The sequence below is a fragment of the Equus asinus genome, chromosome 10 (genome assembly GCF_041296235.1).
Source record: "Equus asinus isolate D_3611 breed Donkey chromosome 10, EquAss-T2T_v2, whole genome shotgun sequence".
Taxonomy (NCBI): Eukaryota; Metazoa; Chordata; class Mammalia; order Perissodactyla; family Equidae; genus Equus; species Equus asinus.
The window spans coordinates 97220509-97797224 of record NC_091799.1 but is presented as its reverse complement, the minus strand read 5'-3'; the positions used below and the strand labels follow the sequence as shown (position 1 = coordinate 97797224).

The 576716-nt window shown below is 39.1% G+C and overlaps 1 protein-coding gene across 5 annotated transcripts; it reads right to left on the bottom strand.

The window, feature by feature from the left end:
- Window positions 1-304975: 304975 nt before the first annotated feature.
- Window positions 304976-573583, bottom strand: DNAH5 (dynein axonemal heavy chain 5). 5 transcript variants are annotated; one of them, XM_044779484.2, is made up of 79 exons: window positions 570550-573583; window positions 512926-513060; window positions 509029-509113; window positions 506652-506812; window positions 505260-505481; window positions 502585-502722; window positions 501682-501858; window positions 499945-500058; window positions 499204-499311; window positions 496976-497098; window positions 496210-496425; window positions 493133-493240; window positions 487997-488082; window positions 487195-487516; window positions 486039-486245; window positions 481125-481296; window positions 477225-477370; window positions 472375-472540; window positions 471452-471691; window positions 469652-469842; window positions 469476-469563; window positions 468369-468502; window positions 463895-464096; window positions 463112-463347; window positions 460745-460963; window positions 459566-459628; window positions 459018-459256; window positions 457831-458071; window positions 455812-456011; window positions 453126-453279; window positions 451004-451167; window positions 445592-445748; window positions 442223-442435; window positions 441246-441470; window positions 439682-439854; window positions 432982-433160; window positions 432404-432591; window positions 431876-432070; window positions 428173-428307; window positions 426961-427068; window positions 424969-425122; window positions 420333-420479; window positions 417608-417849; window positions 414993-415169; window positions 414375-414576; window positions 413371-413513; window positions 412521-412655; window positions 403870-403992; window positions 403463-403676; window positions 401960-402183; window positions 399214-399412; window positions 396891-397063; window positions 392023-392153; window positions 388356-388509; window positions 387599-387866; window positions 377821-378052; window positions 376548-376662; window positions 376124-376300; window positions 371979-372182; window positions 368040-368219; window positions 358632-358769; window positions 354404-354539; window positions 353507-353823; window positions 352792-352947; window positions 351763-351945; window positions 342867-343110; window positions 341521-341635; window positions 340841-341031; window positions 338021-338142; window positions 336079-336228; window positions 330363-330608; window positions 326924-327143; window positions 324998-325203; window positions 323912-324115; window positions 321871-322086; window positions 320067-320279; window positions 315218-315370; window positions 314563-314794; window positions 304976-306825 (listed from the first exon to the last, which is right to left on the bottom strand). In XM_044779484.2, the coding sequence occupies exons 1-79, from the start codon at window positions 570559-570561 to the stop codon at window positions 306674-306676; spliced, it is 13830 nt and encodes a 4609-aa protein (XP_044635419.2). In that variant the 5' UTR covers window positions 570562-573583; the 3' UTR covers window positions 304976-306673. The 5 variants fall into 5 exon arrangements, with proteins under 5 accessions (XP_044635419.2, XP_070375961.1, XP_070375960.1 ...); XM_070519860.1 differs by lacking the exon at window positions 570550-573583 and adding an exon at window positions 569860-570505; XM_070519859.1 differs by lacking the exon at window positions 570550-573583 and adding an exon at window positions 524448-524745.
- Window positions 573584-576716: the final 3133 nt, after the last annotated feature.

Below are 576716 nucleotides of genomic sequence, written 5' to 3'. Positions count from 1 at the left end.
AATCTTTAAAGAGGTAATTAAGTTAAAATATGGTTATTTAGAGTGACTAGTGTCCTCATAAGGAGAATAAATTAGGGCATAGAAACGTACAGAGGAAAGAGGTTGTGAAGACAAGGGGAGAAGACTGCCATCTACAAGCCGAGGAGCGAGGCCTCAAAAGAAACCAACCCTGCTAACACCTTGATCTCAGACTTCCAGCTTCCAGAACTGCGAGAAAATAAATTTCAGATGCAAACCAAAAACAAAAAAAGGAAAATAAAAACAATTTGAAAGAGAATTTGACTGAGGATATATCAGAGACTGGTATTTATTTTAAACTGGCAATCTAACTATCACTACTTTGCAGTGTCTTTATTGTGCTAACATTGCATGTGTTCCAAAATGTGACTAAACAAATGTTAATATATAAGGCATATGTTTCCTATATCATCATACCCATATGTGAGTAGTCTACTGATTTAAATTAAAAAAATAACAACCTGGGGCCAGCCTGGTGGCGCAGCAGTTTTAAGCTCACACATTCTGCTTCAGTGGCCCGGGGTTCACTGGTTCAGATCCCAGATGTGGAGCTATGCACCACTGGCAAACCATGCTGTGGCAGGCGTCCCACATATAAAGTAGAGGAAGATGGGCATGGATGTTAGCTCAGGGACAGTCTTCCTCAGCAAAAAGAGGAGGATTGGCAGCAGATGTTAGCTCAGGGCTAATCTTCCTCAAAAAAAAAAAAAGAAAAAGATAATGACATAAAGGAAAGATAATTAAATAGATTGGCAGAACATAATAATTTTCCTCACTTTTTTATTTGCCTGCATTTATTCAATGTATAGTTGAAGAGATGCTATGTTTTGTCTTTGGGGCAGAATTTACGCAAGACATATACAAACCTTCTGTCATATGTGTTTTCCATTGAAATATGTTAACTATACTGATTATAAATTCTGTTGCATTTTTAAGAGATTCATAGTGCAGCAAGGCAAATTTGTTTTTAAACATGAATCATATAATTATATTACATACTTTGTTCTTTAATATTTTTTCCAATTGCATTGATGTGCCTTTGTGTTTTTGTTTGTTTGTTTTTTCTTTTTTGTCTACTTCTGTTCCCTTACACGGCAATGTGTGTTTGTCTGGGCTTCTCAGTGTCAGTTTCTCACTATTTCTTCTGTTTATACTTACTAGACCAGGTTGAAATCGCTCTTATTTCAAATAGAAAGGAACTACTCTTGTTTGGGAAATATTCTTAAGCTTTTAAATAAATTTATGTTATTTTAATTTTTATTTTGAAAGTATCAAAATCTAAAGACAAGCTGCAGAATAGTACAATACAAACTGGATTAACCTTTGCTTAGGTTCACAAATTTCTATCATTTTCTTATTTTTCCTACTTATCCATAAATCTGAACATGTTATTGCAATTGTTATCATTACGTACGCTAAAAACTTCTGAAGCTAAGTGGTAGATGACCTGACTCTTCGCCCCAATACTTCATATGAATATCTTAAGAATAACGTTCTCTTAAGAAACCATAGGGCTATCCAATTCAGGACATTTATCATGGATATAATTCCTCTAAATCATCCAATTTGTATTTTGTCAATTGTCTTAATAAAGTGCCTTTATAGTAATTTTCCCCAAACCAAATTCCAAGATGGAAGTATCTTTTGCTTTTAATTATAATATCCCTTTAGCATACCTTTTTCTGGAACAGATTTTCAGCCTTTCACAATATTGATATTTTTGAAGTGTAAAGGTCAGGAGTTTTGCAGAAGGTCCCACAAGTTGTGTTTGCCTGCATATTCCATCATAACTAGATTCAGGTAATGAGTTTTTGGCCGAGGCCTAACATATGTGAAACTATGGCATTTTCAGAGCATCATATTAGAGTGCATCTGGTATCAGTTTAGTCCTTTATTGATGCTGGTAACGTTGATGTGATGGTATCTGCCAAATTTTTCTTATAAATATTTCTTTCTCCCTTTAGTATTTAATGAGTAATTTATGGATGGCAATTTTTATCATGTTCTCAGAAAACTTTCATCTAATGTTTGAACATCCATTGATACATATCAACTTGTTATTATGATGACGTTAACTATTATTTCCTCTATATAGTATGTTAGTTGGCATTATACCTTAAAGAAGAGTTTTGCGTCTCCCACTTTTATGTATTTGTTTGTATTACAATTTTATCTGTTTTCATTAGTACTTAAAATTTGAGAATGAGATCAAGAAGGATTTGCCTTTATTTTATTATCACATAAATTTGCTATACTTTCTGAAGAGTCAGTACACCTCACAAACAAAATGCAATACAACAGGAAGAATTCTAAGATGATCCCTAATGACCCATACCCTTGTATGATTCCTACCACTTAACTGTAGGCAGAACCTGTGGCTAGGAGAGAATAGAACTTCTGTGGTCATTTGTGCTTTAGGACAAACAGGTTTTCTGCAGGTGCAAAACAATTCTCACATTTATTAAAAAAATAGTAGTAGTTAGAGAAATATATTGACTCAGCCTATAGCATTTGTTGCTAAAAAAATAGATAATATCCAATGTTTCCTATTTCCTTAAACTATAGTCCTAGACAAATACCTTCACAAGAGAACAGGATTGCCAAGAAGCATTCACCAGAAAACTTCTTATAACATCTCCTTCTTATAACCCTAGCTGATGTCCAGTCTTCAGGCAGGATAGCTGTTTTCAATGATAGATGAAACATATTTTTGGCTATAGCTCAATAAATTTGTTCAAAGCTCCTGCAGAATGTTTGAATGACTGGCATCTGGTCTTGGTGATTTTGCTGTAATATAATTTATTGATATAGTGCGCCATCTCTAACTTAAAAGGCTGTCTAGGAACAAGCCTTACCTCTTACCACATAGCACGTAGCGAGAGCAAATACTTAAGTTACACATGTTGTGTATATTATCATGAATGTCAGTTCAGGGAAGCTATGTGTCTTTATTGCAATCTTATTAGTTTCCAATATTTACATAGTAATTTAGCAAAATGAATTTTGGCTTAACATTGGCAAGGGAAGTCTTTCTTCTGATTACCTTCACCTTAATGAGCACTTTCTTTCAAAGCACACTTTCAACATGATATATGTGATGCTTAGCAAGAAGCAGATGGATAGTTACTCTATAATCATTTCACGATACATTAATATCTCAGGCGACAATCTTTCTGATTTCCACTCACTCCTACCATCTATATACCCTGGATCACCATTGTCTTCTCCATATTTGCTAGTGTTCTATTTTAGTTATCTTGCTCTCGAATCCTAGCATGCCTGATTTTCACATATTCTTTACCTTCGCTACTGCCAAGCATATCGGTTCCCAGGAATGAGAAAGGTGATGTTCAAAATTATTTTTGGTGTGTGTAACTTTGAATTTACGTTCTATTTAGATATTATTGACTTAAGTATATTATTATGTCAACAAGTTTACCTCGAAGGTATTTGAAGTTAATTCATCTCAAGTGTGGAATAGAAAATTGTTTATAAAGAACAATGCAATTTACAAGTATATTTTAAAAAGTTAATGCTTTTTATTGATATATAATTGACATGAAACATTGTGTAATTTTAAGGTATACGTAGTGTTGATTTGTTACATTTACATATTGTAATATGATTGCCACTGTAGCATTACCCAACACCTCCATCAAGCAGCATAATTATCATTTCTTTTTTTTGTGGCAAGAAAATCTAGTCTCTTAGCAACATTGAAGGATATAATACAGTATGGTTAACTTTAATCACAATGCTGTGCATTAGGTTTCCAGAACTTGTTCATCTTCTAATTGCAAGTTTGTACCCTTTGGCCCACATCTCCCCAATTCCCCCACCTCCCAGCTCCTGAAAACCACCACTCTACTCTCTGTTCCTATGAGTTCAGCTTTTTTAGATTCCATATATAAGTGATATCATAGAGTATTTGTCTTTCTCTGAACTATCTCACTTAGAGTAATGCCTTTAAGTCCATCCATGTTGTCACAAATGGCAGGATTTCCCTCTTTCTTGTGGCTGAATAAAGTTCTGTTGTATACATATATGTGTATATATATATATATGTGTGTATATATCTCACATTTTCCTTATCCATTTATCTGTTGACAGACAAATAGGTTGTTTCCACATCTCGGATATTGTGAATGATGCTGCAATAAACATGGGAATGCAGATATATTTTTAATATCCTGATTTCATTGCCTTTGGATATATAACCAGAAGTAGGATTAGTGGGTAATATAGTAGTTCTACTTTTAGCTGTTTGAGGAACCTCCACACTGTTTTTCATTGTGGCTGAACCAATTTACATTCACACCAACAGTGCACAAGTGTTCTCTCTTCACTACATCTTCACCAACCCTTGTTATCTCTTGTCTTCTTGATGATAGCCATTCTATGGGGAGTGAAGCAATATCTCATTGTGATTTTTATTTGAATTTCCCTGATGATTAGTGATGTTAAACACTTTTTCATGTACCTCTTGGTCATTTGTGTCTTCTTTGAAGAAATAACAATGTAATTCCTATCAAAATCCCAATGATATTTTTCACAAAATTAGAAAAACAATCCTAAAATTCATATGGAACTAGAAAACACTACAAATAACAAATGCAATCTTGAGCAAGAGGAACAAAGCTGGACATGATACTTTCTGATTTCAAATTATATTACAAAGCTGTAGTAATTAAAACAGTACAGAACTGGCATAAATACAGACACAGATCAATGGAATATAATAGAGAACCAAAAATTCATCCATGTATATAAAGTCAACTAATCTTCAACAAGGACACCAAGAATACAAAACAGGGAAAGGATAGTATCTTCAATAAATGATACTGGGAAAACTGGACACTTACATACAAAAGAATTAAATTGGACCTCTGTCTTACACTATACACAAAAATCAACTCTAAATGAATTAAAGATTAAATGCAAGACCTTAAACCACAGAAATCTTGAAAAAAACATAAGGGGGAAATGCTCCTTAACACTGATCTTGGGAGCAATTCTTTTTGGAAATAGCAACAAAAGCAAAATAAAGTGGGCCTACATCAAACTAAAAGACTTATGCATAACGAAGGAAACAATTAACAAAGTGAAAGGGCAACCTATGGAATAGGAGGAAGTATTTGCAAACCAATTGTTTGATAAGGAGTTCGTGTCCAAAATATATAAAACTTCCTATAACTGAAAGGCTTATAAGAAAATGACTGGATTGAAAAATACCAGATTTAAAACGCAAAGTCTAAGGATACTTTACCTAGATCTCAAATATTTCTATGCTATTTTTTCTAAACAGTTTTATTTTTTTACATTTTATATTTAAGTCTGTAATCCATGTTGATTTTTTTGTTTGTTTGTTTTTATAGTTATAGTTTGTTCACTCATGTTGAGTTAATTTTTGTATAAGGTGTGGGCCATGTCCAACTACTCTAAGACCATTTGTTACAAAAGCTATATTTCCTGTATAGAATTGTTTTTCCCTTTTTCAAAAATCAGTTGGGCATATTTGTGTGGGTCTATTTTGGGGTTCTCTATTCTGTTCTGTTAATCTATAAGTTTATCCCTCCAATATCACGTAGCCTTGATTACTATAGGTATGTAATGTTTTGAAAAAGGATAGAATGATTTCTCTACTTTATTCTTCTTTTCCAAAATTATTTTAGCTCTCCTAATTTGCTTTTCCATATAAAGTTTAGAAGAATATTGTCTATATAAATACAAGTCTTGCTGGGATTCTGAAAGGAATTGGGTTGTACCTGCATATCTGTTGAGGAGAAGTAAGAGCTCTGCTGTGCTGAGTGTTGCAGTTTTGAACACAGTGTGTCTTTCCATTTATTTATATCTTCTTTGATTGGCTCATCAGCATCTTGTAATTTTTGGTGTACAAATCATGCCCGTATTCTATTTACATCTAAGTATTTCTTTTTATATATGTGTGTGACTGTAAATGGTATAGTATTCTTAATTTTTGTATCCACGTGATTATTTCTAGCATAGAGAAATACAAAATATTTTTGGACTTTGATCTTATATTCTTTGACTTTGATGAACTAATATTTTGTACATTGCTGGAGATTTTCTGTGGAGGCAATGATGCTATCTGCAGATGGGGACCATTTTAATTCTTCCTTTCCAATATGTATGCTCTTTATTTCCTTTTCTTGCCTTATTGCACCATCTAGAATCTAAGTTCATTGAGAATATTGAGAGCAGACACCTTGCCTTGCTACCAGTCTTGGGGAGAATGCACTCAGTCTTCCATGATTACGTCTTCCATCAATCACTAAATGTAATGTTACCTGTAGGACTTTTGTTAATGCTCTATTAACTGAGGAAGATCCTCTTTATTTCTAGTTTTATATGAGTTTTTTAATGAATAAGTGTTAATATGGTCAAATGCTTGTTCTGTATCAAATGATATAATAACGCAAATTTTTATTCTTAACTCTGCTGATATGGTGAGTGAAATTGGTTCATTTTGATACACTTTTGCATCTCTGGATATAAACCTCACTTGGTTCATGGTGCATATTTCTTTTTATGTAGTCATGAATATTTTCTGATAAAATTTTGTTAAGAATATCTGCATCTGTTTTCACTGGGATATTGTTCTGTAGTTTTCTTGCTCGTACTCTCTCTGTCTGCTTTTTTTTTTTTTTTTTAAGAGTGGCACCTGAGCTAACATCTGTTGCCAATCTTTTTGTTCGTCTTCTTCTCCCCAAAGCCCCCCAGTACATAGTTGTGTATTCTAGTTGCAGGCCCTTCTAAGTTGTGTTATGTGGGATGCCACCTCAGCATGGCTTGATGAGTAGTGGTAGGTCTGTGCCCAGGATCCAAACTGTCAACCCCCAGGCTGCTGAAGTGGAGCACGTGAACTTAACCACTTGGCTACGGGGCCAGCACCCTCTTAGTCTGGTTTTAATATTCAGGTAATATCAACTTCATGCACTGAGCTGGAAAGTGTTTAATTTTCCAGAAGAGATTGTGTAGAATTGATGTTAATTCTTCTAATTCTTCTAAAAATCTTTGTAGAATTCTTCAGTGAAAACATATGAGTCTGGATATTTCAAGTTTTCATTTATTTATTAAATTTACTTATTTACATTTATTTATTTCTTTATTTAAAGGGAGCATCTTTTTACAGAATATAATATGGTCAATTTTTTAAATCCATTCTTCCCATTTGTCTTTTAATTTATATATTTGGACCATCTACATTTCTTATATTCACCGATATTTTAAACCTTAAACCAGCAATTTTTTGCTTTGTTTCATGTTTCCATAAGATTTTGTTTGTTTGTTTTTCATGAGGTGTTTTTTTTTGCCTTCTTGTAGGTTTCTTGAATTTTTTCAAATTCTATTTAATTTCTCTAGAATTTTGTTAAGTGAATCTCTTTTTATCAGACAGGTTTATAATTTTTGCTCCCACTAACAAACATTTCTTGAGAAAACTAACAGACTTTCTTGAGAAAGCTCAAGAAAACGAGGGAAGTCTATTTTATTTGCCCATATTTTCTTTACTGTGTTCTTCCTTCTTTCCCAATTGTATCAGTTTCCTATTGCTGCTGTAATGAAATCACCACAAATGTAATGGCTAAAAACAACACACATTTATCATTTTACAGTTTCCGAGATCAGAAGTCTAAAACAGGCCACCACACTTGTGTTCCTTCTCAAGCTTCTATTGGAGAAAATCTGTTTCCTTGTCCTTTTCATCTTCCTGAAGGTGCCCACCTACCTTGGCCCTTGGCCCCCTTCCAAAAATGATATTACTCCCACCTCTGCTTCCATTGTCACACATCCATCTCTGACTCTGACCTTCTTGCCTCTTTCTTGTATGGAATCTTATTATTATATTGAGTACACTCAGATGGCACAAGATAAGATCACGCTTCTTAACTTAATCACATCTAACAAGTACCTCCTGTCATGTAAAGTAACATAACCACAGGCCCCAAGGATTAGGATGTGGGCATCATTGGAGGCCTTCATTATGCCTATCATGTTGATGTTCCAAGATACTTTTCCTTTGACTTTGATTTTCAGGAGTTGATTGTGATGTATCTTGGCATAGATTTCTTTGAAGTTATCCTGCTTGGAGTTCACTCACTTTCTTGAATCTGTAGTTTTATGTCTTTTTGCAAACTTTGGGAAGTTTCTAGCTATCATTTATTTGAGTATTTATTCAGTCTCACATCTTTCTTCTCTCCTTTAAGAACTTTATTGACATGAATATTTGATTTTTTGTTATAGTACCACAGTTCTCTGAGACTCTCTTCATTTTTCTTTTCCTGTCTATTTTCTCTCCACTGTTCAGATGAGGTAATTTCTATCATTCTACCTTCTAGTCCACTGATTCTTTCTTATGTTCTTTCTATTCTGCTGTTGAGCCCACCGACTGAGGTTTCTTTTTCTTTTGTTTTCCATGTTCTTGGGTCATTCTGTTTTCGAAGTTTGATTTTTTTTCTTTGTCATGTCATCTATTTCTTTGAGAATCTTTCACTCATTCATTTTCTATAGCTTTCTATGTTTGCACTTGTTGTAAGGATGTAATTGCTTATTGAAGCATTTTTACAATGTTTGCTTTAATGTCTTTGTCAGGTAATTCTAACATCTGTGCCATCTTATTGTTGGTATATGCTTATTGTCTCTTGTCATTCAGTTTGAGATGTCCCTGTTTCGTAGTGATGAGTGAGTCCTGATTGAAATCTTGGCAATTTGGATATTGTTATAAAACTCTGGATCTTATTATTACTAAGATATAATTACTAAAAATAATTACTATTATTACTATTTTTAAGCCATGTTCATGAACAACAAACAAGTTTCAATACCTGACATAAATAAAATAATGTGTGTAGGTTCTTGTTTAAATGTATTGTGATTTACCTAAAATATTATATATATGTATCTTTAAACATTTTTTATATTTAAAGAACATATATAAGATTTAGTAGAAAGGTGGTATTTTAAAATATTTTTATGCATTTAATCTGTGTTCATTTTTGGATTCATATTTTAGAAACTGCTTATTTATAAATGAAACAAAAAGAATGAAAATTTTTCTAATGGGATATAAATTGATATTTCATTATGCCAATTGAGTAATTTTATAATCCTTATACACAGAGAAATGAATATCTCATCTCAGAAGAATTTATAAACTTATTGAAATTCACTGGGAGAACTGATTTACCGTTGCTATTAGAATTTACATAACCACTTAGTATAATTACCTCCAGTCTTTTATGAGCTCTATGAAGGAAAGAAACCATTTTTTATTTTAATACCAAGGAACACATAGACAACATATGATTTCATTTATTTCACATTCCAACAATGGTGATAAAAGGTCACTTAACAATAATATAATAAATTATCATTTTTTAAAAAATGATTGCAAAACTATTATGTAGAAAAACCAAAGTTTTAAGTACAAAGGTTGGAGTATATTCTGCAATGCAATAATAATAATGATAATATAGTTGTTATTACGGAGGGTGGCTTTTGGTAATTTACTATTACTTAGAAAATGATCAATTTTCTCTAGTTTTCAAGTTTTTCACAAAGATTTCATATAGTTTTATCACTAAATTATTTTTGCTTACTTTTGTTATGTGTACTTTTGCAAACTTTAAAAAATTTCACCTTCTTAGGACCTTGTTTTCAGAAAAAAATTTTCACCTTCTTATTCCTAATAAGAATAGAATTTTTCACAGCACAACTGTAACTGCTATATAATATTTTTGTGTATAGAATTAGAATTTTTATATTTTTATTCTCCAATTGTTTGACATAATTTTTTATTGTTTGCAAAATTTAGAGTATTTTAATATATGTCAATGTTTCTATATTTTCTTAGATAACTTTCAGGAAGCTAAATTGCTGTCTTAAAGCTATGAGACTTTATTAAGGGTCTTAATACAGACTGTTCCACGAGCAAATCGTTATGTTACTTAGAGTCTCCATAGCATTTTAAATGGTGTAAAATTTATTTTTAGAGAATATCAAGGTATATTTAACCATGCTGCAGTTTTTGACACATGATGTTGAATGTTAAGATTGTGTTGAAATATTTTATCGTTATTCACATATTGCTGCTGATTCCCTTTGGTGATATTCCAGGAGTAACCTTATTGGGTTAGATCTTATGAACATTTTTAAGAATCCTTATACAAATTGTCAATTTTTTTCCCAGTGTTAGACTAAATTATGACAAGTGATCATAATTAAAAACAAATAAAAATATTAATTTAATAGTTGATATGTTAGGATGCCATTGTTATAATTTGCAATGACTTGATAATGAGGTAAGATTTTTTTTTCAACATGTTGACTAGGGTTTTGATCATTTTCTTCCACAAATGCCCCCGTCCAGGGAAAGAAAGATTTAGGAACAGCCTGTAGCTCCCTTTCTCTTTCCTAGAGGACTCTGCAGGAATGATTGAGTCAAACAGATGGAGCTCTTTGTAAGACGCTAATAATATTTTCTAAAGGAATAATACTGAAGAGTTCTTATCTTTGCAAAAATATATTTAACAGGACATAGCCAGTCTATTTAAATGGTTAATACACCCATGATTCATGGTTTTAGGGAGCATGTCTAGTGCAATGATTAAAATGGGGATGAACGGGGCCTTTGGGTACTAATAATATTCTATTCCCTCCTTTGTGTGCTGGTTATATGGATGTGTTCAGCTGGTAAAATTTTGGTCAGATGTACACTTGATTTTGTGTTCTACTCTGCACAAAAGTTACATTTCAATAAAACTAAGTATATTTAAAAGGGAAGAATTTTTACTTTTCTCAAAAATTTTGAAGCTGCCACCTCTTCCTTAAAAACATTTTGACTTGCCATCACTCATTTCATTTATCCATCCTTTAATTTAACATATATTTGTCCATTACCTGCAGTGTCTTTCAGACATTTCTCAAAAGTGTGGCATAAAGGAAAAATGTTTACTGGGTGTCTAGAGCTTACATTCTATTGGAGATGGACAATAAAATAAAATAAAATAATACAATTTATCCAAGTAAGATAAGCTCTGGCTATCTAGGAATATATGAAGGCATTTAGCAGAGGTGTTTGAGCAGGCCTTTCTGGGAGGTGGCCTTAGTTGTGAATACTGGCTCATGAGAAGGAACCAGCTGCGGGAAACACCAGGAAAAGAATTTTTGAGTTGAATGAAAAGGTCCTAAAGTGAGAAACTTCTTGGCAGGTATTTGAAATAGAAAAAAAATGTACGCATATTTGAACATGTGATGACATTTATATGAAATGAAGATCAGAAGAATATATTCGACAGAGTCCCTGGGCCATGGTAAAATATTCTAAGTGCGAGAGAAGAGAGATATCAAGGGTTAGGAGTGTGTACTTTGGACTCTCTTCATAGAAAATAGTTCTTATTCAAAACCATGAATTATTATTTTTTCCTTTGTGTTATTGCAGTCCCCAAATTAGGTTAACATCTTGTGGTATCGTACTCTTTATCAATATAATATAACTGATCTGCAGAAGTTACAACTCTCCTAACTGATGACTGTCATACATAAAAATCCATACAGCAACACACAGTTGTCATAGGATTTCTGAACTGGAGAAGAAAACCTTCAAAAAAATTGCTCAAGTAGTGATAAATGCCTGGAGTGAGAGCATTTTTTACCTGAAACTCTCCTTAACAAGCTGCTTTAGTACAAAAAACAGAAAAGTATTTGAACAAATTCAGAGTAATTAGCTGTAATACAGATTATGGTGTTGAACTTATGTAACACTAAAAAAATTAAAGAAAAAAGAAAGCTGGTTTCTTTACTAAATGTTAAAGACATTATTTTGGCTTAATTGGGGTGGGGGTGTTTGCAAATAGGCCATTCGAATATATTTTATCTTCATTTCAAAGATATGGAAATCGTTCTAAGGGAATCCCGGAAGCTAAGTGGGCCATGGAGCTAAGTAATTGTCTGTATGTATCTGATACAGAACTTCTGCTAATACAAGATGAATCCTAAGCATAATTTATTATTCTCAATTAAGATAAATATGTAGTGAATTATGATAAAGTTCATAATACACATTTTATAATAACATATGTAAAATATACATATAAAATTGTATATTATACATATGTATGAATAATTTTCTTTCTCCCTTTATAAAAATAAGTATATATGTTTTCATGCTCTCTAGTGGAAAATGTTCAATGATCTCAGGCCGTCTATCTGTCTGAGTATCAATAACCATGTATTTCTTGAAAAGTCTTAAAAAACTGAAAGCATACATAGCTAAGATACAAAGACTCTGGACAGATAACTTTCTTTTTTTCTCTTTCTTGTCTTCTTTTTTAAACCTATCTTCTGCACACTGCTAGAGCCAAACTTGTACTCATGTATTTATAAATACTTACATTACACATACATTTTACTAATCCGTATTGTCGCCCACTGCTCCAGAAATGCCGTTAGGTATATTTATAAAGCATTTACCATGTGTTACTTTTACTCCACTAGGTATTGTGCTACTCTATAATATGCAAATATCTCCTCCTCAATCTGAGCTGCTGTGTTGCCTTTAACCGGTTTCCAGGACAAGAACACAGCAATCAGGTAACAGACTCATTTAACATCAGGATACAATGTTGACAGGGATATCTTTTGTCAAAACAGCTGTTCTCCAACTATTCCAAAACATAATACACCTTTCCCTAAATAGTGCTATGGAGAAATTAAATTGCTTAGAGCAGATGCTGTAATCTCAAGTGTGACTTAGTTTTCTCTATTGCTGACTCTGAGGAACTGCATCATGACCTAGTAACTGTAGTAATTAAATACGAAAGAGGATTTGTTGATGCAAAACATAAAGATAACTCTCAATAAGATGAGGAAGAAAGTCCTATTAATTATCCTCCAATCTTTTCCCCACTAAGACGGTAAATGGATACATACGTGAGGAGAAAACCTGAATTATTAATTTTAAAAAGAAAATAGAATTAGTCACCAGGGAAGATATCTTTGGATTATTGCAAATTGAATCAAAATGAAGGTAAATCAACCTTTGTGTAGTTTTCTGAAAATGAGGGAAGTTAGTGGAAGATTCCCCAGAAAAATCAGTTAACTGAGCATGTCAAGGGCTAGAGGTTAAGGCTCAGATTTGGGGCTCATAGTGATCCCTACAGTGTCTCTAGGAGGCATATCCAGATCCCACAGGGCAGGTATCCTCATGGTATATACAAATGGGGACAGACACTGTAGTCACAGCTGGGGGTGGAATGGCGGGGTGTCTCACATTGCTTGATACTGGCTACTGGAATTACGATAAGCAAAGAATGCTGACTCTATTCAAGCTAATCCAATATGCTTCAGAACCTTAGAAAGTAAGTACTTCAACAGAGAAAGAAACCACACTGATTGTAACAACTTCCTTCTTCCTACCAAGCTGATGAATATGTGTCTACACCTTGAAAGCAGTGACCCGCACAATGTCTAAAAGAGAGTGCTTTGATTATTAATAAGTGATCAACTTAGATCATGCTCTCTAAATATAAAGCAATAAGAAAAATACAGAGACAGCATTATTACTATTATTTTATGATATTTATTGACTAATATTGAGCTTCCAATTACTGGAATAAGTGGTTCCCCTGCATTATCTCTTACCTGATGTAACTCTCAATCACAAAACATAATGGGTACCCTATTTCTAGTGTGAGGAAATACATAAATTTAGATATAATCACGTTATCCAAGATGATCAAACTAGGAAATGACAACGCCGGGATTGAAACATTGGAATGTATGAATCCAAAGCCCATAATATTATCAAATATGTTCTACAGTTTGTGTTATACAGAATTCTATTGCCAATGTCAGGTAAAATTACATGAAGAAGGACAAATAGTGGGTAAAATTTACCAATGCATTTTGATGACAATATGTAAGCAAAATATTAATAAAGAGATATCAGCACTATGTGAAATAAGCAACGTGGCCTGAATAACATTGATAGTTTTTAGGAACCCTAGGAGGCTTCACTACTGGAAAGCATTTTAGTATTTCACCATGTTAATGTTTAAAACTTAAAAATCACATTATTTTTATCAAATATGCTGACAGATACTTGATTTAATAAAAAAAAAGTTCAGGGAAATGAATCAGAAGGATATTCATTGAACATGATTAAAAATAGGAAACTTAGGGGCTGGCCCCGTGACCGAGTGGTTAAGTTCACGCGCTCCACTGCGGTGGCCCAGGGTTTCACCAGTTTGGATCCTGGGTGAGGACCTAGCACTGCTCACCAAGCCATGCTGAGGCGGCATCCTACAAAGCAGAACTAGAAGGACCCACAACTAGAATATACAACTATGTACTAGGGGGCTTTGGGAAGAAGAAGAAGAAGAAGAAGGGGAAAAAAAGCAGATTGGCAACAGATGTTAGGGCATGTGCCAACCTTAAATAAAAATAAAACTCAAAATAGATATCCATATCTAAAATATACGCAGAAACATATTGTTACATACAAATAATCACATTCATGGCTGCTTTTCGAGTTATTTTTCATGCTTTGACTAGAGTTATACATATTGAAAAAAAGCATTATATTATATGAAGATTACACTGAAAACCCTAGGAAATTCATTAGAGTAGCTGGATTTCAGTAAGGGCATTGGTTTTTAACTAGATAAGCAAAAATCAATAGCTTGGTATTGTAACAGAAATTACCAATTTAAGAAATATAATGAAAAACAAATCCCAATCACAGAAGCTATACAACCTTAAATTATGTAGAAACGAACTTTCTAAGAAATTAGGAAAGACCCTGTTAAGGAGACCATCAAAAGTTTCGCTCTTTTAAAGTAGGAATAAATGGCGATACAAACCATCCAAACAGGCAAAAGTAATGTATAAATTTAATGTCATCCAAAAGCAAAATATCAACAATCTTATTTGAGAGGGAAATTGGCAAATTGATTTTAAACCTCAAGAAGAAGAATAGATACGTCAGAAAATCTAAAATATTTTTTAAATATGCTTAATTATACTGCATTTCATCTGACTGTGCTACAAAACTATAGCAATTAAAAGGGACGTTTCCTCATGAGGAACATTGAGAAGATAAACATAACAATAGAAAACATAGTGCCAAATGTATAGACAGGTTTTTATTGTATGAAAAACATATTTTCAAATCAGTCAGAAAAGAGGTTTGGACTCTAAAGTTATGGATTTAAAAGAAAAATCTTTCATATCTCTGCTTCACGTCATCCATAAAACTAAATCCTAAATAATTTAGAGCTTTAAAAATAGGAATATCTGAAAGAATACCTATAGCAAACACAGAAAAATATTGTATTAATTGTGTATAAATAGCTTTTCTGGAACAAAAAGAATACAACCTATAATTATAAAAAATATTGGCTGAATAAACTGCATAAAATTACAAATATGTATATGGTAAATCAAAAAATTTTTAAACTTAGAAAACTAGAAAATGTGTGAAATCCATATGAATATTTGAAAGAATATTTCAAAGCAGAAACCAAGAGACATTAAGAGGGTGAAGAGAAGGACTTTTAAAAATATTATTGCAGTAGGAGACAGTAGGGGGCAGGGATTTTTGTTGAACAAGGATCAGAGTGGAAATGTACAGAGCTGGGAGAGCTAATTCACTGACCCAGAGGGTGGGGTGGTAATACAACGTGCCATTTTTCAACAGTCTGTGAATTTATGACCAGCCAGCTCCTGTTGAGGAAGGCGCATGGAACCCGTTTGCAACCATCTGGTCCTTGGTTTTTATTGTTCCTCAAAATATGTAACAAGGACTATTTGCTTTTCTCATTTCTTGAAACTGCTTCTGTGAAGAAGTTAAAGTCTGCAAGTGGAAGAGTACAGCTTCTCAAAAATGCTTAAATTTGTGAGTAACAGAAAACCAAATTAAATTGGCTTTAGCAATAAAGGAACTCTATGCCTAATATCATTGAAATGTTTTGCCTCAAGTAAAACTTCAGGAAGACAAAGAGAATCTCAATATAATAAGTTTAAATTTGTCTCCCTATGTGTGTCTTTAGACTGTCAACCTCTATGTGTGTTGGCTCTACTCAGACTGGCTTCGTAGCCACATCACTGTCAACAGCTGGAGTGATTACATGTTTCTTATTCACATCCAGAGAGATGAAGATGGCATAAGTTACTGTCAAGTTATGAGTATAATTCCTAGGCTTCCCTGTAATTGACCCAAAGGAGATCTCCTTCCTACTATTAACTCTATTTGGCCTAGTGTTGGTCTCTTTCCTTAGACTTTGAGTGTATATGACTAATAAACTTCCCTGGATCTCCTCTGCTCCGTGTTGGGTAGTGGTGTTCATGCCCATAACCCTAGGGTGGGAAACCCGGATGAATAGGAGGTGATCAAAATACTCTCCATCCAGGCCACTCATTGAAATTCAAAACTCATTTATCTAATTGCCTGCTGCATAACTCCGCTTGGATGTCTAATAGGTGTCTCAAATTAAAAACTTCCAAAACTGAGCTACCATAGTCGTAGCACCTCTCACAGACCTGGTGCAAATATTCACATGACATATATTGGATAAACGAATGAAACTACAGGTTAAACAGGGAAATCTCCCATTACCTACATGTTCTCACAAGTAACTTTAAAAACAACTGAGATGTTTGACAAGAATTCTAGATATCCTCATTTTAATAACCTTCCTGATATAGATATACATATACATATATGTGTTTATATTTTGTATATGCATGTATACATACAAATATGTATATATCTATATGTATGTACATGTCTTTTAGTATTTACATTTTTAAATTTTTTAGTATTTAAAATTTTCTTCCCTTTTTTCACTTTAATATAATCAATTTTGAACGGTAACTTTACCTATATTATAATATTTGTCCTTGGAATTTCTTTGCAACATTGATAATGGTGTAAAATAAATTCAACTTTGTGATATACACAATAGCATTATTAGCAAAATTAGCATTATACAATTTTACAGGGTTCAATTCACATCCATAATCAACACAGATAAGTATGTTTCTTATATCATCTTCTGGCAGGAGGCAATGGGAGTCCAGATATAGGGAAAAGTTTTTCTGTATTAATACAAAGGCACAATTAGGCCTGGATTTTATTTTACTGTATTTCACTAGAATTTCAAAGTAGCTTACAAATCTATTATGCGTATATGTATAAATACATATAATATGCACTCACATGATTTTTGTTCATTCCAGGAAAAGAAATATAGGATATTAGAATGTATAATATATAATAACATTGAAATGCTTATTCAACATTGGTAAGTGGAAACATACAATGTACAAATAGCAAAATAATAGAATCAATTGTTAAAAGTATTATCCCTTAAATCAGGGGTTGCAAAGTCTTTCTATAAAAGACAAGATTAGACATTTTAGTTTTGACTAGCAGACCATAGTCGACCCCTGCTCTAGGTAGTGAAATGATGTTATTTTTATTAATTATTTATTACTCCTTTCTAAATGTTCAGATTGACCATCATAATCATATACTGGTTTTCTAATATAATATCAGTAAGTAATATTAAAAATAAGTAGTAATCATTGGAATACATATCTATGTATGATAGTGACAAAGATTAAAGGTTTACTTAGCTATTAAAATTAGTTAGTTAATATGCAGCATAAATGATCACTTCCTGCAATTTTGAGAGAATAACTCAATGATGCATCTGAAAATTATTTCTCTAGCCAAAAAAAAAAAAGCATTTGTTTACTAGCATCACTTAGTCCATTTGGCTCTCAAAAAGATTTTTATCCACGCTTAATTCTACTTCTCGTGTTCTGCAGAAAGTTGGACTGCATTTTCCAGTGCCAAATGCACTTCGCATGTATTCTTAAAAGTCAATCCAGGATGGATTGGTAATGTTGGAAAGAGAAGCAGACCGAGAAACAGCACATCGGAAGTGTTAATGTGTCTGAAAGCTCATGAGGTTTCTCCTCAGAGCTTGTCAGACAAACTTTGACTCATACAGTAAAGATGACACTTCCTATAAATGTGACATAGTCCTTACCTAGGCTTACTGAGCCTCAGTTTTATCAGAGCAAGATGGGAAATGTTGACCCCACGTCATGTTGCTTCAATAAAAGGACCATTCTACTCTACTTGCTTAATCTCTAGCAGGCCAAGCACACGCCATAAATAACATGGTTTAATTCTTCCCTGGTTTTTACCTCTTTTCATTTCTAGATACATTCCAAAGGCAAATTTAGACACTTATCCTATAATGTTCCGTTATGTTGTTAGAATTCTCTGTTAAAAATGCATCCTAAAAGTATTTAGTCCAGGTTTCTCCAAGCCCACTCATCAACAGTCTGTAAAGTACTATAATCTAGAGGAAGAGATCCCCCAGATAACAGCCAGTTTTAATTAATATACGCAGAGGATTCTCAGCCTCATATCTACATATCAGAAGGAGTCCAGGATTAGTCACTGTGCTGTGCCTTTGCTTGCTTCTCCTCAAGCTATGGATTCTATTAACAACTATCATATCGATTCAGTCAGTTGGAGCAACCTTGTTTCTGCTTCCGCTCCTGGTAGCCTGCCCTACAGCATTGAACAATCTGCCTCACACAGGCCTCCTCTATCACCCAGGAGTTCACTTTGCTCCCACAACCCTGCCCATGACCTGGCTTTCTCTGCAAAATTGACTCATCACATAGAATGACCCTAAAGTTATTCAGCTGACAATAAATGTCTGCAAATCCACTTCTGTGTGTTTACCCATAGGTCTGAGTCAACTTAAGTATCAATGGCCAGATTCTCTACTACCATTTGGCAAACAGATATCCAGCTCCTGGAAGCATGTGTCCCAGGCCCACTTCCTCCAGACCTTACCTTGCTCACCCTGACTTATTCTCCATCCCTGAAACACTCTCATTACAAACCTGCCTAAGTGTCCACCAAACAGTGTCTCTGTCAGTTCAGAGTAACTCTATAGAGCAAAAGAGTAAAAGGAGAGAGATCTAGAAGACAAGGAGTGCTCCTGCCATTTTCTTCCCTTCCAATATTCTTTCCCTAGTATTTTAAAAGGTCCTCTCTCACAGAAAAATTAGTGAAGTGTTTTAATTATAATGATAATAATCATAGTTGATTCACGGTTTCCATGAAAAGTATCACCATTTTAATGTGGTTTTTATTCCACTTTTTGCTTATGTCTTTGAGGAAGAACAAAAATATGTTCCAGTTCTCACTTATATTTAATTGCTGTCTGTTTCTTTAAAATATATTTATCATGGTAAATACTTTCTATCATACACGCTATAGCCTAAAAAGATATAACATAGATAAATAAAAAGCCATATTACTATATTTACTCTAACAGAAAAATAAATAAAAACTGCACTCAGGAACTAAAATTATAGGCAGAATAATAAAAAGAAATTGCATGTACCCCTGCTTTTGAGAAAATTCCTTGGTTTGATTTTAAAGTCAATCAGCCTTAACTCAGCCATGACATTTCCTAACTAGTATTGTTTGTCATGTTTTTCTTTAAGTTCCAAAATCCTAATTTAAACATGAAAATAATAAAGGCCAAATGACAGGATTGCTGTAATCATGAAATGAAATCGACAGCTGTGCTTGCTTCTGTGTATCTGTATATCACTATCTGAGATATAGTGAGCGTACAATAAAGGAAAGCTCCTCTGCTTCTGTTCTATTTCATGTGAAGTTTCATAGACAATTTCAAATGTTTTATGACAAGTTTCTCTACTTGGTCATTTGAAATGATGGCAGAGTATCATTTAAGTAGATACAAAGTCTATGAAATTATATCGAAGTGTTATCACCAATAGCTAGTTTTAAATGGCTGATCCATCTCCTTCCATATGAGCTGAAGTCACTGGGTGAGTAGTTTCAGGGGTGTAGATTCAGCGAATCACAGTAATCAAATCTAGAAATTATAAAGCTAGGAACATCTGTGGCTTGCTCTGCATTCCTGGGATGAGGTTGTGCCCTCCATGTCAACTGCAGGTGCAGATTTATTCTTTTTGCTCCAAAATGAAAATTGATTCTCTCTCATCCCATTACAGCACATCACATAGCAAATTACATCTTGACTTAGTTGGGTTGAGTCATAGGTTTCTACTAATAGCCACACTGGAAGGAATTTATGACAGATGACTAAGCTGGTGTATCCCTGTAGGCAAAGTAGAATTTAGCAGTCCGCTCAGGAATTCCACCAGTTTCGAGCATCAGACATATTCCTTAATTACAGTAACAGTCTATAAAATTTGACATTGACAAATAATGTTATTGTAAATAATTTTTAAAATCTTTTTATTATTCAAATACAAGCTCTTTTATGGAAATTGGTGGATTTACTTCTAATATGGAAATAGATAAAGTTATCTATAATTTTGGTTCTCTTCTTCTAGTGAGAAAAATTCCTTGCAGAAAATATTTTCAAATAATTTCAGATTATATTTTCAGCACTATCATCTGGATTTTTAAAGTAATAATTTTCAAATGAGAGTTGGCATCTGTGACCGTAATGGGGGTAGATGGCTATTCAGCCATCTTTTTGAAGCACTCTGTGAACTGTTTTATCTAAATCTATGTGTTTCTCTTCTCTTTTTCTTCATTTCATTTCAAAATCATGCTCCTCTTCTTGGTTCTTATTTCTACTATGGAGTTCTTATCTGTCATTAAAATCAATGACATTGTTAATGTCAACATATCTATTCATTAATTCATACATTATTTATTACAGTCATTTAATCATTGAACATTTATCAAACAATTACTTCATGTCAAGGGGAGACCTACCAAATATGGTGTTAAAGAATAAATCAATATTTTGACTTAAATAAACTTACATTTGCACCTGTGAGCAGAATTTATATTTAAAAGATGTGATTCTTAAAAATTGTTGATGTTGCCTCCCAGGTAGAATAAAATAACAGGGACTAAATTTACCCTCCCGCCTTAAACAATTAAAAAATTGACCAAATATATGAAGCAAAGAGATTTTAGATTTTGGAGAACTGGCAGCCCAGACAGTTATCTCTTAGAAAGGAAACAAAAAAGATGAGACCCACCATTACCTCAGATTACAGATGGGAGAGAGTTTTCAAGCCACAGTGTAGAGAAATAGAAAAACCTAAACTAAAGCTAGCAATCTTGTTGAGTTGAGAAAAGAATTATGTATTCACAGAGAGACAGACAGGGGCTGAGTGCTAGGGAAAATGCTGCACAGAGAGAGACCTGTAAGAAAGAAAGATCTAGAGATCATCAGAGAGTTTCCCTTTGAGTGTTCACTAGAATACTGATCAGTCCAAGCACGTGAAGAAACTATTGGAAGCTGAGGAAAGAATCACCAGAAAGAAAACAAGTGGAATATTCTCCGGAGCACACATCCAAGAACTGTGAGTCAATGGCAAAGGTCCCAGGCAATTCCAAGAAGAAATGGTAACTCTTTCAACAAATAGTACTGGATCAATTGGAAAGTGGTATGGGGAGGGGCTCCCAATAAACAATAGACATAAGATTGGGCATTTCGCAAAGGAAGGTATACGAAAGACCAATGAATCCATGAAAATGTGTTCAATATCATTAAATAAATGTCAAATAAGACCTTGAAAGTTTATTATCTCTTCAGACCACTAGAATGACTAATACTAAAAGGACTGATGATGACAAGTGTTACCTAAGATATTGAACAATGGTTTTTTCCTCTCATTACTGATGGGTCTATAACATGATACAGCTATGTTGGAAAATTTTGATGATAGTTAAAATTATTGTGCTGAGCAAAAAAGGCAGCTTCAAACAGTACATACTCCACTTATATGAAAGTTTAGAAAAATCATGAGCAGTCTATAATGACATAATCAAATAAGTGGTTTCCTGGGGTTGGATTTGTGGGTGTGTTGGGGAGGAACTGTGTCCCGGCACCCAAAGATATGTTGAAATACTAACAGCCAGTAGCTGTGAATATGACTGTATTCGGAAATAGGATCTTTGCACATGTAATCAACTTAAGATGAGGTCATACTCGATTAAAGTGCTAGTTCAATAGGACTGGTGTCCATATAAGAAAAGAAAACAGAGACACAAGGAGGGGAATGCCATATGAAGACACAGAGACAAGCAGACACAGAGGGAAGATGGCCTTGGAAAGACGAAGCTTGGAGTTATGCTGCCACAGGCCAAAGAATGCTTAGGGCTGCTGGCGCCTGGAAGAGGCAAGGAAGGATCTTCCCCTAGAGGTTTTGGAGGGAGCATGGCCCTTACAATGCCTTGATTGTAGACCTGTACCCTCCAGAACAGTAAGAGAATACATTTATCTTGTCTTAAGCCACCAGATGGTGGTACTTTGTTACAGCAGCCCTAAAAACTGAATACAGACTTGATTGTCTGCAATAGAGCACAGGTGTCCTTTCTCCTATTTTTATTATTTTAATTGTAAAATACAAATAACGTAAAATTTAGCATCTTAACTACTTTTAAGTGTCCAGTTCAGTGGCATTAAGCACATTCACATTGTGCAACATTTACTGCCGTCTGTGTCTAGAGGACTTTTCATCATGTACAACTGAAGCTATGTACCCATTAAACTACAAATCTTCATTCCTTTCTCCCCCCAGCTCCTGCCAGCCATCCTTATACTTTCTATCTCTATAAATTTGATTACTCTAGATTTCTTTAAGTGGAATCATACTGAGTTTGTCCTTTTGCGACTAGCTTATTTCACTTAACATGATGCCCACAAAGTTTATCCATGTTATAGCATGTATCAGAATTCCATCCCTCCATGAGGCTAAATAATATTCCATTGTATGTATATACCACAATTTTTTAATCCATTCATCAGTTGATAGACACTCGGGTTGCTTCTGCCTTTTAGCTATTCTAAATAATGCTGCTATTAAGACAGGTGTACAAATCTCTCTTCAAGACATTGCTGTCAATTCTTTTAGGTATATTTATACCCAGAAATATGATTGCTGGATCATATGGGCACACAGGTATCCTCCTGATGAAAATATTTATTCTCCTGATCATGTTTGTGGGTACAGAGTTACAATGTTTATCATAATTTATTAACAGTCTATTAAATATCTTTCATTTTATACAAATTGCAAAGATTTTATTAAGAAATAGAGTGGCAAACCAAATTTTCAGAGGATGTGAGGCAAATATCAATCTCACACATTGCTTGTGTGAGTGGAAAATTGTTAAAACACTTTGGGAAAAAAGTTTTGCTCTTTCTAATTAAGCACTACGGTTAAGTCGACCCTATCAAGCAGAAATCTCACTTTTAAGCACGTCTTTAAGAGAAGTGAGTGTACGTATCCACAAAAATGTCCAAAATGGCTTTATCCATAACAATGAAAAGCTGAAAACAACCTAAATATCTGTGAAAAGGAGAATGGAAAACAAATGCAGTATCTTCACAGAATATAATATTACACAGTAATAAAACGGCGTTCTTCTGATTGCCTCACAGTAGCGTAAAATGAATTATGCAAGAACATGGGTGAGTCTCTGAACATTGTATTGGGAAAAAAACTCAAACTACACATTTCTATTGTACAGTTTCTTCTGGGTCATTGTTACACCATGTAAAAATTCATTGAATTGTGCCCTTGAGATTTTCACATTTTACTTTTTTGTGAACAATACCTCAACAAATAAAAATAACACTTTTACAGGTTTTTGAAATTTTGGAAAAGTGTTTACCAAACGTTTCCACAGAAGCATGCCCACTGGTCCTGTGTGAGGAGAGTGTAGCTGTCCTTGCTCACCCTGGGGTGGAGGCTGCAGAGTGTAGGGTCGTGTGTAATTTTTCTTTGATGTCTAGTGTTTAAATTAACGCCAATGGAATTTTTCTCTGCATCACATCTGTGCTTGGATTATAACTAAAATAATTTTTTAAAACCAATGATTTCAAGAAACTTGTCATGCATGTATTTTTGCTTGGCATATTTGCCTGGGGACACTCAGACTCCAATTTGACAAGCTCCGTCTTTGGGATTTATGTCATAGCATTTATAAAATAAATACAAATTTTAATTCATAAAGAGAGAGTCTGCCCAATAAGACACAGTAAATCTTGCCAGGGGCAACTCATACCTGGTTTATCAGTAACTGAAAAAGAATATGGAGGGGAAAACAATCCTTTCTTTTTATGCAGAGATACAATAGTAGTTCCTTTGATGTTGAGAAAATGTCAGTGGTAAATTCATAGTTGTGTGTGCAATAAAAAATATCTTAGGCAAAAAGTATACATAATAAATACGTGAATACAAATACACTAATGTTAAAAATCACTTGCAGGAATATAACTATAAAGCCTATCAGGAAAGTTCTCAAGCCACGTTTGTTTCTCTTTCAAATTTGACAAGAAATATGATCAGAATGACATAAAATCAAAACATAATATTCAGCCAATAAACTACACTAAGTGACTAAAACTACATTAAATGAGTCTTATTAAACTCTTCTGAATATAATGCAGTATCAATAATATTAATCTAGGTAGGATAAGACATCTAGTTCAAGGAGAATCCTTTCTGAACATCTCCTTGTGTCAGGGCAGTTATCAGCCCCAGACCAGTCAAGTTTTGTCACACAAGCTGGCACATTTACTGATAGGAACACGAGCATGTTTTTAGGGCATCAGTAAAGCCAAAGCACCAAAATAAATCTTAAACTGTAGGAAGAACTTGATATTTGATACTTAAAAAAATGTATTAAAGTTATTGTCCTGGAACAACATAGAACTTTGTTGGATTTTCCTACACATTTCTATCTTATTCTGTTCTTATTTTTAAAAGATGTAAAGAAGGCACTATGTTTTCCTAGATGCCAGGGCTATAATGTAGTGTTAATCGTAAATCAACAGAGTGGGCTATCAAGTATTTTCCTTGGAGAGGAGAATTGAGCAAAATCTGAAGGCAGATTCACACACAGGATCCAGTTTCTCATTTTCTCAAAGAACAAAGACCTAGACAAGTTAACATTTTCATATTTTAGTTTGGAAAGAACCTCTGTCAGTTCCGTAACAATGAGGCGGGTCCTTTAGCAAACAGATCTCTTTCCTGGGGGAGAAATATGCTTTATTGGAGTTATTATCCTGTAAATTTAGGCTACATATGGATTCAAATTTCATATATTAATAGGAGCAGCAAATAATATAAAATACCTGTACTGAAGATATTTTATAATACTTTTTACTGAAGATGTGTAAGTTATTTATAGAAAAATAACTAAATATTTTTAGGAGAAATCTAAGAAGAGAGCTATACCTAACACACAGATTGGGAGAGTGAGTATTGACCAAAATAATCTATAAAATTAATGCTATCACATTTAAACCAATAAAAGACATTTCTCATGGAATAGGATAAAATGATTTTAAAATGTCTGGAAAAGAGAAAGTTACATCAATAGGAAAGACATAATGGCATGATTAGCAGGGAAAGGAAGAAAATAAATTTAGAGTTTTAATCTGACAGATGTCAAATTTTACTTTAAAGCTATATGTGACAAAATAATGCTAGCTAAAATAAATTAAGTTTTGTGTGTGTCTATATAACATGCACTTTCGAACTAATTATACATATGCAGGTATACATATAATACTGTATACTCATGAATGTATTATATATGGACATTTATTATAAACAAGTTTGTATAGATATATTATGCATACATGTGTTTATACACACATTTAAAAAGTAAAAAAATGTGAAATTAATTATAATAGTCTAACACTTTCAAAATATTACTATTTTAACATCTAATCAAGATGAAAATGTTAATGAGATATTTTACAGTGCCTTTTTTTTGTATGAAGTTTTGGAAATCTAGCAGGTATTTTATACTTACCAGCACATCTAAATTCATATTAACCACATGCATGTTGCTCAAAAGCCACATTTGGCTGGAAACCACTATAGTGTACGGCATACTTCTAAGGAAACCCTAGCTCATATTCATAGAGAGAAACTCAATGAAATGTTTACTGGTGCATTACTTGTTAGAAAAAATTAATTTAAAACATTCTTAATATCCAACAATAGGGAAGTAGATTAAGAAAATATCATGTAGCATATCATGGGAGCAATGAGGTAGTTTTTTTTTCTTTTCCAAAAATCCAGGCTAGTGTTGGCCCCATGGCATAGTGGTTAAATTCAGTGCCCTCCACTTCAACTGCCTATGTTTGTGGGTCCAGATTCCGGGCGTGGACATATACCACTCGTCAGCCATGTTGTGGTGGTGACCCACATACAAAATAGAGGAAGATTGCCACAGATGTTAGCTCAGGGTGAATCTTCCTCAGCAGAAAACAATAAAAAATCCAGGCTATACTTGTAAAGATATGAAATGGCCCAGGATGGTACATCATAAGTTCAAGCAGGGCTTCTTCTCAGGAAAGGAATACAGGAACTGGCCTAGGATAGTGAAAACAAACTTCACCGTTACAAGAAACACTTTATTTACTCATAATAAAATTGATCAAGTAATTTGATAAAATAAAATTGATTTCAAGTCTTGAGTAGTATTTAGAACAGTAATCTTGATATCTTACGTTTGTTTTTTTGTGAATTTTAAATATTGCTTGTCATATATATATAAATTTTACTTAATATAGTTCTCTAGAAATTAGTACAGGATCCATTCAATTGGACTACTGATTCTGACACTAGTATATTAGTACAACTCTCACTATTATTATTTTATCTGAATTATAACCTATTCAGTATTACTCTAGATTTTATCTTTTAAGGGTAAATATTGTAAAAATATTCTATCAGCTCTGAGGAGTACAAATGAGGATTTAGGGGAATAAGAACAATATTCTTTGTATATACTTTCTTTGTCTAACATATTTTAATTTTTACCATACACATGCATTTAAATTTTAAAGCTGACTTAAAATTATAAAACATACTTCATAATCACATGTAATTTGGCTTAAAGCTTACAAACACATTTTTGGTCTGTAAAGGAAAGTTCTGACTTATTTTTATTTTTCCTACTCTTAGATTCACAAAGACAAAACATTTTATTTGATCTAATGAATCTAATTTGCTCCAATAAAATAGAAACTATAATAAATCCACTAGGTATAAATCAGGAAGTCATATGAATATGAGGAGGTAATAACTGTTATTACGCAAAAGCATATTCAAGAAGGAGATCACTCAAGTTGCCCTTTTGCCCTTTCTTTCTGTAATGTCCAAATGAAGAAAGATCACTTCAAATACCATTTTAGATATACATACAAGACTTTAAAGTGAAACGGCAAGTATTTGTAGTACAGTATATTTCAATGTGTTTTCCCACTAATCAACATATTGCTGTGCAATCACACAGCTGTCTCTATTTGGTTTTACTCTGCCATGAATTATCATGAAGATTTAGATACATTTCAGATTTTCTCTTGCCCAAAATCAAGGCTATATTTGCAAAAAATTGCTTCTGTATGACTCATATAAGATATGCAATTAAACGTGCAAAACTGAGTACTGCATGGCATTGCAACTGAAACCATGAAATTTTAGTACAAACTTAGCATCATTTGAACATTTATCAGTAAACTGTCACTGCAAGTGAACTCAAGGCTTTTCCAAGCTATCAAACCATTCAACGTTAGATGCAGCAAACTAAAGTGTGTCCACGGAGCTAAACCAGCATTTACATATTCAATCTTTAATTGTGGTGGTCACAAACATACACAAGTGTGAAGATAAACTTTTAGGGAATATCTTGAAAATTGTTTTGCTGTGGGGAGGGTAGCATAGCCCCTCAGTGCCGAAACATTCATGATATAAGCACGAGAACAGTGCTTTGCAAACTGTGACCTTTGTTTCCTTTTAAATGTTTTTTTCTCCAGCTTTATTGAGGTATGATTGACAAATAAAAATTGTACACATTTAGGTTATACAATATGATTTTTAAGGTGTACAAGGTGATGATCTGATATGTGTATACATTGTACAGTGATTACCACAATCGAAGCTGGTACATCTACTCTGCGACCTTTGGAACCCTGGCAATTTACCAGAGCTCATCCAGGGGAGGCAGGGTCTGCAGATACAGCAATGAGAAGGGAGCAAACCTTTCAAGTTCTGTGGACAGCCCATACTGGCTGAAATCAAAGCAGGTTTTCATTGCTGTCTACATTTTTGGAAGACAGGTAGATACTAGAAAGAGGTCTGAGACTAATAATGATTGGAACATCCCCAAGTCAGTGAGTACATCCTCTAATTTTAGAGGTAAGGGATATGAGTAGTAACTCACGCAAACAAAGTGGGATAAAAATGACAAAAAGCCAGGTGAGGTGGTTTTATTTCACTCCATTGTATCACTTACCTAAGCTAGATGGTATTTCCTTCTTTGTTTATTGCTTGACCCAGAATTATCATCACCCTTCAGAAAAATTATAATTTGTCATGAGATCATGGTATAATGTTACTTCTATGTTCATACACAGAAATAAATCCTTTGGAAATCTGGTGATCTAAGTAGATCCTTATTCATCCTTTGGAGGGCTAAATTTCAAATATATTTTCATCAACAGTCTGATATACATACACACATTTTTCCTTTTTACTGAAAGACAAGCCTAGCATTTTAAAAAGGACAACTGATTGAATCATTGTATATAACAGCAAAAGATTGGAAATAACCAATCAATTAATCAATCAGGTACCAGTTTCAACTTTTCTGATACATGTACACACATACAGACACAACTTTTAAGAGACACTGCCAGAAGCAGTTCCCACAGCAGTGTATGTGGGTGAGAATTCTCTTACTCCATTTCCTCAAAAATACACAACGTTTTCCTTTTTTATTTAGCCACATGGTATCATAACTTGGTTTTAATTTGCATTTCCCGGCCAATCAATGACTTCATGCAACTTTCCCTAGGTTATTGGTCCTTTGGAGAGCTTCTATAGGAAATTTTTTGTTCACGCATTTTATGCATTTATCCATTCGATTATCTGTTTTTCATTTAGTTGCATGTATTCCTGTACATTCAAGATAAGTCTTTTTGGGATACATGTATCAAGAATTTTCATGTCCTCTCTCTGTAATCCCTCTTTCACTCTCAGAATGTTATTTTTAATGAACATAATTTAATTTTACTACCTTAGTTTTCCTTTCTTCATGTTACTCTTGTTAAAGTGAGGATGAATGATTGTAACCAAACAATAAAATAGCGCTCAATATTTTTTGCCATTGAGCTTGATATAAACTTTAGGTTTTTTAATAGACATTCTCTATCAGATTAAGGGAATTCCCTTAAATTACCGACTTGCTGAGAGTTTTCTCATGGATCGATGTTAAATTTTATCAAATGCCTTTTCTGTAATTTCTCCTGTTTTGTTAATATGATTAATTATATTAAGTTTTCAATGTTGAATTCTCTTGAATTTGTTGGCTAATTATTTACTCATCATGTATTAACTTTTTTATATCAGTGGCTTGATTCACTAATATATAAGAATTTTTATATTTACTTTCATGATTGAGATTCCCTGTACTTTCTTTCTTGTAAAGTCTTCATCAAATACTGATAGGAAGATTATGTTGATCTTATGAGAAGATTTAGAAAATATTCCATATCTTCTATTCTTTGAAAGAGTTTCTCTAAGATTAGTATCAATTCCTCCTTAAATATTTAAAAGAAATTCTCAAGGAGCCCTCTGGCCTTGGGATTTTCTTCATGGAAAGATTTTTAATGATGGAATCAATTTCTTTAAAAAAAGTAAGATGATTGCTATTTCTACTTCCTCTGCCAGGTTTTATAGATCGTATTTTTTCAAAAAATCTGTGTAATTCCTTGTGGGAATTGCTTTATGGAAAGCTATTATTAGTATCATTCCAATATCTGTTTGATATTTTGAACATCTACAGTGAAGTCTTTTTTCCATTCACAATATTGGAAAAAATAATTTTCTGTCTTTTCTTAAAATCATTTGCAACCTACAAGAAGTTGCAAGTTCAGAACACGGAACATTCAAATATCTCTCACCTGCATATCCAAATTGTTAATCTTGTGCCATATTGATTCAATTATCTCTCTTTCTCTCTTTCTTTCTATTTACCTAAGATCTATCCATAATGTGTGCATATGCAGTATCACTCTAAAATGCCCCACATATAGCTTCCCAAACAAGGACAATCCTGCCACCACACAACCTTGGCAATAAACAAATCAATATAGATGTATATATACTATTCTACCATACATGTTCTTTGTGATACCTACACCCACCAGCTCTAGTTTTCCTTGATCACTCCCAACTCTGTCAACCATCACTATAACGGTTTCTAAATGGAAATTTTTAATTTCTGTCATCCCCTATATAATATCAGTTGGAATTCTACTTGAAAGAAGTGTTTTATCTTGTCAGTTAATGTATTAATTTATCTATTCATTTCTTTATTTAGATTAGTATCGTTTAATGGATACTTGTATTCAAGTCAATGTTGTTCAAATTATTGTTTTTCTCCATATAATGTGCTCTTTTAATCTGGCTGCTTTCAAGGTTTTATCCTTATCTTTGTTTTTAGGCATCAGACCTATGTTGGTTTAATTTGACTTTATTCTTGTTGAGCTTTGCTTATCTTCATAAAACTGTAAATTCTTTTCTTAGACCACATTTGTGAAATTACCAGCCACTATTTCTTCAAATACTTTGCCTTCTGCCACATTCTCTCTTTCTCTCCTATCCTGATGGAATTCTTGTTACATTCTTTTTAGATCTTTGGATATTGTCCAAAAGTTCCATGAGGAGCTGTTCTCTTATATTTTCTTTTTCAAACATTTTGTCTTTTTGTTAGATCAGGATAATTTCCATCAATCTGTCTTTATGTTATTGACTCTTTCCTCCATTAAATCTCTTATGGGTTGAATTGTGTCCCCCCAAAATCCTTATGTTGAAGTCTTAACCCTTAGCATCTCAGAATGTGACCTTACTTGGGAATAGGGTCATTGCAAATAAAATTAAAGTTAAAATGAGGTCATTAGGGTGTTACCCAATCAAATGTAACTAATGTCTTTTTAAAAAGGGGTATTTTGGACATAGACTCACACACAGAGAAGATGAAGGCAGAGATGGGGGTAAGGCTTCCACAAGCCAAAGAAGTCCAAAGATTGCCAGCAACTACCAGAAGATAGGGGAGAGGCATCGAACAGCTTCTTCCTGAGAGCTCTCACAGGCACCAACTCTTATAACACCTTCATCTTGAACTCCTAGTCTCCAGAACTGTAAAATAATACATTTTTGTTGTTCAAGCCACCCAGTTTGTGATACTTTGTTATGAGAGCCCTAGCAAACTAATTCAATACCCGTTGTGCTATTGAGCTCAATCAGTAAAATTTTTCAGATTCATTTCCACTTCTAGAAGTTTCTTCTCATTTGTATTTATGTGCTTTATTTGCATGCAGAGATTTTCCTACCTTTTCATTCATGGCAAGCATATTTTCCTTTACAATATTAAACATAGTTAAAAATACATGTGTAAAAATCCTAATCTAACAATTCCAACATCTGGGTTACTGCATTATTGATATCTGTTGCCTTTTTTTCTGAGAATAAGACACATTTTCCTGTGTCTTATAGGTCTTCTAATTTTAAATTGTATCATATACTTTGTGAATGCTATGCTATGGGCTTTCTGAATTCTGTTATAGTTCACTAAACAGTGTTGATGTTTTAATTTGTTTTCTTGCTTTAGCAGGCAAATAAATTGATTTGGTTTAATCTGGAAATGCTGTGTCTTGGTCAACAACTTAAATTATGGTTTAGTTATTTTATCCATAACTGAGTTGCTTTGGCTATATCCCATGCATAAGTGGTTCAGGAATTAGCCAGAGAATGTTAGACAGTTGCAGAGTTTATACACAGAATACATGACTCTCTGTCTCCAACTCTCTTTTCTGGGATACAGCCCCTCCCCTTTGCAGCATCGGTGATTGCTCCCCCTTTTTCTTCTGCTTCTTTAAGACAGTCTGATTGTGGATATTCTATTCTGATTTTAGCTGCTGCATGAGCAGTGAACTGCAGTATACCTTCAGGCTAAATGCTGCTAAAAACAAGACGTTTTCACTGTCTGCCATTCTGTTCTTGCAAATTTCTAATTCTTTTTAGAATTTTCTTGATTTTATTCACACTACAGTAACTTTAGATTGTTTTTCCTTTCTTCCAGAGTGTATAGTTATCTTTCTTTACAGTTTTCTCTACATATTTTCAAAAGATTTAGTATTCTATATTTTACTCCATATATGAATATCCATGGTCACTAGAGTTTTAGGGACAAGAATTACATAAATCTATGGATAATAAAATTTTATTATTTTTATTTGCTTGTTTATTTGTTTTGAATAAAAAAATGTTACTTACTGATTTGTTTAATACAGGAATGTGTTTTTAATTTTCTAGGGATTTACATGTAAATGCCACCATTTTTAAAATTTTATTACACTTTTAAATATCTTTAGGATGTGTGCCTCATGGTACATGATGATTCTGTTAAGCACACGTTACTTTTTAAATCACTTAAACAAATTATATAAGTATATAAAAATTCCTTTAGCACCTCTAGCTTTTTTCACATTCCATTCTTCAAGTCTCCATTCCACTGTCTCAATGTCTTTGTAAAATCATACTGAGAAAATTCCTTCTTGGTGGTGATATCATTTGCGAAGTGCTAGACTAAGTCATATTTAATGTATTTATTGGAAATTCCTGAAAATAAAGGAATTGAATGGGAATGTTGGCGTGAGCTTAACCCCATCAGTGTGAAAAATTAGCACTGTAATAAAAACTTCATTTGGTTTAATTGCAATTTATCTCTGTTATAAAACTGTATAAAATTTTGTGCTGGTGCTTCATTTACAAAATGCAAGGTGGTACTATCCAGATAATTCAGTCGTTTTAATGTCACTAACAGAGAAAGAAGCCAAAAAATAAAGAAATTATGCATATGCAGTGTCATTTTTTTTAATTTTCAAGGAGAGACAAAGCCTGGGTGCCAGGATGCTATCCACAGTCAGAGGCTCATTACTGTCTGATTACTGGAAGAGTCAATCTCTAAATAATGCAATATTGGAGATGGCACAATGCATTTACCCAGAAATCAGATTTAGTTACAGGAGGTTACCAGACTAGCACAATAAAATGCAGATTTAAGTCCTTGCCTTTGGTATTGATTAAGAGTTTTTAGAGAGAAGGTCATCTCCTTTCTTCTTCCTGGTACAGTGAGGGAGGCACCTTTACAGATAGAGATTTACCTTACAAATGTAAATGTGTCCTAACAAAGGGCAAGTTCCATTCCTCAGAGCCTCCTTCCCTGTCCCAGTTTATCAAAAGCAATCAACCTCAAATAATCCTGATACCAAAGAGACATATCTTGGGGTGGCCAATTCCAGGTCCCCACAACTGGAATATTACCATACCTGATTCTTTTTATATTTTTTAAACTCCTGGGATATTTACACTTGTCTTAGCTATACGTCGAAGGTGTTTTTATAATATGGATAAATTTAAAAATTATAATGTTATTAAAGTATTTCTCTCTCTCTCCAGAATATATTTAAATCTAGTTATTGGAAGTATTTTTGTCATTAACATACAATGGGCAAATTTTTTTTAAAGATGAGACACTTCATCTATTAGAAAAGTATTTAAACCTTATGTCTGTGTAAATATGGACCCTCAAATTGTGAAAATCTTGTAGCAACCTAGTCATTCTTCATATTAAAATCTAAGATTTCATAAAATATTTGATCACCATTTCTTTAAAAGAATTGGTTGAGGATTAAAAAAAAGCAGGATTTACAATAATTATCTTCAACAATTTGTCATAAAGAGGTCTGGCAATTCAACCATCAGATAAAAATGAGAAAACTTGAACAATATTCAAAACAGCTATTTGAAAGCAATAGAAAATGGCCAAAGTGAGGAGAAACTTGATAAGAGTTTATATCCATTTCGTTAAGTAAGAATTGTGGGTTGATGGCCTTTTAGCCTAGGTGCATTCCCCAATTCACCCAGCTGTGACAACAGAAAACTGCAGTCTTATACTTTGAAGTGGTAGATGACAAAGTTCAGAGTATCAGAGTGGATGAATAAAATATTAAAGTAACATATTCCAGAAGCAAAAACATCAGAAGAGCTGAGGTCAAAAACTCAGTCAACACCCCACCTGAGACACCCAACCTCTGCCATCTCCCTGGCTGAATGTTAAACTACATGTCTGCAGAGGAAACCCCAAAAGTCCAGAAGCAAAGCAAACAGAGAGTAGATGTTGGTCAGTCCTCTAAAGACAGACCTCCTCCTGGCTATATTTGCAGATTTTCTCCAGTGCCCAGCTCAGTGCCTGGTGCAATATTCACTCAACAAATATCTAATGAATGAGGTCATTACCAATATTTCTAGAAAACATAAATTCCCCAGTAGGTGCAAAAGGGACCTTGTACCAACAAAGCTGTAAATAGCACGGCAAAAGTAAAGACAAGCAATAATAACTATGTAAGAAACAAATAACATATACTCGCAAACAACATATAGAATTTGTTTGGTTCCACAATATTAATACAAAGCACTGCTCCCTCCCTGCCTTTTTTATGCACATTACTGACTTGTCAAAGGACCGGATCAGTTATTCTCTAGAATATCTCATATTGTGGATTTGTCTATTTGCTTCCTGATGGTATATTTTTATTTGCCCCTCAGTTCCACTATTTTCTATAAATAGGAAATGAGTTCTAAAAGCTTGATTAGATCCTGGTGCCACCACTTTTTAGCACAGGTGTTGCTATAGAATTCATAGCACATCATACCAAGAGGAATGGAATGTCTAGTTATCCTCCTAAAATTGAGATAAATTGGTAGCTTCAGATGGGGAAAGTCTGACCCCTCATTGTAAAATTCCCATTAACATTTCACCAAGCAGTTTATCCATCCATGATGAAGGCTAAAGCCAAAATGGTGATTTTCTAATTTGAGCATTCTTTTTACATTTATTAGATGAAATTGTTCTGTACAGAAGTACTTTTCCTAATCAATTAGATTATTTAGCTACTCTTATATACAATTCTTGTAGAAAAGTCAGGGCAAATACTTAAGTCTGTTTGTACAATTGCCAAATTTCTAAGTAAAGGGTAGGTTCCTTGCCTACCCTTTTTCCTCCCAATTTTGTTATTCCTATATTTTTCTGTGCCTACAACTCTTATGCTAATCTGTCATCCTTATCCTAACTTTCAGTTATACAATTAGATGCATTCAACGGTCATCTCCAGACTTGATGCTAAAGTTTCTGTTTTGTGGTTGGCTGAAACTCATTCCTAGTAGAGCCCATGTGATGGTTTCTCATAAAATTCCTGAGTTCTTAATTACTTGTTTTCCTATGATCTTTTACTCAAAGTTTAAATTTTCACTAGATAAAAAAATCTTTGGTTGACATTTTCGTCCTTTGCATATTTTACAAATATGTTACTCCATTAGCCTCTAGCCTAAGATTTTGCTTTTGATATTTTATTTATCTTCTAAGTTCCTTGATTTTTTTTGCCAAAAGACCTAACAATTTTTTAAAATCTGTAATGTTCAATATTTCGCTGTGTTGAACAATCTGGGACAATATCATAATTTACTAGATGTGTCCTGTCAATATGTAGTTATTTCACGTCAGTAAATTTTGATCTGGTTTGTTGCATAGGAATAGGTCATTGAAACATGGTTTTGTACCTGGAAGAGGGTACTCTTTGTAAAGTAACTAAACTAAAAACCAAACTTTTCACCTTCGAATTAGCATTTGGAGGAAATGTAAAAGTTCTAGCATAGTCTTTCATTCCAGAGAAAGGTTCTCAGAGAAATAAATGGCTTTAGAGTAGTGTTTCTCAACCTCAGTACTACTGACATTTTAGGATGGATAGCTATTTGTTGGGGGGAACCATCCTGTGCATTGTGAGATGTTTAGCAGAATCTTTGATTTCTACCTATCAAATGCCAGTAGCACCTCCCTATTTGTGAAAACCAAAAATTTCTCCAGACTTTGCCAAATGTCCTCCTCTTCTCCACTGAGAATCACCAGCCTCAGGGAATCAGGGGTGTGCCTATAAGACACTTTGTTAAGATCTCAGAAAGATGAAAAGTAGTACCTCACATACCACCTCAGTAAAACAAAAAACATCTAAGAATCTTACACCCTTGTCTCTTAGTCCTTCTGGGATAGAAAATACTGCTTCCAAGACTCATAAGGGCATTGTCCTATAGCAGCTTCCCATAGAGCTCAAGATAAAGAAGGACTTTTCTCACATGTTCATGGGTAGGTCTTTTGTCTAATTGGGTTGATTGTAAATAGACACATTTCAAAATACATAGTGTTTAAAGGAACTGTACCGACTTGGATCTAAAGTGATGAAAATGTAATGAAATGAAAAGCAAAGAAAATGGAAACAAGGCCTTTAGATCTGCAAATTTCTTCATGTAGCAAGCAGACTGAGAAAACTACTCAGTTTCACAAATGGAAATGGAAGGAATATGTAAACAATAGCCACAGAATTATGGCAGAACCAAGAGTCCAGAAGACAGAATTAAGAACCACAGAAAATCTTTACCAGGGAGAGAATTGAGCCCCAATAAAGTAACTGGTAACATGCGTCCATCTGGATTTCAGAATTGTTGTGGAACAGTGACTTCTGTGTGCCTGATTCCTCTCCCTTTTCACAGAAGTTTCTATAGCAGTTAACTTTGACCTGTCCCATCATTGTAGGCTGAGTATGTCTGTGTGGTAGGGGTGGACAGGATCAGGTGACTTATCTCTTTAGTTCACTGGTCTTCAGACTGAGAGGGACTGAATCTGAGGAGCCCCATTAGTTTTTGGATTTAATGTATATGATGAGATCCTTGACTTCAAGTCTGAGCTAATGCCATAATAGGATGAGACTTAACCATTTGGGGTTGGGAAGGATCTTGGGAAGAAGGAATGCATTTTGCATTTGGAAGAACGTAAATAATTTGTGACCACAGATAGATTATGGTGGTTTTAAAACATGGCTACAAATTCCTTGCAATTGCTTCCACCCAGAAGTAGGGTCTATGCTCCCTCCCCCTTAATACGGGAGGGTTTCAACTAACAGAGAATGGTAGGGTAATGCTATGTGACATCTGATTCTAGGTTGTAAAAGACCACAAAGTTTCTGCCTTATTTGCTGGAGCGCTCTTTCTTGGAGCCCTGAGCCACCACACTGAAGAGGCTATGTGTAGGTCTTCCATCAAATGTGCCAGTCAGCCAAACTTTCAGCCCTCTCTGCCAAGAATGAAGCCATCTTGGACCCTTCAGACCAGCCCAAAGACAAACCGAATTCCACAGAGTAGACTTTGCTGATACCTCAATGTGTAGAAAACTCAACATTACTCAAACTTGTGACTCACAAAATCATGACATACAATGATGTGGTTGTTATCTTGTACCACTAAGATTTGGAGATGGTTTGTTTAGCAGCTATAAATAATCAGCTATAAAATAGAACACCATGAGGTCCTGTTATGTATTTGTGTTGAAGATGTTCTTTCCAGGATTTTTAATTTTGGTATATATTCCCTGGTTATTATGCTTGGTTTTCAAAAAGAATTTTGAGAAAATATAAAATTTATGCTGCTGTCATTTTTCTGCCATAACCTGAATCCTTCATTTTCCTAAAAAATTATTAATATCTTTGATAGGGATAAAGATGGCAAATCTGCTGATGATCCAAAGCTGGATAAAAAGAGTTAATGTACCATAGAACATACATACAGAAAACACCTGCTAGAATAAAATGATGGAATTAATCTAATACAAAGAAACTTACAAGAAGGAAAATTTTTTTAAGTCAATTTTTTAAGACCATTGGTGACTTTGAGGACATCATTCTAAGAGGCATTAGAATGGTGTTGTAGAAGCTACATCTCAATGGGAATTAAATCTAAATTCCCTGCAATCTTTGATTCTTTGATTTTGAGTAATAAGCAGTTATTCACCTATTCAGCAAATACATTGAATGCTTTATAATAACAGGAAATACGTGCCAGGCACCATGTTAAGTGGTTTGCACACAGTATTTCCAATATAGACAAACTCTTTAAGAAATAGACATCTGTAGCTCTATTTAAAATAAAGCCAATGGTAAAGTAAAGGAACTTGCTTACAAGTTCTATGTGCGGGAAATATCCGAGCAGTAGAGGTCCGTAGGACTCCAAAGCACAGATTCTTCCTATTACTCTATTCTGGTGACTAAGACACAGTCCATGCTCTCTAGAAAGGTATAGTATTTTCTAGGGACAGATAATAAAACCAACAATGACAGTGCCATGCAGTGGGGATGAGTGCTAGGGTAGACTATGAAGCTTAAGATTATGTGGGAGCATAGATGACCGCACCAACCTCTGACTGTGTCTGTCGGGAAATGTCCTCAGAGGAGGTAAAACTTGACCAAGTCAAGAAAGACAAAGAAACCTAGCTACAGGGCAGGTGGGGAGAGAGGCAGGCAGGGCACAGAAGCTCCAGCAGTGAACTGCAATGTGCAAAGCCATCAAGGCCTGAAAAAGTTTCATTAAGGAGAGTTTTAGTAAAAAGAACTTCTGAAACAGATTTTGAGTGTGTGTGTGTGGTGTGACAAGGTGGGGGAAAGGAGGAGACGATAGATGAATCTAGAGAAATAAGTCAAAGGTTGGCTTATAAAAGACCTCTTATGCTGAAAGAAAAGGTTTGAACTTTCTCCAAAAAGCTATGGAGAGCCACGAAGGAGTTTAAACAGTGGCCAGAATCTGAGTGCTGGTATTACCAGAAAAAAATCACTTTAGTCTCCAGACAACTTCTGAACTTTTCTCTGTGGCCAGGAAGATGGGCTTGCTAAGCATCTCTTCCTGGAGCTGGAGCTGTGGGTATGTCCTGCAGAGCCACACTGCTCGCCAGGGGAAGGAGTCTCTTGGGATGGGTCAAGAGGGATTGGTTGTTGGGAAGGCAACCAGCCACAGCATTCAAACACGCTTTCAGATGACTGGATTCTGGGTTTTCATTTTAATTCTTTAGATGCCTCAGGTGAACAAGAAGATTAACAATCCTTCCCTGTTCAAATGACCAAAACATTCTTTTGCCCTGTCTTATGAATGGAATAGTACAGTTTCCCAGAAAGACATACTTCTACTAATAAAGACTACCAAAAGAGGAATGATGGATTCACCATTTTAATTTAGAAGAAATATAGAAACCAGTAGTTACACACACACATATTTATGTGCATATATAGTTTAGTGTATGTGGAATACCCATTAAATAAAAAATATTAATAAACATATGCAGTGTGTTTCAAGGGAATTTAAAACACTTCAGCTAAGAATACAAGGCAAAGTGTACTAAATGACTAATGTATATTTTTATAAACCTATAATTTTAGTAAAAATTAAGCCAATTGAATTAGAAACATCATTTGTTAAGCTTATTTGTAATAAAAGTCTACTTGACAACTGAGCAAAAACATTAAGGACTTGCCAGAAAAAATAAACGAAAACCCAATACTTCTCAGAGGGTTTGTCGTTAGCTGCAGGACACAGCAATTACAGGGGTGGACTACGCTTCTTCCTCAGCTGGGAAACCAAAGGGAATGTGAAGAGCTCCTTTTATATCATATAACAAAAGAGAAGGAAGCCTGAGGAACAGCGTTAATCAAGCATGATCTGACATAAGAGATGGAAGACAGAAAGATAAAACCTCTAACAAGATAAGGTGCAAAAAGATCTTTAGCAGAGCTGGATGAGACTGGGACATTTTGGAAAGAAAATCTTTCCCCTGCAGAAACTCTTCTCAAAAGATTAAAGGATCGCTTGGAGCGTACACAGATACACAAATACTGTTAACTCTTTTGAGAATCAAAACATGACTCTTAGACCTCCTCGGAAGAAAAGAAATTTACCTTTTCAACTCAATACTGGCCAAATCCAATTATTCCTTAATGTTTAAGGAAAGAATTAGTCAAATGAATGGATGAAATGTGAGGATAAAAGTGATAACTGATTTCCAGTGACATTATGCGGACCGACCTATCTCAAATTACATTTATAAGGAAGCTGTCAATCTAGTAAGTCTATATTCAAATAGGTCTTAAGGAAATGCAACATGCAACATGGGATGGAAAAAAAAAAAGAATGAATTTCAAAACCAAATGGTCTGAAGTAAAAAGTTCCAAATCAGCCCCACAGTAGCTGTGTGATCTTGCTTGTGTTACACAATTTAACCCAGGCTCCTCATCTGTACAATGGAGAGAGTAGCCCTTACTTTATAGAGTTGTGTGTATTAGTGAGGTAATATTTTGCAATGCTTATTATTCTATTAACATGAGTTTAGTGAGGAGTCTTACTAGTTGTGGTATAAATATATATTGATTTTATATTTCCTCCCATAATTTGCAAGCATCGGTTTTATTTTATAAATGAAGCAAAAGTACCTTGCAATGTTGCTGTGAGGATCAAGTGGGTGCCATGTGTCCAAGGGCTTTGCAAATGACCATGCACGTGCTATGCAAAGACCTACTCCCCTTCATCTCACTGAAGAAAAGATTAACTTTCCATATTGCTCACAGATTGTGTCTTTGACAGGGTTTATAATTTTAGTATAGATTCAAAGCTATTCACAGTCCCTCAAATCTTCTACAGGGACATCGTTCTTCAGCCAGACTCAGGATGAGTACGATCAATGTTTTGACAAATAGAATCCTCGTTCGAAATGCTGTTGAACAGCTATAATATAGCTTGCCTCCCCTTCTCCCACATATGCATTTAAATAACAGGCAGCACGCTCAATGAGCTGAATGGTTGATTAATTGCCATTACTCATAAGCAGACAAGCTCTGTCTATACTGAGGGTACTGTTTAAGTTCCACAAAAAGAGGTGCTGCCTTAAGAAGCAATTAAACCTTTTAGCTAAATGTTGTCAGAAAGAACTTAACATCAATTATTTAAGCTACACTTTCATTCTTCAGATTTCAAAAGGGCAGTATTCAATGGTTCTGCAATGAGCCGATTGATCATGGCTAACTCCTAGTCACATCGGAATTGCACCAGGTTCCACTCAAGGTTAGCAGTTCTTTGATGGACGTTCTAAGATTTATTGTCATGGATGCTCTTGCCTGCTGACATTTTTTTTAATTTTTAATTCCCAAAATCAATGTTTCAAGAGCAATATGACACAGAAACGTGTACTTACCACATGTTTTAAAACAGATTAAAAATTACTTTTTGGGGGCCAGCCTGGTGGCCCAGCGGTTAAGTTAGCACGTTCTGCTTCTGCGGCCTGGGGTTCACCAGTTTGGATCCCAGGTGCAGACTTACACATGGCTTGTCAAGCCACGGTGTGGCAGGCATCCCACATATAAAGTAGAGGAAGATGGGCATGGATGTTAGCTCAGAGACAGTCTTCCTCAGCAAAAAAGAGGAGGATTGGTGGCAGATGTTAGCTCAGGGCTAATCTTCCTCAAAAAAAAAAATACTTTTTTGATTAAAAGAAATATAAGTGCTATTTGTCTGTAATCTTTGAACCCACTTCCCTATAAAAGTAAAATGGTATTACTTTCAGGCAAGAATATTAATTAGGCTCCTTAATACTCAAAATCAATTACCAATGCTGCCACTCATTCCTCTGACAACTAAAGCATATGGTGATTTCCCACTTTAATCAAAATTACGGAATATTAACAGTTCAAGTGCTTATAAAAAAATCAAATATGAGTTGTCTTTAGTCTAGAACTTAACACAACCTTTCTTGAGACATATGATATTAAGAAATATGGTCAAAGACATAATAATTATCCATCCCCCTCTGCTCTCTAAGTTATATTGCTATATTAAAATATGAGAAATATATTCTCTTATATTTCTTCTGTGGGTCTAATACTGGCCCTTTGTGCCCAACACATTAGTAAACCCTTAATCACTGTTCATCATGTCAAAATCTCCTTGCCATGGTGTCTACCCAAAACATCTTACTCCCCTTGGAGAGGGAACACCACTGATTTTTCCAGAACCCAAATATCCAAGTCTATGATGGGCAGATCTTTCTGCAGTGCAGAGTAAGAAGACAAAGGCGTTAGCCCATCCCAGCACATTAGGGAGAACAGGAAGTTAAACTCAAGGGAATAAGCACAAGCTTTGAGGCCATGTGAAGATCAAAGAAATTATAGTTGAACTGAGTGAGCATGCAAACAGACCAGATTGGAAATAAAATGAGGATGGAACAGGTGAGCAAAGAAACAAAGAGCTCCTGTAGCAGTTATTGAGTTACTGGTCCAAGACAGGGGACTGAAGGAATGAATGCCCAAGTGAATGAGTTGAAGTTCGACTGGCTAAAGGTGTGATGGTTACTCCCAGCCAGCACTTCATCACCTGGGCATGTCTTACAAATACAAAGTTGGAAAAAGTAAAAGTAACGACAACACTAGGTTATCACTTACTGCCTTTGGAATTATTCCTCATGAGTCTTTGTGTGAAAATACCCTGTTTTTCAGCCTCAGCCTGTTTGGCATTGGCCTGTTTTAGATTCTTTTTCAGGCTTTGTCAGCCAGGGTCCTGGCCTAAGCTGCCAAGTTCTTGAATCCAGCATGATCAGCCTTTGTCTATGTCCCTGATAATCAATGTCCTATTGCATTTGTATGGCATCCAAATATGGCAACTTCCTTTCTGAGATATCCTGAATCTGCTCTTTTCCCAACTTTTATCTGAGAATCTTTTCCTTTTTCTTTAATGTCCCATCCTGTTCAATTTTGATTCAGCTTTCACAAGTTTCTCCCTACTGTGGGCCCTGATTTATAAGGAAGCACTGGCAGGTCAGTTTCAAGAGTACAAAAGGGTTAGACGGTTCCAGCCTCTCTGTTTCTTCTTACCCCTGAACTCTTGCACCCCCTGCTACTGGAAGAGACAAATTCCCTCCCCATTTCAGCTCCTGTTCTGAAATCCATCTGCTGTACTTCCAGTGAATATCTGTTGGCTATTTTGTGATTTTTCTGTTTCAGGTCTATCAAATGCTGCCTGCTGCTTCGTCTTCCTCCACACACATGCCGACACCATGCAGGCCTTGGGGCTGAGGGTAATTTGTTCCAACTTACTGGTGTCTTTGGGGTTCATAGGAATATGTTCATAGGAATAATACTTTTCAATAAGATGCCTGCAACAATATCTTTCATTCTACATGCTCACATATTTTACACCATTCCCACTGAGAAGTCTAGTCTGTGTCCTCTCTCCTTGAAACTGGACTGGCTTCATTTTTACTGAATTTTTAAGTAGAATGTGGCAGAAAAGTCACTAGGGACTTCTGATGCTAGGTCATCAAGGATGGTCGGTTTCTACCTTTCTTGATGGAATATGTTTGAAGCCTTTAGCCATAAGGTAAGTAGTCTGACTTCTCAGAGGATATCATGCTCTGAGGAAGCCCCAACGAGCTGATTTGAAGAGACCCTGACATCACATGAAGAGAGCAAGTTGCCTGGCCAATCCTCAGCTGCTTCAGCACCCCGCTGTTCCACTTCCAGCCACCATCTGACTGCAGCCTCATGAGACACCTAGAGCCAGAACAACCCAGTTGAGCTGTTTCCAAATTTTCGGTCTACAGATATCACAAGAGGTAATACATGTTGTGATTTTAGGCCCCTAAGTTTTGGGGCAATTTGTTATGCAGCAAGAGATAACTGAAACACCCTGTCACCTCGTTGTGTTGTAAAGATTGGCCATAAGTTCTCGAGTTTCCTATTGAATTGCTATAGCTGGCTTTTTGTGGAGATTTGAAAAATTATAAAACTATACTACCACTGCCATTATCTTCCCAGAATCCCCGGCAGAGAATTTTTAAGAAGTCGCTAAGGTGACACTAACATCCAGCCAGATTTGAGAACCACTTGCTTACAGGCAGCTAGTTTTAATATGTAACTCTCAACTCATGAAGTCAGCTTTCTATCTGGGCTTTCCTCTTGGTTTCTCTGGTCCAGTCTCACCCAGATGCACCATGAAGTGAGTGAAATTGAACTGATCAGTGGTGGGGTACATTCTCCACATCTCCTTGCCGTGCTTCTGCAGATTTACCTGCTGAGAATTTGATTGGGACTTGATGTAATTTCTGTGAGCAGTGACTGGCCTCTTCTAGTCAACTTTCTTCCTGTTGTTTTGTAGCTGATAGATACTCCAAGTGAATTAACGGGGAAAAATTCGTAAAGAATAATACAAACATTTCTTTCCTATGTACATACTTAGAGTGCAGTGCTTTCTGTTTATTTAAAATTATTCCAGGGGCCAACCGTGTGGCCAACTGGTTAAGTTCGCACACTCTGCTTCAGCGTCCCAGGGTTTCACTAGTTCAGATCCTGGCCGTGGACACGGTACCACCCATCAAGCCATGCTGAGGCAGCGTCCCACATGGCACAACTAGAAGGACCTACAATTAGAATATACAACTATTCTACTGGGGGGCTTTGGGGAGAAGGAAAAAAAAGGAAGATGGGCAACAGATGCTAGCTCAGGTGCCAATCTTAAAAAAATAAAAATAAAATTATTTCACCATTTATAAGTCGCATTGACATCGTAGTAAATGAGTTCTTTTGTGCAGAATGTTTCTAGGTGGAAAAAAGAAAACATTGAAAATAATTAGGGAAAATCGTCATATCTTGTAATTCAACCACGTGTGATCATTTGGATTTTTTTTCCTCTAAGTATTCATTTCCCCTCTTTTCTCACCATGGACAGAGGGTACCTCACTTATGTTCAGTCTGACCCTGTGACTGTTTTGGCCAATGGAATATTACTAGACATGGCATGAGCAGAGGCCTTGCAAGGTCTGGGTTGTATCTTCCATTCTGGTGAACCACCATAAGTAGAGCTTGCACCAAGTATTCACTGCCCCCTCAGCCTGGGCCCCAAACAAACCTGTGTAGCAGGCTCGACTCAACCTACTACCCAGATTCAAGACCAGCAAACCCACATCTCGAAGCAGAGCCATCCACTCTGGATCAGCCAAACTGCAGTTCCACTGTGAAGCTGTCTGCATAATCATAGATGTTTGTTTGGGGAAACCACTGAGTGTTTGCATAATTTGTTATTTAATGTTACAGCAGCATTTGACCAAAATTCCTGGTATAGTCAAATCATAGTTAATTGGGTGTAGACCAAAGATCGGCAAACTACCGCCTGCAGGTCAAATCCAACCTGCAGCCAGTTTTTGTGAATAAAGTTTTATTTGTGTCTTGTCTATGTTGCTTTTAAGCTTCGATGGCAAGGCAGAGTAATTGTGGCAGGGATGGTACAATCCACAAAGCCCAAAATATTCACTGTCTCACTCTACAGAAAACACTGGTCAACCAAGCATAGAAGACTCATTCATACATGGAGAAATTAGTACTAAGCTCATCTGTTCAGACAGCATAGGTGCCGGAAGGGAAATCCCAGTGGGGGCTGAGGGGAAGTTGACTGTGCAAAGCTTAGCTCTGCTAGATTTATTTTTGGTCCTAGTTCTTCACTCCTCCCTACACCTACCTTCTTTGCTTTCTGACTTTGCAGTTCTTCCCACTAAACGTAGAGATAATAGTCCTTTGCCCCTTGACTTTGGCCACATGACTTGCTTTTGCCAAAAGAATGAAGAGCAAGTGACCGAGATCAGAAGCACCAGTTCTGGGCCTAGACCATAAGTGCTTTGAATCTTTCTGTTTGCCCTCTTGCTCGGCCATCTTCGTGTCCAATTAGGCTGCTGGTGACAAGAGATGCATGTTGCAAAGCTGCCTCAGCTAAGTTACTCAAGCTAAGCCTGGACTAAATCAATTGACCTCTCATTCCACCAACACAAGGATGTGTGAGACAAAAAAAAATGCATAGGGCTGCATGCTACTGAGTTTTTATGGTGATTTCTATACAGCATCATTGGGGCCACAGTTAACTGTACTAGGCAGAATTTTAAGATGCTTTCCAAGATTTCTCACACCCTGGTATACATGATTTGCATAATTCTAGACTGTGAATATGATGTTTACCTCTACAATTAGGTTAAGGACTTTAAGAAAAGGAGATTATATGGGTACATATGAGCTCTTTAAATCTGTATCTAGAAGTCACAGAATGGCAGAAGTCAGAGAGTTGAAGTATGAGAAGGATTTGATGTGCCGTTGCTGGCTTGAAGATGGAGGGAGCCAGGAGCAAGTAATGCAGTTGGTCTCTAGAAGCAGAGAGTGGTCCCCTGGCTGACAGCCAGCAAGGAAACAGGGACTTCCGTCTGAGAACCACAAGAAAGTGGATTCTGCCAACAACCTGAGCCAGAGCCTTAGGGTGAGAATTTAACCAAGACAACACCTTGATTTCAACCTTGTGATCTCCTGAGCAGAAAACCCAGCCACACCATGACAAATTTGTGACCTACAGAACTGTTAGCTGGAAAAGGGGTGGTCCTAAATTTGTGGTAATTTGTTATGCAGCAACAGAAAATTAATACTCTGATACAAGCTTTTGTGCCCCATATTCATCATGTGTACAGTGGGGATTAAAACTCTGCCTCACAGGATTGTTATGGGTATTAATGAAATAGTGTAAGTAATTTTATTACAGTGCCAAGCCTATAGTAAACACCCAACTCTTTTTATCATTTTTAATCACACCATTGGTAGCTTGTAATCCAACCCCATCATCAGTATTGAAGCAAACAATGAAGCAAGATAAGCTCTAGAATGTACAAATACTCCAATAAATATTTGATGAACAAAGTAATTAATTAATGCATCTGGGAACTGGAAAGTGGGTCTGAGCATACAAAAGGGATTAAGTTCTACCTGTAGGGAGGAAAAGGAAAGAAGCATCTGGAATCTAGCCTATGATTATGTGAAATGAAAATATTAATTGATGGTGTACTTAGATTCCATCCTCTGGGCAATTATAATTGCAAACTTCAACATAACTATATCTATCATACAATACATCTCAATTAATGTTTATTCAATAGTAAGAGTACCGGATTACAATAGGAAAAGTTGATTTCCGAGATTAATTTATAATACACTGCTATGGGTTAAATTATATCTCCCCAAATTTTATATGTTGAAATCTTAACCACCAGGATCTCAGATTGTGAATATATTTAGAGACGAGATTTTTAAAGAGGTCATTAGGTTAAAATGAGGTCATTAGCATGGGCCTTAAGCCAATATGACTGATGTCCTTAAAAGAGGAGGAGAGTAGGACACAAATACACACAGAAGCAAGACCATGTGACCGCATGGGGAGAAGATGGCCATCTTCAAGCTATAGAGAGAGACCTCAGAAGAAACCAACCCAGACGACACCTCTGTCTCAGACTTCTAGCCTCTAGAACTGTGAGGAAATAAATTTCTGTTATTTAAGCTGCCTGTTTAAACTACCTGGTCTATCATACTTTATAACGGCAGCCCTACCAAACTATACAGACAGGAGTACAGATTCAATTTAAGATTCTACTGGTTTTATTTTGGGGATTTTCCTCTAAAAAAGGCATCTTTCTGCTCTATTAGTACTATATTACTGATCTAAGAAGTTTACTTTAAAATGTTGAAGTCTCTTGTATTTTGACTTGAATACTCTGGAATGGTAAAACCTTCTCTACAGAAAGTTGATCTCTTAGGTTTAGAGACACACAACAGCCCTCTGTTGAGAATGGCCCAGCATAAGAGTTCTCAGATTACATCAAATATACTGAGTAATGCCTTATTCATTTAAATATATACATGCACATATTACAGTGGATACTAAAAGTGGAGTTTACTAGTAACGCATTAAACTAATGGCTTCATCATTTTCATATAATAGCCACAAAAAATCTGTTTTCCAATCTACATGTCATATGACTAGCACACAACATTTGTGATCAGTTCCTTTTGCATTTCTCTACTGAGCTACATTTGCCATCTGCTGGCTCACTAAACAATTATCAATCTTATCACCAGCTTACATTGTGCTTTAGTTTTGTCATCACTCTGAAGCACTGACAGTACAAATATTCTATTTTGAATGCCATTGAATAAATCATTATGTGGGGGCCCAGGTTTGAGATGTTTCACTAAATTTCTTGATAAATGGAAATATATAACTTCGTTTCCAACTCAGTCAGATTCTTTGGTGCCTGAGTCAGTGTATTTATTGACGTGAACAAGGCTGAGAAGGCGCATGTCAGACTTGAGGCAAACTCCTCCATTGAAACCTGTCAACAAGAGTGAGGTACAGAGGGAAGGGAAGGAGGCTGAAGCCCAGGAAATAATGGGACTGAGAAAAAAGCTGAGCTGAGAATATAAGGCATCTTCAATGGCAACATGCACTATCTTTGCTGTCCTCTGCCACAAGTTCCATGACTACAAAATTAGACATGTAGAGATGTTGGCTTGAGGTCTCATCCAGTCTAATGTTACATGATTTAAGCATTTGGAAACAGGAGGGGATCAAAATAAAAAATGTAGATATCGTTAAAGCTTATGACCCAATACCGAGATCTCCTATCATCACATAGTCATTAAACTCATACCCCTTGGGATCAGGCAAGCCTGTGTTCAAATCCTGACTCATTTACTGTTTTTAACTGATTTGGGACAAGTTGCCAGCATCTCTCAGTCCCAATTTCCTCATCTATAAAATGGGGTTTATGAAAGTCCATCCTTCGTAGTATTTTTTTGAGTATTAAATTAGTTAATCCACTGAAGTCCTTTTAAGTATAATGTGTGGAATAAGATTAAATACCATTGTTATTGTTTTATTACTTTTGTTACCCCTCCCTTTAATAATATTTATGTGAGAGGTGGTACTCAAACAGAATTAGGTCCTGTTTAAGCACCATTTTATAAGAGATTTTGTTTACTCTTTATTTCAGCTTCTTGGTTCAGAAAATAATGATTTCACCCACTTCAGATCTTCTCATAAAAAATACAAGGGCAATTATTCTAAAGAGCTTATAAAGTCATTTCTAGGGCTTATAAGCCTGTCTAGGGCTTATAAAGATGGGAAAGTATTACTGGAAAGTGAACTCATTCTATGGAATTAAATATAAGTAATGATCTAACCCTCTAATGCAATTAACTTAAGCATAGAGAGATGTAGGTAGACACATATACATGTAATCACAAGGTCACAGGAACTATAGCTAATGGGCATAGGATAGTGCAGAGTGATTCTATACTTAATCAACAATTCCTGCCAATTACTTTATTAGAAACTCCTTGATCATAATAGGAGAGGATAGAGGTTCTGTCCTTCTGATGTTGGTTTCTGCATCATCCTCTGATTCATTACTGCAGCCAACATTAAAATGTCCATGTGAGTCACCCCACTTAATGCAGAACTAGTCACTTCACAAATGAGAAATTGCATACTAGCTACAGAGACTCCGAGGTCCCCTGGGCTTACACTGCACACATTTCATCAGATTCACTTCTCTGGCTCTAGATAATTCTCTACTTTCTCTTTCGTATGTCAGGAAAGCACCGGCATCAGGGGAGGAGGGGGTCACTCTCCACCAACGTGCATTCATGCTGTAGATTTGTTGTTAATGAAATCTACTATAAAGACAGCTAGAAAAAGTATCTACTATGTTTTTCTTGCTGGCTTTAGACAGGAAAAAAGATAACTTTGAACCCAGGAAATATTAGCACATTACTCATATAACCTTTGCTTCGTGGTGTTCCATCTCTTTCAGAGTCACTCTAACTAGCTGCAGGAACGTGATTTAAAGTTTGTCCATTGGCTGCCAGGGCAGGAATTTTACTCTGTAACTTTCCTGTGGTGAGTTACACATCAATTATTCTGCACCTCCTTGTGTAGATCTCTTGTTTATGTTTGATTTTCTCCAAATAAAAATTTTGTTCTGAAGTTTAATAATAAGATCGAAGTTGGCACTTTCCATTGAGTGCCTTCAAAGAATTAAGCAACTGATGGGTGAGCTGTCTTGCCTGGCTATGACAAAACTAAAACGGTGATAATCCATAACTCCTTTCAGTCCAAAGCAACCTGAACATAGCTACCTGAAACAGTCTGAAAGATTGCTCAAATTACAGTAAATTACACCTATTGCTTCTCTTCAATATATGTGCTCACTTGGACCACTGCAAGGCATCCACTCATTTAGACTGAGCTGTATTAGACACTTGTCAATGTCTCCAGATTAGGGTACATAAAAAAAGTTTGAAACTTTAGACTAAAATATCAAAGGCCAGTTGGAATGGTGTCCTGCAGCTTTTTTTAATTCTCTGCTCAACACGGTATGTGCAATTTCATATATTATCACATTGATTTTATGCCTTGTATTAGTTTCCCAGTGCTGCTGTAACAAATTACCACAAACTTTGTGGTTTAAAACAACACAAATTTATTTTCTTACAGTTCTAGAGATCAGAAGTCTGAAATGGGTCTCAACGGATGTTGGCAGAGTGCATTCTTTCTGGAAGCTGTAGAGGGAATCTACTCCCTTGCTTTTTCTATGTCTTAGGGGCTGGACACATTCCTTGGCTCATGACCCCTCCCTCCATTTTCAAAGCCAGTAATATTGGTCTGAGTCCCTCTCAATCTCTACGTCTCTAGTTCTTTTCTGCCTCTCTCTTCCCTTTCAAAGGAGCTTTGTGATTACAATTGCGCCTACCCAAATAATCCAGGATAATCTCCCTATTTTAAGGTCATCTGATTAGCAAAGTTAATTCTATCTGCCACCTTAATTCTCCTTTGCCTCCTAACCTAACATATTCATACGTTCTGGGAATCAAGATGTGAACATTGTTGGGGGGCCATTTTTTTATCTACCATATCCCTTTATGTGTGTGATTAATTATCTTAAAAGTTTAAGTAGTTTTGACACTCCAATTCTAGGGAGAAGCAGGTACAGAGAGTTTTATCTACAAACTATTTCAAAAAACAATGCAGGGAGGTCTGGCTCCTTTTATAATTGCCTTTGGATAGAAATGATTTGTAGAGATAAAGTCAAGCTGTAATTTCATTTCGTCATTGATGGTGGATTCAACAAGCTGATTGCTCCCTATAGCAATAGAAAGTATCAAGTTACCACAAATTTTTGAAAATGTTTTCTCAAAGGAACATTGCAAAGTTTTAACAACTGCCAAGTTCTGTTAATTGTGCTAATGTGGAATTCAGTTTTCTTAAGAAAGTAACAGTAAGTTTAGGTATAACTTGCTTAAGAACAATAGCTTGCCGCAGCTTATTTCGTTTTTCAAGAAAAAGTTTTAAAACCCTTCGATGAATGCTGAGTTTTCAGGGAGACAATATATAAGGTAGAGTTTGAGTGAGGCTCTCCCAACACATAAGAAAAACTTTTAAAGGACACTAAAATTACTACAGTTCATCTGAACGATAGCACATATTATGCACAAAACCTATTGGCAAAGACTGAAGTTTCTAGAAAGAAGCATAAGGTACATAACATTTTAAAATCTATACCTACTAGGAAACTTTAATTCTGAAAATAAAAAGGAAATTGCAAATTACATTGGAATACTAAGGATTAGAAGTCTAATTTAAACCAGAAGCACATGAAATTCAGATGTGACACTACTAACAACTCTGCGCATATGCATAAAATGTTGTCCCAGAAGCTTCATGATTCTAAGAGAAATTCAGAAGATTCGAAATGAAACAAACACTTGCTTACTCACCAGCTTCCACCCTGAAGGAGTACCATCTGGCTAATGAATTTGTGCTCAGTTGTTTGACACATCAATACTCTGAAAGTAAAGTTAGTAGTCTTGCCCTCATTATGATCTTCTTCTACAGTTTGAAACAAACACAGGAAATATTGCCCTGATATCTATAGGAACTTTTTCATATTAAAGTAAAACCTAGAGAAGGATTGGTGGCATATCTAGAAAAAAAATTTATGCTGTTTTCCGATCCATAATGTATGAAGTAATAGGACACTTCTCACTTCCTCCTCAACATCTACTTCATCCATGCCTGATATTTGCCCAAAGAAATACACGTCTTTGAGCTAAGTGTTGTCCTCTAGGGAGTATCCTTTCTTAAATAAAATATTCTCAAGATTGTTTGATACAATCGTAAGATAAATGATGACAGCGATGATGATGATGATAATAGTAATGATAATTAAAATTTACTGATGGTTATCATGTAACCAGTGCTATGTCATCAGATCTTCCCCATTTTCCCTATGAGAAAAATGTTAAATCTCTTGGTTGTAAACAACAGAAATCAATATGACTGGTTTAAGCAGGGAGACAATGTTCATAGAAACCACTCTAGACAGTATAACTAAAAATACTGGGTAAAACTTAAAATATATATGCTTTTAAAGTATTAATGAGCTAGTTAAAAGCAACAATAAAGAACAAATCCATGGGTAATTGATCGTCAGGAGTCAATGTTGATGACAGGATTGATGGCTATCCATAGTCACATAAAGATTGTTTATGAAGGGACACAGAGAAAGAAAAGGAAGGAAGGAAGGACGGAAGGGAGAAAGAAAAGAGAGAGAGAAAGAAGGAAAGAAAGAAAGAGAGAGAGAAAAAAAACCATATGAGAATTCAAAAAGAAACATAATTCTTATTGACCTCTGATACGTGTCTCCATAGAAAACCAAATTAATCTACAGATTAATTTGTCTATGGACAAGTTATTAGAATAAGTTAAGATTTTAATGAAGATCTACAAAATGACATTCTACCTTTGCAAAAAGTGGTGCTGGGAAAACTAAATATCCACATGCAAAAGAAAAAAGCTAGATATTTACCTTACACCGTATACAAAACATTTACTCACAATGGATCAAAAGACCTAAATTTAACAAGTAAAACTATAAAACCTTTAGAAGAAAACATTAGGGAAAAATCTTCATGACTTTAGATTTACAAAAATTTCGTGGATAAGATACCAAAAGCACAGGCAACAAAAGAAAAAATAGATAAATTGGACTACACCAAAACTAGAAACTTCTGTGAATAAAAGACAAAATCAACAGAGTGAGAAAGCAGCCCATGGAATGGGAGAAAATATTTGCAAATCACACATCTGCTAACGTGTTAATATCTAGACTATACAAGCAATTCCTACAATTCAACAACCAAAAACAAACAACTGACTGAAAAATGAGCAAAGGACTTACAAAGACATTTTTCCAAAGATACAGAAATGGTCAATAAACTATGAAAAGATGCTCAACATTATTAGTAATTAGGGAAATGCAAACAAAGACCATAGCGAGATACCACTTCACACCTACTAGAATGCTATAATTAAAAAAATGGGGAGGTTGTAGAGAAATTGGAACACTTGTGCATTGCTGGTGGGAATATAAAATTGTGCAGCTGCTGTTGAAAACTGGTGGTTCCTTAAGTTAAACATAGAACTACTATATGACTCAGAAATTTTCACTTCTATGTATACATCCAAAAGAATTGAAAACAGGAACTCAAACAGATATTTGTATACCAATGTTCATAGCAACATTATTCCTGATAGTCAAAAGGGAAGCAAGCAAAGTGTCCATCAACAGATGGATGGATAAACAAAATGTGGATAAAGAAAATATATATATCTCTCAAATTTTGTGTACATATATATATATTTCCTTAGATATAATGAAATTTTGTGTGTATATATGCATATGAATTATTAAGCCTAAAAAGGAATGAAATTTTGATATATACCACCAAATGGATGGAACTTGAAAGCATTAAGTGAAATTAGCTAGACACATATTATATGTTTCCACTTATAATATTCTTATAATATGTACATCAGTATTGTTTATAACAGTAAGACAATGAACAAGAAGAGAAACAAATGTGGCATAGGTGTAAAATGCAATGGTACTAAGCGATGGGAATCAACTTTAGCTACACAGCAGAAACAGGAGGGAGAGGTTTTAAAAAGCACCAGTGACTAAGTCCTAGCCCAGAAGATAAAGATTTCACTGGTCTGTGGTTGGGCCCAGGCACTGATAGTTTTGAAAAGACCCCCATTTATTCAAATGTTGATTAACCACTGCTATAGAAACTATACACACGATCGTGAATGAGTCTCACAAGACATAATTGAGAAAAAAATTCACTAAAGAATACTTACAAAGATTTCATTCGTATAAAGTTCAAAAGAAGACCAAAAGAACCACATAATATATTGTTTGAGGATAGGTACATATGGAATAAAACTATAAAAAAGGCAAAGCAATAATTAATGTAAATTTCAAAGCATGCTTATATCTGGGGAGGAGGAAGATGTTGCGAGTGGCAAGGAACATTTAAGGGGATTAAAGTGTATTCTTAATGTGCTACTTCTTAAGCTAGAGAGTGGTCGCATAGCATTGCGTGTGAGTGTCCATTCTTCATTAAATTACATATTTATAGATACTCTTTGGTGCATAAAATATAAAACAAATGCTTTAAGTTATTTTAAGGTTAAATAAAAACATAATGGGAAACTCTTGGATCAGTGGGAACTCTGAAGAATTGGTTTTGAAAAACTATTAGAAACTGTGGGTCTGGTCTACTGAGAACACACTGGACGTCACTCTGGACGTTACTGCCAGGATAAGGCTCCACTGACCAGGGCATTTTGTATCTTTCTCTTCCTCTTTGTGTTTTTCTTTGTATAAACGAAAATAAAAACAAGAAAAAAGTAAAACAGGAAAGTTCATCTGATGTGCTTATGTACTGGCTGAAAGTAGGCTGGGAAACAAATGCTTTTTAGCTTCTGGAATGGGAAATGGGTCCTGCTGAAAATACAGTAAACATCTCTCCCATAAGGCAATCCCAGTCAATGGGTAGGATTATCGAGACCCAGAGTGGTTAAGTAACTTGTCTATGGGCAGCCAGCAAATGGCAGAATTCAGATTGTATACCCAGGCAGGCACCCCATTTCCTCACTTCTGCCTCCATATTTTGTGACAGCAGGGCCATTTGTTAAATGGAAGACCAAATAAAAGCCTAAGAACAAAGGAGGTTTGGGTTTTTGTTTTTCTTTGTCTTCGGCGGGAAATCATCTTTTCATTGGAGCAAAAGACTTGTTGTTTTAAGAAGTAATTTCTACTTCCATAATCACATCTTACCCCCTCTCCTTCACACACGCTGTTGGTTCATAAACTGGGCCCCGTACATGCCGGGCAAGGAGAGACTGAAGAGAGACAGATCACTCCACACTGGTAGGAGGCAGTTTGAATAAGCAAGGGAACTTATTTATGAGGCTTGTCTTGAGCAGCTGCAAGACGAGTAGATCTCTGAGTCCACCTATCAGAATCTTAAAAGCTCATACAGAGGCCTTAACTGGCTTCAGTCACATATACCATCCAGATAGTCTCAACAATGCATTGTTCTCTCAAAGCTGCATCCTTGAAAATGGCTCCCACTGTGGGAACAGTGGGTAGAGTGTACATTACAAGGATAGGGGAGGGGGTGAGGAGCCTCCAGCTGCCCAGGTCTAGTTCTTGTGACCAGCAGTCACATCCTCTCAATGACCTCCTCCAACATACACACACACACACATGCACACACACTGTTTTATTGTTTTTTTGACTGCTTGCTTGTTGGGTTTTATTTTTTTTCTGACACAATAGAGACACTGTTTTGGGATATTATTATGTGAAAACATTGGTTTCTTATTTATAATTCTTTTTTATATGTAGACATTTGAAATTTTAGTAACTACAGAAAACAGAATCATTTTTATTGTTTTATGCAATGTATTATGTATATATACATACACGTGTGTATATTCATATATATGTGTGCATGTGTATGTTACTGTCATATATTATTTGGCACAAAAATAATTAACAGTAGCTTCTACATGAGTGTCATCTTGGTAAGTGTAGTGATGTTACCTTCTTAGCATTGTGAGGCTGTACAAATTTTTTTCCTCAACATAAACATGTACGTGGGAGAGCTGACCCCAGCAAAGAAGATGCAGAAGGAGCAGACCCTTGAGTTAGGGAGTAGCAGCACCCCACAGTCTCAACCAGATTTTCTCTGAGCACCATAGAGGGAGGCCAAAGGCTAGTATGGAAACCAGTTGTTAAAGGCTCATGAAACTCGAACAGTACTCCAGGCAAATTCATAAGCGAAGACTAATACGCTGTAAAAAGTGATCCAATTTATGACACCTGCATCTTAGTGCAGACCATGTATCATGAGACAGGAATAGTATGGAAAAGACAGAAAAGCTTGTTGTCTATCATTGTGCCCAGAAAGGAAAACCTGGACAATGTCATCAGAACTGACTGCACAGCCTTTTTGTTCCTTTATACATGAACATGGATGATAAAGGGCATGGCGTTCAATAATGGAACAAGGATGGCATTACACATCACGTGAGCAAAGCCCCTCAAAGTGGGTTTATTATGTTTAATTAGACACAGAAATAATAAATGGGCCTTTCTGATGAGTGTCAATTTACCAATATCTTTCCACATAGACTCTGCAGTAACTAACCTCTTCCAGTCGTATAAAATGACACCAGCTAAAACCAAAGCACATTCTTATTTATGACAATTTCAAAAAGAAAAACTGCACAATCTTAGAGTTGTATAAACAAGTGAATAAATTCCACATGAAGCTCAAGTCATTGGAAATATTTTCAAAATGAATGAGAAAATCAATATTTTAAAAATATTTTCCAAAAATTAACGTAACAACCAGTTAAAACAAGTATATTTATTTGAGCTTCTCATTAAAATTTAATTTATTAAAAATCAAAATTCTAAGGAGGTAATTTTATAGAGACATATAGATATAGCAAACTGAAATATACATGTAGCCCTATGTAAGACTGTGTCATGTTGAGAGAATTCTAGAAGACTTCATTTTGGTTAAACAGTTTTCAGTTAAAATAATACATTTTATGTAAATTACAAAAAATAATTACAACCCAAAATCATATTATTTTCACTCTGAGTTCTCATCCTCCCACCCCTCAGTGTATAAATGTATATACCTCATCAAACGTAAGTTTTTGATAAAAACCGAAATCCAGTGTGACTCTACATTTCGAAAAAAGGAAGCTTGTGTGTCTTCCTCATAGACATGTCTGATTTTCACCGATTTGGTGAAGAGATGATGGAGATCCCTGACCCTACACGTTTATCTAATTTCTTTTTAAATTCTTTTTTTTTAATTCTTATTTTTTTTGGATGTACATCATATTTCAAATTCTGTATACATTACATCATGTTCACCACCTGAACACTAATTATAGTGCATCCCTTCACATGTGACCCTAATCACCCCTTTTGCCCTCCCCCCTCCCCCCTTCCCCAATGGTAACCATCAGTCCAATCTCCAATGCTACGTGTTTTGTGTTTTTTTTGTCGTTTTTATCATCTACTTATGAGTGAGATCATACGGTATTTGACTTTCTCCCTCTGACTTATTTCACTCAGCATAATACCCTCAAGGTCCATCCATGTTGTCACAAATGGCCGGATTTCGTCATTTCTTATGGCTGAGTAGTAGTCCATTGTGTATAAATACCACATCTTCTTTACCCATTCGTCCCTTGATGGGCACCTATGTTGCTTCCAAGTCTTGGCTATTGTGTATATTGCCGCAATGAACATAGGGGTGCAAGTATCTTGATGCCTTTGTGTTTTCAAGTTCTTTGGATAAATACTCAGCAGTGGAATAGCTGGATCATATGGTAGATCTATCCTTAATGTTCTGAGGACACTCCAAACTGCTTTCCATAGTGGCTGCACCAGTTTGCATTGCCACCAGCAGTGAACAAGGGTTCCCTCTCTCCACACCCTCTCCAACATTTGTTGTTTCCTGTCTTGTTAATTATAGCCATTCTGACCAGAGTGAGGTGATACCTCATTGTAGTTTTGATTTGCATTTCCCTGATAGCTAATGATGTTGAGCCTCTTTTCATATGCCTGTTGGCCATTTGTATATCTTCTTTGGAGAAATCTCTGTTGAGATCTTTTGCCCATTTTCTAATTGGATTGTTGGTTTTTTTGTTGTTGAGCTGTATTAGTTCTTTGTATATTTTGGATATTAACCCCTTATCTGATATGTGGTTTGCAAATATCTTCTCCCAATTGTTAGGTTGTCTTTTCATTTTGTTGATGGTTTCCTTTGCTGTGCAGAAGCTTTTTAGCCATAAAAATGTGGAGATTGAACAAAATGCTACTGAACACTGATTGGGTCAATAAAGAAATCAAAGAAGAAATAAAAAAAATTCCTGGAGACAAATGAAAATGAAAACACAACATGCCAAAATCTGTGGGATACAGCAAAAGCAGTTCTACGAGGGAAGTTTATAGCAATTAAGGCCTACCTCAACACAGAAGAAACATCCCAAATAGACAACCTAAAAGGGCACCTAAAAGTACTGGAAAAAGAACAACAAACAAATCCCAAAATCAGCAGAAGGAAGGAAATAATAAAAATCAGAGCAGAAATAAACAAAATAGAGACTAAACAAAATAGAAAAAATTAATGAAACCAAGAGCTGGTTCTTCGAAAAGATAAACAAAATTGACAAACCCTTAGCTAGACTCACCAAGAAAAAAAGAGAGAAGGCTCAAATAAATAAAATCATAAATGAAAGAGGAGAGATTACAGCGGACACCTCAGAAATACAAAACATAATGAGAGAATACTATGAAAAGCTATACGCCAACAAATTGGATAATCTAGAAGAAATGGATAACTTCTTAGAAACATACAACCTTCCAAAACTGGACCAAGAAGATGTAGAAAATTTGAATAGCCTGATCACCAGTATGGAGATCAAAACAGCAATTAAAAACCTCCCAAAAAATAAAAGTCCAGGACCAGATGGCTTCCCTGGTGAATTCTACCAAACATTCAAAGAAGACCAAATACCCATCCTTCTCAAACTCTTCCAAAAAATTGAAGAGGAGGGGAGGCTTCCTAACTCCTTCTACTAAGCAAACATTATCCTGATACCAAAACCAGACAAGGACAACACAAAAAAAAGAAAATTACAGGCCAATATCACTGATAAACATTGATGCAAAAATCCTCAGCAAAATACTAGCAAATCGAATACAACAATACATTAAAAAGATCATACATCATGATCAAGTGGGTTTCATTCCAGGGATGCAGGGATGGTTCAACATCTGCAAATCTATCAATGTGATACACCACATTAACAAATGAAGAATGAAAATCACATGATCACCTCAATAGATGCAGAGAAAGCATTTGACATACATCTAGATACAGCATCCATTTATGATAAAAACTCTAAATAAAATGGGTATAGAAGGAAAATACCTCAACATAATAAAGGCCATATATGACAAACCCACAGCAAATATCATTCTCAATGGAGAAAAACTGAAAGCTATCCCTCTAAGAACAGGAACCAGACAAGGATGCCCACTGTCACCACACTTATTTAACATAGTATTAGAAGTCCTAGCCAGAGCAATCAGGCAAGAAAAAGAATAAAAGGGATCCACATTGGAAAAGAAGAAGTGAAACTGTCACTCTTTGCAGACAACATGATTTTATATCTAGAAAACCCTAAAGAGTCCACTAAAAAACTTTTAGAAATAATAAAGGATTACAGTCAAGTTGCGGGATACAAAATCAATGTACAAAAGTCGCTTGCGTTTCTATATACTAACGACGAAGTAGCAGAAAGAGAAATTAAGAATACAATCCCATTTACAATTGCAACAAAAAGAATAAAATACCTAGGAATGTACTTAACAAAAAAGGTGAAAGACCTGTACACTGAAAACTATAAGACATTGTTGAAAGAAATCGAAGACACAAAGAAATGGAAAGATATTCTGTGCTCTTGGATTGGAGGAATTAACGTTGTTAAAATGTCCATACTTCCTAAAGCAATCTATAGATTCAATGCAATCCCTATCAAAGTTCCAACAACATTTTTTACAGAAATAGAACAAAGAATCCTAAAATTTATATGGAACAATAAAAGACCCCAAATAGCCGAAGGATTCATGAGAAAAAAGAACAAAGCTGGAGGTATCACACTCCCCGATTTCAAATTATGCTACAAAGCCATAGTAACTAAAACAGCATGGTACTGGCACAAAAACAGACACACAGATCAATGGAACAAAATTGAGAGCCCAGAAGTAAACCCACACGTTTATGGACAGCTAATATTCGACAAGGGAGCCAAGAGCATACGATGGAGAAAGGAGAGTCTCTTCAATATATGGTGTTGGGAAAAGTGGACAGCCACATGCAAAAGAATGAAAGTAGACCATTCCCTTACACCATGCGCAAAAGTCAACTCAAAATGGATTAAAGACTTGAATGTAAGACCCGAAACCATGAGACTTCTACAAGAAAACATAGGCAGTATGCTCTATGACGTTGGTCTGAGCAGCATATTTTCAAGTCCCATGTCTGACCGGGCAAGAGAAACAAAAGAAAAAATGAACAAATGGGACTACATCAAACGTTTATCTAATTATTATCGGCAGTCCTCAAGGCATGCGGCTGAGGGAAATCACAGAACAGACACAGAAGATATAGTCACACTTATTTGCTGGGCTGAGTGTTCTAGTTCACCTGTGCTACTGTGGTGAAATATGCTTAGCTGAGTCCTCTTTTGGACTTACAAAGTGAAGTTTGCTACCTGCTAAAGGTCAGTGTTTGCTTAAATGCATAAGCCCAGCTTTGCTGAAAGCAAAGAGCCAGGTAAAGATTTCGGCCAGTGTCTTATTCATCTGCTTCCAGACAAGCTAGCTGGGTGAGTGCTGGTGGGGTGAGTTAAGCTAGGTAAGAATGGATGAATGGAGTTTGAATATTTCATTCCTTCCTAGCAGAGAAGAGAAGAGCTGAATGTGTTATAAAGTTTTGAAAAGACACTGTTACTAAGAGTGAGTATCTTTTACATTGTGAAAAACATGCCCAAAGAGGAAGCAATTACAAAAGGGTAAAAGCTAAGAAAACAAAGGAGGGAAACAATTCAGAGTTGGAACAGCAAGTCTGGGAGGCGATTGAGAGTAGACAAGAAATCTGGTCATAGAGCCCTAGGCTGAGGTGTCACTTCCTCCCGGTGTGTTCTAATCAGCCATAAGGTCTGTCATAAGCCTGTGTTACCAACATGAGTAACGTTTGTGAATGATCGACGTGTTTACGTTTAGAGCAGATTCCCGTGACTCCCTACAATCTCTTTAACAGAAAGCGCATTTGGTTACAGCATCTTAAAGAGGAGAAAAAATGGGAGGTACTGAGAACTGTCAATAGGCGTTTATCCCTGGGAACTGCATCTGTCATGGGCACTCCATGGAGAAAAACATTGAGAAATACTATTTTGGAGGACATATGCCCTGGCTGGGGCCCCTAGGAACTATTTACTTTTTTTGTGTGTAACCTCACAGATTTGAAGTCATGGAGAACTCTACACACATTAACTGGTTATATCAGCCCGGGCACAAACAGATGCTGCATCCAGATAATCATATGCCTGTCCAAATAACCCACAAAAATGTATTTTATATGTTGCTTCTGGGGGGTGGGGAAAACGCTGTGGAAAGATAGAATTAAGGTATCTAAGGATACAGAAATGTGGAGTAAAATTCAGTTGACCTCAAGGTGAGCCAAAGTCAGGCTCAGTAACCTGAAAGGAACGGACAAAGACAGCACATGAGCCTATCAGCATAAGGCTCTACTAGGGCCCCGTGGTACTCTGCGAAGCCATGCACTGTAAGAAAATTAGGTCAAAGCAAAACTGAAGATGCCTCTCCGTAGAACTTACAGAGGTGGGACAGATCCAGAAGATAAGGATCAAAGGTCTGCCTCATCCAGGGGTTTTACATCCTCTGGGAAGCAAAACTCCATTATGGTTACATGGTGAATGTGAATCTTTCGAAAGATCTTTGTGAAAGCCTGTGAAAACAGGAGGGGAGATTACAGGTAAGGCAATTTTTCAGGAAAAGGGAATGGCACAGCTCGGGGAAAAGGTAGAGTGCAAATAAAAAGATGATGGCTACAGAGGAAGGATGCTAAACCAGGCATTGAGAAGCTTCAGACTCTGGCTCATTGTCTCATGGAGTTGTTAAAGCCTTGGTGGGTTACCTGTGCTTGACATCTCCACTGTAAAGGAGACAACTGGAGAGAGCAGTAATTAATCAGAATAAATTATACCTGAGGGCTACAATTTAAGGCGCGGTGGTACCTGGGACTGTTTAAACATAGAGGATCCTTCTGGTTCCAAAGTCCCAGCAAGACAATTACTAGCCTCCATTATACTTTCTTTCACCTTCTTCTCTTCCAGCTGTTTTTGTCCTCCGTTCTCATCACAGATTCACTTTTTCCCTATTCCTTCTGATTTCTCCCTCCCTGACCTTTTCTATGACTTACTCTGTCAAGAGATTTTAAGTTTTAGCAGCTATTTTCTAGGACCAATTTTCTACATCAGATTTTGGAGTAAGATGGCAGACAGAAGAGAATTCCGATAGCATCAGATTGACTCACTACTGAGTTCTAAGATGATTTATTTGGAGATTGTCTGTTTTTGTTATCATTGAAAGATCACCAGAAAGAAATACATTTTGATTTATTCAAAGAGCAATAGCATTCTGGCACTGACTCATGATGGAAAGCTCCACCCATCTAGCAGGCAAAGAGTTTGGCAAAAAGAGGGGTCTCAGGAGAAGTTCAGATTGCCAGATGAGAAAGGATTGTTAGATGTAAATACTAGAATCCCCTCTCATAGATTTAAGCAGAAAGATGTTTACTGAACAACATAGGTAGCACATGGAGTTTCCAGGAGGGTCAAGAACGATACCTGGAGGCTAAAGAGCGAGCTTAAATGCCCCAGTCACACTGGCAGACTGCTGCAGTGGAGGCTGGCTGCTACCCTTAGCAGCTCAGGCACTTGAGCTCGCATCACTGACACTGGTTGCGGGATTCCTCTGCCAGGACCTCTCCAATGGCGGCCTTGGAAAGTTAGATGTCTCCACCACATGGCTTTCTCCTTCTTCAGCTCACTCTCTTCTAAAATAAAATTTTGATCAGACGCATCTGAAAGATGGAGTCGAGGTCATGTGCTAAGCCCCAGCTGCAAAGCAAGTGGCAAAGTGGGTTCCCAGCTCCTACCTTGAGGATATGGAACTCATAAGATGGAAACGTCTGTCTTGCGCAGGAGAGACATTCAAGTGGTGCTAGGTATCTGAAAATGTATGCTAAATGGCCACTAAAGTAAGCGAGGTTTAAATAAATACCTCAAGTCCCTTTAAATGCTAAGAAAAAATGTCAAGATGTGTATCAACTATCTTTACATATCATTGCTTTCTAGTTGGTTTCTCTGATGGTGCCCTAATGCGTGTATTTGATGAAGTGCGTAAGAATTCTAGCATCCAGTAACAACCAAAGTGGTTGTCCCAGAACTCCAGCTTGTCTTTTAAAGCTGTAACTAGGCTTAGAGACACTCTGAGTCAGCTACTTCATTTGGTACCTGCATGGAGACTGAATGAACTGGCAAAGATGACCCAAATAATCAGTTGCAGAGCTAGAAGTGGAATGATGCAATTATGCACGCTCAACATGACCTTCGCATTTGCTTTTCTCTGGAATCATGTACTGATTGAACCAGTCTGAGTGTTGGATTCAATTTCCATTTTCATCAGCTCTATAATCACAAAATTCTCTGTTATTTAGATAGATATCCTGCTTAAATCTATACCAATGGCCTCTTCCACAACCAGTTCTTTCTTGAACCAAGTCTAATCTGTGCCAGGCCCCAGACTGTCCACAAGCTTCCATTCTTTTGAATCTTGGCTTATGCTGTTTCCTCTGCCCTGAATATCTTTCCAGATTTTCCAATTGAAAATGATTTACTAGTTCTTGGAAGGTTAATCAAGCATAGCCTTTACTCTATTCCAACACACCAGACCCAGGTCGAACTAACAGTTTACTAAATGAGTGTGGGTGTGTGTGTTACTTTATATCTCTATTACTCATTACACATATGCCTCCTTCAAAATGTGCCAGTGGCATTGCCTTATACATCTTTCAGTTCCTAGTATTAAAATACTGCTTTAGGGGCTGGCCCCATGGCCAAGTGGTTAAAGTTCTGCACACTCTACTTCAGGCAGCCTGGGTTCACAGGTTTGGATCCAGGGTGCAGACCTACTCCACTCATCACCATGCTGTGGAGGCGTCCCACATACAAAATAGAGGAAGATTGGAACAGATGTTAGCTCAGGGCCAATCATCCTCAAGAGAATAAAGGAGGAATATTGGCAACAGATGTTAGCTCAGGGTAAATCTTCTTCACCAAAAAAAATAAATAAATTAATAAAATATTGTTTTATCCATAGGGTCTCCTTAAATGTTTGACGAGTGAATGATGCAATCCCTTAAGTCCATCTTATATGTGAAACACTCTCATAACAAGACTCTGGGTATGAAAATACATGAACATTAAATATTTTGTGAATATGATTTTGGAAACAACATTTTTACTAACTTATATGTCAAGGAGTGTTAGAACAGACATTGAGTACATCTAATTTTCAGGAATATTTCAATTTAGGGCTCCCTTTTAAACATTGCCAATAGCACTGGTTGAAAAGTTAGCACATAGTTTATTGTATAAATTTTAGTTCTCTCAAGGCTGTCTTTCAGTTCATTTTTGGAATAAAATTAATATATATCCAAAAATCTTATCATGGGAATCCAGATAGGCATTTTAAAACTGAGGTTTTGTATCCATCAATGAATGAGTGAAATGAATGAGTTAGTGACACAAAGTTTGGATAAAATCTTAATTGGAGAGTTTACTGAGCCAAATTTTCCATTATAGTTTGAGTCAATAGTCATTTTGCAAAATAAAAGAGATTGAATTTCCCAAGGTCAAATTAACATTACAAAGAAAATTACTTGTATGTTCCTAGCGTAGAGCTTTCCAAATGTGGTTAAATAATAAATATTATTTCATAAGGCAATATTCTATTAACTGTTGGGTATTAAAATTTGATGTAAAGAGTTTCTAATCTTCATTAATCTGGAGCCTCTATTCCTGTAAAGAATTTCTCATATCACCTTCTCATTGTGTAGAATTCATAAGGTAGAAAGTAAAAATCCCCAGTGCACAGCCCCTTTCTACTAGATAGGAAATCTGTGAAGGCCTGGCAGCCTTTTACCTCAATGCTTTTAACTCAAAAGTTGATTGTAAGAAATTTCGATGAGCTAGATATTTAAATTAATGACTGCATTCATCACGCCAAAGGGTTTTTTTCAATTAAGCAGAATTCAGGACTGTCTGGATTTTTTTAAATGTAACCGTCTTATTCCATCTTTCAAGGTTGAGCTTGTGTTTGCAAAAACATATTAAGCTTTACTGCCTTTTAAATATGAGGAGGGAGGCAACAGGTAAAAGATAAAATGCAAATTTGAACAAAGGTCAGCTGGCTGGACCAAGAGGCTCAGTCTCTCTACTGAGAAGCAGAGAGTTACTCCTGTGCTTCTGATCTAATTCAGACAAGAAAGGAAGCACGTGTGGGGGAAGAGGCAGTCTGTAATCTTTAAAGAGCAAAGAGGCTAACATTTACAAATATTCTAATAGTTACATTAGTTTGCTAGGTCTGCTGTAACAAAATATCACAAACTAGGTGGCTTAAACAATAGAAATTTACTGTTCCATGTTTCTGGAGACCAGACGGCTGAAATCAAGGTGTTCCAGGGTTGGTTCCTTCCAAGGGCTATGAGGCAAGTATCTGTCCAGGTGTCTCTCTTTGGCTTGTAAATGGCTCTCTTCTCTCTGTGGCTCTTTACATCATTCAACTTCTATGCAAGTCTGTCTCCGCGTCAATCTCCCCTTTGTAAGGACGCCAGTCATACTGGATGAAGATATACCCTAATGACACCATTTTAACTTGATTTTCTCCGTGAAGACTCTATTTCCAAATAAGGTCACCTTTGAAGAGACCCGAGTTTGAGACTCAAACATATTTATTTTGGAGGAATACAACTCAACTCCTAACAATAGTGTCCCATAATTATCACTTTGTCTACAAATCTCGTCAGCCTGACTTCTGTATTGTTGCTGCAAAACTCTTACTCTCCCTTCCCACTGTTGCCACCTTAGTTAAAACTCATGCTCTCACTTTGGCTGCAACAGTAGTCCCCTATTTGATGTCCTTACTTGGTGATTGTACTCCCTCCAACGCATTCTCAAGAACACTCCAAAACCAATCCTTTTAATATGTACTCCTGAAAATGTCGTTTTCTTACCAAAAACAAAACAAACCAAAGAACAAAAAACACTAATGTCTGTATATAGCTTGTAATGTAAAGTCCAAGCCCTTCAATGTATTTGAATGACTCAGCCTTTACAAAATTTTGGAACTTTTCTCTTATTCTTTGTCTTCACATGTTCTAACGCCAGCTGTAACAGTCAAGCTATGTTAGGTTATGTTGCAGTAATAAACAACCTCCCAGAATCTCAGTGGATTAAATCAAATAAGCTTTACTTCTTTTTCCTGTAATGTGTCCTCTGTGGATTAGTCAAGGGGTTCTCCTGATCATAATCAATCAGGAACTCAGGCCCACAGAACAGTCACCACGGCAAACATTACTAGGGGAGAATGTGGAGAATCATGCAATGCCCCTAAAGTTTCACTTGTTTAAATCCATCACGTGACCTCACCCAACTTCTAGGGAGTGCAGAAGCCTACTGCTCGCCCAGGAAAAGCGGGAGCATTTATAATCAGAATTAAAGACCCCTCTATCAGCCCAGTTGAACTTCTCACTTGTGGATTAAACAGTTCCCTCCTTCTGAAATGCCTGCTTCCTGCATAAAAACCTGAACATCCTACACGTGAAGATTCATATCCAGTATTACCTCCTCCACAGAGTGTTTTCTCCTTGAACTGCCTCTGATCTTATCCAATCTTCTCTTCTCTTCTCCAAAGTCCTTAGTACTCAGCACCTCTCTCATGACACTCAGCACATTATCTCATGTCACAGTTATTTGGATAATTCTTATCTTCCCTACGAAACTACTTGCACTAGGGGCAGGAATAAGATTTCATTCATTGGAAAATCCATGAGACAGAAAACAAGTGTCTTATGCAAAATATGTGTTGAATGCCCTTTATCTTTAGGTAGTAGAGGCTACCTTTATCACTGGATGATACCATTAAAAGTAACATCTAGGGGCCAGCCCTGGTGGCCTAGGGGTTAAGTTCAGCACTCTCTACTTCAGCAGCCTGGGTTCAGTTCCTGGGCACAGACCTACACCACTTGTCAGCGACCATGCTGTGGCAGCAGCTCACATACAAAAAGAGGACAATTGGCCACAAATGTTAGCTCAGGGAAAATCTTCCTCAGCAAAAAAAAAAAACAATAACAACTTCTATCTTTATTTCGTTTTTTTTCATTTTGTTGTATTTCCAACATTTGCATAGGTATATTATTTTTGTTATTATAAAAATAGAATGGGGCTGGCACAATGGTGCAGCAGTTAAGTTTGCACACTCCACTTCTGCAGCCTGGGGTTCACCAGTTTGGATACTGGGCACAGACCTATGCACTGCTTATCAAGCCATGCTGTGGCAGGCATTCCACATATAAAACAGAGGAAGGTGAGCACGAATGTTAGCTCAGGGCCAATCTTCAGCAAAAAGAGGAGGATTGGCAGCTAATGTTATCTCAGGGCTAATCTTCCTCAAAAAAAAAAAGAATAACAAAAGTTATTCTGTTTGTCAACTTATTTTAATATGGATAAAGATTACCACATACAAACAAGCAGAAGCAAAGCAAAAATGCCCTTCTTAATAAAGTTTATGTTTCATAAGGATCTGAGAAATCCAAGAAGATGTAGCACAGAAAACCATGTTGACCATTCTCTTGATGCATTTCTCACCTGAACTGGCTTTGATATTCACACACTTCAGTTATATAATATGTTATTTGAATAGTTCCTCAAAATATAGTCAGAGCTGGTAATACATATATTAGGCATACATGATAGATATATTAGGATCCCCTTGATTTCACTCAGTTAATAAATACAATTCTTTAATATTCTAACTTCTCTGACGGCTGGATGTGTCTTACAGTCTGTTTCTTCCAGTTGCTGTTGGCCGTGCAACCATTAGTTTTGTCTGTGAGTTCCTGAACTTGGTCAGAGTGGTTCAGTTGTCAACTTGATTAAGTAGTGCTCATTTTTGCTAATACCCACATGAACTTTACATCCATTTAAAATGTATCCTAAAAGATTTCGTTGTGATTCAACATTGAGTTACAAGTTTACTGTTTACACAGCTCCAGTCTACAGTCCTCTGCTTTCCCAGCTGGGCTATCAGTGTGCACACAAGTTTACTATTTAAACAGAAAGGCATAGAAACAGAATAGTGGGGCGTACATTCAGTGGTAGTGAAACTGATTGCTAGAGGAACGACTGCAATTCTATATTTTCTTCTTTTATTATTTTATTTTTTCCAGTTTCATTGAGATATAATTGACATATAACATTGTGTAAGTTTAAAGTGTACAACATAGCAATTTGATATTCATATGTATATATCGTGAAATGATTACCACAATAAGTTTAGTTAACATCCATCAACTCACATAGTTACCAATTTTTTTCCTGTGGTGAGGACTTTCAAGATCTACTCTCTCAGCAACTTTTAAACATACGAAACAGTATTGTTAGCTATAGTCATCATATGTACGTGAGATCCTCAGAACTTCTTTATCTTCTGGAACATTATACCTTCTGGCCACCTTCACCCATTTCACCCACCCTCCCATGCCCCACCTCTGACAACCACAAATTTGATCTCTGTTTCTATAAGTTTTTTTCATATTCCACATAAAAATGAGATCATACAGTATTTGTCTTTCTCTGTCTGACTTATTTCACTTAGCAAAATGCCCTCAAGATCCATCCACATTGTTGCAAATGTCAGGATTTTCTTATTTTTTATGGCTGAATGATATTCTGTTGTATATACATACCACATTTTCTTTATTCATTCATCCGTCATTGAACATTGAGGTTGTTTCCATGTCTTGGCTATTGTAAATAATGCCACAATGAACATGGGGATGCAAATATGTCTTTGGAATAGTAATTTTGTTTCCTTCAGATATATACCCAGACGTATTTTCTTTCAAGTAAAAAAATAATAATAACAATAAGCAAGAGTTTTATGGAACCTAAAAGAGGATAGAATCCACAGGAATATAAAGCTTTGCTAAAATGTTGTTACTGAGATATGTATAAAAGGACTACCCAGTACACACCAAGCATGCAACTGAAGACAGGATAAATCGCCACATTCCTAGAAACGATAAAAAGGGATTTCAAAGTAATGAGAGGCTGATGTGACCAGTTAATTAATCAAGTGTAAAAAAATTCCTCCAAAAAGCAAATAATAAAAAGTCTCAATGAGAAGACATGATTGTGTCATAGCTTAATCAAAAGTGCTTTTTTCTGTCTTAGTGGAAGTAAAATAAACTCTTCCTTATAATTGATGTCAGCTTAGATTGAATGAAATACAGTAACTGCCAGAAGAAGCAGCCAAGGGAATATTTTAAAACAAATATCCCTACATATAAAGTAAAGGAAGATGGATGTTAGCTCAGGGCCAGTCTTCCTCAGCAAAAAGAGGAGGATTGGCAGCAGATGTTAGCTCAGGGCTAATCTTCCTCAAAAAAAAACAACAAAACACTAATATTCCTTTTTCTATTACTCTTGGAAGCTGAGGAGTGTTCTGGGACAGTATTCAGCACTCTGGATCTGCCACAATTCTTCAAAATTCAGCATATTGAATTCTCAACAAATGCTCCCTCTCCCTGCTTCTCCATCTCAGCCATCTCTCATTTTTTGCTGGCCCTTGGTGAAACATCTACTGCGACTGTCTGTTATATGCATTCAATATCTGCTCACCCCCATTTTCCCACCTGTTTTCTAGCTCACAGGCTGTAGTCACTTGTGCTCAAAACTACCAGTTATTAACCTGCAAATGTAACCTGCCATCTCTGTTCAAGGCTCATAATTCTCCAAATAAAATAGAATGGTGCCCCAAATAAAAATGAAGCAAATATTTTTAAGGGATTGAATGTTACTTTTCACATCAAAAAAAAGAAGATTAATTTTCACCAGATGGTTTCCATTTTGGAAATTCACCACATTTTAGAGAATTTTATATTTCCTCTTTCATTTTCCCTATTCCTAGAATCCATGATTAATCAAATTATAGTTACTTGGAGCCTAGGGATTTTCATCTTTCTTGTAGTTTCATGTCGTCAACAAAAAGTTGCAATTCACGGGTACTGATTGCCAAGAATTATGCCTATTTCCTGAAAGAAGCAGTGTTCCCATTTCTAATTTTTCCTTACCTCATTTTCAGGCTTCTCTTACAAAATACACACAGATGTTAAAATTACTGGGCTGGGAGAAGTGAGAGGCAGAAATCCTACATGCGCTATGTGCACCCTGCCTGGGGATCGAGGGAGAGAATGTGCTTAGCAGTTAAATGCTTGACTGTCAAACAAGCTTTAGCGCTGTCATGGTCTCACACTGGAGATCAAATGTTTACCTTGATAACTAGACCCGCTGCCTCAACCTGAGTATTTTCTGCACCAAAACTTAGTCCCCAATCAATACACTCAACTTCATTGTCCCACAGACATTTACTTCTGGCACAAAACGCTGAAAAGGAAATCCAGAGAATCCCTCCAATAAACATCCCACGAACAGAAAAATAACAGAGGGAAGAAGACACAAGAACCCCCTTTCCTCATAATGATCTAAGTGCCAAAACACTGAAGGGATGACTTTTATGTTGAATGAAAGCAAGAGAATGTAGTCACCCAAATAATGAAACACAGATTGTTGACGCTGATTTTTATGCTAATGAAGCTAAATACGCAGATCAAGTAAATACTCTCTTTACTTTATCCTTCTCTCTGGTTGAATAGCCTGTGTTCTCTGCTGACACCTCTTACCCCTTGACTTGAAGTAAGTCTCTCAAAGAATGAGCACTTGAAAAATAAATCAAACTCCATAAAGCCTTAAAGAGAAAGAAGATGATTTTGTGGGAAAATGGGGAAAAGAACAAAATGTTAAAGAATTCTTTTTAAACATTTCCATTCTTTCCCCAAATTTTCTGCCTAAGCAGCACCATTTCCTCTGTTCTTGGTCACAAGCCATGGTTTTTCTCACCAGAAGCGACCTACCATCCCTCTCATTTTTGCAAGTTGCTAACACTACTGACTGTGGTCCTATGTAGATATGGGCAATGTTCCCAATCGCTTTTCTAGCTATGATATTTGTTCACATGCCATTTCTATACAAAGGAGTCACACTTCAAGTCAAAAAAGCTGTTATCCTAATCATATCTATGTAATAAGAAATAAAATGGTCGAGACCATTACCACTCAAATAATACAGTGTTATATAAAGACTATCCTGAGGTCAGAATATCCTTGTACATAAATACTCATCATCTAAGGCATTGTATCAAGAGTGTCTACATCCTCATAACATCCACTGGCAGTGTTGGCATTGGGTGGAACTGTCCAGTAGGTAAGTCTTGTCTGCAGCAGCACTACTTAAAGTGTGGTCCATAGACGGGCACCAGTCTGCTAACCATTATCCATCCTTTGATGAGATAAGTACAGAAATTGGAAGTGAGCATTTAGATATATGTATAGCAGCTTGACGGTGTCTGATATCCAAGTGTGTAATCAGTGAAGACCTCTCACTGAGCAGGATGTAAGCCAGTTCAATGCCATCAAATACGAGTGATGAATCACATCTGGTGTGAACTGATATCAATATTGGTCTGCAAGAAATTGGGGAAAAATAACTGGTCTTCACCGCAGATGGATTGAAACACTCGTGCAGAGCACTCCCCACCTCCTCTCCAGGGATCTTTCATTTTATGTGTTGTCCCAAGCTTCCTAGCCCCATAGAATCTCTGAATTCTCCTTGGAAAGTGTGCTCAGGAACTAACCTATGAATGTAAATCTACGTTATGAGTAGATGTTAGGAAGATGCAGACGGTCTTGATACAATGCCTTAATTGGTGCTTATTTTTGCACAAGCATTTTCTAATTCCAAATAGTCCTTATATGACGCTGTATGATTATGGACACACCTGTGAATGTGACTCTGCAGTCTCCACTCTCAACTTCACCTCGACCCTTCATAATTTAACTGTGCTTGTTTTAGTAAATCTCTGATAGGTATGCCATGTCTGGAGAAGTTTCTCCACCCCAGGCACACCCGGCAGGACCCCCAAACTGTAAATATACCACAGTTATAGTATCAGTGCTTTAAACTAAAGGGGTTAATTTGAGAGAATGAGTGAGACTAATTTCAGGAGGATGCCTGGCAGTCTGCTGCTCACATCAGACTCTGAACAAGGACACACTATGTACCAAAGCCAGATACTCTCACCACACACATTACATCCAGTTCACACTCACACACATCCACACACACATGCAAAGAGACACACACCAACTGCCAAGTTCATATTGAAGCAATTGTCTTTTGTTTGAAAATCAACAGATGGTGCAGCAACCAGCAGACTCAGCTTTAGCCTGGGTACTTAAGAACAATAGTACAGTTCACACTTCCATTTAGACATTGTCATTCTGGGTTAGAAACAGACATTTAAAAAATGACATTAATATGTTAATGTTAACATGTTATGTCAATATTTATGCTAGTATTTATGATAACTACATAATTTATGTAAGTTATACAATTAACATATTAATATAAATAATAATATACATAATAAATAATATAAACAATAAAATAATAATAACATAAAAAACACAAACATTAAAAAATAAACATAAAAAAAGACTTCATGGGAGGTGAAAGACTTTTGCCTCCTCCCAGCCCTATTACTTATTAGTGTATGATCTCAAGCAAACTGTTCAATTTCTCTGAGGCTATTTCTTCATCTTTTAAGTCAAGAAAATAATGCATGCTGGATGGAGTTATGGAGAAAATTAAATTATTATAAAGGACTTCAACTATCCAGCACATAACACGTGTTCAATAAAAATATCTCCATTCTTTATTCAGTTTTCCTAGTAGGACCTTTTCAGCCAAGACTTCTTAAAAATCCTGCCCTATACCCACCTCTTTAGATGTGTCTATAAAATGCATAATTGTTAAATTCTTTATGTACAAACATCCACTATCTCCTCGGGCAGAATCAGACCACAGATAGGCAAAGGAGATGGAAAGAGTGAAGAAAAGACAGCCCATCTTAAAATTATGGTGGAGAATGGCTTCCTGCCCCTTTCCAGGTTATGGTGGAGAATGGCTTCCTGCCCCTTTCTAGGTTCTGATAAACCATCCCAGGGTCCAACATCAGGGAACTGGAAGGAGTCTGTTCAGTTTGGGACACAACTTAGCTCCTCCTATTTCAGGATCCCAGAGGGAGCAGATATTTGAAAAGCTCTTCAGGCAGTACTTGTGTGTCACCACCCTTGAGAACCAATGAACTGAACAAAGAGATGAGTACATGCAGATCTATTGTACCTGATGGTGATGATGCTACAAGAGGCTACAAGCGGAGTCCAGAGGAGAGAGAGATGGGATTCCACTGAGAGCATCCACAAAAGCTTCACAGAGAAGATGACGTTTGAGCTGGATTTCTGGGTGTGACCAGCCCAACAAGATACACCCAAAGAAGAAGCTTAGACTGAATAAATTTGCCTTTAAAAAACCAGTCTAGCTGGAAATGAGACCTCAATGTTTAGAATAACATTATCAGTTTAGTCGTTTTTGCGTCGATGTAAGTTTCAAAGATATTAAGAAGACATTAGAAAAGTATTGGCCTCAGGCAAATGTAAACTCCTTTCCCAGACACCTGGCAAAAAGAAAAATCGTTTCCACTTATAGCTCTTCGTAGAATACTTTTGTTTGTGTTTTAATAGTTTCTTTGTTCACTATTACGAAAAATGAATATTCTTGAATGCAATTTTGGAAGATATTATGGTCTTGCAGAAAAACTATAAATTAACTTAAAAACTAAATTCAGAAATTCTTCATTGGAATGTAAATAGGTTTACAGAAGGGACTTCCAACTCATGTAAACAATTTGTTCCGTAATAAGTTTCATTCTCGAAGAGGAATGATTGCAATAGAGCATACACTTCCCAAAGTGCAATTCAGCCAAGGCAGTCCCTTCATGCTGGTTGTAATGCCTTTTAATAAGCAAAGAGGTATTATTGAAAGGACAAAATGGTAAGTGTTTTATTGGCTTTATATATACCAACAATGTTAGTGGTTTCCAAATTTCGGCTGAACAATATATAAACAAACACTTGATATGTCAATCACTCATCCAGATTGTATTTTCTGAATAGTAATATGTTTCTGTGGAATCTACACAGTTTGGTTTTTTTTTATAATAAACTAGACAATTTGTCAGACTTTACAGCATTCCCCTACCTATTTAATTATTAATATTACCTGTCTTATGATTAAATAGTTAAGTCCTTGAGTATGCCACAGGTACACATAGATGTGATGTTGGCATCACAGTCAAGAGGACAACATAAGAGAAGAAACAGAAGCAGGAGGAAATGGAAAACTTACAAAAAGATACACTTCAGAACTTTACCTCCTGTGAATGGCTATAATCAAAAAGACAGACACTAACAAGCATTGGCGAGGATGTGGAGAAATTGAAACCCTTCTGCATTGCTGGTGGGATTATAAAACGGTGAAGCTGCTTTGAAAACTGTTTGACAGTTCCTCACAACGTTAAATAGAGTGTTACCATATGGCTCAACAATTTCCCTCCTAAGAATGTGTTATGGGCTGAATTGTGTCCCCTCAAAGTCCGTATGTTTAAGTTCTAACTCTCAGGACCTCAGAAAGTACTCATATTTGGAGATGAGGTCTTTAAAGAGGTGATTTTAAAGTGAGGTCTTTGGGGCAGGCTCTAATCCAATATGATTGGGGTCCTTATAAGAACAGGAGATTAGGACACAGATAACCCACAGACTGAGGGGTGACCATGTGAGAACACAGTAAGAAGGTGGCCATCTGAAGCCAAGGAGAGAAGCCTCAGAGGAAACTGAACCTGCTGACACCTTGATTTTGACCTTCTAACCTTCAGACCTGTGAGAAAATAAATTTCTTGTGTTTGTCACCCAGTCTGTAGTATTTTGTTATGACAGCCCTAGAAAACTAATATAGTATATATCCAATAAAAATAAAAACATATGCCCACACATAAACGTGTCTAAATGTTCAAAGCAGCAGTATTCATAATAGCCAAAAGGTAGAAACAAGTCATATTCATCAACTGATGAATGAATGGATAAACAGAATGTGGTGTGTCCACCCAATGGAATATTATTCAGCTATAAAAATGAATAAAGTACTGATACATGCTAAAACATGGATGGACCTTGAAAAAATTGTGTTAAAAATGAAAGAAACCAAACACTAAACAAAAAGTCACATAGTATAAGATCTTATTTACATGAAGTCTCCAGAATAGGCAATTCCAGAGAAACAGAAGGTAGATTAGTGATTGCTGGGGGCTGGGGAAGAGACACATGGAGAGCGACCGCCAGTGGGTGTGAGGTTTATTTTGGGGCTGATTAAAATGTTCTGAATTAGATAGTGGTGATAGCTGCACAACTTTTTGATTACTAAAAACCACTGAAACCCCATGTGACTTTAAAAGAGTAAACGTCTTGGTATATGAATGATATCTCAATATAGCTACGAAATAAAAAAGAGAAGAAAAGGAGGCCAGTCCTGGCTTCTTAATACTTTATCCAAGGATGATGATTGCTTCAAAAGAGCAAAAGGAAAGAAAAAAATAGTCCATTCCAACGTTTGGAAGTGAAATGCAAAATTACAATAGACTAGTGAGATTATAGTTTTTTATTTCATAAATTTAAAATAATATTTTTTTTGAGGAAGATTAGCCCTGAGCTAACATGCACTGCCAATCCTCCTCTTTTTGCTGAAGAAGACTGGCCCTGAGCTAACATCCATGCCATCTTCCTCTACTTTATGTGTGGGACGCCTGCCACAGCATGGCTTGATAAGCTGTGCGTAGGTTCGCCCCTGGGATCCGAACCAGCAAAACCCAGGCTGCCAAAGCAGAGCACGTGAATGTAACCACTGCACCACTGGGCCGGCCCCCAAAATAATATTTTTAAAATTTTCTGCGTTTTGCTTTAACAAGATCACAAAAGTAAGTGTAAGTTACAAAGGCAAATGCTAAATGTACTAAAAGAAAAAAAAAGAACAGAAAAACTCTACCTCCTGTGATGTGAGATTCTAAGTAATAAAAGGAATTGAGGGAAAGGATATATGGGGCGAAAGAAAAAGCTGTGAAACCTAAAGGAATATCAGTCAATTATTATCGCAAGAGATGATGCTTGACTGGGCTTTCTCTTAACATTAAAACACAAATCAGGTGTTTGCCTTCTTCCAACTGGGGACTTCTGCAGTGTCAGTGACTTTGGAGTTATTTATGAGGGCTTGACATGGCTACTAGACATCATCACCTTGTCTTCAAGGTACCTAGACCAAATAAAGACCTGTGGACAGCGTGAGGGATAATTAGCACCAGTCTCACCACCATAAATCAATCCTGGGACCCCAGCTCCCTCCACACTCTCCCTTCTGCTCCAGTTGTCCTGGGTGAGAAGGCCATATTAGTCTCTTAGTGTGTCTTCTCCAAATTTGGCTGTTCTTAATTCCTTCCTTCAAGGCCAAGCACGTTACTTCCCTTGCCATTGAGACACCTCTTTTCTAAATGACGGCTGCCTCTTGAGGTCACTGTTGATGTTCCAGGATCACTGCTGCTGTCTTTGCCTCAGCCACCATCTGAGCAGGCATGTGGCACTTCCATGTCTGAATTGGGGTAGCACCATTCTCTTTTCAGTGCTGGGATCTAACTCTGGTCCAGATTATCAGCTATATTGATGTTTTCAGCGTCTGGTCCCCTCTGCCCCACCCACACCCTCCCTCTCTAGGATAATCCATATATGCCTGTCCATATCTCTCCCTACCTGGGTCTTACTTTAGATGAGACAATCCTCTCCTGCTTCTTTCTAGATTTCTACTCATTGATAAAGAGACCCCTGCCCACATCCTTTAATGTCTCAAAAGCATTTCTTCATACATCAATGATTGATAGTACATTAAAAACAGTAAGAAATCTGAAAATGTTTCATAAATCCAAAAATGGTTACATTTTTCTAATCTTCCTATTAAAACAAACATTGCACTCTCCTTTTGCCAAAGACTAATGGAAATTAAATGTATACAGTAGGTATCAATGTAAGGTAAATATAGTATACACTAAGTTTTAAGAAACTCACAGGATACCTTTTATTTCCTCTTTGGTGTAGCATATGGTTAAATTGCAGCTGTCTTCTTTTTTGCGGCGTTATTGATTTCTATTATAAGATGCCAAGGGGTGTTTATGTGATAAGTTGCCCTATAAATGGCTTTGAACTCAGACAATGAAATGAGAAATGTTCGTCTATAACCATAGTCCAGATGCTTCCTTGAAGATGTTGGAAGATGTTGCATTTAATGCAGTCGAAAAACTTTGTTTCGGAAAAAACAACAAACTAGCTTCCCTTTAATTGACATACCTTGTTTTACGAAATCAGTGTCACACAAAATCTAAAACTGCATGAAAGAAAATGCAATTGCCGGGGGCGGGTGGGGAATCCTAAGAGAAAATCCCAATATTGAAACACTTAAATTCTGATTAATCCTTTTGTAACAAATTGTTGAGATTAAATTCAGTGTTAGAACTATGTAATTTACAGCCACCAATAAAAATGCCATTCTTCATGCCCAGATACGTTGATGGCCAGATTTAAATTATTGTTCACTTAATTATTTGGCAGATCTGTTCTTGGAGTATTTCAGAATTAGATGGATTGCTTTACTGCAAGTGTGCTGAGAAGACTGAGAAACCCTAGATTCAGAGCATCCCACAACTTTAAGAACTCCTTCCTCCCACAGAAACAATGAGCTCACCATGAAGGAAAGAATACAGAAACTGGTTTGTCGTAAAAAGCCTGCTTTCATTTGCGAAAATATCCAAAAGCAGTGAACTATATAGTTATTTGGCTATTATTTCACTTGAAAATATGTGACAATCTAGTCTGGTTTCCTGTCGTCATGGTCCAACACACTGAAAGAAGACTATCGCGTGCTTTTGAGGTATAATAATGAAATATATTATCCAAATAAACATCAGAAACATACCAAGTCTTTATTTCTTTTCTAAAATCAAGAACCTTCCTACCATATACAACTAGGTTTTGAATTGGCAGAGAAAGCAAAACATTGCAGGTCTCTTCTTAATGGAACAAGGAAAGAGCAAAGGAAGACGTGACTTGATAAGGGATTAAGTAATACTAAAAGTAACCTCATAAAAGTAATACCAATTGTGAGGGATGGAATAATAATAAAAACTAGGGGCCGCCCCACGGCCGAGTGGTTAAGTTTGCATGCTCTGCTTCAGCAGCCCAGTTTCGTGGGTTTGGATCCCAGGCGCAAACCTAACACTGCTCATCAAGCATGCTGAGGCGGTGTCCCACACAGCAGAGCCAGAAGGACCTGCAGCTAGAATATACAACTATGTACTGAGGGGCTTTGGGGAAAGGAGAAAAAAAAAAGGAGATGTTAGCTCAGGTGCCAATAAAATAGAAATAAATAGAAAAATAAAAACTAACAGATAGTACTTTATATACATTAACTAATACATTATTAATTTAATATATATAATATAGAGAGAAGAAAAACTTAAATGAACATTGAGTTAGCCAGTGGTCAACATGTGAGAGCATATTAAACCCACACACAGACACATCCACACAAAGATAAGCTAAATGGATTGTGACACCGAAATTTATTATAAATCTCTTAAGTCCAGATCAAGGTCCCTCAAAAGATTGATTGATAATGGAGACCAATGAGTGATGTGTGATAAAGAGGTAGGGAACGTTTGGTATGGCTGAAAGGCCTGGGCTTCAAAGGAGTAGCATACAAACAAGCCTTGAACTACAAAGACAGTAGTTTTTAAAAACCTCAAAATCTAATAAACAATTTTGTAGATAAAACAACAGACCAAAAAGGCAGAAGAAGGGCAAATTTTCTCTCTCTGCTTGAACTGAAACATCCATCTTCTCCTGCCCCTGGACATTGGCATTCCTGGCTCTCGGGTTTTCTGACCCAGTTGGAAACTTAACCCCATCAGTCTCTATGATTCTCAAGCCTTCAGAATTGAACTGAATTACACCACCAGTTTCCTGGTTGTCCAGCTTGTAGACTACAGATAGTGGCACTTCTCAGCCTCCATAGCCATTTCAGCCAATTCCTATAATTGGTTAATAAATAAATATATAGATTTGAGCTTCTTGCTCAGAGTGTCCCACAAGGCTGCAATCAAGATGTTAGCAGGGACTGGAGTCATCCTCAGGTTCAACCTGAGGAAGAACCTCTTCCAAGCTCATTCACATGGCTGTTGGCAGATCCTCACTAGCTATTAGCCAAAGACATCAGTTTCTTGCCATATGGGGCTCTCTGTAGGATTACTTGCAACATGGCAGCTTGCTTCTCCCAGATCTGGGAGAAAGAGAGGGAGAAAGGACACCCAAGAGAGAAGCCACATTTTGGGGAAGGTAATCTTGGAAATGATTTTCCATCACTTCTGCTGTAGTCTCTTCTTTAGAAAAACATCTAGAAGTGCAGACCACCCTCAAAGGGCGGAGAGTATATAAGGTCATGAATACCAGGAGTCCAGGATCACTGGGAGTTATCTTAGAAGCTACTCAGCAGCTCTCCTTCTGCTTCTCCTATCTTTGCTCTCTTCTCTCCACTTCTTTCTCTTCCTTGTCCATCAGGAATTCAGAAATCAGCCCACTGGCCCACACTTAAAGCCGAATGAGAGTGTATGGAAATTTGGCCAAAGTCTGTTCTCTTAGGGTCACTCTCTTCAAACCAGCTTGGCTTTTTATTCTAACATCTTTGTGGCAGGAAAGCAGATAGCAGAGCCTTCCTGAGCCTCTTCATCAACTACTTGTTAACATACATTTCTTCTCCCTGCCTACTCTAAAACTGCAGCCCTAATAAAAAAGAAAGAAGGTTGGGGAGAGAGAGAGAGAGAGGTCAACAGAGCTAGAAAGAGTTAATGAATTAAGCAACTCCTTTCAGCTGCTCAACCAAAGACTTTTTCACTGTTTTTACAGACCATTAAAAATAATTACCTGCTTTAATACATGTCTGAGAAAGAGAAGGGACATTTTTGTACTGTTTAATTTGTCTGCTTTAGTATCCAATTTCCTATTCAAGCCATCACTCCACAGTGGATCTCTGAGAATCTTCCATGTCACTAAAATTTTTATTAAATTAGTACATGTCCAATTTTTTTGACCAGCTGCCTCCTCTCAGCCTCTCAGGGTGTCAGGAGCACCTTCCTACCCCAAGCGCTGATGGACTGGAATAGAGACATCAGCATGGCCAATAGCAATTTATATTATTGACACCGTAACAGTTCATTTGTCTTCGTGTTCTAGCAAGTACCACTCTGGACACCCTTTTCCCATCTGGTTGTGGCCTGTATTGGCATTTGGTAAGCCTACATTTTTTTTTAAATGATCTGTAATGAAGAGCTGACTGTTGAAGCTAAAACCCAGTAAATTTTTGAAAGTAAATCTGGTAATTAGCTTTTGGGAAGCCAATACAGCAGAGTGACACAGGTTAGCACATATTCAACAATTTTTTAAAAAAAGGCTGGTGATATATTTCTAAACTTGCTAGTAAACAATTGCTGTTTATGTTATAAAAACTTCTCTTGGTACATGTATGCACTGATAAATAAGTGATATGTTCATTCTAATTAATATAATATCTGATAAATTTGTGAAATAGGGAAGTTCATTAACTACTGAAGCATTTTAGATGATAAATGGCATGAAATGTCATGTACCTAAATCTAATTTGGAAAAAGTAAAAATTGTAATTAGAAATTATTCCCCCTTATAAATCCTGACCAAATATTTTCTAGCACTTACTTTGCCTCTTTAATCTTTTTGGCTCTTTACTAGTGAGGAGAAATGGAGGGAAATAAGGAAAGTCAAGAAAAATAATGTGGAGAAAAGAAGATGAAAGAGGAATAAAAGCATAGCATGTAAAGTAGCAATAGGAAGAATTCTGTAGAGTAATCAAACCTGTCTGGAAAAAAGACTATGGCCAGAATGCAAAGAGTTGCTTTTACTTCATTTCTTCCTCAATTTCTAATCAGAATAATTGCACTTGTATGTTTATTAGGAATAACAGAGGCATAGTTACAACTGTCTTACTTTTTTCTTGTGGATATTACGGACTATGTAATAGATGACCAAGTCCTACTCGCATTGGTTGCTATGAAGCTCAGAAATAAATATTCAGCACATCTCTAAGAAATACACATATTTTATACGGTTTGCATTTTATTCTAATTTTTCCTCCTGGGGTTAGCTTATTTTTTCTACCTCTACTTTTATGGCAGGGAGGGTTGTCTTTGAGGATTAAATTTTTTTTTTGACCAGTTTTAGATTCACAGCAAAATTGAGAGGAAGGTACAAAGATTTCCCGTTTACCCCCGCCTCTACACATGCATAACCTCCCCTATTGTCAACATCCCCCACCAGAGTGGTACTTCTGTTAGAATTAATGAATCTACACTGACACATCGTAATCATCCAAAGTCCGTTGTTCACATTTAGAACTCACTCTTGGTGCTTTATATCTGTGGGTTTGGACTAATGTATAATGACATGCATCCATTATTATGGTACCATACAGAGTATTTTCACTGCCCTAAAAGTCCTCTATGCTCCACCTGTTCCTCCTTTCTTTCTCCTCAACCCCTGGTGGCCACTGATACTTCTACTATCTCCATAGTTTTGTCTTTTCCAGGATATTATACAGTATGCAGCCTTTTCAGATTGGCTTCTTTCAGTTAGTAATAGGCATTTAAGCTTCCCCCACATCTATTCATGGCTTGATAATTCATTTTTTTTTGTACTGAATAATATTCCATTGTCTGAATGCACCACAGTTTATTTATCCACTCGCCTGCTGAAGCGCATCTTTGTTGCTTCCAAGGTTTGACAATTATGAATAAAGCTGCTATAAACACCTGTGTGCAGGATTTTGTGCAGACATAATTTTTCAACTTTGGGGAAATATCAAGGAGCATGAATGCTGTGTTGTATGCTAAGAGTACGTTTAGTTTTATAAGAAACTGCAAAACTGCTTTCTAAAAGTGGCTATACCATTTTCCATTCTTACCAACAATGAATGAGAGTTTCACTTGCTCCACATCCTTGCTAGCATTTAGCGTTGTTGGTGTTCCGGATTTGGGCCATTCTAATAGATGTCTAGTAGTATCTCATTGTTATTTTAATTTGCATTTTCCTGACATGTGATGTGGAGCATCTTTTCATATGCTTATTTACCCTGTCGTCTTTAATGAAGTGTCTGTTAAGGTCTTTGGCCCATTTTTTAATTGAGTTTTTTGTTTTTTTATTGTTGAATTTTAAGAGTTCCTTGCACGTTTTGAATAACAGTCCTCTATCAGATGTGTCTTTTGCAAATATTTTCTCTCTCTCTGTGGCTTGTCTTCTCGTTCTTTTGACATTGTCCTTTGCAGAGCAGAAGTTTTTCATTTTAATGAAGCCCAGCTTGTCCATTATTTATTTCATTTGGTGAAATGAAAGGCCTTTAGTGTTATATCTAAAAAGTCATTACCGTACCCAAGGTCTAGATTTTCTCTTGTGTTATCTTCTAGGAGTTTTATAATTTTCCACTTTATATTTAGGTCTGCAATCCATTTTGAGTTCATTTGTGTGAAGGGTGTAAGGTCTGTGTCTGTGTCTAAATTCATCATTTTGCATGTGGATATCCAATTGTTCTAGTATAATTTGTTGAAAAGACTATTTTTGTTTTTGCTCCATTGTATTGCCTTTGCTCCTTTGTCAAAGATCCGTTGACTATATTTATGTGGGTCTATTTCTGGGTTCTCTCTTCTGTTCCATTGATCGATTTGCCCATTCTTTCACCAATACCACACTGTCTTGATTACAGTAGTTTTATAGTAAGCCTTGCTGTCAGGTAACATCAGTCCTCCATCTTTGCTCTTCATCAATATGCTGTTCACTACTCTGTATCTTTTGCCTCTCTGTATAAATTTTAGAATCACTCTGTTGATTTTGATTGGGATTGCATTAAATCTCTATTTTTATTTTTAAAAGTGATTTTATCATATGTATCAGTTAGCTGTTGCTGCATAATAAACCATCCCCAAACTCAGAGTTTTAAAACAATAAGCATTTAATATTTCTCAATAGTCCATAGGTCATCTACTACTTCTTCTGGTCTAGGCCAAAATTGGTTGATCTCAACCCAAATTCAAAGAAGAAACAGCTCTTCTTACTGAGAGGAGCTACAAAATCATGTTGCAAATGGTATAGATGCAAGGAGGAGTAAAGAATTTAAAGAATTGGGGAGATAAAGTATGTGTGTGTGTGTGTGTGTGTGTATACATACAAGACAATATATTTTAAAGCCATCTCAAATAAATGTTTAACAAAGTGGGAAAAATAAATTAAATTAATATAGGTGAGTATCTAATCCCTTTTCTGTGAGTGGCTCTTCTTGTCATTCAGAGCTCTGAAAATCCTTCCTTGCCTCTGGCACTAAGTTACAACCGATTCAAATACCCTCTACTATATTATCATAAAGTACTTATGATTATACGAAATTACCTTGTTTTCACATCAGTTTTGTTTTCCTACTCAAATATAAGCTTCGCAAGAACAAGGACCTTCTCTGCTTGACCACTGCTACATCCACACGGAGTGAAACAGTGCCTGTTATAGAACAGAAGTGCAGGGGAAGAAATCCATATCATTTTAGCTGTCTGTAGGTTTGTCTCATTCTCCTTACCTGATGCCCAGCAACAAACTGGCTCACTTAGATCAAGACATTTTGAGGAGAGAGAGCAGGGCTTTCAGATGATGTCAACACTGTCCCCAGGGCTCTCAGTATGCAGACCTTGGCCATCAGCATACATACTCCCCAGAACTGTTCTGAGGCCTAGAGGTTTGTTGTTCTATTTCTAGTTTCTTAGAGAAACTTGAAGTTCCCTACCCCCTTGTTATGGACTGAATTGTGTCCCCTCCAAACTTCCTAACCCCCCATACCTCAAAATGTGGCTGTATTTGGAGACAGCGTCTCTAAAGAGGTCATTAAGTTAAAACGAGGTCATTAGAGTGAGTCTTACTCCTGTGACTGGTATCATTATAAGAAGAGGAGATTAGGACAGATATATGCATAGTGGAGAAGACCCTGTGAGGACACCAGAGGGAGACAGCCATCTGTAAGACAATGAGAGAGGCCTCAAAAGAAACCAACCATGCTGACACTTCCGTCTCAGAATTCCATCCTCCAGAATTGTGAGAAAATAAATTTTTATTGTTTAGGCCACCTGGTTAAGCCACACAGTCTGTGATACTTGGTTGTTATAGCAGCCCCAGCAAACTCATACACCTCTTTCAGACCAATGCACAAATATGGAGCTCAGATTGGAAGAGATGTTCTTCCTCAAGGGTGCTTTTTGTTGAATGCTCAGGCTGTTGGCCCAGACATGTCCCTGGGAAACAACTATGAGAGATCTTATACTTTCTTCTCTTCTTGTAAGTGACATAAATAATAAACTTTACTGTCACCAGCTTCAAGTGTTTTGGGGACATGGATAATCTTGGATCTTGTACAACAAGATAGATGCTCAATAGATCTTAATCGGATGGATAAAAAGATACATTATAAAGGTAGAGCTTAAAACCGGAAATTGGATGAAGCCATCCTGATACATCAAAGTTTATCAAGACAATGGATAAGAAACTTCTTAGCACTACCAAAAGCAATGTTTTAGTTACTTACTTGAATCCTGATTTGCTCTATCCTGCAAAAAGACATTTTTGATTTATGTATTTAATGAAACCTGCACTGAAGCAGAAGAGTAATATCTCTGCATGAATTTAAAAATCTGTTTCATAGGATAAAATTGAAGAAGCTTGAACTCTACGTTTATTAGAAAATGATAGATAATCCTAATAGATAATATAATGCTACTATAATAAATTAGAGTTCTTCGGGAAAGTGCAAATCAGATAAAATGTTTCCCATAGGATTAGTCAGTGAACTAAGGGGAAGTATTGAATCAAAAATATACAATGAAGTAAAGGTATAAAATATGGAGGAATATGCATTCTCCATGCTTAATTTTCAGTGAGAATATATATTATAAAGTAAAATGATGAACTATTATTAGTTATGAGATCAAATAGAAGTAATAATGAGGCATTATAGAAAACTAAAAAAAATATACTAGAGAGAACAAGGTGCTATCATAGGTATTCCCCGAGAATATATTCAGAAAAGGAGATTTGCGTGAAGGAATTTTATTAAGGAACACTCTTGAGGGCAACATTTGTGAGGATGTAAAGGAAACAAGGATAGGCAGTGAGAGAAATTGAACTGAGATTAAGTCACAACAAAGGCCTCAAGTGATCCCATGGAGAGCTATGGAATTGCAATGATCCTTTAGAGTTGTTTCTTATTGACGAAAAGAGTCAGAATTTTGATCCTCTCATAGACCAGTCATTGGACATAGGCTTCTCTTGGAGGGGGCGTAACCTTAGAAGAGGTAGCCTTTTTGGCTGAGGCAAGTCCTCAAGAGAAACTCAGATTTGAACCTGTGTCACTCTCAGCAGCTGGAGAAATGAGTGCCTTGTCTCTAAGGGGGCCATTTGGGCAGCACAGCACATCACCTGCTACAGTCTACCCTGCAATAGTCCGCTATTAATTGATATTTGCTTCAAAAATATGTTGACGTTATCAGGGATTATCTCCTTCAAGATTAAAATTTGTCTCTCTTCCTGGGGAAAATTATGAAAGAAAGAATAGTGGGGTAAGCTATAGCCTCTGCTGCTGCTAGTCACAGGGCCGCAACTAATGCTCATCATCTTCTTCTGTTATCCATTCTAGACTTGCCCTCATTCTTCACTAGCAATTTTCCTGGCCTACACAGCTTATCTGGTGACTAGACCCATACCCTCATTCCTGAGAGGTTTGGAGCTACTGGTCACCAAGCCCTTATCAGGTCAAGAGGGTTTCTCCATTGGAAAGGAGATTCCTAAGGGAAAGTTCAGTGAGCAATATGAGTGCCAAATACATTCTTTCTGCCCTTATTATGTAATAACAACCCTACATACTTTTGATATTCAGAGTCACTAACTCCTAGAGGATGATCATTCTTTTCCTTGCCAGCTGGTCTCCTGGCACAAGAATCTCAAAGGGATGGGTGGGAGTCATTTCTTAACATTTAGTGGTACTTTGTTTTGTCAACTAGTAGAAGATTTCCCCACAGGATAAACTTTTTATCCTACAAAGCCTAGAGATATGCGGCTGGGACATACAAATTCCCCAAGCAGTTCCCTTATCACTGGGAACAGTGATAAGCAGGGCTAATCCTATCTCCACCTTTGGTTCTCAAGCTATGTATTCTGCCAACTGGGGACACAATACCATACAATTGCCACTGATTTAGGATATGTACTATATTCTGGAGGGAGGATGGCACCCCATTATCACAGGATATCTGCATCTTCAAAAAATCTGTTCCAGATCCCAGCTTCTGAATAGTGTGATAGACCTGCATGATCTTATGACTTAGTATGTCTGCTAGAACACAACTCCTTATGGGCACCTCTGGACACATGTTCAATTGATGTCACCTGGTCAGTTGTTTCATTTCTACCAGGATCCAGGAGCAAACCAGAAGCTTTGAAAAATGTAAGATCCTGTCCTCAGAAACCTATGGGTCCACATGGTAATTCTCCTAGCAGAGATTACTTGACATAAACTCCACATGATATTTTTTCCATCACAGATGCATCTAATACCACAAGGTCTGCCAGATTGTATGGTTCAAGTGGAGGGTCTGCTGATACTGCAAGCTGGACTGACCGCAGAGTTCCTTTTCCATTCTGCCCCCACTTAGAGATGGTAACCTCACATGTCACTGGGCAAATGGCTCAGAGCATATTTCTAAGTTGTAGATTATGCTGTCTCCAAATCCCAAACCCCTAGTAGTCATTGCGGTTTTTTGTCTTAGAATTGGAAGTGTGAAATGCAACAATTTGTCTTTTACTCTATCGTGGCCGTTTCAGCATACCCCAGATACCCGAACCTCTTAAAAACGTCAGTGATGAGGTGTCTTCCTTAATTGTCATATGGTTGATCTCCTCACTTCTGGAATGAATGTGTCTCACCAAGGCTTCCAAAACATTTGTCATTTCTCTTGCCCTTAGAGCTGCTTTGTTCTGATAATCATCCTTATTGCTCCTTCTTGGTCAGGGACCCTTGACATCCACATCAACTCTGCCCTTTTGCCTACCTTGTTTTTGGTGGTAAATTCTTCCATTTGTCTTCTCTTATTTCCTGTCATCACATCATCCCCATTGTGTTTAGAAAGCTCAGTTCTGTAAGAACATCTCTACCATCATCTCCAATATTCTGAGTGTTACAGGCTCTTAACATCAGCCCTGATATCAGTTCCCCCACATTGAACCCAGCATATATGGGGTTAAAACTAAAACCCACCACCCCCTTTCCTGTTTCTCTAGCTGCACTCATATATAAATACCTGTTTCTTTAAACTTTGACTCCTTGAGCTTTACAACTAAATGGGAGTTACAAATTGTTAAAAGCCCAGGTGGCCTGGAGTTGGAGGCACACTAAAGTTTAGCTAATCATGTGTCCTTGAAGTTTGCCAGGCAAGCTGCTGTCTCAAGAATAGCAGGGAGCGGAGGCTTCCTAGACCTCAACTCCTGGACTCCCTCCCAGCGCTCGAACCCACCTAAACAGGAAGAAAGGACAACGGCGAAGGGCGAAGGACGCCCATAGAAAAGCATCGACCTGCACAGCTACATGTGTGTAGCTCCCCTCCCCTCCCCAAAACCCCAAATAAAAATCCCTACCCATTCCTCATCAGGGAGCTAGCAATTTTTGAGGCATGAGCCCTTGCTTTGCTCCCTGTGCCTGGTATAGTAAAAACCTTTCCTCTTCCACTCAAGACTCTGTTCTCGTTATTTGGATTGGCATCGGGTTCAGGGACCGAACTTTCGGTTACATGGGTACAGTGACTATGGGGCTTCTCCACAATGTTGGTGTCTCTCTCACCAGCACCATACCTCATAGCTTTGAGAAATTGAAGTGTTTTCCATACCACCCCATAGTGTAGATAGCCAGAGGGTTTTCCAGTTTTTCATAGTATATCCACCCTATAAGGCCCACTTACCTAAAATTTTTTCCGTTTCCACCATTGGCACAGAAATCTGGCACTCCTAGTTAGGATGAGCCATAGCTTTCTCCAAGCTTTCAACAGCCAACCTAGAAAGCGTGTCAGCACCATCTCCTGGTATCCATGCCAGCTATTTAAGTCCTATATCATAGGAATGTCCTCTCTTATCGATAAATCTTCCCTTATCCAACTTTATGTTCTGTTCCTCCCTCCACCTTGAGCCAGCCCTTCAGCATCCAGCCTGTAGACATTCTCCTGGCTGTTGTACGTTGGCTAGTCCTACAGCTCTATTCAGGGTACAGTCTGTTTCCTCCTTTAGTAGGTCCAGCATGTGTCTTGCTGATTTATACTGTGACTTAACCCTAGTTATTTGTCTGGTGGCTAGAAGGGAAGCGGAGGTAGATTCCTGACAGAGGGTGGGAAGAACACATGTTCTCTTGTGAGGCATAGGCCGTTGCATCATCTTCAGTCAATATAGGAGTGCTATCCTTTATCAGGGAGGAATGGATCATTTATGCAGGTCTAGAACAGTCAGGAAAACCTAGGGATTCAAGATTGATTATCTAGTGTGTTGACACAGATCTCTCCCATCTCAAGTCTCAGGATCCCATACCTACCCAGTCTGCTATCCTTGACATAGCAGAGTTTCTAAGGTTGAGAATTTAACCTTCTCTAGAGCCATGATACCCTTATAATTATGTTCTGGGACTGATCCTCAGCTTTTTCTGACCTTGGATTCCAGAAGGTGAGACTTTTTATATTTCTAAGGAACCTATGCAAATTTCACACTCAAGCCCAAATGGGGAATTAATCACCCTAAGTGTTTAATTTTCTTTCTCTAATGCATCAATAGCACTCACCGTGAACCATTTTATTCCATAGTGCTATAATTACTAATTATCATAAATGTCTCAAATACCTGCTTCAAAAACCACTGAATTCCCTTCAACTGCATCCCATCCCAATTCAATACAGTTGGAAGCTTTACATTGCACTACCACTATGTAACAGTTACAGTGGAGATCTCAGCCCCTCTCATGGAAAGCTCTGGAGTTGAGATGGCCCTTAAGAGGTGTCCTAATTCAAAGAAAGAGGGCCAGACCTTTGAACCCCTTTTATCATGGAACCATTCCATGGGAACTTCCCTTTGGGAATCCTCATAACCTCCCTGAGGCCACTCCCTTTAGCTGCAGGCAATCCTGAGTAGGGACTGAGCACTGAACCATTGGCAAGCAGCACTCTTAGCAAATGGGGGAATGAGTGCCTTGGAATCTAGATGACACACCTTAGCATCCACTATACAAGGTTATTAGTAAATATGCCTGGGACTGACATCCACAATGAAACTAAATAAATTTAGCACTGCAACAGAATGAGTAAATCTGTTTTCAATAGGAAAATTGTCATATAGGTAGGTTGGAACACTGGCAAAGTTAATACTAACCTGACAAAAATACATAATAGATTTCTATAAAGTCCTACAAGATGTTGAAATAGACTATATTAGACTTTAAAGAATATCCTGTTTGGAGAAATCTTATGTGGTGATAAAAAGAAATTCGCAATCCCCCAAAAGAAACGATGAGGTAAAGTAGTCTTTTTAAAAATCTTTATTCTATAATTAAACTCTATCCATTTATCTCAGTTCTTCCCTGAAATGGATTTTTCCAAAAAGGGTGGGTTAATCTTTTCTTTCTCTCTGCCCAAAGGGTCATTAATTTTTCTATGGTGGCAATCAAAGGAAAATATCACAAAAGAGAATTGCTCACTTTGGAATGTAAAGATATTGAAGACCCGTACCATGTGTAGAGTATAGAGCAGGTAATGACATTCATGCACACAATAGATGTGCACCAGATTGTGAGTTCTTGGAGAGCAGGAAGTAGGTCTTATTCATCTTTATATACAAATACCACAATGCCTTGCAAGGAAAAATGCTTGATAAATATTTTATGAGTGAGGGAGCCAATTAATTAAGGAATTAATGCATATAAATTCTGTGTGTACACTCAAAATTCATTTCAGGTGTCTAGTAAATGATTTGTCTAAGGTTGACTAAGACATGTTTTAAATAAATTTTGAACATAAAAAGTACCCTCATAGACTTTTATCATGCGAATTATATAGTTTACTAAAAGCAATTTAAAGTTCTTTTTCTAAAAATTGCTATATAGTAGCCTATGTTCTTCAATAAATACTATTCAAGTCAACATAGATTGATTGGGGATAAATTACAGGACAAGATGCTGCTAGGTTGCTGGGAAATAAGACAAATAATACGCAATTCCTTCCTCTAGGGAACTTATAGTTTTCTAGTGATGGTAGCATTCATGTGAAAGCTAATCATGATCAGGCAAGATAACATAAGAATTAAGTAGAAGTATGTGGTTGAGATTGATAATTCCTTACTCAACTACCATTTCTCCCTCCTTAAATAACAGAATCCAATTTTTAGCAGGATAAATGATCCCCTAGAATAACTGTTTCCCAGTCTCCTTTGAAGTTGCAATAGCTATGTTTTGTGAACTGAATGTTTGTGTCTCCCCCAAATTCACATGTTGAAATCGTAACCCTCAATGCGATGATATTGGGAGATGGGGCCTTTGGGTGGTTATTAGGTCATGAAGGTAGAGCCCTTATAAATGAAATTAGTGCCCTGATAAAAGAGGCCCCGGAGTGCTCCCTCATTCCTTCCACCCTGTGAAGACACAGTAAGAAGACGGCTGTCTATGAACAAGGAAGAGAGTCTTCGCCAGACATTAAATCTGCCAGGGCCCTGATCTTGGACTTCCTAAGCCTCCAGAACTGTCATAAATAGATGTCTGTGTTTAACCAACCCTGTCTATGGTATTTTTGTCATTCCAGCCTGAGCTGACTAAGACACCAAGTGACCAATCTCTGACTGATGGAGTACAAGCAAGTGCTATGTGAGAGTTCCAAGAAATTCTCTTTAAAAAGAGCTGACTCCTACCCTTCTGCTGAATCCTTAGGATGAGAACATGATGACCAGAGTTCCAGAAACCATCTTGGACCACGAGGTAACTTGGAAGGAGAAAGCCACATGCTGAGAATAGTGAATGGTAAATAGCTTGAATCCCTGGTGATTATAGAGCAACCACATTGTCTGTGGAAAGAAAGAAACTTCTATTATGCTTAAGCACTTTATCTCATTCATATGTGTTTGTTTACTTTATCAAATAAAAGCTAAGCTAAATCTAGCGGATACTGGAGGAGTGAACAAGCAGTCATTTATTCTATAGGAGGACTGAGAGTTTTAGGGAGGATGTGTCACTTGAGTTCGACCTGAGAGAATGGGAAAAAAATCTTCTTCTATAAATTCTGAACTCAATTTTTATCATTAGCCTAAAAACGATGGAGATACATGCTAAAATATTTTTTTTAAATCTATTCCAAAGGAATAGTCAGTAATAAGAGCTATATTTATTGAGGTGCACCTGTTCCAGGCTTCCTATTCAGCTATGGCAATATCTAAAAGTTTGCTTTGAATCCCTCAAATGAAAGCAATAATTTATTTCCCTGTGAAACATGAAATTACCATAAAACGGATTATAATTTTAAAAATACACTTTAAAAATACACATAAGAGCCAATTATTTTTTCAAAACAATTAATTTTAAAAGCAGAAATATATAAATTTTCATGTATATATGAAAATAACCAATTTGATACTATTAAATGTAGAGTGCATTATTTTGGAATCATACTAAGTGTATAACAAGACATGGAAAAGAGCCTTCTGCAGCTAATGCAAAACCAGTAGAAAAGTATATGAAAAATCTTTTCACTCTGTTGACACTTGGTTGTTCGTAAACTGCAGCAATTTTTACAAAGTAAGTTATTGTTTTCCTTGACATATATTCCTAAACCTATGAATATATAGGCTGTCATGCATTCCTGGAAAGAATGCATGTAGGATTTGGAAGAAAGAGGAAGGAGGATATTGAGGAGATTTTGCAAATTATATAATATCGTAGCTAATTTAAATGTGTTCTTGGAAAGAACCCTGAAGTGAATATTTTGATAAGGCAAATAATGTTTCTGCAATTTTTTGAAATTACCTGTCAAAACCTATCAAGAACTGTGAAGAGCCTGAGATTTACCCTACTTGGAAGGTAACCACAGTTTCATCGATGCTGGCGGAAGACCTGAGACTCTTGGGTCAGAGACAAAGGGTTTTATTACTCACGGCAATGCAAGTAGCATGAGCTTCATACTCATATACATTCCTCTTACCCCACAAATCCCGGGGAGGCAACACAGAAAAAGCACAGGAGGATCCTGTACACACAGTGAGCTGGCATCACGGAGCCCAAAACTTTTATGAAGAGCTGCAAGAAAATCTTCCTGACCCTGGTGAAAGAGGAATATATGGTTTTTATTATACTGGACAGTAGACAAATATGCTCTTTGCTGCAGAGATAGACAGTACCTCTATCTTCTGAGGCTCTACAAACATCCTGGAGAAGATAGGCAGTGTTTCTGATTACAAGATGTGCAGAAGTGTGAGAAACTCAGGAAGAATTGTCTCTCAGAGAAGTACGTTCCCATTGGAGCAACACAACAAAGCCTGGTCTCTAGGAGAGGAATCAGGCTGACAAGTATAACGAATGGAAAGGAAGCCAGGAGATCCGTATCTGGAGCAAGTTAAGGAGCAAGAGAGAATAGAATAAGACAAGGTTAGTGAGAGAAGCAAGAGATGGATCATATTGGGATTTTTAATCCGTGGAAAGAAAACAGGTATTATGCTGAAGACAAAGGGAAACCATTGAATGTTTTCAAGCAAGGAAGGATCACAGTGTGCAATGTAATTTATATTTTTAAAATATTACAAGTATTGGTAAAAGGGTACAAGTTTAAGTTATTCAAGATGAATAAGTCCTAGAGATCTACTATACAGCACAGTGCCTATACAGTCATGCGTTGCTTAACAACAGGGATACATTCTGAGAAATGTGTCATTAGGTGGTTTCATCACTGTGCAAACATCGTAGACTGTACTTACACAAACCTAGATGGTATGACCTACCACACTTCTAGGCTACATGATACAAATCTTATGGGACCACTGTCATTGACCAAATTGTCATTGTGTGGTATGTGGCTGTAGTTAACAAGTCTGTGTAATATACTTAAAAATTTGCTAAGAGAGATCATGTGTTCAGTGTCCTTATCACAAAATAAAAATAATAATAATAAAGAAAGAAGATAGGAGGCATCTTTTGGAGGTGATGGGAAAAAAATGTTACATTGGTTGCTGTGTTGGGAATGCATTCTACAGAAGGATCAAGAAGAGCAAGAGTAGCAGCAGGCAGACCAGTTATGAAAGAAAAAGATGGTCAAGACGAAGACTAGCACAACTGTGAAGGAGCTAGAAAGATAGGAACAAAGTCTGTATCTATTTTGAAGGTGGAAATGATAGAAGTTTGTGATGAAGTGAGAGTTGAAACATTGACTAAGAGGACTAAATCAATAATGATGCCTGTTTTTCTGCTTTGATAAAATATTGTAGATGATGATGACTTTGACTTGAATGAGAAAAACAAGTAGGATCTTGGAGGGGATGGTGGGAATTAAAAGCTCCATTTCAAAAATATTGAGTCAAGAATTCCCATTATGCTTTTAAGGGATTATTAAATGACCAGTTGGATATATAAGATAAATCCGTGGCTAGATTTTGGCAGGAGATATATATTTGGAAGTCGTAGGTAATATGTATGTAAAGACACGGGAATAGATGAAGACACTATACACAGAAAAGAATAGGGAATGGAATCTTGTGGCAACAAGTTCAACGTGATCAGATAGGATAGAATAGGAGGAAGTCAAGACAACAAACAAGAGAAGGGGCCACTAACTAGGTAGATCGATATTCAAGACAGCTTGGTGTCATGGAAATGAAGTAGAGAATACTTCAAAGAGCTGTGTCAAAAGCTTTGGAGAAGTCAGGTAACACAAAGACAGAGAAGTGCCCACTAGATTTAGCAACATCGAGTTTTTTGATGACCTGGACAAGATCGTTGTACTGAAAGCCAAAGCCACATTAAGAGTGGATTTAATTGTTCTCATCAATAGAAAAAAATCCTAATTATATGACAAGGTAGAGGTGTTAGCTAATGCTACAATGGCAATCATATTGCAACAGAAATGTATCCAATCAGTACATTGTCCCCTCAAACTTAAACAATGTTGTTTGTCAATTATATTTCAATAAAAAGTGAGAAATAGGGTAAAGTTTATAAATGAGCTTTCAGTGGTTCAAGGGCATTTCTCAATGCATTACAGAACATTGTTTGTTATAAAATAGTCCCTTCTGATTTACCAATAAACTAAGAGATCTTGGAGGACAGGGGCAGTGCCTTTCACCTTGGTATCCAAAGCCTGATGTGAAGTAGGCATTTAATAAAGACTTAAAGTGAACTAAAAAAGAGTGGATTAAGGAGGAAATAACGTGAGTAGATGACAACTGAAGAATGGCAAGATAGACAAGTCCTTTCTAGAGGTATGCTCTAACACACAGCAGAGAAATAATGCTACAGGAGTAGATAGATGAGGTCAAACAATTTGTTTTTACTGGGTGGTAGAGCATATTTTCATGTTATTTGGAAAGATCCATAAAAGATTCTAACACTGCGGCCCAGCGTGGAGGTCAGCCTTTGAAAAGGAAAAGAGGACAAGTGGAGAAATTCACATTCCAAAAGTTCAGAGGCAATTCTTCCACAAACTAAGAAAATAAGTGTAAAATCTGTGCATAGGGGAAATTATATTTGTATTTTGGCAGAAGGAGGAAAAAGTTCTACTCTAATAAAACTTCTATTTTCTCAATGAAGTGTGTTCCTCATATTTTTTCTTATGAATTGTCTTGTTTTCTCAGTGAAAAATAGAGGTCAGGTGTTGAACAAATGGGTAGGAGATGGATAGAGACAGATGAGAGGATTGAGAAAAGAAGAGAAAGATAGGAAAAGTGAGCATAGTAGCAAGAATAATTCTTTTGGAAGGGTATGATTTTATTTGTTCCTGAAGAATGAACATGAATGATTCTAAGAAGTTTGTGACCAGAGAGTCTATAGAGAGTAAAGTTCACAGTGGGGAGTAATTAGGAGAAGAGCTTGATAATACAGGTTGCAATTACTAAGCCATGCTGCAGTATGTCAGGTCTCTGGTTATTTTAATTCTCACAAATCATGAGGAAGGTATGATTTCCCCATTTTACAGTTGAGAAAACCAAGGCTCAGAAACGTGAAGCAGCTTTCCTAAGGTTAGCTACAACCAGGAATGGGAATTTGGATTCAAGATCAAGTCTGACTCGAAAGTTCTTGTTCTTCTCATAGCAGTGGGGAGCCATCAGAGACCTTAATTCAAAGAAGGTATGCGAAGAAACCTCTATTTAAGGAAGACAATTTTTATAAAAGTGTGGATAAATTGGAGGAACAGAGACAAGAGGGAGCAACCAGGTTTGAAAGAGTTTCAGTTGGCTGGGTACTTAATAAAGGATTTAAGAAGAACAATGATGGAGGGATAGAAACTAGAGGTCTAGAGGTATGTTAGGTGGATATTGAAGTGATAGACCCAACATCTACCTAATTATTCCCTCTCTGCCATATCAATTTACTCCTTTCCTGCTATGGATGCCTCTAAAATGGAGAAGTTAGGGGCTGGCCCAGTGGGACAGCAAAGTTCACATGCTCCACTTCAGCAGCCCGGGGTTCACTGGTTTGGATCCCAGGTATGGACCTAGGCATCGCTGCTCAAACCATGCTGTGGCAGGCATCCCACATATAAAGTACAGGAAGATGGGCATGGATGTTAGCTCAGGGCCAATATTCCTCAGCAAAAAGAGGAGGATTGGTGGCAGATGTTAGCTTAGGGCTAATCTTTCTCAAAAAAAAAAAAAAAGAAGAAGTTAGTTGCATTTTTTTCTTTCTTCCCTTTTCACCTTCAACTCTGACTTAAGAGTGAGATACTGGAGATGGGGGATGGCAAAGAAGAGAGAACTTACAAAGCACTAAGGCAAGCTCAGTCCCACTGTCTCAGGGAGTTTCAGGAATTAGTTAGCATGAGTAACCTGAAGTGACTTTAAGTATTGGAAGGGCATGTACTGGTGCCCCAGGACACTAGTAAGATGATTCCACTTCAAAACCATCAAGGGCTTTCACATTTTTTACTTTGTGTGTATGTGAGAACCATGGAAAACGGAGGAAAACAGTATTTGAAGACAAGTGATCCAATACTAATTTAAAAACAATTGCCTTATGCGGACATGGCCACAATGTTTGCCAAATGTTTGCAATAAGCAGAAATGTTCTTCTAACAGGTGCAGCTGCTGCAATGAACATCACAGCAGGCGCAAGAGGCATTTTATCTACAGTTGGGTCATTGAAACAAAATGCAGAATAATGGAAATATATAACTACACAGATATCTGGAGAAAATCACTTGCCCAAAGGTAATTGATGCTTACTGAGGACAGGGGAACACAAGGCAAGTATATCGTGATTCACCCCATAGTTCTGTTGCCACCTGTATAACTACTCCATAATCAGAATATAAAATGTGAATTTGTCTTTGGGGCTCTGTATAATTTCATGTGTTTTTTCTGTCTTGGGTTTCCTTTTATTCCTCTTTCACACAACAGCTTTCTTTGATTTTTTTTTTAATGTGCCATATAGTATACATTTATTTCTCTTTTTCTCCCCCTCCTGGTGTGGGGAAAAAAATCCCTGAACAGATGTTGGGTGAATATTGCCAAACTCATTTTGCTTTTGATGTGCCATGCTCAAAGCTACTTTTTGGAGAACACATTGGAGGAATGCACTCCTTGTTGTGTACTATACATTTAATAGCGGAAGACAGTTGGAAACGCATTGTAACCCAGTTCCTGAAAATGCCAGTGTCGTTGAGCTTTCAAAGATGAGCAGAAGGAAGAATCCGGCAGAGGGTTCATATGATGAGACACAAAAGTTGCATTTACAAGTCTGCCAACTATTAAGAACAATGTTATATTTTTTTAAAAGGTACATGGTGATGAAATGATCAGAGCAGGAAAGAATTTAACAACTCAAAGATGCAGGTTGATAAGCATTAAAAATTAGAATAAAGTGCGTGAATCTCAAAATAAACAACAAATAATTAGTAACAAAATTTCCCCTAAAACTAGTTGGCAATGAAACTGCATAATTTAGATCCTCATATTCCTAAACACATACACACATACACACACACACTTCCTAGCCAAGCTGATATTTAACACTCAAAGCTATGATAAGAATTCAGTTGAAGACAAGAATTGTATAACTAGCCTATACATTGGTCTATATTCTCTGTAGTGAAAAGTGGGAGATTAAAATGGAGCCATATTGAAATACAGTCTATCCTTAAAAGAACCACTCCCAGCCTGGCTATTTTTAACTGGGGAAATGTTGAAGCAACGAATAGAAAGGTGAGACATAGCGTCAAATTAAGGGTGGCTGCAGGTTTTAGGAGGAAAAGTAGTACACAGGGAGCAGAAAACATTGGAATAAAAGGAGATGATTATGGAATGCAGATCCCTTGAATGTTTTTGAGATAGAACTGATGGTCTTCCGGAAGTGTAGAAATGGTATATATGTGAACTGCATTTGTTTGCTGGGGCTTCCATAGCAAAGTACTACAGACTGGATGGTTTAAACATGGTTTAAACTGTTTCCTCACAGTCCTTGAGGCTAGAAGTCCAAGATCAAGGTGCAGGTAAGGTTGGTTTCATTCTGAGATCCCTCTCCTTGGTTTACAGATGGCCATCTTCTCTGTACATCTTCAAATGGTCTTCCTTCTGTGTTTGTGTCCTGATATTCTCTTCTTTTATTTTTTATTTAAAATTCGCCCTGAGCTAACATCTGTTGCCAATCTTCCTCTTTTCTTTTCTTTCTCCCCAAAGCCCCAGCACATCATTGTACATCCTAGTTGTAGGTCATTCTAGTTCTTCTATGTGGGATACCACCACAGCATGGCTTGATGAGCAGTGTGTATGTCTGTGCCCAGAATCCAAACCAGTGAACCCCAGGCCGCCAAACCAGAGTGCATGAGCTTAATCCCTCAGCCACAGGGCCGGCTCTTTTGATATTCCCTTCTTGTAAGAACACCAATCATATTGGGTTAAGGCCCATCCCAAGGACCTTATTTAGCCTAAATTACCTCTTTAAAGAACTTATCTCCAAATACAGTCACATTCGAGGTACTGGGTGTTAGGGATCCATCTATGAATTTTGGGGGGACACAATTCAGCCTATAACACGCACCAAATGAATTGACCTAAATTCAGAACTGAGCGCTGTGCTAGAGATGCACAGAAGTGATCTTTGCTCCTTGTCTTCAAGGAGCTTACAAACAAGTGTGAACTATAGTGCCTATAGATCCCTGTAATAAAGCACTTACGGCATCCTTCACTGAGTGCTAGCACATGAATGTTAAGGGAACACAAATGATTGAACAATCAAGTTGGTGAAATCAAGGAAGACACAAAGAGCATGTGACATTCGAGCTGTGACTTGAAAAATGAGCAGCAATTCACTAGACAGAGAGGGATTATGAGGACCCTGTCAGGGAGGGACTTTAACGGTCTGGCAAAGGCACAGATGTTTCAGAGAAACTTAATCAGGGCATATAACATCCTCAAGGAACCATCGAAGCACAAGTTAATGAATTAGTACCAAAGTCATTAAAATGCTCCAAGAGGTATAATACATTCTAGACAATTAAAGAGAAACTTAAATTATGTATAAAATTCAAATTTAAGTTTGAGTCTGCATGGATTTTTGTACCAAACTGTTGCTCCAACCTTAGCGCCTAAAAACAGTATTCAAAATAGGACATCAGGAATTCCTGATCCCTCAGGAATTAAGAACAGAGATGCATTTGAGTCATAATTAGGATCAAGCTAACACAAGCACCCATGTATGTGGAGGTGGCTTTATGTATACAGTGTACTTACCTATCAGGGACTCTCGTCACATTTAGATATGGCTTAGGAAATTTTGTGACATTTTTGCTCCTATTCATCTTAGAAAAGAAAACTCAAGATTTGACTGCCTCATTAACCAGAAAAATAATTCTCTTTCAGTAAATATGGTGAATATGACCATCTTAGGTGACGTTGCAAATTTTGTAAAGTCTTCAACTAAGGATATACTCATCTCTTTAAGTTAGTCTATTCCACGTCAGTTTATTTCTCCAGCCAAGATCAATCACGCGGTCCTTGATGCTTTGATGTAGCTTAAATGGAATTCAGAGAAAGCTGAAAAAAATAGGGCTTCACACTGATCTGTGATTTGCATCTGACTCCTGCCTTAACTGTGAGTATTAATTACCACGTTCCAGTTCAATCTCTCAAAAATCACCACATTTATCTGTAGCATACCTTGTGTCAAAACACCTAGAAAAAGAAAAAAGCCTGGTCACTAATTCCAGACACAGAGCTACTTAATTATTTGTCCTGTGTGAGATGTGTGGCTCCTAATTCTGTGCCTATTCTTGTGCCCATTCAACCTATAGATGGTAATAACTAGAATGGTCCTCTCACCAAGACTCAGCGAGGTAACAAATAATAGCTTGAGAATAACTGAAACCCCTATGTCTATGAAGATGCCAGAGCAACAAACCATTAAGGATAATATAGCAGATTCTGATGTTAGTCTCCAGGTTCCCTTAAACAAAGTATTGTGGTTAAGAAAAAAGTTTAGAGGCTGGCTGTCTTCTATGTTCCTGCTCTCATGCTGTTTATGTGGGATGCAAACTTCTTCCTTCAGAGCCATTTTCTGAAGTCTTAGATTTTGAAAATGCAATTGTTCACAGTATAGACTTTTGACCATTGGATGTTTATAAGCTGGTTTCTTCAGGATAACTTGCTTCCATTTAATAAACTCAGTTAACTAATACAAGTGATGCTATGACACTGTGGCGATCCTTCTCTCACCCAGCACACTGGGTCTGGGTCTCCTGGATCTGGCAAGGTTAGATAAGCAAAGGACAAGAGAGAGCTGCAGTAATAAAGGACAAAGGGTGACAGTTGCTGAAAATCATCTTTATGATCTCTGTCATTTTCTATATGCCTCATTAAACATGTCACTGGAAGGATTACACCAGGACTTCAGTGTTTAATTGTCTTGCCCAAAGCGAAGGATCTATTCAAGCACTAAAGCTTAGTATATTACATTCAGTAAGCATAGACAGGTTCTTTTGAACTTTGGGTGTAAGTGTTGATGCCTTCTTTAAACAGAGGCATTCCAAATATTTTTTGTGTTAGCAGAGCATCCCACCATCACCTAGGCTAGTCTCTAATTGTTTTGTCCAAACACAGCACATTTTATTTATTTATTTATTTTTGAGGAAGATCAGCCCTGAGCTAACATCTGCCACCAATCTCCCTCTTCTTACTGAGGAAGGCTGGCCCTGAGCTAACATGCGTGTCCATCTTCCTCCACTTTATATGTGGGACGCCTGCCACAGCATGGCTTGACAAATGGTCTGTAGGTCAGCACCCAGGATCCGAACCAGCGAACCCTGGGCTGCTGAAGCAGAACGTGTGAACCTAACCACTGTGCCACTGGGCCAGCCCCCATAATGCATTTTAAAATGCTGGCAACAATGTTAACGGATATTTCAAATATAGTATAAATATTATACACACATATAATGCACACAGATAATTAATACATATTTTAAATAGTGACGATAGTTGTTTCATTGATCAGAAAAAATAATGCTCTCTTGCTAATTAACCAAATTCAAGAAATACATTCGTTTTATTTTTTTAATTCACAAAGTTACTAAAAATAATTAGAGATAAGCACTATTTAACCATTAAGTATTCAAATCAACTATTTGAGAACATGGAATTGAAAATGTAGTAACATCCCAATTACTTATGTAAATGGTCTTCTGATTTGTGCTATTACCCATTTTTAGTGCCCATTATTTTACAATGGCATTCTCACTTAAAAAGTAAAAGAAGAAAATGTGCAGACATGTAAGCTGAGTTGAAGGGATGCTGTGCTGGGAGGGTTTCTAGTTGCTAGGGAAACCAGATCCTTTTTATGCCTGTTTAAATGGCTTTCTCCTTGGTAAACTGAGACTGGCCTTGGACAGTGAAAAATAGAAGTTGAAATTATTGTGTATACAATAGTAGTGTGTACATTAAATGGACAGTTCCAAAATTGTTCTTACAAACTATGAGCATTTACGTTCAGTCAGCACATTGATTAAATTATCTCACTGTTGTTCATAAATAAAGATAATACCATAGGATCCAGCTATCCCACTACTGGGTATTTATCCAAAGAACATAAAATCAACAACACGAAGAGATTTATGCAGCCCTATGTTCATTGTGACATTATTCACAATGGCCAAGATGTGGAAGCAGTCCGAGTGCCCATGAACTGATGAATGGATAAATAAGATGTGGTATACATATAAAATGGAATACTACTCAGCCATAAAAAAAACAAAATCAACACATTTGCAACAACGTGGATGGACCTAGAGGGTATTATGTTAAGCAAAATAAGCCAGACAAAGAAAGACAAACATCATATGATTTCGCTCATATGTGGAAATTAAACACATGAATAAGGAGAACAGATTACTGGTTACCAGAGGGGAAGGGGGTTGGGGGTGGGCAACAGGGGTAAAGGGGCACATATGTATGGTGATGGATAAAAGTTAGACTATTGGGGGTGAGCAAGATGCAGTCTATACAGAAACTGGTATATAATAATGTATGGCTGAAATTACACAACGTTATAAACCAATATGACCTCAATAAAGCAATTTTTTTAAAAAAGGTAATATTAGTGGGCATAATAGATAATACTAACAGGCAAAGAAAACACTACTGGACATAGCTGAAAATATCAAAGCATTATTAGATGTCATTTTTATATCACAAATGGTTAGAATTTATTTTTCAGTTGACAAATGTTTCTGAGTACCTACTGTGTGTGGACACAGATTTAAGTGTGATGTTCATGGTTAGTAGTGCGTTTTGAAGACAGCTTCTCACACCAGCTCCTCACTTTCAAATAAACTACAACATAGAAGAATTCAGGGCCACATAAAGTCATTATGGGCATCACCCACTAAAGCACAGGAGGTATTGTCATCACTATTTTACAGGCAAGAAAGCAGATGCCCAGAGAGATTAAATAACCTAACCAAGGCCCCTTCTACCATTTTCTGTATACTAGATGTTTTTCCAACCACATTGTTTGATTTTTAAGAGTTTGAAGAATGACTTACACTGAAAAAGAAAAAAGACAATAAAACTTCACAATAGCATTCATATATTTGATTGAATTATGACTTGTAAATTATGGTTTCTGGCAGTGTCTCATCGGATGTTGGATCACAGATTGAGCTTTCTCTATTCAAGATTAAGTCTAAACTTTATCTGTTGCTTCTTCCCCTCCCATGCATGATTCCCTTCACGTATCCTATCCACTTTGTCTTGCCCATTCTGTTTGATTTGAATACATAACTAATACTTAACATCATTTGTTATATTTTTATTCTTCAGAATTCTATGTATTTAAAAAAAAATTGCAAGCAGAGTTTCACATTACTCGTCTGCTCTTAGGGGTTTCAAGAATTAAATAATTCCCTCCTACTGTTCTCTCCACATTTGCCTTAAAATCCTTCAATCTCAGGGTGATGCATCTTCTGCTTTCTCCATAAGATGCTGTTCTCCAAGCCACAGATGGGCTTCTTTTGAAATTTTTTTTTTTTACTTTTTATTGATATTACGATAGCTTACAACCTTGTGAAATTTCAGTTGTACATTATTATTTGTCAGTCATATTGTAGGTGCACCACTTCACCCTTTGTGCCCACCCTCCACCCCCCTTTCCCCTGGTAACCACTAATCTGTTCTCTTTGTCCAAGTATTTAACTTCCACGTATGAGTGGAGTGATATAGAGACTGTCTTTCTCTGTCCGGCTTATTCACTTAACATAATACCCTCAAGGTCCATCCATGTTGTTGTGAATGGGACAATTTTATCCTTTTTTATGGCGGAGTAGTATTCCATTGTATATATATATATATACCATATCTTCTTTATCCAACCATCAGTTGATGGCACATAGGTTGCTTCCATGTCTTGGCTATTGTGAATAATACTGCAATGAACATAAGGGTGCATGGGTCTTTTTGAATTGTTGATTTCAAGTTTGGGATAGATACCCAGTAGTGGGATGGTTGTGTCATATGCTATTTCTATTTTTAATTTTTTGAGAAATCTCTGTACTGTTTTCCATAGTGGCTACACCAGTTTGCACTCCCACCAGCAGTGTATGAGGGTTTCTTTTTCTCCACAACCTCTCCAACATTTGTTATTTTTTGTTTTGGTTATTTTAGCCATTCCAACAGGTGTAAGGTGATATCTTAGTGTAGTTTTGATTTGCATTTCCCAGATGATCAGTGATGATAAGCATCTTTTCATGTGCCTACTGGCCATCCATATACCTTCTTTGGAGAAATACCTGTTCATGTCCCTTGCCCATTTTTCGATTGAGTTGTTTGACTTTTTGTTGTTGAGTTGTGTGAGTTCTTTATATATTATGGAGATTAACCCTTTGTTGGATATATGATTTGCAAATATTTTTTCCCAATTGGTGGGTTGTTTTCTGGTTTCAATCCTGTCTTCCATTGCCTTGTAGAAGCTCTTCAGTCTGATAAAGTCCCAATTGTTTATTCTTTCTATTGTTTCCCTTGTCTGAGAAGACATGGTGTCTGAAAAAAATCCTTTTAACACTGATGTCAAAGAGTGTACGGGCTATATTTCCTTCTAGAAGTCTTATGGTTTCCGGTCTTACCTTTAAGTCTTTGATCCATTTTGAGTTTATTTTTGTGAATGGTATAAAAGAATGGCCAATTTTCATTCTTTTGCATGTGACTGTCCAGTTTTCCCAACACCATTTGTTGAAGAGACTTTCTTTTCTCCCTTGTATGTTCTCAGCTCCTTTGTTGAAGATTAGATGTCCATAGATGTGTGGTTTTATTTCTGGGCTTTAAATTCTGTTCCATTGATCTGTGTGCCTGTTTTTGTACCAGTACCATGCTGTTCTGATTACTACAGCTTTGTAGTATGTTTTGAAGTCAGGGATTGTGATGCCTCCAGCTTTCTTCTTTTTTCTCAGGATTGCTTTAGCAATTCAGGGTCGTTTGTGGTCCCATGTGAATTTTAGGATTCTTTGTTCTATTTCTGTAAAGAATGTCATTGGGATTCTGATTGGGATTGCACTGAATCTCTAGGTTGCTTTAGGTAGCATGGACATTTTAACTATGTTTATTCTTCCAATCCATGTGCATGGAATGTCTTTCCATCTCTTTATGTCATCATCAATTTCTTCTCTTGAGAATTCTACCAAACGTTCAAAGAAGATTTAATACCTATCCTTCTCAAACTAGTCCAGAAAATTGAGGAAGATGGAGCACTTCCTAACACATTCTATGAAGCCAACATAACCCTGATCCCAAAACCAGACAAGAACAACACAAAGAAGGAAAACTACAGGCCAATATCACTGATGAACGTAGATGTAAAAATCCTCAACAAAATGTTGGCAAACCAAATACAGCAATATATTAAAAAAATCAGACACCACGATCAAGTGGGATTTATACCCAGGACACAGGGATGGTTCAACATCTGCAAGTCAATCAAAGTGATACATCACATTAACAAAATGAGAACAAAAACCACATGATCATCTCAATAGACACAGAGAAAGCATTCAATAAGATCCAACATCCATTTATGAAATAAACCCTCAATAAAATGGGTATATAAGGAAAGTATCTCAACATAATAAAGGCCATATATGACAAACCCACAGCCAACATCATACTCAATGGGCAAAAACTGAAAGCCATCCCTCTGAGAATAGGAACAAGACAACAGTGTCCACTCTCACCACTCTTATTCAACATAGTACTAGAGGTTTTGGCCAGAGCAATTAGGCAGGAAAAATAAATAAAAGGAATCCAAATAGGCAGTGAAGAAGTGAAACTCTCCCTCTTTCCAGACAACATGATTTTATATGTAGAAAACCCCAAAGAATCCATTGGAAAACTATTAGAAATAATCAACAACTACAGCAAAGTTTCAGGGTACAAAATCAATTTACATAAATCAGTAGCATTTCTATACCCTAATAACTAACTAACAGAAAGAGAACTGGAGAACACACTCCCATTCACAAATGCCATAAAAAGAATAAAATATCTTGAAATAAATTTAACCAAGGAAGTGAAAGACCTACACAATGAAAACTACAAGACTTTCATTTGAATTTTTTAACTGAGATAAATGTTTACATTGAAATTTGGGTTTTCTTCTGAAGAAAAATATTGTATGATTTGACAATTATTATTTCTGTTACACTCTATTCAAATGAGGTTTTACAATTGATGATTTGGGGAAAAAAAGAGCAATGGTCCATTTAGAATAGAGGTATTTGCACCTGTTGGAATGACAAGATTTGGTTCAAATGGGCTCAAAGTCCTTGTATGTGAGGGGGAAATCATTTCTACCAGAGGAAAAAAGAAAAGACTGGGAAAAAGAAAAGAAAAAGATAAAAGAGAGGAAAGTAATAGAAAAGAAAATCAGATATGGGTCATTCATACAGGGAAAAAAAATGGCCTTATGTGGTAGGATTATTTTTCACTCTTTGCTGTGTGACTTGACCAGAATAGAAGATGTTGTGCACAAGGAACTTAAAGGAAAAAAGAGAAACCTATCTAAGAATAACTCGTAATCAGGAAATTTTCATGCTTTTCTCATGATTGGAAAGATCTGGTACTGAAGTATTATTCAGGAACACAGAAGGAATTGACCAAAAAATTTGAAAAGTCAAGGTGAGCTGATACTTTCAAACCTGAGAGGGAAATGAAGAAAATTAAATTACAGGAAGCAGCAATTTATTAAAGTATAATTTGCAGTAGTAGTATTTTTAAACATATTTGCCTTTCTGTATAATTTTCTGTAACTGTTTCATTTTTCTTATAACTGCAGTATTTTAATACTATGCTCATTTCTTAAATAAAGAACTATAATATGCTTTTCCAAACAATAATTAAGCGGTTAATTACTATATCTCAGTTAGAGTTACTATGGGAGTGTAGTTGCTGTACTATGATGTTATGGTAAAAAATGTGCTGTTCAACTCTTGACAGCAACCGTAATTATGAAACAATCAGAATTGCATAAACTGCCTCAGGGGTACAAATTATTCAAATACAAGACTAGGAAGAAAAAAACAAACATTATGCAGATAAGTTCTGTTCTAAAGCTGAAAATGCGTATAGTGTAGAAAAATTGGTATGCAATACCTAAAAGCGGCAGAAGTACAGGGCATTCCTGGTCTCCAAATACATCATATTGCTGCACTTGGTGCATTTAACCCGTCAGAGTCAGTGTATCAAGGTCAAGTTATGAGAGATGTATTTCGACAGCTATTAACATCTAGTAAATGTCCAATAAACTTTGAATTACTTGCAGGAAATGTTTTCTCATAAGAAGAGCTACTATTTATTATGAACCATGAAGTGCTTTACTCGTAAACTACAATTAATAGTAACAACAATCCAAGTATAATTTCCTTAGTTTAGAGATGTGGGTTTTCATGGAAGCAGGGAAATAGCCATGTGCCCAGAGACAGAGGTCAATTGCGCATTTTTCCCTCCCCCAGGCCACATAAGATGAGGTCTGGTCAATTCCTTCAGGTCCCACATCAAGGAACTCCTTGCCTATAATTTTGTCTATGGCATCACTATTAAGTATAAGTCAGAGTAAGCTGTGTGTTCAAGACCCTCCCATGCATCCACCCAGCACTCTGCATTCTCCTGATCTCTTGATCTATGTCTTTACCAGGAGGTCTGCACCTTTGCTAGGGTCTTGAATCTTCTCAGATCTGAAAGCTCATTCAACTTCTCTAGAAAATAAACCAAGGTGACTAGAGGAGGGTATAATTCTGGGTCTAAGGAAGTCTACTGAGCCATCTGTGGTTGTCCTACAACTTGCCTTTCTGAAACATGTAAATGTTTTACAACTCAATTGAGACTATTAATTTCTGCTGCAGTGACTGAAAAACTGAAGAAGTGGTTATTGATGTTGGAGATCCATAAGAATATATTAATTTTTCCATTATTCTGAAAATTACATTATCTTAGACAGAGACACTTTGCCAATTGGTGAGATTCTTGAGCTGTCAGTAGCCTCCTCAGGAATTCATTTGTATCTCCACTGAAAAGGAGATATTGTTTTGTTCCTGAATTTTTATCAGCAGTGTTATTGATGAGGATTATTTTAGGCTGGTTACTTTTAAAAACTGCAGATAGAAGGAGGCTCTGAGGAGTGGAATTTGCTTGCCCTTTGATGAGAGACATTTGCATTTGTGAAGGAAGTCTCCATCTTTGTAGGTGTCTCCCTCTCTGTACCAGGAAGAAGGGGGGATGACCTTATCTCTAGAAACTGTTAATGGGGACGGCAAGGACTTAAGTCTTGTTTATGTGCTTGTCTGGCAACCTCGTGTAGCTGACTCCTCCCACCACCAACATCCTCCGGGACGCATAGGACATCCTGACTTAATCTGGTCTGATTCTTATCTAAAAATTATAGGACCACCCAATAACCAGACCCCACCTGCACGGACACCATTTTAACAACTTTTTTTATATATTCTTTCCTTTGTCTTGTAAAGAGATAACTCACATACCTACGCCTTAAATTTAGCCCTACCCTCAACCCATGATTGCAGCAGCTCTTACTGCCCATGGGTCCTGTCTCCATGCTATTCTACACTATTCTCTGAATAAAAGAGCATTATTGCCAGAGCTTGAGAGTCCAAGAAATCTTTCTTTCAACTCCTCGGCTCACCGACCCTGCATCATTATTACTAGTGGAAAGTGAATGAGTATAGTCATACAGACTGCTATGCTATCCCTGCTTTTACATTTACTACTTGAGTGACATGAGGAAAGTTACCTAATATCTCTAGGGTTAAGTTTCAGCATCTGTAAAATGATACCTCCCTCACAGGATTGGTGAGCATTAAATGATGGGTAATACATGAAAGAATCTAGTACAGGGGCTGTCATATCCTTTGTATACATACATCTTCATTTAACAATTAATATTTTATTATATCTTGTTGGCTCACCTTATTGTTCCAAACAGATGGAAAGGTGATGGAGAACTCATGTCTTAAAACTCTTTCATATCTCCTGCGGCACCTAGTATACTGCTGGACTTAGGCATGGATAAACTCCCAGGAATTGACAAATCCATACACAAGACAGTGTAACAATTCGGAGTCTTCCCCATCACTTGTGTGTGACAATTCCCTTCTTTTCCATCCCTTCCATGGACTTCTGGGAAGTGACTAAAAGAAGTTACAGGGCCAATGACATGGGAAATAATATAAAAGAGAAACTTGGAAAGGGGGAATTTGGAGAGTTGCAGTGTTCAACAGGCCAGGCTAACATTGTCAGCTCCCAGAGGAATAATCAAAAGAAATCAGGTGTTTAAAGGGTTCCAAGAGAGGCAGGCAGGCGGAACAGCAGTTGGGTTCACATGCTCCGTTTTGGCAGCCCCAGCTTCACTGGTTCCAATCCCAGACGCAGACCTGCTTACCTCTTATCAAGCTGTGCTGTGGCAGGCGTCCCACATATAAAATAGAGGAAGGTGGGTGCGGATGCTAGCTCAGGGCCAATCTTCCTCAGTAAGAAGAGGAGGATTGGGAGAAGATGTTATTTCAGGGCTAAACTTCCTCAAAAAAAAAAGTCTCCAAGAGTGCCAGCCCCATGGCATAGTGGTTTTGTCCAGCACGCTCTGCTTCAGTGGTCTGAGTTCACAGGTTTGGATCCCAGGCATGGACCTACACCACTCGTCAAGCCATGTTGTGGTGGCAACCCGCATACAAAATAGAGGAAGACAGGCACAGATGTTAGCTCAGGGCTAATCTCCCTCAAGCAAAAAAAGAGGAAGATTGGCAATGGATGTTAGCTCAGAGTGAATCTTCCTCACCAAAAAAAAAGTCTCCAAGAGCCAGAGAAGGGTTGTGGAAGGGCATGCCCAAGTGAGTCTTCAAGTATCATATAAATGTGTCCAGTGAAACCTCAGCCCTGATACAAGAGGCTTCTGGGGACACAAAATGACAGTCTCTCACCTCAGAATCTCTTTTTTTCCTTATTAATTGACTTTCTCAATTATCCTCATAAAAACTGGCAATATCAATCACATTCTGAAAGATAGTCAGTATTAATGGCACAGTATTTTAAAAGAAGTGAGGAATCTGAGATACATTGATATTGCTTTCCTTCTTCAGGGTCACTGAAAACCTGAAACTAGAACCCAGATGGTTTCAGCTTTTTAGGTCAAATTTCTCTTCATCAGTTTAAGTGTAAGCTATTAGTTTGGATGATATTAGTACCAGAAAAACAATTGCAAGATTTAAAAATGTTCTTAACGATTTGAATATATGTGTCCACACACACACACGTCCCTGTGTATACATATATGTACATACACGCACACATATATACACACATACATATAGATGCAATATATATACGAATGATTTGGAAATAATCAATTATGTTTTCACAGTAAATATAATAATCAGAGATAGGAAAATAATAGCCACTCTAAATCACGTGGTGTCAGTATTTATTTGTGTTTAAGTAAATAATCCAATTCCAATGAGTTACTTTACTCAAATATACTTCACTGGTTTAATTTCTGCATATTTGTTTCAAAAATAAATTTTAAAAAATATCAAGTAAATTACAAAACCTTTTTAATGTTAAAACACAAAAATAAAAATGTCTTTAAATTTGATAGCTATTTTTCAGAAAGTTTTCATTTTATTTCAGAATCGGTCTAATTTACAGTAAATCACCCTTAGCAAACTTATAAATACAACAAATTTAATTTCACATATAAGTGATTGTTATGTGATATCTTTAAAATCACCCTTCTACCATACTTTTTGATTCTTTAAATAGAAAAAAGTCATAAAGTATATGAATCATAAATCAACTATAAATTATAATTTTCCTTGGTAGGTCACAATCCCATCGTTCACCCTCTTTCTTCCCCAGGGGTGGCTGATACAAATATGAGGAGAAATGGCTCCCCCTGCAGCTGGAAAAAGTAGGGAGAATCACAGGTTAGACCTCACGCTTTGTGAAAGGTCTAACTTTAAACTGTTCTCTCTTCTACAGGGCAGGGACCACCACCTACCCACACCACCATCATATCTTTACGGGTCTCAAGTTCATGTATGTACATAATCACCAAGCATCCAAACTTAGTGTATTTCTGAAGTGGGTGTAAGCTTCAATTGACCACGGCCATAACAAGCTAATTAACCTCTGGACCACTTTGAAAAAAGTCCCAGAGAAGTTGGGGGGAGGGAAGTAAAGCCCAGACTGAGTTACTTAATCCCCAAAACTTCCTCAAATTCTTTAAATTTACTATTCTTAACTGAGGACAGAGCTAATGTCTGCATATAACCATTTGCTCTCTGACTCAGGGGAACATCAAGAGAAACTTTCCATTAGCAGATGCTCTGCTGTTAGAAATTCATTGCAAAGATAGCTTAAACCATGAAAATTTGCAGGAAATGTGCTGACTTCTAAAAAGGCACATGAAGCCGAAGGAAACTCTTCATTTGTTTGGAAAATTTCCAAACACCAAGAGATATTCATTTTAATGAGTTGTCAGGAGGTTTTAAGAGGTATAAAGATCTGTGCATTGTCACAATCTGCCCTTCCTCCATGTCTCTCCATTCTTCCAGAGCTTGTGCTGATGGAAATAGGAGTTCTTTCCTTCGGGACACTTGTTTTGCATCTTCTTTTGGTCAGTAAAAAAACAAAAACAAAAACAAAACATATACCCCCCCCCCCAGAAAAAAGACAGTACAACTCACAAAACTATAAATTGGTTACAAAAACCTCAAACCTCTGCTCTATATTTTTTTTTTGCATAAAATTTACTTCTGTTTTATCCTTTTATGCCTTGAAATAAAACTTTCATGACCACCCTTTCCCCATTGCCTATGTGAAAAATCAGACTATGGATTAAGACCCTCACAGAATTGAACTAGATCCTTTGTGATTAATTCCTAGAATTGGCTTGAATTTTACCCATATCATTCTCGCTCTTGGCACTTTTAACTCAACTCAACAATATGCATGAAGCACTTAGGGTGTGTAAAGCAGTATGAAGGAGTCAGGGAAGTGCCTGCCCTTACAGCAAGAGCAATCCTGCAGACCACCATTGAGCTAACTCCAAGAGCACAGAGGCCTTCGTATGTGGGACTCCAGTGGAAGGCCGGAACTCTTCCTGTTTCTGTCAGGTTGCTCCGCATCCCTCCCTCCCCTCAACTCTCACAGCATCTCCATCACTCTGTACTTTGGACTAACTGGACTACTCCAGTGTGTCTTTATCTGTGTTCGTATCAGTCACCTCAAAGACCCATGACTCCAAGGTCATTCTTCATTCCTTGAAGGTTATTCCCCATTTGATTCCACAAACTGCCTCTTCTGATCCCATCTCCTACCCTCCAGCTCCTGGGATTTGTGCCCCTGAAGCTCTAAATCAGTCACCAACCATTTCCTTTAACCACAGTATCTTCTCTGAAAGCCCCCATCACCATCACGTTCTTAATTTAACTGAAACCTGGCTCCTCCTCAGGACGTTGACTCCTCTCCAGCCCTCTTGAGCAGGTTGCTTGTCTCTCACTCTCCGTGTGCTATGGGGTCTGGAACTGGAATGAGTGTCCCTCTTCTTCTTCATTATTATTTCCAGAACATTGTCCCTCCCTTCCCCATGGAAACTCCCAGCATTGAGTCATCTCATCAGACATCTTGCCCCCCCATTGCAGTCATTTTCTGTGCCCACGGGACTCTACATTCTCTCTTGCTAGAAGCAATTAGCTTCTGACTACTGTCACTCTTTCCCAAAACTTTCCTATCATAATTTAAAACCCACGTTTCTCGTCTTTCCAAAAACCTGAACTTTCAATTCCTTGAATTCTTCTCCTCTAAAGATCTTCCCTTTAACCTCACCTTGGCCACTTACTTCCATGGTCATACTTCACTGTTACCTGAATTTCAATAATATCACACACCAATCACTACCTTTTAACTTTTGGCTCACACTCTCTATTAACCCAAATCTAGTATTATGGACCAAATGCTTGTGTCCTCCCAAAAACTTCATATGGCGAAGCCCTAACCCCCAATGTGACGGTATTTGGAGGTGGAGCCTTTGGGAGGTAATTAGGTTTAGATGAGGTCATGACAGTGGAGCCCCAATGATAGGATTAGTGTCCTTAGAAGAAAAGGAAGAAAGACCACAGCTCCCTCCTTTCTGCCATGTAAGGACAGAGCAAGAAGGCAGGCTGTTTGCAAGCCAGGAGGAGAGTCCTGACCAGGAATAGAATCTGCAGCTACATGGATCTTGGGCTCTCAGCCTTCAGAACCATGAGAAACAAACGTCTATTGTTTAAGCCACTTAGTCCATGATATTTTCCTATAAAATCAAGCTGACTAAGTTATCCAACAATTCTTCAAACCCACCAGGACCTACAATCTACTGACTCAACCATCTGTCTACTTTTCCTCACCCATAATGTTCTCCTTTCTTCTTTCCTTATGCAGTTTAAGTCCCATGTTCAATTATCATAGTCACTTGCCTGCACCCACCTTCATCTCTCTTACTCATTTCCTGCTTGTGTCATCAATTTCTTTCTTGAACAAATTTACATCACATTTTGCCTCCACCACTCCATAGAAACTGTCTTTCTTGAAGTCATCATCAGTCTCTCATTTCTAAATCTAATGGTCGTTGCTGGATCTTTATCTGCCATGACCTATTAGCACATTTTGACAGAATTGATCCTCACTTTTTCCTTGAAACAGTTTCTTCTCTAGGCTTCCAGGTCACCTAATTTCCTTTGTTGTCCTCATCTCTCTCTCAATCTCCTTTGCTGTCTTTTTCAATCCCCAGGTGGGATGCATTAATAAATAAAATAAGCAAAAATCTCTGTCATTAGACTCTAGTGGAGGACTCTAGTAGAGTCATTGGACTCTAGGGAGGAAATAGGCAGTGAAATATAAACACAATCAATAGGTTAATTGTATAGTGACTTACGAGAGGTGATAATTTCTATGGAAAATAGAGCTGAGCACATGGAATCAGAAGGGTAGAGAGTGGTTGTGAACATCAATAGTGTGGTTAAGTCAACCTCCTGAAGAGGGTACCCATGTGAACAAGCACATAAAAGACAACACATCTAGGGATGAACTAAGCGTTGGGGGGAAATTCTTAACTAAGAGTTGAGCATTTGGATCTAGACATACAGGTATAGCTGAAGGAATTGAAAATGAGCAAAGGGAAAAGTCAAAGAAGAAAATGGAGAATTTGTAATAGTGAGATATGGAACTGGGGCACCTTAAATGATTTCCTTAGGTTGGATGTCATGAAGAGTGTGGTGAGATGGTTCTTTATTTCCCCTAGTCAGACTCCCAGGACAGCGGACAAGGCACTGTGAAGACCACTGAGAACTTTCATTTTGGCTTATGCTCCTTCTAATATTAATTGAATGCTTTGAAAATTATCACTGAACTTGCTTAAGGATATCCAGAAAGCCCAGATCTGTCTGCACAGTAAGGTAATTAAAAGAGGAAGAATAAAGCACTATATTCTGGACAAAATTAATATTGCTGAAGTTTGCTCTTTCTAAAAGAAGCACAGCTGACTTTAGGATGTAAGGTCAGTGGGTCTTAGAGCCCTGGCTTTGATGGACTTCTTATGTCTCTCCATAGCAAGCAGGAGTAAACTTCATCTATTCCCTGCCTGGGTTGGTGTTCTCCAGCATTCATCCAGCAGTGTTCAAAGGTTCATTACCTGTCTGTCGTTGTGGGGCTCAAATGACACTGCAGTTAACGTTTTCAATTGCAAATATAGTTATCATGGAGGACAGAAGATGGTGTCCAAGGGAACTGGAATCTACATCTTGTTAATGGGGCTCCCTTGAGACTAACTGCAAAACCATAACTGCCAATGGATCAAATGAAGGAAGGGTGGATGCTGAAGTTGCCTTTTATTTTTGAGTATCCACTCTCAGGGCCTAAGAGACAGAGATACAAATACCAACAGGCCAATCAGACAGTTGACTTACATGTTTTGCATTTGGGAATATGCTAATTGTGGAAAATTAGAGGCCTATCCTTGATGTGTTACAGTCCAGTGAGAGATTTAAAAGTGAGCATACTAAGCACACTACAAGCACAGAACACTACAAAAGAGGTGTGTACAGAGAATGGGGAAAGCTATAATCTGATGGAGGACAAAAGAGAAAAAAAATGACACAGAAGATGGTTTTGACAGGGCTTGAAGACTAACTAGTTCACCAGGGAAAAAGACAAGAACATTCCAGATGTGTGTGTGTGCATGTGTGTGTGTGTGTGTGTGTGTCTAGTGAAGGGGGTGGGTGTGGTGTGGGAAAGTTGTAAGTACAGAGACCAGAAAACCCACCACTAGAGAAAAGTTAAAGGGTTTACCAAAGCTATTTTCTATATTTAGCTTCATTTCGAAAATATTGTATAAAGGGCTTTTCATAGATAGGTGTTTGGATTTTCTTTTAAAATTATGAAAATATTTTGATGCATGTTCAAAGACATTCCATGCAAGTGTTAATAATGTGTTTCCCCAAAGTGAGTAAACTTGTAGAATTTGAAACAATGTTCAGCACCGAAGTTTCCTATCTTACAGAGCCCAGCTAGTTAGAGAATGAACTCCGTTCCAATCCATCTTGTCTCCCACTTAGTCTGGTTGATAAAAGGCAAGACACCAATCAGGAAAAAGCATAACTATCCAGTGCTTTAGGGAGAAATATGGACACCTCAGCAAGAACATGAAACCATTATGGAATAACTTGAGTTTGGATGAGCATAGGTCAAAAACATAACTTCTTGGAAAATGTCATTGACGTAGAAATCAGACTCTATACTGTAGAGATATAGTTCCCTAAAAAGTTTCAAACTTTATTTCTTTCAAGACTGAAATGTTAACTATACCTTTAAATCTATGCTATTTAGATGCATGAAGTCAGAATGTTCAATAAAAACCAATTTCAATTGCGTAAACATATGTTCTGCCTCCATGTCCTTCAGCATTAATCCAGTTAATCAAGGAAGGTGACCTCCAACATCACTGAATCATCTCTCTTCCTCCTACAGTCCTCCTACCTCTAGTGGAAGTCTTTCTCCCTTTCCATTCATTTTCAGAGACTCATCTTCAGGTGAGCAAAGTGTGCAAGTCATATGGAAGGCAGAGCAATAAGGTGGTGAAAAGCTGGTGTTTCTGGATTCTGTAGACATGGATTTGAATCTTGGTCTGCTGCTCACCTACACGTGACCTTGAAAAGTGACCTCATTCTTCCAAATTTCAATGTCCTCTTCTGAAATGGAGGTAAAAACAAAACCTACTGGGGCCAGCCCCGTGGCCGAGTGGTTGGGTTCGCGCGCTCCGCTGCAGGCGGCCCAGTGTTTCATTGGTTCGAATCCTGGGCGCGGACATGGCACTGCTCGTCAGGCCGTGCTGGGGCGGCGTCCCACATGCCACAGCTAGAAGGACCCACAACGAAGAATATACAGCTATGTACCAGGGGGCTTTGGGGAGAAAAAGGAAAAGATAAAATCTTTAAAAAAAAAAAAAAAAACCTACTTCATAATGTTGTCATTACAAATAACTAAAGTAAATTAAAAATTAAAATTAAATGAATAAATAATAATGTATTTGACATATTAAATAGTCAATGAAATTTAAATATTATTATTGAACTTATCATTACTTCTAGACAATAGGCTAGGAGGAAGTTAAAAACAGCACATATGAATTTACATGAAAAATATTAGATAATATCTAAAAGCTATAAATAAAATGCATATTTATGTTTTTCTGCCTTCTGCAATTGATATCTAAAAGCCACGATTTTTTTTTTTTGGTTTGCATAAGCTATTAAACAGTAAGCCACTATCCATCCAATACTCGCCACTTGCTTCACGCTTCATTGCACTTTAATTGACATTTGTTGTAACAGGCATCCAAGATGGAAGAAGGGATAGAAGGGACCCATTTTGGAGGGTGGAGTATGACCCTCTCATGTGGCATTTGTGTGATGCAGCATTATTTATCCTTCATTTCTCACCTGGTGAAAATCCACAAAAATAGAAACCACCAACACATTCTCCTTCTTCCAACAAACTGCCTACACCTCCACCAGAGTCATCTCTATAAATGCAGAAAGAAGTTTAATCCCCAATTGCAGATCCATTGTCTGATTCTGTAGAATTCAATTTAAACTCTTTAGCACAGCATCCAAGGCCATTCACAAACCAGTGCTATGCCAGCTTTACCTATTGCAATTTCCAATCACAAATGAAAGACTCTAATCACCCCATACATCAAAATTCCTTAATCCAAGTATACCATGCATACTCCTATCTTGGCTCATGCTTTTCCTCTTCTGACAGCACCTGAAAAGATTGTTCCTTGACCTGGTAAAATCCACGTTGTGGATCTTCTTCTTTGACTGCCCTATCTAAGGTTGTATCTGATTTTGTCCCCTACTGTATAGGCCTGGCTGATAGACCAGAGTATTAGGGTGGAAAGCAGAGGGAAATATTTCTTGCTTTTGGACTTTGTACTTGAGACCAAAGGGAAAATACCAAAATTAGTGTCTTGGCCTGAGAGTCAAATTTTGGGGGGTCCAATCTACTTTTCCATATACCAATAGATATATTTCCAAAGACAATAACATAAATAAGTCACAGAGGGAAAAGTTGCGGGGAGGTAATGGTCAGGAGCCATGGTGGCTGAAAACACAGAGCTAATACAGGCTCTAGGAGGTAGTCAGATTGACTCATGGAGGCAAAACTTGAGATGGAGATGTGCTGCCCAGCTTCCTCTTTGTGAAAAGACTTGTTGCTGGCTACCAGCAAACAGCTTCCAACTATCAGCACATCAAGTTTTTTTCTCAGCTGCAAAGAGCTTCCTCACCTAAGGAATTTTGGAATCATCTTTGACTCCTCTCTATCCATTACACCCCTCGTTCAACTGACTGACAAATGCAGTCATTCTGCCTTTAAGATGTATCCAGAATCCAGTCTTTCCCATCACCTCCACCATTGCCATCTTAGTCTAAGTCAGTGCTTCTTGGCTGGCAGTGATTTTGCCTTCCAAGGGATATTTGAAAATGTCTGGAAACATTTTTGGTTGTCACAACTGTGGGGGTATTCCTACATCTATGAGTAGAGGCCTACGATGCTGCTAAACATCCTACAATGCACAGAATATCCCCCTACACCAAAGAATTATCTGGCCCCAAATGTCAATGGTGCTGAGACTGAGAAACGCAAATCTGAGCCACCACTAGCTATTACTTGGATTATTTCAATATCTTCCTCCTGAGTAGGTCCCTGCCTGCCTCCTCTTCTATCCTCTTCAGCCAGAGTCATCCTTGCAAAATGTTAATTGGTCCAGAGCATATCACTCTCAACTCTAAGGCTCCTCATCACATTTGTAATAAAATTCAAAACTCTTGCCTTGCCTCCAAGGCTCGCATGAGTTGGCTGCTGATGACTGCTCTGACTCTCCTTTCCAGCTCTCTTCCCTTCTTGCTTCAGCACTGTGTTCAAGTGGTCCTTATCCCGCAGGCCTTCCATGACTACTCTACCTACAGGTACACCCCTCCCCTCATCACCCATCATTCTCATCCTGCTGTATTTTTCTTCATAGCACATATAACTACCTTACATATTATAAATCTGTTTGCATCTGTTTATTGCTTATCCCCCACACTAGACAGCTGGGACTTTGCCTTCTTTGGCCCCCACTATGTCCCCAAAACCTCCAACAAGGCTGGCACATAGGAGATACTTCACTCAAGTGAAGCTACTTGCAGCAGATTTGTAAACCTCTGTGTGGGTGAGTTGGGTTATTTTAAAGGGTGACTAGGAAGGCATTGCAGACTGGTAGAACATAAGTTTCCCTCTATAGGCTCCTAGATCATTACTATATGGCATTAAACTATTAGTTTATATATTTCTTTCCATCATTCACTACAGATATTTAGGGTTTGTTTTTTTTTTTAATTCTATGTCCTACAATATCTGCATTCCACTGTTGCAATTTTATATATTTCTATCAGTCACATTATGACAGTGGTTATTTCTATAAAAAATGTTCTATCCAAAAGAGAGACCATGGTTATTTTCTATAGTTCTACGTCTTTAGCAATTCTCCTTTTGAAACCATCTTCTAATATGTAGTATTTTCTGAGGAACTTTGGAGAAGTAGAGCAACATACTATCCTCATTTGCAAACAATTCCTTATTTTCTATGAGCTCTTATATTCTGGGTAGTGGATCTGAGATTATTTCCTGACTAGAATTATGCCATCTATCTTTCAGTGCTATGAGTATATACTAAGGCCACATTCTCCATCTATAGTCTCCTTAAAGCTTCCCCAGTCTTCTTTGTCTCTCCTTTATCTTTCTATGTCTTTAGACTTTGTTGCTCAATTCCAGGACATGTACAGTGTCAAAAGAAAAATGTAAGCAGGCAAGAAAGACTTTATTCAAGCTGTCGCAAAAGGGGATAGAAACTAACTGAGCTCAACTCCACTGAAACAAAAGGCAGGATGGTCTGTAAGCACTAGGGGAGCTGGTGGGAACCTGCTAGAGGGCATTAGGGGTGAGTTTGATCAATGGGATGCATTGAGCACGTAGAGTTATTCCCCAGTTTCCAAATGGTTTTCACTGTAATGAGGCCATCTGTGTTTGCTAATTGACGTCCATCAAAGTTAGGCTCCTACCCTCCCACAGAGACTGGAAATACAGACGTGGAGGTGCTCTCTTACTTGATGTTTAAGTTTCACAGAGGCGGTTTCCAGGTCCTTCAGAAAGACATTTCCTGGGTTGTAAAACTGGCAAAAGCCTGGGAGATTTATATACATTTCAAAGGACAGAGAAAGAATTTACAATTGCAAGTTTTTGCTAAAGAAAATACTCTAAGAAAAGGTAGGTCAGGGGCCTATAGTCAGGAAGAAATCTGCTTAAAGTTTAGCCAAGCCGAGGGGAACATTAAGGCTGCCCTGGTCAACACTATCATTAGAACAGCCGCAGGTGCATACATGTCATCCATTAGAGGTGCTGACTAGAAGACTCCATTGTTGAATTCTTGTCCCCTTTCCATAAAATCATCCATCATTACACTTATGTGTTGGTGTGTGTATGGGGTGGGGTTGGGGGTCTTTATAAAGTACCATTTGGGAATTTGAAAGGGTTGTTGTTGTTTCTCCTGTTTGCAATGGACTGAACATTTGTGTATCCCCCAAAATTCACATGTTGAAATTCTGATTCCAATGTGATGGTGGGGCCTTTGGGAGGTAGTTAGGTCATGAAGGTGGAGGCCTCGTGATGGGATTAGTGCCTTTATAGGAAGAGGCCAGCTAGCTAGCTCTCTTTTGGCCATGTGAGGCTATAAGGCAGTCTTCAACCAGGAAGAGGGTCTGACCAGAACCCAATTGTGCTGGCACCCTGATTTTGGACTTCTGGCCTCCCGAACTGTAAGAAATAAATGTTTTTTGTTTAAACCACTCGGTCTATGGTATTTGGTTATAGTAGCTTGAGTTAACTAAGACACTGCTGCAGGCTCCGATGCTGCCGTATTTACAGCTATATTATCTTCAATATTATCATCAATAGTATCAATAACTGGCCTCCAGTAGTGGACTGCCAGACCCCGTTTAGTGATGATCCAAAGCATACATTTCAAGGATGACAACAACCCCCCGGTTAATTCCCTCTCCTCTACTGGACTGGGACTGTGTCTGAGCATATTGATTGCAAAGTCTCAATGGAATATAAAGGGATCCCCCTGAAGCACCACAGGTCTTGCATCTCATGAAACTACGTTCAATTAGCTTTCTAAAATTGAAAAGTCACTGCCAATTCTGTAATTTAAGTAATTGAATGCCTGAGGAAAGAAGGGCCAGTGCAACTGAAAGGAAACGCAGACTGTTCTCTCGCTTTAGTTGAGCCAGTGCTCCAGAGCCAAGATAGTGGTGACGTACGCCCTCATGCTTCTCCAGAGAAGCCAGCAAGATCGAGACCCCTCAGTTTGAGAATACGGCCTCTCGGGGTCATGGGGCACAGAACTAAGCCAGCTAAGACTTCAGTTGCTGACCTCATTTCCTACCTACTCAACAGGAAAAGTAATATACTCTGTTCTTCCAAATTAATCTTCTAAGTCATTACAAAAAATAAATCTCATGCAAGCGGATCTTCAATGTAATGACAAAATTAATTGGATAAGGATGAGGAAGAGAGGTCCTCGAGATCGTAAGAAAGAAATGAAAGGCAATACACCAGAGGGAGAAAAAAATACATATATGTATGTGTGCATGTGTATATATATGTATATATATATATGTATATACATATATCTTTTCTTATAACCCCAGTTCGTAATCATTGTCACTTAACGCATAGAGAGAGCACTTTTCACCATGACCTAATTAATTCTCACTACATCCTTCTCAGAGATACCCACCTCTCCAACACGTTCTACCTATCCATGCGGAGATAAAGCTGGGTGTTCAAAACACACTCGTAAAATGATAAGAACTGGAAATTGAATTAGATACTTATGTTTCTGTCTGCTCATTGAAAATTCAGATTTTTCATTTTAGAACGCTTTCTGAGATTGGACTGTCCCAAAGCTCACTTCCACAAAACGGTAAAATTGACACCGACTGGGATGACTTCAAGTCAGCAGAAAATAAGTTGTTCGATGAAGATGTGAAGAATTTTGCTGAATAGAGTTTCCTATCAGAACTTTTATTTATATCTGTATTTATTTATATTTATATCCATATTCGTCCTCTTCATGAAAATAGCAATAAACCAGTTGCTTGTCAATCCAACCAAGTATATAAATCGTCTATTTTCTTGCTGGTTCTCTTCCCCGATAATAATGGCATAGCATTTAAACATCAGCTGTACCATCACCTTAAATGGAGCGACAGCCATGAGCGTCAAAATCAGAACAGATACACATTAGGGATGGCTTTGAGGGTCAAGATTTCACTGCACTTAAAAATTATTTATTATCTGTAACAAGATACTAGCTACTAATCATATCCAATTACATAACTTACGTAAAGGAATCAAACTCTGCCTGGGCTACCAAATTTAGTTTCTATCTTAAGTCATAAACTCTATATTAAATTATATATAATGTTTAAAGAAGGAATACAGTCTCACGATTCAAAAATAGAAAATCTAAAAATGTATTTTAAAAATGTCCCTCCAACCCTTGTCCCAAATCCACCCAATTCCCACTGCCATCTTGTATCACAACAGATAATTGCTATTATTAGTCCCTTTGTATCATACCAAAGTTTCTTTTTCACATACTCACTACTGATTTTAATTTAATAAATGCTTCTCTGCTTAAAAAGTTGGTGTAAGACAGAGAACAAAGCAATATTTCAAGAGAAGCAAAAACTAATTGGATGACAAAGCATTCTTTTATTAAAGTAGATAAACTTTTTCCACATCATTTTTTTTCTTAATGCAGCTGAAGCTTTATAATTCTTATTTCCTAGTACTCTATTTTTAGCAAGCATTTCAATCAAGAAAGATGCCCATTTGTCTCCAACAGGTAAATTGGAGTTTGCCCAATAATTGTGAGTCATACCTGAGGGGTAATCTATTTTCTGGCTAAAAAGCATAAACAGAAAAGAAATGTGCACTGTTATTCTCTGTTGTAGCTTTGGTGTTTCACAGGGATGCTAATTAATTAGAAAGTGAGACCTTATCAGACCTCTGAAAAGTCCTTTGAGGTTTCGTCTCAAAATAGAGTCCTAACTTTCTCAGTTACACTAGCAAGTGAAATTGCAACTGCAGAGGAGGTAAAGAAATTACTAGTAATTATCAACTGAACTGATATTAGAAGCAAAACTGCTATAAAAAGAAAGTAGGACAATTTCATACTTCACTGTCAGTAAATTTTTATTGGGCCATGATTTGATGTCCTATATTTGTTTAAACCCCACTCTTTAAATAGATATTGTCCCTGACTTGCAAAGAGTTACAATCTGGGTAAAAGTGTGAAAAACTAAAATCAGTACAAAAGTCTGATAACCACTTGCCAAAGTTAAAATACGTGTCACAGGAACACTGTTCTTTTCTCAATTAATATTCGTCAGCTATTGCTGTAATAACCTTGTGTAACAAAGCACCCTCGAATTCAATGGCTTATAACAAGCATTTATTTTTCTTCCTTATACTTCAGCAGGTCTGTTAGGATGGCTCAGTTTAGGCTGTTGGTCAATTTAAGCTGTTGGCTCTATCCTGCAGGTTGAATTCACGTCTGGATCATGCATCTCTTCCTTGTCCTTGGGCCAGTGGCAACCCGGGGCATGTTCTTCTCATGGCAAATGGCAGAAACACAAGAAAGCAAGGTAAAATAACATCATCATTTTTAAGTCCTCAGCTTGTGTCACATCTCATTGGATAATATAAGTCATATGGCCAGGCTCAATATCAAAGGAGCAGGAAAATATGTTGTGCCCACAGTGAGAGGACACTGCAAAGGATCCTGGCAGAGGCGGTGGGTCCAGAATTTATAATAAGATAGTGAAGAGCTGGGGGCAATATTCCAATCTATCATAGTGGTAAAGAAAATTAGCATGATATCTGCAAAGGTTAAAGAGTCTTTAGCAAAAGTTTGGCGTACCTTGACCATCTAGCTATAGGAAAATACCAAGAATTGCATATAGGAAGCCAAGTTTAGGGTAAACACCACCTTGGTCTGCAGATATATTTACACATTTATTCAGGCATTCGTTCTTCCAAAAACTGCTGTTGTTGCTGTTTGTTGTTGCTGTTTGTTGTTGCTGTTCCACTGCTATCACTTTGTTTAGTGGCTTTACTGAACTAAGCGGTTAAAGCCTGTTTCTTAGTCAGGTGTAGCTAGTAAAGTCTCTGCTTGGCTAGCTTAGTGATCAGCTAATGATTGGACAGAGGTTTCCTCAAATTCCTGGAACCAATAAGTCTCCCAGCCTTTGCTGAGTGTCTCTGTATGTGTCTGGGGCAGCTTCCGCAGGCAGTTTACAACTCTATCTTAGCCTTCACTTCCTGCTTGCAAAGACCCTCAAGGTCAACCAGAGATGAGAACTTAAGGTCTTGTTGGCTGTATCCTGAGCACGCACATAGCCCTATACATGGGCATGGCCTTCTAGAGTCCCTGGAATATGTTGAAGCTTTTCAAAGCCTCTACAAACATGTAATTCCTCAACTTTTCCTTTAAAATATTTTTTGGTCAGCCTGTTGTTTGTTCCAGTGTTATCACCACCACAGGCAGCTATGATAGTAAATAATTGTGCTCTGTTTTTGACAAACACTCTTGAGAAAAAGGCTATTTGCATTGGGTAACCTCTAAGTCAGGTCAAATAAAGATAAGTCCCGCAAGTGGAGTTTCCCAGGTCAAATCTTGACAATTCTCTGGGATTGGGGCGTAAGAGGAGAGCCAGCCACATTCTACCCCTCCTTGCGGTTGTTAGTCTTCTGTTTTTCACTGTGATGGTGGAGTTGCTGGTTTTCAAGGCCCCCACAATGCTGGCAAGAGGGGCATAAGAACAAGTTAAGTTAAACCATAACTATTAATCAAAATGTCAAAAGACAAAGACAGAGAAACAATCTTGAAAGTAACAAAAGAGAAGCAATTCACCATGTGATAGGAATTCTCAATAAGAATAACATCTGATTTCTCATCAGAAATAGTGAAGGAGAAAATAATGTAGTGGGATGACATATTCAAAATGCTGTAAAAAAGGTAGTCAAATAAGAATTCTATATCCAGCAAAAATATCTCTCAAAACTGAAGGAGAAGTGAAGACATTCCCAGATATAAAGCCCCTTGCCCACTTTCCAGAACTGAATCAATTTGGATCCAGAACCCATTGCTTAAAAGGACGGCCAAGTCCCCAGGAAGAAGGTCCCTGCGACACCACAGCATGCATAAACCATAGTTATTCCCCTACTCTTTCCACAAAAGGGCCTGTAGCCATTTACTCAGGCAACTGCACTGAGGAAAAAAGAATACCCAGGTATTTTGAGGGCTATTGGACACAGAATCTGAGTTGACAAATTTTATCCTTGTCAGTAGAACCTAGCCACATGAATACTGTGATTCCCCCTAATTAAGAAAAAGTAATTGAACCAATAATAATTAGATCTTGTTCCTCCGACTGGGTCTTAGGAGGAAATGTCATGAGGATTAGTCATTACCTCTGATGTAACAGCCTTGGAAGAAGACCAGTCAGGCTTGAGCCTGATTCTAAGGTGTATATGTGAGGGACCCAGCAGAGTTGGGAGGGAAATTTCTCAGCTAGACACTCAGTTTTCTGCTTCAGATGATACTCTGTGCCCCAATTTAAACCTAATGACTTTCCTGTACGAAGAATTCAAACAGAAACAGAAAAACCACTGCAGCTAAGCATGGTGCCAGAATCCGTTAAAGTCACACCCATCTCCAGTCACACCCACTCTAAGAGAGCACTCCTTAACCACGCAAAAGGCTTACCTTAACCTACAAGTAGGAGACATAGGGATGATCAACTCAAATCTTTTTCTTCTCTGCCCACAATGTCCCAAAATATTCCTCTTTCCTTTAAAAAAATTTAAGTAGTTATGAAATTTCAGACACACACTAGGGAGAATTTCAATAAGCCTGACTTGAATTTTAGAAGTCAGTCTTTGAGCAATTCTATTCCACTAATTGAATGAAACTTAAGCCCTGTTGTATTAAACTGGTTGTGTGGGGCATTCAAGAGGATAAATGAGGACCTCAGTTCCGAATAGACCAGCTTTTACATACCTTACAAGGTCATATCTTTGCCAAGTTGCCTATTACCTTTAAGATTCATCCAGAAAGTTTCCATGTAGTAATTGGCACTTGATCTGGGTCTTGGGAAATATGTAAGATTTGAATGGGTGGAGAAAAGATGGAAGTTTTACATGAAAAGGGGAGAATATGGGAAAATTTACAGAGTAAATTTAAAAATTACAGGTAAGTAATTATTCATTAGACCATTGGATAAGGATGAGGCATGACTGATAGATAAGATTTGGGAAGGAAATGTTTTTCAATTTTCTAAAGGTTATATTTTTAAACAAATATTTGCTTTTTAATTTTATTTAATCCTTACAACTAAGGTAGGCGATGTTTTAAAGATAGGGAAATCGGAAGTCCAAGAGGCGAAATAAACAGTTCAGATCACACAACTAAAAAGGTTGGCAGGCTCAAGATTAAAACCCAGGTTGAACAGCTAAATCTGCCCCATACAACCTCCATGAAATAAAGATTCAGGGTAAAACCAAAAAACAAAATTCAGGGCCACATAGTAAAGACCTTCCATTGCTAGATAAAGATGATAGAGAATTTTATTTTGTAGTCAGAAGGCCACCAAACTTCTGTGTTTCAGGAGTGCTGATTAATGTAGTGTGTGCTTCTGATGGAAAACAGGGTGATTAGTTGGGAATGAAATGGTGGTATTCAGGTGAGAGGGTTCTGTCAGAACCGGGTACCCCCTCTTGTCTCCTTGCATCACCCTGCTCCCCTTTTCCTGGTGGGGCCAATGGAAGCTTCCCAAAACACACAACCCACAAATGCATTTAATTTCCCCATAACTGTCTTTTTGTTTTTCGTCAATCAGGCAAAGGATACCTTGGAACTATACTTTTTGTCTTATCTCCCTACCCCCTTCACCTGCCTTTCTAGTGCAAGTTATTCTGCATAGATTTCTAAATATTTTATTATAGACTAGCAACTCCTACAGTTTAAGAGGTGTTGTAAAGTATCTCTAGCTATAGTTTTCCCTGAACATTTGAAATACATTTGCATAAAAGAGAACCCAAAGGACACATCCATCTTCATAGCAGCATTATTCACAATAACCAAGGGGTGGCAACAATCCAAATGTCCATCAGTGGATGAATGGACAAAGAAAATATGGTATATACATACAATAGAATATTATTTAGTCTTAAAAAAGAAGGAAAGCCTATCATATGACATCACATGGATGAACTTTGAGGCCATTCTGTTAAGTGAAATAAGCTAGTCACAAAAAGACAGATACTGGATGGTTCCGCTTATATGAGGTATCTAAAGTAGTCAAACTCATAGAAATGGAAAGTAGAATGGTGGTTGCCAGAGGCTGAAAGGAAGGGAAAATGAGGAGGTGTTGTCCAATGGGCATAGACTGCCAGTTTTGCAAGATGAAAAATTTCTAGAGATCTGTTACACAACAATGTGAATAGAATGAACCCTACTGAACTGTACACTTAAAAATGGTTAAGATGATAAACCATTTATGTTGTGGTTTTTTTCTCACAATTAAACATTTTAAAAGATTAAAATGGAAAAAAAAAATCCACAGCAGCATATCTTTGAATAACTGTTTGGTGATTAAACATCTTGCCAAATAGGAGAATAAAAAGTTCTTATTAAGCAAAAGAAAAAATTAATAAGTAAACAATAATAAAAGAGAATCCAAGGGAGCTGTTGATGGAGCAGAGCTTGGCACCTGTCTTGGGTCCACGAAGGCGCCTGATGACAACCTTAGGTGTGAGGAGGGCAAAGAGGACAGGGTCCCAGTCAGAGGTTAACAACCACTGTGCTTACTGATAAATCAATCAGGCCCTCCACACTTTTATTTGCTTTATTGCTTTTTTCCTCTCCCTAGACCCTAGTTCTAAGAGAAGACATGATGGATGCTCTTGTCATATTGTGAGCTGATAACTGTCACACTTCCCCTCCTGTTTTCACTGTAATTTCCTTTAGGAGGTTTGGCTTGCTACTGGTGCAGTTCAAAGAAAGCCATTCTTGTCAAACTTAGGAGAAAATAGAGAGAAGATAGATGGATTTGGGACTCCCGTTTAAATGAAGAGGTATCACTTCCCCTGGAAATATTAAATTACAAGCTGTGATTCAGGATTCTGGGTCTTACTCTGGTTACTCAGCTTTCTCTTAAAAAGTAGGACTTGAAAGAAAAACATATTTGTTCATATTTCTCAATATTTACCAAAAACATGGGAAAATCATTCTGTTGCTCCTGTGAGAATTAAGGAGAAAATGGCATAAAAATACACAGATGCCAAGTATCTCAGGTACCCATGGCCTTTGGAATTAGGAATTGTGAGCATGGCCTTTCTAGGAGGACTATGTGAGCTTAGGAAAGATGCTTCCATAGGGCATGTTTGGCCAATCACGAAGCAACTGGGAATGTCACGGCGGGCATAATTGATGGGATCAAATCTAACACAAGTCTTGGAGGCAGATCAATCGATCTTGTTGAAAAATGCAGGGTAGCTCTGACAGCCAGTATCAAAGTGACAAAATAGGGAAGACAAAGGTAAGTTTGATTCTGTTCTTAAGACATTCTGAAAGCAACTAATCGAATGATGTTCAACATCCAAACAGCTTACAATTTGATGTTTAGATGCTACTGTAGACGTGTCTGTGCAAAGTTAACAAATCTAGAAACTCTGTGGATGGTCACTCCAATGCAATAATCTCAGAGGAGCCCCTGCTTTAAAACCTCAACATATTGGATTCACACCCCCTGTTGACTCAGGAAATGTCAGCTTCCAGGTAGTCGAAGCAGAAGATGCTGATTTTAGAAGAGGTGATTTCAAATTGAAGGAGTAATTTGAAAAGGTTCACTTTACAGAGTTTGTTCAGGTAAGCTCCAGCGGGCACCATCTTGATCCCTTTGGAGAAACAAAATTAGGCTGTAAACCTTACCCAAAGAAAAAGATTCCCACAAGATGATCTGTCTTTCATTTTTTTCAAATCTTGTTCTGTTTCCTAGAATTTTACAGATTTTAACTCAGTATGGACATAAAACACTACTATCAAAGTTGAGTTCTTAGAGGGGAAGAAAACTTTGCTTCAGCTTCTCTTTGGCCCTGGTCTATCATTACACAATTTAGAGTTAAGGACGCTATCTGAACCCAGGTAGCAATTTTATTACAACTGCCTTTTGAAAGTTCACAGAAAGCTACAATCATAAATGTCATTTTCATTAGAATAATGTGAAAGGTTACACGCCACACAGATGATAAGTCCCAACTGTCGTTTACCACTCTTTTTGAATTTCCCAGAGTGTATAGCTGTCCCTCAGACCCTAGAGCCACAGCACCTCACAGGCAAACCAAACTGAGTAGACATAAAAGAAAACTCTAACGGACAGAAAGCACGGTGCCTCAGAAGCAGAAATCCTACGGAAGTTAACATTCTTTCAATTTAAAGATCAACAACAAAAGACTTGCCGAATCCTCAGCATATCCCTGGAAACACACTTCTAAGTCTGCAATATGCTCTGAGGCAAACAATAAAGGAACAGCAAGAGCTCTTTCCAGAACTCTTAAGGTCATTAAGACCACAGAAAAGACCTTCTCAGAAAGGAAGAGGAAGCATGTGTGTCTCTGTGTGCGTGTGAATGTGTGCACACTCAGGTGTGTGTCGCGCATTTATGAGAATTCCTGGAAAATGTTAACAACTCTAAAATGTCACACAAGTTTGGTTTCTTGTTTACCATTAAAAAAAAAAAAGATACACTATACTAGGATTCCAGGGTGAAATAAGACATTCTGTGGCAGAACCAAAGTAAGGGAACAATGCTAAGGGGTATCCTTATGATGCGGGGATGCTGGCCTTCATAAGCAGTTGTATGTCACCGTTTTATCCTCTTTGTATGGCACTTTCAATAAGGTATTTTAAACTTCCAAATGGTTTAAGGTATAAATCTAAAGATTTTAGGAGAAATAATGGAAATAGAGTAACACAACAAAGTGTAGAACTGTTATAAAAGCACAGGCAAGTGCAAGACCTTTGCAAACAATAGCCAACACGTATTAGATGCCCTCATCTCAAGGTCTTTGCATAAGCTGCCTCTCTCTGGCTATCTGCCCCCAGAACCTGCATACCCCCCTTTCAACCTTATTTGGATCTCAGCTCCCATGCCACTGCCTCAGAGAGCTCACATATGACTCTCTTACAAGAGAACATATACCTCCCCTCTGATGGTTAACTTTATGTTTCAGCTTGGCAAGGCTATGGTGCCCAGTTGTTTGGACAAACAGTAGTCTAGATGTTGCTGTGAAAGGTATTTTGTAGATGTGATTAACAGCTACAATCAGTTGACTTTAAGTAAAGATTACCCATGACAATGCGGGTGAGCCTCATCCAATCAACTGAAGGCCTTAAGGGCAAAAACAGAGAAGAAGGAATTCTGCCTCGATACTGTAACATAGAAACCTTGCCTGAGTTTCTAGCCTGCTGACTTGCCCTGCAAATTTTGAACTCAGTACTGCAACATCAACTCTTGCCTGAGTTTCCAGCCTACCCTACAGATTTCAGACTTGTCAACCACCATAGTTCTGAAGTTCTGTGAACCAATTCCTTAAGATACATCTCATATGTAAATATATATGTATATGTGTGTGTGTGCACATCTCCTCTCCTATTCTGTTTCTCTACTTTCGTCATTCTTCATACCCATCGTCAGCACCAGCTGAGATACATAGGTATTGTTTGTTTATGTTTTGCTAGTACCCGGAACTGTGTCTGGGACCCAGCAGGCACTCGACACACATTTATGGGATGTGTCAATGGTGAGCTGACTTTTGCCAGTCACTATTTTAAATGTTTTGCAGGGGATAATGCATTTCCTACTCCTAGCTAGCCTATGAGGTTGATGCTGTGTTTTGCTCCTATTTTGCAGATGCTAAAACCAGAGCATAGAGCAGTAAAGGGGCTCCCCAAAAGTCACGCAGCCAGCACAAAGAGGAACCGGTCTTTGAAACCAGGCAGCTGGGCCCCAGAGTCCAGACTCTCAAACTCCCCATTCTAAAACCCCTTGTGGGACTGTCCAGCTTCACAAAGATATCACCTGGAGGGGGGATATCCTCTTTTAGAAGCTATACCAATGACATGTAGTAATAAGGTTATATAAAATAATGAGGTTAAAATACTCTATACGTCTGTGATCTTGTGATTCCAGGTGATTTGAGGGAATGTTACAAATCACTCTGGTAGACTAGAAACAAGGGATTTCTAATTTAAAGAAGAAAAGAAAGATCAAGAAAAGGAACACCAAAAGTCATTGGATATTTAATAGACTTTAGTAAAATTCAATTTCAAAAACTCAAGCAGAGCAAATTGGTCCATTGCAAAGAGCCTAAAAGGAAACACAGCTGAAAGATCTTGGGAGACATTTGAAAATGAAACCGCGTTTATATCATCACGAATATCCTAGTGAGAAAGAAACCAAAAGAGTAGTGAAAGAAACCAGAGATGAGGCAGAAGCACAGAGAGAGTCTCTAGTGAGCCTTGGAACATGGAGCAGGATGGAAATTATAGCCTGGGTTAGAACACTTTCCCTCAGGCCACACCTTCCACCGGGTCCTACAGCCCAAATCCTGGTTCTGCGTCTCTAAGCCTGGCTAAAAATCTACGGAGAGTTTCTGGGACTCTGTCCCCACCTAGAGGTCTGAGAGTGAATAAAATGAGATATCTGTAAAGTGCTCAGAAAAACAGCAGAACTCAGTAATTCTAGGTATAATCATCACTGTATAAGGCCCTGATAAGATAACCTTTAGGCGTTTTGTAAACACCTAGCAAAGGAAGAGGCAGTGCCTAGGAGCCATTAGGGTTACTAATAAGTATTTCAGCCACAGAGCTTTCTCTTGGGATGCAGGGTCTTGATTTCAGCAAGATTTTAGACAAAAATTGCATGGATAGTTTTGTGGGAAATGTAAAGAAAAGAAAAGGAAATATGTGCTTGATTATTCTATGATTAGTTAGCCTGATAGCTGATGGCATACAACCACTGTGAATTGTATGTGATGACAAGCTGACACTGAATCTCAGTAGTACCAGGGTGGTGAGCCATTGGCACTGCGAGGCTGCCATGAGATTGCCTATCCTTGACCTCATCTTTCTCTATCATTAATAGCTGCTCCCTCTGAGTGTTTCTCCCTTTTCTCTGTCTCTTCCTAGGTTTCTGTGCAATTTCTTCTGCTACTGGTAGAAAGGGGAGGGGAGTCAGCTCTCTGCGAGAGGCAAATTTGCATGTCTGGACCACATCCACTTCTCTGATGATGTCCAGCTGCAGAGACCCAAGGGATCAGAGCTGGCTGCCATGGCTGGTATACTTGATAGTGGAAACTTATCCCAAGACCCTCAACCGAACACTGCCCATGAAACCTTCTGATCTTGAGGGTCTACACTGGTGACATGGTATGGCCAACTCCTCATTCCCAGCAGGCGGTCCACCCCAAAGCCTTTATATGGACTCCCTTTGTCTTTTGGGGGCTGCCTAGAGATCCAGACCAGCCCTAGCTAATCTATTGCCATGGGAAACCTAGGATTCCCTGTCTTGTCAATCTAGAACCCACAGAAAACAGGTAGGAGATGGGGCTCTGGAGATGGCCGTGGCCCTCTTCTGACCAGCGCTACCACTTTACTATCTTCTAAAGGACTTCCCTGATGCTCTTGAAGCTTATCTACAGGTACTGCCACTGAACAACCACCAGATGAAATTGGACCTCAGGCCCTCAATTCAGAAACACCCCAGTCTTTAGGGGAAATAATGTCTGATGACTCCTTCCTCAGTGGAAAGAGAAAAAAGGTAACTCTTCACACTCCATTGCTCTCTGAACACCTTCCACAACATTCTCTTCCTAAAGACCCTTCCTTTTCTTTCCAAATCTGTGCTATTGTTTTTATTTTCATCTTTTTGTGGTAAGAACAGTTAACATGAGATCTACACGCTTACATTTTTAAATGTACAATACAATATTATTAACTACAGGAACAATGCTGTACAGCAGGTTTCTAGAACTTATTCACCTTGCATTACTGAAACTTTATACTGATTGATAAGCATCTCCTTGTTTCCCCTGTTTGTCAGCCCCCGGCAACCAGTGTTCTGACCTCCTTGGAATAGGGAAGACACAGAGAGGCTGACAGCTTATTCAGCAGTGTTGGCTCCAGTTGACAAGGTCTGCTTGGAGCCCAGGCATTCATTCACAGTCAGCGCAAGAGTGGTCAGGAGCAGCATTTGATGTCTCAAGTTATTGCTACACAAAACCCTTTGTAGCACCATATTACACGGCTTACCGCAAGTCAGCAGTGTGATGTGGCTGCTCGTTAGTTCCATGCTATAAAAATACTAAACTGCTTATAATCATCAAGGCTCTTCTGCTGCCTGACCACATACAGCACCGCGTTGTGTATGCCGAAATGCCTTTCCCTTTAAGAAGAGTTCAAGAGAGCAGAGACTTGTTCTGGAGGGGTGCCATCAGGAAGGCGAAGGGGAATTAGCTCAGTGAGTGGATCTTGGTTGTTTTCACTTAGGAGTGGAGAGGATTAAAGTGGGCTCCAGCCCACTGTTTGAAAATTACATGGCACAGCCCCAAATCCAGTAATAAGACTCTCCCAACTCCCTCGCACCTAGCTGCCCCGTGGTTCTTCCAATTTCCAGTTTCCCACATTGTAACAAGCTAAAGAAACCTAACCTTGTTTGATTCAGTGTGTTCCTGTCGATCTTTAGCTGAAGAGGATGGAAAGGGAGACACTGTCGATTGTGACATATCGATTGGAGAGAGTCTTTAGCCTTCTCGAATGTCAATGTGCATCTGAATCTCCTGAGGATCTTGTTTAGCTGCAGATTTGGACTCAGTAGGATGGAGGCAGAGCCTGAGACTCTGCGTCTCTCACAACTCCAGCGATGCCCATTCTGCTGGCCTGAGGTACACACTCTGAGTAGTAAGGCTCTGGTCCACCGGTTCTCAAATAACTAGGCTGCCTGTTTAAATCCCCTAGAGAGCTCCCCAAAACACCAAAGCTTGGGTCTCACCCCTGGGGATTCAGATGGCATCGGTACCACGAAGGCAGATGATTCCAATATGAAGAAAAGTCTGAGAAACATTGTCCACTATTCTACGGTGGAGAGTGGAAGGCATTAGGAGTTAAATTAGCAATTTCAAGGGAAACTGTACAGATGTGCCAGGGGGTGTGACGGGAGAGACAAAAAGAGGGAAAACATGCAGAGTTGGGAAACAGTTTGCATTCTTGGGATCACAAGAGCAAGTGAGTTGAGCCAAGAATACCAGGACACTAACTAAGTTCATAGGTCTCAGGCTGGTTTAGAGTGTCTTTATTCCGTTCTATGTTATCCTGACAATAGGACTCTTACCGCATGATAATCATCTTATAATAAAGAACCTACATGTGGGAGGGCCAGCCCCATAGCTGAGTGCTTAAGTTCACCCACTCTGCTTCAGTGGCCCAGGGTTTGCCAGTTCGCATCCTGGGCACAGGCCTACACACTGCTCATCAAGCCATGCTTTGGCAGCATCCCAAATAGAAGAGCCAGAATGATCTGTAACTAGGATATACAACTATGTACTGGGGTTTTGGGGAGAAGGAAAAAAAGAGGAAGATTGGCAACAGATGTTAGCTCAGGGACAATCTTCCTTACCAAAAAAAAACGCATACTTTTAAAAAAAAAAGGAATCTACCTGTGAATTAAATAAACAGTAGTTAGAGACAGAGTTCTAATAGCCTAGTCACCTCCAATGTGAAGAGGGGTCAGAGAGGACAATGGAGGCTTTGAGCCACAGAAAAGAATGCAGACATAAAGGGGAAGAAGATAAATTATGTATAAAAGAGCTCAGGAGTCCGTGTTCTTCGAGAACTTCTGGGTTCTGCTGGCCTATAGCTTCTCCCACTTCCTCAGGGCAAATCAATATACATAATAAATTATGCAGTTGTTTGTCTCTTCTTTCTGCTCTTCAGTTATCACTCCTGGAAAGCAAAAGGCATGTGCTTACCGTCTGGTGCCCAGCATAATTCCGCTTCTTGACTTACTGCTCAATCCTTATACTCACGCAGGGCGTCGGGTTTGACTAGAGTAAAGATTTGAATCAGAAGTCAGGAGACCTATCATGAAATACAGTGATGAATCTCCTCTGCCACGCACCCTCCACAGCTATGCCCACTCATGCAAGAGCCCAGTGGCTGCAGGAAGTTTCACCTTCAGCTGTGTCTATGAAGGATGACCGCCTCTGCAGGAGCCCCCAAGGTGAGTTTATCACTCTCAAGGAGTCTGTTTTTGAATCAAACCATTTCAAACATGCTCTGAAATTTCAGTAAAGATCTATTCTCTGCTGAGCCAGATGAATGAGCTGATACAAATATAGAGGGAACATTTTTATGTTTAATACCAGATTCTGATAGATATGGATAGTAGCATTCACTCTTCCTCCTTCTGTGTCCCTTTCCTGGGCTCTGGGCAGTCTTAAGCTTGTGCCTTATCCTTAAGCATAACCACAAGAACAAGAGGACCTTCTCCTTCCAACATCAAAGGACCTCATTTGCTCTCACAGTGGAGAAGAATTCAGCTAAATAATATGCAAGGACCTCAACCATTTAAGGGAAATTAAAGGTGACATATTTACGCTTTAACATTGTTCTGTTCTCCAAGTCTCATTTTCTCTGCTGATTATGTGTATAATGCCAAGAATAACTCTCATAGCACAGAGAGCCCTGATGACGGCTGCCAAGATCATGGCTTATTTGTCTTGATGGTGTTTGTGGAAATTGAGTAGGATGACAAGACCAGCCTCACATGTGACATCAGATGACAAGATGGCCTCAGAACCTGGCTGCCTCGGGGCTCAAATTCTAAGGCACCCAGACCTCTCAGCTCCTTCTGCTTGATCCCTTTGATTTCATTCTGGAGTGATTGTCCCTCCATCCCATGAAAGCTCACATTAGTGCTGTATCCTTTATTGTGAATTAAACATCTGAGCGTGTGTTTTGATTTTTGACTCAGGAAAGAGAGAAAGATGAGCAGGTAGAGATAGGTGGGGACGCAGAAGAATGACTTCTCCCTCACAAACCACCCAACACAAGATGCTGCCTTGTGCTCCGTGCACCTCTTCCTTCTCTCTCCCCTCGGGCCCCCTCCCATTTCTAGCCAGATAAGAAGCAACTGGCAAATAGACTTTACCCAGATGCCCCAGGTAGCTGGGAATTTTAGGTTTCTGTTAGTGTTTGTGGACACCTTCACTAGGTGGGTAGAAGCCTTTCCACTAGGACTGAGAAAACATCAACCAGAGGGGCCAGCAGAGACCCCAGCCTCCCTGAGGGAAATGCCGCCCAAGAGGCTTGCCAGACAGGGGCACAATTGTGATGGATGCTGCCCATCCTTTCAGTCCTCCCAAAGGACGGTTGTTCAGAGCACGCTGATTTGTTCTTCCGCCCTTACATCAGTCTTCACTGCTTGTAGTTAATAGAAAAAGGAAAAGCCTTCGGAGCATAATCAGAAGTGAAAGTCCCATCATCATTTTTTTTTCAGCTCCCTCATTGTTCATCGCTCACTTTTCTTCTTTCACCTGGCTCACTTCGCACAACCGTCCGCAAGACAACCACTAAAAATAGCAACAATTGTAAAACAATGTTTTATGTGTTCTTCCAGAAAAATATCTGTCTCAGAGTAGGGAGAGCATTTCCAAGCATAGAAATAAAGAAAGAGATGGTAAAGTAAAAGATTGATGGGCTTGATCACATAAAAATGTAAAACGTTTATGCAACAAAAGCTTCCAAAAGCAAGATCTGAAAAGCACAAAGTAGAAGAAAATTGTTACACCGTAAATAACAGACAATGGGTCATTACTCCTAATACATGAAATGCTCTTCTACAGAAGAAAGAGATGAATATGCCAGTAAGAAAATTGGCAAAATGTGAAAACCTGATGCATAAAGAAAAAATATACATGGACAGTGAAAGCATTTCGTAGAGTTCAACTTATGTGCAAATCAAAGAAAGGGACCTTAAACACCAGTGCCATTTTTAACCCATCATATAAGGAATTATTTTTATGATAATATTCAGTATTAATAAAGTTATCAGAATGTGGATATTTATAAGCCACTGGTGGGAATTTTACCTGCTATGTTCTTTTTAATAAGAAATACATTAATATGCACTAAATTCTTAAAAATTTATATAATGTTTGCCTTCCTAATTCTACTTCTAATGATTTACTATGAGGAAATAATCTAAAATATAAACCATTATTTGTTACTAAAGATGTTAACCACGGGGTTTTTATAAAGAGGAGAAAGATAGAAACAACTTACAGGTGTACAGTATAAATCTTCAACATAAGTATAATGAAATACCCATAGCAAGCATTTGTCATATGTTAAAAGTTATGTTTTAAAAGAATATTTGGTGACATGGGTAAATATTCACATTATAAAGGATAAGTCAAAAAGTTATAAACAGTATGGACCATAAACTTATTTTTGTGTGTTTATTTGAAGGTGTGTGTGTGTGTGTCTTTGTGTAACCTTAGAAAGTTCAACACATTCCCAGTGGTGACCCAGGAGCGGTGTGACCAGTCAAGACTAAAGTTTCTCATGGGAGCTTTTTGTCTGTATTCTCCTACTCTATAATGAATATACGTTTCTCTTTAAATATTACCAGGAAAAACATAAACAGCATTTTTTAAAATTATACGTGTTTTTAGTTGATCAAAATGTAATTCTCCGTTGTATTCTGCAACAGAATATTCAATACACTTTTTATTGCATTCATATCAAAATGCCCATCAAAGATGCTGCAACCCTGGAGGAAGAGAATAACTCTACTTGATGAACTGAGCAAATACTTCACCCACTACACGTGGTCACACCAGTAGAAAACTCTTGGAATAATGTTTGGAGCAGTTATCAGCCTCTGGAAAATGAATGTGGGCTCCCAATATCCAAATTAAGGTCTATGATTGACTATTATAAAGATTTCAGATATTTTTGAAACGTTGCCTATTTAGAATCAGGCTATAACTATAAAACTTTCAATATACAACAAAAAGTTAAAAAAAATTGCAAGACGTAGAAATTGCATTAAATTCTACAGGATAAAAATGTCTGTTGTAATTGAACTGTGATGTATTTGTGTTTCTTCCTCTTCAGCTAGAATTCTTCTCCTAGAGTCGTCAGATTTAAAGTGGTGTAGAGGCTCAATCCTTAACGTGGGGAGGAAGGAGACCGTAGGGAGACCGTTGTGTGCGCATGGCAGCTCTAAGCAGCGTATGGCCAGGCTCAGATATGGCATCTTTCTATATGCTGATTCAACTGAAAAACAGACATTATAAAATAATTCTCCATCTGGGGATAGTACATTTTCCACATGGAATTCCCCGTCAGATGTCGTTTAAGATATAATCTCCCAATTGGTCTAACTGAGTCTCCGTTTCCTCTCTTCCTTTTGAGAAGTGAGAGGACCTTTGCAGTTTTTGTCATTTACGGTAAGCTGCCGTAGAAAAAATAAGCGCAGCAGTGCGCGGCGCCCCAAATGTGCTAATCCTGGCAAGAGGTACCTTTCTCTCCCAGAGTCTTCGCTAGAGCACCGTCCTGCTTCCGGGGTTTCTCATTTTACTGAGAAGCCCGGAGAGCATCTGGTCAAAACAGACATTCAGTTAGCACTTTTAGAAAAGCAAACGCCAATTCACTGATCCTTCAGTATTTAAACGTATTTCCCTAGGGAAGATTTCTTGAGCCATTTCTAAAACTGATGTAAAAGCTTTGATTTTTGTCTCACATGGGCAACAACAGAGTTAACTTAGTCTAGTCACAACCTCTCTGGGACTCAGTTTTTTATTGGAAAAATAAGAGACAGTGGTGTGTGTGTGTGTGTGTGTTATGTGTACGTGTGTGTGGTGTGTGTTGTATGTGGTGTGTGTGTGTGCATGTATGTTGTGTGGTCATATACCAAGTATAGCCTGGGAAGATATATACCCAAATGTTAGCAGTGCTCGGGGCCGCCCGGTGGCGCAGCAGTTAAGTTTGCACGTTTTGTTTCTCTGCAGCCTGGGGTTTGCCAGCCTGGATCCCAGGTGCAGACATGGCACCGCCTAACAAAAGCCATGCTGTGGTAGGGGTCCCACATATGAAGTAGAAGAAGATGGGCATGGATGTGAGCTCAGGCCAGTCTTCCTCAGCAAAAAGAGGAGGATTGGCAGTAGTTAGCTCAGGGCTAATCTTCCTCAAAAAAAAAAAAAAATGTTAGGAGCGCTCACCTCTGGTCAATGAGATGATGGGTGACTTTTCAACATGTGCTTTTCACAAACACATGAAGTGTCTAAGGAATTAAATAATCAGAAAAAACCCTCTAGTTTTGCATAATCTACCCTAGATCATAGGCTTTTTAAATTATTGATATTCAATATATTTGTAAAAAAAATAAAAATATTGTTTTGTCTAGAAGTTTTTAAAGATCTATGATTTGTAAAATAATAGTTTGCATGCAGTTTTTATTATCTGAGGACGATACAATGTAATTAATTGTTATTGGATAATTGGAGTTATTAATTAGTTCCTACACATGCAGATAAGAGTTCTGAACATTGAATAAAAAAGTAAAAATCTATGTAGGTGGGCTGAAATGAAAAAAGAAAAGTAATTATATACATTGCCCAGAAAGGACAACAAAAATAGCTTTTTTTTTTTCTATTTAATATCCCTGGTATAAATTTACAGAAAATCATCTCAAAGTAAAATCTAAAAAAAGAACATGGGTTTTTTTGGTATCATTCAGATTCAAGGGGGACTGATAAATTCCACCCTTCTTTACTGGCAAGTTATGAACTAATTTAAAACTAAGATAAAAGCAGATAGTAAGCAAAGTTACCAGTATCTCTGATAAAGCTGATATTGGAACACATGGCTGGCATCTGTCAGGTGTAAGCAACTTTCTAATGCTGAATCCCAAAACTGGGCTGACTTACACCCTGAGCCATTGCACAACTCCTGGCCCCCAGGCCAGAACCGCAGGGACAGGCCCTCCCTGCTAAGCTAACTCATGGCAACGGACGGTGGAGAACGTTGGATCTCAGTGGACACGCCAACTCCCAAGAGAAAAGGGCAATGAAGCAGCCAGTAAACATGCAAGCTCCTCCTTGTACTAAACTCTCTTCTCAGGTACACTTGAGGGAGGAATGAACCAGGGGATGGGGAGAAGTCATGAATGTTGTACAGGAAATAATACAGCAAGGATTAAAAAGTGTCTCCTGTCAATCAAAGCAGTTATCTTTGTTCAGTACCCTGGCACCATTGGTGATTAAATTTCCCGTCTGTCTGAGTCTCACTCATTTGATAACCCAAACACATGGTTGGGAGATCATTCTAAAATGTGTTTCACCCTTTCCTGCTTTCTTAAATGGAGTTTAGCAAGAGTAATGGTAAATTCTTCTGTTCTGAATCCAAACTCCCTTCGGCATCTGCCTCCACACTCAGGCTCCTGTGTACTTCAGACAAATGGCTCTTCTAACTCTACTGGAAGGCTTACCTGTCATGGTGGATTGGACTGGCCAATGTGGGAATTGCAAAGTTGTCTTTACCTAGAGCCCAGAGTTTTGCAGAACCAGGTCTCCTGGAGCCTATTCCTTAGGGCCCAACCCAGCATGGCCTTAGTTTTCTAGCTTCTGTTTCCTTTGCAGAAGACAAACCCAGCCCAAAACTGGGTCCCTTCCTAATACTACCAATTAAAAGAAGAGAAAAGGGTAAAAGAAGACACTTCCACTCCCACCACCCCCAAATTGTCGCCAATAAAGTTGCCTCCTCCAGGACTCCTAGATTCGTATCATTTCACTCTTCCAGCCAGGGGTCTCACATCCATGGACCTAGAAAGAAAAAGAGGGAAACTCCCCTTTTCCCTGGATGGCAGAATTTTTCCTTTTCCCCCTCATTTTTAGTTCTATAGTGCCTCCATTTTTGCCCTTATTACCTACCGGGAAGGTATAGAGTGATAGCCTTGCTGCTATTTCAAGACCGTTGTTGCAAGCATCCATTACTGCAGTGGGTTCCTTATGCTTTGTGACTTATACAGTGAGGCCTCATGATAACATTGGGGCAAATATTTAAATCCTGACAAACCTGGAATCAAATTCTTGCACCACAGATTACTTCACGATGTGACCCAGATCAAGTTAATTCACTTCTTTAAGCCTTTCTTTTCTCTTTTATAAAACAACAAATTAGGGGTGGTCCACTGGAGTAGTAGTTAAGTTCACACCCTCCACTTCAGCGGCCCAGGGTTTATGGGTTTGGATCCCGGGTGTGGACCTCCACACTGCTTATGAAGCTATGCTGTGGCCGTGTACCACATATAAAATAGAGGAGGATTGGTGCAGATTTTAGCTCAGCAACAATTTTCCTCAAGCAAACAAAGGAAGATTGGCAACAGATGTTAGCTCAGGGCCAATCTTCCTCACCAAGAAAAGCAAATAATACCTCCATCCTAGCACAATTCTGATGATTAAACGATGTGGCTTCAAGCATGCAATAGCGCACTTAGCATGGTACCTTTGTCCTCTCCCTGTTACTTTCAATGGTTATTGAAATAAACAGGCTATCTGCCTCTACACGTAACATCCTCAGTAATACTAAGTTTGTTCATGCTCGCCTCCTCTTCTGTTGTCAGGTGTCACTTCTTGCTGCTGTTGCGTGTCCCTTCAGCTTCTAACCAGCTACTCCACTTTAAACAGCATTTTTTTGACTAATGCCTAAGGGCGCCTCCGCCCTTTTCTCTTGGAGACAGCTTATCACTTTGTAGTGGATGTGTGTCATGTCTGTGCTGTCCAGAGTCTTCTGAAGACTTTTCCTGTGTTTCATTAATCCCCCTACTGGGCCAGCCACTAAGATAGTGTCTCATCTGCAAATCAACCCTTCTATATTCTGTTTTGCGATGCAGAACCGGAACTCTCCAAATGAATTGTCCGCTTCGCCTGCTGCTCCCTGTTGCGTTCTGCAAAGGGGGCTCTAGAGGGAAACTGCAAGGCTTGAGGCATGAGAAGGAACACTGTCCTTCCAGTGTGACTTCTGCTCCGATTAGCCTCACTTGAGCAATGCTTCTTCACCCCTAAAGTAGCACTTCGTTCTGGTAGTGGCCGTTGGTTCCAGTTTGCAGTTTTCTAACACACAACTGGTCTCATTGCTCCCCGTCAGGGACACAGTATGCACCAACAAGCCAGCACTCCCTCCAGGAGTCTGGGTCCCTACCAATGGGAGCCCCTCTTCCAAGCGTCTTAAGTATCTAACTTTTAGTAACTCCAACCTCTTCTTTTTGTTCCCAACCCCTAGGGGTAGTCCCTGTCACCTACAGTGTTACTCTATGACACACTCATGATATTATTTTTTGCCATTTCAGTTTTCCATTTAACGATTCCTCACAACTAATTAGCAATTCTTTGACCAAAATATCTCTGTTAAAATTACTGGTGTGATTACTCAATCCTAACAGGACCCTGACGTAAATTCCCATAGCAAATCCTGCCTCTCAAAGGTGGGGCCCAGGAGCCCAGGACTTACTTGCTCAGTGGTCATGGCAGCTCCAGCACAGGTCTGTGCCAGGGTGCCCAACTGTCTCTGTTTGTCTGGGACAACCCTGGTTTTAGCAATGTAAGTCCCACATCCCAGAAACTTGCTCTGTCCCAGGCAAACCAGACTGTTGGTCATCCTACGTGTGGCCCATGTGTCACCAATCAGATGTACATTGCAATAATCAGAAAAGAATAATCCAAGGATTTTAGTTGTAATTCTTTGAAGTAGAAGTAAGATATATAGAAAAAAGTCTGTCACTCTTTATTTTTTAACAGTTTTATTGAAATATAATTGACTTAAACCTGCACATATTTAATGTATACAATTAATGGCACACTTTATTGCTCAACAAATATAGATATTACTCTTGAAGTATTGTAAGTATATTAAATCTTTGATGTAGGATCCTTGAGAATAAGACTCAAATTCTGTATGTGCTCTGTATCCCCAATGTGATTGTCTTAGTCTGCTCGGGCCACCATAACAAAATCCCACAGGCTGGGTGGGTTACACTGCAGACATTTATTTTCTCACAGTTCTGGAGGCTGGCAGTCCAAGATCAAGATGCTAGCAGTGTTGGTTTCTTCAGAGGCCTCTATTCCTGGCTTGCAGACAGCTGCCTTCTCACTGCGTTCTCACACGGACTTTTCTCTCTGCAAATGTGGAAAGACAGAGATCTCTGGTGTCTCCTCCTCTTCTCATAGGACATCAGTCCTATCAGATCAGGGCCTCACTCCTAGGACCTCATTTAACCCTAATTACCTCCTGAAAGGCTCCGTCTCCAAATACAGTCACATAGGGCGATAGGGCTTCAATATATGAATTTTGGGAGGCACAATTTAATCCATAACGTTGATCATAAATGACTTGGGGAAGGATGAGAATGCTATCTAAAATCTGTGGGATTCTATCTTTAAATAGGTAGATATGAAATGATTCGGAAAAATCCTTATTTTTAAAACACAGTTTATTTTTTATTAATTTCAGCATATTAGACCTTATACCTTCTTCTCAATTCCATACGAAATAATTTCCTTTCTTCAGAGATTAGTTTGGGATCCATACCACTAACATATGAGTTGACATCACTTGTCTGGAAGACTGATACAGTTTTCCAAAGACTGAATACGAAGCATTTTCCATATCCCTTAGCAGGTCTGAAGTAAAATTTAATGGCTTCATGTAACTTACAATCCTAATATCATGTGTTCAGAATGAATAGCATGGGCTTGCTTAGTCTGGCTGTGAATACCTGTCCTGAATGGTTCCTGAAATTACCAAAAAGTCTACTGTGCGAAACGCATTATTATGATTACACCCCTACTTCAAGTGCCATTATGTGGCATTTGTCAGTGTGAGGTGTCTCATTAATTAATTCTGCCTGAGCTTTCAAACATGTACCTAAGGCTACCATCAGCAGGAAAAAGGAAAACAACTTATCCCATGTAAAATGGGGATAATTTCCACCCATGCAGCTTTCATGAAGCTTAAAATGAAAATGCAGACACGCTAAAAGTGTTGGCACATTTAGATTGAAGGTAAATCTTGTGGTATATATTTTGCAAGTGAAAAGTGTGATGAAATTGAATTTCTGGCAAAGCAGGAGAAAGAATAATGGCCTAATCTTGTTAATCTTGTTTTTCTTAAAGTTTAGGCTTTGCAAAGTTGCCATGGCAATCCAAGACAATTGAATCTCCCCAGGACTGAATGACTCATTAAGATGAGTGCAAAAAGTGAAGGTACTGGGCACATTGGAATCACAGCCCCAGGGCATTACCCAGTAGGAGATATGATTTGCCCCTTAAGGATGCCACTGCCCAGTGTATTACAAATAGAAAATTCTGACCACTATAAATGTCACAAATTTGATAGCTATTGTCTTGGTAGGGACAATTGCAACCCTATGATAAGACTTACAAAAGATCTAGGAGAGGAATGGCACTCCATAGTCCCCTGTTCCATTCTCTTCGTGGGCCTTCTCCTGCCATTTGACTTTTTACTTCTCTGAATCATCTCATGGACTGTAAGTTTTATGAGGAAAAGGAATGTGTCTCTCTTCCCTGTTTCATTCATTTACTCAGACAACCAATAGATATTTTTGAGAACTGGTATGCCACAACTTGTTCTAGGAACAGGGACACTGCAGTGAGCAAAACGGCAAATTCCCTGACCTTGCAAAGCTTGCACTCTAATAAAGGAAGTAAATAACAAATAAACACATATGAAATACAAGTTCTTAAGCAATCTGGAGTGGAGTGAGTTGAGAGAGAATGATGAGGGTATTATTTCATTCAAGGTGAGTGGTCAGAGAAGACCTCACTGAGGAAGTGGCAGAGAGATGCACACAACGACGTGGAGGAAGAGCCTTCCAGGTAGACGGAAAACCAAGTGCAACGGTGCCAAGGTAGAAGCAGGCTCCAGAGGCTGAAGGCATAGCGAGAAGGCCAGTGCCATGTGAGAGCAAGAAGCAAGGAGAAGAACCATAGAAATAAGGTACAGAGGAGGTCAGAGAACTGACCACGTGGGGCTTTGAGGATCATGATAAAATTGGGTCTTATTCCAGTGGAGACAGGCAGCCCTTGTAGGCTTTCTACTGGCTGGAGATTAGCTTAAGGGTGGAGAAAGAAGACCCTCAAGAAGCTGTTGCAGGACCCCAAGCAAGAGGGGATTGTGGTCTCAACGGAGAAGCAGTCATATTTGGGATATATTTTAAAGGTAGAGCCAATGGCATTGCTGATAAATTGGTGCAGGGATATGAGAAAAAGTAGGAATCAAAGAGGACTCCAAGGTTTGGGGCTTGAGCAACTAGATGGACAAAGATGCCATCTGCTGAGATGAGAAAAGCTGAGGAGGGATCTGGTTTGGATAGGGAGGAGAGAACCAGAATTTCTGTCTTGGAAATGTTTGGTTTGAGAGTCCTATTAATATCCAAGTAGAGCTATCAAGTGGGCAATTGAATATATATGACTGGAACTGGGGATATGTATTTATGAATCACAGAACTTAGAGGGCATTAAAGCCACAGAGTTGAGATGACCTAGATCAATGTCCACAAACAGTGGCTTACAGTCGACTCAGGACACCTCCCTGTCTTGATAAATACACACAGCCACGTCCATTTGCTCATGTATTGCCTGTGAACAGTTTCGCGCTGTCCTTGTGACAGAGACTGTGTGGCCCGCAAAAGTCTAAAATAGTTACTGTCTGGACATTTACAGAAAAAAATTTCCAACTCCTGACCTAGAGATGAGCAGAGTTGAAGAGAGGAAGTCTGAGGAGTGGGCTGGGGTAATCTTCCAAATCTAAGAAGTCAGGGAGAGCAGGAGGAAATAGAAGAAGAGATACAGAAGGAGCGGTGGTGAGGGAGCAGGAAAGCAGATTTTTTTTCACATTTGTGTCCTTCACACCTAGAACAAAGCCCGCCTGGGAAGGAGGCTCAATGAATATTGATGGATGTCAAACTAACGAACAAATAAAATAACGCTACTAATGAAAAACTAAATTAAAACAACTTAAAACATTTTGTATTCCAGTCTGTCAAAACTGCAATATGATTCTGTGACAAAAGATTCTGAGGCTACCATCAGATTTTCAGAGAAAAAAATACGATTTTTTAAACTCGTATGTGAGCAAGAGGAAGACAGCAGTCTCCAGAGCCAATTTTTGATCTTCCAGATTTCCCTGTTGATCCTAAAAATAGGTTCTGTAGATTTTTATTGCAGGATCCAAAACAGAGATGAGATTGACCAAGATTAAAGGGCTCAGCCTAACCCTGCTCTTTGCATTCTTTCACTGGAGGAGATGGGCATTTCAAAAGCCAATTTGTGCGGTGTAATTTATTCCAGTTGCCCAGCGGAAATAAGTAATACTCTTGGGCCCTCTCGTATTGCAAGATTTTTTTTTTTAAAGCTGGACAAGCATTTCTCACACCTTTCAGGGCATTTCGTATCTAAGAGAAAAATCTGTCACCCTGGGAGGTACGCCCTCTACTTCCCAGGATCAGGCTTGTCACCAAATAGTCCAGGTGGCAGGTCACCTCTCCGTGCCTCCAGCTGATAGCTGTCCTGACAAGTAAGCCTTTGTGAGAGAAAGGGTCAGTACGAAGGGGATCTCAGTCAGGGATGCCCGCAATATTTTACAAGCTTATTGGTACCCCATTCAGAACCATCAAACTTTCTATAAGATATAAGGAAATATATCGATATCAATAGTAATCATCGTCAGCCTACACTGAGCACACTTCTTGCTAAACTGTCTCAGGAAATCCTCACTATAGCTTTTGGAAGAGGGTTATTTTCTTTTTATAAAGAAGGTAACTTGAGCTCAGACAAGCGGGGTAAACTTATTCACTATAACCCAACTGGTAACATGAAGAGCCAGATGTTTTACTCCAAAGTTTTGTGGATATTTTTCTTTTTCACATTACCCCATGCTTCTGAAAAGCACACCCTGAGTTATCAATGGATTGAAAACAAATACAGACAGGGTTTCTCAGGACTGAATTAAACCATTTAGGCGCCCACTCAAAGCAGAGATTCCATTTCCTTCTGATTTCTGTTAAAAGATAAACTGAGGCACATTGAAATTTTCAAGAGTTTCTTTGAGTATACATCAATTCAAATGGGTCAGTGCCAAAGCAGAGGTGGTTAGGGGCACACCACCAACAGGGGCTAGGGGAGAGGATTTTACGGAGAAGATGTGGAAGCAAAGCAAGGAAGCGATTTGATTGGCTATAGCCTAAGTGGTTGCCTTGCTAGGAAAAGCTTAGTTGGCTGTTTGTGATGACTGTTGTTAAATTTCACTTTCTCGGATGCGGGTGCATTGACTCGGCTTGGGTTTTGGTTTGCTTACGTAGGCCACTGAGGCATCAGAGCCACCTCAGTCTAATGGCCTCCTTGTTGAATTACTTTAATGCCAGCTTGTGTGGAGATAAAGTCACCCTCAAGTCACAAGATCTAATGCCAATAAATTCGATGGTAATTAACTTGGGTAGTTTTTGAGACCCAGACAAGCTGGCAATTCAGTTTGACTGCATAAGATCAAATAACGGTGGCTAATTTGAAAATCATGCGTGGTTACATTGATAAGCTTTTATTCTACTGAAATTCATGCCAAGTAAATATTATCAACCAAGAAACTTCGGGGTGCATTTTTTTAATCTTTACTAATTATTCTGTTTACTAAGCCAAAACCAAATTTCTTATCTAGAACAAGCACTTTCTAGAAAACATCTTGTACTCTGCAGTGTCTTTCATATGCAGGAAAAGATGTCTCACCTGATAGTCTTTGGCAAAACGTTTCGTCTTTCATCTGCAGGTTTAAATCCCACCATGCTGTTTTTTAATCATCATTTAACTTCTGTTCTTACTGTTTCGTTTATCCTGCATTTCAGAGTGAAGCTGTGGGATCCTGCAAATAATATCCCCTAGTGTGTATTCATTTGAAAAAAAAACATAGGAAGAAAAATATCTCCTCATACTCTTAAAACTTATAAACTATTCCAAGGTACCTACTTGCTCCCCAGCCTCCAGAAACAGCGTTCGTACATCTGTCTTTCAACACAATAGATTTCCTTAACTGTTCATCACTTATTCATCACTTCCTAGTCAACAGCAGTTCAAGGAATGAAGTGTGGCTCTCTTCTCTCTTCTATCAGAAGACTTTTAGACTTTTGCTTTTTTTTTTTTTTTTTGGTGAAGAAGATTATTGGCCCTGAGCGAACATCTGTTGCCAATCTTCCTCTTTTTTTTTCTCCTCAAAGCCCCAGTAATAGTTGTATATTCTATTTGTAAGTCATTCTAGTTCTTCTATGTGGGATGCCATCGCAGCATGGCTTGATGAGCAGTGCATAGGTCCACGCCCAGGATCCAAACTGGTGAATCCTGGGCTGCTGAAGCAGAGCACGCGAACTTAACCACAAAGCCATGGGGCCAGCCCCAGAAGACTTTTAGACTTTGGTTAAAATCATTATAATTCTATTAGACTTTATCAGGAATCTGTAATGTGCTTTGTACATGGATGGGTAATTTGGTGGATAAGAAATATGTATATATGTGTACATATATTTATATGTATGCACACATGCATATATGTATATATGGCTATAGACTGAAGGTTCGTGTCCTTCCAAAATTCATAGGTTGAAACCTGATCCCCAATGTGATGGCATCAGGAGGTGGGGCGTTTGGGAGATGATTAGGTCTTCATGAATGGGATTAGTGACCTTGTCAAAGAGACCCCAGCGAACTCCCTCCTCCCTTCTGCCTTGTGAGGACACAGTGAAAGGACAGCTGTCTATGCGCCAGGAAGCAGGCTCTCACCAGACACCAAATCTGCTGGTACCTTAATTTTGGACTTAACTAGCCTCCAGAACTGTGAGGAAAAAAATGTCTGTTTATAAACCGCCCAGTCTATGGTACTTTTGTTATAGCAGCCCAAATGGACTAAGACAGAAATATGTATAATACATTACACTATACATATATATATATATATAATAGATCACAATTAAAATAGATATACAATAGATTAAAATAATTTGAGATTGTAACACAGATGCTCAACTACTTCCATAACCTTGGTAAGAAAAAAAAAAACATATCTACTTTTCTGGAAAGTCATCTTCTTTGTAGCATTTAGCTGAAGTTGGAAGAGGTCTATCTATCCATGTACACTATGGTAGGCAGCATAATGGCCCCCCCAAAGATGTCCACACCCTAATTTGCAGAGGTAGTTAAATTTAGGATCTTGAGATAGGGAGATTATCCCGGATTATCTGGGAAGGCCCAGTATCATCACAAGTGTCTTTATAAGAGGGAGGGAAGAGGGTAAGATTCAAGGAGATGTGATGAGGAGAGCAGAGACGAAAAAGGCAATGATGCAACAGAAGCAAAGAGCAGGATTGGAAGATACTCTGCTACTGACTTTGAAGGTGGAGGATGGGCCACAAGCCAAGAAATGCTGGCAGCCTCTAGACTCCAGGAAAGGCAAGGATTGGATTCTTCCCTGAGCTTCCAGAAGGAACATAGCCCTGCCAACTCTTTTTAGAATTCCAACCTCCAGAGCTTTGTGACAATAAATTTGTGTTGTTTTGAGCCACTAAGTCTGTGGTAACTTGTTATAGCAGCCGTAGGAAACTAACACATCTACCAAATCAATTCTGATGATGAATGAAGTGACAAGTATGAGAGTCAGATTGTCAAAAAAGACTCAGGCATAAAAGGGAACAAACTTCCACTCACATCCATTGCTGCAAGCTGGTGTCTCATGACCATTGGGGTTATTGTGTTATGTGGTGGCTTCATCCTTCTCGGGTTCTGCATGTGTTGGGCTATGTGTCTCAGAAGGAGGAGCCTATGAGTTTACCTGAAAGGAGAAATTCTTCCCAGGTCAATCATGTGAATAGAGGCAGGTCTTCAATGCCGTGAGCGCAGGAAAAGGAACACTTGTGTCACTCTTATCTGGACTCAGGTGACTAACCGAGGCAGTAGGGATCAAAGTGAGATTTCTCCTGTGGAATCGTGCCACGGCCAACAAAGGAGGGACCTTGCAAGTACAGTTTCTCCCAGGCCCCATGCCAGCAGAGGTGGTCTACAATCATGAGGGCCAATCACATTTTAAAAATTCGTTTATCTTCTATCTCTTACCTATCATAAACTTAAAAAAAAAAAGATTTTCTCAGGTAATCTATGGGATATTTACACAGGAGCTACACAGGGTATTTATGTGAGGAGTCAGCATCTCACATTAAGATGAGAATTTTAAAGGAAAGTCAAGCCTGACTGCAGAGACAGCAACTCAAGAGCAACCCCAATGAGAAAGGGGTTTTCAGGCATCCAGTCAGGCCGGGTAACCGGGTACTCTTTCCCACCGGCTCGTTTTCCTTCTTCTGACAGCCTTGGTGATGCCAGCTTCATTTTTATTGAGAAGAGCAGCATTTCATGGTAGCACAATGAGTGCTCCAGGAGAGCAGGAAGCACAATCAGCATGGATTGAAAAACTGTTGAAGAGAATCAGGGAAATGTGAGCCAAGTCTGAAAAGACACAAGGATTTGGATAGGTAAAAGGCAGGAGGGAGAATGTTCTGGGCAGAGAGCTGCAGGTGAGTACAGAGAAGGCAGCAGGATGAACCCCGTTGCATCCCTGGAGGCACTGGGCTGATTGGAGTGGGAATTAATGTAGGACCAGATGGGACTGTAAACTATTGCTAATAGGATGTGCAGAATCAAGCCATTCTCTCTTCCAGAAGTGATGTGATGACATTCATGTGCTAGGAAAGCAAAAGGAGGCTGAGAGAGAAAGATCATAGGGATTGGAACATAGGCCAATCTCAGAGGAAACGGCTGGCGCAGTAATTCAGTTATGAGAGTAAGGACTCCTAAGGCAAACATGGTAGGGTGGGAACAGAGTAGAAGAAGGGACAAACCTGAGAAATATAATCAAGAAAATAAGCTAAAATTAGAAATAGACTAGATGTAAGAAAAAATAGAAATAAATGGTGGTGACTTTGACCAAACATAATTTAGTAAAGTAGGTCTATTAGTTTGCTAGGGCTGCCATAACAAACGACCATAGATTGGGGGGCTTAAACAATAGAAATTTATTTTCTCACAGTTCTGCAGGCTAGAAGTCTGAGGTCCAGGGGCTGGCAGGGTCTGAAGCCTCTCTGCATGACTTGTAGATGGCTATCTTCTCCCCGTGTGGTCACAGGTCTTCCCTCTGTAACTGTCTGTGTCCTAACCTCTTCTTCTTATAAGGACACCAGATGCCAGTCTTATTGAATAGGGCCTACCCTAATGAACCTATTTTAAACTTATGGCCTCTTTAAAGACTCTGTCTCCAAATATAGTCACATTCTGAAGTACTCAGGGATAGGACTCCAATATATGAATTTGGGGGAGACATAGCTCATAACAGTAAGATAGATTGGGGAGAGGGAGGGAGAAGATGATAAATTCACCTTTGAACATGTTGAATTAAGGGGATGTCAAGACAGCCTCCTAAAATTTCCTGCTATGAAGACATCTCAGTAGCAAATTTATTATCAATCCCCAAGTGATGATTCATTTGTTTTAGGAACTGTCCGTGTAAATCAATGTTGGGAACTCTCGAAGTTGATTTTCTATGGATCCTTCAGCCCAGAGACGCTGCTAATTCTCTAGAACTCTACACTTCATTTTATACCAGAATGCCTCCCAGCATGTTCCACAGACCATTAGTCCCACAAGATGCTCCGCAATAACAAGCTGTCTGGGGCCAAATAATTTGGGGAACCCTGCATGCTATGATGTCCTTCCTGGAGAACCACAGTGCACATTGATAAAGACATTGAAGTCTTTCAGCAAAGAAACAGCAGAATTAGTTGTGCCTAATCTGCATTCTCGATATGATTTGACCATGAAATCCTCTTTTCATATCCTGCAGAATAAATTTGTGTGAAAAGCTACTCTTAGATCTATTTTGAAACTCATATTCTTGCCTTAGTCTCATAAATCACCCTCAAGATTAGGATTTTGAGTGTGACGTCAACTGGGCATGAAAAAGCCGCCTCATACCTGACAATAATGCTATCTACAGAGAGCACCAACATCATAGAACCTGTGGCAGGCAGAATAAGGTAATGGTGCCAGCTGTGCTCTATTACTTTATGTTGGCAGAATAATGGGCTCCCCAAGACGGCCATTTCCTAATCTGTGGAACCTGTGATATGTTATGTTATATGGCAAAGGAAATTTATTAAGATTGCTAATTATCTGACTTTGTGATAAAGACAGCATCCTGGATTATCCAGGCGGGCCCAATGTAATCACAATTCCCTTTAAATGGGTAAGAGAGCAGTAAAACATCAGAACCAGAGAGATGGCAGCTTGAAAAGGACTCAACTATCCACTGCTGGCTTTGAAGGCAGAAGCAGGCCATGAGCCACCAAGTGCAGGTAGCCTCTAAGAGCTGGAAAAGGCAATAGATTCTTCCCCTAAGGCCTCCAGAAGGAACACAGCCTTGCTGACACCTCGCTTTTAGCCTAATGAGACCCATTTCAGACTTCTGACCTCCAGAGCTGTCAGAGAGTAAATTCATGTTCTTTTAAGCCACTACATTTTTGGTAATTTGCTATGGGAGCAATAGAAAACTAATATAGAACCTCACTAGGATCATTTAGATAGATCTTAAAAATTGTTACTTTCCAAGTGTACCATGCTTGCTACAGAAGTTACATCACAGCTAAATATAAGTGCTTACTATTCCTTTTGCATGCCAGTTATGTTTTAAATATTTATAATCCAATTTAGATTAAATGAGAGCAACACCAAGGCCATCCTAATTATCAGATGTACTCTGTAGACCAGAGCACAGTATTTCTACAATTCGGGGATGGTTTATTCGTTAACTGGAGGTAATTTTCCAGAGCAAATCTGTATTTAACATTAAGATGAAAAATATCACACATCGACTGTGTGTACTTCATTTGATCCAGTCAAACCAGGGCTCAGTCACTTCTGCATTTGTCACTCCCCGTGCTGGGCCCAACAATAATAACTCAGTCAACAAATATTGATTGTGTTGCACCCACTACTTCCCAGATACCGTTCTAGGTGCTGCGATGGAGACAAGCAAACTCTCTGTTCCCGTGCAGCTTACATTCCTGTGGAAGCAGACAGTCCATGAAGGAGGTAGACAAATAACTAGGTAATATTTGCCTCTCAGGCAAAGCATGGTGTATTAGTTTCCTGGGGCTGCCATACCAAAGTAACACAACTGGGTGGGCTTTAACGACAGAAATTGTCTGAACTGTCTCACAGTTCTAAAGATACAAGTCTGAAATCAAGGTATTGGCAGGGTTGGTTCCTTCTGGAAGCTGTGAAAGAATCTATTCCATGGGCTGGCCCCATGGCGTAGTGGTTAAGTTCAGCATGCTCTGCTTCGGCAGCCCAGGTTCACCAGTTCAGATCTCAGGTGTGGACCTACAGCACTCATCAGTCATGGTGTGGCAGGTGACTCACATGTAAAGTGGAGGAAGATTGACACAGATGTCAGCTCAGAGCTAATCTTCCTCAGCAAAAAAAAAAAAAAAAAAAAAAGGAATCTATTCCATGCCTCTCCTTGGCTTGCAGATGGCATTCTACCTGTGTCTTCACATCATATTCCCTCTGCACATATTTCCCTTTTTTATAAGGACACCGGCCATATTGGATTAGGGCCCATCCTAATGACTGCAAGATGACTTGACATCTGCAAAGACTCTATTTCCAAATAAGGCCATTTGAAGTACCAGAAGTTAGGACTTCAACATCTTTGTGGGGCAGGGGAGACACAATTCAACCCATAACAGGTAAGTGGGAAGGCCCTGAAACCAACTAACTGAAGCACAGAGGCACCAGTTGAATCCTTGGGGATTTCTCCAGTCAGCCCTCCATGGTGTTATACTGGGAAAGCTACGGTTAAGTGTACCAGCTCCAGCTGTTTTACCAAGACTACTATTCATTTACTCATTCACACTCTCTCTGGCGTTAGGTTCTCTCAAGTTGTCAGAATCTCTTCTTCAAATTATTGAGAGGTGCTCACCTTCTCTTGATTTCACCATGACCCTAGAAGTGCGTAGTAACATTTAATCTGACCATCTTCCACCAGAGGCCAGTCTTATGCACCCAGGTCATTCAGATCGCCATTGAGTTAGGCTTAGCCTAAATTATGGTTGGCATAAATTAGTTTTTCTTTGAGCATTTACAAATATTGTTTGCTCACCTCTGAAAATGAGAGACAATATAACCACAAGCACATATTTCTGTGGTGCTTTATAAGGCGCTTCCCCATAGGTATTTCACATTTAGTCTCCTCTAAACTCTATGAAATGTAAATTAACATCCTTATCTAATGAAGACAATTAGCCTCAAAGACATTCCCACCAACGACGGAGGTCACAAAGCTCCTCAGTGGTAAGTGTGGATTCAAATGCAGTTGGGACCATTTTGCTGCTAAAACGTGGCTTAAGATCATCTGTCTCTTGAAATTATTTGAAATTGGAAAAGATGGCCATGATGAAGGGTGAGAAAATTCAAGAATGTGATCCTACAACTTACAAGAGAAAATTTTCACCAAAATTATTCCTTCCTGGTGCATCACGTTCCCTGTAGGTGAAGTGAGCAATAACCACTTCAGGACCCCAGCTCCCTCCTGACTGCACAGCTGATACATCTTTCTTCCCACGAGAGACGTGTCGTGATCAATATTTTCCTGAGCTGAACAACCCTGTTTTATCACAAAAGATCTAGCTTCTACCTTAATTCCATTTAGTTCACTTTCATTCTCCTCTTATTCTGATTTTTTTTTAAAAAAAATATGTATCAAACAAAGTTTTCAAAAGGCAGATTATCATTCCCACATGGAGGGCCTCTCTAAATGGGCTTCAGAGAGAGCTTAATGCTGCCAAAGTCACTCAAAGGCTAACCGGTCAGTCGGTGATTATTCATTAAGAAAGAACATTGTGTGCTCTAAAGGAGGAAGAAAAGGCTCCCTTCTCATTAGAGTCCTACCCTGTTTTCTCCATGACCTTTGTTGGAACTTGCTAGGTGGCAGGACAGTGCCCGGGCTTCAGGCAAAAGGAGGAGAATACTTAGCATGAATAAGTCAAAGACTGCACCACCTCATCATGAAATCTCAGAGAGGAGCGCTTAATTCCGACACTGGAAACTTTGAAAAGGTTAATAGCGGGGAAAGTCCACGGCCAGCAGACAGTCAAGTTCACACCTGGAGAGCGTGTGTGCTTACATTAACTGAGAAGAAAGCTCCATCAAGCCACAGTGTGGAAGCCAGGAATCAAATCTCACATGATCCATGCTTCTTCGTTTCCTTGATTATCACCCAAGTTAAACACATCGTTTGGCTTGGTTGGCTACTCAGGGCACATTTGGATAAAATTATATGACTTTCTATAGTGAGAATTGCATTGGTTTCTCCATCAGTTTTTTGTGTCCTTCCATGTCATGCTAATAAAACATCCAAGAACTTCTGGCAAAGGGCCTATTTAGAAAGTTTTACAAACGGAAAACCTACTTGTCGCGAGCAAACATAACTGCATTGGAAAAATTTCAAAAATGGCTTCTAGGTTCCCTTTGAAATGGTACTAAGGGGCCAGTCCTATGGCCGAGTGATTAAGTTCACATGCTCCGCCTGGTGGCCCAGGGTTTCACCAGTTCGGATCCTGGGCACGGACATGGCACCACCCATCAGGCCATACTGAGGTGGCATCCCACATAGCACAACCAGAAGGACCAAAACTACAATATACAACTATGTACAGGGGGCCTTCAGGGAGAAGAAGGAAAACAAAGATATGATTGGCAACAGATGTTAGCTCAGGTGCCAATCTTTAAAACATAAATGGTACTAATAGGTGATAGGAGATGCAATTTGTCAACTATTTAGGAAGGAAAGTTGATTGTAAGCCAAGAGCCATGACTTGCAAAGATCTCCCCAAATAGTGTGCAAATTATCATGATATTTGAACTTAGATCTCCAAGAAAAAAGCAGTGCCACCCAGTTAAACCTGAGACTTTAGAGAGCTAAGCTCTTAGGGATATAAGTTTTGAAGGGAATTTTTTCAACAGAACTAAGCATTAATTGTCACATCTCTGTAACTCTCTACAGATTACAAAGGACTCGTATGACATCCTCTGATTTCCCCCTCTCCATCCAACTTGAAAGGTAGCGATAACCAGGGCTATTGCTATCCCCATTTTATAGATTAGGAAACGGAGGCTCAGAAAGCCAGCACAATTTGCTTCCATTTCAGTGAGTAATGGACACAGTTGAGACTCATTCTTTGTCTAGACTACATTATAACTCACCAATTAAAAGATTCTCTTAGCAAAAGAACTATCACATGCTTTCTACATCATCTTATTTCCATCAGTTAGCATTTAAACATTGATGATGCCCAAATCCATACCTGTGGGCAGACCACAGACTGGTCTTACTACTGGATATCTAAACTTGAATATCCCACAAGCACCTCGAGTTCAGCTTGTTCCAAACTAAATGCACCACCAACAGGCTTCTTCTCATAACCCCACCACTGGTGAAGGTAGACGCTGCAACTGTTGGAGGAACCTCCCAAGAGTAGCCAAATGCAATCCATTTCATGAGCCTCTATCCGCGGTCTCAGTATTTACAATTTGTAGCATTTATTCCATTCTGTATGTCCTCACATCCCAATGGGTGTTTACACATGTCCCCCTCAATATTTTAAAATCTTTGAGGGCAGGGATTATGTACCTGTCACGTGGTATGCATACCATGTATGTTTGCTGAAATGAACGTAACTTTTAGATTAGAAAGTCATTTTTTAATAAAGTCTTTATTTCAGAATAGTTTTAGATTTAGAGGAAAAGTACAAGGATAATACAGAGAGTCTTCATATGTCTCACCCAGTTTCTTCTATTATCTTACGTTAGTATGGTACATTTGTCACGATTAAGGAACCAACACTTGTTACGATTAGCTAAATTCCATACTTTGTTCTGATTTCCTTAGTCTTCACCTAAGGTCCTTTTTCTGTTCCAGAGTCCCATCCAGGATTCCACATTACAATTACTTGTCACATTTCCTTAAGCTCCTCTTGGCTGTGAGACTTTCTCAGACTTTCCTTGTTCTGATGACCTTGACAGTTTTAGGGAGTATTGGTCAGGTATTTTTTAGAATGTGCCTCAGTTGGTTTTGTCTGATGTTTTTCTCATGGCTAGACTGTTCTTAGGGGTTTGGGGAGGAAGATAGAAAAAGTAAAGTACCATTCTCATCACCTGATATCAAGGGCACATACTATCAACATGACATCACTGTTGATGTTCACCTTGATCACCTGGCTGAGGCACTGACTCAGATTTTCCCACCATAAAGTTATTCTTCCTCCCCCATTTCCATACTGTACTCTGGAAAAATGTCTCTGTGAGTAGCCCACACATAAGAGGGGGGAGTTACGCTCCATTTCCTTGAGGGCAGAGTATCTACATGATTTATTTGAAATTCTGAACAGATTTGTCTCTTCTCTCCTATTTATTTATTTATTCAATTATTTATTTATGTCAGCACGGACTCATGGAATTTATTTTATACTTTGAGTTATAGTCCAATGCTCCTTTATTTATTTTCTCGCTCAACTGGTTCCAGCTTTGGCCACTGGGAATTCTCTCAGTTGGAAGAAGTCTCTTATTCATAAAAATAAAAATATCATTTATGAATGCAAGTTGGTTTCTACAATTTGAGAGAATAACATAGGCCATGTAATTTAGATGCTTAGGACTTGATTTTAATGATTTTAATGAACAATAGCACTTGGCTTTCTGTTCTTTCTTCATGCTTTCTCCCTCCTTTTCTCATTTTAACAGTTTTTAAAATATATAACCCTCACTTATCTTCATATTGTACCTAACTACTCCCCACATCCAGCTTGGCAAGATAATGAAGGATTTTTATCTCTATTCTGCAGAGGAGAAACTACGACACACAACAGCTAAATGGCATGCCCCAAAGCTTTGCATGCCACACTGGGGAAATCCAATCTTTAATTCCCAACCCTCCCGCAGAGAGCTTGGTCACCATTGCCTCCCTCCCTTCTCCAATTATGGTGGGCTTTGCAATCAACACAATCAACACGGTGGTTACCACGCCCTTTGCAAAGGCTGGAGCTCTCCAGCAAAGGTTAGCTAGTGTTTTGCAGTTCCTCCGGCCTCCTTTGCCTTCTTCTGCATGTAGAGCCCAGGAGAGCAGGAAAATTTCAGCTGCTTCTCAGGACCACGTGGACTTCTCAACTCCCAGCTCCCCCAAGAAACTTCATAAACAAGCTCCTTGCTTTTGCCCTGATCCCACAAGACTTTTATTCAACATCCAGTTGTCTGTTAGATTTAGCTTTCCTCTCAAAACAAACAGGGCTCATTTCTCTTCTGAAAAGCTAAGCCCCATTAAGCCACTGTCCAAGACTGACGGGAGATGAGATTTTGAGCTCCCAGTCCTGTATTACACAGGGATTGAAAAGGAGAACAAAGAAGGAAGAAGGGACATGTGCGGTAAAACAAAAAGTGTCTGGCGTTCTATTCAGGGCTTTGCTGATAATTAGCTTTGTGACCTCAGGCCACCCCCTCACCCCCTCTGGGCCTCAGTCTGTCCATCTGTAAAATGAAAACGTTGTGGAGATCAAGCCTTTATAGCCTTGCAAATTAAAGCCTTCACAAAAAAATTTCATTTTATACAAACACAACTGAAAGAAAAGTCTCACCAACCAGTACTTACCCTTTCTATATGTGGCTACTCATATCACTTCTTTTAAATGTAAGTGGTTTGGGATGAGTGAAATTGATGCCCTGACCCATGAATGGATCATGGTCTGCAGTTCTAAAACTCCTTGGGCTAGATGGTATTTGAGATGCTGTTCAGCACTCACTCACCAAACTTCTAAGTCAGGGTTGGAATAAATGTGTATCATCAGAGCCACTAGGCTCATGCTATATTCCTACCTACTTGTCCTGGATTTTGTCCTGACTCTGCATTAGCTGTGTGACCCGAAGAAAGGAACTCAACTTTCTGAGCCTCAGTGTTTTCATCTCTAAAACGGCCTGTTGTTAGAAGTACATTAGATAATGCAAAAGTAGCAATGCCTCAACATTTCATGGAAAATACACGGTGTTATTATTATTATTAAAGACTGGGGGAAAAATTCTTCTTATGTAGGACGAGGCCTCTTCCATGAGGAGGAAAGGCAAGCAGTGAAAACTTCCCAGTGAAGAGACTGAAGGGAACCAGGGAAATCCTGGTGTGCTTTTGGGCATAGTTCTGTCTGTTATGTCAGTTGGCTGTGTCTTGAGGATGCTGTAGCCTATGTGGGTGCTGAGATGTAGACTCTAGATACCCCTCAACTATGTACATGAAGTGTCCATCAGATTCCAATAACAATATTAAATTTTATCATATAATTGGCTGTCATACCTTATAAAATGGAGAAATGTAGACTAAAATAAACAAGAGAGTCCCTTTCAAATCTTTTTACTTTGCCTGGAATCTCTCTTACGGTACTCCTCACTCTGTCCGCAGCCCTTTTTACACGTCCCCTTATGCGCCCATTCCAGGCCCATCAATAGCTCATCTTCAGGTTCTTCAGCCATCCAGAAGTGTTTTCTAGGAAGAGAACAGGTTGGTCCAACTGAGGCAATCAGGCCAGCTTGTCAGCAGGTGACCTCTTTAAATAAAGTCTTCCACAAGGAAGGGGGATTGCTTTGACCCTCCTGAAACAACAATAAAAATAAGGGAAGATATTCCACCCTCCTCCCTTCTTTTAGAGCAATTACTTAGGAAACTTGTAAGTTCTTTCTCTCTCTTTGAAATACATGTAAATCTTTTTAAAAGCTAAATAGGCTTCTTAGCTTTAAGTGCCAGCAACGTCTTTCTCAAGGCCCTGGGAGCCATCTCTTTGAGATACGATCATCAATGGAGCTAAAGCCCCTATCTCCCCGTTTCTAAGGGGGGGTTAGGAGCTTCCAGGAAGGGGCATTAGCTCCAGAGCCTCTCCTCTCAGCCTGATATTGACACCCAGGAATGTGGCCAGGGAAAAACAAACAAGTGCAATGACTCAGCAGCCTGCTACAGGGAGCGAAAATCATGTGTCGGGAGGTGACCCGGATTTTGAGTAAAAGGTCATCAGGACCCTTTGAGAACTTGAATTATATTCCGTCACTTATCAGCAAATGATAAGGACCCTGTCTTCTACCTTGCTGCTTTTCCAGACTTCTTCTTTGCCTGAGAGGGTGGCAGCATATCGTGGGGAATATTAGTAGCTAGGAAGGACTCATTTCAAAAGTGGGAGCAGATACAAAATGATGCCATATGGATCTAGAGGTAATGTTGGGATCAAATAGGGATTCAAGGTCTGGAAAAAGAGCAGCAGTGGGCAGCTAGGCCTGCCCTGGGTGGTGCCAGGCCCACGGGAGAGTCATGGCAAACATCCATTGAATGCTACTTCTGTGAAATAGACTGTGCTAGGTGTTATTTGTCACGCCATGAGATAGAACAGAACTGTTATTAGTCCCATTTGACAAATGAGGACACTAAAGCTTAGGCTCCTTAAGCAACTTGCCCCAAAGTCCTGCACCTGCTGCAGGTTGCAAATACAAAGCAGTGTTGTTCACCCCGACAGTTAAGGCAAAGGAAATTGGGAGAGACATACTAAATGGAAATTTTCTTAGCACTCTTAGAAAACAACAAAGTCAAGGATTTCCTGGAAAGCCTCTCCTGGCTTCCCGGCCGCTGTGGAACTGCAGAGCATATTCCAACTGTGAGGCCACGTCAACCCCACAGGCTCCATCAGAGCATCTTCCAGAGGACTCTTCAGTGTGCAATTCACATGAAAGACCTGCCGGTCTGGGAAGATCAAGGGATATTTTACATCTGAGACCTGGCAAGTGGTTCCTTTTCAGAAATACAGGAGGAAGAGGGTAAAGCTCCCAGAGAAGCAGTGCAGCGTCTTTCAGAGTGCTGAGAGGATCAGATTAGGCCATGGAGGAAGTAAGTGAACTGGGGCAGGTGGCCCCCAGCTCGGAATTCTGTGGCCTGCCTTACTGTGTACCAGCTGCAATAAACAGACCCCACTAATCAGTGGCTGAAGTGCAATTGAAGGGGTTTCTCATTCATAGGACAGTCCAGAGGTAAACAGTACGGGCGAGGAGGAGGCTCTGCTCCAAGGGCCTTCAGCCTGCAAGGGAGCCTGCGATCCTCAACAGAGTATGCTCAGCAAGTGGTGTGCCGGTAAAAGCTTCCAACCGGCTGCCAAAAACCAAAGCAAAATTCGTGATTTCTACCATTTGTCAATTTCCATGGTATAAATCTTTTACCACGGCCGATGCCACACTACCCACAAGATGTCACTGAATGTAAAGCTGGAGGAGACGTGCACATTGACTCTCATGCACCTTTCGAGCCACTCCAGCCCACTACTGCTCCCAGCTCTGTGTTCCAGGAAGCAGCTCTTGTTTCTGCCATTTCTCAGTCAGTGGAAAGGGAGTGAGGGAGAGTAACAGTAACCATCTTCCTTATGAGATGTGATCCCAAAGCTCTGCTCATACCCCACTGGCTAAAACAGGGTCACACGGCAGCACCCAGCTGCAGAGAAGGCTTAGAAATGCAGTCATCTCTAGATGGAGGAGGTATTGCATGCACTCAGTCGAACCTTGAGAAAGAAAAGAAAGGAGGTGTATCGCCCTCATTTGGTTTAGCCCTAGATCCACCAAAATGACAAGTTTCTTCCCCTTCCCACCCCATGCCTCCAGCCCAGTGAAATTCTAGGAATGTCTGCCATGGGATTGGAGAAGCCACACCATCTTCTGTCTTCTACCTAAGGAGTGAGGAATCCCAGGCTGAAATCAGCCTCATGGGTGGGATTATCAAATTCCTTAAACAAAGAAACATCCATTTAAACACTGGAAGCTTTCCTTAAATTCGTGGAGGTGGGGAGATATGGCTGTGATTATATTGCAACAAATAACCAGGGGAAAACAACAAAAGTACAAACAAATATTGCTCCTAACCTGGATGCTGGATAAATCTACAATTGGATTACTTTTTAAGCCAATGGTTTTCCACTTTTATTCCCCATGTACTTCCATTTGATACTGTCGGTGGACATTCATACAAAGTTATGGTTTCACTAGGTTGAGTTTATGTATCACTCATTTAACAAACTTTTTGAGCATGTATTATGTTCTGGGCTCTTAGCTGTGCCCCAGGGCCACAGTGATGAAAATAAGACCTCTACATCAAGCATTCGTACTGCCGTGTGAAGATTCAGTGTGCAAGAATCCAGTTAGTATAAAGTCATCAAGTCTGAGCAGAAATTCAAGTTAAAAAATTAATCAGGGGCTGGCCCAGTGGGGTAGTGGTTAAGTTCGTGAGCTCCATGTCAGTGACCCAGGGTTCACTATTTGGGTCCTAGGCGTGGACCTACACACCACTCATCAAGCCATGCTGTGGTGGCATCCCACATACAAAATAGAGGAAGATTGGCACAGATGTTAGGTCAGTGAAAATCTTCCTCAAGCAAAAAGAGAAAGATTGGTGAGGCCAGCCTTGTGGCATAGGGATTAAGTTCGCACACTCCACTCCAGGGGCCTGGGGTTCACATGTTTGGATCTCGGGCACAGACCTACACACTACTTATCAAGCCGTGCTGTGGCAGTTGTCCCACATATAAAATAGAGGAAGATGGGCATGGATGTTAGCTCGGGGCTAATCTTCCTCAAGAAAAAAAGAGAGAGAGAAAGATTGACAACAGATGTTAGCTCAGGGCCAATCTTCTTCATCAAAAATAAATAAATAAAATAAAAAATTAGGGGCCGGCCTGGTGGTGCAGCGGTTAAGTTCACACATTCCAATTCGGCAGCCCAGGGTTCTCCAGTTCAGATCCTGGGTGCAGACATGGCACTGCTTGGCAAGCCATGCTGTGGCAGGCATCCCACATACAAAGTAGAGGAAGACGGGCATGGATGTTAGCTCAGGGCCAGTCTTCCTCAGGGAAAAGAGGAGGATTGGAAGCAGATGTTAGCTCAGGGCTAATCTTCCTCAAAACAAAACAAAAATAAATAATGAAATAAAAAATTGATCAATTTAGGCAATATATATTAAGGGTTTTTATAGCTAGTATATCCCAATTTAGGCTCCATTGACATTTGGTGGTTGTTAGCTGTTGAATGTTTGTGACCTCCCAAATCCATATGTTGAAATCCTAACCCCCAGTGTGATGGTATTAGGAGGTGGGGCCCTGAGGAGGTGATTAGATCATGAGGGTGGAGCCCTTCTGAATGGAATTAGTGCCCCTATAAGAGGAGACATGGCACTTCTTCCTCTCGCTCCTCTCCACTAGGTGAGGATACAATCAGATGAGCAACTTCTGAAAACCGGGTAGTGGATGCTCACCACACACCGGATCTGCAGGTACCTGGATCTCAGACTTCCAGCCTCCTGAACGGTAGGAAATAAATGTCTGTTGTTTAAGTCCCCCAGTGTATGGTAATTTGTTACAGCTGCCTGAACTGACTAAAACAAGTGTGTTTTTGTTGTCTATTTCTGAGTAACAAATTACCACAAACCTAACACCTTAACACTAAATACATTTATTTTCTCACCGTTTCTCTGGATAGCTTGGTTTTCCACAAGGCTACAGTTAAGGTGTCAGTGAGGACTGGTCTCTCTCCTGAGGCTTGACTCCCCTTAGAAGGACCCCTTCTAAGCCTACACGGTTGTCAGCAACGAGCAGTTTCTCGTAGGCTTCCAGACTGAGGGCCACAGACTCCTGCTGGCTTCAGCCAGAGGCCACTCTCAGTTTCTTTGCCACATGGCCCTATCCACAGGGCAGCCCACAGAGTGGCAGCCAGCTTCTTCAAAACTAACAAGAGAAAGAGAGACTTTCTAGCAAGACAGATATTACAATCCTTTATAATACAATCACATTTACCTAACAACGTACATTCTGTCACCTTTGTTGTATTGCGCTGCTTAGAAGCACGTCGCACGTCCCTCCCACTCTCAAAGGGTGGGGATTACCCAAGAGCGTGAATCCCAGAAGGAGGGGATTATGGGGGCCACCTTAGAGTCTGTCTCCCACAGGGTGGGACACTTATTCCTTGGGTGTTACTGTCCCCTATGCACAGGACATTGAGCATCCCTGGCCCCTACACACCAAATACCATAGTGCCCCCCAATCATTGTGACAAACAAAACTGTCCCCATGCATTTTCAAATGCACATCACATGGCAGTATAGCTCTGGCTGAGAAACACTGCAGCCTCTGGTTATCAAGTTGACCACAAAATTGCAAAATTTCTGTTTGTTTTGGATTTTAGGCATGCGACCAATAACTAACAAGAAAATAGGTCTTCATCTCCTCCCATCACCAGCAACATATCACCGTCAGATGGCATAACCCATCTACCCAGCAATGAGTTACAGTAAGTAAAGCCTAACTGGAAGGGAGACCTTTAATTAAAAGAAAGATATTTCTAAAAATAGATATTGCTTATTTCATTATGAAAAACATATTTTTTTCATGTAAATGAAACATAAAAGACAGTGGATTCAAAGAAATTTTAATTTACTAAACATCTACAAACCTAGACTCACCATTTTTCTGGTGAAAAGCCTCTGTAAACTTCTACTCAATCCTTTTGTAACTAAAGTATTCACTTCCTCCCGCGGCATGGCAGCACATTCGGTAGAGGACAGGTTTCAAGTCGCCAAAGGATAGACTTCATTTAATGTCTTTCCAAGCTCTCCTCACAATCATTGATACAAGAAAAGATAATTGTGTCCTTTTCCATTCTCATTACGCTCCAAGATTGTTCTGACAATGGATTTAGTCGATGCCTTTCAGAGCTCTCCTCAAAGATACAATCAAGAGAAGAGTGCATCAAAGAATTGGGGGCATTTTTTGCAGTCCTTCATCCTTCATGATGAGATAAATTAAAAATAGAAAGAGACTCCAAATGAGATCTATTCTTGTCACCTTAAGATTCCTCTGGGACTCGGTTGCTAGTTATAAAAGCCACCTTTCTGTGTTGAAATCTATTTCTGCACATGTTTAAGGTGAACAAAAAAAGGAGACAGGACCTCACGGCTGTTTGTAAAAGATAGTTGCCATATAAATACATTTCATATAAGTTTGGGAAATTTAGGACCATCTTCATTTCAGAAACTCTTAGAATCTCAGGCCTGACAATTCAATGTTAAGCAACAAGTCTTATTCCTGGATAAGGTGACACACAGATTGAAAACTCAAGTTTGAAAAGCCTGATCTTTTAAGGACATTTCTCAAACTTTAGTGTGTGCACACATTGCTCCAAGATCTTGTTAAAATGCAGATTCCAATTCCCTAAGTCTGAGATGGGGCCTGAGATTCTGCATCTCAAACAAGCACCCAGGTGATGCTAATGCTCCTGGTGAGGGCTGAGATTAGGGTGAGGAAAGAGAGGCACTTGCCTCGAGCACAAAATTTAAGGAGATGCCCAAAACCTCAGTGATCAAAATAATCTTTTAATGCAATATTTTAAAAAATCAAAAGGAATGTAAAAATATCCATGTTTAAAATATATCAAAAATTTTAACAAAGACAGGCTATTTGCTCTACAGCCTTACACTATCATGCAACAGGAACAGTTATTTGCAACCCATACAGCCTCGCAGACACCACCACACACATTAACGAGGGATAACCATGGTGTGGGAACAGATTAGGCATGGCAGGGCTTTATATAGCCCATAATCTTTTTTTTTTCATTGCACATATTTTATTAACATTTTCTGCTTGGTTTGAACTGTGGTAGGATATTTGATAAGTATATTTTCATATTGATAAGTATATACAGGGGAACATTTTTTCTTTTTCCTCAGGCTCCAATATGGCTCATCAGGTCATTGCTGCTGGTCTCAGGTCACACTGGAGCAGCAAAGCTCTCATGGCTGTCTTAGCAAAGAGCTTTACTCTCCATCTACATGTGAGGCCTAGCTACTCAATGTGTCGTCACCTAGCCAGCTGCATCGACATCATCGGGGAGCTTTGTAGAAATGCAGACTATTTGGACCCCTCTCTGGAACTTCAGAATCAGAATCTGCTTTTTAACATGATCTACAGATGATTTTATGCATGATAAAATCTGAGAAGCATGGCTTTATGAATTTCCAATCTCTTTCATCAAGATTGTGAGCTCTTATGTCTCTGCCCCTTGCATACGCCCTCTCAGTAGTTCAGGGCCTCTGTATTTGGGTGGGTTTCTGCATGTCTTAGGTAAAGAAGAAAGCAAACATTTATTCTTGCAGTATCCTTATATATTTTATATTCCTTATTGTATTTCTGAGCCAACAATGATAAACAGCCTCTAGAAAGAATCCCATTCTCCTGTGGAAGGAAGAGAAGGAATAAAAAATGAGCAGGGTTTGTGGCCACAGGAATGTTTGATGTCTGCCCAGCACCAACTGTTCTCGTGTAGAGAGATGGATAATTTTTCAAGAAGCATGTCAGGATTGACTGCATTAACCTTGAAACATCGGGCCCTCTGGGTTGTAAATTTCTGCCATCTCACTGGTGAGGCTTTTTGAGAGAGAAGAGAGAAGACACAGAGTGAGCGTGGAGGGAAATAATCCTGCCTCACAAGCAAAGAGGAGCGTCTCCTCTGAAACTAAATCTTGGGCAGTCTCATAGCCAAAAATTGCATTTATCTCTACCTGTCTCCTGAATGAAATACATACATTCACTAAGTAGAAAGATAATAATCTACTACTCCATCCAGGAAAACATGTCTTACTAGAAAAGTTTAACATAAAAACACATTTACTCCTTTTCACCAGTGAGGAACAAGAGTTCTAAAGAATTAAGCATCTTGAAAATCATGGAATAGAATTTTAGCATTGAAGAATCCTTAGATAGCAATTTTCCCATGATTATTTACAATCCAGGAATCTCCTAAAACAAAATCTTAGTTTTCCATTATAGAGGATCAATATGTTTTTAGAATTCATTGAGAAAGGTGCTATTCCAACAGCGAGATGTAATATTATACTGACTCTTCAATCTGTATTTAGAGGACTCGCCACAATGACGCCAGGTAAATAGTTAAAGGGATGGGAGCAGAGGAGAGAAATAAAACTCAATATAGAACTGAGGAGGTGGGGGGACACGTGAAGTTGATGAAGTCTTAGATACAGTCTATTTCTCCCGATAATGAAGTAACAAATATTGATGAAAAATTAATTTCATGTTACATAATGTGTCCCCCAAAGCCACAACTCAATTGGTGCACAAATTTTAGAGACCCGCCCCCCCCAACCGTTGCACTTGACATAAACTGGTCCATAAAATTTAATATCAGAATGTAAGAAAATGTTAACTGATTTACAGTAACATGAAAGGAATTACCTTCCATTTAAATAGCTATCTCACAAGGAGGGGTTAAATCTCAGAAACCACAGCCGAAAAATATCATTTTCTTTTGACTGTCTAGGTCACTAGTGGCACCGTTCAGTAGCTCCACATTTTAGTCCTATGAAATCCACTTTTCCCCTCCAGTGTTCTTTCCTTTTATTGCCTTGCATAGGCCACTCAGTTTGCCTTGTCTGATATTTGCTTTGACTGTTATCCACTTCATTTCTGCCCATACCTTCCTGCTGTGTTTTGTTTTGTTTTATTTGGTGCTTGCTGAAGGAGTTGGATTGACAGCCCAAGAGACCAAAATCCTCTGTTTATCCAGAGAAAAAGTAAAGAGAAAAGCAATGAGACTCTGAGCTTCTCTGACACCCAGCACACCCTCAGTCTTCCTGCTGAGCCCCCAGCTATCAGAAAGCTCGTCCACTGGGCATTCTGTTGTTATCCCTCAAGGTCTTGGTGACCCGTGGGGCAAGGCACTGTGCTCACTTCGAGGGAACTACCTAACGTCTTGGCATTTAATGTGGGTGGCACATGAAATCTGCAAGAAGGTGTGGAACACATTGGTCTCTTAGCTGTCTCATTTCTTACCCCCAAACCACAGTGAATTTGGCACAGCTTGGGTAGCAGGCTTTCAAAGCTCTGTGTGTGTGCATGTGCACAGGTATGCCTATGGTTGTATATGTACCTGTAGTGAATTCTCAAACTTTCCATGTATTCTATGACCTGTGGATCTTGTTAAATTTCAGACTCTAATTTGAATGATCTAATATGTGGCCTGAAATTCTGCATTTCTAGTAAGTTCTTAGGTGATGCCTGTGCTGCTAGTCCAGGGACCACATTTTGAGTGACAAGGTTTATACATTGGGAAAAGACCAAAAGTACTTGCCACCAATCAAGTTCCTCCCTCAATTATTTCCAGAGTTGGTTTCGTAATAGAAATAAAGAGATTACTTTGATATGTAAGCCACTAAATCCCTCCAGAGTGAACATCATTGCCCTCGGCATCAGTTCATTTCATCATGATGACAAACATGGATGGGATAAGGAATCCACGATTCGGGAAGAATCCGTGTTTGCCTAATAAACACTCTATTATGTATAAAGCACTGGACTAGGAGTATTAGACCCACACAGCTTGTAGAGTATAGGATGCTCAGACCCTGCCCTCATCCTTGAACTTGAGCTATCTGTTAATTGGTACAAGCCCCCTCGGCTGGTTGGAAGCGTGCCCTAGGAGTCTCCAGGTGACATGAATTATTTATTACGCCACCCTCAGCTGGAAACTAGATCAAATTTTATTCTCCAAACAACTGTGTCTTTTTGTCTGCTTTAATCATAATGGTTGACCTTAATATGCTACCATTTTAAACAACAATAAAAAATATGCATAGATTTTTTCTCAAATATCTGGAAATGACTCTTGTCCAATAACTAAAGGTTAATCTTTAACTTTGGGAGAATTCAAAGCCTCGTGTACTAGTCTATTCTAAAGGCAAAATCCTAGAGCACCTGCTTATATAAAGATGTGACAAGGTCTGTATTAGCACTCCCTAGTCAAAATTATAAACTTATTTCCTCATAATTGTCGGCCATGACAGAAAGTTTGATGCACAACAAAACTATTTAATAAGTCCCCAAGGAACTTCTTTTCCAAAGTGGTATAAAATCTATGGGTAGAAAATGCACATTGAGGAGAGAACTTTTCATATGGAGAATTTTTATTAGGGCTGGAATTTTGAAGTTTCTGAATGGAAAGTTATCAAAGGGTATCACAGTTGGCAGACCTCTTGTGGAAAATAATAAAAGACATCTTCTCTCTCCATTTCTATAAACATCAAAAACTCTTGTGCATATTTATACGGTGAGAAAGCAAAATCAAAAAGTAAGCAAAATTTCATGTCATTTTCCTTTTATTTTACTTTCCATTTTTTCTTTATTATTCTTATGTTTTTTCAATCCCCCATCCTCTTCAGAACCTGATCAACAAGACACCAATCATTCGTTTAAATCCTCACAACACTGTACCTCATGCCTTGTCTTGCTTCCTCTGGGTCTATTCCCCATTTTTTATGGTCTCTGAATGTGACATTCTTATATATTTATGTCAAATAACTAACTTGACCTTCTCTTTGCTCTAGAAAAACAAACATTACATTATTTTTCTTGAGGGCTGCTTCTCAAAGAAGCAGACCTGATTTTTGCCCTTTAAATTCTTTATAATTTGTTGTTTTAAGACTTTTTCTTAAAAATTAAGAGACATACCTTCTGACTTGTTCAATAAACTCTGTTAAGGATAAAGCAATATTCAACAGGAATCATGCTTATTTTCAGAAGCTTCCAGATTTGAGATCACTAGATTAATGAAGTTGTAATACTACGTAATAAAATCATATTATTTCTGAAAAGGAGTTATACTCTAAGTATAAATTATCCTATCTTAGAAATGTTTATTCATTTAGGCCAAAGATCTCTAAGTCCTTACTTTATTCCGCCTATTGCTCTAAAAAAGGTGATGTATCTCCAAAATTTGCTAAGATAGATGCCTAGAACTCATTTCCCAAATTGTCTTCCTCATAATGTCAGTCATGAGAATTAACAACAGGTATTATTCTAAACATAAAAATTCATCATCAAGTAAATTTGGAAAGTATGAAGTCAAACACAATTAAACAGTCGTCTTACTGCAGGACTTCTCTGAGCTTTCAGAGTTCCATAACAGAGACTGGCTAGGTGCTGAACACATCTGTTTTCTGTTCCTAGACACACGAGATTACCATATTTTCCAGCTGCCTTATTATTAGAGTTGGGGCCGTGTGACTAGTTCTATCCAATAGAACGTGGCAGAGTGACATATGCCATTTCCAGGGTTGACCATCAAATGTCCCACCTCATTCTCTTCACTCGCTTCACTTCTTGGGAAGTGGAATGCAGAGGGTCCATTAGGGACCTACAAGGAAGCTATAGGAGATGGTGGTGCCCGAAAAAGAAAGGAACCACATCTTTAAATCACCACAGGGAAGGCCACTTACCCAACATTTAATCATCTTATGACCTGAGTGAAATCTTGCTTGTATTAAGCCACTAAAATGTCGGGGATGCTTGTTGCAGCAGGTATGTAACAGCCTTCCAATTGCCTTTCTGCCTCCATTTTGCCATCAAATTAATCTTTCACAAATCTACTTTCACCATTCCTTCCCACTTCAAACGTTTTTGTGGGCTTTATGTTAATCTTACAAGAGCTTGAACATCTTTACTCAGCTTTAAGAGCCCTCCTCCATCTAGCTGTAGCCTTACATCCTTCTTCCCCCAGGGTGAAACACTGCTCCAGTGGACCTATTGTAAGGCATAAGGTCAGGTCCATGTTCCTTTCCATGACTTAAATCTCTTTACATCATGTTCATCCATTAAAGTTCAACTTGAAAAATCTAATCCAAGGCATGGTTTAGAGGATTTTAGTTCACAGGGCTCTTTCTTTGCTTTAAATTGTATTTCCTACCTTTCATTTTATATAGTCACATTTTGGAAAATTACTCAGTCACACAATCAAAATAAGTGTTTATTAGGTATCAGGGGCCATACTAGGTCCCAAAGACAGAGTAGAAAACAAAGAATCCAGTCCCTGCCCCCCATGAAGCCAACATTCTAGAAATAAATTATAAGCTCCATGAGGGGATAATGTCTTATTGACTTTTTTTCATATCTTGTATGTAACATAATCCATTGGATGTACACAAAACACTGAAATGCCACTGCAGTTATGGTCTTGGTGAACTAACAATTTTTCTTTAATTAAATATTATCTTGTATCTTTTCTTTGCATTAATGTATTTTTACCCAAGGATATTGTGGTAGGCACAATTCAAAAGATGTCCCCAAAGATCCTTATCCCTTGGTTATTCAGTTAAACACTAATCTAGATACTGCTCTAAAGATATAATTAAGGCCCTCTGAAGATATAATCAGCTGACCTGATATAGAGAAATTACCCTGGGCTATCTGGTTTTGCCCAACATAATCACACAAGCAGTAGAGGAAGGCAGAAGAGCCAATCTGAGAGATGCAACAGAAGGGGAAGTTAAAGAGATTTAATGAGAAGACACGACCTGCCATTGCTGGAGGCAGGCCACAGAGAAAGCATGAGAAAGACTGTGAGTGGCCTCCAGGAGCAAAGACTGGCTCCCAGCTGACAGCCAACAAGGAAATGGAACTCTGAGTCCTACAACCGCAGGAAACCAAATTCAACCAACAACCTGAATGCACTTGGAGGCAGATTCTTCTCCAGAGCCTCCAGAGATGACAGCAGCCCTGAAAAAAACCCGATTTTGCCCTTTGAGACTCAAAAGAGAGAACCAAGTAGAGCCATACTGTGCCTGGACTTCTGACCTACAGAATTAGGTAGTAAGACATTTGTGTTGTTTTTACGTTACTAAGTTTGTAGTAACTTATTATGACAATGATTGAAGACTAACAGAGAGGTTTAAATATTGATTTATTTGTTCCTTCAGCCCACACCAAAGGAGTGACTTAGTCTGAGCCAGGCTGCAGGTAGAAATACAAAGATAAAAAGACACAGCCCAGGGACTTCCATCCCCACAGTCACTGCCCGACCTGGTGGTCCACCCTCCCTTGGCAGTTACGAGGCGCCCCTCTCCTCCCTATTGGGGTGTGTCAGAATAGGCCTGGTGAGGTGTCAGGATTTTCCCCACCACCCGGGAGGAATAAGGCCACCTTTACTGTGGTGTCAGTGGTGAGCACTTGGGGATCCTAAACTCCTAACCCCAGCCAGCAATAACGAGGAGCCCCCCTCCACCAAGGGGTCATGGGAGGCCACATGAGGAACCTGAGCCAAGAGGAAGAAGAGTTTTAAGAGGAACAAAATCAAAGACCAATCTGGCAGAAAAATCAAGTAAAATTATGACTCTAAAAAGCGTGTGTTGTATGTTATTTGGAGACTGTTGATGACTTTAGATAAGTGATTGGTAGTGGATAGTGGGGAGGGTAGCGGATGACGCTACAAGTGTAATGGATGTCATGTAAAAAGTAGATACAGAGTAAAGTGTCTTCTTTTTCTGTTTTGATTTTCCTTTTTTTTTTTTTTAAGGAAACTTCCTATGAAGACATAGAGAAATAGCTAGAGGTAAACAGAAGAATGTTTGTTATCTAAGAAGCGAGAGATTTAAATATGTTTCCACCATGAAGAGAAAGATTCTTCAGAGAAAAAGGGGTAAACAGCTTTAGAGCAGGAATGATTGATTGTCAAAGTTCTCCAGGAGACCATGGGACTCCACTTACCAGGGGATTAGCCTTCTACCAAAAAAGGCTTCCATCCTTTTCAAGATCTCAGAGCAGGGTGGAGGGCTGAATAGAGAGACATATGTTATTAGTGGCAGGGGGTCCAATCACCACAGTGCTCCAAGATGGTTTGGGGATTTTCTCAGTAGGTTAGAGGCACTGTAATTTGCAAATAGTAAGGAGGAGGAGATGTAAGTGCTTTTAGGATAGTCTAGGACAGTTACACTGAACCAATATAATTAAGGAGTAATTCTTTGATCAGTAATTATAATAAATTGAAACAGCGATTTTTTAGATAGTTGTTTCTTTTGAGCATTCACATTATTTTTGAAAAATCATTTCTCCTCTTCCTTCGTAATAAAAAAGAACATTAGTGAAATTGCAATACTTTACTAGTGGTTTTAAAAGGTGAATTATAGCTCTGCCATCTCCCAGGTATTTTCAGCCAATTTCTACAATTTATTTGGGAAGAGAAAACCAAAAAAAAAAAAACAAAAAAGCCTGTATTTTCAACTACACAATCAGGAAATCAGGAAAGAAAAATCACTGAATAATAGCATTTCTCTACCTCAATCAGTGCTAGGCTGCATCATTACTTATTGGTGATAAATGTCATATTCCCGTTTTTTGCCCTTCTTTATTTTCTTCCTCGCTTGTTAGAAACCAAATGCGAACGTGCTTTCCTGTCTTAGAGGACAGGGTCCCTGTTCTCAGGAACTGGAGACACACAGCCTGTTCTGCTAGTGTCTGAGAGACAGAACCAACATGTGGGAGCTGAAAGACAGGGAAGCAGGAAGGGGGTGTGTTACCATCACAACAGCCTGTCTTATCAGTAAGCCCTAGGAGAGAAATGAATGGAATAAAAATGTGACTGAAGACCTGTAAGAGAGCAGAAGACTGGTTAGAAGGTCCTTTGAGCAAAAAAATAAATGAAAAAATGTACTGATGTCACCTAACATCACGGGGAGCTTGAGAGCAATTCTACATACATTTGCAAACCATATATGTCAGCATGAGTAAGTACGTCAGTCAAGCACTAATACGCACCAGGCACTGTGTCATGCTCTGTACAATTACACTGTTTGTTACCATGATTTATAGTTGAATGCCAACCCTGAAGTGAAGTCAAATTTAGAACCCATAGAGGCAGACTGGAAACAAAAAACTCTTGCATGTTATTCCATACAGTAATAGAGCACCTCTTTGTATTATTACTCCTTCCAATCCACACACAAATAAGGAGTCATTGAATGATTCTGGAAAAGAGTCAGGTGATCCTTGCCCTGGGTCCACTATGATTCATTTCAAGAGCTTCTTCAAGTAACTTGACCTCTTTAGAGCTCAGACTTTCCTAAAAGGGGAAATTAAATTAGATTTTTTATTTGCTGAGGCCCAGATACATTCAGGAATCTAATAAAAGGGATGGGCTCCACCCCCAAAATATGAGCTTGAATATAGACACACAGATTTCAGATACTTCATGAGTCACCACAGTCCAGTTATGGACCCTATTGTGGGTATAATTGTACCCCCTAAACAATGTGTTCAAGTCCTCATCCCAGGTACCTGTGAATAGAACCTTATTTGGAAATGGGGTCTTTGCGGATCTAATCCAGTTAAACGAAGTCGTACTGACGGGGGGAGGCAGGTGTCCTGAATCCAATATACTAGTGTCCTTATAAATAAAAGAGAAGAGACACAGTCCACAGGGAGAAGGCCACGTGATGATGGAGGCAGAGATTAGAGTAATGAATCTAGAAGCTAAGAAATGCCAAATATTGCTAGAAACCACCAGAAGCTGAAAGAGGCAAGAAAGGATTCTCCCCTAGACCTTCAGAGAAAGCATGGCCCAGCTGACATCTTCTTTTGGACTTCAGCCTCCAGAGCTGTGAGAGAATAAATTTCCGTTGTTGTAAGCCACCTGGCTTGTGATATTTTGTTATGGCAGACCCAAGAAACTAATACAGACCCCATGCGAAGAAACCCCAGACAAAACGACTGCAAGTTCTCTGTCTTTCACATTCATATACACTCCATCAGCAAATCCTGTTGGCTTTACCTGCGAATTAAATCCAGAGTCTGACCATTTTCACTCCCTCCCACTCTAGTTCTCTGGTCCAAGCCGCTGTCAATCATCTCTTGCTTGGATATTGCAATATTTCTCTACCTTAGTCAGTACAAGGCGGCACCATTACTTACTGCTAAGAAATATGATGTTGCCCCTTTTTGCCCACCCCTTCATTTTCTTCCTTACCTGTTCCAAATCAGTGCAGACATGTTCTCCTGTCCTTGGCATTTGCATCTCTTTCTTCTCCACCAGAGGCTGGCAAACTACAGTAAATGAGCCCCACCCTAACCAGAGATTCCAGCGAAGGAGATTTTCCAGGCAAACTCCAAGATCTATTTGGCTTTTATCTGCTATGCCCTAGACAGCGTCAAGGCTCCCAAGAAGTTACACACAAGCTTCTTCCACATCCCAGAACTCCTTGTGTTTACAAATGAACTTCATTTTTAAATAAAGTTTTACTGGAACACAGTTATGACCATTCATTTATATATTGTCTATGGCTGCTTTCAAGCTACAACAGAGGGGTTGAGTAGTTGCAACAGAGACTATACGGGCTGCAAAGCCTAAAATATTTATCTGGCCCTTTGCAGAATACATTTGCCTCCTGTTCTAGACTATCTGGGACCCTGGAGCTGTCTGTCCAAAAGACTCAGAGTCTCCTTCCATGGGTTGCATGAATCTCTTCAACTTTAGATTCATCCTCTCAAGGAGAGATTGTGCCCTGGGTGTGTACACCCCTGTGTCCTGGCAGAGGTAGTCATGGATTGGTGATTTGCTGGGGTGCAGATTATTCTTGGACATGCAAACTGCTGCATCCAGACACATAGGCATGAGTTCCCCACGCTGAAGGATGGAACTGAGAGTGAGGAGAGAATGGCTCCACTGTGCTGCCATTTTCCATTAGGAAAATCTAAAGAGTCCAAGAATTCTAACTTTAAGCCTAATCTTCTTGATGGTTATAAAGATAGAATTGCCAAGGCCAGAGGAGAGAACACACTTTATTTAACATATTTTAGCATAATGTATAACTTAAAATACATGGACATATGGGATGTGGGCCTCCTTTGGACTTGCGCACCAGACATGCAAGTGTTAATGGGTCTGCATTAGGGAAAGATGCTGGTAGATGTGACTTGCCATTTTCTGTAGGTTAGTGAAACTGGGAGTTTGATTCAATAACACCTATAGACAGATATACTCTTGCACAGATGTTTTATAGTAATCATAAACTGGCTAGCTATGACCTAAGTAAAGTGGCACTCTACTCTCTTATCCAAGTCCAGAAATCATGCTATTTGCCTTGCCTTACAAAACAAAAAGTTTCTATCATTAATATTTACAGATATTGATACCTGACAAAGTTGGAACATGTTTGACTCCAGAATGAGGTTCCGCTAATCTACAGATGTTCTGAAATTCAACTGATATGAATAAGGCCTAGAAAAAAGATGGTTTTAACCATCAAGTTAATTTCTTTTTTTTGTTGAAACCAGTGGCCTTTTCAGCTGCCCTTCAGAACTTGCTAGATAGTCCCCCAATCCTAAAGACCATCAGCAATAAAATGTGAATCAAGTCTAAAGATACTTTAATTAAAATTTATTCTTTCTTTTACTCTATTTCCTAATGAGCCATCAGGTGAAGTTAGACATAAGTCATTGTGATTATTATGCATATATAAAACAAACACTTAGGCTTTGCTGGTAGCAACCCTTACAAGCTGCTCTGATGAAATATTCCTGATATTTGCTATGACAAGGGTCATTGCTGAGTTTTCAGCCACAGACTCTCACAACATTCATTCAACAGATTTTCAACGACGACGATAGCCAAGCTGTGCACATAAACACAACTGCTAATTATGTACCAGTGGAGACATAGGAGTGAACAACAGAGATGCTTGCCTGCTGTCACGGAGTGCGTGGTCCAGTGGGTGAGCCAGAAATTAAACAAATATTAGTATAAATAATACCTACTTAAATTTTTCTTGCATGCTAGAAAAGACTGTGAAGGATTTGAAAAGCAATTAGAAGAGGTGAACCAGCCTTAGCTGGCAGGGAGGGGATAGGGCACAGGAGGCTTCTTTGAGGAAGTGACATTTAAATTGAGCCCCCGTAGGATGCGTAGATGTCAGCAGAGCGAAGACGGAGCATTTGCCATGGCCCTGAAGCAAGAAAGAACTTTGATCAACTGAGGGAAGACCAGTGTGGCCACAGTGGAGTGAGCTAGGTGGAAATGGTGTTAGAAAAGACCGAAGAGGGGGCTGGAGTCAGATCGAAGACGGTCGCCTCTGCAGAGTCAGTACATGTTTTCTGTAAAGGGACAAATGGTAAGTATTTTAGGCTTTGCAGACCAAGTAGCAAAATCAAGGATATTATGTAGGTTTTTTTATATCAGGAAAAGAAGAAATTCTCACATTTTTATTGACAAAAATCAAGATATAATAATAATAACCATTAAGTATAATTTTTATTTGTGACACAGGTCTAATGAGGAGAATGGAATTCTTTTTAGGGGAGGATAACATTTTGCTTAGGACTTCAAAGTTAGTGTTTCCTATGATTAAAATTGATCAGATTTTACGTATTTCATCTCTGAAAACACCTTTTCACACATATAGGTACTACCAAATACTGACAGAAATCCATGAGCATATGATTTCACTCGAGCATGTTCATCACTTGGAATCAGGCATTTACAGAATTCTATTAGATTCTCCTCTTGATATTTGCCTTTTAGCATATCATTATGGTTCAGATTAATCATTTCCAACTGAAGGTTATGTGGAAGCTCCTCAAGTGCACAGTTAAATGGATTTTGAAATACAAAATTTCCTTCGCACATGCATTGAGGTCTGAAAAGTGTTGCTAGAATTGTAGACAGAGCCTGCTGAAAGGTCCTTTGTTTTATTACATAAAATCATGCTGGATAATCTTTCTTATCAAGTCCTAAGAAGGAAAAATATCTAAGATTCTAGGCCACAATTAAATAGTAGCTTTTTATCTTATATGATATGCAGTTTTGTCTCTTTTTGAAATGTCTGCCTAATTCCCTTAGTAGAAACCAAAGTTTCAACTTTTCGCAATCCAATTTATATGGCACACCTTATGTATATTCTTTCTGTTTTAGTTAGGAGTTTTTTTATATTTACTAATCTTGCAGATACAATGATCAGGAAACACAGAGCCAACAATTAAATCGTGGAAGATTTGAACTGAAAATACGTAACCTCCTAGATGCACTTCTTTCTTAGTTATTCTCACAGCGTTTCTCATCATAGGAGAGTTCTTAGCCCAGATTTTCTTTTACTCGAAACTGTATGTCAAGAATCTCAGAGGAACTTTCTACCAAATTATCCTAAACACTTAGATGGCAATAAAGACAGCATGGAAGTGTTCATTATAACACTTTCACAGAACTCAATCCTACAGACCTTAATGAAGAAGAGCATTGAATGAATTTTTTCAGTCTTTGCTGAGAAAACATCCCCCACATTGACGTGACTGGTGGAGAAATTTACTGTGATTCTGCTTCTCCCTGTGCAAATTCTTGACCCCATCAAAGACAAGCAAAGGAACAAGACAATAAAACATCATTGGTAAGTGGGCTTAAGAGCTGAATGCTGAGTTCCAAAAGGATTCTTGATAAATACACTTCTGTTTTAGTTTTCTAGTGCCACATAACAAATTACCACAAGCTGAGAGGCATAAAACAGTACCCATTTTTCAGCTCCCAGTTCTGCAGAAGATCCAGCACCATGTGATTATGTTCCTTGCTCGGGGCTGAAATTGGCTGGGCTGAGTTCTCATCTGTAGGCTCTGGGTAAAATTTGCTTCCAAGCTCATTATCGTTGGCAGGATTCAGGGACCTCAGTTTGAAGGGCTGAGGTCCCTGTCTCCTTGCTGGCTGTTCGCTGGGAGCACCTTTCAGTTCACAGAGGTTACCAGACACCTCAGATTGTGACATCCAGTCAGGCCCATTCAGATAGTTGTTGATTATGCCATATAACAACCCAATCAAGGGAGAGAAATCCATCAAATCCATAATCCTCAGGATTATGAAGGTTGTGTACATAGCAGGAGAGAGAAGTTTGGAAGCCATCTTAGCATTCTGCTTACCACAACATCCAGTGGGATTCCAGGAGCAAAACAGAAGTTCAGTGCGCATACATTTATACGCACGCCAGGATGCAATTCTTTTTCCCTTTCTACTTTTTAGATTTCGTTTCTGAATCTCAAAAAGTAATCTTCATACTGGAAATGTTTTTGCAGTACAAGATTTGTAGCTAAGAACTGTAACGTTACCATAAATAAAAACGATAAAATATCAGAGGGCAGAAGAGTTTCGTGGACATGAGATCTCGAATAATAAGTTCATTTCTAAGGCAAACATCACTCTTGCTTCAACTAAAAATTTCCTTTCACCTAAACAGTTTCCATACAAGGATTACGGTAGTTGAGAACATTCAGCCACAAGTATGGAAGAGTGACTAGTTGGGATGTAAGTATTCAAAATATTCAAATATTCAGAAACTGTAATCTAATCCTTTTTTCTTCAGGAGAATAAATATTTTTGGAGGTGTAAAACGTGTTCTGTTATGAGGAATGCTTGTATATTGTGTAAAAAGAATCCATTACTTCCCCCCAAATACAAACTTTTAACAGAGAGAACATTAAGGGTGAGCGCTTTTAAATTCTAGGTATCATTAACAAATTTAGACAGACGATATACTTATATGTGTACCTTTATTTTCAAGTCCAAATTCAAGGATCAACCAATGTGCTAAGGATCTTCTGATTCACGTACCACTAAAATTCTCCCAGCCCTTTGCTAAAATATGTATGCCAGAAGAAATCACAGTAGTTTTATTTTTACATTTTAATCTACCTCATATTTGATGTCCAATGTCAAACATAGTTTATTAATTTATTATTTCAGGACTTAGCCTGTACCCAACATACTTTAGATGTTTAAGGGTAGTTTCGTAGCTGAATTGAATTGGGTTTTTTTCCTAGTGGTAATATAGTATAGGGCCACTAAGAAAACATTAAAACATTGTAATAAGGAAATATATCCATATATATTTTTTCCTAAATAAAATCAATCAAAATGCTTCTGCATATAAAATACTTTACAGAATTTTTGATATGGTTACTCAGATTCTCTGGAATAAAATCAAGGAATCAGCATACATTAACATTAAATTCAGAAAGAATGTATTTTAGAAGAAGAGAAAGATTGATTAGAAGCAAAGAAACAGTGTATAAATCAGTTCAAGATTATGAGGATTGGCTGCAAGGTTGCTTTGCTTTCAGTGTGAACTTAAAAACAAGACTTGCTCTCAGTTGCCATGGAAAGGCAGCTTTTCTGTTGACATTTGTTTGCAATCTATTTGTTTCTCTGATTAACATGCCCTCTGCTAATAGAAGGGAAGTCTAAAAAATTAACTTTTGGAATGAGAAAGAAAACTATTATTAGATGTCTTTACATTGACTATAATGAATTATTCTTTTTTTCTTCTCCTGGAATAAAAGCTCTCCCAATCAACTGGCTGCCAGCTCGTCAGTTTCCAGTCGATTTTGGTTATCCATTGCTGCATAAAAAGGCATCCCCAAAACTTAATTGTGTAAGAAATTAGCACTTTTGCTATGCTCATGCATTCTGTGGGTCAGAAATTCAGACAGTATCTGGTGGCAATGACTTGTCTCTGCTCCACGATGTCTAGGGACTCAGCTAGAAAGATCTATATGACAGGGAGTGACTCATTAACTAGGGGATGGAATCATCTGGAAACTTCTACACTCATTTATCCTGTGCCTGGACTGGAATGACGTGAAGGCTGGGGTCAACTGGGACTGTCTACACGTGCCTTCTCCGTGCAGCTTAGGCTTCTTTTAAGTACGGTAGCTTCACAGTAGGTGGCTCCGCTATGGCAGCGCAGGGCTCAAAGAGACAGCATTCCAGCACACAAGGCAAAAGCTATATAACCTTTTATGACCTAACCTCCCGAGTAACATAGCATCATTTCCTCTATACTTTATTGGTCAAAGTTGTCATAAAACCACCCATATTCAAGAGAAGGGGACATACACCCCTATCTCAATGGGAGGAATGTCAAGAAATTTTTTGCCTTGTTTTAAAACCAACACACTGTTCACCACTATTATTTCCCTATTAATTTTCCCTTGCCATGATTATGAAAATGAGTGCCAAAGAATGACGGAGTTCTATATTTATTAACAATACAGCAAACACATACTGTTTGGAAGTTCCCAGAATCCTGTCTGGGTCTTCAACCCACACAATCTGTTTGATTGCTTTGACTAAGTGATTCACATTCGCTGAAAACAGTACACAGTTAAACAGGTTTTAAACAGCTAACATCAAAATAAGTCAGTCAGTACATGATAACAGATGAGAGAGCACTTAGCACATAGTAGGGGATTCAAAACAAGTATTACCTAAAAGGAAAAAAAAAATTGCAAGCATTACATAAGTACGTGTTGAAATAAGATCCATATGTCAATACTGCCTCAGCTGTATTTGAACTTCTTTTCAGAATGACCCTGGAGCAGATGACAACTAACTCTTTTGTGACCCTTATCCTGCCAGTGCTGCATTTCCAGAACCCTTGCATGGCCACAAAACCAACAGAGAATGAACTAGATTTATGCTAACATATATAGCCTAGTCTTCTTCTACTTATGTGACAATGGTCTTGTCGTTTACCTCTCCAGGGCTCAGTTTTCTTATCAGTAAAATGAAGCAGTTGAACCTTAAAAACCTCTGGCTTCCCTTCTAATACTAAAAGTTTTGGGGGCTGGCCCAGTGGCACAGTGGTTATGTGTGCACATTCTGCTTCAGCGGCCCGGGGTTCTCCGGTTCAGATCCCAGGTGCCAACATGACACCGCATGGCAAGCCAGTCTCTGGTAGGCATCCCACATATAAAGTAGAGGAAGACGGGCATGGATGTTAGCTCAGGGCCAGTCTTCCTCAAAAAAAAAAAAAAGAGGAGGATTGGCAGATGTTAGCTCAGGGCTAATCTTCCACGCCAAAAAAAATTTTTATTAAAGTTATTTTTTTCTCTTTCCTTCAGATTTTTTTATTATATAACTTTATATAGGGAAAGCAGGCAAATGGAAACCATATTTTGAAATGGGTTTGAAAGTAGAAATGATGGTAGATGAAGATGGTTCCCAAGCTACCCCATTCAACCCAGTTGTATGGAATTACATTTCAGCCATGGTATGAATATAATCATGTGTTTCAGTTCTTCCCCTTGGAGTAGAGAGTGAAAGCTTATCGATGGACTAAATTGGGAAACTACCCACAATTAATAATATGTATCTTTAAGGGAATTTGCTTCAAGACAAAACTTAGAACACATGAAATATATTGTCCAATTTCTCAATCCTCAGCCAAATTTGTGTCAAAATCAGAAATCAGGTAAAACTGCATTTTTCTCTTGAAACAAGCAGCGGATGTTTGCTAATCGGCCAAAAGGAAAATCCCTGTGGAGCTTTATTGAAAGACGGGTCCAGAGAAAGAGTTTGTATTCACCAATAACTATCCCCCACCTCTCTGCGTAGCTACTACTTATTGGAAACTTGGCGAGCATACGCACCTTTGGGAAATGAGGACTGCCCTGTCTCCCCTCTTCACGGGGACTGCTACTGACCAACTGCGTGGACTTCTCTGCACATCATTCAGGCGATCTAGCTGCTGCCACCTCTCTTTAGAGTTCTGAGACACCAGTTAGAAATCAAAATTGTGCCTAGAAAAGAGGTTGGTAGTGGTCGATGAAATGATGGTAGATTCAGACTGAATAAATCTATTGATGTATCTCCATAGCACTTCTAATGTAGTATCAGACAGGGATGCCAAACGGCACCAGATTGGAGAAACAAAATCAGCTCGGGTTCCACAAAGACAATAAGAAACGTGGTGACTTTACTGCAGGGATCCAAGCAAGAGGCAACCACAGTTCTATTCATTATCTGATTTCACTGAGCCTCGGCTATCAGAGTTGGGTGTTAATTCCTCAGGAAGCAGTGTGGTGTGCTGTCTACCTTGGGTTCGACTACAGCTCTAGAAGTTAGCACGGTGCCCAGTACCCAGAGGGCGCGCTATACACTTTTGTTGAATTAAGTGAATCCAAAAGGAAAGGAATCGATGAAATGGATGATGAACAGGGACATGTGAGACCTGAATTCCAATTCTAGTCTGGTTACTAACTGAAGCTAGGACAAAGGTTTTGAGGCTTTCTGTTAATTTGTCTATAAAATCATACAGATGGAGCAAGACTTTCTGTTATCCCGTTTAGTACTAACCCATCAGACTGTGTGATTGCTATGCCCTTGGATTTGGGTTAAAATTTGAGAGAAACCAAAGTGCTGAAAATGGCCCTCAATCCAAACACTCAGATTTCAGAAAATTTAAGGCAGCCTAAACTCAAAGTCATGCGGGAGGAATGGCTAACACGGACACTGTGTCGCCCCTTGCTTATACCATCCTAAACTGCAACTGGGTAAACCCAGAGGCCCCTGCTCTCTAGGGGTAGCCATCAATGCCCACTTTGCTATCTTCAAAAGGAAATGTTGGGGTGTATTTCTGGGAGTTCTTAAAACTCCTCCCTACAGAGGCAGATTTTTGCCAACATTGTGAGAAACCCTAAAAGAAATAATCTAACTATCCAGTAAAAATCACAGCCAGTTATTCTAAGCAAACATACCCCCTAACTGTGCCAACTTCCCCCCGTAAAACAGTTCTTGGCTCACCATTTATCTTTCATTATCCTTTCACCTCAATATTAATATTAAAGTATAAGGTAATTAATTGAAGACATTCTGTTATCGCAATGTAGAATCACCATATCAATATCTGACCCTTTTCTCTAATAGGAATTTTATGTAAGATTTTTTTAATTAATCTACATTGATATGAAAACTACAGATGCTATAGTTAGTGTGTGAGTAATGTCCTACTAATGAACAGGTGAGGTAGAGACAATTTTCTGTCCACCAAAATTTATGCTCCCCCTCATATATTGTGAAGTTGCCATTGCAATGTGCCTACCCAATGGGAATTATGTTTCCAGCCACCACCCCCGCACCCCACTTTGTACCCAAGTGGCCATGTTGCATATTCCATAGAGAAGTTCCATCTGTGGAATATAAGCCCAAGTGCTTTGTGTCACTCTCAGGCAAGAAAGAGTATTTAAGAAGGATTTTTTTCTTCTCCATCATCCGCTCTCCTCTATGCCAGATGAATGCTCAGAACTCTGAGGCTGTAGTGGGTGATGGGACCACAAGATGAAATAAATCTGGGTCACTGAGACAGGGAGACAAACTGACCAGCAGCACCTACATTGATTTTTTTACACAATGAGAAATCAACTTCTAGTATGGTTAGTCCCTGAAATCTTAGGGTTTATTTGTTACAGCAGTTGGTGTTACCCTAACTAATAGATTAAAGAAATGAACACAATTGCCTAGTCTCCATTTCCTTATCAGTGATGTAGAGACAATAACATCCACCTCACAGTACTATAGTGAGAGTAAATGAGAAAACACATACAAGCTGGCAACCCAGTTCCTAGCAGACTGTAGGTGTCCAGTAAAAAATAATTACAACGTCTTCTGTGGGCTTAATTTTCCACCACTCCTTCTCCCACCCAGTTTAGTAGGAATCCTTCAAAAATGATTACAGTTAATTTTGTAAAATAATAATAGTGTTTAACTGCTGTGATTTCTTTCTTTTTGGACAGTAGCAACAAGTGTTAATTTAATATAGCAGACCACCATCCACTCGTCCCTCACACACACATATAACAAACAACACAAGCATAAGACCTGCCTTTTCCTATAATGGTGTTTGCAACTGCCATAGGTTTGAAATGAAAGCAAGCGTGGAAAGATTGGAAAAAGAAATAATAGGATGCTCACACCTAGTAACTCTCTTATTATTAGTTTTCCTCTCATTATTGTCACTCCAAGATATTTCTGCCTAGGGCTTAACATTAAAACACACACACACATATGCAAAAAATACACAAAAAATAAAATTGCACACCACCACCACCAACTCAAGATTGTTTCCTTTTCCTTGGTCTTGACTGCTATAACTAGATCCATCTGTCTCAGCATCTTCACTCAAGATAACTAATTTTGTGAGAAAATGTTAAAACATAAATTCTTAAGCTATTTTGAGAGATTGTATGCTCAAGAAGAGTACTTCTGAATTTTAAATTTATGCTAAACATATATTTCTCTTACAACACTCGACCATCACAGTGTAGAGTATTCAGTTTTTAAATTGTTTTTAATAAGGCCTTTTTGACCCTAGACAACACAGCCCATAGCATTGCCTTGCCAGTCCCTCCCTCAGTTTACACCAGGCCTGGAAGTCAAGCGTCCCCTGCAACGATGGCTCATCCCCATCGGTATGATGAGTTCGGTAACTGCGATTGATCAAGTCCCAGACACATCCAGTCAGTCAAGCTAAAAACCAAAGACTCTATACAAATTACACACAGTGCTAATGCTTATAAGGTATTTTAATTATCCTAATTATGTACTATTTTCAACTTGACTATAGTATGTATTAAGTAATTTAGGGACCAGAGAGAAGAAAAATAAAATTTCCCGTTCCAACGTCATTACTGTTAGCCTGTTGGAATTTTGCCTCACTCTGAATATTTTGCCCATATTTGTAAACATAGAATTTATGCACCTTTTTATACCTTGACATGTACTTTAAAGTCACAATTAGGTGCTCTCCAAAGACCACCTTAGCAGATGGTTAACAATTATTCTAAGAGTAAGAAATTGCCTTTTCAGAGCCACTCTGTGCCACCAACAGAAGTGGTATTATAGAATTCATGCTGTGTGGTTGAAGGTTTTCACTTTTTTGAAAAACCTTGCAATAAGAATGTTATATCTTAAGGCCTGGAATCATGCTGGGTGAGGTCAATTCCTCAGGCCTTTCTCCCCATGGAAAACTATCAGATACCATTCCTTATGAATTCACCTAAAAAAAATACATTTTTATATTTCTCTCTCTAGACATCTCCAAAATAACTGTGTATGAAGGAAATCTTTCTAGCACAATTCTGCTTGTTTTCAGGTTCTGCACTGATAAACAGAAGAAAATGATGCTCCTAATGGTAAGAAAAGCTTTAGAAGGTAAAAATCCTCTCTGTGCAAAAATCTCGAACTATGGCAGGTAGTATCCTAAAAGCAACCGAAAGTGAACTCTTGGGAGTAGAAACAGGAATTTTCTGGATCACATAGAAAGCCATTTATAAGTAGGGGGAATTGATTGAAAACCACTTAAAAATCTGCAAAAGAAAAGAGTATTAAAATCAAATATGAGGTGATTACATTCTAAAAGATTCATAAAATAATGGTGAGAAATCACTTACGTACAAAAAATAAAAACATTCAAGAGTCCACATGTACTGGTTTCCCGGAACCGCCATAATGAAGTACCAGAAACAGGATGCTTTGAACAAGAGAAATTGATTGTCTCACAATTCTGGAGGCTAGAAGTCTGAAATCAACATGTCACCAGCGTTGGTTCCTTCTAGGGCTGTAAGGGAAAATCTGTTCCAAGCTTCTCTAGCTTCTGGTATCCTCAGGCATTCTCTGGCTAGTGAATGGTATCTTCATAGTGACTTCCCTCTAGGTGTGTCTGCCTCTGTGTCCAAATTCCCTCTGTTTATAGGGACACAGTCACATTGGATTAGGACCCACTCTAATGACTTCATCTTACCTTGATTGTATGCAAAGACCCTGTTTCCAAATATGGTCACATTTACAGGTATTGGGGTTAACCAATCCCACCCCTTTGAGAATCAGTAAAAAAAAAAAAAGGTGAATGAATTGCAAAGCTATGGCATTTCAATACCTATTTTAAAGTATTATATCAAAGAACAAGTACACTGTCTGTATCAGGTTATTTAATACACAAAACCAACCAGAAGCCCCTAAAACAAGCTTTTGGGACAACAACCTAAGACGCTTTCTGCTATTTTCACTTATCATTTTCACCACCTACAGGATGTGTTTGTTGACAAGTCATTAACTCAGAAAATCACATGTACAACGTATTATAAAAGTTTTCTTTTTTTAGATAGCAAGCTGAATTTTTAGTTTTTTTTTTCATGGGTAAATTGGCAGCAGCATCTGTAGATAGCTTTGGAAAATTCAAGGTCTATCTGCTGTCTTTATCTCAGCAATCATTTTACTGACACAAAGAAGTGAATTGTCAAGTGGTTTTATTTCTACTCATGGATCTGGCTAAACAGCGCTATTCGAAAAATGAATTTGACTTTGTTTTAGGGCACGTAATATTAAAACGGGGCAGTCAGCTTCACTGGTGCTCTAGAGGCCTTAAACAGCGTCTATTATTACTTCCTTATTTGGCAAATGAGCTGAATCCCCCACCAGAACTTGAGCCAGAACCGGAAGACCAGGGTCTGGAAAAGTCCTGAGATCTTTCCTCTCCATGACACCAAGAATACATTTCAGCTGAGAGCAGTGAATTACAGTTGCTTAAGTTGCATGCTCTGCCTAAAATCTAGAACTTAATACGCCTTTCCCACTTTGTGTCGGTATGGCCTGTCAAACCCAAGACAAAGTAGTACTTTATGATTTGCTATTACAAAGGTTATTTTTTTAAAGGACCTGTCTGAATGAACTTGCAGCCTTCAGAGCTGCAATTATCTCAACTTTTTCATAAGCTGTAAACTGTCAGAGAAAAATCACAAGCCATTTCTTCCTGATGTATTCGGCAATTCTGTTCTTGCTTTTCTGTGGGTTTTGTTATTACTGTTATTACAGAGGTGCAGGCATACAGGTACACATATACACACATGCACATCTACCGCAACAAGAATTGGAAGGATGGGATGCAGGAAAAGGGAAGAGTGGCAGGCAGAATTCTGAGAAGGCAGGCAAGGTTCCCAGGACTGGTGGGCACAACCTATATGACGCCCTCTCCTTGGGCGTGGGCAGGACCCGTGGATAGGATGGTCTAGCACTTCCACAGTTAGGCTACCTTATAGGACAAAGGTGAAGAGATTTTTGCAGATGTAATCAGATCCCCAATCAGTTGACTTTGAGTTCATCAAAAGGGAGATTATCCTGAGTGGCCTGACCTAACAATGTGAGCCCTTAAAAGGGACCAGGCCCTTCTTGGAGTCAGAAATTTGAACATAAGAGAGAGATTCTTCTGCCAGCCTTGAAGGAGCAACTAGCATGTTGGAGAGAGGGCCTGTGAGAGGGTCATGTAGCAGGGAATGGAGGGAGGCCTCTAGGAGGTGAGAATGAACCTCACCTCACAGCCAGTGAGAAACGGGGAGACCTCAGTCCTACAACAGCAAGGACATGAATTCTGCAAACAATCTAGGGGCTTGGAGAAGAAGCCTGAGAATCAGATCAGACTGAACCCCAACCGGCACCTTGATTTCAGCCTGGGAGACCCTGAGCTGAGGACCCAGTTAATCTGTGTCTGGCCTCCTGACCCTTGGAAACTGTGAGATAATAAATGTGTGTTGCTTGAGGCCCCTCAGTTTATGGTATTAGTTATGCAGCATTGGACAACGAACATAGTAAGTAATAGAAGGGAAAGGTCCTGGAGGAGAGAGGAGGGAAAATTTAATCAACAGATGGTGCTCACCTTCCTCTCTACTCGGCTTTGAAATTTCCCACCGTATGGCAGGCTTAACACAGCTGGGTCAGCAGGAACACCCCTGGGGATCTGGAAACGTGTTAGTGTCTCACTCCTTTTGTCCCCATGGCATTTTTTACAGTGATGAATGTTGCTGTGGCAACAACACAGGAGTCCCAATGATTTCTTCTAATTCATTGAAGTAGTCAAATAAGGCATGCAGTGAGCAACGCTTAGGCTCCATGAGAGCTCCAGGCACTTGCTGTGACAAATCTGTTTCCATTACTCCACCTGCCCCCTGAAAACATCCCAATAAAAGCTTCAAAATAGACTGAATAGTTTTTACATGTTCAAAAGAACCCTGTCTCCCACCCGAGAAATACAACCGTCCATATTACAGATACCTAATTATAATCTCTGACATTATTCTTCATTAAGCTATCTTTAAACTAAACACCAGGGAAACTCTTTCAATTCCCTTTAGTTAACTATCAATACAGCAACAAGCAAAAGCCATTCAGGTGTTTAGCTTTTAGCTCATTGTTTCCATTACAAAATGAGCACTTTTATTAGAAAACTTATTTTAAGCAAAACTAATAAAAGTTTGACCCTATCCGAAGGTTTAAAAAAGTTAAATGGAGCTCCCAAACAAGTGAGGTGTCATTTTGACAGGTGTTTGACCACAGTTTAATAATGGTTCAGTCTTTAAAATGTCTCTAACCGTCAGACTGGAAAGGAATAATAAAGCAAGAAAATCTCTAACAGCCTTCTCGTAAGCAGCTATTACTGTGTTGCATACCAAATATAAAAGCAAATATTGAGGCCTCGGAAGTCAGTTGCTTACCCATCATTCACTGGTCCCTCCTTTTCTGTAAACCAAATCCTGATTTTGTTCAGTCTTTTGTGGCTGTGCACTTCTAGGAAAGCCATGCTTCCCCAGGCCCAGAGGGTAAATTGCCTTCAATGTAAGCCAGTGGCTCTGGATCTTTCTCTCTCATCAGCTCCACCTAGAGGGCTTGTTAAATGCAGTTTGATGGGCCCTCCCCCAGAGTTTCTGATCTACTAAGTCTGGGATGGGGCCCAAGAATGTGCATTTCTAACAAGTTCCCGGGTGATGCTGATGCCACAGGTCCCGTGACTCCACTGCAAGAACCAAGCCAACCATTTCTCTCCCCAGTGAGTGATTCCTTAGATGGGGGCCCGTGATACCATTCTGAGCACTAAGACAAGAAGGAAAATCTGCTGAGGGCTTTGGAAAGATTTTCCACAATATTTAAAAAAAAAAGAGAGAGGTTTCCACCTTTTCCTGCATCTGAACTTTGTTGATTTTATTTGATGTCTAGAACTTGAGCACTTATCTTATAGGGAGACAGCTTATGGGAGAACACGCCAATGTGACAGGTTGGAAAGTTAGAAAGAACCTGGATCGTGAAGCTGTTAAGCTGCCGAGATACGCAGCCCTGGACTGCTTGTTAGTGTACACGGATTATTAGCTTTAAGCCAATGTTGGTTCAGTTTTCTGTCACTCAAAGTCAGAACCATCAAAAATTGGAGCACTCTGTTATTATAGGGTTTAGATGAAATAAATAAGAAAAAATGCTACCATTAATACAGAATTGTTTATTACATGTCCCACACATTATTTGTGTTCTCAGTCCTATTGCCTTAGATATTGAAACAATCAGTCTCCTATTATGAAAACTGATCAGATTCCAAACACAATTTTTGATCGATTATGAAAGTTGGATGACAGAGAGTGGGACAAAAACAGATACATTAAAATGTAAAACTAAACTTAGAAATATGTTTAAAATATTAGTATTCCATGTCCTCTGCCCATTTTTTCATCGGGTTGTTTGTTTTTTTGTTGTTAAGCAGTGTGAGTTCTTTGTATATTATGGAGATTAACCCTTTGTCGGATAAGTGGCTTGTGAATATTTTTTCCCAATTAGTGAGCTGTTTTTTTGTTTCAATCCTGTTTTCCCTTGCCTTGAAGAAGCTCTTTAGTCTGATGAAGTCCCATTTGTTTATTCTTTCTATTGTTTCCCTCAACTGAGGAATTACAGTGTCCGAAAAGATTCTTTTGAAACTGATGTCAAAGAGTGTACTGCCTATATTCTCTTCCAAAAGACTTATTGTCTCAGGCCTAATCTTTAGGTCTTTGATCCATTTTGAGTTTATTTTGGTGTGTGGTGAAAAAGACTGGTCAATTTTCAATCTTTTGCATGTGGCTGTCCAGTTTACCCAGCACCATTTGTTGAAGAGACTTTCTTTTCTCCATTGTAGGCCCTCTGCTCCTTTGTCGAAGATTAGCTGTCCATAGATGTGTGGTTTTATCTCTGGGCTTTCAATTCTGTTCCATTGATCTGTGGACCTGTTTTTGTACCAGTACCATGCTGTTTTGATCACTGTAGCTTTGTAGTACGTTCAAAAGAAGATATGAATATGGCCAATAGACACATGAAAAGATGTTCATCATCACTAATCATCAGGGAAATGCAAATCAAAACTACACTAAGATATCACCTTACACCCGTTAGATTGGCAAAAACATCCAAAACCAAGAGTGACAAATGTTGGAGAGGTTGTGGAGAAAAAGGAACCCTCATACACTGTTGGTGGGAATGCAAACTGGTACAGCCACTATGGAAAACAGTGTGGAGATTTCTCAAAAAGTTAAAAATAGAAATACCCTATGACCCAGCCATCCCATTACTGGGTATCTATCCTAAGAACCTGATATCAGAAATCTCAAGAGTCCGTTGCACCCCTATGTTCATCGCAGCATTATTTACAATAGCCAAGACGTGGAACCAGCCTACATGCCCAGAAACTGATGATTGGATAAAGAAGATGTGGTATATATACACAATGGAATACTACTCAGCCATAAAAAAAGACAAAATCGGCCCATCCACAACAACGTGGATGGACCTCGAGGGTATTATGTTAAGCGAAATAAGCCAGTCAGAGAAAGACGAACTCTATGTGACTCCACTCATAGGTGGAATTTAGTATATTGATAAGGAGATCTGATCGGTGGTTACCAGGGAAAAGGGGGGGTGGGGGGAGGGCACAGAGGGGGAAGTGGTGTACCCACAACATGACTAACAAAAATGTACAACTGAAATCTCATAAGGTTGTAATCTATCATAACATTAATAAAAAAAAAAAAATTAGTATTCCAGACTTAATTCTAAGTATTTGTATTATTGTCAATAGTGAGTAGGTTAAAATGAGTTAACTGATTAAAATTAAGGGGCTGTATTGCTGGCTTGTAAAAGGGTTTTTGTTTTCTTTTCATTTTCTTTTCCAGGTTAATTGCTTTATTCGGATTTGGGTGAGTCAGAGGCTTCAGGTAGCCTGTTTTGCAGGAGGAGAGCTAGCATCTGGGTGCTTTACCCTCCCTGCTCCTGCAGATGGGACATCAGAACCCATCCTTTGTGTCAAAATGGGGCTGTTCTCCGGGCTTCAGGCCGGGGTTGGGGCTGCCGTCCTAGTTAAGAATGCTTAGGACTGAGAAACTGATAGTGGGATATTTGGCTTTGTACCTTTACTGAGGACATGATTCTGGGGACTCCAACTCCTCGGCCGATTGACCCCTAGTGTCAGGGGTGAGCTCTGCAAGATCCAAGGACATGTTTACCTCCCCCTCTGGTGGAGTCCTTCCTGGTCCTTTCCGGAAGTAACAACAAACCCCTCGTCTTTCACTGAGGTGTGAATGGGGTTCTCTCTCTCCTCCCTGCTGTTGCCCGGGTGCAGCGACTGCCCTGCCAGAACTGTGAGCAGCCCCCAGGCCGGCGTTAAGGCTGGGGTCAGCGCCAGCACCAAAGCCAGCACAGCAGCCAGGCCTCCTGGGCTTGGGCACACAGAAGCCGGGAGGTACAGCCTGGATGGGAGCCCCCACGCCCACACCCGGAGGTCCCGGAACCCTGTCCCACACGCCTGCCATTTTGTCCTTTCGTCATTTCATTTCAAGCCAGTGTAATAAAGCCGACATTGGCAATACCAAGGCCCAGATATTTGTAAAGGAAAGTCCACTGAGAAATCAGCTTATTACTTTAATTCCACCAGAATGTATCAAACCCCACCAATGGGAAAGACCCTACAGCGTTCACCATGAGTCCTCTGCTAGGGAAAAACAACAGAAACTTCATCTTCAGTTCTGTCCCAGGCAGTGCCATTACTGCAGTGCTCCAAGAACCTCATTCCGGAGCAGATTCAGGGGTCCCCAGGAGGCCTCGACGTGCTAATTACTGCCCATCTCTTTAAAGGAAGCAGCTTAGTCATCCTGTCTAACATCGTCAAACATTATGGCAAATACACCTGTCTAGAGACAGCAGGATGGAGGAGTTGATCTCCTGAGATATATTTAAATTGAGTTCCATCATTTTAAGAAAACAATTTATTCTGAAGTTTTCTCTAAGACAAAGCTCTCTTTCGATCTCTATATCATTGCCTCTTTCTTCTCTACTGCGGTTTATTTTCATAGAATTCCCTTTGCTGTACACAGAAGTACTGTCTATAGTTATAAAGTACGGTAGAATTTGAAAAAATGAACAGTGATTTGAAACAAGAGATCAGTGGTTTTCAAACTGATGCTCTAAAGAAGAACTTAGGCATTCCCCAAAGAATAAAGTATTTTTCACCAAACAATGACTATTTGAAGTGCCTGAAAAACTCACTTTGTGAACCTACCATATTTATTACGATTTTGAATAATATTTTATTCATTTTTTATGTCTACTGTTTAAAAAATTAAAAAATAAAGGAAAACACAGCCACAGCCCAAAGCAGTAAATGGAGTAATCAGTCCATTTGAACACTAGACTTCTTAAAGAGAGAGACTTCCCGTTTAACTCATTACTTCCCTGGGCCCAGAGACTTGATTTCAGAATTTGTCTTATCTCCAGGTTTTATATGTGTGCTCCTTCTCCCAGTGACTTTGGAAAGTCTTGATCAGTTATTCTTCTCTAGGGAAGAAAAATTCATGAAAAGTATATTTTTAAATTTCATTTGCTTTTAAATAGAATGTATCTTTTATTTCAGAAGCAATACTCAGAAAGTTAGCAAGAAGTGGGGAATAAGAAAAGGAAACCATTCATATTTCCAATACCTAAAGACACACAGCACTAATTCATTGTTTGATAAATTTCCTTAAAGTCTTTTCCCCTTGTTTTAATCTCTACATTTTTCAAAACTTACAAACTTGGTTTTATTCTCTGGCAATGTTTTCTTGCTGTGTTTAGCTATTTTCTCTTACTGTGCCTGCCTATGAAACTTTGAGTTTCTTTACCTTCTGACCTTAAACCTCTTCTTTTCTCACCCTCTGGTTAATGTATTCGATATTCCTGGCTTTATCTTTTCTATAAGCTGATAAACCCAAATAAATATCTTCTATTTACATGAACCACCATTTCCCACCACCAGTTGAGACAATCTAATTCCCACTATTTTCATTTCCTATTTGCCCTACAAGAAATCACCACAAATTTAGTAGCTTAACACAACACAAGTTTATTATTTTAAAGTTCTAGAGATCAGAAGTCCAAAATGGGTCTTATGGGGGCTAAAATCAAGGTGTTAGTAGAGTTTCATTCTTTTTGAAGGCTCCAAGGGGAGAATCTGTTTCCGGACTTTTCCAGCTTCTGGAGGTTGCCCACATTCCTTGGCTGATGGCCTCCTTTCATCTTCAAATCCAGCAACAGCATCACTCTGCCGTCTGCTTCCATCATCACATGTCTTTTATGACTCTCCTCTCTCCCTCTTTCACTTAAAAGGACCCTTGAGATTACACTGAACCTACCCAGATAATCCAGGATATTGTCCTCGTCTCAATATCCTTAATTTAATCGTTTATACAAAGTCCATTTCACATATAAGGTAACATATTAACAGGTCCCAGAGATTAAGATGTGGACATTTTTGAGGGGCCATTATTTGGCTTACCACACCCACGTATTCCTTAAGAACCAGCTTCAGATTGATCTGGTTTTAGAAATGTGTTCTGGACTTATATCTGTTCTGGGTTGTTCTGCTTTACTTACTTATCACCTTGCATCCTTCACTGTAGCACTCAAAGCCACTCTGTTCCTCACACTTTGAGCTCCCCATGCACAACTTTGATTTATTCATTTCTGAATAATAATGGCCAGATCTGTGTCTGACACAGTCAAGGAAATTAATAAATGTATTATGGTTCTATAGTCCTCTAACCATCAACCTAAAAGCTCGACAGTTTTTGATCCCCAAATCCCAAGCTGATTTCAATGGGTCACAGAATGACTCACAATGAAATTACTTTACATTTGAATGGAATTTGGCCAAAGTTCACTTTATTTTCTAAATTTCATACAAATCAACTTGATCTCTAATTCTAGTGTTTTATCTAACGATGTGTCATTTATATTTGTTGCTCTTGGTCAACAAAGAAACAGAAACTAAATTCTTAAAGTTTGATGTGACTCCTTGGTTTCATCTGCTACAATAAACTTCCAAGTGCTTCCTAAGAAGAAGTTCTAGGAAAAACAACTAAAGGAGCTGTGGAAAGTACACACCCACCCATGAATACATTCATTGACAAGAGTGTGCCTTAACTTCTATCCACCATGTCACATTGACCCAAATCGTCACTCTTCAGTCAGTGTTAGGGCTCTGTTTTGCCATGTGATGGAGTGACTTCTCAACTCTTGAAGCACTGATGCATCTGGAGATGCAGTGGGAGCCCTGCCAGCATCTGTATGAGGCCTGTGGCTGAATGACATATTAGTAGAAGTCCAATCACCACCTCGATGCCCTCCCTTTCACTGGAAGCTCTGAAGTAGTCTCAGTCATAAGGTAGAACAGGTCAGAATTCACAGGACACCTGAAGCTCAGTGGGCTGATTCCCAAAAAACAAGATGGTTGATCCAGAGGGTTTTGAGTAAGGCCTCAACAGTTCACTAACGAGGGGATCTGCCCAAAATGTGTGGAAAAGCTGTGCAGACAGTCATTGTGATATTTCAGTGGAAACAATGTTTCATTATAGGTTGAACAACCCAGTGTGTCTAATAGTATGTATGCTGCTGGACAGATTTCTCTACTGTCACACTATTGCCAAGCCAGGATATGGTGTCCACAAAAGAGGAAATGGTACAGTTGTGGGTAAGTATGCATTTTTCTAATTAATCTGCTTGGAATTACTCATTGCCACAGCATGAAAACACCTGGAATTCCTGTTTCTCATTATGATTACAGAGCCTTGATATATGTTTTTGTCAGCTGTTTCTTCATGCTGCTAATGTTTCTAATGTCTACTTCCATAGAAAACAGTAGACGCAGGAGTGTAGTTCTCATTTGCTCCACTCATAAAATTAGCCATGTACATATCTGTCTAATGATATGGGGTGTGTGTGTGTGTGTGTGTTTAGTGTTCTGGATTCAGCTTCTTGGCAATAAAACAGTACTTTATGTTATTGACTGGGATACTGACCTATATGTGCTGCTTCTTTAAACCTTCACTTTGTGTCGATAGAATAGTATTAAGAAAAAAAACAAGATTTTCCTGAATAAGCCATCATTATATGTTATAGAACACACACAGATAGTGGTCAATTAGAACTAAACTACACAGTTTTGGGTAAAACTAGCCCCTATAGGTCTGTCTCCTTAAGTTCTTTGGCTGCTAACTGCTCACCAACAATATGACCTTCTTTTCTCACCTTGAAAACATTTAATATTATTAGAGAAGGCAACAGAGTCTTGTCCATCCCAGTTACCTCTGGGTGGCAAAAGACACTCACTGAATTGGGATTTTTATCCATGGCTATCATTGCAGGAGACTGTAAATAGGGGAGAATTTTGTTTGTTTGTTTTGTCTTGTTTTATTCCCCAGGGATAGAGGTTCATTGGTTATTAGTTTCTTGCAAACCTAAACTAATCTTATCATATGATTCAGCAATTACGCTCCTAGGTATTTACTCAGATGAGTTGAAAATCAATGTCCACACAAAAACCTGAACATGAATGTTTATAGCAGCTTTATTCATAATCACCAAAAACTGGAATCAGATAAGATGTCCTCTAATAGATGAATGGGTAAACAAGCTCTGGTACACCTGTATAAAGGAGTATCATTCAGTACAATGGAATATTATTCAGTGATAAAAAGAAATGATCTATAAAGCCTTGAAAAGACAAGGATGAATATTGAAATCTTAAAGTGAAATAATTCAGTCTGAAAAGTCTATATACTACTACATGATTCCAATTATATGACATTCTGGAAAAGGCAAAATTATAGAGATGGTAAAAGATCAGTGGTTTCCAGGGATTTGGGGGGATAATGGGAATGTCGAATAAGTGAAGATGGAGACTTTTTTAGGGTGGTGAAACAAGTCTGTATGATCCTATAATGAGGTATCCATGGTACTATGCATTTGTCAAAACCCATAGGCAGCACAAAGAGTGAACCTTAATTGTATGCAAATTTTTGTATGTGTGAGGAAGATTGGCCCTGAGCTAACATCTGTTGCCAATCTTCCTCTTTTTGCTTGGGGAAGATTGACACTGAGCTAACATCTGTGCCCATCTTCCTCTATTTTCTGTGGGATGCAGCCACAGCATGGCTTGATGAGCAGTGCTAGGTCTGTACCTGGGATCCAAAACTGTGAACCCCAGGGCGCTGAAGAAGAATGCATGAACTTAACCACTACACCACTGGCCCGGCCCCTGTATGCGAATTTTTTAAACATTATTTAAGAAGTTAGGGATCCAAGGAGGGAATACAGAATGTGACAAAACAATCCAACTGTATTACAAATGTATAAAACAATCTTACTGATTAGAGTAGGAGCAAAAGTTTCTGATCTAAGTAATATTGGAAAAGAGTGGAGTCTATGAAACTAAAGACAAAGGAAAATGCACATTAGCACTGTACTCTAGTTGATAAAGTTTGTTTCCCATGGGGAGGCACAGGTTCACAATTATGATATTGCTATATATGTATACTGGAATTGAAAAGTTAAATAAATGGACGGCATATGGTGGGAGCCAGGTTTCTCACTGTTGGAGTGGCAGGTTACAGACAGACAGGGGTCTAGAATGACAAGAGGCTAGAATGACCCATGTGGTCATGAATTAGAGTCAGAGACATTAGTATAAAGTCACATTTAACTTCATATAAATATAGATTCTTACACAAAGAAGTATTTCTGGAGATCTATATACACACGGATTAGTATACAGATATATATTTCCTTGCTCTGTTTAGCTGAGAGGGCCTACAAGTGATGACCCCCAGCAACAACATGACACCTAATACCCACACCTTGGTTTCTAACACCATTATCCAATAAAAGGAGCCAGGGCTCCTTAGAAAAATGGCTGATTCTAGTACTAGAGTGGAAATACACGTGATAAGCTTGAAGCAGCTTATAGTACTAGAAAGTAGGGCAGTAATCAAAAAGACAAAAAAACCCACACATACACACAATGATGAAACATGGCAAAGGGGCATAGGGGCCAACATAAAAGTTCACGATGGCCGAAGCTTGAATAATTTGAGCAAAAAAATAAATAAAAATAGTTTATAAGCCCCCAAATAAAATAAATATCCATGAGTCCATACTGATTTAAATAAATAAATAAATAAATAAATAAATAAATAAAATGGAGAGAATAGATAAATCCCCCAGGCAGAAAAATTTTAAATAATTTGTGGAGATACGCCACGCTCAAGGAAGTGAAGCATAACTCCCCTCCTTAAGTGGGGCCGTCACATGGTGACTTCCTTCCAAAGAGCACATTATGGAAACGGAAGAGAAAGTACTTTACAGTGGAGAAACCTAAAAAGACTACTTCAGTCAGATGATCAGAGTAAACATCAACAGTGGTAAGTGATGTTGAGAGTACCTTCTCCAGATCTGATGTGATGAAAATGGCCGTTCATCCCTGCGGTCTTCTCCAAAAAAATACATATCCCCAGTCTAATCATGAATAAAACATGAGACAAATCCCAGTAATGGAACATTCTACAAAATGCCGGACCAGTCCTTCTCAAAACTTTCAAGGTCATCAAGATCAAGTAAAGTCTGAGAAACTGTCACAGTCAAGAGAACCCTAAGGAGACATGACCACTAAATGTAATGTATCCTGGATTGGATCACGGAACAGAAAATAGATATTAGGGTAAAAACTAAGGAAATATAAATAAAGTAAGAACTTTAAGTGGATAATAATGTATCAATACTAGTTCATTAATTGTAGCAAATCTACCATTCCAATGTAAGATGTTAATAATAGAAGAAACTGGGTATGGTATGTGGGAATTCTCCATACTCACTTCACATTTTTCTGTGAAAACGAAACTGTTTCAAAATACAAATTTTATTTTTTAAATATCAATATTAAAATGGGTAAAAATATATTTTACTCTCCATCTTATCCTAATTTTTCTCAGTTGGTTCAAACTCAGGAGTTTTATTCACACACCCCTTCCACCCTCACTGCATCAAATGCCAACATTCATATCCACAGTGGAATCGATTTTCATCTTTGAGACCCATGATTGAGGTAATGATGGACTTTCTAAGGACTAGTTTCTGAGGTACTGACATTCCAGTGATGCTTCGTAAAACTCAAGAAAGTGAACATACCTTCGTGGCCAAAACTCAGTCAGAAACATCATTAAACAATCATTTTTCCAGAGCATTTATGACACTATTTGCATTCTCAACTGGTTGGACCAATAACTCAACCAGTTGGACCACTAGATCAATAATTTCTGGTCATTGAACACTACCAATTAAAATGAAATATACAGAAGTGTGATTGAAGGCAATATAGGATACAGAAATTTAGTTTTCCTGAAACATTTCAGTTCGTTTTTTACACCTATATTTCATTTTAAAAAACTAAAAAGCTGAAATCTTAATCACCAGTCAGTTTTGATACAACACAAATATTTATGACACTGTAGCTTATTGATTAGGTATCCAAGGTTTTAAAAAGAAATGCTTCAACTGATTGTTATTATCTAGTTCATGTTAATATCTGAAAATTCTTGTATTTCATTAAAGTTGATGTGCCTGTGGTACTACTATATGTTTATGGATAATAATATACGGACAGTTGCAAAAACTGTGTAAGTCACTTGATGCTGAGTTTGTGGCTGATGGTTTCAGGTTCTTGTATAATTATAAATTACATAGAAGATATTCCTCAGCCTCAGTGGAGAGCAAATGCTGTAAAATTCTCCTGGATGTTTTTTAATGATATTATTGGACTTACCCTTTCTTTACAAGAGTTCTGTTCTTATATCTATCATGCATCTTCCTTGATTTGCTCGGCCTATTTTTTGAAAGGAAGAAAATTCACTAAAAAGACATTTAAATAACATATTCTAGACTAGAAAAACTACATCATTTTCTCTCAGATCTGGAGAATAGCACAGTGCAATTTATTTCTTGCTTCCAAGGCTCTCTCATTACTAAGCACAGCCGTGTGTCAGTTAAAACATTTGTCAATAATCATGATAAGGAATCACATAAGCCACTGACTGAATGCAGATTCACTCATTACTCAGCCATGAACAGAAGGACTACAGCCTACTGGTGATTATTCAACCATTTAGTTCAGCTAACACCTGAGTATCTACTTCTGAATTACACGTGTATCAGAGAGCAGGAGGGAGTAAACTTGTGTAAAGGGACAGAGAGCAAATATTTCAGACTTTGTGAGCTTTAAAGAATCTGTCACATTTACTCAACATGAAAGCAGCTATAGAAAATACATAAATGCATGGGCGTGGCTGTGTTTCAATAAAACTGTATTTACATACAGGCATCAGGTGCATCAAGTCAGATTTGGCCCACAGGCTATAGTTTGCCAACCACTGTCACAAACAGGGAGGGAGGGAGAGAGAATGGAGATGGCAGAGACTGATCACTAGATGAGATCTAGAATGTTCTTTGCCTTCCTTCTCCGGCTGGAAAATGCCCTCTCACTTTACTATACCAGCTCACACATCCTTTCTCCCATAAAGTCATCCTCAGCTTCACCATACAGAATTAGTTTCCTCTTTTGTTGCACTGTACTATGACAACTGTTAATTTCCAATTCTACCATTCCTGCCAAGCAATGAGCTTTTTGGGAAAGGGCCACTTTGTTGTCCAACTAAGCGCACACTGTACATGTGGCTAGTTCCCATGGAGGTGAGCAACACACAGCAGTCCTTCTTGGGGACAAGAAAAATACCTCATCCATCTCTGTGTGCTCATACATAGCAAATTTTCATTATTTAATAAATAAATAAAAACTAAAGAAGAAAGTGATAAGAAAAACATACACAGGACAATAACATGCTACATGAACACAGAGGAAGCAGAGAGTACCTTCAAATGGAGGGAAGAAAGTTACATAGGAGGCTGCATATTGACATGGGGGTATGTAAAGGAGAAAATAGCATTTATTCTAGACCCCGAGTGTGATAGGCAGCCTCTAGTATGACCCACAATGATCCCCACCTCCTGATGTTTTTGCCCTATGCAATCTCCTCCTCTTGCTTGTTGATGGGATACGATGACTCACTTCTAATGAATAAACCACTACAAATGTGATGAGAGATCTCTTCCAAGTTTAGCTTACAAGAATACTGTGGCTTCCACCTTGCTCACTCCTTTGATCACTCTGAGAGAAGCGGGCTGACATATTGTGAGCTGTGCTATGGAAGGGCCTCATGACAAGGAACTGATGGCTCCAGCCAACATCCAGCAAGGACCTGAGCCACAGGAGGAAGCTTGAAAGTATGTCCTCACCCAGCCCAGCCTTGAAATGACTGCAGTTCCAGCTGACACTTAGATGCAGCCTGTGAGAGACCCTGAGCCAGGGGCACCCAATGAGCTGTGGCTGGATTTCTGACTGACAAAAACTATGACATAATAAAAGTGTATTGTTTAAAGCTGCTAAGTTTTGAGGTAGTTTGTTACACAGCAATAGATAACTAATATATTGTGTCCGGTGTTTTAGATGCATTTTCTCATTTAATCCTCACAATAAACCTCTACAGCACACATTATAGTCAATTTTGCTGATACAGAAATAAAGACTTGGGAGATTATATGATCTATGGAAAAATTCATAGTTAGTGAGTAGCAAAAGTAAGATTCAAATCTTTCTTCTTTCAGTCATCACAAAAGAGAAAAATCATGAACTAAGTGAAAGATAAGGCTAAAGGAGAATGTTCTGGAAGCCACAATGGAAAGTCTGTTCCATTTCAGTAGATACTGGGAAAACATAGGTGATCTTAGCTAGTTCACCACACAAGCCGGACTCATGGTGTATCATCATAAAAGCCTGTTTTTTCTTTCTTGAGGGGGTCTCTCATTGTCTCTTTAAATCTGCTCAGTGGGGCTGTTCTTCTGCTCTAGAAAGAAAATTCTGCAGAGTCTTGTAACATTTTTGGTCATTCTTAGGTAACAGAAATGACTACTTTGTCCAGACACAATCTTCATTTAGTGGTTAAAAGCATTCAGTCTAATACGCTGATCAACCTTTCAACCTTCATCCAGGTGTCGTGCTTCACCCTCCCCTCCAGCTACAGATGGGCTGCCCGGCGCCTGGGGCTAGCATGCGCTGACATTTCTCTCTATCCCATGGACCTCTGCCCCCACATACTAGCCGATATTTCTGATCCTGCCAGAGTTGAAGGGGCTGGGGATAGAAAGAAAGTTTTGGTGACTGGAAGAATCCATCCTTGTCTAGTACTGTTGTGAGATGGCTCAGTAATTTCTGGACCTAGCAGCTACTTCCAGTTGCCTTTTCACAGCACTTTCTCCAGAGTCTCCCATGGGCTGCTCTGCCTGCAACATCCATGACAGAAGCTGGACCTTGTCTTCTGCTAGCCTCTCACCTTCCCCAGTCAGCCTCCACCCCTGGCAATATACCTTGCACCATTTTACTTGAATTCCCCTAGCATAACATCTGCTGCCTTGGGCAGAATCCCCTTCTGAACCATGCCAGGCTGACGCTCCTTCTCAGAGGGGTAGCAGCATCTGTTCTGCCATAACAGGCTGCTTTAGCAGGAGTCAGGCACTATCCTGCTGTGTCCTCCAACTGCAAGGGACATGTAGTGAGGGCTCTGAGAGGCCCCATTGAAGCATCACTTTTAGTCTTGAAGGTCTCTTCATCCCTACCCATTGCAGGAAGGTGGGACTTACAGAACAGTTCTCTTCAACAATTTCAGCTTCAAAATTATCTCCCAACTTCAATCTCTCAACCCATTCAAACCTCCCTTAGGGGTGCAGAATTTCAGAGTTGTGAAACCAATTCTCTGATATTTCCTTTGAAAATCTGCTTATGGTCTAGTGCCTTTCTGAAACTTCAATTTAACATCAAGTTACAGCACAAGCAGAGTTTTGCTTTAGGGAAATTCATCTAGTGTGTGTTGGCGAGGTTGAAGTTTGACGGCACTGAAGGAGAGGGAGTTGATAAGCAGCTGTTGAATAATCTAAGCTATAGACAAGTGAGGTCTGAACTAGAGCAGTTGTAGTGGGAATAAAAATGGGAAAATTGTCTCAAGAGTCATGGTAGAGGTAGACCAAAAGGAGATGAATGAATGTGAATAAAAAAAGAGACTTGAGAACTAGAAGGAAAGTCTGGATAACAATAGAAATCAGAATTCAGAAGGAGGGGATTTGAAGGGAAAATGGGATGATCAAGCATGTGGCTCTTGAGGCACTGTTGCAATTCAGGTAGAGATGAGCATCAGGGAATTAGAAAAGGAGCCTCAGGATTCAGAATTGATGCTCAGCATCATCTGCACAGAAGTAATTACTGAACCCATAGTAGTCATAAGACAAACGTTTGAAAGTAGATAACAACAGAAAATGACTGAGAGAAGGAGGAGACTCTCCCCCTAAAGATGGCAAGAACACTCAGAAAAGTAGAAACCCAGGAAAAGGCAGGGCTCCAGGGAGGGGTATTCATTAGGGTCAAAAGCTGAAGATAGGATAAGACAGGAACTGCTGAAAATGGCCGTCAGGAAGATGTCCACCACCAAAAATGTTTCAGTGGAGTTGTTAAAACCAAGTCCAAGTTCCAAAGGTAGGAGAGTGAATGAGCTGTTAAGAAGTGGAGGCAAAAAATCTAGAATGATCTTGGGGAATGTGTCAGTGAACAAGAAGTGATCTCTAGAGAAGACAGAAAGGTCTAGCGGACATTTGAAAATATGTGTATTTGGACGTGTTAGCAGGCAAAGGGGAAGAGCCAGTGAAGAGAAAGTGATTCGGAGAAGCAAGAGAGAAGGGAGTGAACAGGGAACAGGATCCCCCAAAACAAGCAGCAGGACAGACGGACAGGCACGGAGAAAGGGGCTGGCCTTAAAATGACAGACGGGCACTTCTCCTAAACTGGAGGAAAGAAAAGTAACTATGAAGGAAAAGCCTGAGATGCAAAGAAGAAAGTTGAGAGAGACCAAATTAGATGGTTTTAAACTTTTAATAAAACAGAAAGTGAAGTCATTTTAGGGAGTGAGATGGCTAGGGGTTGGTTTCTTGCAAAGAGTAAAAAGTTTTGAAACTGTCACTATACGGGATGAAATTTTTTAAACAGAGAATCAATCAGATACTAATAAAGTATAGCCGATCCAAATGGAGGGTTCCATTGAAACTAACTTCTTCTTTCTCACCACTCACTCCATTATTAATGTCATTTTTTTTTTCAAGGTTAACTAATTGGCATTGGGTTGTGACTTTCTCCAGAAGTGTTTGTCAATTCAGGAAGAGCAGAGAAAGCAGATAGAGCATTACACTAGGCAAACACTTAGCCAAGTAGTTGTGGATGTAGGTCAGGGTGCAGAGAGAGTCCAGGGTGAAAAGAGAGCAATCTGTCCATGCTGACCACTAGTCATACAAGCCAACTATAGGAAAGAGTGAGGTAGAGGGAATGATTGAATTCATAGGGGTGCCAGATGGAGGGAGAAAGGTCATAACTAAAAACCAGAAAGTGGAGTCCTGACGGAAGGTGTCCAAGTCCCTCATGTTGCTGGAATGGAGAGATGCAAAACAGGCTGACAGTTATCAAACAACTGGAAAGACCAGAGAAACCTCAAGTTGTTACATGTGTATCTGCAGTTAAGGATCGCTTCTGCCCAACTCCTGGTATTTCCCTCTTGGTGGTCTCTCTCTGTATGCATTCACTCTGCCCCATGGGAGGAGGTATGCCTTTCCTGACTACTGAATTGGGAAGACAAAACTGAGAATGCTTAGATAGGCTTCTGACTTTTTCCCTCTTAGGTGCAAGCTCCCCATAGGAAAAACACCATCTCTGCTGCTATTTCATAGATGGAGCATGGTTGGCATCAAGCATTTTCGGCAACGGGGCCAATAATTGTAACCATCCTTGGGTTCTGGCCCATGTGACTCACAGTAAACTATATCCTCCAACTTGACTATTAGCAATCATTTTACCCCCCATCTGCCGCTTGGGAGGGAGGAGAAAGAAAGGAAGTTTTTAGTGAAGCTTCTAAGAGACCATAACAGCTTACTGAAACTTCCTGATGTCTGGAATGCTTTTAGTTTACTTAAGTTATCTGTAAAAGAACCCCACTTAAAAATCCTCCTTGTTCCTTTCCATGCCTAGTTAGTGTATGTCATGAGCTTAATCTGGAGTCATGACTGTTTAGTTCTCTAATGAATGGCCAGCCATTCCTGGCAATGCAGAATGTCCAGTCCTGCCATGAAGAACAATTTGGATGCAATTCTACTAGCCAAGGAAAGTTTCCAGTGACAGAAAATTAAAATTCCAGACTGGTTCTCTAGGAAAAAAATGTGTAAAGAGGGATTAAAATCGGTCACATTTTTCAGACCAGAATAGAATACTGAAGTCTGGAAGGTTAAAAAAATAGAGTGGACTCAAGAAATTTGAATTTGGTGTAATAAATAAAGAAGAAATTTTCACAATTTAAAGCCAGATTCCCTGTGTAGGTCTCAATTAGGCCCTTGCTTTGAATGCATGAATTTATAAATATGCAATAATCACACTGGCCATGCCCCCCAGTAAAGGAATGACTTCTACATGATTGTCTTTATTTCCAACTACACAAGTATAAATTCCAATCCAACGCTTAAGTTTATATTATATGTGTGAATCTTTGAAAACTGTGTTTCTGCCAAATGAAATTGTTGCCATAGGAACGAATGCACTTCCAAAGAGGAAAAAAATACGCACCAATTTTTTTTCCCCTCAAAAGATAAAAATTAAACTAAATAACAACAGATCATGGCCGTTTCATTAAAAGCTTGTTCTCTCACAAATGATATTACAAATCTCACACACTGTTTTGAAATAAAGAAATAATATCCTCTTCTCCATCTTTGTATGTTCTCACTCAAGGACAAAGAGTAAAGTCTTTGAATAGTACACTGAGAGACTCAGGAAGAACTCCCTAAGGAAACATGAGAAGTAAAGCATTGCACTGCATGCTCTATCTTAAATGATTTTTTGTTTTCTGAGATAACTAATTTGATAATAATAATTGTCATCTCATGTATAAGGGAAGCACCTATACAGAATACTTAGGCACTAAAATCATACGAAATACTATTTAAGTTCTAAATTTCAGAGACCTAAAAGAGATTCTGGACCACAAAAACAATTATATTCAGTGTATATCAGTGAACATCTACAAGTTAATTCCTTTCCCTTAATTTATTTTACCACTGCTTTTGGTAAAAAAAAAGTTTGAGTAAATATTTCTTAATTGAGCTTATTAAACCAATTTTTTTTCTCTTTAGTCATGTTGAATCACTGTGATATGAAAGATAAAAGTAAATTTATAAATTTCCATTTAATAAATTTTATATTGTTAAAGTTTACTGACTTGTATATGATAAAATGAGAAAGCCAGGGCAAATGTTAGAATTCAGATTTTGGTTAATTGAATATGTTCTTGTCTAAAAGCATACAATAAACAAATTTAGTACTAAACCTAAGGTTTAACAAAAACATAAAGTCTTTCTAAAGCTCAATATTAATTCTTTCATTTGATCTCCTCAATGCTATCCATTTTGTGTCTTTTTTTCTTTTTTACCATTTAGAAATAACATCTCCAATAAATATTGGAAACATAATGCTTTATATTTTCTGTAAGCCACCTACTTTGAAATCTGTGGAATAAAGCTATATATACTTCCTAGGAATCATTCCTGTTGGCATCAGTAACAGGAAAATAAACAATGTAAAACAAACAGAAATAGGAAGAAATAAAATTGCATATCAAAACGTGTGAAAATGTCATCTTTCTTTTATTAACAACTCTAGAGTAAGAGACAGAGTTCTTTAAACCAAATATTATAGGTATAACTTCAGACACTAAAGCAATGAGAAAATAATATAACGAAGAGAAATTAGATTTAGATACCAAACAGATGGATGATACGCAGCTGTTCCCAGAACAACTGCTATAACAATAATACTTGAACAGTCTTTGGGAAAATTTAGGTGATTACTTTTCGTTTATTGAATGAACTGTATTTAAGATTTAGACCTAATAAACATTGCTACCGCATTCCTGCACGTGCCTATTAGCCAATCTGAAGTGCAATGAATTGGGCATTCGTTTCAAAATGTCTGTGGCTTATAACAATAAAGACGTTCAACCTCGTGGTCACTGCTGCCATTATCAGATTATGTTCCTAACTAATCACAGTTGGTAGCTTTCCTGGGAATGATTCTACCCCAAATGTTGCTGATTACTATATACAGCATTCATTTGGAATGATCGATGGTTTCCAGTGCCATGTGAAACCATGTACCTTGGCTCCACTTTGGGGCAACCCAATCCATCAGAAACCCAGCCAAGCCCAGAAGACATTTTGGATCTTGCCATGCATGCTGGAGAGCTGACAGCTGATTGAAGACCAAGGCTCCATTTTAATGAGTCTCCCTGGTCTTGAATCCATCACTGCCAGACTGACAAACATCAAAACTTGGCACCCTCCATTAGAAACCATTTAACCTATAAGTCTGCATGGTGTAAAGAACTGCCAGCCTGGAAGTTGTAATAATGAAAACTTGCTGAGCTAAGCTACAAGATCAGGTGATGCATCTGCCTTGCCAATAAGAACTTTGAGGGCTGAGACATTAAACACTGGCTTTTCTGTACTTTTAGCAAGTATAAGCAATCATTAAAATTTTGGTTTTTAGGGTTACCAGGATCTAACACCAGATACAGAAACAAACCATAGAAATCCATACATGTAAATTGTTTGTGTGGAAATTGATGCTTATAGAAACTAATGGAAATATGCCCAGCACACAGCACAGGCCTATCCAGGATGGTCTGGACTCGAAAGCAAAATGGATTCTTTACAGTAGAAACAACTCTTGTGGTTACTCTAATGATGGAATAAAATCACCCACGTGTGAGTCATGGTTTCCAGGGTGTATGGAGAGAGGCCTATACTGGTCACCAATATCTATGCGGTTCTCAACATGTCCCAGTTCCCTCGCAGGTAGCAGGAGCTGAGTAACTACTCTGGACAATGCACTGTGTGTGGGAATGAAGTATGCCACTTCTAGTTTGAGGCATGTAGGAATAGGTATGGGTTTTCCACGCTCTTGTCCCCTATTGTACTGATCTACATTTTGAGATGCCAGTGTCACAAAATGGTGGGACTTCTGTGAGCCTGGGTCTCTGACCACCAACAACAACCTATATTGGATGTAGTATAACCAAGAAAAAATGTGTATGTATTGCCAACTGAGATATTGAAATTAATTTGTTGCTGCAGTATAACCTAACCTTTCCCTGACAGAGAATGTTGAGAGTAAAAAGTGACCCTCAGGCAAACAGTTGATATGAAGAATGTTCTAGAAAATAGTGGTAGGTGCTATCTGACTACTAGAGCACTGTGATGGGCAATCTAGGCATTGGTTACACTAAGGGCTCTTAGCTGATAAACAGATGTGGGGCCTCAGTCATGGAACCTTTCTGAAGCAGAACTTCGAGAATGGGTATATAAGATTTCATGACTGGAACAATGAGGGGATATGGTCACAGAAACAAGAGAGGTGCTAGTTTATCTGAATGGGGACACAATATAAGAATAGAACCATCTAAGCTACTGAAACAAGGCTCTGTAAACTCTCTCTGTAAGGATAAGCCTTTTACCAAGGCCTGGGATGGGGTCAAAATACTTGTAGAGCTCTCCAAACCTCAGCTCTGAACAAAGGAGCTTATTTTCAGGCAGAGGGCCAAGCTGGTCCTGAAAATTAATTCAAAATTTAAATAGAAAAGTTTAAACAAGATTCATATGATGATTAGTTCAATATTTATCACTAAAATGATCAAATAAAATGATGGTGAGCCATTCCTCTCTCATGCTGGGGTTGATTCCCATGGACCAAGGGGGCGTAAATGGGAATGAGCTTCAGGTAGCGGGAGTTGGTCTAGAGCCAGATTCTCGCCAAGTCTACTTCATCTGTCTATTAGCATTAAAAGAAGTCTCACAGCCCTCCCATCTAAAAAGTTTTTCATAGAAATTTAATGTCTTCAGTATCGATAATCCAACTATACCATTTTATAGCATTAATAGAATAGTGCTGCTTAACGAAAATCAATTCATAAAATTTCTTTCTGTTTCCACATATTTTAGAAAATACATTTTCAAAAACATGTCTGATTGCCTTTTGAAATATGGCAATGTGTAAAATAAAGAACGTCTTTACCTATTGGCTTTGCCAAAGGAAATAGAAGTCTCCGCCCTTGTGCAAAAATGCATGAATGTTATTTTAGCCAATGAGCCTAAACAAGCCAAAAACAAAAATCGGAAATAATAAAGTGAATTTAGACTTAGACTTTGCCCAAATACAAATTGGTTTTGCTAAATTTGGAATCATGAATCAAATTCAGCAAAACACCCATATTGCTCTTTAAAACACTAAATTAGCAATTTGACCGATGTGTTTTCTTTACAAATTTACTCTGTCATGTTATAGATAGAACCACATCTAGTTTTACTAACCAAACTTTAGATGATTTACAGAAGGAGAAAAGAGTTGCCAGCAAGGAAGGCAGCCAGAGATTTACAAAAAAGAGATAGACATGAAAAGAAACTGGAATTTCATATGGAACTAAGTCTTGTGGTCAGTAGATCAAATATTTTATGAACATATACTTTGGCCGTTATCTTAACCAACCAACCACCAAATGGTTGACTCAAACTGATCATTGAAGCAAATGTAAGATGCTGTTAATCAGTTGGTAAAACAGTAATCAACTTGCAAATAATCAAGTAATTGATGTGGGTATTATTACATATAGACAAACAAAGTCTATATAAAAACAAAATGATTTGATTTGATTAACTTAACCAGTCAACTAAATATTTAAAGTCATTGAAAGAAGTTCTTTCTGGTAGTATGTGTTCTTTTACTGACTTAGTAAAAAAGAGTGAAGTTCTTTTACTCTCTATGAATTAGTGCAATATTTTATACCTCTGTCTTCCAAGCATAAACATTAAACTGTCACTTTGGTTGTTCAATAACCTAATGGCAAATATATATACATGGTCATACACATCGTATACGCACAGAGCTTTAAAATACCATCCCACTTAAATCAATAGTGTAAAATTTATTGATTTAATTCCATCTTGAAGAGAAGAAAAAATGAGCAGTGGTACTTTCTTACAATTTATCATTGTTCATATAGAGTTTCAAATTTGTTATGATTATAATGAAATCCATCTACTTCATGTCAAACCGAAATACAAGTAGGCCAAGAAATTATCAAAGGAACCAGATCATTTTCAAAAAGTCTGTAAATGAAAACATCAGAAAATATTTTGTGGTTAAAGAATTCAAGAACATTAAACTCTTTATGCCTAACTTAAGAAGGCAGCATTGCCTTGAGTTCATCTCATCTAAGCAATTTCAGCTAGAAGTTAACAGGTATAAAAACAAGTTGGTAAAATAATATAAGCAAAAGTGTATTGGGATACGAATTGTCATGTTCTTAGCGGCATTCAGTCCTAGACATCAAAGGTCTTCATGTGGATATTTCACTTGGCAGTTCATAGCAGATAATAAATAAGTGTTAGTTACCCTTGAAGTCTCTGTGACTGGCTCTAATTGTTTAATCTTATGATAAAATCAGTGCTCTCTAGCTACCTTCAAATAAAAGATTTTAGCCATCAACTATGGATGAATTTCTGCCATAGTATTTTATTTCAGAAAAGACAAAGTTATCTATTAAAAAGAACTTCTTGTTTTTGTTTTCTACATGGATGTATAAATCTTACAATGTAACAAGTCCATTCTTTAAAGCTACAAAAGAACAGCAATAAAAAAAAAGTCCTCCATATTTATTTTTCCCTCTTGGAGCTTAAAAAAAATGGTCAAACTAATTTTTTTCCCAAAAAATTGCTCCTGGGCTTAGTAGCTTGTACAATAAGTTACATTTCAGTCTTGGAGGGAAATTTGACAAGCTGAGTTATACCCTTAGAAAAACAATGCTATAATGGAGAGTTTGGTAAGTTGTTAGCTACAAATGTACTATAACATACAAGAATTATAAAAACTAGGAATGAAAAAATTATATGTGTATTTTTTCAGTTAATTTGGGGAACAAAAAAACCATGTGTATATGTGCAAATTTTCAATCTTTACAAAGAGCTCCTTTAGTTCTCCTATATGTGCATATATAATGCTCAAGTAAATACTGTCCGTGAGTATAACTCATTAAAAACATGCCAAAGAGAAAAAAAGGAGAGTGTAGTGCAAGCATTTCATAGCATTTAATGTTTTCCAAATAATGACCTGTTGCTATTGAGTTGGATAAATGGTAAGACAGTCGGTCATATCCAATGACAAAAATAAATCTCCCTTAGAAAGACACATATCTGGGATTAGTAGTCATACTTCTCATTGGCAACCTGAATTTAGAGTTCTTGTTTATAGCCCAAGAAGAATTTTCCATACTGCCTCCAGAGTCTTGCATGAAGTAGGCCAGACATTGCCCAACCATGGTAGACTCTAATAGCCAGAGAAGGTTGGCTTCAGGTCACTAACAGTCAGTGCCCTGGGGCATGGGCGCGGTTACAACTGAGGAGTGGCTGTGACTAACAGAAACATCACATAGCACTCTCTGAAAAATGCCTAAACTAATTCCCAAACACAAATGGAGGAGAGTTTTCTCCATAGCAGCTTTCCCGGAGGAAGAATAGAGCTGTGATCTGGCTCTAGAGGCAGATTGCATGGGGCCAGCTGTGGCTCCTCCCCTCACTAACTCCCTGACTTTGGGCAAGTTACTTAAACTTGGCTAAACTAAGTCTTCTCATCTGACTGTGGTAATACAACTTGTTTTCATGTATGGCAGGCTATTCAACGTCACAGAGAAAGATATATAATGTTAAATCAAAAAAGCAAACTGTAAAACAGATCCCAAACTTACAAATATGTATATATTCTATATATATTCTATATGTTTGTAAACTTGTTTAAAAATGGTAAAAAAATACAAAAAATTCATGCAGTCACATCTAGATGATGGAAGTCATGAGTGAGGGAGAGATAGTATGTCAGAGAGGTTGTGGACGTTTCACATAAGGAAGAGAAGTGAGCTTCTGATGGGAGAAAGGAAACCATACATACAAAAAGGAGAAGCTCCCAGATAGATAAAATTGACTTTGGCGACTAACTTCCTGGTGCTGGAGGGAAGCCTGAAGGAGTAGGAGGAGAGAGGAAAACTCATTAGAAAGTTACTTCCATTGTCAGAAGAGAATTGGGTAGATAAAGGATCACAGGAATTTCTAAAATTTTGCTCTAGTATTTACTAAATGCCTTGAATGCATCCTCCAGGACCTCATCTCCGCCCACTCTTGTGTTTGTTTTGCTTTATTCTTCCAACTACGATGGTGAAGATATAAATTGTTATTTATTTTGTATGCTGGGTTTTGTGTTCCTTTAAATCGGACATTGTCCCTAGGCAGGCCTCCAAATAATCTTGATTTTATATGAATCATGTATGTAAATCACATAAAAATTGCATTTTTATTCTTTGTATAAACAGGATCATACAATACACATTTTTTTTTTTTAACTTGATAATATATCATGGACATCTTCCCACGTCAGGACTCATAGACATACCCCATATAATGTATATTTTTTCTTACTGCACAGCATTCCATGTGAGTGGACCAGGATTTACTTACATAGTTGCTGTGTTTCTCTTATTACAAACGATACTGTAATGAGTGTCCTAGTAAATGTATATCCGAGCTTACATGCAAGTATAATGAAGAGTGTGACGCCACTTTTTGATGTTCAACTGCTGACAGCTTTCAAGTCTCACAGCATCCTCTTCTCCTCTTGTCTATGTCTGGGGAAACTGATAGGAAAGACCATGCTTGCCCTTCCTGGGTGCTGGTGGGAAGTCCAAACCATGTACCCGCTGGCCCCCCGACAAGTGTGAACCCTTTCCCCAGTCCCACCCACTAACCACAATAAAAACCCAAACCACTCACATCACTTTACTCTCTCAAATCCTTTCAGACTTGCTCGGGAGCCTGCCCTGCTGTCCCCAGAAAGCCTCGCTATGTGAGTAATACACTTTCTCATACTCTCTCAGAGTGTGTGTGGCATCAAGAATCTGAACCAAATTCGGGTGGGTGTTGATCCTGTCCCTCCACAGGGAACCGCGAGACAGCAAGTATTTATGTGGAACATATTTGTCAAAGTAGATTTATAACACCAACAAGTTACGGTATGATGTCCCATTTTTCCACATTCTTCCCAACTGTAATTGATGAGCTTTTCTTAATCTTTTGCATCATAAACCAAAAGGGAAAATAAAGGTAGAATTTAATTGCATTAATTTGTATTTCTGTGATTAACAATGGGTTTGACATTCTTTTATTTATTTTCTGGCTATTTGCAATTCTTTTACTATGTATTGTTTGCATCCTGTTCTTATTTTTTTATAAGTAGGACCATTTTATTAAAAATATTAGTCTTCGTCTGTGGTATATATTGCATATATTTTATCTCATTATAATTTTAATCTTTTAACTTTGTTCATGGTGTCTTTTTCTGCAGGCAAGTTTTTAATTTTTATGCAATTAAGTCATTCAGCCCTTTTCATTTGATCTTTTTGGTGTTCAGTCATATTTAGGAAAGACTTCCACATCCTAAGATTATAAATTTACCTTTCTATATTTTCTTTAGGAATGTTTATAGTTTCATTTTTTTACATTTAAACATTTAATTTATTTGAAATTAATATTTAAATAGACTGTGGTATGGTAATTTAAGTAATTTAATCTTTTTCCTAATGAATGCCTAGCTATCTTAACACCACTTATTAAATAATCTGAATTTTCTCTGCTGACTTGAAATATCAATTTTATCAAATACAAAATTCCCTTATTCCAAACAGACACATACTCACACACACACACACACACACATGCTCACATATCTCTGTACTTTGTTTCATATCATTGATCTGATTATCCACTGCTTTTTTAAAATAAACAAATCTACTTTTATAAGATAATTGTAATCTACTAGGGCATCCTCTCCCCAACCCATGACTTTTTCCCAAATTTCCAAATTTTCCTAGCTATTATTTGCAATAAACTTTAGCATTAGTTTGTCAGATTCTGTGCAAATTTCTTTAGTCATTATTTCCATATCTTTGGTTTTTTAGGTCAATTTTGAAAAAACTGATATCATTATTATGTTTAGCATTTCCATCCAAGATATAGAATAGTTTTCCAGTTATTTGGGTTTTCCACAATTTCTGAAATTAATTTACATGTCCTAGATTCTAATAGGTGCATATTTACACACTTTACCATTTCTGAATGCAGACTACATATCACGTGTATAAGTTCATTGTAGTATTTATTTCTGTTTTTTCAAAGTGCCATAGTTAAATTGTAGATTGAATTTTAGAGTCAAGAAAATATTGTGTTTTTATAATAGAAAAAACAGCATTTCTTTACATATTTTCAAAATATTATTAGGCATTTTATGTACTTTCTGACATTGTTTTTGGTCTATCTTTGGCAACCTTTGTAAGATTTAGAGGTTATTTTATTGTGCAAAAATCTGTAAAAACATTTTGAGTTGTATTTCTAATATATTTGGTAATCAATATTTAAAATATCATGAAGAATCCCTTATAACCAGTTATTTAGCAATCACTTGTCTTATAAACTTGACGTGCATAGATCAGATTTTTTTAATAAAAATATCTATACTCTTTTATTAATGTTTTCTATTAACAGTTTGCATACACATCAATTTGTGCAAATCAATTGATTCATTTGAATGTTATTAACACTCAGAATTGCAATTAGTGGCATTAGTGTTAGAGAACAACATCTAAGGAAAGCAGATGTTATGACAAGAACATCAGGGGTCCGATGACAAGAACCGTCCTCAGTAACAGTGCTATTTGTCCCCAGATCAATGAGGCCAACAAAATCAGAAGCCAGGATTCTAAAATTAGGAGCAGATAAGTCCAGTCAATATTAATATGTGGTAACAACATTAATCTCTTTATAAAGCAGGCTTAACTGGCCTTTTGAAAAAAAGGTCTTATGTGCCCTTTGAAAGTTTCTCTGAATTGATGCCATAGGGAAGTCTAGCATCTAGGAAGCAACAATAAATCTATTATGAAGTATCAAGAAGTTTCCTTAAATCTTACAGTCTGTGAGTACAAAGGAATTGTTTTAATGGCAAGAACTAGGATATCTCAACCCCCTTAAAAATTTCTCTCACCTCTAAGAATTTCTAGCAGATGTCGCACATAGAGGCATAAGTAAGTCCACTCAGTTACATGTGACTTTCACTGTTTCTGCCATTGGACTTTGTGGGACGTTTTTCACCATCTCCACCCAAGACTGCCCTAGGTGCAGGGGAGTTCCTGGAAACCAATCTCGGTTGACTGAGGCTAAGCAGGGAGACTATGTCACTCTCTTGGGATGTAGGGAGTGAAATCATCTTTTCAGGAGGTTGAGGTCTTATGCATGAACAAGAACACATAGCATGTCACTCAGTTCTATCTCCAGGCTTCCTTTTCGCTGGGACTCATGTATGAGTTTTATCTAATAATTTTATGAAGTATACACATGTGCCAGGAATGGTGCTAAGGACTACAGATGCAAAACTGAGTAAGACATAGGCTCTGACTGCTGAAAGCTTATGGTCTAGTAAAGTTGATGCCTATTTTAGAAAATAAATGAATATATAAATAGACCAAAAGTGCCTGATTGCAGTTGGATGTTTGAAGAAGTCACCTCATGTTTAATGACCACTGCCTCGTATTGTCTCGAATGTGGTATTGCTATTTCATCCATATCTGTCCTTTGGACACTGAAGAGGCACTACCAGCCATAGTACAATTCAACCTTCAGATTCAAATCCAGACTGGGCCTCTGTTGATGCAGAAAAGGGAAAGCAAGCCCATCCATTTGTCCAAAGCTCATCTCTCTACAGGTTTACCCTGCAATCACGAGCTGTCCAGAGAAAAGAAATAATGGTTTGATATTTCCAGTATTCCTATATTCTGATGTATGTTTCCATTCCAAAGTAACCCCTTTAGTTTCATGCACATTATTTGCTTGGGATAAGAATAAATGTGATTTAATAGGAAAACATAATGATACTATCACGCAAATAATTAAAGAATATAGCTTTTTGTAGCCACTTATTTTCTCTCTTTAAAGAATACTGTTGATAATGTAATATAAAAACAAAAAAAAAACAGAGACAATCTTCTAGTATTCATTTTCACAGGTAAGGAGATAACTAGCGTGGCCCAGGACTCGATTTTTACTGCTCTTCAAACCAAGTTGAAGTGCTGACTCCAAATCCACAGTTAACATATTCAAAAGACCGGTCTTTGGGGTTTAGGCTCTTGGCATAAGGCCTCCCCCAGAGTCCCTAGACTCTAATTCCTAATCTACAATGCGGCCTCTGAAGAACAATTGTCAAAGCTTCACGCACATTGGAAAAGAGATTTTCTATCCACTGCCAAATGAAAACTTAAATACCTTATTGAAATGCATAGCAAAATCCTTTATCACCAGAGGGCAAAAGTTGCTTTCAAGACTTTATTTAAACTTACATATGTTATTACTGTCTGGCACATAAAGTAGCTCAAAAGCTTTCTAGATGTTTCCTTCACTTCATAGGAAAAAAGGGGTCTGTTAATTTTTCTTTCTTCCACAACATCTCCAGACTATAATTACGCCAAATCTCCTTATGCTATAACTAGGGAAAAAGCATGGGGGTGTTTACATGTTTAAATGAAATTCTTAATTCCCTCAAATTCTGCCACAATTTTGAAAAATCTGTTTCTTTATCTCATATTCTGAAGTCCCATATGACATATGCTACCTATGAATAATATTTTTAAACCCACATATGCCAAATATGCTGTCACTGTTCTCACATTATTAAAGTTCTTCACTAATTCTACATAACAAAATGTTCCCAACACTTGCAAAATTTCATATTTTTTGAATTCTTTTTTACTTTGAAGCTCACAAAATTAATATTTAATTTCCTTTGGGAAACCATGAAATCAAAAGCAGATTTAAGTAGCAAAGTTGCACGACACCCATTAGGCCTTTTAACTACAGCCCAGAGTGACGGCTTTCATTCAATCTCTTGGTTCATTGCTGCGTAAACTTGTATTCCAAGAAATGCTTTGCCTTCTTATTGGGCCATTTTGCCTGCTGGCCCCATCTACCATTCAATAGCTTTTTCCCCAACCCATTAGCATTTAATGTTCAATTAAACCTCTAAAGGAATCATGGCCAAGCTAAGGCAAGACACAGGAAAAGGAAAAGTCTTTCAATGTCCTCTTTCTGCCATGCAATCTTCTGAAGTGCCACTGCCTTTACCACCCCTCTCCACCATATCTGAATACCTCTTATGATAATCTCTCCTCTTTCTGGCCCTCAGTTTTAGTCTTCTCATTTGTCCATTTCTGTCTTCCGAACGCACTGCCCTATTTTACCTTTCACCTCTTTACTCAATTCTTCTGTCATCTTCTTCTCTCTTTTGAAATGGAGCCACACAAAATAAGCAAGAACTGAAGGGGAAGAAGTCAAATGCCTGTCCTTGGACTATGATCTGAAGTTTCATTGACTTTTTTTTAATTGCACAATTGTTCCTTGTTTCCCCAAATATCTCCAGGTTTGTGGTGATGTTTTTTTTTTCTCACTCTCTCTCTCTCTCCTCACTATCCAGATGTCTAAACCTGTCATATCTTTTCCTATCCCCTGAGGGTCCTCTTCCATTCTTTGTCTAGCAAATTCACATATCCTGGTAAACCAGGTGTGCTTCAGAAGATGGCTAGCCATCCGTCAGCTTTAAGATAAAATGCATTTTAATAATTTTCTCTTTCCTTTGTTCTAAATCAAAGGACTTATTTTAATATTGGGAAGTTGACTGATACGTGAAATCCATTGACCTTGCAGCATCTCCCCTAAAATGGCACCACATAGGTAGTTATGTATATTGCCTATACCTAGAGCACAGGGAAGGATTCAGAGTCCCTTTCCCCTCCAAAAACAGTTACTGTGTGCAAAGAATATTAAGTCAATAATTCAGAATATTCATTCATTGTTCAACAATTACAGCTCTGTGTGGAGCCTTCCATACGCCAGTTGTGGAGCTAGGCACAGGGAACATACAGATAATTAAAGTGTGGTCCTTGCCCTCAGGCACAGTCCATTGAGGGATGCACACAGCACCAGGTGATGAGTGCTGTGATTATACCCATCATGTCATGTTGTGGAAACTGGGAGAAAAGTAGCCAACCAGATTGGATGGAGAGAGTGCTGGAAGAGTTCCAGGAGGAAAGGCCCCCGAGGCTGGGCTGAATTTTGAAAGATCAAAATGAGATAGCTGGATATGAACATGGAATTGAAAGAGGATGTGCCAGAAAAATGTGCAACATTTACAAACATCTCGAAATGCAAAAACCAAGCCTCTGGGGAGTAGGGAGACATTAAGGGGTTCAGATATTAGGAGCTTGGGCATGTGTTGGAATGAGGGAAAAGATGACTGGGAAAGGAGAAAGGGCCAGGCAATGAAGGACCTTTCATGACAAGCTCAAGAATCTGATTTTATCTCAAAAACAATGGGGAATTATTGAATAATTTATAGCAGAAAAAAATAGCAAGATCCTATGTTAAAATGTATTAAAGTCAGCATTTGTATAGAGTATAAAAACACTATCTTTGACGACATACAGACCCAGGTGTGCATTCCACCTCCACTCTTGCTTACCTGTGTGACCTTGGACACAATTGAAGGGATCTGAGCTCTACTTTCTTCATGTATAAATGGCAACAGAACCTGTCGGGTCATTGTGGAGATAAATGACAGAGGGCATCTATTTAAAACATCTAGTATATTACCCTCTGTGCTGCTTATTCTCTGCTTGCCTTCTCCTCCTCTTGTCTCCTACTCCTTCCCTACCCTTAGCTGCCTTCTCTGCGCCCTAGAAGTCTGATCCTTAAGCTCTGAATTGTCCTGGTTTCTTTGCTTTCTGCTTCTTAGTCATTAGGAGGCACCAGCAAGAGATGGGAGGAGGCTGGCGCATTTCTTCTCTCCTCTTTCCCGGCTTCAAAGCTGTAGTTCTGATGGTGGCTATGTCCTTCAATACCAGAGCTTCTCCATGGCTCTAGCTCTCATAGGGTTCTGCGAACATTCTTTCCTCTCCTCGCCCTTCAGATTTCCCACTCTGCTAGCCCCTGTGTACCTCAGCATCTTCTTTTGTTTCCCTTAACCTCACCACAAACTTTACAGTTTTTCGTTAAAGCCTCTTTAGTTGATGCATCTCAGTAGAATTCTGGTCCCTGAGAGAATTCCATCAGATGCACCTGGCTTATAAAGGGCTGGTGACAACAATTTTATGGAGAAGACTCAAGCCTCAAATAGTGAGGTGGGAATGGCATTCTTTCCAGGCTAGCATTCTCTAAAATGTGCTATCCAAATAGAAAGCAATACCATTATTTATTAGTAGTAGCATTAAATGGAGTGTTAATCCTTTTTCGTTGGTATTACAAGGAATAGTGAGTTGTTGCTAAGCAGCTGGTACAAGGTTTATTCTTCAAAACCTGTTACTTCTTTAATTTTGAATTCTAGAGCTTTTTTCATGAAAAAAGTGGAACGACTCTACATGTGGGAGAGGTAAGAGTACATCTGCCATCATAGCTCTTTTTGGTGCCAAAGTCCCTGCAGTGGGAAGACGGCAATCTGTTGTAACTATTAATATTGCAGAAGGAAAACCTACAGTGGAAGAAATTTGCAGTCAAACCCCCTATAGTCAGAACACAAAAAACTTAAGAATTCTTTCACCACAGTGGTGTACTCATATTTTGCTAGTGTCTTGGTTAAAATTAGTCTAGATTTAGATTATTTTCACCAGGTTTTTACAGCAAGGATAAATTATTTTTGTGGGAGGAAGGTAGAAAAATCTCTAAATCATTTGAGAGTTTATATACTCAAGAGAACTTCTCTTTATTTACCAAATACGTTTTAGTCAAATCTTAGAATAATAAAGCATTTCATAAAATCAAGTATTGCCACTAAAAAGATGGAAGGATGAAGCACAAGGCCTTCTTCTCTTAAATGAAAGTTGCCCCCTGGAAAAGGATGGACAATATAAACTTGCAACGATATTTTTGAGGAAGCATGGTAATTAAAAATTCTTAGCAATGTTACAGGTTGGAAAAAAAGTGGGTAACTGTGTAATAATCAAGTAAACCTACTAAAGTGGAAAAGTATAGCTATAGATCAAGAGGAGGATTCCTTTCTCTGTTACATCTAGTTTGTATCTCGTAAGTAGGAAACACTATCTTAGTATTAAACAGATACACCTTGTTTTAAAACAAAACAAAACAAGGATAATTCCAATTGATCAAAAGATTTATAAAACAATTAAATTAATGGCTCTTTCTTCACAACACAAAAGGATTTGCCACTTCACATAATGTGCTGCTTTTCCTAATGTTTCTTATTAGGGCGTAAAAGTGTTTTCTAGATCACTAATTACTTCAAAGATGAGTTTTTGGCTTGAGACAGACGTTCACAAGACAGACACTGAAAACTGAACTTTTGGAATTTGCAACCAATAACAAGAAATTAAAAATTAAATATAAGCCTTTCCAGAATTTAATAAAAATTTTGGTGAAAGACCATGACAAGACAACACACAAGGAGGAAGTCTCTGCACAGCGTTTGGTACTACAAGAAACTCAAAGGAGTATTTGCTTCAAATATTTTGGAAAAAAAAATAGGAAACTTCCAATTCAAAAGAGCTGACAGATCACACACTTTTGCCTGCCTTGGAAACCAGCGTCCCACTGATGTGACCAAAGTAAAACACGACACAGGATAAATTAAAGCTGAGTCAGAGAAGCGCTTCACCAGCAAATCAAAACAAAGAAAAACTTCTCAAAGATATCAAACTGATGATAAGACCCAACAAAGAGAATGCAAAATCCAGGCGTAACACTGGACAAAGATGAAGGACATTTCCACAAAGAACTTGAGAATGACAAGTCAACCCCACAGTTAGGGCTGAGAGCAGAGGAAGACTCTGAAGTCAGAATGCCTGAATTCAAGTCCAGACTCCACACCTCCTGCCTGCCTCAGTGTCCCCACTGAAGAGTGGGAAGAATAGGATTGACCTCACCAACCACCGTGAGGATTACATGAGATAGCAGACTCGAAGTCCTTAGCGGAATGTCTGGCTCACAGGGCATTTAGAACTCAGCAAAAATGAAAATATAAAATACTGAAACCTAAGGGAAGCAGCTAAAAATAAACAGAAGGAAAGAGTCATAGCTTTAAATGCCTTCATTTCTGAAGAAAAAAGACTAAAATGCATAAACTAAATCAGAGCAGATTCTGTGGGTTCCCTGCCCAGATCCCCAGGGATCCTTTACCAGCAGTGGAGTGTGCTCCTGCTGATGACCTACACCTGCACACTTCACAGTGGCTTGCCCTTGGAAGATTGACTCACCTAGAGGTGACTGGGTCATGTCTCAGTTCCCATTGACTCTAGTGACTGGAGCCAATAACGTTGAGACACAAAGGTCCTGCATCCTTGCCACAAATTAGGGCAGGCTATAGTGCAATTTATGCCACAAAGCTCCCCACAGTCTCAGGCTGAGTGAGGTTAGACTTCTCATTCCCTCCCTGCTCCCTCACTCCTTACAGGTTCTTGTGAGCTCTTCCACAGCAAACCACTTTGACAAGAATCCCTTCTCAGCATCTGCTTCTGGGGAACCCAACCCAAGACATGAGCCTTCGGCTCAGGAACCTAGAAAAAGCACTCTCCCCAAACCAAACCAAGATAAAATATTAGAGCAAAGAATTAATAAAATGAGAGTGGAAATTAGTGAGAAGGAAAAAAATATGAGCTTCATAAATTGAATCAAGAACCTGTATTTTTGAATACTTTCGAAATAGACCTCTTGACTGACCTCCAGTTATCTGATCTACCAGATTAATCACCGCTCTCTCCATTCATCTTATAAATCACAGTGCTTTATACAAAAATTAGATAACTTGGAGCTCCAAATAGTTCATGTATGCTCAAAGAAAGCCCCTGTCCATACACCAAATGTTGTAAATGAATTCTTGTGTGTGTTTATTGTTAGAATAAAATGTATCCAACCAAAAGTCATATCTCTAATGTTTCCAAACACTAACTGGATTTTTTTTCAGTTAACTAACCAACTGCTAGTACCAAGCCCACTGGGTTAGTGTGCTTCTGTTCAACTCAAAAAAAGACTTCAAACCCATAAGATAAGAAAAGAAAATAAGAAAATGTACACATATCTGCTCATTTGTAGAAGAACAAACCAGAAACCAACCTGATTGATGGGGGGGAGGGGTGAAAATAGGGTGGAAAAAAACACGGGAATGGAAATGGGGTAAGATGGTGAAGTGGATGTGACATTCTCTGAGTAGCTTGTTTTGTATGTTTCTGACTTTTGGAACCATTTTCATGTTTTACATGCTCAAAAATAAATAATAATTAAAATCAAGCAGAACGTATGTGCGGGCTGGAGGGGAGTGGGTACTAGTATAGGGTGGGGAAAGTCAACTGGGCTCTGTCCTGTGCAGCCCACCATGCCCCTGGGGAGAAACGTACCTCTGCTGGCTCCTGCTTCCTGTGGGGTGGGGAGAGTACACAGGGCACTGTCCCATAGGGTCCAAAGCTGAAATTTGGGCAGGGGGAGAAAGAACGGTGTCACTTCTTTGCTTCTGTTCACCTCAAGTGGGGCCGGTAAAGTCAAAAAGTTTCTGTCGCCTGCGAATTCCTCTTCTTGGTCCTCTGGCTTGACAGCATGGGGTCTTCCAGGGGCTTTTAATGTCTTCTCCCAATGGCAGTTCTGGCTTTCAGGTTGTGCGAGCACCCAGGCAGCAATAAATGGTAGGCAAAACAAAAAATTCAGGGAACCCACTGCCAGGTCATTCCACAGATCTAGAGATCCTTACCCAATGTGCCTACATGTTTCTACCTTTCAGAGTCTTCTGATAGTTGCTTTAGGTATTTGAGTTCAAGGTTATTAGTTGTAGCCAGCGAAAAAGATGGGATAGGGATACTTATCCCATATTACCTGGAACCAGAGGTCCAAAAATTCCCTACTTTTCTTTTTCTTTCAGAATATCAGGTTTCTTCTCTGATTAGCTCTTATCTAGTTCTGTCTGGCCCTTCTCTCTTCTCTGAATTAACTTCCCTGCTTCTGTTCCTTCTTTCAGTGGAGCTCCCAAAGAGTGATATTTAAATTCTATTATTCCCTTCTCATATATTAAATGAAATTCTTCTCTAAAAAGAACTTTCTTTCATTGACTATGTGGTTCCCCTGAAATACAGTAATTTTAGGAAAAACTAGTGAATGTTTGACTTATTCCTTTTATTTACCAGCTTAAAGAATAATGATTTGTGGTCGTAACAACTTCCAATGATGATCAATAAAGGGGACTTTGTGGGGGTCGGGGTGGTCATTATGATGCGAGATTTTTAACCTATTTTAATTCATTGAACTGAATCCTATTTCAATCCATTGCAGTCATTACTCTGATGTTCACATTGTCCTACTTTTGGCATCCCTTCAAGATGACACAATCCCCAGCAGTCCTTGATATCATCCTTGCTTTTTAATGCAACAAGATGCTCTAGGCATACTTTGTGCATTTCCTGCTTCCAGATCTTCAATTACATGATTTCCCCAAAGGAGTCTTGGTTAACTTTAGTATAATATGGTATTTAGAAATACAGTCTAGGTGCTAGATATGCTCATTGCTACTGGGTTGTTCACAACTTCTGTTTCCTTTGGAAACATAGACATTGACAGAGAAAAATAAATCATGAGTTCATAGTGATATTTTTCATTTTATGATTGTGATTCTTTTCTCTTATGCTGAAATTATTGGTTGCCAATGTCATTAATATAATTATATATTTTCTTTGTCATTATATATATTTGTTTCAAAAGGACAAAACCTTATTTTAGGGATAGCCTTCTGAATTTTGGGTTAACTTTTATTTGTTACTATGTAGAACATTTTTATGCTCTCAAAGTCAAAACTATCTAAAAAAAAAAAAAGAAAGAAACAGGGGCCGGCCCAGTGGCATAGTGGTTAAGTTCTCACACTCTGCTTCGGCCACCCTGGGTTTGCAGATTCGGATCCCAGGCACAGACCTACACACCACTCATCAAGCCATGCTGTGGAGGCATCCCACAAAAAAAATAGAGGAAGAATGGCGCAGATGTTAGCTCAGGGACAATCTTCCTCACAAAAAAAAAAAGATCCATTCAGAAAAGTCCAGTTGCCATCACTATTGTCTCTATTCTTTTCTCCTGTGTTAGTCCATGTAGGCTGCTATAAGAAGAATATCCATTTAATTCTCACAGTTTTGGAGGCTAGGAAGTCCAAGATCAAGGTACCATCAGAACTGGTTTCTGATGGGAGCTCTTTTCCTGGTTCACAGGTGGCCATCTTCTCACTGTGTCCTCACATGGTTGAAGGAATAAGGGAGTTCTCTGGGGTCACTTTTATAAGATCACTAATCTCATTCATGGGGGCTCCACCCTCACAACCTAAGCACCTCCCAAACACCCACTTTCTAATACCATCAGATTGGAGGTAGGATTACAAGATATGAATTTTAGAGGGACACAAACATTCAGTCCATACCAGCCCCTTTCCTCAAATAGGTAACCATCATTCATATGGGTTTTGGTCTATGTGTCTGTATATCCCCTTTATTAAATAAAAGGCAATGTAAGCCATATAGTTTGTTATGCCCATAATTTTTTTTCGCTGACCTATTTATCCTGTAGACCACACATATCATTACATGAGATTCCTTTCTATAGCTTCATTGTGTGTTTATCCAACTAGTCCCCTCTTGATACAGATTTGGGTTGTTTTCAGTCTTTTGCTCATGAATACTACAACAATCAATAGCTTTGTTCAGATGTAAATTTGTAGTTTTTCCAATGTATCTTCCCAGACACTGAAGTGAAATTTCATAGATGTGAATTTGCTGAGTCAAAGGGTAAATGCATATGTACTTTTACTAGATATTGCCAAATTGCTCTCCACAAGCTTGTCTACTGTTTCATTTCAACCAGCAATGTGTGAAGATGCTTGTTTTTCACTTGCTCACTAGCAGAAGATGTACCACACTTGTAGAATTTGGTAAATCTGATAAGTGAAAAATGGTGTCACAATGTAGATTTATATTTGTATCTACCTTATAATGAGTGAAGTTGAGTACATTTTCCTGTTTAATGTCCATCCTTTTCTATGGAATGTCTGGTCACATGTCTTGCTCATTTTTCTAAATGGTGGTTGACCATTTTCTTCCCAAGTTTTAGAAGGGTTAAAATATATTATGATATTGGGGCCAGCCCCGTGGCCGAGTGGTTAAGTTCATGCACTCTGCTGCGGGCAGCCCAGTGTTTCATTGGTTCGAATCCTGGGCGCGGACATGGCACTGCTCATCAAGCCACGCTGAGGTGGCGTCCCACATGCCACAACTAGAAGGACCCACAACGAAGAATATACAACTATGTACCGGGGGGCTTTGGGGAGAAAAAGGAAAAAAATAAAATCTTTAAAATATATATATATATATATATTATGATATTAACACATTTTCTATGACATAAACCGTAAGTACTTTTCCCAGTTTGTCATTTGTCGATGGCATTCTTGAATGAAAAAAGCAAATTGTACAAAGTGTGTAAAATATATTATTTTATTAAACAAGTTTATGTGTATAGATATAGATATTCTATTCATGTATTATAGACCATAAATTATATATCATAATATATAGTATACAGCATATACTAGATATACTTTGTATGGTATAATATATAGCATATTATATATTCTATACCTAGAAGGATATACACTGAGCTAATATTAGTAATTATCCTGGTAAATGGGAAGGGTGGTTAGAGAATGGAGGGGGAATACTATATTTGCTCTATTTTGCTTGAAGTTTTTTAATGAGCAAGCACACAATTCTTTTATAGTTTTTAAACAAAAAAGGAGAAATAACTCTTAGTTTCTAAGTTTTCCTAAAATACTTTGGCAATATCTAATCCATTTATATTGTTTAAGGAGAAAACTCTGCAAGTGAACATTCAGCTTCCAAGTCCAAAGTAAAGAAATGATGTAAGAATTTCAAAAGAATTGAGCTTTCTTCTTGACCTTGATTCAATTGCCTGAAGAAAGGAGAATTACATTAACTGCTTTCCCGACACGTTTGACTTGATCCTGTCTCTGCAGAACACTGTTAGCATCACTTCTTTCCTATGTATCATCTCTAATAGTTGCCATCAGCAGTGAGTTTGAAATAGATTTTAATACAAGAGACCCATTTCCTCCCTGAAAATTTGGTTTCATGAGACGCAGTGGGGACAAGTAACTGTTCCAGTGATAAGATGAAGCTATGATGTATTTTCTCAAATATGTAATTAAAATGTTTCCATTTTATCTTGGTAATCAAGCCAGGCCAACCACCTCCATCCAAATGAAGAGGAATTCTTGTCTGTATTTGGGGAAAGGTAACGTTGATATTCTAAGACTTCATTTAATATCTCTCCATGGAGACATAATAAATGGGAATTACATCATACAATGTAATCTCTTAAGGATTTTGAAGATAACTTGCAAATGTTCTAAAAGCATAAGAGAATGAATTGTCAGTTCCTCCAGGATTTATTTCAGAGGTTATCAACTCGCTCTTGTATTTTCTAAGCTACTCTGCAACATCAAAATTGTTTTACAGCATCATTAACAAAATGACCAATTCTTGATCATGTATCAGCTTGCATCACACCAACACTTTTGAGCTTAACAAAAACTCAGTGAAAGACTTCACTAAGTTCTGCCACTTTGGTAGTGCTTGCTTCAATAATGAGGGTATAAAATCACATCCATGCTTCCAGGAACTATGGAAAGAATTGCACGAATCTGGCAGGGCTGTATGTCTGTAACAGATATGTGTATGCTGGATGGTTGGAGAAGTAGCTCTCTGGAGATGCATGCAAAGCACAAATCAAATCATGCAGCCCTGATGTTCATCAGGAAATATTTATAGTCGACAGAGCCACTACACTTGCTGCCAGGACCCTGGATAGGTTATGTGAATAGGACAAACAAGAAGATATCAGGATTGTCCCAATCACCGCCCAAAAGCATCTCCATACCAGTCACACACAATGCCTCTGGCTCCACTGTCACCATCTTTCCTCCAGCCTAGAACACGGTGCAAACACTCCTGGGAGAGGAAACAGGGTAGGCATTTACCCTCTCTTGAAGGTTAGTAAACCTTGACCTAAACGCAGAGTGCACAAGCAGTTGATGCAGTTGGTGCTCCTCCTTGACCCATTCGCAGGCAGTGCACCCTCGTTATACTTTCCACCAGGTTAACCTATCCTCCAGCTGCTTTGAGTGTTGGCTGCTAACAGCTCACAGCTGCCCCTTCTGCAGACAGTTATCCTCAGTCTAAAGTTAGGCAGCCCTCGCCCTGACCTGGGGCAGCCCATCACCAATCATTGACTGACAAGTGATACAAATGGCCGGCTCCCGTAGCTCAAGGTGAGGTGACTCTGTGGTACAGGTCATGCTCCAGAGCATCCAAGCCAAGGCCACATCCATCAGAACCTTCCTCCCCTACTCTGCTTCCTCACTTCCCACTCCTGAGAGCCCTGTTTCAGTACATGGCATACTTGGCACCCGTCTGCATGTCTGGCTCTGCTTCTAAGAACCTCGACTTAAGACGTAGGGGTAAGTTTTGAGGGAAGAAAAATGGAGACGTATGCCATGGCAAGGGGGGACTTGACCTAGTTAAAGAGTTGTCAAGAGGCCTTTAGCCAGAGGACTATAGAAATGTGCTGAGAGGTTGGACCCTGGAAGATGGTAGAGAAGAGAAGAGGGACAAATACTGCCTGCTTCTCTCTCCTGAAGGCTGCGCAAAGTGATCCCAAAGGACAGCCATGTTGCACAAAATGATATCGGCAGCCCAAGAAGGTATGGAGCCTTCGAAGGTGGTAGGCTTTGCAAAGCTGGGAGCAGCTGGCAGCGATACACAGTCTGCACCACGTGACTGAATGTCTCTGTCACTTCAGCTGCAAGCCTGGTACATTTTGCTTCTATTGCATTGCAAGGCTTTCTCTCCAGGCTCATAATTCCATCTCCCAGGGAAATTGCCTAGTGGCCTTCACCTCCCTAACAAACTCTTTTTTGATGGATTGGCCCCTCTGGGAGCATAGTTACTGCGCAGCGTGTAGATTTGTTTCACTTGCCATTCAACTCTGTCCTTCCTGTAAGCCTAAATCTCTTTCCCTCTCTCCTGTCCTCACTGCATCTCCCAAGAGAAAGGGACCAGCTGGAGGGCACATCCATGATGCAGATGGATGATAACATACCTGGTGGCTTTCGACTTCTCTGTCTCTTGTCTTTGCCTTATTATGTCAGGAAGGCCAAGGTACAGGAGAAATGGAAAACTTGAGTAAAACCTGAGTAAAGTGCAATATATAACGAGAGGAATGAGGTCTCTGAGTTGGGCACTTTCTCTGGAGAGTTTGAGCAGGGGAATTGCTTAATAAGTAAAGCAATAAATGATTACCCTGAAGGTTATTGTATTTAAAGTGGCATAACAGAAATCATTTAAATGTGGTCGTCCCAAGGAACCTTTCCTGGATTTTTCCCTCAGGGTTCCATCTAAAATCCTTGCTTATAGTTTATTAACCTGGATATATCGAACTTTAAGGAAAAAAGGGACAAAGAAAGAAAGAGAAATGTGCTCTAAAAATTAGAGTGAAGTGATCAAATTCTCTCTTAGCTACTGGAAAGTAATCCCTGAATTAAGTAAATCAAGAGGATAGCTTTGAAATGAAAATGATCACCCAATTTTAATTTATAGAGGTTTATTTTTCGTTTATTAGGGTATTTTTCTTTGCAGGTAATAAACACTTGCACAAATACTGACTCCACAAAATCACTGGAGTTGAGACATTCCAACTGGGATTTGCTTACTGCACTTTCTTATTTTGGCTCTGTGGCCACAAGGTTTTTCTTTGTTACAAATATCTTCTTGTCTCTGGACTTAACGACCTTTCCATGGCTTCCCACTGCTTGTGGAAGTAGGATGGCAGACAGGCATCTCCATAATCTTGCTTCACCCCTTAAATGCTGTTTCACCAAGCCTCTCCTTTTCCCCACCTCCTTCCCCAGACATCCTAAAAATATCAAAGCCCTTGTCAAGCCTCCCCATAAACATCTCCCTTCCATGCCTTTCCTGACCACTCCATGGTTTACACTCAGTGGTACTGTTATTCCGGCTTACAGCCCTGCAAAGACCGGCTTGAATACTCCAGCCTCTTCTAGACCATAAGCTCCTTGAAGGGTGAATTGGTTTCTGAAATTGAATCCCTAGGACTCATCACAATATCTGGTATTAGTTAGATATACAATAAACACTGGTGGAGTGAATCAATGACTTTCATAGTAAATTGCAAAATATCTCCTTGCTTCACAGCATCACCAGCAATACAAGATTAACTTCTATTTGACTTAGGAGCAAAATTCAGAAAGGCCAACTTTCTGCCACATAACCTTTCCATGTTAGAATGAGAGGACTCAAATTTCCACCAAAAAAAAAGGGGGAAAACCTGACATTCTAGAATGACACATTGTTTGATGTTCAATATCTTGCTGGAAAAAAAAAAATGAAAGCTGTAACATCAAAGCTTGAGCTCCTTAATTTCAAACAAATCACTGTGCTTTCATGACTCTGTCTTCATGGTTGTTGATCTAACATAAGTTGTATACTGTAGTTTTAAAGGTCGGTTCTCAAGTGTTTCAACTGAAAATGAAACTTGGGGGTAGCTCGTTTTTGATACCAAAAATACCAGAGTTTAATTTTAGTGTTTCTTATTTTAAGTTCTGTCATTCTTTGCTGTAGGAATTTGACCGTGGACTTCATCCTGCGGTTTTGGACTCAATGAATAATTGTTTTTGAAATTATCTCATGGTCGGCCTGTCTGTTGTTGCCCGATAAAACATATTCTGACAAAAATGGGCCAAAGTAAAAAGAAAGCTGGACAATATTATAGTTAAATGATAGTTAATAGTTAAATCTATTTTCAAGGACTACAGTTCATTTCAATATATACCGTGAAATTGTAGCTAATTCAGACTTTAAAGCATTGTTTTTGAAGATTCTAGTGAGCGACATGCCAGTGTGCCTGCTACAGAAGATGCAAGATGCTGTTAGTCCAGCTTGGAGACCTTGATGTCTATGGAACCTGAACATGCATCCATCACCACATGTGACTAACCTCATATCAGGGCTTTGATGAGCATGTGGTAATGTAAAAACCCACTTTGGACCAATATTTTCAGTAACAATGACTTCATAGAGACAAGTGCTCTGTTAATAAGATCAGAATAATAGTAGCTAAGATTTAATCACCTCTTAATATATACCTGCCACGGTACAGAGGGGTTTACATACTTTTTTAATCCCCTCAAAAATCCCATACAGTAGATACTTTCAAATCCAAATACTTTCAAATCCCAGTATTTCAAATCAAAATACTTTACCAATAAGGAAACCATGGCTTAGAGGGGCTGCATAATTTACCCAAGACTGTTTTTTGGATTCAATTGAACAATATGATCAGACAGTAGACAAACTCACAAGAATATAAATGAGAAGCCGTACATTTTGAAAAGCTACACACGTGAGGAAGGAATAATGAAGATAAGGAAAAGGAAGAGAAGAACAAACGCAGAATTGGGGTTCCCAGTATCTCTTTCTGACCAACCCCATGAAAGCTGCCAGTCTTCACCCACTCAGCTCGAGGGGTAGGTGGTCTAGCACGCATGCCAACCGAGAGGCTTCTGGGTGTCCAGGAGAGACTCAACGCTGTCTGCACAAAAGGCCCAAGAGAAACCGTGTGCTTGTGTATTGAGAGTCTGCTGTGAGCAATGTGCTGTACAGTAGTAAACAAGGCAAGCAAGCAGCTATTCCCAAGTCACCTGCTTTCTGGAGGAGTGAGGCCTGCAGGTGGTCCAGGTTGTGTGGGCCCCTAGCTTCTCCAATTTGGGAGGGCCTCTTTAAAATGGGAATACCAAAAGTTGTTAATATAAAATTACATACAAAAATAAATATTAATTTAGAATTAAAACATTTGCAACAAATAACTATTGAAACCTTGCAAATATCACAAATATCAAAAATTCATAACATTTAAATTAATTTTTTGATTAATGCATCCCTGGAGTATTTTTTCCCTACATTTTGCCTGCATGCTCTTTGATTGCTTCTCATATGATGGTTTTAAATATCTCCTTCTTTAAATACAATAGGAAGATAATCTAGTCTTTCCTATTGATAGCATGGTTGTGACAAATAAAAATGGCAAGCAATAGGATATATTGGAGAATATGAGGAAGCCATGTGGTATAAACCTAATTCGGCCTGACCTTGTCTTTCCAAAAGGGCCTGACCGAGGCTGTTGAGCATGCATTGTATATCTGCTTTAGAGATTCCCTATGGCAAGAGCAAAGGCCCTTGAGATAAAGGTGCAACCTCCCTCCCCCTCCCAACTTTGGCGTCTCCTTAAGGATTAAGCATCTTTCCCTAGGCTAGAAACTGATTGCTGTGCTCACCTGTGACCTCCCAGCTCGAGAAAATAGACTTGCCTCCTGCTACGCCCACCAAGATAGCAGACCCACTACCTGGTGTGTCCATCGAGCGCTGTGCCGACAGGGCAATCTTGTGACTATTGTGGGAGGGACATTTCAATCATATGTAAAGCACCCTCTTTGGGGGTATATAACCACTCTGTACACCTCATTTCTTTGGTGCCCTTTCTTCCTTCGGGAAGAAAGGCCCCGGGCCATGGTCCTCAGATTTCAGCTCAGAATAAACTCACCCAAATTTTCATTTACAGATTGGCTATGGATTATTTTCGTCGACAAGAGAAAGCACTCCAGGCAGAGTAAAGAGCGAGTGCAAAGGTCCAAGGTGGTGAGGAGCATGGTATGTTGAGAAACAGAGCCAGCCGGTGCAGCTGGGTCCTGGGGAGCAAATAATGGAGTCAAAAAGTGCACAGCCTTGTAGACCAGAGTAAAAAGTGCAAGGAGAAAGTGAAGTGATCAGATTCAAATTGTAAACAGCTATGCTTATGCTATGTGGAAAATGGAGGAGAGAAGAGCAACAAAGTTTTCAGAAAGACAGATTAGCAGGCTACTCTAGTAGTCCAGGCAAGTGACAATATAGTCTGGAGCATGTGATACCAGTGGAGAGGAAAGTAGCAGACAAAAGAGGGATTTATTTTGGAAATTGAGCTTAAAGTTCTTGCTGAGGGATTAGACGTGAGGATGACTAAAGAAAGGCCTGAAGAATGACCCATAGGTATTGTAGTTGAGCAACTGAATAGATGTTCTTGCAATTTTCTGAGATGGGGAATAGAGATTTTCGGAGGGTAACAAAATCTAAAGTTTCTGTCTGCCATTGTGCATTTGAAATGCCTATTAGATATTCCAATGGAAATGCTAAGGAGGCAGACAGTTGGATGGAAGAGTCTGAATTCAATGGAGAGGTCAAGCCTAGAGATGTAAATGTATGAGCCATCAGCATATAGACGGTATTTAAAGCATTGAAAATTCTAAATCAGATACATAGTTTTAAAATTTACATTATGATGAACACTAACTACTATTTATTACATCTCAGGTTTTACCTAAAAGACTTTGAGCTGTGCCGAATCAAAAACGGCCAAAATGACTCTGAAATTCCAAGGACTCACTATTTAGGGACAAAGAATCCACCAAATGAAATGATATGCACATTATCAAAGACCCCACTCCCCTCTCAGGAGCTAAGGAGCTGAAAACCAGTAAGCCTCTACCTCTAGCCTAGAGCAATTCCTTGAGTTTGATCCTCAAATCAGATTGCTAACTCAATAGCACTCAATGTAATTGCCATTTTAGAACACATTCCTCACCCTCCAAGCCTGGGTCCATTCCTATGTGTTCACAGAATTGCCAACGGAATTACTTAGAGCATCTCTATCTGCAGTTAGAAAAAAAATTTTAAATGTCTTGCTTACTACAATATCAGTAACAGTCGATTGTTGGTGATCTGTTAAGTAGGAGATGGAGGATCTCGGCTCCATACAGTCCTTTAGGATTCAGACTGAGAAAGACTCTACCCTTGTCAATATGTGCCTTCCAAAATTACTCTAGAACTAGGAAGCAGACAGGAGACAGGGGAGTAGAGACAGTAAAGAAACCACACCTGCTTCTTAACAATGTTTGCCAAGAAGCAGTGCACATCACCTCCACTCACATTCCATTGGTTAAGAACAAGCCAAATGGTTTTGATTATATGCAAAGGGGACTGGGAAACGTTGTCTCAGGCCAAGAACCCACTTCCCAACAGCAACTCTGCACTATGGGAGAAGATAGAGCTCTCCAGTGCAGAGCTAGGCAAGTCTTCCACCTGCTTCCTGGTCTGTCTCTGCCTCCCAGTGTGTCAGCTTCCTGAGAACTGCATCCTGTTCACATTATATGCTCAGACGTTAGCACAGTTCCTATCACAAAGGAGGCACCAATACACATGTTTAAAGTGACAGTCCCAGTGATTCCCTAAGCCCTACATTATTAGTCTATAGATGCAGTATTGGAGTCCCTTTCAAGGATTTTGTGATTATGATTAACATTAGGAAAAAAATGACTGCCTACCTGTATCCTGAAATAGCTGGTTTGGCTGATCCCAGACACCTTCACTGGGAGCATTGACTCCAGGAAAAACTTAAGGCAAATTAAATGGTATTATTATTTATAATATTAAACTAAGAGCAAAGGAGTGACCAATAAAGAAGCCAAGAAGATGGAGTTGTTCACAAATTGTAAACCAGAATGCTCTCCCATGAATGGTGCCTCTGCGAACCACGGCATGGCTTTCGCAAAGGGAAACTGTCACATATCCCTGCCATACTGCTCCTCCTTGTAGCTCCTCTGAGCATAAAAGCCTTGGCTGGAAGAAATGCTTGGTAGCCCATACTGAGTTTGACATTGAAAAGATTGCAGCTGTGTAACACAAGACTGGACAGGCAGCATACCTCACCAAACACTTCTGCTTTTCCATGGTAAGTAGCCAAGCAGTGTCTCCAAGGGTCCACATGGTCTCTGTAGAACCATTTCAGGTAAGAGCATATTTGGGGAGACTACTTAGAACTGAAACTACTCAGATCCATTCCAGAGCACCTCATCTTAGTGATTTATTTCATGTGAATTGCCAGACCTATCACGATCAAATGACAAGTTTCATTAAGTCCCAGAATCTGTGGGCAGAAACTTTATAGCAAACAGGAGACAGGGGAAGAAAGAGAGTGGAAAGTCTTATTATCCTCAAGCAAATAATAGAGCTGTAAATTTAGGCAAACATTGGAAGGTGACTTGAAACACATTATTGAGATTACTTGTTAAAGAAGTAGAAAAGCTTGGGCATGGAAAGGAACTAGAAGCTGGTCCTTGTTGAGCCTGAAAAACCAACAGGGCATAGAGCCTGGTCTTGGAAAACTGAGGCACAGCTAATGCAAGCAATAGTACCTGCATACCCAACAGATATGACGCTGTCAGCATAATGCCACCAATAATCATGCACATCCTAGTGAAATTGGGACCATCCATCCATCAGGGATTATGTCATTTCTCTGCTCAAAGCCCTCCAATAGCTCATGAGTCCACTCAGGTGAAAATCAAAGTCTTAGCAAAGGCATCTAAGGTCCTGCAAAGTGTGAGCTTATCTCCTTCCACTTGGGCCATGCTGGCCCCATTGCTACTCCTTGAACTTGACCGTTATGCTCCCACCTTCGGTTTTGCATGGCCCGTTCCATCTGCTTGGAAGCTTCTTCCCCCAGAGGCCTGTGTGGCCTGCTTACTCACAACCCCTTAATCCAGGTTTCTCCTTAGAGGTCACTTTCTCAGTGGGATCCTCCCTGCCCACCCTATAGAAAATAGCAGCTTCCTTCCACATGCACCTCAGTACTGACCTAATTTACTTTTATCCACAGCACTTGTTATCATCTGACATTTTATAGGTTTCCTGCATATTCATTTGCCTTCCTCCCTCCCTAGAATGTAAGTCCTCGAGAGGAGTGACTATATTCAGCTCTAGAGCCCCAGTGCAAGGACAGGGCCTGAATCAGAGTAAAGAATATCTGCCAATTGTACATGAAGGTCCTATAGCCACTGGGCTTCATCAGATTGTGATGGTGACTTGTGGGTAGGAACAAATGGTGGAGAACTAGTCCAAGCAAACATACTTGTTAATGTTTGTACTATCGTGGTTAGCATTGTTCCAGATACTATTCCATGTGGGGCTTCCATGAACTCAATGAAGTAGCCATTATTATATCTATACTAAAGATGGGCATATTAAGTGATCAAACAGATAGATAGTAAGTGATAGCAGGACTGAGTCTCAGGCCAGTGTAGGGGATCAGAATTTGCCACCCCAAAATGTGTCTCTTTAGCTTTATTATTTTTAAGAACAAAAGACTCAGAAAGAAACTTTGACCTTCCCCTTGAACTGCCTGAAAGAATTTAACATAGAAGACCTGCCCCAGGAGAAGCTGTTACCATAGATAACTCCAGGTGTGGTAGACAGAAAAGCACTAGCAAGACCTGTGGTCTCAAAATTCCCTCTTGGGTCTGGACATCTATAGATGGCCCAGTAAACATCTGTTTACCAAACATTTGTTTTTCCATCTCCATGTGAATTTCTTTCCTTCCTTTTGAAGTCCCAAACCACTTGTCCCAACATGCTCCTTTGTCTTTAGCTAAAGATGGTATTTAAGGTGGTAGCTTCAGCCATTTTGGCAAGTTACTCAGTTTTCCTGGGTTTCTCCCATGTGTAAATGTTATTACATTTTGTTTGATTTTTCTCCTGTCATTCTTTCTCACGTCAACTTATTTCTTAGATCAGTCAGAAGAATCTAGAAGGTAGAGGAATAATTCTTCCTCCCCTACACCAGTATGGCTCCATGGTAAAATGAATCTTAGATAAAAAGAAGGCAAAAATTGAGTGATTAAACATGCTTTTTATCATTGTTCTCTCCCCAAGGCCCTAAAATAGTAAAGAAAAATTACAAAAAGGGGGTTTAAAACCTATAGGCAAATAGAAATTAAAAAGGAAAAAGGCAAAGAGAAATCAATACATTTGGGGGCACAGAGTGATATTGGACCTAGTAGATCTGTAAAAGCTGATTTCTAAGAGCCTGCAGAGGAGGAAGCTAACGATAAGAAAGTCAGTCTGAGCCTCAGAACCCAGGAAAGGCTCAGGTCTTGGAGGTGTCAGCTACCACAGAGGGTGAGAGTAAAGCAAGAGGCTCAAAGCAAGTGAATTAGTGTAAAGTCTATATAAGGAGAACTCACGTACCACCCACCTCCCAGCACATCCTCCCTCCATTACTACCCTTCCTCCAGCCTAACAGGAGATGTAAAGTTGTTCTTTGGAGATAGTGAACCAGATGGGGCTTCAGGCTGGAGGGAAAAATGAGAGAGAAGCACCTTAGTGAAAAGAGAGAAGCTCAAATTAAGAGAGTAATAAAACAGGGAGATCCTCAGGCCCTTTCTTCCACTTGGCCCCCAGAGACGGTGGCCAGCTGAGGACTGTCCCCCAAAAAGTCCTACACATGCTGACAAAGAGCCTAAAAAGCCACCAAACATGACTCACCCACATCCACAGAGCTCCACATTGGGTTTTCAGTGCCTCAGTCTGACTTGTAAATAGACAGCTAAGGCCACCAGACAGGTGAGGAGACAAAAAATAAATCAACATGGAAACAAAACTGAGACGAAAGAGGAAACAGATATATTGTGAGATACAGAAGAAATATATATATATATTTTTTTTTCTTTTTAAAGATTGGCACCTGAGCTAACAACTGTTGCCAATCTTTTTTTTTCCTGCTTTTTTCTCCCCAACCCCACCCCCCCCAAGGTATATAGTTGTATATTTTTAGTTGTGGGTCCTTCTAGTTGTGGCATGTGGAATGCCGCCTCAGCATGACCTGATGAGTGGCTCCATGTCTGTGCCCAGGATCCGAGCCAGCAAAACCCTGGGCTGCTGAAGTGGAACACGCGAACTTAACCACTCAGCCACGGGGCCAGCCCCAGAAGAAATATTTTTTAAATCTTTAATGAACATCCCCAGAAAGATGAGAGAGTTCACCCATGAAACATGAAAATTATCATATATAAAAAAAAACTTGAAACACTCTTAGAAATTAATGATCATAGAAAAATATATCCTAGAAAACATGTCAAGAAAATATCATCAGATGTAGGAAAAAAATACGAAATGGGAAATAATAGAGAAACGATAAGAAACTTAGAGCCCTTAAACATATAATCAACCCCTAAGTTAGCCACTCAAGTTACAATACCTTGGACTTAGTATAGAGGGGAAGAAATTATCAAATAAATTATAAAATACAATTTCCCTACTGAAAGGACATGGCAAATGCCAGCCCAATGAAACAGAAAAGACTCATGCCAAGGCTCATCACTACAAAGATCCAGAAAAACCAAGAATAAAGAAAAGACCCTATACGTTTCAGAGGGTTGGAAAGGTGGGGAAAAGGTTGCAATCAAAAAATTAGAAATCAAATAAAAGCTAGAGGAAAATGGAGCAATAGGCCTAAAAATCGAAATGATCATGATTTCCAGCCCAGAATTGTTTAGTGAGACAACTTCTAAACTAAGAGTGAGATCATAAAAAAGAGATTTTAGGGGCCAGCCCAGTGGTATAGTCGTTAGGTTTGCACGCTCTGATTTAGTGGCCTGGGGTTTGCAGTTCAGATCCTGGGCATGGACTTACCATTGTTCATTAAGCCATGCTGTGGTGGCATCACACATAAATATAGAGGAAGACTGGCACAGATGTTAGCTCAGAGACAATCTTCCTCAAGCAAAAAGAGGATGATTGGCAGCAGATATTAGCTCAGGGCCAATCTTCCTCACAGGAAAAAAAAAAAAGACATTTTATAATATGTAACATCTGAAAAAAAGGTACCTTTCAAATTTTTATCTTCTGTGATGGGAAGACAATAGACAATGTCTAAAATGAATAAACAAGGGAACAGCAAGCATTTGCATTTCTTTAGAAACACAGAAATAAATACCAGGGGGAATAAAGCACTATTGATTTAGAAATGGTTTGCTCTTTAGAGTGGAACTGAGGAGTGAAAAACGGTGGGACAGGGGACAGCTATTTTTCATTAAATCCTCTCTAGTACTACTTGACTTGTAATCTTTATACTCACAAGACTTCAACAAATTTTTTCGATTGAAAAATAGAAAGGCTGACAGATAAATTTGCTGTTTGTTATCAACAAAAATGTGCTTTTCAACACAGTCAATTCTACCAAATTTCTGATGGAACTGAATTTTTAATATTGGACTAAACCATGCAGAAACAGTTGACACATGCAGACCTGACCGTTCCATCTGATTACCTGAGCACATCAGCTACAGAAAGTAGTCCCTGCTAGGACCTAAAGCAGGGGCTTTTTTTCCACTCTAAATGGGCCCCTCAGGCCTGTCATTCCAGATTCTGATACAGATGGGTCTGTGTGTCATCTCTATTTTGTCCCATGGTCCCAGAGCTCTGCCCAGCCCAGCATGCCAACGGCAGAAATATGGGCTATGTTTCCTAAATCGTCTTGGGCTGAATTTCCATTCACGACCACTGAGGACTCGCAGAGGCCTCCTTTACCCAGTAAAATGGACAACAGTTCTGTACCCCTTGAAAATTCTGCTGTGGGGACTACCCATATTTCTGCACTCAGCACAAGTGCAATCTCAAAAGAGAGCTCCATGATACTCCTTTCTCACAGAAAGAGCACATGAGTTAGCAAGTGGTCCTAAGTCAACAGAAACTATGCTTCAAAACGAGCAGTTTTACTTTATTTGAGTCGCTGTGGTTCTGTACCGCGTTAGGAGGTGGGGGGAGAAGGGTGGCGATATTTGAGTCTCTTTGATGTCTAATTATAACTTTTGTTTAAGATCTGCTCTTGTGTCACCTGTTTACTGTCACCCCAACAGCCAGCAGAGGAGGTGACAATTTCTAAGATCCTGTCAGAGCAGAATTTCTCTTTCCCTTGCTCTTAAGAATCTTCTGAGAAAACATATAGCTTCCTCGGATATTAAAAATAGGCATTGTTTTGTCAGGTGCTCTCATAGGAGATGAGCTGTGTTGCAAGGTCCCCTCTCTTTTGAGAAGGAGAGATGGAAATCCTGCTCTCCCCTTGCAGGCTGTCAGAGCAAAAGCAAACGTGGCTCACCACCTGCCTGCCGTTGTTGAAGGCTGAAAAGCGGCTGTGAAGATGGAGGAAGAAACCTTTTCATCGGAATAAAATTGGGACATTTCAACACACTTTTTACTCTCAATTTCTTCCTCTCCCTAGAAGGTTGTAATCAAATCAAAGCTATTATTTTATGAAATAATTTAAAATTAAGTAAGAAGGTTTGAAAGAAAATAACATTGATCAAACTCCTACCAAGAGTGAAACGCTTTACCATCATTATCACTCTGATTCTGCTTAAAGACGTACTATTATCGCTAATTTAGAGATAAGGAAATGGGATCAGGCGGTCAACTAAATCCTCCTAGATGGTGCTATCTATGGGGAACAGCGGAATGGAATCACCTCACCTGTGATGTGTTCAGAATGCAGTTTTATTTTTGTCTCCCTCTGTTCCTTTAAATTATCCCTTTAAGATGGATGAAAAGTCGGGCAAATTCAAGACCTTGTTGGTCACTCAGGAAATGTAAGTCTTATGGCCAGTTCAGCCCCAATTTGGTAATCACCTCTGATTCCCCAAGCAGGAAGCACAGAAAGGAAAACTCATTCTTCTCCATACCTAGTTGTTCTTTCACCTTCTCCCCGAAAGGTCCACCCACACTATGGCCACCTGTAGGTTTCCTCTTGATCAGGTAAAGGGAGGGAGGAAGGGGCAGGACACAGAGACGTCCAATCTGCTGGTCCTGTCCTACGCTGACTGCCTGCCAAGGGCCTGGTAGGGGAGCTACCTGGCTCCATCTCTAGAGGGCACCTTCATGGACTCCATGATAATGACTCTCAAGACCCAGGGGACACACAGTTTTCCTGTGGGTGTCCCTTGGCCTTCCACCCTGGATTTTTGCTGGTTTATTCCATAGAAATGCTCTCTCCACTGGAGTCTCATCACCCTTCAAGGAGGTCCTTTCAGGAAAAATGTAAACTGACTCCAGGTCAGCTCTTTCACATTTGGCCAACAGGAGAGATTCATGCAGAACCCCAAGACAGCCCCTCTTCCATCAACGGAGCTCTCAGAACATTTCGCCAGCCACACTCTCTGCAGCAAGAGATTTCTCAAGCAAGAGATAACCCCAAGCCATTGTGTGCACCTCAGAAGGAGAACTTCATGCCATTCAAGTGTTAAAGCCCCAAATGATCTCATTAACAGCTTGTGGAGGGGGAATGAGACTCAGAGAATTCCAAAAACTCTTTCAAAATCATCCTCCTCTCAAATTTTCTCTCTCTATTCTTTTGGAATCTTTTTTTTTAATTGAATTTATTTTAAGTTATGCCTTTTTTTGGTCAGGAAAATTGGTCCTGAGCTAGCATCTGTTGCCAATATTCCTCTGTTTTCTCTCCCCAAAGCCCCAATACATAGTTGTATATTCTAGCTGCAAATCCTTATAGTTCTTCTAGGTGGGATGCCACCACAGCATAGCTTGAAGAGCGATGTGTAGTCTGCACCCAGGATCTGAACATGCAAATCCTGGGCTACCAAAGCAGAGTGCACAAACTTAACCACTACACCACCAGGCCAGCCCTTTTTGGAATTTATTTTTCTAATCTCCTTGCAGGTGATTAGTTTGGGGATTTGTGAGACTGATTCCCATATACTTCCTTTAAAAATCTTCCTCTCTATTTGGAAATTCCCTTTAGAAATTTTTATTCATTTTCTCTTGATGCCTCATTTAATAGTTACAACGAAACTTCAGTGACATGGACTAAAGACTGAAACCAGGGTTCAAACCCAGGCCTGGTGACTCCAAACTTATCCTCTTTCCTGTAGGACCGTACTGATCCCAGGAACACTGCTGCCAACGATGGGACCACAAGGATTCCCCATAACTAGCACAAAATTTGTCAGCACAGCCTCTATAGAGATGGACAAACGTTCAAGGTATTTTAGATACAAAGGCCAAAATAAGGTTGATATTTTAAGAAATAGGAGTTATTGGTAGACATAAGAAGTTGATAATCTGGAGAGAAGACTCTCATAGCCTTAAGACATTAAGACAAACAACATTCTTGGTAGTAAATACACCACACACAGCCTCATCTAATATAACTATCCATTGGCTCACCAACAGAGGACTTGAGCAATTCTGGTTGTGTTACTTCATGAAATATTAGAATTGGAATATCCATTAGAGACCATCTACCCAGCACCTTCATCTTATAGTGGGGGAATTAAGGCTCAGAGAAATGAATGACAAATCCAACTGGTTTCCCAGAAATTAAAAAAAGAAAATCAAATGATAGTAGATATGTTTTGAGGAATTCCATTTGCAGTGATGAGGCTCAATGAAATTCTGAAATGCCATCTATATTTCCATAGAGTTTTGCATTACTAACACTATGCTGCTTTCTTAAGACTAGGATACAAAATTCCAGAGGTAATACTTGCTAGATTTCATTCATATGTCATCTCTTCATTTTTATGTACAATCATTCCAAACTATGCAGTTTGCTGTAAAGATAATTTCCCTAGGTGTACTGAGAAATGAAGCTGAATGATCCAAATTATCATTTATGCTCAGCATGACACACCAATATTGCCCCGTGCTTAGCTAGAACATAACACTTTATTGCACATTTGTATTTCAGGCCTCGTTTACATATTTGTTTACAATCTTTGAAATATTTGCCTAGTTAACGTTGACATTTTCTGATGAGATAACTGATTCTGAGAGCTAGATTAAAATATACAGGTGGGTCAAAATATGTGTGTTTCAAATGATGGGAAGAAAGGCGAGCAGAGATCCCTCCACCAGGTGCTGAGGTACCACAGGTGCTCAGAGAAAACACAGCCTCTTCTTTAGAGAGGCGTCCTTGGAGAAGAGACAATTTTTGGTTAGGAGGAAAAAGCTGAAGAAAACATTTAGGAGACAGGCTGTGCAAGAGATCACAGGGGGTACAGGTGGAAAAGTGGGGAGCGGCTGGAGCTAGGGCCAGGTTCAGGGATATGCAGAGCAGTTAGAGAAAAGGGTTCTTGCAGTGACAGATGGGGTGGGAGGTGAGAACTTACAATGTGACAGAATGCTTAGGGATACAAAGCATGCTGGGTAAAATGTAAGAACATTTTCTTCCTTAGTAATTTGTATACATTCTGTATAGTTCTGTGCAAATTAACGGAAGCAGGATAGCCTCCTTCACTTTCCCCAATACCTGTCCACTTACTGGGACACTTAGTTCCATCCTCCTGGAGCCCTGGCTCGCAGTAAGCTGGAATAATTGAAAGTAGTCTTTGATGAGAGAAAGAAATAAGACAGATATTCTTTAGCACAACCCCCTAGTTTTGTGCTAAGAGGTGGTTAATATTTGTAAAGGAAGAGTTAGTTTTGTATACAATCTACCTAAGGCTAGATTCAGTAGGACCAATTTGTTCATCCATCCTCATACACCCAAACTGAGGAGACCACAACTTCCACCTTATTCTACAGAAGCTAAATCCAGATGGAAATGGATAACCAGAGCCAGAGGAAAAGAAAAGAAGGGAAACCAGAAGGCAAAGCAGTTAAAAGAAAAAAACAAAATGAACTGAGAGGACCATGGGGACCAAGGGACTGGAGAGGTAAGAGAAGGAGAGAAAGATGAAAAGTAATAAAGAAAGGGACACCTGGCATTCATCCCAAGTCAGCCTGTCATGAACCAAATGGCACTCAAGGAGCCAAGTGGAGATTGTTTGGGACCGTCATCTGTATTTCGTGTGATGCCTTATTATCTGACAGTAAGATTTGATTTCTACTAGCAGATTGCTTATCCTTTCAATAAGCATTTACAGGTGTTCATTCATTAATTGTTATTGTTATTCATTATTCATTAATTCCCTATTAACGTTAATTGCCTAGAATACAAAGATGAGTAGGACAAAGTCCAGAGCCAACTTTAAAATGTTCTCAGATTGGTGGGGGAGGTAAAACAAACAAAGATAACGTTTTGAGGGTACGTGCTATCAGAGAACCAAGGAAAGAGCTCTCAGACTAGCCTGTTGGCATCAGAGCAGACCAACCTCAGAAGTTGTTGCTTGATCAGTTTCAGGGTCAGTTTTCCCAAAGGAAAAATGAGGGCATGTGTTTTCCAGGTAGAGGCAACCGCTGCAGTTAGGAAGACCTGGGAGGACATCGCAGCACATCCAAAAGGCAGAAAAGCCTGGTTTATCTGGAACTGTGGTGGGCATAGGCAAGGGCAATGGATGGAAGACGAAAATGTTAGAATAGATCTAAAAGCTGTGTAGGGACCAGACCATGAAGGAGCTGAAGCTTTGATTTTTATCCTGAAGTTTCTTGGAATTCCTGAAGAATCTATGTCTGAGGAATCAAGCAGACTGTTGATGAGTTTCCATTCTACCCTAGAAAAGATGACTTGGCAAGGAAATGGAATGAATTTGAGAGGACAAATACAAGGAAATAGGACTAATAGGAGGCCACTGCAACAGTTAATTAAAAGAGTGAGACAAAAATCCAACCGTGATAGAAAAATCTAAAAACAAAAAGACATCAATTGATTCAAGCCAGGGTTTACAGTCATTTCATGACACTTAAGTATCAGCCTCTTCAGTGGACCCATTACCCTTTATTTTCTCATTGTTTCTACGGAAGCATTTGATTCAACTTACATCATTTTTACTTATATACTTAGTGTCAGGAATTAACTGCTTGGAGCATGAGAACAACCTAAACTAATTATCTGTCTCAGGAAAACTGAGAAGCCTTACACATGTCTTGGGCTCTTCTAGCAACATGAGTACAAGAGCTCACCATTCACAGACCCTCATGGAAATAATCACTTAAGGATTTACTTCAAGGAAAAGAAAAATAAAGCTAGAATGTCCTCAATGATTGCTAAATGTTTTGGCACATTTAATTAGCTATTGATTGTTTTAATAAAATCTAAGTTTGCATTTTAAAAAAGTGGGACAAAATTCTAGACAATAATAAATAGAAAAATAATTAGAATAAAGTTAAAGCAGGCTAAAAATTCTGTTGCTAATTTTAAAACCTTTGGAAAAAATTGCACTTTAGTATGCATATTAAAATTTAAGGTCCCAATGTCCAGAGCTGAAACAGAATGAGGAACAAACTAAGCAGTGTTGGATTATAACGCAAAGTTTCAAATACATATCCAGGAGTCCATACTAATTTTTTAAAAATTATTGAATAAATAAGTAGAATGGGGAGAATAGACAAATCTCCTGTCCAGAATAATTCCAATGATTTATGTATAAATTCTGAAGGAGTTTAATTCCCCATCCCTTAAATGCAGGCTGTGCTTAGTGATTTTCTTCCAAGAGCGCAGTATGGGAAGGGAGAGTAAAAATAGTAAGCTTACAGTGGAGTAACCTGCCAAACACGACCTCAGCCTCCAGCTAATGAAGGTCAACATTCACAGTGATAGGTCATGTGATAGCATGAACCTTTGACATGATGTGATGAAAGTAGCATTTGGTCTCTGTGGTCTTCCTCCCCAAAACCCGTAACCCCAGTCCAATCATGATGAAAACATCAGAAAAATCCCAATAGTGGGGCACTCTACAAAAATCCTGACCAGTGCTCCTTAAGACTGTCAAGGTCATCAAAACAAGGAAAGTCAGAGAAACTGTCACAGCCAAGAGGAGCCTAAAGACACACGATGATTAAATGCAATGTTGTATCCTGGACAGGATCCCTTAACAGAAAAGGGATGTTAGGTAAAATCTAGGAAATCTGAAAAAAGTAGGATCTTTAATAATAATGCATTAACATTCATTTATTAATTATAAAAAATACATTATACTAATGGAATATGTTAATAGTAGGAGAAACTGGATGTGGGATACATGGGAAATCTCTATATTATCTTTGCAATTTTTCTATCAATATAAAATTTTTCAAAAACAGACTACTTTTAAACATTTTAAAAATGTAAGGACTTTTAACTCCCCAGAAAGAAAAAAAATAGAAATAAAGATGGGTCAGCCCCATGGCATAGTGGTTAAGTTCAGCACACTCTGCTTCGGTGGCCCATAGTTCACAGGTTCGGATCCCAGGTGTGGAACTACACAACTTGTCAGCCATGCTGTGGCAGGGACCCACATACAAAAATGGAGGCAGACTGGAACAGATGTTGGCTCAGGGTTAATCTTCCTCAAGCAAAAAAAGAGGAAGATTGGCAATAGATGTTAGCTCACGGCAAATCGTCCTCACCACAAAGAAAAAAAGAAGAAAGAAAGAAAGAAAACTTTATCAATTATCTAGTCTATGGCAAAAAAAAAAAAAAGAATGAAAGAAGCAAAAAGTAAATTGGTAAACAAAAGTTTAGAATAAATCCAAATATATCAATAATTAAAGTAAATGCAAATCTTTTAAATTCACTCATTAAATCACAGAGTATCTTAGGGGACACTAGGGCATTTAAAATGAAAGAAGTACTAAGTGAAATAAGTCAAAGAGAGAAGGACAAATACTGTATGATCACACATATGTGGAATGTAAAACACAGACACACACACAAATGAGCTCATAGATAAGAGAAGAGATTGGTGGTTGTAGGAGGAGGAGTTGGTGAAATGGGTGAAGGGAGTCAAAAGGTACAAGCTTCCAATTATAAAATGAGTAGGTCCTGGGGACGTAATGTACAGCATGGTGACTAGTTAGTAATACTGTACTGCATATTTGCAAGTTGCTGAGGGAAGAGATCCTAAAAGTTCTCATCACAAGAAAAAAATCTGTAATATGTACAGTGACAGATGTTAACTAGACTTATTGTGGTGATCCTTTCACAATATATACAAATATCAAATCATTATGTTGTACACCTGAAACCAATATAAGGTTCTGTGTCAATTATATGTAAGGGAGGAAGACTTTTCCTCTACCTAACGTGGGTTCGTCTGGCCGGAGAACGAATTAAATTCACATGAGACAGAATAGCAAGAGAAAATTAAACAAAGCTTTATGAGGACCATGGCCCAGGGCCTTTCTTCCTTCAGGAAGAAAGGACACCGAAGAAGTGGGGTGGAGAGAGTGGTTATATACCCCCAAACAGGATGCTTCACGTATGATTGAAATGTCCCTCCCACAGTAGTCACAAGATTGCCCTGTCGGCACAGCACTTTATGGACACAGCAGATAGTGGGTCTGCTATCTCGGTGGGCGTAGCAGGAGGCAAGTCTGTTGTCTTGAGCTGGGTGGTCAAAGGTGAGTGCAGCAATCAGTTCCTAGACTAGGGAAAGATGCTTAATCCTTAAAGAAATGCCAACGTTGGGAGGGGGAGGGAAGTCAGTTACAGGAGGTTACCAGAAACAGGAATGAGATTATTATGCAGATTTAAGTCCTTGCTTTTGGCATTAATTAAGAGTTTCTAGAGAGAAGGTCATCTCCTTTCTTCTTCCTGTACAGAGAGGGAGGCACCTTTACAGATAGAGATTTACCTTACAAATGCAAATGTCTCCTAACAAAGGGCAAGCAAGTTCCACCCCTCAGAGCCTCCTTCCCTGTCCCAGTTTATCAAAAGTAATCAGCCTCAAATAATCCTCGTGCCAAAGAGACATATCTTGGTGTGGCCAAGACCAGTCCCCCACATATACCTTAATAAAAAATAAATAAATAAAATGAAAGAAGTAGATCAGACATGAAAGTGGATAGATCTCAAAAATATAATGTAATATGAAAAACACAAATTGCAGACAAGATGGTGACATTTACGTAAGGTTAAAAGTATGCAAAATAATTATATACATTGTCCAAATAGGAACATGTAGCTAGAAAGGATACAGACAACTTCAAAGGGAGTCATTCCTTCTGGGGACAGAGAGAGGAATGGGAATGTGGAAGGGTACAGAGGAGTCTTTAACTGTATTTGGGAAGTTTTATTTCTTTAAAATTAAATCTGAAACAAAAAATAAGTACTATAGAACAAATTCAATTGTTTTAAGGTTATTTCTGGATTAAAGAAAACAAACCAGAGCAAGTCTGACTTACATTAATTAACCTGTATTAACCTCATCGCCCTAGTCTTTATCTCATTATGTTACATGAACTATGAAGCTATGAAGTTTTTAACCATATGACACAAAAGTTCATTAATCATTATCACATGATTAAGTACAATTAAAGCCGTTTATTGACTTTTTAACATAATGTTCAATTAACTCATGACCTGGCCAAGTAAGACAAAATATTGACCATGAGCCTCTTGGGGAATACTTAGTCTCCCTTACAGGGATGAAATTTATAATAGAGTTGAATTTAGAATAGAGTTAAGAGTTTCCATCAGGATGTTCCTGAATCTTTCCATTCATTTCCAGGAAACAGGAAAAGCCTAAAATTAGTACCTGTGTTTCCTTTCATTTGTATTCTTTTGTTTTAAGTCCAGCTTTATTTAACAAAGGGTGAGGGGAGGTGAGCGAAGAGAGGAGGGCAGAGAAAGAGGGAGAGGAGAGGGGAAGAGAAGGAGAGAAAGGGAGAAGGGAAGGGAAAAGACAGAAATAGAGCCACAGAACCAGGAGAAGGAAGGGGAGGGGTCAGGTTAGCAGGGAGGGGAGGGGAGGGCAGGGAGGAGGAAGTAGAATGGAGATTCCCTTACCAGAGAGAGAATGACACAAACACACCAGATCCTTGATTAAAAGAGATGCACAGGGCTTAATAAGCTTGGTTTTTCCTTTGATACAAGAATTAAGTCAGACCAAGAAAGCCATATACCGTATGATTTCACTCACGTGTGGAAGATAAAAAAGAAAAAGAAAAGAAAAAATACATAGACACAGAAGAGGTTGGTGGTTACCAGAGGGGAAGAGGAGAAGGAGGAGGGCGAAAAAGGTAAAAAGACATGTGTGTACCCTGACGGGACGGATGGAAACTAGACTTTGGGTGGTGAACACGATGTAGTCTTCACAGAAACTGAAATATGATGATGTACACCTGAAATTTATATAATGTTATTAACCAATGTTACTTCGATTAAAAATAATTTCCTGATATTCAAATCATGCAAATGAGTTACCTGTTCAAAAAGTTAAATAAAAATATTTACTTAAAAAAAGAGAATTAAAGATGGGTTGCTAGTACCTGGAGGAAACAAACAATGGAACTAGCTCCACTGGGAGCATTTAATTTGGTCGAAAAGAGTTGGACAAAATTAAACAGGTGGAGAGAGTAATCAAAACTGAAGGCCTTATAGAAAACATGTATTCCCTAACAACTTGATTTTTACACATTGGCAAATTTTTAGGGTATCCTAGGGAAGTTCCGTAATCCTTCATGTCATTTTCAGAACGTTATTACCTTCTCTATTTTTTTCAACTTCTAATCACTTTTTATTCCTTCTCTGTGAGATTTGTATTAGAAACACCTAATTTTTAAAAATTACAATAGCCCACATGAAAGGCGGCACAAGCAGTATAGGCAAAAGTTGTAGAAAAAGAAACACAAACTAGTGATTGACAACATTAATTTCCCTCTAATTTGCACCATTAAAAAAATTATACAAACTCTGCCAAATATAGCAGACATCATTGACCAAAAAATATATTTTAAATTAAACTTTCCAACTGCTTTTGTTTTGTAATTTAAAGTGTTACTTTCTCCTCTTATAAAAACAATGCATTCTCATTACAGAACATGCAGATTAACAAAAAGAATATCCATCACCCCAGGCCCTCAGAGGCATCCACCATTTACACTCAAAAGTGTCTTGACATTCCAATAATTGTTTCTCAAAAAAAATGTTTGACCAGATCACCTGGAGCCCCAGCCATTTATATTCAATGAATGCCAGCAACAATTTGGTCCATTAAACTTGTAAATTGTCTTCTGATTTCCTTTTCACTCTATAATTTCAAGTTATTTGTGGAAGCACCAACTGGTTATGATTCCTTTCCAGGGAGCCTGGTTTGCTAGGATATGGCGCTGGCAGCTGAGTTAACAAGTCCCAGGCTGGGCCGTGCCAGTTCATGAACCGGCTCGAGGTCGCTGCTACAGATGCTTTATCTCTAGGAAATTTTGAACTTTCACTTAATTAGTTATTTTTGCCTTTATGTATTTCAACGCAGTTTCTAGTAGCAAAGACTCTTTGGGGAAGAGGGGGAAACTTCAGGATTTAGTTTTGTACTAGAGATGAACAGAAGGTGTTCTACCAAGGATCCAAGAACCAAAAAAAGTGAAAAATGCAGATATAGGGAACTGACAATAAGGCGAGAATAGAAGCAAAATAGAAGGTTATAGGGATGGAATGGAAAGACCCAGTGAGAACTAAACTGTGCTTTGAGTACTGTGTGCTGACAGAGTACCCTCAATAATCCTCCACAGACGCTAACTTTCCCATGAGAAATAAAAGGCTAGGAAAACTGAATGAATAGCAAAAACTACACTCTGAAGTTTGCTTTTGAAAACACGAGTGCGTTCTGCAGGACTAGAAAAAGAAATTGACCTAAAGAGGGGCTTCCAACGTTCAAGAATCTAGATAAGCTTTGGAATTCATGATTTCAATAGAAAAATAGGAATTATTTACTGACATTCACTTATTCATTCAATATAATTTCTGTTTTTTTCAAGCGCATGACTACCTTATGAGATAGTTCTGAGAGTATTTATCTTCCAGTCAAGACCGTGGTTTACTGTTTTACTGTCTAGCTTTAGCCAAGTGAGGACGATTGGTGGAGAAGCTAAACTAGGACAATGCGTGATCCAGCGATCCCCTCTTGCGAACATATCCAAAGGAAAGAAAAACAGGATCTCAAATAGATCTATGCAGTCCTGTGCTTATTGCAGCGTTACTCACAGTAGCCAAGATATAGATACAACCTAAGTGTCTATCAATGGGTGAATGGAGAAAGAAAATGTGGTATATCTAGACAAAGGAATTCAGCCATGAGAAAGAAGGAAATCCTGCCACTCACAACAACATGGATGAAACTTGGGAGCATTTTGTTAAGTGAAATAAGCCGGAGAAAGACAAATACTGTATTATATCGCTTATATTTGGAATCTAAAAAAGGCAAACATGTAAAAACAGAGAGTAGTAGAATGATGGTTACCAGGGTCTGGGGGATGGGGGGAACTGGAGATGTTAGTCAAAGTGTACAAACTTCCTTTATAAGGTGAATACATTCTGGGGATATAATGTAGAGCATGGCGATGATAGTTAACTTTGTATTATATACTTAACAGTTGCTAAGAGAGTAAATCTTAAATTTTCTCACCAGAAAAAATAAATGGCAGTTATACGATGCAATGAAGGTGTTAACTAATGCTATAGTGGTAATCATTTCACAATATATAAGTATATCAAATCAGTGTGTTGTACATCTTAAGCTTACACAATGTTATATGCCAATTATATCTCAATAAAGCTGGTAAAAATAAATAAATAAATAAATTAGGGCACTGCAATGTTCGTTTGTGATTGCTATAGTGTACAAGCCTGATTAACTCTAATGGCATATCCTATCTTTGTATCATGCACGTTTTCTCGCCCAAACTGGAACATAACCTCTGTAAGGCAGACAGCAAGTCCTTGTTTCCCCCACAATACTTCACAAAGCACCTGCCAAAAGTAGACTAATATCAGAGGAATGTCCAATAAAATCAAACTACTTACTCTTTGACCAAGGCTGAGCAGGCCCCAATTTTCAGCTATTCACTGTAAAAGTAACTGAAATCTCCACGATAAAACCGCGAGCTAACCTCAATTGAAACATCCTAATGAATTTCAAATCAGCAAAGTCATCCTATTTTTATTTTTCGTTCAAAACAGAGCTTGCAAAGCACTTGCAGAATTGAATAGACTTTTATTTATTTGCGTTTTCACATCAGTGGGTGAAGTGTGAATTTCTAGTGGTAGACTTCATTGATTTCTGTCAAGCTGGACACCAATTTGTAGAGTCCGTCTATCCTTTCAGGAAGAAAGGTAAGAAAGCCGCTGTATCACGCCTTCTTCTCTGTCAGCAGGATATGGGGAAAAAATTACTTCACACTGACTTCTAATAATGATAAGACGTATATCTCAGAATTCAAGCCACATGGCATAGGCCCCTAGTGATATAGCTTGTACAAAACAGGAAAATAAAAAGAACTCTCCATTTTATCAGCTGTTTCTAAGTAGTCTGAGATGCCATAAGATGTCTATCAACCAATTCCGGGAAACTGCTCTGGTTCACAAATGATCATTCAGAATTCCAGGTGGGAGATTTCCTAAGGCAATTGCTGAAAGGCAGCAACAGTGCAGGAACCGACAAGAAGCAGCCAACTGAGGAACAAGAGCGACCCAGCAGTATGGAGGACTCTCACCCCAGCTTTACACTCAGGTCTAGATACCACTTGTTTCAGTCATAGAATAAAGAAGCACAATTCAGAGAGAAAAATTCAAAGATACTATACTATTAGAAGATGCTTATGGGGTTGGCCCTGTGGTGTCGTGGTTAAGTTCACACACTCTGCTTCAACAGCCCAGGGTTCATGGGTTCAGATCCCAGGCACAGGCTACACACTGTCAGCCACGTCACATGTCAAGCCATGCTGTGGCAGCAGCCCACACACAAAATAGAGGAAGACTGGCACAGATATCAGCTCAGGGATCATCTTCCTCAAGCAAAAATAAAAGAGGAAGATTGGCAACAAATGTTAGCTCAGGGCCAGTCTTCCTCAGCAAGAAGAAAAAAAATAAAAAGAAGATGCTTATTATAATGCTTTGGGGATTGAATGAATCAAGTTAAGAGGGAGAGGATTCTGGGTATTGTGGAAAGATTCTCAAAACTACATTATGGTAGGGGCTGGCCCCGTGGCCGAGTGGTTAAGCTCACGCGCTCCGCTGCAGGCGGCCCAGTGTTTCGTTAGTTCGAATCCTGGGCGCGGACATGGCACTGCTCATCAGACCATGCTGAGGCAGCGTCCCACATGCCACAACTAGAAGAACCCACAACGAAGAACAACGAAGAATACACAACTATGTACCGGGGGAGCTTTGGGGAGAAAAAGGAAAAAATAAAATCTTTTAAAAAAAAAAAAAAAAACTACATTATGGTAGTCCAATATTAACCTCAGCAGAAGAGTGTGTCAGGAGTGCTAACTCCCTGACCCCATGTTTAGTCAAGTCTAGGATTGGTGTCCAAAGCCCAAGCATGGAGAACTGAGCTGGCCAATGGTCCTAGCCAAAGCTTCGATTGCTTATTTCTGAAGGCACCCCTTGAACCAATTGACTGTGTAGGGCTGTGTGGAGAGCTATACACAGTGTGGCTGTTCCTAACATGTCCAATGAAAACAACACGTCCTGTTAGCTCTGTTCTCACCAAAGAAAAATAGAAAATATGAAATGCAATTGGGGCCAGGACATAGATTCTCTGAAAATGATGCTTCAAGTCCAGCAAAGTAGCTGAGTCACAAGTTCTCAGAACAAAGCTCCTCCGTGCATGACTCAGCACCGGAAAACTGCAGCTCACTAATTTTTCTAGTTTCCTGTAGTTATTACAGCAGAAGCCAGTGGCAAGATACCTAGATTCTCTTAAAACGCTTTGGAAAAAGGAAAGCAGACCAGAAGGTTTCATTGGAAGGGTCACAGAGGATGTTCCATCGAGCAATCTCCCACCAAAGGATAGCCCAGGATTCTCCAAGTGTAATGCCCAGGATTGTTGGGGTTTTTTAACAAAAAAAAAAGGATTATGAGGGTGGTGTAGCAGTTAATTTCACGCACTCCACTTTGGCAGCCCAGGGTTTGCCAGTTCGAATCCCAGACACAGACCCACACACTGCTTATCAAGCCATGCCGTGGCAGCATCCTACATATAAAATAGAGGAAGATGGGCATGGATGTTAGCTCAGGGCCAATCTTCCTCAAAAAATAACAAGCAAAAAAAAGAGAATTATGAGGACATTTTAGGTCTCAACGCTTTTTTCCAGGTCGAAATGTCTGTGATGATGGTGACTATAGTTAATAATACTGTACTGTATATTTGAAAGTTGCTAAGAGAGTAAATCTTAGAAGTTCTCATCACAAGAAAAAAAATTGCAACTATGTGTGGTGACGGATGTTAATTAGACTAATTGTGGTGATCATTTCAAAATATATCCATATATAGAATTATCATGTTGTACACCTGAAACTGATGTAATATGTCAATTGTATCTCAATAAAAAAATATCTGTGATGCCTTATTCGTGGCACTTGTTCACGATGGATGCAACTTCTGTGTGGAAGTATTCTGCTCCCCTTCCCTCTCTGTAAACTTGGAAAGGGAGAGTTTTCAGTCAATTTATTGGGCTTCTATTAGGATTCTATTAATCATTCTATTAATACTAATTATATGTACCTTTCTCAAGTTATATGTGGATCTCCTGCCTCCTGAGCCCTCCTTGGGGCCAACCAGCCCTTTGCCTTTAATTTCCGCCAGCAGCCTGGCCCATCAGCCTTGGCCAAAGTATGTGGCTTCTGCCTCTGCTTCCGGAATTCAAACAGCATGCCTTAGCTTAGGCCACTGGTGATATGTAGCTTGTACAAACAGGGAAATAATGAAGAGAATGCCACCCCACAAGAAGGAATTTGACATCCTTAATGGCCACAGGCAGAGCTGAATGACGCTACCCAAAAGTAGAGGGACATTAACTCTCTGTGGAGTGAACTTTGAGCAACGATCAACAAGAAACAGGAGGTAACAAACCCCACCCACCATGGACTGCTCTGCCCACGTGGGCTTCTTTGTCCTTCTCTGTGCTGAGGAGAGTCATCTGTGGGCCCAGCGGTGTCTTTTCCCAGCTTTTTGGGGATGTGTCTTTGGGATGCAGCGGCTGGTTTGGTAACTCATTCCTTCCTGTCTTTGCTTGGCTTTTCCCTCACTCTCACAGCCTTAGGGTTGTGTCTCCCAAGTAATACATTGGCACTTTAAATCTTTGCCTCAGATTCTGTTTTCTAAGAAACCAAGGCTGAGACTGAATTTAAGAAGTTTCACCTAAACTTGACTTTTGAGTTCTTTTGTTCATCCAAATTCTAGACTTCAAATATAAGCAAGAGTAAGTTCAAATTAAACGCATCAGGTCCTTGGGGGAAATACTGAGATGTACACAAACTCACCGATTTTAAATTAAGAAAATATCCTTGGAAATTTTTATAATTAACTGTCGTCCTTCAAGCACTCCAAATAGTGTTAATAAAAATGTTACCATAAAAAAAAATTGATATGCCTAAAATCAAGGATCTATGAAACTTGGGGTGAACAACCAAAAAATTGACAAAGATTATTACTTATCCTCTTTATCCACATTATAAAAATAAATATAGGTAACAAGTAAAATTCTCATTACAATGAATTTCATGGTCTAGACAAATTGATTTCTTGGGGCTCAAAACTTGTACATCTCTCAAGTAGCTGGAATTCATATCCTCAGGCAGTTGGAAATGAAATAACTATGTCCAAACTCTCTACAATGAATTAGCAAATATAAACAAGTGCTCTAAACACAGTTAAGGAAATGAAAGATAACATGAATTTTCCAAACAACTACTCTTTGTACAAATGATGTAATTTTCTTTAGAGGGTGATCAGCATCTTTGAGAAGGAAAGAGATAATGAGAGGCGGCTGGCTGTGCAGTGAGTTGGGTCTTGGGGATACAGAAATGAATAAGATACAGTCCCTACTTTTGATGAACTCACAGTCTGATTTAAAAAAAGAGAGACAAATAAGAATTCACTGCAAAAAGGATTATGAGAGTAATACATTTCATGTTTTGGAAGCACAGATGACAGTAGCTAACTCTACTTGGAGGGGGTCAGATACCAAGAGATGTTCTAATTAACCTCCTACTGTTAACTGAGATAGGAATTGGTTCAAGGAGGAAAAGTAATAGGTTTGGTTTGGGACGTGCTGAATTTGAGCTAAGACTTCCAGGTGGAAATAATCTGTAGACAGAGGAAAATGAGGCCTGAAGCTCAGAAAATACTTCCAGTCTAAAGAAGGAGATGTGAGAGTCAGAAGGGTTCAAGTTGTAGTTAAATGCATGCACGAGAAGGTCCAGGGAGCGTGTATCAGGAAAAAAGGGGAGTGAATTGAAAGGCAGTAAGAGCCCAATTTTGGAATCCCAGGCAACACAGATATTGAAGATGAAAAGGGAATTAGAGAAAGAGCAGTCAAAAATTAGGAGGAAAACAAAAAATATATGTATATATATATTATCTCAAATGAAAGTTGGAAAGTTTCAAACAGGAAGAATGTGCTCAGCAGTTTTCAATGCTACTAAATAGCCAACGGAAATAACAGAAAAGTCACCACAGGATTTGGCAGTTAGCAGGTCATGCTGAGAGGACTTTTTCTGAGGCGGGATTGACCAAAGCCAAGTTGAAATGGGCTGAAGATAGAAAGGCAGATAGGGGAGTAGAAAGGGTGATGAGACACTAGCCTGCAACACTGACACCACCTCATAACATTGGGTCAAAAAAAGGGAAATTGCGTAAAAGACAATTGCTGTGCATGTGTGGCAGCTTGTCACCTCTGTGTCTGAGGTAAGCATCATCTAAACCTTTCTGGTCCCATCTGCAGTTTGATGCTCCTTGGCACCATTCGTGGGTGCCAAAATAAATATCTTCAGGGGATCGTTCTTCTTTCTGTGGCTACTGAGATTTACATGCTTAGTGAGCTCCCTTTTCACAGGCTTGAAGCAGGGATCCAGCGCTGGGACTCACTTACTGCCTCCAGTTTCCCAGGACACTTGTCTGCTATTTCCTGCTTTGCCTCACATTCCCCTCCAGAAGTTGAAAACTTTGCCTCCTGCTACACTCTCCCTAGCTGCAACCCCCACCCCGTTCATCTCACTGCAGGGCGATGAGAGACTCACTGATGGGAAGAAATGGCAACTACAAGACGGAGAGGAGGGATATAGATCTTTGTTGGCAGAACAAAGGAGGAAGTGATAACTTAAATACAGATCTTTATTCTTGGGTTTCATCTCAGCTTCTTTCGAGTCTTATTACTGTCTGGTCTCTCATTTACCATCTAATGGCATATAATCAGGTACCTTGATATGGAGAGTAACTGTTGCTTGGATAGAAAAGAGAGACTTCACATATTATTATTATTATTCTTGTACAGAAACAGATTATTCTTGTACAGAAACTGTGCCAGTCATATGTCTTTTGCTTTCAAATTCATTTTCCTTTCTTCCTCTCAGGAATTACATTTCCAGGCTCCCTTGTCACCTGGATTCCACATAGGGTCAACCAGGGAAAGGCACTGGCAAAAGACCAGAGGGCAGGAGGAGAGAATTCAGGTTTTTCTCCCTCTCTTGCTCTGCTTCATGCAGCACTCCCAGCAGTAGCTCTGTCCTCCCTGTAACTCCAGATTCAACCATTGCTCTGCTAAGGTTCTCACTCCCTGAAGGTACTCTTATTCCTGGATTCTGGTAACATCGCTGTCTCCCATTGTCTCTCCAGTCTTCCGGGTGAGCATAGCTTCCTGCGGTTGCTAATCTTTTGGGTCCATCAACCACCCCTATTGGCTTCTCAGATCTTCCATTACCCAAAAACAAATTCCCTGAATTCAACTCCCTCTGTAGAAAGGCCTACAGTGGTTTCTGCCTTCTGATTGCCCCATAACAGAGAAACCATCATAACCAGAGCTAGGAAGCACAGTTTTAGGAGGATTATTAGCAAAGACAGGGAAATATTTATCTATATCAGCCTTTGTTAATACACTCCCCTACCCAACCTTCAGCCAAAAGTGATGGAGAATTAACTCCTCCTAACCAGAAAATTAAAATATACTTGAAAGCAGGAAAATATGAATACAAGGAAAAACAGTACCCTGAAGAATAGAAATGCTATGAAGTCAGGGCTCTCAAACAATGAGGGCTGATGGTCCTCATGGGCAAGTTAGTTGAAGAAAAAGGGGAATGTATTGGAGATCAAGAGTATTACAAAGGGAATGGATGTCAAATGAGATGCATAGAAAAATGTGCTGAACAAAATCAGAAGAACTGGGGTGAATTGTCAGCTTAGCAAAGTTAAAATTTCTGAGATCTGAGGGGTGAGGGGAGGCAGGGCTCCAGGGCAGGGAAGGAAGAAGGAAAGAATGGCACTAGAAAATAGAAAAAGAAAGAAATTTTTTTAATTCAAGAGAAACAACAAGTATACTAAAGAGTTTAAGATTCTGCTAACATAATGTATATACAACTTCTCTCAAGGGCTAAGGACCATTGCGCTGTGTTTTCTGTATTGGGTTCGCCTGGAGTGATCCATGTGGATCACTTATGAAGCCTTAAAAATAAAATAAAATAAAAACAAATTCCTGGTCCCCAGTTCTGGAATTATTGAAACAGACTGTCTAGGGAGTGAGGCTTTCAAATCTGATTTTTAAAGAGCTCCTCGCTCAAAGTCTGAGAGCCCCACCTGAAGGGGGGACCTGCAAGACCTCATAGGTAGGACGAACACTAGCATGGGTGAATGATCTGGTATCCAGGAGTAGAGGGATACTTCTTTAAGAGAGGTAGGGAAATTTACCTGAGGTCAGAGATCCCCAGATTTAGAAGAAACATTTCACAGTAAATGTTATTGGATATTCTGGACAGTGACCATGGAAAGTTGCTTCCAGCAGACCCGGGTAAGCCTTCTGCTTGAGGATCACCTTGGGAGGACCCTGTCTCCTAGAACAGAAGGAAACTTTTATTTCTATGCATGCTTCATTGCTCAGGATGTAAAGGTCTATCTGGATCTCCCTAACCCTTTTTCTTTTTCCTGCATTTGGTCCTAAAGTAATTTTAACTAACTTTACTCCCTATAGCAGTTTCTTTTAATTCTAAGTTGGAAAGTTCTGGGACATTAAACAAAATAAAAAAGACTCTTTTAAAAATATTATTTTACAGAGCTATTTGCTGCACTTATTTTACACACAGATGGTGATTACTTCTCCAGGCTTTTTTCCCCCTCTTTTTGTTTAGAGATAACTAGATAAGCAATTTCTAGGAGACAGTCACAGACACCCATTACTAAATGCCTAGCACCTTTGGGGAATCTTCAAGACCATTTGTAACACAACTGAAGACATCTTCAATAACTGGCACAATTTTGAAATGGAAATTGCTCTTGGTGTTACGTTTTAAAAGCAATTTTGTTTGGAAATATTAGTGCAGTCTACAAAGAAACATCAAATCATGCAGCCAAAGGGACTATCAGCCTTTGAAGCTTTAGCAGCAGAACTGGAGAAAGCTCATTCTTTTCTTCCTGCTTCCCTGCCTTCCTGCCTTCTCTCATCCTTTCTCCCCTCCTTCCTTCCTTCATTTGTTCTGATTTTTATGGGGACACAATAGTGAGCAAAACAGTCATTTTCTCTGCCCTCATGGAGGTGTAGTCCAATGAGACAATCAGTTATTATGCAAATAATTACACCCAAAAAGTAAAATTTTAGATTAGATATAAGTTTGAGAGCACTGACAAGTTATTTGACATAGTCAGGGGTCAAATGAGAGGTTTCAGTGCCTTCAGACATCTCAGGAGAAAGGTTAGGTAAGTAGTTGGTTACATGGCTAAAGTCAAAAGATTGGTTGTGGTTAATAGATTGATTACAGCCTAAAACTATCCTGATTAACAGTTATTTCCTTTATACCATCATTTGAGATGACCTAGAGGAAATGTATTCTTTCAAATAATAATTACTAAGCACATGGCACAGCAGTAGCACGTATGTGGTTTTAGCCTACCTGGGCTTTAGTCCAATCGAAGGGGCAAGATGGATGTGCTGGGAGTGGTTAAGTAGAAAGCCCTGCGTAATTCAAAGCCAAAATGAGAACTGAGGCAGTGACTGATGTAGGAGTTCAAAGGAGAAGATCCAGGGCTCCAGGCAAAGGACTAGGAGATGAGAAGGGAGGAAGGGAAGAGAAAAAGCATCCCAGTAAGGAAACAGCTATATCAAAGCTTTCTTGGCATAGAAAGAAGAAAGATCTTGGTGTGCACAGGGGTGCTACGAAGTGGTAGCAGTGAGGTCATTCAGGTTACAGAGTCGATCAAGATACTAATTGGAGCCCACGTGAGAGAAGAGGTCTGTATATGAAAATATAATGTAAGCATGGAGGTATATACATATGCATATGTGTATATAGGTATATTATATGTACATATTATTTATTAATTAGCACCTAACACACGAAAAATACTAAAAATTTTAGCCAGGACAGACTCATAGATTGAGAACAGGTAAGAAGTTGAGCCAAACTTTAGGGAATTTAGAAAGTGAGAAGATTAGAGTTTAAATAAAACTGATAACTCACCACACACAGCTCTCTCTTGCTGTCCTCTACCCCTTCCTGACCCAGCACTGTCATTATACTTCAAAAAGAAGCTATTGTATTACCATAAATTGCCCAGCCTGTGACTCAAGTTGGTTCAAAGTCTCATAGAAAAGTTGATTAGTAGCTCAAATTTTCTAATACCTGCTATTTAATTTTAAAGTAACCTTAAACAGAAGGGGAAAATCTCATTACTCTGTGCCTTACTCTGTGGGACTGCTGTAATAAACTGCCATAGACTGGATGGCCTTAAACAACAAGCATTTATTTCTCACAGTTTTGCAGGCTGGGAATTCCAAGATCAAGGTGCCAGCAGATTTGGTCTCTGGTGAGAGCCTACTTCCTGGTTCATAGCCAGCGCTAGGTACTCCTGTGACAGAAGGGGCAAGGGAGCTCTCTGGAGTCTCTTTTATAAGGATACTGACCCCACTCATGAGGGCCCCACCCTCACAACCTAATCACCTTCCAAATGCCCCACCTCCTAATACCATCACACTGAGGGCAGGATTGAAACATATGAACTGGTGCGGGACACAAACATTCAGTCTATAGCACTCTCTATATACCTGAATGAAATGAAAAAACAACGTATGTAAGTATTTATATGATCAATTCATAACTAGTAACCACCAAATGAAGAATAAAACATTAGAAATGTATGTACATGTATGAAATGTCCTCGTCATTGTGGAAATAATCCATTGTTAAGAAAAGTCTTTTGCTATCATAGATGGGAAATGAAAATGTGCTTTCTTTTTTGCTACCCTATTTAAATATCAGCTCTCAGGTTATAAGAAGACAATTATTCCAGAAGAAAACAAGGTAGAAGACTTTTCTAAACTCTTTTCTAAAAGAGTCTAAAATGACTCTTGAAAACGACAAACTTCAGCACAGTCCCTTTGCTTTTCATCGTTCTTTGTTGCATAATCAGCCTCTTTCTCTTTGTTTCACAATAAAGGGCTAATCGTCCAGAAAGGAAAGGAAAATTCACTTTGAAAGAGTGCGTCACCTCTCTGAGCATGGGCTCCTCCTGTGCAAAACGAGGGCAGCAGAGGCTGGCGTGGTACCTGCTACAGCCAGGGGATGCTTCTAGCAACTCACAGCTGTCAACTCACTCAGTCTTTACCACTATGAAGTGGCCATCCTCCTGGTACAGGGGAGGAAACCAAGGTTGGGCTGTTTGTCCACGGTCACATAGCAAAGGAATGAGGACAAAGCGAAGGTTCAAGCCCAAGACTTCACCACCAGTGTCCGTGCTGTTGGCCACCATACTGCACTGTCCTATATAAAGAAGCCAAGCATACCTTCTAGAACTCTTCTGCAGACCAAGCCAGAAAAATTACACTGAACACTTAATACCTTTTAAGGGATTATGCAAAAGTAAGTTATCATTTTTATTTAAGTGAAGGATCCCAGGTTGAAAGGAAACATTCCAGGCTATATTACAGATGACTAATTACCCCCAAGACTTTCACTGAAAAGTTATCTGATTTGAGATGTCAAATAAATGAGAAGGAAAAAAAAAGGACTCTGCATGCATCATAGTACCATAAAATATTATTACTGACATTATGTCTCACCATGAGTAAAATAAAGTCTTAATAATATTCAACACCTTACAGCTTTGGTGTTCTGGTTAAATCACACCTGAAAACTATAACTTATTTTATGAGTGTGGTCATATTGGCTCAAGCTATAAAATTTTTATTTAAACTCACTTTATATTTTAGGTGAGATACAAGTTACATTTAGTGCATTATCTGTCATTTCCTGAGAAATTTTGAAATTGTTTTCTAATTCATTTGTAAAATTGTAGTGTTGCAGTGATTAAAACTAAGTGTTCAATCTTGAACTTAGGTTTATTCTATCTGTAAAGAAATAGCGCAACCTCACATTTATATTTTCCTTACTATTCCTTTTAACTTCTGCACTTTAAAACGTATTTCCCATTTTTTTCATCATTTACTTATAAATGTGGCAGAGATGAGCCACATCCACATAAAATACCATGGGATAACATTCATAAAAATAGAAATGTATGATGCGTAGTTAAATAGTTACAACGATATTACAAAAATCACAAAACCAAATGTTAGAAGTTGTTTCATATAGATATAAAGCATCACAATTTTCATTATCATTATTTTAAAATTTGTATATACTTGGATATCCACAAAGCATTCATTCATGGATTTCAGAATCTTTTTCTTTTCATCCATGTCATATTTTAGAGATATATTTTATTTTCCTCTCTTGCTATATAACCTGCTTAAAATCATCAAAGTAACTTGCACTCTGTTGATCCTTAGTTTAACAAGCAAGAACATTGTGTGATAAGTTGTGGAATGCCTCATAGTTTACAACCCAAAGGGAAACCAATGCAATGTAACGACCTTGAAAAGAATCTGACAGGTGCATAATCCTAAATTCTCACCAGGGGGTTCTTGCCGAAGTGACTTCACTCCATTGGGTGGAAGTGACTTCACTCCATTGGTGGATGACTCGCAAGTAACTAGAAACATCTAAGAAACTGAATAGCCCAAATTCCAACACAGTGATTATTTGAAGGGATATGGTATATTGTAGTTGCTTTAAGAGTGCAATGATATCCTATTATTTATAGTATTTAAGGATAAAGTAATAATTATAAGAAATTGATTAAGTGCTCACTTTGCTTCAGGTGCTATAGTCAGCGCTTTGTGCTCATTACTGTTAAAAAGAAAGAGAACATATTCAGCTGCATATACAAGGACTTACGTGGAGTCAGAAACAAGGTGAGTCATTACCTGGGTTCAATTTGGCGGCATTTGATGGTATTTTATTCCAGGGAGCTAAGAATCCTCCTATTTGTCTTTTCCATTGATGCTAATGGTAATTAATAGGAAAAGTGGAAATGAAAGGCACTTTATTAATATTAGGCCACTGCCTAATGCACTTCCAAAGCAAAATTCCTGGTGAAGCTGGACAGGAGTCCACAGCTCAGGCTGGAAGCCCAACAAAGGCTCAATTTTCCCAAGTTCTTGCCTGGATTGCTAAGGAGCCCCCAGTGATGGGCACATGAAGCACAGGTGTGAGAAGAGGAGAGTGAAGAAATCTAACAGGCTCCAAGGGAACCACAGCTCACTTACTAATAACACATAATAGCAGCCAAAGAAGCAGAGATGACATACACCCACATAAAATGCCATAGGGTTTCATGCCTAAAAACAGAAATGTATGATACATAGTTAAAAAAAAAAAAGCACAACTTTTATAATGTCTTAATATATTGCTCTCAATATATGGGAGACCAAGTAGCCAGAAAGAATTTCACAAGGGCTTCTATCCTAGTTGTAGGATGTGATGGTTAATTTTGTGTGTCAGCTTGGCTAGGCTATGGTGCCCAGTTGTTTGGTCAAATATTAGTCCAGCTAGAGAGTGACATCAGCAACATGGTGGGGTGAGTTGTTCCCTTCATCACTCCCTCTTCTGAACCACAGCTAAATGGGCACTCACTGACCAATGAAGGAAGCCCACACAGCACAAAAGACTCCTGAGAGATACACGCAGCTATACATCGGAGGGTGGCTGGACTGGCTCCCCAGGAAGTGGCAGAGATAGGTGAGCACACCCTGCTCTTCCCCAGTAGCCCTGTGCATGCACATGAATACTTTCCAACCTAGTGCAAGCACCCAGAAAGTGGGAACATGCAGCAGGGTGACCATAAGAGGAGGAGGTGATAACCCTTAGCCTGTGCTCATGGTCTCTCTCCCGGCGGAGAGAGGAAGCCCCCATGAACCCCTGTGCTGTACAGCAGCAGCCATAGCTAGAGTCCCTGCCTGCCAAGCACAGTGGCCCACAGACTGTGGATCATAAACAGGGACCTCAGCAGATTTCTGCGCTGGAGCAAACATTTCTCAGGTGCGCACACTCTCACAGTGCAGCTGTGCTCCCAAAGAAGTAATGGTTCAGTTGACTGTGTGAATAGGCATGGCAGTTTTGAACCCATGTACACTCACTTTCCTGGCAGGGAGGGGGAGCCCACCATGCCCCAGGCCCCTCAAGGAGTAGCCATAGCTTGGGTCCCAGCAAGGAAACCCCGCCTGACAAGCACAGAGGCCCTGCAGCCTGTGGATCATAAACAGAGACCTCAGCAGATTTCTGGGCTGGGGCAAACACTTCCAAGGTACATAGGAATGCTCACAGTGCAGCTGTGCTCCCAAAAAGGGAACAGATCTGGGAGGCTCTGGGAATAGGCACAGGAGCTTTTAGCCCACTGGTGGATCACTTTCTGGTGAGGAGGGGGAGCTTAGAGCACCCCTGAGGCACAAAAAAGTGGCCCTAGCCTAGCAAGGAAGCCCCACCCAACAAGGACAGTCCACACAAGTGCTGGAACACATCCAAGGCTGGGGCAAGCACCCATAATACCCCAAAAGCTTCCAACAGAGGGAGTGGGGCCAGAAACACTGCTCCTGCTCCTCCCTACTGGTAACAGGGGGGATCTGCATCCTAAGAATACCACAAATGCCCCAACAAAAGATTAGTTCATCAAACACTATGAGAAACTGCAGCAACAACTCAGACCAGAAGGAAAATGATAATTCTCCAGAAACCAACACTGAAGACACAGAAATATACAACCTAAATGACAGAGAATTCAAAATATCCAACATAAGGAAACTCAATGACTTACAAGAAAACACAGAAAGACAATTCAAGGAACTCAGCAATAAAATGAATCTCTTCACCAAAGAGATTGAAACTATAAAAAAAAAAAAAGCAGAAGTTATGGATATTAAAAGCACAATTAATGAAACAAATAATAATCTAGAATCATTAAGAAATAGAATTCACCTTGTGGAGGAAAGAATTTGTCTTATTGAGGATAAAAATATAGAAATTCTACAGGTGGAGGAGGAGATCAAACTAAGATTTTTAAAAAATGAAGAAATTCCTTGATAAATATCTGATTTAATTAGGAAAGCAACATAAGGATTATAGGTATCCCAGAGGGAAAAGAGAGGGAGAAAGGAGCAGAGAGCTTGTACAAAAATAATTGCTGAGAACTTCCCAAACATGGGCATGGTTTCAGATTTACAGATAAACAAAGTTAATCAAACACTCAACTTTATCAATGCTAAAAGACCTTCTCCAAGGCATATAATAGTAAAAATGGTGAAAGTTTGGGATAAAGAAAGAATATTAGGAGCAGCAAGGCAGAAGAAAATAACCTACAAAGGAAACCCTGTCAGGCTTTCAGCAGATTTCTCAACATAAACCCTACAGGCTAGGAGAGAATGGAATGATATATTCAAAATACTGAAAGACAAAAACTTTCAGCCAAGAATACTCTATCCAGTGAAACTATCCTTCAGATACAATGGAGAAACAAAAGCTGAGGGAGTTCACTGCCACAAGACCTCCCCTACAAGAAATAACTAAAGATGCCCTCAGACTGGCAACAAAAAAACAAAAGTCTACAAAGCTCTGAGTAAAGAGACAAATAGACAGACATGATCAGAAACCTGAAGCTCTCTACTAGAACAGGGAGGCTAAGTCTCAATGACAACTTAAAAGAGAAAGGGAAAGAAAGCATCAAAGTAATGATAGACCCTTCAACTTAGCCACAAACTCACAAAATTAATAACAGAACGATGTGTAACAGCAATTACTCAGAAGAGGAGAGGAAAGGGAAGGAACCTGCTCAGGTTGATGGAGATAGGAGGCTATAAGAAAATAGACTATCTCATCTCTAATATCTTTCATACAAGACTCACAGTAACCACTAAACAAAAAATAGAGCAGAGCCACAATTCACAAAAAAAGAGAAAACTGAGAAATCCCTCTTAGAAAACCAACGAAATGAAACGGCGGTCAGAAATACAAAAGAAGAGAAACAGTGGAAACATAGAATAACCAGAAAACAAGAGATAAAATGTCAGCATTAAGCCCTCATATAACAATAATCTCTCTAAAGGTAAATGGACTAAACTCTCTAATCAAAAGACACAGGGCAGTTGGATAGATTAAAAAACAAGACCCAACAATATGATGCCAACAGGAAATGCACCTCAGCTCCAAAGACAAACATAGGCTTAGAGTGAAGGGATGTAAGACAATACTCTAAGCTAACAGACAACAAAAGAAAGTGGGTGTTGCCATACTTTTATCAGACAAAGCAGACTTCAAGTTAAAAAAGACAATGAGAGACAAAGAGGGGCAGTATTTAATGATAAAAGGGACATTCCACCAAGAGGACATAACACTTATTAAAATATATGCACCTAACACAGGCACACCAAAGTATATAAAGCAATTATTAACAGACCTAAAGGGAGAAATTAACAGCAACATAATAATAGTAGGGGACCTGAACACCCCACTTACTTCAATGGACAGATCATCCAGACAGAAAGTCAACAAGGAAATAGTAGATTTGAATGAAACACTTGGCCAGACGGACTTTATAGACATATATAGAGCATTCCATCCAAAAACAGCAGAATATACCTTCTTCTCAAGTTCCCGTGGAACATTCTCAAAGATAGACCATATGTTGGGTAAAAAGGCAAGCCTCAATAAATTCAAAAAGATTGAAATCATCCCAACCATCTTTTCTGACCACAAAGCTATGAAGCTAAAAATCAATCATAAGAACAAAACTGAGAAAGTCATAAATATGTGGAGACTAAACAACATGCTATTGAACAAGCATTGAACCATTGAATAAATCAAAGAGGAAATTAAAAAATACCTGGAGACAAACGAAAATGAAAATACAACATACCAACTCTTATGGGATGCAGCAAAAGTAATCATAAGAGGGAAATTCATAGCAATACAGGCCCAACTCAACAAGCGAGAAAAATCTCAAATAAGTTTTCTTAAAATGTATCTAAAAGAGCCAGAAAAAGAAGAACAAACAAAGCCCAAAGTCAGCAGAAGGAGGGAAATAATAAAAATCAGAGCAGAAATAAATGAAATAGAGACTTAAAAAAAAACAGTAAAAAGGATCGATAAAACTAAGAGCCGGTTCTTTGAAAAGATAAACAAAATTGACAAACCCCTAACCAGACTCACCAAGAAAAAGAGAGAAGGCTCAAATAAATAGAATTAGAAATCAAAGAGGAGAAATTACAACAGATGCTGCAGAAATACAAAGGATTATAAGAGAATATCATGAAAAACTATATGCCCACAAATTTACTAACCTGGAAGAAATGGATGAATTCCTAGACTCATACAACTTTCCAAAACTGAATCAAGAAGAAAAAGAGAATCTGAACAGACCAATCACAAGTACAGAGACTGAAACAGTAATCAGGGTCCAGCCCGGTGGCGTAGCAGTTAAGTTCATACATTCTGCTTCTTGGCAGCCCAGGGTTTGCCAGTTAGGATCCCAGGTGCAGACACTACTTGGCAAAAGCCATGCTGTGGTAGGCGTCCCACATATAAAGTAGAGGAAGATGGGCAGGATGTTAGCTTGGGGCCAGTCTTCCTCAGCAAAAAGAGGAAGGTTGACAGTAGTTAGCTCAAGGCTAATCTTCCTCAAAAAAAAAAAAAAAAGGAACAGTAATAAAAAACCTCCCAAAAAACAAAAGTGCAGGACCAGATGGCTTCTCTGGAGAATTCTACCAAACATTCAAAGATTTAGTACCTATTCTTCTCAAAATATTCCTAAAAATTGAAGAAGATGGAACACTTCCTAACACATTCAATGAGGCCAACGTTACCCTGATACCAAAACCAGACAAGGACAACATGAAGAAGGAAAACTACAGGCCAATATCACTGATGAACATAGATGTAAAAATCCTCAACAAAATATTGGCAAGCCAAATACAGCAATACATTAAAAGAATCATACACCATGATCAAGTGGGATTCATTCCAAGGATTCAGGGATGGTTCAACATCCACAAATCCACTAATGTGATACACACATTAACAAAATGAAGAATAAAAACCACATGATCATCTCAATAGATGCAGAGAAAGCATTTGACAAGATCCAACAGCCATTTATAATAAAAACTCTCAATAAGATGGGTATTAAAGCAAAGTACCTCAACATAATAAAGTCCATATAAGACAAAACCACAGCCAACATCATACTTAATGGCAAAGAACTGAAAGCCCTCTGAGAACAGGAACAAGACAAGGGTGCACACTCTCACCACTCCTATTCAACATTGTACTGGAGGTATTGAACAGAGCAATTAGGCAAGAAAAAGAAATAAAAGGAATCCAATTTGGAAAGGAAGAAGTGAAATTTTTGCTATTTTCAGATAATATGATTCCATATATATATACAGAAAACCCTGAAGAATCCACCAGAAAACTACTAGAAATAATCAACAACAATAGCAAAGTTGCAGGGTACAAAATCAATTTTAAAAAATCAGTTGCGTTCCTATATACTAACAACGAACTAGCAGAAAAAGAAATCAAGAACACAATCCCATTTACCATTGCAACAAAAAGAAAAAAATACCTAGGAATAAACTTAACCAAAGAAGTGAAAGACCTGTACACTGAAGACTATAGGTCATTACTGAAAGAAATTGAGGAAGACATAAAGAAATGGAAAGATATTCCACGTTCATGGGCTGGAAGAACAAACACAGTCAAAATGACCATACTACCTAATGCAGTCTACAGATTCAGTGCACTCCCAATCAGAATCCCAATGACATTCTTCACAGAAATGGAAGAAAGAATCCAAAACTTTATATGGAACAAGAAAAGACTGAGAACAGCCGAAACAATCTTGAGAAAAAGAACAAAGCTGGAGGCATCACAATTGCTGACTCCAAAACATACTACAAACCTACAGTAATCAAAACAGCAAGGAACTGGCATAAAAACAGACAAACAAATCAATGGATCAGAATTGAAAGCCCAGAAATAAAATCACACATCTAGGGACAGTTAATCTTTGACAAAGGAACCAAGAACATACAATGATAAAAGGAAAGTCTCTTCAATAAATGGCGTTGGGAAAACTGTACAGCTACATGCAAAAGAATGAAAACAGACCATTATCTTGCACCAAACACAAAAATTAACTCCAAATGGATGAAAGATTTGGATGTAAGAACTGAAACCATAAAAATCCCAGAAGAAAATATAGGCAGTACACTCTTTGACATTGGTCTTAGCCACATCTTTTCAAATACTATGTCTACTCGGGTAAGGGAAACAAAAGAAAAAGTTAACAAATGGGACTACATCAGACTAAAAACCTTCTACAAAGCAAAGGAAACCATCAACAAAATGGAAAGACAACCCACCAACTGGCAGAAAATATTTGCAAATCATGTATGAGACAAGGGGTTGGTATCCAAAGTATATAAACAACTCACACAACTCGACAACAACAACAAAAAAAACAAGCAACCCAATCAAAAAATGGGCAGAGGATGTGAACAGACATTTTTCAAAGGAAGATATACAGATGACCTGAAAAGATGCTCATCACTAATCATTAGGGAAATGCAAATCAAAACTACAATGAGATATCACCTTATACCAGTCATAATGGCTGTAATGACCAAGAACAAAAACAACAAATTTTGGAGAGGATGTGGAGAAAAGGTAATTCACACACTGCTGGTGGGAATGCAAGCTGGTGCAGCCACTATGGAAAACAGTATGGACATTCCTCAAAAAACTGAAATTAGAACTACCATATGACCCAGCTATCCCACTACTGGGTATCTACCCAAACAACTTGAAATCAACAATCCAAAGTAACATATGCACCCCTATGTTCATTGCAGCACTATTCACAGTAGCCAAGACATGGAAACAATCCAAGTGCCCATCAACTGATGATTGGATAAAGAAGATGTATATATAATGGAATACTACTCAGCCATAAAAGAGAACAAAATCATCCCATTTGCAACAAGATGGATGGACCTGGAGGGTACTATGCTAAGCAAAATAAGCCAGACTGAAAAAGACAAACACCATATGATTTCACTCATATGCGGAATATAAACAAACACATGGACAAAGAAATTAGTTCAGTGGTTACCAGGGGAAGTGGGGTGAAGGGTGGGCACAGAGGGTGAAGGGGAGCACTTATGTGGTGACAGACAAGAAATAATGTACAACTGAAATTTCACAATGATGTAAACTATTATGAATCTCAATTAAAAAATAAAGAAAAGAAGATACAAAAAGTATTAGTCTAATTGTTGCTGTGAAGGTATTTTGTAGCTGTGATTTACATTTATAAACAGTTAACTTTAAGTAAAGCTGTGAGCCTCATCTAATCAATTGAAGGCCTTAACTGCAAAAATTGTTTTCCCAAGAAGAAGGAATTCTAACTCAAAACTATGACACAGAAAGCCAGCTTGAGTCCCAACCTCCTAGCCTTCCCTGTGGATTTTGGACTAGAGGCTGCAATATAGCTCGTACCTGAATTTCCACCCTGCCTGCTTTCCCTGTAGATTTTGGACTTGCCAACTCCACAATCATGTGAGCCAATTCCTTAAAATAAATATCAATCAATCAATCTTGAAAGAAGAGAGAAAGAAAAGCTGAACTCTGAATTATGTGGAATGATTAATTTGGTAAGGGAGAGGTGAAGGCATTTGAGAAATATTACTTAAAACCTTAAAATGCCTCAAAATATATTTTACAACCTATCAGTGGACATATTTGTTTTTATCTGGCTAAAAAAATATTTATTTAAAATGATCATATTTAAGATTGTAAAGAAATTCACAGTACATTCCCACCAGTAGAACTTTTTCTAACTCACAATGCATCAATATTAGTAATTTAGAAACAAATATATATGAAAACTCATAAGACAAAAAGAAAAATGAATAAACACAACCAAAAATCTCCTAAACTACTGTTGGATCAAAGGGGAAATTTAAGTCTCTAATTCTAATTGAGAATGCCATATACACCAAATGGATATATTTGGCCTCCTCACTCAATGTGTCCCCCCCAAATTCATATGTTGAGGTCCAATCCCCAGGGTGGTAGTGTTTAGAAGTGGGGCCTTTGGGAGGTAATTGAGTTTAAATGAGGTCATGGGGGTGGGCCCCCATATAAGGAGATAAGGAGCACTCTCTCAGCCTTGTGTGGATACAGTGAGAAGGCTGTCTACAAGTCAGGAAGAGGGCCCTCACCAGGACCTGACCCATGCTGGTACCCTCATCCCACACTCCCAGCCTTCGAAACTGTGAGAAGTAAATATTTGTTGTTTAACCTCCCAGTCTGTGGTGCTAACACACTCACCCTCCTAATTTTCTGCCAAAATAAGCCAACCAAATGGTTAGGAAAATTGTATACTACTGTGAGAAAGTCATGAGGCATTGTAACTGGATGGTCCAAATCTCAAGGAGCAATACCTTTTAAATAGTGCAGTTAAAAATGAAATTAGGACAAAGGAGGCGTGTCAACCTCTGTCACCACCAGCCATGTCAGGAAGAGACACCATGGAAGACCAGCACTTGCCTTACATTGTTACTGCAGAGAGAAATAAGAATTTTGCATCGCTCCCAGTTAGCTGCAACTTTATAGTTGTAACATAGCTCCCCTGAATCAGAATCACATGACGTCTTTCAGACAGAAAACTAGGTAGACACCCTGGCAAATCACTTGTAGATGCAGAATTTACGGCTCTGGTTACAGTGACTTCTATGTAACATGAATAATCTACTACAGTAGATTTACCTCCTCCCCATTCATTTTAAAGGTCATGATATTTATCCACTCAAGTTGAATGGTTGATATTGATATTGCAGGCTGAAGAGATGACCAGAGCCCACTCCAACCAGGCTCTTGATAATTCCTTCGTTTGAACACCAAGTTAGCTTCCATTCATCCTCAAAATCTGCCCCAAACCATCAAATTACATGCCCAAACTGAGCAATATTCAGACATGACAAAGGACAAAAGAGAGAGAAAGAAAATTTATGTGTGGGCTGAACATCCTTCTGTTCATCTGGATTCAACATTCTTTAGGAATCCTTCTGATGTGTTTTTTCCCTCCGTGTGCAATGAGTATGTGCAATGAGTACTTAATGAGTATGATCAACAGCGTTTATTTCTCTCTAGTTACCCTGGCCTGGATTTCTAGGCATTTTAATATTTGGAACAAATTCCTTTAAATTGGAAGAGAGAGATGTATATACATGGAAAAGGGCTCAGAGGGTCAAGATATCCTCAGTTTTCTGTAGCTATTTATGATTATATGTGGATAGCAGATTATGAAGATTTTTATTTTCATATTGCTTTATTTCCTTCTTTTTCTACAATGAAACTATAGCTTCGTTGATTTGAATTGAGAATCGATATTTTTATCTGAATTTTTTAAAGACCATAGAACATCTGAGATGTCTCTTAGAAGTTTTTGTTCATTTTATCTGAATATACTGTGTGGAAAGCCTTAGGCCAAACATTTAATTGATGTATTACTCATGATTATAATAATTAACTGTATGTCGATTATGTTCAGGGGACACAAGCCCCACTCACTCCATCTCATGAAAACAATGGGTATATTCCTTATGGAGTTTCATTGGCTCCTTGTAGTTATTGAATTAATCATCACCATCAACATCATCATCATCATAGCTAATTACATGTGTTTTATGGGCTAGACTCCATTCTAGGTACTTTACACACATCTCACAAATCATCATAACAACCCCACATGGTGCGCACTACCATCAACTCCGCTTCACAGATGAGAATGTTGAGTTGGAGAGAGGTCAAGCAACTTGCTCTTCCAGATCACACAGCTAGATGGTGCTGGAACCAGGATTTGATACCAGATGACAGACTCCAAAGCCCAACTTCCCGACTTCCAACCTCTCTGTTTTGCTATTGTGTGAAGCATGTGAACAAAAAGGAGAGCTGGAAGAATGAAAGCTAGTGTGAAGTTCACTCTCTTAGAACCAAGCAGAAATGGGCAGCGTTTCTCCCCCAGCTGCACACTAGCACTTACATTGATGAGCTGTATGCCTTTCCTGGCATGAGCACCTGAGAGTGTGTACCATAAACCTTGCCCTCGGGGTTTTCTGCTGGGTCACATTTATACATCAGTCCAAATGGAACATGGGATAAGAAATGCTGTGAGTCTTTGAACGTAAAGTGGTATAGGCAGAAGTGGAATGAAAAGTCTAACATCTTTCAGTTGAGGATGAAGGTAGCAACCATGGCCAAGGAGCACCCTGGGATTTTAGGGCATGTCCTGCCTTGAAAATCCAAGTACTATACTCCTCCTTCTAGCTCCACTTTCGCTTCTCCAACTTGGATGCCATTTTCAGGCATTTCTACAACCTACTCAACCATGTCCACCTTGCCTTTCTGTCATGCCCACCTTACCATTTACCAATCCTGGGAAAAGCTGACCATCTGTACTTATTTATTTCGCTCTCCCACTTCTAAGCTGCAAGGAATTATCAGAAGAGAAATAAAGCCATGGCAGCTGGTCAGGTTATAAATTCTCATTATCTACCTGAGCTCAGGCTTTCAGTAACATTCAGGAGCAACTTTCATTCAGTTCTTCATTATTTCCCTTCTCCACAGTGGGAAATAATAGAAAACTTTTTCCCCTTCATTCTATCCTTCCATCTCTACCTGCTCCCTCACACTCAGCAGATTGCCTGCATCCCATTCTTAGAAGGTTGAGACTGTCCAGTTTGAGTTTCCTCCACTTCCATCCTAGCCATCACAAAATCTCACTGGTATTCAATCTCTAGGTATTTTCATTCTCAAGAAAGCTCATCCCTCCCCTTGATGGAAGCAGTTGCTTCTAACTGAGCTCTTTGCCCCCATCTGTCTGCATTTCCTTGCTTTATTCTTTATTCCTTTGCTCTTGAAAATACATATTATGTCCCTCTTTACTTATGCTTTTAAATTTCCTGCCATTTAAGCCAAATAAGGCTTACCAGCTTTCTTACTTTCCATATCTGAGCCTTAATATTTTTCCTCCACATCTTCCTCAGCCAATCAATTCTTTATCATATTTATTTATTCAACAAAGATGTATGTACACTCCTAGTACTCAGCCCTATTCCAGTAATTAAAATGGGCAAAAATACCTGTCTCTTGAAGCTTACTTTCTACGGGGGAAACAGGAAATAGAATTAAAAGTAAAATATGCCATATGTTAGATCACTCAAGAGAAAAACTAAATCAGGGAAAGGAGACATAAAATGTTAGGGGATAAGAGGTTGAAGTGACAGTGAGGGTGACTAGAAATGAAGCACTGGAAAGGAGGTTTTGAGTAACAGCCTGGAGGATGTGAAAGAACTTGCAGGGCAAATATTCAGGGCAATGGTACTCCAGGTAGGGAGAACAGCAAGTGCAAAGTCCTGGAGGGGGGAGTGTACTCAATGTATACACCAAAGAAGCCACGGGGCTGGAATATAGTGTATGCAGGAGAGAGCGGTAGGAGACAAGATCAGAAAGATATTGGGGATTGGAAGGGAAAACCACATCCAATAGGGCCGTTGTAGGTGGCTGTAAGGACTCACTTTGGCTGTGAAAGTCTGTTTCAGTTAGAATAGAGAATTGACTCAAGAAAAGAGTGCCTTCGTAAAATAGGGAGTTGGTTTCCTCATAACTAATATACAGTTCAGAGACAGTCCAGGAGTGTTACAATCATTGTAACTCAAGCTCTGTTTATGTTTCTGTTCTGGTTTCATTAGCCTGTGGCTTCCATCCTTAAGACTACCTCATGGCCATAAGATGCATGCTGGAACTCCAGGCAATGCCTACATTCCAGGCAGGGGCCAGCTGAATAAGCCCCTTTAAAAGGCATTCTCAGAAACTACCTTCCAAAGACATATTCTTACATACCATTGGCAATCCCTATTTTATAATAGGGGTTAGGAAATATTGAATTTTAGCTAAATACATTGTCATATCCTCACATTAAGAATTCATTAAGGGAGAGAGAAGAATGGGAATTGAATGAGCAACTAGCTGGCGTAGATGATTAAAATTTTTATAGCTTTTAACCAGAAAATGAAGTTGGATAAACTTAAAAGTGAGATTCTGAATTGGGCAGTCATTTTATCCACAAAATAAATAAATGTGAATAATAAAAATGCTATTTAAAATAAAAGAGTAAACCAATTTTTGAAACTATTTCCGTGAGTGTTCCATCAGTGGGAAACTTTTAAGAAAAATTGGACAGCTCTTTCACTTTGGTGTGGGGATACAACTGAAAACATGATGCTCAGAGATAATTATGAGCAAAGAGGTACAAGAAAGGCATCGCCTACTCTACACTTATTATGGCAGAGAAAAATATTTCCATTATGGCACCAATGTGGGCCAAGTTGATACCCTCTGAAATACTGGTGTCCAAAAATCCTCAGAAGACATTGTTATCCTTGAACATCATTTTGCCAACTTTAAATGTTACTCACATATGTGCATGCTAATATCAAACAGAGGTCAAGACAGGAAAAAGAGAAACAAGATATAAGCTAAATCTTCAGGAAATAAAAAATGTAGAGGCAATATGAAAGAAGAGAAAAGCATTCAGTGTCTCTGCTGGCATGTTGAGTACAGAAAGGATGGAGATATATTTGCAATTTTAAGTTCTTTGTAAACAAGAAAACATAGTTTCTAGGGTCTTCATTCCTCAAATCTTCTGTTGAAGTCCTAAAATCCAGTGAAGGCTTATTGTCCCCAATTCCAGGGGTAATTTATTTTACAAAACTATTTCAGATCCTGTAAGGTGGTTTTCACCAAGAAGACCAAACAAACTTCCAATGCAGGGGAGGTTTTGTTCCTGTCTTGAGAAAGCAGAAACCCAGAGTCATTCTCTGTGGGAGCTAAACGAACATTAATTAATGATGAACGGAGGATACTTTACCATCTGTTCACCACTGATTCAAAATATGCAGTTGTTATTTAATTGGATTATTTTTAGTCCTGTAGCTTCAGCTGACTGAACAGTAATGGCTGGAACTGCGAGATGCCCAGGCAAATCATAACTCTCACTTTGAATTCCTTGTCTGGAGGGGTGGATAATTATTGAACGATAAGTGCATCCACATAGCAATGAAAGGAAGTCTTTTCTAACATTTGGTTTTCTTTAAAGTGATAAAGCATTCCCTCTTCAGAAAAATAATGCAAGTCATGTATAACAAGTGACAGACTGGAGGACTGGGAGCTAATGGAAGAAAGACAAGGATAATTTTTTTCTTACAGGAAAAGCAAACACATGGGATTTACTTATATGGAAAATAGTACGACATTATCCTCCCTGTCTTTAAGCCCCCCAGCGCTTCCTAGCACACGGGTTGCCGTGCTGTGCCGCCCTCTGGAGGTAGACACTGTGATGTGCAGTGGAACCAGCAAACAATTTCAATTCAGTCATTTCAAATTTATAATATGATAGCCATTTCTTAATGAAGGAGAAATTGAGCTGTTTTTAAAATTACTTAAGGCAAGAGGTTTCTGAGAAGTCACAATACATTTTTCTCAAACTTTTAACTTCGAATTAAGAATAAGAAGTAAAATGGAGCAGAGCCAGCGGCGCAGTGGTTAAGTTCGCGCGCTCTGCTTTGGTGGCCAGGGGTTTGCCAGTTTGGATCCCTGGCGCAGACCTACTCATCAAGCCATGCTTTGGCAGCATCCCCTGAAGAACTACAAGGACTTACAACTAGGATATACAACTATGTACTGGGGCTTGGGAGAGGGAAAAAATGAAATCCTTTAAAAAAAAAAAAAAAACGACTAAGGAGTAAATATACTTACTTAGGTATGCAGGGGGAGCTGGGGCTCAATTTTAGTGTACTCTTTTTGAGTTCATGAATGGCGTGGTAGAATGACTTATTGATAGCCCCAAAAGTTTGATTTGCCCCAATGAAAGACTTTATTAATGGTGCAATTTTCCCTGGTCTGCTTTCAGCTATTGCAACACAGCATAACCAGCTCAGATATTTAATGACGCCAGATTTAAAAGAAAATTAAAATCATGCTTCTAAGAGGCATGCTCAGATTAGCAGAGTGCATTACAGAGGCCAATTGCCAGCGTTTAAATCCCAGTTCCACCTCACGCCACACATGTGACCTGAACCTCTATAAGTCTCAGTTCTCCCTCAAAAGAAAAATGAACATTTTAACAAAATCTACATCACAAGGTGATTTTGAGTATGACACTGAATAACGCATATAAGGTGTTTTGTACAGGGCCTGACACTTTCCATGTTTTCTAAAATAAGGATATAGAAATTGCCAACCACACCACTTGTCCTGTGGGAAGCCTGACGGCTGCCACTCACCCAGGCCCCTTCTGAAGGGTCATTTGCAGGTGAATCTCATGATTTGAACCCAGGCCAAGGTGGATTTGACCAGGGCAGGGAGCCTGGTACAAGGACAGTCAATCTATAGCTCGATGAGAGAATCATGAGGTGGCCTAATGCAAAAATGTTTGCTCTAAACGTATGACTATAATTAACTGAACCAAGAAAAAACTCTCTTGGGCAAGAAGAATGAGAGATATCAAGAGAATCTAACAACGGCAGGGACAGAAGCTAAATGACACATATGTACATACATGAGACAACAGAATGCACAAATAAGCAGAAGTGCAAGGCAAGGAAAGTCAGCCTGTGATGGCAGAACTGGTAGGAGAGGCCCAGACCGTGAGAACAGGCATCAACGTAGTGAGAATCACACAGGACAAAATAATTAACGTTTGTTGATGAGGGAGTTACAAAAGACACTGGTCCCAAGAGGCAACTGCCTTTGCATTCTCTCCAGCTGGGCCCATCCTGCCTGGGCACAGGCAAGGGCAGAGAGGGTATTTCTTGCAGCCAGTTGCCCCAAATTGCTCAGAAACCAGGTCAACTTACGTAGGGCACCAGGGCTGTGAGCATCCACTTTTTCTTAGTCCTCCAACCCCTGGGTCTCCATGCAGGCAGCAATGCCAAAGAGTAGACACGATATAGATACATAGCTCCCTGATTTACCACCCATGTGGACTATGTGAGAGTCAGCAGAAAAAGCTACACTTTTTTAGTCCGCAGAAACTATCTGGAAAATGCAGGCTCAAGTTAACCCTTTATACATGGTGTCTTAGTCTGTGACTTTCTCAGGTTCTCTGACTTCCCTCTTCCAGAACTTCATTTCCTCAGCTCTTCCTACATTTGTATGGGAAGAGCACCTTACCCCTTAATATTTTCAATGATTCTGTTGTCCTGACTGATACTACTTCTAACCCTGCCTAAGAATAATTTAAAGAGATAATGGGCTTTTTTTTTATGTTTACCTTATACCAGACACTGATCTGATCATTCTACATGAATTAAATCATTCTTCCCCACAACAACTCATTCCGTTAGCGTTATAATAATTTCCATTTTACAGATGAGGAAACCGAAGGACAGCATTCTAAGCAATTAGTTCAACATCAATTCCCCTGAAGTCTGCAGATACGGCTGTTCATGTTTTATCTGCTTCTCCCTACATCGCTCCAATAAAGTCCGAATACCCAGTTTGACATGTGTGTGTATTGGTTTCTTGAAGCCTTTAAAAAAAAGCCTGCCAAAATCATTTAATATATTTTCATATGTATGTGTCCTTAAATGTGTTTCTTTTGAAAGCCAGAGCCAATACAAAGAAAATACTTATTGATGCAGATTCATCATGAATCACACTTACGCCCAATACAAACGACCTTGGTTTAGTTAAGAAATGGTGCCAGTGTGGCATTGAAAACAGAAACAAGAGGAGAGTGACAGGGGTTAGGTCAGAGTGGTAGCTGTTGGCAAGATCATACAAAACCTTGCAGGCTGAGGTGAGGATCTTGGTAAGGCCAACAGGATGGCAGTCATTTGCAGGATTTTGAGCAGGGGAAGGGCCTAACATGATTTGTGTTTTAAAAGAATAATCTGGCTGCTGTTTGGAGACAAAACAGTTGGGATGTGAGGGTAGAAGCAGGAAGACCAACCAGCAATCAGTTACAATTATCCAAGCAATAAATATTGGTGGCTTTGATTAGAGAGGAAAAGGTGAGAGGTACAGAGGTGATGGGACTCCGGATCTGTTTAGGAAGTCACTGTCAGGATTTGCTGATGGATTGGGCACGATGTGTGTATTCATTTCCTATTGCTGCACAACAAATTACCACAAAGTTAGCGGCTCAAAACAACAGCCCCTTGTTATCTCAGTTTCTGTGCATCAGGGGTCCAGGCCTGGCTCATCTGAGTCCTCTCTTCAAGGTCTCACAAAGCTGACATCCAGGTGCCAACCAGGCCACATTCCCATCTGATGCCTCAAGAAGGGAAGGATCCACTTTAAAGTGTCCCCAGGTTGCTGGCAGAATTACTTTCCTTGCCGCTGTAGAATTCACAGCAGCTTGCTTCTCCAAGGCTGGCAAGACAGGGAAAGAGCATCTCTGCTGTTTGAATTCTCTGACTCCAGGGAGTGTCTGGGTCCTCTGACAACAGGCTCGCCTGACTAGCTGAGGGCCACCCAGGATAATCTCCCCTTTGATTAACTCAAAGTAAACTTATTAGGGAACCTATCCCTTTACTTTTACCATAAAACTTAGTATAATCACAGGAATTATATCCTATCAACTATACTGTATTCTATAGCATAGAAGCACATCATAGGTCCTGCTCACACTCAAGGGGAGGGGATTGCATAAGGGTATGGATACTGAGGCACAGAAATCATGGAGGTCACTTTAGGGCATGTCCCCCAGAAAGTGTAAGAGAAAAAGAGGGGACCTGGATGATTCCAGCTGCTTTGCCCAAGCCACTGGAAGAATTGAGCTTCCATTTACTAAAACAGGGAAGATCAGGTAGAAGGTTTAACACAGGAGTGGTGAATCAAGAGTTTGCTTTCAGACATAGTATTGTATTTTTTTTAGCCATTTTTTTTTAAATTGCAGTAACATTGGATTATAACGTTATATGGTTTCAGATGTACATCGTAACATATTTCAAATTCTGTGTAGATTACATCATGTTCACCACCCAAAAGCTAATTATAGTTCATCCCCTCACATGTGAGCCTAGTCACCCCTTTTGCCCTCCCCTATGGTAACAACCAATTCAATCTCCATTGCTATGTGTTTGTTTGTCGTTGTTTTTATCTTCTACTTATGAGTGAGGTCATACGGTATTTGACTTTCTCCCTCTGACTAATTTCATTCAACATAATACCCTCGAGAACCATCTATGTTGTCACAAATGGCCTATTTCGTCATTTCTTATGGCTGAGAAGATATTTGCAAACCATATATCAGATAAGGGGTTAATATCCAAAATATACAAAGAACTCATACAGCTCAACAACAAAAAAATCCAACATCCCAATTAAAAACATAGTATTATATTTGAGATGTCTATTTGACAACCCGGTGGAGATGTCAAAGTAGGCATGGACAAACTGCAAGATATGTGGAAAGACTGCATGATTGTCCAGGCAGAAATCAACATATGGCACCTGACTGGGTGAATTATCCGCATTGCAGTTTCCTTACTTTCCATCTTGATCATTCAGAAATGTGATTGGGTCAATATTCCACTGCTGATCAGACTGGGTCTGCTCACTCATAAGACACTAAAGTGCTAACAAGAATCCATTAGTTCACTGTCGTAAATGTCAACGTAAAGCAGACTGGATGTACACATAAATATGGCGGGCACTTCTCCTGTACATGGTGGGCACTGCTAACCTTTGATCTAATGAATCCCATTTTTCTCTGAATCCATGACTGACCACCTCCCCTACCCAGGAACACGTTCTCACCTTAACTCAAAAATTTTCCTTCCCGTTCCCACCATATAATTCTGAAATGTGTCCTGAGTGGGATTACTTCCTCTTGAGAATCTCTGCTTTGTTTTTTTAAAGGGATGCTGCTCTGAAATGTTATATATTAATTTCATAAGTCTCCAAGAATAATTTTATCACCTCATTTCCCAGTTTCTTGAGGTTTACATAACTGTAGCCACATACTGCCCAACACCTAATAAGGCATATATAATTTCTGATTTTACAGATGAAAATTGAAGATCAAAGAAGTTAAATGACTTTCCTAAGCCCCATATCTAAAAGGGTCAGGGAATTCATACTCAAGTCTAGAAAACCCCAAAGACCATGTTCTTTCTTAAATATCTACATTTTAAAAACTGTTCTCTTCAGAGGCTGGTGGGGAGGAATAAGCTGAAGAGTATTGGAAAATTCTTCCATCCTGTGTGGAGTAATTAGAAGTTATTTGAATGGTCCTAGAGAAGAATTGTCTATCATTCTCCCAATATAGTTTCAATAAGTGAATGAATGAAAGAATGGACAAATGAATGTTTTATGTCCTATCACTGTCACTATCATCGCAACAATGTAACACCAAGGGCAGAATTCTCCAAGACGGAATTCTCTTCTATTGGGTTAAACCGAACAGTAAACAAGTTGAAATGTAGGTTCCAATTTACATCCTGGAACACATATAGCTTTAAAGAATAAACAAAAATGGCTCTTATTTATAGAGTCTATGTTTAGTCTGTGTCAAACACCATGCCATGCCCTTTGCATACATCATCAGTTTTAGTCCTCACATAAGTATGAAGAAGTGAGTATTCCTATCCCGATTTCCTTATGTAATAACTGATACTTTAACTATCCTGCAAAATTCACACCTTTAGCATGTTCCTCAGCCAGGATTTAAACCCAGCCTGGCTGATTACAAAGTTCATGCTCTTCACCGCTAGTTTGTAACACCCTTAAAAATGTTGCTAAATAAATCAAGGTCTGTGGTAACTCAACGTGCAAGGAAAAATAAAACAGGTCCAAAAGCTTCTCGTTTTGCTTTGGTTTCTATGACTGTTTGTTCAGGGCTTCAGGGCGTGCGTACCTTTAATAGCTGTTTTATTGGGGGACATTCAGAGTGACTCTCTGGAGAATGTCTTTTATCACTGCAGTATTTCAGTTTGGCACTGGCTCCAGTGTGTCTGATAAAGCTGTCTCATCTGAGGGTTCTTTGCATTTAATGTGTGTGTGTGTTTTCACTGTGTCCAACCATTCTGGTAGTAGCATATGGTTGGTTTGTTAATTGGGCTTTTTGTTATGCTGTGTCTGCAAAGCTTCTTTTAATTTATATTCAAATGTTTGTCATCCTCTGGCAGTCTGTTTTGCGATGTCTCTGTTTGTTTTGTGACCCATGACTATAGTATGTTTTTCAAGCTGTGTTCTGGAACATTATTTGAAGATGCCCACCATGGGCTGGCTTCACACCACAATATAATTCTTGCTCTGTTTCCTTAATTAGCCGGCAGAGTTGGCCCTGGAGAGGGTAAAGGAAGGAGAGGGTCATTGTTTCAGCCCATTCTAGGAAAACACACTGTTAGGAATGATATAGATGGGCTGAAACTTGGCTCGTTTATCAAAGACAGAATTTTAGATGATTCATGTAGCATCAAATATTCATAAAAACCTCTCCTTTGCCATGAACAGTGCATGGGCCAGGCTCAGGAGAATTAGGACAAAAAGATAAAGTAGGGAAGCCACCAAGAATGGTATTGATTCCACACTCCTGAACCAAACTGCCTGGATTCAACTCTCAGTTTCACTACTCACCAGCTGTGTGACCCTGGATGATACTTAACCCTTCTGTTTCATAGTTTTTTGTCTATACAATGTGGGTAACGACAATATCTATTTCATAGGGTTGCTAGAAATATTAATGAGCTAATACCTAAAAAGCACTTAGAATAATGCCTGGGATACAGTAACATTCAATAAACGTTAGCTATTACTGCTATTATTATTTTATATAATATCTAGTAATCTAGGGATCTGGTTAGTACAAGGAGTACTGCAAAGCAGAAATAAAAAGCCCAAAGGAGTCTAAGCAATATTCTCCAAACTGCATTCTGAAGAAAATTAATAAATTTAGAGAAAAAGTGTTCTGTGGTTAAACATGTATGAGAAATGCTGAGTTGACGTGACTGTGCACATCACAGAGCCTGCGTTCGTCTGATGCAGAGTGTGACTCTCCACGAATAAAGAGAACATGAAGCTCCCAAGCCTACTGAATACAAGAATTCCATCTAGATGTGTGTCTTAGGGGACTAGTTTCCACAGAAAATTCTCTGGAAGACCCCGATTTGGGTAAAAGTTGTGGACAATCACAACTAGCAATTAGAGAGAAGTTAAAGTTAAGGATGTTAACCACGTTGCTAAATGTTTAGGATTGAATTTTTGGAGGTTTCTGTGGAATGGCAATTATGTGACACATATACATACACTCACATACACAGAGAGAGAACTTATCTACATAGCAATCCTCGGTGTCACCATAGTAGACCAAATCCTGTAACATTTTTGGTATTTCATTCTTTCTTGAATGCCATTTCTCAGAGGAGAAGCCCAAGTCCCTCCAAATCCCCCAAAGGGAAGAGATGTAAAATGCAGGTGGGGTTCTGCAGACCGCTGAGGTCTCCCCACTGCTCATGTGAAATCATGAAGATAGAGAATATTGTCTCCAGCTTTGCTTCTGGCAGAGAGTGCAAAAATGCATGATTGGCTTGTTTGTCCTATAATTTATCACATGCTTCTCTAACTATGGGAGAGTTGGGGACGAAAGACAGAGGGTAAAGAGGGGACTTAAAGGAATGTAATGGCAGTAGCCAGAAAGTAATAAAGTCTGGCAGACATCACCTCATAGAAGCATTTCCTCTCAGCTAAGGACCTCTTACATTTGGCTTTAAAAAACATTGGTATGGAAATATTTGACCAGTTTTAATGTAAATACAACTCTTTAACATTCTCTCCACCCTGTGCTAGATGCTAAGGGGGAAGTAATGAAGCTGATACAACAGTTTCATACCTGTTCTCACAGGTAGTCACACAATTTCAATTCATAGCTCTGAGTAAGGTAGGTTAGGAGCTGTAAAACATGCAGATGAGTCATTTAACGCCAGCTGCCTGAGGAAGAAGAGGAGGATTCCTCTCAGAGAGAGTGGGAGCTAAGCTGAGAACTGAGGGGTGAACAGAAGGCAGCAAGGTGCTGGAGTGTGGGAAGAGGAGACAAGTGCCACAAAAGAGAAAAGCCTGAGGGTGAAAGAAAGAGGAGCAGGTCTGAGAACCAGAAATAGGTTTAATATGGTAGCAGTGCAGACATCAAAGGAGCAGAACGATGAGGGATGAGAGGGAGAGGTAAGCCAGGGTAGACAATAAATGATTTCACAAGTCAGGTAAAAGGCTTGCCATTTCTCCTGAGGATTAAAGGGAGCTATTGAGCAGGTCCCATGATCAATTTGCCTTTTAGAAAGGTCACTCCAGCTGCTATGAGGAAACTCACTTTGGTTGGGAACACTATTGGTGGCCAGAAGACCATTTAGGAGGCTGTGTTTGCAAAGAAGGCAAGAAATGATGGAGGCTGAAGAGATGTGAGAGAAATTCAAGAGGTAAACTTTGTGACTGGCTTGATGTGGGAGATGAAGGAAAAGAAGGATTCAAGGATGACTCATAACTTCTTAGATGCGAGTGCCACTCATTGATTTTTGGGATGGTGAAGCAGAACAAAGGATGAAGATAGCTAATTTAATTAGAATATGTGAAGTCACACATCTACATGGAGATGGCCAATGGACAGTTGGATACATGAGTCTGGATCTCAGTTGTGAGTCATCCATGCTGGAGATACACTTGGGTAGTGTCATCATGGGGTGAGATGATGGCTAAGGAGAGTGTATTGAGAAAGAAGAATTTCTAGGGCAATACCCTGAGAGACAATCAGCAAAGAACCCCCAGAGAGACTGAGAAGTCATGAAAATAACTAGAGAAGGAAAACCAGCAAGAAGAATAAAGGCACGCTCAACTGTGTTGCATGATGCTAAGAAACGAGAAAGGTCAAGCCTGAGAAGCATCCTTTAAATACAGCACCACTAGCATCGTTTTTCAGTAGACCACTGGCAAAAGCAGACTGAGTGCACTGAAGACTGAATGAAGACAAGGAAGCAGGATAAGAATGTGCTCTCAAGAGATTTGGCATGAAACAAGGAGTGGTGTAATAGGGAGCTGTGGGAGGATGTAGGGTCATGGAAGGAGGTTTTCTCTTGGTATCATTTTCATTTAAAGAGAAAAAAAGACTTATATGTTTAAATTCTGATGAGGAGACAGTACATAGAAGAAAAAATTTTGGAACAGTAGATTAATCAAGACTTCTGAAGAGACAAGAAAGGATAGGATCTTGAGCTCAATATCCTTGGTTTTGTATTCATGCCCCCCCAAAACCACAGGTATACATCTATTCTATTGCCCCTCTGTGGGCCTTTTTAAACCTTGTTTGCAATAGTTGTCTGCAGTGAGCTCCACGCAGGCAGGAACTAGGTCTATCTGACTTATCACTGTATCCGTCATGCCCATTTTACAATCACGCATTGCTTAACCATGGGGATACATTCTGATAACTGCGTCGTTAGGCAATTTCGTCTCTGTGCAAATATCATAGAGTGCACTTACACAAACCTAGATGGTGTAGCCTACTACACACCTAGGCTACATGGTACTAATCTTATGGGACCACTGTCATTGACCAAAATGTCGTTGTGTGGCACATGACTGTAGATGCTCAGTAAATGTGTGGTTAGATACAGCAGGTGATTTTTACTATTTCTATAATGCAAGTTTTAAGAATGAAAATGTGGGATATGGACTAGAGGCCATGGCATGTTATTTCGAGGCCTAAATGTGTCTGAAACGCAACTGTAGCTCTATAAACATTCTTTTCTAACTCAAATCATAAGACTCGATCAAGAGGCAGGATGCTTTGGTGCATGTTCAGTCTGCTGCCTTTGGATCCAGTAGGTCTAGGTTCAAGTCCCGTACTCGACCACTTATTAGGAGTGGTGGACCTCAGACAAAGTGTTCAATAGCTCTTAGCCTCCGCTTCTTGACATTCAGAAGCTAGAAGGAAGATTGTCCTGGGAGAGAGGGACGGGAGCCAGAGCAGCCCCAGAGCAACAGAACCCTCCATGGGCTTCCAGGGAGCAAATATTCAGAACCAAGGGCCGTAACTCTTAGCATCCAAAGCTTTTCAGGATTCTGTAAAGAAAAATTTAACAGAGCCCTGCCAGGTAGATATTTCTAAGAACTTGCCTTATTCATTAGTAAGAATGATTTTTTATTAATATTGATGAAACATTGAAATTGTATGTAAGACTGTTTAAAACATTTATCCTCTTAAGCTCCTCTCCAGAAGACTGATGGTCCCAGCCTTTTGAAAATTGATTTTTCTGTTGCAATTCTTAATTCCCCCTTCACAGTCTAGCTGCTAGAAGGGCAAATTTTAATCTTTATTACTACATATTTATATACTACATATTAGTATTTATATACATATATATATATATTCATTGAGTTCTACTGAATGATATGTGCACTTTCTTGACCTTTATTATACTTCAATAGAAACTCACTAAAAATAAAAAAGAAATTAATTTTCCAGGTCCTGCTCTGCTTCCCTTCTCTTTGTCTTCCCTGATTCGTGGTCCACATCCCCCTCTGCACTGCTGTCCCTTTCTTGCCCTGTGAACTGATGGACACCCTGCCCTCTACCCAAGTCCTCCTCAAAACATGGCTGCCCTCGGAGTGTAAACATCTTCCCTGAGAAAGCAGCTCCCTTTTCCTCTCCTAAGAACTACCTTCCCCCACTCATAGGAAACCCCTCTGGCTGTGCTGGGCCTTCCCACAACCCCTTACCATGGCCTCTCTCAGGGAGGGGAAGAAGGAACACGCCTTCCACCCTAGGTTAGCTTCCTACATACTGCGTCTGTTTTCCTCTTATATTCTATATATTTCAAAATGTTGTCTATATGGAGCTGTTTATTTCATAAAGTTTCCAGCTAAAATTTTACCCTCTGGGCCTCTTCAAGTATGATAGATAGATATACATGTGTCCACATATATCTTAAAATCTTTTGATGACATCGTAATGTCTTCTTGTAGTGCTTCTCAGGTACACAAGATCCCCTGTTTTATTGAGATGTCTGAAACCACAAGACTGTATTGGTTCTCGATGTGATGTTTCAGAATGGACTTTTAGTTACATGGTGGAAAAAAGAAGAGAAAGTAGCTTTTTTTGAATCAGGAAGTTTCTTCTTTTTCTTTTCTTTCTTTTTTAATTGTAGATGCATTGAAATAACATCTTTCTCTGTAGAAAGAAAAGTTATGATTGACCTAGAAGTGATTATGAAGCTAATACAAGAAGGCCCCTCTGATTATTTTGAAGATTACTTTGCTGACCCCTACTGGATAGGATCTTTTACACAAACATATGAACACAAGTGAGGCAATAAAGATTCTCCTTCTAATTGTGATGCATGAGGTTTTTTTTTTTAAAGAATAAAATGGATGGGATTAACTAAATTAATTTTTAATTTCTTTGTGTGGTCCAAATTAATTTTCTTTTCTTTCTCTTTCCTTTTTTGTGGGCATGGAATGTACAAAAGTCACACATTTCAAATTTTTTGGCTTGGAAAGAAAAAGTACCGATTTTCTTTAATACAGCAATGAATTGAGAAAATCTGTTTATACTTAACAAGCTGTATCTAAAATGTCATAGTCCTGCTGGTAGATCTGCCAGCTTAACAAAACAGATAAGATGAAAGAATATTATGTAAATTAATCAGCTGATTTCCAATGAGAAGTTAATGTGCTCTCTTCATTCATTAAAGAAGGCCTTTTAATCCCAACCAAGCATTTATGAGCATCAGGAATTCCAAAATAAACAAGAGGTTTATTTAATAGTTAACTAGATGCAATAGAGCTATAACTCTTAAAGCTGTAATTTTAAAGGCCTTAATAACTTTATAACTACAATAGAAGTTAAAATTTATTTAGTTTAAACTTTTAAATTTTTAAATTGTACAGATTGGGGCTGAGAGGGGGTCCAACAACAGAAATGACAAGAAATGTCATAGTTGCACCTAGAAGCCAGAACCTGAATCCCAGGCAAGTGCTTCATACAATCTGTACTGGATCATTGGTCCTTAAATGTTGACTTATGATTTATCCCTTGCTAGCATCCATTTGCATTATATTGTAGATTAAGATAATTACTTACTTCAACTCATTGGTTTACCAGATGTTAACAACGGAGCATACGATCTAGTGACAAATTTGGGGGGGGAAATGTATGTATTGATACATAATCAATAACTACAAACTTAACAGCTTAAAATAATACCTATTTATTATCTACAGTTTCTGTAATAGTATCTATAGTTTCTGTGGGTCAGGGGTCCAAGTGCAGCTTAGCTGGGTCCTCTACCTCAGGGTTGCACAAGGCTAAAATCAAGATGTTGCCTGGGGCTGTGGTCTCATCAGAGGCTCACCTGGGGGAAGTTCTGCCTTCCAGTTCTCTAGGTTGTTAGTAGAGCTCATTTCCTTGTAGCTGTAGGACCAAAGGCCCCATTTTCTTACTGTTTGTAGGACAGAGACTGCCCTCAGCTCCTAGGAACTGCCTGGAGCTCCCTTCCAGGCGGGCTTCCCCAACATGACAGCTTGCTTCCTCACAGACAGCAAGGGAGAGAGAGAATCCCATAAGACAATGCTATAATTTTATGTAAGATCACCACAGAATCATGTACATGTAATTGCAAAGACCCTGTCACCTTTGCCACATTCTCTTGGTTAGAATCAAATCACAGTTCCTACCCACACTCAAGAGAATGCTAGGAGGAGGGGATACTGGGAGCCACCCTAGAGTCTGTCCCCCATAGAAGAGATCCAAAGATACCAAGATCACATTCATATGCAACTGGCATTTGAAAATATACAAGTGCCCACATATATAATTTGCCTTGAAAATGCACCGAAGTGCTGCTGTACTCAGATGGAACAGCTCCAGTGAAGGGTCTTAAAGTGAGGCAAGCTCTGACCATTCACTCAAATGAAGTTGTGAATGCTCTTCAGTGAGAGACGATAGATGTGGCAAGAAAAGCTTGTTCCAAAACAGCTACAAAATAGGCAAAAAGAATAAAATAAATCCACTTGCAGGAACCCTACAGACACATAACTATTTTGAGTTTTAAAACAAATTTTTCCATAGGGAGTATATCCAAAATATTCACTGCTGATAGTACACCATATTTGCAACATCTGTTTCAATTGTCTTGATTGCATTTTAAAATGACACGCATTTGAGAAGCTTCTACTATGAGCCAGGCAGTTACATTTTTGTCAACTTATTAGTCCTCCATTAATTCTTGGAATTCATAGAGTTGAATTTGAGTAGCACCATAGATAGTGCTAGAACAGACGTAGGGGAATATGCAGTACTAAGTTGTTTCCTATATTGAAAGAGTTGGCTATGGCGATGTGTGAGGATAATTTTGTAGGCTTTAAAGATGAGTTGCAACTAATTAAGCATTGACTCGATAATGTTAGCATACTGCCAGATTTATAATGCACATTCAATAAGCCTCATTTAGCCTTCAAAATAACCTTGTAGGTCACAATGTTGCTCTTACTTTATAGATAAGGAAAACAATGCTTAGAAGTTAGGCAACTAGCCCAAGGTGAAGCAGATAACGAGTAGGAGTGTTCTGACTTCAAATCTCGTGCTATTTCCATCATGGAATAGCTACCTAATATTCCTATTTTAAATTAATTTAATTTCTTATATCTTAAAATATCTAAAGAAAATATCTTTGATACCATCTGGTATTATTTGCTGGAGTTGGCAAAAAAAGCTTATACATATGTCTACTTTAAGTTGATTTGAAGAGTGTGTTTTCTTCACAATTATTTTTCTAATAACCCATGGATAAAGAAGTGATTGTATAAAAAACAGAGCGTCCTTGGCTATCCAAATGCTGCCATGACAGTGGTCTGCAGAGAATGGAGATGTCAGGCTCAGGTCTTGGCGTGGGGCGGCTGTGAGAGCCAATCCGCGGAGCTCCCTAGAGAAGCTGTGGAACTTTCATGACGTGAAGTGCGTTGCAGCCACTGGTGGAGCCATCAGTCCTCTATTTACCCTGTGTGTATTTACAGCAGTTTAGATTTCAAAAATGATGTCCATTAAAATCAGCTGAGGAAGGATGAATTACTCAATAAACAGTTTTTGGAAAAGAGATTCGAAAGATACCTCTTCTTCACATCTGAACCAAATTCTTACTGCATTGAATGTAACTGTAAAAACATAAAAAATATTACACCGTATATCAGGAAAAGGCTTTTTCAGCACATCACCTAGGTACACACTCACATACACGCACACACACAACTACAGAGATACTCTATTGTTCTTTCTTGCCAGCACCCATTCTCTCCTTTTTTCAGTAAAAGAATACTTCTGATGTTTTCAGGAGCCGTTCCTTCTGTTGCTCACTCCTTATGAGTCACCATCCCTTCTCTCCAGTTCTAGATCAAAACCAAGCCCTGGCCCGCATCTTTCAGGCCACTTCACATACTTGGGGATGTAACCTGAGCCAGCCCAGACAAAGGCTTCCAAGGGCTCTGCTGGAGTTCTTGGAGGAAAAAGACTCTCTCTTCAGGGTCTTGGGATCTAAGGATCCAATAAGTCTGAATCTGATGATGGAGCGAAGGAAGAGGGGGAGGGGAGAAGAATAGCAGAAGGGAAAGAGGACAGCAGGAAAGAGAAAAGAGAAAAAGGAAAAGAAGACACTGATCAAGAATCCTGCTTATGCAACGTATCTTTGAAATAAATTGTTTTTACCTTAGAATGGTATTTGAGCCCAAAATTTACTTTGAATTGTACACAGGAAGGGAGTTACCAATTTTCAAGGGTTGAATTTCTTTAAATGGCTGTATTAAATCTTGCTGTGTTTGGAAGTCCTTCAAAATTAAGGCAGAAAAATGATCCACCAATGGAAGTGAAAAATACTTTCTTTCATTAAGAAAGGAAGCCATGAGAGTGCATATTTTTCTATTCTGTTGTGTCCTATGCAGGAGTCTAGCTAAGAACTTGTTTCATTTCCCTTCATCACTCTCAACTGAAATTCATGGTGTTTAAAGAAACCTTAAGGATAATAAGGAGCATGTGATGTATTATTATTCAGAAAATTTTAATGATCAGAGAAACCAAGAACTTATGTTAGCATAAAATACTTAACGTCATACTCTGTATTTACCAAAATGGATGCACAATTATGTCAACTAATTTATACTTAATCCATTGTTGGAATAACTTATTTATGAAAATTAATTTGAATAACATTGCAATGGGGGAAAGCATAAATAGCATAAATAAATAATGAAGTGAAATAAATAAATGAAGAGGGAACATAGTTCGCACTTAGAAACAAGTTAGTGCGATGTGTTTTCCCCTCATATGGAAGATGAGTATAAATAATTTCATGTGCAAATGTCACTGAAATGTGGAATGGGCTGAACACCTGAGTTTCAGGGAATGGCTTTATTTTACACCAACCAACCACTGTTTTCCAACACGTTCTGTCCACATCCTTTTCCCGCCTTTTGTCAGTATTGGTAGAAGATTTCATCATTTTCTGGTCATTTTCAGTTTTAAGAACTTCATTCAGCTAACTATTAAGGGCACTTATTCACCACTCCTCCCATATCCGAGTGGAAGAACAACCATTGGAGGAAGCTCTCGTGTCTCTCTTCTGCCTCCCTCGCTACTTCACCAGGAGCAGCAGGCCAACACTGCCTGTGAGCAAGTAATTCTGGGATAGGTTTTAGCAAAGCTAAGTGGGGCACAACAGAAGCCTTATTCTCCAACCAGGTTTATCTGTAAAAAGTTGAAACAACATTGTAGCTTAAATTTCCCTCTGTCTAACTTCTGAATCAATTAGTTGCAAAGAAGAGGAGTGTTAAGTTTTGGCTCCTTGATTCCCAGTGATCATTGGGATGAACTCGCAGTCACAGAGTTACAGTATAATACTATGTTTAATTCAAAACTTCTCCTCTTGCTTCACGAAGGCCTGTCCCATGGTCCACGCACCTCCAGTTGGGAAAGGAGTGTGGTTTATTCTTTCACTCTTCTCCTCTCCTCTACTCATTAGGCGATGTAATTCCTATTACATGCTGTGCTTTATTAGTCTACCACCATATTACCCAATTCTTCAGCAAAAATCTACTATACACAACAGCCAGATGTGATTAGTGTTGGTTGGGGAAATTTTTTTAAAAAGAGAACCACTGAGATGGAGAAGAAAGTACTGGGCACAAGTAGTAAAATGAGAGAAAGATCAAGAAGTCAAAGCCAGAGTGCACTGAACCACAGCAGCCACGAATCAGCTGATAAACTGCAAAGAATGTTGGGCTTCGCATTGCACTTAAGACAGAGCTTGAACCAGTTTTAACTGAATCTTCAGGATTCTGGAAAACCAGCCAGGTTGGAATTTTTATTATAAGTTCAAAAATGAATAATAGGATTATTGTCCAAATGGTACTAAAAGCTTTATGGAAAAAGAACTTGGTCTTAGCTGCTTTTTCTTCACTTTCCACATGACTTCAAAATATGTCTAAACAATGAGTTGCAGAGCATATGGATTCCTGTACTTCTTTTTTGCCTCAGACAAATGTGTGTGCTCTTTTTCCTTTAAGGTCATTTAATTCACATGGCATTTTTGCATGCCTAGAGGAATAGGAGTAAGTTGAACTTACAACCGTGATGTCTGCTGTAAGATTATTTCCCCATCTTTCCATATGAGTCTTCTCACCAGTGGGAAAGGACTCCAAACTGCTGGGCTGCAGGTCACTTCATAATACATCAAAACCTCAGATCTATTCCAGCAACGAACCATTCCAGAAGGGACCTGCCATTCTCATCATTTCAAATCTCTTCAAAAATTGTGCATTTTGTTCAAGGTGAATCCGTTTGTGTAAAAGACAAGCCTTTAATAAAGAGTCTATAAATCTTAGATCTGAGGAATCTGTGAACAGTAAACAAATAATGTGAAGGAAGAGAAGAGTGAGGTGAGTTAACAGGGAAAGTCTTTCTTTGACTGAAGAGAATTTCATCATTGCATTTTTATATTTTTAATGACATGTACCATCACGGCTGTACTCTTTTCCTCTATAACACTGTAAGAACAGCCTTTCTCTTGAGTGAGAAATACTAACTATAATATCGTCCTTTTTCTTGGAACAGAAAATTACTTTTCCTGGAGTTAACAAGCAACCTGTGGCTGAGACCTAGCAAAGCCAAAGCACTGCTGAGAATTGAGAGGCGAAGGCTCCCAGCCCGGAGTCAACCTGGAGCTCAAGGAACATCTGACAGAGAAAGTGTTTGCCTCCGAGTTGAAGTTCAGGGTAAGCTGATAAAGACTAGTTAAGGTTAATGCGAGGATACTGGACTGAATCCTGAGAACCTAGAGGAATGAACATAAGCACTTCAGCCAGCTATGCTGCACCATTTACTGACTGTGTAACCTGGCCCCTGGTCCAGTTAACTTTTTGAGGAAGCCTGGCCCTGAGCTAACATCCGTGTCCATCTTCCCCTATTTTATATGTGGGACGCCGGCCACAGCGTGGCTTGATAAGTGGTCCGTAGGTCCACTCCCAGGATCTGAAGTGGCAAACCCCAGGCCACCGAAGCAGAGCACGTGAACTTAACCGCTATGCCACCAGACCAGCCCCTCAAGTTGACTTTTGTGCCTCAGTTTCCTCATATGCAAAAGGAAGATAATACTTTTTACCTCACAAGATTGATCTGGGGCATAAATGAGACACTGTGGGTAAAACACCTATAAGCTAATTTGGCAAATATAGAGTATTTTTCCTACTGTCACTCCCAGCTTAAAAAATAAGTCTAAAATAAAACCTTTACAAGTAAAGATTGATAATTCTTCATGAAAATTTGTTTTAAGAAGAGCAGTTTTGTTGTTAATAAACATGATGTGGAGAATTCATGACCAAATCTAGAGTGGAAGGAGGTTTGAGCTGAAAACAATTTTTGAAGCTCAGATAAAGGAGAGAAAAGGGAATATTCATGTCACCCACTTGTGTCACTCAGGAGCATCACACCTAATATCACTTCCAGAGAAATTAGTAATTCAAATCAGCAGACATAAAGTTAAGAGATAGAAAATGCCACAAAGCCCTTATAACCCCTTCATGGACCATAAACAGGTCTCCACCCCCTTGCAATGAAGTGTCTGCTTGTTACTTTTTTCATCAATGCAAATGAACAGGAGGCAGATGGCAGGGGTTATAATCATCGTGTTTTGGTTCTAACTGGCACTTTTTTTTTGAGGAAGATTAGCCCTGAGCTAACATCTGCCACCAATCCTCCTCTTTTTTGCTGAGGACGACTGTCCCTGAGCCAACATCCACGCCCATCTTCCTCTACTTTATATGTAGGACGCCTGCCACAGCATGGCCCAACAAACAGTGCCTAGGTCCGCACCCTGGATCCAAACTGGTGAATCCCGGGCCGCCAAAGCAGAATGCGCAAACATAACCACGGCACCACTGGGCTCGCCCCTAATCGGCACTTTTTTATTTTGTGCAAAATAAAGTCATTTCATTAACTAACACTCAAGCAATTGATTAACTGATCCTTGTAGCGAGTCTACAGAATTTATCCAGGATGATATTACATAGAAATGGTGTTTTTAGGGAGCCCCATAGGGCTAATCTTGAGAAAATGACTAGCTTGGAAAAACTTAGAATATACTATGAACTCTTGGAACTTACAAGGGCTACTGGAAAGTAGGTTTCCCTGTGTTCCTAATGAGTCAACATCCATTGTTTGCTGTAGTAGGAGGCAGGATATCATAGGTGGTTACCAGCACCATCTGGGAAAAGGCGATGAGGACTGGATTATAGAATCCACCCCCGCTAATTAAGTGGCTTTGAGCAAGTTACCCAAACCCTCTAAGCCTTGTGTTCTTCATTTGTAAAATAGGTAAATACCACATAATCCAGCTATTCTACTTCTGAGTATTTATTTAAAGAACACGAAAACACTAATTTGAAAAGGTAGATGCACTCCTATGTTCACTGAAGCATTATTCACAAGATTTGGAAGCGACCCAATGCCCATCAATAGATAAATAGATAAAAATGTATGTATATATACATACAACACACGCGATGGAATACCACTCAGCCACACTCAGAAAAGATGAAATCTTGCCATTTATGACAACAGGAATGGGTCTTGAGCGTATTATGCTAAGCAAAGTAAGTCAGATGGAGAAAGACAAACAATACATGATTTCACTCATATGTGCAAGACAAACAAATAAACACACAGATAAGAGAATAGATTGATGGTTGCCATAGGGGAAGGGGGTAGGTGTGGCCGAAAGGGGTAAAGGGACATATGTTTACAGTGACAGATGGCAACTAGACTTTTGGTGGTGAACCCGATGCAGTCTATACAGAAGCCAAAATATAATGATGTATAGCTGAAATAATATTATGAAAAGAAGGCTGCTCCCACAGAGCTTCCAGAGGGAATACAGCCCTGCTGGCACCTTGATTTTGGACTTCTGGCCTCTAGAACTGTAAGAAAATATATTTCTATTGTTTTAAGCCACACAGTTTGTGATAATTTGTTACAGCACACATAGGAAAGGAATACAATTGGTTTAAGTAAAATGTTTATATGTGTAGAAGTTAAGTTGCTAATACCTCAAAAGCTAAGCATTTTACAGAATAAATTATTTTCTCTTTGCTTAAAAAAAGTTCTGAATTTCAGAGAAAGCGTAAAGAGACTGATGGTAATATTAACAATGAGATTTTATTTCAAAAATTAGTAAAATCCTATATTCTGCTTCCATATAAAATGCAGAAAGTTTCAAAGAAAGTTGTCCCAAAAGCCAAATAAACTATATAATTATAAGCTTTTTTAGATAGAGGCCCGGAATTGAAGAGACCTCTGTTTGTTATGCTTCACTGCCCTAGATGATTCTTTTACCTCTCAGGGAACACTCCCAGAATTTTCACTGAAGCATTTTCATAAGGCAATGGTTGATTCAGAGGCTGTCTGATGCTCTCAGGGCCCGTCGGCCCCTGGAAGAGGCCAGCTTTCAGCTGTGTTCAGACTTTCACTTCTGAGGGTACGAGTTTTCTTTGTTTGTTTTTAAATTTTTTATTGAGGTTATGATAGTTTACAACATTGTGAAACTACAGTTGTACGTTATTTGTCAGTCATCTTATAGGTGCGCCCCTTCAGCCTTTGTGCCCACCCCATACCCCACGTTCCCTGGGTAACCACTAATCTGTTCTCTTTGCCCATGTGTTTATTTACCTTCCACATATGAGTGGAATCATACACAGTTTCTCTTTGAGAGTATGTGGTTTTATCAGAAAGCGCCCGCCTACCATCCTTGAAAAGACTGGAAAAGAGAAATGGGTTATTTGGTTATCACAGTTTGTTTTTCAAATTTAACCATATGTTAAAAGGAGTTTCAAAGAAGAAAATGACAACACAGAATTCCATACACAATAAAAATTTGGGAAATACTGTTCTGGACAATAAAAGCTGAAAAATGCCAGCAGAAATGTCCTTCAAGGAAGGTTTAGGGGCCGGCCCCGTGGCAGAGTGGTTAAGTTCATGCGCTCTGCTTCAGTGGCCCAGGGTTTTGCTGTTTCAGATCCTGGGTGTGGACCTAGTGCCGCTCATCAAGCCATGCTGAGGTGGCATTGCACACAGCAGAACTAGAAAGACCTCCTACTAGAATATACAACTATGTGCTGGGGGGCTTTGGGGAGAAGAAAAATAAAAGAGGAAGATTGGTGATGGATGTTAGCTCAGGGTCAATCTTTAAAAAAAAAGAAATGTTAAAAGAGTTTCATCACGCAAAAGCTGCATACACAAAGAAATGCAGTGAATAAAATGGAAAAAGTAAGGTAAATATAAACAACGTTTCTAATCACTTTAAAAGATAATTGACTAAGACAAAGATAGTTACAACATATTACAGGGCTTTAAACACATGTAAAAGTAGAATATATACTAATGGCAGAAAGAATGAAAGGGAGGAATTGTAACGTTCTTTTTCTTTTCTTTTTTGGTGAGGAAGATTAGCCCTGAGCTAACATCTGTTGCCAATCTTCCTCTATTTTATATGTGGGATGCCTGCCACAGCATAGCTTAATAAGTGGTGCCTAAGTCCACGCCTGGGATCCAAACTGGCAAACCCTGGGCCACCAAAGTGGAGCATGCAAACTTAACCACTATGCCACTGGGCCAGCCTCAATTGTAAGTTTCTTATACAAGAAGTGATATAATTTGAAAGTAGACTGATAAGCAAAAGTATATGTTGTAAACCCTTGTAAAAGAAAAATTACACTGAACACTTGTTAAAAACAGCATGGAAAACTTTATTCAAGACTATTGCAATAGGAGAGAGAGATTGAATTCAACCCCACTGAAACAAAAGACAGGAGGATTTATAAATGCTGGGGTGAGCTAACGGAAAAGTACTCGAGGACATTAGGGGGGAGATCTGTAAGTGTGATCAGGCCGTCTGTGTTTGCAATTGTTGCTCCTCAAAGTTAGGCTCCTCTCCTCCCACAGAGACTGGAAGACAGATGCCCTATCTTTCTTGATGATTTCATTTCAAAGGGATGACTCCCAGGTCCTTGAGAAAGATTGACATCACAAAGGGGCAGAGAAACGATTTACAATTACAAGTTTTCTAAAGTAAATGCTCTAAGAAAACAGAAATCATGGACGATGGTCAGTAAGACACCTTTCTAAAGTTATGTCAAGCTGAGGGGTGCAATAAGGCCATCTCGGTCACCCTAGGACATTCATCAAAAAGAAAGGAAAATGAATGAGTTGTAACTAACAAGCAAACATTGGTGATAAAATGGGATAATAAACAATAGTCAATCCAACAGCAGGCAGAAAAAGAAAAGGAACAAAGAAGAGATGGAACAAATAGAAAACAACTAATAAGATGGTAGATTTAAATAAACCATATCAATGATTACATGAAATATAAATGGTTTATACATCCTAGTTAGAAGACAGAGGTTATCTGATTACATTAAAAAGCAAGACTGAACTATATAAGAAACCCACTTTAAATAGGAAGGTATACACAGGTCAAAAAGATAGAAAATTAAAGGATAGAAAATATAATCATAAGAAATCTGGAGGGGCTATATTAACATCAGACAAAGAACACCAGAAGAAGGACCAGGAGGATAAAGAGATAAAGAGGCTAAAGGAGATAATACATAATAATGAAGAGGTCAATTCACTGTGAGGACATAACAATAATAAATGAGCATGTGCCTAAAAACAGAGCTTAAAAGTCCACGAAGAGACATTGTATGGTGTCTTGTCAGCAGCATTGGGACCATCTGGGAGCTTGCTAAAACTGCAGCCTCAGGTCTTACTCCGGCCCTACCGATTATAATCTGCATTTGTATCAAGATCCCCATGTGATTCAAGTGCATATTAAAATCTAAGAACACTGATAAAGTGCATTATCCCACATTTTTAGTAAAGAACAAACATTCAGGTGGTATGTTTTCATAGCAGTTTCCCCAACCAAAAAAAAACCAGAGGATAACTATGTGAGGTGATGGATATGTTAATTAACTTGATCATGAAGATTATGTCACAATGTATATGTACACCAAATCATCAAGTTTTACACCTTAAATATCTACAATTTTTAATTGTCAATTGTAACTCAGCAAAGCTGGGGAAAAAAATCAATTATGTATTCCACCACTAACTCTCCAATTAAATAAGATAAGACAATTCAATAAAGCTGTGAAGAACCCAGCCCAATAATTACAATTATTTTAAAGTTAAAAAAATAATCTTTGAGCTTCAAGAGACTGTCAATATGAGAAACAGTCTAATATCACTTTTTCAAAAGTAGTTTTTACCATCTCAACTCTCTTCAGTTGCTTAATTGCTCTAAGCTGTTTGAAACACAATTGTGTTTCCCAGCTATTTTATTGTTGGGTGTTTTCAATAGTCCACACTTTATGCTTTTGTGGTTCTCGGCCCTCACTGCTTTAACAGGAGGCCCTGGACCCTCCTCCAGATACTTTAATTTCATTAGACTGTGGCGAGGTCTTAGCATCAAAATTTTTTAAAAGCTCCCCAAAAAGTCTAATGTACAACCAAGGTTAAGAACCATTATTTTAACAAATTGAGATTTTTAAAAAAAATAAACAAAGGTAGTAACTTTGATTGCCACCCATATAGGCTGTTTATTTTACATCTCCCTTTTGTCACCTCATATAGATTGTCACTGGTTTATGAATGAAATAAATCATCTGCCTTGCTGGTCTGAACAAACACAAAGGAAAAGCAGCATCATTTGACAACTTACAGTGTAAATATCAGCATCAGACAGGCATTTAAAGGCATATTCACATACATACGTAGTATATCTATGACACATCGTGCAAAAAGAAACTGTGGAGGTTGGAGAGCTTTGCTTTGGAATTGACTTACAAACACGCTCACATCAAAACAATAAAAACAAAAGGAATCCCAAGAAATCAGTTCTCTTTTAAACTGAAAACAAGGAGGGAATGGCACTCCATGGAGATAAAGCTAAGCTCAACTCCTTAGGAAGAGGAGTAGAAGGACAGCACCTGCTGACCATCAGGGTCATCTCCCAAAAAAAGTGTCCTCATGCCAAGTGGTGGCAGCCTACCCCTTTCCTCCTTATCCAAATTGACCCATAGCACATAAAGGGAGAGGGAGTGGCCTTCACTGAGTACACCTTTGTCCTGGGCACTTCTAGTTGTTTGTCTCTATTGTTCCTCAAGACAGCTTAACAAGGAAAGTGTTGTGTATCCATTTTGAAGATGAGGAAACAAAGCCTCAGAAAGGTTAACCAACTCCGCCAAATTTACCCAGCTGGTAAATGATAGATCCAGGACTTGAACCCATCTATGGGTTCCAAATGCTCCTCTTGCTCTGGTCACCCTCCGACCTCCCAGGCATCCCAGCTGTCAAGAACAGGTGGGCTCAGGTAGTCATCTGGCGATAAGGAGTGTCTTGGAGAGGAGGGAGTTCTCCAGGCAGGACCTGCAGAGCCTAGAATCACTCATACTCCCATTCCTGCGGTGCCCCAGAGGATAACAGCCACCATCAGGTGACTTGAGCCGTGCCAGGAGATGGTAAAGGTGAGAAACTAGAACCCTCAGCAGAGCAGGGCTGGAGGTAAGGGCTTGAGATGGGAGTGTGGATAGGGGTGGGAATTAGCATCCTAATTTTGAATTCTGACTTTTTCCTGTGGATATTTTGTTACCTATGATTGGTATCATGATTATGTTATAAAGATATTCATGGTTGACAGAGCCTTTAGCAAGCTGATTGAAGCATAAAGAACATGTTCAAATAGAGTGATTGATCTGGCCAGGAGATTCCAGATTTATAACTGTTGTCCTGGGGTGCCATTTGGTTTTGGCATTCATGGACTTTTCATTTCGTAACAAAATCATGTTAATTTCTATTGAAATAGGTCAGGATGAGTTTGAACCTGCAGCTTCTGTCTTGGTCTCGTGTGTGAGATGCACAGTTCTTCTTTCAACATGGGGTTAAATTTGAAAGATAACCTGTGATATCCACGAGTCAAACACCCCCTACATGGTCAAGATGCTTCCTGAACAGCAAAGCATAGTCTTTTGAAGTGAAGCAGAGCAAGAAAAGGTCTCTTTAAGCCTAGGTCTCTACCTAAATGCAAGCATTCCCCCAAGGGGGTCTCATCTTAAGCCATTAGCAGTTCAGTCTGCTGAGAACCAAAGATATAACTGAAGGTGGCAATGGGTAGAGGAAAGGGTCTTTATGCAAAGACACAATCTGAGGCTTTCACAACTTGGCAAAGGTTTGTCCCAGTGTGTACAATCCTGTAAACCACCTTGGGATCTATGTTAGAGGCTGCAGATGCTGTAACGCCACAGCTCACCCCAAGTGCACTCCCCTAGCAGGGACTGGGGCTGTGGACTCTATCCCAGTACAACCACGAGGACATCATTGCAGCAAGATACAGACCCGCACCACAGGCAACAGTACGATAAGGCTCTGTCTGGAGTCATATTTCTTCTGTAAGATATATCGTTATAAATTATGAAAAGGTTGGCATGAAATTATACTGCTAAGATCTATTCAATTTCCAGGTGATTTCCCATTCTCTTTTACCATTCACCTAAAGACCCACTCATATTATCTAAAAAAGGGATTTTAATTTCCCTGAAATAAGCTGGTTGATTTTTATTCACATACAAGGCATAGATTTTAGAACAGTATATATTTGTTCTCTGTACCGAACATAACACATATTTGTATTAGCAACAGCATACTTACATCTAAATGCAAACATGTTAGTGTTAGCAGGATCAAAATAATTAAACCTGCAAAGATTTCACACCTCCAACATCAACTTAGAAAAGTTGTCTTGCTATTCCACACTCAGCCCAAATTTATCAGTAAATTCCCCACCCTGGCATGACATCCATGTGGTTAAATAACGTGTTCTGCTTTCTTCCACTGCAGACTATTTGTAGATTTTTAGCATGGGGAAAACCAACAGCAAACAAATAAAAATAAACCAAAGTAGGCTTAAGCAAACTAGACGTATTCATGAGCTATATTCTTCAGTTAATAGTCAATTTTTTGACTTCTAATGCCATCAAAATACCTAGAAAAAGATTTTTGTTTTCCAAGAATATAATTCAGGTTCCAGTGACCGCCTTTCTTAAAGCCGCAAATTTGTGCCACGTATAAATCTCTGCACTCAGTGGTATGATGTATCAGGTGATATAAGATGTGAACAATTTGTTATGGTCTTAAGACACTAAAAACATTTTTCACTATTTGCTAAAATAGTAAAAAGTTTCATTAGTGCAGTCAAATGATCACTTTTGAAATGATAAAACACTAAAATGTTTTATAAGTTCCTTTTCTACAGGTGTCCTGGGATTTGCTTTATTTGCATAAATAAATTACAAATGGACACATCACGGCAGACTGCGAGCAGTGAGATGCTGGTCAACACAGTGAATTTCCAACTGTGCCCAGCAGTAAAAAGAAGTGTTCAATATTAGCTAGAGCACAGGTTTTGCTTCAGGATCCTCCACAAATCTCCCCATTCTGTGACTCTCCAAGTAGTCTCTTCGGTGTCCTTCACCACATTTAATCTTTCTCCCTTCTCAAGCACACATGAACACTCTCTGTGGCCTTATTAAAATTGATTCCTGCACAACGTACTGGGGGAAACTTAATTGGCTTTCCAGGCAGGTCTGTTTGTGATTACGTTTGATATGAATGCTCTGCATATTAGCCTAAGTGCAGAAATAAACGAAGAAAGGTATTACCAGTAATCATAAAACATCATCACGCTGTACATATGTCTTGGCTCTACCCACATGACGCCCAGCAAGGAGCAATAATGTACAGCCCAAAGAAAAATGGCTTTGGGCATGCAAATTAAAGGGAGGGCAAGGTTCCCAATTGTGGCTCTGCACCCGCCCAACATAAACTCAAACCTGGAAACAATTAAGCTTGCCTATAAATCCAGAGCCTTGGGAAACGAAATGGAGCCCTAAATCAGAGAAGGCACAGGAAGAATACTCATTAGCCAAACCCACACAGTGGTTTAATGGATGTTCCTAAAAGAGAGGAGCTGATAGGACTTTCATAAAACCTCAGATTAAATCCTTCAAGGCATTGAAATTAAAATATTAGGTCATAATGCTATTGGCATTTTGTAACGAAAGCTTTGAAATCCAGGGGATAAAGAAGCTATCTTTTAAAGGCTCATTTGAAGAGTTTTGAGGGGATTATTCATTCATTGTCTTGATCTACCTGTGTTATTGCTAATCATCAAATTCTAACAGTGTCTGAGGACAAGAAATTGTACGCTCCTTATTTGCCATCCCACCCCACTCAGGATATGTCCTTCCACCCTTCACCTTCTGCCTTCCCACCTAGTCTCTATATATTTTCATTTCTTTTCATGCGGATGAAAGGAGCGAGTATAATTACTGTCTACCTGGCTGCTCAGCTTTACGATTGTCCAGGCTGAAGAACAGAGGCAGAAAAGCCCCTCAGGTGCAGACTGGGCAACCCACACCTTCCACTCTGGCATTGATGAGATTCATGGTGAGGTTCGTTGTGTTTAAAGTACAGCAGAGAGTGAGGCTCACCATTCGAGACAGGTAAGAACGTGTTTGTGGAGCTGCAGCATCTTAGCCAAATCTCATGTCTGATTCTATAGCTGACCTTGGATTCTCCTCTGTCCTTCATTAGAGGTATTTGCAGACACTTAATATGCCATTTTGGAGAGAACAGATGTCAGTCAATTGACCAGAATGCATAAACATCGAAAATTACTAGAATGGTGGTTACCATTGGGGAAGACGGAAGGGGGGAGGGGGGAGGGCAAAAGGGGTGATTAGGGTCACATGTGAGGGGATGCACTATAATTAGTGTTCAGGTGGTGAACATGATGTAATGTATACAGAATTTGAAATATGATGTACATCCGAAAAAAATAAAAATTTTTTTAAAAAAAAGAAAATTACGAGAATGAAACACTAGAAATATTACAAGCCCAAACTTTTAGATTTCCTGTTTTCATAACCTCCTGATTAGTTCATTCATTTTCCAAAGCATTCAGTCAATCTGGAGGACCATATAGTGAATGTAAGTGCAGCATTTGTTTGCCCTTAAGAGGCATTATTTTGGCATCTTGACGGGGGCTGCTAGTCAACAGTAATCAGTTGCACAATATAATTTCTTTTAAATGACTCCTAATTCTTGCAAGAGAGAAGAATTTAAAATGTAAAAGCAATTATGCACCTCACGAGAGCCTGATAGAAGAAAAAAATGTGTTGCAGATTTGGGGAGAGCGAAAATTGTGTCTTTAAGAGAAAATTGCTCGTGATTATGTATTTTATTTATATCATTACTAGAGATTTCTATGCTGCAAAAATTTTGTAACTTTCATTATCAGCATGCATTAGGTTATCCAATTTTTTATAATGCTACACCTTTGAACAAAGATTTATCAGTGATAAAGACAGTGTTGATGTTGTGTGTTTTGTCTACACAGGAGAATCCTGCAAGCTACTTAGCAGTAACATTTGCGGTTTGTCTTGTTATGATGTCTCTTAATATTGCATTCTTTACAATAAGACTTTTCCTTTGCAAATAGCGTTTAACACAAAGAAGTACTTCTCACTCCAGTGACTTGGAAAAACACGACTCCCATCGGCCACTATTCTGTAATTGGCAGCCGTCATAACAAGGTTTGAAATTTCATTTGGAAAGCAGCCCAGCTCAGGCCTGCACTCCAGGCCAGGGTTCCTGTCACTCTCCCAAGCACTGTGCTCAGCTCCTCCTTTTAGGGAGCAAGAGGTGAGTCCCCACTACTTGTGGGTCCGAGATGTTTTCCCCTTCGCCTTCACATCTAAATTTAGCTGTCACCTCCGCACAGCTGCCTTTCCTTATGTCACAGTCAAATTAGGCCTCTGCAAGGAAAAAGCATCCATGGTAGAGATGTTGCCCAAGAACACGTGGGCCGGGGCTCCACCGAGTCCCCTGATGGAGATGAGGTCACACTGATGCTGAGTTGCTTGGATGTTTGCCACCATTTCCTTAGAGGGAGGCTCACAGAAGACTGAGGTAAGTTGCTGTGCAATGGTGATGTTAGCCCCAGGCATAAAAAGACAGCTCTGAATGTGGCAAAATTTTCTCATTTGTCTCAATTCTGGAAGGACCCTACTTGCACAGAGAGGGTCATTGGCAGCTGTAAGCTGCACAGGAGAACCAGAGGACCAGGGAAAGCCAGGCAAAGAAGCGTGGTGGCTGTTTCAGGTCAGGGGAGCTCCTTGCTGCGTTAAATCCTACGTCCTTGTTGAAAATAAACAAGGACGCTGTAGTGTGTCTTCTGCCTGCTAATCTGTGACACCTGAATAGCTGCAGTCTCCCCTTGTTCTTCTCACTCATGGCATCCAACATTTTCCTTCATAGCACTTAACCCCCAATCGTTATATGTTTTTTCTATGTATCTCACACGTGTCATGTTATACAATCAGAAATTGAGGTCATATAAAATGACATACCTGAATAATTGTTTATTTTCTGTGTCAAGTGCTCTTACATGAATTCCATGAAATCAGGGACTCTGACCATTTCTTTTCCACCGTTATTCCATCAGTGCACCAGCATGCCTGACACACAGGAGGTGCGAAATAAATAATTATTTAAACAAATCAATATTGAGACAGATGAAAAAGACTGCTCTGCCACTGTGATGGCACCAAGACCCTTGCTGTGGTTTTCTCCACCTCCAAGCCAGTGAGCAACTCTCTCCATCACGCAGAAGAGTCAGTCAACTCAATGAAAGGATTCAACCCCCACCCCTTGTTTCAGTAGAAGGCTGAGCCCCCTTCTCCTGGGAGCTGGGGGGGGTGGGAGATGCAGGTGAGGCAGAAAGGGGCCTCATTGGCTCATCACCACGTCAGCAACATTCCTCACTGAATTAGTTTCTGAAAACGTCTAGTTGTTTTCATGGTATCCTTTTCTATTTTGGTCTCCAGGAATCGTGCACATAAACCAACAGGGTATATCTCAAAAATTATATTAATTATATATTTTTAAGTTATTTGATTAAAAAAATCCAGTTGTTTTTTTTTTCCCCCCAAAGCCCCAGTACATAGTCGTACATCCTAGTTGTAGGTCCTTCTAGTTCTTCTTTGAGGGTGCCACCACAGCATGGCTTCATAAGCAGTGTGTAGGTCCATGCCCAGGATCTGAACTGGTGAATACTGGGCCGCCAAAGCAGAGCACACAAACTTAACCACTACAGCACCAGGCCGGCTCCCCAAAATCCAGTTTTGAAGCTGGATACTCTTATATTGATATTTCTGGATACTCAATGACACCCCCTTGCTAATAAACAGCAATTACAATTCAGACATTCGTTAACAACTTTTTATTAATTCACATTTTTATATTTTCATTTTTTGTTCTTCAAGATAAAATGATTGTTCTACATACAAATCACAGAAAATTTTTTACAGACAAATCCATACCAATTAACTGATATATTAATAGAGACCAAAAGAAGCTGCTCAAATGAAAACAACATCGTCCAAGATGGTTAATAAGAGTCACATGAACTACTCAAGCCTAACTCTCATCATAACTAGCATAAAATGATACTTGTCACAGAGCAGAGCCTAGTAAGAGGGACCCACACGTCTCTCCTAGTACCCTTCTCTCCCTGGAAAACCCTTCATCACCAGAAACATGAAGTTATGCAGATCTAAAGCTAACCAAACGTTTGTAAGCCACAATTCGAATTTAATATTCAGCAAGCTTTCTAGTCAATAGGTTATAGATGAAGCAATTTATAATTTATAATCAGAATTTAAAATAAAAACATATGAAAAGCTCCTTAGAGAGTATTTTCTCAATTAATAAAAGCCAATGTGAAGTCCTCACACACCATCTAAGACTTTTATCCTTTCCCTGTTTTTTTCTTCCAATCATTACATTTTTTCAAGTCAACTGACACTGTTGCCACACTGTCACATCTGTTACTTTCCCGTGTTACCTTCTAATCTTTATCCACATGCAAATACATTTTACTGTTATAATCACAGTGTAGTGGCTATTTTAACTATATCTTTCACGTACTAGTATGCACTTACCATTTCCATGTCATGAAATCGTCAAGATTGTTTTTCATGCTGCCTAATATCTCCTAATTTCCTTAAACATAGGCTTATTAGTGAACATTTAAGGCATTTCCTTTTTTTCTGCTATTAAATACATTTTTATATATGATTTTTTCAGTCTTTTAAATGGTTTCCTTGGTATAGATTTCCAGGAGAGAAAATAAGGGTCAAAGTGTATTTACAGCTGTTTCTGTGCTTAGTTATTTATTTCACCAAAAAATGGGGTCAATTTACACTGCTCTAGGAATCTGTGAGTGTATCACTTTCAGGAAGACCTCACCACAATTCATTTTTAGCTTTATTTTTTTTAAACAGATATCAGTATCTCAGTATTAATTATCAATGGGGTTGAACATTATTCTACACATTTATTCTATAGGTTTATGTGAATTGTCTATTCAACTATTCACCCATTCTTAACCCATTCTTCTATTTCTGTCCATTTTTAAAAGGTCTTTTTAATTGGCTGCTTGAGCTACAAACATAAATCTCTTCACCTGACCTAAATGCAAAAGGCAACAGAAGCAAAATCAGCACAAACTTGCCATGTCACCTTAGAGAACTGGGCTGTCACCAGAACCTCATTAACAGAAGAATAAGCCCTTCGAGGGAAATATCTGCTTAACCCAGTCAGTCTTTAGAGTGGAGAAGAAGAATATGTATTACCGGGGATTTGAGGGCCACACCTCATTAGGAAGTTGTAAATTTTACTTTTAAATCACCAAGTAACTTCAAAATACACACTGATTGGTCATTAATGATGAAAGAGGCTAACTGTAATTAAGCAACTATCTAAGGAGTAGGGAAAACCTATGCGGTTCATTAATTCACCATCAACCTGATTGGCACATTGTCCAGCACTCGTAGAAGACTAGAGGTTATGATCACTCGGATCCTGCATTTTCCCAAGCGTTGGGTGGGGGACGTGCCCCATGTTACTTGACATCACAGAGAAGGGCAACCCCGCGGAGCACCCAGTGTTCAGGGGCCTGGACCGTCCTGAGGTCCACAGCCGCGATGTAGTTCAAGTCCGTTCGAACTGGTTTCTTGTAGATGGGGCAGGAGTAAAACCGAGGATCTTTTAAACCTACAAAAAATTCATGAAAGAAAAAAATTGTTGAATTTCTACTTTAAGCAGCCCAAGCAGAGTTTAGAGCCAAATCTGTGCATTCTGAAAGTCATTCCAAAGAGAGGTGGCTTTGGTAGAATGAGGGAAATTCTTCCTGAGGTCAGTCAATCCCGATGTGTGAAGCAGATACTATCACAGGTTTCCAATGGATGTGACAAGACACCGAGAGGTCCTCAGGTTTGCCTCACTGGCCTCTGTCCCATGTCCTTGACAGTAACCTCTGCCCACATGACATGACCATGAACCTTCCATTGCTTCCTCCCTGTCCTCTCCACGTGTCAATTCAACATTCCCCCTCCACCTTTTCTCCTGTACTTCCCCACCAAATCCTATGCGCACGCTCTCCACATTTTTCCCTCATAGCTTGCCTTTGGCACAAGGCACCTGTCACTTTTAATCAGACATCCAGCACCAGTGAGCATTATTTCACTATTATTATTATTTCAAAATCCTGTCTTCAACTCCCTGTACCACAGTCCAAACCACATTTGAAATCACAGGACAGAGGATGTTCCTCGCTCCTCCCCGGTGTTGTGAGTTCTCCATGTGTAGAGGAATAAAAACACCTGGGAAGCAGAGAGCCATGGCACAGTTGAGCTCCCTGAGATTTAATCTACCTTCCTGGAGTAGATGAATAGATGGACTCTTCAAAACCACATATGCAACAAAAGACAACAGGTGTATGTCTGTCCTTCAAATATCCTCTCTAACGCATCCATTCCTAACCAAAGGCTCATTTTCTCTCCAGCCTTGGAAATCCCACAATCAGGGACAGATCCAGGTCTTGTGGGGCCTTACCCTTATAGAATGTGGGGGGGGCGGGGGGGGGGCAGAGAGGCTGTCTTCAAGAAAAAGAGTAAAAATTTACAAATACAAATTTAGGCTTTGCAAAGAGCCTCTGAATTGAGCAACCCTGAACTTCAAGCTTCATCAGCTTCTTGTTAAATCCACTCTGCCCATAGCAGTTTATCTGCACATCTCATAACATCGTCTCAGAAAGCAGTGTACCGTTTCCTCTTTTCTTCCAGATTATAAATTCTTTTAGGACCAAAGTAGTGTCTGCACCATGCTTGTTCTCCTCCAGAAGGCCAGTATTATAATTGATCCTCACATAACTACTGAGACAAAAACACACTTAACTAAGAGGATAACTTTGCCTTGGTGAGTTAGTCTTACGAACACGGCAACTGAAACACAGAAACAGTAACTTTGTACACACAATGTTGATATCTCAAACTTACTAAACTCATTTCCCCAAGCTAACGTGCTCAACAACTTAGCTTTTTCTAGCAAATTACAAAAGCAAGGCACTATCATAAGTTTAAGTCTCATTTTTGACCCAATAAAAGTTTCAGCGTGCTGTACCATGTGTCTTTATACCTCCACTATAAATTTAAGAAATTTTATTGGAATAAATTAAACATTTGAATATGATAAAATTATCCATACGTTTCAACATAAAATGAATATTCTAAAGCAGTGATTCTTAACCAAAAACCATTTATTCCTAGGGGACATTTGTCAATATCTGGAGATATTTTTGGTTATCACATCTGTGGGGGTGCTACCAGCACCTAGTGGGTGGAGGCCAGGGATGCTGCTAACATCCTACGATGCACAGGACAGCCCCTCACAGCAAAGAGGCATCTGGACCAAACGTCAATAATACCAAGGTTGAGAGGCCCATTCTAAAACGAAGACACAGATATTCTACCATACTTTAAAACTATGTGTTTGCTTAATCCCATGAAATTAATCATTAGAAATTGTCTAAACTAATGTTACACCTAATTTCTAGGTCTAGATGTTATTTTTTTATTGTTACTATGAGAATATCATTAGTAATAATAATTAGGCAAATATACCAAAAAAATCTGATTAAGTAAGTGAAGGACCGTGAATTCATGGAGTCCAACTAATATTAACTATACTAACTGATATATTTAAACGCTTTAATCCTAGGATCTGTAAACATGTAACAAATATATAACTAATTGTTCTTCTTGGTGCAAATTTGGCTAACAACATCTTTATAAATCTTGAAGATTGGAGTCTTACATTTGAACCAAATGATAACTATAATAATTACACCTTGGGAAGCATTTGACAGCTTGGATTTTAATCCCAAAAGAAAAATAGAATTGGAAAAAAAATAGCATTCTTTTCAATAAGCTGGTGAAAAACAATTCTCTGAAATATTTACCCAATTTTATTTATTTTTAATTGCTCCAGAACTGAAGGTGCCCATGCCAAGTCACAGCATGCAGCAAGCTTCTGCAGCAGGATCAGAAGCCACTGAAAATATAATTTCATAGTGAAAGCGCTGACAGATGCTAAAGAGCCACATTATCAGATGATTGGAAACCATTACCCCTAGTCAGACAAATAACTTTGAAGGCAAAAATAAACATGCTAGGTAGGTAGAAGGAGGAGCAGAGAGAAGAGGTTGTATAAATTGCTGAACTATATGCTTTAGGATCCTAAAGGTTTTAATAAAACATCTTGAGGGAATTTCATTTTCCACGTAACTTCCCTTTCAAGCCTACATTTTTCATCCAAAAGTTAGTCTATCATTACATCATATATTCCTTCCAATATACGGAATAACCAAACTACATAGAGATTCCCTATATAACCTTTAAGTCATTCCTTTATTTAACCTCTCTTTTGCTAATGACATTTAAATCATGAGAGAGTGCACTCTTACATATGATAATTCTTTTGATCCTTCAACAAGCATGTGTTTTACACATAATAATAGAAATAATAACAAAATGATTTATTGTATGCTAACTACATGCTGGACATTGTCAGTTTAATTTCTCAACAACCCTATGAGATGGGTACCACTATTAAATCCATTTTACAGACAAAAAAACTGGAACCTAAAGAGGTAAGTTACTCGTCCAAGGTTACAAAGCTGTAGGTGATAAGAAGCGAACCCGGCCAGAATGGATCCTGAGCCTATGCTCTTCATTTCAGCAATAGTCGGGACACACTATGCTCTGTGCCTCTACGTCTTTGCAGGAATATGTGAAAATGAACTGGAGCTCACTGAATATCTGACTTCAACTTGTGGCATACTTGAGACTCCTCCAAAGCCACATGACTAATTACTAGGGTGGTAAAGCCCAGACAGTAACTCAAATATCCAGGCTCCTGGTTCACTGTCTTTTGCCTGAGAACATGTGGCCCCCCATAGGGCAGTGGGGGGAGCGGCGGATGACCACCTTGAGCCTGCAGCATGGAGAGAGGGAGAACATAGGGAGTGAGCACACTCATCTGCATAGTGCAGATGCATTTAAGAAAAGGAAATTCACAACTTCAAAATCCAAGGGAGCTGTCCTCATTTTCAATTTAGGCTTTATTTTCAAGCATCATCCCAAACACCACAGAGACTCCCTAAATGCATAGTCTTAAGTAAAACACTAACCACAGGAATTCCCAGAGGTTCGCATTCATCCCACAACAGACAAATGTGATTTCGTAGCTAGGAATGATAGGCAAATTACATAATGTCTCTAAACCTTAATTTTGCCCATCTGCAAAATAGGCATGATATATCTTACAGAGCAGTTGTTAAGATTAAATAGGTTAATATATGTGAATGCCCGGCATAGTACAATGTCTGGATGCAATAGATGCCCAAGATGTGTTAGATTTCTCTTCTCTCTCTCTCTCTCTCTAAATACACACACACACACACACACACACACACATAGACACATGCACATACACACATACACTTACCTTTTTACTAAAACAAATTCCCCAGACTCATGTTGCCCATAACTTTAACAGAGTTCCAGGTTTACACACTGGAAGTGGGTTAAATGCTGTGGGGCTCAGGCGTAAGGTCTCCATTGCCTGGTCACCAGTGGGGCTCTTCCAACCCTCAGCCCCTCATCTGCAAGGCTGGATCAGGGTGGGTCATGGGATGTTCTTAGAAACACTTTTTCCCTAGCAGGAAATATCCTCATTAGCTGCAGGGACCCTGAGATCCGTCCCACCCTACTTAGTGACCAGAGGGACATATAAGTCTTGCTTTGCTCCCCAAACGTTTTCATCACTGTTTTCCCATCACATCAGCTACAGCACTGAAGTTCACCGAGAAGCTTCACTCTGTCTACACATCAAATCTGTGAAGAGACAGATCTTTCCTGTATCCGTGTCTTTTCAACTTCCCTTGAGAACAGAGCATCTAGGGTTGGTGTGGGCGGCTTCATCTTCTCCGTGAATTTAGTACTATTTGGGTGACTTTCCCACGACGTCCCAACAAGAAACATGAATAAAATAAACATCCAGGGATATATCAGTCAATTTTTAGAGTTAAAATAAATCTTTGGCTTGTTTTTGCAAACAAATAAACCAGTCCTCTAGGTAAATTCAATAATGAATTATTTAAACTGAAAATTGCCTTTCATGTTAATATAAAAACAATTCATTATACGAATTCTAATTTTAAAACACCGTACTTTTGGAGTGTCCTTGGTCATTCACAGTGCTACCCCTCTTTATCTCAATTAGAGCCCTATTCAGTTATCAAAATTGAATGAAAATTAGATTTACAGCATGAAAAGAGGGATGAAGTGTTAGCTTTTCATCACTAAGAAAACACCTCTAACAACAAAGTGAATTAATAAAACAAGCTTCAACCAACTTCTATTGAAACCAAAAGGAGAATAAAGAACTAAAGTTTTTCTTTTCTTTTGTTTTAACTACCTTGAAATTAGTCACTTTTTCCTTTGCTTATTTTATTTCCTCCCTTACCTGCAGCTAATGAGCATCATCACTGACTAATGCCCAGCAGGGTAAGCACAGTTCTCTACAGAAATCTATTCTTAAATAACAAAGAATTGCCTGTATTATAAAATTATTACTTTATTACTGCCACGCTGAGATATTCTGTGTCACATTGCAGTGGATTTTTACAGCTTAGTTACAGGAAATAAAAAAATAACACCTAACTCAATGTGAGAACGATTTTTCTTTTCCTTTATAAGGAAAACATTTCTACAACATTTTGACTAGATGCAATAATGCAAGAAAGCAAAATTTCTAAAATATTATTTTTGCCTAAAAGAACATTTGATTATTATTTCTATAAAATAATTCCTACCCCAGCAGTGCACACCATCCTAAGAACCAATAAATAGAAAGCCCCAGGCAGCATTCCTGCCTAAGCCCAGGAAGACACATTCATTCTTGCAGATTCAACTAGGACATACTGAGCAACTCCACGTGCCAAGAACTGTGCTGAGCACCTTCACGTATCTTTTCTGATGTCCAGCTCTCTCCATAGGCTCCTCTTCCTTCATACACCTTCCTTCTGTTCCTCAGACACAGCATATCCATTGCTACCTCATGCCTTGGCACAATTGCCTTTGCCCCCGGATATTAGCACAGCCACTTTCTGTCACTCAAATCTCAGTGCAATGCTCTCTCCTCAACAAGGCCTTCCTCAAACCCCTAAATTATCTCACTCCCTAGCATATCACGTGTGTGTTTTCTTTATAGAAGTAAGAACTATCTGAAATCAGTATGTTTGTTTACAGTGATTCTCATTATCCATGGGGCTTATGTATGCAAAGTCTCTATGAACACCGAGTTAGCGACCACTGGACCATTGCTCTGAGGGGTTAGCTTCCTGCAAGCCTCTAGTCACAACATTGTCAGCCCATTGATGCATAATCTTGTTTTATATTTCTGTTTGAAGACAGCTTTTCACATACATTGTTGCTTCATTAACACTGAACTCAAGGCCAACGGCACCATAACTCATGCCTGAATGAGGCGTATCTAACACACGCATTTTCTCTATAAGGCCCATCACACACAGCCTTCTTATGCTTAGGAACACCAACAGCTCTTCAGCACTGCCCTTGGGGGCCATTTTAAACAGAGAAAAGTACAAAAGTGTGAAAAACGTAGCACTAAAGAAACCACAAAAAAGACAGCTGTTCACAGTGTGAGAGCTGAAACAAGGAGGCAGAGTGTCACCTTAGTCAACCTCAGCCTGGAACGTGCACATTAGGTGACAAATTTTCACTGCTTCGGGCATGTCTGCAAATGACCGTGAAAGTGCCACGAGCATTGAATTTGGGGCTAGAAATAAATTTTAGAGTATGGGCGAATTCATAAATACAGAATCTATGAATAACAAGGATCGACTATATTTTTTGCTTCTTTTTCAGCTACCCTTCCCTCTTTGAGACTGAGTTCCACAAGAATGGGGATTCTGCCTGGGTTTTTTTCACTGTTGCATCCCCCGCACTAGAGTAGTGTGAGGTCAATACCAGATAAATATTCACTGAATGACTGAGTGAACTCATGCTATTTCCCACGGCCAAGAAAAGTCTAACTCTAGCTCCCTATCACATTCATTCTTGTCCTCCAAAGCACACCTCAGAAGCAATCTCCTCTAACCTCCCAGGCCTAGCTCTGTTCTCCTTCAGGCTCCCTGAGCATCCTGACTGTATCTTTATGACAACATGTATCAAATTGCATTTTAATTATTAGTTGCTCATCAGAATCCCTCAATAGAATGTGAGTTCCTCATGGGCATGATCTGGTTCATAATTATTTCTGCATCCCTTGCACCTAAGGTCTTGCTTGGTATATATTAGGCATCCAGCAAATATTTGCTTAGAAAATAAATACTCATAGTTTATAAACTCTCTTCCTTTGACCTGTGTTTCCAAATGTAAAACTTATCTAAAGTATCTTTTAAAGAGAGATTACTTTATCCCTTGTTTAAAGAAAAATCTTCGGTGCTTCTGTCGTAAAATCAGTACTTTCTTGAAATCTACTATCATGGCTACCCCTAGAATTTATGGCTTACAGGAATCATTTCACTATATATATATATATATATATCAAATCATCATGTTGTACACCTTACGTATACATAACTTATATTTAAAAAATAAAATAAATTTTAAAAAAATGAACAGAGAATTTCCTCATGTGCTGAAAGGTGGTTATTGCTGAGTGAAATGCAACCGAAGTCTCCAGAAAACATCAAACCAACCCGGAAAACAGTTTAGGTATTTTTAGACTTGTCAACCAGTTTTGACAATTTTGTCAAAGCAGAATACGTGTGTGCTTCATAGAAGTGTTATGACATTTATAGGCTGAAATATGAAGCCAGCATTTTACCATTAGCCACCAGATGAAGCCAAACATCCCTGAATTCAATCTGGATTTCATAACCTGGCTTAAAGCTCCAGTCTGGTGGAGCCACTGCCTCCAGGGGAGCCCTGTGCAGTCCTGCTTCTTTTCACCTCTTGACCCACCACATCACATTAATCCTTCCAAGTCCAGTCCAGGCATAACTGCTCCTGACACTGAGCCCCTGACCACTTCATCCCACCCTTACTCACCTGCCTTTCCCACCACTTACTAAGTATTCCAAATACTTGTTTCTTATCTCATCAGCTAACATTTCGTGAGTATCCATATATATTTTATCTGCTTTATTAGACAGGCAAGAACTATCTAGAACCATTGCCTCACAAAAGCATCAAGAAAGTGTGTAGTGGTCAATAAGTACTCAATAAACACAGGTGTAAATGTGAAACTAGTTGATAAAATAGTAAAATCCTTCTTACATGATAACAAAATAGTGAGATTTGTGTTTATAATGTCATCCAACTTGATAACACCAACCATCCCTGAATGCACAAGACAACTTACTATTGTTCTCTGCATAAATCCTTATGACAGGCATCAACTCAAAGAGCACTTTGGGTTTGGACTCAATAAGTTTCACGTTCCTCTTGTCCCAGCCAGCACCTTCGAGATATAAGCCGTAGACGTAGACACCCTCCGAGGGAGGGGCAGAAATGTCGTCCTTCATCCACTTGGTCACTTCGTTGCAAAGCACCATATTGTCCAGAGCCCAGCCTTTGTTGGCCCGAGTTATTTCCTTCTCAGGTCAAGATCAAAAGCAAAGGATGAAATCAGCAATTAAAAGTTTGTCTTAATATAAAGAGTATAATAGTGACGACAGTGTACCTCAAATTACCCTAATTCAAAAGAAGTAGAATAGTATTTACAGAGTTAAAAATATTCTCTCATAGACAATACCCATGTCCTAATTTAACCACTTGTGCTTTAAAAAGAAATGTAATATAAAATCAAATATAAAAATAACAAATAAATGTTTTGAAACTCAAGCTAGTGGCCTGAGAACAAGTTGCTGGATTTATGTTCAGGACAAGGCTACTGCTGGTGCCAAAAAGAGTCAGTCATTCTCTGTCTTACTCTATCCTTTAAAGCTATAATGAAAGAAGAAAATGTCATAGAGGAAAATTATAATACAACAACAGGTGCAAACCAGAGTGCTTACCTGTCGCATTGCAGTTAAAAATCCTTGGGGGTTAAAAAAGCCTGTCATCCAGAAGCAGTGGGGTCGGCCATTGAAAACCCAAGAGGTGAACTGGCAGTTTCTTTCTATAAGTTCAGTAAACCAGAAACCCAATGTACTTGACACCCAGGACACCTGAAATGCATACATTAAAGCAGTTAATTAGCACAGGTTTAGTTCTTTTGTGTAACTGGCTATGTTCACAGAAAAAAATGATGAGAGATCTATTTCACTTTTAGATTTTGAAAGTCCCTAAGATATGAATTTCCCCTGGGTTCTGACATTTAAGTTTTCAAATTATTCTTCCTCCTTAATGATATTAAGATAGAATGGGCTAATCATCACATGAATACAAGATCAATTCAAAGCTCAGTATGCCGTTCAAGATGCCTGATGTCAACAGAATCACCTTCCATGTACGAATATATTCATTAGCAACTCTGCTACAAAGCAATTAAAACAACTAATTGAATTAAATTTAACAGGTTCCAACTATTTTTCCTTAGGTTACATTTTCAATAGATACACTATAAAACAAGATTTCTATTTACATAAATGTGCTCATGGCCTCATCAACACCTTAAAAATATACTCTGTGGATGATAAATCGTAAAAGCCTTTCTCCACTTATCATTTTTAATGAGGCAAATAACAGTTATTTTTTGAAGTTTCTGTCACTTAGAATGCACTTTTATTTTCTCTGATGAAGGCACAGAAATGGATACACAGGCTCTTTATCATCAACAAATCAATTGCCTTTATTGCTTGTAATATTCTGCCTGAATTCACGTGTGGAACTTCTATTATTACAATTGGCATGGATCCGCCATTAATGTTATCAGCAGCCACCCTGGTAGGTATCTCCAAATCACATTTTATGACATTTTACTGTAATTGCAATATTTTATGTATGAACAAATGTAGTGATCAACCTGGGTAGATATAACACTTGAATTTCAAATATCTTAAGAATTAATGTGCCTATTTTTCAAGAGACACTGAGATTTCAAAGACCAATAATAAGTTGAGTAAAATAAAACTCTGTATAAAAAGATCATAACTTAAAAATTATGCAACTCATTCTATCCTGTCTTTATAGACGTGTTAACTAAAAGAGATGTGTTTATACTCCCTTCGATCGGAGGGCACAGGGAACCGTTAATGAGAGGGCGCCTCCTGGCATGGACCCCTGTTCCAAAGCCTCCCAGGTGTGGGCAGAGCCGGGTGAGCTGGTTTAGTGGTGAATGAACCAACAAAGGCCCCTGACCAGGGGGGTTCTCCCTCTGTCACTGGCAATGAAGAGAGGCAATTCAGATAAGAAACTCTCTGACCTTGGCAATGAATTTATTGAAGGTAAGAAGGAAAGGAAGGTATCTGGTCAAAGCTGATTCTGAGCTTCTAAGCTGTGTGACTAGAAGGATGGATGGTGGTGTCATCAAATAAGATGGAGAAGACAACAGAAAGAGCACACCCTAGGTACTTACAGGCTGCCTGCAGGACCCACTGCCTTGGAATCTGAATTCCTGGATGAGATATCAGAGGCTCAGCACTAAATGAGCATCTTCTAGGAGACCACCTGTTCTAACTCCATCACGTCTCACCTTCCCATTTACCAGAATAACCTCCAAAAGGCCAAGCCTCCTGTCATCCCATGATCCAATCTTATCTCTAAATGCTGCCCTCCCTGTTCATCCCCCAGTATGACCCAATCCCCAACCCTCCCACCCTCTCAAGTCTTTCCACTGTACCGTCAGGATCTTCAGTGCTATGATCAGCAAACTCCTCTAGATCCTTCACCTCTTCCCTGAACATTCCCCTCAGTTCCTCTCTGAACTGAAATCAATTCCCCCAACCTGACCCAGGAAAGACTGCTTCCTCTGCATCCTTCTCAAATGTAGGCTACCATTTACTGCACTCTAGTTTCATAGGCCTCAGGACCAGGAAAGAAGTAAGTATCTTTACTGTTTCTGTTATTGTCAGGTCAGCATTTCCCGTTATTGTCTTCCTTTGCGTCTCATGCCATCTGGACACACCATCCTCATCCCTTCTTATGTCTATCACTTACTGGTCACTCCCTCCTATTTATCAAGGAATTTGGCTCCTGCTTCACTCTTCCACTCCATCCCCAAAAGAATCATGAGGATGATGAAGATGGTGATGGTGACGGTATAAATGGTGGTGGTGGTGGTGGTGACAGTGGTGTGATGACGGTGGTGGTAGTGATAGAGGTGGTGGTGGTAACAGTGGTGATTGTGGAGGTGAGGGGGTAGAGACGGTGATGGTGGTGGTAGTGGTAGTGGTAATGGTGATGGAGGTGGTAGTGATGGAAGTCGTGGTGGTAGTGGAGATGGTGGTGGTAGAAACGGTGGGGAGGGGGGTATTGGAGGTGTGTGGTTTTAATAATAATAATAGCAAGAACTTACATAAGACTGGGATATGCCACGCACTGTTCTAAGCACTTTACTTTCATCGACTCACTTAATCCTCACAAGAACTGTACAACTTATGCAATAAAGTGGGAATAACTACTCCCACTTTACAGATGAGGAAATTTAAGCACAGCGAGACAAGTAGCTTATCTGAGGTTGCACAGCTTGGATGTGACAGAGACATGATTTGAGCCCATATATTCTGGCTCCAGAGTCCAGCTCATTTATTTACCTTCATTAATCATTCTTGGTAACACTAGGATCCATGTGGACCCATTGAATACCCTACCTTCTTATCTCATGACTTCCGATTTCTAATGATTCTCATGTCCTTCCAATTCATTTCCCCTACCTCCACACTCACACTTTAAATCTTGTCATCATCAAACACTGTCCTGTTGGGCTGGGCACATTTTCCCCTCAACCGCATTTCATTCCAAAGAGAGAGAGCTCCACTTACAGAACACTCTAGGCTCCTCTACTCCCTCATTCCCCTCATTCCAAGGAGGTAAAGAAACTTATCTGACTGGTGTGGATGGGGGGAGGGGGGTTGCAGAGACAATTTGTGCTCATCAAACATCCCATGTGCCCCCCTATACTTCCCAGCCTCCCACGCATTTGAGTCCACAGATCTCGTTCTGTTCCATGGCCTGTGAACAGAAGTAACACAGGTCACTTTCTGACTCAGGAAGTTAGACTCAGTACCTTGTCCAACTCTCTGTTCCCCACACTGTGATGACTTCAGAGGCCATATGCTCCGGGTGGTACAGCCACCACCAGATGCGAGGCCTCCATCAGGTAGTCCCAGAGTAACCGTAGAGCCGAGGACCCATCTGACCTCCATGGGAAAACAGAAGTAGGGTGCTGCCGGCACAGCAAGCTCCTAAAATGTGTGTCACTAGCTCAGCTCTGAGGCAGCAAGTGTTTAGGCAAGTCCTACCAGCAGCAGGAAAGATGGAGCTACATGTTCGGAAACCTAGCCCCTTTCTCCTTTTGCGGGGGACAGAGATGCCTGCAGGCTGCACACACTCTGCTCTGCTCTTGCATTCTCTAGTGTCACAGGAAGTCTTTGCAAGCGAGCCCCGCGGACACCTGGATTTTGAACTTCCCACCTCCAGAACTGTGAGACAATAAACTGCTATTGTGTAAGCCACCCAGCCTTGTGGTAGTTTGTCCCGCAGCCCCAAAAAACTAACGCATCTTCCATTGCACTTGCCTGGCGAATGCCCAGCAGGACACAACCTCCATGATTCCCCTTTCCCAGGCCTGCTCCCAGTCAGCTGAGGCCCACTGGAGGAAACTGCACAACTGTGCAGACCAGGTTCACTTTACATTCATAACTCCAGATTGCAAATTGGTGAATCCTGTGACATTTCTCTACCTGCATCTATCCCAGTTTCCTCATTCTTCTGAACCTTCGGGTATGGAAAGCATATGCATTTGCAAAGAGGAGTAGAAGTAAAAACCTTGAGAGCAGAGACATTCGGAGAGAGGTGTGAGGTCAGGACTTGCTGACTTCCTGCCGTGGGTGCAGAGTCACCCCAGGTGATGGCTGTGGTCAGGCGGAATGGAAGGAAGCAAATGGCAGATCCAGATTTCTCAGGAAATACGGGATAGAAGCATAGCAACACCTCCGACCCTTTCCTCATGCCTTTTCTCCACCATAATTAATCTGAGCAATTTCACTCATGTCTCCCCACCAGATGTGCTTGCATACACCACACACGCACACTTAAATACAGCACAAAGAAAAGAATCTCATTTAGGTTCCATCCCCTCCAATACACAAGTTTTCCTACTTACAAAGACATTCGGGCATTTATTTTGCTTTTCCAAGTAGAAAATTATTTCTTAAAACCACATCTGTCATTTAGCACAATTACCAACAGGTAATCAGTAAGCGTACTGTTAAATTATTATCTTGTTATCTCGAGACATACTCACATATCTACAGGCAAAGCTAGGAAAAATGTTTCTCTTTGGTATGACTTTTGATATGTATGTGTGGCTAGGACATTCTCTTCTATAAAACTAACACCATGGGCTTTGAAGGCTAAGAGCTTGGGTTTAAATTCTGATTCCTGGGCTTCTTGGGTGTGTGATTTGGGAAAAGATTTAACCTCTCTCAACCTGAAGTTCCTCATTTGTAAAATAAGGGCAATAAAATGCAAGATTTAAATGAAATAATGCATGCAAACTGCCTACGAGAGCACCTGACATCTGGGAAATGCTAAATAATTTCCTTCCCTACTTAAATCTAAAAATAAAAGGCCATAAGAGGATTAGTCCCTAAGCAAAAGAAAATTTTTAAGTAAATTATCCTTGGATGCTTTCTACTTGCCAATTACAACTATTCATGACAACAAAGTGATTCGGCAGAATAAGAGCAGGCTTACACGTACTTTTTTCCACCGAGCAGGAATTCTGGCATCAAACATGCAATTCAACGCATCTCGTAGATTTTCATTCATGATGATGGTGCCATCGATAGCAAGTTTCAGTTCAGTCAGGGTGCTTCGGACCAGGGTGAGTACCCTCTGCATTCTGTCTATCTCCTGCCTGAGAAAAATGTTCATCGGCTGGAATGGCCCCATCTTCTGCAGCCTCTCTTTTACCTGCCGTGGAGACATTCAGCATGTGTCAAAAATTGGACAGTTACTAATGGTTACGCAACTGGTTCCCTAGGACTTTTGAAAAGTTCTGAAATTTTACAATTCCATAAATGATAAGCTTTTAATTTTTTTCACTGCCAGAACACAGAGAAGAAATAAAAAAGAAAACGTCTGTTAGATGACCAGCCAATTATTCATGCCATGTGGAAGAGAACAGCAGCCATTGATTCACAGAAGAACGTAAAATGCACAACCACAACCACACAGCCTTCCAAGGAGCAAATGCACTTACTGGGAAATATTCACATACTGCCTATCTGAGACTTGCAAACACACACATGGACACACACAAACAGACGTGTACATACACAAGCATTCTGCTGGCTGCCTCAAAAGACTAGACTTTGTTCTAAAAGCTTTCTATTTTTTCCATGAAAGCATCCATCCATTCATCCATCTACCCAGCCATCTGACCATTCATTTCCACCCTACAAGCATTAATTGAGAGTCCTCTATGGATCAGATATTGTGGTAGGGTGAGCTGCTTTATCCTAAGGCAACACTGACAAATTCAGCAAAAGGAGGGAGACGCTTCTAAACTCCATTACTTACCATATTTATTTATGTAATTATTTTTATTATATTTTTAGATATATTAATTGCATCATAAATATTTCAACCACTGCTAGACAAGAATGGCCTCTTTCCTGATATGATAATGAAAGGAGCTTATGAAAGCTGATAACAGTATTGATTTTCTCCAAGCAAGTGAGCAGAGTTTCTTCCCGGGGAAATAATTCCCTCAGCGATAGGTCCTTGAGTTCAGTCTGTAGGCCTAGCAGTCAAAATGACCTTCTTTGTGGAAAGTAATAGGATGCTAAAGAAAGAAAAGGCTGCAGGTTTCCTTTTGAAAATTAGGTGGAAAAGGGGCAACAGACAAAGAAACATAGTGGTCCTGTGACAAAAGTATCAGATGGTTAGTCCAGGTCATTTCTTAAGACTACAGCAAAAAAGTAAGCCACTTACTTTTGCTTTTATCAAAGGTTTAAAAATGTTATCAAGGTAAATCTTTTCACAGTACTTGCTAAAATGTCTAAAAAGTTAACTTTCGTAGTCATAAATTTCGCTTAAAAGTTACTCACATATTAAAAAGTCAAATAATTTTCAAAACCTATAAGATGAAGAAACTGCAAAGAGTTAATGATATAAATATAGAGTCCCTGAAATTGAGAAGGCCTGAATTTTAAGGTATGCATTAAATTTCACAGAATTTTTTAAAATAATCAGGTACTTTACTCTAAGAATACATTACTTCCCTTTGAACGAATGACAATGTGAAGTACTTCAAGGGAAGTTCTAGAAAAGCAATCCCAACGCATCAGTGTACACACCTGTAATTTATTTATGAATATTAACATTCTCATCAGGCTTCTTTATTATTTATATTTTGAAATGATTACATTTATAGATTCAAAAACTTCTTTTTCTGATTCTTCAGGAAGTGAATTTCAGAAAAATTCTTTTTTGCCCTCCCTCAGCCTCCCAACCACACAGACACACACACAGCTGACATTTTGTCAAGATTTCAACTCACTTCAAATGGACCATAGTCTGGGGGCAGCTTTTCCAGCATATCATCAGCCAGTCGGGCCACCACAGCCTCGCGGGTCTCGTCTCCTCCTCCAGAGCTGTCCTTGGGTTGGATGCCCAGGATGGTGTCTAGCACATCCTTGGCCAACTTGCTCTGGTAGGTGATGTCAGCATTGGGGTGTAGCCCGAACACCTCAGGGCTGTCATAGATGGGCAAGCTCTGAACGACAAGCACCCTGCGTGAGTACAGACTACCGACACAAGCAGTTAAATTATATTGTCTTAAGAAATAAACGTTTTTATTAGGATAAGCATTTATATCATATGCCTTATTTGTGTCAGGCTACCATCCCAATAATTTCTCCAGAGAAGGATCAAAATTTGCCTCAAAAAAAAAATTAACATCGAGAAACATTATACAGTTTCATAGCTCTTAAAGGTCTGAACCTCAAGCAAATTTAATCAAGGAAATACTGTCTTGTTTTATAATACATGACATGGAAAGGGAGCTGTGCATCAGTATATTGTATTCTGAAGATCTAATCGAACTCAAACCAGTTGTTTAAATAAATGTTGTATAACCAATGGTTACTATGTTGTTAAGATACCAGAAAATGACAGTTTTAACAATTATAGTCCAAATAAGGCTGCAGGTGGGAACTGTACACTCCCAGGGGAAAGACAGAGATTAGGAAAAGAGAAATATTGAGAAAGCAACAAAGTCAGAGACGAAAACAGACAGCAAGAGACAATCAGAAGCAGAACAAGTAGCCAAAAAACTACTTCGGCTATTTGAGAAAAAGAAAATTGACTACAATTCGACATATATTTCTTCATGTCAACTGTATCCTTAACTTTATTATTGTCTTATTCATATTTTTCCCCCTTTCTACTCCCTTATTTGATTCTTTTTTATATAATGTCTTCTTACAAGCTATCTCAACTTCATTGTGAAATGAGGTGTATAGAAATGAATATATGCACAGGCATACTTAAATTTATACCTTCATAGACATTTTTCTATTTAGTGCTAATGATTTAAAGACACACATAGTACCGTTAAGACACATATATTTGTTGATTTGAATTAATAAAAGTGTAGAGGTGGTAATATACGATAAACTCATTACATTTATAAATCACAGAACCTCTAAATATACTGATAAATTTAGCCCTTTGGGGCTGTTATGCTTTACTTTGTTGACTCTAAGATAAATCTTAGATAGAGGCAAAAGAGATTGCTAACTAATGGTCTAATGAATTCAAGGTATAGAGACAGGAAATGTAGTTACCTTGAAACACAAATCAAATCTTTTCCCAAATTTCCTGGCAAAATCTTATCCCTTCTTAGAGCAGCACTTCTCAATTGGGGGTGATTTTGGTGATTTGGTGATGTCTGGAGACATATTTAGTTGTCACAACTGGGTGGTGGATGCTACTGACATCTAGTGGGCAGAGGCCAGGGACGCTGCTAACCATTCCACCCAGGACAGCCCCCCACCACAAGGAAGCATCCCGTCCTGAATGCCAAAGGTGGTGAAGTTGAGAAAGCCAGTCTTACAGGAAGCTCTTACACAGAGCGGGTTCCTGAATATACTCATATGCTGCCCATTAGGCCAGGATTAAGGAACAGATGTCGCAGGACAAGGCAAGTGTTTTGACAAATAGAAGAGATTGGGTCTAGAAGCTGCCTTTGTCCTATTATCACAGGGAGCCGAAGCCTCACAGGTGGAGAGCTCCAGGGGATTTGTGTAGGTTCCCGAGTTCTAAATCTGCCCCATCTATCATCTCCCCAATGTTCCTCACTGAGGTACTAAAAAAGAAGGGAGGAAGGGAGCCCACACAAAACACACAGAAAACAAATATAAACATTTTAATCATTAGGTGAATATAAACATATGAAGAAAGCATCTATGGTGGGAGGTTCAATGTGCATCACCATTAAAATTTATTTTAAAAGAAGTATATGGAGTGTAAATAAATACCAGAAAGGTCAAATGGCTGCAGATATTGGCCCTATGCATAAAATTCTGAAGTTGACAAACCTGGATATAGTGAAGATAGTTATCCACCGTGCTGCATTTGGGAATACTATATCCTTGATAAAAGCTGAAATCTGGTCCAAACATATTTTCACTGAACCAAACCTTAGCGAATGTGTTCAATAATCTCTTATCGTAGTCGTCAGTGACTCTGCCTCCATATTGAATCTCTCCGATCATGTAGCGGACGGTGGTCCAGGAGACGCCCTGGGAAAGTTTATAATATAATTGTGTGGAACCGGCTACTGTCTCATACCCCTTTTCCCTGCCAAGTAACATCTATGTTCATTGTCAACAATGTCATTCATTCATTCATTCATCTATTCATTCTTCATCAGTTATGTGAAAAGTTCAGAAAGAAAATTAAAGAGGTAAACGCGAAGAGTACTCAGAGTTCATGGTCATGACTCAACGTAGACTCCCTGATGCATTTCATATGTATTCATACTTTAATTTCAAAGGAAAAACATGTTTATTTTTTGAGACTATTGAGGCAGTTCTTTAAAAAGCACACATTTCAAAAGGAATCTAGAGGTTGGCTCCGTGGCTGAGTGGTTAAGTTCGCGCTCCACTGCAGGCGGCCCAGTGTTTCATTGGTTCGAATCCTGGGCGCGGACATGGCACTGCTTATCAAACCACGCTGAGGCAGCGCCCACATGCCACAACTAGAAGGACCCACAACAAAGAATATACAACTATGTACCGGGGGGCTTTGGGGAGAAAAAGGAAAAAGATAAAATCTTTAAAAAAAAAAAAAGGAATCTAGACTCTCATTTTCATTTTTTAGGATTTTTTAAAAAACAAGTTTCCCCTCCCAGTCTCCCCAAACCCCAATAGACTCTTTCAGGTTGTCTCATATGTAATGTCAACATGACTTTGGGAAATAAAAAGACAATCAAAATTTGTCCAATTTTTACCTGAAATCAAGAGGCAAATATGACCCAAGTTGCTATGACTTGAAGATTATGACTTTGCAAGCACAGAAAATCATCACTCTTACAGGATTTACCCCAAAGCTGGGCAGTCATGTTAGCTTGAAGACCCAAGCACACAATCACCAGAGGCACGAAGCAGCGCACACAACAGTACCTTTTTGACGTCCATGTCATCTAAGTGGTTTTGGATGAACTGCACAGTGGCATTAAAGTCAGCTTGATTAAATTCATAGGGGATATTCCACCCCAGGGGACCAAACTTCCGCCTCTCTTGGACCGTGGAGTGCAGGAAAGCCACTGCGTACAGCATGGGCTTCCACTGGGCCCCGGTGCTCACATCCAGCAAGTCTTGGCTCACACCTGTCATGGTTAGTTGGACAGAAAACTGTATCATCTCTCAAACATCTTTTTTTTCTATTATCTTTATGTTATTATTTTGTAAACTCCTGATATTAAACTTCACCTACCTTGAATTATTTTTTTCAAATTCAAATGACAATTATAATTTAACTTTTGGGTGTCCAGGGGCATTTTTTCTCTCTGAAAACTCTGCAAAGAGATTTGGGGGGTGAGGGCTGGCTAATATGGGTCAAGTTATTGCCAATCTAACAAGATAACATGGGGATAAAAATAGAGTGGAAGAGTGATGGCAACAAATAAATACTACTACTATATAATACTATGGTAATAATAATAATATATGTAATATTTATATATATAATACAATTATTATTACTATTTGGGGCATGTATTCAGGTTACAATGGGCTTCTATATACATCACTAATAATATGGTGTATATAGAAGCCCATTGCAGCCTGAGTATATGCCCCAAATAATTATGATTATTATACATGTATATATTATATTGTATATATATTATTATATATCTTTTCATTTGATAATTTTTTTAACTGCCATTATCCTTCCACATCTATTTTATCCCCAAATTACCTTGTAGATTGGCAGGAATTTGAGTTTTGTTAGCAACTCCAAAATAAATCTCTTTGTAGATTTTTCAGATTGATATGTAATAATTATTATATTCATTCTTATTATTAAACACATTACTTTATTATTAAAGAATAAAATTTGATTAAATAAATAAACACTATTAAAATTTATTCCAATTGTCCTAGATAGATTTTTGTTTCCCTATTTTACATATGAGAACATTGAAACTGGTTGCTTGACTGACCAGCCCCCAAGAGAACAAAGCATTTGTTCAGGAAGGACCAGGATCAAGATTTCTGACTCTGAGGTCCATGATCTTTTCATGACCATGAGTCCCAGACAGGAAGCCACGAAGCAGAGGAAGCAAAGGCAAGGAGAATATCTCAGTTCAGGTTGTAATTTGAGGGACGTTTTGATCTGGTTTTGTTGCTACTGTTTGACTTCTAATTTAGCTAACATTCTAATATATGGCTTCACTAAATGAAAGCAGACCATTATTTTAATTTAGCCTCTTCTCTTGGAAGAGGCTACTGCCCAACTTTAGGTATGGAGCACGGAGACCATAAATGACAAAATTGTCAATTTTATTTTTTTATGCTGAGGAAGATTCACCCTGAGCTAACATCTGTTGCCAATCTTCCTTTCTTTCGCTAAGGAGGATTCTCCCTAAGCTAACCTCTGTCACCAATCTTCCTCTATTTTGTATGTGGGCTGCCACCGCATGGCCACTGATGAGTGGTATAGGTCCACACCCAGGAACCAAACCTGGGCTGCCAAAGCTGAATGCACTGAACTTAACCACTAGGTTACTAGGGCTGGCGCCCAAATTATCAATTTTAGCTGTTAACATAAAAAGGCAGGTGTCTAGTGAAGAACAACGTAGGCCAAAATAGAGAAATATTGGGAAAACAGGCAAAATATCAGGTGGGAAATCCAAGCTCTGATGCCCTAACACTGCCAGAACATATTCCACAGGGAGCATGACCAAGCAGGCTATCCCCTCCCATCATGTTATAATAGTACTATGTGCTACAACTGTATCCCAGCTAATTCTGTTTTTATAATTTATTTAAGAAAACAATTTAAGTACAAGAATCCCATAGACTTGGAAGTATTCCTTAACTCACCACCATATGTCCTTTTCAGTCCTGCTCGGAGGCCCTGTGGAGGCTCATTGGCAAATTTAATGGACATCTGAAGGAGTGTAATGGGAAACTGCTTATGAACCTCGGTGGTCATCCATAGCCGGAAAGCATTGTGGACAGTCTCAGTTTCTACAATTACATCCATTAGCTCATCCATGAAATCCAGCCCCAGGTGGCAGTTCTGCAGAAGGGCCCATCCTCCCTAAGTCAACAATAGTAAATGGAAATTAGGCTATTTTGTGCTTCGTCCAGAGATTTCAATTAGTATGTTCTTTAGAAATTAAGTAATTAAAATTTAATAGAAAAACACAATAATCTCTTTAAATTAATCTAGGTCAAATCTAAGGATAAAATAATGTTTAATTGACATAAGATATATTTTTTTCTTGTTCCATGTATTTTTCCCTCGGTATACTATCACAGCAATTGTAGCAATAATATATGGTAGGAGTCATGAAAATAACTCCTTGAAAAGTTTTCACTTGAAAGTGAAACATAAAATGAGATAACAACACTTTCAAGTAAAGATGGTTGATTAGCTCAGCTCCCTCACCAAACTCCATGAAAACTACAGCAAAGGGACTTTTTTAAAAGCATGAACTCTTAAGGACAAAAACAGTGAGGGTGAAAACAACAACAATAACATTTAAAACGGACTCAAGAAAACTGAATTCTCAAGTGGCATTTGGGGAAAAGTGAGATGTAACTGATTTATACACATAACTCCCAAAACACTCAAGAACAGGTGACAAGAGGTCCCCCTGCAGGTAGGGTAAGAAGACGGGCTAACGCAAGACCCAGACCCACAACAGGTTCCTGCCTCCCCTAACGGAGGATGGAAAGCTGATTTTCTGTAGAAGGCAAAACAGACAGGGTTTAGAGATATCGGTACATTAAGGGTATAAGAATCTCACTGAAAACAGGTAAAACAAAGTTTACCTTATGAATTTTGAGACCTATTCCTACCCTTCTCCCACTAAGTTTCCAGAATACTGGCAGCAGGGTATATACCCTCTAGAATGTGGAAGAACCCTCTCTGAGGAATATGACCACTCTAAGAACAAGAGTCTAAGGAAACAACAAGCCGTATCTTCCCTATAAAGAATTATATAAGCATACGTTTCCTCCTATAAAGCAACACAAGCAAAATCTTAAGTCACTCAATAATAAATTACCCAATATCTAATCTATAGAATATTTTTGCTAAAATCATCTACAATATCCAGATCATAATCTTGAATTCTTTTCTTGGCTCTGTAACTTTGGATCATTTAGATTTCACTCGTGCAGCCTGAGTTAATTGTCTTTGTATGAAACTAAGTGCCATAACGAAAATCTTTAATAGACCTACAGATAAAACTGATCATTTTGAATTTCACATATTCCCTTATATTTTCCTCAGAAGTACAGAGCCCTGCTGAATAAATAAATTATCTAATTTTTGTCCTTTGAAAAATGTAATTGATACTGTCCAAAGTTCAAAACAAAATAAATTAAATATAAAACACAACAGCAACAAGGCTTTAGTTGCTCTCCTGCATCCAGGACACAGACGAGTCCTGAGCTAGGTTTCATAGGTAAGAACTTTGATCTTCAGTCTTCGCCAACAGAATCCTGCAGCCAAGGCTGTTCTCTGGTACTGCCGCATTCTGTATTAAATGTTTTGTGTTCTTCTTACTGAGTAGATCATCTATTTTGCTATTCTTGGGTAGCTGGCTCATTCTGTCATATTGTCTCAAATCTTTCTTACAAAACTCTTAAAAAACTATTGCCTCTGACAAGTTATAAGCATGCTAATAATAGTAAAGACTTTTTTTTTCTTGAAATAAAACTACTAAACAGAAAACGCAAATAAACCGAAGGCTAACAATACTCCATTTAACTTCTAATCTAGTTGCATGAAACTGTAATTCTCAGTTACACAACTATTTATTTTAAAGTCAAGTTAAATAAGTGCCCCATTAATGTTAGGGGTTTTGTTCTAAGTACAGTAATAGACAGAGGGAGGGACAGAGGAAGTAAAGAGGAGGGAGGGGCCGGGATGGAAGTCCACCAATCCCTCCTGTTGAACCAGACCTGGGATTCTTAAATATAGATGTATTTTTCCATCTCTCGACACAATGCAATCCCACTCCTTCCTCCCAACTGCACAGTAAGTGCATCAGACACAGCATGGCACATGGGAGGGGGCCCCTCCCTTTCACTAAAGCTGAGGGCAGGGAACAGCTTGGGGATAGAAGAGCCTAAGGCAAATATACAGGTTCTGGAACACAGTGGAATCAGTTCTAGACCAGAGAAAAGGGACCAGGAGGTCACACAGTGGGAAGGTTCTAGATTTGGCAGCCAGGACCTAAAACCCGGAGGTTTCAGGTTGGGCTAGGCATTGAGGGTTGGAGGGATGAGGAGCAGTGAGTTCTGTCCTCAGCAGGGGGATCCCATGGAGGGCACAGAAGGAGTCTTGCAATACGGGGGAAAGCTCAGACTCAGGAAAGAAGTAAGGTCCAGTCCAGACAAGGTCAGAAAGGCATCTAGACCAAGACTGCGTGTTCTCCAGCAGGAATGAGAAGCCAAGTGGTTCTGCCACCTTGCTTGGCCAGAGTGAGGAGGAAAAAGGGAGCACAGGTGAAGGGATCCTCCAGACAGAGCCAGACACCCCAGAAAAAGCTAGATCAAAGTGAACGCATGAGTGCCCTCTCCTGGAGCCTGAGTTCTGGAGTTGAAATGGAGGGCCGTCTATATTCAATTAACTTGAGTTCACGAAAATGCCCCACCTCCGGCTTTAATTGTCCCTAACAGAGACACCTCCTGGTTTCCAGCCCTTAGAGGCCCCCAGGCCAGGCCTGAGCACGACATGCTTTCCATGCTGTAGAATTTACAAACCACAAAGGGCTCTAGGAGCCCCAACCTGAAAGGTGACAGGTCAGGTTTCCTAAAACCTCTGGCACCACTTCAGGGTAATCACAGATTCCTGGCTTCTGGGACACGGGCCAGGCCTGGGGGACTCCAGGGCACAAATTATGCATTCTGGAACCCAAGAAAGGCATGGCATTGTGGATTCTGGAGTGCTGGATATTTCAAGAACGGAGCTGAAGTGGCTGGAGTATTTGGCGGAGGAGGTGGGGCTGTGAAACCCACAGAGGGTTTGGGATCTGGAGTGGGGGTTAGCATTATTAAAACTGGTTGGGAAATAAGATGTTCTGGTTGGGTAAGTTTTCCATAAGTCAAGGCTCAGCACAAAAAGTTTTAAATTGTATCTGTTTTTCCATCAAAATTTTCTAATAGACACCATACTTTTCCCTATTTAGTAAATGGCATGCAGTATGTAAATTTAAACTCAATGATTCATGAGTTCTTTGCTGCATTGCTATTCCATAACCTGTAAAATCAACAAAACAACAGAAAAGTAGACATTTGGCCTCACGTTTGCCATGGTCTGCTGCAAGAGCTTGCGAGCGTGGACTTCCTGGCCCTGGCCCATGGACACATAACGGGTTTCTATTTTTAATCTCTTCCCCAAGGCGATGATGGAATCTGTGGGGTCTGAGCCCATGGACAGGAGACAGATGAGTGGTGTCCGTGGATCAGATTCCTCCCACGTCTTTTCCAAGTCCAGGATAACCCCTTCTGCATAGTTTTCTCCCATGGAGTCTGTGATGTACTTGCGGGCCTGCCAAAAACAGTACATGCATCACTAAAACTAGTTCCAGCTCCTTCACAGATATAATGCAGTGTGCTTTCCAAAATTCAATTTTATAGATTATCTCAATGATGTCCACAGTAGCCTGCCAGGGAACTAAGGCAGAGACTTTTCTTCTTTTTTGAATCCCTGTTCTATGGATGGGGAGGCTGTGTGACTTGCCAACACACAATCATACAGTTCAAAGACCAGAAGCCAAGTTGGCTGACTCTTCGTCTAGGACCCAGAACAATACACTGGCTGCTTCCTACTGGGCATAAAAAATAAAAATATTAGGAAACTCTATTATTTACGATGCGTTAAGGGAAAGAGATACGCATTCAAATAATCAAGGAAGCAGGACATGCCTGGGATTCAATGGGCACTTACCAAATAAATAATTACTGAATGACCACTTATTGAATGAAATTTATTGGATATTTAATGAGTGAATTAATTAATTTATTAAAGATTTAATCCATAATCTTTCTCCTAACCATTATCACCATCCCTTCCCATTCTTGGCTTATCTCCTTTACTGTTAATTTTTTTTTGTTTTTTGCTTAAATCCATGCTCACAATATCACAGATTTTGTCAAGTATATTATCAACTATATAAAAATATTTCTAATAACAACACAGTCCTTTTTTCAAACAAGGTAAAAGAATTATTTTTCAACAAATGACCCTTGGTGTATATTCTCCCACTGGCAAATAATTGGATTCCTGCAAAAAAAAAGTTCTTCCTATTCTGATAATATTCTCCACCCTAAGAGGGTCAAACCCAAGTTTCTCTCCTCAGTGGGATTCCCCAGAAGAGTCATTCTCACATAACAAGCAGAGCCCAGCTGCAGGGGCAACATGACCTGTAATCTTTCCAAGGGCTGGGTAGGTGAGCCTCCCCACTGCCATTCCTAGGGAAACACAAAACAGCTTTAGGCAGGACCGATTTCCCTTAAATCAGAGAGGCTTCCGATAGACCTGCACCAAAGAGGAGGTGGAGCTGGTTAAACTGTTTTCTTTGACTGAAAAACATCCAGAATTTGACTTCAGTCAGTCAGACAGGCTTTTCCTCCATTTTGGATATCTAATTATGTTCTATACATCCTCAAAGTTATTGCCATACCCCTACATAAGAGAATCTTCCAGCTTACCTCTTTATCTCCTCTCATACCTTGGTAAGAGGGGAAATGGGTGCCAGCTGTCTACACTGTTGAATGCCCAGAATGTTTCTACTTCCTGATTCCTTCTGGTTTGTGGACACTCCCCAAACAAGCTTTATCATCTACATCACAGGGTAAAGGATCTCTTTTAAAAGCAGTCTGCCATGAAATACCCATCTTCCCCATAAGAATGCAAAGATAAAGATGAGCATTCCCGGGGCCAGCCCGGTGGCGCAGCGGTTAAGTGCACACGTTCCGCTTTGGCGGCCCAGGGTTTACTGGTTCAGATCCCAGGTGCAGACATGGCACTGCATGGCAAGCCATGCTGTATTAGGCATCCCACATATGACGCAGAGGAAGATGGGCATGGATGTTAGCTCAGGGCCAGTCTTCCTCAGAAAAAAGAGGAGGATCAGCAGATGTTAGCTCAGGGCTAATCTTCCTTGAAAAAAAAAAAAAAAGATGAGCATTCCCATTCCATAAACCCATAGTAGGTAATTCGGAATGGGCTGGGCCATTTTGCTCTGGGGTCCCTTCTCCTTCTTTTCAAGTCATAATCCCTCCCTATAATGTCCAGCCACCATATCAATGGAAGGTTCAGAGACATGTCAATTTGGTAGAGTGCATGGGTTTTCCTGCCTTGGTAATTATCTCTAGATTACTTTAGGGAAAAGTACCCCAGCTATCTTTCCATAGGTCCAAGCAGTGGCAGTTGGGGCCCCGGTTGGCAGGGTTTGGCCAGCGGCAATGAAGTAACCAACCCGTGCCTGGGCCCCTCACTCATGGAGATGATCGTCCATTCCACCTTTCTTCTTCTTCACTGGCTTCAGCGCTTGGGAGAAGTTCTGAGGAGGTGGACTTCAGTCCAGTTGAATTTGGAGCATAGGTTGCCATTTGTCTTTGTATCTCTCAAGATTTTCTCTAGATTGCCCAGATCCAGTATCAAATTGTCTAACCTGAGTATTAAATGCCTGCACGTTTTTCTGCAGGCTTCTGACAGGTATTTTAAAAGTCTGCCTGACATGTTCTTTGGCTTCTCTAGAAGTCTACTCTATGTACAGATTCAGTTACAGTCACTGAGGCAGCATGCTTTGTGATCAAGAAGTACATCAAAGGCTGGATGCTCAGGCATTCTACAAGTTTCATTCTCAGCCATGGGTTCTTGCCATCACTGCAGGATCTCTACAATGTACCTCATCAAGATCCAGGTGCTTTCTACCCTGGGATGGTGAGGAGATCAAAATGGCCAACGTAGCCATAGCATTCTGCATTGACCCAATACGGACACTACCATCCATGTTATGAGCTAACATGCTCTGTTGTATACATCAAGGGCCAAATAGTAAATATTGTATGCTTTACTGGCCATATAATCTCTGTAGCAACAACTCAACTCTACCATTGTAGCACAAAAGCAACCATAGATAGTCCATAAACAAATGAGCATGGCTATGTTCCAACAACACTTTATAGTCACTGAAATTTGAATGTTATATAATTTTCACATATCACAAAATATTATTCTTCTTGTGACTTTTTTCAGGAATTTAAAAATATGGAAACCCTTCTTAGCTCACCAGCTGTACACGTACAGCTAATAGACCAAATTTTGTTAGTAAGCCCTAGTTTGCCAATCCATGTAACAGACTATGCAGAAGTCTATTTTGCTATTAATGGAAATTATAACTGAAGATCTTTTCTGGGGATGAAATTCCTGTTCCTAGGAAAGAGACATTCTCAAATAGGGTAACAATCATTTGTTTAAATTGGGTCCAAGTTTAAGGGTTGCAATGAGTCTGAGGGACAAAAACATATTATGTAAGGCTATTCAGCAATTCCAGATAAGCCTGCAATATAGTAGGCATTGATTTGAAACCACAGTATATGTAAGCCAGAAAGAGTGCATTTCTTCATTTTATTAAACTTAAACTCCAATCCAACACCGTGCACTATCCCACTGGACCAGCAGGACAATAATTTCAGGCATTACTGGATCCCCCAACCCCAGATAATTCCCTTCATGCCACAGGTATGAACCTTGGGCCATGACCTTCTCCTCTGTCCCAGGCAGTGTACCAGGTTTTAGGGGCAGAGCAGTGAACACATGAGCCCAGCCTTGGGATCTCCCCAGGATTAGACATACACTGAGCGAGTAATAGCAAACAAACTAGTTTTAGGACTTTACAGCTTACAGGGTGAGATGCAAGCACAAAATAGATTATTCTTGCAGCAATATATCAGGGAAGCTCCCTCATGAAAGAAGCATTTAAGGCGACTCTGGGATGATAAGTGGGATTTATCTAGACAAAGAGGACAGCTAGGGAAGTCAGAGTGGTGAGCATTTCATGCAGAGAGCACATATGCTGAGACTTTGAAGTACAAAAGAGCAAATCACCAAGTGGGGACAGAAGGATGTCCAGTATAACTCACGTAAGATCCCGGTGTGGGCCACCCAGGCTTCCACACAGCCTGCTGATCTATAAAGAAAGCTAACACCTCCCTGGCATGAATGGAAATAGAGTACCACATTTTCACAGGTTACTCTTCACACAACCCTGGAAAACATTTTTGTCCCAAAACTTGGTCCCAATGAAACAGGCTCAATCTTCGTCAGGGAAAAAATTGAACAAATAAACCTCTTCACCTGTTCTGACTTCTCTTTGTTGAGTATGTTTGAGACACAAATGTGTATGTAGCATGAGACACCCTCTGACAGTGTGTCATTCTTGCAGATGAAGGTCCCCTGATGCAGACAGTCAAGCTCAGCCAAAATACTGAAAATCAGCCTGACACTGACTATGGGGAATGGAGATTGAATGTGGCAGCATTGTAGACCTTCTAATATGCTTCCCAAGAAGGCATTTGGTTGAAAATCACAAAAGGAATCTAATGCGAGAATAAGAACTTTAGAGGAAAGAACATTTTTCTAGAGGGGCCTTCTAGACTTTAAGACTTGGGTGTTATCATAAGGGCCACGGGAAGCCATTTAGGGAGTGGCATAATCATATTTTCATTTCTTCTAGAATTTACAGGACAGAAGAGGGGGCAAGAATTAACTACAAGAGACCAGTTAGGAAGCCATGGCTGTCATCAGTCTACAGACAACACAAACCAGGATGAAGATGACAAAGTTACAAAGGTATAGGGGAGACTCAGATTTCAACACTGAACCAAATAAAGTGTTATAGGGAAAAAAATAAAAAGGAGAGAGAGAGAAAGAGAGAGAGAGAGAAGAAGAAGAAAAGAAAAGAGAAAGAAAGAAGAAAAGAAAGAAAGAAAAAGAGAGAGAAAGAAAGAAAAATGAAACTACGTGAACCTTCTACACTGCCGTTAAATACGGCAACTGTTTGACAATTCATTTGGGCAGAATAAAAGTAATGAAATCGAAAAGAAAAACTGAAGGAAGGGTGATCTCAGTGCCCTGAGCTGCAAAACTCATTTTTCTTTTCTCAGTAAATCACTGTATCTAGTTGTTTTCATGGTTCCACAGTACCTAAGCGGTCTTGGAGGTGGTTACTCCATACATTTTTAACATTCCCTCTGGAGAGTGAAGGGGAAAACTTCCTCCATCCTATTATAAACCAGCCTATTGTTACTCTGTGGCTTTCTTGGAGAAGTCCTTAAAGAACCAACTCAGGCTGAATACTAGAGTTAAATTTTTAATTGTGAAGGTAAGACTCTACACGTCTTTTTAGTGGGTAAATTTCCATGATGGTAGGCCAGCAGATTAAAAGTCTTTGAAAAGATGTATCTTCTGGAGGCAGGATTTACATTTCAACCATATGTAAAATTCAAAGCATTTGAGGCCAATCTACTTTCTTGCATCAAGGGTCGTGACATGTTCTGGGGAAATGACTATGGGTTTGGGAATGCTACGCTTCCCTCTAGTCTATCTCTCTTCTTAGTACCTTCTCATTCTTCCTATGAAGGAAACATTATTTTACTACTAGCAAAATGGAACAGCCATGTCATTTTTGAGTTAATATAAAAATGATATAGAACAACACATTACCTTTATGTTATACCTATATGCCCACCTTAAAAACACGGTTTTCTTAATAACTTTTGTTGCACCACTTAGACCAAAGAAGAATTATTAAATCACTTAGCCCAAAAGTACACCTCGGCACATTTATTTTTTCTTTACTTTTTCATGTTTCGTATTTGTATTGCTAGAAAATTACATAGAAGCCTACAGGAAAATTTTCATTGGGATTAACATTTAAATATTTCTTTAAATTTAAAAGAAAATTCCCCTTTAAAATAGTCTTCCATGTTTTCTAACATGATTTTTTTACCTGGGCAATGGTTCTGTCAGGACACCAGGATCTAATAAGGAGAAGACGCCGAAAGCAGTCAAGAGATTTATCATAGGCATTTGGAAGCGGTTCCTCCTCAGGGTTTTCCTTATCAAACCAAATTTTCCACATTTTCTCATTTCTTGATATCTGAAAATACCAGGGGGTAAGAAATATGTCATACCACAGAAAAATCTTTCAGTAATAGTTCACAGATATTTTTCATCAAACCTTCTGACCATTCCAGACGTGTGTGAATGATATCCTTTGACTTTTTTTATATTTTACATTCTAGTGCCAAAAAGTTTGAGGGTTTAAAATCAAATGTGATTTGCTCTAAAGTCAGTCTTTATTAACACTAGCCTACAGCTAGCTTTCAAAGTAGGGAGCGTCCTCGGGTGTTTAATTTCTTCTATGCCTTTGTGATAACAAATTTATAAAGAATAAAGAAATCAATGGAAACTCCTCTTCATTATTTTAAGGAAATCTGATTTGCTCCGTGAAATTTCTCCCATGATCAGGAACCAAATCTCATTTGCTTATATGTCCTCATTCCCAGGACCACTCTTAGAATCAAAAAAACACATTTAATACATGCTTATTATTGAATGAAGCTTTTTGGTCAATATTCTATTAATCTGGAGTAATTTGAAATATGCCACTTAATATCATCATCAAATGAATAATCAGACACTTCCTTCCTTCAGGCAGTTGATAAAGGAAAAGAACACAGACTGTTACTCTTTGGAACTTAAAAAATCAAAGAGAGACAAGCATTGCACAGGCAAGCATCTCAAAAGCACAGAACAAGCAAATAATGTCTGCAGATAAATACAATCATGTTCTCTGGTACACTCCTTTTGATTAAAGCCCCAAGCATATTTCTTGAGGTCTAATCAAAGTCAAAATCATTCAGGTTCGTACTTAGAAAGTATAATGTAAGAATAAAAAATAATAACCTCTTTCAATCATGAAAGATACATAATGTGGAGGGATTATAGGCATAATATATAATCTCCAGGAAATAGCAATATCAATAACAGATAATAGTCTGGGAAAAGAAGAACAAGCCAGAGTGCATTAAAATCTTCCAAATGAAAGTTATTTAACCCAAAAGAATGGTTTGCACTCTAATTACATGGTAATCACCAATTGTAAGCCAAAACATAAAAATATAGCAGAATTTAAGCTTCTGGTCAACTTAAACTGGGAAGTCAAGAACCAGTCTTAGCACACTTTCTGGTCTAAAGAAAGCCTTCAACTTGTAGCTGAATAAGGCCACCTTGTTGTCAATGTGACTTCTCTCTGGTCATTTGATTTTCAAGAAACTGCCTCCTGGCTTGTTCCAGTGCAACTCTGTATACCCAACTTCCATGATCCCAACATTTACACAATTCATCGGGAACTGACTAATTATGAAAGCATAATAACTTCTAGAGAGAAAAGTCCAAGTGTTTGCATTAGATTCATACCCAGACGCCAACTAAGACAGTACAATAGGAGGAGCAGGAAAGGAAGGAGAGAGAGGAACAAGAGGCAAGAAAGGATATTTAGCATTGAAAGGCAGGCTGTTCGTATTTCTTTTCATTTAATCTCTAGAAAGAAGGCAATAACTCTTAAGTGCATCTAGTGATTTACCCTAGTCGACTCTATCAGTTTTTCCACTTGTGGATCTCCAATTGGTGATACTGACATACGGCCCAGGACAGCCCTAGTTAAACTTCCTGGGCAAATAATTTCTTCCCTCAAGACTGGTCTGTAATGGGTGAAGTATGCTTTATCAGAGTGTGAGCGAGCTGTGAGGAAGGTCAAGTACAGCTAATACCATTTTAAGAGTGACAATATTAAGAAGTCTCTCTGTTTCACAAATATCGCAGCAAGTGATAAATCAGAAAGCTTCTCACAGTGATATTATCATAAGTTTATTCAAAGCACAAGTTACCTGATCAAGGACATCTGAAAACTGTCTAAGTTTGCTGAGTTCCACCAAGTTCAGCCAGGTCATGTCTAGGATCCACTTAGATGGTTTAGGAGGACAAGCTTTAAGGTCCAACGAGGCACCACCTTTCAAATTAATCACATAAAGTTGTTAGATTTTTCTTTATATACTGTGAAACATATTATTTGTAAAAACTTTTGCTTAAACTATTTTAATTTCAATTATTTTACTACCTTGACATTTATTCAGCTCAGAAATACAAATCAGAGTGATGAACAAGTTTTAAAATTTAGTAAAGGAATTAATGATTTTAGCAAAACACATTTAAGAATCAGTAATATAGGTTTGGAACCTGGGAGATGCTCGATTCTGTCCTAGCTCCACCTGGCTTGGGTCTGCGATGAGCTAGCTTATCTGTCTGAGCCTATTTCCAAACATGTAAAATGGGAATAGTGAAGCCTGGGTGTCATGATGATGACTGCATGACAGAAAATATATGTGTAAAGCACACAAAACAGGATCAAGAACATAGAAGAGGGTCAGTAAACGAGCACTTATTGTCAATATTAAGATGTGCCCAATGTTGGCACAAGCTCATTTTAAGGAGAGATTTATCTAGAAATGTTAGTAGCACTACATGTGTTTGAAGGGTTCTCTTCTATAAATCAGTATATTATTTACATCCATTTTGCGCACACCCCAAGTGCCCTGTGCTATATCACTTACATTTGGTCAATCTAACCACGGCAAAGATTCCACTAGGTACTGACTCCTATCCTTTTGCTGATGATTTACCTAAGTTCACATAAGTCATATAACTCTCACAGCACCATAATATAAATGACACCTTAAAAATGTTATTGTTACCCACCTCAGAAAACCTAAATATGTGAATTATCACATTTTAAGTCAAAGAAAGAGTTAGCAAGTCATCTACAGGATAAAATATATCATTTAATAAATAACATCTATTAAAGTGTTCCAGGGAAAATATTCTCTGAGTATAATTCTTTAAAGGATATAACCAATCCATTGGGCTACTTTTAAAATACTCTTTTGAACAGAATAGGTCATAAACAAATAATAGTCAAGATATTTATTGAGCCAATTTCTACCTTATCCAGGCACCATGGATCCCATTAAATTGCTATCTTTTGCCAAATCCATCTTGGTATATTTCCAACAAGGTAAGTGTGGCCTTGAAGCCATTTCAATGAAAATATTAGCTCATAAAATCAAAACAGATTGTTTTAATGCCATGGAGAAGCTAACGACCTAAGGACAATGGCATTGTGTTGAAAAATGTCACCCCAATTTCCTTGGAGACTGTCCATTTTCCAACAAATTGAAAAGAATAAGGTAGTCACCAGAGATTTAGGGAGAAGCTATTTATGGAACGGAAAGGGTGTTTCTTGCAGCCAAAGCATCATTCATTGTTTACTAGAGGGTAACTGTGTCATGACTATCTTGCCTGCTTTAAACGTGCACAATGGGCCACAAAGAATGGTTGTAATGGCAGCAGGCATATTCCCAGATAATGTGGCACCAGATTAGAGGGACTCCTGATAAATAAACAGCTGGGATGGGAATAATTCAACATAAATTCCCAAGATGATTGAAAATTATGCCAGTCACTTCACTCCTCAAACCCTTGCTTTGGGAAAAAGTGGGTTTAAATTTTCATCATAATACTTTGTAAAAATGATATGTGCTTATAAAGAAAGATTTATACAAGTTATATCACATAGTCAAAGTGTCATAGCTAAGGCGGACCTAGAAAGTCATCTAGGCTGATTTTTTCACATCTTAGAGATGAGTAAATTAAAAGACCAGTATCAAAACATTGTGATTATCTAAATTAACATTTTCAAACAAGATTTTAAATTCTGTAAGAGGGAGCTCATGTTATTGAGTAGTTCTCACCAACATAACTAGCAAAGGGCAATCTTACAACATAAGTGTGTTCCAAGTTTCCTCTGAAAGTATTATAAATAGCTGTTGAATGCCAAAGGCCCACCAATAACCCGTCCAAGCTACATGAGCCTCAGACTAATCTGAAATAAACCAAAATACTAAAGATAATATGACAATGTCTATCATTTGCTGAGCATATATTCTATGTGTCAGGGTTTACATAAAATTGGGTGAATTCTCAATAATCCTATTGTGTAGATTTGACTATCCTTGTTTTATAGATAAGAAAACTGTAGTTTGAAAAGGCTAAATAACCTGCTCGAGACTACTCATCAATTAAGAGGCAAAGCCAACATTTTCACTTGAATCTTCCTAACTATAAATCCCATGATTGTTATCATCACGCCAAACTGTAACAAGCTTAAGTATTCCAACCAAACCTGGACGCTATGGTTAATGTCATTTCTTTCAACACTCTTCTTCTAAATGTCCCCAGGGTCAGTGTCCCCTGCTCACCTGTCCATCTCTCAGGCAGGCCCACCCCATCAGAGATCCCACTAAACATCCTATTTAAAATCTGAAACTTCCCCTACTTCACAGAGCCTGTAACGCCCCACCTCCCTCATCCCGCTTTGTCACTTCCATAGTGATTACTAGTTTCTCACAACTACATAATTTACTTATTATTTTATTATGCATCCCAAGTGCCTATTCTGTTCCCCAGCACACAGTAGGTTCTCAATAACTATTCATTCAATAAATGAACAAATACAATATCTCATGTAAACGCAGTCTTCAATGAAATGCAAGGAAACTGTTATAGCCAGAAGAAAAAAAATGCTACACGGGACCTTCACAATAACTCCTACATCTGCACCTGTGTACAATACTTTCGATTGTTTTATTGACCTTTGATAAGGGTGAGAAACTCTTCATGCTTGACTCGGTTCCTCTGGATGTCGATCTTAAGGGTAAGCAGCAAGGTGAACAGGAATTTGTGCTCTTCATACAACCCCCGGGCAGTGTATTTATAAACCTCATAGGTCATGTGCTCGATGATATTAGCAATCCTCTTGCTTGTTATTGGGCTCTTGACAGACCTGGAGGAGAGAACATTTACATCAGGCTTATCTCACTGCCCTTTTCAACTGTCCATAAAAACGACGTCTTTAACAGAGAATAAGCAACTTTGGAGCACCAGTTCTATTTTTTACACATCAAGAGTAAGCCTCCTAAATCTAAAATAACAAGCATTCTCTCAACGTGAAATAGCATAGCAGGATCCTCAATGTTGTCTAAATCAATTTTACCTGCAGGGCATTATCACTCAAAACGTTTTGGGGATTTTCTTGTTTAACAGAAACACATCAAAGCAAAGGAATCAATCAATGGATGAATATTTGGGAGAGCTTTCTCTCAGCATAAAATGACAAATGAGAATGATTTGTTAAACACTGGTAATTACACTAATCTTAGATTTTAAGAAAAAAAGACTTTTAGTAGCAAAGAGAAAGGAATTTATAAGCATAATGTCATCATTCTAGCCCAAACATATAGAATTCAGCTCAGCTTCCTGAGTTGAGACATACCTGGCTAAGGAAAGGTCAAACAAGCCGAGAAACTGGCGGAGCGAAGTCTGGTACATCTCATTAACCAAGCGCATCTCGGTGATGAGAAAGTAGAGGATGCTGCCCCGGGTAGCCACTAAAAGACAAAGAGCAAGGTTGCACGCGCCACGAGGGTGGAAAATAAACGACCCATGCACAGATCAGCACAAACTCTAAACGAAAACAAGTTTTATTTTTATACCTTCTCAATAACTATCTACCACCATGGAGTCTAGAGAAATGCTCATGTATATATACTCAATTCTTACTTAGAAGCTTTGGGTAAGTAGTCTGCTATTTGTGTTTATCAAATGGGTACTTTTCATTTCAGAATCTCTAGATCCCTTATAAATATATTTTACTGGTTTTCTTATAATAAAGGTAGAAAAGACAACCGAAGGGATAGCAAAGAGTGTAACACCCAACAAATTGCATAGACATTGTAAGAATTTCACTCTTAAGCTCCATGAAGAAGCCCTGACTAACCTTGGCCTCAAGTTGGCAAAACAAGGCATCACAAAGATGATACTCCTGACTCTCCACCAGCAGATGATATTGTTTCAGTTATTTTTCAAGGAGGAACAAGAAATCACTAAAGGAAATTGAATTTTCTCAGCAGGTTCCTCTTGTAACCAATGAACACCATCAATTTGCAAATTGGTGGATAAGACTGAAGAGTTCCCATGAGACCAGACAACCACCTTCCTAATACAAAGACTACAAATAAAAGACTGGCTCATTATTACTAAATGATAAACTAGTGAACAGCCCACAACTGTTGCACTAATTCCTCAGATTTCACTTATTTTTTATTTTTTTATTTTTATTTTTATTTTTTGGTGAGGAAGATTGTCCCTTTGCTAACATCTGTGCCAACCTTCCTCTATTTTTGGTATGTGGGACACCGCCACAGCACAGCTTGATGAGTGGTGTGTAGGTCTGCACCTTGGATCTGAACAAGTGAACCCTGGGCCGCCAAAGTGGAGTGCGCACACTTAACCACTAAGCCACCAGGCCAGCCCCAGATTTCACTCATTTGTAGTCAGATTTTCTTTAGAAATTCTCCCTCTTTAATTTCTAGTTTAAAAATAAGTTCATAGGAACCTTAAAGGATTTGCCAGCTATAATGAATTATAAGCACCTAGAAAGTTTACACCATTATAAAATTTTTTCATCCCAATGTTACTGAATATTTCCCAAAGGAAACATAAATGGCCACCCCACTTTGCACAGTCATTTGCATAACATCCTTGCTTCTTTTAATTTCTCTAAATCTCATTTCTTTCTCTCATTTTCCTGTGACATTTGTCTTTCATTACCAAACTCACCAGGTCTATATTCCTCCCGGGCTGAGTTAATTTGAATTTCTGTCTCGGCCGAAATTTCCAGCTTCTGTGTCACCTCCTCAGCTGTCTTTTTTGTGTTACTCAGCACAACAATGAGACTCTCGTCTTCCACCAGGGACCCCTGGGTACTCGTCAGACGGTAAAGCAAATTATCTTCTAGCTCCTTCATCCTTCTTTTGTTTGCAGTTACATCTTCCATAAGACGAGTTCTTTCTTTCTCCAATTCCTGTTAATTTGCATAAATATATTTTCTTCCTTAATTAACAACTATTGTTTGATCATTCCTTAAAAAGTTAACCTACAGGTCTCCTCTCAAGCTCCTGGACTGTACTGCAGGAAATATGGAAATCAAAATAAGAGGAGAATTGATGGAGGAAGGAATTGGTGGCAAGCAGTGTGAAACTGGCTAAAAATATTACCAATATCCCTTTTATCATCTATTTATTTCTGAAAGTCAAATCATTTTAAGTGACTTTTGTGATTATATTTAAGCTTGTTTTGAAGGTTAAAAATATTTGAAAGCATATTGAAATGTATTTGAAGCCCAATACATATGGCTTAGATTAAATACACTTCTGTTTAGTTTCTTGTTTAAAAGAGCTGTGTGCTTTGAATGAGATTATTTGCAACTTGCTGGTTGAAATAGTACCAATTCTGTGAAAAGTAACTGTCCAAAAAGTTAGGCAGGCAATCTGTGCTGCTGTTGCAGGTACATTTAAATTAAAAAGTCATCTTGGCTTGAAAAGGTGCTGATCAGTCCAAGAGAAGTGAAGTCCTGTATCTGTCCTCAAGGACCTTTATAGACAGCCGGGAAGAGAATGGCTTTGGAAGATTATTGCCCCTATTGGTTATTTCTTCCTCTTGGTAGTTTGGAGAGAGAGAGACAGTAGAAGAGAAGGAAAGAAAAGACAGGGCTGGTGAAGATGGGGGAAGGAGGAAATAGCCATGACACTAAACATGCCAGAGTAAGCATGAGGCCAGAGGCTGGAGACAACAGAGAAGATACGCTTCTGGCACCAAGTCAAGTTGTACATGACAATCAAATTGTGTTAGGAGAGGTTCTAACTTTGAAGTTAATACAAGAATCAAAAATGGAAAGGACAATGAGTAAATAGTATTTAAAAATTTGAAAAGAAAGATATCCATTAGCAAGTTTGTCTGAAAGCCTTTTTAAATAGTGTCCATGGACAAAGTACCTACACTTAGCTGCATTAATAAAGTAATGTACATTTTGGTTTAAATACATTACACAAAAACTAGAGTTAGCAGGTGACTTGAACAATAAAATCACAATTGTTGGCAGTTCTGGTTGTGACTCAGTGCAGCCACCTGGGCATGTGGTACCAAGCTCAAATTTCTAGAGCAGCTTCAGAAAGGTAAATGTTCAGTTGGGTATTCGGGGTATGGCACAGTAGGTTTTGTAGCTTCTACTCCCTACTGACAGAACTAGGAATCTAAAGTTATGCATGATGAATCATATGAAATCATATAAAACATAATGGGACTACTCATTAGTTACATAATTAATTAGGTGACTTACCTTTGTTCTGATCCTGAACTCACACAAACATCAAGGGAAGGGAGAGGCCACATGTAGTCAAAACTGCCACTGTTAATCATTACTCAAGTTATTTCTCTTTAGTGCTTAATACATTTATCCACATTAGTAATTTCTTTTTGAATATGTGAAACTTATCCCCATAACTACTCCACAAATTATGTCTTGTTTTAAACACTAATCAATGTGCTGATAGCTCCCAAACTCATATCTCAGCTCTTCATCAGCTCTGGTCATACATCCTTCCAATGTCTCCAAGTGAACATATAAGAGATGCCTCCTACTAGCACCATTAGCAAAATGCAACTTCTGATCTGATCCCTGCAAACCTGATCCCCCAAGCCTTCCCCATCCCAGCAAAGGGTAACCCCATACTTCCAACTGCTCAGGCCAAAACTTTGGACCTCTTCTTCACAGCTTTCTTTTTCTCAAATGCCACATCCCATTCATCACCAAATCCTACCATGTCTACTTCAGAAATAGAGTCATAATCCAATCATTTCTCACCACCTCCACTTATTCAATACCCTGGTCCAAGGTACCATCACCTCTCCTTTAAATTACAGGATCCAAACAGGTCCCTTGCCTCCACCCTTACTCCCCACAGTCTATTCCCAACCCAGCAGTGAGAATGATGCTTTGAAACACCCCTCCTCTCTCAAAACCCTCCGAGGACTAACAATCCCACTCAGAGTAAAAGCTAGGACTCTTCCCAAGGCCTGTGAGGGTCCTTCTTCATTTTGCTCTAGGCACACACAGTCTTCCCTAAATCAGTGGTTTTTCAATAATCTGGAGCAGGCCACGGGAATTTGCACTTCTAACATAGTCCCAGTTGATCCTATTCTGGGTACCACACTTTGAGACACTGCCTTGAACACATCAAGTCCTCTCCTGCCTCAGAGCCTTTGCACTGGCTGTTGTTCTGTCAGGCCTGTTCTTCTCCCAAATAACTCCCTCCCTCCTCTCCTTCAAAACTTCCTCAAATGGTACCCTCTGAGCGAGGCCCACTTTGACCACACTCTTTAAAATCCCAGCCCACTACCTGATCCCCTCGCTCTCCCTCCTCACTCACTCTATGTCTTTTTTTTTAACAGCATTTACCACTTTCTAACATAACATACGACTTACTTATTAGTTCTGCTCCAAGGGTTTTTTGGTTCATTGATACACTCTCCAATTCTTAGTATAATGCCTGGTACATAGTAGACTTTCAACTAATATTGTAGAGTGAATGATTAAATGCTATACCTATTTCAATCTGTTAAACTGAAACTCATAGTGTACTAGAAAATCTAGTCACGTCTTAGGGCCAGAAATAGACATTAAAATTCTCACTCTGTCCTGAAAACCATGAAGTTAAAAGGAAAGCTGTGGTAACAAAATTGCAGGAAGGCAAAGAGCAAAGGCCGCTGGCCTCTGCCTCGTATTCCAGCCAGTCAATCACACTGGTTGAAGAGTAATGGCAGTTAGAAGGCTATCAGGCTCCCAACCCATGCTCTGAGCACAGTGACTCAGGGCCGGAGACATTCTAGAGAAGAAAAATTCCCTCTTTAACAAAACAAGGGGCCGGCTCCGTGGCCGAGTGGTTAAGTTCCCGCGCTCTGCTCTGGCGGCCCAGGGTTCAGATCCTGGGCGCCGACATGGCGCCACTCATGGCACTGCTCGTCAGGCCACGTTGAGGTGGCATGCCACATCCCACAACTAGAGGGACCTGCAACTAAAAATATGCAACTACGTACAGGGAGGGGGGGTATGGGAAGATAAAGCAGAAAAGAAAAAAAAAAAGATTGGCAACAGTTGTTAGCTCAGGTGTCAATCTTTTAGAAAAAAAAAAGAAAACAAAAGCTCAGGACGTCGTCAATTCTTAACTACTTGGGATACAGCAACTCAAGCAAAACCCGCTTTTCTCATCTTGGCTTCCATCTATTTGGTTACATTTGAAAGCTTCCTTAGTGGTTCTTTTAATTCATTTATTCACTACATAAGAATCTCAAATTTGAGATAACGTGGAAATTAGTACAAACAAGTGACATTTAATGGCTACTAGAAAATTCCTTTCCATAAGGAGTTGTAATAAAATTACTCCCACTATGGTTACATTAGGAAATAAAGTGATAATAAAATTCAAGGGAGAAAATTCAAATATTGTTTATTGCCATATTCCTAAATTTCACACACTATTGTTTCTGAGTTCCAAAAGGTGAGCCTTACAAAAGTCCTCACCTGAAGACATGTAAGGGGAGGGAGGTAAAACAGTGGGAAGAGTGATGGTTTTGATGTCAGAAGACATGTTTGAGTCCCAACTCCCAGGACTTATAAGCAGCATGACCTTGGCCATGCTACTCTATAAGCCTCAGTTTCTTCATCTGCAAAATGGACACGAAAACAGCTCAGGGAGTGATTGTGAGGCCGTCACTAGTAAAGCAGCTAAAACAGTGACTGGATCATGAGAGATGCTCAGAATATGTCTCTTCCCTTCTACCCCCTCCCTTGACTCCTTTCCAGCATGAGTTGCCAGAAGCATTATAATGTTTATTTAGAAATGAGTTTGAAAAATAAAACTACAAGTTGGCACAAAATGAATCATACCTTAGAATATCACATCATCACAAAAGCATAATAAAAGTAGCTGAAAAGGGTTAAAAAGAAAAAGAGAACTTTCTCATCTTGCACTTATAGTGCTAAGGATGCATGTGTTCGTGTCTGCTGGGGACGAGGGCGTGGACTATCAAATCTAAAAACTGCGCCAAGTCTCACTGAGTCTTCCTGAATAATAATTTTTCTTCTGTACATTTTTTCCAATTACATAGTTGCTGGTTTAACTTAAGTTTTAATTATTCCTTGGTGGACTACTCTAACCGGAACAGGTCTCCCTGTTGATCCTTTTCTCTCCCACCACCCCTTTTCTGCTCCTAGACATTTGGGGGATCTTCCTCAGCTACGTGGCAAGGTCCAAAATTCTCAACATAGTTTCCAAAACCCGTTATAACCTATATTTCCAAGCTCATTTGCACTTGAGAACTGTGGGATTAGGACTAAAATTATGCCTCCATGTTACTTATGAAAACCATTATTAATAAAATAAAGTTAATAGTAACAGATACAATAAGGCGCAAATTATTTAATTACTGATTTAAAAAGTAGTCAGTCAAAGCTTGAACATTATTAAGATGGTTGTGGTCAATTTAACATCATTGTTAACAATGCTAATTAAACAAATTTGTGAATTAAAGTAATGCTTAACAATTAAAATAAGGCTAAGAAGTAGATTTCCCCCAAAGTTTGAAACTGATGAAATAATATACTCTAAAGTAAATAGTACAATTTAAAGTAATATTTGGGATTATGAAAACAAATTGTGTATTAAACAGCATACAAGTGGCCAAATACTAGAATTGGACAATAGTTATGTAAAACAGACAGTTCTTTCTGGAAGAAAATAGGACAATTGCTGTTTGCTTTTCATTCAATATTTAAAAATGGAAAACCTACTTTGGGATAAGGTTGTAGGCATATTTTGATTTAAACAAATTTAAATTTAATTTAAACTGATTTAAACAAATTTCTGTTGAAACACATTTCTACGACTTTAGCTCCATCAATATCTAAGAAGATAGTTCTTTTTCAAATTAGTATGAAGGGGCAAAGTTAATTAAAATAATTTTGTCTATAAGCATTTTGCCCTCCAAAGGGATTATCTCTTAACGTAAATACACACAGACACAAAGCAGGAAACATTTGTGCTATGTATTCTACATAATAGGGTTACAATGTAAAATTTTATATAAACTGGGATAATGTAAAAAGTATCCCCAAAGTGAGTAAGAAAGTATGGCAGCGATTCAGTACAATTTCATCAAACATACTATTTATTAATTAAGTGATCAAAAATTAAGTGGCTCAACAAAGATGCAAATGAAAACTAAAATTCTTTGTGTAAATAACCCTGCATCTGTCACCAAAGTTTTGAAATCAAGAAAAAGAAAGAGATGACAGCCTTTCAGAGTTGTTATTTTTAAGGTATCACTCAGGCTTTCATTCCCAAAGATTCTGTCTCTTCTGTAGCTTGCACTGGTAATTAAAATGGAAAGATTAAACGACAGAACTCAGAAACAGATTTACTTTTTTTCTCCACCACTAGTGAGCTGGTGATAACGTCTGTTTAGTGTCTTTATTAAATTACTCCCCACGTCAGTTCCACCGAGTTCAGGTCCTTCCACCTCCAAGGGAGAGAAATCACACACCTGTTTGCTCATCCGAAATTCTGAACAACGAAGACCCCTGAGGCCTTGAATTGTGAGACAAGTAGAAGCTATTGATGGATATTAGTATTTTTCTCCTAATAATACATAGTTATCTTTGAGTTTCTGTCTTGTTCTCTAGGATCAAGGTGAGAGTGAGCCTAAGATATTGGGTTTCCTGAAAGGAAAGTTTCTGGAGGGCTACAGGTTTGCTTGTATCATAATAGTTTCCATATAAACCTTCTGGTGACAACAGTAAGCTGTCTAAACCCAATCGCAGAACGTCAACAATTGAACATGGCCTTGATGTAAACTTGAACAGCTCACGCATTTAAAACGGCTGCCTTGAAGCACATAGAAAAGTGTAAAGTCAGTTAAAAAATCTGCCTTCCTTGCATTCACATGCTCTGAGGTTTCCATTTGTTTCTGAAGCAAACAAACCCCAGGGTCTGGCAGGCTGTACAGCTGAGCATTCATGAGAGCAGATCCTGTGTGATAATAAGGCTGCTCCCTGCCCGTATCCCCAGGACACTGGAGAGCTGGTGAATTTATGGAATCAAAGAGGAATGGCCTTTCCCTCACATCGTAAGTTACTGTTCCAACTTCATGGAAAGAGTCGACAGACCAGTGTAGGCATAACTCATCCCAACTGAAGAGGCTCACTGTTTGTTTCAGCCCCACATCTAAGGGGATTTCTTAGATGCTTCCCAACATCAACTGCCTATCTACGATCTTCCTAGCTTCCAATAGCACCCCCCCTCCACTTGGCTCAATAACATTTTATATTGATATTTTATATTTATAATCACCCAAGAAGTAATCATAGCCAGAGAGAGAGCATTATCACTGAAGTCAAAGGAACAATTTGGGCTTAAAAGAACTTTTTATGTCTGTATGTACAAGGCACAGACATAGGCTCTTTTCAGCTGAGTCACTAGGTTACAGGAAATACCCTGAAAGCACAGAGATCAGCTCAGACCCACTCGCCACCACTCAGGCTGAAAAGATTCAGCAATGTGAGCAGATTCAGGAATGTGGTGGGAAGAAAAGACCATGAAAAGAACAAGCTGCTCGTTGAAAGTATACAATGAAGTCTACACAGAGACTGAAAATAATAATGTTCCCCTGAAATTTACGTAATGTTGTAAACCAATATGACCTCAATAAAATAACTTTTAAAAACAAAAAGAAAGCATACTACTTAAAATCCATCAAAATTCAATCCAGCAGCTTACTTCTTGCATGAGCTTTTGCCTTCGAGAAAAGAAAATACAGGTTACATGTTGTATAATAATGTGGTTCAGAGTAAGCTGACCTTCTATTATTATAAGAGAATAAGTGTCACATTACTCTGGCCACTCTTTGTAAGAAATGTTTTGTGAGCCTGAAACAGATTCTGATAGTGAGATCATAGTAAGGGAATAATTTCTCAATTCATTCAACTTTCCCAGGAAGTAAGAAAAAGCCTGGCCTGAGATCCATATTAGCTTTTCAAGGCTGTTCAAACTCTTTTCAAAGGAGCATAAAGTGCTCCTTGCTTCATCTTAAACCTTTGCTATAATAATTATGGCTCAGTGCTGGAGCTGTTTTGTTTTGTTGCAATCAAAATCTATTAGGCCAAATTATTTTTTCCAAGGAGACTGTATTCATCTCAGCTGAATAGAGAGAAAACCAAGGACAAGGCTATTATCCAGACTGCCATCAGAGTCCCTTATCTCCCTGAAACCAACACCACTGGTGAAAGGAGAGCCTGAGATATGGGTAATGGATGCTGCCCCCCAAGACTCTCAGGGATTCCCCTGCTCAGCATCACACGCTGCTGATCAAGAATCCCAGTTCTTCCTGAAGCAACGATACGGCAGGGCTAAACTTCCCCACCCACCTCTAATGAGACTCCAAAAATAAACAAGTGCATATTTTGAAGGCTGTTATTACTTCAACAGCTAGTCTGCAGGAGGAACTCTAGCATCAATCGTCTCCTGCCATACTGGGGTCATGAACCAATGTAATCTACAAAGTTGGATTAAATGCCCTTAATGTAACTCCCAACTGCATGACACTATGATTTATGTACCATACATTTAAAAAATAAACAAAGAAGTTTCTTTAAAAAAGGAAGGGGGGAGGGGGAGAAGGAGAAAGAGATAAACATATGGAAGGGCTCAGAAGAGCAAGCAGAGAAGGTAAAAATAATGGGAGGGAGAGATTCCAAAGATTTTGCCAATACATTTAACCTAAATAAATCTTTAGGTCAGTATAGAAGGGGGCCATAAAGTAAACCAAACTCCTCATTGCTATTGACCCCAGGAGAAAATCAATAGCAACTTTCAGAGTTCATGCAGTTTCACCAAAGCGGTCCTATTAAAATCCTCTAGATCTCTTTGATTAAGACTCACACGTTCCCTAGAGAAAATGCTGACTCAGAACAAGGACGTTTATAAATTATTGGCCATTTTTCACTGAGCATTAAGTTATCCCATAAAACAGAAGTAGAGAAAACAGATAGGGAGTTAGGCTTATAGAGCATAATTAAGCCAACAGCCCCCAGAAGGTGCACAGTGAAACTGTGGTGTCACAAACTTCTGCCCTCTCATAACATATACAGAGCTCTCTTAGATAACAAATAAGAATTGACTGTGTCATGCATCATCTGACTAGAACATTTTAATTTTATATTCCAAAAGCATAATAATGAATCAAATGAAATAAAAACCTAGACATACACTAGAAAGCTAAAAGTCAACACGTGAATAGAACTCATAATACAACAAACTCTTCAGAAAAATAAACAAAATTAAACCAGAATAATGATGCTGAAGATGAGACTGATATTCTCATAGTTATACCATTAGGCTATATAAAAATCAATTGATGATATATATGCTTTATGAGATGCAGATGAAACATATTGGGTAGATAATTGGTTAGCAGTTATTTAAAACACTTGGGAATTATAATGAAAAAAACATAGGAATCAAAGGGGGAAAACTCAATCTTATTACAACTTTCATCATATTATTTTCATCAATGAAAGAAGCACAACACAGTAGAGAAAAGGAAGTGGCCAGACTTCACTCACCTGCTTCTCTGTGAGAATGACTCTCCCCAGTAACTGATCTTCTAGGCCTGTCATGGTGACAGTGAAGTCAATGATGGAGGTTCGAGCACTTATTTCAGGGGTATAGGCTGGATTGGGCAGTTTGGTGGTAATGTAGAGTCTGAAGCCATCCATCACATCTACTTCCTTGTCACCGACCTTCACCTTTTTCATAAAAAGGAAGTTGAAAATAATAAAACAGAGATATACTTTACTGTGTTCTTTCTGTATAGGATCAAGCAAAGCTTTAAAAAATTATGTGCCTGAAGATAATCTGTATACTAAAAAGACATGGTCATTAGGCATTCACAGGGCTTCAAGCCACTAGGACGAAGGAAGGAAGGAAGTTAGTTCAATATACACTAAGCAATAAACATAGAATTTGTCACCAAAATTGTTGTGATGATACCACAGCAGTGAGATGGATTCCTCACCCAAAATTTGGTTCAGAAGTCAAGACTAATGACGTCACACATGCACCAAAAGGGTATTAAAAAGTCAATTATTCACATAAGGAGATTTTCTGAGATTAGTGTAGGCTCCCAAGAAGATAAAAAAAATCACTTGAGATTGTAGGGAGGGGCAGCTGTCTTAGGGTTTTCTGGTAGTTAGAGGATGGGGCTGGGATGAGAGTTCCCACACATGGACATGGACAGGGGGTTGCATGGTTTGAATTTCCCATCAGTGCCAACGAGAGAGCACCCAGGTTTTCTTATCAGCTCTCCCAGATTTGGGATGGAAGGGGAGAGGGGCATCATGGGCCTTGAAAACTGTCCACGTCAAACATCAAAATGGAGTCAGACTTTATTACATAAGCATGGAAGATATTCCTCAAAGGACTACTCTTGGATACCTTAATCCCAACTCAGGAGGTGTAGAAGAGAAAGGCAAACGCCTCTTGCCATTGACTCAAATTTGAGCTGCTGTCTATTGAGAAAATTTCATCTATGTCGCATTAACCTGGCCTCGTGGTAATTGTTCTGCACATTGCAATCAATAGTCTTAACCTACCTTAAAGGTAGACCCAGTCTTAATGAAGTTTCTCTCCAGAACATTGTCCAGGGCTGGATCTAGTTCCTCCCCAACATCTTCAATAAGCAAGGGCCTTCCAAGGGAAAGACTGTCCTCCAGGTGGTTTCTGAAGTACTTGTGATTTAGAGATGTGATCTAGAAACAAGATCAAAATGTTGCTCTTGACAGACAGTATCATGATGCAATGCACAGAGACAACTGATAGTAAATGGTGCCTAAGCATTCTATAGTAGGAAGCAAACACAGACATTTTCAGAGAGCTTTACGTGGAACTATACTTGGTGAAACGGTAGAGAAAGCTTAAACTGTTTCCATTCTTTTCCTTAACAAATAGTCATTCTATTTCACTTGGAAGCAGGTAAAGGCTCTGTATAGCAACGCTGCCTTTTCCTCACCACCACAACTTTTGTGACAAATAATCGTGGAATAATTATGAAGTGTCCCTATAAAGTGCTGCACACTGTATTTCAAAGACAGCCTTGGGCCACAACAGAAAAGAGTGTGAAACCTTTGAAAGATTTCACTAGTAGAGATCAACACAAATGCAAATAATGCAATTTTTAGAAATGATTTCTAAATATTATATCCAAATATTAACATCTAAAATTATTTCTAAATACCAACTATTTCTTTATTCTTGATCTGGGGCAATAAAACTTGACTAGTAACATAAACACACTCAAACACAAATTACCTGGAGTTCATTTTGGCTTTCTTTATTTTTAATCCAGATCTTGCCTTGAGTCTGTGGATCAATCAACAAAGGATAGCGAGACGCCTTTGTGACAATAATTCCATTCTGAATGGACAGGTCATCATTTGGCAGGCCTTGGAGGTTCCATTCACTAATAGTAGGAGCATCAATCAACATCTCATTGAGATTTAGATTATCTCCAAATGGAATTTCTCGGGCTTTCATTTCCTTCTGCCAGTCATTTAACAGCAGATTGCGAAATTCTTGGTTAAATGGACCAGAGTAAGATAGAAAAGCTGTAGCCAACAACACATCCCCTAAAACAGAAAACAAAATATCACTGAAACACTTTATGATCAGCCTTGCAACTGTGCAGAACATTAAAAATGAAAAACAAAAAGAAGACAGCCAGCCTTTTAAACTAAATTCCAGAAACCCAATTGTAACCACAGGTTGCTGTGGCTTGGTGAATAAGCAGTAGTTTAGTTCACTGTTAAAAAGGCCCTAAATGACCCACCAAGTAATAGCTGCTAGTAGTCAAGCATGAGATTATTTTGACTCTTATTGGATGTGAGACGATGACTTCCGAGTTTAAGAGATACAAAACTTCAGAAGACAGAGCGCCCATTCAAAGTGACCTCGATCAATAAGACCGTTCACTCACAGGAGAATCCAAAAGTGACCTGATAATAAGTGGCTTAAAGGTCATTAATACATCTAATAAGGGTTGCACAGATGCCAGACCAATATGCATCCTTCTGAAATAGTTGGACAGACACACACACACAGAAGAATCTTAAGTAATCAAGTATTGGTTTGTATTCTGATTAAAGCTTAAACTTGCTAACTCCCTATCACAGTCAACACATGATCTCGTTAATAAAGGAATTTACATACCTACAAGCCTTTTAGTTTGCAGGGCAAACTCTTTACTTTGCTCTGTCCATCTTTCTTTTTCTCCTGCCAAGCCACCGATCAGTGCGGAAGCAGTCCGCATTTTACGTCTGCACCGCTCTGCGTCCTCAAGCAAGGTCTAAAAAAGGCCAGAACCAGAAGAAAACTTTTGTTCAGATAAATATAGCCTCTGGTTCAAAAATAAAATCTTAAAACATTATATATTATCTGCCTTTCTGAGACAAGTGAGCCATTTATTTCATAGGAAGCATTAGATTAAATTTCCATGCACTTGGTCAGCCCAAGTTTGTCTCTTCAACCCTACCCATGGAACTTAGACGGATTCCTCATGTGGGGCCCTGAGCCAATGGGCCAGACCCTCCCCAGATGTTAACAGCTGAGAGATAATGGAGATTTGCATCATTTGTGATTTCCCTACAACAAAAAATAGAAATAAAATACAAGCATACATGTTACTATCACAGAGCACAAAAAAATGTAAAGAAATACATAGCCCCACTTAAAATTAGAAATATTTCTCACGTTAAAGTTTAGCATCATTACTGCTTTATCTAAGTCCACATCTTCTTTTCCTTTAGGTGAAACTTTAGATTGTCTTCAGATAGTGGTGTTCTGAGGCTCGTTCACAGATTCCAGCCACACTCGACTCAGCAGGTTCTTGCCTGTGGTCTTTGTGTCAGTAAAAGACCTTTAACCAGATGCCTACATACTCTTGCCGCTCAGTGCTTAGTTCTTAAAAAGAAATGGTTCTGTTCCTCTATGTTCAAGAGACAACTGCTAATTCTACTTGTAAACATTTATACTTACGAAATAATAATGGATATAAAGATTTAGCTAGGTGACCAGTCACTGGAAGTTCAAGTATAATATTTATTTATATAATATTTATACACATTTAGCATACACATATGCTAAATGTCTAACAATAGGGGATCATTTAAATAGACTACAGTATATTGTGGATAAGACTAATCTGAAGTCATTAAAAATTATCTTATAAACATTTTTATAACCAGAAGTTAATCATAATATGTCATTAAGCTAAATATTCAATTTATAAAGCAGTATGTACTGAATTATCCGTTATATTTTTAAATGGATTTAAAAATACAGTCATATGTTGCATAATGACATTTTGGTCAATGATGAATCCCATTACAATGGTAATCCCATAAGAATAGTACCATGTAGCCTAGGTATGTAGTAGGCTGTAGCATCTAGGTTTGTGTAAGTACACTCTATGATGCTCATACAACAAAATCACTTAACGATGCACTTGTCAGAAAATAATGTCATTAAGTGACATTGTCATTAAGTGTCATTAAGTGACACAGGATGGTAAATATAAATCAAAGCCTATGTTCAGATATGAAATGAAAAAGAGTAAAATATTTTTAGTGTTCACCTCTAGAGCTACCTATGTGTATTTTCTACAGGGAACGTGAATTACTTTTGTAATAATAACACAATGCAGTGCTTTTCAAAAGCAAGATACTATTCCAGTTTGTTTTAGTCTACTCTCTGTCTTCCTTCCCCCTAGAAATAATGCAGAAAACCTAAAGGCCCAGCTGAGAGGCAGACCCCCACGTCTACACCGCCCGTATTTGTTTGTTTCTCCCCAAGAAGAAAGACGCCAGCTGGGAAGTATGATGCTACATCATTTATTCCCGCCCACCTTTGAAGCAAACTTTTCCTGTGAAAGATATTTTTAAGATTAAGAGGTCTTCCCAAATTCCCCATCCCCACTCCCAATTGGCCAAATAAGAAAATGGTCAGCCCCTCCTCTCCTGGCTTTTATGTTCCGGAAGCCCAGGCCCCTTTCGGGGATTGGAATATGGGGAAGGGAGAGGAACAGAAGTCAGGGAGAACAGGAGGGAGAAGCAGATTTTTCCCTCCAAGGCTGGTGGGGGGAGTGTGCAGAATTCACTGGATTCCAGGAGCAGTGCCCCGGCCCGCCTCACAGCGCTCCCAGAGTGTGACTTGCTGTCCAGAGGACCCAGGGAAGTAGGCCCTGAGCACAGGCCCTGCCCTGTCCAGAGGGTAGGAGGACACACACCCCTTCAGGGCCCGCCCAGGTCTGGACTGTAAGGTTACTGCTTGGGACTGTGATGCACTGTGGACCTGAGGCCTGTCCTCTGCCTTCCTGTAGCCCATAAGACCCCTGGATCTCAGAGAGCTCTACGGGTTGGGGCAAGGAGCAACAGAATGACTAAAGGTCAAGTTCACTCCAGCATGTTGGGAGCAGGGGGGTCACGGCCAGATTTTGATTTTTTTTTTTTTTTGAGGAAGATTAGCCCTGAGCTAACTGCTGCCAATCCTCCTCTTTTTGCTGAGGAAGACTGGCCCTGAGCTAACATCCGTGCCCATCTTCCTCTGCTTTATATGTGGGATGACTACCACAGCATTGCTTGCCAAGCGGTGCCATGTCCGTACCCAGGATCCAAACTGGCGAACCCTGGGCTGCCAAAGCGGAATGTGCACACTTAATCACTGTGCCACCGGGCTGGCCCCAAGATTTTGATTGTTTAATTAAGAAAATCTCACATTTGTTGAAACTCAAGTTTTAAAGTTAGAGCCATAACTTGCCAGTAGCAGTTCTTATGTGGTCTTATAATTGTTTACCTCACAAATAGCAGATGCTCAAAAACAAAAAAGCTTACTGAATGAACTAACGTAAAAATGTTAAAATGGAAAGATAATAAAATGAGGATGTTAAATATTTTTACTGTATTCAGTAATGCTTCCCAGTATAAGTGAATGTCCAGAAGGGTAGAAATTAACACGTCTTCCTCATAGTTTCTAAAGTAGACTCTCTTAAACTGCAATGGTAATTTTCTTTTTATATTATAAGTGAATTCCATAGGGCATAAGTAACAAAGCCAAATAGGTGCTATATAATTACTTCTCTTAGATTTCTACAAAGCTCTTATTTTGCTTTCAGAATATTTATCTTTAAGAGGAAATATCACAAATTCTACATATAGTGAAACTGAAATGTTTATCTCAGTTTCCTCATTGGGACTCCTAATAGACTAACAGAGCAAGAATCTCAGTGCAGCCAAGGGAAGGCTGAGACGGGGCAGGAGCGAATTCCTTAAAATCACTGAGGGAATAACAGAGTGAATCTAGCTCTTATTTACCAAATACAGGATTTATCCGAGGCAGCTACAGATTTTGTGGGGCCAGAAGCTTATGTAATCTGTGGACCACTTTAAGAAAATCATTAAAGAATTTTTACAAATACAAAATACCAAAGTGAACATGTCGTTCAAATGAGGGGAAAAAATTACTTCAAAGTCCTGATGACTTAGAAACTCAGGTGCCTTTCCTCTGAGATCTCTAGGCATTTTATCTGAATGCTCACACACTCATGCTTGACAATTGTAACCCAGTTTCCCTCCTCATAGAACACTCTGCAAGTCCCAGTAACCCCAGCACCCATGGGTGCCTGTGCAAGTGAGGGGCCATGAAGCTTCAGTTACATTAGGTCCATGTTAAATCTGCCTTGATTACCAGAAAGAAGGAGGCCCCAGTGGATCTGGAATGAGTAAAAATGAGATAAAGAGTTCGTTGCTCAATGGATAAGAAATGTTTGAACCTAGATTATGAAAGGTTCTAAAGCTGCAAAATGTGAATAGATTGAGAAAGCTGTAGATGGTCATTGTCATTGGGATACAGCCATATGGTCAGTCACGTTGGTCTAGCGGAGAGACCTGAAGTGGACTTCAGAAGACCAAGGTCCAGTCAAGACTGTCCAGCCCTAGGACAGAAGCCATTCTCTTGTTCCTCTCTGGACCTCAGTTCCTTTCTCTAAAATGAGGATAAAATAAAAATATCTACCCTGCCTATCTTGAAAGATTGTTTCAAAGATTAAATGAGATAAAGTGGGAGGACATGAGTTGAAAAACATAACAAAAAATGCTACATAAGATGCTGTTATCATCATCATTAATAAGGAAACTCAGAATGTTCACATTCCAGAACTGACTCCTCTCTGGGCTGAACATCCTAACATCTCACCAAACATCCTTGTGTCTGTTAGAAACAAACTCCAGGACTTAGTGAGGGATTACATGCTGTGTGTGGATTACGTGTAAATGAATCCCTGCTAGAAACCAAACTCTTGGAGAGAGAAAGTAGAAAAGGAAGCAAAGGGCTTATGATAGCCATGAGGGGTGTGACAGTCCCTCCCATGCCAGAGGACAGTTACCTGCTTTTCAGTCATGGCCTGTTCATACTCGGCCTGCACCACATCAAGCTCTGCTTGCTTCTCGTCCAGCTCAGCCTGCGCCTTCTGCAGATCCTGCATGGCCAAGACGTAGCGATTCTCCTGCACCACTAAGTTGGCCTGCACAGGACACACACAAGGTGAAGGGATGGGCAGCAAAGCGAGCATCCAGCATTTCAGAGTGTGAGAACTCAGCCACATCACATGGTTATATCTTTTCTCTGATCCACCCCTACAGCGTTTTTAAATTGCCTTAAGACAAGACCAAATCTTAATGTGAACTTGACATAAATGTTTATAAGCAGAAAATTATAATTCATTAAAATAGAAGTCAGCAAACTTTTTTACATAAAGCACCAGATAGTAAATATTTTTGGCTTTGTGGCCCAAGAGGCAAAATCAAGGCTATTATTTAGGTACTTATTTTAAAACATTTTAAAATGTAAAAATTATTCTTTTTTCCTGAACCACAAATACAGGTGGTGGGTTAGATTTGGCCTGTGGGCCATAGTTCGCCAACCCCCAGATCACAGTATTGTAATATTAAATGCATTCAGGTACCTTAAAGAACACTGTAATATTAAGAGTTGCAGAAAAAGAACAAAACTGAATATTTAGAACCACCTGCCCAGCAGGACTCATCACTATTGACAAAGATCTTAAAACAAGACAAAGAATGGAAGATAATTGTTCACTGAATATAAAGATCTAGGATTTGTAGGTAGTGGGAGTCTTGATGTTGTTCCTATAATTTTTATATATTGCTCACCTTCCAGAAAAGAATTGATATCTTGAGATGCGACCAATTAAAAACATTTGTTTTAAGGAAGCTACTAAATTAGACTCAAAAGACACAGTCAAAAGCAATAATAGCAAAAGATGAGGTGTAGAAGAAAGTCCACACTCATAGGAATTTAGATACTTTTCAAAAAATCTTCAAAATCCAACTTCTCCTTTTTAAGTCTTTAAAATGTAAAAATGGATTTTAATGGGGAGAACCACTACTTGAGTGATATTCTTTCTGAGTGTTTGAGAAGAAAAGATTATCTTAAAGCATTCTTTTTGAAATAAATTCTTTTCCTATCTGAAAACCTCAGGTTCCCAAATTTTGGCAGAATAATTTGTTAAAGAAAAGTCAGAGTCCCATAACTGACTAGAATTAATGACAGGCAAAAGCACAGCTTAAAAATTATAGTTTAGGCGATGTCAGCATCATGGCGGAGTGAGCTCTCCCAGTGATCTCTCTCATCCATGATACAATGAAGAGGACATTCATATTCCAACAGAGAACATCCACACAACACAAAAAACATCTGAGACCCACACAGCCATACATTGGAGGTGGAAAGGCTGGAGCCCCCCTCGGAGGAGGTGGAATGGGGTAAGAGAAAGCTTTGCTTCCTCCTCAAAAGACTGAGATGTGGGGATTGCATGCAGCCTCTGAGAGGGCAGGAATTGGGGGGGCACCCCTCTGTGGGAACATCAAAGATCCCCGAGGTCCCTCACAGCCTATTGGAAAGCCCCCTACCAAGGTGAAAGCTATCGCAGGGGTGACTTCATCAAGCCAACATTCCAGGACAGCAGATAGCGAGGGCAGAGCAAGAAGTCCCCAAAAGTACACAGAAGAAAGCACCCCTCCCCCTACCCACCCAGCACCCAGCTCCAGAGCCTGGGATCCTGGCTGAATGCAGAGAGATCAGAATATGCAGCTCTTGACCCCTATCCAGCAGTGATAGGGGGTAAGGGTGACCAAATGATACCACAATGTGAAAGAACAGAGCCACATCTTCTAGTAGAATCAAAAATTATATTAAATCTCCTGACCAGAAGGAAAATGACAAGTACCCAGAAATCAATCTTGAAGACCCAGAAATATGCAATCTAAATGACAGAGAATTCAAAATAGCTATCATCAAAAAACTTAACAAGTTAAAAGAGAATGTAGAAAAACAATTCAATGAGTTCAGGAGCTACTTCACAAAAGAGATTGAAACTATAAAGAAGAACCAATCATAAATATTGGAGATGAAAGACACAACGTAAGAGACAAAACAAAACATGGATTCCCTGAATGCTCGAGTGGACATCATTGAGTAGCAAATCAGCATAATCAAGGATAGACATGTTGAAATGCTCCAGATAGAGGAGGAGAGAGAACTAAGACTAAAAAGGAATGAAGAAAGTCTCTGAGAAATATCAAACACAATTAAGAAGTGCAACATAAGAATTACAGGTATTCCAGAGGGAGAAGAGAAGGAGAATGGAGTAAAAAGCTTGTTCAAAGAAACAATAGCGGAGAACATCCCAAACCTGGGAAAGGAGATGGAAATTGATGTGAAAAGGGCTATTGGATCTCCTAAATATGTCTATGTAAAAAGACCTATTGCAAGGCGTATAGTAGTGAAACTGGCAAAAGTCAATGACAAAGAAAAAGTACTAAGGGCAGCAAGTCAGAAAAAAATAACCTACAAAGGAACCCCTATCAGGCTTTCAGGAGATTTCTCAGCAGAAACCTTACAAGCTAGGAGAGACAGGAATGATATATTCAGATCTTTGAAGGACAAAACCTTTCAGCCAAGAATACTCTATCCAGTGAAAATATCTTTCAGATATGATGGAGAAATAAAAACTTTTCCAGATTAACAAAATCTAAGGGAGTTCATAGCCACAGGACCCCTCCTACAAGAAATACTCAAAAAGGCCCTCATATATGAAAAACAAGGGAGCAAGGTGTTACAAAGCATGGAGTAAGGCCGTAAATAGTTGGACAAAATCAGAAAGTTGTAGCTATACATCAGAACAGGTTAGCAAATACTCGAGTATAACATTAAAGAAAAAGGGAAGGAAAACACCAAAAACAAAGATAATCTTGTCATTTTAACCACAAGCTCACAACACAAGATGAAATAAGATGCGACAAAAACAACATAGGAGGGGAAGAGGGAGGGCTCTGAATAAGTTTAGTGTAAGGAAATAAGAGGCCAACAGAAAATGGACTACCTTACTTACGAGATTTTGCATACAAACCTCATCGCAACCACTAAACAAAGAAGCAGAACAGAGACACAAATAATAAATAAGGAGAAAACCAAGAAACCCAACATAAAAACTATATGACTCAATTCGTAGACTGAAATACACAGGACAAGAAACAAATGAAATGCAGGAGAACCAGAAAACAAGCGATAAAATGGCAGCATTAAGCCCTCATGTATCAATAATCACCCTAAATGTAAATGGATTGAATTCTCCAATAAAAAGACTCAGAGTGGCGAGATGGATTAAAGAACAAGATCCAACAATATGCTGCCTCCAGGAAACACATCTCAGCTCCAATGACAAACACAGGCTTAGAGTGAAGGGATGGAAGATGATACTCCAAGCTAATGGCAAACAAAAGAAAGCAGGTGTTGCAATACTTATAGCAGACAAAGTAGACTTCAAGATAAGACAGGTAAAGAGAGACATAGAGGGCCAATATATAATGATCAAGGGGACACTCCACCAAGAAGACATAAAACTTATAAATATCTATGCACCCAACATAGGAGCACCAAAGTACATAAAGGAACTATTAGCAAACCTAAAAGGACATACTAATAATAACACAATAATAGTAGGGGACCTCAACACTCCACTCACATCAATGGACAGATCATCCAGACAGAAAGTCAAGAAGAAAACAGCAGAACTAAATGAAAAGCTAGACCAGTTGGACTTAAAAGACATATATAGAACACTCCATCCAAAAACAGCAGAATATACATTCTTCTCAAGTGCACATGGAGCATTCTCCAGGATAGACCATATGTCAGGAAACAAGGCAAGCCACAATAAATTTAAGAAGATTGAAATATAAGCATCTTTTCTGATCATAATGCTATGAAGCTAGAAATTAATTACAAGAACAAAGGTGAGAAAGGGACAAAGATGTGGAGACTAAACAACATGCTATTGAACAACCAATGGATCATTGAAGAAATTAAAGGAGAAATCAAAAAACATCTGGAGACAAATAAAAATGAAAACATACCATACCAATTCATACGGGATACAGCAAAAGTGGTTCTAAGAGGGAAATTCATGACAATACAGGCTCACCTTAACAAACAAGAAAAATCTCTATCTCAAACTACACCTAAGTGAATTAGAGAAAGAAGAACAAACAAAGCTCAAAGTCAGCAGAAGGAGAGAAATAATAAAAATCAGAGCAGAAATGAATGCAATTAAAACAACAAAGGCAGTAGAAAGGATCAGTGGAACAAAGACCTGGTTCTTTGAGAAGATAAACAAAATTGATAAACCTCTAGCCAGACTTACAAAGAAAAAAAAAAGAGTAAGCTCAGATAAATAAAATTTGAAATGAAAGAGGAGCAATTACAACAGATACCACAGAAATACAAAGGATTGTAAGAGAATACCATGAAAAGCTATATGCCAACAAAATGGACAATCTAGAAGAAATGGATAAATTCTTAGACTCCTGGAACCTCCCAAAGCTGAATCAAGAAGAAATAGATAATCTGAATAGACCAATCCCAAGTAAACAGACTGAAACAGTAATCAAAAACATCCCAAAAAATAAAAGCCCAGGACCAGAGAGCTTCTCTGGAGAATTCTACCAATCTTTCAAAGAGGATTTAATACCTATCCTTCTCAACCTGTTCCAACAAATTAGGGAAGAGGGGGAATGCTTCCTACCACATTCTATGAGGCAAACACCACTCTGATACCAAAGCCTGACAAGGACAACACAGAAAAGGAAAACTACAGGCCAATGTCACTGATGAACACAGATGCAAAAATCCTCAACAAAATATTGGCAACCTGAATGCAGCAAAACATCAAAAAGATCATACATCATGATCAAGTGGGATTTATACCAAGGCACAGGGATAGTTGAACATCTGCAAATCAATCAGTGTGATACACCACATTAACAAAATGAGGAATAAAAATCACATGATCATCTCAATATATGCAGATAAAGCATTTGACAAGATCCAACAGCCATTTATGATAAAAACTCTTAACAAAACAGGGATAGAAGGAAATTACTTCAACATAATAAAGCCCATCTATGACAAACCCACAGCCAATACTATACTCAATGGGGAAAAACTGAACACCATCCCTCAGAGAACAGGAACAAGACAAGGGTGCCCACTCTCATCACTCTTATTCAACATAGCACTGGAGGTTTTGGACAGAGCAATTAGGCAAGAAAAAGAAATAAAAGGAATCCAAATAGGAAATGAAGAAGTGAAACTCTCGCTATTTGCAGATGACACGATCTTATATATAGAAATCGCTAAAGCATCCATTGGGAAACTATTAGAAATATACAACTACAGTAAAGTTGCAGGGCACAAAATCAACTTACAAAAATCAGTTGTGTTTCTATACCCCAATAATGAAGTTACAGAAAGAGAACTCAAGAATACAATTCCATTTACAATCGCAAGAAAAAGAATAAATTACCTAGGAATAATATAACTAAGGAGATGAAGGATTTATACAATGAAAACTATAAGACGTTATTGAAAGAAATAGATGATGGCATAAAGAAATGGAAAGAGATTCCATTCACATGGATTGGAAGAACAAACATTGTTAAAATGTCCATAGACCCAAAGAAATCTACAGATTCAATGCAATCTCAATCAGAATCCCAATGAAACTCTTCATGGAAATAGAACAAAGAATCCTAAAATTCATATGGGGGAGCAAAGACTCCAAATTGCTAAAGCAATCCTGGAAAAAAAGAACAAAGCTGGAGGCATCACAATCCTTGACTTCAAAATGTACTACAAATCCATAGTAATAAAAACAGCATGGGACTGGTACAAAAACAGGCACAGAGACCAATAGAACAGAACTGAAAGCCCAGAAATAAAATTGTACATCTAGAGACAGCTAATCTTCGACAAAAGTGCCAAGAACATACAATGGAGAAAAGAGAGTCGCTTCAATAAATGGTGTCGGGAAAATTAGACAGCCACTTGCTAAAGAATGAAAGCAGACCATCCTCTCAAGCCATACACAAAAATAAACTCAAAATGGATCAAAGACTTGAAGATAAGTCCTGAAACCATTAAACTTCTGGAAGAAAAGATAGGTAGTACACTCTGTGACATTGGACTTAAAAGGATCTTTTCGAATTTCATTTCTTCTCAGACAAGGGAAACAAAAGAAAAAATAAACAAGTGGCTCTTCATCAGACTAAAGAGCTTCTGCAAGGCAAAAGGAACCAGGATCAAAACAAAGAGACAACCCACCAATTGAGAGAAAGTATCTGCAAATCATATATCCAACAAGGGGTAATCTTCAAAATTTATAAAGAACTCACATAACTGAACAACAGAAAAAACCAAACAGCCTGATCAAACAATGAGAAGAGGATATGAACAGACATTTTTCCAAAGAAGATATACAGGTGGCCAATAAGCACATGAAAAGATGTTCAACATCACTAATCATCAGGAAAATGCAAATCAAAACTATACTAAGATACTACCTTACACGTGTTAAAATGGCTATAATCACTAAAACTAAAAATAACAAACGTTGGAGAGGGTGTGGAGAAAAGGTAACGCTCAGACACTGCTGGTGAGAATACAAACTGGCACAGCCACTATAGAAAACAGTATGGAGATTCCTCAAAAAACTAAAAACAGAACTACCCTATGACCCAGCTATCCCACTACTGGGTATCTACCCAAACAACCTGAAATCAGCAATCCAAAGTGACCTAGGTACCGCTATGTTCATTGAAGCACTATTCACAATAGCCAAAACATGGAAGCAACCCAAGTGCCCATCAATCAATGATTGGATAAAGAAGATATGGTGTATATATATATACAATGGAATACTACTCGGCCATAAAAAAGACAAATTCATCCCATTTGCAACAACATGGATGCACCTGGAGGGTATTACATTAAGAAAAATAAGCCAGACTGAGAAAGACAAACACCATATGACTTCACTCATATGTGGAAGATAAACACATGGACAAAGAGAACAGTTCCATGGTTACCAGGGGAAGTGGGGTACAGGGTGAGCACAGCCGGTGAAGGGGAGCACTTATACAGTGATGGACAAGAAATCACGTACAACTGAACCTTCAGCATGATGTCAATGATTATGAACTCAAAATAAAAATGAATTTAAATAATGTAAAAAAATTGTTTTAATTATAATTTAAAAAGAATGTGACTCTTGGAACATTTTTTCTCAGCTCTGCTCTAAGCTGCTGCTATGGCTTAAACATGTAAGAAAAGCAGAGCCTCTGTGTCAACTCACTAAAGCCACCCACTCATGTCAAACTATCACAGCCCCAAAGACTTTAAATATATTCCAGGATTTTACTCAGAAAATATAAATAAATAAATTTTTTTAAATAAAGCTCTCAGAAGTTGCTAACCAAAAGGTACTGGATCCTTCAAATCCGACGGCCCCCCCTTAGGAGCTATGGGACACTACTCAGGGTACTTAAACTCTGAGCCTCAGTTTCTCCATTCAGATTTTCAAAAACTACCTCCTAGGGTTTGTGTGTGTGTGAGGATTAAACAAAATCACATATGTAAAAACCCAAGTCTGGGACCTGGCATATAAGGAGAGTTCAGTAAATAATAGGTATTGTTAGTGTTATTATCAGTGTTGAATATTTAAAGCTCTCCTATTGTAATGTTCTGTTTATATGGCCTGATATTTTCTGTTTTTCACAGAGTTCTCAAGGAGAAATCTCATTATGATGAACTTGAATAGAATCCAAATTGTTATTGTTGTAATAAATATTTGTTTGTTTTTTCACTACTAGAAGTCACTTGGCCTGTCTATTGAGATTGTAAGGTGAAAGAAAACTGCCCCTCAGTCTCTGTTATTAATTAGTGTTGAAGAGGTTCCAGTTGAGTTTAAGGAGTGCCCTCAATCTCTCCTAACCTAGGAAGCAGGAGTTTGCGAGCGACGGCCCTCCAGGAACAAGCGAACTGAGACCCCAGATGCTGGATGCTCTTAAGATTATACGACAGCACTTCCAGACCAGACTTCTCAGAAAGAGAAGCACAGGTTCTAGGAGTAAGTAAAAGGTTCCCCATCTGATGGTGTTCCCTTCACTCCCTACTGTAGGATCTAGATTGTCCTGGGACTGGTGGAATGTACTGAACAGAGGGGAGGAGACTTCATTGTCCTTATGTAAGTCTTATTTAGAATGCCCATTATTTTGTACTGATTCAGCTCATTTTATTTAAAGTAACCACACAAAATACAAACTACCCACCATGAATTCAACTAATCCTTTTAAAGACACTATGGAGGCTTACACACGAGAAAAATTTGCAAAGGACACCGGTACTGTCCATTTTATATGGTGGTTATAATTCAGTCAATATCAGAAGGCCCATTTTTGATCTATGTTGGAGCCTTCAATGGTCCAAAAGTCCATAATGTTAGACAGCATGACATCAATGATTTGCTCTAAAATTCTCTGAGTCAAATGAACATTTGTTCTTTTAAGTTGCCCTGGCAACCCAAGGACATCAACAACTGAATAAATGACCCCGGTATGGTAAAAATTAGAAAATAAAATGGGGCATTTGCAACAACTTTATCCCTGTCTTCTTTCTACTCAATTATTTTTATCATGAGTATTAAGTTCCTTGAGTAGTTTATGAGTGTAAGTGGATTTTAACTGATGGTTGAGAGAGATCAGACTTATACAAAAGCAAAATAATCAACCAAGCCATAAGGTGTGATTTTTGAGACATCGGTATTCCATTTTCATAACAGGTACTTGTCTCTCCATCTGCTGAAGACTGAGTGTCACTGAATGGTGGGGGATTGTGTACGAATGAAGCTTAGAAATGCAATTACTCAAGGGGAAACACAGGCATATTCTCAAATCACATTAAATAATAAATGATACTCAGTTTCTCTCCTGAGGGACAAAGAAGAGGAGAGGGAGCACTGTGTCATGCCGTGCAACCAAGACCAGCCACCAGTGTCTATGTGTTGACTGACCCTGTCTCACTCAGAGGATTCCCTGGCAGGAGATAGTGGACATTATCAGGGGATTCTATGCTATAATTTTCTGTGTTTCTTTTTTTCAAGTTGACATTGTGGAGGAAAAATATCCAGCAGCCCACAATGGACTTAGCATCCTTGTAGAGAGTCCATGCTTACAGGTTCATGCAATTCTGATTGGAGTAGGATTACAGAGAAGAAGAAACATTCTGTACTTGGCCTTTCTATCACTTCCTCTCTCCGTGGACTTGAGTACAATAACACCAGAGGCCACAAGCTCCTGTGCAGCATGACAAGATAAAACCACTTGACCTAGAGACCCCTTGCAGGTGCACATCAGGCAGTCCTACCAAGGAGGCTTACCTTCAGAGGCAAGACTTCTCTGTTTATAGAAAAGAAGGAAGCCATGGCTTTGGTCCAGGAACAAAGACCGGCTACATTCCCACACACACGTTTAGCAGTTTCGATGTTATAGTCTGCCATTTCAAAGTAAGGATTCAAAAATTCTATCACTTCTTCATTGATTGTGTCTTTTGGGAATTGCTATGGAAGAAAAGAGTAAAATAAAGTCAAAATACTTTCCATGAAGTCATACTCACCTTATGTTCACAATGCCGCTGAAACTGTTGAACAACCAAGAATGGATGAACGACATCATATTTTGTCGATATTTCAGGATATTAGCCAAAAGTCCTGAAGTTGAAAGCAGAGTAAGCAGTGAGAGCAAAGAAGTTAGAGTATACTTTATCCTCTGTGGACAAGAGATAACAACCCTCAATAATTTTCTGGGACCCAGGGAAAGAATAAATTATTTAGGTGATGAACACTAATATGGTTATTAGAATTTCCAAGGCAATAAAATTTTCATGTCATTAGTCCTAAATAGGCAAATTACAAACCCATAAAATCAACAATGGAAAACAAACACAGACAGGTATTATTCAGCCCAAGGACATATGTATATTTAGCATTTAGCAGCAACTAAATGCTTAATACATTCAGACAGAGGTTCTATTAATCTCACCTGAGATGTGAAAATAATAACTTGGACACTAGGCCTTAAGGGTGATGAATCCATTTTTAATCATAGAACTCTTGAGAATATGAGAGAATTGTTATCTTCTGGAGGGATAAAATTTAAAAACAGTAGCAGAAATGGATTAAGAATGCCTTCTTGCATCAAAAGAGAAGACTGGCCAAAAAACAAAACTGGATCTTTTAAAAGTGGTGTTTGATCATCTAAACGAGGATGACTAAATGTTTTCCAAGTAGAAAGAAACTTAGCACCTAAATAATTCAGAGAAACAAGCCTTCACAGAATACACATAACATAGGGTAGAACACAGTCCACTCAGACTTCATTTAATGCAAGTTTCCTTTATGAGACGTAAAAATTGTGAAGCCAGAAGAAAAAATGAGAATATTTGGGAGCAAGAGAGGGGTGGTGGTGACAAAAGGCAAATAGCAAGGGAGCTTCCAAGAGCAGTGGCTCTGGCACCAGGTATATAAAGCAGGAACCCAGGGTCACTTGCCAGGATGCCAATTCTATTGACACATTTTTCTGTGAAAATTGTTTGAGTGTCCCCTGTCACCATTGCCACCCACACTGGTACAATCAGAGTTAAACACCACCTCCTCTCCACTCAATAGCGTGTTATTTCCTCACAGTGGCACTTTCATCATGGTCTCATGTTTTAATTACCTAGAACAAGTCTGTGTGGCCCACAGTTTCATAAGCTACTTATTGTTATAGCTGCTATAAGGTGCCTCACAAGATGCTCTAGCCACAGCAGCCATCTGGGCAATGCTGAATTGAAAACTGAATAAAAAATAGTGCTAAAGTGATTGCTTGAGAAATGGATGTGGGTTGGATATTCCCAATTAGTTGTCTCCAGACCTACATATGAAAAATAAAACAATAAAACTTCTAGAAGAAAACGTAGAAGCATTTACTCTGCCTTAGAGGTGGGCAAAGATTTCCTAAACAGAACATAGAAAGCACTATTAAGGAAAATATTGATAAATTGGACTACATCAAACTTAAGAAGATCTGTTTATCAAAAGGCACCATCAATGGAATGAACAACTAAGGTAGAAAGTGGGAGAAGATATTTGCAAATGTATAAAAGACAAATTACTCATATTTTATATATAAAGAAATTCTACAATGTAATAAATGTAAATGGACAATAGACCTAAACCGGCATTTAACAAAAGAATTCTCAAGAGGCTCAAAAATCAATGAAAAGATTTTCAGCATCATTAGTCATCAAGGAAATGCAAACTAAACCCACGATAAGACACTACTACAAACCCATCAGAATAGCTAAAAATGGAAAATGGTTAAGATATGGAGCAACTTATACACTGCTGGTGGGTGTGTAAACTGACACAACTATTTTTGAAAATTCTTTGGCACTATCTACTAAAGCTGATTAAATGTATAACCTAACACCCAGAAATTCCACTCCTGAGTATAGAGCCAACAGAAATGCAAATATGCCCACCAAATGACCTGTAGACCAATATGCATAGCAGCTTTATTTATAACAGCCAAAAACTAGTTATGACCCAAAAATCCATCAACAGTACAATGGACAAGCACATTGAAGCATATTATGGAGTTTCACACTGGTTCTGGTTCATACAAGCTCGTAGGAAATGACTGCTAAATTTTCAGGAAGTTTGTAAACTGCTTGTTAAATATAGCCAGTGTTAAAAATTAAATTATATAAAATTACAATTAAATAAATTTTATTTAAAATAAAAATAATGTATAGTCAAAAGTTATCACTTTCTAATTATTTTACTACATTTTACTATCTATGTTTTTGAGATCATTTACATCTATTGTCCTATATGGTGGGAATACTATATAATGGTGTGCCACTATGCACCTCTTCCCAACTCCACATTCAGCAACATCACTTTGGTAGTTTGACAGTGGCTATGGTGGGGATATTTACACCATGGAAATTGGCAAAAACTGCAAATGAAAGCATTTTTTTTCTCCCCAGAGAATCAGTTGTTAAACATTTACCACACACTACTGCATATTCATATACTGGAAAGCTATACAGCAATGAAAAAAGAATGAAAACTGTCCTGTGCAACGATAAGAATGAATTTCAAAGACATGTTGAACGAAAGAGGTTGAAACAAAAGCATTTGTATGATATGATTTTATATGCGTAAATTTCAAAACAGACAAAAGTAATTATCAGGATAAAGGTTAGAATAATAGTTATCATAGGGGAGGTTGTTGACTGGGTTGGGACATGAGAGATTTCTGGGGTCTGGAAATGCAAATCTTGATTTCAGTGTTCATTAATATGTATATACATATGTAAATATTGATTAATCTGTATACTTAAAATGTGTGAATTTTATCATACGTAAGTTCTATCTCATAATAAAATAAAAAGATGCAAATTAATTCTCAAAAAGTTCCTATGGAGACTTGCAAAACATAAATACATATATATTTGTATTCATATGCATACAATATATGCACATATGTATTGGTTCCTTAAAATGATTTTTTTTACTTCTACTGCAATATATCACTAATGATGGTTTAATATGCCTAAAATCTGTCAGGAAAAGTTATAATGCTTACAATGGCTTATAGTCAAAACAGAAAATTCTTCTCTGAAAAAATACTTAAATACATGTTCAGAATATTCAGGCTTAAAAAAGAAGGAAATCCTGCCATTTGTGACACATGGAGGGACCTGGAGGACATTATGCTAAGAGAAATAAGCCAGACGCAGAAAGATAAATCCTGCATGATCTCACTTACATGTGAAATCTAAAATAGTCAAGCTCATAGAAGCACAGAGCAGAACGGTGCTTGCCAGGGACCATGGGGAGGGGGAAACGGGAAAACGTTGGTCAAGGTGTACAAAGTATCAAGATGCAAGATGAATAAGTCCTGGAGATCTAATGTATAGCAATATGAACATAGTTAACAATACGGCATTGTATACTTAAAATTTTCTAAGTGTTCTCACCACAAAAAAGGAGAGAACAGTAACTACGTGAGGTGATGGATACTTTAATTAGCTGACCGTGGCCATTATTTCACAATGTATCCGTATATCTAAATATCAAGTTGCACATCTTAAATATATACAATTTTTATTTGCCGATTATACCTCAATAAAGATGGCAAAATATTTAATAAGTAAAAATAGGCACGTACAGTAAATTCTTTTCAGAAATTTACTCTCTTAAAGGACTATTCAGATACTCTAATGAACGTTGAGCCCTCCTTTGGCCCATGATTATTGAACTACCAACCTGTAAGTTCTGTAAAAAGTTCCCTGCAGTCATCAGTTTTAAAGATTCCTGCCAGGAAGGAATTGTACAGCTTTTCTCCAGGTCAATTTTCACCGCATTGACTTTCCTTTGAAACAGCAGCAGCACACAGTCCATGATCCGCATGATGAGGTGAGGGGGTCGACCCAATGTGCGGACAGTAGCAATGTCTGAGGGCTTGATGGTCTGGGGGAGGAAAGGAGGTCATCATGCAATCGCAGATAAGAAAGTGCAGACAAGCAAACCTTTAATTTCTAAATGCTACTATTTTGACCGAGGAAAGCAAGCATTTCTAAGCTAGATGTAGAATTGTGGGGGCTAGATGCATATTTAATCTCAAAGAAATATATGTCCCCAAAAGTTTAAATTTTTACAATTCAAACTGCCAGGGAGAGGACAGACAGTGAGAGAAATGTTGGCGAGCAGATAAGGAGCTGTGACTTCCCTAAAATTGTGCAGACCACTTTATGTCAGAAAACAGAAAAGTGTAATCTGAAAGAAAAACAATACTCAGCATTTAAGCAGAGACCAGGGATTCTAAACCAGGAAAACGCCAGTTCTGGCAGTGCGTTTTTACTCATTAGTTATGTAGGTCAAGGATCTGCCTCTCTCTCTTAAGGAACTCAGACTTGTCACACAGGACTGACACTAGCAGGTAGCCTCAGGGCTGACAGATTGAATAATTAGAGGTTTCTTAGCTGGGAACTGACCTTTAAATGATGAAACTTGAGCAATACGAATTTCACTAAGCTCTTAGAAAAGTTCCATTCCATTTCTAGTATGGAGATTCTTATAGAGTAAATTATTTAATAGTCACATAGACCCGTTGTGGTTGATAATAATCGTTCTATCTCTTACACACTCTATGGAATAAGGATTGGAAAAATATTAAATATAAGAATCTGATACAGCCCTATTTCTAGAACAAATAGTGGACATTCATTCCTTCCAGATCTTGAAAACCCTCCATCTTACTTTCATTTGCATCTCTTTTTTCAAAAGAAGGCAACCAATGACCTCTTATCAAAGCAAAGGATCTTTTCTCTGAGGATTGAGAAAGAAAAAGAAGAAAATCACTGAACTTGGTAATTAGGAATGAAACTATACATTTTGAAAAGGTTTGTTTCAATAGACTAGCATTTGTGAAAGCTCAACTGCCGTGAAGGAGAATTTCCTGTAAAGAACTGGAAATGGCAGATAGACTTTTATTTGAGAAGTGTGGCTATAAAAGAAAGAAAGGAGAGAAATATAATAGCAGCCACTGAGTAAAGTGGGGTCAAACTAAAGTTATATAAGACATAAGGGTTGATCTAAGATGCTTATTTTTACTTTAGCTTTAAAAAGGGGAATTTTCAAACAGAATTGGGCTCAATTATGTTAGGTACCCAGGTAAGGGGTATGTCTGAAATTCAACCTATTTCAGCTAAGTATTGGATTCCTCTTTTCTCTGCAAGCAAAGCAATATGACTATTACATAATTTCCTAGACATCATTGCAATATAATAGTTATTCAACATCTGGAGTTATTTTGTGTTTGTGTTGAGTCAGAGTAGCATTGAGATAGGAGGAGATACATTCTTTGCTGTTACCTTATTTGTTACATAGATTTATGTAACCTGATGCCAAAATGTTAGAGTTTGAAGGTACCTGGAACTTTCTTAGTAGAAATTGGTAGTACCACATTTCAAGATTTCAAAAGCTCACAGAGGAAATGAAATGGTGGCAGAATCCATGAAGGAAATTGCTGAAATACTCTCCCCCACACCCCATCACCTTACATCTGTTCCCACACATTTCTGTTTTGATGATTATGTAATGCAGAATATTTTAGTGGTAGAAAGCATGAAATTAGGAGGATACTGCGAAACATTTCATAATATCAAAAAAGATGCCAAGCCTATTAAATCTTGGAAAAATGTATGCCTTTAAGCATGACGTGAGATGCCATATGATCTATTCTTATGATGCCATTAGGTATTATGAGTTCAATAAAGATGTAGAAGTTTCTTTACACTATCATTGTCTTCTTTCTGTTGATTAGAGATTCTCAGTGAAGCCAAAATGCCCAAAAATGGGGGAGGGGATGAAAATTGGGATCTCGAAGCGATATCTGCACCCCTATGTACATTGTACCGTTATTCACAATAGCCGAGATATGTAAGCAACCTAAATGTCCATCGACGGATGAGTGGCTAAAGAAAATGTGATATATACACTGGAATATTATTCAGCCTTAAAAAAAATTAAATCCTGCCATTTCAGACAACATGGATGGACCTGGGGGCATTGTGCTAAGTGAAATAAGCTAAACACAGAAAAACAAATGCTGCATGACCTCTTTTATATGTGGAATCTAAAATAGTCAGATTCATAGAAGGAGAGATAGAACGGTGGTTGTCAGGAGCTGGTGGGAAGAGGAAATGGAGAGGTAACAGTCAAAGAGTACAAGTTTTCAGTTATGCAGGATAAATTCTGGAGATCTACTATACAGCATTGCCTACAGTTAACAATACCGTATTATACATTTCAAATTTGTTAAGAGGGTAGATCTTAGATTAAATGTTCTACCACACAAGATAATAACAATAGTAATATTAAAGGGAGTAGAGGAAACTTTGGGAGATGATGGATATGTCTATGGCTTGATGGTGGTGATGATTTCATGGGGTACTACACTTATCTCAAACTCTTCAAGTTGTGTATATCAAATACACACACCTTTTACATGTCAATCATACCTTGATAAGTTAGTCTTTTTTTAAAAAAAAAAAAGGTTGGGGGGGCCAGCCCCATGGCCAAGTGGTTAAGTTTGCGTGCTCCACTTCGGCAGCCCAGGGTTTCGCCAGTTCAGATCCTGGGCGTGGACATGGCACCAAGCATCAGGTCACACTGAGGTGGTATCCCACATGCCACAACTAGAAGGACCCACAACTAAAATATACAACTATGTACTGGGGGGATTTGGGAGGAAAAAAAAAGAAGATTGACAACAGTTGTTAGCTCAGGTGACATTCTTAAAAAAAAAAAAAGTAGAGTCTGTTTAAAAAAAAAAAGAGGGAGGGAGATGAGATGCCCACCAATGTGAGAGACTGAAGACCTCGGTGGACTTCAAGGATTAAAAACAGTTTAGCCAGTGTAAGGAGCAATGGAAAACAATAAGGAAAGACAGAGCGCATGTAAGAGTAGTGTGAAAAGTTGGAGAGATAGAAGAGAAGGCAACATCTTCATTGTCTCAAAAGAGTAGAAATTCATACTTGAAAATTGAGTCAGAAAGCTTAAAGATTCCACTTGGATCAAAAAGATTTAGAAATGTTCTAGGTGGTGTCCTAAGGAAATGGTAAAAAAAAAAAAAAAATTACATCATCAAGTAATGATGCATGCTCAATTGAGGTTGTGACTTGAATTAGTGGTAGACAGATCAGTAGTGTTTCATTTCTCCAATTTCTAGGCCAGTAATCAATAACGTAAGGCAGTAGATGAGTAAGACTGGAGTAAAAGCAATCCTAAAATGAGCCCCAGACAATCTTCAAATGAGTCTTCAATACTAGACCAGCCCTTAAAGTTGTGGCCTATTTCAGTCACTCATCGTGGTTTCTCAGAATCCAACTTCCTTTCTAATTTCACCATTTCTGTTCTTGCTCCACAATTACATTGAATAACTGTGTCGGAAGCCTGCTCAAACTCTGACTTAATGAGCTATAATAGGTCACTAGTTCTCTATCTGGATAATTCACGGATAAACTCAGAGGATGTCGTATCTTACAGACCTACTCCAAGGTCCTCAATGAATGAGTGAGGAAATGCTATTTTCAAAATTTTATGTGACTTTCCCAATGTCACATAGCTTACTGGTGACAGAGTTGAAATGAGAATCCAGGACTCCTGACCGCCATTATATGACACTGCCCATCATTCACGAGGGAGGAAAATGAGATGTGAAGTAGCATGTGCAAAATCTAAAAAGAGCCAATAACGTCTCCAAGCAGAAAATACTACTTGAAACCGTTCCAGTGGAGAGAGCTGTGGTCGGGAGCAGCAGAGCACTTCCTGGTTGTTATTCATCCTTTCTGCCCTGGTCCTCCTCCTAGGCCCTAAAAGCTGACACCTGTTATATCACATAGATTTACCTGCAAGGCTGCTTCCGCTTCTTCTAAAGCTGGTTTTGCTGCTTCCAGTTTCTCTTCGGCAATGGCTTTATCTTTAGAGATGCTGTCTACAATGGCCTGGGCTTTGTCCTTCACCTTCTGTACCTCAGCCTTGACCTTTTCGGCAGCCTGGGCTTTCATCGTCACTTCTTTTAAGACCTAATTCAATACAAAATTTAAAAAGATACCTCTTCAAAAATTACCAAAGACCCAGCACATTTCTGCCTTGATTTGTTGATTTTCTCCACTTACACAATTTTTCATACATAAAATTGAGTACAGTATTCTAATGGAAATAAATAATTTAGACTTTCATGGTTATAACTTGGTAAATATGCATACATCATTAACATTTATGAACTGGGAATTCAAAGCGAATGTGGTATATGCGTAAATGTCCACCCACCGTGTCAGCTTTATCATTGGCCACCTGCAGCTCCTTTTCTTTCACTTCCAGCTCTGTGCTCAGGGCTGCAACAGACTCCGAAGCTTCTTTTAGCTTTTCCAATCCTGTATTCATTCTGGGATTGAAAATCCAAGAGAGCAAAGTTGAAATTTATGGTACTTGGCCACATTTTCCAAGTACTGGTCCACTCATATAGATAGTAATGGTAATATGGGAAGCAGGAGTGTATAGACCAATAGCCAATCCAAGAGGGTTTGACAAAAGGGGTACGTGCCCAGGCTTGATTCCAGACAGAAGACACTTTTATCTGCTTCATAGACCACATGTAGGAAGAGTGAACCTGTTAAAAACATTCTGCACGACGTGAGGAACAACAGTGGGTCTAGAATCTGGATCACACAGGAAACATGCTTAAGGAAGTTTAGCTAAATGACAATAGACTTCAAATGCCTGAGGCCCTGTCACAGAGAAAGGAAAATAAATAACTTCTGTTTTTAAAAGAGATCAATGAAGTTAAAAGAAGATTTGAGATCAAGAAAAGAAACAAACTTAAAGCCATCAGAACAGCCTCGTGAAGGGACTAGCTGCCTGCGTGACCTGAAAGAATGTGATCTTAAAGATGGAGCCCTCAGAGTCACTCAGTCCAATCACCCACCCAGGGGTCCCTTATGCAGCAACCCAGGCTGATATGGGCCATATTCAGGCAGAAGATATAAGTGTTCAGAAAAGAGCAGGGCAGAGCAGAGAAATGTGGAACCAAACTTCGTTTACTATGCAGTGAACGTAAGCATCAGCCAGACTCTTCTATCCCAGCCACTCAGAAAGTGTGGCGAGAGAGAGGAGAGGAGGGAGAGGGGATGTCTGTACTCTCAACTCCCTTCCAGGTCTGTTATTTCTATCATTACTTCATCCAGTGTTATAGAAAGTGGTAGGCCAGATAAAAACCTGGCAACATTTTATCCCATTGGGCAACAATAAATTCCCTAGCAACCATGGGATAATCCTTTGGATAGGCCCAAGAGGAGGGTTCTTCAGCCTCAGCACTATTGGCATTTTGGGCTGGATAATTCTTTGCTGTGGAGGATTGTCCTGTGCACTCTGCATCCCTGACCTCTACTCATTTGATACCCGGGACACCCCTCTGCCCCCTGTCATCTGAGTTGTAACAAAAAAAAATGTCCCCAGTCATTGCAAAATGTCCACTAGGAGTAAATTTGCCCCCAGCTGAGAGTCACTGCTTTAAAATACCTTTATATTTTAACTTCACATCTACCTGTTGGCCAGAGTTCGCACTTCCACATGCTTTTCTCCATATATGAACTTGTAGCCCTGAATAAAGGAGAGGTACGATTTGGGCGTCACATGGGTAGGACGTCGGAATCTCTGGAAGTAATCAACACACTTCTCAGCTACCCCATCCTGGAAGGAGCCCATGCACTGGACCACTTCCTTCTTGGTTTCCAAACTGCAGTCAATGTCATAGGAAGAGAGGAAGTGTTCAGACACTAGAAAGAAGAAAGATGACAGCCTGTGAAATATGAACATCAATTACCACTTTAAAAATTAACTGGCTATTTTTAAAAGACAGACAATTCTTAGGACTGCGTACCATTTTTATAGCCCCAGTTAGGTAGATAGATGTCAGTGTTTTTGGCCCCAAGACTATGATATCAACAATTTTCTTTTCCCTTTCATGTACAAAACTATAACAGATTGTAAGCCTATCATCATTCTTTGTTTTCTCGTACTTACACAGAGAATTCTCTTTGACGCAACTGTAGGTTCTGGCTGTCAGCCAGCCTGTTTTACAGTTTACATAAGAACAAAAGTGGTACAAATAACTCAGAAATCAGTGCCAACTTGGTACTCATATTTAAGAATCTCACTTATTTATTTTTTACCCAGAACCTGACATACCCTTAATTCCCCTAGGCTGTGACTACACTTGGCATGTGGAATGTTCATCACTAAACTTCTTTATGCCTGGGCCATCTTGTTCTCAAATGTGGTAGCTAGCCATTTGTGGTCAATTCAAATTTATAGCATCCTTTAAAAATGTTTGGGTTAAGATCTCCTGTTGCAGACCTTTATCGTCCTAACAGCGCCAAATATGGGACCAATCCTAAGACAGTATTTCCTATTATCAGAATAGGCCACAAAGTCCGAGCTAATCAATCACCACATACATACTGGGTGTCTGTTACACATCCACCACTGTGATGGGTGCCATGGAGCGAAAGAGTTGTATGAAACTTGGTCTCAACCCCATGGAATTGACAAGGGTTGTGCATAAGGCAGTTAAAAATTATTACAACCCTCTCTATGTATCTCAGAAAAAATGGCCTATGCATTTACTTAAAAAGTATTGAATAATGTATATAAAAGTTGCAAATAGAAATATGGCCAATAAAAAGGGAGAGAAAGAGAAAGAATCAAGTGAGCAAACCTATCAGGTAACAGTGGGCAAATAAATAAAAAATGGTATCTTTTCACCATTAGTAATTGATCACTAAAGTAAGTTCTTAGTACAGTAATTGTGGGGTAGTGTTTACATCTGTGTAAATAATAGAGACCATTTATCAGTTTATTTAACATAGTTTATCATATACACTGAAAGGCAATTAATAATTTATAAATCAGTAATTTATAAATAATAATAAATTAAGACACTCAGAAGTCATTTTTCTCACATGCATTAAGAAACCACTATAAAGAACAGTTAAAATTCTAGGAAGTTTAAGTCTGGTTAATGGAAACATAGGAACAATTCTTGTCTGTGACAAATTTTTTGTAGGTGTTAACCACAATGGCTGTAATATTCACTATGTACCAGGCATAATACTCAGCACTTTACTTGGCATTACGGGACATCCTCAGGGAAGTCCCCACTTTGCAAAAACTTCCTTGTAATTACTATGCAATGACTTTTTTCCTTCTTATGTGAAGAGAGAGTATCAATAATAGTGACTTTTTTCTTATGTGGCAAGTTGTCTTTTTGTCTCTCCAAAAAGTCAAAGAAAATAAAAATGGGATGGATTTGAAGTATGTTTCTCCACAGACCCGCAATCTCTGATGCAGGAAAGGTTATAAAAAGAATCAGATCACTTCCTCTAAGAGTGACCCAAGCCTGCTGAGACTCAGACAAGAGGCCATGGAAAACCCTTCTGTCATCTTCAACATCCAGTCCCTGAGGATGCAAGGCCAGTTTGGGGGCCCACCTTCAGGCTGATGTCTGAGATTGGTGTGAGTTATACCCTGGTACTGTATGTTCACGTCACTTGATGGGGAATAAGGTGAGGTATGTGTGGGTCAGAAAGGAGGACACTGGGCTGAGTCCCTGAATTTTGGTGTCCTAGAATTTCTACTTCATTTGGATTCAAAGAACTGAGGTAACAAAGTGAGGAAGGTACATTAGCTCCCTATCTAGTATCCATCCCCTCTCTTCGTTACTAAAAGAATCCCAATTTTGTTCAGAGTATCAATATACCCAACTAAAACTCTTTGACTCCCCAGACTCTCTTGTAACTAGGGGCGACCCCATTGTGGCCAATGACATGTAGTCAAAAGTTCCTGGGGAAGATCCTGTCCTGAAATAAAAGGCAAAGCTTCATGAGGCGCCTACAGACATGATGCCTTGAGATCCAGCCGCCATCTTGTGCCTAGAGGAAAAGAGCCACATCCCAAGGATGACAGCAAGGTAGAAGGAGTGAGATCCCCAATGGCATGGTCCTAGACTGTGCATCTCTGCTTTTTCTTGCTAACAGAAAAAAGAAAACAAAAAACAGCCCTACTTGTTTAAACCACTATTTATCTGGTTTTCTCTTACAGTCAAACACATTCTTAACTGACACATTCAGACGGCAAGCGTGACTAATCTTGGTAGATCCTAAATTATAAAACTTTATCAGTTAATCCTTATAAAATCCTAAGTGATGGACACTTTTATGTACGTTTTACATACAAGTAAAATGAGGCATAGAGAGTTTGCCTCTGGTTACAGAGTTGGAATTCCAACCCAAGGATAACGAACAGCAAAGTCCAGATCACGTTGGTTTACAAATTCAAATAGAACCAAACCAGGTAGAATCTTTGGAGTACTAAACAAATATTTTTAATTGAAGCCCAAAAGTCAAAAATATCTACTGACTAACGTGCTTCATAAAGAAAATATACCAATTTTTCAGGGAAAAGGTAATGCTAAAAAAAAATAACAGGCTCAAAATGACCTTCATCACAGCAAACCAAAACTTGATTGCAGTTTCAACCTCTCCCAGAAATATAATCTTAATCAACCAGTCTGGAATTTTCTGATCCGTACCAATGAGGTGATCTGTCACGTAGGTCCTCTCCAACCCCCAGGGTAATGGGAGACAATCCACATGATAAAACCCTTGCATTCCTTTCCCCTCAAAGAGAAGAAGTCCTGGCCCCAAATAATCCCTTCTTTTCTTTTGCTAATAGCTCCCTTGCCCCACCCTTCTTCCTATAAAAACCTTCCATTTTGTACAACCTGTCAGAGTATCCTCTGCTTGCTAGATGAGATGTTGCCCAATTCATGAATTGCCTAATAAAACCAATTAGACCTTCAAATTTACTCGGTTGAATTTTGTTCTTTAACAGAGGGAAGTATCGTTTTTGGTATTACTTTCTGAGGGGTTACTGTGTGCAATTGCTTCATTTCTCTTTATGCTACATCACTAGTTGTGAGCAGCTGCAGAAGCAGTTGGTGGCTAAGTTATGAGACTAAAATCTTGTAGAGTATAAATCAAGCAATTTTCAAAGAGAGCCATTTTATTTACATAATTAAAACGACCTTCTTTGAAAACAATACATATGCCATATATATGCTACTGATCTCGTTGAAACTTTTTTCCAAGTGAGGATGGACTATTTTAACAACAGTACTGATTTAAAATGGAATCTAGAAGAACATTAATAATTCTCTTTACCTTGGAGAAATCTAAATGAAGTTAATTGACTTACTACTGACTTGGAATCACGGAGATTCATGAAGAAATACAAGACCAGCACAATGAAAATAATACAGATTTTAGAAAGAATTAACTCAAAACAATTCCATATAAAGCTAAAAACAAAGATGTGCCAAAATAAAGATTACTAAATGCTGGGAAGGACAAGGACTTTACAACATAAAACAAAGTATAGTTTTCTTTAAACGTTCATCAAGAGATTCAGTCAATTTAAATTCATACATATAAAAAACCCACTTTTTTTCAAAAGCAGTATAGTTATTAAAATACTACAAAATCTAGTATTTGTGCTATGTGTGGGATAAAGGGGAGGATACCTGGCTCCTTCTGCGTATCTTTACATTAGAAAAATACTCTAAACAAAAACAACGAACTATCTAAAAAAAGGAAATTAAGAAAACAAGCCAATTTACATTAGCTTCAAAAAGAATACAATGCTTAGGAATAAACTCAACCAAGGAGGAAAAGACCGGTACACTGAAAACTATAAAACACTAATGAAAGAAATTAGACAAATATATGGAAAGACATCACATGTTTACGGGTTGGAAGAATTAATATTGTTAAAATGTCCATACTACCCAAAGTAATCTACAGATTTAATGTAATCCCTATCAAAATTCCAATGACATTTTTTACAGAAATAGAAAAGAAAAATCTTAAAATTCATATGGAACCACAAAAGACCCCAAATAGGCAAAGCAAGTTTGAGCAAGACCAAATCAGAATCACATCCTGATTTCAAAATATATAACAATCCTATAGAAACAAACACATTATGGTACTGGCATAAAAACAGACACATAGACCGATGGAACAGAATAGGGAGTCTAGCAACAAACCCACATATATATAGTCAACTGACCTTGACAAGGATGCCAAGAATACTCAATGAGGAAAGGATAGTCTCTTCAATAAATAGTGTTGGGAAAACTGGATATCCACATGCAAATGAATAAATCAACTCAAAACAGATTAAAGATTTAAACATAAGACCTGAAAGGGTAAAACTCCTAGAATAAAACATAGGGGAAAAGTTTTTTGATATTGGTCTTGGAAATAATTTTTTGGATGTGATATCAAAAGCACAAGCAAGAAAAGCAAAATAGGCAAGTGAGACTACATGAAACTAAAAAGCTCACGCACAGCACAGGAAATGATCAACAAATGAACAGGCAACTTACGGAATGGGAGAAAATATTTGCAAACCTGATAAACAGTTAAAGTCCAAATTACAGGAGGAATTCCTACAACTCAAGAGCAAAAAAGTAAGTAACCTGATTGAAATGGGCAAAAAAAAATGAATAGATATTTCTCCAAAGAAGACATACAAATGGCCAACATGTATATGAAATGTGCTCAACATCACTAATCGTTAGGTAAATGTAAATCAAAACTACAATGAGATATCACCTCACATCTGTTAGGATGGCTAGTCTCAAGAAAAACAAAAGATAACAAGAGTTGGCCAGGATATAGAGAAATGGGAACCCTTGCACACTATTGGTGGGAATGTAAATTGGCACAGTCACTATGAAAAACAGTATGAGGTTCCTTGAAAAATTAAAAATAGAACTACCATATCATCCACCAATCCCACTTCTGGGTATATATTCAAAGAAATTGAAATCAAGTTCCTGAAGAGATATCTGCAAGCTCACGTTCATTGCAGCATTATTCACAATAGACAAGACATGGAAGCAACCTAAACATCCATCAGTGGATGAACAGATAAGGAAAATGTTGTACATACGTACAATGAAATATTATTCAGACTTAAAAAAAGAAGGAAATTCTGCCATTTGCAACAACATGGGTGAACCTGGAGAACATTATCCTAAGTGAAATAAGCCAGATCAGAAAGACAAATACTACAGGATACCCCTTATATAAGGAAACTAAAATAGTCAAATCATAGAAACAGAGAATAGAATGGTGGATGCTAGGGGATGGGAGGAGGGGGACAGGGGGAGGTATTAGTCAAAAGGTATCAGTTATATAAAATGAATAAGTCCTAGAGATCTTCTGTACAGTATAGTGTCTATAGGTAACAATACTGCATTGTATACTTAAAATTTTTCTGAGGGTAGATTTCATGTTGTGTCCTTATCACCAAATCATCATCGTTATCATCATTAAAGAAGTCAGGAGGAACCTTTTGGAGGTGATGGATATGTTTATGGCATAGATTATGGTGATGGTTTCACAGATGTATACTTATATCTAAACTTATCAAGTTGTATACATTAAATATGTACAGCTCTTTGCATGTCATTCATACCTCAAAAAATGGTTTAATAAAATGCATCTTAAGGAATAAATAAATAAATTCGAAAAATATATAACAATGCTTTTATGGGAAATATTTATCTTAACCTAAATAAATATGTTAACACAAACAAAATGATATATTTCCTTATTGATGTGGCTGGAGATAATAATTTAATTTAGAATCAGCATCCTGAAGGCAACTTAAATGATGGTTTTTCTAGAAAACTTGTTGCTAATTTTCTAAAAAGAACAAATCATACTTAAATCACTAAGTGAATTAAGTACTTCCAATACCCATGGATGGTATTCTTGCATAACAACCTAAGGCAGGTTAGTATTAGGTGTAGATGCTGGTTTTCCAAACAAGATTTTACACTTATTAAAGAAAGGAGCTCTGTCTCGTGTCTTATAATTATTTCATCCACTACTGTGAATATCCTGGTACTAAATATTCACATAGTATGCAAGCTGTAAATACTTACTAGACTAGACTAGAGATGTTATAACCACAAAAGCTTACTGGTTATCAAAAGGTTTAAAAAGATTTAAATGTCCAGGTGCATTATGTAAAGTTTAACTTCTACAGACACAGGAGGTCCAAGAAAGGAGAAAAAATTTAAATATTCCTAAGTGAACAAAGGAAGAGCAAAAGAAGTGGTGAGTCTTGATTAAGCTTTGGAACTTAGATAAAGAGGATAGGAGAGAACATTCTTGATGATTGCAAGTAAGTTAAGGTCATATTACGGAAGGATGATCAATTTTGACAGACTGATTCATTCATTCAACATGGTAGTTGCTGAAATTGTGAACAAAAGATATGAAGTCCTTGATCCCATTGAGTTTTTAGTCTAGTAGGACAGACAAGCATTAATCAAATAAATCACACAAGTAACCATATAAATTGCAAACTGTGGTTAGTCCCAGGAAGAAACAGCACACAAGATACTGTGAAATGGATAACAGGGGAAGAGGCTTAGTGGGGGAAAGGGGCATCAGGGGACAGTCTCCTGAAGGAAGTGACATTCAGTTGAGCCAGCATTACCCAGGCAAAGGGAGGAGGATGCAGGGAGGATGGGAGGAGGAGGGCAGTGCGTGGGAAGAAAAAGTGCATGTTCAAGGATTGAGGAGAACAGAGCAGGAAGAAAAAGTGACCTCAGGTGCAGCTGGAGAAGTAGGCTGAGCCAGCTCATCCCAGCCTTGAAGGCCATGCCAGAGATCGTGGACCTTTTTCCTAGGAGCAATGAGAGGACATGGAGGACATGAAAGGTTTAAATAGAAAGCAATGTGATTGAGTTTGTGTTTTTATCATTATTCTGTCAGCAATGTGAAATGAATGGGAGACAGGTGAAAGAGGAGGAGAGATCATTAGAAAGCTATCTGGGTTTTTCCAGGTGAGCGACAATGATAGCTTAGCCCAGGATGTCAGTGAAGGCGAAAGAGTTGGATAGATTCCACCAATATTTACAAGACAAAGTCGACAAGACCTGATAATGGAGTACCCTTGAGAGCTGAAGGAATGAGAAGCGCAAAAGACAAAGAGCCCTCTGACCATACAGCCCGATGGACGATGGTGAGACCTCCTGAGAGAGGGAGACCAATGGAGAACAGTCCAGTTTTAGACATTTTGAGTTTAAAGAGCCTGTGAAACATCCATGAGAATGTGTGAACCAGGCAGCTGAGCGCACAGACTTCAAGCCAGAGGACAGACCAGACTAGAGATAAAAATTGATGAGACATTAATACATGGGAGGTGAGTATGAGTTTTCTTGGGAAGAGAATCTAGAGCGAAGAAAGGAGTCTGCCCTGCCTTCCAATAAGCCTGGCTCAATAAATACTATAAAGTTCAATAAATATGTTCCGAATAAATGAGCAAATAGATGCAGGCACAAAGGTCAGGAGACTTGCTAGAAACTGAGGACAGAGAAATGAAAGTTTTCCTGTCTTCCACGTAATCTTGGCTTGGGTTGACGCCATGAGATTTAAAATAATGGGGCAGATTTGTGAGAAATTAACAAAGGAAAGATCAATAAGACATTCATCCTGTTATAGGAGGGATGACCGAAATAGGGACTTGGCTGGAAGGGCTCTATATTTAAGTTAAATCATCTTAATTATGGTATTTACAGTTTGTCACCTGAAATTATTTTTATGGTTAATAATAACATCTTACATGATATTTTACAAAGTACTTGCATACTAATTATCACACATGCCACATTACAATGTTTCAGTCAAGGACAGACCACATATACAATCGTGGTCTCATAATTTTACTACCATATAGCCTGGGTGTGTAGTAGGCTATATCATCTAGTTTCATATGAGCATACTCTATGATGTTCGCACAATGATGAAATCGCCTAATGATGTGTTTCTCAGAACGTATCCCCATTAATAAGTGATGCAAAACTGTATTTCATAGTAAACTTTAATACAGCTCTAAATATTGTCATTTTGTGCTCTGCATTTATATCCTACTTCAAGGATTTTAAAGTTTTACCCTTAGTTGTAGTTACATTTTAATAGAACTTAGAATTTTAAATCACTGGTCTTTTCTCAAACCTTGAATACAAAAGAGAAAACTGTACATTTGTACTTTGAATATATTAAAACATTCTGTGTTTAAAAGCCACAAATTGGAAAAACTATCGCCAACAGTAGTGGGTTGAGAACAAAACTTCCCCAGTGGATAAGAGTTTGTTAAAAAATGGATATATACATATATACATACATAGACAAATACATACATACATCTATATACATCTGGGCTCTAGCCCCAATGCTGATGCTGCTGGCTTCTTGAACCTCTGACAATTCCCTCAGCTTCACTCTCCCCAGTTTCTCCATCTAAAGGGCAGGAGACGGGCTAATCAGTCATTCTTTCACTGGGTACCACAGAGCTGGAAAGGCAGGTGTGCGAGTGGCAGGAGTAGGGTGAGGTGAGAGGGCAAAGCTCCAGAATCCTTCCTCCCCTCCACTTTTCACTGTTTTATCTCTTAGGGCTACCTGTAAGGTTTTCCTGGTAAACAAGACACTTCTTAATTATTATTAAAACACAATGATCAGACAAAATGTTTGAAAGCCACTGCCCTGAATCAAGGGAACTTTTATATCATTTAAATAATTCACAGATAATTTCTCACCAAAAGCTGAAAAAAGCATAAACTACATGAATGATCTCTAACGTCTACACTACTTTTATGATCAGTGTCATTTACAGAGTAACAGTAGCATTAACATTCCATAGGATGAAAGATTAGACAGAAGCAAGGACTCCAGCCATAGAACATTGTGGGTAACATCCTTTTCAAGGAGACAAAACCATCAGAGGATAGCTGGATAAGATTTCCTCTTTGATTTCCAGCACTGCAGCCACAAGAAGGAAATGTCCAAGAGACTCCTGGCTTCAACTACTTTGAGGTTAACCAACCTACGTAAAAAATAACACAAACACTATCAAAGATGTTAAAACCTCAGTGCCTTCCTGTGACATCCCAGAACCTGCCTGGGGATCCAACTGAGAAAAAGTCTTCAGGCATCTCTGAAAAGACGAGAATCACTGTACATTATTCCAAGGGGTAACGGACTGAAGATCTCATTCTCTGATAACCATGCTCTGAGAAAAATTAGCTACCAAATGAGAAAGAGCACAACCTTGCAAAAATCCTCAAACATTGGACAAAGTGACTTTTGGCTCAACCCAGTCCAGAGAAGGCAAAGAGCACAGAACGTAAATAAACAAAGACTGTAAACCAGAAACTCTGACATAAAAATTTCCACCACACTAACCAGCAACTAAGGCATCCTTAGGCCATCGGCTGAACCAGTCAATGGTGCATCCTGAAATAAGGGCGGGGAACTTCAAAGCTCGATTTCGGAATTTCTCCCCAACTGGTGAAAAGCAGAGCACAATGTGAAGGTTCTGTCGGACCCGACTCATGAAGTAGTCATGCAGGTTCTCATTGGTCGGAGGGCGCCTGGGGTATTCTTTTTTCATGGCGGATATGAGATCACTATTGATTTCATCAATTTCATCACGAGCAAATAGGTTGGAGACCTAAAAGAGAAGTGCAGACATTCAAATTCGGTACAGGCACGTGACAACAGATTGAAATATATAGCTGAGTACATATATGGTCTTTCCTCCATTTGTGTTCTCAAACTCACCTTCACAAAATTAACCAAAAGTCTTCAAGATGAGACACATTTTAAAATACACAAACAATTTTATTAACTGAAAAGTCGTAGCCCTCTAAGGGGTTAAATGGATATATCAAGAAGCCAATCAGCTTTCCTTGTAACCTCCCTCTTGTGTTTTTTCACTTGTCATTTGGAGTATTCATTGACATTTTAAATGCATAGCTCCACATTTTGATTGGGAGTTTTACTCTCCAAAAACTCGATAGAAAAAGCCTTCCTTCATAGTGATCACCTAATCCTTAATAACAGCACTTATCCAAAACTCAAATAGAAGGAAATATAGACAGCTCTAATGTTGGAGGGAAACAGAAGAGACAAAACACATGAAGAATTAGTGAGCTCCTACCTCCCCCGATGATAAAACATTGTTCATATATTCCAAAAATGACTCGTCCTTAATCTCATTGTCTGTGAAAATAAAAGTGACTCCTCTGCCTTGCTGACCCGCTGTTCTATACAAAATCTTCAGGTCTTCCATCAGATTCGATGTGTTGTAGGATCTAAAAAATAAGGCCATTGTGTCATTAGCTAAACTACCTTGAAAAGAAGGACAGATCCTTATCACAATGCTTTATGCCATTTAGTTAACCAAAAAAAGCTGATATTGTTCCATCAGATAGGTATTTTATTGTATGTGAGTGTTACTGGTTCATTATATTTACTTACGAAGATGAAATTGATTTTTTTTTCTTTCAGTTTCTAATATCTATTGCTTTGGGAGTAACAGAGGTGCACCATCTTAGTTAAGTTCTGAGTACTTTGCTGTTCACTAAAGTCAAAAACTATTTTTTTAATTGAGGTAGAATTAACATAGGACATTATATTAGTTTCAGGTGTGCTGATTTGATATTTGTCCATATTGCAAAATTATCACCACAGTAAGTCTAGTTAACAGCAAGTCAAGTAACATTACATTTACTTGCAAAGATAAAATTGATTTTTAAAACTCCACATTTTCTGAAACTTTATAATGAATTTTCTTCCACACGCAAAAAATTGAAAGTGAAAAGTCAACCTGAAACAAAAATATAATTTTTACCACAAATGTCATCTGAATGTGTACATGTCTCATTTTGAAAATATTTGTCAGGACTGATAATAGAGAAGTCAAATGGGAATATTTGCTAAGCACCCACCTGCAACGATATTTTAGAAGATACCTCATAAATTAAATGAAACTAAACTAAATCATTTCACGCCTTTATTACACGGGGTGAGGGAGATGCCCTATTATAAATGGTGCACTCTTCATCCCCTAACACAATTATTTTCATTGCATCGTTGGATCCCACGTGAGAGGGTTTGCTGAGCATCCAGTACACCGTCGTACAATAGCTAGAAACGTTATGGGACATCCCTCTCTAAACCTTCTTGCATTGTCAAAAGCAATCCTTCGGTGGAAGTCAGCTTTCAATCACAAAATGTTAGAGAGGTCCCAACATAGAGTAACCCATTACTTCCAAAAGTGAAAATAAAGATATTCCAATCCTGGAAGTCACACTTACTAAATTATTATCTGAATTTTGTGTCATTAAATAAAGTCAGAGTTCAGAGCACAAGAGCAAATGGCCTTCTGATTTTTTAAAAGCTACTAAATATTTAACTTCTACGCTTTGTGCTTTTTTAACATCTAAAACCTAAACCCTAGAACCAGAAATACCACTAGCCTGCATCAATATTTTAAGAAGACTTCTAGAGAAGTGAGATCTGAGAAATTAGACAAGAAGTTTAAAGACACAGTCCCCTGTAAAAAAAAGACAAAGGAAAATAACTCACCCCAATTTCTCAGGATATGGGGAAAACTTCCAGCCCAGTCCCCTGGATCAAGGACCCCGCTGCCTCAAATAATATGACTTGAGTTATCTAACAAATGGCTGTGCTTCCCAAAAGCGAGGCTCTTGCTTCCTGAGCCTTGGCCACATGGCTGTGCAAAGGCTTATGCAGTAGGATGGTCTCCTGAAGGCTATGAGAAGGCAAGGAGGCCTTGACCCTTCTTTCCATCAGTAATGAAGCATTCCCAGTATGACATGCTGAGGAATTAGTTTATCATAGACAGAGGAGTCAGAAGATGTTTTTATTGAGGCAGTGTGGTGCAAAAGGTCAAGCCAGACCAGAAACCAGAAATATCATGTCATTCCCAGGGAGAGTGGGGATTTCAGACAAGTTATAGCCTTTCTGAGTCTCAGCTGTAAGACAGGCTAATGTTATATGCCGTGCTAACCCATAAAGTTCTTTTAAAGATCATATTAACAAGTGCATGGAAAAGTGCTTTGAAAACTATAAGGTTTTATACAAACATTAGGATCAAAACTCTCAGAGTCCAATCTCTTTCCTATATGGGTTATTTTTAATCTAACTCTGCTTCTATCCACAAACTAAAAGAATTATACACAAGGTATTTATTGGATTTATTCTCTAAGCAGAACCCTATAATTCAGACCAAATAAAAGTCTAACAACAGCAACTTGAATATCTAGATCTCCAAACCCAATGTTTAATAATTTTCAACCTTTGTCCTAGCGGGTGACTATGCACCCCATCAATGAGACAGATCAGTTGGATGTTTTACCTTATTGGGCCAAGACAAAGCTCTACGTCTATGCCCAATAGGCTAGGAATTAGTTTATCATAGAGAGAGGAGTCAGAAGATGTTTTTATTGAGGCAGTGTGCTCCCACACCTGGAAATTAACATCTAATAATTTTCAGCCGAAATAAACTTCCCAAACTGGTCCTTTGCTTCGAATCTTCTCTTGCTTAATCATGAAATTCAGGTTAGCCTCTCTGAATCACCCCTGCTTATGTCTTCATGTTGAGTTCTCACTTCCTAATTCTCCCAGCACTACACAAATCTATCCGACGACCTCCCATCTGAGGTTCCCCATCTTGATGAGTTCCAGCACCGTCTAGTTTCCCCAGATAGAACCAGGGTGAACCAAGCCCAAAAGCTCCAACTTCCTAACCATCTCTTGAATCTGTCTTCATTTCTCCATTCTCACTGCTACCACTTGGGACACCATCATCTCTTGCCCAAATCCCTGAGACAGCCTAATAACTATTCCAGCTCAGCTCCTTCCATCCATTTTCTGTCCATACAAATCTGACATGCCCTCCCTAGTGGTAACTCATTAACAGTTTCCTATTGGTCTAGAATGAAGTCCAGATTCCTTATCACACCTTCAAAGGCCTCCATTTCCCTTCCTTTCCCATCTTCCACTTTACGCTGTACACCTAGCCATATTTAATGTCTTCCACGGCCTCAATTGTGACTTCATATGTGTTCATCGTTTTGTCTAGAACATTCTTTACCGCTCCTCTTCCCTGAGATAAATCCTGCTCATATTCAAGTCTCAGTTTAAACATCTCTTCTTCCAGGAAGCCTTTTCTGACCATCCCTTAGACTAGCTTAGGAGTCTCTCTCTCATATTTCAATAGAATCTGGCCTGCATTTATTTCCTTTTCATAGAGAGCCCCCACATATCACACCTCACTGAATGAGTTATCCGGTTGTCTGTCCATAACGTAAACTCCATGATGACACGGGCAGGTGTACCTTGCTTACCATGTACTCCCCGGCCACAAGCCAGTGACTGATACACAGTTGGTGTTCAATAAATATTTTTAAATGTATAAATGAGTAAATCTATATAAGTTTTTCATCTATTCTCCTAGTTTATTAACATTCTTGAAATCTGAATTAATATTTAGTAGGGATAAATTTCTCCTGAAATGCACAAAAGGAATACTCATAATACTTATACCATGCATAACAGAAAAACAGTGAGGAAGTTCTTCATTGCAAAGAGAGGCTGAAATGCTTCAAAAGCAAATTATTAATGTGAAATTTTCATGGTCCATGACAGAGGTTGAAAGGAGAAGATGACAAGTCAACATGTAAGAAGGAAAACTATTATGATCCCTTATGTATAAGAAAAACGCATTCTTAACATCAGGTGGCCTCTGAGAACCTGCTATCAAAATCTATTTCAGGTTAATTAAAGTGAAAGCTTGTTACCTTGTCAGAGTGATCTGGAAGGAAGTATAGCCAGCAATGAAAGAAGCCAACCTTGTCAGGCTCTGCTTTCCCGATCCACCCACTCCAACCAGGAGGGCATTTCCCCGGGGAGTACGAATGACTCGTGAGATCTAGAATATGGAATAGAAAAAGCATGTATTGTCCAACATTTAAATAGTCCATTTTTTCCTATTTATTTAATATAAGCATTTTAGAAGATGTAGGTGTCCCAGGATCAGAAGGGAGAGATATATTGGCTGGATGAACGAGGACATCTCTGAAAGAGAACAATGTTTGGGAAGTATTGGACAGGATGTAGAGTGTGGGCTGTGCCTTTGGGAAACCAGGAGATGACCAGTACAGAAAAGTCAGCAGGCAGCCCAGACCGGGGCTTGCTCTGTGTTTTCAAGGAGATAAATAAAGAAGACTAAGTTTCTTTTTAGTTTGCCCAACCTAACGCAGTAGGATAGGAAAGAGAATAGAAATTTCAAAGCAACATATATCCTTAGAATACAGAACACACTGTTGATTGGAATATCTTCCACATTTGAAAAATGACAAAGAGTTTAAAGTGAAGAAAATTCCCAAAATATGGCATAAATGATGGAATTTTTTTTTTTAAAGAAGATAAGCATAAACACCTTCCTATTATTTGGTCAAGAGAGTGATACCTAAGATATCTACCAAGATGTGATTATGGGTGGACCAGAAGTGCACTCTGGGCCAGTCAGTAGCCCCAGACCACTCCACATCACCTGTGACAGAAGTCCATGTTTCTCCACTTTTACTGGTATTGAATGAACTACTTACACCATCAGGCCTCCAGCGCCACCTGGAGGGGATTCAGTGCAGAATTCTCCTTGATGCATTCTTCATCTGGTGTAATAACTGTTTATCTTTCCCTCCTGACTGCATTTTAAGCCTGGGGTATTGCTGTAATACCCACTTTTCTCTATGATAGAGATAGACAGATGATGGAGATAGATGACAGAGAGTGGGATGGGGGCTGAGAAGGGTCACTTCTCTTCGGCTGGGGAAGCCTCCTGGGGTAATCCAAGCCTGCACGCTGCCAAGCTTTTGTTAAACATCCTTTCTCAGGATTCTCTCCACTGGCAGAGGCTATGCTCTATTCCTGTTGGGACTGCTCTTGGTTTTTAAATTATTTCCCATATTTAGTGTGAGTCCAGGAACTGGAGACCATTTTCCTGTCTCTGCTGTGGCCCTGAGGGTCTGTGGGAAAGGCAGGTGACACACCCCTTTTTTCCAGCCTCCCACTCACTCTCTCCACGGATTCTCTCCAAAGTTGCTGTAGGCAGGAGAGGAGGCGTACTGGCAAGAATTCTTAGGATTTTGCCAACATCTATTCATATTCTTTACCCGGTATTCCTTCAAGAGGCACAGATAATGCATGGTAAGGAGCAACTGTAGGTCACACTAGAACTTTCTGTGTCTTTCCTTGGTTAACATCTTTCAAAATAAATGGCTTTTGTCATAACCATTTCCTTTCATTGATGCGAGTGAATACAGTAAGGGTTTAAATAATTGTTGTTAATTAAGTATTGGGAACCTTCACCCCAACATCTCCTCCTGCAACTGGGCCTAGGTCTTAATATTAAACTTTTCGATTCCCAGTTATTAGTATACGGTCAATCCTTAAAACATACTTGACAAATTAACATATATAGGAACAAACAAATAGAAGGTTTTAAAAGTGGACTCAAAAAACTCATAATTTGGTAAAAACAAAGTATAGGAGAAAACACAGCCAGGTGAGACCTTCAAATGGGGTTATTTTGTCCCATTATGTAGAGATTGTGAGATAGAGATATTCGTTTTTTAATTCAAATAGTAATTTCTTAATTAAATAATTAGCAAAAGTTTCAAAAATTGATAGCACCCATCCTGCCCTGCAGGTGCTCCACTGCAGCAGGGGAGAGAGACCCATTAATAGAAAGATGGTAATGTGCCCTGGCGAATGCTGGGACGGACAGGAATGACGGAGGAAGAGGAAAGGATGGCAAGGAGACAAGGATGCTCAGTGCAGGGAAGGCTTAGATGTGCAACTGGAATTTGATCTGAATCTTGAAAGACAACTAGAATTTATCACACAAAGAAGGTGGCACACCGCGCAGGGGTTGGGCTACATTTTAAGAAGAGGGAATGGGAGGCACAAAGTCTCAGAGTCAGCAAAAGGCTTGAGGTGGCCCCACAGGGGTTGGAACTTCAGTACCAGGTATAGAAATATCAGGAGAAAAGGGAGAAAACGACTGTTCAAGGCCATAGTGAGGACTTGATTAAATTCCAAACCTATTTAGCAAGCATCTCGAGGGTACCTGACTCAGCAGAACTCCATCCTGTGAATAGTGAGGTGAATAAATTGGGTGCCCACCCTCACAGAGATTACTGTCCAGCAGGGAAGAAAAACACACAGACAGATAAATTCTACACAACGCAGCACCTGCTGGGAATGAGGTGCTGGTGAGATGCTCTGGAACCAGGGTGTGTTGAATCACAAGCAGTTGATTTTTCTGGATTACACACCAGGCAGAGCATGATTCACAAGGGGTAGAGTGGTAGGAAGGGGCTAGATCGTGAAAAACCACACACGCCATGGTTTGAACTTTAACCAAAGAGGCACAAGAGATATTGCAGAGATATTGTCCATTTTGAAAGAAAATAGTTATTTGAATTAACAATGGAACTAAGAAATACATGTGCTCTCATATCACATTCTGTTTCGTTGCAGTTTTCATCGTCAATTCTGTCTCTTGGCTTCTATCATGTACTGTAACTGGGTCACACATTTCAAGGTTCACACCCACACAACACAGTTTGGATGTACTGTACACAAAAAAATAAGAGGGTAGAAGAAAGATTTGGCCTAGAAGACAGTGAGGAATGTGGTATTTTAGCTCTAAAACTCCAGTCACCGACTCTCTGGCCAATCCTAGCGCAGACACACTGGGGGCTAAGAGTGAGGGAAAACACAGTCAAGGAGCTGTGCTGAGGCACGCACGCCTCGAATGTCACATCCAGACAAAGCGAAGAAATGCTCATCGCTCATCATCTGTGCTGAGAAAATGGAAAAAAGATAGTTATAGCGAACTTCCTCAAGCACAAGACTAACGTAAATAACCTCATCTTCAATTGGAGCCACTGTGAAACCCCGGTCAATCAGACTTTGTCTCCAATAGACACTTAGTCATGAAGTTGCCTTTGGTATTTTTTATTTAGAAAATATGCTTTGCTTTTTTTCTTCTTCCTTTTAATGATTAAATATGACAGAATGCCTATTCTTCCTGAAACACTTAACTCTTAATCAAGTATAACTTAGGAGCTAATTTCAAAATGTTATTTATATTTGCCTTTGGAAGAACATTTGCACTCATAATTTAGTACAGATGTCTCAGGTTCTGGAAAATTCAGAGTTTCCAAGCTGGTTGTCCTCATGCCGGGGAGACCCAACCTCGGAACAAACTCTCTGTCTTCCTCCCTCTCCCGGACTCACTCCAGATGTGCAGAAATGCCTTTCTCCCATTCTTCCATGTCAGGGGGAGAGTTGATAAGACAACCTCTAAAACCCTCCCCATTCTGAAGATTCCGCCATTATTAGAATTGACAATTTGTAATTATGAGATTGTCCCTCATGCTTAAACCTCAGTAAGGGAAGACAGCCTTGAATTGTCTTCTTTCTAAAGAAAAAGACGTAATCTGAAAAAGCAGTTGACATCAACAAAGTGAGAATATCAACAATGGATTTTAAATGGCATTATCTTCCACCATAGATAAATTAGGTCATATAAGTTATCAAGTAAATAATATGTTTTATTTTCAACATTTGAGGATCAACTGTCCTATGAATGGATCTGTAATGACTCACATGACAGGCTAGAAAGGAAATTGTACTTTCCTGGTAGATTTCATTCTAACAGAATTTTCGTCCAGCTCTAAGGCAATTTTTATGCATTATGTTTTAATTATCATTTCTAATTGTGGTAAAATACACAGAAGATAAAATTTACCACCTTAACCATTTTTAAGTGCATAGTTCAAGGACATTAAGTACATTCACATTGTTGTGCAACCACCACCACCACCACCCCCATCTCCAAAACTCTTCAAAAGTGAAACTCTGGGGGCCGGCCAAGTGGCATAGTGGTTATGTTCACGCACTCCACTTCAGCAGCCTGGGGTTCACAGGTTCAGATCCCGGGAGCAGACCCTCCCAATGCTTATTAAGCCATGCTCTGGCAGGCATCCCACATATAAAGTAGAGGAAAATGGACACGGATGTTAGCTCAGGGCCAATCTTCCTCACAAAAAAAAAAAAATGAAATTCTGTACCATTAACCCTTCCCTTTCTCCTTTTCCCCCAGCCCCTGGCAATTACCATTCTACTTTCTATCTCTATGAATTTGACTACTCTAAGTATCTCACATAAGTGGAATCTATAGTATTTGTCTTTTGGTGGCTGGCTTATTTCGCTTAGCATTTCTTCAAAGTTGAGGCACTATTTTTTATAGTTATCCTTCGCATGATGCAAAAAATAAGCAAACTTTTTGCCTATGCTTTGAACTCAGATGTCAACCACATTCATTCCACGTAGCGAAAACATTCAGCTGAAAGCTGTATAGCAACACTGAATAAAATTATCATATCACACATTTGAAGTACACACACTCTGATTCTAAGCCTATAGGTGTGACATGTTGCATTCAATTTAGAAATTAAATTGGAATATAGCATTGAGCTTATTTTGAAATTGAATATTCTCCTAGGAGACGAAAATGCAAGAGGAGGGAAAAAATTTTGCTGTGAAGTCAAGTGTCGATCACTTTGGGGAGGCGCTACTGAGCGTGGCCACTGACCTTGACTAAGTGAACCATGGCGTCTGCGAAGAACACCAAATCCATGCCAGCACCACGGACGTTCTCATTATAGAGCTGCAGGAACATATTCAAGCGCTCCTTCAGGTGATCAAAAGATTCAATTGGCTCATAAATTTTGGGCATTTCAGCATCGGCTTCCTCAGAAGTTTCACCTGGGGATGCGGAGGAAGAACCAATTAAGTTTCTTCAAGTCTCTGGACTTTACTCCTTCCTTCAACCTAAATTAAAACACTCACAGCTCTACAATTGAACACTGAATAAGACTGATTTTCATCCGCTTGTCATATTACATATTTTAGAAAAGAAAAGAAAGCAAACAACAGTAAAAGCATTAGAATTTTTGAGATCATATGCAGTCTTAGTTCTTTCCCATCTAGGAAAGGGCCAATTTCAAATGTGATATACATTGAATTTAACTTGAATCCATAATTGAATGTTGGCATTTCAAGGATCCTCCCAGAGATATTTGCTCAATGGTCAAAATGAAGATCGAAAAAAGCAAGGATTTAATGCCAAAATCAGCAAGAGAGGTCAAGAATTAAACGATTTTTTAATAAGAATAAAAAGAAAAAGGTCACTGCTTTTGCTCAGGACATTTTTATGATTCAAGAATTTCAGGTTAGCAGGTGAGGACAGAAGTAAATTCGAGGGAATGGAGACGGAGGGTTGAGAGAAAACAGAAAAATGATTTCCTAAATAAACAAATATATTGAATTATTTCACTGGGAAAAGTATGGAAATCAATATAGCTTTTTAAAGTTATAAACACATAATATACCAGGTTAACACTTTTCCAACTTTGACTATAAAGCATAATACCAAAGAAAAAGCTAAATTGGGCATACATAAGTTCACTATCAGTTAACATTAGTAACAGGAAAAAAGTGACACGTTATTAGTTGAATATACTAATAACAACTTAGAAATTCTCTGGGTACTAAGAGTGACTTGATCTTCCAAATCTAACAGTATATAATTATTTTCAATTGACCCTGTCCTAATATAACAGTATATTAACCTTTTTATGACAAAGGAAGGAAATTGATTTAACATAATCATTAAGATTGGCCTATTTGCAAAGCTCTCACTAATTGAATTTCAGGACTCACTTCACTGTTTCATAAATGTTCAACTCAAGCTTTGAGTAATAAAGTGCTCTGGAGTCACAAAAGGTTAAGTGTTTGCCTCCCAACACCAACCACCCCCCCGAAAATACAGCAGTTGTGCTTTGCTCCATGAAAACCATACTCTAATTATGGATCCTTCTGAATTAGAGGAAGCAAAATACATAAATTCTAATTATCTGGTCAATGTTCTTACCTTTACAGGATTTTTGTACGTGTATGACCTGATTGAAAATAAAATGTGTCAGCTTCTTCCTGTGGAAGGATGGCTCTAACTGCATAGCCAGCAATAAACCTCCTTTTGCAATTGTCACTCAGAAACTAGACAGATCACACACATCCTTATCAAATCTAATAAGGGCTGCCTGGTCATTTTCAATCATTTCAAAGATATAAACAGCATATGTTTAAACATGCCCTTTTAAATATGGAAATTAACTTAAAATTCATCCTCAGTATTAGAAAAGGTAATTAAATGAAAGAAAAATATTCTACTTCACTCAGTTATTTCTGAGGGAAAAAAATAATTGGAGCACTGCTTCTTTTCATAAGGAAAATAACATATATCTCAATTTTTCACAGAGCCCTAAGCACAAAGGCTTGCCTCCACATCATTCATCTCTTTCCAATTCTATTCAATGGCCATCTCAGATAATTTGAGATTTTTCTTTTTATTTTCAACACTCAGGGTGGCCCAAATAATAATTATCATTCTTTTTGCTACCTTTCATTCAGCAGTGACTCTGAGCCACAGACTGCCTAAGCCATTCTACAGATAACATTTCATTTATTCCCCACAGGGCCCCATGATGCACACATTAATATTTCCATTTTTATAAATGAGGAGCATGAGTCCAAGAAAGTTCAGAGATGCTCAGTGAACGTGTGCAAACCCCTTCCTCAAATCTACCTGTGTGTGACAGCTGTTAGCCCGGTGCACTTTCTCCTGCCTCATCCTTCCTCCCAATTCTACCCTAATATGCAAGACTGGCATGCATAAAAAACCATCTTTGAACTCCAGGAGTACGCACTTAGCCACTCATTCTGTTTATTGAGTACCAGCTAGGTCCCAGGATGGTTTCCGTAGTTTACTAGACACAAATGCAACATCCCTAAACTGAAGCTGTTGTCTTCAGATTTCCCTTTGGGGAATTCCAAATTCTGCTTCAATCGCTCACCTGTAGCTTCAGGTGCATCCCTCAAGAAATCCACAAAATAAGCGTCAACTCCACAATCCACCAGGAGTTTTTTCTCTTCACCAAACTCCTCCTCCACCAAATTTACCAAAGCCTTATCAAACCAGGTCACATCATCAGCCACTGTGAAACGGTCAGCTATAACCCGTTTACACTCGTGCTTCCACAGCCGTAACAGCTCCTGTTGAAAGCACAATTCAAATGCATTACGAATTGCTATTTGCCATAGTTGGGAGTTCAAGTGGATGATATTGTAAAGTACCATCCTTCCTGATTTAAGATCTACGTTTTAAAAAGTGAAGGTTAAAATATACTTAACTTCATTTCAAATTGGTCTCATTCAAGGACATTAAATAGAAAGAAGTGCCTATTCATTTTCAGTCTTTAAATTAAAACGAAAACATCCCCAGACGAAATCTAAAATCACACTGATCAACCAATGAACTAATATTCTATGTAAAAGTCTTACATTTGTGACAAATTAATCTGTTTGACTAAGACACCTACATTCATATGACCAGAGCATACTATAAAATGCAGTCTATAAACCACTCGCACGTATACACCTGAGCTACAAAGTATATACAAAGAATATACTACAAAGGTATATTCACTTAACACAAGGTGAAGAAAATTTGTGGCAAAAATCTAGATTATCTGAACAGTGCAATCACCTAGTCCAGATAATGCAGCCCCAAAGTTTCTGGAAGTTGAGGAAATTAATGACCCAATACACCTGTTCCTACAGTAAGAATAACAAATGTTTGTCTAAGCTCATTATTTGATAAGAAAGACTGGTGGAAATTTCTTAACTTGGTAACATTTTGCAAGTTATAAGATTTTCTTTTCTGCTTTTTTTCCCCAAATACCCCCAGTACATAGATGTATATTTTAGCTGTGGGTCCTTCTAGTTGTGGCATGTAGGACACCACCTCAACGTGGCCTGATGGGCAGTCCCATGTCCCCACCCAGCATCCGAACTGGCGAAAGCCTGAGCCACAGAAGCAGAGCGTGCAAACTTAACCACTTGGCCACGGGGCCAGTCCCACAAGTTATAAGATTTTTAAGCCCTTATGTTACTAATGATAAAATACTATTTGGTCAGAATATAAAAGGAGTTTAGTAAAATATAGTCAAAGGTTCAGGAAAGACAAAAGTTCACGATAACACAATTTGCTGGAACTGCTGATGCTAATTTAAAATAAGCACCAAAAACCAGCTACTCAAAAAGTCATACTGGAGAAGTGCATTCACAACGCCATTAATTTGTCAATAACTTGAGGAAAAAGTCATGTTAAAACGTTCACTGCTGCTAAAATGACTCTCGATTCTCTGTAACAAGGAGAGAGAGTTTGCTACAAAATGTCTTGTTCTCAAGTCAGGCGGTGGGGTTACCTACTTTGTGAGCTTCTGGAGCAGAGTGGTTTTTCCGATAGTCAACGCTTGAAGCGCCTAGTGATGGTTTGGTTGGTACCTCAACCGCCTTTGTATGTTTATGTGGAGAAGTCTCTTTAAACCCACCTGCTTAACTACCTCCATAAAAGTTTCCATAAAAGGCTGAAAGAGAGGCCAGTGTTGCCTAAGCCGGAGGACTAAGGTCACACTTTGGAAAAAAAGACTTACTGGATTTTCACATAAGGTTCCTCATTCAAAGGGAATTCTAATAATCTTAGGAACTGTTATATTCAAGGATATGTACAAACGCTTATTTTTCTATCAAATGAAATTTCTATTCTTCTGCCTTTTTTCAATTTACCAATATATGTAACTCTTTTAGTGCATCTAGTTACACGAAAAGGAAAAATCATGGATGATTAACAATAAAATGGTTTATTCAATTTTTACTGTTGATAAAGATAACTTTTTGTGCATGTGTGAGGAAGATTGGCCCTGAGTTAACATCTGTTGCCAATATTCCTCTTTTTGCTTGAGGAAGATTGTCTCTGAACTAACATCCATGCCAATCTTCTCTGCTTTGTATGTGGGACACCACCACAGCACGGCTTGATGAGCAGTGTGTAGATCGGTGCCCAGGATCCAAACCTGTGAACCCCGGGCCGCCAAAGCAGAGCACTCGAACTTAACCACTACACCACTGGGCCAGCTCTGATAATTACTTTTTTTTTAACTTAAAATGTCAAGTTTAGGGACCAGTCCTGTGGCCTAGAGGTTAAGTTTGGCGTGCTCCGCTTCAGCAGCCCAGGTTCATGGGTTTGGATACCAGGTGTGGACCTACACCACTTGTCAGCCAAGCTGCTGTGGCAACCCACACACAAAATAGAGGAAGATTGGCACAGATGTTTGCTCAAGGCAAATCCTCCTCAAGCAAAAAGAGGAAAATTGTCAACAGATGCTAGCTCAGGGTCAATCTTCCTCAACAACAACAACAAAAATGTCAAGCATAAAATATGAAGACTATTATATAATAAAGTCAACAATGATTCTTTCTATTATTTCGTATAAGTAAAATATCTTACAACAGAAAAATAAAATCAACTGTTTCTTTTATTCTATTCATTAGAAAATAATTGTATATACTATCTCCTTAAACATAAACTTAATTTCATTAGAATTTTTTAAAAGAAATGTTCCCTTGGTTATGCTAACTGAAAAGCAGTAAAGAATCTCCATGCTAAAACATAATTCCACTAAAAATAACATTACTAAGAATCTTTAGGGGGTATAATATATAACAATGTCACTTGTTTTCCCCTTATGTATCACTTACATCTGGTTCCTTGATAACCTCTGAAGTAGTGTTCAGCATTCCCTGCCAGATCCTAGAAAGATCTCGAAGGTTAAATACATAATGGAATTTCGCAGGGGTAGGGAGCATTTTAGTCTTCGTGATCTGCCATAGTCGGCGTGTCAGGGGAACCAGTTTCGTCACTGAATCTGTCACTTCTTCTGAGAAACCCCTTTGGGGACAGTAGTAGCCTACCCCAATGACACCTGAGAGGGGAAGAAAGTTGTAACATTTGACTGATGGTTCAAATCAACTACGTTAAGATGACAAGCATTATAATGTAGAGTTTGCACAAATATAATTACACGTTTTAATAGACAACCATATATTAAAGAAATTTATATTGATTAATGTTCTCTTATTTTTTTAAACCTAAAAAAATAGACGTAAGTTGGGTTTCAAATATTGAAAAGTTGATCAAGAAATACTACTGAAAGCCCTAGCTGAACTAATTCAATATTACTAACTGGATAACTGATAAATATATAAAGTTACCTTAGAAAAGATAAGAAAAAGGGAAGTTTCATGAGTTTTCAAGATTTTTCCATTCTGTTGTTGCCTTTCCGTGCATTATAAAACATTTCAGTTTACTTAATATATAAAACTTTCCAGGCAAAAAAGAACAATTAAAAGCGATAACAGTCATTCTTTCTGGTCCACTTTACTTATCCCAAGTTTAGATAATTCACATGCATTTGGTTTCCAAAACTTTGCCCACTGCTGTGACTGAAGGCAGACACTGCCACACTCCACTAGCCTAGGGTGCTAAGATGACATTTTAGTCTGCCAGAAATTAATTAGGGTAACCCTAATGAGCTTTTTCTCAGTAGCAGTTTCAGAAATGGTAAATTAATACCTAACATGACTGCATACATAACTTTACACTCTTTTTCTGCAAAGAGTAATTCCAAATTCCAAACTCAGTTACACAATTATTTTAATTGCTCAGCTAAATAATTACGGTTATCTATTGGGCTACTGTTTCTTCAATCTAATTATTTTTGAAATACTATGTATTTAATCAATCAATAACTTATTAACATCCTATAAATTACTCTGAAGATCAGACTCTGGCTAATCTCTACTCTACGCAAAATTATTTCTTTGGCCAAAATCATTAGATGGGTTGGTTAAAGTATCAGCTACATAAATTTTTGGCATGGTATTCTATCAAGCCAGACCTCAAATATGTTTATCCATGGGGAAACAACCTCACCATCTCCATGGTTAACTTCCTTGCTTAAGAAGCTAGAAACAGTTACTTTAAGAAAAACCTAGGAAGAAAAGATCTACTGAGGCACCTAATTCAGTACATATATATAATAAATCCTCATATAAACAAAATACACTACTTTAAAGTGATGAGGACAATAGACTAAGAAGCCACCCAGTGCTCCTTCCGTGTTGACCTCTGGGTGGATATTTTCTCATTGGAACATAAGCAAGTGGTCTTCCCTCCCCATGCCCCACTGCCACTCATTTTACCAAAGATCTTGTCCATAGATGCATCAGAGGGCAACATGCAGTTAAATACAGAGAAGTGCCTCTTGAGTCTTTGGGGTATATCATTGCGTCCGCCCCCAGGATGAATCATGGCTGCCAAAATCTGGATGTCCACAATGCTGGTAAACTCCCCAGGCTTCTCTAGGTTATAAAATCCATTCTGTTCCATCAGCTGTCGTACTATCTCATTAGTAACCTAAGAAAGACAACTTTCAGAATTAAAATGTCACTCCTTTATATCCCAGAACCTAACTCCTTGAGTGTTTCCAAATAATGGACTTTATTAGAATTCAGGAATTGCATGTTGAAAAGATAGAATAATATTTACTCAACAAAGAATAAATCAACGCTGAATTGAAGAAATAAAGTGCACAATAGGATCCACATACCTGGTCTCCCCACTCATTGATTATTGGCATATTCACATCATCAATAAAAACAGTCATCTTCTTTCCCGCAGGAGGACCATATGTTGTACCCACGCGTTTATCCACATAGCTCTCTATTGTCCTCTGTTAAACAAGAAAGACAACAAAAACGTCTGTGAATTATTCTAAAAATCTAGAAACATTTGAATTGACAGGAACTACTCAGAAAAACTCCCCATAATTCTGGATAGTAGGGCATGAAGTACTTAAATTATCTTGCATAACTTTTACAACCTTTGAAGATCTGGTTTAAAAGCGTAAATGAAATTCTGATCAATGTAAATTTTTAATGGGATGAGACACTTCAGTCCATTTCTGCAGATTTACTTTTGTCTTATTGTGCCTGCCTTGACGACACTCTAGTGTACAACCCCTATTATTCAAAGGGTCCAGCCCTGCTAAAAGTTTCCCCACAATCAGGGACATAGTCAAACAGGGATACCATCCAAGAAACTTCTTAGGTCTATGCTCTGAGCTACACAGCCTGCCATAATCTGAAGACTGCTCTCTATTGAGAAGGCTGGCAACTGGCTTCTGTAGGCTGACGCAACCCAGATCCGCTGCTTTGGGGCAGATGCAATCACACTGAATCACTTCTCATGCCCTCACACAAAATGGAGAATAATGCCCACCTATGGATCCTCTCTCATTTCTACATTCTGAGCTTAGGTGGCCCAGGAGGACACTACACTGTGTTCTACAAAAAACTTTCCTCGCAAAATGAAAAAGAATATTAAAACCAATGAAACTAATATAATGTTATGTGTTAATCATACCTCAATTTTAAAAAAACTGACAGAAGTAGTATTGGAAGTGATAAAGGGGACATGGGGGAAGCACCTCAGACTATTGACTACATTATTATCATTTCCATGTAGTACAACGTAGTTCAGAAATCAATCATTCATTCAAAATGTACGCACTGACTAACCAGAGCTAGTACTGCAAAGAACACAGAAAGGGCTTCATGGTTCTCATGCTATAGAAGCTCTGTCTTAAAGACTCTTTTCATTCCTACTACGGTAGGAATCTACTGATCCATGATTTTAAGTCATCTTAAAGATAATGTATAAATATAGGAGACAGTGGAGGTATATTGAGCTAAAATTCATTCTCCTCCTATCCAAAAAAGTTTTCTTATTTTATGATGAAAAGTAAACCAGTTAAAAATGACTTTAATAATCCAAGATACAACCACAAAAGAAGGCCAAGATATAAGCTAAAAACTACACATCTGTCCTTGGAAATCTTTGTAGTTTAGTAATTTCAAATTGTATGTTTCTATCATCATTTCAATGAACAATAGCAAGAGAGGTGAAAATTTTTCACCATTTTTAAATAGAAAGGTATATAAATATACAGCACTCATTCAACTACAAAACAAATCTCGCATGTCAACACTACAATGGCAAAACGAATTTTATATTCCCATGACATAAAAGCAAACTGTTTAGAGTAATGTACTAGGCTAAATTTAGCTCTGCTTTTCAATGAATTTAAATGGATAAGGCAATTAATATTCTCCTGACACCTCCCTCTGGCAAACTAGATCCTTCTGACATTCCTTTGTCTGTTAATAAGAACTCATAGGAACATGAAGATTTAAGGTCTTGGGGGCCTTCTAAAACCCAAAAAGCCATAGGTGGAATAGGTAGGATAATATGGAATAATAGGCACATATCTGCACTTTCTTCCCCTTCATTATGACCCCAATTTCTCTGAAATATTAGGATATTATTAGTAAATTATGTATGTCATAAAAGAGTTAAATTGACAAAAACAAAAACAAAGAAGGGAGAAAAATTAAATAGCTTGTGAACCTGAAGTTGGGATTTCTTTCTGCTTTTATAATTGCTGCCCATTGAATAGTTACCTAATGAATTTTGGAGTTTGATGAGACCCCCTGAAGGCCTAAAACACAGTAATTAGATGTTTTACTCCACCACATATCTATTTGGGAATGATTGGGAAAACCATATACTGGTATCTCCAACTGGACTTCACTTGGATGATCCATAGCTTCACAAAACCAACGGAGTCAAACATAAATGCCTCTTACCCCAAAGTCTGCACCCCCTCCTGGGTGTTCATTTCAGGAATTGGCACAAACTACCTAATTGCTTCGTCCAAACATTTCCACATCCAACAACGATAACTTCTTTCTACGATAATTTCACTAGTACCTTTTAATGAATCTCCTCCTCTCTGAACAATGACATGCCTTAGGTCAGTTATTTGTCCTTCTCGTGGGGATTAATGTCACAACCTCTTAAATTCCACTCCCGGACTACTCCAGTCAGTCCTGGAAACTTCTTTACAAGGCATATAGGCTGTCTAAATTGTGTAATTTACAATTTTATCTAGAATTTTCTGTCTCCCCAAAGAAACCAGTCCAAAGATTACTAATCATCTTTGTAGTACTCTATTACCCACATTCTCCCTGATCTCCTTGATCTGTGTTCCCACTTCATCCACTGTTTTGGTGGTATAAACCATAGCGCAGTTAATAAAAATTCATTTATTTGATTATTATCTATCTCTCCCACTAGAATGTAAGGAGAGAAGCCATCTCATTTATCTTGCTCATCACTGGATCCTCAGTGTCTAGAAAGGTATCTGATACCAAATATTTATCAATAAATATTTGATACATACATAAATAAAGACAAGAAACTGAGGAGTCATCTTTAACTTTTTTCTCTCTCTTCTATCCCTCTCCTCCAGCAATATCCACTCAACCAACAATCCTGTAAGTTCTGCTTCCTAACTACAACTTGAATGCACCCTGTCCTGCTTCCAGTCCCACTTTTATTATATCGGTCCAGCCCAACCTCCCTCCTGAGGAATTACCATGACCATCTCCTCTCCGGTCTCTCTGAGAGCAGCCACATCTCTTCCATCTTGTTCTCTACTCTGGAGCCAGAATGAACTTTCTAAGGGGCGATGCAATCCTGCCCATTACTCCAGTGGCTCCCTTAGTGATTTACAAGGGACCCCATGATGCTTCCTGCTTACCCTGCCAGTCTCATTTCTAAACACTCCTCAGTCAATTTGTTCCAGTCCCTCAAGGTCTTAATTCACTCATGTTCAGGTAACAATAAAACACATACCACGAAATGATGCTCATCTCACAGGCTGATTTACAGTGTTCATTACGAGATCCTTATTTACATATTCCTAGAGTAGCCATTTCTGAGCCAAAAAATCTCTCAGGATTAGCATTAGCCAAACACAATTTGTGAAATACTGATTTAGATGAATGATCTTCCATAAATGTCACTTCTCTCAACCCAGCTTTTAATAAAATATTGAAATCTCTAGCAAAGGCCTGACTAAGGGCAGTTTATGCTGTTTTCTGAGAATAAACAAAAAGTTTACTCTGAAATAAGAGAATGGTGGTCAGCATGTCATCCTCTTAAGCAATACATGGAACCTAAAAAACATTCTTATCTTGCTGTCTAGATAGACACACTATCTCACACACATGTGACGCCAGGGTTAACCCCAGCTGTGACAGTGGCATTTTAAGAAATAAAAACTAGACTTTTAGAAATCCAGATATAGGAATGGAGGTAAGGAAAGCTGTCTTTCTCTATTCTAAGCTAGGAGCCTTAAAACTAGGGGCAATGCAATTTTCTGATTTGATTTCTTAATGGACAATTCAACCTCTATAATTCTTTAAAAAAATAAATATAATATTAATATAATGTATATATTAAATTCCCTCAAGTAATGGTCAACTCTTTCTCTACATTCATTGATTTCTGTAATCCCCTAAAGAAATTAACCCCCTCTTCCTCTGGGCTCCACAATACTTAGATTATACCATAAGTAGCACTTATCACATCAGCTATACTTGACTGGGCACATGTCTGTTTCCTCAACCAGACAGAGGGAGAAACATTGCACTGGAAGGGGTATTGGCAGGGTGATGTACAGTCAAAAAGATTGTGCACTTCCAAGTTCTTGGGTTTACCGTTCACACAACTGTCTCTGTGAATGGGACACACACATATCTGCATAACATGCATGGCCTTATACAATAGCTCCAACTGGGTTTAAAATCAGGAAAAAAGGGCTAACTGAAGGCACAGAAAGAGAAATCGCAAATAAGAGGGGGACTAGAGTATTATATCCAACTAAATTGAAATATAAAATATACTTAATTTTAGGCTTCCATATATCTGCTATTTAGCTAAAAGATAAAAATGGAGAGCTTACGCTCTTTGCTAAAAATAATCTACTGCCTAAATAAGATCTTCCACTTTATTATAATTCACCAAAACCAAATGAAAACAGTCTTACATTAGTAAAGTTTAAAATGCTCAAAAGTACATTGTAAAAAGTAAATTGAGGGGCTGGCTCCATGGCCAAGTGGTTAAGTTCGCCTGCTGCACTTTGGCATCCCACGGTTCGCGAGTTCAGATCCTGGGCGCAGACCTAGCACCACTCATCAGGCCATGCTGAGGTGGCCCCCACACAGAGGAACTAGAAGGACCTACAAGTAGGATATACAACTACATACTGGGGGGGTTTGGGGAGAAAAAAAGAGGAAGATTGACAACAGATGTTAGCTAAGGGCCAATGTTCCTCACCAAAAGAAAAAAAGTTTGCTATGTTTAAAAGCATTATTTAAAAAAAAAAAAGTAAAGTGATATCTAAAATAACATGGAAATACAATAACGCATAACTAGAAGCTAAAAATAAAACAAATGCACTAAAGTGATAAATCAGTCATTTGAATATTAATGTGGGTAAAGAAAAGCCATTGGAGGGAGGGGTATGGGTGAACTGGAAAAGTAGAGTGGAACATGCAGGGACCTGGTTTCTGGCCAGGTTCCGCTACCAAGCAACCTCGAACTCAGACAAGTACTTCAATCTCCTTCCACCTGAGTCCATTAATATTAACAGTAAAACCCGACATTTTTAGAGAACTTTGCCATGAAAAAAATACTTTCACACATTATGTCTTATGGTTCTCCTCTCGAACCTAGCCTTCAAACTGCGCTCTGAGGAGCCAAAAGGATTTTTCTGTAGCCCCCGGGGCCCTGCAGGAAGCAGGATGAGGCTGGAGGGGATTTCAGGAGACTGGCTCCACTTCCACCAAGCAAATCCATGGCTCCCTGTTTTATAGCTTAGTCTTCTGCGTAAGATTTCACTTGGAAAAGTAGCTCTGAGTCTAGAAAAAATGTGGAATTTCCTTCCAGGTTCTATGATTTCTCATTTTTAAAAAACAAAACTTATTGCTACGCAACCATTTGTAAGATGATTGTCGTATTCAAAACACTTTAAGATTTTTTTAGAAGAGATCAACCTTTTCAGAAATTCTGTTAAGAAACTTTTTCTCCTTCTTACCTTTCTGTATTTAAATTTTTAAATATATGTATGGATTACTTTCAAAAATAGAAAAAAAAAGCATTAAAACAATATTTATTTGGGGAAAAAAAAAATCTCTTAAAAGACTGAATTCCCTCAGTCAAAAAACAAGGAGACCATATAGTTTTTGTTCAAATCACACACTTTTGATGGTGACAGGGGACGCCATTAATTATTAATCTGAGAAAATGGAAGTAAACTGGATGGTCCTGGGCAAAGAGGGACATATAGGCAGTCCTCCTACTGATGAAAGATGTGGAAGCGTCACCACGGGGAAAACAAAGGAAACCCTGATGAAAACAACCTGTCAAGCAACAGACATGTGTCCTTGACGTGTGCCATCATGGGAACCCAGGAGGGATGGACAGTATCTATTTTCTCATCTACAAGTTCAATTTGGTTTGGATCCAGACAAGTGAGAGACCAGAGACAAAGGCTCAGCTCCATCAGCCCCTGTTTAGCATGAAAATTATAGTGAGAATGTTAATTACAGCAGTTTGGCTAATTGAAAGCTTTCTAAAACTAATGAGTCTAGCTTAATAGAAAGCTCTGATGCTCAGCAGTCAACACAGGCACTAAACAGAGTAGATGATGCTATGATGCTATGATGCTTCTGAACAGAAGAGGAAATCGTGAAGTGATGATGCCACCCTCACACTGAAGGACAGGAAGGAATTGGGCTCAAGTGGTCATGAAACAGATGGCACTCTAAAGAATACAGATTTTCACGTTTTAAAAGCCTGCTTTATTATTCTTCTAATTATTCTACTTCAACACGGTACCACTTCTAGAAATTTATTATAGAGTTTATAAATTTGTATATCAACAAACAGGTTGCTTTCTAGATAATGTATGCCTTTTTCCTGAAAATTAATAAATCTCTCAGGTTACAGAGACATAGACCACAGATCTTTACCACCTTAAAGGGGTAAATATCACCATGAGTTGCTAACAAAAATACAGTGACGAGGTCTTGTCATATACTAAAGAATGGCTGGCCTTTGTCCCTGGTTCCTAGGTTGAGCCTTTAAACCCTTGGAATTTCCTAGGAATATCTTTGTTATTCATGGTGGGTCCCTCAGACCACTCAAGTCAGAAAGACTAACCGTGTTATTTGAGGGTTAGGACTTTGAACCACATATCAGCTGATCTCCTGGGAGGGGAAGGGGTATGGAGATTTAGTTAAATCACGTGGCCAATGATTCAATCACCCATGCCTATGTAATGAAACCCTAATAAAAGTTCTGCACATTGTAGTTCAAGTGAGCTCCCTGGCTGATGATGTACACTGATGTGCCTGGAGGGGAACACATTCTGAGGACACAGAAGGTTTGCATTTGGGATCATTCCAAACCTTGCCCTATGCGTCTCTTCTCTTGGCTGATCCAATTTATATCTTTTATAATAAAATCATAATCACAAGCATAGTACTTTCCTGAATTCTGTGAGTCATTATAGCAAATTATCAAAACTGAGAGGATCATAAGAACCCTTGAACTTGTAGCCAGTTGTTCAGAAGTACTGGTAGCCTGGAAACCCCTGAGCTTGTGGCTGGTTGCCAAAGAGAGGGAAGTCTTGTGGGGACTGAGTCCTTCACCTGTGAAATCTTTAGTAACTCCAGGTAGTTATCGCCAGAACTGCACTGCAGTCCTCAAGGTTTAATCCACTCTCAAGAAATGTGAACAGCTATAATCACCCAACATAATGAAAAAGAAATCACAGTCTGATTTAATGTTTTAAAATCTGCAGCCAAAAATAAAGTTATAATTATAACCTTTAAATAGGATGGCTCCTAAAGTAAAACAAACAAAAGTTTTTAGATGTAAAACAATATCAAGGGAATGTGCATAATGTTAGCATCTTGCCAGCCTAGGATAATTTAATGTGCTGCTCCCCAAACACAAAAATACCACTGCTGAGTCAGTGCAGGGCGAGGTCGACCTTCTATTCAGACCTTTCCATCAGGACACTGTGTAAATGGTACTCATCTGATAGAAGCCTAGCCGGTATTGGAAATTTCATCTCTAACAGAGGAGCATAACATAGTTGATAGTCTTATTTAGAAACTTAATCAATGGTCTTAGTTTATTGGCACTCTGCAGTTACGAATTACATTCAGTGATAAAGGTACATGATTTAGCCATGCTCTCGAGAATTTTCACTGCTCTTTGATATTTTCATTCCAACAACTAAAGAACAACAAAGTTCATCAAAAGCAAAGCTCTTTGGATTTGGATTCTCCTAAAAATTCCCCTTCTATTTTCAATTTACGAATTTACAATTTATCTTTTGTATTAATGTATTCATGTTCTAATACAGACATCAGAGATGACTTGAAAACAACTGAAGCCTGAACTGACATGAAGGATTTTCCACCCCAGTCTTAAACAACTTAGGAACAGGAGAAAAACAACCAGTCAGCCACTGCCAACCCAGTCATTCTTGGCAATTTCATTGACAAAAGCAATGCAAATTTGAAGGGGTTTTTTCTGATACTCCTCAGTGTATGATAGGGTAAAATCTTCAATATGCTAAGATTCTAAGATTTTCTCTCTTGTTGCAATTGACAACGAGAGCCATTGTGGAACGTTAAGTCAGGGAACAGCAAGATAAAAGTAGCAAGATGGGCACCAGAGATTGGAAGAGGACTAAGAGCTGGACTGGAAGGGAGTTGGACTTGAACCAAGACCAGCTGGGAATTCCTCCATGCTAATACCTGGTGTGGAAGGATGAAGAAGTGGGTTATGTAGAGGTGGACTGGGAGAAGGAAGACAAAGGAAGAGATGTGAGAAGCTCTTGATTCAAGATACTCATTAAAGATAATTCCAACGCATCTAGTCTAAAGGCTAGAATAATAGTAACACCCACCAAAAAGCAGACAGTAAGGAAAGGAAGTAGGTTTAGGTGGGGGAAGAAATTATATTTCTTTCAGTTTTGGATTTTGCATGTTTGCAGGCTTTTCTACACGGTTATTTTAAACAGTATTGAGGGCTTTAACATCTTATATAAGCTTTTCATTTCTCCATAATTTAAGACGTTTACATATTATAATCTAACTAGGGAGGGATTCTATTGCAGTCGAATAATGGAGATAATGGAAGACATATGTGGGGGATTTGCCCCGGCTGTGAAAGTGCAGATGGAGTTCAGCAGGCACAGCAGAATAGTAAAGAGATCTCGGCCTCCAAAGTTTACCACCAACTTGGGCTCCATGAACAGTACCAAGGAGCCAATACCTGAAACATTAGTGGAGTGGTTGCAGAAGAAAAGTTCAGACTCTTGATCATGTGGCTTTCAGGATCATATTTTGACATAAACCCTTTGATTATGACCGTTTTAGCTGTTCCTTGTTCACCAATTAACAGCACCGCCTAAGATAGGAGTTGAGAAACAAATATAAGAAATACAATAAAACCATTGTCATGGGCTGAACTGTGTCCCCACAAAATTCATATATTGAAGCTCTAACCCCCAGTACCTCAGAATGGGACTGTATTTGGAGGTAGGCTCTTTAAAGAGGTGATTAAGTTAAAATGAGGCCATTAAGCTGGGCCCTAATTCAATCTAACTGGCATCCTTATACGATGAGGAAATATACAGACACCCAGAAACAGCAGGGATGCTCACGCACAAAAACGATGTTAGGACACAGCAAGCAGGCGGCCATCTGCAAGTCAAGGAGAGAGGCCTCAGGAGAAACTAAACCTGCCAACAACCTAATCTCCCAGCCTCCAGAACCGCGGAAAAAGAAATGTCTGCTGTTTAAGCCATCCAGGCTGTGATGTTTGGTTATGGCAGCCCTAGCAAACTAATATAAAGATCCCAAAAGAAGGGTTTCTCTTTGGAAAAACAAGTCAAAATTTACTCTCAACTAATGCATGAGAAATAATTATTTAATTATGCATTAGGACTATTCAACTCTAATATTGTTACTGGGGAATAATAAAAGAGGTATACTAAATGGGGTAATAGTTTCATTTATTCTAAACAGCAACATAAAACATTCTAAAATAAATCTAAGCTGTTTCGTGTTTTCAAGTGACATTTTAAAATAGGCTATTTTTAATAAAAGTTAAAGAGCCATACCTTGCCCTGTTTAGCGATGGTTTTAATCAGAAAGTCAGTCCTCACATTGTCAACATTTGGCACCAGGATGGAGCCATATTCTGGGGTGACATCAGATGGATACACGTACTCCTCGGTACACGTGTTCCAGTGCATCCACTTACCTGAGGTGCACAGAGAACATTTACACCTTCCTATTCCCGTTAATAATTTAACTCCTAACTGTAATGAGTAGACATCCTTGACATCTCATGAAGACATCTTTCAAACACTCCCGTAAAATAAAGATCATTACAATCAGAGATCTAAGTATTTAAGTGTTAGCCCAGTCAAAATTTCCCAAGGAACTATCCAAAAGTGGTAATATTAGGAAATATTCAGAAGTGCCTCGAAATTTTCTTTTTAAATATGTAGGTTTTCAATAACACAAAGTGTGCATAAAAATTTAGAACACAGTGATAGTAGTATGTACCTGAAATCATTTTAAAACATCTAATCTCATAAGCTTTTCATTACACACTTCCTTAATTGTAAGACCAAAAAAAAAGATATATAAACATTGTACATATAAGAACTTCATATATGTGTATATATGTACTTTACATATATATGTACACATATATAAATAAATTAAAGAATATATGTAGCTATAAATTTATAGACACATACACATACTTGGTAAAAATATACTTCGTACTTTTATATAAATTGCTGATTATATCAAATGACTGAAATAGAAACGATTTGGGATACTTGTTCATTCATTAAAAATTCAGTACAGAATATATTTAACAAGAGGAAAATGTACATTTGAAACACAATCAACATTAGTTTTTGAAAAAAGAAACAATTAGCTTTCTTCACACATGAAAACTTGCAGTTTCACTTTATGGCCAGAGTGTTCATTACCATCTAGAAAAATCTATATATTTGGTGTAAATATTAGCCATTTGGAAAAACTGTCCCCACGTGTATGTATGTGTCTGTGTAGCTAAGAGTGGAAGAATGGTAGCGAGGGTCCTCACCATGGGACGTGACGTAATAGTCGAACATGGTGCCATCGGGCCCCGCGGGAGGCGGCAGGTCCAAGGTCAGCGCGTCCTGCGAGCGCAGCCAGAGCTCCAGGCGGCGCCGCCCGTCCAGTTCCAGCGCGGCCCCCACGCTCCACATCAGGGAGAAGACGTACAGTCTCCCCAGGTGCTCTGGCGTGACCTCCACACCTTGCTCCTGAGCACGAAAGAAACTTTTTTTAAAATTACTTAATTTTCAAACCAAAACTTTGCCTTGAGCTTTAAAGAAAATAGCAAAGATATAAAAAGGACAACAGTATTCCCGAAGACAAGACCAAGGGAAAGATGAATAACACTGGAGAACAAATACGGAACGCATTCCTAGAAATACCAAGCTGGTCTCCGAAATAAATTGGGGATGCTTATTAGATGATTACGAACCTACAACTAAATTACAAATCCACGTCTTTCTCTGTGAAAAACAGAAATGAAAAAATACAAAATATGCAGGATGCATGTTTGAAACATTCCCCCTCCCCATAGCTCTAACAGAGTTAATTTCAAATATTGTACTCTCTGCACAGTATGGCTCAGCTAATAACAGAGAAATTTCTAGAAAGTTGAGCGATTTACCTTGGTAGGGATCAGGCCTTGAAGCATGTTAATGCTTTGCATGATTACAAAGGCCTCAAGCATCTCCATCTTGTATTCTAAGTTCTGAATACTGAAGCAATACAGATCTGGAAAAGACTCCAAGTACAGCTGACGAAGAATTTCAGCTTCTTGAGGCGAGCGTTTTTTAAGAAAACCCTGTTAGTTCACAGATTAATGCACTAATTAATCTTATAGCACACCAGGAAAATGGCCATTTTTAGACAAAACTTTTTAAAATATCAATTAACAATAATAACAATATCTAATGAGTATTACACTTGTAATGTGCCAGCCCTTGCTATAAACTCCTTCATGTATGAACTCATTTAATGTCAAAACAACTCTATGAGGTAGGAGTTATTATTATCATCCTCCTTTTACAGATGAGGAAACTGAGGCCCAAGGATTTAAGTGCCCAGGATCCCACAGCTGGTAAGTGGCAAGGCCAGAGTTCAAACCCAGAGTCTGGCTCATGTCTACACCTTCAGCTTCTACACTATACCTATGCTCAGGTCTTGAAGCCTCAATGGAGGAAAAGTCTTCAGCTCTTGATTAAAATACGCTAGGAGAAAATGAGAAGGCATATATATGGAAATAATTTTTTAAAAGAAAAAGGAATAAAAGCTGAACGGAGGAAATCCATACCCAGAATTTTTAAATGGAAACAAAGAGTTACCACAATTAGTTGTTTCCTTTTATTTCCTCTAATTTAATTAATAACGAATGTAGCAAAATATCAAAGAATACTCAGGAAAATGGAGAAGTTAGTCATTTGGGAATGCCGATATGAGCAAAGTGCAAGTCAGTCATTATAAAACACCACTTGACACAAACATTTTCTTAAAGTGAGGCAAGTTCTCTTGGCAATAAGAGATCAACTCATTCGTACAGAGTCTGAACGGAAGCAATAAAATATTGACTCCAAATTACTCATCAATTCACGAATTTACCATGGTTCCATAGCAACAAAAACAAAACATAGCACTTTTGAGTTGATGGAACCAAAAAACATCATACACAGGGCCAAGTAATTAGGTTGACTCCCAAAAGCTGACAAATTTCCAAAAACACAACTTCTCCACTGGTCTGCCCTCCAGTAACACTCTCAGAGCTGCCTTGCACTGCTCTTAACATTTCCAACTAGGTACTTTGTGTGTCTTGCTTCCTCCTACCCATTTGCAAGGAGAAACTGCATTGTTTAAAAGCATATAGAAATATTAGGTAGGTGCAGCATTAATGTAAAGGCCTTATTCAGCTTCAACATGGACAGAATATAATAGAAGCTTATTTCATAAATAGCAAACTCTAAATACTCATTAGCTAGTACTGTAAAAGTATTGTTAAAAAGCCCCTGTGAATTTGAAGGATTTTGGGACAAATCACATAAATACATTTTCACTTAGAGATTGCTGTGTCTGTGGTTCCCGAGCCTGAATCTACTGTGGTGCCTTAAAGACAACCACCACCCCTGTTCCTCCACCCAGAGATCCTGATTTGGTAGGACTGGGGTGTGACCCAATCATCTGTATTTTAAAGAACTGTCATTGATGATTATTTTTGCAAAGCCAGGGTTGAGAACCTTTGCTCTGTATTCTCCTTAATGGATGGATAATTTAATTGTGAAATCTGAAAATCTTTAGAAGCATTTTTAGTGACATATCCAACTATCTGTCAGTATCATTTTGCTATATAATCCCCTCCTTCTTCACATCTCATACTTTGCCAAATCTAAACTCTTCTGCAACACAGAGTTGTGTAAATTCTGAAAAGATATCATTAAAAGTTAGGATGTACCCATATAGAAAGAAAAGCACAAAAATGTAATGGCAATATAAAATAAATATCTACTTTATTTGAATTATAAGTTCATAAGTTTTGGATCAAAATCATCTCCAAAAAACTTATGTAAATTAAAATAAATTTGACCAACAATGTCAAAAAAGATTTTACAGATGGCTTATCTAATACGCATCCTGCCTTACATTATAGTATTTACTTAGTAAAATATCTATGTATACAAGGCATTTAATTATATTCTAATTATAGTCAATATACTCTAGAATATATTGGTGGTAAGAAAATAATATACCTTGTTATGAATTGGAGAGAGATTATCTGAAATATTATTTCCAAGTACAAACTTAAAACTAGTATTATGACTATTGAGCATCATAAAAATTCTGTATATGCAATTTTAATAAGTTGTCTTCTTCAAGTTCATATTCTAAGATGATTGCTCTCAAACTTTATTTGAATGAGTCCCTTTTAAAAATGTCATGAATCCCCAAAGTGATAAAATTAAATTTTACTTGTTCAGTCACAGTTTGGCAGGATTATTGATTCACCTAGGCTTTCTGATTACTCCACAACCCACAGGTTGGAAATCACAGGTCTAATGAGATATTAGAAGAGCATTGAAGAACCATGAGGACCGGCGGGTTTAGAGGCCCCAGAGCATTCAAGGATCTGCCATAAACATTAGCATGAAAGTGCAGTTACACCACAGTCCGCAGAGAAATCAGCACACATGCTACATGAATGCTAAAGGATCTCTTTTCTCCTTTAATTGTACAAAAGAAAGACTCCAACCATACCTCAAGAATAGGACTCCAATCAAGGATGGAAGAACTCATGAAAACCATCCCATTTCTTGAGACGGTAGCAGGCGAAGCATTGTCAATGTTATGAGGTTCAAAAACGATCTTGCAGTTTGGAGCCATGGGAATCCGATCGCCATTGGCAAGGGTTAGAGTTTTGTTATCATCCAAAACGGAATTCAGATTTTCAATCCAGATGGCATCTACTGGACCATCAAGAACTATCCAGATATGTTCCCCTAGAATATCCCACCAAAGGTGGGGGAAAGCATACGTTGACATATACACATATATACATAACTACTAAGCTTGAAGAAGTACTATAATTTGATGCAATTTTTCATAATTTTAAATATAGCTTTGATCTAAATGATTACCTCATTTTATCACACAGGACTTTTCCAGTTCTTTATATAGTAGTTGGTTAAAGCCCATAAACAAGGCAAAAAGTCATTTGTCAGTTGAAAAAATATTCATTGAGCACCTTCTATGGATTAGCACTGTTCAAGGGTCTGGGAATATTGTGGAACATAAGACAATGTCCTGCCTTCACAGAGCTTACATTCTAAGGGGTAGAGATGATAAACCAACAAGCAAAGAAATACATAAAATAAGAAAAAATAAGCAGGATAAGAGGATGAGGCATTGTTTTAGAAAAGGTGGTCAATGAAATATTTCAGGAGGAGAATGAGTGATATAAAGATCTAGAGGTAGAATTCTCCAGGCAGTGGGAATAGCAAGTGCAAAGGTCCTGAAATGGGTACAAGCTTAGGGTGATGATGTTCCACGAACAGCAAGAAGTTGAGCCAGGTTAGCGAGAAGAGGGGAAGGAGGAGAGGGATGTGAGTGATAGAAGGATAGGTGGGGTGAGACAGGCAGAGCCTTGGAATCAATTCTGGTTTGCACATGTAAGTTTGAGATATCCAATAGAGATCCCATAGGGCTGTTGAGTTGGCAATTCAAGGGAGAGGTCAGGGCTGGGGATTAAAACACAGAAACCATCCATTAAGAGACGGCATTTAACACTATGGACCGGGTGAGTTTCCTCTAGATAATAAGGGCAGATAGAGATAGGAGGTCTGAGGACAGAGCCATTTCAACATTTGGATTTCTGGTAGACTTCTTGCAGGGCCTTCTCTGCTGGCTCCTCCCTCCGGATTACCTCTCCATGAAGAAGGAGGAGAGACACCAGGTAAGACATCCCTGAATCCAAGTGACAGGAGACTTTCAAGAAGGGGAAGGATCAACTGAGCCAGATGCTGCTGATAGAGGGTCTCGACCGAGAACTGACAATTTGTACTTGACAAGCTGGAGGTCACGTGTCCTTAAGACAGCAGTTTGGGGAAGGGAATCTGACGGGAATCACTTAAGGAGGTAAATCACTTTGGAGGTAACAAACAGGACAAACACTGGCAGAATTCTCAACAGGAATGCCCCTGTAAATTCAGGCATTCAGTTTAATAGTTCTTCTTAATTTCTTAACTACTAGTTTCTCTTATTCACCAACGCCATGACCAAGGTTGTGGCTCTAATTTTTATTTACTGTGTAACAACTGTGGAATATTCTATGTCAAATAAACTGCTTTCAAAATCCTAATTATACTCATTTGACTCGAATTTTAAGTAAAATGATGATCTAATCACCAGAGACCCTTTAAAAGAAAAAGCCTATGCTGCCTTTTTGAAGGAGGAAAAAAACCACCTCTCTGAGCTCGTATTTCTTGAGGTAACATTTGGGCACTGGATCTGTGTTTACAAAAGACTAGTGGAACAAATTATAAACAAAATTTGATTTCCAGTAAAACAACAACAATTTCTAACACGAGCATGCTCTAGAAATTAAGCATTTTCATTTCTCTTTGGACAATCGATGTTAGGTTGATCAGCCACATTCCCTAAGTGAGAACCTCAGTGGCACCACCTTCAACATTTTTCAGTAGAACATTGTTGCCCAAAGCATAGACTCAGAAAGTGATATCACAAATATCTTGTCCTCCTATATTCTCTCTCTCTGCAATTGCATTCACTGTTCCTGTCTCCTATTCATTCGGGAGTAAGAAAACACGATGAGAGGAGAGATATTACCACCTCTTCCATCTGAGCTTATATTCTGGGAATGTTGGGTTGAATTTACAGAGTCCATAACTGAAAGAATATTCAGCATGAACCACTAGCCCTTAACACGTTTGTTTACACAACCACCAAACACCAGTGTACATCTAAACAGAATAATTTGTTAGTTCAATATAGACTTCATTTTTGATATACACAATTTTCTTCCCAAAAAAGCCCATTTCCTCCCGTGATTTTATCTTGGAATCAGTTTTCTAAAAATAGGCTGTACTTAACTAAGAGTAACATTTTAAAAATATTCAGTGAAAATAGTTATGGTAAAGTCACTTTATTCAATACTATCAATTTTCCTTTACAGATTTTCCTATCTATTTTATTCTAAGATATCACAGGGATACAGAAATGTTTTTTTCAAAAGGAAAATAATTCCCTTTGTAAGAAAGAACAAAAGGGAGAGAAGAGGGAGATTTTAAATACACTAATCAATAATTTCCGTATTTTAACATTCACAAATATACTGATTTATGGCTTCTTGGTCTTGGCTAAGATATTATATGGAGAATACAGTTGTTCCACTAATTCTAAATAGTCACCAAGGATCTGATTTAGAAGGACATGTCAAAAATAACACTTGTAATTTATCTTCTACCTTTCTTAGCCCTCAATGTTTTCCTCCAAAGAGTAGAAAATATTCCATCAGTCCAGTCGTTCGTGGCCACGTCGAGCCGACCAAACATCTGTGGGGCCGTAATTGCTTTGGGATTCATCCTCATCTCTCGGTGTGGTTTTCCACAATCTATGCCAAGTAAATCCAAATTTTAAACAACTCAGATGTAGAGTGAACCATCATTAGGCAACATTGCACTAATTTGCGGTGTACTGTCAGCAGGCATTCAAAATATGAAAAATGCAAAATTACATTGAAAATATAAATGTCTTACTGCATTCCAAATTATCATAATTAGCCTCATTAGATTTTATTGACTAGAGCACTTTTGTTTTTATCTTCTGTAAAAGAAAATTACATGTTACATAAGGGGAGAAAAAGGCTACCATGTTGGAATTGACAAAGAAATTAATGTAATCTGGAAGTTCTTCAAATTTCACAGCTCAAAAGTCTTTTGGTTTATAGTGTCCACAATTAAATCTTGTATCTGAAATTTCACCTAAAAGATGCCTTCTTCTCTCCGTTATCAGCTTTGATTTGCTGAGATGTGTTCTTGTTCCTTTGGAAAAAATATGCTAAACGAATGTTGCAGAAATCAAGGACTTAGCTTTTGTGGCCAACCTCAGGAAAGGTATTCAAATCGTTCAAACCCTAAAACTACTCTTAAATGGGCTGGATGCTTGTATGTAAGGGACTGTGATTAATCAGCAGAAAAGTGAAAAATAAGGTTTAAAGTATAAAACCATAAAAATATAAAATGAAATAAAAATCAACAACCACAAGCACACATAGACATATGTGCACATTAGAAAAGGTGCTACATTAAAACCCGTTTAGAAAATTGACCGTAGTTCTCTGTTTTCAAAATTGCAGAAAGAATCGGGGTAATCACTTGCAAGATTTTTATGGTACTGAAGCTCAACTTTGTCACAATTCAGCTTTTACAATAAATGATACCCATAAGACTGACAACATTTTTCCATTTAATCACACTTTACAAAAGGCCAGAAATTCTTAAAGTGTATGACAGTATCGTAGGTGAAGACTAGACTTGGTCTGTTGCCCATACAAGAGAAACTATCAACTTATTTCCTTATGGTAGTGGGTAGAATTGTATTATTTTCACTTAAAATGCCTTTATATTTTTATAAGAGCACTTTAAGAAAAAAATGCTTGATTAGGCCTTTCTTGACTTGTTCTGATCACTCCTCCTTCATGCACTCTGTTCTAGAGTAGATACCCTTTTCTGGCTTCACCTCCTTATACACTCTATGCTGCCCCTCCTATCCTGCAGACGAGTCTCTACCTGGCCACCAATGGTCTTCCACACACAGGGTTGATCACACCACGCCCCAGCTCCATGGCTTCCCATCACCTACAGAATAAAATCTAAGTATTTAGTGTGACTCACAAAGCTCCCCATGCCAAGCCTACTGCATTAATTTGAATTCCCCCTGAAAGCAAAGCCTGAAGCAAGGAAGTGTGTGCTGGGAGTTCGGAGTGAGAGGAAAGAGAGTGAGACAGGAAAAGAGAGAAAGCCAATAATGGGCTCATTGGTGAGCTGGTCACAGACGAAATGTCCCTCTAATATATAGGAGGAGGTGGGACATTTGCCTTCAACTCTTCTCCTCCATTGGCTGAGGGTATGGCTGCCTCAGGGGTATTAATTCCCCCCCAACCCCTACATCCAGGCTGACCCAGTTCCCTAGCCTCAAGGAGAGTTATAAGGCTGAAAAACTGGGCAACATCACTGGGAGTTTGGGGGAGAAACTGACCAACAGCTGCATCTGTAGCAGAGGAGGGCCACAGGGATGTGGCACTGGGCACCAAGAGCATCTGCTACACATCTTTATCTCCCCCCACTCCCACCCCACACACAAATTACATTTCATCCATGCCAAAGCACTTCCCTGGGTATATCATGCTCTCTCCAGTCCTTCCTACCTGCACAGCCTCCTTGTTCTGCTAAGAATGCCTTTCATCCATCTACTACGCAACCCTCAAACCCCAACTCAAGTAGCACCTGCTCTGTAAGCCTTTCTATAATTCCTTAGAAAAGTTTCTGATCTCCTTTGCCTCTGCTCACCGCATAAATGTCCAAATCTCCTCACAGCAATTCCATGCTGATTTATAATCATCAGTGTCACTCTGCTACAGTGTAAGCTCCTTGAAGACATGACCATTTTGTTTCATGCCTCCTTTCCCATTTCTAGTACAGAAGCTAGCAGAACCCCAAAGTAAAGAACATCAAAGATATTTGTTGAACAAATATATGATGAATAAGAGAACAAATAACATATATGGATCTAGTAGAAGTTCAACTCAATTACTTTCTCCTCTTTTGGATAATTAAAGTTTCACCAAAAAATAATGTTTCACTTAAGATAACAAATGTTTGCTCTACATACTAAAACCAAGAACAGGTTAATAAACAGCAAATAGTCTAATGATTAATTCATCTTTGCAACGAACTTCTCCAAAACCAGTGAGGCCATATGGATTACATAATTTAAACATGTCATATATAATGTATCTATATTGTTTAATATTTAGCACTCATTTTGTTCAAGTGCCAGGTGCATTTGTAGTTTATTGTTAACAGAAGGCAGCTACATAACAACAACAAAAGTATTGTTAGGCATAATTTGAGAGGAGAATACATCATTTTAAAGCTACGCAAAAATCCCCAAACAGAATCTTAACAGCACACATGAAAACCTCATGGTAGGTCTTGCAGGTGTGAGCTCTCAGTTTTGGCAAAGGCAGGTGACAGCTGAGCACAATCCTGTCTCAGTGCGAAGACCCCCAGTGGAGTCCTGATGTACAGAATTCACTTCATCCCACAGCTGAGGAAACTGAGACTAAATCCAGGACCCTAGAGCAAACATAGACAATTTCCAGCAACCACCAACTCAGTATCAGTGCACCGGGGCTCCATGAGCTGACTGGAAACCCAGCCAGGCACCTTTTCCTGTGGGACCATGTAGGATGCATTCCAAAAGCCAAAGGTCTGTGAAATTTTGGAACTCAACTCTTCTATGGCTAAGGAATTTTAGGAAGAGAGTCATCAATGTCCCATTATCCCTGGATGACCTCAAGCTAGGGACTTAGATGTAAGGCTTAGGGACATCTAGAAATTAAATGCATTTATTTAACTTCACCATAAAAATATCTGATTCCGGGCAGGAAATTAGTTTATGATTAGGATGATTTTAAATGCCTAGATTTTTTTTTTTTTTTTTTGAGAAAGATTAGCCCTGAGCTAACATCTGCCACCAATCCTCCTCTTTTTACTGAGGAAGACTGGCCCTGAGCTAACATCCGTGCCCATCTTCCTCTGCTTTATATGTGGGATGACTACCACAGCAAGGCTTGCCAAGCGGTGCCATGTCCACACCCGGGATCTGAACCGGCAAACCCCGGGCCGCCGAAACGGAATGTGCAAACTTAACTGCTGCGCCACCAGGCCGTCAATGCCTAGATTTTTAAGAGTTGGGATTGCAATTAATTTTTATTTATTGAGAGGTTGCATGTTCTATTAAATCATTATTGGGAAACTGCACAGTATATAGGGAAAAGTCTGGGTTTTTCATTAGTGGGCCTTGACCTTAATTCTGAGTCCCATCACTTACTATCTTTGCAACCATGAACATTTCTGAGTTTGAGCCTTGACTTTTTGGTACAAAGTGGGAAAAATAACAGCCGCATTTCAAGATCATTATGAAAAGTAAATGACATAACATATGTAAAATATAACACAGCTCATAAAGTCATTAAAAAAAATCTCCTTCCTGCAACATTATTCACAAAAACCAAGATATAGAACAACCTTAGTGTCCATCAACAGGTGAAAGGATAAAGATGTGGCATATACATATATATATGTATGTATGTATATATATACACACACACACAAAGGAATATTATGCAGTCATGAGAAAGAAGGACGTTCTGCCATTTGTGACAACATAGATGAACTTTGAGGGCATTATGCTAAGTGAAAGAAGTCAGACAGAGAAAGACAAATACTATATGATATCACTTATATGTGGAATCTAAAAAAAAATCAAACTCAGAGAAACAGATTGTAGAAGGGTGGTTACCAGAGATTAGGGGATTGGAGAAATGAGGAGATATTGAACAAAGGGTACAAACTTCCAGCTATAAGATTAACAAGTTTGGGGATCTAATGTACAACATGGTGATTATAGCTATTAATACTGTAGCAGATACTTGAACGCTGGTAAGAGAGTAGATCTTAAATGTTCTCACCACAAAAAAGAAATGGTAACCATGTGACAGGATGGAGGTGGTAGCCAATGCAAGGTAGTAATCATTTTGCAACATATAAATGTTTCAAATCAATATGTTGTACACATTAAACTTACACAATGTTAAGTGTCAATTATATCTCAATAAAGCTAAAAAGAATGTTATTCCGTCTGGTCCATTAATGTAATATGTTATCTCTAAAATGTACCCAATAATCAGTAAAGCAACATTTCCTGCTATAAAAATATATTAATGTATCTACCATTGTGTCCCTTTTTGGGGCATTCGCATGTGTCATAACTATTTAAATGTGTCACCAGAGCAACGCAGCTTGGCTGCTCCTTACCTGTCATGGCTTTCATCAAGGTGTGGATGCAGGTGGTCTTCCCTGCTCCACTGGGCCCCAGGGTCATCATCCCATGCCGCACTCTCTGTGTTTCAAACAGCTGGATGACTTTCAATTTCCAAGGAGGATGGTTGACTAAACCAGCTTCTTCAACCTGAAAACATAACACAACCCCCACGTTAGGCCACATCAATGGCGATCTGGACTTAGCATTTGCTCACAATAAGCATAGACATGGAGTGGAGGATAGAGGGATGGGGAGCTGGTGTTTAACAGGTATGGAGTTTGAACTCGCAAAGATGAAAAAAGTTCTAAAGATGGCTGCTAGTGATGTTTGCACAATAATGTGGATATACTTAATGTCACTAAACTGTACACTTAAAAATGGCTAAAATGGTAAATTTTATATTATGTATTTTACCACAATAAAACAAATTGCAAAAATATACATATATACATAGACAAAAGGCAGGCTGAACATAATCAAAATGGTATCCCAAGCTAATAAGAAATATCTGCATTTGTCTTTGGGAATTAAATACATTTACATTAACATTCTGTGGAATCTATGTCTTAGAAGCAACTTAAGAATAAAGGCTCAAATATCAAAATGTATTTTAAATGTTTAATTTAAAAGATATTGAATAATGGAAAAATTTGTAGCATACTACAAATTGACTGAAATTTCATATAGACTTCAAGCTGTCTTAATAAATCTGGGTAGTTTTTATCTATCAAACATATATATGGAAGTTACTCTGCCAAACACTATTCCAAGTTTCATCTTCATAACAACACCCTGTGATTGGTACTATTGATGTCTTCATTTTACAGATAAGGAAACTGAGGCATAGAGAGACTAAACAATATACCCAAGATTATTACTTGTAAAGTTATGGAGTAGATCTGAGCCCAAGAAATTCGACTCCGTGGTCCATGTTCTTAGCCATCATGCTATAGTTAAATCCACTCTAAATGACACTTTTATTTTTACTTGAATAATTTTTGGATAATAATCATGTATTTATGTAATTATGCTATGTATTTGCTTTTCAGATTTTTCATGTGCTACAAACTACTAATGTAGGTCACCTTATCAATTACTTTATACTTAACTTTTTAGGAAATGCTGCAATTAATTTGGCCATATGATGAAGAAACCACTTGCAAAAGGAATTATCAATCTTACCTGATTAGAAGATCAAGACTTTTAAATACTGACTTTGTAAAAGAAAAATATCCATTAAATAATACCATAGTGGATTTTTATTACAAATATCTGCAAGGAATTGAAATGCATTTTATAAATATGAGCTAATCACCACTTCTATGCAACTTTTTTTCCCAAACTCTTCTTCCTAGGAAAGGAAATTGAGGCACAAGAATACATGCTTCATTTCCATTCCTAGGAAGACTATAACAAGTTAAAACTGCACCAAGGATCATGGGAAATCCAGACACCTAATGATCCATATAGCGTGGTTGATTCCCCAAAACTCAAGGAAGAAACAAGTGATCCTGGGCCTGGGGAAAAAGTAGGACAGCTGAGATCACTGCAAATGACACTCATAGGCAGGAGTCCAGAGGTCAAAGCAATGTGGCAAACTCCAGGGCCCCAGCTGTGATATATATATGGAATACCGCTTAGTCATGAAAAAGAGGAAATTGTGCCATTTGTGACAATATGCATGGACCTTGAGGGTATTAGGCTAAGTGAAGTAAGTCAGATGGAGACAGACAATTACAGTAGGATTTCATTCACATGCGGAAGATAAGCAAACAAACATATGGATATGGAGAACAGATTAGTGGCTACCAGAGGGAAAGGAGGCAGAGGAGGGCAAGAGGGCAAAGGAGAAGATGTGTATGGTGAGAGATGGAAACTAGACTTTTGGTGGTGTGACCTCTACAAAATAAATAAATACATTTGTAAAAATAAAATAAATTCAGATGAAAGAGACCCAGCACCTGACGCCCTGTGAAACACATTACCTGCCTACTAATTGCCACTTCTAGTTCAGGGTATCCTGCTTTATCCAGAAGAATATTTGGGAAGAGATCTTCAATCAAACTCAGAAATAAAGGTTCATCCTCATCAATCTGAAAAAGAAGAGAAAGGGAAATCAAACCAACTATTTTGGCACAAAAATAGCAACGTATAAACTGAAAATGCATAATACAGCCCTGATTACTTTATCATAAGCATTAACATATAAAATATCAACGTCATTGAAGTTGAAGAATACTTTCATCATGCTTCCAATAAATTAAAAATTATTTAGGGGCCGACCCAGTGGCACAGTGGTGAAGTGCACGGGCTCTGCTTTGGCAGCCTGGGGTTTGCCAGTTCCAATCCCAGGCATGGACCTACATTCTGCTCATCGGGCCATGCTGTGGTGCCCTCCCACATATAAAAAGGAGGGAGATTGGCACAGACGTTAGCTCAGCAACAATCTCCTTCAAGCAAAAAGAGGAAGATTGGCAACAGATGTTAGTTCAGAGCCAATCTTCCTCACACACACACACAAAAAAGTATTTAAAAAAAAAGAAGGGGAGGAAAAGAAGGAAAAAGAGAAAACAAAAAGGACAGAAATGGAAGGAAAGAAAATATTGCCTACATGACAACCTTTCCTTAAAATAACCAGTTTTGGGAGTTACTACGTAGCCTACAATTTCTAATTTAAAGTAAAAAGAATTTTTAAATGAGAGATAGTAACAAATTCATGAATTGGAATTTGGTTCATAATTTTATTTTGAAATAAAAATATATCATTGTGTCATCCTGTACATAGATCTACTGATATTGGACAACTGATTATCAGTCTCTACTGAGAAAGGAAAGAGTATGAAATTATTACATGCTTTTAACATTTACATACAATTTCCTGCCAAGCTTTACACACTTTAAAGAAGGTGAGATTTTAGCTCTAAAACACAAAAATGATTCAAGGATTTGGAAACTTAACATGTAGATTTTTAAAAACCCATTTCAATTCTGTTGGAATAGGCATATGTTAAACTAGATATGAGTCACCATAAAAATAACTTCTGAAAAAGTGTAATTTAAAATTATGCTCTCCAGCACTTTGTCTGATAATTAAGCATTTTAAATGTGTTTTAAATAAGTATTTCTAAAGCTCATTTGTGCTTGGTTAGTTGAACTGATATTAAAGTGGGTGGAACATTTCCATCTGTGAATCCTACCAGTTTAGAAAGATTCATGTCTCGTAGTACGCGCATGACGATCGTGGATTCTGTATCTGTGGGGTTGGCTCTTTTTGCTGCTCCCAATGTTCTCAGAACTGACAGAATGTTACGCAGACCAAAGTCATAATGAACCTGAAGAATTTAAGGTACAGCAGGCTTATTTTCAATATTAACTTACCTATGGACACTACGCATATTTGACAGAGGACCTATTCTCAATAATAAATAAATGCTGACTTTTCTTTAGAAAACTTGTACAGTTAGCGGAGCAATACATCTTTTTATCAGTATTTTTTTGAGCAAATAGAGAATGCCCAAAAGAGTCTTCTCATGTACCATCATTAATTTAAGCCCTTAGATCCGAACTAATAGGAATACCTTGAAGACAGAGAAAAAGGAATACATTTCCTCTCGAAGTATACACACCCCCTTGAGACTCTTCTTAGTCAATCATTCATTCATAAGAAAATTTCCTCATGTTCATAAAGCTATAACTCTGAACCAGAATTAAACTGAAATCTCGCTCATGACATATATAGATATACAGATAGACAAGTAAAAAGACAGGGGTATTGAGGTGGAAGAAAAGTAGCTACATTCCAGGATTACCTAGAAGAGGGAAGAATAAGGACAAATCAGAAAACCAAGCCCTAGCTTTGTCATTTCCTTGAGATATATACATATATAAAAGCTCAATCACGCCAAATTTCAGCACCTGTAAAGTGAATAATTCAAATAATTCAATTATCCAACCACCATGGAAAACAGTATGGCAGTTCCTCAAAAAATTAAAAATAGAACAACCATATGATCCAGCAATTCCACTTCTGGGTATATATCCAAAATAATTGAAAGCAGGGTCTCAAAGAGATAATTTGCACACCCATGTTCATAGAAACACTATTCCCAATAGCCAAGAGGTCAAAGCAACCCAAATGCCCATTGACAGATGAATCTAAAAACAAAATGTGGTATATACCTATAACGGAATGTTATCCAGCCATAAAAAGGAAGCAAATCCTGTCACGTGCTACACCATGGATGAACCTTGAGGACACTATGCCAATTAAAATAAGCCAGTCACAAAAAGACAAATACTACATGATCCACTTATATGAGGTATCTAAAGCAGTCAAATGCATAGACATGGAAAGTTGAATGATAGCTAGCAGGGGCTGAGGGCAAAAGGAAAGAGAGGAGCTGTTGAATAATGGATACAGAGTTTCAGTTTTGCTGGATGAGAAAGTTATGGAGATCTATTTCACAGCATTGTGAATATACTTAACATTACTGAACTGTATGCTTAAAAATGGTTAGGATGGTAAATTTAAAGTTATGTATTTTTTACCAGAATAAAAAAAAAATGCCTATAGAAAAAAACTGCTAAGGTTATTGGGAGCAGTATACATCACCTAATACTGATCATTTGGAGGATGGAGCACATAAAAATATTCAGATTGAGTGCCTGCCCTCAAGGAGTTTAAATTCTAACGGAGGTAATAAAACAAAAATGTGAGCAAACTTGCATAAAAGTAACAATGACTTGAAAGTGCTAGTGGGTGAAATTAATTAAGGAAAACGTATTGAAATTGGACTCAGTTAAATCTGTGGGCATGAAGTGCAATTCACAGAATGTTCACCAAGAGATCAGCATGGGGCCAATTGTCTCGTATGCATTGACTCATCTCATTTCACAGTGATTTTGTGAACAAGGGCTGTGGGAGGGAAGAAGTAGAAATGAAATACCAGAGAAAATGGGGACATGGGGAGTTTTTCTACATGCAAGAGACAGCATGGAAAAATATTTCTTTGACAGAGGAAAAGAGAAGGATGAGTGAGTAAAGGCTGCAATAAGCAGAAGAAGCCAAAAATGTTTTGAGCGGGAATGTAATTTAGTTGAAACTATGGGTAAAAAAAAAATCTATATTCAAAGAAGTTTGGAATGGAGGCCAGAGTGAGGAGAGAGATCAAAGAGTTATATATGTTAGGAGGTTTTGTTCATGTTATATTTTTATGTTATTGCAATGTATTATCATTTAGCATATCAATTAGTAATTTTTACTTATATGTTCTAGAAATTTCTAGCACAATCCCTGTCTCCTGGTGTTTGTGCCCTTGTATGAACTTTTCCCCTTAAGGACCTGTAATTTGCTTCTAACAAATAGAATACAGTAAAGATGATCAACTGTATCTGATTACATGTACGTGATTATGTGGTCACATTACATTAGATTTGTGATGGTTAATTTTATGTGTCAACTTGACTGGGCCATGGGATACCCAGAGAAATGATTAAACATTATTTCCAGGTGTGTCTGTGAGGGAGTTGCTGGAAGAGATCAGCATTTGATTTGGTAGACTGAGAAAAGAAGATGGCCCTTCCCAATGCGGGTGGGCACTATCCAACCTGCTGAGGACCTGAATAGAACAAAAAGGTGGAGAAAAGTTGGATTCGCCCTCTCTCTGCCCAACTACTGAGCTGGGATATCAATCTTCTCCTGCCCTTAATGCCCCTGGTTCTCTGGCCTTCAGACTTGGACTGGAATCTACACCATCAAGCCTTCAAACTACACCACCAGCTTTCCTGGGTCTCTAGCTCGCAGACAACAGATCATGGGACATCTTAGCCTCCATAACTGCCTGAGCCAATATCTGATCATAAATCTCTTTATATGTATACATATATATCTTATTCGTTCTACTTCTTTGGAGAATCCTGCCTAATACAAGATTGTAGCACTCATCTTGCTGGAAGCTCTTTCTCCTGCTGACTTTGAGAAAGTAAGTGGCCGTGTTGGGGAATCTCATTTGGCAAAAGAACTGCACACAGCTTGTGGGGACTGAAGGTGGCCTTCTCCAGCTGACAACCAGCAAGAAACTGAATCCCTCAGTCTTACAGCCTCAAGGAACAGAATCCTGCCAACAATCTGAGCGACCTCGGGAGTAAATCTTTCCCCAGTCAAGCATCAGACGAAAACACAGCCCTGGCCAAGACTCAATTGCAGCCCTGTTAGACTCTAAGCAGAGGAGCAGCCAAGCTGTGCCAGGATTCCTGACCACAGAAACTGTGGAATGAGAAATGTGTATTGTTTTAATCCAGTGAGTTTGTGGTAACACTGTTACACAGCAATAGATAACTAATACAAAAGTAATATATGATTCATTTCATGCCTTTTAACTCTGAAACCATATGATGTCAGAACTTGCTACTATAAACAGTGCAGGAAACTAGCAAGAAAGTTACAATAGACAAAAGATAACTACCAAAGCTTGGCCAAATACCAGAGTGAGCTTGGACGTGAGAAGAGTAAATTGATTGAGAGGTTCATGAAAACCATGAGGACACATAACACACATTATGATGAATGTACAGGTGGGATAAAGAATAAATATTAATATCCATAATTCTTTGGCTCATTAATCAGTTCAGATAGTATCATTTCTATACTGTAAATATTAAATACTTAAAATAAATAAATATTTATTTATTAATAAATATAAATAAACAAATATTAAATACTTAAGAATATTAAATATATTCTGAAAAATATAAAATTATTTTTGTAATGATACAACTTTCTACTTTGCATCAATAAGGTACTTTGTCAACAACCCCAGTCACGATTTTTCAAAACGAGAAAATTTAACTGAACAGAAAAATTAAACATGCGTAAGTACAGAGACCTTCAGAATGTCTCACCTGCTTAGAAAGCTGCTCCTCACACAGTTTGTAGAGTGTGAAAAACTTCCTTGCCAAAACAACGTTATCAATGAAGCCACAACTAGCCAGCTTCACCCTTATGATAATCTGTCGGTCAGGGACCATCATGGCCACGGAGCGGAAGTTAATCTTCAAGTTTTCAGGGAGTTCCTGCCGCCCAGCATAGCCAGGATTCTATGCGAAAATAAAACCCAAGGAGGAATGATACAATCATGGGACAAGCACACACCAACTTAATACTGAAAGATTCATTATGTACATACTACAAATCCGGAATGACAAGCAGAGAATTCATTTACTTATCTCACTCTCCTTTTAAGTGGAGAGACGAAATCATGAGATATTAATATGAGCTTTGTTTAACACTAAAGGCTTTCAAATCAGGCATGAAAATTACAGTCCCAATTTCCACTCATGGAAAATAGGCAACATATGACCAGGAAGATGCATGAAAAGAAGTCTGCGGTAGAAGGCTGAAATTCAGTACCTCTTCGTATGGTTCCTTACCATGGTTAGAAAAAGTCCAAATTCAGGGTTCATAGTCACATTATCTCCATCAGTAAAAACAAAAGATTTTTTATGCTCCTTTTTACATGTCAGAATAATGGAAATTTGCTGGGCTGCAACTGAGAGAACTGGTAGATCGATGCGATTAAATTCATCAAAACAACCCCAAGATCCAGACTGGGCCAGTCCTTAGAAAGGACATTAAATAGAAAATCCAATTAGTATATAATTCTGGAAAGCCAAAGAAAAGGGCATTACGCAGCTGCAAGACAAGCCAGAGACAACTTTGTTCAAAAATAAAATTGAATAGATCACGCATAAAGCACCCCCCAAAATAGCTTGCAATGTGGCGCTTTATCTGTAAACACCCAGCCTGCAGTGATAAAAAAAATTACAAAAGGCAAATGATATTGACATTTGACTCACACAACACTGGTAAGATACAGATTTTCCAAAAAGTTTTAGGTAGTTGAAAAATGATTCTAAAATGTAGCCAATTGCTGAAAAATAAATCCTAACAAGATATTCCACTTTAACTGAAATTTCTCATCAGATCAAAAAATATATATAACCCTCACCTTTAAAAATCCGTCCAAGTCCTCGGAAATCCATCTGGTCCGAACAATTGAAAACCACAACGTATTTCCCAAGACATCGTCCCATGTCTTTGGTAGTTTCTGTTTTGCCTGTTCCTGCAGGTCCAGCGGGGGCTCCCCCCATGCTCATTCCCAGAGCTTGAGCCAATGTGATGTAACACCTTGAATGGTAGAGACATCGCTAGAACCATACCACAGGCATCCAGAAGGTACTTGTGAGACATCACAGTGAACTGAAACCCACGCGAAATTAAAAAACACAATATCCAGGCCACTGTCCCTACATAACATTTCCAAAACTGCATCCTAAAACAAACTTATCCTTATGGATATTAACACTTGGTAAAAAAGTGGTCTATGGTCAAATAAATTTGAGAACTCCTTTTTAAAAAGATTAAACAGATTTTCTTATGATAATATATATTGAGTATCTCCAAGTATGAAAAATAGTACATAGCATTCCAAAACTTATTTGGCAATTTTTCCACAGAAATCTACCAACATCTAAAGAATAGTATTCTGGGAAACAGATTGGGAACCATTAAAGTAGATTAATCCCCTTTTGAATCTGAGTTGATAATCTGACACACTTGGGGACCACTGATCCCACAAGATTTAAACCACACACTGTTAAATAACCACATCTTAAATCTACTTCTGGGAGCATCTACCGCACCCGCACATACCATCTGCCCTATGTTACTATATGATATTAAGAAATAAAAATTTTGGTGAGAGAACACAAGAATGCCTACGAAGGAAAAATTTAACCTGATAACTTGCTCAAAATTACTCATTTCCCTAGCATACCTGGTGACATAAAAGGAGACAATTTATAAAGTGATGCAGTCTAGGGCTTTCTATGGCCAAACTCTAAAGCATTCATCTGGACTTGAAAAAGATTTCAAAGGAAATAAAGTGATTATCCAGCATGGTGGGTGGGCATAAACAGAGAGCACACCAACTGGAGGTCCTCCGGGGTCTCGATTTTATTGGAAAGATGTTCCAGGAAAGGCAAGTAAATGACTCTGCCCTGAATGTGCGTGGAGCCTAGATGCAGAGAAGACCACAGGGGTATCAAATCAAGAGGATGCCTGAGCTCACTTGGACTTTGCCTGTAACCCAAGGGCTTGGTTCTCCTACCGCACTTCTGTTATCCCTTGCAGAACAGTCTCTATGATAACAGCCAACGTGATGTGCTCTACCCCATTATCTCACTTACACCCTAGAGAACCCTGCAGGGAAGCTACTGTTATGTTTCACATTTTACAGATGAGCAGAGAGGCTGACAGAGAGGGAACAACTTTTCTCAGGATCGTGGTGGGAGAGCTGAGACTCCCTGTCTGGCTGCCAGCCCTTGCGCTACCCGGCTCCAGAACACGTCACCCTGTCATGGGAAGGAATTAATCTCCAGGAACTCTGGCCACCTAGCTGCTCTGTCTGGAAAACTCTCCTTATAACTGGAATCATTTGGGTTTATACTTCAACTGAAGGAACAAGTTGTTAAATTGCCTGAACGAAATCATCCCATGTACATCAAGAATGGGCAGGCATGCCAGGAGATTTCTCTCTCCCTTTCTCCGCTACGTGGGGCTTCAGTGTAACCGCTAAGCTGGCACCCAAACCCTCTAGGGCTTGTCTTGCAGAGGCAAGCACGGATCTGCCAGAGCATCTTCATGCCCATGTTTCTGTGATTCTCCCCAGAGTCTACATGTGTGTACCTCGCTCCCTCTCTTCTCTGCTTTCCTTTCCAGTCTCTTTGCTGCTTTCAAAAATGTCATCATTCTTGACGGGGTTTGAACTTTTATGTGATTTAGTCGCCTTTTTGCAGCTCTATTTCAGTTTTTGCCTACCCGCTAGACTGCCGTAAGGCCTCTGCTCTCAGGAACTGGGTCTGTTTCACACCTGTACCCCCAATGACTTGCCGAACCTCTGGCACCTGGTGCTATCTGAACATGGGTTGAATAAATGGCTTGTGCCAGTCCAGCCGTACAATCTTATCTGTTTCCTCTTGTCCCAATAGCTACTGGAATCAGAGACGCAGAATATGACCACAGTGCCAAATGAACAATGACCAACCCAGACGCAGGGCTCATTAGCACTTTCAGCACTAAGTAGTCACAGCACTCTAGGTGCATTTCACCACACATAAACCAGAAGTGCTTTCGGCTCCTATTCTTAAACAGCATAGATTCTAAAATGCTGAAAAACTTTTTAAGGCAGTTATGGTGAACGAATCAGCAAGGTGTTTTTCTTTGTCAAGAACTTGGTTTGGTTATAGACTCTTTGATTACAGAACACACTGAAGGAGAAACGCAAGGAAGGTTGGTAAAGAATGTGTTATCACTGATTAAGAAAAACAATAGTCATAACAACAATAATAATAATAATGACCAACATTTACTCAGTGCCAGGCCCTGTGCTGGGTACAACTTATATTACCACTAGTCTACAAAATGATTCCAAATGAAGAGAATCAGAGAGGTTATGCATTTTGGCCAAGAATACACAGCTGTTAAGGGCAGAGTCCAGTGGCCAACACTCAGGTATATCTCACAGAAGCTGTGAGAATCCATCAGAGAAAGATGCATGTTTGTAGACCTGTCTATATTTCTTATCAAGCAGATAAGATGCCTCTATCAGCCTTTGACTTCTGCTGCCCTCTGTCTAAAGAGACCACAGTAGTAAGAACAATTCCAATCTTCTCTACTTGTTCTCAGAAGTGGAAGGAAGGACTGATCATGAAAAACACCAGAAGCGTGCAGAGAAAGGTGCTATACGTTTTTAGTGTACTATAATGACTATGCTATCATCTAAAATATCTGCAACTCCATCCACATGACATGGAGCTTCCAGATACCACGTTGCCAACATTGTTGAATTTTCTCAGGGCAGTCGGTGAAAGGCTGACAAGACGCCAATGCCTCTGGCCTTTCATTGTTTTTAAGCATTAGTTTTAGTGAGGAATTCTTTTGTAAAAGGGGAGCAAAACTTGCAATGGAACCCAATGGCCAGCAAAACCTGGTAACTCACTTCACCCATAATCAAGTTAGAGAAAAACAAACCAGTGAACAGTTAGGGTGAAACAGGCTGAAACAAACTTCATAATCACCTCCACTTATATACTTATCAAGACCACTTTGCTTTTAAAGTTCTCCAGTTTTTGATACAGAGCAATGTACAAGACAATAAATACAGTGAAAGAATCAAGTTGCAGAGAAGTTTGCATAGTCTGATATCTATACGTAAAAATTAAAAAGATTTTTGACATATATATAAACATGTGACAGAACTCTTCTAGGTACAGTGAATAAATCACAGGGAGTCCATGCCTCAAAGAGCTGACCTCCTAAAAGAAGGAAATAGATTATTTAAGAACAGGAAACAGGAAACAGGAAAAATAAAGCTGGTTAGGAGGGTAGGGAGTGCGGAGATTGCTGTTTCAAATGTGGTGGGTCCAAAGACCTCACCAAAGTGACATTTAGGCAGAGACCTGAGAGGTGAGGAAGCGAGATATGCCAGTATTGAAGGGAAAAGAGTTCCAGGTCAAGGGAACATCAAGTGCAAGGGCCCTGAGGCAGAAGTGTGCTGGAGCTGCTCAAGGAATAACCAAGGAGAAAGTGGCTGGAGCTGAATGAGGAAGGAGAGACAGAGAAGTCACGGGTGTCAAATCATGCCAGACCCTGTAGGCCAAGGTGAGAACACTGACTTTTACTGTGGGTGAGATGGAAAGATAGTGGAGGAATTAAGGCAAAGGGATGATAGGATACGACTTATATTCCAGTGTCTGAATTCAGAATAGACTGTACAGGGACAATGACAGAGGCAGGGAGAGCAGTTAAAAGTCTATTGCAATAATCCAGGCTAGAGATGACGGTGGCTTAGACTAGTGTGATAACAGCAAAGAGGTGAAAAGTGGCCACACTCTAGATGAATTCTGAAAGTGGTGCTGACCAAACTTGATGATAGATTGCATAATGAGGTGAGAGAGAAAGAAAGCCATCAAGGATGCTCCAAGGATTTTGGCTTGAGCAACTGAAGGATGGAAATGCCATTTGCTAAAATGGAGAAGATGGAAGGAGGGTGAGTTTGTGGGAGACAATCAAATGTGTTAAGTGTGAATTCCCTGTAAGCATCCAAGTAAACATATGGCGTAGGCAAGTGGATGTATGTGTCTGGAGTTCAGGGGAGAAGGCTTAGCTGGGTGCAGAGATTGGGAAGTCAACATCTAGAAGCTATTTAAAGCCACGTGAGATCAACTAAGGAGTGAGTGTAGATGGAGACAAGAAGAGTCCTGGCATGTTCTAGGTTTAGAGGTCAGGAAGATGAAGAGGACCCAGAAGGAGAGGGTACAAAGAGACAACCAGAACAGTGAGCATGGTGTCCTGGAAGCTGAGCGAAGAAAGTGTATCAAAAAGGAGAGAGTGACCAACTGTGCAAATGCTGCTGATGAGACAAGGAAGATGAGAACTAGAAATGACCATTGGATTCAGCAACATGAAGTTCTGGGTGACATCTCACCAGAGAGGGGGAAGAAAGTGGGATAGGGAGAAGAATGACGCCCCCAAAGATATCCACCTTCTACTCTCCAGAACCTGTAAATATGTTACCTTACGTGGCTAAAGAGTCTTGCAGATGTAATTAATGTTAACGACCTTGAGATGGGGAGATTATCCTGGATTACCGGGTAGAACGAATTTAATCTCACACGTCCTTAAAAGGGGAAGAGGGAGGCAGAAGAGTGGGCCAGAGACGTGAGACAGAAGAAGGAGGAGAGATGGGAAGCATGAAAGGGTCTCAACCCAGCTTTGCTGGCTGTGATGATGGAAGAAGAGGGCCATGAGTCAAGGAATGCTGCAGCCTCCAGAAGTTTGGAACAGCCCTCAGCTGACAGTCAGCAAGAAAACAGGGACGTAGGTCCTGCAACTGCAAGAAGAGGAATTCTGCCAACAACCTGAAAGAGCAGGAAATGAATTCTCCCCTAGAGGCTCCAGGAAGGAGCACAGTCCTACAGACACCTGAAGTCAGCCCAACCAAACAGGCAGCAGACTTCTGACATACGGAACTGTGAAATAAATGATTTGTGTCGTTTAAGCTTCTAAATGTTTGGTAATTTGTTATGGCAGCAATAGAAAACTAACACAGAGGGACTGCCTGGAGTGAATTCAGGGTAAAATAGGTGGAGAGAAATTGTGCTTTTGAGGAGCTTTGATGGGAGCACAGAAATGCGAAGGAAATCGGAGAGTTCACGGTAGGATTTTCTTTCTGGAGGCAATTACAGCATATTTGTACATTGATGAAAATGATCCAGTAGAAAGAGAAAATTGATGATGCTCCCAGAGAGGAAATAACTGTGTTGGTGGACGTGTTGGCCTAGGATGGCAGCACAAAATCTATCCTGAGGACCAGGAGAGAAAGCCGACTGCATGAGGACAGCTAGCTTGGTGAGCAGACATGACCATGGGAAATGAATGTGTGTTCTCTCCTGTGATAGCATCCATCTTCTCAATAAAATAAGAAAGAGGCCTTCGGTAGAGAGAGGGGAAGGGAGGGAAGTGCTGGAGTCTTGAGAAGAAAAAAGGTCTGAAATAACTGCCTAAGCCCCAAGTGTTTCAAGGAATTCTTCACATTTTGTAATTATCCACCTCGCCATTTCAAAACAAAGAGAAAAAACTCCAAAAGGATGTCCAACAGCAGCCAGGAAAAATCATCTTGAACCCAGACATAAGAAGGAATATAAATAGTATGAGGATGCGAAAATGCTAGAGGAAAATGACACACAACAAAATCCTTCATTCTCAGTTGAAAGTGAGCACGTCATTTAGTATCATGAATGAGCAGAAGGAACAATCTAGCAGTTGACAGCGCTATTACATCAAACTTTTACGTTTGGTCTGATATTTTCAGTCTAATGTATTGCCCAGAGGTTCATTTGCGAAAACGTTGATATTCAGCTTCAGCTTCTACTTAGGCCAAACATTAATTTTAATGCTCAGCCGTTTTGTCCAAATTATGTATTCAATGGATGCCTGAACAGAGCTTATGCAATTGGCTGATCCCACAAAGTTCAAATTTGACTAAGTGAACTACAGAATGATAGCCATGGAAGGACCCTTGGAAATAGTCCAATTCATCTTACAGATGAGGAAACTGAGTCCAGGGAAGTGGCATGGTGGCTCCAGCTAATGCAGTTGGTAAATAACAGGCAGAGGGCAAAACCAAGAACTCCAGATGTCCAGGCCAATGGCCTCCCCATCGCTTTTCACCTGCATTGATACTCAATTTTTTTCCTACTAAAAAGCCATCTTAATTGTATTGTCTCTGTAATGACAACAGGTGCCACAGGCCCCAAAGCAGCCCTCAAGACCCACTGCTATTCGCACCTATTGACACATAGCAATTAATTCCCTTTCTTGCCCATTTGATGTCCACTGAGGTCATTTAAACTTTGCCTCTATAAGCCCAAAGGCAAAGGAAGCAATGTCTGTTTCAAACACAAACTTAAATCCCACGTGAAGACACACGTAAAACTAAAAATACTGAATTTCAAAGACTTTGGTATAAAAGAGTTTATAAATCCTAAAGAGACATTAAGCAGAAATCCCCTGAGTAATTGCAGAGAAAAAAAATTTTGGAGGGGCAGGAGGAGAGAGGTTGTGGAATCATAGAATCCTGCCATCACCTGTCTGTGAGCGGAGTTATGACAAGCCTGTCAGTGCAGCCTAAAAATTCATTCTGGTATGTGAAAGCCACGTCGGTGATGTGAATAGTCATCTTGTCAGAATCTTCGTTAAAATAAAATCTGCACTGTTTCAGCCACTCAAAGTCTGTAGGGCTCTTGATATGCATGTGACACTGAAATGCAAAAGGTATATGTTAAAACTGAGATGAGAGTCATTTATGAAATATGTACATTAGCATTCAAGTAGACCGTAACGTGAAGTAAACGGAACTCAAAGACAGCCCAACTAGTTCAGAGATGTCAACTACATCACCATCCAACCCATTCACTTACTGATCAGCAAAAAACATGCTTTAGAAGATATGGGGATGGGAAAATTCAAGAGAAATCTCTAATTGTGCCTCCTAATTTAAAGAGCATGATATATTTTTAATAGTAAGATATTCATTTCTTAGATTCCACCCTTAAATGCCAAATGCCATAGTCCTAACCATGAAATACAGCCTATGAAAAACATGTTTTGGCATACAAAGACAGAACCAAACAATCTCATTAGGAAAAAGGCATCTCTTATGATTACAACAAAGTACACTGTTGGGTTTTTTTAAATCCATTAATTATTTTTCCTAGGATTTGCAGAGGGCCAAAATTTCTAACATCAAAATGGCGGGTTATTGCCCAGCAATGCTTTTGTCTGAATTTTTTAACCAAAATTTTAAGCCACTTTAATCATTTTTCTTTGACAAATAAGAAATCTAAAATTACCCTGAGCCCTTTATTTCTCAGAGGCAAATAGTGTACTTAACTATTAAGAGAGGAGATTAGCACTCAACAGCATGGATGTGCTGCCTTCATTTCCATTACATCAGAACCAGTCTTTCCTAATCTTTTCTACATAATGGGGTGAGACACCATCCAGAAAAGTATTATGAAAATAAGAGCTTCTTGCCTCTTATCTAACGTGGTATTTTATAGTAGAGGACAAATTTCATTTCTTTTCACATTTCCTATTTTCTATAACTATTAAATTCTTGTCCACCCTGTTTTCTTTTAAAGGAAAAAATCTGCACGACACCTGAATGTCACCAACTATATTAGGAAAGACTATTTACAATCAATGACATGAAACGTAGCAAAACTTGTTAAAGATGTGATTTCTCAAAAGCCTTCACGGGAGTACTGAGCGGCTCTAGGAGCAACGTTACTTCTTACTTCTGTAGCAAGAAACTGGTCATCTTCAATTAATAACTAAGAGGAACACAAGACGAATGAAAGCTTTTCAGGATGCTGCATGACATTTTCTCATTAAAAATCATCACATAAAGAATTTCAAAATAAAACCTAATTGCCTCAATAACATCTTAACAGAGATCATGGGAATTTGACTGAAATTTCAGCTGAAGACTAGAAAGAAAATCTGACAAACAAGCTCTCATCATGAAGATGACTTTGCCTGAATTTAACCTTTTCTTTGAATTCATTCAAACTAATTCTGGTGGGTAAACACAGACAGGGTCTCATGTTTGCTTCTGTGTATATGCCACAGCATTTAGAAAGCATTTACCAGGTCATCGAAGATATCCCTTTGGTGCACATGAATAGTAATCAAAGTCTCATATTTAACTCGTTCCATGGAACTCAGATCCTTTGTTGTGATGTCTATCAAGCTATTCAGTAGCTCCAGGAAAGACTGATTGGTTTTCTGCATGATTTTTTTATCAAACTTGGCATTTCTAAGGGCTTCTTCTGAATCCCGTGTCCATATCATTTGAATTCCTAATAATCCCACCTTATGGAAATAAAAGGCTTCATGAGTGTGTATGGCATACAAATATATTTAAATAGAAATTGCAACATAGTGAAAAGTTTTGATTATTATCCAAATGTAAAGTCATCCTTGACCACATCAACTTGATATGTTGCTTCAAAACCTATAGAAACTCTATTCATATTGCTTACCTGACAATTAAATATGTACAGACTCAGGATGTGTTAATAATTTTTTTCTTGTAATTTTAAGTCCTTTATTGTTTAAGTCAAATTTCTCCCTAGATAGATTTTATGTTACTGGCAGGGGAAAAATAAGTCTTAATCCTGCTTTCCCTAAACTAAGACAGGGTTTACACATGTAGATACCCACAAAATCTTTATTGATCACATGACTAAGAAAACATCATTTTCTGTATTCTAATGATGAAATATATTTCTAATTTTTCTGGTAAAGCATACACTCAGTGCATTTTTTTGATATGTATACTAAAGACATTCAGTAGGGAAAAAAATTTTAAGTTAAAGAAAATATATCAAATATCTCTGCAATATAAACACATATATATACATATATGTGTGTGTGTGTATGTATATATAACCAAATAATCTATAGTTGAAATCTTTAAACTTATCTATATTTAAAAAATCCTTATAAAAATCTTCATATTGGTCCAGAGTTAAATTATAGTCAGTTGAGTAGTTTACAATAGACAATGTATGAGATCTAAAATGACTATTCTGTGAAAAATACTCCAATTTCAATACACTGACCTGAGCAGGGAAGGAAGTAAGAAATTCAATCAGTTGGAAACCTGTTTCTTGAATAATTGCAGCTGCCTGGCGAATCACAAGATGTAATGAGGACTGAGATTCCTCCAAGAGAGAATTAAGCCAAACTTCCACATTGCCCTCTGCCATCACAGGTTTATTCAATTCAATCGTCTCACCCTCTCGGGAGGAAATTGACAGAATGCGATCATAGATCTATGTTAGAAGCCAAAAGAAATAGCTATATTCATAAAAAGAATGAATCCTCCATTGCCCTCTTGTCAATGTTATCCTTCCCATAGAATGTTAAGTGACAGAATACAAAATAAAAGGGAAAATATGATATCAAATCAATTCCAAAGCAATAAAAAATAGTTATCCATGAAATTGAGAAGAGAATACTAAATCAATTCTAAACAGTCTATACTTGAGAGGGAAAATTTGTTTTCTAGGAGAAATATTCAATACAAACGTGATGATCAAAAGATCTCTAAACCTTCCCAAATGAAATGGAACTCTCTAAGAGCCTGTCATCCATATCACAAGCTTATCAAGTTGACATCAGCAATGACCGGGCCAATGTGATCAATGCAAACACCTTACGAGGTAATTCCGATTCTGTACTAAACAGGGTGCTCTTGACAGGAGCTCTTGGTTGCACGTAATGTCTTCTAATTCTAACCCAGCTCCAAATCTGGTCATTTCACTTCAGTTTCCATGCAGTAAGGCATAAGGAGAACAGCATGGTATTTGAAGTTCTAAAACATGGGTTCAAATGAGGCTCTGCAATTCACTGACGGTGATGGAGGACACATCTCTGAGACTAGGTTTCCTACCTCTAATTAATCCCTAAAAATCATTCCTGTTTACTTCCCTATCCACCTCACAGTCTGTCCACACCAACTAAACAAAATAACGCAAACCATAAAGTAAATACAAATGTTTCTGGTTGTTTTTGTTTTTCAGTAAGTGAAAGATTGTTCCCTTGGGCTCAGATTTAGTCCTGTATTAACTAAACACTCCTTAGTTGTAGACAGAAGTGGTCTACCAAGAAGCAAACTGATCTGAAGCTTCAGGGCTCCTCACCTGCATAGATCCTTCTAGGTCCTGAACATAAATTTGTATTTATAATTTTATAAGACTTAGGACACACAACATCAAGATCTGCCCCTGGTTGTAAAAACCTTATGGCAAGAATAACAACAACAAAAAGCAATGGTATTTTAAGAAGTCATTGCTATGAATAGAGTCTAAAAACAAGGATGTTTAAATTATATTCCATGTAAAACGAGAGTAGGAAGCTTCACTGGAGGACCGTGAAGGCCCGGTGCCATCACAGAAGGACGCGAGCAAACAGCAGGAAGAACTTCCTGGCTGATTCAATCCCCACTTTCAACCCACACGTCAAGTAGATCTACAGGAAACATTGATTCTAAACCATTAGAATCCACACTGTCTTCCCTTCGTCAAGGCTTTGTTGTAGCGGCTCAGCCTTTTCCAATCTGACTTTGCAATCACTTCTGACACTGGTTACCTTGCTGCCTTCTATTCCAACTCCTACACTGAGCCAGACAATCTTTCTGAAACATGAATCAGGTCACTGCCCTGCTGAAAAACCTCCCATGCCTTTTGTCCCATTTACAATGAAGTAGAATTCTATAGTATGATGCACTTGGCCTTTTGGAATCTGGTCCATGCCTCCTTCTCCCTTTGCTCATCCCTCCCTGTTGTGGGTTAAAATGTGGGCCCAAAAAATATATGTTGAAGTCCTAAGCCCTGATACCAGTGAATATGACCTTATTTGGAAACAGAGTCTTTACAGATAGTATCAAGTTAAGATGACGTCATACTGGATGAGGGCGGACCCTAATCCAATGACTGGTGCCCTTATAAGAAGAAAGAAATTTAGACACAAAGACGCAGACACACAGGGTGAAGGTCGTGCGAAGACAAAAGCAGGGATCGAAGTGATGTGTCTACAAGCCAAGGAACACCAAGGATTGCCGACTGCCACCAGAAACTAGGAGAGGGGCATGGAACAGATTTCTCCTCCAATCCTCCAGTAGGAAACAACGCTGCCAACACCTTAGTTCAGACTTCTAGCCTCCAGAACTGTGAAAGACTACATTTCTGTTGTTTTCACCCAGAGTGGTCCCTAGGAAACCAATACATTCCCTCACATAGCCACACTTCTGACCTCCTAGCTGCCCACAACTCCAGGCCCTTGCACATGCCCCTCCTTCTGACGGGACCATGCGTCTCTTCTCTCCCTGCCTGGTTATGTTCCACTCACCTTCAAAACTCAGTTCAACACCACATTCTCCAGCAGGGAGGCTTCTCTTACACCCCTTACACCCAGGGTGGGGCTCCCCGATGGGCATTCCCATGCTCCTTGTGCATAATACGAGCACAGCAAGTCCAAAATTACCAAGAGTTTATTTACCAAATTTCTCTTGAATGCTGTGCTGCATAAAAACGACTTTAGTTTGATTATGATATATTCTTCCTTGGAACCTCAAGACTGGCCTAATGCCTGGCACAGAGCAATGGGCTTGAACTTAAATGACTGTCTTTTAATTGCTTACAATGGAATAGCTCTACCACTGCACTAATTGCACTCTCTGGACTCCACGAGAGCACAGGTTCCATGAGGATGGTATACTGCCATTGTTAAGCATGGCATCTGGTACGTGGTAGTTGCTCAACAAACACAAATTGCATGCTAGGATGAATAAATGAATGATACCAAGGGTTTGTATGGAGCTCCAGAGGGGAACTGGATACACTATCAAACCGGAAGGGTCACTTAACTAGGGAATTTTGAGTAAAGGGATGGATTAGACAATATCTTCTGGCAGCTGTGCAAATGGAGTCTTCCTCACGTTGAATGATCTTTTTTGGGTCCCATACAACTCCATGATTCTAGAAACTTCTTCAGAGTGTTTAAAAAAAGAAGTATCAATCATGCATGATGAAAAACAGGGAAGACCGTCATGCCAAAAACTCCTGAAGCCTAAAACAATCTAATCACTGTGGCAATTCTGTTTAGTCAAGGCACTATTTTATGAGCAAACGGTTTGTTTTGTTGAATTTCTGAACAGCTAACTTGGCATGTAAAACCATGAATGCTACATACAGTGCATTCCTAACCATATTTAAACTATTTGTTATTCAAATCAACGCTTTGACTATTAAGAAATCACATAGTTCTGAAGGAAAATTGGGCCCGAAAGTTTGGTTTTAGCCACTGGCTGAGAGTTCATGGGCAGGAAAGTAATCCTTTGTAAACACAATATTAGAGAGCTATTTAATAAAGACAGCTGAGATTCTAAGATACGGTAATTGCTGACCAGCAATTAGAATCAGGCAAACCTTTTCATGGAACTTGACAGTTTTAATGTTGTCAAACACATTCAGCAAATGGGCTTGTATAGTGTGCGTGTCTGATGCCTGACCCAGAATCTCCAGAAGGGCAGGGTCGGAGACAAAGAAGAACCGAGGAAAGCAAAGACGTTTCTTCTCCAAGTATCTAAGTGGGGAGGAAAAAGAAAACTTTATAAAAACACAAAACAGTCCTTTCTAGAAATAAATTAATCTGGATGGGAAAAGGGGGAAAGATTTTGAGACAATTTGATTTTCTCTCATACTATTCAACTTTTTTGTTTCGTTTTGTTGCTAATTTTGCCAAGTAGCCTTCCATTTTCTGGTGGGGAAACAATTCTTTTTCCAGAATTAGTGAGAGAATTTCTTCATTTTTCACAAGTGTGATGCATACATTTGACAGGTATGCATTTGACTTAATCTGGAAAATCTTGTCTTTTCTTTGTAGAGAACAGAAAAAATACACCCAGGGAGTTGTTTTATTTTGTTTGCAAACACAGTGCTGTGTCAGCTAATGGCTGCATCTCATCCATGGACTTGTATCGTAAAAGAATCCAATGAGGGGCCAGCCCTGTGGCATAGTGGTTAAGTTCAGCACATTCCACTTTGGCAGCCTGGGTTTGCGGGTTCAGATTCCGGGTATGGACCTACACCACTCGTCAGCCACACTGTGGTGGCAACCCACATACAAAATAGAGGAAGACTGGCATAGATGTTAACTCAGAGTGAATCTTCCCCAGCAAAAAAATGAGGAGGATTGGGAACAGATGTTAGCTTGGTGCTAATCTTCCTCAAGAAAAAAAAAAAAAGAATCCAGTGAATCTATAAACTGAAGCAGAAGAAAGATCTAGCTATGAATGAGCTACATGCAATGACCCTGGCATTGTTCTTGGCCTCCAGGAGTGACCAAAACCCAGTGAATGTTCCTATGATTGCCCTGCTTTCAACGGCACTTTTGCTTCTGTATTTCCTTTATTTTATGGTGATTCCTTATGTGATGGATATATTCTTTCTGTTATTCTCAAAACTGTATCTCTGTATGTTCATTTTCTATCACATTTTGATATACTAATTAATGCAGTTTAAATTGCAATTTCTTTTTGAAATCTTATCAGAAATCCATTTTAAATTTTGTCTTTGTGTTTCACTTCTATTCCTTCCCTATCATTTGTATTATTTATTTGTTCCCTGTGTAAAATTATGGGGGAAATATTTTTATTTCATAGAAGTAGAATTCTCTTTGTAGGAAAATAGAGTGTACGAAAAGACTACGTGGATCAGAAGCTGAGCCAGGAGGCAATCTCCAAGGGCAGTCATGGGGAACTCTGGACGGTCCATATTCAGTCAACTGCTGGACTTTTATTTTGTTGTGGGATGTCCAGGATGAGAGCGAGAGTGAAATTCCTTTTTTCAGAGGTTGAACGAGGCAAAGTAAGGAAGGAGAGGTTCGTGGTAAGTGAGGAACTTGGGGAAGAAACAGGCATGTCTAAAGTGATGATAACGGATGAGCTTTGCTGTTTGTGCTGTAATCTTCCTCTCCAGCTCTCACTGGATATTCAGTAAAACAGACATGGCAAGCTATCATTGTGGCCAGTGGGTTTTTCACTTTGGGCACGTGACAAACCACAAAATCAGACCTTAAAGAGGTGGAAGGAAAAGAGCAGAGGCTGCCCAAAGACTCTTTTCTTACATCTTCCTGCATTTCTCTTAAAGTCTTACTTTTATGCTCATAATGTTTTATTTTGCTTGTTTTAACTTTTTACTTTTCTTAATTTAAATATGCCAATTTATTTTAAATATCCCAATCCATCTTATTTGTATAACTTTCATTTTCATTCTTTATTGAGAATAATTCCTATTGCTTACCTGTTGCCCTCTTCACCGTAGCCTAGTCTAATTCTGGTGAGAACAGGTAGTTTTCCATGCAGTTAGACCAGGATGGAAGGGGGCACGTGCAATGTGATAACCAACCCTCTATGATGGAGGAGGGAAGACAGCTTATTCCTGAGCTGTGGGAAGACCCTTCCTGTCGATGCACATCCTCATCAGCCCATTGTTTTTGTGTAAGCATTAGTACTCATGTGCTTACTCAAGTACTCAAGGGCTTACACATTTTGGCTCATAAACTCCTCTTTGTAACAGAATCAAAAGCCAAGGAAAGCTCAGTAAAAGCTGTGAATAATTTTAGAGTAGAATTTTTCTCTTAGGAGTAATAAAGTAAGGCCAAAATGTCAAATGATAAAGCAGAATATGTCCATGATAGAAAGAAATAAGGAGAAAAGAGAACAATTGAGGAGGGTGCTTGTGTGTGCATGTGTGTATATGGGTAGGCGGGCATGTATGGGTGAGTGGGTATCTACGGTGGTAAGTGGAAGAGAAGGAAGGGAGGGAAAAGTAACAAAGCTAGCTGTAGGTGGACCAGTGGTATGATTCCTCAGCAAGTTTCTCAGTGGTAATTGAATCCTGCACGATGTCCCAACGATCCAGGCCCCTCAGTCTTTCATCTTGAACAGCCCTGGGAATATGGATCCTCTCTAATTCCTTTCTTCTTTCCCTCTGGCCTGAGCCTGGTGGTAGACTGCACAGCCACCATGCCAGGGCTACATCTAAGAACCTTCAGCGGTGCCTGCAACACAGTTGGTCGTGCTAAACAATCATTATGGTTACAAAGAAAGGCACAGCATCAACCATTTGAAAACAAAAATCTTTACTTTTGTCAAATGTTCTTCAACAGATAATTGATTCAATAATTTTATAAAACACATCAAATCATTAATACCTGAGAGTCTATTTTTCTGAAAAATTCATGCTGGAGGATTCACTTGCAAGTGGTTTTGCTTTAGACATTTAAAGGATGCTTTACTGATATTTTAATTGACTATGATCATGATGTTTAATAATGCCTGCTTAAGGACAATTTTCCAAAGGAAAAGTATTAGCATAGCCCATAGCATAGGCTTTGGGGAGAGCGACCTTGCAAATATTTGCTAAGGAAAACTTTGACCCTACCCCTAGCTCCTGCTGATCCTGTCTCCGTATGCAGTGGAGTAGACATCCATTTAGGCATGGTCTTGTTTAAGCTCTTCAACTCTCCTAAAAGTATACCAACTTCGTCTCCACAACTGAATGCCAAAGACCATGGATTTGTCATTGACCAGAGAGCAGACTGTCAACACTCTAGACTCTTGTCGGGGTTTAGTCTACCACATTTAATGCTGCCCAATGCCTTCCGCTAACTTGGATATGACAATGACATTCAGGAAGCAGTTTCTGTGGAGGATGCAGTGACTCCGTTCCCTCATTTCCCTGGATCAAGCCATTCATCAGGAAGACTCATGATTGACTCACACCGTGCTGAGAAAGTAGGTGAGGATTCTGTTCAATATTCCCTTTTAAGAGGATGCACAATAGAACTTCCTCCAATGCATCAAGGCAAAAAAAAAATACTGTTTTCCTGAGCAACTGATATATTTTATCATATGGATCCTACGAATGTTTTACCAAATCATGCGTCGCTATTTGCTTTGGTCCCCAGGAAGGGCCTTTGGTCTCTGAATCTAAGGTCCATTTATAGCTTTTCTCTGAGTCAAATTTACCATCTGAGTTTATTAGCCCTTATTTTCCTTTGACCTTAATTTTCTCATGACTTCATTTTATTTTCTTAAAGATTGGCCCTGAGCTAACATCTTTTGCCAGTCTTTTTTTTTTCCTTCTTCTCCCCAAAGCTCCCCAGTACATAGGTGTATATTCTAGATATAGGTCCTTCTTGTTGTGCTATGTGGGATGCCATCTCAGTATGGCCTGATGAGTGGTGCTATGTCCACACCCAAGATCCAAACCAGCAAAACCCTGGGCCCCAAAGCGGAGCACATGAACTTAACCACTCAGCCACGGGGCCAGCCCCTTTATTATTTTTCAGCAGCTATCTCAAAACTTTCTTTTGCTCAGCCAAGAATAAGTAAGTAAACCATATTACTTACATGTTATCATACAGGTGTTTCCTTTTTTATCAGCTTAGTAACCCTTTTGTTCAAGTTTGAGCAACTCCTCTATTTCTTCACAGAGATTCTCTCAAAGAGTATTTAACCATCACCCACGTCTATAAGCACAGCCTGGCTGAGGTGACCCAGGTTCCTCAGTGCACAGGAAAGCTGACTATTCACAGAACACTATTATAGGTAATAAGGAGATGGGGAGATCTGTCTGGGGAAAGGTCATCCATCTTCCAGAGTTGGCCAAGGAGACATCACTGTTTAGTTTGAGTTAAATGCTCAAAATACATGGCATGTCATAAGTGTCAATGTACATCCCAGCACAGTTATTATCCATGATGCTCCTCCAACCCACAACTACAGATAATTGTGATGGCTAATTTTATATGTCAACTTGGCCAGGCCATGGTACCCAGATATTTGGGCAAACACTGTTCTAGATGTTTCTGTGAAGGTATTTGTTTACATGAGATTAACATTTAAATAAGTAGACTTTTGAGTAAAGCAGATTACCCTCCATGATGTGGATGGGCCTCATCCAATCAGTCGAAGACTTTAATTTAAAAAAAAGACTGATCTCCGTAGAAGAAGAGGGAGTTCTGCCAGGAGACTGCCTTCGGGCTTAAACTACAATCGTGTCAACTCTTCCCTGGGTCTCCAGCCTGCCAGCCTACCCTCAGATTTGAACTTGCCAGTCTCCACAGTCACATACCTATCTATCTTTCTCTCGCTTACTCTCTCTCTATATATATACATATAACTTACCCCAAATTTCTCCATACATACTGACTATTCTAAAGAGATTAACAATTTAGATGGGGCAATATTTAAAAGCATGTATAGATAACTGTTTTTAGAAAACTATTGTTTAATATATTTCTACTTTCACAATTTTATCTTGACTAGCCAAAGGGAAAAAAAGAAAAATATTTCTTATTTATACATAAGTGTGTATGTGTGTCTGTATATCTGTGTGTCTATGTCTGTGTATATCGACAGATATCATACAGACTCTCATTTCTGTATAGTCTGGATACCTGTGTATACTACACACTGTTTCATATTGTTTTTGGTTGAGTATAATGAAATATTTTGGTTCTTCAGATGTTTATCCAAGAAGGTATATCAGAAAAAGAGGTATATTAATTTTAAAATGCTAGGACTGTATGAGAATGTTTGCAAAATCTCGTCCCAGTGATGGAAGCAGCCTAAGCCCTGTGGTCCAACATCAGGGCAAATCTGGTAAGTGCCTGGAGAGAATACAAGGCTCCAAACCATGAGTTTTATCCATGCAATAATGTTAGACACGAATTAAGTCTTAGCAAAAGAAAACCAATTTGACTAATGCCAGCTGGTCTCTCAGGTCATCTCTAGGGTGCTAGGAGAGCCTTCACAGAGCCAGTGAACTTACCCTGTAAGGGATTTCTGGCACATTTCCAACTGTTCCAGCAGGTGTGGCAATAGCTGCCCCATAGTCTCATCTCCAACACAGCACTGAACCACATTTGGCATTTCGTGCGCACGACTCATGATTTTCACCCAAGACTTATCTATGTTGGAAAAGCGCTTGGCTTCCTGTGAGAACAAGGTAACAAAGCACACTTGGACGCGTCTGTGATCTTGAGGACAGAGCATCTCACATACCCCCAGCTGAGGCCAGAGTTGGCCCAGTCTGGACACCCCAGCCATATACACTGAATGTCACATTTGTTCCATTTCAATTCTTGTGCCTTTTGCACCATACCACTCCTTTTCTTAAATAAGAATCTTTAGCCCACCCTGGTACCCCCATTATGTTAACTAAAAACAAGAAACAGATACAAAAATAATAATACAACATGAGATAATTTGGGAGGAAAGGACACTCCCAATTGTTTTCACCAGTTATCTCTAAATGAAATGAATTTTAACGTTTTTCAAGTTTCCTACACAAGCATTGAATTGTTTGTGTATTTAGAATATAAAATAAACATTTAAAAGTAAAATACAGGAGGGTCAGCCTGTTCGCATAGTGGTTAAGTTCTCACTCTCCACTTCAGCCACCTGGGTTCACAGGTTCGGATCCCAGGCATGGACATACATTTGTCATCCATGCTGTGGGGGCATCCCACATACAAAATAGAGGAAGATTGGCACAGATGTTAGCTGAGGGTTAATCTTCCTCAAGCGAAAAAAGAGGAGGACTGGCAACCGATGTTGGTTCAGGGCGAATCTTCCTCAGGAAAAAAAAAAAATGATACAAAATTACTTATAGTATAAACCTAATATTGCAAAATTTTTAAAAATATATTTTTTGCAGAAAAAAGGAAAATACACAGATTATTTTGAGAGAGTAGGATATTTTCTTCCTTAGTCACCTTCTTCCTGACAGATATTTTCTCCCTTAAAACTTTCTAGGAGCCAGCCCAGGTTGTCTAGTGGTTAAGCTCGGCACATTCCACTTTAGCAGCCTGGGTTCAGTTTCCAGGCGCAGACCTACACCACTTTATCAGTAGCCATGCTGTGATGGCAGCTCACATACAAAATAGAGGAAGATTGGCAACAGATGTTAGCTCAGAGCAAATCTTCCTCAGCAAAACAAAAAACTTCCTGAATTTTACCAATGAGCACATGCTATTAAATAGGAGAGCACAAAATCTCATCCAGCTCCTTCAATACTGTTAAAGTTTCCATTATGAAGTCCAATTTGAGATTCTTCTCTACCCATCACGAAGAAAAACACACCCAAATATAAAAAGCAAAAATGAATAAATAAATACTTAAAATTTTAGTGTATTGATACATTTCACTGGTGACCAAAAAATAAAAAGGGTAACATTTCTGTCCTCTGTAATTAAATTGAAAACTAACCAAAGAGAAAGCTAGGAAATGTAAGTGAAAAGAATGTTCAACATAATCATGCTTCTAAAACTCAAATATATTGACGTTATAATTTTGCAAACAATTTAAGGTAATTGAACAAGAATCCTTGAGATTTGGTAAAAATGTTTTTCTAAAAGAATCTCAAAATACACTCCATATATACCTAGTGTGATGATTACAATTTGATGAGAAAAACATACTCAACATGTTGAGAAAAGGCCCTTTTCGGTTTGGAGCTTTTTTCCCACAGATTACCACCCCTCAATTTTACGGTAGAGATATAATTGCGTATATTGTATAGCGCGAGTTATTTCAAACTGTCAATAGTAGAACAAATTATCGTCAAGATAACTACTCCATAATTCTACACTATTCCAAATTCTACCTGCAAATTATCTGAAGGAGGATCTCAATTATGCAAGCTTTCATTTTGTTTTTTTAACCCTCTGTTTCCTATAAAGCCTCACAGAATTGTAGCATTCTTACTCTGATTTTCACCCCTTCTTTGTACTCTCTCTCTTTGAAGAACACTTCAACAACAACAACAAAAAGATTGGAGGGGGCTGGCTTACTAGAAGCTGAAACGTTGTTGCATTTTTAAAGGAATTATCAGCTATTAGATAGTTCTCTAAGTTAAAAACCTGACAAAATCTTAAAGAAAATTCTGAAACCTTGGGAAGTTGTTTGGCAATGTCTCCTCCCACAAAGACGGCTTCTAAGTAGACCCACAAGTTTTGCACCATCATCCAGTTCTCGATGATGTCTGTGGAGTTAGAAAGGTACTGAACCCATTTTTGAATCTGGGCTTTGAACGGCGTATTGTACCTAAAATGAGAAACAGTTTCAGCATTTGTTCTTTCGGTGTTTTGTTTTTATTTTTGTTGTTTCCAAACGAAAAAGATTTTTTTAATCCTAATTTTTACCTGTTTCTTCACAACTTAGATTTTGTTGCTGCCTTTTAAAATGATGCTACCAAGTGATTAATTCGCCACCATTTATTGTCAGACTAACGTTTTGATCTAGAACATAGAGAGGTGGGAGATGTGTTATCTAAGGAGCAGATCAGGCATTAGACTTGACTTGACCAAGCTGCCGGAGTAATATAATTCAGGTCATTGTTGCTACCACCATGAGAATAGTATTCTGTCTACTGAGCTTCTGTGCCTGTTCCATGGAGTCTCTGGTTTTTCATATAACATAGAGCAATTAGAGCCATTGGTGGTGGCCAAACAACTAATTCAATTTCCAAATGTGATAATACCTGGAATATCTCTTTAGCCTCCTCTCTTCCTGGTCTCTTTCCAACTCCCGCCCCACTGAACTCCAACCCACTCATGTCTATGTGTGTATGTGTGTGAGGGCTTATGCATGTTGCCTATAAACCCTGATAGCCACTGTTCTGCCTCTCCCATAGTTAATCTATCTTCCCCTTTTTCCTCTTGAGGCAGAAACCGACAGTGGCCTCCCAATGTCTTCTTCTCCTTCTTCTTTAGATGTCATTTCTACCTGGATACGTAGCTGCCCAGTTAAAATATGGAATTTCCCAGCTTCTTTTGCAGCCATGTACAGTCCCAGGACTGGGTTCCACATCAAGAGTTCTCCGCCTTAGCTACACATTGGAATCATCCAGCAAACATTAAAAACTTCCAATGTCTGCCTGTGTCTCACCCCCAGAGACTCCGTTTCAATCAGTCTGGGCTGTGGCCCTGGGGCCGGAATTTTTGAAAGTTCCCTAGGCGTGTCTAGTGTGTAGCCGAAGCTGAGAACAACTCTTCTAGAAGAGAAGTGAGCGGATGGAAGGGATAGTGTGGACAGGAGGAGAGGGGCCACAGAAAATCAGCCAGGCAAAGCTTGGGCCCCTGATGACGTGGAGGAGCCCCCACTCCAACCTGAACCCTCGACCTTGGGAGTTTTTTTACATGAGAGAGACAGAAAGTTCAGTCTTGTTTGTGCTTCTGTTACTTGCAGACAAACTTAATCCTGGACGATTATACTGCCTGGCATTGTTTTTCCTCTTCTCTTTTCTCCCTTTATTGATCTCTCCCACTCCAACAGAATATGGACTTGAAGACTTCTCAGATATTAGCTGTATTAGTGAATACAATTTTAATTTCCATATTCTTAACTGTTAAATAGATTGTTTTAATACTCCCCACATCTTTCTGGGGCTTTTTGTTTACGTTTTTCACGAGATTGTAGTCCCGTAGAAATAGCAATCTCTTATTTACTCCACTATCCATAGCATCTAGAAGACAGCACGGCACATGGTAGGTGTTCAATAAATTTCTGTTAATGCATGTTCCTCACACAACTCTGTCTGTGGATTCGATGCCACTGGTAAGGAAAGTTTCCCCATCCCAAACACAGATTATCTTTACTTAGTTTATGTGTTATCTTCCATTTGTCCTTCACTCTGGTTGGGGATGAATAGTAACCAAATTCATTAAAACTCACCAAATCCTAAAGCTGTCCAAACTCAACATTACCAATAGTCTAATCTCTAAGGCCAAATTTCATATTTTATATTACTTATTTGAAACACTTAGGTGTACCAAGTAAATGGAAAGAAGAGGAATTTTTTATCAAAACAGTATTAAGTAGTTATTACTTCCTATAGTAAAATTATTGATACACATATACACAGAGAATAGAGTGGCATTTTAAAGATAAAATAGCACAATCAATTCATATCTTGATGATGTCCACATTCTACACAATTACCCTATATTTGAGAAGATCCTGGTAAACAAAAAATTATTTCAGAAAGAGCAAAGGGAAGCAAGGAACCGAAGAAATCTAAGTTCATGAGTCCACGCCTTGTGTGTCCAAAGCACAATGGCTTTGATGTAACTGTCAAATAGAAGTGTTAGACTCCTGTTGGTCTGTGCTGCTTTACCTCTCTTTATGAATTAAATTCATTCTCTATCTTAATCTGTCATCTCATTAAAGTATGTACACAACTAAGAGTTTCTAGTCCATAGACGTTAGCAAAAAGGCTTTCCAAGTAGAACGATTACTCTGAAATTCAGAATCATTTTCCCTCTGGACTCTAGGGCCTGTTGAGCTGTCAGCTGTGAGTCTTGTCAGTAACAACGTTGAAATGGGCCGCAAGATCCAAGTGGCTAATGACATGTTGCATTATCTTGTCCGATTGATGGTCTCAGACACATCCCACAAGTAGAAGATAACAAAATAAAAACAGTATCACACATGCTGTACCAAAAGCTAAAATTAAAACAAGTATTTTTCATATGGAGTAAATTATATGAGGGGTATTGTTGCATTTTTTAAGTTAATTTCCCTTGAAATATTTGTCATGTTCCCAATTCTCAGGAAAAAGATGGATGGTTTTCCTACCTGTTGCTCAGGAGGGAGCCCAGCAACATCAAGCTGTCCTCCATGTTGGCGATGATTTCTGAGGTGCTGTCTCCTCGCAAGAGGAGCTCTCCGCGGGTTTTAAAGCTGCCAAATGTGAATGTTTTGTTGTCCCATTCATTAATGACTTGCTTCAGCTTTTGCTCAATGTCTCTCTCTTTCACTGCACTGATACAGATGTCCTATTAAAATTACAAGTTCTCATTTTATCACATGAAAGTCACCCACTATTCCTGAAGAGTCTAGATTCAGCAGAGGTCCTATCTTCCCTCTTTGCTTCATATGTATCTATACTCAGATTTCCAGATCTAAACTGAAATATAATATACGGTGTGTGTGTAGATATAGATTTAGGGATAGAGATATTACTGAGTAACAGAAGCTTAATTTGTAAAATTTCCTATCAAACTATTTCACAAAGAAAGATGACAGAAAAGATATGCAACAATGGTATTTTATTCAGCCAAGAGAAAAAAAGTAAATCCTACCATTTGTGACAATATGGAAGAACCTCAAGAACATTAGGCTAAGTGAGATAAGTCTGATGGAGAAAGACAAACAATACATATCCCTTCAATGTGGAATCTGAAAAACCAAACTGAAAAAAACAGAGTGGATTGGTGGTTACCAGGGGCTGAGAAGTACGGGAATGGCAGCGATGTTGTTTAAGAGTACATACTTACAACTAGCAGACAAATACGTCCTGGAGATCTAATACACAATAGAGTGATTATAAACAACAAAACTGTATTATAAATATTAAACTTGCCAAGAGACTAGATCTTAGCTGTTCCCACCACTTGAGGAAATGATAGTGACGTGATGTAATAGAGGCGTTAGCTAGTGTTACAAGGGCAATTATACTGCAATATACGAGTATCAAATCAATACGTTGTATACCTTAAACTTACGCATTGTCATATGTCAATTACATCTCAATTTTAAAAATCAGGGTAAAATAAGCTCATAGTCTTTGCACTTTGTCCTTCATCCTGATTCCCTTCCAATATTCCGTATCTCAATCATAAGCACCATCATCCATCTAGATCTCTCAGCAAGAAATCTAGGGTTCATCCTTAGCTCCTCCCCTTGTTTCTCCTACCACATTCCCACCACCAACAGATTCTACCCAGTTTTACCTCCTAAAGCTCTCTTCAATCTTTTCTACTCTCTCCTGTTTCACTCCCTGCCCCCTCATCCAACACACTATTCATTATCTCTTGCCTGGGATATTCTTATAACTTCCCAATTGGTTTTCCCATCATTCCCCCATGCCCTGCTCCAATCTTTTCTCCACTTTTTGTAAAGAGTGATATTTACAAAAGGCAAATCTAACTATGTCATCCCCTCCCTGTTCACAATACATCTCCCAGATGGCTCTCCATTGCTCCAAAGACCGAAATTGATACATGTTCTAGCCCCTTTACATCTCCCCATCCTCAGCTGTCTCTTCTCTCCCTACCCCCCTACCCCTGCCACTCTGGCCTTCTTCTGGTCCCCCAAACACACCTCAGACCCTTACACATGCTGTTCCATCTGCCTGGCATCATCTTCTTTGCACTTTCCAAATCCCTCACCCTCACCACACAAGTACACTCTGTTCAGCCAGCAGTCATGCACATGTTCCTAGCCTTTCCTATATTTATCACTCCCCAAATAGGTCTAACCCTGTTATTGCAGGCCCTCATAGAGAAGCATACTTTTCCTTTAACGGTATTTACCATAGCTTGTACCTATACCCTTATTTGTATAATTATTTAATTATATAAATTATTTAATAATGTATGAATGCAGGAATACATCCTCATGTCCCCAGAACTTAGGACAGAACCTGTCACATAAACATTTCTTGAAGGAATTAATAGTTGAATGCCAGGAAAAGAGCTTTAATTGTCCTAGAATGGTTTACTGAGCCAACATTCCACAATGTAGTAACACTATCAAATAAATTTCATGAGACCTTTTAATCTCCCACCATATCCTGCTCTCCATCAATTGTACCTCTATTTCCTCTTTGTATTTCAGAAGAGGTGCCTCCATGATATTTCTTAACTTAAAAGTTTCATTCCCCACATCCAGACTATGCCCAGTGAGAGCAGTTATTCTTTCCCAGTGCCTGTCCATCATGGCCTTACTGGCCATGTGCTCCAGCAGTGGGCAACATTCACTGAAATCATCAATGGTCTTCTTCAGATCCAAAAAAGCCTGCCAGTCCTTCAAGGCCCGGGGCAGCTTCCGACACCTGCAAAGGGAAGCCAGTGTGAAAGATCATTGGCATATGAGCCCATAAGTCTCCAGTCCAACACTGTCTGCTAGCATTTCTACCAAAACAGCCACTTCAAGGGGCCAGTCCCACAGCCTAGTGGTTAAGCTCAGCCTGCTTTACTTTGGCCGCCTAGGTTCAGTTCCCAGGCATGGACCTAAACCACTTGTCTATCAGTGGCCATGCTGTGATGGTGACCCACATACAAAATAGAGGAAGATTGGCACAGATGTTAGCTCAGGGCCAATTTCCTCATCAAAAATAAAAAATAAAAAATAGTCACTTTGAATATCTATCAAATTTTATATCTCATGAGTCAAAGGATATCTGTTAATATAATATACTTTTCCATTACAAAACAATTGCCCTTCCCAACCAGGAAAGAATTTTCTTCAATTCCTCATAACAATTAACTAAGTAAAAGGCATTATTTTAAAGGATAGAGGTGCCTCCTGATTCAATTCAATTCTACAAACAGTATTAAGATCCTACTAAATACAAAGCACAGCAGAGTGTATTGAGTTGTCAACCAAAAAAATACAACAAATGACCCTCCATTTTCTTTGGGTTCAACACTTAAAATGATGTAGAAAAATCATAGAGCTCTTGCTTTTATTCCAGGAAATCACCTAAAATAAACTTCAAATGTTTGATAAGTATAATATAAATATAGATCAGCTCCCTCCAAGTTGCAGAAAAGCCCCTGACAAGATTCATCCAGGTTTAAAAGATGTGCGTGTCTCACCATGTACACACAGGGCAATTAATAAATAGCATTTGACAAGGGTGATGTCAACAGACAACAGCAACACAGCACGATGTGCTTTTGAAACATCTGGCATGAAAAGAAAACCTGACAGCCTATCAAAGAAGAAAGCATTTGAGGTTCAACAGCTCTGGGCATGCTAAACATTTAATTTCTCACCTGTTCTGGAACTCTAAAAGTTCATTGTTGATTTTTTCAATATTCACTTCTGACCAAAGGATATCGTGATAGCTATTTACAGTTTCTATGACGCTGTTGTATAGAGTGTATATTTTCTGTAGAAGACTTAGTTGCTTCTTTATTTCCAGAAGCTGAGGATACTGTGTAACTGGCAGACCAAAAAGCTCCTCTCCACCAGTATAGGTGATGTATTTCCGATAGATATTATCAAATTGATTCTAATAAAAACACAAGTGAAAACTCCTCAAAACGATTTACATATGAACAAAAATGCAAATGAAAAAGGAAGATTGGCAAATAAGCAAACATGTATGATCTCTGAGCACATGTAAATAGGAATACTAAATGAGTATAGTTAATTACATAAAAACCAACTCTAATTATAACCACAACAAATCACATTTTTAAAAATGTAAGAACATTCCATATTCCACAATAGGCCTTTCTGTCTTCAGGAAAAAAAAAGTATGTGTTTAAAACCCATTAAGGTTTTGGTTTTAGAAGGTCATAGAAACTAAAAAGATTACCTGAAACATGATAAGCCTATCACTAGCTTCCTGGGGTTTCAAGCCACTAGCCATTGGACCATTCTGAAAGAAAAAGTCAAACACAAAATAGAATGAAATGCTTGCATACAAATCTCAAGAACTCAAAGTATTTCAATATCAAAGTTAGTTTTCATGCATATCACATACATGATAGGAAACCTTCATCCTATGAAAGTTTTTTTGTTTTGTTTTTTATTTGCAAAAAGGACTCAGGAAAGTGACTCATTGGGAAATATTTTCAAGTTCAAAAAGGCTGAGTTAATGCCACAACTTCCATACATCAAGAAATTCTGAAAACTAAAAATATGTACTATTCATTTCTTAGATGACACAGGCAAAGAAGGCTCAGTAACTACCCTCTAAGAAGCCTATATATAATGTCTGGTTTTAAACTAAAATACTAATGCCACATTACTCACGGATTTCACCACTCTAATATCTGTTTGTAAAGTGACCTATAATCTTAACATTACAATTAGGTTTTCCTACATTAGAATACTTTCAATACGTAGATTTCTGTGCTGCTTCATCCATGAAGATAGTGCATGGATCCAACCTCCTAACTTTACTCACTTTGTGGTTTGGTGTGCTGCCACTCAATAGGTATAAATTTATCCTATACTCTACATATTTCCCTTATGTAGCACATTATAATTGGCTAGAAATGGGTCTCATTACACACATATTCGCAGTAGAAGATTCTGCACTGAAACTCATATATGTATGATTAAAATATGGACTCCACCTGTCTTGTCCACTTTTTGTCTTCAGCACCATGGGCAGCGCCTGGCACACGCTGGGCAGGTGCTCTACAGTATTTGTGGAACTAATGAATGCTGTGGGAAGGACAACCATTATAACTATATGTGAATAGTATTTGTCCACAGAAATCTAGAAGGCATCAAACAACTCAGTAACAGATCAACGATATAATATAAACAGCACCTTGAAATTCCCCATTTCCTGTTGAAATTATTCTGGCTGAACTCTAAGTGGAAAGGATTGTGAAAGGGAAATGTCTTTGTTCTCATGAAAATAAAACTCCCATTCCTAGAGAATTTCATTGAATGTGATACATAATCTTTAAACAACAACTACATTTTGCATGCTCTATTCACTCTTCTCCAAAAATACACACAGAGTAAGCCAGAGTCGTACCAAATCATAGTCCGAGTAGAACTGGTGACAGTCTCGGAGAAAAACCTCCACAGCACTAATCAGCTCTTTCCTGAAACTGGGCTGCAGGGAGACCAATTCATTCTGAACTTCGCTGGCACGTGCCAGAAGCTTCTCCCAAGCATAGCGCAGAGTATCCACTTTGTCCATCTCTTCCCTTGCTATCAGAAGCCCATATTTGTTAAGCAGGGCATAGGATTCCTATACAGAAGAAGAAAAGTTTAATTTCTGCCAGTCAGATGCATAAATCTACACACAGTCATTTATTAAAGCATCAGAATGAGAAAGACCAGCATGCTAGGGAAACTGCCCAGAGAGTTCTAGCTCTTCTACTTGCAAACTGTGAGAGCTTAAGTGAGCAACTCAGCCACTAAGCTTCAGTTTCCTCACCTGTAAAATGGGAAAATTCCCTGGCTGCTTCATAGGATTTTTGTGAATATCAAAAAGTATCATTTTAAACACATCTTGAAACTATAAATTATACAAATAAAAAGTAATTTTTACTTAGGCCCTTAAATTCTATTTGAAGACTACAAAATTATATCAAGTAAATGAGAAACATGAAACAATTTAACTGATAATATTAAAATAACAAAATAAACTAAGGTTTTAACTCTATCCCATTTCACTTTGTTGGTAAGAGGTTCCAATAGTAGGACACAAGAGAACATTCTTGAATCAGAGCCTGGAACAAGTCATTGCCCTCAGGTTGCAAATTCCTGGACTACTCTCATGGCTACAAGATTAAAATGAGGGAAAAGTTGGTTTTCATGAGAAAAGATTTTCCCTAAATATTCCTGGCCTCTTCTCCCACCATTACTCCTCCCCATAGAGGTAGGATGGATATCTGATTGTTGATTTGGGAGAAGATCCTTGACTTGGACAAGCATAGCCTTTCTCCCTCTTCCCTCTTTCTCCTTGAAGGCATGCCTCTGGTCTGCACCCCAGCACCAATCAAATGAAGCAATGTAATAGAGAGGGCTGCAGCCTTCCAATGCAGCCTCCGATGGATGAGTAAGTACAATTCCAGGATCTAGTATGCACAAGCCCATGGTGTATATGTACAGGGTGGCGAGATGAAGGGGGGGTATAATGGGAATACGGGAGCTGTACACTAAATCACTTCTTCCAAACAAGTTCTATCAGTAATAAGGATTGTATTTTGATCTTGACTACTTGACTACAGTTTTTTCTTAACTCTAAGGTGGGGGAAAACAGAGTTGTCAGTTACTAGTCCTCCTCTTCAAACGCCCAGGTCTCCCTCGGTCCTACACAAAGCAGAAGTTCTTTGCCCTGATGTTTCAATTCCCAAGAAGAACACAGTGGACCATGTGATTTCCCAGACCCAACACAGCAGGGGTACAAACATGCAGTCATCTGAACCATTTTCACAGGAGTTTGAAATTTTCCAAAATCCAAAGAGGGACACAGAAAATGTGGGACTAGAGTAGGATCCTGACCATCAGACTTTAAGCCCAGACATTCAAGTTATGGTGTGATGAAAAGATGTTTTCATGTCTGGAACTGTTTAAAGCTACAATTATACTAGTCTCAATTAAGAGAATAAATACAGTGACCCATTCCTGATAAAACATTTTCATCTAGAAAAGATAGCAGGATAATACAAACAAAAGTAATGTGCAATACTAATTGAATTGCATAACTCCTTTGGCTCTGTTTCCTTGTATGTAAAGTAAGGGTTGTAGCAAGTTTTAAAAAGTTAATACAAAGTCAATATATGAATGGACACCATTTGTGCCCCATCCAGGTCCGTTTACCAGCTGTTATTTGCATCCCTGACTGCTGGGAGAGTTGGCTGTAGGGATCAAGCTGCCTTCTTCCCTTGAAAATTGTCCTCAGCTGAATAGGAGCCTCTTCATGGGAAGATTATGGTCAATGACCAACTGATTTGGGGGAATAAAGGACAGTTCTCCTTGCCTCAAGGTGGGACCAACTGTGTGATACAATTCGTGCTCCAGAGCTCCCTGTGGATTCAGGCTGAAGTCAGTCTACAGCTAAGAGCACATCCTTATTTAGCTCCCCCACCCCCATGCCAATCTCATCCTCTCCTGTTTCTCCCCTTCCCCTTTTCCCATGAACACGCATCAATAAATCACTTGTACAGAAATGCTCATCTCAGCCTCTGCTCTTAGGGATCTTAAATGCCACTGAAAGGATTAGAACTGGCCCATAGAAGGCACCGTATAATGTTAGGTATCATCATTATTGAAATTGTTGTTCTTAAGTTTAGCATCCCTTTGTAACTCCAGTCCAGACCTGGTCGGTATTTCAGCTAATATCTCCCAATATGCGGAGCTATTTCTGTATAAACAAACGATTATCAGTTACCTCAATAGGTCCCACTTGAAAGTCAATGGGGATTTGCTGCTCCCTGATTTCCTTCAGTGCCGCCATAGCTATCCGAATATCATCGAGGTCTTTAATTTGACGATTCAGTTTCTTACTGAATTCTTCAACAAGCGTAAAAATGTTTTCCATCTCGCTCCTGTATTTTTTGTTACAGTGACGGCCGATGACAACCATCCAGGCCTTCGTCTCAGCAGTCAGAGTGAACTTCAGGTCTGCTGTAAAACCCAAATGTCCACAGTTCAGTCTGAAAAACTTGAACCAGTGTGAGAACACACAGTGCTACTGTCCACCACTAGTAGATAATTTGAAGCTTATAGCCCTCTAACTCATGAAAAATCAACCTGGAAAAAAATTAGGTTTTCCTAATCTTATATATTCATCATTTTACAAAGCTTGTTTTGCAACAATTCAAAACACAATTCAAAATGCTAAAAAAAAAAAAAGTCTATCAAAACCGTTGGAGATAAGCCTAAATGTTTGTTATTATTAAAGAAAAGATACATTTTAATTCCAAATACAACAGACTCATCCCCTTTCTCTGAATTAGCATTTATTATCGAGATTTAGGAGCACAGTGTCCAAAATAGCCCAAAATAAATAATTATACAGAAAAGAATTAAAAACAAGTCTACAAATTGATCTTAAAGGTTGAGGCCCATAAAAGGAAAGTCAATCTTTAAGATAGCTAGAACTGTCTAGAATACTAATCTAAGTATAACACTGTTGAATTTTTAATCTCTGTCTGAAAGAAAATGGACCAACCTGTGTACAGGGCAATGGCACCCACACAGATATATTCCGGCTCAGCATTAATTTCCCGCACTAGGTTTTGGAAATAGAGAATCTCAGATTCAAATTCAGACAGCAAGGGGTTTTTCATAATAAACGTCATAATGGTTTCTTCTTTCTCCTTTTGCCAAATGTGATTGTAGTGTTTGAAGCAATCCATGCATGTAATAACTTCCTAGAATACAAATAACAGATTTGTGTTGAGAGGGAAGAATCAGAAACGGCACCACGGTATAAGTGAATATTTGCCAACTGCTGGTGGTCCCCATAGATTTATTAAAATGCTTAATTAGTGAACTGTGTGACTAGTTGGAAATGCCACAGAACTGGAACTGCATACAATTGTGCAAATAGTAACCCAAGACTAGTAACAATGAAACTGCTACCATCCCTAGCCAAAGGAAAAGGGGACAGTTTCTAGCAAAAAGAGAGAGAGTCCAGGAAGATTTGTAGATAGGGCCTTCTTGGTTGGAGCTGGACTTTAGGTCAAAAACCACAGCTCAGGGACCAGCCCAGTGGTGTAGTGGTTAAGTTGACATGCTCCACTTTGGCAGCCTGGAGTTTGTGGTTCTGGATCCCGGGCGTGGACCTACACACTGTTCATCAAGCCATGCTGTCGCAGCATCCCACATACAAAATAGAGGAAGACTGTCACAGATGTTAGTTCAGGGCCAATCTTCCTCACACAGACACACACACACACAAAATAACACACAGCTCAAATCATGCCACAGAGAGAGTGCTATGGAAAAAAATACTCTAAACTCACTCTTCCCACCCGCCCCCCTGCCCCCAGACCTCCTCCCAGACTCTCATTGGTCGAATCTACTGAAAGCTTCAGTAGAAACCTACTGACTTGTTCCCTAAGGTCAGAAGGTGGAGATTAGACTCTGGAGGGGCAAACAGAATATATCCAGCATCAAATCCCATTGAGAGATTGTATTAAATCACATACAATGTAGAAATTCACTGGATAAGGACGGCCATCTGTACAACATTAAATCTTCCCATCCAGGAACATAGCGTTTCCAAATATTTCCATCTTTTTTTGAAATTCCTTCTTAAGTTTTAGATGAATCTTCTTAGAGACCCCAAACACTTATTATGTATGTTCCTAAGTATTTTTCAATGATGATGTTATTGGATCTTTTTCCACTATTTTTATAACTGGTTATGGAAGGCACATGTTTACCAAAAAAAGACTGATTTTTTTTCTCTTTTTTATCGCGGTCACATTGGTTTACAACATTATATAAATTTCAAGTGTACGTCATTATATTTTGACTTCCGTATAGCCTACATCGTGTTCACCATCAAGTCTAGTTGCCATCCGACACCATGCACATGTGTCCCTTTACCCATTTTGCCCTCCTCCCACCCTCTTCCCCTCTGGTAACCACCAATCTGTTCTCTGTATCTATGTGTTTGTTTGTTGCTGTTGCTGTTTTTGCATCTTCTACATATGAGTGAAATCATACAGTGTTTGGCTTTCTCCGTCTGACATACTTTTTAATAAATAGTCCTCTTTGCTAGAGAGTGTGCTTCTGTAAGATGAATTGGCTCACTCACGACTGGAAACTAGGAATGATGTCAATATAATGGGGAGGTCACATTATCAAACGCTGTTTTCCCAGCCCCTTGTTTTCTACCAGCTGAAGTGGCAATCCTTTGTGCCACACTCCTTGTGCCACTTCTTGCTTTTGGGTCAATTTGGCCACCACTTCATTTTGAGAATGTTCTTTGCCCAGTTCAACTTGATCTTTGCATATTTTACCCTTATTTTTATAACTCAGCAGCTTCAATTGTTTCTTACACGACCTTCTACCAAGTTTCTTTCACTTTTTGATAGTAAAGTTCTTATTATAGCGCTACTAAATGGGTTAATATTTTACTATGATTGTTAATGCTTTTGTTGCTACTCTGGTTACAAAATTTCCTATGTTTTGTGTGTCTGCCTCAACCCTGCTCTTCTCATAATCCTTATTATATTAAATGTGCAATTTTGCAAGACAGTATTTTCAGGAACATGTTTACTGCATTACAGCAAAAATGCTTATAATTATCCTTCAACTGACTACTAACTTAACTTTTACTGGGCTATAATTTTTTTCAGATTAGCCTCTTGGATTTACTTGGTAGATAATCATATCATTTACAAATAATTGAAAATCCTTCTCTTCATTTCTAAGTTAATTACCTCTTGGGAATCAACTTTTTCTATTGGCTTATATTATAATTTCATGGTTACATCTGCACAAGAAACAATTTTCAAAACTGAGATAGAATCAAAAATGCCATTATTTGAAAAAATAGAGCATCACCAACAGCATTCCAAATGGTCCCAATTGCTTTAAATGAATTTCACCAACCCGCACCAAAGCAGCTCCACTCCAACTTCCCACACACAGCTAGAGGGTCCCTCAGAGCCTCAGGCCTAATAGGTGTTGAGATTTCCCACACATTAACATACAGAAAGCTAACCTGCCACTGCTTCTCCCAACTACAACTGATCCTCTGGCATGGGCTGAGATGTCGATGTGCATACCCAGAATGCATTGCAACAGCATGTAGACATATTCACAAATGTATGATGACTTGGAGAATGAATTATAGGTTATCAAAGACCCATGAATATGGGTAAAAATTCAAGAATCTTGAGCTCTTTCAACATGCAAGAGTTCATAATATAAGACTATACCCTAACTAAATAAGTTTTAGACTCTCATTTATTGTATCTGAAAGTGTCAGTCTTTATTAAATTGGAACTTTTTTGAGTGGAGGTAACCCAGAGCTTAAAGGAAAAATTACATGAACTACACATGCAGAGCTGTTCTGCTTAAGTCACTTTTATTGCCAAGGTTATTTTATTATTTGGACCAGCACATCTTTCCAAGCCGGGCAATGCTCTCAGTTGATGGCCGGCCTAGGGATGTGCTGAATGTAGGTCAGGTGTACGTGCTGATCCAATCAGCTGTGGCAAGAGGAAAGGGGATGGGATCAGAGGATTGTCTGTCGTTGAGCGAGAATCATTCAGAAGGGTCTGCTGCTGTGGAGGGCTGGTCTAACTCCATCACTGTGTGTATTTATTCTTCCAGAAACAATTTATCCATCCTATCAATCTTAAAAAAGTCCTTCAAGTTATTCTATGTGCTAAAACCCTTTCTCTTATTTTAAGAAGACTAAGAGCTACACATTTCCTTCATATAATAGCAAATGCAACAAAAGTAACACAGAGAGAAGCATTTTGTTGCCAGCAGTATGTTAATCTCAACTACTATATCTTACCCTGAGATTTTCATAATACTGGCAGCTTATATTCAGAGAAAGTAATGTACTTTATTATTGATTTATTTTACTGTATTTTCCATGATTACTGGGACATCTGAAAATATATCTGATTGTTTATTACCATCATAGAATATTCTACTTGCCTTTATCATTTAGTGTAGAGCTTGCTAAACTAAGCAATAGATAAATATTTGTTAAATTGAATTATGTGAACACTGTCCCTAGGGCAAAATTAAATACGAGACCTTCATCATATTACGAAAGGAAAATTGAAAATGTACAAACGCAAAAGCTTCCAGTTCCCTTGGGAACAAATTAAAGTTAAACTGAATAATATTTCCGCACATGTTTACAGCCACGGTAGCTTTTCAAAATGCTTTCAAACAAACGCAACTCATTCTGTCAAAACTCAGTAATAGAAAAGATGTGTTGAGTGAGTGACAACTATTCCCTCAACACTGAGAAACATTTTTAAAGAGTCAACAGGTCTTAGAGGCACTGTGAACACAGATTTTTTTTAAGTATAAATTAACTTCAGGGTTTTGAGTCTCTGACCACCACAACAGATTTGCCTGAACAAAAAGGGGAAGTTGAGAGAAGACTAAGTTGAAAGAAAAAATTAACCCAAATTTACATCCATGTCCAGTATAAGTTTGTACTGATAATACTAATATTTTCTTTATTCTCAGTATTGTCTGATTTCCATGTGGCAATATACATAAATTTTCATGTGATATTTTATAGGATTTGCCTGACAACACAAATATGAAAAATCGACTGTAAATCTTATTCTATTTCAAATGTACTAGTGTCACGGACTCTTTGGAGGGTAATTTTAATACCAGTCTGACCTGTGGTTTGGGACATAGCAAATTTTTTAACAGATTTATTTGTACTAAATAAATCAGGAGGTTACAGGCATTAAACAGAACACAATATAAAACATAGGAATAACAGTTCTCTTTCACCTTGTAATCTAGAACAAAAGATCTTCAGTTAAGTAAACGTTTGCCGAGCGCATACAAGACGCCAGAAGCCTCTCGCTGAAGGCACAGTTGGTGAGCCCCGGGGTGCATGTCAGACAAGCTTGTGATGCTTAGCTTCCCACAGACACATATTGTAAAGCAAAGGGCCCAGGCGACAAATCCTCTTGACATACCTTTTTGGTGGAGTTGATGATAGTGCTAAGCACAGAAACTAATTTTACAATCTCTTTGTTGTCAGAAACATTCTTATAATAGTTCCTGGTTTGCACGGGAATGGGTAAGTTTACAGATGCTATTTCAAAGGTATCTAAAAGCAAAAAAAAGAGAGACAAGATTATATCGACAGCATAGAGCACATGCTTTAAAAAGTTGAGGGGATTTGTCTAATGGTAAAGCAAGAACCTCTAAAACCTTCTTTATAAAAGCAACCGAAAAGAGTGGGAAAATTTGTCAATATCAATTTTCAGGACTCTGGAAATGAACCAAAGCTTGCAACAATCCAAGGAATTCTTGCTTATTCAAGAAAAAATGCTGAGTCTTGGTAACAGCAGTGAGTTTTGTGGTGTTTCAACTGGTTCTACACCCACTGCCCCCTCACCAGCTACATAGAACCTTGAGAAACAGGAGCCTTGCAACCACTGTGGCCATGGAAACCACAGCCTAGCAGTAGCCTAGAAGTCACCAGAGGGGCCAGACTGGGTGTGCAGCTCCTCAAGAAGCCCCACAGAATTGTCACTATTTGACCTGTCTAGAAGCTCCCTGGAAAAGCCCTAATCAAAGAGCTTACCTTTATTTGACCTGACTCAGAACACCCTGAGTGAAAACATCCTGATCCCAAGACATTTGTCAAAAGACAATCAGCAACAAGTAATTAATTTTACAGAATATAAATGAAAACCATAAGACATACAGCAAAAATCACCACACGTTAGCAAAACAGGACACATAATAGGTCAAAATACAAAATGTCTCTTAAATGTCAGGAAATATTCACTGTGATGAGAAGTTTCTCTTTAAACTGTGAAACTAAAATGTTTCTTGTGCCCCGTTGGATCAGAAATCAGTGACATAGCCACAAATGTAAAACAGCCACTAAAAATGTGCTATTTTAAATGATGATATTAGAATACATGGATTACGTATTTTGCAAACTTAAAATTGGCTCATAGATTAGTATTCCAACCTAATCTGATTGAGAATTGTATGGAAGGAAAATACATTTTAGCTCAGTAAATGTTGGTTTCCAACGACTAGTTAAAAAGAACTGAAAGAACATTTACCTTGAGGTTCGTTTTCTCCCATTTCAACATCAGAATCACTGTCTTCATTATTCCGCAAAGTAGCCATTTTTCTTTCATGCATCTTTTTCTGTAACATAAAAGGATATTTCTCAGCTCAGTCCCATGTGTAAAAGAAGCAGCTTCCGTGTGAAATGATTTCTTCATCGCACACCCACCTTGGACACCAGCTCACCGCTCCACTGTCTAACCCCTTTGGTGACGCTGACGATGCACTCCACGGCTTTGTTCAGTGTCTGCTGTACGTCTTCCAGGGCGGGCGCCATCGCAATGTTGGGAATGGCCAGAGTGATGCCTGCCCGGAAAATGGGCAGACTGTTCTGCTTCATCTTAGACGCAGTGTTACTGTCTGAGTTAACACAAAAGAGGAAAGATTAATCTTTTTAATTCAAAATGGGATTTATTTCATTTTTAACCAGAAAAATTAAAGCACTTAGAACAAGACAGCGTAGGTATATAAGGGGACAAATATTTTGAATGTATGAATGAATAAAAGCTAATGGGGGATCTAGCTTTGCTCAACATAACAGAGCAGTTCAGTGGAATCCAAGTCCTTTTCTGCTGATGACAACCTACTGGGGCACCCTCCACAAAGGACACCCGCTGTGTGGGCTCAGGCTTATTGTGCAAACTCTTATCTAAAATATTAAAGACAACGCTGTCCAAATAACAGGATGCTAACAAATTAGCTAAATGTAGAATAAGTAAGCAAGGCATGAAGAACAAGGATAGCTACCAGACGAAGCCAAAGTCAGAACAAGCAACCAGTTTAGAATTTCAAATAAAACATACGCCTCTCCTACCACCCTGTGTATAACCCAAACTCAGAGCAGTTAAAGAGTGGAGAAGAAATAAAGTGTGACTCAGCATTTACATCCAAAGGGCTTTCAAAGTTGAGTAAAGGTATAGGTATATAAACACAGATATGTATTATGTATGCATGTGTGTGTGGGGGGGGGGGTGTAACTTTTTACATATTTGGAAATAGCTACAATATATAAAGTTGGGAAAGATATGTCATTCAATATTCAGCATATCAACCAACAGTTGATAAACTCTAATAATATCCATGTGTCAAAGAAAAGGACTATCCTCCCTCCATTCTGAAGTGAAATAAAACGTAATAAACCATGGCACCAAACAAAAAATTCTTTCAATATTTCCACTTTTATTCATCCACTTTTAATTAAATATTAGAGATGGTTTCCCTTAAATGCCAGTATTCAAAATGAATAAAAAGGTTTTATTATCCTATTCCTTTTCCATTTTAATTAATTAGTTATTTTATTTTTTACTATTTTTTAATTTAAAATTTAATTTCAGAATGTCTCTATATTTGATGGATTTTTGTGGCCCATCTGGGAAATGCAACACTTATTTGTGAAATGTGCTGAGGAAGAGATGATTGTATTGAGAAGGAGGAAAACAACAAGAAAGTATACTGAAAGTATATTGACACAAAATAGTAAAAAATACAAACTATTACACAAAAATAGTAAAGCATTTTCTGCTTTGGAAAAGATGGCATTAATAAGATCTTTATCACCTTATGAGACTAGCTAATAACCTAATAATTTAACAATGAAATTATCTTTCTATATATCTTCTTTTTAAAGTATGTATTTTTTTCTTTCACTAATTAATTCATTTTACATGTTTTCATCATATGACAAAAAGATTAAAAGTGATGTCAATTATTATGTTATTAACAAAAGCTAAATGACTTTAGGTAAATTACTTAACCTTTCTGTGCTCAGTTTTCTCAGTTTTAAAATGAGAGTAATGATGGTATCTACTTCATAGAATTGTTGGGATAAACAAAGTTCATAACATATAAACTTATAAGGAGGCACTCAATAAATGGTGGGGTTTTTTTTTAATTATTTAAATAGAACAGGTATACACACGACCAGCAACCATGCCTGGCCAGCCAGTAGTTAAACTGTGTTGGGTATTACCCCGGAAGTTCATCGTGTTGGAGGAATGAATGCGCCTGCGAATGGCCTCTAGCGTATTCCTCGTGACTTTCAGAAGAGCATCCACGTTTTGATGGTTGAAATGAGAGAGTAACTCGTGGGCTTCTTCCTCCAACATCTCCGTCTCTTTCTTCTTTCTCGCGATAGTCGTCAAAGGCAGGAGACCTGCCCCAGCATTAAGGGAAGATGTCAAAGTGTCGGAAATTCCTTCTTCTCTTTTTGCTGTTACAAGATGAGAGAGATTGAGAGAGAGAGGGAGAACCAGCTATTGCAATTAAAGACAGGAAAATTAACATAAATGACAGGCAAGTTTAACAACAAATGTCACACTTCTTAGAAGTTGAAGCCATCAAAGGACAGGAAAAGGAAATCCGGGCACCAGGTGAACTGATGGAAGCCTCTCCTCCTCAAAGGAAGGAAACAGAGGAGAGGCAGGAGCTATGGCCGAAAAAGCAAGACTGGGCCTCAGGGACCTGGGTTTTCATGCTCGCTCCTCCTCCAACAGCCATAAAAGCTTGGGGGAATAATTTCCCTTCTCTGCCTCTCAGTGTCCTCATCTGTCCCACCAAAGATTCGCTCTAGTGTAGACGTACTTCAACAGGAATTCCAATCCAGAATCCATCCTACTCCACTGATAAGATAAAAAACACGCACACATACCTGCAAAGAGAGCTAACAGGGGCCAATGCAAAGTATATGTTTGTAGAGTTTAACAAAAAATAATGGGAATTAATGACATAGAGTCATTACAATATGCTCAGAATCATAATTTCAGATTTACAAATGTCCCTCTAAAATTGGGAGGGTGTTTATAGAAGTGTGAAATTAATTGATATGTAGAAATTAAATTTTAGTTTTCCGCAATGTCCTAGAAAAACAAGACCTTCCAAGACCCCATCTCTTACCTGAATTTTTGGTTTTTGAATCAGCACCATTCACACTGTATATTTTTTCACTTTCTTCTTTAGATGGAACTTCCACATCCAGCAACATATTTATTAGCTCATTGACGGCTTCCTCCACTAATGAGCTTTTAAAGTGTAGTATCTGAGCACCATTTACACAAAGGTCCTACCAAAAAAAAATTAGCACAGTGTCATACTTGTTGACCGAGCTCTTGCAGGCACTTCAGTAATGGTAGTAAGGCCATAGGTTCAGCCTCCACATGAGATTTTGACCTCCAGTGATGCTCAGCCCCTAACCCAGGCCAGGCATCCTGTAAAGGAATGCATTAAAGACAAGGAAACCAACTGGAACAGCATGCATGGACCAAAATTACACTTACTTCTCCAGCAGCAGAGGAGACAACTCCAAGCACCATGAGCAGCCACTCTTTCCATGAAGTTTCCCTCATTTCACATAAATCTGCTCTAGCCAGGCTTCCTTCCTCACCTTTGCCATCAAGCCACAGTCAACCCCTAATTAATTTCAGATAGTCCGCTCCCCTCCAACTAGATTACACATTTCTCAAGAATGAGATTTAAAAAACATAAACTAATGTGTTTGGGGCACTGTGATCAATTCTGTAGGATGACAGACGGTAAATAGATAGGTAGATACATAGATAGACAGACAGACAGGTGGACAGATAGGGATAGATGTAAACAGTAAGTGATCTACCCCCTGGTTGGAAATAAGTTCATGAAGCAATAGACTCTGTTGGTCATAGTCTCCAGCTCCATTCCAGGTTCCGCTATGATTCATCTTGAGACTCTTGTGTACTCAGGCACCATCCATTCCAAACATCAGCTTCACAATTCATTTACCTCCTTATCACCCAGAACCTTCACCTCCACTCCACTGCTGCAGGGCACATGACATTTTGATGCCATTCACACAGGAACATTCTGATGTGTCCTGAAACTAACTATTAAACTTCTTTATCATCAAATAAAATATAAAATAACAATTTCTCTTCCAACTCAGAACTTCCCCCAACTACCAATCTCCATCCCCAGCCCAGAGACAGTCATGAAAAAGAGACAAAGATAGCTATGAACAGGAGGCAACTCAGACATTGAGTAAGGGATGGGATAGAGTTAGCATCATCTAGTAACAAGTATAGGGTCTGGCACTAAACAATGTGGTTCAAATCCTAGCTCTGTGTGATTCTTGGAAATCCTTCCAGGCCTTGGTTCCCCCATCTGCAAAATGGCGATTATGGCAGAGCCTACCTTAGATTGTTGTGAGTATTCCATAAGATAATGTACATAAAACGCTAAGAACCGTGCCTGCCACAAAGTAAGTACTCAAGAAGTGCTTGTTATTATTATTGGTTAGCAAATCACACAGAACCACAGAACCAATGTTTGTCAAGCTTGTTCACCTCACTCCGTATAAGCTAGCTCCTTGTTCTCTGAGAGATCACTAATATTCTTTAAAGTCTGCATCTTAAATCCTGACTCTACAGACCCTCTCCTAACAGCATAATTTCTCACTTCAACCACTCTTGTGCCAATATCCTTTACTCCCTCAGCCTTCCACTGCCCCACCCAGGAGAAGCCCAACCCAAATGAACCAGGTGACCGACCCTCTCCACTTGCACACACAAGACATGGCAATGCAGGTTCTTGGCATTGGGAATTCATGGTCCCTGAACTCAATCAGGCCCCTAGTCTTCTATGTGACTCCAGTCACATTCTTCTACCAGCCCCTATAATAGCTGTGTCCTCAAATCACTGTGTCTTCAAATCTTTACACCACCCACCTCCATCATACTCAGCTAATGACCTTGATTTCTACAGCACAAAGCAAATGATGGCCATGACACAGGACTCACCCAACTCCCTGACCCCATGCTCTCACCCAGAAGACAAACCAGCCTCCATCATCAACCCCCGACCCCCTTTTAGTGAATGTAATGTTTCTCCTTCTGTTTAAAAATAATCACACAATCTGAGTTCTAAGTCACAGACAGTCCTGCTTCTTCAGAGACCACACTTACCAACCATTCGCCTTGTCCTTCTTTACTTGATTTTCCCCCTCAGCATATGAATATACTCAACGAACTTCAACTCAGCATCTTCCTCCAGCTACCATAACAAGCTTCTGCCTCAGGGCCTTTGCACTTGCTATTCTCTCTGCCTGGAATGCTTTCCCCCAAAGATATTCATGTGCCTCTACTTCCTCACTTCTTGTGTTCACATGTAATCACAGATGTCATGCCTGACCAGCAACATAAAATCACAACTCTCTATCAGGTACTCCTTTTCTCCATTACCCTCAATTTTTCTCCATTTAACTTATCACCACCTGAAACATTGTTTATTTATTGGCTTGTTTGTTTGTTTGTTTGTTTCCTCCACTTGAAAGTGGGCTCCATGATGGCAGGGATCTCATCTGTTTTGCTTACTCCTGTATCCCCAGGAGTGATTGCATAGGAGTTCCACAGAATTTGTTGAAGGAATAAATGAATTATAAAAAGTAAACAAATTCAAGAAAAATCATTCATTTATATTGGTAATCATTCATTTATATTGGTAATCAAAAATGCAAATTAAAATTAAGTTCTATGATTTTGCTACTTAAACTACAATTTAAAAATTATAATAATTTATCATTTCTTATTATAATTTATTGGAGTAGATTATTATATTTATAATGAATATATTATTTATTATATAATTTACTGTAATAAAATTTTTATTATAATTTATTATAATCATAATGAAACAGTGTTTGTTGGGCAATAGTGAAATCGGTACTGTCACATTGCTGGTGGCATTGTAAATTGATACCATCCTTTTGAACAGCAGCTTGGTTACAAATATTAAGATCCATTAAATAAAGCCACACTCTTTGACGTGACAATCTTACTTTGGAGGAGAAAATAATACTAAAGGGGAAAAAAGCATGATACATGCAAATATATTCATTGTAGCACTTGTCAAAAGAGCAAAACTTTGGAAGCTATCTAAATGTCCAGCAACAAGAAATTAGTAAGAAAATTAAGGTACGTCAAACTCAATAGAACATTCTGAAGGCAAGACTAAAATAGTGGCTGTGAAAGCCATACAGCAACATCAAAAATACTTTGTGAAGAAAAGCCAAGTGGAAAAAAGAAAAAAAAACACTATTCAAAAACTGCTGTGTCTATGGTTGGGATTACAAATTTATTAAGGGACATGTAAATAGGTAGTACATCAAAATTATAACAACGGTGGTGTGATTGATAAAAATGCTATTTTTTCCCATTTTTTTAAAATATTCTAAAACTTGCTTTTAAAGTACAACAAAAGCATTTTATAAAACAATCATAAGAATAGAGGTAATTTTAAAACCATGGAGTCAAGTGATTTCTCGGGGGAAAAGCATGACAAACAAGCAGGAGAAACAAAGGGGAGTTTGGGGTCTACCCATAGTTAGCGAGTCTGAGAGAAGGAAGAACCAGAAATTTCTAAAATGTAGACATTTAGTATTCATTATATAACAATGATTTAACATAAACTGAAGATTACCATATACACAGAAAAGGGTGAACATCGCAAGCCTGAGATTGCTAGCCTGCTTGTGAGGTTGGTCTCTGGCTGGCGTCTGGGAGACGGGATTTCGGGAGGATTCTCCCAGTTCCTTAGCTGACAAGAGTGGCTCACTGTGGCTAGACTGCCTGTGGAAACAGTGTGGTTTATGCTGAACTCTTGCTTTCCTTCCGGATGTCTGGAATTTTGGTCCATGATAGGTAGAAGGTGCCTACATGACGAGACCCAACAAAAACCTTGGGCATTGAGTCTCTAACGCACTTTCCTGGGCAGAAATGTTGCACATGTGTTGCTGCATTTTTGTTGCTGGGAGGAGAGAGCTCTGTGTGGCCCCTCGTGAGACAGAGAAACCTTAAGGAAGCCGCATACACATTCCTCTAAACTCCACCTGTCTTTTCCCTTATGGTCTGACTGTGTGTCCTCGTTACTTTGCAGTAATGTCTCAGCCTTCAGTGCAACTAGCTTCTGAATTCCATGAGTCTCCTTCTAGTGGGGATGGTTTCGGCGACTCCTGACATACTGCATTATAAGCACCATTGATGAGTTCTTATAATCAGGATGCCCATCAGGAATACTGTAAACAATGCTAAAGTGACTTTCCCAAAGTGGCACTTCATGGAGCACTGCTCCCAGGATCTTAATCCTGGCACAGGGGAGCAAGCATCCCATTTGCAAATAAGTTTGAGAAATAATGGGTTAAAGAAAGTTAAATGGGCTCTTTTCCAGGAGACCTTTTGAAGCTCTTCTTCTGATATGCTAACGTGTAAAGAATCCGTAAGGGGAAAGTACAGTTTTTACCCTAAGCAGTTTCAACACAGATTCCCCCTTTCCCAGGTTTCCTGGCAACAGCCCCAGGACTGTGTGCCACAGAACACCAGTTTGGGAAACACTGGTCTACAGAAAAGTCTAAAGAAGAAATTCTGTCCAGAAGCTGTTTAAAACAATTGTTTTATTAATTAACCTTAGCTTATTAAAAGCTCTGCAGCAAAATAGCTCTATTCTTCAAAAAATATGGTAAAATGAGAAATGTGTTCTAAGGCAATTTATCTTCTACTGATCTGAAAAGAAATGATTTGTTCCTCATGTCTAAGTGACTCCTTAGATACATTCCTCTTCATTTTCAAATTACTGTCAGAAGGCTCTGTGTTTGAATCAAATATATCACAGACAAATCATGGGTGGAGAAAAAAATGTAATTTATGCTTCAAAAAATGTCCTTTATAGAAAAATGAATCATAAAAAATGTATTCAAATAAAAACATCAATCTTGTAATAACCTTTGTCATTTGGAGAAACTCTTCACAGGTAAGTGGCTCCTCCTGGGGGAGTTGACAAAGAGGCGTGCTACTCATTTCTTCTAGAATGGCGTCAACGCGGAACTCTATCAAGTCATTGACCCTGTCAAGCAGCAATTCCAGGTCCTCTTTGGAAAAAATAAAAGAGAATAAAAGAGATTAGGCATTTTGTTTTAAGAAATAAATCAACACTTGATTAAACTGCAGTCGTAAAAGCGGGATTAAAGTCACTCCACACTGTTGTTTCTCGAGTGCTTCTCACACTGTTCTTTCTTGAACCAGTTTCCCAGCTGTCTCAGCCTGTCTAACTCTGATGCAGACTTGATCCAGCTTAAATGCATCCCCCCGGGAGGCTTTCTATGAATCTGCACGTATTCAAATGGCCCCATCCTGCTGCACTGGCATTGGCCCCTGAGCATCCTTCCACCTCTGTGTATACCGTATTGTCTACTCATTGTCTTAACTTCTGGAATTCATCTTTTTCATTCTTGCTCCTTCAACACTTGGCCCAGTGCCTATTCCATGGGAGGTATTCAACATATATTATTGAAGTGAAATTCCCCCAATTTTTCTTTTACTCTTACTATAATAAGGTACGTTTTTTAAGTTGCGCTGAAGTAATCTTGGACACTAACTTCCATGGATGGAAAGGCCTGTTCTGAAGGAAATTAAGCTTTGCATCAAAAGTAGAAACGATGGTTAATGGATCTCCATCTAAGGGGTAAACAGATTTTTCAACGGATGTTAAACAGTAAATTCTCTTTTTTTCTGATACGACTTTCTTCTAGGAAACGAAATCAAAATCAAATACAGAAAAGTCCACATTACACATTCATGATGTATCACAGATGTAAACACTTCCTTAGAAAAATACCTTGACTTCCTAAAGATTAAAGACCTAAAAGTTTCAATCATTTCTAAGCTAATTATTAAAGAGGCTACTGAAGATACCAAATAGTTCTGCCCAGTAAACTTATTCAAAACCAAAAGAGAGCCAATGCTTTTATCTAAGCATGTGTGCTCAATAAAATTCTTTACTATTTCTGATTCTTCAAAGCTGCTTCAAAGACATCTGTAGTAAGTTGTTGCCTTTGAAGAATCTGTGATTCATCTTCAAGGACATCTGTGGCCTCCTAAGGATGTCCACATCCTAATCCCCTGCGAATACTACCTTACATGGCAAAAGGAACTTTGCAGATATGATCAAGTTAAGGATGTTAAGATGTGGAGATTGTCTTGGATTATCCAGGGGGGGCCAAGGTAGTCAACAGGGTCCTTATAAGAGGGAGGCAGACAGAAGAAAATGTGATTGTGGAAACAGAGGGACAGTGAGAAAGTGATCTGAAGATACTATGCTGCTGGTTGTGAAGATGGAGTGACCAAGAGCCAAAGGATGTAGGCAGCCTCTGGAAGCTGGAAAGGATTCTCTCCCTAGATCCCCTGGAAGGAAGTATCCCTGCTAATAGCCTGATTTTAACTCCTTAAGACTTATTTTGGACTTTTCACCCCCATAACTCTGTTATTTTAAGCCACTAAGTTTGTGGTAACTTGTTGCAGCTGCAATAGGAAACTCACACAACATCTATGCATAGATTGTGCAAAATCATGTCGATAGAAGTCCTGTGTGATATTTTGAAGAGTGGTCAATACTCTCTTCAATGTGTGATACAAATAACCACCTGCAGATAGAAAGGTTAGGTCTCTAACCCAACAAAGAATCCAACTGTTGTTGAGACTCAACGGTTTGCCGCCCGAACACACTTAACCTTTGTTTGACCTCAGTTCCTTCATTTAAATTACAAAAAGAAAACAGAACCAGAGAACTAACAAGAGTTTCTTTAGAAATGATCTCCTTGTCTCCAGCTAACACTCTAATAAGACATTCAAATTGTTAATACTCTAATCCTAATATTCTTTAGAGAGAATGTTAATAAAGTCTACCTTGGTAGCCTGTTCTAATTTGGTTGCGATAACTCTTATACAAAGTTTTTATACATTTTATAAATGCTTCCTTCTAAAATTTTAGCCAATTTCCTCTTGTTGTAGTTCCTGAGGAGATATATTTTGGAAAGAATATTGGTTTAGAGGCAAGGGAACAGTGCTTGACTCATCCTTACTGCTTACATCTATACAACATTAGAAGCCATTTGGCATCTCTGGATCATAGTTTTCCAACTTTAAATTGAAGATCTTATTTAAGATTATTTCTACAATCGTCTCCTCTCCTATAATGCTGTGGTTGTCTGATCATGCATTTTATATTATTTGACATTCAAATTGTAATGAGCCTGAAACACATCTCTATCATATCTAAAGATGCTTTTATAATTTGTCTTTGAATCCAGCCCCCAACCTATGAAGCAAAACAAAGAGGGCAGGAGGGTTCACCTGTTAATCCCTTACTCCACTGCAATGCCCAATCCAGTATCTCTCAAATATTCTTCAGTATGCAGCACCTGGTAAACTAAATAGCTGGGCCCTTCTGAGCTCTAAGTTATTGGGAAAGTACAGTGAAAACCTACCAATGAGATAAGCTCTTGACAATTTAGGCTATAAATAGACTAGGTATTACTTTAGCAGCCACAAATACAAGACCAAGAGAAAGACCTGAGGAAGAAAGAGAAAGAGAGAGAGAGAGAGGGAGAGGAAAAGGGAGAAAAAGGGGGAGAGGGAGAAAAGGCTGATAAAAGGAGGCATCGTGAGAAATATCCAGAAAAGTAGCCCAGGAAAGGGTGCCCGAGAAATGAGGTGATGGGATCAAAGGGTAGGAATGGGGTTAGGGAGGTAAAGACACAGAAAGAGACTAATTAAATAAAACTATTGCAACTATAAATCCATAAATGTATGGGTGTCTAGTATGCACCCAAGAAAATACAAAAGAAATAGCCTGATTTTCATGCCGTTTGTGGTCAATTTGGGGAGAAAGATGGAACTGTACTAAACCATTGGAAGAAATCAAAATGTAGAGTCTCTGGTCCCAATTGGAAAACAACAGGAGGCACAGGAGGAAGTGGTCCCAGGCAGTAGAATAGTCCGAGTGGGCTTCTCAGGAGTGAGACTTATTCTGGTCTATAAAGTGTGGGGAAAATTGGACCATGAAGAGAAAGTGGAAGACACTGCGTAAGAGAGGAGACAGTCTAAGTCTTCCCAGAAAAACCACTCCATTACCCCACTCCACACTGTGTTCCACTGCACACCACGGAAGCTCTATAAGGTATTAATATGTTCTCCTAGAAGACAGTCAAGGAATTCTGGGAAATGCCACCTACAAGAGCCCACTTTTAGAGACCCACCAAACGGTGGCATATTAAAGGCTCTGAGAAGTCCTCCAGAAAAGAAACCTGCCTGACTTTGCTTAACCTGGATTTCCCAGACTCACCCAAGCCCAGACCCCTTCTTTGTGACATACCTGTACACATTCTGGGAAGTCATCTTTTATGGAATATATCACCTTACATATATTTTAAAACATATTCTATCCCTCATTAAGAAAAATGTTTGCTTGAACTTTTCCCATATATCCTGTTGTTCAGCACTCTATTCTGTCCAAATCTCCAACCTTTCAAATGAGGGTCTCAAAACACACTAACCTATTAGTATAAAAAGTTGAATGACTCTAAAGATCCTTTAAACTCTAATGTCCAGCAATAAGCATAATTTTAAAACGCAGTTAACCTCTGGGGATAAAATTAAATAGTGAACATATATTGTTTCCAGGAAATTAATTAATTCATATATTTTGGTAACTTCCTTATGGAACAGCTTAAGAATAACACTTCTTGTTTCATTATTTATATCACAATATCTATAAGAAACTATACAATAGACATTAAGAACTCAGCCTTTCAAACTGAGAAATAATAACCATTTAGACAGACTTACTGATCTTTGCAAAAGTGGTTTTCAAGTACGTCTCAATGTTCAGTGACGTCCAGGTCAGTGCAGCCAGGCCGGGTTGGAGAGCTTCATCCACTTTGGCCAAATGAGGGACCATCAATTGCTCTATAGTGAGAGGCATTTTTGACTTCACTCTCTGATATTCAGCAAGCATCATCTGCAATGAAATGGGGGTTAAATAATCAGTTAGTATCGCACTTTCAATATTTATTAATAGCTCATTTTTTTATCCAAAAGGATAACTGTTATTTAGGGTCCGGATGTAGGGCTCCAACAGCAACCTTGCAGGTAGAGCGGCCAAAGCAAAATTAGAACAGAAAATGAGAAATCTTTCTATAAATACAAATTCCTAATCCAATAAAATACAACTGAGGAGGAGAGAAAAAAGAATTTAAAAGTAAGAGTTTCTCACCCCCTATCCAGCCCAAAATGGGAGATAAGTTCTGAGGTTTAGTGACTTTTCTAAACCAGGTCAAGTCATGTTATTTGTGCCTTCTTAGCCTGTGCATCACTAAGCGCATTCACTCAACTTTGTACACTGGCACCACATGATTCCTGCTCCTCTGGGCACTTCCTGTGAACCATACACATCACTCAAAGTGTCAGAGTCACCAGAGGTCTGCCTCAGCCCATTGCTAGGATTATAGACCAAGTGTTGACATAAGACCCAAAGTATACAAGGAGTCCAAAATCACTGTTGATGTCAACAAGTGTCATGGCTTTAAATGTCATCCATATGCCAAAGAAAAACAAAATTACATTTCCAGCCCAGATCTCACTCCTGAAGCCAAGATTCATATATGGCAACAGCCTACTCAACATCTCCACTTGAACATACAACAGACATTTCAAACTTAATGTGTCCGAAACTGAAAGTTGGTTTGTACTCCAAACCTTCTCTGCCCATAGCATTCTCTAACTCAACTGATGGCAATGCCATTCTTGAGTCCTCAGGCCAACTTACAGTCATCCTTGACCCCTCTCTTTCTCTCACACCCATGTGCAATCCATCAGGATATCTTGCTTGTTCCACATTTAAAAGAGATCCTACATCTGACCTGCTTACCATATCTACTGCTCCCACCATCACTGACTCACTTAAATTATTGTGATGGTCTACCATTGTCTCCCAGCTTCCACTCACGCCCTCCACAACCTATACTCAACTTAGCAGCAACAGAGATCCTTTCAAAATGTAAGTCAGATCATGTTCTTCTTTTGCTTACTGGCCACATGGCTTCCCATCTCATTCCGGGCTGCAAGTTCTTATGTCAGTCTGAAAAGACCTATTCAGTCTGGTCCCTATTATTTCTCTGATCTCATCTCCAATCACTCTTCTCCTCTCTAACCTGCTCCTGCCCTACTGTCCTCCTTGCTGGTCCTTAGCCTTAGGGCCTTCACATCTCCTTCAAATAATTACTTAAATGCCACCTTCTCAATTAGGCCTATGCTGACTACCTATTTAAGATTGTAAACCATCACCAAAAACCACCTATGTACTCTTTCCTCTTTGCCCTGCTCTATTTTTTCCATGGGACCTACCTCTTTCTAATAGACTATATAATTTATCTATTTATAATGTTCATTGCTTATTTCCTATCTTACCCAACTAGAATATAAGTTCTATAAGGACAAGAATTTTGTCTGAAACAGTCCCAGGCACATAGAAGATAATCAATCAAGATTTCTCTAATTAGTTAATTAGTTGTTATCAGAAGGAGCATTTGTTATCAGAAACTCGTGGATTCTAGTACCCTATTGAAATTTACCTGTTGTATAATGTTGAACTGTGTCAGTATTTTGCTCGTATGTTACCATTTTTAAATAAGACTAATAGAGCTTCCAGCCTACCTTTTAATGTCACTATTTATTAATTATAAGAAAGTAACTTTAATGCACTTCTTAAATACTATTGTTTTAAGCTCATATTTGTAATGTGCATGTTGGTATTACTTTGTCATTAGATTAATGTTTCCCAAAGTGTTTTACCTGAAATACTAGCCTCAAGAAATCCTATAAGAAAAATGATCCCTGGATGGACAAGTTTGGAAAGCACTGTATACAATGTCTCCCCCCATGGACAGTTAGTTAATATTAATGATTCTGGAAAACTACAAAAGGAAATAAGAAGCCCACTGGACTTTGTGAATTTTGTTAAACCCAACATTTCCCAAATGGGCCACATAATCCTTTCTTCTTATAATACTTTTACACAATTTCTATATATCCTTTCAATTTCCATGAAAGCCACTTTGGAAAAGCCTAAATTTGATGGTTCTATTAGCAGCTACTTATACATTTCCTAAAGCTTTTCTCCACTGCTCACCTTTTTTTCAATGTCCATCACTTATTCTATTTGGGAAGAAATTCTTACAATTAGCCTTCTGCTTCCAACCTTAGTTCTTTAATCCTATGAAGTAGTATTCATCCATTTTATAAATGAGAAATTGAGGCTCAGAAGAGTAAAGTAATTTGCCAAAAAATAATGATTTGAATGCACATCAAATTGGCTTCAGAACCTATACTCGTAACTACTGGCCTATGCTGGCTCATCTTTTCTCATTTGAACTGCCTTCCAAGGAACAGATGAAGAAAACAAGCTCTCAGCTACTTTGGCGTATCTGTAGAAGCCTGAAAGCTCTGTTAAATAGTCAGCACAATACTTCTGCAACACCTGAGATGGTCCCCCAAACTTGCCAATAGATCTGCTCTTACCAGCTACTCATGTTGGGTAGGAACCTTCAACTCTTCCAACCTCAAAGATATGATAAATGTCAACCAGATGATAATTTACTTGCTCAAATTGTCATTTACAACTGTGGCGGTTTTAAAACATCCTTTGACCCTCCTCCTTCCCTCATGGGATGGGGTATGTCCCTTCTTCTTGAATCTGAGTGGTCTTATGGAGCCCAATAGATTACAACAGAAGTGATGCTGTGAGGCATATGAGGCTGTCCTAAAGGTCATGAGGCCTCCTCCTTGTTTACTGTAACACACACTCTTGGAACCCTAAATTGCCAAATAAGAAATTCTACTACCCTGAGGCCTCCATACTAGCAGGCCACGCATGGACACCCCAGTCCTTAGTCCCAGCTGAGCAAAGCTTCCAGCCATCCCCACCAAAGAATCAGACATAAGAATGAGGCCATCCTAGACTTTCCAGATAGAACATCTGCCAGCTGAGCTAAATAACCTTAATCAATGCCGCAGGGAACAGAAGAATCATCTAGCCAAGCCTTGCTTAAATTCATTAATCATAAAATCATGAGATATAATGAAATGGTGGTTTTAAGCCACTACATTTTGGGATTGTTTGTCACAGGCAACAGGTAACTGAAACACCAATTCTGTGGACAAAATTATCATTAGCAATTTTATATCCTGACAAATTTTGTTTCTTAGTAAAAATACTATTTTCTTTGTAAATATGTAGATTTACCAATGGATTTTCCTAACATGTAAGAAGAGTCTAAAAGCGAATCCCAACATGCTGACTAGTATTTGAAGAGCCTACATTTGAAGAACGTCTGTCCGTTGCCAATATTAACATTTTAATATAACATGAAGGGGTGAGAAAACAGTAGACTACAAGTCTGGGTTCTAGCCCTACTTCTGTCACCAATAGCTATGAGACCTTGGGTAAGTCATTCAACTTCTCTAAGCCATGGCTTTGTCATCTATAAAATAACATAATAGTATTCTGTCCCAATTATCTAATATGGTTGCAGAAAAGATAAAATGGAATAATGAACATGAAAATGATTTAAAATGTAAAGCATTATGCAAATGCATGGACTTATTGGCCTTATCCCATGATGTTAAGCACTATGAAATTGTAACAATGGTTTCCATGTTGTCAAGTATCATGGCTGCCTCTCTGACCTCATCTTGATCATCCTCTGGGCGGTATTTGTCACTGCTGCCCAGTGCCTCCCTTGTGAGGCCTTACTTACTCTTGGCTTCCTTGACACTTGGTTTCCTCCCACCTCAAAGGCAAATCCTTAGTTTTATTGGCATATTCATCCTCTTCTATCAGATTTGTTAAGATTGGCGCAACCCAGAGTTTGGTCTAGGCCTTTTACTCTTCCTTATCTATATTTTCTTCCTTGGAGATCTCATCCAGAACAATGACATTAAACAACAACTATATTCTGATAACTCTCAAAGTATGCCAGAACTTTGACTTCTCCATTCAACTCCAGACTAACTACATGGACAACTTCTCCACTGGAATATCTAAAGATCATCTTATACTGAAGATGGGAACTATTGATTCCCTCCTGTCTCCTAAAATAAACTAGTTCCAGTCTTTGCCATCTCCATAAATGCAACTTCCATTCAGAGCCACTGCATGCTATTGAGCAAGCTGTGCAGAATATAGCCTACACAGCAATATATAATAGTCCTACCTCGAGTAATCCAGTGAGTTGCTCACATCAAAAATACAGGACTTATCCTTAAGTTCTCTCATAACTTGCCTGTTGACATAACTCTCTAATTCACTGATCTATTCTGCTGCCACCCTAGTTCAAGCCACCAACATCTCCATCCAAACCCGTGCAACAGCCTACAAACTGTCTTTACACTGACCCTGTTGCCGCCTCAAAATCTATTCTCCACTCAGCAGCAAGAAGGATTTTTATTATAAAAGACATCATGCTTTTTCCCCTGCTCAAATTCCTCCTATGGCTTCCTGGTGCACTCAAACTTATAACCTTGGTTTATGAGATCTGTAATGACCTGGCCAACTCTACAGCCTGACTCCATGGCGCTCTCCCCTTTACTCACCCCACTCCTGCCATCCTGGGAATTTTCTATTCCTCAAGAGGGACCACGACCAGAATTTTTTTAATGCAAACTGGGGATAGCCAGGAAGGGGAAAAAATGAAAGTACTATACCTTCATGTTACTGAAGTTCTTTTTGTATATATCCCGTTTCTGGAAAAGGGCAGCTGCAAAGGGTGAAACTTCCAGACCCATCTGCAACATGCACTCTGTTTCCCTAAATAAGGTTAATATCTGAGGATCAAAGTTTACAAACAATTCTCCCGTGCCTGGAGCCTTCACCAATAAAGAAGCCTCAAGACCCACGTGAATTTCTTCAATCTGTGAGAAGAGATCAACATTATTGCTATTAGAAAGTTCAATGCATACACAGGCTTTCTAGCTTGGCCATTTCTGGGAATGAGGATCATTAAGTGTTCTTCCATGGACTTGAGCTTCTCAAAGTAAAGACCATGGGATCACTCACTTTCTCCTAAATTCATTTTCAGAAAAAGGCCTTCACATTTTGTTAGTAATGTTGCACAGTCAATTTCAACAAAATGCATGGGTCATGATTCTCACACGTGACAGATAAGTGGATACCGCATAATGGTGACTACTCAGAAGCCATTTAGCTCCCTGATACCTTCATGCTTACTCAGTTATTTTTCCTAATAAAAGTTTCATGAAACCTATTAAACTCAGTTTTCAGTTATCTAGAAAAGCAATGCATATCACTACAGAGACATCTCTGTTATTAGCTCAGACACCAAAAATTGAACCAGGAAAATGTGATACCACTTTAAAGGCCTTGTAAGGCTGAATTTTATCCTCCGAAATGCTTCCTGCCAATTTACAAAGAAATACAAAGATTGACAGGGTATTAAATGTCATTTGACTAACCTAGTATGGCCAAAGGAAATTTAAGATTTTGTTTAACAGACATACTAGTGTTTACTGACACATTAAGGAATGTAATGGAGAAAAAAAAGAAAAAAGTCCTAACCAACCAGATAAAGGAACCAATAAACAGGATTTTCTCCCTCAGGAGTTTGTAAATTAAATACAAATAATTTTATGTTACCTGGCTTATGATATATTTTCAAAATTAATCATTATTTTTCTTCATGGACATATTCTACTCTTTGATTACCCACATTCAAGCAAACCTGTCTTATTAACCCCCTGTAAACCCAACGTTCTATGGAATAAAACTGCCCAACGCTAGCGGAGGCTTTCCCACCGATTAGACGATGGACACGTCTTTGAAGAATACAAAAGAGAGACTCACTTGTTGAAGCCACGCCCTGTGGTAGAGAACCTCAAACTCCAGGAGGACCTTGGCCACCCTGTTGTAACTGCGAATCACAGGTTTGGCTTCAGCCGTCCGTAACACGGTTGGGTGCTGCTGGAAAAGCTGCATTGGTTGCTGAATCCTGTGGAAGAGCTGACGGGCCCACAGGATCTTCCCCGCAATGGGAGGCTGGTCTCGAGCCAAAGGAGGATCGCATTTCTGCTTTGTATACAGCTTTGCGATCATATCAATGTCAGCCCCATAGTTTTCAAGGACACGCCGGTATTTGTCATCAATACCAAGATTGGGTATATTCAATCTGATTTTTTAAAAAGTGAAAGGTTTGAATTAACGGGAAGATATCTAGCAATCTTTTTTAAGATTTATTTTAAAACATATGCTAATGGAAGAGAATAAGATATTTATTTGGTATGTTAGAAACATCAAAATTGTATAGATCTACCAATCATATCTCAACAAAGTGGTTTTTTAAAAAATAATATCATTGCTCAAAATCTAGGCAAAACTAGCAACTTGGTTAAGAATTTCTTCAAATTACTTAAACATTAAGTAATATTATGACAGGCAGTCACGAGGTCCTTCAAAGCTAAGAGGAAATAAAACAAACTCTTAATCCTCTGAAGAACTTAAAAACTGTGACCTTGTTATCCAGATTGTCAAGAGAGGATTGTCTTTCCTTTAGAATATGAAAAAATAATGATGATAACATAAACTAAACTGTGTTCATATTACCCCAATTTTAGAAAATAAAACCTAGAAAAACATTTCTAATCTTTACCTTTCAAATTTCTTTAACATACTTAGAGCTTGATTTGTGTTTTGAATCTTTGCAAATGTACCATCCATAAACTTCTGCATCTCATTCTAAAATAGAATAAAGTCTGATTATGCACAATGAATCAGCATTGCGAAAAGTCCTGTTTAGTATCAAGATAAAATAGCCCCCCATTCTCTACAAACACATATAATATAGGATAAAATATAACAGAAAATTTAATACTCACCTGAGCTTGAAAGAAAGATAAATGCCCAGAAGCCAGAAGAAAGAGGGACTGGAAAGCGAGAGCAGTCATGGGGCTTGGGGCGCAGCAGGTTCCAGGGGTACTGGGCCATATACAGGGCCTAGGGGGTGGGGGCTTTATCACAATGTGGGTAGAGCAGCCGTGGGGTCCTAACACTCTGAACAGACCCCTGCAGAAAACCAGGGCCTTGAAGTGCTCTCCAGCCCACCCAAGAGGGGTTAAAGGACTCCATCTACAAAGGGTCTTGCCATCAGCCTAGAGCTGTGAGTGAATACAATAGGCTCCCTGGAGCAGGATTCCACACTTTCTCTGTAAAGGGCAAGATAGTAACTCTCCTCAGCTTTATGGGACATAGGTCTGTTTCACTCCTCACCAACCACGGCAGTGCCAAGGCAGCCACAGACAATCCATAAACAGAGAGGCAAGGCAGGATTTGACCTGTGGGGGGAGTTTGCTGTGCCCTGCCCTAGAGCAACTGATATCTACCTGTGCCACAGCTAGATAAGGGGTCTGAGTCTCTACTGCACATGAGATGAGAGGGGTCTAACCCAAGAAATTAATAGAACAGTTATCTGGGATGGCAAAACCACTAGGACCCCAGCAGAAGGAGTGCAAAACCACACTATAGAAACCCTTCCAGGGCCATGAGATCCCTACAGGAAAAATAAACAAAGAGCTCCTCAAAAGATAAATTCAAAAAGAATGACTCAAATATCAAAGTTTTGAGCCAGCCCTGATGGCCTAGCGGTTAAAGTTTGGCATGCTCCACTTCAGCTGCCTGGGTTAAGTTCCCAGGCACAGAACCACACCACTTGTCTGTCAGTAGCCATGCTGTGGTGGCATCCCACATAGAAGAACTAGAAGGACTTACATCTAGGATATACAGCTATGTACTGGGGCTTTGGAGAGGGAGAAAAAAACAGAGAGAGAGAAAGACTGGTAACAGATGTTAGCTCAGAGCAAATCTTTCCCAGCAAAAAAAAATAATAATAATAATCAAAGTTTTAAGAAACACCTCTTTCATAAAGCCCGCAAATCTATTTTCCAAAATGAACTTCATTATGGGTTGTCCTGAGAGCCTCACACATCTTATCCTGTTGTACAATTTTGTCCTCCCAAACAATTGTACCAAAAAATGAAGTACATGACTTATTCTCTGTTCATTCTAAGATTTAGCACAGAGTGGTCATTAAAATCCAAATTGAATTAAATAAAAGGCAGAAAACATTATTTCATTATTTTCTATTTTGTGCTTCAAGGTAAAGTTCCAATCAATCTTTTTTTTCTCGATTTACCAGACAGAAGTTTTGAGCCTCTGCAATTCTAAAGAGATCATTAATTCCTGCAGTGATAAAATCCGGAAGCCAGCTGCACATGCAGCCAGAATTAGTACCTGGATGAACTTGATTTTACACACGTAATTTGACAAGATAACCAGTCGGAAATATCCAGGACACCCCTAGAAACACTTTACACTGGAAAAGACATCGCTATCTAGGAGGCAAGTAGCACTCTCCCTCCTCCATTCACCAAAGCCAAAAGTTGAAGGATCACTAAGCCTATTATAATATTGCCTTCAGTACTTCTCGCTACTTCTATTGAAAGCGTATGTACATTTTGTATATATATATATGTACACTTTATATATGTACACTTTATGTACAAGTATATATAAAAGTATATGTTTACATATTTTTAAGTGATGTTATTTCATCTGTAAACACCACATCCCAGGATCAAGAAATCTTCCCACCCTACAGAGCAGTACAGTTAGCCTACATAAATAAACACTCAGATGTTTTCACCACATAAAGAAATCTCTGTGTATAAACTATGCACAACTAGAACATTGGTGATGCTTCCATTCCCTCCTCTAACATCAGAAACCAGCAAATCTTTACTGAGCCCCAACACCTGGACCTGGTTTTCTTTGCTTTCCACCCTATGGCTTCACAAAGGCCTAAGTTGAGTTCTCTATGAACATCTAAAACCTCAAACTAGTCTTCTTTTCTCTCTGAGCCTTTGGTCCATTCTTACAGTCTTTTGGAGTCCAGACATGGAATCTTCATACTAGTCCTTTTGTTAGATCTGGGCTCTCAGCTCCTACTCAGTTTTCTCTTAACTCAGTTTACCACCTTAACAGCTTGTCCTTTACTAAGTCCTGCCTTACGTTACCTCCTGGAATCAGTGGGCTTCTAGACTTCCAATGGCCCACCTGGTTCCAACGTACTGCCTCCCTTTGACCTGTTAGTACCAGCATGAACCCTAAATCTGGACAGGCTTCCAGGTTCCAATCACCTTGACAGTGGAGCCCTGAACACAATCCTAATTCAGATCAGTCATGTACCCCCCCCCCCACCCTCCAGCCTTTCATCTTGGAGATACCACAGTTACTGGTCCTCTCCATTCTTCCTCGCCAAGACTCATCCCCCCTACTCACTCCATCCAGGGTCATAGGAAGGTCAGTATTTTTACTCCTGTTTTATAAAGACAAGGGCTGAATTCATGAGAGTGGGTGTGTGCTTTAAAGGAGAGAGAGTAGAAAGGTTGGTTAAGCGAAAGAGGATGGAAAAAGGGACAAAGAAGTCAAAGGAAAACTAGTCATCCAACCAAAGAGAAGTGGACTATTTCTGAAATGGAAGATAAGATAAATAATAGTGTTGAATTTAAAAAAGAGAGAGAGAGAGAGAGATTAAGGAGAATAGGAACCAATGTCTATAACTAATGCTTAAAAACCAGGCCATAGAACAATTATAAAATTATATTCTTGGTATTATAAAAAGTGGACACAGGTTTGAAAAGGTCTCTCCGTCACACTCATTCCATTACGTTTAGAACGTACACACCGTTCTAGCATCAAGCACAGCCTCTCTCTGAAGGCTTTCCTAATCCTGGGTAAGTAGAAGTGCGGGATTATTTTCCTCCCAGGTTCACATCCTACTGTATGAGTTGTAGCAATTCTCAGATTCTGAGGCCTGTCCTCCCTGTAAGTTTCTTTAGGACTTCTCTGGACTTTATCTTTTTCACTTTGAATCCTTACTTCCTGGTGCAATATCAGAATATTATACTTTCATAGTTTGTCATTTTAGCTACTATTTGTCTTTTTTTTAATGATATATTCATTACTCTGTTCTAACATATATGTACTTATATTCCAATCATATCACATGTCTGCCTCTGTCTGCCTGTGAGCTTCGAGGGCAAACCTACTAAATTTATTTCTGTATTCATAACCCACAGCATAGAGCTCAATACATAACTGATGTACAGTAAGTGCTTGTTTAATTGCAATAAGTCTTGTTCTTATTAATTCATTACTCACACATTAACTCAGCCAACATTCTTTGCTCTCCATTTATATAAAGTGCCTTCCCCTAGGCCCTGAAGACACAGATAGGAAGGAATACGATTCCTGCCCTCAAGGTGTTCACCAAATACCTATATTCCACATATAATCTACTGAAGTACCATGTGATCAGAAACTGATGGAAAACACACATGAAGACTTGACAAATGAACACTGACCAAGGAGCAGAGAATCAGGATCTGCCACTGGCCATCAGTTTCCAACAAGAGATCAAGTCCTTATGTCTGAATTGGCCCCCAAAAGAGGTCACTGCTTAAATTATTGCAGGCACTGTATCGTCCTAGCAAATGAAAAGTGTCTTACAGCATAATAGTTAAAAACTTGAATCCTAGAGCCAGAATGCCTGCATTTAATCCCAACTGTACTACTTGTTATCTTTGTGACTTTGGGCAAGTCCCTGAACCTCACTTTACCTTTTTCCTCCTCCACAAATGAGAGTAATAAGAACACCCAATTTAATAGGATTATTGTGATAATTAAATGGAGTAACACCTATAACGTGCTTAGATCAGAACCTAATGTATAGAATTAGCTAGTTTTGTGATGATTCCTTTTGCCATTGAACGCACCCCTCCAAAAATGCCTCAGAGGTCTTTTCCCCTTGAGGTATACCAATTTATTTCAAACCAAAAATTTTGGAAAAGAAGCAACAGAATGGCCATTTTCCTTTTGTAATCAGAAAGGTGCACACTTTGCACCTCACTGGGATAAAAAGAAGTCTGCATATGAATTATGGTCAATATCTATTGGGTTGTCTCCCCACCTCACCCTCCTTGATTCCCCTTCTCCGATACAAACATTCCCAACCACCTCAGAGGGGGTCCCATCCCCCTGCTTTTACCACATGACCCCACAAGTGATATGCCTGGGGTGAGGCACCCCACTAGAACTGGCCAACCCAAACTCTTCCTTAGGCATTTAGAGCTGGGGTTGGTCCTCCGATATGTTCTCAGCAGCTGAAGGTGGCCATACGCTGCTCATGTGGACTGGAGGTCAGGATGGCTGGTCTGTGTACTAGCAGTAATAGTGAGTAGGAGTAGGGGTGGGGAACGAGAGAAGGAAGGGAGAAAGGGGTCCAGAGTCTGAGTCAGTCCTAGTGCCGCTATTTCTAAGGCCAGTTGCAGCCCTGCCTTTGGGATCTGCAGCCATTGCTGACCGTTTGCTTAGGCAACCTCTGGTCATAATCATTGCTATAAAGTAACAAACAAATGGTAACAAATTTCTATATTCTAATAGCATTACGTTTCAACAGAAGATGAAAGTCAATTTTCTAAGAACTAAAATGGAAGACATGCAAAAGTCTGTGATTACAGATCATTATCCAAAGCTATATTTAAGACCCTTTAATCCATGAAAAAGAGCCTTCAATTATTAATCTGAAATCACAAAACACAGGCTGAGGTTGCTATCGGTCACCTCCACGATGAAGACGTCTCTCCTCTCTGAATGGGTAATGATTAGCAGCATTATACATACGGAAAAAATAAACACACGACTGTCATCAGGAATTTATTATACAACCTACATGAAGGTCATTAGTCTGCTTGCAAAACTCTTCATAATCCTGGTCAAAATCTATTTTCCGCTGGTCTAAGAAATTATAGTCCTTTTTCTTTATAGTGGCAACAATACTCTGAAAAGCGATGAAAGAAATAAGACAATATTTTAATATTCTTGCATTACTTAATTAAAATGACCTTTAAACATAGAACCTGTAGAATCATTTTCAAAAAATCCACTTAAAAGGAGCCTTATTTCTTTAATGACTCACATTGCTTAATGCTTATTCCAGGCAGTAGAACGTTGCCTACTGCCTTCAAAGAAATCATTTGGAAAGCATTTTCATGAGGTTTTATGCATTTTTGAAGAAAAATATAAAATAAAAACTACATCTTAAAAGTGAGAAAGGTGCTTTTCTCTAAAAATTTCTTACTAATCACATCTGAAATAATAAAAAAGAAGCCCAGAGGAGAATGCACTAAAAGATTTTTTTATTAAAAAGGTTAAATCTCCTCAGAAAGTAAATAAGACTTTAACAGAACACAAACTGAGGGAGAAAACGGTTATAATATCTATAGATGAAATACTATCTTCTAAGCCTCAAGTATCTTAAATAAAATGTCAAACCACAATCTACCGCTTAAAGAATCTCTAGAATTAATTGCTTCTTCCCACCCTGCAAAGCTGCAGTCTGTGACTACAAAAGTACAAATTAGGCAACTTATCTCCTTGAAAATACTATTATCTGAAGTTTTGTTTGCTCTGAATAATGAGCTATAATGCTCTGTGATCACTCTTAACCAGATTCTAAGCCATTCTCAAACTCGGGAGCCCACACTGTTGACACAGGCATATAATTTTTATGAAGACTGTTAGCCCTCCTTCCACAATCTCCTCTTCAAAGTCATTTCCATTTACCCATCAATTCAAATCTCTCAACAGACAAAAGTGTATAAACTGCATAACTTCGTGAATTAAGTTTACTAGTTAAAACAACCTACACTTTCATGCTATATAACTACAAAATGAGTTCAATTTATAAGTTGTATATATAGAATATGACCCATTGTATTATATGAAATGTCTAAAAGAAGTACGGGAAAGCTGCATTACATTTCAATGGGGTAATTAAAAAGATTTGGGGAGGGGGCTGGCCTTGTGGGGTAGTGGTTAAGTTCGTGCACTCTGCTATGGCAGCCCAGGGTTCGTGGGTTCAGATCCTGGGCACAGACCTACACACCACTCATCAAGCCATGCTGTGGTAGCATCCCACATAGAAGAACTAGAATCACTTACAAGAGGAAGATTGGCAACAGATGTTAGCTCAGAGCCAACCTTCCTCACCAAAAAAAAAAGATTTGGGGACCTTAGAAAATTCTACTGTATGATTGGATTTAATGGTCACTTAAGAGTACTAAATTAAGTGAATAAACTGATTAATCACGACCTTTAAACCAACTAGTCAAACTCAACCTACTTAATCATTTACTTGACAGATATTTATTGCACACCTACTAGGTGCCAGGAAGCTCTGAAGATACAGGAATGAACAGAGCAAACATCCCTCGGGAAACTTACATCCTTGGTAGGGAAAAGGGGTCAGAATGTATGTAAGTCACAAATAAATGAACAGGATCATTTCAGACAGTGATAAAATGAGTAATGTGACATCGAGTGATTGAGGGGAAACAGAGACAAAGGAAAACTTAATCGAGACAGTTGCTTAAATTAACATCTGGCGCCCATGGAGGAAATAACCATGTGATGATCCAAGGGCAGAACTTTGCAGAAAAGAAGCTCTGCAAGCCATAAAGTGGGCCGAACTGACCTGTCCTGTGTCTGGAGAACACGCAATGAGGAGAAAGGAGCCAGTAAGGAGGCAGGAGGGGTGGACAGGCCTTGTAACAGCCGTGTAAGGAACCCGAGTTTCATTTTGAGCTTCCAACACTGGGACTAATACACGAAAATCTCCCCTTATGCTTTCACAAACCATCTACATTTTATCTCACTTCCCTCTGGCACATCCATTCTAATCAGTATTTCACGTTAGATTTCAAAGCCGTTTCTCCTCCCAGTATTTTTATCAGGTTAGAATGGTTTTTATCTGCATTTAGACATATAACTCAACTTCTCATTCAAAAATAAACTTTGCAATATGTTCCAAAGTTATTTTTCATTAAGAATAGAAAACAAATAAATTCCAAATTGAAAAATTAATGGACATATTCTCTCTTTGTCTTGAAAAACTGTCGATTTCAAAGTATAGATTATCCCCCTTGCAGATTACACACAGCCCACCTAAAATGTTTCCTGCTATATAAAAAAGGTCTTCTCTTTTTCTCTTCCAAAATCTGGTGTACTCAGGAAATGAAAAAGACTCCTTATATTGGCCTAAACTGTTAGAGTACAAAAACTACTGTATAGCAATAAATTATATGATCCTTTTCAAATTCAAGTTTTAGTGTCACTGTCTCCAAACAAGAAAAAAATTCACTACATCCCCATCAAGAATTTAAAACACATTTTGTTTGTAAATTGTTTTTAAAAAATCTTCAAAACATCATTAGATCACTGTGCCCACTTTATAAACCAGGATTAGTCACATGTATACCCTTAAAAGATGAAGCAGTTAGAAGTCAAAATAATTAGGAGTGGTAGAGCTACAATAAAATCTAGTCTCTTTTATTTTTTAACATGTGTCCAAATAAAATGCTTAAATGCAGAAATAATCAGCTGCCACTCAGAACTCAGTGCCAACTAGTGCCTGACACATAGTATATGCTTCATTAAATATTTCTTGCATGAATAAATGAAATAATGTCATATTTAAACATTTTTCTTGCGCTACTAATGAAAATGCTTTTACTAACGAGGATTAATTTTAGGCCATTGGGAAGTCATTCTCATAACCACACACCTGAAAAGAACATATTAGCACCATTATACAATTCTCAAACAAATTTAATTGAATTTCTTTATTGTTTAAGGGCGATGAGGTTATATTTTACATTAAGGACTATTTGAATCATTCTAAGTACAGTTATTTCCATAAAACATTAAAGTTTTAGTTATGGATAAGAGTAGAAATTTAAAGGAGAATACCTGGTATTTCGTGACCATTTCTTCCAGCCCTTCAATTTTAGAATCTTGCAGGACTGAATACGTCCTGAATGTTGTAAAGATATCCATTATCTTGGCAAGGCGTCGGTGGAAAGTTTCAAACTTTCCAAAAATATACATCTCACTAAATTCAAATTGTTTTTCATTTGGATCTTGTTTAAGCTTTTGTTTTGTCTTGTGAAAGCAGTGCTGGTATTCCTTAAAATAAAAAAGCAAAATATAAGAAAGGGAACATAACAAAGATATCAACCTTATTCTCTTAAGTAAAGGTGATGGCAAACTTAGGATGGATTATCATTGCAAGCCCTTTCACAGCTTCATCCCTTGGTATTTACTCGTCCATCAGCCTGGAATATCATCTTTTGCCATCCTCCAATCTAGTAAATTTCTAATTATTCATGATGCAGCTCAAAGATGCAGTCTTTCGACCTTGGTCCTACCATGTTAATAACAGTCTCACTGTATGTCTATCTCCCTATTAGTCTATAAGAAGCTTAGGGAAAACTACCTCATTTCAGTCATCTTTGCATCTCCAGTACTTGGTGTGGTGCTGGGACATAGTAGGCACCCAAAGAGGGTAGAATAAGTGAATGAATTTTCTGGAAAGGTTTATTAATATTCAATTTTCTTAATGGTAAAGAATTACTGATCTTCTTAACAACCAATAAAATGATAATAATTTAAGATGCACTGGCAAAAACAACATAAAAATAATGAAACGTTATCTAAACATTAGGCTGACCATTACCTGCTTAAGTTTAATCGCAGATAATATTTTTTCCACAACAGCATCCTGTGGCTGGCTCCAGATGGAAGCGGTTCCATTGTTGGTAATATAAGCTTTACATGCAGATATCATCTGATTGGTCACCTGAAGTTTCCCAATAAAATCATGTTATGTACATAAAACAGCCATCAGCTATAAAGTGGATCAGAGGGTCCTTAACTCTTCTACCTCTCAGAGTGGACAGCCTGTGAACCGGAACTTTGGGGTTATTTTTTCCCATTGCAACTATGATCAAGCACTAACCCTTTTTTCCCCAGCTTTACTTAAGCATAATTGACAATTAAAAATTGTATATATTTAAGGTATACAATGTGATGGTTTGATATACGTATAGACAGTGAAATGATTACCATAATCAAGTTAATTAACACATCCGTCACCTCACACAGTTACCATTTGTGTCTGTGTGAGTGTGTGAGTGTGTGCATGCGCACACGTGTAGGGAGGACTTAAGATCTGCTCTCCTAGCAACTTGCAAGTATACAATACAGTATTATTAACTATAATCATCATTCTGTACACTAGATTCCCAGAACTTATTCATCTTATAGTTGAACGTTTGTACCCTTTCACCAACATCTCCCGTTTGCCCCACCCTCCAGCCCCTGGCAGCCATCATTCTACTCTCTGCTTCTATTTGTTCGACTTTTGTAGATTTCACACATGTATTGTCAAAATCATTTGTGAAATCACAGAGTTAGAAGTGCTATGGGAAATCAACAATTCGGGGCACCTTGTTTATGCTGGATGAAAGTCTTAACCAACCACGAAAAGATTCACTTCTCTACCTAAAAGCTGTTGAATTACCCCCATCTCCTTAGGTGGCTTGCTCTATATTTTAACTCACAGTTTCTAAGTGCCACGTAAAGGATTGTCCCCCCGATCGTTTCATGCCACATGATCTGTAGCAGAAATGTCAAAAGGAGAAGGAAATAGAGAAAATTAAAGCTAATACAAATAACCTCTAACATTTTATTCATCCCTCCCAACTTTAAAAAAACTTCAGAATTTTCTTGGTGACTTTTTTATAAATTAAAAGGAAAATTAGATGACTGCTGTATGCATGGAATGATATGGTGGCTGGGATTTGCAGTGAAAAGGTCAGGAGTGTAAGTGGGATGAGATTGGCCGTGTGTTGATAGTTGCTGAATCTGGATGATATGTACACGAGGGTTCAGGTTACAATTCTCTTTCCTTTTGTACCTCTTCAAAATTTCCATAATGAAATGTTTTTGAAATTTAGGTAGATGGTAGTTTCACAATTTTGTTCAAAAACAAGGCTTGCATTAATACACGTGAAACCTAGAGTAATAATGCATATTGGCCTTGAGACGTCTCCCCAGGGAATATCCCCTATGACCCTAATGTGTAGTTTTAAAGTGTGAAGAAGTTGGGAAAGGATCTAGTGGATTTCCCACCTTTCTGCTTAAATACGAGACCAGAAGGAAGTCTCCCCTTGAGCTCTCAAGGCTAGATGTCCCTATTCCCAGGAAGAATCATGACTCCTACTGCATTAGTTACACACAACACAAGTCCTGATGAGTTGAAAATGCCTCTATCTTGATACAACATTTAATATTTTTGCCTTGGTAGTGAAAAAGTCATTTACTTTTTTGAGAATGTTCAAAATGGGAAAAGCAATAGTGCTCACCACAAACACTTAGGAATTAGGACATAAGGTTTAAACATTGCTATGTTTTTTGGCAAAATCATTATAATTGCTTTATGGATTACTAGAACATTGCAGTGGCTTTTATTACCATGATTACTGTTCTAATAACATCAAGTAAACAACTGTGGCATCAAATAAATTTGAAACAGTGGCATATAAAATATGAAACAGGAGGTAGCCAGTAAAATGTAGTTTTTCTTAATTAAAATTACCCAATAGGAATAAATAATGTGTTAAATAACATAGAAAAAGAAAATCCAAAAAAGAATCTTTTTTAATTTTTATTATATAACACAATATATATTAATATAATGACTTTGAGAAATAATGTTTTATGATTTGCTAGAATCAGCCTCTCACATAAACTTAATTCTATCTCTCTTGAGAGATTAAGCTTTTTTAAAATTGTAGACTACATAGTTACTGAATTGTGCTAATGCGGTAATTTTTAATTATCAAAAAATTGACCATTGGTAAAGAAATATAAGTGACCATGGACTCTACACCATGCACCTACCTTTACAAAGAGAGACGTGATCTTCTCAGAGGTGTTATAGTAATGAGAGATACGATAGATCATTTTAATTGCATTGATAAGTGTAGGAATAGAATCAATCATGGATATCTGGAAGACATCACAAAAGTTTTCAGGGAAACAATTACCAAGTTCAGCAAAATTCTAAGGTCTAATCATTTTATCTTCATTAGAATAAAATTTAACTAAGAGATTTTTATTTAAATTTTTAAAATATTATCTAATACTTTACATAAATATATTTAATTGGTAATTTTATTTGCATCGTTTATTCCTATGCAGTTAATGCATGCAGTTAGTGCAATGAATGGTTTCAATGCATTAGCTTTCTGTTAATGACAAGGAGGTGGTGTTAACAGTCCATTTTGTAATAAATAAAAGTAGGCATTTCCTAAAGTTAAAAGATAAAGAAAAAACAGCAATGAGTCTTCCTACAGTTCTTTGAGTATAGTCCAGAACGTCAATTTCAATATTTAATGGAATATGCAATAAATGTTTTTAAAATATAACATGACATATACACCTTCAATAGATAGATAGATCTATAGATAGATAGATGGATAGAAATATAGACATGTATATATATACAATTTTCTTGAAAATAAAAGAGGTTTCTAAGACTTTTCCAACAAGCTGTAGTATCAACAAACCAAACCTCATATTCAACTCGGCTAGTATCAAAGGACCATCAGTAGACTAAGGGAGTAGAACTCTTTAACTCACAGGGTCGTTGCTGTACAAGGGGTCGCAGCACTTTTCAAGTGTGTACAAATATTTGACATTGTCCTTCGCTTCGTTAGCTGCGTCAGTGATTCGAATATCCGTCTCCCGCCAAGTCTAAGCACAACACAGGAAAGCAATTTTCATGCAATTATTAACAGAGGAACTTCCAATTTAAAGCTGCTAAGAGTCACCACAAGTTACTTGGGTCACACCTTCAGTTTGTCCTGTGCATCTTGCATAAAACTGAATCCAGAGAGATGAAGGACATTGCCACACTGAAGAGCAATTTAAAATTTTTGACTATATCTTTAAAATCATCTCTTCAAGGCCTTCTCTTACAAAATCTGTTCAATAACTAGGACAGAGGATCAAGAGGGCAGCACCTCCCTTTAAGCGCATACCTTCTCTCCTCCACAGGCTACTGGATCCACTTTGTACCTCACCCCTATATTTTCTATCTTCCCTCCATTCTAATCTGAACTCCTTTTCCTTATAACCCTATACTTCTGTTCATCCATTAATATGGCAATTATTTATTAACTGCCAACCATATGCCGGGACTGTGCTATGAGCCAGACACTTCAAAATGGAAAGATATCTAAGAGTGGGAGAAGTGAAAGGAAATTATCTAGCACAAGCTAACATGTTCATTTGACTTCATGGAAGTCCCCCTATTAATATTTATGAACTGTAACCCAATGAATGATTATATTTCTTTGAGCAATGATACAAGGTAAATCTAAAGCACAGTCATTGAAATGGATTATTATTGATTATTTAAATTATTTTCACAGATTGAAACATCCATGCAAATAGCTAACGTGTCTTTATGGCACCAATGCCAGGTGTGGTAGGCAGCCTCTACAATGGTCCCCAATGATCATGAACTCCTGGTATTCATGTTCCTGTGTCATCCCCTGCCCTTGATCATGGGCTGAATCTAGTAACTCACGTCTAATAAATAGAATGTGACAAAAGTGAGGGGATGTCCGTTCTGGTATTAGTTTACCAAAGACCATGGCTTCTATGTGGGGTGCTCTCTTGCACTCTCTGACTTACTCCCTTTAAGGGAAGCCAGCTGCCATGTTGGAGGCCACCCTGTGGAGAGGCCCATGTGGTAAAGAACTGAAGGAAGCCTCCAGCCAATAGTTAGCAAGAAATCAAATTCTGCAACAACCACATGAACAACTTGGAAGCAGATCCTGCCCCAGCTGAGTCTTCAGATGAGCCAACAGCCCAACTGCAACTTCATGAGAGACTTGAGGCACCCAGAGTCAGAGGCACCCAGCTGAGCTGCACCCAAATTCCTGATACATAAACTGTGAGATAATAAATGTGTGTTTTAAGTTGCTAAGTTTTGGGGTAATTTGTTACACAGCGATATAAAACTAATATACTAGGACTTAAAAAAAACATAGCTAAGGTAAGTTTCATTAATTACTATTCCTTGTTGGTCTGAATTCATAATATATATAAAATTATGTTATTATGTTACATCTTAATTATATGCAATGCCCTCTAATAATACATATACATATATATACACCAACAAATACCTTTAATTCAAAGGCTATTTCCACAGTATCCAAAAGTATAAAAAGGCAATATTATCCAATCTTAAATTTTTTTCATAAAGTTATAATAACATATTTATGTTCCTAACTACTCTATGACATGAAAATACACATAGAGAATTTTCATTCCCATTTCGTAAAGCAAAAAGAAATGGCTGACAACCTTCAGAAGTTTTGACTTGGCAGCAGCGAGCACTGCCAACACAGCCTTCACATCCGGGCTTTTTAATTGATCCAAAAGGTAGTTAAATTTGGATAGCCTTTTTTTCCAGTGCTCCAGCTCTGCTCGGGGCCCAAGGTCATCCGCTTCCTTCCGCAGCTGATTGTTTTCAGCAAGGACCTGTAAATGCACAGGAGAACCATAAACCATTGAGTTGGACTGGAGATAGGAAAGTTATACATAAGCAAAAAAGTAAGGAAATAAGTAAATTATGTTTTTTGAACCATGATATATTTTCATTCATTTGCATGCTTCAAATGACAGCCTTTTACTACTTCAACAAAAATTTAGTTGCCTGGTTCTAATTGTAAACTATTTACGCAAGGAGCTTTAATGAAGTTTTGGAGGACCTGACCTCAGCCTTGGCTGTTCACTTACTATAAGCTCTCAGCAGTATAACCTTGGAAAGGCCCCACGCCTTAAGTTGGTTAATTTTCATTGTGCTTAATTTTTGATGCAAAGTCCACCTTCACTTAGGACTTTTCTGAAAATATTTTTTTTGAAAGTTAAGTCTAAAGCTCCCTTTTGGAGGACATGCTGAATTGGAAAACTCCTGGTACCTCTACAGTTTCTCACCAAAGTGAATTATACCGTGAGAAAAAAATTGGCGACATTCAGTCTTCTAGTTAAATAAGTATGTAAAGTCACTTACATTCACCTCTTAGAATTCTTACTCTCTCTTCTTTACTAATGACTATAAATTAAAACCACATTGAACCTGTCAACTTTTTAGGGACTTGTGATAAAAATATTTAGGCATATGGGAATGGCATATGATACACCTTCTTCCATTCACTTGTTCAGTAACATGGCATCTGAAACTGATGTTTGGTTTCTGAAAATTACCTGTTCTGTCTGTTTGATCCATATTTTCATACAACCTTCTATCTTTTCCAAAGTCTCAGGGTTGTTAGCTAGAGTCAAATAGTCTATTGGTTCCTTCAGGGTTTTCAGTTCAAATATGTCACACTTTTGAAGCTTCACCTAATTAAAATGAAAGTTAAATAATAAGTGGATGCTTTTATAAACACACACTCACACACACTAACACACTTCTGATTGACCCCTCGGCTTAGACGGATCTTAAGGGAATCCTCTAGTCTCAACTCCCCTCTCCCTGAAGAAAGATCACGAAAGCATAGCGCAACGTATAATGCCCAATATTCCCCATGTATTAAGGACACCACTTGAGAGGATTGATTCTGACATGAAATTTGTGGTCAAAAGAAAAAAGAAAGAGTGAACTAGAGAGATAGAGAGTCATAAGATCATAGAATCTGGGAATGGATAAGGAACCTGGAAATTAAAGCATCAACTCATGAAACCAAGGAAAGTGGAGGAGCTTCAAGGAAATTGATTGAGGGGAGGGGTGATTTATAATCTATCACATTTTTCTTTGAAACTAACCAATAGCAAAAACACAAATTCATTTCATTGGGGAGAGTGAGAGGAAGGGGGTAGGGAAGGCCGGGTGTTGGATTTTGACTTGATAAAGAAATCTAGTGTAAGGGGCCAGCCCGGTGGTGCAGCAGTTAAGTTCATCCGCTCGGGTTGGGCAGCCCAGGGTTCACTGGTTCAGATCCTGGGCGCGGACCTGTGTACCGCTTATCAAGCCATTATACGGCAGGCATCCCACATATAAAATAGAGGAAGATGGACACAGATGTTAGCTCAGGGCTAATCTTCCTCTAAAAAGAAAGAAAGAAAGAAACCTAGTGTATCTTTAAACACATATAACACAAAATGGACCTTAATATTTGATAAGGACATTGGCCTTCTGGTAAAGGTGCACCTGGCACTGTAAATCTCTAAATTCATATCTCAGGTCCAACCCCACTATACCAACAAGAGAGCTAGTATATTTCTCTCAATTGGTTCAGAACCAGCAGGAAAGGGTATGGCTGTTTGTCACCCTCAAATGCCAACATGGCCGAGGAGCCCTTCACAAAGCCCAGCCCTAAGAGCTTCTTGGTAAACCAAGGTAAAACCAAAGAGTGTGCTGGGATGTGTGGAAGGTGCAGGCTGGGGAGATGCTGGGTTCACACTCTGCCCCCTTCAAACCAGCCGAAAGAGGCCTGTGGGATGAGGCAGTAGCCCGCTACTGAGGCCTGCTGCAAGGGGACACTGTAGCAATCTGGCCGGCCCCCTCCAGGTTTCCTGTTTCCTTTACTTGCCTTCCTAATTAAGCCCTGCCAGCTCTGACCCCTGATGGCCCTCAGTCCTGGTTCCCAAGCCCACCCCTGCTCAGAAGCTCTGTGTTGCCCCATCCACATGGGGCTCAGAGGCACTGCTCTGTCCTCCCTGAGCCTGGCCTCCCTGCTCAGTGTTTTTCACTTTACTACATTCTCAAGAGCTCCAAAAACCCACCAGGGCAGCCACATGCTCTACACCCCTGTGCCTTGATGCTGCCTCCAGACTGGAAGGACCTCCCAGCCTCCACCCCTGCCTCCCCGACACTGCACCTTCCTCCTGCCACATCTAGAAGACTCCTTCATTCCACAGGGGAGGGCTCTGGGCTTCATGAAGTGGCACTGCCTTCCTCCTGTGTGGGGATCCACCCCACCCTTTGTTTAATACCTCTACTACAATATGAAGTGGAACTATATGAAAGCATGGCTTTTCTCAGTAGAACAGCAATTTAATTTGGTTCAACTTGCATTTTAGTATGGCCTGCATCATAATTAATAGGAAATACAAGTCAGACGTTAGCTGGAATCAACCTGCTCCTGTCCAGATAAAATTACCCACCTCCTGCATTCCACATCCTTTAGAAAGTTTAATGCCTCCCTCTGGCCCAATATCCCAATAGGACCCAACAGGTCTCAGTATCCTCTGGAGCGTGGTGAGTGCTACATTGTCACTGGTATCACGGGATCCATTTCTCTACCTCCGATACATGCCTGATCTGGGCTGTCATCTGTCACAGTTTCGCATCCACCACCCTCTACCCTGAGTAATCACTTACACAGGCTTATTGTAGCTAGCACAAATTTTATGGAAGCTAAATTCCACATTTGCCAAACTTATTCTTAAAGGCCCTTTGGTCACTAGCTGAACCACAGGACCAGATCTACTCTCTCGAGATATCAATTCCTCTCTCCTCCCTTCTCTTCAGGATTTCCTCCATCCCTACCCACCATCCACCCATTAGACACACACACATTCTCTCTCTCTCTCTCTCTCTCTCTCTGGTTCCAACCCCTTTCCTTCTCAAATGCAGAACAATGCCGCAAGCATTTCATACTCTTCTTTCTGCAGTCAAACATCTGACATGACTGAGTAAAGCCCTACATCACAGCCAACATTTCTATGGAACCCCTAATGTATTAATCACTATAAACTATAGGAACTTAAATCTAGTCACTGCCAGATCTTGAGGGGATAATAAAAATGCCCACGACATTTTTTCAAGATTTGCAGGGTAGTGGAATTAAGACCATCCAAGAGAAGGATTACGCATTTATATGTTGCATTAGTTCACCATCTGACTATTTGTGAAAGAATAACGTATTTGTTCTTACCTTCTCCTTCAAACTCTCCTGCGCGCCCAACAGGACACTCACAAAGCCTTCCAGAGAGCTCAAGAACTCCTGCCGAATGTTGGATGCTTCCTGCAGACCCTCGAGCTCACCCCAGCCATGGCTCGTGGCCCTGAGAGCAGGGATGAAGATGTCCGACAGCAAACGTCTCACACTATTGAGCAGGCCTCCATCTGCGGTATCCAACATGTTGAAGCTCACCTCCTGGAAAACGATTAGGGGATGCTCTACCATAAAGATTATCCTCAGTTGCAACACAGCTACTAAGTCGTTTCTGAATGTGTTAATTAACCAAATATCCTATGGAAATAAGTGAGGACCAATCAAATGAGAAAAACACAGGCTATTATTTTCAGAGCTTGCTAGAGCAAGGGAGTTGACCACATCACTTGCATCTGGCAGACTCAAAGGCAGGCAGAGGAGTGGGGAAGCTTCACAGTGGAGAACAGGGAAGGTGTGCCCCAGGCAGAGGCTGTTGGCATGGGGAAGCTGGAGGCAGGCTAGCTAGAAAGGGGATATCCTGTGTGATTGGTTAGGGGTACACATTTGGGTTTCTCTGGCTGGTCCCAAGTTGGAAGTGGGGACAAAAATTAGGGAAGCTGTCAGCCATCAATCAAGTCCTGGCCCTGCTGGCCGATTGTTAGAGCAACTATCGTGTAACTTCCTCGCTGGCTTCCTGCAAGTCTGACATAGCAGGCTGGCTACCTGCTTGTTTACTGCAGGTAAGGGAGTCGGTTTCCCAGGCAGCTTGCTGCAAGTTCTTGGTCAAAGTTCTATTTTCTATATGGTCTAGCCCTTGGCCATTTGTATGCTCAGTCTCTCAATCCAGCAAATTATTATTCTGACACCTTGATTAAGACGTAAGCTTTATACTATTCTAAATTGCAATCATCAAAATAAAAGCATGAAATAAGTAGACACAGGATGTTTACCAGTTATTTGCTCCAAGCAGATTATGCACCCACTGAGGGCAGGCGAGACTGGTACAGAAGACCTTACTTCGCACAAAAAATAAAGTTGTATACCCACTTTTAAATGGATGAAATTTGACACTAAGTAAATTACGTATGGGGAATACTTTTTAAAAGGAAAGACTTCACTGTTACACACACACACATATATGCACATGTGAACATACACACATATAATGTTATATCAATTTTTGTTAATAAATTGAATATTAAGCCCTCTTACTCAACAGATTTAAAGCAAACGTCCTCTTAATTACTTGTTTTAAATGCTTTTAAAAATAATTCTTTGAAAGTAGTTTTAAATATTTAATGAACACAATGGTTGTCTCCATAGGGAAGGATGTTTTTGTAAAATTTATGTGATTTTGGTAATTCGGGGTAAAGGATTGCTTTTGCCCCTTACCCGATGGATGTTCTCAGGGGTGATGGCTCTGGAAGGGTCGGTCCTGATGAAGAAGACACATACCCCTGTAAGAGCAACATCTTTTCCCTCGGTCACAAACACCTTAGGTTTTTTAATCTTTCCAGAAATAGAATTTACTCCTGTGGGAGAGCCAAGTTGTCCTACAAATGCAAAAGAATTTTAGTTTCACAAATGCTATATACAGTCCACATGGTTGCCTCTTGGAATGAAATTTTCTTGTTAAAATACTGTCATGCTGCCTTGTCCATGTGCCCTAGAAGGTCCACCATCTGGGCAATCTATAACCTGAACTCTAAAGGGATCTAAAAGGATCTGTTTGATTCTAGATCATAGGTTCATTTCAAAATTGTTGCTCCAGGAAAAAAACAGGAATGGGAGGCACAGGAATAAGAGAGTTTGGTCCAGAGTAGATTCTTGCTACAGCTGTAAAAGTCATCTCTCCATCTTCAATGATGAGAAGGAGATGAGAAGGGGAGAGAGAGGAGACAGTGAGAAGGGGAAGTGAGAAGGGGAGAGAGAGGGGACAGCATCTATTGGTGCTGTGTGTCAGGCCCTCTGCTTGGCACTTTGTCTGTTATTAAAACTTACTACAAACCTGAAGGCAGCTGTGACCTGTCCCAAGTCACACAGCCAACAGGTAGCAGAGCCAAGATCAAAAACCATCTCTGACTACAAAACTGCAGCCCTCCACTCCCCCCTGCTTCTCATCCTCTGTCATAGTCTGGCTGGCCCTTCAGTATATTGCTAGAGTCAGGATCATGCAGAGGCAGGAGAGCAGCGTGGTGAACAGTGTGGGCTCTAGAGTCAGACTCCCAGGGCTCCAGTCTCAGGCTGCACTTCCTAGCCATGTGACCTTGGGTAAGTCACTTAATCTTTCTGTGCCTGAGTTTTCTCATCTGAGCAAAGCCCAGGGAAAGCCAGGTCAGCCAGCTCAAGATAGTGCCACTCAAGCAAAAACTTCCCTGACACATCTTACCTCTTGTGTCTGTCCTGCTTCGAGCCTGACACAGTCAGAAACTGTGATTAACATGATGTGGACAAGGGGTAGGGATAAGTTCAGGAAACAGAGGAGGACCCCACGCTCCTCTCCCATGGCAAATCCCGACCTTCAGAGGCCCCTGCTGCGAGGGAGAGGGGATGAAAGAAAGAGGGAGGGCCAAGAGTGGGGAATATTTAACTTTAGATCAACTAGTTTTGATTAACTAGGTATTCTCAGTTTCTGAGTTGAAATTGTGTCTGTAATCTGAAGTGACCATAGGAATTCTTCTTATCCAAAAATATCCAGAAAGTCATGGGATTGTCTGAATTTTAATCCAAGTTCAGAAGAAAAGCTACTCCCACTGAAAAGCTTTAAAGGGAGAGTGGGAAACAAAAATAAACCTCCTTTTATGTTTACATCCCATGAACTCTTCTTGTTCAATGTAAGGTTGATACACAAAGGCCAGCCTCACTCAGTGCCTAGTCCATGGGTGAACTGAGCTTAGGCTTACATTTGGGGATAGAATTCAAAACTTCTGTCTTGTTTTGATTCTTTACTAGAAATGTAATGGATTTTCTAACCACAAAATATCAGATGGATAATTTGGAGAAAATGCCAGTCATTTGGAGTATGCATATATAATTTCCTCAGTTTTTAAACAAAGAAACATAGTCATACTATATGCCAACAGCAATAACTATTTTCCCTTTCTTCAAAAAGGTCATAAAAGGACTGCATATGATATTTTAATACAGTCATAATATATTTGTTTATGTCCCTACTTTGGCTTTAAAATTATATGAATCCACATAAAAGTTGAATGAGGATATGCCAGTTGAATCCACACAAAGATCTGAAATTTTTCTTAAGTGAAAATGCCTGAACTTGTCATTCAGTATTACAGTTTGAATCACAGTCAGTAGAAAATAAACATAATATGATATTTAACTGGAAAACTCATGTTACACTTATTGGCAACAATTCCAATGTTTAAAGGAAATAGTGCCTATCTAGAGAAAACACAGATGGCCATAAGAAGTCCTAGAACATAACTACATAGAATGAACTAGCATGTAAGGAAAGGAAGTCTCAAAATGCAAACTACTTTATTATTCACCAATCACCAGCACAGCTTGAAAAAGGAAACAAAACATCCCAAATAAAGTTAGAACAACCAGGCTAAATACTCACCATTATCCGTCCCCTTTGCTTGGGCTGAAAATAGAACCTGTTCCCCTGGGGCCTCACCCTCCACACCTCCCCACCTGTCCCACCTCCCAGGGCGGAAGTTCTCACAGCGGCCCTCCTTCATGCCATCCTTGGATAAGCCGAACAACACATTTCTGGGTTATGTCATGTCACATCAAATTTGGATACCTGTTTCTGCTACGTCCACGTCCTGATAGTAAAACATGAGGTGACGAAGGCCTCCAGCAGCAAAAAGCTGATCGATTCTTTCAATCTGGGGAAAAGGAAAGGCAAGGCAAGGACTTTGTTCTGACGTAGAAACTGTGTTAATCAGCATTTACTACCAGCTTTCTTATTCAGATGGGACTGCATCTAATCCAAACCATATAGATGGGATTATATATTTTTCAACATAAAAACCATGAAAGAATAAATGTCTCACCATAGTGAAGATCCAATTCAAAGAAGTAATTCCATTAATCATAAAAATATTTGCAACATACACACGTTTGAAGAGACTGTCCCTCTTTTTTCACTAATTTCCTAAAGTGTTGAGCTGTTGATAGCAGATATAAATATAGATGTTTCACCGTCACTCAATTGCAGATCAGAAAGAGAGAACAAACCTTTCAAAACCCAGTCTAACACACTAGGGATAATTACAACGAAATTGCAATAATCACTGAAAACTGCCATGAGAACACACGTGACTACAGAACACTCATCCAACAGTAGCCTGGAATTTAGCCCCGCCCCTGAGGTTCACTGCATGTCTAGAAGTCAGTCAACCGGCCTGCTACCAATGGAAGCACTTCCACACATAGTCAATAGTAGAGTTTTTTGTTTTTGTTTTTTTAATTTTTTTAATTTTTTTATTGCAGTAACATTGGATTATGACAATATATAGCTTTCAGATGTACATCATAATATATTTCGAATTCTGTGTAGATTACATCATGTTCACCACCCAAAAGCTGATTATAGTCCATCCCCTCACATATGAGCCTAATCACTCCTTTTTCCCTCTCCCTTCCTTCCCCCATGGTAACCACCAATCCAGTCTCCATTGCTATGTGTTTGTTTGTCGTTGTTTTTATCTTCTACTTATGAGTGAGATCATACGGTATTTGACTTTCTCCCACTGCTGGTGGGAGTGAAAACTGGTGCAGCCACTATGGAAAGCAGTATGGAGTATCCTCAGAAAATTAAGAATAGATCTACCATATGATCCAGCTATCCCACTGCTGGGTATTTACCCAAAGAACTTGAAAATGCAAAGGTGTAAAGATACTGGCACCCCTATGTTCATTGCAGCATTATTCACAATAGCTAAGACTTGGAAGCAACCTAGGTGCCCATCAAGGGATGAATGGATAAAGAAGATGTGATATTTATACACAATGGAGTACTACTCAGCCATGAGAAATGATGAAATCCGGCCATTTGTGACAACATGGATGGTCCTTGAGGGTCTTACGTTGAATGAAATAGTACAGTTTGGAATTCAAATGAGAAGAACAACTATAAAATCTACACACCCATTAGGATAGCTACTATCAAAAAAATAGAAAACAACAAATGTTGGCAAGGATGTGGAGAAATTGGAACCCTTGTATACTATTGGTGGGAATGTAAAATGGTGAGGCTACTGTGAAAAACAGTATGGCAGTTCCTCAAAAAATTAAAAACAGAATTACTATATGATCCAGCAATTCCATTTCTGGGTATACCCGAAAGAATTGAAAGCAGGATCTCGAAGAGATATTTGCACACTCATGTTCATAGCCGCATTATTCACAGCAACCAAAAGGGGGAAGCAACCCAACTGCTTATTGACAGATGAATGGATAAGCAAAATGCATACATATGATGGAATAGTATTCAGCCTTAAAAAGGAGGGAAATTCTGACACATGTTACAATATGAATGAAACTTGAGGACACTTTGTTAAGTGAAATAAGCCATCACAAAAAGACAAATACTGTATGACTCCACTTGTAGGCTATATCTAAAGCAGGCAAACTCGTAGAGACAGAAAGTAGAAGGGTGGTTTCCAGGGGGCAGCGGAAGGAGGAGAGGGGGTTGTTGTTTAGCGGCATAGAGTTGCAGTTTTGCTAGACGAAAAGAGTTCTGAAGATTGCTTGCACAACAATGTCAGTGTACTTAACACTACTGAACTGTACACTTAGAAAATGATGAAGATTGTAAATTTCATGTTGTATTTTACCACAATTTAAGATAAAAATTTTTTAAAGGATAAAATCTAGCTGAAATTTAAGTTTGAAAATGAGCCTCCTTCAATTTCTACCATGTTATAAATAAAACCATCATGTATAAGGAAAAGCAAGTTGCTCTGTTTTCCTTGTCACATTTCCTTGGTTGAGGATGCCATGAGGACGAGCAGGATGGATTCATTGAGATTAACTTCCAAGTAAAGAATGTGGTAAAGAAGATACTTCCACCAGGGCCAGTATTGAAAGTCCTACCTCCCTAGCCTTGCTTCTGAGCCTGAGCTAGGATGCTGCCTTTACCCCTCCAGGTTCTGACACTTCTGGGTCCTGAATATGATACGGCAGTTTGACTTGGGCTTCCTACAGTTCAGAACTTTTACTCATTTATTCCACCTGTATTATCCCCAATCCAGATGTCTGAATTGGGAAGCAGGGTGTGTAACCTTCTCTCCCTCTATGCCTCATTTTTGGGGAATAACATTATCTACCTCCTGGTATTATGAAGATTAAATGGTATATAAGATGAAAATCACTTAGAACAGAGACTGACACGTGGTAAATATGCAATAAATGTTAGCTGTGATGAAGAGGAAAAAGAGGAAGAAAAGGACATTTCTTCAACTCCTGATTGATTCATCCTGTAGTTTAACCACTTGAGTGTTGTCCACCCTTAATTGTTCCACTGCTTCCTATTAACCCTACCAGAGTGGCACAGTAGGAAGGTACAAAGCCAGTTGAATGCTGGAGCTGGCTCATACTGGCTCACGGCAGCCAACTGATCACAACAGTTCCCAACTTAGCATTTAGTAACACCATGTTGGTAGGTTGGAATCAGCCATGGTTGGGGCCATGGAAATCAGCAAATACTCAAAATAGTGCCTCCCTCCACCCTCTTTCCCAAAGCTGGTTGTTAAACATTTACAAGCCTACTACTGAAAAGCATTATCAACAGTGTGACATCCCTGACAACAAAAAGGGCTTCCTTGTTTGCTTTCTTTTTTCTTTTTCCTGAGGAAGATTCACCCCGAGCTAACAGCCATTGCCAATCTTCCTCTTTTTGCTTGAGGAAGATTGCCCCTAAGCTAACATTTGTGCCAATCATCCACTATTTTGAACGTGGGTCACTGCCACAGCATGGCCACCAATGAGTGGAGTAGGTCTGCACTTGGGAACCCAACCCTGGCCACCAAAGGAGAGAGTGCTGAACTTAACCACTAGGCCACGGGGCTGAGCCCGCTTTCTCTCTTTTTAAATGTAAAAAAACTTCAGGAGTGATCACAGGCGTCCTGGGAGGCCTTCCTTACAGCCCCAGGAAATTATATCTTCCCCTAGTTTTGTCTTCCCCATCCGTGGTCAAATCACCAAGCAAATTATATCCCAGGTTTTAGAGGGAGATCATGGCAGAAAATGGAAATCAAGGTCAGGAAGAAAAAGAAACAAGATTCAGCTGCCAAACCAAAGTCAAATCCAGGAAACTATGGCACAATTCAATCTCCCAGATTAGAACAGGATAAACGCCAAAAAAGATAAATTAGTAGCTGAGAGGAGATTCTGTTCTGCAACCTCTGGTTCCAAAATGGTACTTCAGCCGGGCTTCACTGGATGTAGAGAGATGCAGACATCATGGTCAGAATCGTGGAACTCAAATGACAATTATAAGTTCCCATTCAACATGGAGAGCTGGAGAGCCCTAAGCTTATCCTGCCATCACTTTTACAGAGTCAGAATGGAGTCCTGTCCATGTCAAAACAGATGCCCTCCTCTGAGGCTCAGCATGGATCCTGACATAGGACAGTGTCAACAGACCCTCTGCGCCCTCCGTAATCAAGTCAGCGAGAACTCAAATGCATCGCACCTGATTCCCCTCGAGAATGGCATCTTCCACTTCAGTTTTGTTCAGGTCCACGCAGGAAGCTACAATGGCAAATAGGTAGTCATGCCGACCATCCAAACGTGCCCGCTTGGCTTCCTTCTCTTCCTTCAGTCGTTGCTACAAGAAAGGAACAAAAATCTTATGTAGTAACTGCTGTTCTCAAATGGATTCATTTTGTAATAACTTCATACTAGTGTTGCTTTTTCAAGTCTTGAGTGTTCAGATAAGAGCGTAACGGTACCAGTTCTTTTTGTACTATCTTCTATTTTTAGAGAGAATGTTATTTCTATTATGAAAATAAGATGTGCTCATTGTTCTGAAATTAAATAATGCAGATAAGCCAAAAGAATAAATAAAAATCATCTGCCACCCAGAAAGTATTACTGTTAATATTTTGTTCTAAATCTTTACAGACTTGTTTCTGTGCATACATAAGCATTCAACAGACACACAAGAAAAGAGATACCCACTTTGTAAACATTCCCTAAGCTACTAAAATAATATTCTTCTACACTATCTCCTATCTTTATTGTTTGTCTACAAGTTCATATCTGGTCTTGAAACTAATTTCTGAATGCCATTGCTTACTTTTTAACTGTTGATTGTTAATTACAATAATGAGGCAATGTAAATAAGGCATTTTGAAGCATATCTTTCCATATGTGCAATGCTCAAACATATACAAACGTATAGAGATGTGTGTACTTCTTTATATTATACCATAAAAATTTTTCGTGCATTTTCCCCTTAGTAATACATCACAGACTTCTTTCTGGTTTAATTCAGAGTATTCCAACCTATATAATAGCTGAAAAATATTTAACAACATGGATTCACCATAATTTATTCAACCATTATACCATTGGTAAATATGCAACTTCCAATTCATTTCTTGAATTAAGTGCAGTATCTTTAACAACAAGTAGCTCCTACTTGGAAGAGGAGAAGTGGTCCCCCTGGATGCCTTCTTTTATTTAACAAACAGTTATTAAACCCCAAACCTGTACAAGCACTGTAGAGGCAAAGGCAATCCAGTGACCTCAAAAAAGTTCCCAGTCTGGTTGGCAGGACATAAGCAGAAAAAGCAAATACAACAGGAGGGCATTATGGTTGTTACAGGGGAATGAGACATAGGCAGGGGCATTTATGGGTCTTCAGAGAAGGAACAAAAAGGAGGAGCCCCCACTCTAGCCTGGGGCTGAGGAATAGGAGGGAGCAATACAGGAAAACTTGCAGGAAGAGGTGGCTTGAGCCTAGAGTTGAAGGAGAGTTGGCCACACTCCCTGCCATAGGGGCATTTCTGCACATGTAAAGGTCAAGAGGCATAAGAAAGCACAGCACATTCTGGAAACCACAGGGCAGCCAGGATGGCTGAACTAAAAAGGACTAGAAAGATACAATGGGAAATGAGAAAGAAATCCAATCATAAAATATCTTGTGGACCATATTAGAAAGTTTAAACATTATCTGAAGTCCACGGCGGATCCCTGATGAGTTTCAAATCAGGAGAGATGTTTAGTTGTCTGTGCTACATCAAAAAATCAGTACTTCTGACAGCACCGTGCAAAGTGGGTTGGAGTGATGTGAGCCTGGAGGGAGGAAGGCCAATCAGGTGGATCATGGTGGCATTCCTAGAGCCTGAGAGAGACAGACCACTGGGAATGTGGATCTGGAGCTCAAGGAGAAATTGCACTGCAGATACAGATAGAGACAGAGGTTCTCAATTTAGCACAATTGACACTATGTGCCAGATCATTCTTGCTGTGAGGGGCAGTCCTACGTACTGGAGGTAGTTAGCAGCAGCTTTGGTTTCTACCTTCTAGATGCCAGTAGCTCCCCAAGACTGAGTTTTGAGAATGAAAAATGTCTCCAGACATTACCAAACATCCCCTGTAGGGCAAAATCACCCCCCACTGAGAACCATTGTTATGATATAAAATAGATATGCTGGAAATAAGCACAGACATGGACAGCCAAGATAAAAACTCCAATGTAAATGGTATCTTTTGGGGTTGTGCAGGTGGTATATGCATACTAGTTTTTCAATAAATATTTGTTAAATGAATGAATAAATCAAAGTTTAAACCATGAGGGTGGATATGACTTTCTAAGAAAGAAATGGAAAATGAAAAGACATGAAGGTAAAGAACCTTGGGGAACACTAACATGCCAGGAATAGGGAGGGAAAGAAGAACAAATGGAGAAGGCTGAAGATAAGTAGGCAGAGGGATAGAAAGGGAACCAGGAGGCAGCAGCACCAGTAACCATGGAGAATGGCCAATAGTTCTAATGTTATGGAGGATTGGTTGAGTCAAGTAGGATATCCTTAGCAACTGTGTTTACAAGATGGCTGCAGCATCCCACAGCTCTTTTGCAATGTGATCATGCCACCAACCCATCAAGAGATGAACTCTATTTCCCTTCCTCTTGAGTTTTATTGGCTCTGTGACCAGTTTTGATCAAAAGAATGAGGAGAGAAGTGAGACTGTAAAACTTCTTAGGCTAGTCCTTAAGACACCTTTGTCTTCTGCCTTTGCACTTGGGAATGCTCCCTTGGAACCCAGCCACCAGGCTGTGAGAAGTCCAAGCCACATTGCGAGACCACACAGCAAACAACCAAGGCATTCTGGTCAACAGGCCCAGCCAACCTCCTGGCTGACACCCCCACACCAACTCTCAAGCTGTCTTGGACATTCCAACCTAGTGAAGCCTACAGATGACTGTAACCCAGCCAATGCCATGTGAAACAGAAGAACTGCCCGGCTGAGCCCAGTCACCCACCCAAGAGAGAGCATAGACAGTTGTTGCTGCTGTAAGCAATCAAGTTCTGGTATGGTTTGTTATGCAGCAGAGATAGAGTAATCCGCATGAGAATAATTTCATTGGTTGGACAGAAAGCAAATGAATGTAGATTTGAGAAAAAGATGATTGGGAAAAGAGAAATACAAAGATATTGAATATAAAATACCCTTCCCAGAAACTTGACTATAAAGGAAAGAGGTGTGGTACTAGTAGATAGAGAGGAATTTAGAGTCAGAGGAGAATATTTTAAGATACAAAAGACTTAAGAAAAAGTAAAGAGGAAAAAGTTAGAGATTTCAAAGTGATTGAAAGGCCATCACCAGACCTATGCAATTTACACACATTTTTCTGAGCCTGAAAGGACTACTTGAGAGAAGAATGAGTTGGGGGGTACGGATGGAGGGAGCATTTAAGTTTAAAAAAAATAAACAATTTACCTATATTCTTGCCATTTCTCTAAAAAGGAACTGACACAGGTCCTGACACAAAGTATACAGTCCAGAAACGTCAAATAGAAGTAAATTTAAATCTCTTTTCAAATGTGGCTAAAATCAGGAAGATCTCCTGTTGTTTTGACTGTTTTCTACCTTCTTAGCAGGGAGGAATAAAAGGCTTTTCTCAAAGTGACCTCTCTGAGTTTCTACTAAATGTCTTCAGCAGCTTGAGAACATGATAGGCAACCGGGGGGTGCCAGGAACTGAGCAACAAAACAATGAGATGGCAAATGCTGGGTGGCCAAAAAGAAAGAGAAGAAACAGAAAGCCACAAGAGTCAGGACGTAAAGCAACCGAAGGCTTGCAAAGAATACAGAAGCTTAAATAAGATTCTGCCATGGCAACACATTACTCCATGACCTGATTTTATAAGATTCCAAAGGAAAAGAAGATACATATATTTTTTAAAATATATATATTTATATACTCTAATGTAGGAAAGGAGAGATTGGTCCCTAAAACAGAACACTAATTATTCTATTTTTATTTAAATATCCCAGAGGAAAAACACTTCCAAAAGCAGCTTATGTATACAAAGCAAATCATCAATGTGTGTTTACAGTAAATGCCTTCAGAGCTGTATTAAAAAGCACATTCAGCATTGAATATGTTCTTACATAAACTGTTCTATCTCCTAATGGCAAGTAATATGAAGTAAACCCCAGTGCCATGCAGACAAAAGACCACAATGTTTATCAGTCTCAACATTCATTGCCTTGTACTAAGGTATCCTGGTACAATAAGGGACTTTTTTTTGAGCACAAAAAGTTAACAACGTCAAACAAATATTTAGTGATCCGATCAGTGCATTGTCAGTCCATAAACTTAAACCCACAGCTTTCTGGCTGCTAAGGAACTGCAGCCACAAGCAGTCAGATGACTAGCCGTTCAGAGGTGGCTCGTCCTGCTGGCCTTTGAAATGTTTAGAACACTTGGAGAATTAGGGCAGGGTGACAGCAACAAGGAAATTATAGAATTTTTTTAAGTCACATTAAAACTGTTTGGCGCTGCATGAGCAAGCACCAGCTGACAGGAGTGGGGAGGATGGCCAGAAACCTATTCACTGTCCAAAGGAATCGAGAACAGTATTAAACTCTTTCTGCAATTTGGTGACAGGGTATATTACTACCACCTTGGAATGCGAGAGTGATAGACGTGCTACCTCACGAGAAACAAGCGCAGCTTTCAAGGCCGGGCAACAATCAAGTCCTGGTGTCAGAGTGGGGTCATAGGTTCTGGTCCTAATCTGCCACTAATTGCAAGACTTTGCATCTGTCATTTAATCTCTCCAGGCTTCAGTTTCCACAACTCCAAAATCAAAGTGTTGGACTAAGTGACAGCTAAGCTCCATTCCTTCTCTAACATTTGGGCTGCTTCTCATTGGTTCAAAAGTTAAAACAGACCAGAGACTTGAGATTTTAAAATACAAATCTCAGTGAAGACCCAGTGTCACATACTTTCATGAGGAAGCTCTGTGAGTTTTTCTCATGACAAACCCACCCATCCAATTTTTTTGATATACTAACCTTTGCCTTTCACTCTGTAGAACCCAAGCCCAGGTCTACACGGTTGGGTATAAACTGTGTACGAACTACACACATTTCATTTTGGTTCTAGGTTGATAATCCCCAACTACGTGAGAGACTTACCCTTGCCTGTAAAATGGAGAGAAAAGTCCAAACTCAAAAGGTATTTGTGAAGACTAAATTGGGTGCAGTCTTGAGACAATACTAATCAGCACTTGAATTTAAATGGCATGGCCAAGGCTTTGACCTTGGACATCAAAATTTAGATGAAGCAAAACCTTTTTAGCACGATTTCTTAATTGTACAAATGTTTAAGCTCCCTCTACCCTTAGAAAGCCCTGTTGGCAACTTTGTCTCTGATCCAGGCCCACCCCATTGATGCCACTGGCAGCCAGAAGTGGAGGATGGAGCTGTCAGGTCTAGGAGCCCCTCTGTGGCTGAGCAGAGACAATCTCTTCCCCAACCCTCCTAAAGGTGTCAGGGGGCATTTTGCTCTGTTTCTCCTGGTTACATTGCTAGCTATGGATCTGCTAGTCATCATTTACTTACTGTGTTTAGGTTTCATTGTCACAAAAGCCCTGCAAAGCAGACATTATCATCTCCACATCAGGAAATCAAGACTATGAACTATTAACAATTTTCCCAAGAGCACACAGCCAAGTAAGTGGCAGGGCTGGGGATCAAGCCCTGGGGTGTCTGGAGGGCCAAGACAGGATGCAGGGTGTCCCAGGCAACTAAAAATTTTGCGTCCATTCAAGTTGATATTCCATAAGCATATTTTCTTTTTTTTTTTTAGTGCCATTTTCACCACATCATATCAAGGGCACAGAATATCAAGATTTATCACTTTTTTTTTTGGTTAGGAGATAGGCCCTGAGCTAACATCTGCTGCCAATCTTCCTCTTTTTTTTCTTCCCAAAGCCCCAGTGCATAGTTGTATATCCTAGTTGTAGGTCATTCTAGTTCCTTCATGCGGGATGCCACCATACCATGGCCTGACGAACAGTGCGTAGGTCCACGCCCAGGATCCCAACTGGCGAACCCCAGGCCACCAAAGTGGAGCACACAAACTTAATCACTTGGCCATGGGACCAGTCCCAACATGTTTTCTTTAAATTTCCACTCAAGGGTTATCTAGGGCACTCTAGACCCCGTATACATTTCATGAGTTATAGTGGGTAGAGACCAGAGTTAAGGTAGTACCATTTTCAGAGTTATATCAGTGATATTTTAGGGCCAGGATGGACTGCTGCTTCCACCTGGCACACCCTGTGTCCAGCTTTCCCACCACACTCTTGTGTCTCAGTGAATGGCAACTCTCCACCCCACCCTTGACTCCTAAAAGTGCCTGGGAGGTGAGCTCCCTGCTTGGGCAGCTGGTAGATTGGGCTCCGTGCGTCCCCGGCCCATGGGTGCTTCCTCCTGAACAGCTTCACTTTTATCTACTTCATACTGAATACATTAGATCCTCATACGAGGCCTTTGAACAGCAAAGTGAGAGGGGCAAGGAATGGATTCTTCAGCCAAAAAAATATTTCTTTGCTTAAAAAAAACAGTTTTTCTAGGCAACACAATTAGCCTTATTGCATTTCTGAATCTGAGAAAGAAAAAGAAATCAGTTTTAATGAGGGTCTGTTGCATATTTTTCAATGAATATATTTCTACTTATTTGATGTGGGTGTTTTGTTCTTTTATGTATATGTATGCATATAGCAGTGTAACAAACAGTTAAGTAGAAGACAGTATAACATTGATTAAAATCCCCACCGGAGATAACGGTGAATAATGTGGAGTCTATGAATTACAGTTGAAACTCCTTATCTTAAATCGCCAAAGTAAATACCTCTGAGACTGATTTCGATTTGGTTCCCAACATCAATCTCAAGTCCACAGATAATTAATCACTCAAGGAAACATGGAGCAAAAGAGGCCAAGGACAGGGTTTGATCATTTTAGGCCAGTTAACTTCACTCTATTCCATTTCCCCCAACTGTGGACGAATCTGGGCAAATTCAGGAGCAGAAAGGAAAACTACTCAAAGTATATGCCTAGTTGAAATGCCTGGTTACTTGTAAAATTTGTATTTCTTTTCTTTTTTTAAGGAGGATACCCAAATGGCCCACGCTGGTTCAGCTCACCTATCTGCCCTATACCTAACCTGATCCTTCTTACCACCTGAGCAGTCAAATAAGATAAATATCAGCTGAATCTCACCATTCCTACAAGAGTGTCAGCTCCACAGTGAGCGATATTTTCTATTTGGATTTTTGCAATACCCCACGGCCCAGAACAGTGCCTGGCAGAGAGGAGAGTCTCAACTGATACTTGATCAGTGGATAAATTAACCAAGTTAATCATTTCACAAGTCACTCTCAAGTAATTAAGGGCTGGAACAAATTATTCTGGTTCAATGTGAGTCCACAATTGCAGGCTCAGAGTTCAGTCAATAAGCTCCCAGATCTTCGATGCTGTTGTGACTTGAGCATAAAGCACTGCATGAAATTCTACCGTTAGTATGGGTCATAGCTCTCCCTCACATTACAGCAAATATACCTAACCTCACTTAGCCTACATCCCATTTAAACACGTCGAATTACAGAAACTGAGAGAAGCAATTTCTCCTACTCATTTCCATGTAGAGCCGTCTCTACAAACTTAACCCAATTTCCATGTCTTCCAACAAAGAAAGACCTCCGTCCTCGTCTTCCAGCATCTTCATTTTAACCCACAGGGCCCTATTTCCTCTCTGAGAGAGGCTGCCGCGTGATGCTTCCTGGACCATCCAAACCTGCTCTTAATTGGCTGGGAGAACCACAATTTAGCAACTCAACTCCTAACTGTACTTTTCACGTCTCGCCTCTTAGTCCTCTTTCATTTCGTTTCTCCAGGTGAAGGGCCACAGCTGCAGAGGAAGTGTTGCGCGTCTCCCCACATTAAGAGCACTTCAGCAAAGTGGTTTCTGGAGGGAAAAGACACTCCACGCTGGCTGATCCACTCACAGCAGGTGCTACAGTGAAGCCCTCCTTTATTTGACAAGAGCTGCACTCTCCCTCCATTGCTAAGAGATAGCACTTAAACAGCGAAGGTCCCATCCATTTTCTTGTGTCAGAAAAGTAAGTTCTGGAATCTTGTCTCTTTTCGCTGGAGTTTTCAGGGCCTCTAAATCTCCCCATTGACTAACTCCCTTATCTGTCGTTCTTTCCAAGCAAATAAAAGGTCCCCTCTTTAGCTTTTACCACATGGGATTTTTTCAGCCAAGCCGCCCCAAAACCTGTTCTAGGGGTATCCCCATCACCACAGCCTCCTCTCCCCACAAGATCCATCATCCAAATTCTAACTTAGTCATTTTCTGCACACCAAATTTCCGCTCCTGATCAAGATTTATCAGACCTTCACAGGGCCATATATTCTATCTTCCCGCAACCCCACAGTGGTTTTACTCCAAAATCAGGAATACCTCTCTCACAGAATTCCAAGAGTTCCCTCTGGCAGCAGGGGCCATATAATTCAAGTGGCTTTCACCCATAGGCTGACAAAATATAATATGCCACTTCACTTTATATATGACTCAGGGGTGAAATTTCCAAACTACCCCTATTTATCAAAATAAACCAAAATGCTTAAAGCTGGCTGTTCATTAGAATCACCTGGGAGCCTTAAAATATGATGCCTGGGCCTCCCACCCCCAAGAAACACTGACTTCCCTTGTCCTGAGTGGGCCCTTGGTGTTGGTATTTCTCAAAAGCCTGCCTGGGGATTCTAACATGCAGCCCAGCAAGCACACTTCTCCAAAGGAAATCATTTTATGAATTGATCATGATCGATTCGTTCTACCAGGTTCTCACTTGAGGTAGGAACTTAATAGAGAAAGTCCAGGGGCATAAATTTTGGGTCTCTCCAACTCTAGATCTCTTTTTTTTTCATTCCTAGAGTTGTGCAAAAATTGATAGAACAAGTTTCGTCTCTAAACTCCATGAGATTGAGATGTGCTCTACCCTGACATTTCGCGGGTCACAGAGTCTGGCACAAAGTAGGCATTTAATGGATATTTGTGGAATGGGTGAATTTTACACTTAGAGTTACATTCCCCGGGGTCTAGCTATGACATGATTACCACATGGGTATCTTGGGCATTATCTCATTCAGGCTCAAGAGTATTCACCTGGGTATTAACAGCAGCATCTGTACCCTCCCCGCTCACTAGCTAAATCCTAGAGCCGCTGACCTCCTGAAGCTCCAAGGAAACTCTTTTGCCCTGTATATTTGAAATCTCTTTGCTGAGCCAAACAAGCCCAGACCTGATTAACACAGGATACTGAAACCGGTTTGGCTATTTTGCCAGAGAATAGCAAAACTGACATCCTTTCAGCTTTCAAACGCTCTCTGAAAGCAAAGTTTCTTTTCTGCCTTGGCTTCTACTGTGCACTCCCACGGGGGCACTGGCCGCCTCCCTGCAGAGTTGCTCAGCAGAGGAAGGAGCTGAGCCTCCCCAGAGCAGCATGCCCTCTCTGTCCCCCCACAGTCTCTACTCCCACACAAATCCCTGTTTAGAGAAACCCAGCAACCTGAAACTCGATGAGCAGCAGTATTCCCCAGCAGAAATAAACACAGCGTAAAACAGAACACCACACATCCCCACAGCAGGGGGAGTACTTTCCTTCATTTTAAAACCAGCTCTGCAAGCAGATGAATTTAAGTCGAGGGCTGTCATAAATGTTGCAAGTTGTTTTTTTCTGGAAGTCAACAAAGTCAACCAACAAAATTATACATTTCGGTTTAATTTTAGGGAAAGAAAGAATAACAGAATCCACAAGTCTGGAATTCGTGTCCTTTGTACACTTGTAACTTGGTACTAAGCATTCTTTATCTATGAGAAAAGCATAAAGAAGGCAGATATCATATCGACCATATTTTTGCAAATAAGTGAGTGAATATAAACAGAATTATTTCAAGTTTTTTTATTGAAAAGCATTTGTGGTTATTATACAGGAAAAAGGATATGTGGCTTGACTTTTCTAACGCCATAGAGCTTATGTTACGTTTGGTTGTTACTTGCACATATATTCTGGCTAAAGTGAGTCATTATATGACAATAACCTAGTTACAATATAGCACCATTAAAGTAATAGTTCCAGACCAAAATTAAATAAAAACAGATTTATACGTTAAGTAGTTTTGGAGTCTTTGCCATTGGTTATTTAGTTCACGACTTTATCATTTTACAAATTGTCATATCAGTGCACTAAATTGAAAACATGTAATTATTTACATAATATATTGCAACATGATTAACGTAATTCTGTTAATATCATACTTCAGTGGTGTGAACAGAACCAGCGTCCTAAACATATCTTGAAACTTCCAAAAAACTTAGCTTACTCCCAAAAGGTAGCTCCTGCCAAGGAAGACTCTAATTCAATAATTATACTCAAGATTTTATCATTGATGTTAATGTTTTAGACTCAGTAGTAAAGGACAGGAAAAACATCCAGATGAGAAAATTTCAATTCATTCCATTTATTGTGCAAGCACAAATTGAGGGGTATTAGTATCAGGCTCCGCATTAATGAACAGCTGTATAAAAATGGAGAGAACATCACCCCTGTCCTTCAGGAACTCACAATCTAGGGAGGGAAAGAGACAGGTAGACAAACGTCATTTCACTACAGTGATGTGACAAGGGCTCCGCGGAAGCGAAGTACTGAGAGGGCAGAGGGAAAGAACTCTCACCTCCTCCTCAAAGTGTCGGGGAGGCTTCTCAGAGGAGGCGACGCTTGCACTTGGTCCTAAAGAATGAATAAGTGTTTGCAGGCAAACAAGTTCAAGGGCTTGGCTGGAAGATGTCAACCTTGGGAAGGATGCAGCAGAATCATGGGGCTCAGGGAAGTGGAGGGTGGCAGGTGGCAGAATGAATGCAGAAACATTCTAGAAATATGCATAGAAGATGCAGAGATAGCATTCCTGCTGTTTTGTCGGGGAAACAGGCTGCAAGGTTAGATGGAATCATCTGGGCTGTTGGGGATGCATAAAAGATACGGTGATCAAGCCCTGAGGAAGCATGGGTCAAAGTGGAGAAGGGAGTCCTAGAGAAACCTCCATTTTCTTCTGACATTAATCAGCAGGGGAAGAGGTTCCAAATGCTTGTCTCTGCACTTGCATAATAAAGAGCTGCTGCGCTGAGCCCAATGCTGGGGAAGCTCATTCCTCAATGTGACTCCAAACCTACATCCTTGCATCTCTCGGTCTGTGACCTCATTTCCAGGCATATAGAACAAGGGGGCGATTCCAAAGAGCCTAGAAAGCTCGCAGCCTAGATTCTGCCTTACCTGTCTGTCATAGCCAACAAAAGCTTATGAGTCTGAAAGAATGCGAAGTCCCAAAAGCACCTTGAATGTGTTTTTTTCCCTCAGGCAAGCATCGTCCCAGAAGATGTAGTGTGTACTTCTAAAAGTAGCTAGAGGTTAGGCAGCGAGGTACAGAAATGCCTAAAGACGCCAATCCTTTTTTATTTAATTTGAAATATCAACATGTAGCCTTATGCACTCTCCAAAAGTTAGGAGACGAATATATTTCTCATAAGTTCACCAGTGTGTAACTGAACTATTTTAGGTATTTTTCCGCAGAGGTGTGAGAGATGATAGTCCCAGACCCACGTGCAATCTTACAGACGACAGATCCTTACCGTTAAAACGCGGGTGACGCTCTGCTTCCAGAGCTGTCTCCTACCAGTCCTAAACATCACAGCAACCTGTTCAGCTGATGGACTCTTCCAGAACGATCTTCTAACTCCTGGGAGACCTACCCATCATCCAACAGGTTTTCAAATGAAGAGTCTTCTGGAGGACCAGAAGTTCACTTTTACATTTCTAATTTGCATGTATTATTCACCATACACACAAAATGAAAATTAAAAGTGCACCTGTACTATTCAAGTTTTCCTTCTAGAGTCTCTCCCCTTGAGCCTCTCCTCTGTCCCAAAGCCTAGTGTTGTTAGGGTAATACTGTTTATATGCTATGCAGTTTAACCGTGCCTCTTAATCATGTTTATCAACCAATCCAAACATTTGAACTGCTCTGTCGCAACACTTCTGAGGTTCGTTTGATTCTCTACACCGCCCAACAATAAGGTGGGAGTCAATAGAGATATTTGAATAATTTCTTTGAACAGTGAGAAACGTTAAACCATATCAAATAGAAAGCAGAGAAGCCACAGCTCTGAATAAATTGCTCTGAATAAAGACTGAAGAAATTCAGTCTCACTTTGTCTAAACAACTTTGCGTGCACAATTAACCACCAGCATTGTAACTAATTGTGACTAATTGTCAGATAGGCTAATTGTGACCCAAAGGAGCCATTTTCTCCCCATAAAGAACAAGAAGCCTATTTCATATGCAAATAGCAAATGGTGTCCATAAATTACTTGTGCTCACACAGCTATACATACAAATAAACCAAGGTAATTTATTCTATGTGTCTAAACATCTTGATCATCCTTACTGTGAAGACACGATGGGAAATCACAGCCAACGTGATCTGAGAGATCTAGTAGATATGATTTCTCTCTGCAAGACGAATAAAAGGTAGGACATTTAAGGTTGGGCTTGTTGAATCCAGGATTTAGTCCTTGGAATTCCAGTTTAGGAACTCAAATCCAATCAAGTCATCCAAGGATAATCAGGAAACAGGGACCTCGTCCTGCTAATATCCTGCTAATCAACCTCACAAGATGAACTTGAAAGCAAGGATGATAATTCGGTTTTAAGACACCTACTGCCAATCTGGTCTCTCAACTTGGGAGATTCGCCTGGTCAGTAGCCAACATTGGAGGGTGGCCTCCATATGTAGGGTTGATAAAGAGACAACATTTAGACCTGAGTATTATTTGGTAAGCAAACAACTAGAGCACAGGAAGGTAGAGTTTGTTTATGGGATATTTTTTAAATCAGCTTCCGGGTATTGGTAAGCGGCTGTTTTCTGTTCTAATTAGGAATGAAGACACTATCTAGACTGGAAGTCATTCCCCTCTGTGGGATGCTGAAACGTCACCAGCAAATAGCAGTATTTTCTCATCCTCCTGGCTCAGCATCTCAGTATCAGTCCTAAGAATCCTCTGTCAATACATGACCTCAGGACAGAGGTTACAATTCATTATATCACCGCCTATCTTTCATTAGTGACATTTAAATCGGTGCTTCCCTAATAGTATTTTAGGCACCATCCTCATTTCATCAGCAGCCCATGTACAACGTTATCTCTTGGGGAGAGTTACTTTCTGGGAAGATTTCCATAGATGGCTGATGGCATTCATTTTGAGTTTGGCAGGCATAACCATGGCTCTCTCGAGGCTTCACAGTAAACTGTAAAGTCTTCCAACCTCTGTGGCTGAATTTCAACCCCCTTTGGGCAAGGTAGAGATGGTAGGTATCTTAAGGTCTTCCCTTGAAGGTCCCAGACCACTGAGGGAGGCTTGCTGAGAAATGTCCTTTAGCAGCACAAACAAAGCCAAGCACAAGCCTGAATCTACACCCGCCCACCTGCACCTAATTCCCTGCCTGAAATAAAACTGATTTCTGGTCATTGGAGAGGAGCTAAACACAGCTCAGCGGGAGACTCAAGAGGGCTTTCCTACAAGTAGTTTCCACCAGGCAACAGCTTCTGCTGACGAGGCTCCTCCTACAGGAACTCTTAAGCTAAGTTCTCCAGGCCTGTCTGGATGGATCATGTACCCTTCTAGGCGGACAAAACTGGCCATACACAAATCTCAAGTCAGACAGAACGAGAAAACAAGAGTAGACAATGGGCTTCATGTAGGCAGGAGACTTCATCCAGAAATCCAAATACCTTCAGGCAAAGTTGAAAGTTCCACTTTCATTCATTCATTCCTTCATTGCACAAACGTTTGTGAGTGCCTTTTATGGGATCAGTCTCTGTACTACGTACTAAGCATAGAGCAGCTAATTAAAGCACACATTTAATCAAACACAAAAAACATTCATTGTGAGGGGCATAATTATTTTATGGAACACAAAGAGAAAAAGTAAAATGCTGTCTATTAAACTTAAATACAACATCAATGTTAAGATGAATTCTGAATTCACAGATGTTAAAATGTGAAAAATGTACGTCTCAGAAATAATGAAAAACCATGGTTCTTGCCTTCACTTGGGAAAGATATTAAACAAATAAGTATAAATAAATACACAATTATAAATAAAATATAATTACGAGTTGTGAAAATGCCATGAAAAAAGAAAAGAAGGTGCAAGCTTCACTTGGATCTGTGTTCTGAATTATTGCCATTTTAAACTTACATTCCAAAGTGTGAAATTTCCTAAACTCCTCCCTAAATTATGAAGTCACCTATTTTGGGCTTTGCAGCCCTGTATGTACAAACTGTGCCATGCAGCATAATAGGAAAGTGCAAGCGGTGGGGTCAGACAGACCTAGAATTAAACCCTAGCTCTGTCCTCTTCTAGCTCTGGGAGCTTTTGTCTCCTAAGTTGTACATTAGAAATAAACCCACCTGACTTGTGATGATTTAAATATATGTAAAACTCCTGGATCCTCACAGGCGCCTAACAAAAGATACAACTATATTTTTTATTTGCAAAAAAGTTTGACTACAATTAATAACAATATCAAAGTAGGGAATAAATTTCCAAGGAACTTAACCTAACCCACAAATTCCAGTCTAGAGCTGTCTGGAAATTTTGCTCCTCATTTCTGAGTATGTCCCAAGGAAAAGAGCAGATCTAAGTTTTACCAGTTACCATCTACATATTTGTCATAGATTTCCATCTCTAAGAATGTCTTACTGAGGCTCAGCGGAATCAAACACATTCATCAGTTTAATGGCCTTGTAAACAATGATACAGGGACAGCATATAAAAATGGTAAATGAGTTCCATGGGATGAGAAAGCACCATATTTCATCCATTCTGAGTTGCACATTTTTTCCACTTTTTACCACGATGAAACTGCATGCATCTGATATTCAACGTCCCCTTATAACTGCTGTTGGTCAGCAGCAATCATGACATAGTTGTCATTGCCAGAGTCTGTACAGACTCGATTGTCACTCCAGATGGCATGACAGGTCCCCTGCAGCACCTTGATATTACAGTCAACAAACCATTGAAGATCCATTTGAGAAAGGACTGTGTGTCCTGGTTGTTTTCTGAAAATCTTCCACTGACACCTTCTGGGAAGATCAAGAAAACACCAGCATCACAACTTATGGAATGAATGACAGTGGATGGAAAGAAAATCCCAGAAGACTCAGAGTCTGAATAAGAAGAAGTTTTAGACATTTCTTAACCTTTCATTACATTTATATTTGTATAGATGCACAAGAGTGATATATAATTTTTCTAAATCTATGTTTAAGTAAATCTAAAAGAGATTTCTCACTTAAAATAAAAATTGAAGACAGCAATGCATCCTAGTTTAATCGACAACTGTTTTTCTATCTCAGTGGTGAATGAAATAGTGGTGTGTCTTTTATCTCATGATGGCTTAAATCAGATGAAATACAGTTTTGCAATATCTAATGATCAAAGAAAATTTCTTGGAGAAGGTAGGACTTAAGTCAAGCCTTGAAGAAGGGTAAGATTCAAATAGGGAAAGGCAGGACATAACTTACAGGAAAGATATCACGAGCAAGGATGGAGGTTGGAATTCAAAAGAGAGCCTCTCTCTTGCTGCAGTTGCAAGGAAACGTGATTGACTAATCTCTGAACGGTATGTGGAGGCTGAACGTGGGTGTCAACCTAAGGTAGCTGGCTCTCGTAGGCATTAGGGAGTCATTGGAGAATAACTTGATGAAAGTCTTGTTTAGGAAGATTATGCTGGTTGTTGCATACAGGAAAAATTGAGGTGGAGAAAGATTCAAGTCAGCATTCTGGGCATGAGGAAATAAAGGATTTGAGAGACAGATGGAAGCAGTGGTCACCCAAGCCACCCCAAAACAAATAAACAAGCTAAATAAAAAGAAGCAAGTCCTCTTGTCCCATCCACCATTTTGCTCCCCTTAAGTTACTCCTAAATACAAAGCCGGGGTGAAGAAGCAATGGGAAGGAACAGATAGAAGGAATTTTACAACTGGTAATGGAGCAAAGTAGACACAGTTGTCAAAGATAATTCCATTTTGTCAAGCTTGGGCAAAGTGAAGAATCATAATATCTCAAACAGGAATGGGGGAATCTAGAGAAAGGATACATTTTTGAGACTAGATGACTAAAGAAATGTTAATAAACCTCTGATTCTTTACTTTTCCTATTGGCCTTTTCATCTTGAAAACATGAAGGTCAGTATATGTGAGACCAAAAGCATCCAGCACCTTTCTCTTTATTTTATCATAATAGAAAGAAAAACCTCATGATAAAAAGAAAATAAAAGAACCAATAATATATTGATTCAATACTCATTTGAGCTGCCTCCCCTCAAAAAATAGTAATTTTTAAAGTTTCAAATGAAGTGGTATAGTTTTTTGGTTTTGCCACCATTTCCAAGAGTTGAAATTGTACAGCATAAGCTAAAAAAGATGCATAAGTTTTCCGGAAGACTCATCTGTCAAAATTCAAAAGAGAAAGGAGGAAAGGCGGGAGAAGTCCCAGAGATTCTGCACACAGAAAGCTGCTTCATTTACAGTAAAGCATACACTAGACAGAACATCCAGGTTCTACAGGTACACATTGGAGGAAGAGAGATGCTTGATGCTGTATGCATGTTCCAGACATTATTTTGTATGTACCTTCCAAGTGGAAAGTGTAAGAATTAAGACTGTTTGGCACTGAGAGAGTGGTACACCAAGAAAATCTCAGGAACATCCTTCCAACTTCTCTTCTTGTCTTCCCCTGCTGACACTTCCATATATCTCCATAGAAATAATGTTGTCTTGGCTTTGAGAAGCCACACTTCTAATCCTGATCCTGCTAGGTTGTGTGATGTTGATAAACCACCAGCGACACTTGCCCGCTTTTCCCCAAGAACAACACAAGGTAGGTGACCAGATGATCTTGCAGGCACCTTTCGGCTCTAAGGAAAATGTTTGGCCTTAGTGAGCGATCTCTACCACTTGGATCCCAAGCACACAGCATGCTTAAAGTTATTGAAACATTATCTCACTATGAATCCTACACATACAATCTTATAACATGACATACAAAACACTGTAAAAATTATGGTATCACTGGAACCACCTGAAACAAGGTTGATCACTTTAACATTGCAATGCTGTGACACCTTCAGTAATATTGTTTTCCCCACAGAGATTTTTTTTTTTCCATTCTAGATGCCCATATCTTGAACAAATGATGCCCTCCGGACCATGATACTTGTTCTTTGTGTATAAACCTAGAGATGAAAACATGAAGGCCAGGATAAGGAAAGGATTTTGAAAACGTAGCCCTACCTGGTGATTTAGTATTTGACATGAAATTAATCTGAACAGTTACTTTCTTTGGGTGGTTTTAACTTTCAGTTATTATGTCATCAAAAACGTGGGAAGGTTCCTGTTTAATAGGAACCAAAGATAGCAAAGAAAGGCCCAAAGGATCAAACCTGGTGGTGTAATTCTTTTTCTATGTGGTAAAGAAATTAATTTCCTCTTTAGGTGTGATTTAAGAAGTGTTATATATTTTGAGAAACGTTTTGGTATAGCTCATTAATCTCATCAAAGTCAACCACCATGACATTTATTGAGTTTCTCTGATACCCCCAACACAACGTTATTCAAGTACAAGATATAAAGAGTTTATAATCTAGCAAAGGAGATAAAGCTACAATTAGTCAACAATAAAGTACTGAATTGTAAGACCCTATCAAGGTATATGGGAATCCAGGCTGCTATATTAAGCTCATGGGTCAATGTATATAAATATATCTTTAATATGCAATACGGTTCAAAGAATAAGAAAAGAACTTTTCGTAAAACTCAGTTTTGAAATTGGTCTAAATCACTGAAATAAAGTAGGAGCAATAGCATACCCAAAAATTAAAGGGAAAAATTAAAACACTAAAAACGCCTGTATTATTTTCCTTTCATAAGAGAAGAAAATAAAGGAAAATATGTTCCTGAGGTAAGTGTTCTGAAAGTGAGCTAGAGCAGGCCAGGAGAAAATACTTTCTCTCTGCTTTTCTATTTCCTTCCTCTCCCTTTCCCAAAGCAAAGGGTTAACATTTGCATCTGCTCCAACAGAAAATTCTAGAAAGAGGACAGCACCTCTCTGTTCCCCATGAAACTACCCCAGCATTCACATCTCTGCCGCTTCCTGAGTGAGCCCCATTCCACCTTGTGGTTCTTCCTTCTCTCTTCACCTCCCCATCTGCTCAGTCTCCCCCTTTTCTCATCTTAAAGCCTTAAGGAAAATTCTCTCTCAACCAGATCCCACATGTTCTCTTTCACGTTGTCACTGATTTTCTTGCCATTCTGAGCATCATTTTAAAACAAATTAGGATCACATCATCAACATTAAGGCTAAGACAGACCAAGGAGCACTGCTTGGTGAGTGGGTTTCCCTGCTGAACAAAGGAAGAAAACAACCTGAGGTGCCCAATCGCTTATTACATAATAATAACAAAGCGTAGAAAAACAGACACTGAAGGCCTTCCTTCACCGAGTGATGTAGAGCAATAGGAGAAAATCGATTGCTTTTCTAACCCAGAAAACGCACAAAGATGAAAATAGCAGTCCCCTAAGAGAAAACGTGAGGCAATTACTACCAAAAAAACTCCAATTGAAGGCAATTTTTCTCCAAACTGTTATCCCCATTTGGGAATCACATTTCTTTCTCTCTCTTTTTTTAAGATAATTAATGAAACGGAAAACGTTTTTAAATCACAAAATTTTGTCCCGTAGAAAGTCTTCCAAGTGGTAAGCAGTCGGTTTAGAGTTTATTTTTCCCTGCTTAGTTCTATTCAACTCTTGTAGAGATGAAATATTAAAATCAGTTCAAAACTCTTATTTAAATATTAAAATTTTATTCTAATATATAGGGAAAGGAGAGTCCTAAAGGGGAGGAGAGGTCTTTGCCAAGAATGTGCAACATTGACAAAAGAGCGAGCCTCAAGGCATCTCCTGTCCTTCCCTACAAACCACCCCCTTGTGCAAGGACACCACCCATCATCCACTCTCACCAGTGGGGGTGCAAGCTCGTCTCCAAACGCACCTTCAGAGTGTGTCTGAAACTTCCTTCCTTCCACGCAGGTCAAACGCCCATTCACGTGACAAGAATCTGCTCCCACATTCTTTCCTGTATGGAGTCCCTGAATCTCAGGGTGCCCCCCTCTGAAAATCTATTTCTCATTCCTTGATTCTAAGTTTTCATCCTGAATGATAATTACTTTTTAGAAATAAAATTCGTACTACGATATTTTTTTAAACAAGGGTTTTGAATATTGTGATTAGCACAGCATCTGACACACATCAGGCGCTCATTAAAAATAAATCAAGTGATCCTTTTTAAATCACCTATACTGTATATGGTAATACACAAGGATGATACTTCTTTTTGTTATGTACCTTCTATTTTTCTAACCCTCTTCAAGGTGTCATTGCTCATGCCGTCGTTATTCAGTTCTTGTCATTTTCCTTTTTTAATTTGTTGCTATCGGTAGTGGCAGTGTTTGGTATGTGCAGTAAAAGGAATCATTGATAAGCATAAAAGGCAAATTCCAGCCCCTCCTTAGGTGCCACTGTTCCTCCTCTGTGCCCATAAACAGGGGACGTGTACTTGTTTGTTCTGCATTTCTACTTTCTGCCATTAGCCGAGACTGAAGCGTGAGGTTTACACCATGATCGACTCTCACATTTTTTCTTGTGCTGAAATATACAAGCAGGTGCACTGTTTTATTGTCATTTTCCTGAGTGATCATCAAATGGGATAGAACTGCAAACTGGAATTTTGTGAACTGAATTATTCAGAAGAGTGGATTTCAATGTACTGAGCATCAACTTACCATGGCTCTGAGCCATCAGCTAAGGTTTACAAATATTTCCCGTACAGGGAATTGTTGTTGCAGTATTATTTGTAGTGTGGGAATGTCAAGTTGGTCAAGCTCTGCTATTAATAATGGATCTACGGACGCATGAAAGGAGCACTGGGCCTGCAATCAACAGGCTTAGCTTTATCGGGCTTTTTACGTTTCCTTTTAAAAAGAAATCCTCAGAATTCCAGTCACGAGATTTACAGCATTTCAATCTTATGCCCTATAAAATCTTATGTTTGGAGGTTAATAAAATGAGATCAATCCAGAGATACTACACGTTGGGTTCCTTCCTTTTCTCCTTTCAAGCACAATAAGTTAAATGATGCACCGTCTAACACTGTGGAAAGGATTCTGGAAAAAGCGGACTACGAGTGGAGGTTAGCTGCCATCCAGTGGCTGGAAGAATATCTCACCCATACCCATCACCAGAAGAGCTAAGGAAATGCAAGACGGAACCATGTCTCCTGAGGACGTCAAGGGTTATCAATAATTTACATTTACCATCTCATATTTACAAAGAAGACAGAATGATGGGGAAATTACTGAAGGCTTTAATGGAAGAGAAGCCAAAGTCTCCTTTTTCATAATTCTAAGCCATAAAAAACTTATGTTCAAATGGCTTCCCTTGAAAAAATTCCCAATTTAGAAACTTTGCCTATCTTTATCATATGAACCAAAGTAAATAATGAAATAATTATGAATGACAAAATATATCTGACTACACGAGATGGCACATTGAAGAGGCAAAATTTTGACATCAATCTCTAAAGAAAAACTGCAAATATATCCATAGAGTGATTCTAGTATTGATACAGTTACATAGTGAATTCACTTGGAATGATTTTGATCATTTTCTCTTATGTAAAAGGAAATAGTATTCTCTTCTTGAAGATCCTCAACCTCTTTTAAACAATTCTAATACTAACATTTTCAAATACAGTTTTGAAGTTTTTATTGTAAAAATAATACACATTCATTGTGGAAAATATAAGAAAAATAAGTATCACCCTAATCTGCACACTATTAGCATATTTTCTTCCAGTCTACTTTCTATGAGAAATGCCCTGGCTCCCATTTTCATAAAATATATATATATATATACACATACACACATATACCCATATAATGTATAGATGTATACACATATATACCTTTATTTTTAGTTTACAAGCTATCATGAAAATTCTCATACTAGTGAATATTCTTCAAAATATGATGTAATGATTGCATATCATATTGATTAGATAGGTCTTCACTTATTTCGTCAATACTTTTTTGACTTTTAGACTGGTTCCAATTTTTCACTACCATAAACAACACTATAATGAATATCTGTGTACAAATCCTTGTATAGATCTCTGCTTATTTCAATGAATTATTAGAAAAAATTTATTCTTTAAAAATTATACCCCTTGGTTCTCATGAGAAATTTATTTAATTTTGTTTCCTCTTTGCCTATACGATAGATGAGAAATGGTGGATCAGTATTATCCCACTGCCGGAATATTTCGCAAAGCTTTGACAATTGTGAAGCTCAACATTTTAAAAATATTTATTGGACATTTGTGAGTTTTTTACTTTTGTGAATTGCCTATTAATGTCCCTTCCTATTTTTCTCCTGGTAATTTTCTTTCTATTGATTTGTAATTGCTCTTTTTAAGACTGGATAAAAGATACAGCACATATACAGAAAATGAACGGCGGCTTCAATATTACTATCATACAAAGTAGAATTAAAGACAAAAGTCTTAAAGGTTTGGACTAAGACAGGCATTTTATTTTTATAAAATGTATAATCCACTATAAACATATGATAGCTGTGTGCCAAAAATCAGCATTAAAATAAAATAAGCAAAACCTGTTAGAAATACAGTCAACATTAACAGAAAAACCATAACAAAAAGATATGCTAATAGAATGTTTTAATAGAAATATATTAAACTTTATACTGCCCAAATATTATTCTTCTATAGTGGCATAGATAGTTGACAAAATTAATCATTTATTAGAACACAGAAAACGTTAACGCATTTTAAAGAACAGAAATCACAAAGGCCATTTGGAATATAATAAATCCCACTAAAGACTCAAGAGGACTGATGAACAGAGAAAGGGAAGAGAGGAACACACGCAGATTCACTGACAGCGTCCAGGGAACGCAGGCGGAGAGGGTCGGTGGGGGTGGGGGGTCCTCATCAGGCTGAGCTAGCCAAACCACCCCCTACTCAATGACCAGCCCTGTCCCTTGATGCCTTGAGTGCAGGTCTTTCAGAACAAGCCCACCACCCACGACAAGTCCTTGGAGCCCCCAGGTGCTTAAGAGAAGGAATGGCATGAAGGTGGGAGGGGAGCTGGAGCAGAGAGAAGCGGTGGGAACTGGAGGTGGTTTTAGCACCTTAGATCTTCCTACTCATTCCTTACCTGGTCCCCAGGTCCCCTTTCTGAAATTCCAGGTCTGTTCTGTCAAGATTCCTTATCACGCTCTCCAGGAAAGGTGCCCCTAAATCTGGACTCACTCCATGCTACCATGAAATATGAAGATCCCAGTAGAAAATGAGTGTCCTGCTTCCCTACAATATGAAGAAAGCCCTTTTTTCTCTTTAAAAAGTATCCAAACCCTCAGTGTTATTCAGCATTCTATGGTTCTTTTAAAGAATTTGTTGGGTTTGCAACTCTAGGGGAACGAATGCAGGAAACAAGGTGAGGAGAAACTGGGAGGGACCCCACTCTGATACACTGAATGCGAGGAAGGTGCACAGAGAAGTCACCCCCAACACTGGAGAGGTGAAGATCTGGGCACCGAGGGACCCACATCATCTTGGTGAGGTGTGATTTAAATCAGCATCCCCTTCTTCAGCATTCCTAACGTCTGGTCCAGAGATTGGCAAACCAGAGCCATGGGCACAATCTGGCCCACTGCCTGTCTTTGTAAATAAAATTTTATTAGAACACAGACACATTTATTCATTTACCTATTGCCAATGGTTGCTCTCATGCTACAACAGCAGAGGTGAGTAGTTGCAACTGAGACCCACAAAGCCTATAATAGTTATTATCTGGCCCTTTACGGAAATCGTTTGCTGACCTCTGGTCTGGACCAATGCTATACCCGACTTGATTATGCCTCTCATCAGTATACAGGGAACCTTTAAGACTCTGGACAAGGCACAGCTCAGCTGCATCCTGGAAAACCATCTCTGAGGCTTCCATTTACCTCCTTCCACAAGTCCCTCAGCATCCTTCCCACCCATCTCTACCACCTCCCTACTCCTACACCGCGTAGAGCACACCCACTTCCTGTTGACCCAGACTCACTGATCAGCACATCGGTGCCCAAGTATGCCCAGGCCACGAGGTCCTCTTTTGGTATCAAGTACTGTGGGGTGGGGCTGGGTTTAGTTTCATAAGAATGGAGAAAAACTAGAAATAAGGCAGTAGCTCCTTTCTTGTCCTCATAGCTTCTTCCATATCCTTGAAGGCCTAAGAACCTTCCACTCTTTCCCAAACCTCCTAGAAAGGGAAGAAATTGGAATATGGGTTTCCCGGGGCTCAGTTCTGCTCTGGGCAGGTTTCTTTGAATCAAGAAAGGCAGGTGAGATAAGGAGCTTCTTGGCTGAGTATGTTTTTCCATATCTCCCTCCATTGATCACTTTTCAGTTCTTTTTTGCATATATTTGATAACATAAAAATCAGCTTTTTAAAATAAAAGTGGATGTTACTATTCCCATTTTCCAGAAGAGGAAACTGAGAGTCATAAACATAAAGAGACTTGTCAAGGCCCATGGAAAAGTATCTCTGTCTTGATAACACAGCATTTTAAGTAATCTTCTCTATAAAATGCCTCTCTGTCTTTCTACTAATCCTTGACTCTCAACTCCTTCACCACCTGACTCCAAACTTACCTCCTCCAAAAGGATGCTCTGATTGACACTCTCCTGACTCTGAGCAGTCCTCCACATGGAACTCAACCCTTAGAAATTTTCTTATTTGTTGATATTATTTTATTTTTTTATTTTTTTATATTTGTATTTATTTTATATTATTTTATTTGGATGTCTACATTTTGATTTGAATTCCAAGCAGGTGCCAATGTGTATAGATATTTTTATATAACAGATAAGCACCTGAATTACTGTGTGTAAATTGAGTTTTAGAAAATCAGATATTTTCTCACTTAGATGTCATAATTTAAGTTTTTCACAGAAAAAAAAAACATGACTCCAAGAAATAATGAAATATCACATGTTGATACCTTAGAAAACAATAAGTTTCTAATAAAACATTCAATGTGTTTAAATTTTAATATTATAGAACACTTCTTCTTTTTGAGGTTCTTTTGGGATTGCAAGGAACAGAAAAACACTCATAAACACAAGTGTTAAAGAGAAACTGCAAAGGACACTTGCTAAAAAACAGCAAAACAGATGTTATTCAAGCTACTGCAGTAAGCAAGAGAGACCTCAGTTTGGAGCTAAGCTTAACTCCAAACACAGCAAGGGCAGCTGGAGACTGAGAGCCACAGGCAGGGGTCAGTGCACAGAAAATTACTAAGAGGATTAGATATCAAGTCGGGGGATGAGCAACTTGATTAGATACCAAAGGTGGGGGATTCTCGCTCTACTGGCTTAGCAGGATTCTTGCTAAAACTGGGCTTGGCAGATCATGGATGAGGCCTAGTCAAAAAGAGGGCTCAGAGAAGGCTGACTAAAGTTTGGTCAAGGAGGGGGTCCTTGTCATAGATAACGGGAGTTTAAGAATAAACAAGCAAATAAAAAATCATCTCAGCAACTGCTCAGCCAGCCTCACAGAGAAGTGCCACATCCATCACACCCCACAGTGGCTCTGGAGGTCATCTGTCACTACAGTGGTCAGGCTCCGGATGCAGAGAGCATTCTCCGTGCCCAAGTGTTCCACCATTTTGATGGCTGCAACCTTCTCCTTCTCCCCTGGTTTCTACTGTTCCTATCACTATGTGGATCAACCAGAACTCCTGGTTATAGACAACTGGAATCAACTCTGGATAACTGGGGAAATGGCAGGAAAGAAATTTATCGGAATGATATTGAAAAAAGGACACAGGATAGAAAGGAAGAGTGGAGGATCAGGCTCAGAAATTGGATGAGAACTAAGAAAGGCTGGAGGTCAAAAGATCAGCCAAGAGGTGGGCCCTGTGGCCAAGTGGTGAAGTTCATGCCCTCTGCCTCAGCGGCCCAGGGGTTCACTGCTTTGGATTCTGGGCGCAGACCTAGCACCACTCATCAAGCTATGCTGCGGTGGCATCCCACATGCCACAACTAGAAGGACCCACAGCTAAAATATACAACTATGTACTGGGGAGGATTTGAGGAGAAGGAAAAATTTAAAAAAACAAAAAAACAAAAAAAAACATCAGCCAAGGTCACAGGGAGAGACGTAGTCACCAGATGCCCATGACTTTCAACCCTGCCCCAGCTGCCACCACAAATAGGCTACAAGCACCTTGACCTTGTACTACTCCCTCCAGATTCCAAGCCCCAGACCAGGGGATTGAAGGCCTTGAACCAAGGCAGCGGCCACAGGAACAGAGACGAGACAGAACTGACAGTATCTGGTGGCTGAGCAGACGTTGAGGATGAGAAGATCTGAGGGACGTGCTAAGTTTCTCATTTGAACAATGTGGTAAATGATAAAGCTATTATCTGAGATAAGAAACTGCGTGCAGATGAGCAGTTTGGAGGGAAAATTGATGAGTTTCACTTGGGGCCATGTTGAATTTAAGGTCTCTAAAAAACACTCACGTGGCAATGTTCCAATGAATAGCTGGAAATGTAAATCTGTATCTCAGAAAAGAGATGAGGCTTAGAGACATGGATCTGAGGGTCATCGGCATAAAAGTGAGAATGATGTAAATCAGTTCCCCTAAGGAGAAGGGGGAAAGTGAGCAGAGACCTGAACATGGGGCATCAGAAAACAGTGAGATTCAGTGTATGAGTCGAGGGAAAGGAGCAAATGATAAAACTAAGAACAGTCAGAGAGGCAGCAGGAGAGCCAAGAAAGAGGAATCTATTGGAACTCAAAGCAAAATAGAAAAATGTTTCAAGGGAAAAAAAGGAGTCAAGAGTGTTTTGTTCTGTAACTGCTTTTCTTTTTTGTCTTTTGGTGAGGAAGATTGGCCCTGAACTAACATCTGTTGCCAATCTTCCTCTATTTTTTTTTCCTCCCCAAAGCCCCAGTACATAGTTGTATATCCTAGTTGTAAGTCATTCCAGTTCTTCCATGTGGGATGCCATAACAGCATGGCTTGATGAGCGGTGAGTAGGTCCACACCCATGATCCGAACCAGCAAACCCTTGGCCACCAAAGTGGAGCGTGAAAGCTTAACCACTTGGCCACGGGGCCAGCCACTCAAGAGCATTGAAGCTCAACTCAAATGTCCATCAATAAGAGATTGTCTGAATAAACCATGGTACAACCACGCAACAGAGTAGAGAGGCACAGGGAGACTCCTCCATGGCGCTATGAGTGATCTCCGGACATGGTATTAGGCGAATAAACCATGGTGCAGAGCAGTGCATGCTGAATGCTACTTTTGGTGTAAAAATGGAAGAATACACAAATGCATGCCTCCTAGCCCTCATAATACTGAGATTTTTACATATTCAGAATCTCCGGTAACTGTGATAGGCTAAATATTATTATTCAGCCCCCCAAAATGTCCCATGTCCTAATCTCATAAACCTGTGGATATATTACCTTACACAGAAAAAGGGACTTTGAAAATGTGAATAAATTAAGGATTGGGGGAGGGGAGAGAGTATCCTGGATTATCTGGGTGGGCCCAATGTAATCATGCAGTCTTCATAGGCAAGAGGCAGGTGGGTTCAGAGCCAGAGAGAAGCGGACGTGAAGAAGAATGTTAGAGATATTGAAGGAGGGGGCTATCAGCCAAGGAATGGGGTGACCTCTAGAAGATGGAAAGGAAAGAAAATGATTCACCCCTAGAGGCTCCAGAAGGACTGCAGCCCAGCCAACACCTTGCTCTTAGCCCAGTGAGACTGTCTTTGGACTTCTGACCTCCAATGCTGGATGAGAATAGATGTGGGTTTTAAGCCACCAAGTTTGTGGTCACTTGTTACAGCAGCAGAAGGAAAATAATAAACAGGTAAGTCTTCAAGGGTGCTTGTTGGCATGTCATATTGAAGGTCAAAGCCAACCAAACCATTGAGGTGTGTGAGAGAGGGTGCAGTGCTGTGGTTAAGAAGGACAGCTCTCGGGCTGGGCTGCCTCCTCTATTGCTTTGCTGCAACGCATCTTCTCTATGCTTCAGTTTCCTCCTTCATAAAAGGGAGAGGAGGAGGATGCTCATTATAGTACCTAAATTAATCTTTTTCAGAACATGCATGGCACAGAGCAATGTTATATATATATAGCATATATATGGGTCGCTATGAGATAGACTTGGTATATATACATATTCATTAATGCCTATGATATGTTCGCATTGGAAGGGTTTTAATGAACTTGTTCCATAAATGGAAGTAAAATTCAACAGGGATGCTGACAAGTGACTTTCCCTGGCCCCAACCACCCCTACACGTCCCATGCATCCCCTAGGGTCTCTCTCCTGCCTCAGGAGTACCCATCGTGTCCAGGGAGACTAAAATGCCAAATCGGTACCTGGGTGGCCTCCACTACTACTCACCCTCTTTCCCTGACTTTCTTATAACCAAAGTCCTAAGGAGACCAGTTTCTACAGGAGCGCACAACTGCAGCTTCATGGGCCCAGGTGGGCACCAGGCATTTGCCCCAACAACTCGGAGCCCACCTGGCCAGGAGGAGACATGTGGATGGTCCAGAAGCCATGGAAAGCTGGTTTAGGTGGTTAAGAGGCTGGTGGGGACCAGGACTGTCCTATGGCATGCTGCCTTGGGGCTTCCCAGGAGCTGGGGACTATCGGTGGGGCACAGATTGACCCTGTGGCATCCACAGAGGGAGAGGGAAAATAAGAGGCACCCAAGAGGCAGAATTTTAGGGGCATTGACGGACTTGAACACCAACACAAAGAACAGATGCCAGCCCAAAGCTCTGGCCAGGCAGTAATCCTTAAATTGCTGGATAATGGAGAAAGTTCGAGGATTCCAAGTGAGCGGACAGAGTGGCCAGGGCAACAATGGGGCCCTCAAGGGTTCTGAAACAGAGTTTACTTGCCATACGGAATGGAGGTACTCAACCTTTCAACAACTAGTATGGCTGTACCAGTACATATCTGCTGAATTTCAGCCTTATATAAAATTCCATTTTGCATTCTGCAGTGAATATTAAAGATTTGCTCCTTCCATCCATGCCAATCCATTTCTAGTATTTGGTTTTCATATTGCAGTAACTTGAAAGCTAAAAATTACATTTCCCAGACTCCTTTGCCACTCTCTTGCAGCTAGGGATCCACATGTAATTAAGGTTCTTCCAATCAGATCAACTTGCATGAGATTTTGATTCAGACTAAGATTTGAGGAGAGATAGGGTGTGAGACATCCATTGCACTAGCGCAAATTATGGCAGAGGTGATGTCATCCTGGAACTGGAACCAGGAGAGCAGCTCACTAATCACAGAGAGGCCACACTTCCCTCAGTAGCCCAGTTCTGCACATGGTTTCAGAAGCTCAGCCTACCGCTTATTTTATTCTAAACTCCCAATGATTCAGAATGAGAGCTGTACCCCTTGATAAGTCCTTTGCTCTTTAAACAGCTAAAGTGGATATTAATGTCTATAACTGAGAACCACCTCCAAGTAAATGGTACAAGAAGTGAGATTCAGGAAAGTGCTCCCCACAGTGATGTGGAATCTGACTTGTATCCAGGTGCCCTCAGACATTGGGACACTTACAGTCATGGCACACAGTGGCAAAGCAGATACTTAAATTGTCACCTGTGGTTGTCTAGAATGAAGTGCTATTGAAGGCCATGGCCTTAGAAACCCCAAGTTCTCCTACAAATGACAATTATAGGGAGCATGAAGAATACAGACCCATAGAGTGGCAGCCACTGAGTAGGGTGACTGTGTACTGAAGGAGGGAGATTTCCAAACCTTTGGAAATTAGTGACTCCTGCTCTGGATTAATAAAGCATGCCATCGTGGGCCACCAGTCAAAGTGGTTAGTAATAAACGGTGCATGGTGCCAAGTCTGTCTCATAGCGACCCAGTGGATACATAAACTCACCCTGTGACCCAGGGGACACATGAATTCATCCTGTGGTCACTTTCACAGTGCTTAGGTATATAGTCAGAATAGATACCATAGGAAAATGGGAGAATCCTCCATTTTTCCAGGTATGAACTCTCCTGGAACACCCTCTCCCTATGAAAACAGAAAGCAGAAAGCAGCGAACACCATCAGAGATGTGACAGATGCAGGTAGCAATTCCTACCACAAATGCTTTCAACTCTCCTATTCTACCAGTATCTGTCTCAAGACAGACGATCTTAGAGCAGGCTCCTCAATCTTGGAACTACTGATGCCTTTGACCTGGATAATCGTTGCGCTGTAGAATGTTTAACGGCATCCCTGGCTTCGAGCTGCCAGATACCAGTAGCACACCCTCCTCGGTTGTGACAATGTGTCCAGATAGTATTGCCAAATGTCCTCTGGGTGATGAAATTGCTCTTGGTTGAGAAGCATGAAGTAAGCTTAATCAGAGACTGACTCCAATTACAGCTGCTGTTCCAAATATGATTTATTGAACTAAAAAGAAGCACAATTCTTACTGAGCCTTTTTAGATTTTGCAGGCAAAAATCCCATATTTGGGTGTAGCGCTCCTGCCCTGTACACAGTAATGTATAAGGCTTCCAGCTTTTAGTTGGGCCCAGGGCAAGACATGGTTCCATCTGGTGCAAGCCCCTCTGGCCCTCTGACCTAACTTGAAGTTTCTGGGGAAGGTGGGATATTGCAGGGAGCCTGGAGAAGAAAATCATAGCAGGGGTCCCTTGCCCACTTTGGAAATAACTCTTCTCTTCTTCAAGCAGCTCCTGACTTGCCAGTGAGCCCAGTAGAACCTCCAAGTGACCATGGTACCTGAAATTCCCGTCATGAACCAGTGTTTTCTGATCCTTCAAGTCATACCTTTGGGCTTTTGTGATCACCGTCCACCAGGTCCTGCAGGCACAGGGAGTTCCATGTCCAGCAAGCTCACATTCCCGGTGCAGCTGCACCTGTGCACTGCCACCTCGCGCTCAGCCCACACTTGTGGCCTCTGGGGTGGAAGAGGTCATTTTCACTCTCCTCCAATACATCATGCGATGTTTCTGGGTTTGCTTCCACTCTTAGAACCTGAATGGTGGAATCTTACAAGATCATCTTTTCCAACTTCCTCAGAGGAAAGGCTAGGAAACTGATGCCTGGAGAGGTTTAGTCACTTCTCCCAATGATGGAGGCAGGGGGTGACTGGCCAGGACAAGAACTCGGGGCTCCTAGCTCATGGTCTTTTTGCATATTTGAAAGTAAAGAGCTGGTGTAAGAGTCTCCAGTAAGAAGTGATTCTGCATCCTTCTTCAGCCCTTTCCTTAACATTTACCACACCCAGAGAGAGAATATGTATGAATCTGTTGCATTTCACAACATTGTTAAACTTCTAGAAAAATAGAGAAAGTTTTGACTACATAACACAAAACCTTCTCATCGGTCCAGCTCTGTTTCATTCCTCCTTCCCTGGCCTCTTTGAGCTTGTAGGAAGCCTTATTCAAGTTCAAGGGAATCACAAGCATGCTTTATCCTAGATTTTTCTTAAAACTGACATAAAAGAAAGCACCAGAATTGTAAAAATAATGCTTTGTGCAAGAAATTAAGGGTAAGCCACCTGGAGTTTTGTTGGTTTTTTTTTAAAGATATTAATACAATTACAAAGAGTCAGTATCACCTGATGAAGTGACTTCATCACCTACAAAAAATAACACTTATAAGTTTCACACAAAACATACTGGTCTGATTATATAAAACTTCAAAGTATTTTCTGAAAAGAGGAATAATATTAAAACTCAAATGTATTTTGCCTCAATTCCTTAACCTGGAGCAGTGTGTCACTAAAATATTTTTAGGCTTCTCCACAAGGTGGGGCTAGTCTCCAAGGAACTCTGTTGCTAAGGATGGATGCGTTGGTGTTTTGGAAACATTTGATCACAAAGTGTCACTCATGATAGCAGTCTTGACAGATGGCTCACTACCTGAAACTCCAGGAATCATTCCTTAAGGTAAAGGATAAATATTTCTAGGACCATTTGAGGAGCTGTCACTTCTCAGCCTCTGCTCGTTCACACAGTGGTCTTCAAGTCCAGGCTCGCGCGCTTCATCTCCCCAGTCCTCGACTTCACTGGGAAGGCCAATGTGAATGGCGTGCGAAGCATGCAGCTTTTGTATCTTTGTTCCCAGTGATCGGCACTTCCTTAGCTTCTCATCCTCTCAGAAAAAAAAAAAAAATGCCACGCCAAGTGTCAGAGGCCTTTAGAAGATTTTCATCAGCTCAGGAGAAGCAGAATATCTATTCAGGTCTATTTAGACGATGGGCAGGGCAGAAAAGTGGGAAGACTGGGGGAGGCTCAGTAACTTGCTGACCAAGTCTTGTGTGCCAGGAAGTCCTCTGCATGCCTCATTTCAATGGATCCCCATGACAACCCTGCAAGGCAGCTTGATTCACTCCATCTTATAGAGGAGAAAAATGCAGCTTTGAAAAGCATCTCACTGTAGGTGGCCCAGCTGGAGTAAGGGTCTGTCTGATTGTAAAGTTTTCTGACTTCTCTACCACATGGTGGTCAAGTAGATATTTGCAACGCTACCTAAAAAGCTGGGAGCCACATGGCTCAGTCTCGCGAGGGAGTCTTATAGAAAGTATTAGAGTCTTGAGGCAAAAGTAGTTTTAAAAAAATTCTAATTTTTGCTTGCGTATCTCCAAGAATATTAAAGGGGATTCAAAGGATTCAATTTGTAACCCACAGCAGCATTTCTCAAAAGCCCTTTGCCTCTGCCCCTCATTCTCTCACCCCCCAAAGCTGTTCCAGAATTTCTCACACTCAGACCTTCCACAGCTTTTCCCTCCCCCGTCGCCTCTCTCCTCTGCCTTCCTCTTTCCTTGCTCTGGCTAAATGCCTCCCCATTTCTTGCCCCTCGGGTTCATTGCCAGACAAGTTCTCCAAGCTCCAAATTCTCCTTTGAAGGAGGAAGGAATCATCCCAGATCTCTCATGTCAATATCCCATCCCAGGCCAAGTGGGATTCAAACACATCTAGACACATGCGGACGTGTGAGATGAGCTGGGGAAGTCCTCACAGAGGGTGATTCATAAGAGTTGAATTACTAAGAATTTTAGGGGATTTTCTTCCCCTTCCCATATTTTGGCCAATGGAGAAAAAGGACCCACAGAAGACAGCACGGAATCTCAGGGGAGCACCAGGGAGGGGACACAGAAGGGTGACTCTCCCAGATAATATTTCAGGCCCTAAACTATGGCTCAGGCCTGAGTCTCATGGGAAGAGGCTGCACAGGAGCTCCATGGGAATTCTGTAAGAACCAAGGGGAAAAGGGGCTGCAGCTTTGATCTCATGGGGTCCAGCGTCACCCCTCACAAGAAGAAAGGCATCAAGCACATTTATGTACAGACACACAGGCTTCAAGTCTGTGAGGGCACCCGCCTCCAGCCAGGTTATAAGAACCAAGAGATGCCTCAGTACCAGAACCCAACATCTTTCACCCCTATGGTGATGGTGAACTTTACATGTCAACTTGGCTAAGCACAGTACCCACATATTTGGTCAAACACTAGTCTAGATGTTGCTGTGAATGTATTTCTTAAATGAGATTGACTAAATCAGCAAACTCTGAGTAAAACAGATTACTCTCCATAATGTGGGTGGGCCTCATCCAATCTGTTGAAGGCCTTAAGAGAAAAAAGATGGCAGTACTCTGAGGAAAAGGGAATCCTACCTCCAGACTGTCTTTGGACTTGAACTGCAGCCCATCAACTCTTCCCTGGGTCTCCAGCCTGCCAGCTTAGGCTGTAGATTTTGGACCTGCCAGGCTCTACAATTATGTGAGCCAATTCCTTAAAATAAATCTAGATAGATAGATGGATAGATAGGTAGGTAGGTAGATAATATGCTTACTGCCCTCCAGCCACACTGCAACCTAGGGCTTTTGCACCTATTGTTCCCTTTGCTGCCGTGGTCCTCCCCCAAATGTCCACATGGCCCAGACCTACACAACCCACAAGCCCTCCCTCAAATGTCACCTTCATCATTGGGCCTACTCAACCACCATATTGAAAATCTCAATCCCCCTGGCCATCCTCAATTGAAGCTCCTTACCTTTCTCTCTCCTTTTGTTCAATGAATCACCTTCCAACATACAAATAAAATGTGCTAGTTTCACATTATTGTATAATGCCTCCCTTGACTAGAATGTAAGCTTCAGCAGGACGGAGATTTTTTGGTTTAGTTCACTGATATAACCCAAATTCCTAAAGCCATGACTGAGACAGCGGAGGTGCTCAAAAAACATGTGTGGAATGAATGAATTCCTTCTTGATCCCACATCCCCCTACCCCAGCTACTTCCCTTCTCATCAAAACGCCTCTAAAGAATGGTTTCTACTTACTCTCACCCATTGCAACCCTCCTTCTCTCTTGAATTCACCCCAATCTGGCTTTTGTTCCCTCAACTACACTGAGACAGCCCATCAAAGGCACTGGGAACTCCATGTGGCTCAAGCCAAAGGGAAGTTCTGTCTTCAACTTAACTTTCAGCTGGGTTTGGCAACGTTGATCACCCTCATTTCTTGAAACACTTTCTTCACTTGACCCAGGACACACTCTCTCTGGATTCTACTCTGACGCACTGACTTCTTCTTGTCTCACCTTATAGACCTCCAAAGTTCACGTTACCTCAGAGCCCAGGCTTCAGCGCTCTTCTCTGTCCTCCTTGATGTCCTCCTTGATGTCCTCCTAGATGACCTCAAATTCCTATCTCCAACCCTGACCACTCCTCTGAACTCCAGCCATGGAAATCCAACTCCCATTTTCCCTGCGAGTGTCTCACAGACATCAACCTCAGCATTTCCCAAATCATGTCCTATTTCCCTCCTGAACCTTCTCCTCCCATGGTCCTCCCCATCTCAGGGGAAGGCAGCACCATACCTCCAGGTGCTAAGGCGAAAAACCATGGAGTCATCCTTGACTCTGCTCTCTCTCACCTCCTTTCACTTCTAATGCATCACCAAATCCTTTCAGCACTGCTACAAAACACATCCAGAATCTGACCACTTCTTAGCTCATCCAACACTACCACTCCTGCCCAAGCCACCATTATCTCTTACCCAAATTATGACAATAGCTACCAAATGCTTCTACTTTTCCCCTTCTTCTTTCCCACACAAGCCAGAATTGTCCTTTCAAAATGGAGGTCAGAGTGTGTTCTTCCTACTAGGTGCTCCATGATCTCCCCATATCTCTTTTACTCCACATCCTACCACTTTTCCTCTTTGCCACTCCCCTCAAGACACATGACCTCCCTCTAGCTATTCTATTAACATGCCAAGCACTCTCAGGCCACAGGACCTTTGCACACGTTGTTCCTACTCCCTGGAACTCTGTTTACCAAGTATCCACATGATTCTCTCAAGTCCTGCAGGACCCTACTCAAATGCCCCCTTATTAGTGAGGCAATTTCCAACCGCCCTATATAAAATAACAAGCCCCACCACCCCGCCCACTCTTCAGAGTTTTCCAGCCCCCTTGCTTCCCTTACTTTTGTCCAGAGCACTCATCAGCAGCTGACATAGTACGTATTCTCCCACCAGAATGGAAGCTAAGGAGGGCAGGGACTCGGTCTGTTGAGTTCAGCACCTAGAACAGCACCTGGTTCATAGCAGGTGCTCAATAAATATGTGTTGATGATTTGGACATCCGTGGTCTAGGACACACACTTCTGAAGAAAACTGCACCTGATTGTGAGCTCTTTGGAGCCAGGATGGTGTCTTGTTCACATTTGGCTCTCTCTCATTTCTTCTCCCCTCTCCTCTGTGAGTCTGCTGCCTGGCTGTGGCCATCCTTTCTAGAAGGGGCAGCCCTGAGAGGGAGGTCTCTGTTATTCAGCTGGTGGGGGAGGCTGAACAGCTGCAGACAGAAAGCAGTGTTTTCCAATCAGCTTTATCAGTACTAAGAGATAACTACTTTGATCTCCATCGGTCTGACATCACCTTGGTCACTCAATCCTTCTCAGTCAAGGAGGGAAAGTGGCAATTATTTGTGAGCCCCTCACTCCCAAATTAGTTCCTTCCATCTTCTCTTTCTCCACCTCATCCCACCCCATCCTTCTTAGACTTGTGGTATCTGTATAGACAACCTCCACCACCTGATTCCCAAAAAGGGTGCACCTGACAGGTTAGGCAACCGTCCTAAACCTGGAAGGCATATGAATTATCTTGGATGCTTGGGGATAACACAGATTCTCGAGCCTACTACAAAGCCACTGAATCAGAGCCATTGTGCGAAAGGCCCAGGAAGCTGTATTTTTCCTGACTCCCACTTGATGCTGACGCAATCCCCTAGCACCAGCCTCACGTCAGGGCGGGGGTTCCAGGACCACCAGCAGAGTAGCAGGCAGAATAACGGCCCCCAAAGACATCCACATCTTAACCCCCAGAACTTGTGGATATGTTAGGGTACATGGCAAAGGGCAATTAAGGTTGTAGATGGAATTAATTAGCTGACCTTAAAATCGGGAGATTATCCTGGATTATGCAGGTGTGTTTAATGTAATCATAAGGGCCCTTAAAAGTAGATGACAGAGGCAGGAGTGGGGGGTCAGAGAAAGAGATGTGACTAAAGAATGATCGCAGAGATGGGATGCTGCTGGCTGTGAAAGGGCCACAAACCAAGGGATGTGGGCAGCCTCTAGAAGCTGGAAAAGGCCAAGGAAAAGAGCTTCCCATAGAACCTCCAAAAAGGAATTCAGCCCTGCCAATGCCTTGGTTTTACCCAGGTAAAACCAGTGTCTGATTTCTAATCTACAGAACTGTTGATAATAAATTAGTGTCGTTTTAAGCCACTAGGTTTGTGGTAATTTGTTACAACAGCCATAGGACATTCACTCACCTGTGAAAGCTATATAGCATTCGAACCCGACACCTAACAGGGAACTGCCCAGAGAGCCCTGAAGGAGGGATGCCTTCCTGTGGACAGAGCTTGGCGGAAACAGACTAAGCAAGGAGCTCAGGGCACTGGCCAGTAGGCAACAGGATGCCATGAGAATCCCTGACCCGCCATCCCCCTTGCGCCCCTGTCCACAAATGGCCTATGCTCTGAACCAGTGACCAGCCCACAGTGGCTTCACTAAGGCTTCTGATCCTTCCAGTGTCTTTCAAATGGGCATTTGGGTTTCAGTGGCCCTGTTCCCCATCTCCCACCCCATGCTGTTACATCAGTTGTCCTGAGGATGACTAAACAATTTCTCATTTCGTTTCCAGCCATAGAAGCACTCCCTGGCCTGGATCATGACCACACCAAAGGAGTGACCACCATCAGGAGACCTGGGGACATCACCACTAGGTGCAAAAGCTGGACACAACTTCAGATTGTCTCCTGGCAGGGGGCGGGGGGAAGGTGGGGGGGATGGGAGAGGCAATGCATACATTACGGAAGGAAATGAATGTTGGAAGGAGGATGTGTGAGCATTCTGAGTGGCCCAGTGATGGAAAACCCTGTCTCAACTGGTGTATCAGTCCAGAAGACAGTAAGCCCCCTCCACCCCCGGCTTCGTAACCTCCTCTCTCTGGCCTCTAGGCCCCCGGGAGTCATTTCAGAAAGGCCCAGCCCCTCTACCCTACGGTGTTGTTTGGATCAGAGAACACCTGACTAGGCTGGAGAGATTCTCTTCCTGGAATTTGGAATTAGAACTAAGAGAGAACCTCTCTGGTGACTGCAAATGTGAAAGCTCAGAAACAATGGGTTGGCTTCTTCTGCCTACACGCAGACTGTGGATGCAAACAAAGCCAGTCTTCAGGAAGAGAGAGACAAGAATGAAGAGCATCTGGGTGACCTGCCAATCCCAGCCCTTGCACCTTTCTCAGATCCAGCATCGTCACTATCCACACTGTGATTCCCCGAGACAACTCTGGCCCATTCCCCTTTCTCTCCTTACTTGGTTTAAGTTTCTTGCAACTAAAAGAATCCTAACCCATACATGACATCACTACTACAATGGCATGGAATCCTGCAGGAAGAATTTACTAGAAACATATTAAAATCCATAGCCAATATTTATTTAGTTCCTCCATAGCTTCCTGTGAGCTGAATCTGGAGTAAACGCACTAAACAAGGTCATTGGGTCACACACTTTCATGCACCCCCTCTCATCCCTCAGCCTCACCTGTCTCTGGGGCGCTGGACCACTTGCTCTGCCCCAGCTGTCAACTGCTGCATCCAGCTCTGGTTGGGCAGTGACCACCTTCTCATACATACAGCCCCACAACATCTCTTGCTTCATGCCCAGACTGCATGCCTCTCACCTCCTGCCCCAGAGCTTTCCTGTTGCAACAGGACACCTGGAATCTGCTTGTCACTCATGATGCATGACCAGGAGAGCAGGGAATTAATGTCACTGAAGCAGACGTTCACCAATGGGGAAGTGGAGCATGAGATAAACTCTCGTCCTTCCACCTACTGGACTGCCCCAGGCTCACGTGGCCGACCAGACCCCCGCCTGGAGGCGGCCAGCTAAATAACACACCCTCACATTGGTTCCCCTGCCCTCCCTACCTCACTCCGCTTTCCCTCACTCTTGCTTTCCTGCGATGGCACTCCTAATAAATTGGTAACATAAATCCATGCCTTGGGCTCTGCTTTTCAGGGAACTCCTTCAAGATGTTCTTGATTTAAATGAGGTCTATGGTAAACTTAGAAGCTGACTATGGTTGAGAGGAAAAATTCTTGGCTAGTTTTCTTTTTTGTAACAGAAAATGCAATAGGATACTATAGTAACTGAAACACAAGACATAGAACAATTGATTCCCCGCGAGCGGATTACAGGGAGAGTTACTTTAGTAACATATCACCAATCCATTTCTCACACAAGAGAACGAAAGATAGTATCAGCATTAAACTCAGTTTAATGCCTCACTATCCACCAAATATGAGAGAATTTAATAAGATGCTTCAAAGGGACTCCTCGAATAATGACTACTTTTGCCTGGAGAAAAATAAACACATAGTGTTCATTTAACACACATACAAACCTGTCACTTGGAAACCAAAAGCAAAAAAGGCCAATTCCAGGAAGCTACTTCCTGGACAGCCACCAGGTGGGGAGCTTTACCCATTCATTGCATTCTTTACCTAGTTAAAGATTCGCTCCAGGCTTGGCTCAGTTCTGATTGATGAGAATTGGATATTTTGACAAATTGAAATTTACTTGCAATAATCTGAGAATTTAAGAAATCTCTAAATTTAAAAAGCTGAAAATTGTTTTATTACAGATGCTTTTAGGTAAAAGTAGGATAAATTTAAACCACACCGAGTGTTTTATTTGTCCACTAGCCGTGTGCATTTTGTTACTACTTCCTCAGGTTCCTACTCTCGCGAGGGAGGCATTTTTATTAGAGAGCGTTTGCGGGGTCTTTGGTTCCGGTTCACTTTATTTTGGAGGGGTGAATATGTGTTTGCTGCTTAACCAAAAAAACCTCCTAGAACAGCATTTCTCAGATGAAGCCAGGGCAGAAATGGAGGCCCACAGGAGGTAGAAAGGGCCCAGGAGCGGAGGGTGTGCTGCTTGTAGGATGGGAGGAGAAGCACAGCGATACTGTGATGACAACAGCCAGTATACGTTTCTTTGTAATTATGAATGTGAGAAATACTTTACAATAAAATCTTTACAGCTTCACAGTAAGAGATTCACAAAATAATTTACTGCAGAGTTATACAACGAAATTCATGCACCCATTAAAAATTGTTAAAGAAGCGTTTTAATGAAATTGAAACTTGTTTATGATATGTTGTAAAATGAAAAAAAATCAGGATCCCAAAGAATATGAATCAATTTTTGTAGAAAAAATTAAAAATGAAAAAATAAATTACAAGTACATACATGTGGAGACACAGAGACAGACTATCGACAGTGATCATTTCTGAGACTGAGAGGTAGGCTGACTTGTTTTCATGGTTTTTTTTTTGCTTATCTGTATTTCCTAGTTTACTTTGTCTTATTTTTATTTTCCTTCCTAGTATTACTCTCTACTTGGCCCTCTAAATATCAACTCACTTAATCCTCACAACGTGCCTATAAAATAGTTACTATTACTATCCCCATTTTTATAGATTAAAACACACGGAAGCACAGAGAGGTCAAGTTACCTACTCGAGGTCACACAGCTAATGAGCAGTGGAGCCAGGATTCAGAACCAGGGAATCTGCCTCAAGAGTCTGTGTTCTTAACTAATAAAACAAGAGAAAAAATAAATACAGAACATAAAGGAAAAGGAAGGGAGGGAGGGAGGGAGGGAGGCAGAGAGGAAATTGTGTGCCACAAAGGAACAACATACATTTGCTTTAAAAAAATTTCTCAAGGGGGCCACTCTGTGGCCTAGTGGTTAAGTTTGGCACACTCTGCTTCAGTGGCCCAGGGTTCAGTTCCTGGGCACGGACCTACACCACTTGTTGGCAGCCATGTTGTGGTGGCAGCCCACATACGCAATAGAGGAAGATTGGCATAGATGTTAGCTCAGGGCAAATCTTCCTCAGGACAAAAAAAAAACACAAATTTAAGTTGTTTGATGCCTCCAAGATTTTATTATTAAAGAGAGTCTGGTTTTTTAAAAAAGGAAAAGGAAAAACGTAAGCTGGAAAATAGATTAAAAATATTGAAATGGTTAATCCCAAATAAATTAACTGCAAGAATCCAGAAACAGGCAGGTAAAATGTCTTAAATAAGAGGCTATCAATTTTTTTTTCTGAATCCTCAAGCTGGCTGCCCGCCCTCCCAGAGCACAATAGGTGACCAGGGGCTGGATTTACACCTCTACCTACAAGTGTGGACTTCACCTCTCTCGAGCGTGCCTCAACCTGATCAGCATGAAAGTCATCATTTTTTTTTTTTAACTAAGCAAAAGAAAACCAAACTGTAAAAAAAGGGGGGCGGGGAGGAGGAGTGTATGTCACACCCAAGCTGAAAGTATGAGAAAACTTAAATATTAGTTCGCACTCTTTGAGTTTGTCTCCTTCAAGACCAAGGCTGTAGGAACACGCGAAGTCTACTTCTGCAGACGGCCATGCTCAGCCCTGAGGAGGAGGGGGTCACCTGCATCGTCCCCTCTGGATAGAGCCGTCCTTTTCAGGTAGACCCAGACCCACGGGGACAGGCAGGGGTTAGGGGAAAGGAAGGAAAGGAAAAGGGAGAGGAGGAGGTGGAAGAGGAGAAGGGAGCAGGAAGAAGCCTGGCGGAATGAGGAGAGTAGGGAGAGAAAGGAGGGAGGTGTTGGAAGACAGAAGAGAGGGATGTGAGGCAGAGCTCTTCTTTTTTCTACTACTGGGCTTTACGGGTCGAGGAAGCAGACACAAACACATGTGGAAACTCAGGAAGCCTAAAAACAGGAAAAGAACTGTTTCTTTCTTTTCCTCTGTCCCTCAACACAGACTTCAGGCAAAAATCCCCATTTGCAAAAGTAGTGAATGCGTCTTTATCTCTTAAAAACACGGTCAGGATTAAGTTTTGTAAAGACGTTTGGGTGTCATATGTAACAAGCATTAAGCAAAATCCTTTTTTTCGCTGCAGTATCCTCCAGTACACAAAGCAGGAATTAACAGACTTTTGAAAAAAGTAATCTTAATATAAATAAAGCAAGCGCTGTTTAGGAGATGAAGACAACCCCAAAGAGCTGGAAAGCAGTGTTACAAACGCACAGAGAATGCGCCGAAAGTTCATTTTGGCCAGTCAGCTCACTCCTTTAGCAACCTTCCAGGAAACAGGTATTTTTTAAATCGTCGGGATTAAATTACTTTAAAATAATATTGTTCATGTCACTGCCATTGCCAAGTCGTGTTAAAGGGGGCTCTCGGGGCCAGCCCGGTGGTGCAGCAGTTAAATTTCCATGTTCTGCTTCAGCGGCCCGGGATTCGCCGGTTCGGATCCCGGGTGTGGACATGGTACCACTTGGTGAAGCCATGCTGTGGTAGGCGTCCCACATAGAAAGTAGAGGAAGATGGGCACGGATGTTAGCTCAGGGCCAGTCTTCCTCAGCAAAAAGAGGAGGATTGGCAGGAGTTAGCTCAGGGCTAATCTTCCTCAAAAAAAAAAAAAGAGAGGGGCTCTCTACTTGATGGAACGAACAGTTTGGTGCGCATCTTCAAAAGATGGGTCAGGTGCAGGAATAGACATTGCTGAGCTGAACTGCGCATCTCTGAATTGCTGGGAATTCTTCAAAACCCCAACATTCCGCCGAAGATGACTGATTATCCTCATGGTCTCCTCCACAAGCATACAAATCCCAGGCCCCAACCAAAACCTCCGCCACGTTCCCAGATTACTCACAAAACTGCACACAGCACATTTAAGAAATTCAGAGAACAGAGATAAAGGTGAAAACGAAAGGAAGCCCGTGACATCTCTTTTCAGAATTTTTACATTCTTGTTTTAAAAGATCATTTGCATCTAATCTTTGCTTTTTAGCCTTTAACCAAAACATAAAAATTTTAACTGAATTTCTGTGCACTTAGTAATTTACTAATGATGTGCTGGACCCTATTTTACTTCATTTTGGTGCCAGTAGCCTAAAAATTTGACTTTCAAAGTCTGTTTTAAGAAATTCCACTTCAAGAATACATTTTTATATCCAAGGGATTCCGTTATAATGGAGCTGTCCTTGTGTAACACACTTAAGGAAAAACTGCCAACTCATCAGTATTCCACTCTCATCTAATGTGATTTCCCAGTTCTAAAAGGAGATCGAGAAGGTAAGAATACATTATTAGCCATTGTTAAATTTTTATAAGATTTAAAACATTAGTTCATTGGGCATATATTTGCACACAGTGACCAAGACATAATTAAAACTCCCAAGGTGAAACTTTGCCAGCCTCTCCCCGCCCCACCCAACCACCACTACAGAGGACCCTAGGCAGTGACCCAGTTTCTTGTTCAGATGCTTTAACGAGGCCAGAAACGCCAAAGCTCTTTTTTGAGAGTGGAAACCTATTTCTGTTATTCATTAACACCCTTAAAGCATATATAAGCCAATGAAATGGCAATGGGGAGTCGCAAACACAGGATGTGACTAACATCCTCAATGAATGAGCGTCTGTCTTTTCCCTTGGCCGCACCTCTCTACACGTTTAGCTTTAAAAGGAAGAATCTAGAATTCTAACAAAAATAAAATTAAGTCCCAAAATCATTATGAAGTTGGTGAACAAATGTAATCATGATGCAGATGCTTCAACATGTTCAGAAGGAAGTTAAATACGCTGCATTTTATTACTCTCTCTAAATTTTGTCTTTAAGCAGGTAGAACATAGTTTAAAGGTAAATGACGTGACTGGAAGGGATTTCTCATTTTTAAATTTTTAGGTCTACACAAGCCTGGGAAAAGGGTACTGAATACCCAAGGGTTCTAAGACTAATTTTCTCAGCAAGAGGAAAATCAAATATTCCACCCACTGCATTATTAACTCTAAAGGTAATAAAATGGAGATTACATAGAATTTAGTCTTATGAAAAGATTATTCCATTAATAAGCATTTTTAATTGCCTAATATACTCAGCATTGGGCCAGAGCAAGACATAGGTGTTTCCCCTTAACAACGTAAGGGCATAAATAAAATGAATCCTATAGTCCAACCTTCAAAAAACCTTAAAAAGTATGAGCATGTCCATAAAAAGATTTGCTTCAGGGATGGTTCTGGAATCATCTTTGCTGATTTATTCTCACACCCCATGCAATGAGATACCCAGAAGTCAGCTGTGATGTGCTAGCCTCTGGAGATCTAGATGAATCTGGCCCAAGCACCAATTCTGTGCCCTCCGCAAGATTTCTACAGCCCCCCAGGGGCTGAAGGGCTCAAGACCCCCTCCAGCTCTGAGCTTTTCCCTCTGAGGGGACCAGATGTATAACACTGCCCATTGCTCAAATTCCAGGAGACAACAACGTGGCTCATGAATATGGCAGACCTCCTCAGAGGCCAAAAGAGGGAAGACAATTTCCAAATGAACCCTAGGCATCCCCACTCCCAGGCTCTCCACTCACCTCACACCTGGGGGATCATTCCATGACTCTTCCACTGCACATGTCCAGCCTCCAGCTTCAGGTATCCCCCAGCCTTCCTCCTGAGCACCTCCACATCTCCCACACCCCTCACCTACCCACCCACCCTGCCAGACAGTGAACTTGCTATAAGACATTCTCCTGGGTTGTTCAGGCTTTGCCCTCCTACCTCTAGTGACTTAGCTGGAGTTTGTTTGTTTTTCCCAAACAAAAGCAATTTCCTCCCTCAAAAGGAATTGTGCCATTGAGATAATTAATTATTTACATTGACCTTCCTGGAAAAGTACCTTCATCAATTCTATAATAGCCAAAAAACTAGGATACATTAAAGAAATATAGACCTTGAAAATCATGACTATAATCAACTTCAGCAAAACAGTTGTACAGCAAAGAACAAAGACAAAAGAGTAGAACCCTGCTGTAGAACGACTCAGTACGTGTGACAGATATGAAAAGATACCTAACCCCAGACCCAACTACATATCATCAAAGCCCACTATGACACGGAAAATAACATTACCCTATTCTTCAGTACTATTACCACAAAGGAGCCACTGGTGGTCTGACCGTCTTCTCCACTTATAAGCTTAGATGAAAAAGGAATCATAACCCGGTTGGGGAGGAATGACCTCAATTTGAAAGCTCTTCACCAGGCTCTGCCTCTTTGCTCCAAGACTGCTGCTCATGCAATTTGTCTGTCTGCTGCATTGCCACATCTGCTATAACATTCTTCTATCTGCATGGCTAGCTGTTTGCATCCTTAGTTTCACCTGGAACAACCGTGCAGGTTCATTGCCACAATCCATCTTCAGCAGCATCCATCCATCACACATGACTAGCAGCAAACCCAGGTCAATACAGGCAGAATAACCACATTTCAGGAGCTCCCAGTCACAAGCTCATCATCAGACAGGGCTCCGAGCAGCTGATGGAGGTCAGTTTGAAGCTCTGCCCCACATTGATCCCCACTGTGCCGTTCATGACATGATAATCTCATGCATTTTGCACTGAGTTAGTTTTCATTTTAACTTGTTTAGGATTTTCAGCAGTGTTTGGTGTGCTTGTCTTCCCAATGAGACAGTTAAACCTTTCTGAGAACAAAGACCCATATCTTCAGTTTTTAAGTCTCCCACATTGCCTTGTAACACATCCAATGGGCATTTAACAAATGATGTCTGATGCCCTAACCACCAAAGCTAGCCGGAGGGAAAACTGTGACAAAGGCAAAATTAATCTCTGTTCCTTTCTTCCTCCCTTTCACCCCCTTTCTCCTTCTCACCTCCCATCCATCCAGAGCCCAGAGTTCTCAAGTCACCCACAATAGCACTTATTTAAGCCAATATGGGGTGGATCTCAATCTAGTGGGGCCTGAGGCTTATGCAAATTGGGGAGTCCCACATTAAGAAAGAGAATACAAGAATTCTACCAAACATTCAAAGAAGATTTAATACCTATCTTTCTCAAACTATTACAGAAAATTGAGGAAGATGGAGCACTCCCTAACACATTCTATGAAGCCAACATCACCCTGATCCCAAAACCTGACAAGGACAACACAAAGTAGGAAAACTACAGGCCAATATCACTGATGAACATAGATGCAAATACTGAGGTATGTAGAAAGTTTCCAAGAGGAGAGTCCCAAAAAGACCATTGAAATGATTGCTTCCAGTGAGGGAGCTAGAGGACAGGGCTGAGATAAAGATATGCCTTGAATTGTACACCCTTTTATATTACGTAAGGGGTTTTTTTCCTTTTTTTCCCATGACCATTAACTACTTTTTAAGTAAAAACTATATATAATATAATAATATGATATATTTTAAAGAAAAGAATAAGAATTCATACTAAGAGGAAAATTATTAATAATAGCTTGATGCATTATATTACTGTTACGTGTTGAGTTATATTCCCCCAAAAAGATATGTTGAAGTTCTAACCCTCCAGTACCTCAAGATGTGAACTTACTTGGAAATAGCATCCTTGCAGACTGAACCAAGTTAAGATGAGGCCATTAGAGTGGGCCCTAGTCCAATATAACTGGTGTCCTCATGTGAGGTGGGCATTCTTCCCATTGAGTGGGGTCTCCACCCTACAAGCAGGGAAGGAGGAGGTGTGACTGTCCTGATCAATAGATCACTGCAGAAGTAACTTCCACGTCTAGATCATAAAGGTCACGAGCTTCTGCCTTGCTTTCTAGAATATTCTCTTTGAAGCTTTCGGCCACCATGAAAGTAGGCCGCCTGTGCTGTTGAGGAAGCCCATGCAAAAAAAACACATGGAGGCGTCTAAGACTCATGGATACAGATGCCTCTCCAGCCCCCCAAACACCATAGGAGATGCCCTTATAGGGGAGCAGAATTTGTTACCCCAAAATGTGTCTCTTTGGCTTGAATATTTTTAAGAACAAAACACTCAGGAAGAAACTTTGAACTTCCCTCTAACTGCCTATTAGAATTTAAGATAGAAGGTCTGTTCCAGGAAGGAGCTATCACCATTGATAACTATAGTATAATATGAACTAGGTGTGGTAGACAGGGAGGAACCTAGCAAGGCCCATTTGATCAAAGTCCTGTTCATGTCTCATTGTCTCTGCAAGACACGGTAAACATTTGTTTACCAAACATTTGCTTTTCCATCTCCACGTGAATTGCCTTCCTCCCCTTTGAAGCCTCAAACTACTATCCCCAACATCTTTCTTTGTCTTTAGCTGAAGATGGTATTTAAAGTGTTAGCTTTGGCCACTTTGGCAAGTTACTCAGTTTTCCTGGGTTTCTCCCATTTATACATATTATTAAATTTGTTCAATTTTCTCCTGTTACTCTGTCTCATGTCACTTTAATTTTCAGACCAGCCAGAAGAACCTAGAAGGGTAGAGAAAATTTTCTTCCTCCCTACAGTTGGCGATGAGGATGGAAGAAAACTTAACTGACTGGATAATACACGCTCCAACACCAGTGCAACTGAGAGATCTTGGACCTCTGACAACAGCCAGCAGGAGGTAAGAGCTCTTACCAGTCAGATTCCCAAATCTCTGCCTGTAGGGTCCAGTGGAAGTAGGAGTGGTGAGTTTTTTCCTTTTCTAAATTTAGACTAGCAGGAGAAAATATTTGTGAAGCTAGTTTCTTGGACTTGGCAACTCTGGGAAATTCGGTAGAGTACTCTTTGGTTGTTATTGATCCTTCTCTTCCCACAGATGGTCCCTGTTTTTCCCTGTCTCTGTCATTTGTGTCATTTGTCATAAAAAAGAAAAACCATAGGGCAAGACATAGGCATAAGCCCTATAAACCTGTTGTCTGGGCCTGCCCCATAGTCTGATGACAAACTTTGCTATGGGTTAATATGGACAGGAATTAAAAGCTATTGCTAAGGGACATCTTGGAAACCAAAGCTACAAAACTGGTGCGCATGGATCAAGCATTTAAGAGCCATTAGGGCAATCACCACCTCAAAAAGATAACACACAATCCCCAACTCCATGGCACATCCCTCTTAGGTGTTAGTTTGGCTCCAAGAGACCCAAGGCTTAGCTAAAGCCGCTATGTGCATATAAGAAAAAAAAATCAGATGAGGTTTTCCCTTTCGTCTAGATCTGTCTTGAAAGCTTGGCTTTGTGACCAGTGAAAATATCCTCTCTGATCTCCACCATCCAAGATGCACATATCAGCATGCATCTCAGCAGCAAGTTGAACAGCCTGGGGTTCCGAGATGCACTCTCTTTGTCTGGCTGTGTCAACTCTCAGGAGAGTTTATCATAAGGGATCCCAGTCCATAAGGGGCACTTGTTGTCTCAACCTTCATTGCTTGCTAATGCTGTTTTCACTACACCATCCTGACCACCTGTGCAACAAAGGCCTTTGCTTTCTTAGACTATTTTTGGGAGTGAACTTTCTGGATCTTCTGAGGTCTGCTTCTTTTGCATTGACTTATGGGGACAACTCATACCTCCATGGTTAAGCCATAAAAGGCTTATTGGTTTGAGTCGCTATTAAGATTCTACTCATCAATGGCCAGATAATGGATCCTTAAATTGGAAAAACTTCTAAATTGGAAAAATTTTTAGAGAGCTCTCATCATAAACAGCAGTTTTATTAATACCTATGGAAAGACCAAATTAAAAAGAAATACAAAGAAATAACAATTAGCCTTGAGAACTTAATTGAATTTGGGGTCTCAGCTTCCTCTTATGGTCTTACAGATACTAATGAAGCATTAAATTAATTAACAAGAGAATGGTAACAAACTGAGGGGAGAATCAAGGGACACCTCCCAATAAGGTGGAAATTTTTTTAAAGGTTATTAGGAAACAAGGTAAATAAAGCAAATATTGGAAGGGGCAAAAACAAAGAGAAATCAGAAAGGAAAGAGTCATGGGACTCACCCTAGCCGGATGGAAATCTTTAGATGGTTATTAAAAAATAGAATGGGGGCCAGCCCCGTGGCCATGTGGTTAAGTTCGTGCACTCCGCTTTGGCGGCCCAGGGTTTAGCCAGTTCGGACCCTGGGCGTAGACACGGCACCACTCATCAGGCAATGTTGAGGTGGCATCTCACATGCCACAACCAGAAGGACCCACAACTAAAATATACAGCTATGTACTGGGGGGATTTGGGGAGACAAAGCAACAACAACAAAAAAAATAGGATGAATAAAATGGACATTAATAGAGTTAAAACAAAGGTTTTAATACACTATTCCCTAAGATTGGGGAGGCCAAAGGAACCCCATGCTAGTCAACCCAACATTAAAGGGCCCCAAACTAGTCTGGTCTATTTACCCCAGTTTGGAGAAATTTAAAAGCTGGAAGGCAGAGATCACAATGAGAAGCCTGACCAACAATCGCTTAGTGCAACAGTGAAGACAGTTAATCAAGTTAAAGATTGACAAAAAGGCCAGGGTCTCTTGGCTCAACCCCTCAACCCCTCCCTGGGGACTCAAAGCCTTTTACACAGGAATGGGTAAAATGACTGGGAGATGGAGAGGAGAAATTTCTGAGACTCCTTGAAGCAGGAACCCCATGAGCTATGCTACCAAAACCCATTGGTGGGACACTGACTCAGGCTACAATTAGATTGAGAAAACATAAAAGTGTAAGAGTTTATAGGATTATAAAGGTTGGAATGTTTGAGCTAGTATTATATGAAGCAGTTACGTCAACTTTGCCTGAGTGTTTTATGGGAATAGATGCCCCATATGTCTGGCCAGGAATGCTTCCCCTACCCAATATTATAAGATTGAGACTTGTTGATGAAATCCTAACAGAAGCTATGGTTAGAGGTATAAGAGTTGATGGAACTAAGATGAAACTCCATACAAGAATTGGTGTATTTAAATGGGCTTTATGTGAAGTGACTATATCTCTTCTGCCTGATTAAATATATGGGTTGTATTATGGGGATAGACATGGTGTCTCACTGGGGAACATTTCCCCCGCCTGATATTGTAAAACAGAGGACATATAAATCCACTCTTTATGCAATGTTAATTAAACATGCTAAAAGGAGTCAATAAGGTTGCCTGAGCCCACACAGTGAGAGACAGAAACTGGTGGCTGATATTCCACAGCTAATAGGAAAGATAATGGAAGCCAAACCCCAAGGTGAATTAGTCTAGGGTTCAATTGTGCACTCAGGAAGAGGGTCTTTGTTAAATACTTTGTGCAGACTTTTAAAGGTATGGCACATTGTCCTGAAGTTTTAGAACTTAAAAAAATCTCTTGATTTACCTCGTAGTTAAAAATCTCCCTGATATAAAGAAGCAAATTGAAGAAAATGTAACTGGATGAGTGGATCAGCCTTTTGATATCATTCAGGCTAAACCCCACTTATTTGAGAAATTAAAAGCAACTACCTTTGTCTTGCAAATCTCAACAAAATCAGAAATGTAAACACAGCCCACAATGGCCTGAGACTGATCCCAGTTAGCTCAATCAATGCAACCTAAAAAAAAAAAGAGAGAGAGAGAAAGAGGAAATATTTGGAAATTTGGCAATTTTTTAAAAAAAAAACTTAAAAGTCCTCTCCACAAATATTAGTATAATGACTTAATAGGTGAACTCAACTCTCTCCAACTGCTAAAATGAAATTTGGATCCAATTATTCTTTTATAAACAAGTGAGTTTTGTATCTTACCTAATTTATAGCAAAAATTTAACAGAAGCTACAGGGTCTATGTCTATGTGTTCATGTATGTCTACATACACATGTTGTAAATGTGAGATATTTTTCTACCCCAGATGGTATGGCCAAAATTAAGAGTTCTATTTAATTGGTTTAAGGTAAGCCCTTATATAAATTATTTCTAAGTGTAATGGAAAATAACCCAAATGTTTCTTCAAGTTAACATGATATAAAATAATCTTTGGTAAATAAAAGCTTACTTAAGTTTGTTGATTTGATTGAAATAGGCATGTCTTCAAAGTTATGTCCTCAGCACTGGACATAATGCAGACATACAGGCTTTATTCTACTTGAATTTATTAGTCAAATAAGCTTACATTATCTCTGTTATAAAATTTCTCAGTAAAAATAACTTAGAGTGATAGCTAATTTTGTCTAATGTCTCATGAAGTTTTTGTGGATAATCTAAACATAATTGTTGGGAGCAAATGATTTAGATAGATGTAAGTGAGATAAGAGTTTATAGATAACAATAATATTTATTTAACAATAATTATATTGTTACACACAAAAATAATTATATTTTATGGCATGTGTCCTTAAAATAGCTTCCAAAATCATTTTGGTAACTTGAAACCTTAGAGTTTTGCTAAATTAAGTTAAATGACAGACCTATTGTATGTTTTCAGTAAAAGAAGGTATAAAGAATGGAGATATTTTTGTTTGTTTGTTTTGTTAAGAAAGAAAATCTGTCCTAAAGTAATACTGGTCATGGGAAAGAGGAAAGTATTTTTTGCCCTAAGGAGAGGCTAAGAATGAGGGAAAGCATGGGACAAATTTTGAATGTAAAAAAGAAAGTTACAAAAGGTTTTTGGGAGAGGAACCCTGAGAAAAGAGTTTTGTACATGGTCAAGTTGGCTAAGATTGGAATGAATTTAAGAAAGCAAATGAGCTTTAATATAAAAGTAAACTACTGCCAAATTAGGATTTGGTTTTCTCTCTCTTAAAAGGATGATTTTCTTGGACTTTTAGTCTGCTCTTGATAACAAGATTATGAAAGGTTTTTCCTATTTTTCAGTAAGTCTACCTAAAAGGCAAGGATTCTTAAATTTTGTCAAAATAATTTACTATGTTCTAAAAGCTGAGGCCTGTCTATTAAGACAGCTAAGGTTTTTTAACACTTCACTTTCTGTGTTTGCCTTTAACATCTTCCCTTGTCACTTTGGTTAAATGAATAACTAAGCATTGTTTCACAGTGACCTATGATCCTATCTGACTAAGAGTTTTAAAATCTTTTGATACTTTTTGACAAACTTCCCAAAATTCAAACCATAAACAAAGTCTTTCTTTTGATATGAAAGTAACTTTGAGAATTTCCAGTGGGCCCCTGAGACTTTCAAAGAATTTGTTCTTTCCTACAAAGAGGGAGATACTAAACTAATTAGGCTTATTTAGTATGTTAAATTGCATGGGAATCACTGTCAAAAAATGATGATAAACCTCCTTAGGTTACAGTACATGGGTAAATGTTGTTAATATACATTTTCTTAAAAAATTGATATAAAATTCCTAAAAATCTGATTTGTCCTAATATAATTCTAGTCATGATCTTAAAATGTTACAAAAATAACAAAATTTCCCTGTCACTTGCATTGTAGTCAGATCTTTAACCACACCATTGTAAGTCTTTTGTCATTTACAGACAGTTATTCTTTTACTCTGATGATTTTGCAAATATGTTTCATCTTCTGAGAGATTCACAAAAAGGAATCTGACACTTACTCTACAATCCAGGTTTCTAATAAACCGTAAGATCATAAAACTGAACTGGGTAAGAAATTACAGAACTCTAACAGAGAAACTGATGGCTTCATAAAACTGCTAACAAAAGATCAAGAATTGATTATATAGGACTGAATGAACTGATGAAGATGATTATAATTTTTGTGACTTATTTGAAACATTGCTTTTTAAGCATGTTTTGGTTTTCCAGATTTAAGGAAATCTTTTCCTCTTTTCTCTTAAGCTAACTATGACTTATAGCAATTTGGCAAATTATACCTTTGTAAGTAGAATTGAAACATTTATCTTTTTCTCCCTACCTGAACCCTCCAGAATTTGGAAACTCTTAGTAAATGAGTATTCTTATTTTCATGGCAATTTAGTTCTTTACATAAGTTTAATAAGAATTTGTTCTCCTTAAAGGGAACCCTCATACACTGCTGGTGGAAATGCAAACTGGTGCAGCCACTATGAAAAACAGTATGGAGATTTCTCAAAAAATTAAAAATAGGAATACCATATGATCCAGCTATTCCACTACTGAGTATTCATCCAAAGAACATGAAATCAATAATTCAAAAAGATTTATGCACCCCTATGTTCATTGCAGCATTATTCACAATAGCCAAGATGTGGAAGCAACCCAAGTGCCCACCAATGGATGAATGGATAAAGAAGATGGGGTGTAAATATACAATGGATAACTAGTCAGCCAAAAAAAAAAAAAAAACACAAAATCATGCCATTTGTGACAACGTGGATGGACCTTGAGGGTATTATGCTAAGAGAAATAAGTCAGACAGAGAAAGACAAAGACTGTGTGATTTCACTCACATGTTGAAGATAAACAAAAAAACACATAGATAAGGAGAATACATTAGTGGTTACTGGAGGAGAAAGGTGGTGGGGAGGGGCAAAAGAGCTAAAGGGACACATATGTATGGTGACAGATAAAAACTAGACTACTGGTGGTGAACATGATGCAGTCTCTACAGAAACTGTAATAAAGTAATGTACACCTGAAATTTACACAATGTTATAAGCCAACATGAACTCAATAAAATAAAATAAAATAATCTGTTCTCCTTATAATAGGACACAATTGCCAACATTGGTTATATTACCAAGGCTTTGACTGAAATATCATATTTAAGAGAGACATGCATAGACTCAAATACTACCAGGCAGCATTAAGGAACAAAGGTTGACTTTATGGAACAAATAAAGCCCTTTGGAAATATCAGCCTGGTACTTTGCTTACAGGGTTCCCAGCAAACTTAGCAAGTGAGTAAAGAAGGTCACTTCCTGGCAGGTACAAGAACCTCAAGATATTTTGGGGACCTTGAGAAGAGAGGCATTCCCTCAAATCTACAGGTATTACAGGCAGAGTCTGATGACAAGTCCTTAGGTTGGCTTTCCTGGCCTCGAGAGGCCTTTAAAAGTTCAATCTGAAATTCCTCACGAAAAGTTCCAGCAAAGCAGATTTAAAAGACCCTATATGATCAATCAGCACTCTTGCTGTATGTATGTAAATAAACTGGCCAACTTTGTTAAAAAACATTTTGCAAACAAATTACTCTTAATTTGGCTATCTTTGGTAGAAATGAGGGTGATTTCGAGGGAAAAATTAGGTTTCAGTAGCATACCTGTGTTGACATTAGATTCTAGTTCTGTTAACTGTCTTTGAGGTTTTTGCTTTCCACCTGTAAACTGTATGGATCCTAAATTCTTCTAGGTTCCTCAAATATGTGGCTACAAATCTCCAAACTAACATTTTCAATTTTTTCCATCCTTTTGATCTGGAATCACTGAGAACTAAATCCCCTTTTTTCTGAAGCCCTGAAAGCTAAAGCTTGGCAACTCAATATAAACTTTAAAAAGATCACCATGATAGACCATACTTAGGCAACCTTCATGGCTTTTGCTGTGTAAGCTACTTAGAAAGATAACTGAACACCCAATGATATCATCAGAGACATTTCAAACTACAAAAGATGCTTCAACCCTGACATCCAGAAATCTTCATGACTGGCTGTCCCCTGGGCTCAGAAACTGGTTTATAATTTGCTCCAACCATTAACTTTTTCTTTTTGTTTCCATAGAATGCCTCTTATTAAATACCTGATTGCTTGCTTGTGCAATATAGGCCTAACTTGGGGAGCTCACCTGCATTGCTGCTTCCTAAAATTAATTTAACTGGACTGACCTATTGACAGGACTAAGAGACTGGTTCAATGAGATGGAACAATCTACCAACTCAGCTTCTGGACTGTGAAACTTCTTGACGTTTCAAAGGTGGGAATGTAGGGGAGACAGTTCCCTACCCCAAATATGTCTCTTTGGTTTGAATATTAAGAACAAAAGACTCAGCAAGAAACTTTGATCTTCCCCCTAACTGCCTAAAATAACTTAAGACAATAGGCTTGTTCCAGGAAGAAGCTATCACCATAGATAACTATAGTATAAGATGAACAAGGTGTGGTAGACAGAGAGGAACCTAGCAAGGCCCATTTGATCAAAGTCCTCTCTATGTCTCATTGCCTGTGCAAGGCATGACAAACATCGTTTACCAAACATTTGATTTTCAATCTCCATGTGAATTGCCTTCCTCCTCTTTGAAGTCCCAAACCCCTACCCCCAACATCCTCCTTTGTCTTTAGCTGAAGATGGTATTTAAGGTGGTGGCTTTGGCTATTTTGGCAAGTTACTCAGTTTCCCTAGTTTTCTTCCATGTAAACATGTCATTAAATTTGTTTGATTTTCTCCGGTTACTCTGTCTCATGTCACTTTAATTCTTAGACTAGCCAGAAGAACCTAGAAGAGTAGAGCAATATTTCTTCCTCCCTACACCCTCAAGCCAGAACCAGCCAGTGACTCCACTCCTGGCTTCCTGACCTGCAGAAATTGGAAGAGATAATACAATGATTGTTGCTATTTTAAGCCACTAAGTTTGGGGGTGATCTGACGTGCAGCAACGATAACCAGCAGTCTCCAATGTTCTGGAGATTCCTCTTTTATTTGAAAGGAAATGCTTCTAATATTACTGCTTAGTGCCTGTGTAAATATCTTTTACTGTGATATAGGGACCACAAATCTAAGTCAAAAGTCTGGTCCCAGCTGTTCTTCATCTGAAAGGTAACAGCCACCTTTCTGCCATGAGTGGTAGGCAAGCTAGTGAAAGGCTTTTGATGCCTAAAGCAGAGAAGGGAAGGGGAGAAGGAAAAAGTCATGAGTGCCAAACCACAGATCTGTTCTGAAATCCAAGCAATGTGGGGTCAGCATGGCCCAATGGGTCTTTAACCCTGGACAGCAGCAGTTTGAGCTGAAGTCTACTAATGAGTCATTTTCTATTACCTTTTCCCCCTTAAAAACCAATGTGAGTGGACATTCCAATCTTTTGAGGGCCTAAATAGAACTAAAAGGCAGAGGAAAGGCAAATTTACTCTCTGCTGGCTGTTATAAGTAAGGCCTCAAAAAGTAAAGCCAAAAGCAAACAGGAGAGAGGTATAAATAAACAGCCACCGCGCTCAATGCCAGGAAAGAACTTAGCATGACTAAAGGAGAAAATGTAGCAGGTAAACTTCCTCCTAACATTTCTTACACAGGGGAGCCAATTCCTCGAAATACCTATACTCAGCAGCCTTTTTCAAATGCTGATACTAGCCTCAGACAACCTGGACCTGAGAGAAAAACAGAACACCCCTCCACCCACCCCCACCCCCACCCCCACCCCCGCCACCTTCCTCAGGGCAATTTAAAGTCCTGCAGACTTCACATTTCACAGCTGTAACAATTTATGTGCCTCAGTCTGTTTCTATTTTTCCTAAATACTGTAACCACTGAAATCCATATTTACAGCACTGATGATAAATTATTATAGCTACTAAAATCCTTTCCACACCAACCTCGGATTAGGGACAACAAACTGCCACTGATGGGGGTCAGGAAAATGATGTTGCATAAGAAACAGTACTGAGCCATACATTTGTTTCATTCTTGCTGCTCTTCACATTGATCTGGGCATGCTCATTTACCATCTTCCTTCTGTTTCCAATTTATGTAAAATAGGGGCTGCTCACTCAGCTGGGGGAGAGAGCATGAGGTGCAAAACAATCCTCACAAAGGATGTTGCCAGTGCGCACAGAAAATCTTTACCAAAGGACTTAAGTTTGTCTTGGGAGAAGAAAGTTCTGTAAACATTTAGGGGGCATTATTCTTTATAATTGTTTAAACTACAAAATGTATATATTTATATAAATATTTATCATTGTTGATAAATATATTTGTACTTTTATGTAAATATATACTTTTAGGTATTTAAATATGATAATTTATATTTAAATATATTTTTATCATATGTATATTCATTATGGAAATTTTTTAAATAAAGAAAAATAAAATCCTCTTTAATGCCACCAGACAGAGATAATCACCACCAATATTTCAGTGTGTCCTTTTATTCTGTTTTCCATACATATTTACATACCTTTTTTATTTTTATAAAACTGGAACAATATTGCTTCAGTGACCTACTTTTTTCACGTATTAATTGTGAACATTTTTCCATGTTATTAAACATTCTTCAATAATTTTTTTCTTGGTCTTTGCAATTTTAGTAGATAAAAAGAGATATATCAATTTAATTTCCTAGATTACTACAGAAGTTAAACAAGAGATATGAGATAGTTTTTATGCAAACTTGAACAGACCAAGGGAAAGTAAAGCAAAAGGACACAGCACTGAAATCTTACAGCAAGCATAATCAATTTAAGAACACGGTATAAGGCTAATAGCCGTGTTTTACATCCCTATGATGTGGATTAAGGCTGCCCCAGCTAGAGAAGCCCAAGGTGACCTGGTCTACATGCCAAACTATATGACCCAGTGGATTTTTTTTATGGTATGAATTAGGGCTGCCCCAGGGAGAGAAGCCCAGGGTATCCTCACCTACGTGCCGATCTATATGGCCAGATTCGTATCTAAAAGTTATATGACCGCACAATAACCAGACCCCATCTGCACTGAAATCATTTAATGACTTTTTACATCATCTTTTCTTTTTCCAGTAAAAATAAGTCACGTACCCATGCCTTATAAAATTAGCCCTAACCCTCAACTCAGGGCAGCAGCAGGAGCTCTGACTGCCCATGGGTCCAGTCCCCATGCAGCAGCAGCAGCAGCTCTTCACTGCCCATGGGTCCTGTCCCCATGCCTGCAGCTCTTCACTGCCCATGGGTCCTGTCCCCATGCAGCAGCAGGAGCTCTGAATGCCCATGGGTCCTGTCCCCATGCTATTCTGTACTATTCTCTAAATAAAAGAGCACCACTGCCAGACCTTGAGAGTCCAAGAAATCTTTCTTCGACTCCTCAGCTCACCGACCCCACATCACCTATAGCATAAAACTTGATAAACTTAGGTAAGATTATATAATACATGGATTTATACTTAGGACATACAAAAAAAGTCATTGGTTTACAGGTATTAGCAGTAGAAATACCATCCGTCATTTCAGGGTCACTTTTTTCTTTGACAGAATATAGGGAGAGGAGTCACCAAAAAGACTAAAAAGAACTAATGAGTATTTGTCTTAATGAAACACAAAATAGATATATTGGATATTCCAAGTACTTATGACATCTAAATTATATGAAAATAAGAACATTAATATATCCTCCATAACGAGATGCTCACAAGAATAAAACAGCAAATTTTGAGCAAGGTAAACCTCTAAGAGAGGAGGAAAACCTTTAAGTATTATTCACATAAACTATATGCATTGCTCTTCATTAAATAAGTATGAATTTACGTTTATTAAACGTAATGACAGGGTGCATATTTTATTCTTAGAATAATAGGTTTCTGGAGTTATGGAGCTATAGATAGTGTAGCAAAATGAAAAACTATAATCTCCCTTGAAGATAAATGCAAAAACAAGTACCTGGATTTTCTTTCATTCCACAGTATTCATTTAAGAGAGAGAGACCAAATGCGAAAGCTGATTTAAATGCACAGAGCTCGCCTCCAGCCGTTTCTCACTACTGTGCACCGACGCAAGTATAAAAGACAGAACGAAACTACCCGGTGGCGCATTCTCGGCACACCATCCCTCTCCCTCTCTCCAAGGGAACTAAACATTTGCTTTTGTCCAAACCCAAGAGCCAATGAGAGCTAGTAACAGCCAACAACTTCATAGAAAAGCAGCCTGCGCCACACCTGGATATCTTTGATGCTCTCAATGGGACAATGGGTTGCTTGGGTCCACGTCGCTAACCACCAGGGGCCTTTGCGCAGTAAGAGGAAGAGGGAAAACAGCAACTTGAAGACAAAGGGGAGAGGTAGTCCCTGAACCTATTGCTTTTACATTTTATGGGTGCCTTGGTTGGTGCACATGATTGACCAGCACTTCCTGAGAAAAACCTGCAGATCTCAAAACCAGCATCTCTAGCCCTACAAGCTCACGACAGCGCTTTCAGGACCCACGCTCTGAAGTTCAAGCCCTAAACAGAAGAGAGACCCGCCCCTGCGTGGACCCCATGGAACCCAGAGCTCCGGGCACCCAGCGGCTGCGCATGCGCCGCAGCGGGGCGGGCAGGACGCAGGAGCTGCGCGCCCCCAGCAAGCACGGTACCAGCTTGTCCATGGCGCTGCGCTCCTGCGCTCTGCGGGGACACGCAGCGACGTGGCCGGGTGGCCAGTCGTCGGGTGCTCGGCCCCGCCGCCGCCGCTGCCGTCTTCTTCGTGCAGCTGCTCCCCGGCGTCCGCTCGGGCCGCCAGCCGCCCGGCACCTCCGGCTGTTTGCTGCTCACGCGGTTGCCATGGCGACGAGCAATGCTCCGCCTGGACCCGGTCCCTCCTGCTCCTAGCGCTCGAGCGCCTCCCCGGGTCCGCGCGACCCGGGCCACTTACCCCGCAGCCCGCTCGAAAGCCGGCTCCAGGAGAACGGAAATCAGAGCTTTCCTCCACCGAGCCCCAGGTGCCATTTCTTGCCTGTTTTCCATCAGCTCTCTGTTAGGTCTCAGCTGACTGTTACTTCTAGCATCAGCCAAGTCCACGTTATTTTGTTTAAATGTGGACTTTTATGTGTTTCTAGCTTCAGGAGAAAAAAATTCAAAATGGAATATAGAATGTTTCAACTTTAGTTCACACATCTTCCCGCAGCCTTGACTCATACTTCGGTTCCTCTCATTGCTTCCTTGTCAGGTACATCCACAGCTGGTTCTTCAGCTTAGAGCTCAATGGAAATTCTTTCCTTTTTTTTTTTTTTCTGCTTTATCCCCCCAAACCCTCCCTGTACATAGTTGTATATCTTAGTTGCCGGTCCTTCTAGTTGTGGTGAAATTAATTTTAATAGTATGTTTCATTGAACCTAATATATCCAGAATATTATTTTAATATATTGTCAATGTAAAAATTATTCATGATATATTTTACATTCTTTGTATCATACTTAGTCCACGGAATCGTATGTGTACTAGCAGTACTTTCAGATCGGGCTAGCCACATTTCACATGCTCCATCGCCAGTGTGGCTGGTGGCTACCATATTAAACTAAATCTCTAGAAAGTTCTACATAAACTGTGGGAAGACCAGCCCCAAATCTCCACAGAGAGGAGAAGATGCATCTGCTCATAAGGGCTACTAAGATTAAGTCTTGAACAATTGTTCACATTCGTATTAGGGGAAAAAAATCCTTAAGCAGTGATAAACTAAATACTCTTCAGAAACTAAGAAAATTAGAAATGACTTTTTCTTTGGCCCTATCTTTTTTATTAATTAATAAACTTAATTTTTTTAGAGCAGTTTTTTAACTTTATTTTTTAGAGCAGTTTTAGGTTGACTGCAAAATTGAGTGGAAATAAATGACATTTTAACTGTCTGACTTTGTGGGCAATTTGTGTAACTTTGCCTGCAAAAGGCATCTTTGCCCCATGATGCCCTGCGTGTTAGCCTAAAGGGAATGCCAACCCGGGACTCAAGGTAGCTGGGTTCCGTCTGCCCCTGCTTTCTCAGGGACTGCACAGTGTCATCACCCTGCAGGTCTCATTAGCATATTGTCAAAGTTAATTGTGCACCCTAATAGTCACCTTAGAAGAGTTTAGAACCAGACCCTCAAGAAAAGAGTCATTTTTTTATTAGAGGTGAAAACTCAGCTTGACCTTGGGAATACAGCCCCAAGGAAAAAGGGTGTCTATTGTAAGTAGGTCTGAGAAGGGAAAATGAGAGCTAACACTTTCCTCGGTGATTATTGTGCATTAACTCATTTTATCTTAAAACACCTTCCAAGCTTGGCCGTTATCACATTGCCCCCGTTTTACAGAGGAGACACAGAGAGATATGAAGTGCTTGCCCAAGGCCACATAACCGGAAAAGTGGAATGATTTGTAAGCACTGGCAATTTAGCTCCACCTGGTGCCTAACCTCTAGATATATCGAGATGACAGAAGGTAAGGAAGGTGAGAGGGTGGGAGAAAGGAGGGACACCTCCAGGAATGATGGCCCACCAACATGCATCTGGGTGAATTCAGAAAGAAAGCCAGGGGTGAGACAATCAATACAGTCCTATGGTTCCCTGGTCTGTGCCGTCTTAGGCAAAACTGTGAACTAGACAATTTTGTCCTTGGTCTTCTCTTCCTGCTGAAAATTCTTCTTTGCTCCCAGAGGGGTGTATGTTGTTCAGGATCCCCAAGCTGGAGCAGACTTCCTTGGATCTGGCCTGAGTTCCAGACCTTCTACAGCTATCCCAGGCCACGAGTTCCTGCCCTAGGCACCATCCTCAGAGGACCTCCTTGTGGCTTCCTGACCAGTATTCTAGATTAATTCCAGCAGTTAGTAGTTGGGCAGATAGCAGACGCAGGCAGCTCTCCAGCCCCTCCCACAGCCATATGCTTAAACTTGATCTTCTGGAGACAGAGTCAGCTCACTCATAGGAACCCTGATGTGATGACCAAGCGGCGGGGAAGATGCTTGAGCTGGAAGAGACTCTGGGTTCCTTAGATCCTGCCTGCTCAGACCATGGCTAGAAATGATCCCACCGTTGAAGGAATTGGGCTAATGTGCCTCGGGAAAATAACTCAGTTTCTTTCTTTTCCTGAAAATTTTAAAACCTCAAACTAAAACCCCCACTTAAACTGATCTTTTAACGAGAGATCCATCCTTGGTACCTCTGTTGCCCAACACACAGTAGGTGCTCAAAAGATAGCTCTTGAATTTAAGAGGACGAAATGAAGAAACACAGGATGATTTACTTATTGTCCACCCACATGGAATCAAAGACATCAAGATTAATTACATCATAAATTTTCAGATCTGACAAGAACCAATATAATTTATGATTTCACTTAATAGAAAAGATGATCATTTTATGGAAAAGAAGACGAAGAGTGAATTGCCAGAGGCCACATAGCTTTTTATTAACTGAGGCAGGACTAGAAACCAGGTTCTTTTTTTTGTACTGTGTTTTATAATGTATTTCAAGACTTAAAAATGATGCATTTCCTTCTCCAGGTCTGATTTTCAAAGTCACAGTGCTTTACACTGCTCTGTCAGGAATGTAGCATTCCATGTCATTGCTTGTATTTGTCTGTCACTGAAATCATATGATAGTAACCTCTAATTTCATAAAAAATAGATTACTGGATGGAATGTTATTAACTGTTTTTATTCCTAATTTTGGGGGGAAACTTTTGTTGCCTCTCACAAATTATGGGCTAGCAAGCATCAATAGACAGTGAAGGAATGATCAGTTCACACTCAATATTAATTCAAATTATAAAACTTGGCAATGGAAGTCACTGTTGATTGGCTAGCCCGCCCCCATTTCAATCTCATTTTTCTTTGCCTATCTCTCCTACATATGCAGGAAATGGTAAATATTTCCCAGGCTCCCGTGTAGTTACAGGTGGCCATGTGACGCGGTTCTGGCTTATGAACCATAAATGGCAGAATGCTCCTGGGAATGCTTTTGCTTTCCTCCTGAAAGAGACAGATTCAGCTGTCCCCTTCACACTTTCTTCCAGATGAAATGCGATCATGGTGCTGGGAGCTGTTGCAATCTGCCATATTAGGACTGTCTTAGTCAATTCAAGCTGCTGGAACAAAGTACTGTAGACAAGGTGGCTTATAAACCACGGAAATTTATTTCTAATGGTGCTAGAGGCTGGAAGTCCAAGATCAGGGTGCCAGCATAGTCTGGTTCTGGCGAGAGCCCTCTTCCAGGTTACAGACTGCCAGCTTCTCATTGTATCCTCACACGGCAGAAAGAATCTGACCTCTTCTTCTAAGGGCACCAATCCCATTTATGAGTGCTCCACCCTCATGACCTACCTACTTCCCAAAGGCCCCACCTTTTAATGCCATCACATTGGGATTAGGATTTCAACATATGAAATTTGGGAGGAACACAAATATTCAGTCCATTGCAATGACCCTGAGGGAAAAGCTCTCTGAATCACAAAAGTAATTACTTTAATATCTTTGAGTCTCTGAACAGTAGCAACTGCCACTCCCAGACCCACTTGTCATAATGGGAAATTAACTCCTGTTTGTTTGAAGCATTATAGATTGCGTTTTCTGTTCCCTGCAACTGAAAGCATTCCTAAGTGACATGGCAACTGCCAACTATTAGATATTTTGTGGGTTAATTTTATTTTTCATATATAAGAGTTATAAACTAGACAGTCACAAACTAGAAGTAACTTTCACCACTGTCCCAGCCTGAGGGGGGGGGGGGTGACAGGGATCAAATAACCTGTGAATAAAATATCCAATTGGTTGTGTTCAGATCCACCCAAGTACAGACTCTGGATGGGTGGCCTCTCTTCTACTCCATGGCTACCGCCATCTCCCTCAGTGTCCAGAATCCCCACTATCTGTTTTGCAGGTCGGGGATAAGAGGGCTTACAAACGCCCTTGGATGCTGAAGCAGGGATGTCTCCTCTGAGTAGGTAACATGAGCTGAGCAAAGCCTCCAGGCACAGGTGGGTGTCAGTCCTGCTGGAAGATGAGCAGATGCCTGGCAGCCAGCCATCCTATGGATGCTTTTGTCTGATGCTAATGAGAAGGGCTGCAGGCATGGCTCCTCTCCACAGGCATCATTCAGAGATGCTGCTATAAGGATCTGTGTGTCTTGGCCAGGTCCTTCCGTGCAGATGACCTTTTCCCTCCCGGTCTTTCGTGGTCCACAAAGCCCACCGGCACCATCCTCAGGTGCCCTCCAGCCACTTGGCTGCTCCAGCTGCTCCTACCGGTCTCACTCAGCTCTGTTTCCCCACTGGTATCAGCCAGCTGCTCCAGCATGACTGTTCCGTGATGTCTAGGCTGCTACCATCATGCAGGCTTCCACAGAAGGATGGTGCCAGAAGGTACTATGGTAGACATTTGACCCCATCCAAATCCCCTTCATATATTTGGAGAATTTCCCACCAAGCAGAGCCCTCCTTCCTCTATAGAAACCAAAAGTACCAAACACTCTCCCAGACACCCTTAGCACTAGGGGATCAGCATGTGACCCAGGCGTGAGCAACCAAATGCACCCACCTTGGACTTGAACAGGAGCTGGTAACCCCAAAACATGGGACAGTAGAGAACAGATTCTGGCAGAGGGTGGCAGCAACAACACTGCCAGTTCCCGAGGCAGTGTGGCAGAGGTGCCTCCTAGGCAGCGTGTCCAGAAGTCGATCAGGGAGGTAGCAATATCCTTAACAGGCTGGTTTTGTGGCAGAATGTTTGACCAGTTCCTGGCTGCTGTTATAGATCCTCCTGGCCACTTGCCAAGCCTCACTCTCACTGTCCAACATTCTCAGCTATTCTGACCTGCCCAGTATGCATTCAATACATTCTTTTTTTTTTTTTTTTTTGATTCAGTTAGCTGTAGTCAATTTCTGTTGCTTGCAGTTAAGAACCCTGGTTGAGACCGCCATGCATTCAATACTGCCCCCATCCTTTAAATCCCCTTAACAACATCAACATGAGGCTGTTGTGTGTGTGATGCACTTTGTTAAAGTTTGGAAATACTAATTATTAGAGGAATTACGGAAGTAAGGAAGGAGAAATTTAAAGTAGCGTAGTAACTATAACCTCAAATTTAGGGGGCAAATTTTTAAAAGTTAAAAACTCTTCAAAGAGAGTTTCTTCATAGTGAAGAGGGGAGCAGTTTGCTAGTTCCTAGCCTTCTTTACCAGTTTCAAAGGTATATCAGTCAGACTTCTACCAGAGAAACAGAACCAGCAGGATATATGTGTATAGTACACACATACGTGCATGCATACACACACACATATGCAAACTATATATATTGTATCTATACATTTTGTATCTATATATAGTATATAATTATACAAACTATATATATTGAAAACTATATATATTGCATAATATATATAGTTTGCAAACTATATATATTGTATCTAAATATATATATTGTAAGGAGATCTATTTCAAGGAATTGGCTTCCACGATCGATCGTGGGGGCTGGCAGATCTAAAGTCCACAGGGCAGGCTGTCAGGAAGATCAGGCTGGTAACACTTGGGAGGAGCTGAAGCCACAGCCCACAGGCAGAATTTCTTCTTTCTCAAGGAAACCTCAGCTCTGCTCTTCAGATCTTTCAACAATTACTAGTGACTCAACAACAATCTGATACAAAACAAACAAAAGAGAGATATATTTTGAAGCGTCATTATTTGCAAAATTTTAGTGATAAAAATGCTTTTATAATTAAAACTTAGACATTCCGCCAAAAATAAAATCTCATAGCATAGAAAGCTAAGCACACAGGGTGAATGATTTTTTAATCCATC

Excerpts from the sequence above, each read along its gene's own strand:
- DNAH5 (XM_070519859.1), bottom strand. The coding sequence starts at position 524,504 with ATGTTTAGGACTGGTAGGAGACAGCTCTGGAAGCAGAGCGTCACCCGC. Across the intron at positions 445,749-451,003 it reads TGCCAGAAATCCCTTACAGG|ATACTTGGAGAAGAAACGTC; the intron begins GTAAGTTCACTG and ends CTCCCCACTTAG. Across the intron at positions 376,301-376,547 it reads CCAATGATAAAGCTGACACG|GTCTTAAAAGAAGTGACGAT; the intron begins GTGGGTGGACAT and ends GTATTGAATTAG.